This window comes from Hyperolius riggenbachi, chromosome 1 (genome assembly GCF_040937935.1).
Source record: "Hyperolius riggenbachi isolate aHypRig1 chromosome 1, aHypRig1.pri, whole genome shotgun sequence".
Taxonomy (NCBI): domain Eukaryota; kingdom Metazoa; phylum Chordata; class Amphibia; order Anura; family Hyperoliidae; genus Hyperolius; species Hyperolius riggenbachi.
The window spans coordinates 427,684,434-428,261,149 of NC_090646.1; the positions used below are offsets into that span (position 1 = coordinate 427,684,434).

Here is a 576,716-nt window from a genome sequence, read left to right on the forward strand (position 1 = left end):
GATGGCAATGAAGCCCTCAGCCCACATGAGACTAGTGGAAGCCCTAGGTAAGTATAAAGCAGGCACTATTGCATATCTCAGGTTTCCTTTAAACACAGCATAAAACAAATAGAAAAAATATATATATATGACTGTGACAAGTTACTGAAAGAGTTAATAACCAAACTTCCTCTTCATTAAAGCTAATTGATAAGATTGCCTAGGACAAAATTATCAGATTGTGTTGAGCTGTATGCAGATAAGTTCCCCTTGTAGCCAGGGGGAAGCAGAGAACTTTCTCTGTTTTGTTTGCTCAGCAAATACTTAATTACAAGACAAATTGATAATTTCACCTGGAACCCCCAATGTCATCAATTAGCTTCAGCGAAGAGGAAGTTTGCCTACACTTACTTTATACCAGACTTTTTCTGTTTTCTATTAGTTTTATGCTGTGTTTATTGTTTTAAGTAAAGATGAAATTTAGATTTGCATACCACTTTAAAGGGGAACTTCAGCCGAAACAAACATACTGTCATTAAGTTACATTAGTTATGTTAATTAGAATAGGTAGGTAATATAATTTTTTACCCACCCTGTTTTAAAAGAACAGGCAATTGTTTGTGATTCATGGGGGCTGCCATCTTTGTCATGGGGGCAGACATCTTTTTGCTTGAAAGGAGGTGACAAGGAGCAGGAGACACAGTTGTATCTGTCCTGTGTCCTGATAACCCCTCCCAGCTGCACACACTAGGCTTCGAATGTCAAATTCAAAATGTAAACAAAAAAAATTTGCACCAAAACAGCAGAACGAGAGCAACAACATCAGAAATCTCATCACGCTTTGCACAGCATCAGGGAAAAACAGCCCGGGCAGTTTTCTTCTGTGCAGCTTAAAATGAGGCTTGGATAAGAGAAACAAAGTGCTGATGCTGTGAAACTGTTAAAGAAACACTAGGCCTTTTCAGTGCTGCTGAGTCGATTTTTAGTCCGGAGGTTCACTTTAATGTGCTCATAGGTATTGAAAGCTGCAGGGGCAGCACAGTGGACCTGTGGGCATTTGTGTCAGAACAGAAAATGAGAGGGTAGAGGTCCAGCTGCAGGAACTTTGTTGTGCTGCAGGAAAACTCTTTAAAGATCTCACAAGGAACAAGGGAGGGCCCATATGCAATTCACTTTTTCTCCTGAGTTTTCTCCTAGCTGATATTTTTAAACTTGTCAATAAAATACAAGCAAGAAAATTCTCAAAATAATTTTGATAGTACTATTTCATCTACTTTTTGATACTAAAGTTGAAAAGCACTGAAAAGTTATTTTAAATCCAAGATGAAAAATTATCTCCTAGGAGAAAACTCAGGGGAAAAAGTGGATTGCATATGGCCCAATGAGCATTGTGGACAGTCATCCAACCGGACAGATCCCTACTACAAAGAGCAGCAACTATCATGAAGAGCCAGCCCTAGCAAATCAGGCCCTGTGACTATTAACAAGCAGGGGCATAGCAATAGAGGTCGCAGCGGTCGCATGCGCGACTGGGCCCGGCTCCTGAAGAGGCGGGGGAGGGGCCCGGGGGGGCCCATGTCTTTTTGTAGTGCAGCCAGGACTGAGTGCGGCCCGTGCGCCGTGCGCGCTTTTGGGAGGGGGGGGAGCCGCAGCTGCGGGGAGGGCAGCCCGACCTCTCCCTCCCTTCCTCTCCCCGGGCCCCCCCCCCTTCAGATGCAGAGTGACGCGCACGGAAGCGCTGTAGGCTGAAACTCACCTCCGTCCCTGCATTCCAAGCGCCGCTGATCTCCTCTCGCTGTATAGATGTTGTTACACACTGCTTCCGGCTAAACAGGAAGCAGTGTGTAACAACATCTATACAGAGCGGGAGGAGACCAGCGGCGCAGGGACGGAGGTGAGTTCTACCTACAGCGCTTCCGTGCGCCGCGCACTCTGCATTTGAAGGGGGGGGGGGGCCCGGGGAGAGGAAGGGAGGGAGAGGTCGGGCTGCTCTCCCCGCAGCTGCGGCTCCCCCCTACCTAATCCTGGGGGACAGCTACCTACCTATCCTGGGGGGGCAGCTACCTAATCTAACCTATCCTGGGGGGCAGCTACCTAATCTATCCTGGGGGGCAGCTACCTACCTAACCTATCCTGGGGGGGGGCAGCTACCTACCTAACCTGTCCTGGGGGGGCAGCTACCTACCTAACCTATCCTGGGGGGCAGCTACCTACCTAACCTATCCTGGGGGGGCAGCTACCTACCTAACCTATCTGGGGGGGGGGGGCAGCTACCTAATCTAACCTATCCTGGGGGTCAGCTACCTAATCTATCCTGGGGGGCAGCTACCTACTCTAACCTATCCTGGGGGGCAGCTACCTACTCTAACCTATCCTGGGGGGCAGCTACCTACTCTAACCTATCCTGGGGGCAGCTACCTAATCTAACCTATCCTGGGGGAAAGCTACCTAATCTATCCTGGGGGGCAGCTACCTAACCTATACTGGGGGGCACCTACCTCATCTAACCTATACTGCGGGGCAGCTACCTCATCTAACCTATACTGGGGGGCACCTACCTATCTAACCTGGGGGCACTTACTTGTCTAACCTGTATTCGGGGCACCTAGCTAGCCTATACAGGTGGCAACTATACTGGCTACCTATATTGGAGGCACCTACCTATCTAACCTATGCTGGGGACAACTATTCTGGCTACCTATATTAGAGGCACCCACCTAGCTAACCTGTACTGGGGGCACCTATCTATCTAACCTATACCGGCGGCGCCTGCCTATCTAACCTATACTGGGGGCAACTATACTGGCTACTTATGCTGGAGGCACCTACCTGGCTAACCTATACCGGGGGCAACTATACTGGCTTACCTATGCCTAGCTACCTATACTGGGGGGACCTATAGCTGGCTATAGGGATTTGGATATATGTGTACGTCGGGTGTTGCCAGGGGAGGGGGGCTGTTGTTGCCGTGGGGGGCCCACATCCAGATTCCGCATCGGGGCCCAGAGGTTTGTAGCTACGCCACTGTTAACAAGGTAATTCATAGTGTGCAAAGAACAGTTAAAGTGGACCTGAACCTAGAGCTTCCTCTCTGCTCTAAAAGATAAGTAACAACATTATAACTGTTAAAGAAAAACATTTCTTTGTTACAGCTGATGCAAATCCAGCAATAAATCTTCAGTGTGTCTACTTCCTACTTTCATGGAAGCAAACATAGGGTTAACATCCTGTGTTTGCAAATTAGCTGCCCTGCCAAGGCAGCCAGCTGACACACCTGAGAGATCAAATTACAGTTGTTCTTAGTCACAGATGAATGGGAATTAGACAGGCTAACTCTCTAAATACATACAGAGGGCTCGATTCACAAAGCGGTGCTAACCCAGTTAGAGACTTTAGGCATGATGACCATTGCACCACGCTGTTGAAAAGCCAGTTTAGGCGTGATAAGTTTAGGCATACGTTTAGATAAGTTTAGATCGTGCGCAAAGTCCTGCACGCAAAGCAGCGCCATTAAACTCTATGCGAAGTGCACCAGACTTTGCTAGCGCAAAACTTTTGATTAGCTGTGCACTGCGGTGCTAACCCAGTTGGTGCTTAAACTTATCACGCCTAAACTTATCACACCTAAACTTATCATGCCTAAACTTATCACGCCTAAACTTATCACACCTAAACTTATCATGCCTAAACTGAGTTTAGGCATGATAAGGGACATTTCACCAGCGTGCTAACAGTTTGCACCGCTTTGGAAATCAAGCCCAGAGTGTATTTCTCTATGTTTTCCATCTGTCCTGTGGAAGAGTTCAGGTCCACTTTAATATACTCAAAATACCAAATCCTGTCACTAGTGCGGTTCTAAATGGACCACAGTGTGTTATTTAATTTTGAAAGTTAAACATATGTTAATATATGATTTTCTTGACAAAAAGTGAATTATTAAACTAAATATGATGTTGTCTTAAACTGGACTCAAGTGCTGTACCTCCAAAATGATCTAAAAATGGTCTAATGCCACCCTTTCCTTATGTAAGCTCACCTCTTCAGAGATGCTTTTAGAATTCTTGTAGACTCATTTCCAAATGGTTTGCATCTCTTATCTTTCTACTGTATGTCTCCTTGAAACACTGTAATAAATTAAAAATTTATGCTGAACAAAGTAATTCTCGGAGGACTGTGGGAATAGTGATCAAATACAGCTGCTGCTGCTGCTGCGCTTGCTGAATTTAACCCAACTTGTTCTATCGATATTTCAAGCAAGGTCTTATCTGTCTTTCACTATTGTGAAAATCATGATGAAAAAAAAACACAACTCTGGTCATACTTGATGTTTTAATTTTTAACTGTCTTTTCTTAGTTTTATAGAAAAAAAAAGAAAGGAAAAAAAGGATGAATTTCAGTGTGAAAGTGAACTTAGCGAGGAAAAACCAATGCAGTGATATATGCAGCCTCTTGTCTTCGTAGTTCAGGGATGCCAGAAATAAAGTCCTTTGAATATTGACAAGGAAGTCACAATTGGACTCATTATTATTAGACAGTGTTGTTGACACATTTTTCAGCGGTTTACTGAGTACCCTAAACAATTCACATCCCGTAGGCCCATACCCATTTTTTCCAAACGATTTTGCACGGCGAACAATTTCTTTCACGATATCCTGTACCATCGTTTAACAGAAATTTGTTAAACAATGTTTCACGACGCAAGCCACCTGTGCCGATTGTTCATTTTTGAATGTCCAATTAAGTTGTGAAGGGTCATGCCAATCCTCACTGACTTGCCATGATCGTTCGTTTCCGACACTGCAAACAGCGCTTTCAGAGCAGGCCAGATGGATCAGGGAATGATTGTTCGTCTCCGGAGATCCCCAATCCATTTGGCCGTGATCTGCCGCTGAGTACTCAGCTTAATGCCTGGTAAACACCATGCAATTTCCAGTCAGATAGATGGGTCGAATCAATTATTTCTGACAGATTTCCAACAGTTTTTTTCTGATCAATTTTCTGATCATTTCTAAACAAAATCGATCAGGATTTTGATCAACTATTGGAAATCAGATTAGACCTGTTGGAAATAATCGTTTCGACCCACCTATCTGATGGAAAATTGCATGGTGTGTAGCAGGCAAAACAGTCCCCAAATGGTGCTTACAATCTAAGGCATAATATCCCTACTATAGTCTATTGCCAGTTTTGACAAAGACCTTTCATATTTTATATTCTGGATGTCAGTACGGGAATTTATGACAAAATTTCCATATAGGCATTTGTATAGGTGTTTTGCAAGTATTTTGCCTTTATTTATGTGAATCCTGATACATTAGAAGTTGACACTTTGAACTACTATGAGGTAAATACAGTTTCAAGCTGGTCTATTGCTTGACAGGCCCATACGCAATTAACTTTTTTTTCCTTCGTTTTCTCTTAGGTGAGATTTTTAAACTTGTCAATAAAATGCCTTTTAAATCACCAGCAAGCAAAAAATTATTTTGATAGTACTTTTTTTTACCTATTTTTGGCACTTTTTCCATTGCAAAGTGCTGAAAAGTTATTCTAAATTGAAGATGAAAAATTATTTCCTAGGAGAAAACGAGGGCCCTTTATAATCCCTTTCCTAGACATTTTCCCTCTCCTGTTTCTAGGGCAATTATTGTTATTGTATGTAACATTTACTACTGTGATGTCTATGTCATTTTTAGTCTGTTCTAGCGAATACTATATGTGTTTTCTCTTAAATATGTTTTATGTGGGCAGCACGGTGGCGTAGTGGTTAGCTCTCTCGCCTTGCAGCGCTGGGTCCCTGGTTCGAATCCCAGCCAGGGCACTATCTGCAAAGAGTTTGTATGTTCTCTCTGTGTCTGCGTGGGTTTCCTCCGGGCACTACGGTTTACTCCCACATTCCAAAAACATATGGATAAGTTAATTGGCTCCCCCTAAAATTGGCCCTAGACTACAGTACTTACACTACATAATATAGACATATGGCAATGGTAGGGATTAGATTGTGAGCTCCTTTGAGGGACAGTTAGTGACAAGATATATATATATACACTGTACAGTGCTGCGTAATATGTCGGCGCTATATAAATACTAAATAATAATAATAATAATGTGTTGATAATAAAATATATGTTTTAATTATTCGATGATCTGACTATTATTAGATGATCTGTATCTCTGGATACATTGTAAAGCTGGTTGTCCCCAAAATCCCTATATGCCCATATTAAGATTAGCATCTTATAAGGGCTAAAAGGGACATACCTATACATAACTTATTAATTTAATAATATTATTGACCATGACCTGTTAATAAATCTGTACTTAGGGAATTTGAATCTGTTTCTAGGGTAGATTAATATGTAAGAGGAAACTGTCTGCTATGTGATAAATAGAGACCACCCAAATATATCTACCCTGGTCCTTCATCAAATCACTTCTTATCTCCTAGGTTTTCTCCTAGGAGATAATTTTTCATCTCCTGTTTAAAATAACATTTCAGCCCTCTGCAATTGAAACAGTACCAATAAGTATGTGAAAACATACTGTCAAAATTTCTGGTGGCTTAAAAGGCATTTTAACCACTTGAGGACAACAGTCTTTTAGCCCCTTAAGGACCAGAGCCTTTTTCTCCATTCAGACCACTGCAGCTTTCACGGTTTATTGCTCGGTCATACAACCTACCACCTAAATGAATTTTACCTCCTTTTCTTGTCACTAATACAGCTTTCTTTTGGTGCTATTTGATTGCTGCTGCGAGTTTTAGTTTTTATTATATTTATCAAAAAAGACATGAATTTTGTCAAAAAAAAGGATTTTTTTTTTTACTTTCTGTGCTGACATTTTTTAAATAAAGTATTGTGCTACATGTCTTTGATAAAAAAAAATCCATTCAGTGTACATTTATTGGTTTGGGTAAAAGTTATAGCGTTTACAAACTATGGTGCCAAAAGTGAATTTTCCCATTTTGAAGCATCTCTGTCTTTACTGACCACCTGTCATGTTTCATGAGGTGCTAAAATTTCAGGATAGTATAAATGACCCCATTTTGGAAAGAAGACATCCCAAAGTATTCACTGAGAGGCATGGTGAGTTCAGGATAGGATTTCACAGGTCATTTTGCGACATTTGGTTTCAAGACTACGCCTCACGGTTTAGGGCCCCTAAAATGCCAGGGCAGTATAGGAACCCCACAAGTGACCCCATTTTAGAAAGAAGACATCCCAAGGTATTCTGTTAGGAGCATGGTGAGTTCATAGAAGATTTTTTTTGTCACAAGTTAGCAGAAATTGACACTTTGTGAAAAAATAGAATACCTTGGGGTGTCTTGTTTCTAAAATCGGGTCACTTGTGGGGTTCCTATACTGCCCTGGCATTTTAGGGGCCCTAAACCGTGAGGAGTAGTCTTGAACCCAAATTTCTCAAAATGACCTGTGAAATCCTAAAGGTACTCATTGGACTTTGGGCCCTTTAGCGCAGTTAGGCTGCAAAAAAGTGCCACACATGTGGTACTGCCGTGCTCAGGAGAAGTAGTATAATGTGTTTTGTGCTGTTTTTTTACATATATCCATGCTGGGTGGGAGAAATATCTCTGTAAATGACAAATTTTTGTTTTTTTTTACACACAATTGTCCATTTACAGAGATATTTCTCCCACCCAGCATGGGTATGTGTAAAAATACACCCCAAAACACATTATACTACTTCTCCTGAGTACGGCGATACCACATGTGTGACACTTTTTTTGCAGCCTAGGTGCGCTAAGGGGCCCAACGTCCTATTCACAGGTCATTTTAAGGCATTTGTTTTCTAGACTACTCCTCACGGTTTAGGGCCCCTAAAATGCCAGGGGAGTATAGGAACCCCACAAGTGACCCCATTTTAGAAAGAAGACACCCCAAGGTATTCCGTTAGGTGTATGGTGAGTTCATAGAAGATTTTATTTTTTGTCACAAGTTAGTGGAAAATGACACTTTGTGAAAAAAACAATAAAAATCAATTCCCGCTAACTTTGGACAAAAAATAAAATCTTCTATGAACTCGTCATACACCTAACAGAATACCTTGGGGTGTCTTTTTGTAAAATGGGGTCACTTGTGGGGTTCCTATACTGCCCTGGCATTTTACGGGCCCAAAACCGTGAGTAGTCTGGAAACCAAATGTCTCAAAATGACTGTTCAGGGGTATAAGCATCTGCAAATTTTGATGACAGGTGGTCTATGAGGGGTGAATTTTGTGGAACCGGTCATAAGCAGGGTGGCCTTTTAGATGACAGGTTGCATTGGGCCTGATCTGATGGATAGGAGTGCTAGGGGGTGACAGGAGGTGATTGACAGGTGATTTACAGGTGATTGACAGGTGATCAATGGGTTATTACAGGGAAGAACAGATGTAAACAATGCACTGGCGAATTGATAAGGGGGGGGGGTCTGAGGGCAATCTGAGCATGTGGGCGGGTGATTGGGTGCCCGCAAGGAGCAGATTAGGGTCTAATCTGATGGGTAACAGTGACAGGTGGTGATAGGGGGTGATTGATGGGTGATTGATGGGTAATTAGTGGGTGTTTAGAGGAGAGAACAGATGTAAACAATGCACTTGTGAGGTGATCTGATGGCGGGTTTGCGGGCGATCTGATGGTGTGGGTGGGTGATCAGATTGCCCGCAAGGGGCAGGTTAGGGGCTGATTGATGGGTGGCAGTGACAGAGGGTGATTATGGGTGATTGACAGGTGATTGAAAGGTGATTGACAGGTTATCAGTGGGTTATTACAGGGGGGATAGATTGTCGTTCAAAAAGATCCGCACCATCAACATAGAAACTTTAATGGTTAAAAGTAATAAAATCCATGTGTGGGTACAAACACAGATGACGCACAGGCGTTTCGGGCCATAACAGGTCCTTTCTCAAATCATGACCGGCCCACATAACAGGTCCTTTCTCAAATCATGAGTGTGGGCCGGTCATGATTTGAGAAAGGACCTGTTATGGCCCGAAACGCCTGTGCGTCATCTGTGTTTGTACCCACACATGGATTTTATTATTTTTCACCATTAAAGTTTCTATGTTGATGGTGCGGATCTTTTTGAACGACAATACATTGCACTTGTGACTCCAGAGGAGATCCCAGCACATCATCTTGTCACCATTGGTGCAGTGCCTTTCACCATTACAGGGGGGATAGAGGCATACAATACACGGGGGAAGGGTCTGGGGGGGATCTGGGGAGAATCTGAGGGGTGGGGGGTGATCAGGAGGGAGCAGGGGGCAGTTTAGGGGATAAAAAAAAATATCGTTGACAGATAGTGACGGAGTGATTGATGGGTAATTAGGGGGTGATTGGATGCAAACAGTGGTCTGGGGGGAGGGCAGGGGGGGGTCTGAGGGGTGCTGTGGGCGATCAGAGGGAAGGGGGGGGATCAGTGTGCTTGGGTGCAGACTAGGGTGGCTGCAGCCTGCCCTGGTGGTCCCTCGGACACTGGGACCACCAGGGCAGGAGGCGGCCTGTATAATAGGCTATGTATACATTACAAAGCCTATTATACACTTTGGCAGCGGCAATCGGGCAGCTAATAACCCGCCAGCACTTCCGAATGGCCGGCGGGTTACAGCGCGAGGGGGGCGGAGTCTGCCGCCGGCAGCTGAACGCATCAAGAATGACGCGATCGCTGCATAACCACGCCCGCCGCCGCCACCGTCGATGGGCGTATTGCGGTTGTTTGGGCCCAGCCCTTGCCGCCGCCCATCAGCTGTGGGCGGTCAGCAAGTGGTTAATGGCATTCTAATTGACACTGTGATTGGCCTGAAGAAGCGGGCGGAGACCCACAAAACGTGTTGCCTGTGCTAAATAAAATTCATTGTTCATACAACAATTTCGTTAACTGAGGTAAGCCACCTCACCTTTTTCGATTTTAAACCGGTTCTAATCTATTTTATACATACCAGGGTGCATCTTTCCCTTTAACTGTACTTAACTTACCCCTCAACATCCCCTGTTGTAGGGGTTGAGACAGAACACCTCTGGTCCTTACCACAGAGGTTCACTGTCACTTTTCATAAGGAAAGCGACCACATCCAGGTCTGGCCGGACCACCCCGAGTGGAGTCGGGTTCATTGTCTCCACCTGCTTCCTGTGGTTGGTGCCCCCTTGCAACCTGCCTTTGTGAGTAGTAGTTCGAATTTCTTTTCTTCACGCTTTTCCTATCTAACATACTACACTATTTGGGCTCCCGTTTTTGTCTCCTGTACCTTTTTGCCTAGGGTGTTGCGACATCCCTCCAACTTTGTATTTTAATGGTAAGGTGTGAAAATATCACCTGGGAGAAAAAGTAAATGGAATTGGACCCATTTTGTCCGATACTAGGTGGCCATACACAGTTTGATTTTCTATTCCTTCTAATTTGTTTAAATGATAGATGAGACATTTTAGCAAATTTTCTACAAAAGCAATTGATATGTATTGATTGGATACATTGTTTAATTAGATTTTTCTATACAATTGATCATTTTTTTTAATAATCCTAAAAATCTAATAATTTGATATTTCATTATTTTATTTATTTAAAAACCCCAAAGATTTTTTTTTTTATTTTTTATTTTATAGCTCAGTCGATTAGAGTTTTCCACCATGCCTAATGAGGCATTTTATAAAATGTTCCTCAAAACTGATTGAGAACCACTACAAAGTAAAGTATCACTTTATTTTTCTATACAGTCACTTATTTTATTGAATAAATGTAAAAGTTGAACAACATGGTTAAATTGTGTATGGCTAAGTTTCATATGACATGTCTAAATTTGGATCCAATGTTACCTCTTATCAATCTAAATAAAAGTATATTTTTGGAAAGTGTTATGTTTCAAGTTAAACATGAGCAAATCTATTTTGATACTAATTAGATTTGATTTTGCAGTGTTATATCGGATATACATTCAAACCTCTGTGAATTTTATGGTGGTTGCTTCTAATTGTCAAACATAAAAAAATCAATAAGTAAGTAAAAGATCCCAAACACTAGGAAGCTATAAGGAAACCACAATATCCGGGGGTAAAAATCATTAATGTAGGCTGAACTCTTAGCTGACTTTTTTGCATCCTTATTCTTTTTTTTTTATTCCAGACTTACTTGGGTTAGTTGAGGATATTCTTATGAATATGGGCAATTTTTCCTTAAATTAGCAAACTTGTTTGTTATTTAACCTCCTTGCCGTTCTAAAAAATCCAGCAAGGAGGCAGCGCCGCACTTTTTTTTGATTTTTTTTTTTTAAAATCAGGGCTCGCTACATGATAGCCGCTGAGCGGCGGCATCCCCCCACCCACTCCGATCGCCTTCGGCGATCAGAGTATGCAGGAAATCTCGTTCTCAGGTCTTCCCAAGTCACCATGGCGACCGGGCGGGATGACGTCACCGTCGTGACGTCAGAGGGAATCCGCCCCTTAGCGCTGCCTGGCACTGATTGGCAGGGGTCTGGGGCGGGGGGGGGGGGGGGGGGGCGGCGCGGCGGGTAGCGACGAATCGGCGGCGAGCGGCGGCGATCGTGTACTACACGCAGCTAGCAAAGTGCTAGCTGCGTGTAGGAAAAAAAAAATTATGCAAATCGGCCCAGCGGGGCCTGAGAAATCCTCCTGCGCAGGTTACCCCGAACTGTGTTCCGGATAACCGGCAAGGAGGTTAAAGACTTTATCAAGTAGAACAAAAATATTAAATAATAATAGGGTCAGTACCTATTCAGTAAGAAGTTCTTGGGCAAGATTTCCTAACACTGCAGGGTGGCCCCTTGAGCGCGTCCCAGTGGCTGCAGCACCTAAACGATTTGAGTCCAACAGGAGAAAAGCACTATACAAATGTTAGGATTATGCAATTGTTAGGATTATAAAATAGTGTATATTTTAACTCTGGATACTGTGAAAGGGTTATGACCACAGAATATATTTCACTTTATTCAATATGCAAATCTTTATTAAGTCAAACACATCACAACATTGTCAATTTTACAGTACCATGACACAGGGTGAAAAAAAAAACAGTGGAGGAAGATCATAACACCAGTCTGACAAATCGCAACATTTTCTTTAGTTGATAAAACATAGTTCACAGTACTTTGGACATGAAATCAAATACATGTTTCAACTTCAAAGTTTGTTCTCGGTGACAAGTCACAAGAATTGAGCCGTTGTTTAATGGTGTATTGGCTTACATTCCAGGAGGATTAAATTGTATACAACGTGGAAATCATTTTGCAGGAATATTACTCAGCAATTGGTAAATCAATTTTTACACAATAACTGCCAAAGGAGTTAGCAGCCTATTGTGTGGAAATTCCAATGCGCTTTCCAAGCCAGTCTCAGTCATCCAAATTCCAACTTGCTTTTAAGATGATATTTCACATCCTGCTTTCCAAAGTTTTGTATTTTTGCTTGATTCTGCAGTTCTAATCAAGCTTTCAGTTTCCAGTCTTCCTCTGACAATCCATCAGTGCTTCCAGATTTCATTATGCTTCCAGATGCACCTATTTAGCATAGGTTAACAGCATTTCATTATGTGCTGCATATGCGGTATGCTTTTATTGTGGAAAACCTATAATAAACATAAATGGCAATTTATGTCAGCGCTGAAAAGTGAGTGTCAAGCAGGATTTGTCATGTACAAGCCCGATTAAACCAAAATTGAACACCCCCTCCTCTAACACCAACAAGGACAGCCTCCTTCTTCGCCATAGCAAACACTGTACCCACTCCTCCCCCCTAATACTAACAGGGGCAGCATCCATAACCCCCCTTCCCCACCATGGCAAATACTGCTACCAGCCCCTCCCCAAGGACAGCCTCCCTGACTACTCTAGCTCCCATAGCAAATGATGCCACCAGTCCAACCCCCTAACAAATATGTCCACCAATACGCCACATAACAATTGTTTCTTCCTTCATTTCCCCCAAAACAAGTGTGGCCTTGATTGCCCCCTCCCCCCCCCCCCCACAAAAAAAATTGGTGCTACCATTTCACTCCTGCCTCCCAATCCAATAACAAGCATTGCCTCCATTTCCTCGTCCCTTACCCCTCCTTGTCTCCACCAGTAGTGGGTCTTCTGCTCCTTTTCCATGCAGCCACTCGCTATGACGACTTTCTGTATGGAACAATATGCATTAGTATGCTTAAAGAAGAACTATCAAAGAAACTGTCCTTCTGTAAACCCCACATACCTATAGAGCTTTTAGCCAGCAACAATAGAAAGCTTTTCATAAGTCTCTGATGACAGCCTGTGTGGAAAAAATGCTTTTTTTATAAGCTTTTATAACAGTTTGTGTTGGCGTCAAAGCTAGAACTGTACTATGTAGATAGGTTCCACTTCTCTATTCACAGAGGAATTATTTACTGTTTGTGTCTGCTCACACAAACACACTGCTTTTTTCACAGATCATATGAGAACAGTTGAGGGATTTTTTTATCTACAGAGAAGGATCTGAAGAGAAGGGGGCTTACTTTAAACCTGTTCTTGGATGCCTCGCCCCCATTTAGAATGAGCTCTTCCTGGCTGTAAACTCTGTTTACTCTAGACTGTGAGGCAGAGAGAGAAACAGGAACACACAGAGCTGCAGCTGATGAGTTATTTACATACTATTTGAAGCTATATTTCTGCTTTCTATCATTCTGAAGAGATTCCAGTCACAGTATTACAGCCAGTTAAGATTGTTTCTGTATGCTGGATGTTCTGGACACAGTCCTCCATAGTAATGCCCACTGTGAAAACTGTTCTCTGTAAATGTCATATTTTTTTCACATAAAAAATGAAAAGATGAAAATAAATATATGGGGCATTTCGAATTTTAGTTAACTTTGATAGTTGTCCTTTAAGGAAAAAAAGAAACATTTGGGATTTACAATTTACAATCTCTGTTTCCTGCTGGATTGAACAGCGATTATTTATAACTTCAACCTATTTGTGTGATACATTATTTATGATTATGCATTTCCCTTTTCTTTTTTCAGTAAAGATGGGGCTGGGTGTATTTCTAATCTAATGGACTTGTGCGCCATTGTACCCTGCATCCTCAAGCTATTTCCTGTTTACCATGTTACTGTGGCTACCACTGTGTTTGTATGATGTCACTTCCAGTTGCTTGTGCCTTTGTATATATATATATATATATATATATATATACATTTTGTTTTCAATAAATAGAAAATGCATAGACTGTCTTGGATTTTGTCACGTATGTTGAGAGAGAAGCACTATAAAGGTGTATTACTAATGATTTTTGTAGGAAGTGCATGCCTACAGATTAGAGATGGATATTACTGCTCCATACATTTTCATTAAATGGGAGGTTAATGTACTATAGTAAGTCTGTATGAATTAGTGTAACATCCTTATACTGTTTATGAAATATTTAGCTGATGGGATATGCTCGCTGCCAAATGATTTCATGGGCCTAGTAAATGCGATAACAGTCTTGAGCTGTCCAGCTTTAAAGACTACCTTTTATTTCAGTTCACATTAATTAACCCTAGTGGTGCTTGAGACTTTACCAGCAGTTGGCCATTTTTTTTACCGCCTTTCCTAAGACTAATAAAATTAATGTACTGAACATGGGTTACAAGCAGAGCATTTTATACTGGATTGTGTATGCAAATGATCACATTTATGGATCTTATTTAAATGTATGACTTAATAGCTGCCTAACACTTTGCAATTCGATTGCTTAATGCTGTGTGTTTGTTTCTGCTGCAACCAAATATAAATTTACGTCTGACGGATGATATTTCTGCCTTGGCAATATTTAAATCAATACACTATTTCCCGGGTGTCTTAATTCTATGTAAGTGCTGAAATAAGAAGATACATTATCTATAAAATGGGTTAGACAGTCCAAGAAGACACCTACTTATTAGCATAATGGGAAGGTGAGATTTTGGTTGTAGATTAACTACAGCAATGCAAGGTTCACGGGTGAATGGGGGAAGATAACTTTTTTGGATCTTTCACTTGAGGTTCAAGGGGATGCCCTAATAACTAAGGGCTTTAGGAAGAGTACAGCTATAAATTCTGTTCTGCATAATAAGAGTTATCACCCCCCGCCCCATGTGAAATCAGCAATTCCCTATGGCCAATTTTTACGGTTGAGACGAAACTATGGTAGGGATCAGGATTTTGAGGCACAGGAAATGTACTTGAGGTTCACTGATAGGGGTTACGACACGGTAACACTAGACAATGTGTTGGAGAAGGTTAGAGCGCAAGACAGGGAAAGTCTTTTACAGCAAAGTGGAAGTTCGAAGTCAGACAAGGATCAATTTGTTTTTGTGTTTGACCATACACCTTTGTCACAAAAAAATTAAGAAATTATCTTGAATAATTGGTTGATCCTGCAATGAGATAGAGGCTTGGGGGATAAAGCCCATCAGGCCCCTATAGTGGCTTATAGAAAAGGAAACACCATAGGTTTTATGGTCACACAAATTGAGAAGCTAAAACACGTTCCGGACAACTGGTTTACAGGAAGCGGAGTCAAGGGGAGTTTTCCATGTGGGTTTTGTCCCACATGTAGCCATATGATGAGGACTAAACATGTCAGGATGGGACAGGTAGATTTCCAGATTCATCACTTTATCACTTGCAGAACTAGTTTTGTGGTATATGTACTCTTCTGCCCATCTTTATTTCTATATAGGAGAAACTACATGTCCAATGCGTGATAGACACGTGGAACACATTCGGGCTATTCGTAAAGGTGGAGTGCCAAAGTTAGTGGAACACTAAGTTGGCACATAATAGTGATCCATCTTCTTTAAAAATGGCAGGATTAATACATGTCCCCATTCCAAGAAGAGGGGGAGATCATGAGAAGGAGGCATATTTAATTTCTACAACAGAGGCCATGGGTCCCCTAGGTTTCAATGACAAGAACAAACTCAGTGTGTTCCTTGAGAGATGACGCATTGTTTGTATAATGGTCTGAATAATTTTGGATATGTAAAATATTTATAGCCTAGACTAACCGTTTTGTAAAATATTTAATGAGGATAATATTGGTAATTTAACATGTGTGATATGCTGGATACTAATACTCTCTGTTGGGTAATTGGAGGCTTTCTCTTATCTTGTCACCCTTATATGGGGTCTTTTTCCTCTATGGGCACCCCATATTTGTCTTCCCTTCTTTTTTGCTTTTCTTTCTCAAGTTACCATCTTATTTGTGTGATGGTTTTTTAATTTCCTGGTTAGATCTTTGAGTAAGGCTTGTTTTGCTCTATGTAACCTTAGTTGTCCGGTCGCGCCTGTTCAATAATAACTGTGTTTTTCTTTAAAGCAGGTCTCCTGCTTGATTGTATGTGCAGGCATGAGAGGTTGTGCCTCCCGTTACCAGGGAGACAGCGATGCAGACTTCGGCTTGCGTCTCTTCCTGGTCTTGAAGCGCAGCACAGATACCAGTGAGCATACTGGTGAGGAGTGTCACTTGCTGGAAGCCGGTGATTGGACGGACGAGTGATCGCAGGATCGTGTAGAAGGGTGGGGGTGCTTGTCAACATGGCGTTTAGCCCTCCTCTCCATGCTAGGATCCACATGCAGGTCCGAGATGATTGGTAGAGGCAAAACTATTGTTTACCTACAGTCAACAGTTCTGTGTGGGGTGATCCCAGGAGGGGTGATGTATTAGCACCTGAATGTCTGCCTTTTTTTTGTGTGCCCACGCTTTTTTTCATTTTGTTGAGACAAATGTTTGCTACGTGTGGAGGCACGGTTTCTGTATATGCTAAGCTGCCAAGCACTGAATATACCCACTGACCATGTGTGCATGAACTGTCTTTGCTATCGCAATACCTTCAGTAATGCACGGTTTATTACATGACAAGTGCATTAAATTGGGAAATCAAGGTCATGAACTTGCTTGCACACTGAAGTGTAGACACTCTGTAGGAAACTATATGAATATAACACTGTAATTGATGTACTAAGGGGTCAGTGGCTGATGATGATCACAGTACACTTTACCCATAGCAAGACACCAGCGTCGGACTGGGACACTAAGGGCCCACCATGAAAGTTTCATCCTGGCCCCCCCCCCCCCATTTTGAGCTCATTCACGCATGCACTACAGAAATTTTGCACTATATAAATACATCAGTTGTTAGGACATTAGATTATGGTAGCGAATAGATTGTGAGCACTTTTGAAGACAGTCCATAAAAGGGAGACAGACACATGCTGCAGCAAAGAAAGTGGGTGTCACCATGCACTGGAATATGTGCGTAGTCATGATGGGTCATTGGCAGACCCCAAAATACACAAAATAAGTAGCGGTGCTATTGACAGAGATTTGGTCTGACCAGATAAACTTTAGATAAAATAATCAAGTAGTTACATGCCTCATGATAATTCATCAAGTAGTCAAATGCTGCTAAATAAAAATATTACGTAGTCACACACCTCCAGATAAAGTAATTAAGTAGCCAGGTGCCTTGAACAATGAACACAATACATAGCCAGGTGTGTCAAAATAAAATAATTTAGTAGCCAAATGGGCCATGTATAGATAAATTAACTAGCAATGTTCCCCAGAAAACAGAATTAAGTAGCTATGTGCCCATATATAGCAGTAGTATGTAGCTAGTGCTGGCTGGGGAGGGCTGGGTGCTTTGCTGGGTGATACTGCCAGCAATGCAGGATGGCCTTAGTGTATGCAGTGCCTGAGGCAAGTGTCATATGAAGGGCCTAGAGCCTGAGATACAGTAGTTTTCCCCAGTATAGGTAGCCAGCTATAAGTGTCCCCAGTATAGGTAGTTAGATATAGGTGCTCCCGGTATAGGTAGCAAATTATAGGTGTCCTCATTATAAGTAGTTAGCTATAGGTGCCCCCAATATAGGTAGCAAGTTATAGGTGTTCCCAGTATAGGTAGTTAAATATAGGTGTCACCAGTATAGGTAGCAAGTTATAGGTGTCCCCAGTATCGACAGCCAGGTCTATAGGTATCCCCAGTATAGGTAGCCAGGTCTATAGGTGTCCCCAGATTAGGTATCCAGGTCCATAGGTGACCCCAGTATAGTTAGCCAAGTTTATAGGTGTCACCTGTAGCTTGGAAGGGGGAGCAGCAGGCACAGAGCGGCGGGGAGGGGGGGCAGTCTCCCCCCACCTGAGGCAACCCCTTTTAAGTTCCCTCCTCCAGACCAGAATGTACCGCAGCGGCAGCGAGCGGGGAACAACTTCCTGGTTCCAGCTCTGTGTGCCGCTGCTCTGGTCTGGTCTTTTCAGTTGTCCAATCAGGCTTTCACAGGAAGTATGGTAAGAGCATGATTGGACAGCAGAAAAGACCAGACCAGAGCAGCAGCACGCTGAGCTGGAACCAGAAAGTAGTAAGTTGTTCCCTCGCTCACTCGCTGCCGCTGCGGTACACTCTGGTCTGGAGGGGAAGCGTGGAAGAAGGGGCCCCCAGGTGAGGGGGGGGGACTGCCCCCCTCCCCGCTGATCTGTGCTTGCTGCTGCTCCTCCTTCCTGCTCTGTGCCCGCTCCTGCAGTACTCTGGGCCCCCGGGGACACTGATGTCACGTGTTGTCAGTGTAATTAAAAGGCCTACCGGGGAAAATCCATAGTCCCGCCAGCCCTGTCCGACCCTGCTTGATACATATAAGTTGCTATATATCCATAGTGCCGCATGGGGCTGTGCTTATTTTAATACCTCTGTCCCCACTACAGAGTCACTTTAAGATCATGGAATAAGTACACTGTGTTTTACTAGTATTACACCATCATACCAGAATCTCCATCATTGCATTTTAGGTTTAGAGATATTTCTTTAGTTCCAGAACCCACAAAGCATTTGTTTGTTAATTTGTACCATAGACTGAACGGTTAAGCTAAGTTTTTCCATGATAATTCATATGGCGCTGGAGGTGATGTAAACACAAGTGAGCGTTATGTTACACAATCCAAAAGTTATTAAAAGCATAAAACTTCTACATATCTGTTTCTCCTATTTTGGTTTTTGCCTTTGTACTAACAAATTATCCACAGACATGGACGTGTACTGTGTCTGATTTTAACTTGACTCTAACAATTCTTTTCTGTTAACTCCTCGAAGACTACAGAGCTAAACTGTGATTTTTGTTCTCCAGCTACAAGGGTTATGATTAAAGAGACCTAATTAGCAGCTATTTTTGAATCTAAAATGACCGACAGTGATAAATTCAGTGACATATATGAACTTATATTGGCAGTGATTGATGCTTTAACCACTTAAGCCTAACTGGACGGATATATCCGTCCAGTGTAGTTGTGGAGAGTGCACCACCAGATTGTTACTGAATGAGGCACATGTGGTATCATTTTACCTGGGACGAGTTGTAGAATTCATTTTGGTGTGTCTTAAAGCTAGGACGCACGTCACATAAAAAATAGGTAGGGACAAACTCAATCCAACATAAAAAAGTAATTTTCAAAATTATGATCAAATTTGGGAAAATCTTAGCAAAACTACAAGAGACATATGTGGTCACATTTTTTCCCTGATAAGTTGTAGAATAGATTTTAGAGAGTTTTAGGGTTGATGCCCATGTCTTGTATATTCTTTTTAGTCACAAACTTAAACAAAAGCAATTACATTTTTGCATATTCTATACCAAAATAAAAGACTTGTATGTAAAATGAAAACAAAGTGACAGAATATCAGAGAAAAAACATGTATTGTTACCTTAGGAACTTGGCTTTTAAATATGTATGCCATGAGGGTATATTACTATTGTTTTTGCAAAAAAGGTCTCATAATCATCAATAGTATACAATGAGAAAGCAAAAATATGAAAAACTGAAACCTTTATTTCCAAATACAATGTTGTCAACATACATTAAGCTAGGGACATGATCTAAATGTTGTAATAACCAGGATGAATAAGCAATTACAATTTGTGGGTTTAACTTATAGTTAGCACTGTTTATGGTAAAGCTATATTGGATGTAAATGGAGAAATAGTGTATTTTTTCTATTTTTTACATTAATTTCCCTTAAAAATGCATACAAAATATGGCAATTACTAAACAAAATTTTCACACACTAAAAGCCTAATTTGTCCTAAAAAAAACAATATGTAGATCATCTAGGTGTGATCAGTAGTAATAAAGTTATTGGCGAATGAATGGGAGCAGCGCTGATATGTGAAAATTGCTCTCGTCCTAAAGTGGTTAAAGAGAAACCGTAACCAAGGATTTAACTTCATCCCAATCAGTAGTTGATACCCCCTTTCCCATGAAAAATCTTTTCCAGTTCTCAAATAGATTATCATGGCTGAGATTGTGGTGGAACCCCTTCCACAATGTGATGTCAGGATCATGGTACAAGAGCCTTGTTGCATTGTGGGAAATAAAAGCTGTTTCCACCTGCCAAAAATGCAAGCAGCAGCTACTTCCACTGACATCACCTGCCAGCAGTAAAAATGTCGCCATGTGATAAATGTCAGAATGTAAATCAGGGAGAGGAAAGATTTTACAATGGGCAGACACTGTCTAAATCATTTATACATAATTATTGTAAAAATTAAGCACTTTTGTTCATTACATTATTTTCACTGGAGTTCCTCTTTAACTTTGCATAATATTAACAATATTTTCATATTTTATATTTAAAAAATAGGATTTCAAATTCAGTTTATGCAGGAGCATATTTCCTTGTTTTATCTGGTACCACTTTAAAGACACATTGCTATCCCATCTCTATGTAAAGTACTTATTAACTTTTTTGCTTCGTACGTATTTTTGCTTCCCTGCAGAACAGGTATCCCATACAGACTAGAGGGCAGAGGAGCAGTACCCTGCAGGTAAGTAAGGGAGCTCACCACATTCCCCCACCCCTGCCCTTGTGAAATTAAATAGAGGCAAAAAAGCGGGTGTGGTGAAGCCGATATAAGTCTAAACTATAAATACCATTGTGAATTGGGTGTCAATAATGACAATGGTAAAACGTTGATAAATTTTACCAATGTTTTACTACAGCTAAACCTAACCCTGCCAAACAATCAATATTTGCATTAGCACCAATGTTATGTGTTTTTACTAAAGGTCAATTTAACACAGATCTCAGTCTTATATTATTATGTAAGGTTTAAGTGATTCATTTTATTACTTCATTCTTAATAGCATCCTCGACAATTCTGCCTTGCTTATTTAAAAACAAACAAAAGTAATGACCCTTTGAACTTTCCAGCACTGAACCCTTATCAAAAGTCTTTTATTACTTTTTTCTCAGCTCTTTTATCTTCTATTTACTTTTCAGGAAGTTGACTGAATTTGTTCAGCTGTTCACAAGCTCATTTGCATCGATAACACCTCTAGTTTTTTAACACTTGCTGTACTGTAAAACAGAAAGGGATTTCAGACAATGTCTTAGTATGGCAAGTACTATATGTACCTATGTTTATTATCATGGCACATATCACATAAGGGGGTTGATTCACTAAACATCGCTAACTAATAGCGCTATAGCGTTTCATCAATAAAGCGCGTTATTAAGCACGTAAAACTTGGCACGCGTTGTGTAAATGTTTATGTGCCTTAACTCCTTTAAAGAGAATCTGTACTCTAAAATTCTTACAATAAAAGGCATACCATTCTATTCATTATGTTCTGTATCTGCCACTCTCTGCTGCAATCCTGGCTTGTAATTGCCAGTTTTAGGCAGTGTTTATAAACAAAAGACATGGCTGCTAACCAGCATGTGATAGGCTGAGAGAAGCTCAGTCTGTGACTCATACAGAGCCTGGAGGAGGCATGGACAGGGTGTGTATAGCTTCTTCCTATCACAAGCAGAGGAGCACATTCCAGCCTGAGCCGACAAAGCTGACAAAGGAAAGAAGATTAGATTATATAACAGAGATAATACAGCCACTGTGCAACTAGGAAAGGCTGCAGTAAGACAGACCACATTAGAACAGGTATAGTAACTTATAGGATAGAAGAAATAAGGCTGAGAATTTTGTTACAGAGTTTCTTTGACACTAGCAATTGCTCCTTAACGTGCACAATTACTTATAACGCGCGTAATGTTAGAATTACCCTGGCATTTCATTCAGGTGGTACTCCTTAACATTTTTCAGCTGTTTTTGGCTTATATAAACTTTGCTCATCAGCACCTGCTTCAGAATAGTTTGAGAGTGGGCAAGTAAGTGTTCTGTGTTTGTATGTGTATTTTTCATAGTTTTTTAACCTCCTTGCCGGTTATCCCGAGCTCAGCTCGGGGCAACCTGCGTAGGAGGATTTCTTAGGCCCCGCTGGGCCGATTTTCGCCATTTTATTTTCCTGCACGCAGCTAGCACTTTGCTAGCTGCGTGCAGTTTCCGCTCGCCGCCGATTCGCCGCTACCCGCCGCGCCGCCTGGCCAATCAGTCCCAGGCAGCGCTGAGGGGTGGATCAGGATCCCCTCTGAAGTCCCAACGTCCATGACGTTGGTGACGTCATCCCGCCCGGTCGCCATGGCGACCGGAGAAGCCCAGCAGGAAATCCCGTTCTGAACGGGATTTCCTGCTTACTCTGATTGCCGAAGGCGATCAGAGTGGATAGGGGGATGCCGCTTGTCAGCGGCTATCATGTAGCGAGCCCTCGGCTCGCTACATGATTTAAATTTTTTTTTTTAAAAGTGCTGCGCTGCCCCCTTGCCGCCAGAATTGTAACGGCAAGGGGGTTAATTAGTAAGCAAATTGTGTTTGGCTTATGTACAGTGCTAAGCAAGCATAACTTTAATTGATTGTATATCACTGTACAAATTGCGCAAAAGGTGGATCAGCGCAACACCAGGCCGCCTCCGAATGGCCTCCATCAGAGATGCGCTGAGCCCCCCCAGGAACTACAAACGCACCTTGAACCCAAACAGAAGCTCTGCATATACACCAAAAGCATGGCTGTTAAGTGGGAGCAGCTGACCAAAAACGAATTACATTAGTACATAGCAAGGAAATGAGCAGCGCTACTTAAAAACAGACTAGTGCCTACCTGCAAAAGAGTGCAAGCCCCACTTGTGGGGTCGAATACACACCGAGCATACACATGACCTGTCTACCACTAGAGGAGGATGTTGGTTTCCATTAACAGCTTGCATGCAACCTATTAAGTACTCGTCCCTCCCACTGCGAAGTCAATCCTCCATGGGAGGGGCCTAACACTAACTAAATCCTAACCTATGTATATGCATAGCCTGGGTGCGGCTAATCAAATAAAATCGAAAATTGAAAATTGCGCAAAAGGTGGATCAGCGCAACACCAGGCCGCCCCTGAATGGCCTCCATCAGAGATGCGCTGAGCCCCCCCAGGAACTACAAACGCACCTATATCACTGTAGGCAATGTAACATGTGGATACTGTGTAGTGTGACTTGTTTGTTGTGTAATGTGTGTGCTATGAATGCATACTTGCAACTTTCATTGTATAGTTATTTAAATGTGCTGTAATATGTACGAACAGAGGCGCCAAGCAGAGTAAAACAATGTTCTAAAAATTATAAAAAGAGGGAAGTCGGGGTGGACTTACCTCCCTCTGGTAGTGGACATAGTGGATACTCAAATGCAGAGTAAAAAATATACAATTTATTCACAGCTCCATAAAATCGCAACGCGTTTCGCGGTCAACAACCCCGCTTCATTAGGCAGTACAGGAGCATATAAAACTGGTTCAGGTCCACAGAGGCGCTCACACGCTTTATGGACCTGAACCAGTTTTATATGCTCCTGTACTGCCTGATGAAGCGGGATTGTTGACTGCGAAACGCGTTGCGATTTTATGGAGCTGTGAATAAATTTTATATTTTTTACTCTGCATTTGAGTATATGTCCACTACCAGAGGGAGGTAAGTCTACCTCAACTTCCCTCTTTTTATCATTTTTAGAACATTGTTTTACTCTGCTTGGCGCCTCTGTTCGTACATATTACAGCACGATTAAGTCCACCCCTGGTGGAGGGGTTCTTTCCCCATTTTCCTATCTACAGAGAGCGACTTTTATACCTGAGTGGGGTCAGGTACTAATACTCCCCTCCTGCCTGTCAAGTGGTTACCTGATGGTAACCCACCTTTGTGAGTATAAGAACCTTTGACATTACATTATATATTGAGCTTACCAGACAATATTGCACTATTGGGCTCTTGGTGTCCTCTGTTTTGTTTTTACAAGTTATTTAAATGTGATTGCTGACATTAATGTTTAATGTAAGACACTGGGAAGCTGCGACACACTACTGGGGACACTGAAAAGTTGCAGCACACTGTTGTTGACATTGTGAAGTTTCATGACACTGTTGGGGACACTGGGAAGCTGGGACACAGTCTGGCCTGGAGCTGCTACAGAGTAAAAAGAGACAATTGCTGCATGAGAATTGCAGCTACCTCACAGGACCCCAAGTTGCATCCCCTCCACTGCACCTCAGGTCCATGGTGCTGTTGGCCCCTTACAGATGATTAAATGTGATTGATCACATAAAATATTATTTATAACATTTTAAAACTGTGAATAGTTATGGTCAAATGTTAGAATATTATTTTTTTAAATTTCCTTCAGAGATGGAACCATTTGAGGTTTGACTGGATGAGGCTTATCATCTAGACAATATGCACTGCTATAAGCGGCGCAGGAGACCCATGCCACGTCTCTTTCGGAAAACGCAAGCATGTGTCTTTGCTCACCGATGCTGAACTTATGAGGTTGACAAGGCTGAACAGGGCAGCCTTTGATGAGCTCTATGCTTGTTTGGACCCCTACCTCAGGCCATTAACCACTGTTAAACTAGACTATTGAAATTGCTAACATATATATATTTTTTATGCACGTAAAACTTTACCAGTGCAAAGTATTACACGCATTTAATCAATAATGCACTTAATAGTAATTAACACTCACTAATATTCTACTACCGAGTGCTTTTTAATTAAAGTGCGCTATCCCGTATTCCAGCTGTAATGCACGTTATGCGTGCAGTGTTATGCGTGTTATTAGTTAGCGTTAGTGAATCAACCCCCAGGTGTTTCTGACAATACTGGAAAGATTAGCTGCATGCTTGTTTCTGGTGTTATCCAGACACTACTGCAACCAAATAGATTAGCATGGCTGCCAAGCAACTAGTATTGTTTAAAAGGAATTAAAAATGGCAGCCTCCATATCACTATCACCTGGGGTTCACTTTAACCTCCTTGCCGGTTATCCCGAGCTGAGCTCGGGGTAACCTGCGCAGGAGGATTGCTCAGGCCCCGCTGGGCCGATTTTCACAAATTTTTTTTATTACACGCAGCTAGCACTTTGCTAGCTGCGTGCATAAGTCGATCGCCGCCGCTCACTGCCGATTTGCCGCTACCCGTCACGCCGTGCGTCCCCCCCAGACCCCTTGCGCAGCCTGGCCAATCAATGCCAGGCAGCGCTGAGGGGTGGATCGGGATTCCCTCTGACGCCCGCGACGGGGGAAACCCTGCAGGAAATCCCGTTCTCAACGGGATTTCCTGCTTGCGCAGATCGCCGGCGGTGATCGAAGTAAATAGGGGGATGCCGCTTGTCCGCGGCTCTCATGTAGCTAGCGCAAGGCTAGTTACATGATTTTAAAAAAATAAAATAAAATAAAATAAAGTGCTGCGCTGCCCTCTTGCCGCAGTAATTGGAACGGCAAGGGGGTTAAAGGGAACCAGAGGCCGCAGAAAAAAGATTCTATACATACCTGGGGCTTCATCCAGCCCCATACGCATGGATCGCTCCCACGCCGCCGTCCTCTGCTTCCTGTACCGGGTCCCGTATTTTCGGCCAATTGTCCGCATCACAGGGGCTCCCGGCATACCCTTACGCGTGCGGCTGCCTACCGCGCTGCCTCACGCGTAAGGGTATGGAGGGATCACCTGCTCATGCGGACAATTGGCCGTGTCCGCCGGAAGTGACGGGACCCGGTACTGGCGGATCCAGGAAGCGGAGGACGGCGGCGTGGGAGCGATCCGTGCGTATGGGGCTGGAGGAAGCCCCAGGTATGTATAAAATCTTTTTTCTGGGGCCTCTGGTTCCCTTTAAAGATGCCTGCTCACATATTCAGTCTTCTCTTTTGTCCTATGTTGCACATTCAAATCTAACAGAAAAGTAGACTCATGCAAAACTCCATCCTCACTATGATCTTATTAGATACAAGTTCCTTTCAAGCAAGAATTTAAATTTCAAGCAGATAATCTACAGTGGACGTAACTTAAAACTGCAACTACACACACTAAAAACAGGCAGTTTTAGTTAGACACTTCTGTTCAACACAATAGGGATTCTAAGTTACGTTGGGGTATATTCACTCAACTGCATTAATCAGAATAACGTACGTAAAGTCTTACTGCACGATGAGTAGAGCGTAATGCAGTATATCACATGCAATGCATTACATGGTACTCATCGTGCGATGAGACCTTATGCACATTATTCTGCTTACCACAGTTGAGTGTATCTACCCTAAAGACTGCAGTAGTCACATAAGATGACCAACTCTTGTCAAAGTGATATTTTGCCTTTTGATGAGAAACTCAGAAGTGGATAAAATTAAAAACTTTACATACCCTTTGATGTGTGGGCACAAATTGACTTTATTCTAAAGCTCACTATCTGAGACATGCTTATTAACAAGACTTTAAAACAGGGGTGCCAATAGGTCGATCGCAATCTACCGGTAGATCGCGACCGCCTGATCGGTAGATCGCGGCCTCTTGGCCGCGTCCCATTGAATTTAGCAGCCAGCAGCTGTATAACGCAGTTTCTGCTGCTGGCCGCTGGAGGAGAGAGCCTGGCCAATCAGCGGAGAGGAGGAGAGAGTCTGGCCAATCAGGGGAGGGGAGGAGAGAGCCTGGCCAATCGGGGGAGGAGAGGCGCGCAGCCAATCAGGAGAGGAGAGGCGCGGCGCGCAGCCAATCAGGGGAGGAGAGGCGCGCAGCCAATCGGGAGGAGAGGTGCGCAGCCAATCGGGACTCGGAGAGGCGCGCAGCCAATCGGGAGGAGAGGCGGAAAACTTCCGAGTTCCGACTCCACTCACGCTGCCCACCGGAGCCAGGCCTGAAGACCTGGACGCCACCGCGGGAAGACACCGGCCCTATACCCAGGTAACCTATACTGAAGGGACCTATACCCGGCTAACCTATACTGAAGGGACCTATACCCGGCTAACCTATACTGAAGGGACCTATACCCGGCTAACCTATACTGAAGGGACCTATACCCGGCTAACCTATACTGAAGGGACCTATACCCAGCTAACCTATACTGAATGGACCTATACCCGGCTAATCTATACTGAAGGGACCTATACCCAGCTAACCTATACTGAAGGGACCTATACCTAACTACATTTCCGGGGGGGGGGGGGGGGAGGTTGCATTTGAAACATTGGTAGATCTCCTGGCCTCGGCGAATTTTAAAGTAGCTCGCGAGCCGAAAAAGTGTGGGCACCCCTGCTTTAAAAGAACAACTCAAGACCTGGGATAGGCTTTTGAGTCCAGAAGGGCTCGAATTCGGAATTCAAATGAAGTATAATTACTTCAGCTGTCACCACAGGCAGCAGGGAGTTAACTTACCCAGAAGTTTTTGGGGACATCTGCGTTCCATTACGCATCATAGACGTAAAGAAAGCCACTTTCCATGACTCACTATCGCACTTCCTCTTTCAAGCCTGAAGGAGGAAGCACAGTAGTAAGTCATGGAACGCGGCTTTCATTACGCCTATGACGCTTAATGGAACGCAGACGTCTCCGAAGACTTCTGGGTAAGTTAACTCCCCACTGCCTATGATCACAGCTAAAGTAATTATACTTCATTTGAATTACGAATTCCAGTCCAGAAGTACTCGAAAGCCCATTCCTGCTCAAGACCAGCTGCAGTGGATGAAAAAAAACTGGAAAACATTTTTTAGAGAATTGTTTTCACATTCTTCTTTATTTAAACCATTTTTGGTATACATTGTATATGTTACGGCCAGAACACGAAGTGTGGCCACTTCGCGTTCTGGCCAGCCACTTCGGATTCTGGCCGGCCAATGTGCGAAGTGGCCGCAGCGCAGTGGCCAATGTTAGAAATGTGATGATTGCATTAAGCTCAATGTATTTTACGGCCGTCTCGCTGCGCCAAATGTATTACAACTTGGTTAATTTAATTAAATATAGCCGGCGGCAATGTAATAGATGAAGCCGCCGGCTTTCGCACTGCCTCCTCCTCCCCCCGATCCCCCCTGCCCCTCTCCTCTCACTGCCTCCTATACAATACGGAGCAGCCGGGGAGAGTCGTTCGTCGCGGCAGGGGAAGCAGAGCAGGGAGGCTGCAGACATTGCTTCTGCCAGCACCCGCTCTGCAGGAACGAATGGCAGGATTCCCTGCCGCAACGAACGACTCGGGGACACGCATGTCCCCAGCTGCTCCGTATTGTATAGGAGGCAGGGAGAGGAGAGAGGCGGGGGGGGGGGGGGGAAATCGGGGGGAGAAGAAGAGGAGGCAGTGCGAAAGCCGGCAGCTTCAGCTATTACATTGCCGCCGGCAATATTTAATTAAATTAACCAAGTTAAGTAATACATTTGGCCACAGCGAGACGGCCGTAAAATACATTGAGCTTAGTGTAATCATTACATTTCTAAAATTGGCCGCTGCACTGCGGCCACTTCGCACATTGGCCGGCCAGAACCCTAAGTGGCTGGCCAGAACGCGAAGTGGCCACACTTCGGGTTCTGGCCGTAACATATATAACAAATGGAAAACTTGTTTGTGGCCCTCCTTGGCCATCATACCTGAGGGATCTCAGGACATCAGCAGAGATTTAGTGCTTGTTAAACGTTTAATGGATGCACTTTTAGAGACCTGTTTCCATTAGCCTATCTAAATCTGCCAAAGAGTTGGACACCATTAACGTGCATTTGAATAATAAAATAGCTGATAAAATCAAGCCAATACACCTGAGAAATGCTTCTCTTCCAATAAGGGTGAATCTTAATTCACATATTTCCTTCTACAAATGACTAGTGTGTTGGCATTGTTGTTTTGTGCTGCTATGAATAGATGTATAAATAGCTAATGTCTAAACTAGAGAAACATATTGTCTTAGCCCCAGATTCACACATTTGTGGACCAGGTGCACTGATCCACTTCTGTTTTTCTAACCTTGACTCTTTACTTCTACCAATGCATCCCCCCAAGTGGTGCCTAAACCCCCCCCCCCCCGGGTGGCACCTAACCCTAACCCCCCCTGGTGGTGCATAACCGTAACCCCCCCTGGTGGTGTCTAAACCGTACCCTCCCCCACAATAGCAAACCCATGATTTGGGGCAATAACAGTAAAGTTGGATGCAGGGAGGTACCCAATAAAATAGCAGGCGCCGAGTCTTCCTGCTATGTAAATTGTGGCTTCATATTGCGGGTGATCCGCCGCCAACTATGCAAAGCTGAAAATTGCATAGCGGCAAGACTCGGCCTCTGCTATTTTTTCAGGCGCCTCCCGGCACCCAAATCTCTTCCTATTGCCTCAAATCCTGGCTTTTATAATGGGAGCCACCCGGCAAACAAATTTCCTCCTATTGCCGGGATTGACTTTTATAATGGGAGCCTATGGTGGTGCCTTTTTTTCCTGTTGCAACTTGCACTATCATCTGTGGTCTTCAGTTTAACCTTTCTAGATTATTTGTCACTCCTAAACCTGCAGACAGTCTTATTGAACCTTTTTGGGCCTGACAAGAGCCAAAGATTAGAGGGGAAAAAAGTAACATAAAGTTAAATAACAGGAAGAAAAAAGAGGCTTGCCCATATTGGTGGGCAGAGTGAAAATGAACTGTATTCTAATAAATGAGGCCACATCTTCCCAATCATTTGATTACTGTGTTGATCCAAAAAAGCCGTTACTTTTCAGTTCGACATGGGTGGGTGTGGGGAATGGTGGAGTAAGGTAAATGTGGCACTCAAGTAATGTTTCCTATAGCTTAATGTTCATCAAGATGTATAATGTTAGTGATGACAGTGGTCAGATCAATATTTTGTTAGATGTCGTTTAGTAAAATATTAAGTGCTACACAGTGCTACACAGGTAAATGCTCAATATCAGTCACATATATTACTTACATGATCTAAGGACAATCCGACAGTGTATGCTTGAGGATGTAGGTGGCTTTAGGCCATCGTAGTAGAATAAAGTCCTTTTAACTTTGATCAATGTGAGATCAATAGCTTGCATGAACATTGAAGGAAGACATCTTCAGTGAATCTATGCATAACCATCAATATAATTCATAAGAATGAAAATCAACTCCACCCAAAATTACTATTCCAGTCTCTGAGTGTCCATCTTTAGGATATGTGGCCTTCACTGAAAATCAAGGTTTCTTCTTAATATTAGTGGATTATTTTGATTTCTCCAGTGTGTAGACTGCACTAATACAGCATGTACAATGATGAGCGAAAATGCCAATATTCTTTTCACATTCATTTTCGCAAAAATAATGTTAAATTCTATTTCTGAGTGAAAACACCATTGAAAATAAGTTTTGTTATTTTTCACATTTCGCTACTAATATTCGCTTTTCGAAAATTTTCGAGCTAAAAATATAGATTTTTTACAGTAAAAATATACTTTTTTCATGCTTTCGCTGTAAAATATAATTTTTTTGCATGTTCGCAAAAAATGCAAAAACTGAAAAATACAAGCTATTTTTGCAAAAATGTTCTCAAAATCGAAAATGGCTGACTGCAAGCAACACTGAGCATGTACATAAATAGTTTAATAATTCATTCTTATTTGGGAACTTTAAAGAGAATTGTCTACTACTAAGTGAATTTTCGGTACACCTGGGTAATAATGTCTCCTAGAACACAGAAAGACGTCCAGTAGTCTTTTTGTGTTAACTCACACAGTTAAACTCTATGATCAGAACTTTAATCTCCTAGCATTTCCATTATGAAGCATGTATTGCATATGTTCCCTAATGCAGAACCAGTGGTCTGGTCAATGGACATGTTCTGTGCTTCCTCCTTCAACTTAAAGATTGGTTTTACGACCACAAACTTTAATTGAATGTTTGTGGTTCAAAATGAAAACAAAATAGATTTCCTCAGTGGGTAAATACAATGGGATCCAAAGCAATTCAGCTAATGCTCTGCACATTTCCCGTGGTTAGGCTCATGAACAATTCATTTTTACTGCTACATAAGTCATAATGTGAATAATTGCTGCAGATAAAGCAGAACTCCGGGGATTTGTGATAAAACACTCCATGCTGTGCTGCCCTCTCTCTCTGTTTAAAGGAGATCTGAAGTGATGGCATATGAAGGCTGCTATCTTTAGTCCCCTTTTAGAAGTGTTTGTTACCTGGCTGTCAAGCTGATCGTGTGGTTTCATAGGTTTCTGCGGCACATACATGCAGAAGAAAAAATCCCATGTACTCTATATGGTTCAGTGGCTCACAAAGTGTTAGAAGCAAAGGATCAACATACCAACCAGGTAAGTAAGATCTTTAAAGAGGAAGTAAATGTTTATACAGAAAACAATTGACAATTGATTCTAGAACTTAAAGAGGAGCTTTAGTGGAAATAGGAAAAAATAAATAAATAAATGCACTGCAAAGTGAGAAGTTAAAAAAAGAAGAGTGATCAAGAAATCCTTGATAATTGCCATGTAATTTATTCATTTATTCATCTTTACTGTTAGCAGACATGAAATAAACAGACAGCAGCAACTGCCATAAATGGCCTCAATTCACTAAGCTTAACTCCTGTCTTTAATAACTCTTCTGAGCTGTTTTACAGTTATCACCATGGCGATATCATTGTGATAACTGTAAAACAGCTCTGAAGAGTTATTAAAGACAGGAGTTAAGATTAGTGAATTGAGGTCAAAATGGCCTCAATTCACTAAGATCATGCTGGAGATAATAAGGCAAGAGATAACTTGCCACCACACAGTGAGAGAGTTATCTTATCTCTTCAATCCTTAAGTTACCTCCTCTGTAGTTAAGTTACCTCCTCTGTAGTTCTTTTCACACGCAGTTAATAACAGCCTGTCTTTAACTTTAGAATTCTGGAGTTGTTTTAAGGATTGAAGAGTTAACTTAAACACAGAAGAGTTAACTTTAGGTTTGCCTGAGGTAAAATGTTTCCTGAATACTACATGTTTCATCACCATGGTGATAACTCTAGAAATGTTATTAAAGACAGGAGGTAAGCTTAGTGAATTGAGGCCAATGTCTGTCACCACACTACCTAACAATGTGAAAGGCTGAAAAGGTTTTTTTTATTATAGCTATGCATGTGCATAGAGGGAGATACTGGTTGCTTGGCAGTTGGAAAAAGCCATTATTTCCCAAAATGCAACAAGGCTCACAGACAGGAAACTGTCAGGACCTAGGTCCTGACATCACACTGTGGGAGGGGTTTTACCACAATATCAGCTATACAGAACCCCCGCCCTCCCCAACCCCGATGACTCTATTCGAGCAAAGGTAAATAATTCTCATGGGAAAAGGGATATCAGCTACTGATTGGGATAAAGTTAAATCCTTTGTTACAGTTCCTATTTAAATATGCATTACTGGAATATGCTGAACATTATTGATATATTCTGTGCACCTGGCACAGGTACAAACAGGAGTATAACTTAACTCTACAGTTTCTAATCGGTAGTAAAATGTTATATCGGCCAATAAATAAGTCAAGGTTGTAAAACAGTCATTTTACATTAAAGGGTTATTATATTTGCACAAAGTCTCTGGCCATATGCATAAAAACTGTGAAAAAGTATTTTTATCTTCACACATGCATAGAAGTGAGAACTTGGAAGATTTCTGTACACCAATGGTCCAATGTTGTTGCAATTACAAGGCAGCATCTTTTCAATAATCCACCTTACCTGGGAAGCCATAGCTGGCTAAAGACTAAAAGAAAAAAGGTTATTTTAATGACATTACAATTACTGTAATTTATTAAAGGAGACTCCCATATTCTATCACAAGTACCCCAGGACTTATCCCCACATGTGTTGGGTAAATACTTTCCCACAATTGAAGCCCTGGTTCTTGACATGAATGGGGCTTTGTGAGAGAGGAGAAGAATATCCACTCCCCTCCTGCAGAGCCCCCACCCCACTACACACACACGGCATGGACCATGCAGGTTGGTATAGCTCACACTGTCAGAGACTCACGCAGTCTACTCAGCCATTCTGACTATACCAGCCTGTATGGGGAAACAGGTGGTTAAAAAGGATTGCAGGGAAAGGGGTGTCTACAGGATTTTTTTTATTTGTTAAAAAAAAAGTATACAAAATAGTATAAAAGAAAAAATACCATTCTGAGATGAGTGATATGACTTATCATCACCTACATAAAGCAAGTAATATGTTTCTTGCACATCTGTTCTCATTTTTGCCAGGAAGCATAGTTTCCTGATACATGGCACTGGCAATTGATTGCTTAAAGTAATTTTGGGTGAAATGCTGTATTGCAGTTTTGTTTTACTTTTCATAGAGCTGAAAATATTTAGAAAGCATTCACACCTCTTAGCATTTTATAGATAAGATTTTCTGCATGCATAATTCTGCATTTGCGATTTTTGCATGAACGTTTGTGTGCGTTTTTGTGATTTTCATATGCATATGTACATAAAATGGTTAATAAAAACATTTATGAACTGGTTATCTATACAAGTTGGAAAAAGTTTGGTTATCTATACAGTATTCTTCGTACCAGCACATTTTGTTGCATGTGTTACAAAATGCATGCATTTTGGAGTTTGTAATAACATGTAGTTTCCTTCAGAAGCCCATTGTAGCAGTCTTATTTACTGTACTTTAATCATGCACAAAGGGGCATATCTGAGTAATATAGAGCCTATGGCAAACACTGAAATAGCACCCCCTTCCCCTCTAAAAACAGCATCCTTTCTTGCATACATGTGTTATGGTTGCCTGTGTTTTTGGCTCGGGATATTGCTGAAGTTACACTTTTGGAAATATGTTTTCTTATTCCCTCTCTGTCCTCTTTTCTAACACTAAGCCAAATGAGCCCTACATAAAAAAAAGAAGTAGCCATGTTCCCCAGATAACATAATTAATCTGATCTGAGGTCTGAGTGACGGGAGAGTATGGGGGCAGGCATGCAGGCGCAGCACAGAAGCAGGCATGGCCCCCATCGTGCTGTGGCACCCATGGCACAAGCCATGCCTGCACCCCTTTAGATACGCCTTTGCATGCACATCTGACACACTTAAAACACACAAAAAAAAACACACAAAGGGGCAGATTAGTGGCTTGTAACGTATCCAAGACCCTTTCCGGGCAGGGATACACATGGCAATGTCATACAGATGAACAACTGTGAATGCATCCAACTATTTTAGCAGATCATTCATGACTCTGAAAGGTGGTGGTAGGTGCATTCTTTATCCTTTCCCTGAACTAATCACAGCAGGGCAATGAAATGTAATTTTTTTTGAGCCTCGGGTACTGGGGGAGCCTGCCAGTACCCTCTGCTTCGGTCCATGATAGGCTAGGCATCACAGGTGATGATAAAATTCAGTTTTTTGTAGCTCCTACTGAACTTTATTGTCTTTTCCTTTCTGAAAGCCAGGGCTATTAGGAGCAGCCCAGGAACTGTGAGAGTTCTAAATGACCCCTAACCACATAATCTCCTGCTCTCATGAGCAGCTTTTTACTTGAGGTTTTATGAGACATCTATCCATTGAATCACTGCTTGGGTGATTAAGGCGTGTTTTATCATTATATGGTGTAGAGCATTATGATGATACCCTAACAAGCTATAAAGAGCCATTAACCACTCTCTCCACTGCTACAGTATATCTACGTCATCTGTGGCACCCTCCAAGCCACCATGAATCAGAATCAGAATCAGAATCAGAATCACTTTATTTCGCCAAGAACAGCAAGAGCTGTAATCGGAATTGCTTGTGGTACACATGGCATAGGCATAATTGGTATAATACAGACAGACGCACAACACGTACACTTGAAATGCAGTAGTCAGTTGACGTAGATATATTGACTACGTTTGCAGCCGTGTTGTGCATGATCTGGTGCACTTCAGCTGCATTACTAATTGGTAAAAGGGAACATGTTCCCTTGTAGCCAATTAGTCCACCCCCCTCCCATGAACGATAGCTGCAGTAGTCAACTGCAGCGATCGTTCATCTGTCCCCCTCCATGCAGAAATCATAAAAAAAAGTCCAGCAAGCCACCTCACTCACCTTACCTCGTTCCTGCAACTATCCTGAAGTCCAAGCCTCCGATCCCCGCTTTGCATTCAGCCGCGTATTGCCGGGACCTGGGTAACCGGCATTACATGGCTGACTGCTGAGCGGGGCCGGAGGCTCGAACTTCTGGATAGTAGCAGGAACGAGGTAAGGTAAGTAAGGCTGCTTGCTGGATATTTTTCTTTAATGATTTGTACAAGGAAGGGGCTGCCTGAAGGGGGGGGGGGCATCTGGCTAACAGTAATGGGGGGTAGGATATGTAAAGAGGGGGTACATATTTACTGGGGGGGGCATCTGGTTAACTAAGGGGAGGGGGATATAATAATGTGGCACATCTGGGCACCATAACTAAATACTAGGGGCACATTTAGCTATAATGGGGGGGCAGCGCCAATCCTGGAGGTACATCTGGCTATAATGGGGTAATCCTGATCCCGGGGACACATCTGGCTATAAAGAGGGGCACTATTCCTGTGGGTGCATCTGTCAGTCTATTCTGGGGGTGGCAAACACAGGGACACAGGGGCTGATATTGGGGACACATCTGGATATCTATACTGGGGCGACTTTAACTGGTGGCACAGTTTTTATGTCAATAGCACTTCTTATTTTTTAACAGAAATTGGTTAAAATTGAGAAATAATGGATTTTTAAATTTTTTCCCACTTTTTCCCATTAAAATGCATAGAGAGGAACATTTTATTAAGGACCAAATACCCCCAATGAAAGCTTAGTTTGTCTTGAAACAAACGATATATAGATCATTTAAGTGGCACGAGTACAGATGAAGTTATTGCTGATTAAAAAGGGACACCGCTAAAGCGTCAAAACTGCTCTGGTCCATTAGGGGAAAACAAGGTCTGGATGCGAAGTGGTTAAATTAAAGTGTTAATGATCGGATAGGATGAGCTGGGAATATCCCCAAATTGTGATTCGACCATGGTGGTCTTAATAATTGGTGAGTTGACTCTGTTTGGATGTGGTGGAAGCTATCTTCTATCAAGTATATCCAGAGTAATTTCTTTGGACCGGTTTCAAGAATTGTGAAGAAACTGTGAACTGGAGAAGATCTGATTTTTACCTCAACTTTATTGAACTCTTGTGAAAGAAGGTGCACCCGTTTGTTAGATATTGAGCTGGTGCACACTAATACTGCTATATAAATATGTTCACCCCATGTTAATTTGAAAGTGAGCAGGAGATGAAGAGCCCCAGCTACTTCTGAGTCTGACCAGCAGAAGTAGGATTATGCCAGTGTGCCCTCTGAAAAGCCCCTGCCAATTCTTAGTGTGTTAGATTCTTATCTCAGCAGAGGGAAGCCACTTGATAATTCAGAGGCTTCCCCCACCCCACTCAAGCTCACCATTCCAGTGCTGGGACCATCTGAACCAATTTGACAAGGGCTTTTTGAGTCAGTTTGCGCAGCTGCATTCTTAGATGTGTACAAGTGAAGCTTCCCTGCGCAGGTGGGAGATGGCCTATGCCTGCACAGTAGCACAGAGCCGCTTATACATGGCTTTTTCTCCATACATGAGCAGGTCTGTGCGCCTGAGCAGTGCGGTTGTGCTCATTCATGGACAGGAGCATGACCACAAAGAAGAAAAGGGTCCCAGCAACCAGCAGTGGGCTCAAGAAAGATTGGAGAAGCCTCTGGAAGACCCAGAGGCTTCCATCTGCTGAGGTAGGGATCCAACTTTTTGTGTTTTTAAAAGTCACAAGTTTACTTTAAGACACAAAGAAGGGAATTTGATAAAGAAATAATATGGTAAAGAGAAGTAAAGTCTCACTGTAATCACCTAAAATATATAATTACATGGAGAGCAATTCCAATTGTTATTGAAATGATTGTGCTACAGATTGGATGCTGTGAAATTTCACAATTTCCATCACACAAATCTGCTTTTGTTAATGAACTTGATAGATGTATTACTTTTTTTCTTTATTTGTTCAGTTTGCTTAAATCAACAATGGAAACATAGGAACTAGAAGGGGAAAATAGAAAAGACTGTTTAGCCCAGACGAGTGAACTGCTTGGGTGATGCAGTCATTAAGTGCTACAAGAAAGAAATGGATCTCCAGCTACAGGATTTATGGAGTGACACAAAATAAGGGCAGCCAGACAGAGGGCAGCTGAGAACCTTAAAGTGTGAGCAGGAAAATCCTTCAGCCAGAAGCACTCATTAGTCCTATGAGAAAATGTTAAGTGCTGAATGGGAAATTAGTCTTCAACAAAAATAACACTGGACACGTCCATTAATGTCTTTAGCACAATTTTGATTGTCACAAAGTACTGGGTTGGAATTGCATGCAGGGTATGTGAACATTTAATAAATATGTTAACCACTAAGATACAAAATATATGCATGACCCTGAAGTATATAAGCTGATGGCCCGGCGTTGCCCAGGTATGTATTTGGCTGGTGTTGGCTCCGCCCACTTTTTCTAACCCTAACACACACAAATAAATGTAATTCTAAATCTATGTTGAGACCCCCTGGGTACAGGGTCTCCAGGCTATCAATCCATTGCACCTCACGTTGTTTTAGTAGCAAAAGGCAATCACCTCCCCTCCTGGGCTTGGGGATGCGATTGATTATCATAAGTTTTAAGTCAGTATCCTTGTGTCCCTTCTCTCCGCAATAGGAGACCACTGGCAGGTCAGATTTGCCCCCTCTGACAGTGCACCTATGTTGTAGTCTCTCCAATATAATTCAAGCCACATGGGCATCGCAGCAAATACACAACAAAGGTGCTCTGGCAGGTGATATCTGATTTCAAATTTCTCCCCAAAAGTAGATCCTTTGATCATGTGTCTACACTCACTGCATGTGAGGCATGCAACATGTCAGGAGCCCTAGGGGAGGCCTTAAGTGTCCACTCTGACATGGTCAGCTAAAACACACAATTAAGCACTAGCATGCTGAGTACTGGATCATTCTTCCAGCTGGCTTTCCCCAATGTGCCTGTCACCTGAGTACTCCTTGTTACATTCATGCTGCTGGACACGGCTCGAGGAGGAAGGATGGGGCTGGGCACCAGTGGAGGGAGATCCTTAGTTTTAATACATGCCTGCAACTTTTTGATATTTAGTAAGTGCAATATGTTTTTATGAAATTCAGTAATAAAAGATTTATGCATGATAGCGCACTCCTTGTTTCTCCTTCATAGACCATTAAAATGAGAGCCTATCTGAATTGACAGGTGACATGGTGAGAGAAACATGTGCACTTGTTCTACTAATAACTTGCCTGAGGTCCCTATTTACTTTTTCTACAGCAAGTATAAAGAAAAAAAAAACAGGTGGAATTCAGTCAGGCGTTCCTGAAAAATAAACAGAAGCCTAAACACTTTTCTTTTTGTCTGTGCAAATAATCCCTGATTACTAGAGAGTACTCTTAATGATAATTATAGCTTTTTATTGGGACCTAAAGTAACCTGATTTTACATCTGATTTGGAGCGAGGATGTGTACATTTCACAGTCATAATTAAACCCCTTACAATGAGAATAATAGTACGAGAGACACCAGGACAGTCCTATATACTTTTTCTACAACACATACTTTTATCTCTTGAGTTTACCGTATTTTCAGTTCAGGATTGCTTTAAGTAAATATTTTGACCTAGAACATCCTTCACTGATAATTCCTTTCCTTGAAGATTCTAATGGTGTTCAATTACCTTGTTTACATCTCACTCATTGCCTATTGTCATTTCTTCCGTTATCTTTGCAGACTGTAAGTTCACATATACAGGACCCTCTCCGCTATTGCGAGTGTTCATATTTGGATCTAACCATGCACAGAAGACATTATGGTACTTTATTGGGAAAAAGGTTATGAGACAGCAGTTAATTCATTAAATGGAAATCATATTTAATATACCTATATCAATGAGCTAATTTTACTGTTAATGAGCAAGACAACTCTAGAAGCCATCTACTTAGCTAAAAAAGAATATAGAAACAGAAGAAGAGTGCTTTTGTCCTGATAATGCAAGTTGATGACTCTGCTGGCTAAATAGAACTCAGTCATATTCCTACCGACCTCAGCATGACTCACATTTCTTTGCCTATTAAACAGGATATTCCCACTGCAAATATTAGTATATTACAAAGCACATTTCCCTTGAAATCAATTCTGCTTTTTCCAGAGTTTGTAAGGGAGATGTCTGTGAACGTCCTGAGGACAGGAACAGCTTTCCATGCCATTGCAGCAAGTTTCCATTTCATCTTATTTATACTAATATAAATAAATGTCACAACACCAATTTATTTTTAAAATGCCACTCTATTGAGGGTTGACTGATAAAAGGTTTTAATCAAACCGACCAAATTGTAAACACAAATCAACAGCTTTAAACTTCATACTTTTGATTTTCTGCCCTATTTACTGTCAGATCGATTATTTCCAACATGTCCAATTTGCTTTCCGATCGATTTCCGAGCATTTTCCGATCGATTTCCAATTAAAGATAACGAAAATCAATCGGAAAATGCTCGGAAATCGATCGGAAAGCAAATCAAACATGTTGGAAATAATCGATCTGACAGTAAATCGGCCAGAAAATCTCATAGTGTGTACCCAGCATTAGTCAGGCCACTCAAGCTAAAGCCCACCTACAACCATACCCCTTAGAGTAGTCCAATGGCCCTTCCAGAGAAATAAAAAAAACATACAGACTACAGGAGCCTCATATAGTGTAGTAATTCACTGCACCAGGTACTGTATATGTATTGGTCAGAAGAAAAATACTCACAAGTGTAGGCTGCAAGAGCAGCAACCACAGGGTCAGGCAAGTAAGGAAAACTCGTTCTCGCTTGGGTCTTTGATCTGTGAAAGTCCGACAACAAGAGCTCCTAGTGACTGAATTTTTTCTTTGGAGACACTGTACTTAAAGGGAACCTTAACTGTGGGGGGAAAAAAATTCACTTACCTGGGGCTTTCCCAAGCCTCCTGCAGCCGTCCTGTGCCCGCGCCGGTCCTTCGGTGCACTCCAGTCTCCCTCCGCGGCTAAGTTTCGTTTTCAGCCGACTGCCAGTAGTCCTCCGGCAAAGCGTCCTTTTCTTCCGCATTCCCCGTCGTAAAGAGCCGTAAAGCGCGTCCGCATGACTCGTGCTGAATTGCAAAAAAATCCCCTGGTCACTAGGGGGTGTAAGCCTGTGGTCCTCAAGTGGTTAAAGCAAACCTGAAGCGAAACGTATGATATAATTAATTTTATGTGTAGTACAGCTAAGAAATAGAACACTAGTAGCAATTAGCAAAGAAAAGTGTCTCATATTGTTTTGCAGTACAGGACGAGTTAAAATGTTTCAGTTGTTATCTATGCAAAAGAGCTTCTCTGAGCTATCCAACCTATTTGGGTCAAAGACAGTCCTGTTTTCTGAAGCACCTAAAAAGCAAACAAAAAAACCGTGAGAGACAGCTTGAGATAAGGTTTTACTGCAGGAAGGTTCAAAGGGTCATTATTTTCTGCTTTGTTTTATAGTTTAAAAGACAGATTGTGCTTTTAGAACTGTAACTGTGACAGAAAAATCTATATAACTGTAAATAAAAACACGAGACTCTTTTCTTTGCTACAAATGTTCTGTTCCTTATCCATACTACACATACAGTTCATTGTATCATAAGGGTTTTTTTTCACTCCAGGTTTGCTTTAAAATAGCATGTCTAACCTTGGATGAGGATAAGTGAGAGAAGAGTGGACAGGCATACTACCTCGGTGGGTGAGTGGGTGACACTGGCACATTTCATTATGATATTTGAATGCAAATGTCAGAATTACAGATCAGTACAATCTGACTCAAGTAGGACAAAGCGGGAGGCAATACATTTGGAAGTAACTGAAACATTGGATAGGACTTTACCGATACATTAAAACATAACATTTCTTTTAATACTGATGCAAGTGAATTTATGTTCCAATTTAGATGTAGAAGTTCTTCCAATAATTCTCACTTTCAAGTAGACTTGATCTTCTGCCCATTTTCTATCAGACTCAGATGTCTCACACACTGGCCAGAGTTCTTTTATTTGAACATATTTTCTAGAATTCAAGTCATAAATACAAACCATTGCGATGCTTAATCTGATTAGGCTGTATCTCTTAACTGCATTTTCTGTCATTGTCCTGAAATGTAACTCCACAGCTGTTACTGATAATGCTATTTGTCTATGAGCAGCCAGGGTCTTCATTCAGAGAAGTGCTGATCTGCTTCATATGTCTGCACATGGTTACAGGTCAGGTAGGTAGATTAAAAAAAGATAGATAAATAAATCTTAACATGTAAATCTCCACCGATTCTGAAAAATAATTCATTTTTTAAAACATAATTTTTAAGAGAAGGAATTCAATTTTAGTCAAACAAAGCCTGTAGCTGGTGGATGAATAACTAACTGCCAGCTAATTTGCCAACAGATGTTATTGACTCCATTTATATTACTTCCTTAGTAAATGAAAATGTATCATTTATAATTTGCTTATCACTCACTACTAGGCACTTTCAGCAGTTGCTTAAGTATGTCTGCAAAAGCTGAGAATTTTGTGAAATTTTGTGAGTGCAGGGTGTATGCTAACAGGTACCCAGGTCATTTACTTCAGGGTATTTATAATGGAGTAAGGTCAGTGTCACACAAAACTGAAACAGTAAAAACAGGATCGCAATGCAATAGAGGGGAAAAGTCGCATTGCACTATATGTGCATCATGCCAACGCATACAGCAAAGCACACAGTACATAGAAAGTATGATGCCCTGCAAATATTAATGTTGAACCCACCTTAGCCGCCGCCTTCCCCCCAATACGTTCCACACTGCAGGGGCCATTGCTGCCTTCCAGGCATAGGGGGCAATTGCCTCTGGGCACCAGACTGCAGCAGGGACCACGTGCCGCCAGACCCTGTCAAGTGTTACATCCCCCACGCTGCTCCTCGGGGACCCTACTCATGTAGCTTCATATCAATCACTCACCTGTCTCGGTGCTGCTCCACCCATGCTGTCTTCAGCTACACTGCCTGCATTCTCTCTATGAACCGATGCATGTTGTTTATTATACTTGACGGATGGAGAAGATGCAGATGGCGTGACTGAAGGCAGCACGGTTGGTGGGGGGTCCCAGCTTAAGTTTTTCCCCAGCACCCAGTGTACCTTAAACTGGCCCTTCTGCCGTCTACTTGAAGTGTGAGAAGCTGGAGAGCAGTGTGGAATGCATCGGAGGGGAGGCAGCGGCTTAGAGCAGTAAACTCTTGCATACACAGCACGAACCCTTTGCACACTCCAGGAGGATTTTGATTTTCATGAAATCATTTTCGCTCATCCCTAATCACAACATTTTCAACAAGGAATTGAAATGTACTGCATTTTTCGGAATATAAGATGCACTTTTGCTTCCCCAACACTGGGGGGAAAAAGTGGGTGCCTCCTATATTCAAAAGGTAGGGTATTTTGGCCCACATAATATACTTACCGGATCTTGCCACCGTGATCCTCTTCTCCTCCATCTGACTGCCGTCATCCGAGGGTCCCACCTGTCATCCGAGGGTCCCAGCTGTCATCCGAGGGTCTCAGTCGCCATCCGAGGGTCCCTGCCGTCTCATCCACACGTGCGCCGCTCGTCACACAGAAGAACTATAACTAAGAAGAGGACACTGTAACTATGGGGAATGTCAGCGGAGTGGCAGCGCGTGTTTACCACAAGGCTGAAGTCTCCATACTAGACTGCAGTGAAGAGGAACCAGCGACTGGGACACTGAAGGCTGGATCCTGGATGGGACGGCTGGGACCCTCGAATGATGGCCAGGTCCCTCGGATGATGGCTTGGACCCTCTGATGATGCTTGGGACTCTCTGATGAGGGCTGGGACCCTCTGATTACTGCAGTCAGACGGAGGAGAAGAGGATCGTGGCAACAGGATCAGGGGAGATGGTGCAGGGGTTATTTAGTCAGTGAAGTGTAGTGTAGTTTGGGTTGGCTGCAGGGGTCAGTTAGTGAAGTGCAGTGTAATTTGGGTTGGCTGCAGGGGTTAGTTAATGAAGTGTAGTGTAGTTGGTGGTGGTAGCAGGGGTTAGTGAAGCGTAGTGTAGTTGGTGGGGGCAGCAGGGGTAAGTGAACTGTAGCAGGAGTTAGTGTAGATGGGCAGTGTAGCTTAGATAGAGACAGTTTTCGGGGGGTTAAAAGTCCATAAGACGCCTCTGCACCATAGATGGACCTAGGATTTGTTTTGTTTTTTTCCAGATTTTTGCCCTCTAAAACTAGGTGATTCTTATATGCACCTAGTTTGATTGTATGTTGATTGTATGTTTCCATTGCATTGTCAGTCAACAGGAATATATTCTGAAGAAGGCACAACAGCTGACTTTTCTGTTAACTATTTCTGTCGCTTCACGTCCGGGCGGCTGCTCTGCTGCGGTGCCGCGCTTCGGTGCGATCGCGGGCGGGCCCCCGTGGTGTCCCCGGTAGCCGTGGGATCAGTGAACGGGAACATGGTTCCCGATCACCGATCCGTCTCCCCCACAGAAAAACCGAAGCGCTCTTACAAGAGGCTTCAGTTTTTCAGCCCGGAAAAATGTCCGCATCCCTCTTGTACTTCCGCTTAGCGAGAAGCACATGGAGGGAAATAAAAAATGAAGGTGGCCATCTTGTGGCCAAATAGTAAAACTACATCTACATATTTTTTACATTACAATTTGCACATATAAAAACATTAAAAATTAACTGTTTATTTCCCACACCAAAATATTACCCAAATAAAAATTTTAATGGAAAAAAAAAAAAAAGACAAATAGTTACCTAAGGGTCTGAACTTTTTAAATATGCATTTGAAGGGGGTATACTATGAACATTTTTTAAATTATAAGCTTGTAAATAGTGATGGACTCAAAACGGAAACAATACACCTTTATTTCCAAATAAAATATTGGCACCATACATTGCGATAGGGACAAAATTTAAAAGGTGTCATAACCGAGACAAACGAGCAAATAAAATACATAGGTTTTAATTATAGTAGCGTGGATTATATTAAAACTATAATGGACAAAAACTGAGAAATAATGATTTTTTCCATTTTTTCTTATTAATCCTGTTAAAATGCATTTATAAAAAAATAATTCTTAGCAAAATGTACCACCCAAAGAAAGCCTAATTAGTGGCGGAAAAAAACATATATAGATCAATAAACTGTGATAAGTAGTGATAAAGTTATTAGCGAATTAATGGGAGGTGAAAATTGCTCTGATGCATAAGGTAAAAAATCCCCGTGGACTGAAATGGTTAAATTATCCAATAAACTAGAACTTGTATTTTACAAGCAGGAAGTTTTAAATCAGGATAGTAAAACTTAACCATTTAACGTCAATTTAGCGTATTAAAACGGCCTGTTTGAGCCTGCTAACGGCAACAGGGCGTTTTAATAAGTCGCTCATTCCCGTAGCCGCTCCGCATATGTGCGTGCCTCTCCCGTCGCTGTACAAAAAAATTACATAAATAGTTGCCTTAGGGCGGGGCTCAGCTTTTTTTAATCTATATTTTATGAGGGAAATTTACTTTTACTTTACTACATAGGGCTTGTAATTATGGACTGGACAAAAAAAAAAAAGAAACAGAAAAATAACACCTATATTTACAAATAATATATTATCGCCATACATTGTGATAGGGACATAATTTAAATGGTTTAAAAATTGGGACAACTGGGCAAATAAAATGTGTCAGTTTTATCCACAGGAGAAAGTTTAATTTTAAAACTATAATGGCCGTAAACTGAGAAATAATGATTTTTTTCCATAATTTTCTTAATTTTTCTGTTAAAACGCATTTAGAATAAAAAAATTCTTAGCAAAATTTACTACCCGCAGAAAGTCTGATTGGTGACGAAAAAAAACGAGGTATAGATCATTTTGTTGTGATAATTAGTAATAAAGTTCTTAGGGAATAAAATGGAGGAGCACTGACAGGTGAAAATTGCTCTGGTCCATTAGGGTAAAAACCCTTGGGGGTGAACTGGTTAATATCTGTAAAATACAAGTTCAAGTCTCCAACAGTGCTTAGCTAATAAGATAAGGAATTGCACACACAGGCCCATATGCAATTCAATTTTTCTACTGAGTTTTCTCCTAGGTGATATTTTTAAACTTGTCAATAAAATGCCTTTTAAGCCACCAGCAAGCAAGAAAATGCTCAAAATAATTTTGATAGTATTTTTAGCCTGCTTTTTGGTATTTTTTTAGTTGAAAAGTGCTGGAAAGTTAATTTAAATTGAAGATGAAAGAAAACTTATCTCCTAGGGGAAAACTAAGGTAAAAAACTGAATTGCATATGGCCCACAGTGTTTCTTTCCCTCCTTTCTCTTCCCTCTCCCCTTGCTTGTAGAAAAGTGAGACACAGGCTGGAATGATTTGTCTGTGATCTGTACACACAGGAGCAGCTTGCTAGCAAGTAAGGATTTAAGCATGCCAGCTAACTAGCCAAGTACATCTGTAAGTAACTTTTCTTCAATAATAGCACCATTACTTGGATAATCTGCTCTGTTCTACCGCCTCTGAGTACTGTTTGGGATGTTTACATTTGGTTCCTATCATTACTGAACTAGTTGTCTGTAATTTTATCACCTGAATTAGGCCAAAAGTATCAAAAGCTTGTCATACCAACATGAATTTTGATCACCCAAATAGGCCCCACCAGCCAGCCATCATGCCACATTTGTGCCTCCCCCCCCCCACCCCCCACACTGGCTACTAATCTCAAGCTTCCTTCCCCCTAAAAAAATATACCCACTCTGCTGTCACTTCTTTCATCTGACCAAGATCTGCTGCTGAGTCTGTGCCTGAAGGAGAAACTGATCCATTCTTGGATCAGTTCTCATCTCTCATCACATCTAACAAGCACTTCTTCCACTTGCTGTCCACGGAATCTTTTCTGAAACCTATTGGTCCAGTACTATGATGATGAACTGTAAGGAGGATGTCCTCAAATCAAAGTCCCCAGTTCTTGTGTACCTGACACCCATTCGTACACTGACACTCCTTCTCACAAGCAATTTAGTGCCAGAATCTGGTGCTGAGCTAATGCAAATCACATTTAATTAAGCGGTGCTTAGCAATGCTTTTATCAGTCACATGGTGACACCTGGATCTACAAGTACTGCAACAAATTTGTGAGCTTTAGAAAATGAATTTGATAGAGGAATATGGCCAAAAAAGGTCAAAAACTTAAAATGGCCTGGGGAACATCTTATTTATGCACCCGTTCTTGATGTATCCCTTATGGAAAGATTGATACATATTCCGTGTGATTGCTTACATCTACAGCTTTATTTATATCACGAGCTGTAAACATGTCAGTAAATACAGGAATCTCCCTGCATTTTTGAATGTGTTATTATAAAATTGGCTGAAGGATCCCCCACTAGATGTCAACAAGGGCATAAATTGCAAATCAAAATTGAGGAAAGAGCACATTTATTAAATGGTAAGAGAACTATTTAACAGTTTAAAGCATGCATGTCAAACTCCGGCCCGCGAGCCAAACCTGGCCCTCGGAGCCCTCAAATTTGGCCCTCAAGGGGTTTCCCCACTTTGCATTATGTTTGGCCCACTCTAGACCACCAGGGAAGCTATATTGGAGGTGAAGCCCTAGAAAACTAGGGAAGCCATATGGGCGAGATGGGTGAAATAACTAAACACTATGGAACTGTATAGGGGAGGGGAGGGGCCTCTAGACACCAGGGAACTGTATAGGGGAGGGAGGACCACTAGACACCAGGGAACTATACAGGAGGAGCTGAAGGGTGGGCCATTAGACCCCAGGGAACTCTATAAGGGAGGAGGGTGGCCAGCAGACATTGAGGTTGGCCCACGACCAGGTCCCATCATAGAATTTCGGCCCACGTTGTATTTGAGTTTGACACCTCTGGTTTAAAGTTCACAGTGGTCAGTTGCATAACGCACACGTTATGACTGTGAGACTCAAACCGCCAGAGCTGCAGCCACCAGGGCATGCTCAGTAGGCAGTAGCTGTGTTAGAGAGTGTTGCCCAATGTCTCCTTACTGAATAGGTGTTGTCTTACTGAACAGGAAGCCAAGGTTCTAACCCTGATCACCAGTGTCAGAGGCACAACCAGTACAATATCCAGTCACAGCTCTGAAAAAAAGAAGGAAACAGGTCAGAAAAAAGATGGAAAAATGTTTGTCTGAGCAATTAATTGAAATACAATTTCAACAAGGAATTAAGTGTTAATTTTTACCCAACTCATTCATTGTTAAAGTGATTTGAAACTGTGTTGAGCCCCCTCATCCCTTACTTTAACTTTTACTTTTAATGGATAAGGGAAATAGGTACTTATGTAGCTTTATACTCATTTGAATTCCACAGGTATTGAGTTTGGATACCTGTAACCTCCATAATTAAAGGCAGTTTCTAGATTTCACCATAAGTTACTCTCTGGACCTATACCTACATGTACTGGTGTAGATATCCCCACCTTCCCTGGCACAAGGAGGGAATGAGCCCCTTGTTCTTAATATGGACATGAGCACATGAGCACATTGTAAAAGTTAGGAAATATTTCTGTCCTCCTATTGCAGAGCTCCCCCCCTCATGTCATGAACCATATGTGCTAGTATTGTCGGGTGGCAGAGCTCCACACTGGCCAGCTTGCCTGTTCTGGCAATACCAGAAGGCATTTAGGGACAAAGGGTAAATAGGTTTAGGGGGGTACACACAGATTCTCTTTCTCATTGGACATTTCGTGCCAAAACCTGGTACTGAGCCAATGCAAATCACATGCCATTCAATTATCCAGTGCTTTGCAATGCTTTTTTTCAGTCACATGATGGCACCAGGATCTACAAGTACTGAAAAGGAATTTTCTAGAGGAATATGGACAAAAAAAGTCCAAAACATAAAATGGCCTGGGGAACATCTTATTTATGCACCCGTTCTTGATGTATTCCTTAAGGAAAGATTGATACATATTCCGTGTGATTGCTTACATCTAAGGGCCCGTTTCCACTATCGCGAATCCGCATGCGTTGCCCGCATGCGGATTCGCACAGTCAGTACAAGTGGATGGGACTGTTTCCACTTGTGCGTTACCCCGCACGTTTTTCTGTGCAGAAAAAATCTGCAGGGTAGGGCCCTCAGAATTCGCCTGCGTGTGGAATGCAGGCGAATCGCACGCAATGTATTTAATAGGGAAATCGCATGCGTTTTCCCCATGCGTTTTTTGCCGCGATTTCGCATAGGTATTAATGTTAATTTACACAGGCAGTGACATGGTTAAATTCGCATACAGCCTTACCTATGCGAAATCGCATGCGAAATCGCGGCAAAAAACGCATGCGGAATCGCACCCGCATGCGATTTGCCTGCGGTGATTCGCCGGCGATTCCGCAACGCTATAGTGGAAACGGGCCCTAAAGCTTTATTTATATCACTAGCTGTAAACATGACAGTAATTACAGGAATCTCCCTGCATTTTTTAACCTGTCAATAAAAATTGGCTGGAGGATCCCCCACTAGATGTCAACAAAGACATACATTTCACATCAAAATGGAGAAAGAGCATATTTTATAAATGTTAAGAGAACTATTTAACAGTTTAAAGTATGTGGCTAGGTTCACAGTAGTCAGTTGCATAAGGCACATGTTATAATGAGTGTGAACTGCAATGGAGACTGGACATATACTTCAGTAAAAAGCCTGCATGCAGCGCGTTAGAATAACACGATCAGTTACAATGCAGAGATGTGAACAGACCCATAGAATTGTATGGGCAGTGAGTTGACATGTAGAACTATTCTGCAACGTAACTGAGCACTGTGAACTAGCCCTAAAAGTAATTTTTAAATAGAATTTTACTCTTAAAAAGATGATAAAATTCATGTTTAAAACTTCAGAGACCTGCTAGATCAAGGAAATTGTCAGTGGCGTTTAGTGCATCATCACATGGCAATGCAATTAGTTAAAACAATAATGTCTAGACAGTTCATAAGGGCCGGTTCACATTACAAACGCGGATGGCCACGCATGTGGAACGCAACGCGTACGAACGCACGCCATCCGCGTTTGTATGCGTTGCGGGGCTGATCCCATCACTGAAAAGTGAATGGGACAGCCGCGCGTTTTTGCTAAATCTGCATGCAGCATGCGTTCCCGGACCGCACAGGTCCGGAATGCATGCAGTGTGAACATCAGACAGTGCACTCTATGCACTGTCTGATGTCGTGCGTGTCGGGCCACCCGCACGCGTTTCCAAAACGCGGCTGGAAAAGCGTGTAGTGTGAACGGGCCCTAAAAATGTATTTCTTTTCAAGAGGCAGTTTAAATTATGACACATAGCAAACACTTGTGTTTATTTTTTTTTAAATAGTGTAAAACATTTTGCATGGTAAGATAAAGTTAGGAGAAAGAACACATCAATGCATGTAGTCTACACACAGGATACAATCTCTACAATGATGAAAACTGGGTTGGCTGTCATTTGCCATCACTCCCACATTGCCTTCTCTGACCTGAAGGCCGTAATGTAAGTACAAAGTCATGTTTCTAATTTTTCTAAAAGTATTTTTGCATTCTTTTAAGACATTCATTTATCAGCTTCCGTCATCAGTTATAATGATACATATATTTTACATTGCTGATTACTTACTAAGCCAGTGGATTGTACATTGTGAACGTTTGGCTATTGCCATCACAACACCTAAGCATAAGGTGAGCTATCACAGTTATTGAGTACTGCCTGTCTGCTACAGTGGGATGCGAAAGTTTGGGCAACCTTGTTAATCGTCGTGATTTTCCTGTATAAATCACTGGTTGTTGTTACGATAAAAATGTCAGTTAAATATATCATACAGGAGACACACACGGTGATATTTGAGAAGTGATATTAAGTTTATTGGATTTACAGAAAGTGTGCAATAATTAATTATTGGAACTCAAATTAGCTTGGGGCCAATTGTAAGTTTCCCTCCTCCTTTAATTTTCTTTGAAGTGTATCAACATGGGGGTCTCAAAACAACTCTCAAATTACCTGAAGACAAACATTGTTCACCATCATGGTTTAGGAGAAGGATATAGAAAGCTGTCTCAGAGATTTCAGCTGTCTGTTTCCACAGTTAAGAACATATTGAGGAGATGGAAGACCACAGGCTCAGCTCAAGTTAAGGCTCAAAGTGGCAGACCAAGAAAATCTCGGATAGACAGAAGCGATGAATGGTGAGAACAGTCAGAGTCAACCCACAGAACAGCACCAAAGACCTACAACATCATCTTGCTGCAGATGGAGCCACTGTGCATCATTCAACCATTCGGTGCACTTTGCACAAGGAGATGCTGTATGCAGAGGAAGCCTTTTCTCGGACCACAGCACAGAGCCGCTTGAGGTATGCTAAAGCACATTTGGAAAAGCCAGCTTCATTTTGGAATAAGGTGCTGTGGACTGCTGAAACTAAAATTGAGTTATTTGGCATAACAAGGGGTTTTATGCATGGAGGAAAAACAACACAGCATTCCAAGAAAAACACCTGCTACCTACAGTAAAATATGGGGGTGATTCCATCATGCTGTGGGGCTGTGTGGCCAGTGCAGGGACTGTGAATCTTCTCAAAGTTAAGGGACGCATGGATTCCATTCAGTATCAGCATATTTGGGAGTCCAATGTCCAGGACTCAGTGACAAAGCTGAAGCTGTGCCTGGGCTAGATCTTTCAACAAGACAACAACCCTAAACACTGCTCAAAATTCACTAAGGCATTCATGCAGAGGAACAAGTACAACATTCTGGAATGGCCATCTCAGTCCCCAGACCTGAATAGAATGAACTAGAGATGTTGTATGAACTAGAGATGTTTTGTAAAGAGGAATAGTCCAAAATAGCTTTAACTAGAATCCAGACTCTCATTGGAACCTACAGCAAGCATTAAGAGGCTGTAATTTCTGCAAAAGGAGGATCTACTAAATATTGATTTCATTTCTTATTTGTGGTGTCCAAATGTATGCACCTGCCTAATTTTATTTAAACAATTATTGTGCACTTTCTGTAAATCCAATAAACTTCATTTCACTTCTCAAATACCACTGTGTGTGTCTCCCATATGATATTTTTAACTGACATTTTTTATCCTAACAACCAACAATTTATACAGGAAAATCATAACAATTAACAAGGTTGCCCAAACTTTCGCATCCCACTGTATCGTTTATTCATTGGTAGCTGGGCATTGCAAAAATTAAGCATGGCCCCATGTTGTGAGGAAGGATAGGTCGCAGTAGGTTGCAAGGAAAATTAGAAAAGAGAAAAATAAGAATACAGGAAAAGAAGAATGCCAAGATAGAAACTCTATGAGGAATTATGGAAAATTTAACAGAGAAAAACACTTTTAAATAAAAGAAGATAAAAAATATACAGTTAAGTCTCGGTTATCTGGCACTGATGGGGATTGGCTGATGCTGGATAAGTTTGCTTTCTGGTTGCTTGAGACTCAGTGTTAAAAATAGGCCTACTAAATAAACATTTATAAATTATTATTGTTAAAAATTTGCAATGTTATTCATTAGTTTATTTTCACTATAGTTCCTCTTTGAGATGTTGTTTTTCATGTTAAGTTGAAGAATTCATGTTAAGATGGCTTAAAATGCAAGTTTCTTCCAGTTGTAAATTCTGTTATAAACATGTGCCTGTGACTTGCAAACTCCAAGCATTTGTAAACCCCTAGTGACCACCAAAGTTCAAAGTAGATATCTGGGTTAAGGAGCAAAGATTAACCGAATAAGCATTTGGAGAGATTCTTATGAACAGAGTTCACTGCTTTGCGGAGCCAATTTCTAACGTGGCTTTCCAAACCTTATTATTTTCTCAGAGCTATCCCAGCCAAAATGAATATGCTCTGGTATTAGTGAACTGCAGTGCACAATGTCACAGATTTTAACAGATATTACTTTATTAAACAAAATGCAATTAACTGGCTCTGCAAGGAATGATTATCTGACCATTCTGTTAAGAGTGGCTGGCTAACTTTCAAGATTTTTATGTTTTTAAATTGAGAAACACATTTCCCCCCATAACTTGATTAGTAAAATTGAGGCACCAACAGGAGATAAAAGTCTTAAAACAGCATACAAGTGAGTGGTAAGGTTGAATTTACCTCTCTTAACCAAAGATGCCACTATCGGTGGTATGCTAATCAATGTTTTTATGGAACAAAAATAATACTCGGCAATGTTGCAATGCACTTAATGGGTCAAATTCGTTTCCGTGCCATGTAGGTGCCAGATACGTTACTAAGATGCACCAGATACACTGCACTACTAAGATGCACTAGATATACTTTGTGCACTCTTACATTGGCTGATAAAGTGAGTTAGACTTGTGAAACGTGTTGCAACATTGCTGAGTATCATTTTTGTTTAATTACAGATTATTTTCCTCCCCTTGTTAATGCAAAATTTGTAGTAAAGTAAAAATAAGGACAAATAGAATCAAGTTGTAATGTATTTGTTATAGGGTTATCATAAATATTTTCTGCCTGAGGTTGAGAAAGGTTTTTTATGCATATGACCCAATGGTCAGGTGATACACATCGGAAACCTATGGAGGTTTGCAGCATAACAGTTGGCAGCTGTAAGAAGTGCAGAAGATGGTACCTGGAGCTCTGGTAAGTGGCTGCCCTGCATTAGTGAGACAGAGGCACGCCCCTCATGCCCCCCCCCTTAAAGTCATTGGGAGGCACGCCCCGCATGCTCCCCCCCCTAAAGTCATTGGGAATCGTAATAAAAAAAAGACAGATACTTACCTAAGGAGAGGGAAGGCTCTGGGTCCTAATGAGCCTTACTTCTTCCTGTGCCCTTGGTGAAGTGCTAGCATCACCGTTTGAATCCCAGGAGCCGAGTCCTCCTGAAGACAGACATCTCTATACTCTGCATGCGCGAGTGTGTGAGAGAGGGCGCTCGTGTGTGCGCAGTCTGGAGCGGCCCGAAGCCTCCCTTTAGTGGCGGAGACAGCAGCATTTGACCAAATTGGTCTAATGCTGCTACGTGGATCCTGCGCTGGAGCGGTCACCCGGAGAGGAGAGGGAAGGCTCATTAGGACCCAGAGCCCGCAATCTCCTTAGGTAAGTTATAAAGAATAAAGCAGTCTGCACTTAGCACTGCCTTTGTTGTCTTTTATACTGTGGAATTTCCTGGGTCTAACGCCTTGATGTTCCTTTGATGATTACCATCGCCATGGGAGGTGTTGTGAGCTTATATGCAGCATTATAATGTGAGTTGCTAGTATCTGGTAAGCCACATTTCCTATATTCATAATGGTGAACATGTTTGAGACAGCTTTGGTGATTTGATGTCATTCATAATCCTTTTTATGATTGTTGAGACCTGCAATGTTCTACCTTTGACATGACCTATTTCAACTTTAGACACTGTTCTCTCACAGCAGCGGTAATTTTTAATCACCTGTTGGCACTGATCATGTTTTATAAACTCATATAATTCACTATGTGTCTATTTGAATAGTTAGCAATGATTTCTGGCACAGTTCACTTAGCTAATCAAACTCAGAGAACTCCTGCTTGCTATTCTGTGAATAATGCACACCCTGACGGAAGGAAAGAAATATTCAGATGAAGATCCACCATGGAGGAATCAAAGATTCTGCTGCAGAAACCATCTGCTTTTCCCTATTACTGAGTACCTCCATTAAATTCACCCTTGTCAAATATTTATCAGGTCAGTGACATTCTTTGTATTATTGTTACAATGTTTTAAATGTATTATTACATGATATAATTTTTTAAATATTTCAATAGTTATTTTTATATTGAAATGTTTTCTATTTCAGACACAGGACACACTCCTATTCCATCACAGGTCGGGGTAGGTCAAGCAATAACCATGTTTACCTTGTATAATCTGAGATGGTATCAAATGCCGTTTTTTTGTTTTTTTTTGTGAATATTTTTTTTTAGGTTTTGGTTTAATTTATCCCCCTTTTTTATTTGGGGGCCTCTAAACCTACTTTTAGGCAGTGGTGCTCGGATACCTCTTTTCGATATCTGGGTTGTTCCGGATCCAGATAGTAAAAAATCTGGATAAATCCAGATATCTGGATACCTCTTTTTGATATCTGGGTTGTTCCAGATCCAGATAGTAAAAAATCTGGATAAATCCAGATATCTGGATTCGAACCGAAATGGCTGTAAATTACCATCAGGAGGTTCCAGACAGCAGTCGTGTAGCCCACATTGTGAGCAATACACAACTGGGACATCACAGTTTTCAACACAGACATCTCAAAAAAATTAAACAATTTTTTTTTCCAACAAACTACAGCTATTGTAATGGCGTAATAGCTGGTGACAGTGGCAGACTGGCAGCAGAAGATTTCTGTGTGGTGGGTAGAGATCTTTGTTGTAGAGCTGGTGGTGGCCTGCTCAACCATCATCAGCTCCATCACAGGCTCGGCGTCTTTCTCCTCCAATGTGTGCCAACGACCCTGCTTGAAAATGGCCGTTACACGCTGCTGCACCTCTGCAATGTGACTCCCCCTAACAGCTGGGCGTCCAGTGCGTCCACGGCCAGTGGCTAGCGGCAGAATGGACACTGACGCGGCACAACTGCCGACGGTGGTGGCAATGCTGCTCCCTCTCCTCTTGCCCTTGCTTTTCATGCTGCCCCTCCCCTGGCTGCCAGTGCCAGCAGACATAGTACAACTTTATATGTGTCCAAATGAAGTGGGGTACTTGTACTTTATTCAAATCAGTAGTACTAGTAGATAGTAGCAGTGGTAGAACTTCAACTAATGGAGTCACAGCAGAGTAGCACACACTGACACACTAACTGTCTGTCTATCTGTCACACTGTAACAGCACTGCAATTAAAGTAAGCTAACCTAATATAAATTAACTATATATAACTGGTAGTAGGAGACTAGTTGTAGTTGTACTAGTATAACTGACTGAGTGACAGGAGCACACACTAACCGTCTATCTGTCACACACTAACTGACTCTAACAGCAGCACTGCAGTAACTATCTGTAGTAAATGAAGCTAACACTGTAGTAGTACTCTCTCTAACAACTAACTACACACAATATAAGACTAGCAGTAGTACAGTAATCTAATCCCTAATAACCTACAAGCTATACTGTAGAATTTATAAAAGAGAGGTTTAGCGCTCCTGGAGCGTCCGACGTAGCCCCTGATGAGTCAGAACCTCTGACGAAACGCGTAGGGCGGAGCTACGTCGGACGCTGCTGGCAAGGAAAGTTTTTGCAAAGAGGACGCGGGGATCTTAAAGCTGTAGCTGAACGGAAGGTCACCCGGGACCCGACTGTTTAATATGCACTTACCCAAGTCTCCTTTTGTGAGTGGATCTGATATTTTTAACTTTGTCTATTAAATGGTTTTACGCTATGAGCTGTTGTTTTAGTTGTAGACCGACACTGCTGATCTGACTCCCTGTGGATCTATTATTCCCCCTTGTGATTAATCCTACCTCCGGAGATCATTGGAGGTTGACGGGGTGAGTGCAGACATTGAGGGGGAGTGTCAGGGTGCTCACCTGAGGTGCAACTTAATTGTAATTCCACGGTCAGCTGGCCATTAGCATATATTGTGGTGGTGGATTTTGGTCAGTGACGGAGTTACGCTATTGGTCTCCTTTTCTCTCCTCTTACATGTCATGCGTTGGCCCTATATGAACAATTGATGAAGGAACCTGGATACTTGTACTACTGATGAGCGTGGACTTGAGGCTGTTTGTCAAATTATACAAGGTTACACAACTTTTGTTCCATGGTGTGAGGCCCTGAGCGCTGCTCATTTATATAACCAAGCTATACTGTAGCTAAGGCTGGCAGCAGGCCTAGCCTGTGGAAACAGCAGGTCCTAACCTAGCCTAGCAGCTGCAGCACTGAGTCTGACTGTCACACTGACTAAAATCAAAATACAAGCTAGCTAACTAAAAAAACAATAAAATATTGGTGTAGTACAGGTGTTTTGGAGCAAAAACACTATATTTAACTCAGTAATACAGCATTTGCTTAGCCAGTAGGACTGGAAATGTCTCTCAGTGAGCAGTCACAAGCAAGGACGAGATTTTCATCATAGCGCCCACCTTTTATACTGGAGGGAGAAAGGAACAATCGAGAGCCCCCAATAGTGTATTATTGTAGATCAAATGGTCTAGGGAAAATAATAGTAGATTATACTCACAAGTGTAGGTTGCCGGGATCAGGCAACCACTTGAATTGCAGGCGGGGAGATTAAACCTGTCCCCGCTCAGGTTAAGAAGTCGCTCTCCGTAGAAAAAGAAGGGGTGTCCTCACCCATCCACCAGGTGGATAATAGCGTAAATGAAAAAACAGAGGCGCCAAATAGAGTAAAATTAGTGCCAATTAAAATAATTAAAATTGCGAGTGGCAATGGTGGACTTGCCCACCCTACAAGCAAACAACGGACCACTTTCTATGGTAAAAAAGGCAAATTTAATCAATTTAGTATTCCAAGATAAAAATACAGTTTGCAACGCGTTTCGCGGGTCACAAGCCCGCCTCCTCAGGCAGAAAAATCATAAGCAGGAGCAACCAAGCAGTGGTTATCACAGAGGTGCCACGCCAGTTCTGACCACTGCTTGGTTGCTCCTGCTTATGATTTTTCTGCCTGAGGAGGCGGGCTTGTGACCCGCGAAATGCGTTGCAAACTGTATTTTTATCTTGGAATACTAAATTGATTAAATTTGCCTTTTTTACCATAGAAAGTGGTCCGTTGTTTGCTTGTAGGGTGGGCAAGTCCACCATTGCCACTCGCAATTTTAATTATTTTAATTGGCACTAATTTTACTCTATTTGGCGCCTCTGTTTTTTCATTTTTATACTGGAGGGGCTGGCCAGGGTTCCCCTCTGTGATTGGTTGCTAGGGCTTCAGCTGGGAGCCCTCTGATTGGCTCAATGACGTCATGGACGTCATCTTCGTAGTTACGCTATCCGGATCCGGTTACCCGAACTAGGTATCTGGACTGATTTCCAGATACTTAACAGGTATCTGAGTAAGCTCGGATAGTGCATTACGGATTTATCCAGGTATCTGGAATCCGTATTCGGGTTCGGATACCAGAAAAAAGTTCGGATATCTGGATAGTTTGGGTATCTGGAATCTGGATGAGCATCACTGCTTTGAGGTCATTTGCTAGTAAGATCAGTGTAAGCACCTTCTTAGAACTAGCAAGAACAGAACCTTTTGCCCACTGCCAATACTGAAAGAATAGTTTTGTGGGGAACAGACTAAAACCACAACTTATACCATATTTGCTCTTTGGGACTTCAGTTGTGTTTGGAAATGGGGTTTTTGAATCCCAAACATTTTGCCCTGTCCAACCAAACAGACTTTTAACCAAACAGCATATTTGAGAATCAGTAACAAAAATGAAGCTCTAATTTTATTAATAAGAATGATATTAACAAAAGGCTGTAGTACCATTCCAGGTTTCCCTAGACAAACATCTACATCTTTACTTAGAGTCAGTAAATAGTTTTGTCTCTGCTTATTTTCAGTTTACAAATAACTGTAACAGACTTTCTCAAGATTCATCTTTAGTGCCAAGCGCAGAAGTTTTTAACTATATGTAAGTCAGTCAGTTTAAAGTGTAATACCTTTATTGTTGTTCTATATTTATAAGCATGTCCATGTAGTTACAGAGGAACCATACTAACATATAGTAGAATACAGTCAATTATTCAGGATAACGACTTTTACGTTAATTGTCCTGGTTTCAGTATCGGAAACACTTCTTATAGTTATATATTGCTGTATATTGGTATGTAACTCTGGCGTCACAGTGATGTTTAGCCTAGGCTATGATGTTAGGAGACTTTCTCCTCCGAGTACACTCTGGATTGAAGACCAGGTGTTGTTTCTGCTGACTTCATAACGTATAAACATTCTGCAGTGTTGAAACTTTTTTTTTCTTTTATTGTCCTGAACAGTAACTAGAAGGTGAAACATTTTTATCTGGCTGAGGAAACATTGCTATCATTTTAGTTCTAAAAAGTTCCAAGGGGCTCTTACTTCTGTTTGTTTTGCAGCTGAATGGAGCTGATTTTACATTATATTGTCAGGCTCCTGTTTAAAAATTCAATCTTAAAATGTAGCCTTTTAACAGAAAATAAATATGAAACTGCTCTATGAACTAATGTTCTATTTACCATCAGTAAAACACATTCAATTAATCATTTAATAAGGATATTTTCAGTTCAAGTGGAAGGGACTTTTTCCTATTAACTAGCACAGCTAATAGGTGCCCCTCCAATTTGAGTGAAAGCCTTAAAGAGACTCTGTAACTTTAAAAAGATCCCCTGGGGGGTACTCACCTCGGGTGGGGGAAGCCTCCGGATCCTAATGAGGCTTCCCACGCCGTCCTGCGTCCCACGGGGGTCTCGCTGCAGCCCTCTGAACAGCCGGCGACAGGCCCGACTGTAATTTCAATATTTACCTTTGCTGGCTCCAGCGGGGGCGCTGTGGCTGCATTCGGCTCGGAAATAGACGGAAATACCCGATTTCCGTCGGGTCTGCTCTGCTGCGCAGGCGCCGGAGACTTGCGCCTGCGCAGTAGAGCGGACCCGACGGCGATCGAGTATTTCCGCCTACTTCGGAGCCGACAGCCATCAGAGCGCCTGCGCAGGAGCCAGGAAGGTAAATATTACGTCACGGCTGTACGGAGGGCTGCAGCGAGACCCCTGAGGGACGCAGGACGGCGTGGGAAGCCTCATTAGGATCCGGAGGCTTCCCCCACCCGAGGTGAGTACCCCCCAGGGGACATTTTGCCGTTACAGTTCCTCTTTAAAGCGGATCCGAGATGAAAAACTAACTTTAACAAGTAACTTGTCTATATATCTTATCTAAAGTTTAGATAGTTTACACAGCATATCTAGCTGCAAACAGCTTCAAAAGTTTTATATAATTATTATTGTATAATTATTATAGTTACCCATGTTGTAGGGTTTCTTATACCTTCCACTATTATAGTGTTCCCTATTATACTACCCTCTGTTAAAGTGCACACAATTATAACACATCCATATCAGAATGCTTTTTATTGCTGTCCTCTTTGTGTACTGATACCTAAAAGTGCTACCAATTATAGTGCCCCTTATTATAGTGTGCCTTATTACACTGTACCACCTTCCAATTTACCACTCTTTTTGTGTAGCCACAGATGATTGGCATTGAACATGTTGGTTACAATTGCTTTATTTCTTAATTTCCTCTTCACCTGCTGTACAGCTGCCTTCAGGTTTTAGTGCCTGCGCATTCAATCATAACCACAGTATGATAGTCACATGACTATGAGAACAAGGGGGGCATCTGAAACTCAGGATAGACAGATAATAAGTTTTACTGAGTTAGGTAAACTATTTAAAGTAAATGTCAAGTGACTAAAAAAAAAGTTAGACACTTGCCTATGGACAGGGAAGACTCCAAGTCGTATAGAGCCTTCCCTGTCTTTTCTTGCTCCCCTTATTCCAGCGCTGTCACCCTTGTTGGGTGTATTTGATCAATTGGATGAATACATGTCCATGAGCCTGTTGCAGGCTTTGGAAGCACTGAGTGCTTCCTAAAGTGGGCAGCTCTGTACTGCACATACGTGAGCTGCTTTTGCCTCCACTTGTGCATGTGCAGTACAGAGCCGCCCGTCTTCAGAAGCACTCGGGCACATAAGTGCTTTCAAAGCCTCTCGAGGTGGCAATTTAAACAAGGATGACGCTGCTGAAACAAAAGGGAACAAGAGAGGATAAGGAAGGTCTACAGGATCCAGAGCCATCCCTGTCCGTAGGTAAGTATTTGATTTAGTATTTTTTATTTAGTCACTTAACATTCAATTTAACGCTCATTGGCCCATATGCATTAACTTTTTCTCTTGCTTTTTCTCTTAGGACATAACTTTTCCTCTGCTCTTAAAATAACTTTTCAGCATTTTCAAAACATTGCAAAAACTAGGTGAAAAAGTGCTGTTAAAATAGTTTTGAGTATTTTCTTGGTTGCTGGTGGTTTAAAAGGCATTTTATTGACATGCCATTTCTGAATACACCCCATGATGTCCAAGCCCGTGCTGGAATCAAAGCTCATAAATCAGGCAAACAGAGCAGCAGAGGATGCAGTGGAAAGCCATGTTGTATATGCAGGAAAATGGTAACACCTAAATATATATAATATATTTCATAATATTACAAGCTATATGCCTTACCACCGATGACAGCATGGAAAGGTCATGGACTCAAGATCAGCAGACATACTGTATGTAATATTTATCTTTAATGCAGTCAGATCCTCTATCCATAAAAGTCACATTTGAACTTTTCACCTGCACCGTTTTGATTTGAAAAAAATATAAAATATATAGTTTATGTCACGTAACAGCTTTAGAGAGAGCAAGTTCCTCCTAAAATATGGCCCTATAGAATCCCCATTATGTGTGCACAGAAACACGTACTATTTTGAAAGCAAAAAAAATACATTTTGGTTTATAGCTTAAAATGGGTGGGGTTCATTCCTCACTCTCCATTATGTGCATTGGTAAGATTTGACCCTAATTCATTAATAATGGAGAGCTATGTGGAACTGCAGGAATCATTGGTGCTCTAGCAAAGGGTGGCTGGATTTACAGTGGGATGCCAAAGTTTGTGCAACCTTGTTAATCGTCATAATTTTCCTGTATAAATCGTTGGTTGTTATGATAAAAAATGTCAGTTAAATATATCATATAGGAGACACACACAGTGATATTTGATTTGATTTGATTTGATATTTGAGAAGTGAAAGGAAGTTTATTGGATTTACAGAAAGTATGCAATAATTGTTTAACTAAAATTAGGCAGGTGCATACATTTGGGCACCACAAAAAACAATGAAATGAATATTTAGTAGATCCTCCTTGTGCAGAAATTACAACCTGCTAACGCTTTCTGTAGGTTCCAATGAGAGTCTGGATTCTGGTTGGAGGTATTTTGGACCATTCCTCTTTACAAAACATCTCTAGTTCATTCAGGTTTGATGGCTTCCGAGCATGGACAATTCTCTCTAACTCACACCACAGATTTTAAATTATATTCAGGTCTAGGGACTCAGATGGCCATTCCAGAACATTGTACTTGTTCCTCTGCATGAATGCGTTAGTGGATTTTAAGCAGTGTTTAGGGTCATTGTCTTGTTAAAAGATCCAGCCCCGGCGCAGCTTCAGCTTTGTCACTGATTCCTGGACATTGATTTCTAGAATCTGCTGATACTAAGTGGAATCCATGCATCCCTCAACTTTGACAAGATTCCCAGTCCCTGCATTGGCCACACAGCCCCACAGCATGATGGAACCTCCATCATATTTTACTGTAGGTAGCAGGTGCTTTTCTTGGAATGCTGTGTTGTTTTTCCTCCATGCATAAACCCCTTGTTATGCCCAAATAACTCAATTTTAGTTTCATCAGTCCACAACACCTTATTCCAAAATGAAGCTGGCTTGTCCAAATGTGCTTTAGCATACCTCAAGCGGTTCTGTTTGTGCTGTGGGCGGAGAAAAGGCTTCCCGTATGCATCACTCTTGCATACAGCATCTCCTTGTGTAAAGTGCACCGAAATGTTGAAAGATGCACAGTGACTCCATCTGCAGCAAGATGATGTTGTAGGTCTTTGGTGCTGGTCTGTGGGTTGACTCTGACTGTTCTCACCATTTGTCGCTTCTGTCTATCCAAGACTTTTCTTGTTCTGCCACCTCGAGGCTTAACTGGTCTTCCATTGCTTCAATATGTTCCTAACTGTGGAACCAGACACCTGAAATCTCTGAGACAGCTTTCTGTAGTGTATCCTTCCCCTAAACCATGATGTCTTCAGGTCATTTGAGAGTTGTTTTGAGACCCCCATGTTGCTACTCTTCAGAGAAAATTAAAAGAGGAGGGAAACTTACAATTGACCCCCTTAAATACTCCTTCTCATAATTGGATTCACCTGTGTATGTAGGTCAGGGGTCACTAAGCTTACCAAGCCAATTTGATTTTGAATAATTAGTTCTAAAGGTTTTGGAAACAAAAAAATGACAATAGTGCCCAAATTTATGAACCTGCCTAATTTCATTTAAACAATTATTGCACACTTTCTGTAAATCCAATAAACTTAATTTCACTTCTCAAATATCACTGTGAGTGTCTCCTTATATGATATATTTAACTGACTGTATTTTATTGTCTTCTGTCAGGTTCTTAAAAGTTCAGAATATAGAGAATATAGAGAATCTTGCTAGCAAATTAGTGAAACAACAGCCATGTGATTGCAGTGTCTTGGATACACTGGCAGAATGGTGGCATAGTGATTAGTGCTTCAAGCACTGGGTCGCTGGTTTGAATCTTAGCCAGGGCACTATCTGCACAGAGTTTGTATGTTCTTCCCGTGTCTGCATGGGTTTCATCCAGGTACTTTATTTTCCTTCCACATCCCCACCAAAAAAACATAGAGATAAATTAATTGGCTTCCCCATAAATTGGCCATAGACTACAATAAATACACTACACAATACATATATAGACATATTAGATTGTGAGCTCCTCTGAGTGACAGTTAAGTGACCTGACTATGTACTCTGTACAGTGCTGCGGAAGATGTCGGCGCTATATACAGTAAATACGAAATAATAATACACTGGCGGTGTGAAATTGTTGTATACAATAAATGTTGCCCTCGATTTATTAAATTTATTGCAAATTTGTACTACTGCAAAAACACACCTAATTCACTAAAATTTTAACAATCTTCACTGTTCTCATGTGACTCAGACAAGGCTTTTAAGCTTATGCCACCTAATAAAAACTCCATTCCTGGCCTGCTGTATAACTTGTTCCACAGCTCTCCAACCTGTTTAGCAAAACAGAAATATAGATACAGGTATCAAAACAATGATATCAGGATTCCAAACTATTAATTATTAACCAAACTAGGGCTAGACCAGGAACAATTCTCCAACGTCAGTTTCTGCCCAAAACACCAGCAAATAGACATGGCTCACACTGGAAATCTATAAATGACAAGTGTGTGTGTGTGTGTGCGTGTGTGTGTGTGTGTGTGTGTGTGTGTGTGGGGGGGTACAGAAAAGTATTTTTACATAAGGTGGATGTAAGGTGTTTAAAGCTAGTTTCCTAGCTAAAGTCCTATTAAGTCCCACAAGGATCAAAGCTGGGGCATAAAATGAACCATGTATTGTGGAGAATGACTTGCAGCTTAACCATCATGAGATTAATCATCATCAGCATATATATTATGTGTTCATATAAGACTGGTGCTCTGAACCATCGGCAGCCAGTACTACCACAGCCAGAGCCTGGCCTTGCAATTGACTCTGCATAAGCCATTGGGTTTATGGTGTTCTTAGCTCAACCTCCCGTGCATTCAGCAGTAATCACCACACTCTCCACTTGTCCAGCTCTGTAGTTTTGGAACGAGTGCTCACTTCTGAGTGAATTAAGCCCCCCCTACCACACACACACCCAAACACACCCAAACACACACACACTGATGCGTTGCGCCCACCCACAGCAGGCTTCCTCAGAAATAAAAATTTGACCATCCTGGGTTACAAAACTCAAATACAAACAAAGTAAATTGCTTTATGGAGCCCGGGGCTACTTCCAGCTTTACCACTCACTTTTCTCTCTGTCAGATTTGGTACAAACCCAGGAGTTGTGATCAACCATTGCAGGATGATAAGGTAAAGTAATGTGACAGCTTAGATTCTGCACCTTGGTTGAGCCACAGCCAGCCATTGGTTACAGGATCAAATTGTTCCTAGCAACATAGCATTGTGAGAGTGGGAGTGTATGGGGAGGAGTTGGAGTGTATGGAAAGTAGTGAATGCTTCATTTCACAATAAGAGGAGCTGCAGAGCTATAGTGGTGCAGTGGAAGGTGGTGGGCAGGGTCAGGTGATCTGCTATATGCTGGGTAGGGAACTCCCACTCCTCTGGCAATAAGTAGCTACTAGATGCTACCAAATAGGTACTTTTGAGTTAAATTCTTGGAAAAAGTAAAAAAAAAATAATAATCTAATTCATGGAAATCTACTATAATAAAATAGATAAAAAGGGCTTAATAATAGAGTTATAAGAACGTGATGAAGATAATGATGAACATGGTGATGGTGATGATGATGATAATGGTGATGATAATTAGGGCTGAACGGGACAGCTGAATTCCGATGTCGATGAAATTTCGTGTACCGCATGCGAAAACCGAATTTCGTGTTCCGAGTGCATTTCTATTGAAGTCAATAGAGCCAACTTCTGCGGTTAATTGTGAAGCCCCCTTACATGCTATCATCACCAAATTTGGCATGTATAATAAGCAGATGAGTAGGAACATGGTAAAAAAAAATTGTGAAAAGACCTTATAGTTTTTGAGCAAATAGATTTCAACGTTTCATAGGAAAAATGGTTTTTAAACTGTAAAATGACACTGCTGCAGTACAGGTTACTGCATTCCGAGTTCTGTATACATATTGTATACATTTCATGAAAACAGACAGTGTGGGGTCCCCCCTCCCAAGCCTCCTTAACCCCTTGTCCCCATGCAGGCTGGGATAGCCAGAATGCGGAGTTCCGGCCACGTGGGGCTTCGCACCCTGAGCCATACCAGCCCACATGGTCCATGGTATGGGGGGGCTCTGGAGGACAGGGGCGGTCAACCTCCCACTCTCCCCCAGAGCCCTTGTCCAATCCATGGATAAGGGGCTCTTCCCCACCTCCGGTGCCCCAGGAGGAGGTGGGGGCCGCTGACGTCCTGGGGGGTTCATGGTGCCATCCGGGGTTCCCCTTTAACAAGCGGACCCTGGAAGCCGCCCCCTCCTCAGGAGAAATGAGTATAGGGGTACACGGTACCCCTTACCCATTTCAGCAGAGTTAAAAAAAGAAATAAAAACACGACAACGAAAAAAGTCCTTTATTGTTCTAAATTAACCAGGGATACTTACCTTGCGAAAATCCCACGCCAGTGTCCTTAGAAGTGGTCCCACGCCAGTATCCTCTTAGGACATCTCACCACCCTCCCACACAGATGAACTCTCGCCACTGAATGGTCACAGTCAGCCTCTGCAACTGTATAGCAGAGGCTATGAACATGAAAATGTTGCCTTTGAAACAAGAAATTTTGGCAAACAGTGATGTGATCAAAATGGCCACTGGGAAATCCCGGAACGCTGGAGGCCACACTAGAGTGGCGAAACCAGCCATTTTTCATATAGATGGTGGGTCCAGGTGACCAGAGCAAGAGGTGCCCTGGTCCCCTGGACCCACCTATTTATGTGAAATAACGCTCAATCTGACACTCTGAGGTGGCCTCCGGGGAATGGGAATTCCCCAGCAGCCATTTTGTTTATGACACTGTTTGCCGAAAATTCTTGTTTTAGCAAACAATTTTCGTGTTTCTAGCTTATGCACAGATTGCAGAGGCTGTCTATAGCCATTCAGCCCCGGGAGTTGGGCGGGTGCGTGGGACCACTCCTGAGGATACTGGCGTGGGATTATTGCAAGGTAAATATCCCTGGTTAATCCAGAGCAATAAAGCACTTTTTTCGTTGTCGTGTTTTTATTTCTTTTTTTAACTCTCTGCTGAAATTGGTAAGGGGTACCGTGTACCCCTATACTTATTTCTCCTGGGGAGGGGGCGGCTTCCAGAGTCTGCTTGTTAAAGGGGACCCCCAGATGGCACCATGAACCCCCCAGGACGTCGGCGGCCCCCACCTCCTCCTGGGGCACCGGAGGTGGGGAAGAGCCCCTCTCCATGGATTGGACAAGGGCTCTGGGGGAGAGGGGGAGGTTGGCTGCCCCTCTCCTCCAGAGCCCCCCCATACCATGGACCATGCGGGCTGGTATAGCTCAGGGTGCGAAGCCCCACGTGGCCGGGACTCCGCATTCTGGCTATCCCAGCCTGCATGGGGGACAAGGGGTTAAGGAGGCTTGGGACGGGGGACCCCACGCTGTCTGTTTTCATGAAATGTATACAATATGTATACAGAACTCGGAATGCAGTAACCTGTACTGCAGCAGTGTCATTTTACACAGTTTAAAAACCATTTTTCAGATGAAACTTTAAAATCGTTTATTTCAAAAACTATAAGGTCTTTTCACACATTTTTTTTAACCATGTTCCTACTCATCTGCTTAATGTACATGTCAAATTTGGTGATGATAGCATGTAAGGGGGCTTCACCATTAAACAGGGAATTTAGCACTATTGACTTCAATGTAAACGCGAATTCGGTACTTGGAATTGCCGAATTTTCGAGTTTCGAGTGCTTACTCGGAACTGCCAAATTCCGATGGCAAACTCGAAATTCGGAATCCGAAAACTCAGCCCTAATGATAATGATTGCTAATGTATTTTTATTAGTACTACTATTATTTGTAGCAGTAAAATAATAAGTATCATGGGATCAAGTAAACTAAAACAAAAAAAGGAATTCCAAAAATGCTGTTCTAATTTAAATAATTTCCCAGCTGGATTATGTTATATTTGCTTTTATTTTGAATTCCTAATTCCTGGAAGATCTGTGGTTTATCTAACTTCATATCATCCAAGTATGCATTTTCTAGAGTTGCTACCTTCCAAATAGAATAAATGGCAATGGAACTCCCCTCCATACAGACTGCTGAAGAAACTGATATATTGCTCTCTTAAAACAACGTTAAAATGAACCCTTTCCCCAGCTTAATGATCATTCTATTACAGGAAAAGATTCTTTCAAAACATGTTGTTGCCAAATTAGTACTGCAATAAACCATGTTTATATAAAAGAAACAGTCACCAGATCACTGGGGATGACACAGCATGTTGAGCAAAATCAGTTTTGCACTAAAACTGCATTTTTGCCTTCCATAAATCTGCATATTGGTAATAATGGCTGATTCATCACGGAGATGTTAATTGTTGAAGTGCCTGGCTAAAGATGTGTATTGTTCATAGACCATTTAAGTATGCATGATAAAACAGCATTTTATGTTCATGATAAATGGTGTTGAACACCCCCTCTCCTGTTTAGAAATGGTTTATCAATGTAAGCATGCACCTTAAGCAGTGTTGCTTGCGAATTTTCGCCAAAGCCATTTTCGCATCGAAAATCCCATTTTCGATTTCGCCGAATTTTCGCGAAAATAAGTACTATTTTCGTTTCAAAAGGCGAAATTTCGCATTAATGTTTTCGCATTAATTTTCGCCTAAAGTCCGTTTTTTTTCGCGTTGAATATCTAAGCCCCCTTAAAAGCTAGAATCACCAAATATGCAGGGTATATTAAAGAGATATGTGGGTACAAGAGGAAAAAGAAATTTTTCAAAAAGACCTTATAGTTTTTGAGAAAATCGATTTTAAAGTTTCAAAGGAAAAAAGTATACATTTAAATGCAGTAAATGACAGTTACTTAAAGGGAACCTTAACTGAACGTGGGGTAAAGAGTTTCACTTACCTGGGGCTATTACCAGCCCCCTGCAGCAGTCCTGCGCCCTCGGCGCCGCTCTGGAATCCTCTGGTCCCCCGCTGTCACTTAGTTTCGTTTTTGACGACTCACCAGTCGCCGGCCGCCATGCGTATTATTGGACGCATTCACAATGCAATTAGCGCTATTGCGGACCGCAACGCATACAAAAATACGCGTTGCCGCATATCTACGCATGCGGAATGCGGCAACGCGTATTTTTGTATGCGCTGCGTACATCAATGCAATTAGCGCTATTGCGGACCGCAACGCGCACAAAAATACGCGTTGCCGCATATCTACGCATGCGGAATGCGGCAACGCGTATTTTTGTACGCGCTGCGGTCCGCAATAGCGCTAATTGCATTGGTGAATGCGTCCAATAATACGCATGGCGGCCAGCGACTGGTGAGTCGTCAAAAACGAAACTGAGTGACAGCGGGGGACCAGAGGATTCCAGAGCGGCGCCGAGGACACAGGACTGCTGCAGGGGGCTGGTAATAGCCCCAGGTAAGTGAAACTCTTTACCCCCCGTTCAGTTAAGGTTCCCTTTAAAGGGATACTGTTGGAGGGGGTCGGGGTAAAATGAGTTGAAGTTACCCGGGGGTTCTAATGGTCCCCCACAGATATCCTGTGCCCACGCAGCCACTCCCCAATGCTCCGGCCCCGCCTCTGGTTCACTTCTGGAATTTCAGACTTTAAAGTCTGAAAACCACTGCGCCTGCGTTGCCGTGTCCTCACTCCCGCTGATGGTACCAGGAGCATACTGCGCAGGCCCAGTATGGTCTGTGCTTGCGCCGTGTGCTCCTGGTGACATCAGGGGAAGCGAGGACACGGCAACGCAGGCGCAGTGGTTTTCAGACTTTAAAGTCTGAAATTCCAGAAGTGAACCGGAGGCAGGGCCGGAGCATTGGGGAGTGGCTGCGCGGGCACAGGATGCCTGCGGGGACCATTAGAAGCCCCAGGTAACTTCAACTCATTTTCCCCCGACCCCCCCTACAGTATCCCTTTAAGCAAACCTAGAGGTAGTGTAAAATTACTAATATCAAAAGAAAGGGTCAAGTGTCAAGTGCAAACTGCCAAGTGCAAAGGGCCAAGTGCAAAGGGCCAAGTGCAAGTTCAAAGGGCCAAGTGCAAAGGGCCAAATGCAAGGGCAAAGGGCCAAGTGCAAAGGCCCAAGTGCAAATGGCCAATTGCATGTGCAAAGGGCCAAGTGCAAAGGGCCAAGTGCAAAGGGCCAAGTGCAAAGGCAAAGGGCCAATTGCAAGTGCAAAGGGCCAAGTGCCAAGGCAAAGTGCAAAGGCAAAGGGCCAAGTGCAAAGGGCCAAGTGCAAGTGCAAAGGGCCAAGTGTCAAATGAAAAGGGCCAAGTGCAAAGGCAAAGGGCCAAGAGCCAAGGGCTCTTTGCACTTGGCCCTTTGCACTTGGCCCTTTTCATTTGACCCTTGGCCCTTTGCACTTGCACTTGGCCCTTTGCACTTGGCACTTGGCCCTTTGCACTTGGCAGTTTGCACTTGGCACTTGCTCTTGGCACTTGGCCCTTTGCACTTGGCACTCAGCCCTTTGCACTTGGCAGTTTGCACTTGGCACTTAGCCCATGGCACTTACACTTGGCCCTTTCTTTTGATATTAGTAAATTTACACTACTGCTAGGTTTGCTACAGTAACTGTCATTTACTGCATTTAAATGTATACTTTTTTCCTTTGACACTTTAAAGTCGATTTTCTCAAAAACTATAAGGTCTTTTTAAAAAATTTCTTTTTCCTCTTGTACCCACATATCTCCTTAATATACCCTGCAAATTTGGTGATTCTAGCTTGTAAGGGGGCTTAGAAATTCAACGCGAAAAAAACGGACTTTAGGCGAAAATTAATGCGAAAATATTCGGCGAATTTTCGCCTTTCGAAACGAAAATAGTACTTATTTTCGCGAAAATTCGGCGAAAAGAATATTTGCATTTTCGCTCATCACTGAGTCCTTAAGCATTCCAGTTTTCTTGTTTGTCAAAAAAAATCTTGCATCAACTTGGAATTATTTGTACCCGATTGAACATCCCTGGTTGAAAGAGATAACTCAGAGCATCTCTTCGGCTTCTATCTTTTTAGTTATCATACATGGATTTTGTCACACAGAATGAGGCTATCTATGCTCACATGATTCCACTGTTTTATTAGTAATCCTGTCAGACATATTGCAATTTACCCAGCTAGTCAGTAGGCAAGGCCGAATTTATGCTTTTTGTGCCACTAAGCTGAGCCTTTCATTCTATGTGCAGCTCCTCTTCCATGTGTACCATTCGGAAGCAGGAAATTTGGGCGCATGAGGCAGGTGGACAAAAAGGACGCCGCCATTGACTCCCATATTAAATATCGTTTAACAGGCTCCGAACAGGAAAAAAGGGCGCCCGTGATAATTTATGTTTTCAAACTGCATCTGTGATAATTAATGTTTCCCAACTGTGCCGGCGACCAGTAACGTTTGCACATAAAATAATACTTATTTATAGTTTTGAGTTAAATCGTAATGTAATATTTAAATAATCACTTTTCATAAATCATTATTTTCAACATATAAAGCCGTCAACAAATAAATCGTAATATACTTTTTTTTTTTTAATTAACACTCTGTAAAACATTATTATCCACCAAATAAACTGCGCAACAACAACATCATAATATATTGTTTTTCACACTTAATACTTATAAAACACTATTATCCATCTGATAAACAGAGCAATAGCTAAATCTGACGAATAATGGTTACAAACATACTATCTATCGTATTTAACTAAAACATTATTTAAAATCACTTACCCTTTGTAAAACATTATTATCCACATAATCAAGCGATAAGTAAGTACATTGTAATATATTTTTTACAGTCGCTATTTGTAAAACATTATTATTCACACAAAGCGATCACTAAGGGGGGATTTAGGGTTAGACACCACCAGGGGGGTCTTAGGGTTAGGCACCACCAGGTGGGTCTTAGGGTTAGGCACCACCAGTGGAGATTTAGGGTTAGGCTCCACCAAGCGGAGATTTAGGGTTAGGCACCACCAGGGGGTCTTAGGGTTAGGCACCACCAAGGGGGTCGTAGGGTTAGGCACCACCAGGGGATCTTAGGTTTAGGCACCACCAGGGGGATCTTAGGTTTAGGCACCGCCAGGGGAGATTTAGGGTTAGGCACCACCAGGGGGGTCTTAGGGTTAGGCACCACCAGGGGGGGTGTCTTAGGCTTAGGCACCACCAGGGGAGATTTGGGGTTAGGCACCACCAGGGGAGATTTAGGGTTAGGCACCACCAGAGGGGTCTTAGGGTTAGGCACCACCAGGGGAGTCTTAGGGTTAGGCACCACCAGAGGGGTCTTAGGGTTAGGCACCACCAGGGGAGTCTTAGGCTTAGGCACCACCAGGGGAGATTTAGGGTTAGGCACCACCAGGGGGTCTTAGGGTTAGGCACCACCAGGAGTAGGCACCACCAGTGGCGTACCTAGGGCTTTTGGCACCCGGTGCCGGGTATTAAAAGACACCCCCCCCCCCCCGAAAAATGGGTGTGGCCACAACCTGCGGCGTGCTTAGCGCGTCGCGGCAAAAAATTGGCCTGGTCATGACCAGATGAGGACGGAGCTAACTGTAATTTAAGGTATTAGCTAGTATAGTTGCCCCAGTATAGCTAGTACAGTTGCCCCCAGTGAAACTAGTTGCCCCCAGTATAGCTAGTATAGTTGCCCCCAGTATAGCTAGTATAGTTGCCCCCAGTATAGCTAGCTAGTTTAGTTGCCCCCAGTAGAGCTAGTACAGTTGCCCCCAGTATAGCTAGTATAGGTGCCCCCAGTATAGCTAGTTTACTTGCCCCCAGTATAGCTAGTTTACTTGCCCCCAGTATAGCTAGTTTACTTTCCCCCAGTATAGCTAGTTTAGTTGCCCCCAGTATAGCTAGTTTACTTGCCCCCAGTATAGCTAGTATAGTTGCCCCCAATAAAGCTAGTATAGTTGCCCCCAGTAAAGCTAGTATAGTTGCCCCCAGTATACCTAGTATAGTTGCCCCCAGTATAGCTAGTATAGTTGCCCCCAGTATAGCTAGTATAGTTGCCCCCAGTATAGCTAGTATAGTTGCCCCCAGAATAGCTAGTATAGTTGCCCCCAGTATAGCTAGTATAGTTGCCCCAGTATAGCTAGTATAGTTGCCCCCAGTATAGCTAGTATAGTTGCCCTCAGTATAGCTAGTATAGTTGCCCCTAGAATAGCTAGTATAGTTGCCCCCAGAATAGCTAGTATAGTTGCCCCCAGTATAGCTAGTATAGTTGCCCCCAGTATAGATGCCCCCAGTATAGGTGCCCCAGTATAGCTAGTATAGTTGCCCCCAGTATAGCTAGTATAATTGCCCCCAGAATAGCAAGTATAGTTGCCCCCAGTATAGCTAGTATAGTTGCCCCCAGTATAGATGCCCCCAGTATAGTTGCCCCAGTATAGCTAGTATAGTTGCCCCCAGTATAGCTAGTATAGTTGCCCCCAGTATAGATGCCCCCAGTATAGTTGCCCCAGTATAGCTAGTATAGTTGCCCCCAGTATAGCTAGTATAGTTGCCCCCAGAATAGCTAGTATAGTTGCCCCCAGTATAGCTAGTATAGTTAGCCCAAGTATAGATGCCCCCAGTATAGTTCCCCCAGTATAGCTAGTATAGTTGCCCCCAGTATAGCTAGTATAGTTGCCCCCAGAATAGCTAGTATAGTTGCCCCCAGAATAGCTAGTATAGTTGCACCCAGTATAGCTAGTACAGTTAGCCCCAGTATAGATGCCCCCAGTATAGTTCCCCCAGAATAGCTAGTATAGTTGCCCCCAGTATAGCTAGTATAGTTAGCCCCAGTATAGATGCCCCCAGTATAGTTCCCCCAGTATAGCTAGTATAGTTGCTCCCACTCCCCAGTATAGTTGCCCCAGTAGTATAGTTGCCCCCGGTATGGGGGAAGCTTGGAAGGAGGAAGCTTGGAAGGAGGGGTGGCGGGGAGGGGGGCCAGACCCCCCCACCTCCCTCACCTGGGTCCCCTCCTTCTGGCGCTTCCCCCCTCCTAATTAGCAGCAGCTTAATGCGGGCAGGAGCGGGCGGAGAGGACTTACCTGCTTCCTGGAGATGGCGCACACTTCTCTGTCACTCACTGCGCTTCCGCTAATCAGGAAGCACAGTGGGCGGTGGAGAAGGCGGAGAGCAGCGTCATATGACGATGACGCTGTGCGCCATCGCCTGGAACGCAGGAAGCAGGTGAGTAAGTCCTCTCCACCCGCTCCTGCCCACATTAAGCTGCTGCTAATTAGGAGGGGGGAAGCGCCAGAAGGAGGGGACCCAGGAGGGGACCCAGGTGAGGGAGGTCCGTCCCCCCTCCCCGCCGCTTTCCCAACCACCCCTCTATTCTGTTTTGCTTCCCCCTCCTGCACAGGCCTCTGTGGGAGGCCTTGATGACACCCCCTGGGGCAGCCGACACCCGGCGGTCTAGGGGTTAGGGATAGGTAGAGGGAGGGTTCTGTGGGAAAATAGGGTTAGGTTTAGTTGTAGTAAAATGTTAGTAATATTTAGTAATGTTTTACTACAGTAATTATGAACGTACTTATATATTTTTATGATTTCATTTTTTGAAATATGTGAATTAAGTTTTATTTTGTACTAAATGACTTTTTAAAGGTTTTTAAAGGTTTTATAATAAAAATTGTTACAAAATATCGTTTAGAAACTTTATAGTAGTATAAAATGTAGAGATATGTTTTTGGATCGTGATTTGGTTAAATCATAAAAAAAAATTACACTTAGACATCGTTTATATAAAATCCGTTTTTAAATCATAATAATTATAATCATCATTGTGAATATACAAACGTTATTGTAAGTTTCCATCTATAATTACAGAGAATAGTGTTTTACCAACACAACATTTCATAGACATTATTTAATGATTTGAATGTGTAAAACATTATTGTAAACGAAATATTAAAATAATTGTTTTATAAACGATATTTCAGATTTACACCAGGCACCCTTTTTTCCTGACGCCCTTTTTGCATGTACGCGTACCATCCATGTACTGTAGTCTCTTTCATGAACGGGGAACAGAGGCGCCAGCAGGGTAAAAGTGGATAAAACCTTTAAAATTTGCTTGGAGGAAGCGGTGGACTTACCTCCATAAAGCAGACAGGAAAGACTGTCTGTATAATAGTATTCACATTTATTATATAGTACCCCAAAAGTGCAACGCGTTTCTCAGGCCACGCCCACTTCATCAGGCAATAAACGTGGGGACAAACTGTGGACAAGAGACATTACATTTTGCTATAGTGAATTCTGTAGTTACAATTTGTATAACAAGACATTGTATATCATACAGCATATAGTGTATAAAAAACGCTATGTGAGGATAATATGAGGAGTTGGATATAACAAAACACAGTAGGGGGTAGAGACTAGTGTGCTAGTGTAAATGATGGGCCCTGGGATGTTATAGATATAGAGATCAGTATTGAGTAGTACTAGTAATTGACATAGGATCCATGTAGGTGAGATGACGAATAGTGGGGGTAGTAGGGTATGAGTGAGAGGGAGAATAAAGGGGGGTACACAATACAGCATGCAAACATAATAGTATAACAGACTCACAACAGTGAATTCTGTAGTTACAATTTGTATAACAAGGCATTGTATATCATACGCATATAGTGTATAAAAAATTTTTTTATACACTATATGCTGTATGATATACAATGGCGCCAATTCACGGAGCATTATCAAACGTTTATCAAACACTTTATCAAACGTTTGATAATTTACCTCATGGGTAAAATCTCACTAAGGTGTTATATATTTGTTGAACGTTTTATCGGTAAAACATTCGATAAATATATAACACCTTAGTGAATTTAAAATGAGATTTTACCCATGAGGTAAATTATCAAACGTTTGATAAAGTGTTTGATAAATGTTTGATAATGCTCCGTGAATTGAGGCTAGCGTCTTGATATACAAATTGTAACTACAGAATTCACTATAGCAAAATGTACCATCTCTTGTCCACAGTTTGTCCCCACGTTTATTGCCTGATGAAGTGGGCGTGGCCTGAGAAACGCGTTGCACTTTTGGGGTACTATATAATAAATGTGATTACTTTTATACAGACAGTCTTTCGTGTCTGCTTTATGGAGGTAAGTCCACCGCTTTCTCCAAGCAAATTTTAAAGGTTTTATCCACTTTTACCCTGCTGGCTCCTCTGTTCTCCTTTTGCTGTACCGTGTCCACCCCTGGTGGAGGGGTGATCTACCCCTTTTCTGATCTACAGAGAGCGACTTCTTAATCCTGAGTGAGGACAGATCTAATCTCCTCACCTGCTTATACAGTGGTTGCCTTTGTGGTAACCCACGTTTGTGAGTATATGCTTCTCACTAATTATCTTTAATAATTTTATGCTCAACATACTACACTATATTGGGCTCTCGGTTTCTCTAACCTCATCTTTCATGAACTGCTTCCTCGGATATCAGTTTCCCTTTTTCATGTGTTGCATTTTCAGCCTCCTCTTTCATATGTAGCAACCCCTCTTTCATATTCAGGTCCCCTCTTGAGCTGCAGCTGCCCAAGGCGTGGGCCTTTGTGGTCTTACCAGAAATCAGGCCCTGTCAGTAGGTTGACTGACAGAGCAACCATACAGTAATTATTTCTCCCAGCACTGCTTGCAAGTAAGTAAGCTTATATTTTTATTACAACTGTTTTTCATAAATACTTAACTTAATTCTTGCACGTGTGTTTTCAGCATTTTCTGCACTATAGATCTTTTCAACTGTAGTGTTGGGAAAACTGCCAAAGTTTTCTTCACATAGATCATTTACTTCCCATCAGGTATTGTTTCACAAGGTATCTTACTGTAATTTCCTCTTCTCGTATTTTGTGGAACATGTTGTCAGAATCATTCATGTCAGATGCTGCCGGTGACAGGAAAACCTTGGCTGCATTGTGCAGTTCCTCTGCTTCATTTATAATTACGTGAAGAACTGCAAGAAATTTGCCTTTTCCAGAATAATCACTTGTTGGGTAGCATTACCTAAAGGAAATAATTTAAAGTGAAAATAATGTTAACATTTCCCCTTTCCTCCAATAGATTGGCCACACAATGCTAAAGCTACGTGCACACATGGCATTCTTGCCGCCCCAGAGACTGGGACACGAACCCTCAGGCTACAGATCGGGGCCAGATGCTGCACAGATATGTTGCTATATAAATAGAGAAAGGTGGTGGTAGGAAGGTGTTCTTTAGTATAGTGCAGTAGTTGCCACAGACTTATCTACAGTATAGAGGTGGCAGATCTAAACTACCATATTGCATCAAATATGATAAGCCAAAAGTGGACACAATGTTTGACCTGTATGTCTACTTTACACATAAAAGCTGTACTCATTGACAACAGTTCAAGAAGGTGTGACTACGCCAAGGTGTGTCCACTTTTGGCTTATTTGGCTTATTTCCCTTGTACCACAAGTTATTTATCTGAGGACAGCATGGTCCTGATAAGACATGGTGGGGTAGCGTGACTGTCTGTATTAAAGGTGCTGGGCTGGAAGGTGTTTTAGATTAGCTTGTTGACAGAGCTGTCAATAGTTTTGTTGTCTCGGTGGTTGCTATTTTTTTGCACTCCAATAAAGATGACACACTGCTTCAGACCATTTTTCTTTTGCCATGGAAGGAGGAAGAGGAACTATGTGTTCCACACAACACACAGAATGGGCGGGGTGAGTCGGTTGGGTGTCAGACATCACTAAAGGTCCATCATGCCGGATCTTTAGGCGACATTGGGGGCCTCTCATACACATTCTAGATTATTACCCTAGAAACAGTCTTTATTTCCTGCCTCGGCCAAGTTTAAACTAGTGTGTGCACGTAGGTGAAGGCTGGCCATAAACTAGTTGATTCAGTTGTTTAATTCGACGTTTGAGCTGAGGAGCTATCTAATAAAAGTGTAATAGATGTAAAAGTTGAATATTTCTCATGTAAATTTACACAATACAATGCACTAAAATCGATTATGTGATGCAACCAAAATTTTGGGGTTGTTTGTCGACAAAGTGGGTACTGTACTTCTATTACTGATTTTGATAGATTCTAGTTCAGAGCAAAATGTTCTCATTTTGTATAGTCTGGTGGCTAATCTAATGCTAGGTACACACCATACAATTTTCTTTTAGATTCTTCTGTTAGATTTACCTACAACATGCAAAAAAGCTATCTGGCAGGTAAATCTAAGATAAAATCTAACAGAAAATTGTATGGTGTGTACCTAGCATAAGGTCAATCATATAATTTTACTTTAGCTATTCAAATTCAATTCAACAGTAGTTTTGTCTGTGAAATCGTATGAATCTCAAAAATCAAAGTGTAATCTACACTTACAACTGATAAAACACACTGGCCCATATGCAATTAACTTTTTCTCCTGAGATTTCTCCTAGGTGATATTTTCTATTGTCTATAAAAAGCCTTTTGAGCCATCAGCAAGCAAGAACACACACAAAATAATTTTGACAGGAGTTTTCCACCTACTTTTTGGTACTTTTTCAATTGCAGAGTGCTGAAAAGTTAAACAGAAGATGAAAAATTATCTCCTAGGAGAAAACTTAGGAGAAAAAGCGAATTGAATAAAGGCCATAGATTCTTGATCTAGGCATCAACTTAATTATTAATAAAAAAAAAATAAAAAAAATCTTTTCATGGTCAAATAATGTACAGCCAGCTTACATCCTATGCATAAAGTCTTGATTTTATAAAAAGTGTGTCAAAAAGTTCATATATTAAAGCCTGCCGTACACTGGCCGATTTTCTCACAATGTACCCAAGAGATATATTTCTCTCAGATCGATGTCTGATGAGAGAGGGATCTATTGCTGCCACACACTGCACATTAATTTTTAATAGATGTCAGAAATAAATACATTAAAAATCAATTACCGCAGATCCTCCTGGTGGCCCCCTGCTAATACGGCTCTAGCTGTGGCCCCTGCAAAGTATTAGTGCAGTGGCGCAATGTCACACTTACCTCTCCTGCAGCCATGCTGCTTTCTGTGTGGTTTCGTCATCTCCTGGTGCCTGTACCTGTGACACGGCGGCATGCATGTGCTCATATTGGGGCTGGAAATATGTGCACCTGGAGATGATACAGGAGGGAGCATGTTGGCCGGATGGGTGAGTGTGACTTTGCTCTGCTGCTCTAATTTTCTACATGGGCACTGAGGAGAGCAGTACTACCCGGGGGGAAACCTGGGGTCCCTTCACTGCCTCTAGCCTGCATTGATGCTGCTGCACCCCTGCCACATCCCCACCTGCTTCGTTTTGACCCCTTTGGAACATCTCAAAACTCATCCTGTCTGATCCATAATGTTGATCGACTTCAGTCAGAAATTGAACCAAATTACGATTGGGCGAAATGTTGGGGCATCAATCATCTGCAGTTCTGAGTCACGCTCCGCCGATACTGGGGACCTTCTGGATTTTAGTATTTGACTGGAGGATACCATTTAATATGAATCGCGTCGGGGACAGAGAACAGGGTGGACACCAATTTTTTTACCCCTTGGCTCCGGGGTACTCAATAACGTACACAAGGAAGGAGCACATTATATACTGTAACCATTTATCTCTAGACAGCATATGTCAAAAAACTGCTATACACCAAAACTGCTATACACCAGCAGTTTTGGATGCTCGCGTGGCTTACAGGGATGAAAAGAGATAATTTGCATATTCAGTAGTGGTGCATTGTGGGTAACCACAAATGTTCACTTATAGCTGAATTATTGTTGCCACCTGTAGCAGTCACGTGGCTCCACAGCAGAGAGGTTGTGGCTCTTGAAACAGGGGGCAAAATAGCCAACCATCCATTTAAAGAGCTTAATTCCCCCCACATGAGAGTGGAGTCTCTTTAGGAAAGTCCCTTAGCCCATGTGGTGCCTAATCATAGGAATGAGAGTCTATGAGGCTCCATACGATCATATATTTAACCCCAGTCCTACTAATGTGTGTAGAGCATCTCCTTAGACCCCTTACACATTGTCTCATTGTGTTAAGGTTAGAGTCAATAAAAGACATGGGGGGTTATAATATTTTATTCTGAAGACTTTGGGGTTCTTCTCTAGGACTCCCATCTTCAACAGCAGCCTTGATTGCCCCAGCACCTCGTCAGGCCATGTGACAGAGTGACACAAATGACTTCATAAATAGAGAAGCAGTTATCAGCTTCCTGTCAGTTGAGCAGAAGAGCTCAAAGAGGATGGACCTCCTTGCAGAGGTATAGGCCAGCTGTAACTACAGAAGAGCAGAAAAATAGCGGAAAAGCAGAATAAACTGGAAAAACAAAACAAAAGATAGAAAAACAGTAAAACTATATGATTAAAGAAAAAAATATACAGATGAAAATGATGGAAGAAGATTGAAGTATACAGAAGATGTTGACATTATATCACAGAAGTATACAAAAGAAGAAAGAAGCACACAGAAAAGAAAACATAATTAAACAGAAGAAGATTACATCACGGTAGTATACAGAAAGTATACTGCCCCCCCCCCACCCGTATAGGCAGCCCGAGAGCAAGGTAGGTAGAGAGTGCTCCCCATTCAGTATAGGTAGACAGAGAGGGCACCCCCACTGTAAGTAGCCAGAGAATGCACCCAAATTATAGGTAGCCTGAAAGGGCACTCACAAGTTTAGGTAGCCAGAGAAGGCACCCCAGTATAGGTAGCTAGAGAATGTCCTCCAGTATAGGTATCCAGTGAGTGCCTCCTTCAATATAGGTAGCCACAGGGTGCCCCACAGTATAAGTAGCCAGAGAGTACCTCCCCAGTATAGGTAGCCAGAAAGTGCCCTCTTTTGGTATAGGTAGCCAGAGAGTACTTGCTACTTCAGTGGGGGTTGTACCCATTGTCAGGAACCGGCCCGTGGCACGCCTGCGTATACGGTTCCCGACTGCGGGTTTGACCAGATCGAGAGGGGAAGCAGCATTAGTCAAGCTAAAACAAGACTGTGACCCCTCAGAACACTTCTCACTGCCACCACTAGCTGTTGCTAGACACTTCCACTCCGCTGTCGAGTTACTCGCACTGGCGTTTTCATATGTTGGGTCAGCTGCGCGCTTTAGGCCAATGTATGACAAACGCCCCACACACACGCACAATTGCAATCTTACACTGTAGTGAAGCAAAACCCCTAACAGTCGTTCCGAACGATACTGTTAGCCACTCCGGGACTTCCCACTCTGCTGTTGAGCGCAGAAGTGCCCCATACACACAATGCAATTACAATCTCATACGGTAGGGTTGCTCAAACGTACAATCAGGCATGGACTTTTACACAGTTACACTTCAGTCTCTTCTAGGCTATGAGTGTTAGCTTAGTACAGCAGAAGTCAAACTTATTAAATACCAATTTAATATTCCAGGAAAAAATGGAACAATGCAGAAAATAATATATACAAAAGATTTAAAAAAACAAAGTAAAAATACAATGATAAAAGTTACAAAGATACACACAAGGATATTTGCATAAAAGTAAAAACGGGGATCAAAACGTTACCAACTTGAAGGTCTAAACGTTGTTTGCGGGAGAACGCGGTTCCGGCCAATAGTCGGGGAAGTTCTAGCGTTGTTGCTATCTCCTGGAACTACGATTTTTGACTGTCCTAGGCTGGGGTTATATAGTCTGGGGGATGGCCTGAGGCCACTCACATGTCCATATCCAGGAATAATCCAATTTCCTACATAATGCGCATCATATCCTTTCCTGTGATATGCAACTTCAAAGTTTTCCTGTCTCAGTTTTCAGATCATCAAAAAGGACTTCCCCCACGCCAGGTGACAATTGATTAAGGCTTCCTCAACATTCCAGCAGGCCTGTCATATGTAAATGTAAAACATTCCTGTCCACTTTGAACTTGGCAGACTCACTTAGTCGGATATTGTTTTGCCCAACAGGCAGTCGTCTACATTAATACAAAAGATCAAAGCAATGCCCCACATTTGCAGGATGCCAGACAAAAGGGGACCTAATTACCTGGCTGTCCAGAGGAAATGTATGTTAATGTCGGTCTATTGACCCACACACACAATCACATTCACAGTACATGAAGCTAGCTGCCAATACCTTCAAAGCCAGACTGGCTGACATAATACACAGCAGATAGAAAAATGATAGAATATGTTCCTGTATTATCCCAACATCATAACTAGCTGCTATATCATGACACCCATCCCCATACAAAGTGTGCAGCAAAGGGGTGGAGAACTCGCCTCTCCAGGATGCCGCCACATTTGACCATTCTTCATGGTCTCTTCTTAGGTCCTCTGTATGGTGCGAGCACTGTCTCTCACATGCTGACAGACAGCACTTGCACCCTAGGACTGAGCACCTAGGATTAGAAGATGAAGACAGATTGCATGTGTCTGGTCGGTGCTGGAGAGGTAAGTTCTGCAACCCTCCACTGCGCACTCTGAATGGGCCTGCCTGTCTCTTCTTCCCTCCGCCCCTTCGCCTTGGGAAGTGACCCACTTTACCTGCCCCTTAAAACAACTTTTCCAAATAACCACCACTAATAGCCTCTGTGTCGGTTCCAGCTTCAGCATCCAGGACCCCAATCCAACCTCCTCTGGGTGTAATTCCAGATTGCATTAAATCTGTATGTAAACCAGATTATTTTATTAGCATCTCACTGACAATTTCTGCCTGTTACTAACGAGCACAGAGTACAGTCTCTGGTAAGGCCATGAGAAGGCAGAGGTTGTCCACCTGTCGGAGGAACTCCTACACAGAAGGGGACACAAAGACAGGAGGGCAGCACTGCACCAGGCCATACCTCCCGACTTTTGAGATGAGAAAGAGGGACACCTAAGCCACACCCCTGCCACACCCCTCATCACGCCCCGGTCACACCCCTAGTCACGCATACGATAAAGATTTAATAAGAAAAATATGTTGTTTTATAACTCAAGCCACACTGGTCCTTTCTATCCTGGTTTATTTTCCTTCATATTAACATTTTAAAATTAGTAATATATCAATTTAAAGGATGGGAATAAAGTTTAGAGTCAATCAAACACATTTTTAGCAGATAAATATCTATATTTACATAGAAAGAGGGACAAAGTCCTGAAAGAGGGACAAATGAGGAGGAAAGAAGGAAAGAGGGACAGGGCCCCCTAAAAGGGACTGTCCCTCCAAAAGAGGGACAGTTGGGAGCTATGCACCAGGCATGATGTTCTCTTATGTGTGAGCACAACATAGTATTCCTCAAATGCTGGCAGCGGTCCTGTGTGTTTTGCTATACGCGCTTGCTTCATCTCCTGCCGAGGGGCTACAGAACTCAGAGTGCAGGTCTGTAATTGTGTGGGTGGCATGTGGGCTGCGGAAGGCAGGACACTGCCCCAGCTTCCCCAGCACCCAATGCATGGGCCTATGTGTACTTCCCACAAATCCAGCCCTGCTGATAACATTTGGTGCCAAGCACTAGTCCCGTCATTAGTTCATGCCAAAATCACCTGCTTTATCTTCCCTTTACCAGTCTGAGAGCTGCTGAGTGTGAAAAAAATACAGGATAAAAAATAAAAGGAGACAGGTTTATCTACTGAATATAACTGAATATAACATGCACTTGCATGCATGCATGCACATGCATAACTGGATGAAATGGGGCTTTTCTATTTGCCCAGAGTTTAGCTTTTTTTATGGGCATTATCCATACTTTACTGGCATTTAGCTGTAAGTGACTGACGTCTGTTGCACCAAACATTCTCTTCTCAAAATCAATGACTTTTCTAAGAAAACAACAAGAGGCAGATCATTAAATAAATGGCCGTGCTGTGGAAACTGTTACATCTTTATCATATTTAACCACAGATCTGCTACTGAACAGTGCTTTCTAGTAGTCACAAAGAACCCTGCTATTTGGTTTCTATGGAAACAGTAGGAGAAGAACACTGCATTGATACCAGAAGGATGTACCAAGTTCCCACATGATGCTTCTGACTGAACTTCAATGCAAGTAGTAGAGCAGTGATGTAATAGTCCTTCCTGTTTTTATAAAGACATGATAATTCAGATAAAAGTCAAATCTCCAATATAATGAATTCATGTGTCAATAAAAGAGCTTCTCCTGTACTTGTTAGGGATTCTCATCTTTTAATATTTGATTATGTGAGCCACAAAGAATGGAAAATAACGATTTGCACGTTTGTTTGTTAATTCAATGTACTGAATGCAATAGAGATTGGCACAAAAAGTCCAGCCCAACTTTTTATTTTCATTTTGCAAGAGCACAATTAATACTTAGCTTGACCATGGAATAGCTGTAATATATATGTTGTAAATGACCTCATAAGGCTTTAAGCGTACCGGAAATTACATTTGGCAAAAACCTGAATATACCTGTGTTCACTTTTTAATGTTTTCCTTTGGGACAATTAAAGGGAACCTGAAGTGAGAGGTGTATAAAGGCTTCCATATTTATTTCATTTTAAACAAAACCAGTTGTTCTTGCAGTCCTGTTGATCTCTTTGGCTGCAGTAGTGTCTGAATCACACACCTGAAATAAAGAAGTATCCCATCATTCCCCTTGCTCTTTTAAGATATATATCCTTCTGGAATAATTGAGCTCTCTAGAGGACTATGGCCTCATTGTGTCATCTGGATAGACCAAAAGCCTTATTTCCCACGAAAAAGGATGCTGATAGCTGGGTTCTATGGTTCCTGTTCAGGGGCTTGGTGGGGGTATATCCAGAGTGCCATCTGCCAATCATCTGTGTAAGTTGGTACAGTGAGTCACTTGAACTCTCATAACCACCTAATTAAAACAATTACTGCCACTGTGTGGTGGAATAAGTACCCATATAGGCCGCCCATTTATCAACCCATAACAGTTTGGGAAGGTGCAATGTTCCCCAAATTCTACTTTCAGAGTGTTGCCCTTCTCCCTCAACCCTCACACTTGCGCTGCTCTGTTGACCCTCCGCATAGCAACATATCATGTGACTAGCCTAAAGGCTAGCGACGTATCTGTACAGCCTCAGCCCTGCAATGTTGCCTGAGGGATCAGGTGTTAATACCCACCAGGCGACATGCCTCGTAAATGTGTGTACAAGGTATTAGTGTTAAAACATTTAAGTTCTAAATTAATGTTAATGTTGACCTTGCTCTGAGTCTGAGGAGAAAAGTTTTCAAATGAGATAGGAGACTGACTAGGCATGGGCAAACTTGGCCCTCCAGCTGTTATGGAACTACAAGTCCCACAATGCCTTTGCCTTTATGAGTCATGACTGTGGCTGTCAGACTCCTGCAATGCATTATGGGACTTGTAGTTTCGTAACAGCTGGAGGGCCAAGTTTGCCCATGCCTGGTCTAGATTAACAATAGTCAGACTCCTGTGCAGTGCTGAATAGCTAATTAGCAGGGACATAGCAATAGTGCAGAGGTTGCGACCACATCGGGGCCCTTTGGCCAGAGAGGCCCCGAGGGGCCCTCCCTCAACTGCAATATTTGCTCTCTATTGGTCTTGTGCTCATAATAATCACCTCTATAGATACTGTGAATAGTGGTAATCATTAACAAAGTGTTCCCCATCCCCTTCCTGCACCTCTGACACTGTAGTTGCCATTGGCAGGTTTTGGTGCATCGAGGCCCAGAGGTCCTTAGCTACGCCACTGGTAATTAGGATTTATCATGGCCAATAAATCTATCCAGAACAACAAAAATGGTAAGATACTGCTTTTCTCTGACTGTAATCGTTTTCCAATGACAGGCTAATGCTGGGTATACACGATTCGTTTTTTCGTTTGATTTACCGGTCAATGGATTTTTGATTAGTTTTTCCACTTGATTCTCTTATCTTTTCTTTTCAATTTCCATTCACTTCAATGAGAAATCAAGCTGTAAACCGATCAAAAGTAAGATCGGACATGTTGGAAATTATCTATCAAACCATCTATCTGCCGGAAAAACGCAGGAAACAGTGTACTGCAGGGTAAAAAAAGCACAATGGGGCATTATTGAGTAACTGATTATTACCTGCTTCCTATGCAGCATGGGGCCTCCCAGAGCTAACTGGTACCCGTACATGCAAAAAAGGGTGGCAGGGAAATTCAGGCACCCAGAAAACCCGACAGAATTTTGATAAATTTACCGATATTCTATTACAGAGAAAATTACAATAGTGAAATATCCGTAACACGTATTGATATGCTACTATAGTTAACATAACCCTATGCTCACACTGAACCCTCCCACTACCAATGCCCAGCTTTAACCCCCTTCCCATGCCTAACCATAACACCCCACGCCTACCCTTAACTGTCCCTTTACCGCCAGACGCCACTACACTCCCCCTACCTCAAAAAACACAATTTTTTCAAGTGCCACCATAGGCGCCCATTGAAATACTGGCCTTGAGGGGAAATTTGGATGCCAATAAACTAGCAGGTGCCCAAATTTCCTGTCACCACTGGTTCTTGCAACATGGGGGTAATGTGTGTCCTGAAGGTGCGAAGCACAAGAAATCTGACATCCTATTGGACACCAATTTTTTGTTTTTGTATAAATTTAAAATGAGTGACCTGAATGGAAAAAAGACTTGACTGGGGACAGGAAGCATTACTAAGCATTTTTTAATGACCTAAGTTGCACTGGAAATATAGCAGATGGGAAATAAACAACATCCTGCACTTGCCTTTTCCCTGGATTATAGACCTGAAGGCCGAGGCACTTCAAGATTTCAGGTTTTTTGATTGGATAATGTGCAGTATGTGAAGCAATGCATTTACACATTGATCACTTATACCCAAAGGACACTGGCTGTACCCTTTGTCTAGACTGCGTAATCCTCATTATCTTTGTTGTCAGATTTCTATGCTGCAGACTTTTAATGTACACATTTTAAGGACAGACGTGACCTCGCACAAAATGACACAAGTAAAGACAGGGCCTCTGAATGAACGTATCTGTATGTCAGTGCTATCTGCAGTGCTGAAAGGGTCTTTGTTGATCCCAGCTACAGGCTGAATATCAATCCAATCTGCAGCTTTTACAAGATAGCATGAGAGGATAGATGTTTAGTAATCTGGAATGCACTATTAAAGGACCACTATCGCGAAAAATTGTAAAATACATGTAAACACATACAAATAGGAAGTATTTTCCTTCCAGAGTAAAATGAGCCATAAATTACTTTTCACTTACAGTAGTTAGTAGAAATGTGACAGAACCGACAGGTTTTGGATTAGCCCATCTCTTCATGGCGGGATTCTCAGCAAGGCTCTTATTCTTTATAAAGACATTCCCTAAAAAGGAATTATACAATGGTGCTGGCCAGCTTCCCTGCTCGCTGCAAACTTTTTTTGGCAGTTGGACAGAGCAATTGTCATTCACTAAGTACTTTTGAAAATAAACAAAACCCTAAGAATCCCCCATGTGGAGATGGGCTAGTCAAAAACCTGTCGGTTCTGTCAGATTTCTGCTACCTACTCTAAGTGACAACAACATAGGAGAAAAGTAATTTATGGCTCATTTTACTCTGGAAGAAACATACTTCATATCTGTATATGTTTACATATATTTTAAATGTGGCGACTTTCGCAATAGTGGTTCTTTAAGGAAACCTACACGCATTACTTGCCACCCAGTGTGGCAAAAGACTGATCCCTCTTTGATCTGAAACTGATAAGAAATGGATCTAATTCTACCACACACTGCACAACGATTTTCAATAGCATGAAGTATATTAAAACTTGATAAACCACAGAGTTACTATGCTATGGGTCATCGATCTACCAACATTCCTACCTCGCCCCCAACTGGCTGAGATTTTCTGTCTGGCCTGACTGATAATTTTCATTGATTTTCTGTAAAAATGTATATGTTTTGTTCATTATACCTTGACAAAGGGGACCTTGCAAGGCCCCAAAACAATTGTTAGTGATGTAACCCTTGATTCACATGTGGATTAACTTTTTGTCAATTTGAACTCCATGGTGTGCTGATTGCTAATTACCACAACTTCTGGAATTCAATTCTAGAATGGATGAGACAACCAAATCCTTTGGCAACTTCCACCACCCAATAACACTATGTTTGCAGGTACTAAACTACTGCTTTGACATGTGACTAAATGGCATATTTAAACAGTAACTCTCGGGCATAAAATCAAAAATCAATTCTTTATTTTTATCTGGTAAACAAGTAATAACAACAACAACAAATAACATTTGTAAAGCGCTTTTCTCCCATGGGACTCAAAGCGCATAAGCATGGCTCCGACCATCGTGGTACAGAGGAAGAATTTTATAAGTCTGGAAATGCCAGGCTAAACAGGTGGCTTTTCAGTCTGGATTTGAATAGCTCCAGGGATGGTGCTGTCTTTACTGGGTGTGGCAGGGAGTTCCAAAGAGTAGGGGCAGCATGACAAAAGGCTCTATGTCCAGATTTTTTGAGGTGCACTCTGGGAGTGACCAAGTTTATAGAGCTTGCTGATCTGAGGTTGTGAAAGGTGTGGTGCAGCTTCAGCAAGTCCTTCATGTATCCAGGGCCCAGATTGTGCAGGGATTTGAATGTCAGCAGTCCAATCTTGAAGAGTATTCTCCATTCTACTGGTAGCCAGTGCAGTGAGCGAAGGATCGGTGTAATGTGACAGTGGCGAGGCTGGTTTGTTATCAATCTGGCAGCAGCATTCTGCACTAATTGCAGGCGACGCAGGTCCTTTTTGGGGAGGCCAGCATAACGGGCATTGCAGTAGTCCAGCTGTGATGTGATGAAGGCGTGAACTAGGGTTGGTAGATCCTCTGGGGGAATCAGATGTTTAATCTTTGCAATATTCTTCAGATGAAAGTAGTAAGATTTAACTACAGATGAAATTTGGTTTCTGAAACTCAATTCTCCATCGATTAGTACGTCAAGGCTGCGCACAGGGTTGGAGCTGTTTATGTCTGAATTCCCAATCCTGATTGGTGTTGCTTTAGGATAGAGCTGTTTTGATGGTGAGTGCTGGCTTTGGACAAACAGGACCTCAGTTTTGTCAGCATTCAGTTTCAACCAGTTATCATTCATCCATGCCTGTAGCTCAGCTAAGCAAGAGTTTTAATAAAGATGCTAACCAGCAATCCAAAAGTTAAAAATCACTCTTATTTTTCTGCTCCATAAAACATCATTCCCCAGTTTCCCTGGCTCTTATTTGGTACATCTGCCGCACAAAGGAAGTTGCAGGGCATGCTGGGTTTTCTTTTTTTCTTCTATATTTCACCCTCAGACTTAAAGGGATCCAGAGATGAACGATTCACACAAAATAAACATATCAGTTGATAGCTTGTAAAGAATAAATGCTCTACCCAATAATTTTGCCACTCTGGTGTGCCTTTTTGAGTGCTTTTTATCCATTATTGCTCCAGGAAATATCCAATATGGCCGCCGGCTCATATCTTTTCTGCTTCCAGGTTATGCGGTGTTCTGGATGTGCTGTCTAACCTCTATGAGACTATAGACAAGCAGGGCTGCTGCTGCAGCATTTCATCTGTGTACTTTCAACTTCATATTCTGGTATGCTGTGTGGCTGCCTGTAGGAAGTGTCTCTCATAGTAATGAAACTGCATACAGTAGATAATAATGATGACTGGCTGCACAGACAGAGCACACAGATCACACAGCCACACTTGTCTGTTTCAGAGATTTTTCCTGCAGCAGCAGCCCCTCTCATGTCGTCAGAGCTCTCAGTATGTAAAGCAGGAAATCTGACCCAGGAGGGGGAAGGCTTGGGCTTGAAAAGACTCCACAAAAGAGTGACTCAGCTATAATGATTCCAGGTCAAACCTCGACTGACTCAGTCAGGGATTCTTATCACAGCTGATTATAGACAGATTAAGCAGAGAAGATTTAAACTAAAAGCAGGGTAGGTGTTTACTGTCATGTTCCCACTGATAAATGTAATAAAATACATGAGGGTGCTTCGTCTCTGGTTCTCTTTAACTAATACAACCTGATTGGCGGAAGCCTCTTTCCCTCCTGTTTTCCCCTCCTACACCTCTGTTCCTCTCTGATTGGCCAATATTTCTCAATGCACTTTCTACTGCAGACTTGGGTGGGAGTCGCTGAAGACTAGGAGGTGGGCGGTCAATGATACACAGACAGAGTATGGGAGGAAATTATGTCAAGATTGGCTTCAAGATAGACACAGACTATAGAAAAATCACTAAAATCAAAATGTGGACAGTGCAATACATATGTTATGTAAGTAGAGCAAGTATTTATCTACTTATATATGTGTTTGTTTTTCTGGGACAGTATGGCTGACAGCTCCTCTTTAACCCCCTGGTGCTGAGCTCGGGCTGATATTCACTTGCTCAGAGTGGTAAGCCAGAGCTCAGTTCGGGCAGGCCCAAATGCCTTTTCCTGGGTCCCGCGTGCGATCGGCGCCGGCCAGCGGAACGCAGGCTAATCCCCCATGGCCGCCGGGTTCTCCTTACCTCCATTCTGTTTGTGGCAGTGATGTCGGGTGGTGGCATCATTGGGGGCGGGGGGAAAAGTTAAAAGGGAACCGGCTTTTGCACAGGAAGCAAGAAGGAAAACTGCGCAAAAACGTACCGCTTTTGACTCATAATTCAGACAGAAATGCACCGCCAGGGAGGTTAAAGGTGACTGGATGTGAGCAGTGAACTGTCATCTGTATGTATGTTGAATTAGTTTGTCTCTGTAATATTAACAAGCGGACACATCATTGCATTCCAGTGGTTCTGGAGGTGTGGTTAGCTTTGCATATTCAGCAGTGATGCCTCATTGGAGACACCATATGCTCACTCCAACCTGAATAATGGCAAATAATGTGGTTCTTCATCAATTACATTGATACAACTCCTGTATGGAGTACTTAACATTTTTACAAAAAACACGGTTTTCAAAAAATATAAGGCACAGGTATAGACATAGACATCTGGACAAATTATTCAAACCATTGAACAGTTGGAAAGTACGAAAGTGCCATAGCAGTCACAAACAAAAAAGGACTGCTGTTAACAAGAATATCAAAGTAAAACATATGTAACATAAGACCATACAAGAAACGCCATTTATGTTATAATTAACCTTCCTGGCGGTAAGCCCGAGCTGAGCTCGGGCTATGCCGCGCAGGAAGATATCTCAGCCCCTGGTGGGGCGATTTGCTCAGTTTAAAATGCTGTACGCGCAGCTAGCACTTTGCTAGCCGCGCGTACAGCTCGATCGCCGCCGCTCTGTGGCGATCGCCCGCACGCAGCGCCGCAAGAGGCCCCCCCCCCGCCAGAGCCCTGCGCTGCCCGGACCAATGAGTTCCGGGCAGCGCTATGGGCTGGATCGGAGGTGTCTGACGTCAGGATGTCGGCTGACGTCCATGACGTCATTCCGATCGTCGCCATGGCGACAGGAGAAGCCAAACAGGGGAGCGCGTTATATACGCGTTCCCCTGTTTGCTATTGATGCCGGCGACGATCGCACTAGAGGGACACATGCGCCCTCTAGTGGTGTTTCATGTAGCTACCACTCTGGTAGCTTTACATGAAACAAAAAAAAAAAAAAATAATATAAAAAGGATTTTGCCTAAGTGGCAAAAAAAAAATTAACCGCCAGGAGGTTTAAATATACTAAGAGTGTCTGATTTTTTATACAGTAACTCTAATTTTTAAATCCAATGTTATACTGCAATCATTTTATAGTAAATGAGTTATGTTATTTATTTTCTTAAAGTGGATCCGAGATGAAAAACTAACTATAACAAGTAACTTGTCTATATATCTTATCTAAAGTTTAGATAGTTTACACCGCAAATCTAGCTGCAAAATGCTTCAATAGAATATGATTATTTATTCCTGTGATACAATGACAGCAGCCATGTTGTTTGTAAACATTACACACAGGCAAGCTTATCTGATCTTCAGCACTCAGCCTGTGAAAAAAACCTAATCCACCCTTCTCCTCCCTCCTCCCCTCTACCTCTGAAATCTCTGGCTAGTAATACCTCCTCCTCCTCCTGCCCAGACTGAGCTCCCATGAGCACTTGCTACTGTCTGAAAATGCCAAGGGGCTCTGAAAAGCTGTGGGCGAGGCTTGCTTAGTTTATAGGGAATTAGAGTATTAAAACAAAAACAAAAAAGTATTTGGCTTGAGGAATGCCCTATAAACTATATGAAAGGAAAACAATTATGCAATGAGTAAAAGTTCATCTCGGATCCACTTTAAAGAACCTCTGTTTTGTGTTAGTGCTTTGTTTATCTCATAGTTCCCATTTTGACTCAAATATAGATATTGAACCATTCAGTGAAGCATACATACAGTACAGTCATATAGAAAGTTAGTATTTACTATCTGAGTGATCTCAGTCATAGTTGGACAGTTGAGATCTCTCTAATGCCTGGATGTAGCTTTTTTAGTTGCCAGCAATATATTGGCTACCATGTGTCTGTGACAAGGGTGAATTGAGTCTATATCAAGATTGAACAAAGCTAAACTAACTGACGGCTTGATTCTGCAACCAACTAAGTGTCAAATAAAATTAAAGGAACTTTAATATTTTCACAATATAGGGACATGACCACCAAATATGTAGGATGGAACCAGTATCCAAACAGTTTCTCCAGCATCTGTTGGAATGAGAGTTTGAAATTAATGCACATTTTTTGGGTGTGTAATACCATCCTATGAGCAGTTTTTAGTACAGTTCTCTATGACTCACACGTTTTTTATTTTATCAGGACATCTGCCTTATTTACGCTCCAACTAACAAATATTGACTTCACAGCCATTCTCCTATGTCCCTGTGCACAGGTCTGCATTATAGCTCTGTATATGTAAAAGGAGGATATAAAGAAAGATAGAACAAAGATCAACTGGCAAAGCTAGTGCTCCCCCCCCCCCCCAAAAAAAAAGGAAAAGAAAGAGAGAAAAAGAGAAAAAAATAAGGGGGGAGAAAAGAAAAGAGAAGAAAAGCTAAAAAGAGAAAATACTGGTATACTAGCTAGACATTAAATTTAAGAGGAGACAATATGTCACCCCTGGGGGTTAACTCCTACGGAAGAAAAAGGCAGTAATAAGGAGCCTTACACAGGGGCACTCAGAGTCCTGAGTACCAATCCATTGTTCCTTAACCAACCCAAAAACCTTATCCTTTAGGGAACGTAGTTCTGCTCCAGTTTCACTGTGAAGAAAAGGTACATAGCAATATGGATTGGTTTTGCAGTGTGTCAAATCAGTAACAAGCTGTCATTGGGTGTTGGAAGACACGTGCCCCCACTTGGAAAACACTCCTGAAATAATTTCAAATCATCATTTCAGGCAATTTATGTTGCAATGTGTAGAAATCTTAAAAATAATCCCTTTACTTGAGGCCACCAGTCCTGCTAATTGACACTTTTTTCAAACGTTAATCTTTTAAGTGCCTAGCTTAAGGTGAGTACTGTCTCCAAAATGTCTAGGCACACATGAGAAAAGATCATCATATGTGGATTCTACCGGCCCCCTGCAGACGTCCTGTGCCTGCCCTGGAACAAACCGATTCACTGGTTGCCCGCAGGGAGGCAGGTTAATTTCAGGCAACTGGCCAGTCGGTAGCCACTGCGTCTGCACGGCCCTGGCCACCCATCTTTGAGGCCTTGCTTTCATCAGTGTACAAGCGCAACCATACTGTGCATGGGTGAGTACCCAGTAGCTCAAAGACACTTGTACACAGAGAAAAAGGCCATGCACGAGCAGCTTCGTGCTTCTGGGCATGCATGGAGTGTACTTGCACATGCCTAGAACAGTCGTGCTTGTACATAGAGGGGAGCCCACCCACTAGATAATATCCAACAAACTCTTGTCAGATATGATTGCTTAGAGGGACCCATTGCTGGAGCAGTGGGTAAAAGAAGGGCCTAGGAAGCATCTGGTCTATCCAAAGGCTTCCCTCTACTGAGTCAGGTTCACTTTAAGATGTAGATAGGCTGCAGAATCTTGATCTGCCAAATTATCCCTCCTATGCTGGATCATGCCAGGTGGTGATTAATCTCCCCAATGTACAAATCTTTTTCTCCCCACTAGAATGCATACACCAAGTAACTCTGCTTGCATTTAAGTATTGACCTACTATTACTATAGTGTAAATACTGGCTAAGTGGAACACTCTGCTAGGATGTGAAGCCTGCCAAAGGTAGAGGAGCAATGCTGACAACCGACACTCCCCATGTATGGGATGTAAGAGAAACCAGTGAAGAGATACTTAGAGATTGATAAGTGTAGCAGCAGCATTCAGGATCAATTGTAAAACTGTACCACCTCTCTGTGTGTATAGAATAAGCCCAGTTCCCTACCACCACTGAGTTTATATTACTCGCAGTATGGTTGTATGTATGGTTCTAATCAAGTTCTGAAACATACCTGAAGAAGAAACTTGCAAAGAAATTGTGTACAGTTAGTCATTAAAGGTATCACCTAAACAACTTTTGTTGTTGTGTCTTCGGATTACTTGAGGAACACAGCTAGAGCAGGAACACCATTGTCTGACATGTGCAGGGAAACAGAATTCTGAACATTCTTGGGGGAGGACGGACTAGGAGATTCCAAGGATGGAAAAAACACACAGGGAGAATAACAGGAGCCAATAGACTGGCTCCGACTGATGGCAGTGCGGGGACCTGGTTCTCCTAGCTGCGGGCATCGGAGGACGGCGGCGTGGGAGCGATCCAGGTGGATAGGGGTGGAGGAAGGTATATTTATTTTTTCATCCCTGGTTCACTTTAAGAAGGGGATGTAACAAACTTACCTGGTGTGGTCTCTGCAGGCTGCTCTGATAGTGCTGAACAGCTGGAGAGAGTTTCTTCTTTCGATTTTGGTCGGTCGCATCCCCGGCTCCCCTGTAGACGTGAGTCAGCATGTTGGCATCCCCGGCTCCCCTGTACATGTGATCCAGCACCGCACATCCTCCCAAGACCCTGAGCGAACGCGCACAACCCATGGCAGCCTTTATAGGCTGAGAAGACGGGTGTGAGGCTGGTCAGCTGACACAGCAGTCAGCTGACTAGGAGCAGGGTTCTGATTGGCTGGCAGTTCGGGGGTGTGCTGCACCTTCCCTGTGTATTTAAGTCTTGCTCTCTCAGTTCCATGCTGTCCGTTATAGCAATCAGATCACTGAGCGCTGGACTTTGCTCTGCTTCTGAATCTAGTTAGAGTTCTGCTGAGATAGTAGATATACAGGATCTTCTCAAAAAATTAGCATATTGTGATAAAGTTCATTATTTTCTGTAATGTACTGATAAACATTAGGCTTTCATATATTTTAGATTCAAATACACACAACTGAAGTAGTTCAAGCCTTTTATTGTTTTAATATTGATGATTTTGGCATACAGCTCATGAAAACCCAAATGTCCTCTCTCAAAAAATTAGAATATTTCATCTGACCAATAAAAGAAAAATGTTTTTAAAACAAAAAAAGTCAACCTTCAAATTATGTTATTCAATATTATGTTCAGTTATGCACTCAATACTTGGTCGGGAATCCTTTTGCAGAAATGACTGCTTCAATGCGGCGTGGCATGGAGGCAATCAGCCTGTGACACTGCTCAGATGTTATGGAGGCTCAGGATGCTTCGATAGCAGCCTTAAGCTCATCCAGAGTGTTGGGTCTTGCATCTCTCAACTTTCTCTTCACAATATCCCACAGATTATCTATGGGGTTCAGGTCAGAAGAGTTGGCAGGCCAATTGAGCACATTAATACCATGGTCAGTAAACCATTTACCAATGGTTTTGGCACTGTGAGCAGGTGCCAGGTCGTGCAGAAAAATGAAATCTTCATCTCCATAAAGCTTTTCAGCAGATGGAAGCATGAAGTGCTCCAAAATCTCCTGATAGCTAGCTGCATTGACCCTGCCCTTGATAAAACACAGTGGACCTACACCAGCAGCTGACATGGCAACCCAGACCATCACTGACTGTGGGTACTTGACACTGGACTTCAGGCATTTCCCTCTCCCCTGTCTTCCTCCAGACTCTGGCACCTTGATTTCCGAATGACATGTAAAAGTTGCTTTCATCCGAAAAAAGTACTTTGGACCACTGAGCAACAGTCCAGTGCTGCTTCTCTGTAGCCCAGGTCAGGCGCTTCTGCCGCTGTTTCCGGTTCAAAAGTGAGTTCATGCTTCCATCTGCTGAAAAGCTTTATGGAGATGAAGATTCCATTTTTCAGCACGACCTGGCACCTGCTCACATTGCCAAAACCACTGGTAAATGGTTTACTGACCATGGTATTACTGTGCTCAATTGGCCTGCCAACTCTCCTGACCTGAACCCCGTAGAGAATCTGTGAGATATTGTGAAGAGAAAGTTGAGAGGAGCAAGACCCAACACTCTGGATGAGCTTAAGGCCGCTATCGAAGCATCCTGGGCCTCCATAACACCTGAGCAGTGCCACAGGCTAATTGCCTCCATGCCACGCCGCATTGAAGCAGTCATTTCTGCAAAAAGATTCCCGACCAAGTATTGAGTGCATAACTGAACATAATTATTTGAAGGTTGACTTTTTTTGTTTTAAAAACACTTTTCTTTTACTGGTCGGATGAAATATGCTAATTTTTTGAGATAACACATTTGGGTTTTCATGAGCTATATGCCAAAATCATCAATATTAAAACAATAAAAGGCTTGAACTACTTCAGTTGTGTGTATTTGAATCTAACATATATGAAAGTCTAATGTTTATCAGTACATTACAGAAAATAATGAACTTTATCACAATATGCTAATTGTTTTAGAAGATCCTGCATATGCAGTGTTTGCGATATATATCTATCATTGTTTAGTATTGTATATTATTGTAATTGTTTTTCTGTGTATGACCCGGCAAGCCCTCCACTATTCATTAAAGTCTTATCCCTCTGTACTACAGTCATCTAATACCTAATATTGACCTCGGCTAGCCTATCGACCTCGTCTCTGTCTCATCCTTAATTGTACCTCAGACATCTGATTTATGTGTATGATCCTAGCCTGTAATTGACATTGCTCTGTCTTAACCCCTTTGTACCGCAAATCTCAGACTTCGAGTGTATGACCTCAGTTAACGATCTGACCTCGATTTTCGTATTTTCTGTGTAACTCTTTAGTTTGTATCACAGCCAGCGTTACAGGGGACCTCAGATGCCTGCCTCCTCTCCAGGAGAAATGAGTATAGGGGCACAAAGTACCCCTTACCCATTTCCATAAAGGGTTAAATGAAAGAAAACACAACCATGAAAAAGTATTTTATTTTTGTTAATTAACCATAAATACTTACCTGTACCTTTAAAAAATGTTCCTACACCAATATCCTCGGACAAGTCCCAGGCCAATATCCTCTAATGAGCTTGATTGACGATCTCTGCCACATCCGACACCAAACACCACTGCTTTCTGTGCAGCTCTAGCTATACTAAGTATAGCTAGAGCTTAAAGGACCACTATCAAACCAAGTGTTCCAAAATTACAATGTAAAAATAATGTCTAAGTAGCTGTGTAAACATTTTCCTACTTTTCATGTTAAATATCAGAGGCAAAAGCCTTAATTCATTGTGAGTAAATTTTAGCTACGTTTGGAATGTCTCATTTGTATAGGTGAATCTCTGCAGTCTGACATGCTAAGAACAGTGTAATATTGAAGCAGAGTTATATGAAAAGCTATGTGGTATCAGGTGTCACACACTATTATGAATGTTTATGTTGCACAACATACATTTTTAACATGTATTTCCTCTGCTTTCTGCAGACAGCTCTCAGAGACAGGCAAAGGCAGTGAGAGCTTTCTCTCACACACCGGGTTAACATATGAAGTGTGAGGGAATCCCCCTCCTCTCATGATACACTGGCCTGTCACCCATCTCAGATTGTTCCATCAGTAAAGTATGAAAGGAATTTGATAACAGTAAACAAAGAGATAAGCATTCAAATGTATGCACAAGTACTTAACAGCACTTCCCAAACTATACCTATCTCAATTGAAAAAAAAAAATGTTAATCTATAGTGTTCCTTTAAGCAGCTTTACATTTCCCTCCAAGTCTGTTAACAAACCAATGAGGAGCCCTGAAGGGAAATTTAACCACTTGAGGACCACAGTCTTTCGCCCCTTAAGGACCAGAGCCTTTTTCTCCATTCAGACCACTGCAGCTTTCACAGTTTATTGCTCGGTCATACAACGTACTATCTAAATGAATTTTACCTCCTTTTTTTGTCACTAATACAACTTTCTTTTGGTGCTATTTGATTGCGGCTGCGAGTTTTCGTTTTTATTATATTCATCAAAAAAGACATGAATTTTGTCAAAAAAAATATTTTTTTTTACTTTCTGTGCTGACATTTTTCAAATAAAGTAAAATTTCTGTATACATTTTTGTCCAAATTTATTGTGCTACATGTCTTTGATAAAAAAAAAATATTCAGTGTATATTTATTGGTTTGGGTAAAAGTTATAGGGTTTACAAACTATGGTGCCAAAAGTGAATTTTCCCATTTTGAAGCATCTCTGACTTTTCTGAGCACCTGTCATGTTTCATGAGATGCTAAAATTCCAGGATAGTATAAATACCCCCCAAATGACCCCATTTTGGAAAGAAGACATCCCAAAGTATTCACTGAGAGGTAGGTCTGTGGGCGATGTGATGGTGTGGGAGGGTGATCAGATGCCCGTAAGAGGCAGGTTAGGGTCTTACCTGATTGGAGGCAGTAACAGGTGGTGATGGGGTGATTGACAGGTGATTGACAGGTGATTGACTGGTGATTACAGGGGAGAATAGATGTATACATAATTTACTCATTTCCATAAATGGTTAAATTAAATAAAAACACAACCATGAAAAAAAGTATTTTATTTTTCTCAATTTACCATAAATACTTACCTGTACCTTTAAAAAAATGTTCCCACGCCATCCTTAATTGAAGATCTCTTCCACACCCAACACCACACACTGCCGCTCTCCGCGCAGCTCTAAATGTACTAAGTCTAGTATAGCTAGACCTTAAGCAGCTTTAAATTTCCCTCCAAGGCTCTCCACTGGTCTGTTACCAAACCAATGAGGAGCCCTGGAGGGAAATTTAAAGATGCTTAAGCTCTAGCTATACATAGTATAGCTAGAGCTCCATGTTATGCGTGGGTCACTCTGTATCCTCCGCCGCTCTCCTCCCTGCCCACCGCATTTATAGTGCCCACCCACGGGCTCTGCTATCTGGCTATCCCAGCTTCCATGGGGGAAAAGGGGTTAAAGAGGCTCAGGAGGGGGGACCCCATGTCATTTGTTTTATATTTCGCACACATAACATGGAGCTCTAGCTATACTATGGCTTTGCTATTAACCACTAAAATCAGTGGCCATTGACTTTAATGTAAAATGCGAACGCAATTTTTTTTTCAATTGTGTTAGACGCAAATGGCGAATAGCCCACGTTTGCCAGGAACTGTTAGTCGGCAAATTGTTTGGGCCATCTCTACAGAATGTTCGGAGTGAGATTGATATTGCTGAGGAGTAATGTAGATGTGATTTATCTTTGAACATTCTATACAGGTCTGAAGAAGTTTATTTTTTATTGGCCTTTACCCAAGAGTGTATTTAAAGCAAACCTGAACTGACAATCAAAGGTCAAAATAAACATACACAAGTCATACTTACCTCCTGTGTAGTCTACGCCTCAATCTCTTTCTCTTCTGCCTCCTGTTTGTTCCCTGTGACCAATGGAATTCTCTGTCCTCCATTCTAAAAATGGCCAGGTCAGCACAATGTTAAACTGTATTATCACCCACTTGAGTCATAGGGAAACATGGACATTACTTTACACATTAGTTGTCCTTTCAGCTATAACTGACAGCAACTAATATATAACTGAGTCTGACAGCAACTGATATATTTCAGAACTGGAAGGAATCATTGTAAGTAAAAAATGTTGAGCCTCTGAGAGGAACTGACAGTGAGGTAAGTATGTAAAAGTCATTCCCAGGTGCATCATGTACTTATTTTAAATAATTTTACTCAGTTTAGGTTTACTTAAAAAAAAGCGTACAACTCTTAGGCCATTATAACCCCCCCCCCCCCCCCCCCAAAAAAAAAACAAAACAAAAAAAACACTGCACATACTGTATACTAGAAACGGAAGAACAAAGTTCACCATCAGTCACCTCATCACTATCTTTGGTTTTTAAGGCTGCAGAACATATTTTGTCCACACGAGGTCAGTAGAGCTCTCCTGTCTGTCTGAGCATCCTCGCCTGTCAATGCGGTAGATTTCTCTGCTTCTTTTAAATTACTGCGGAAAAAAAAGCTCCAAGACCACAAATGAAAAGCCATATTCCCAGACACACGTTTCTAATGCTGTGCGTTCATGACTAATAAGCATTCGGCAATTGGCAATAGGCTCTGTTGATGAATAGCATCATGCGCAGCTTACCTTGTAAACTACGCCCAATAATATATAATAACACCCTTGAATGCAAAAATCTAGGAATGAGAGCACCAGCTTGCCCTGCAGGTGAACATGGAAGTCATGTTCCTATTATGGTGAGTGCTTTGAAAATGGGTTCTGATCTCTAGAAGGAGAGAAGCCACTTCTAGAAATGACATAATGTGATAGGGGGTGAATAATATCACGTTCACAATTAAAGAGATGAAAGTGGGGCGTGTCCAATGAAATGTAGTCAGTGTTAATACCCCAGCACTGCACTGCTAGTGACGGCTGCTAGTATTGGTAGCAGCCAGCAGCCAGCAGGTAATTGTCATGGTAAACAGCAGCAGCCTCTGCATTCCGATCACGTCTCCCCGGAATGTCTAGTGTAGGTGTAGTTGGGTTCCTTGCACCATCTGATCGTGAGCAATATATAATGAAGCCATCCCCCCCCCTCCCCCCCCCCCCCCCCCATTTCTATCATTCAGAGGATCTTTAAAGGGCAACGAGACTTGATGGGTGCACTGAGGAATGGAGTGAGTGTGAGTGTGTGTCACAGTGTAAGTGTGTTTTTGCATAATTGTGCCTTGATGAAGGCAAACCCCCACTGGTCTCCCTCTTGTTGCTTTGTCTTGCTCCTTTGGGCTCTAGGAGAATTAGCCTGAGTTTCTGCCCCTGTCCTGCGTCAGAGCTCCACGTCACTTCTTCTTCCCCAGCTATTGGCATGGGGATGGGAGGGAGAAGCTCCACTCATTATGATCAGCGCTAGAGACAGTAGTGTGTGAAAAGCAGATAGCAGAGATTCAGTGCGGAGCTATTTATCCATCCATCGCTCTCTCTATTGGGGAAGGAGCTGAAATCACTGCAGCCCTCCCAGGTAGGAGCTTGCTGTGATGTGTCTGCTCATTGCTCACCTGTCCTGAGTCTCCATTCCCCCCATCTGTGATGCTGATGCTGCTGATGCCTGTGCAATGCATAGTGGTGATTTGTAGCAGCAGCAGCAGCCCTGCCAGCTGATCTGTATGGAAGCCAATGCTCTCTGCGTGCATCAGTGGTTCCTGTACAAGGCACAGCTCTTATTACTGGCAACATTGACAATTTCCAGTCATCTTAGCGAGGCACAAGTGAAGCTAAGCTGACCGCTCGCTGCCAAGTACAGAGCAGTGTGTGCAGTCAGCATTAGCTGCTGCTCAGCATCAGTCATCATCAGCTGAGGTGTTGGGAAGTGGAGTGAGTGCCTTCATATGGCAGGGAGACTGGAAGGGTGAGTGATGCTGCCGCTGCTGCGTGTGAAATGATGACTCAGGCTTCAGTTTTGTATCTCTGATGGATGTGCTTTATCACTGGTGAATAACCACGCGTGGTGCTGTGGATGTGCCTGTTAGATGGCTAGCTGATTGTGTCCCCCTTTATGTGTGTGCTTTTTTCTTGCAGAGAGAGGAGAGATCTGAGGAGCGTTAGCAACAGCAGCATGTGAGTGTAGCAGCAGCAGCAGCAGCAGCAGCAGCACCAGCAGTGTGGCCAGCTCGCCAGCCTCCCCACTCACTCCATAGAGGAGGCATCTCCGTCTGCATCCCTGCCACTACCAGCCTATCTCATCCCAGGCGCTGCTCTCCAATGATGGTCTGCGTTACTTAACATCGAGAGTCCCCCTCTTTTTTTTTTTTCTCTCTGAAGGATTATGACTCCAGACAGACTTCGATAATAACAGGCACCATCCTGAAGGACCGTCCATCGCCAGGAGACATTGCTATAGGCATTGGGGATTTTAGGGGGCGTCCAGGGGCGTTTGTTGGACCTGGCAACCGTCATGGGCCTTTGGAAAAGGTTACCTGGCCCCAATTTACTAACGCAGGTGTGGGGCGCTTGCTGGATCTTACTGCTGTTGTTTTGGAGGGGACTGGCCTGCCCGGACTCGTGCACTTGTAACTCCACCAGGATTGCCTGTGACAAGCAAATGGGGATCGGAGCCTTCCCGGTGCTCAAGGACCTCTCCAAGGCAGGGGACATCACTGACATGTAGGTACCCTCTCATCATCTGTGTGTCAGCAATATGGGATTCTGTGTTCAAACCTACATGCATAGGATGTGATTACAACGACCCAATATAATCAGGGTGCATACACACATGCAATATTAATTGACCAATCACTGACTAATTTTACCCCCTCCATGTAGCATGAGGGCCAACAGATTTTGAATTCTATGAACAGATTTTGTAGGTTAGCTCTTATACTATATGGAAATGGTAAAATTGGCCAATTAAAATTGGTTGTGTGTACCAGGTTTCATCTTCATTAGTACTTAGCAAACACAAAACAGTCATGTTACTGATTGCTAAGGGTTACCGAACACTGCATTTTGTCTGTTTTTATTTAATGCATGTAGGTTATTTTCAGCTGATGATGCCTTGCCCAGGCATATCGGTGCGTTTCAGATTGATCTCCTTGGTGTATTTATTGGATGATGTGACATAGTAATTTATAGTAGATGAGTGCCTATACTGAGAGACAGATTACCTTGGTGAGACACAGCTAGGTGCTCAGGACACTCACACATGGATAGGAGGAGGCGATGATGCTCCTGGCATGCTTAAAAGCCCAGCTGTGATTTAATTTGACTTGACTTTTCTCGCTGATATGGTTTTAAGAGCATTTAGATAATAAATCTCAATTGCTCAATAGGACAATTCCCTAGGCAGAGATCCAATGACAATATCCTCAGATCCGAGGCTGAACGTTGGTGCACGGTGCACCTGATGCTGCCTTTAACCAACCGTGCTGTATGGGGGGAGATTCTCATGGAGATCAAGATTACCGACTTCTGGTTCCAACTAGGTGGCATGCAGGGCGCAGGTGGTCCAACGACAGGAATACTGGGAGCTAGGCAGGCACAAGGTATAATACATTGGGCTTACTTACATATATTGCATCTTCATACAGATGCCACGTAGACTATGCATATGGCATAAAATAGGCATGATAATATAGTGTTATTCCATTGTAATACCTATACCAAATAATTGTCATCTCCATTTTCCTACCCTCCCTCCCCCTACCCCCCCCCCCCCACCAGCACTGAATTTACTGTATACTGTATGTAGTCATATATTTCAGTAATCCACCCAGAGTGGTGTACCCAAATTGTGCCATGGACCCCTGTGCCAACTCTAAATGGAATGCAGAATTATTCAGACATAAGTAAAGGTGCTAAAATCTGGAGTGGTGCGTTCCTATGTTAGCAATATATTGGTATAGGCTGCTTGTGTTGTTCTGTGGTATCACATGGACACCTAAGCGCTATATGATTGGTGATTTTACCATCATTTATGCCTTTATCCGATTACAGCTACAATCTGTTCTGCTGATAGATCAATTACAGCTGCTTCACAGTATATACTTCACATCTGTAATAATGTTAATAGTATTATTATCCTGTACATCAGTGCTTCTGTATAGCAGGAAATCAATAAGTCTCCAGACAGAAAAGAATAGCCGAATCTAGCGAAGAACTGGATGGCAGTATATATTTGATATTTATCAGCAATATATTGAGGCGATATATGGCCCACTAGCCCCATATGCAGCAGTCTATGGAAATCAGATGTCTATATCTCTGCTGTTATTGGCAAGGCTGGCAGTATACCTACTCTACTGCAGCGGCTGGGTATGTGTAGTGCTGCTGGCTGGGAAAATGGTAGTGGCAGTTTTGCATTTCACTTGTATCTAAGGAAGACAGTCACCAAGCCCTTATAAGGTCTGTCCTTCCCCTTCCTCTCCCAGATATCAACTATGTGTATGCCAGTTTCCATACTGGTTCTCTTGGCCCACATCAGTGGCAGATATACCAAGTGAGGCGTATATGATCATATTACTTTACCTCTTTATGGAAAAAGGATGGCATAGCAAGCGAGGAATAGCTTGATTGTATTGACCAATCTGCATCACTAGCTTACATTACTTAGTTCTCTTGGATCACGCAATAATAAGTAATTTTTATACATTTTCTCATGTTATCTTTCATTTTTGATGCCTCAACAAACCAGGCAGCATTGTATTCAAGCAAGGAGTGTGGATTACTAACTTGAGAAAAACAATTAACCAAAACAAGTTCACAAGAGGCAGGAGAACATGAAATAAAATAAGGAAGGGAGAACATAGCAGTATTTAATGGCATGGAAGTTTTTAATTGCTTGGCGATTAGTGATTATGGCAAAGGGAAAGATGGATAGCTAACTATGAAGAGGTGATCCCTTGAGGGCACAACTTTTCAACCTTTCTCTCTCTCTCTCTCTCTCTCTCTCTCTCTCTCTCTCTCTCTCTCTCTCTCTCTCTATATATATATACTTAATCTCATTTAATAAATTCACTGAATAATTAATTCCATTAACTGTTCCTCCAATTCTCAAACAAACTTTCAGCCTAATATCCCTATCACAGGCCAGGATGAAAGGGTTAGTCAAGATAACCTAGACGTTTGTTCCTGAACTGTAGAAGGAAACCCACATAAACCAAGGAGGGGCTACAAACTCTCTCCAGTCAATATCCTTGGGCACAGTGCAAGGGGAGAACCTCTACTAGGCTGCCTAATATCCTAACCCACTAGGCTGCCCAATATCCTTTTGGGTCTAAATACGTTTTCTCTGTAATAGATTATGAATCTGATTGGGTAAAACGAAAAGCGTGGCTGGGCCTTTGTAAAAATCAAAATAAAAAAATTGACTTCTTTGTAGGCAATTATGATGGTGATGACGATTGTGTTCACACACAAACTCCTGCACGGAGAGTAGGTGAATTAACCAGAAAAGAAGTGAAATGAAGCCTAAATCTATGTCATAAATTACACAGGAAGTAAACAGTAAGAGCGGCTATAGAAGAAGTCATTTTTTTTTTACCAGTAAAGTAATGGTAAACTCACTATTAGACCTTTATATAGGTTTCTTGTGCTTCTGTCGGAAATATGCGTCAGGCTGATTATCAGCACAGCGAAGGTTTGAGTAGCCACAAATCCTTCACATAAACCTGTCAAGTAAGTTATGCCAGAATACAAAAATGAAGGTAACATGACTGTAAATACTAATTACATTGCTCTAGCAATTTTATGAGAGTCGCTAGATTAGCACATGTATGCCTAATAGGTGAAGGCAATTTATAGGCAGTTATGTCTTAATGACAGTTTTGGTGAATATATAATTATTTAGCATTAGTATTTTAAACAAAAAAAAGCTGGTTCATTGATTTGGATATTACAATGAAATGGACAGAGATCTGAGCACCGAGTTTCATTTCAACATTTTCCCCTTAGTGCTTCTGATAATCTTTTACTGGAAAAAGTCTAATGGATGTTCTGTCCAAAAGGTCAAAATCATCCAGCATTTAGTGTGTTTTAATCAAAATTTTATATGGCAATTTATTCAGTAAATCCATATCCAGTGAACATATGGATAGCTTTATATGTCTGCTGGTGGAGGAGCAGGATTAGTTCATGAAAAGGTTATTCCCAATCAGTGGAGTAGAAAAGTGTGACTTTTTCACAGCTACAGAAGCTGCAATGAGAAGATGTCTATCTTTTTTTAGCTGAACAACCATTTCGGTCCCCAGTAAACAGGAGACTTTTTACTGTTATTTAATGATTAGCAATTTTCTATACTTTCTAACTAAAGACAATTAAAACAAATATATCTATAATTTAATATTTGTAAAATGCATTTTGTTGTTTTACAGCAATTATTTTTTATGGAAAGATAGAATTATTATGATTGTTATGGTATATTCATGCATTTCAACTAGTTAGGTAATGCTAAGGAGAGGTAAACAGATTTGTAGTTTTCTTTTAAAGAACATCCAGGGTGAAAATAAACTGATGAGATAAACAATAGTATCTATCCTCCTTTTCCTAAAAATGACCTTTTTTTTAGATATCTTACAGATTTATTTTACATTTGAATATAGTTTTTAAGTTTTTACTGTTTCATTATCTCTGTTCAGTTACACCTTTATTGAAGTATGCCAGAGCTCAAATCTATTAACTATTGGCCCTTTAATCTCTCTGCTGCTCTCAGAAGCCATTTACTGACAGGAAAGTGTTTAATGGCTGTAACTACTTATCAGTGAGGGTTATGCTATAGTTTGACCCAGTCCTGACCCAGACAGAAACTGTTACTTGCATACCTGATTTTTTACTTTTTCAGGCAGAGAAAGAAAAAGGGGAACACAACATAGTCATTTGTGTGCTTGGGACAGTACTTACACATGTCTATCTCATCATGTCACATGTCACCTCGGTTGCTTTGATAGATGTGAAAGGTCGTTTATAATAGGTTTGTCTCTGCGTTCAGTGGACGTGTGCTGAGAGATTATAGGAGCTGCATTTGCTGACCTCCTTCTAAAAAGAGTCTGGCTGCCATGAAGGGGCATTAACTTCAATTGGTTAAGAGTCGCCAACCTACAGCAAGCTTGTAGCTGTGCAGACAGAGAAGAGTCACTACACTTGATCTGCATGTTTATTCTGGGTCAGAGGATCAGAATGACAGCTTGTGATTTTTAAATGAGAACAGTGGTGGCATTTTCATTGTGTCTAAGCATACCTTGCTTCATGGAAACATTCCCAGCACAGAAAGGCCGCTACTACTTTATACCCAGATCCTGCTCATGCACAGGGTGGTCTTGTTGTTCAGGAAAGAAAAATGAGAGTCACAGCAATCCTTTTATCTTCATCCATCTGCATGCACAGACACTGTGAGATCCCCATTACTGCCTAAGGATCTGTGCTACGTGGCACTGGCCCATTACAGCTGTGTCAGCAAGGATGACAATGAATCAGACGTTTTGCCACCTATTTAATTGTTGCAGTAGTAGCATTGGTACCCTGAGTCATTATGTTTTATTTACATAGTACTATTATGTTCCATGGCGCTGTATAGAGCGCAATATAGATAGTTAAGCATAACAAATTCATCCATAGTCATATGAGACCACCCAGCAATATAAGTACAGGATGCTTTGGTGAAACAAGCAGCAAAAGAGAAGAGCTTACAATTTAAAGGAGAGTGGATGGAGACACCAGGTGGGGTGGTGATACAATTGAGGCAATCTTTGACAGCAGGTGCAGTAGGAAGAAGATGTAGACACATGTCTGCAGAGGGAACAGATTTGTATGTTTTTTCTGTGAAGGTGAGTTTTCAGGGTTTCAAGCCTTGGGACATGACAAATGTGATTTTGGGAAAAGAGTTCAAAAGAAGGAGGTTGTGAGAAGACTTGCTTGTGGCAATGTGAGAGGTTAAGCAGGGGAAGAATAGTAGAGTAGAGTATTAGGTGCAATTGTTGCAGTTTTATGGCTCCACCAACATCACACTGGTTGTAAAGAATATGGCAGATAAATTATTATGAGACCTATTCGCAGTCTTGCAATTTGTCCAACATTTATGCTTGATTTACGAGATATTGACAGTTGTGTCTAAAACCTATTCACATTCCTTAAGATCTGCCCAAATAACCACCAGTAACTGGATTTACTCTTCTGCCTGTGTTACCTTTTGGCTTACTGACATTTTGCATCATATAGCCACAGTTACGGACTTGCTGGTTATGTTCCCCCATCTCAGTCAGACATAGAGGGTTCTCCTGGCTTACTACTACTTCAATGCAGATGTCTTGGGAATCCACCCCATTCTTTCATTTGCCTCTGCTGGCGTTCACTGTGTGCACTTACCATGTTTTCAAATAATGGGAGTAGCCAGAAGATCTTCTTGAATTCCCCCAAACATTATAAATCTGCTCCAAGGATTCCCCTTTCTTATTCTAATTTTCCACTACTGAGTATTAATTAGTGGCAGCATGAATGTAAATACAGATGGCAATTTTGCATTGAGGCTTCTGGACAGTACCGTCATCTTATTTGGGATGGGACACTTTACCTTTTTAACCACTTCAGCCTACAGCTTCGAAAATCTTATGCATCCGAGCAATGTTCACCTCCCATTCATTCGCTAATAACTTTATCGCTACTTATCAAAATTAATTGATCTATATCTCGTTTTTTCCGCCACTAATTAGGCTTTCTTTAGGTAGTACATTTTGCTAAGAGCCACTTTACTGTAAATACATTTTAACTGGAAGATTAAGATAGAAATGGAAAAAAATCATTATTTCTCAGTTTTTGGCCATTATAGTTTAAAATTAATACATGCTACAGTAATTAAAACCCATGCATTTTATGTGCCCATTTGTCCCGCTTATTACACCATTTAAATTACGTCCCTATCACAATTTATGGCGCCGATATTTTATTTAGAAATAAAGGTGCATTTTTTCAATTTGCGTCCATCACTATTTACAAGCTTATACTTTTAAAAAATGTAATAAGATACTCTCTTGACATGTATATTTAAAAAGTTCAGACCCTTAGGTAACTATTTATGTAGTTTTTTTTTTTTTTAATTGTAATTTTTTTTTATTTTTTTCTAATACAAAAATGTATTTGGGTAATTTTAGTTTGGGAGGTAAATAGCCAATTTTAGATGTAATATAATGTATTTTTTATTCAATACAGGTATGTGGGTGCAGTTTACTATTTGGCCACAAGATGGCCACATTCAAAAAATTCCTAGATGCGAACGATGTCGCATCTAGGAACTAAAATGAAGAGAAGCTGTTTCCTGGGGGCAGAAATACCACGCTCTCTGATGAGAAAGCGTTGGTATTTCTGTCGGGGACTTGGATCGGTGAATGGGAATTATATTCCCATTCACTGATCGGGGGGGCAGCGGGAGGCAGCGGGGGCGCGCGCGGGCGCGCGCCCGATCGCGCGCACCACACGGCTGCAGCACCACTGCCTATCTGGACGGATATATGCGTCCAGATATGGCGAAGAGAAGAAAAAGTCAGTGCATTTCAGTTTTTCAGACCAATTACCCGCACTTAGTTTCCCCCCTAAAGCAGAACTGAACATGGAATTTCCTCTCTGCTGTAACAGATTAGCCACAGCATGATAACTTTTATGGCAAAAAAATGTCCTTATTTTAATTTATGGAAATCCTAAAAAGTGAAATTTAGAACTTGGTTTCACTTTGCCAGGAACACTAAAGAGCTAATAAGAACTAATTAGACAGTTTGATCTGGGTAAATGAACACAGAAAAACAGAGCAGGGGATTTCTTAAGCAACTATATGTGGAATAAAGACTTTTCATTGTGTGCTGTGCAAGAGCTTGGTTCTGCTTTAAGGACATGTGTAAATATCCCACCACTTTAGATCCCTTTGAATAATATGTATTTCAAGAATTAAAACATGAAAAAACACCTGAAGTGAGAGGGCTACATAGGTTGACATATTTATTTCCTTTTAAACAATAGCAGTTGCCTGGCAGCCCTGCTGATCTATTTGGCATCAGTAGTGTCTGAATCTCCCACGTGAAACAAGCAAGCAGCTAATCCAGTCAGACTTCAATCAAAAACATCTGATCTGCATGCTTGTTCAGGGTGTAATGCTAAAAGTATTGGACGCAGAGGATCAGTACGACAGCCAGGCAATGTGCATTATTTAAACGGAAATAAATATGTCAGCCTCCGTATCCCTCTCACTTCAGGTGTTCAATAAGCAACAAAACATAATGTGAAAAAGAACCTGAACTGGATACCAAGTATTCCAGTGCCTTGGCTATTTGGTGCAGTAGTGGCCTCTTTACCAAATGAAATAAATATACAGTAAATGTGCATTAAACTGTATACGATATAAAGTACATGGTCTTCAGAGTAGATATTAACCACTTAAGCCCATCTGGACGAACATTCTCGTCCAGATGGGTTGCGCATGCTCCCGTTAGCCCAGCGATCAATGAATGGGATTATAGATTCCATTCATTGATCAAAGCCCCCCGCAGAAAAGCCAACAGCCTCTTATCAGAGGCTGCGGTTTTTCTTGTTCCAAAAAGTTTCCTGTCCTCCTAATACTTCCTGGAAGTGTACGATCTCGCTTCCACGACTTTTTGACTGTGGCCATCTTGCGGCCAAATAGTAAAACTACACCTGCATCTATTTTTTATTAAACAAATACATGATTTTACATTTAAAATTAGCTGTTTACCTCCCACACCACAAATTACCCAAATTCATTTTTTAATAAAAAAAAATTACAATTAAAAAACAAACAAACAACTTAAATAGTTACCTAAGGGTCTGAACTTTTTAAATATGCATGTCAAAGGAGTATATTAATATGTTTTAAATTATGGGCTTGTAAATAGTGATGGACGCAAATTGAAAAAATGCACCTTTATTCCCAAATAAAATATCGGCGCCATACATTGTGATAGGGACATAATTTAAATGGTGTAATAACCGGGACAAATGGGCAAATAAAATACATGTGTTTTAATTACGGTAGTATGTATAAATTTCAAACTATAATGGCCAAAAACTGAGAAATAATGATTTTTTTTCATTTCTTTCTTAATATTCCTGTTGAAATGGATTTAGAATAAATTAATTCTTAGCAAAATGTATCACCCAAAGAAAGCCTAATTGGTGGCGGAAAAAACAACATATAGATCAATTCATTGTGATGAATAGTGATAAAGTTATTGGCAAATGAATGGAAGGTGAAAGTTGCTCAGATGCAAAAAATAAACAACTCTGTGGGCTTAAGTAGTTAATATTAGAAACCATATTCCAGAAGACTGTGCTTTTCCAGCAATAACTCGATGGAATATGCAGATATCTGCATGCAACACTACGTTATATAGACTAGAATTGTATAAATAGCAATAATAATAACCAGCACATTACTTATTTTGTCTTAATAACTTCTATTGCTTTCTAAAGTTTTCACTTATGACTTGCTGACAAAGATGATATATCTAAAAAGCAAGTGTTTCATTGTTGGATGCATGCAAAGGGTCCAAGAGTCCCGTTTTTCGTGGGACTGTCCCTTTTTTCACCCCTCTGTCCCGGGTCCCGCCCCATGCAGGCAAAATCCCAAGTTGTGCAGGGCAATAGGGCTGATAGCCATGCTGGTCTGTCTCTCTGTATGCTGACAGACAGCACACATACACGCACAGCACTGGCTGATGATGCTTATCGCATCATCACTGTGCTGCTGGACTCTGTCTGGTGTAGCTCCACCCCTTCTGTGAAGAGCCCATAGAGGAAGCAGGAAGGAGGCCAGGAACTGGAGCCGGGGAGACAACTGCCTAGCATGGTCAGCCTCCCGTAGTGCAGTGCAATGGAGCCCCAGCAGGAAGGAAGTGTGGATGCTGCAACTGCTTTGGTGAATTAGTGCTGCTCTGTCCTGTGTGTTCCCCTGCCCTCCTGTGTGTGTCCTATCTTATGTCCCCCTGCCCTCCTGTGTGTCTCTTTAGCCCTCCCTTGTGTCTCCTGTCTCTTGTCCCTCTGCCCTCCCATGTGTCCCTAGCCCTCCTATGTGTGACCTGTCTCTTGTCCTCCTGCCCTTCTGTGTGTCCCTAGCCCTTTTGTGTATGTCCTGTTTCTTGTCCCTCTACTCCTGTGTGTCCCTAGCCCTCCTATGTGTGACCTGTCTGTTGTCCTACCACCCTCCTGTGTGTCCCTAGCCCTCGTATGTGTGACATATCTGTTGTCCTACCGCCCTCCTGTGTGTCTCCAGCCCTCCTGTGTATGTCCTGTCTCTTGTCCCCCTGCTTTCCTTTGTGTCTCTACCCCTCCTATGTGTGACCTGTCTCTTGTCCCCCTGCCCTCCCGTGTGTCTCCTGTCTCTTGTCCCTCGGCCTAGACCTTCCATGTGTCTTCAGTCTCTTGTCCCTCAGCCTCCTGTGTATTCCCCAGCCCTCCTGTATATCTCCTGTCTCTTGTCCCTCTGCCTCTTGTGTGTTCCCTAGCCCTCCTGTGTGTCTCCTGTCTCTTTCCCCCCTCCCTCCTGTGTCCCCCCTGCCTCCTGTATGTCCCTCTGCCTCATAGCTCCTCATTGTCCCTCTTTTGCCTCTTTTAGAGGCACAGTCCATCTTTGGGCCCCAAATCCCCCTGTCCATCTTTACCCCTAATTAGTCCCTCTTTCATGACAAATGAAAGGCTTAAGCTTCCCTATTTCTGATCTCAAAAAGTTGGGAGCTATGTGTATGCTTCTTTCAGAGAAATAGCTAAATACGTACTGTGTGTTTATTGTTGTCTGTATAGCTGAAATCACAATGCTTCTTAGTGCAGAGCTAAACATATTCCTCACCGGTGGTTAATCAGGATTGTAGTTAGTGTAAGTAAAGTTTTGAGTTCTCCCAAGTAGCTGAATAGATAAGAAAAGTAAGTTTTTGAGGGATGTCAAATCTGTTTTGCAGAACTTGCTTGTTTTTAGATTTCTTTATCATGCTGTTGTGTATCAAGCGCATAAAGGAAATAACTCATAGGCCACTCTGGCCCTGCAGTGGGACAGGGCATGCTGCTAGTTCCAGCGTGTTTACGTTTGGTACAGGAGAGGAGTTTTGTTTTTTTAGGTGTTAATCAGTGAATCATCTACAATGTCAGTGTTCCTAAGTAATTTCTGGGTATTGGTTATTTGCAGTTTACAAATTGCTGTCCCTTTTATGAGTCTGTTGCAATTTGAGCTCCATTTAAGCTACCAAGGCTCAGTATTTGTGAACCGATTTATTTATTTGCTTTTTTTTACAGTCTGCTCATACAAAATGGCTAACTGTGAAACAATTAGATATTGCAGATTTCGTTCAACTTTAAGGTTACTTTTGCTGTCCAGGTTTTGGTTTATGTGTTTAGTTACAATTCTAGTTAGCGATATCGACATCTGCTGGTTAGTGCAGTAGGACTGGGGATGACTACAGCTGTATAGCTTTTGCAGATTTTTAATTCTGTGTTATATTAATGTTTATATGATGTTTATACTATTGTGACATTACCAAATAAGGCCTAGAACAGAGGGTTAAGTGATACGTGATACTGCTACATCCCAGATTAAGCGATATTAGTGAAATTACCCATTTTAATGATGTAGCCATAATAGTGTTCACATTAATTAATTCATATATTTAGATACAATACATCCAAGACAATGCAATATAAAAAGTATGTCAAGCCTTAATAGGCTGTTGCAATAGTAGCTTAAAATATTCATCACAGTATAAGTCAGTAAAATATGTTTGTGCCCCAAAGACTGATAAGCCAAATAAACAAATGGGCCCAAAAGTCGTTTAAGCCAAGGGGAGCATATATCACTTGTAATTCATGGATGATATAGGATACAAACTTAATTTTTCTTAACGTATTTATATATTTGTTAGATATGTAAATGTGTTAGTTTGTAAAATGTACTATGATTCCTATATCATTTAGAAATGACTGGTGATATGCTTTTCCCTTGGACTGTGTGACTTGGGGGCCTGTTCTTATAGCTTAACCTATTATCTGTCCTCAGTGCACGAGAATACCGACTGGTATACTGCAGGACATACAGTATGTTAAACGACTTTAACTTTCTTTAATGTATCCATCTTTTAACTACATGTTTTTAAAAAATGTTGATTGATTTTCATCTTATTTGTAACTAGATATAGTAAAAGCCCCTATTATTCAGCACTAACGGGGATTGGCTAATGCCAGATAAGTGTAGTTTCAGGTTGCTTGAGAGTCAATGTTAAAAATAGGTCTAGTTAAAAAAAAAATACTATACCCCACACTGTAAACATACCATAGACTATCTATTAATGCTGAAATATAGTGATTGAAAACAAATTAAGACAAAGGACAGTCTTAACTTAATGTAACAGAGGTGTTTTACATTACAGAGGTTTGTTACTGTATAGAGAGGTGTAGAAGTAGATTTATGCATCCTGCAAGGCTGTTTTAGAATTCTGGTTAACTGAGTTCTGGATAGCAGTGGTTTTGCTGTACATGCATTAGTACTAACACCCCATCAACCCCCCACCCCCATTATTTTGGTCCATCTCTCATGTTCCACTAATACCGTATTAGGACAATGTATGGATAATGTTGCCTGTAGTCATAAGATGATGGGAATAAGCTGGCTGCCATAAGGCCATTTGCATGGGATTTGCAAGTGTAGTGACTTTATCCATGTTTGCTTCAAGTATCCAATCGGGTGCATGGGATGTAAAAAATGAAAGGGACTTCATTTTATGTCATTCAGTTCAATGCTATGTTTACTTTATTGCAGTGCACTTTAGATATGATAAGTTTTATTTTACAGAAGTTCCCCTTGTAGAGAATTTATAGAGAGATGTGTGATTGATTTGAGCTGGTTATTGATCTGTAAGTATCTGACTAGCTGCCAGATCTTTCTACCATGTGTCAGGGCAGCTCTACCTACACATGCAAGATTCTTGGCCAAGATGTCCCTGAACAGCCGCCTCTGCCAAGTTTAGTCTAGCCTGAGAACAAGGCTTTATAAATCAATCAGATTGTTCCCATGTTTTTACATGAAAATGATTTTATACAATTGGTCATCTCTACGGCCAAAGCCTTGTACACACACCTGACTTAGGTCGGCTAAGGCGGCCGATAACAACCACCTCAGCCTGTAATCAGGCATGTGTACGGCAGCCTGCGAAACCCCCAACCCCCTGTCGGGGATCTACTGACCCCCAGTGACACCGATCCCATTGTTCACACTGCTCCCCTGCCCGCCGCACGTGCTGCTTGACATCCCTCATTGCCCCCCTTGCATAGCAGCACAGCCTGTCATCAGCTACATCTGACACACGTGTGCAGCCCGGCCGAGCGATGTCACCCAAGGGGGATCAGGGATAAGTTACTGATCCCCGATGAGCTACAACCATCAAAGGTGTGTACTCACCTGGACAGCTTTGTATAAGTAGAGTATTTACACTGCAGTACAGGCTGAAGGTTTTATATTAGCCTTTGATAGAGGTACTAAATGCAGGGCCACCTTCAAGGCATCACAGTATGGGGCCCGAGTAAGTCTGGGGCCTAGCGAAGAGTACCATATGTGGGATCCAGCTGCAAGTCTGTGTCGGTCTTTTCTGGCTGCCCATTAATGTGGTGGGAGGTGTCGGGAGGCTCACCCAGGAGTTACCTTGGTCAAGGAGTGAATGAAGTTAAAGGACACCCAATGTGAAAATAAACGAATGAAATAGTATCTATCCTCCTTCTCCTAAAATGACTTTTTAAGATATTCCACAGTTTTATTTTATATAGAAATCTACTTTTTAAGTTTTTACTGTTTTATTGTCTTTGCTCAATGACGCATTCATTGACGTATACCAGAGCTAAAATCTATGAATTATTGACCCTTTTTATCTCTTTCCTGCTCTCAGAAGCCATTTTCTGCTAGGAAAGTGTTTTATAGTTGTAATTTCTTATCAGTGAGTTACCTAGTCCTGACTCGGACAGGAACTGCCACTGATGTGCCACTTTTTCAGGCAGAAAAAGAAAAAAAGGAACATTGTGTGCTAGGCACTGTACATACACGTGTCTATGTCAGTGCGCATGCACTGTTCCGGGCCACACTCCTCCTCCATCATGTTTCCATAGCTGGGAGCATTCTGTGCAAGCGCAGTTACAATCTTAACCACTTGCCGACCGCACGCTTATACCGTGCGTCGACAAAGTGGCAGCTGCAGGACCAGCGACGCAGTACTGCGTCGCCAGCTGCAAGCTGATTAATCAGGAAGCAGCCGCTCGCGCGAGCGGCTGCTTCCTGTCAAATCACGGCGGGGGGCTCCGTGAATAGCCTGCGGGCCGCCGATGGCTAAATGTAAACACAAGCGGAAATAATCCGCTTTGTTTACATTGTACGGCGCTGCTGCGCAGCAGCGCCGTAAGGCAGATCGGCGATCCCCGGCCAATCAGCGGCCGGGGATCGCCGCCATATGATAGGGGACGTCCTGTCACAGGCTGCACAGGACGGATAGCGTCCTGTGCAGCCCCGATCACCAGGGGGCCAGGTAGGAGAGGGGGGAAGCGGAATTGCGCCACGGAGGGGGGCTTTGAGGTGCCCCCCCCGCCAGCCACACGCAGGCAGGAGAGATCGGACCCCCCCAGCACATCATCCCCCTAGTGGGGAAAAAAGGGGGGTGATCTGATCTCTCTGCCTGGTGTTTGATCTGTGCTGGGGGCTGTAGAGCCCACCCAGCACAGATCACATAATTCAATGCTGGTCCTTAAGGGGGGGGTAAAGGGTGGGTCCTTAAGTGGTTAATAAACTGAGCATAGGCAGAACATTCCCAGCCATGCGAGAGCGTGAAAAGTGGACACACGGACGTTAGTGTGTTCAGGCCTTCAAAGACTGTGATTTGCCATGTGGGGGCAGAGGAGCGTGAGGGGGCTCAGTAGGTTTGCCCAGTATGGGGCCCAAAAATTTCTGATGGTGGACCCCGACCAAACGTATCTATATTCTCACAGCACTGAAATACAGTGGCTTGCAAAAGAATTTCCCCTAGTGGGGAAAAAAGGGGGGTGATCTGATCTCTCTGCCTGGTGTTTGATCTGTGCTGGGGGCTGTAGAGCCCACCCAGCACAGATCACATAATTCAATGCTGGTCCTTAAGGGGGGGTAAAGGGTGGGTCCTCAAGTGGTTAATAAACTGAGCATAGGCAGAACATTCCCAGCCATGCGAGAGCGTGAAAAGTGGACACACGGACGTTAGTGTGTTCAGGCCTTCAAAGACTGTGATTTGCCATGTGGGGGCAGAGGAGCGTGAGGGGGCTCAGTAGGTTTGCCCAGTATGGGGCCCAAAAATTTCTGATGGTGGACCCCGACCAAACGTATCTATATTCTCACAGCACTGAAATACAGTGGCTTGCAAAAGATTTTGGCCCCCTTGAAGTTTTCCACATTTTGTCACATTACTGCCACAAACATGCATCAATTTTATTGGAATTCCACGTGAAAGACCAATACAAAGTGGTGTACACGTGAGAAGTGGAACGAAAATCATACATTATTCCAAACATTTTTTACAAATCAATAACTGCAAAGTGGGGTGTGCGTAATTATTCAGCCCCCTTAGTCAATACTTTGTAGAACCACCTTTTGCTGCAATTAAAGCTGCCAGTCTTTTAGGGTATGTCGCTACGAGCTTTGCACATCTAGAGACTGAAATCCTTGCCTATTACTCTTTGCAAAACAGCTCCAGCTCAGTCAGATTAGATGGACAGCATTTGTGAACAGCAGTTTTCAGATCTTGCCACAGATTCTCGATTGGATTTAGATCTGGACTTTGACTGGGCCATTCTAACACATGGATATGTTTTGTTTTAAACCATTCCATTGTTGCCCTGACTTTATGTTTAGGGTCGTTGTCCTTCTGGAAGGTGAACCTCCGCCCCAGTCTCAAGTCTTTTGCAGACTCCAAGAGGTTTTCTTCCAAGATTGCCCCGTATTTGGCTCCATCCATCTTCCTATCAACATTGACCAGCTTCCCGGTCTCAACCAAACAGAGCACCTTCTTCCACATGTTTGCTGTGTCCCACACATGGCTTGTGGCAAACTGCAAACGGGACTTCTTATGCTCTTCTGTTAACAATGGCTTTCTTCTTGCCACTCTTCCATAAGAGACAACTTTGTGCAGTGCACGACTAATAGTTGTCCTATGGACAGATTCCCCCACCCGAGCTGTAGATCTCTGCAGCTCGTCCAGAGTCAACACGGGCCTCTTTCTATTTCCATTTCTTCCATTTCTGAATGATCGCTTGAACAGTGCTCTGTGGGATGTTCAAGGCTTTGGAAATCTTTTTGTAGCCTACGCTTGCTTTACATTTCTCAATAACTTTATCCCTGACCTGTCTGGTGTGTTCTTTGGACTTCATAATGTTTTTGCTCCCAAAATTCTCTTAGACAACGTCTGAGTCCGTCACAGAGCAGCTATATTTGTTCTGACATTAGATTACACACAGGTGCACTCTATTTAGTCATTAGCACTCATCAGGCAATATCTATGGGCAACTGACTGCACTCAGACCAAAGGGGGCTGAATAATTACACACACCCCACTTTGCAGTTATTGATTTATAAAAAATGTTTGGAATCATGTATGATTTTCGTTCCACCTCTCACGTGTACACCACTTTGTATTGGTTTTTTATGTGAAATTCCAATAAAATTGATTCATGTCTGTGGTAGTAATGTGACAAAATGTGGAAAACTTCAAGGGGGACGAATACTTTTGCAAGCCACTGTAGGATGAATTCCTCTTCCTTACGTCATTTTCCTTTCCATCACTCTCTTCAAGATTTACTTTTCCAGCTTTGTACACACTCTCAGATTAGGAAGAAAACGTGAAATGCTACTGTTTGGAGTTCATAAAGTATCATATTTTTCGGACTATAAGACGCTCCGGACTATAAGACGCACCTAGGTTTAGAGGGCAAAAACCGGGGTGAAAAAACATACTAAACCTGTGTGCATCCATGTTGCAGGGGTATCTTGTAGACCTTTTTTCCCCCAAGCTATCCCCACCAGCTACAGCGACTAAGCTTCAGTGCCAAGCTACACAAACCACTGCTGCCCCCATCAGTAGAAGTACCCTACACTAAAGCCTGATGCCCCACCAGTAACCTTGCACTACACTACACTACACTACATTACATTACACTAGTCCCCAATTACCACTCCAGTTACTACACTACACTACACTAACCCACCCCTGCTGCCCCACCAGTAACAATACACTACATTAAACTAGCCCCTGCCTCCCCACCAGCTACAAAAACTAAACACTATAACTTGTGATTTTACCTATCCAGCTGTCCATCCGCGCACTCCTGTCCTTTGATGTCAGCTGTGATGATCTTGACCAGCGGGGGAGCAGCGGCACAATCCTGGCATACCTTTATGAGGGGTGACCTTAGTGGGGGCTGCAGCGACTGTCTAGTCATAACTACCGCTACTTTGGCAGGAAGGCAGAAGCGGAGTGATCCATTGCCAATTGCAGCGTCAGTCACCTACCGTAGTTGTTCATCCTCCTCCATGCCCGCTCTCCGTGCCGGCACAATAATCCACCTCTGGCCAGCTCTCCAATGCGCCTCCATGGCTGCTTTCCAAGTTCCAGCACGGCGTTGGCAGCGTGGCATTAGACGGGAGATTGTAGTCGTAGTTATGACTACCGATGCCTCAGTACTTCCTTGTTTACTAGCGCCCCCTCATGACGTGTGATGCTCATGCTGGGGAAGGAAGTACAAGGAAGTACTGAGGCATCGGTAGTCATAACTACCGCTACGATCTCCCGTAGACAGGCTGGGAACGCAAGTGATTCTTCGCATTCCCAGCCACAATTGCGCCCCCTATACTGCTATTGTGGCCTTCCTTGCCGCAATAGCAGTATAGGGGGCACAATTGTGGCTGGGAACGCGAAGAATCACTCGCGTTCCCAGCCTGTCGGCTGGTGAAGGCGAAACCGGAAGTGGTCACCGGCGGGTCCAGGAGCATCGGAGCGGGGCTGCGAGGGCACAGATCAGCTGCAGGGGGCTGAGGGAAGCCCCAGGTGAGTAAATCTCATTTTTTTTGGTATGCTAAAGTGTCACTTTAAGTGGTTCAGAAAAAAGGGCTGTATTTGACCCAAGTTGGGTGGAATAGCTCAGAGAAGCTCTTTTACATAGATAACAACTGGAGTTTTTGTTTTAACTCTTCCTGTACTGGAAAACAATATGAGACCATTTTCTTTGCTACTAATGTTTTTTTTCTTAGCTGTACTACACATACAATTAATTATCTCATAAGTTTATTTTCGCTTCAGATTTGTTTTAATGTGCCTCTGCTGTTTAAGGATAAAAAAAAATAGATCCACATTTTCTTGTGTGTATTTTAGCTAAAAAGCCAGTGTCACCTGTCTGCTGATCAGCAGGAAATAGCACACTTCTTATGGTTGCTTTCATATTTAACATCATTTGAGTGACAAGCAGTGTTCTCCCTGACTGCCAGTTATTCAGGCTGTGTTTTGTGAAATGGTGTGATTGCCCACAACCAGATGCTAGATCAGATGCTAGATCAGAATCTGATGCTTTAGATGCTGTCATACAAGAAATGTCTTTATATATTTTATTCCATTTTTACCAAGGACAGAGTCACCACAAACACGTCATTCTATCTGTACTGCTGATGTCAACAGAAGAATTCATTTACTAAATGAGTCATTTTCAACCTCACCTGCTTCCACTTGGAATACCCAATCATGTTTAGCAGAAATTCCTGTGAACTGGGCATTTTCAGTGAATACATGATAATATTTAAATTCTACCTTTATCAAATTCTCCTAACAGGGTTAATGACTATAAGAAATTAATGAAAAAGGAGGAACAATATATATTATTACTTCAAAAAGGATTAGCTCCCCATTTTGTTTGTGTCTTTCAGGAGGAGTTACAACCATAGGCAAAGAAAGCAAGGTGGTATTCCCAGTACAGGAGTGCAGAGTTGTAGATTTAGAGACTGCTAGTCTAATTTACTAATGGGACAACTGATTATTGCACTCATGTCAAATGCCAAGTTAGGCTGAACAGTAAATTCTCCATTTATATTTCTTTGCATGTAAGGGATAACGGTAAGAAAAGGATTGTGTGATGGCCGAAAATGATGGTTCCTGATATGCAAAAAGGGTGACGGGAAATATGGGTGCCTAAAATATTGACTAATAGAATATGAGTAAATTTACTAAAGTATCAGTAAATGATACCAATATTTTGGTACAGCTAATCCTAACCCTATTTACACATAGAACCCTCCCTCTACCTATGATTAACCCTAACCACACCCTTTCCCCACCGATGCCTTACCCTAACCCCCTTCCTCTGATGCCTAACACTAACCGACCCCCCCCCCCCCTGCTGGTGTCTAACTTTAACCCACCCTCACCTAACCTTAAAACCCCCTCCTCATGCCTCACCTTTACCACCCCCCACCGCAAACCCTCTGTAAAAAACTATAAATATTGTAAATAGTAAAAGACTACATATTGTTTATTGAAATTAACACTAAATATCGGGCGTCTATACAAATATCGTTTATAGCAGATAAATAGCGGGTGCCCAAACTTTCGCGGCTCTCCTGCACCCAAATTTCCTGCTTCCGACAGACTGATGTCCGTACAGGCATCTCCCATTAAAATGCAGGCAACAGGCAGTGTTTTCTGCTGATTGCTGTGTCATGATGGTTTTGGCCAGTAAAACTCTCCTGTCTGCTCAGGGCTTTATATAAAGTAAACCTGGCAGCGAACCCTGCGGAAGATTTATCATGGCCGATGCAAAGGAAATTGGAGAAAATGTGAGCAGTCACCCAGAGCAGCAGAATACAGCTGCTGAGTAAAACAAAGTTTTAGTTGGTGTTTTTGCTCCATTTTTGATTAGTTACACCCACTGAGGAAATCAGCCATAGGAAACATTGGGGAGAAAAGGGTGGGCCACTGAGAGGATGGGATCTGATTGTTAAGCTATATTCAGAAATGGCATGATGGGCAGATTACGTATCCACAAATATATGGCCACTGGCTCTGATATTAGATTAAGGGGCACACATACTAATTATATTAGTAGTACATACTAATTATACTTTGAGCCTGATATACTAGCCCCACCCTAGGCAAAATATCACACAATCAGGATTTCATTGAGTCATGCCGCACTTGTTATGATAGATCAGGAATTCACAAAGTAATTCCCAGCCATCACTATTCTACAGTGCTGGCTACCTAAAAGCTGGTGGTGCTGCTGCTTCTATGGATTTCATTCACTAAGACCTTTTCAATAAAAAAAAAAAATAGGTTGGTAAAATACTGTATTCAGTATTTTAGACTTTTTTTTCCCAGAATACACTAAGATTTTACACATGTGGTACTGGCTTGGTAGTTTACCCCAAAAAACATGGCTTCAATTCACTAAGACCTGTTAGGTGAGTATTAGAAGTCTAACCAACTGGGGAGTAGGTCCCAGGGCCGGGTCGAGGCAGAGGCGAGAGAGGCTCAGGGCGCAGTGTAGGAGGGGCGCACAACTTAATCATCTATTTTTCCTCTAATGTGTTTGAAGCACAAAGAATAAGAAAAGGGGATACATGGCAGTGACTGCAAGCCAGATAACTAGATATTAAGGTGTTGGGGCCTTGGGGGGCTTCAGGGGCCCTGGGGCACCTCTTATTCAAATAGCAATCAGTGTGTGACGGTTGGGGTGGAAGGGATGGAGGGGCGCACTTTGATTTCTCAGCCTTGGATGCTGGAGGACCTTGTCTCGGCTCTGGGTCTCGGCAGCTAGCTGTGTTCTGCTATGGTGATGTTCTCCCACTTCTGGTCAGAGTTGTGATGATTCTTCTGGTACAGGAGGTGTGGCACGGGCTGCACCTCTCCTACTCTCCCACATAGCCTCCTGGGAGGAAACTGAATGAATGGAGCAAGAGAGGAGGCGTTAGTGAAAGGCTGGCTACTGGAGAGTGTATGAGAGAACCTATGGGTGGAAAAGGAAGACCAGCAGAGTATTCCACATGGGGAATACAAAAGATAAGTTATTTAGAAATGTAACACTTTTGTTAATGGACTGTTTACTAGATAAGGGGAGCAAGAAGGGAGTAGAGATGGCCCGAACGGTTCGCCGGCGAACGGTTCCAGGCGAACTTCTGGTGGTTTGCTTCACCGAGAACCGGGGACCTTTTTTCAAAGTTCGGTTCGCCCATAGACTTTAATGGCCGCCGACTTTAGCGGTTAATAGCAAAGTCCCCTTACATGGTAAAAACACCAAAATTGTTGGGCATGTTAAGTGGAATCGTGGGAACAAGAGGAATTTTTTTTTTTCAAAAAGTCCTTATACTTTTTGAGAAAATCTATTTTAAAGTTTCAAAGTAAAGTGAGCCGATTCATAAAAAAAGAACCAATTCATTAAAAAGAACCGGATGATTCATGAACTGTTAGTATAGCAGATAATGCGTCCTGAGCAGGACGTGAAGCTGCCGGCTCCGCTGCTGTCTCTCCCCACCTGCCTGCACCTGTCACCTTCACCTAGCCTGGCACCCGGTGCACCGATGGGTGCACCGGGTGCCAGGCTAGGTGAGGGTGACAGGTGAGGAGGTGGGGAGAGACAGCAGGAGCCAGCAGCTATGCGTCCGAAAGGACGCATTCTCTGCTATGTGGGAAGCGTCGGAGATCTTTAATCAACTTAATTGAAGATTGCAACATAAGAGGATACATTGTTCGTTGGATCGTTTACCGTGGATATTGTCGTGGAAATTTTTTTTAAAAGTACAGGTAAGTATTTATGGTTAATTTAGAATAATAAAATACTTTTCTCATGGTTGTGTTTTTATTTTGTTTAACCCTTTGTGGAAATGGGTAATTGGTACTGTGTACCCCTATACTCATTTCTCTGGGGAGGGGGGTGGGCATCTGGGGTCCCCTTCTTAAAGGGGACTCCCAGATGCCACCATGAACCCCCCCCCAGGGAGTCGTCGCCCCCACCTCCTCCTGGGGCACCGGAGGTAGGGAAACGCCCCTTGTCCATGGATTGGACAAGGGCTCCGGGGGGAGGGGAAGGCTTGGGCGCCTTCCCCTCCCCCCGGGCTGGTATAGCTCAGGGTGCAAAGCCCCAGTCGGCCGGGGCTCCGCATTCTGGCTATCCCAGTCTGCATGGGGGACAAGGGGTTGCAGAGGCTCGGGAGGGGGGACCCCACGCCATTTTTTTTTCAGATTTCCCACACACAGCACATAGAAATAATAAAAAAAATTTTTTAAAAGACTTCCGAGGCCACAAATGTGAAAAAAAGTTAAATACCTTTTCATAATCCAGATCCATTGAGGACGCTATCCGCGCCCTCCCGTTCATTCCGCCATGGCTCCCACACTAATAACGGCCCCGGTCGAGTCCCGACCCCTCCAAACGGGTCGGGTTCTCATTCCCCCCTCAATATGGCCGCCACAGATTGCCGCGGCTGCGCAGTCTGCAAAGACGCGATTGTGGCTGTGCAGCTCTAGGACCTCCTCCCGATGCGTCCGATGTATGCATGCATATTGATGACGCGGCGGGAGGAGGGCCTAAAGCTCCGCAATCGCGCCTATGCGGACTGCACAGCAGCGGCAATCTGTGGCGGCCATATTGAGGGGGGAATAAGAACCCGACCCGTTTGGAAGGGTCGGGACCAGACCGGGGTTGGTATTACTGCGGGAGCCATAGGGGAATGAACGGGAGGGCGCGGATGGCGTCCTCCATGGATCTGGATTATGAAAAGGTATTTAACTTTTTCACATTTGTGGCCTCAGAAGTCCGTTAAATATTGTTTACTGCTATCTTTTTTAACATATCCTGCAAATTTGGTGTTGCTAGGATGTAAGGGGCCTTTGCTATTAACTGCTAAAGTCGGCGGGTGATGATAACCAATCAGAATTATAGGGGTGCAAAAGTGCTGAATTCTGCCATAGGCTTCCATTAGGCTCCCTATTTCACTTTCAAAAATCTCAAATCTTTTCAAAGGGCGATGGCTCAATAGTGGCAAATTTTCTAGCATTGTAGGGACTCTTAGGGGGATCATGACTGGTGTGTTTCAGGCCCTTAGGCCAAAAGAGGTCATAGCCTAGTGTCACAAAAACTCTTTTTTTTGGGGCACTGTCAATGGTGGAGATTCTGACAAACATAAATCGCAGCCATGGCCGTTAGCAACGTCTAAATCTCATGACATGTCTCATGCAGGTAGAAGGCATATTGTTATACTTTTACTCCAAAGTTGGGTTCCCTACATCTCTGCAAACCAGAGTTACAGGGGTGCAAAAGTGGTAAAATCCCAAATAGGCTTTCATTGGGCCTCCTATTTAACTTTCCAAAATCTCACACCATTTTTAAAGGGCAATGGCTCAGCAGTGGCAAATTTTCTAGCATTGTAGGAACTCTTAGGGGGATCATGACTGGTGTGTTTCGGGCCCCTAGGCCAAAGAGGTCATAGCCTAGGGTCACAAAAACCTGTTTATTTGGGCAATGTCAATGGTGGAGATTTTGACGAACATAAATCGCAGCCATGGCCGTTAGCAACGTCTGAATCTCACGACATGTCTCATGCAGGTAGAAGGCATATTGTTATACTTTTACTCCAAAGTTGGGTTCCCTACATCTCTGCAAACCAGAGTTACAGGGGGGCAAAAGTGATAAAATCCCCCATAGGCTTTCATTGGGCTCCCTATTTCACTTTCCAAAATCTCAAATCTTTTCAAAGGGCAATGGCTCAGCAGTGGCAAATTTTCTAGCATTGTAGGAACTCTTAGGGGGATCATGACTGGTGTGTTTCGGGCCCCTAGGCCAAAGAGGTCATAGCCTAGGGTCACAAAAACCTGTTTATTTGGAAAATGTCAATGGTGGAGATTTTGACGAACATAAATCGCAGCCATGGCCGTTAGCAACGTCTGAATCTCACGACATGTCTCATGCAGGTAGAAGGCATATTGTTATACTTTTACTCCAAAGTTGGGTTCCCTACATCTCTGCAAACCAGAGTTACAGGGGGGCAAAAGTGGTAAAATCCCCCATAGGCTTTCATTGGGCTCCCTATTTCACTTTCCAAAATCTCAAATCTTTTCAAAGGGCAATGGCTCAGCAGTGGCAAATTTTCTAGCATTGTAGGAACTCTTAGGGGGATCATGACTGGTGTGTTTCGGGGCCCTAGGCCAAAGAGGTCATAGCCTAGGGTCACAAAAACCTGTTAATTTGGGCAATGTCAATGGTGGATATTCTGACGAACATAAATCGCAGCCATGGCCGTTAGCAACGTCTGAATCTCACGACATGTCTCATGCAGGTAGAAGGCATATTGTTATACTTTTACTCCAAAGTTGGGTTCCCTACATCTCTGCAAACCAGAGTTACAGGGGTGCAAACGTGGTAAAATCCCCAATAGGCTTTCATTGGGCCTCCTATTTAACTTTCCAAAATCTCACACCATTTCAAAGGGCAATGGCTCAGCAGTGGCAAATTTTCTAGCATTGTAGGAACTCTTAGGGGGATCATGACTGGTGAGTTTCGGGTCCCTAGGCCAAAGAGGTCATAGCCTAGGGTCACAAAAACCTGTTTATTTGGGCAATGTCAATGGTGGAGATTTTGACGAACATAAATCGCAGCCATGGCCGTTAGCAACGTCTGAATCTCACGACATGTCTCATGCAGGTAGAAGGCTTATTTATTTATTTATTTATTTATTTATTTTAATTATTATTTTTATGTGCTGAGTGTGGGAAATCTGAAAAAAAAAAAACGTTGGGTCCCCTTTCCCGAGCCTCTGTAACCCCTTGTCCCCCATGCAGGCTGGGATTGCTAGAATGCGGAGCCCCGAGCTGACTGGGGCTTCGCACCCTGAGCTATACCAGGCCACATGGTCCATGGTATGGGGGGCTCTGGGGGGGAGGGGCGGCCAAGCCTTCCCCTCTTCCTCCCGGAGCCCTTGTCGGTGCCCCAGGAGAAGGTGGGGGCGATGACTCCCTGGGGGGGGGTTCATGGTGGCATCCCAGACCCCAGATGCCCCCCCCAGGAGAAATGAGTATAGGGGTACAAAGTACCTACTTCCACAAAGGGTTAAATGAAATAAAGACACAACCACGAAAAAAGTCCTTTAATTTTCTTAATTAACCATAAATACTTACCTGTACCTTTAAAAAAAATTCCCACGCCATTATCCTCGGTAAATGACCCAACGAATTACAGTATCCTCTTATGTTGCGATCTTCTATTAAGTTGATGGAAGATCTCCGAAGCCCCCCACATAGCAGAGAATGCGTCCTTTCCTACGCATAGCTGCTAGCTCCCGCTGTCTCTCCCCACCTGCCTGCCTGCTCCTGTCAACCCCCACCTAGCCTGGCACCCAGTGCAAATGAGTGCACTGGGTGCCAGGCTAGGTGGGGGTTGACAGGTACAGGCAGGTGGGGAGAGACAGCAGCGGGAGCCAGCAGCTTCACGTCCTGCCGAGGACGCATTATTTGCTATACTAACGGCTCATAAATGAGTTGGATCTTTTTAATGAATCGGTTCTTTTTTAATGAATCGACTCTTTTTTTTTTTTACTTTAAAATCGATTTTCTCAAAAACTATAAGGTCTTTTTAAAAATGTTTTTCTTCTTGTTCCCACTGTTCTTCTTAACATTCCCAGTACTTTTGGTGTTGCTAGCTTTTAAAGGGGCTTTGCTATTAACCGTTAAAGTCGGCGGGGGTATATTTTCCCACAGTCAGAAGGTGAATTTAAGGTGAACTTGAAGAGCAAAGGAGTCGGCACTAGTAGCTGACGGCTACCTGAGTGGGGGTTGGTGGATGGTTCATTGTGCCTCCGGACAGGCCAAGTACATCAGATCAAATGAAAGAGAAAGGTAGAATCCGGGCACTATGAGCTGAAATTACCACACTTTATTTCATCCCCAAACACAGACAGATACAGGTGTATAGGGCTGGTCTGACAGCCGTTTCACAAGCAGGCTTGCTTGCTTCTGACAGCCTGCTTGTGAAACGGCTGTCAGACCAGCCCTATACACCTGTATCTGTCTGTGTTTGAGGATGAAATAAAGTGTGGTAATTGCAGCTCATGGTGCCCGGATTCTACCTTTCTCTTTCATTTGAGAAGGTGAATTTACAATGAAACTTTAAAATTGATTTTCTCAAAAACTATAAAGGTCTTTTTGAAAAAATGTTTTTTTTCTCTTGTTCCCACTGTTCTTCTTAACATTTCCTGCAAGTTTGGTGTTTCTAGCTTTTAAAGGGGCTTTGCTATTAACTGCTAAAGTTGGTGGGCGTTTAATTTTCCCACGGTCAGAAGGAGTTATTTTAAAATGATTTTCTCAAAAACTATAAGGTATTTTTGAAAAAAAAAATTCCCCTCTTGTAGTCACTGAAAGATCTCAGGTGTTAGACACCTTGAAACATCTTTTCCATCACTTTTCTGGCCAGCATAAATGTTTCTAGTTTTCAAAGTTCGCCTACCCATTAAAGTCTATTGCGGTTCGCGGACGTTCGTGTGAACCGAACCTTCTGCTGCAGTTCGCGAACAGGGTTCGCAAACCGAAAATCGGAGGTTCGCGACATCTCTAGAAAGGAGTGGGACTTACAAGAATGTATGTGTGCTAGGTGTAATGTAACTGATCTGTTCATTTTTGTTGAGGTATCTGACAGATGGTATAGGGTCTTGGTTCTCATTAAAGCTTTCTAGCAGAATATTTTTTTTTCGAAGCAGGTAATTTGGCCACAAATTGGCCGTGCCCATTTTTAGATTACAGAAGTACTGATTTCTTGGAACACCGGTAATTTGGGTACTGGAAGCGCCTGAGGCCAAGAGCAGTGGGGGAGTTTCGGTACTTTTTAGCAGAACTCTGTAGCAATGGCACTAAAGCACAAAAGCGATGTTGGATGTCCTTTACTTTGTAACGGAACTCTGTAGCTGCAAAGACAGGAGCAAACATAGTGCTAGGGTTTGGCTACTCATGTTGATGAACTTCATAGTGGCGGGGATAGCGATGATCGTTGTGATGGGGACACTGGTTAGTGCCATTTCATAGCAGCGGTTTTAGTGGTATGTGTAAGTTGGGGAGTTAGTGTTAGGTATAGGTGGGGCGGAGGTTAGTGTTAGAATAGGATAGACCAGTAATGGCTAACCTTGGCACTCCAGCTGTGGTGGAACTACAAGTCCCATGAGGCATTGCAATACTCTGACAGATCTAAGCATAACTCTGGAAGGCAGAAGCATGATGGGATTTGTAGTTTTGTAACAGCTGGAGTGCCAAGGTTAGCCATCACTGGGATAGACCGATAGTGAAATATCTGTAACACCACTGATATTCTAATATCGATAGCAGGTGATAGAGAAATATCAGTAGAATTACCGATATTCTACTATCGACAATATTTTGTGCCCACTTTACCTTGCGGCACTTTGGCACTGACGTGCAATGCAATATCACACTGTAGCATGTATTTTTGTGTGCTGCCTCATTCGGCCAGTGTGATTTTGAACAGCACTGCGGATGGTTGTGCATTGCTATACAAAGCAGGACCACCAGATTATCCTTATTAGAATGAGCCCTTGAAAAATTGTATCATAATAAACACCCTTATTTTACTATTTTCCACATCTTTTACTTGGAGACACTCAGAGGTAGAGAGGTGGCTGTGGCCCACATCACTTGTACAGTTGTTCTTTGCAAGAAGGAAGAACCTTCCTACCTCCCCTTGCAAGGTACCTCCAATGCTGAAAGGCTTGTGGTCTGGTGCAGCTCAGGAAAGGGGACGGCATGTGCTCACTGCCATCCCTGACCTGGCCAATTAGACTGCATGGACAGCGAGGAGAGGGCCAGCGCATACCACAAAGGCTGCATCTGAAATGAGCAACAGCTCACATGTGCAGTACCTCTAATAAGCTATCTGCACACTTCGAATTCAATTCAGATGCATAAATGTAGCATTTGTTTTGGACGCATGGCATGCATTTTCAGCCTAATAGAGGTGGTCCTGTAACTTCAGCCAGTCGCGGCCAGTCTGCGGAAAAGAATTGCGCCCTCTATGTATCTCTCCAGCGGCCGCCTTTCAGTGTCCCAGAAGATAAAATATATGAACTATTGGCCTTTTTTTTTTATCTAGAAGCTATTGTCTTCAGTAAAGAGTTTTATGGCTCTAATTCCTTATCAATATGGATTACTTTACTACTGAACTCTTTCAGGCAGAAAAAGAAAGGAACACAGGCTAGTTATTTGTTTGCTTGGCACTTTACATACGCATTTCTATCTCATCACATTTCACCTTGGGTACACTTTAACCACTTGAGGACCGTAGGCTTTACCCCCCTTAAGGACCAGACCCTTTTTTTCCATTCAGACCACTGCAGCTTTCACGGTTTATTGCTCGCTCATACAACCTACCACCTAAATGAATTTTGGCTCCTTTTCTTGTCACTAATAAAGCTTTCTTTTGGTGCTATTTGATTGCTGCTGCGATTTTTACTTTTTATTATATTCATCAAAAAAGACATGAATTTTGTCAAAAAAATGATTTTTTTAACTTTCTGTGCTGACATTTTTCAAATAAAGTAAAATTCCTGTATACATGCAGCACGAAAAATGTGGACAAACATGTTTTTGATAAAAAAAATCCCATTCAGCCTATATTTATTGGTTTGGGTAAAAGTTATAGCGTTTACAAACTATGGTGCAAAAAGTGAATTTTCCCATTTTCAAGCATCTCTGACTTTTCTGACCACCTGTCATGTTTCATGAGGGGCTAGAATTCCAGGATAGTATAAATACCCCCAAAATGACCCAATTTTTGGAAAGAAGACATCCCAAAGTATTCACTGAGAGGCATAGTGAGTTCATAGAAGATATTATTTTTTGTCACAAGTTAGTGAAAAATGACAGTTTGTGACAAGAAAAAAAAAAAAAAAGTTTCCAATTCTGCTAACTTGTGACAAAAAAAAATGAAATCTGCCACAGACTCACTATGCTCCTCTCTGAATACCTTGAAGTGTCTACTTTCCAAAATGGGGTAATTTGTGGGGTGTGTTTACTGTCCTGGCATTTTGGGGGGTGCCTAATTGTAAGCACCCCTGTAAAGCCTAAAGGTGCTCATTGGACTTTGGGCCCCTTAGCGCAGTTAGGCTGCAAAAAAGTGCCACACATGTGGTATTGCCGTACTCAGGAGAAGTAGTATAATGTGTTTTGGGGTGTATTTTACACATACCCATGCTGGGCGGGAGAAATATCTCTGTAAATGACAATTGTTTGATTTTTTTTTACACACAATTGTCCATTTACAGATATATTTCTCCCACTCAGCATTGGTATGTGTAAAAATACACCCCAAAACACATTATACTACTTCTCCTGAGTACGGCGATACCACATGTGTGGCACTTTTTTGCACCCTAACTGCGCTAAGGGGCCCAAAGTCCAATGAGTACCTTTAGGATTTCATAGGTCATTTTTGTTTCAAGACTACTCCTCACGGTTTAGGGCCCCTAAAATGCCAGGGCAGTATAGGAACCCCACTAATGACCCCATTTTAGAAAGAAGACTCCCCAAGGTATTCCGTTAGGAGTATGGTGAGTTCATAGAAGATTTTATTTTTTGTCACAAGTTAGCGGAAATTGATTTTAATTGTTTTTTTTTCACAAAGTGTCATTTTCCGCTAATTCGTGACAAAAAATAAAATCTTCTATGAACTCACCATTTGGGCCCCTTAGCAGGCCCCTTTGGGCCCCTTAGCAGGGGCGTAGCAATAGGGGGTGCAGAGGTAGCGACCGCATCGGGGCCCTTGGGCCAGAGGGGCCCCGAAGGGCCATTCCTCAACTACAGTATTAGCTCTCTACTGTGCTCATAATAATCATTTCTATAGATACTTTGAGTAGTGGTAATCATTAACAAACTGTTTCCCATCCCCTTCTTGCACCTCTGACACTGTAGTTGCCATTGGCAGGTTTTGGTGCACCATATTAATTGCTATGTATAGAGTGCTTGGGGGGCCCCATTGTAAAACTTGCATCGGGGCCCACAACTCCTTAGCTAAGCCACTGCCCCTTAGCGTACTTAGGGTGTAAAAAAGTGCCACACCTGTGGTACCGCCGTACTCAGGAGAAGTAGTATAATGTGTTTTGGGGTGTATTTTTACACATACCCATGCTGGGTGGGAGAAATATCTCTGTAAATGACAATTGTTTGATTTCTTTTACACACAATTGTCCATTTACAGAGAGATTTCTCCCACCCAGCATGGGTATGTGTAAAAATACACCCCAAAACACATTAAACTACTTCTCCTGAGTACGGCGATACCACATGTGTGACACTTTTTTGCAGCCTAGGTGCGCTAAGGGGCCCACCGGCCTATTCACAGGTCATTTTGAGGCATTTGTTTTCTAGACTACTCCTCACGGTTTAGGGCCCCTAAAATGCCAGGGCAGTATAGGAACCCCACAAGTGACCCCATTTTAGAAAGAAGACACGCCAAGGTATTCTGTTAGGTGTATGGCAAGTTCATAGAAGATTTTATTTTTTGTCACAAGTTAGTGAAAAATGACACTTTGTGAAAAAAAAAAAACAATAAAAATCAATTTCCGCTAACTTTTGACAAAAAATAAAATCTTCTATGAACTCGTCATACACCTAACAGAATACCTTGGGGTTTCTTTTTTCTAAAATGGGGTCACTTGTGGGGTTCCTATACCGCCCTGGCATTTTACGGGCCCAAAACCGTGAGTAGTCTGGAAACCAAATGTCTCAAAATGACTGTTCAGGGGTATAAGCATCTGCAAATTTTGATGACAGGTGGTCTATGAGGGGGCGAATTTTGTGGAACCGGTCATAAGCAGGGTGGCCTTTTAGATGACAGGTTGTATTGGGCCTGATCTGATGGATAGGAGTGCTAGGGGGGTGACAGGAGGTGATTGATGGGTGTCTCAGGGGGTGGTTAGAGGGGAAAATAGATGCAATCAATGCACTGGGGAGGTGATCGGAAGTGGGTCTGAAGGGGATCTGAGGGTTTGGCCGAGTGATCAGGAGCCCACACGGGGCAAATTAGGGCCTGATCTGATGGGTAGGTGTGCTAGGGGGTGACAGGAGGTGATTGATGGGTGTCTCAAGGTGTGATTAGAGGGGGGAATAGATGCAAGCAATGCACTGGCGAGGTGATCAGGGCTGGGGTCTGAGGGCGTTCTGAGGGTGTGGGCGGGTGATTGAGTGCCCTAGGGGCAGATAGGGGTCTAATCTGATGGGTAGCAGTGACAGGGGGTGATTGATGGGTAATTAGTGGGTGTTTAGGGTAGAGAACAGATGTAAACAATGCACTTGGGAGGTGATCTAACGTCGGATCTGCGGGTGATCTATTGGTGTGGGTGGGTGATCAGATTGCCCGCAAGGGGCAGGTTAGGGTCTGATTGATGGGTGGCAGTGACAAGGGGTGATTGATGGGTGGCAGTGACAGGGGGTGATTGATGGGTGATTGACAGGTGATTGACAGGTGATCAGTGGGTTATTACAGGGAAGAACAGATGTAAATAATGCACTGGCGAATTGATAAGGGGTGTCTGAGGGCAATTTGAGCGTGTAGGCGGGTGATTGGGTGCCCGCAAGGGGCAGATTAGGGTCTGATCTGATGGGTAACAGTGACAGGTGGTGATTGATGGGTGATTGATGAGTAATTAGTGGGTGTTTAGGGTAGAGAACAGATGTAAACAATGCACTTGGGAGGTGATCTGACGTTGGATCTGCGGGCAATCTATTGGTGTGGGTGGGTGATCAGATTGCCCGCAAGGGGCAGGTTAGGGGCTGATTGATGGGTGGCAGTGACAGGGGGTGATTGATGGGTGATTGACAGGTGATTGACAGGTGATCAGTGGGTTATTAAAGGGGGGATACAGGCATACAGTACACAGGGGGGGGGGGTCTGGGGAGAATCTGAGGGGTGGGGGGTGATCAGGAGGGAGCAGGGGGCAGTTTAGGAAATAAAAAGAAATAGTGTCGACAGATAGTGACAGGGAGTGATTGATGGGTGATTAGGGGGGTGATTGGGTGCAAACAGGGGTCTGGGGCGTGGGCAGGGGGGGGTCTGAGGGGTGCTGTGGGCGATCAGGGGGCAGGGGGGGGGGGGGGGAATCAGTGTGCTTGGGTGCAGACTAGGGTGGCTGCAGCCTGCGCTGGTGTTCCCTCGGACACTGGGACCACCAGGGCAGGAGGCAGCCTGTATAATAGGCTTTGTATACATTACAAAGCCTATTATACGCAATGATCGGCGGAGATTTGTATTACTCCGCCCACCGGTGCTGCTAAGTGGCCGGCGAGCTGGAGGCTACATCCCCGGCCATCAATCCCCGGTGGAAGATCCCGTCACGGATGACGCGATCGCTCCGCCCATGCCCGTACAAGGACCGCCGCCAATTGTACATGCGGCGGTCCTTGCGGGATCCACTTTCCGGCCGCCCCTGTGCAGTGAGCGGTCGGTAAGTGGTTAAGGATAGGCACAAAGTCAAAATTAAAGAGGCACTGGGCTGGGTTTTTTCTCCTAGGTGATATTTCCACATCTTATCAGTAAATGCCTTTTAAGCTACCAGCAAGCAAGAAAATATTGATAATAAATTTGACAGCCCTTTTCCCCTAGTTTTTGGTCCTTTGTCAATTGCAGAGGGAATGCTGAAGCGTTATTTTAAACAGAAGATGAAAATGTATCTCCTAGAAGAAAACTTTGGATCAGGCCCACTGTAGAGACATATAGCAGAATGCAGTAAATTATTCAGCTTACCCACTTTTATGGTAATATGGAAACACTTCCTATAACTGTACATTGCTGTATATTGCTATGTTGTCCCACCCTCCCAGTGATGCTTAGCCTAGGCTGTTTAGCTATGTAATATTCTCCTCCCAGAGCATTCTGGGAGACCATGCATTATTTTCAATTGCCTCAGAATTCTCAGAAATAAACATTCCATTGAGATGTCACAATACGTTTCAGAATCTAAGAGTGAGGACACGTTTTTACAATGGGTAAACACTGACGAAACAATTTATAAATTAATATAGTAAAAAAAAAGCAAAAAAAAAAGCAATTTTATTATGTTTTCACTATAGTTCCCCTTTCAAGATGTGTTAGTGGTAAATAGTAATGGAGAGTTCACAGTTGTGTTAGTGATGGGACTGGTTGGTTTGTCCTCTCAGCTCAACCAAACCTAGTGCATGAACTATTCCAGACTGCTGGCAGCCTGTCTGTTGAAATGATTGTTTTGGCTAGATTTACCCCATACCAAAAATTTCCATGACAGTCAATTGCTTGTCAACCGCGTTTAGCCGATTGTGGAAGACCAGGATGCCTGCATAGATATCATTTTGACAAAGCGAACCGATCATTTCGGCACAGATTTGCGATCCACCTCATGCTTCACGTGACTTTGATGCTTCCTCTTTCTAGCTTGGGCGGAGGAAGTATTGTCACATTAAACGCAACATGGACCACAACCCCTTGACCCTCTCCACAAGCTTTGGTGTCGAACTGCAGTGTACGGCATACACTTCCGAATAAAAAACCCACGACTTGAGCACTAACACAGACCAAGTTAGAAGAAGAACCTTCCAATCCCCAGTCTCTTTATGAAGTTTAATGTAGCAGAGAAGTTTCTTACTAGTTCTTTCTTACTATCTCAGATTTAGTAATTATATCCATAAGATGGGAATTAAACTACTTAAACAGAAAATATAAAAGTAAACATTTGATTGCTTTTGATTCAGTTTGTCACTAAAAACAATTCACAAGACATAGGTCTCAACTCTAAAACCCCCTAAAATCTATTTTGCAACTCATCATGGCTAAAATAATACTACATATCACTCATTTGATGGCTAGTTGGGCATCTTGCAGGCCATTAACTCCGAACAGTGCAAGTGGCTTTGTGCAGACCACTTTTTCCATAAAGTATTGTAGCACCATACTGTGTTTGCATATATATATATATATATATATATATATATATATATATATATATAATATATTTATATATATATATATGTTAAGAGCTTTCTAGAAAGGTCTCAGTCCTGTTATAGAGCTATGTCCTCACTTCCTGTCCCTTACCACTGTGTCACAGTGAGTTACTCAAAGCATTTTCCTTAAAATGAAACAATGTCCGGTTAGTTCCTGTCTATGTCCCTGCTGAAAAGATTTTACCTACTCCTACCTTTCAGGGACCTCCTCAGCCGTATAGGAAGTCAGTAGAAATCTCTGCAAGTAGTTCGAATAGAGAAAATAGAATCTTACATAGGTTCTAACGTTTACCTACTCCATCCTAAACTAAAATAGCAATCAATTGGTCAAAGTTCAATTTTAAAATGAGATTCCACTCTAAAAGAATATAACACTTTCTAAAAAAAACCTTTCTTAGTGTGTCATCCAAAATGGACTGAACTGCTGTCCTTTGTGCAAATCAGGGACGGTAGGCCAGGCATCGGCTTGCCCCACTGTGTTAAAATAGTGCAACTTTATGAAGAGCTTAGTGTAGTATGGCACTCTCTAGGGCAAGATCTATGCATATGATGTACAGATCAGACCCCAATTGCCATTACTTACAGGACAGGTCCAGGATGAAAAAATAAAAAAAACTTATTTGGGGCTTCCTCCAGCCCCTGGCAGCATATCTTTCTCTTGTCGCAACTCCACTTCCAGATGGTGTCCCGTGGTCCCCTCTGAATTATTTTAGCAGAACATCACTGAAATGGTTAAACAAAGCACTTTGTCCTGCTATTCAGTTTCAAATCCGCATCCAAACTGGAGATAACAGTATCTTTGTTTGCTTTCAAATGTTGATACATTTGTGTAAACACAGTGTAACAAGTGAAAAGGAGCTCTCTGTGAAGCTCTTTGTGCTTCAAACACACAAACGACTCAGAACAGCTAAGTAGAAGATGTTAATATATAATAAAAAGCAGTTTGAATAAAATGCAATGGCAGGTTTCAGGGCAAGATAAACTACACTCTGGAAACTTGTAATTTGTAAACAGACAATATCACTTATGCACAAAAGCAAATATGATAACTGTATAAGCAATAAAAAGTAGGCAAACACATTTTTATTGAATGTTATGTCGGAGTTTCAGACCACTTTAAGTACGGGCCCCCTTAAGCAGTGAAGAATATGAAAAAATTACAAGTCTTACAAGTATAATGATATATTTTCATAAATTCAGTTGTGATTTTTGCCTTGTGCTAGTTCTGCTTTTCTGTCTTGTAATTTATCCTTAAATTGATGGCTGCCTCATAAAGCTGTTTCTCGTCTCCTGCAGTATAACAAAATTGATGTTCTCTATAGATATTGTAGTATTTCATCTAACCGATTTATTCATTTCTTTTTTTCTTCTTAGTTACATTGCAAACCAACGTTTATTTGCCTCGATCAATGAGGATGATGTTAAGATTTACACTGGACTCAGAAATCTGTAAGTACAGTGTATAACATTTTATTACTATAGTGTAGCTAGAAATGTATTTATGTAGTATGCCATTCCTGACTGTTTAATACAGAACAAACATATGTGTACCCTCTTTTCTAGGAAGCTTCTCAGAAAGTAGAATTATTAAAGGAAATAGCTGTGTAGTCTGACTCACTTAAGGTTCCGATAATCCATAGAATAAGGAGGAACTGCCATTAACTTTAATAGAATGTAGTGAATTACTCTGGATATCCACTTTTACACTAATTATCTTGGTTTCAGCATCAGGAAGGCTTCTTGTATCTATACATTACTGTACATTGGAATCTAACTCTGCCCTCTTATTGATGCTTGCCCTAGGATATGGTGTCATGAAGCCTTCTCCTCCCTGTGCATTCTGGGAGACCAGGGCCCATATGCAATTCACTTTTTCATCTGAGTTTTCCCCCAGGTGTTAATTTTAAACTTGTCAATAAAATGCCACCAGAAAGCAAGAACATACGCAAAATAATGTTGATAGTACTTTTTCACCTACTTTTTGGTACTTTTTAGTTGAAAAGTGCAGGAAAGTTATTTTAAATAAAAGATGAAAAAGTATCTCCTAGGAGAAAACTCAGGTGAAAAAGTGAATTGCTTATGGGCCCAGGTGTTGTTCCTGCTTACTTCAGAGAGGGAAAAATAAAACGGTCCAGCTTGCCAGCAGTAAAGAAATAAGCTATTTTATTCATGAAGTTATATTTGGGAAAGGTCCCTCTTTGAAGTCCCAGCTGGAGTGCCTGCTTAGATGCAATAGATAAAGACCTTCTGGCTGACACCTTGGTGAGGAATAATCAGAGTGCAGACTGGCACAATCACTGGTGGATCACTCCCCAAAGGGAACAGAAACACTCATATAAAAGCCTTTGGCAAGATGCTTTAAGAAAGATAAATGCCCCAAACTTATATTTCAGTTTTGGCTGGTATGCCACAATATTTCTCTGCAAGGAAATAGATGTCAACCAGTCCTTATTTAGTATCTGTTTTTGTCAATGACCTAATTAATGTAAGTCGGTACATGACCAAAGGTGAACATAAACTTGACCCTAATAACAACTGAGCCCTCACACTAACCCTTCTTTAAACCTAGTGTACTATTTATCTTTCCAGTCAGGAATTAAAACAACATGCATTACATATAGATAGTATCTGTATCTATCGCCAGTCTACCAAATCTTGGCAGCAGATTCTGTTATTTGTGGACTTCTCAAATCACTGACTGTTTTATTTTAGAACTGTGATGGACTCTGGTCTGAAGTATGTGTCTCGCCAAGCATTCCGCAAGAACCTCAAACTTACTTACATGTGAGTAATCAATTTCCTACTTGAGCAAAGGCTGCTATGCTGCTTGTCATTACAGCAGGTGATCTCCTGCATACACTCTTTCCTTGTAGTGTTACTACACCTCTGAATCATATAAAGACAAGCTGATCACGCCTTTTCACAAACATGTCATATGTATCCTTGAAATAAAATACAGTTTTAATACAGGTAAAAGTAGAAATTCAGGCACAGGTATAATAAAAGGAATATTTAAAGAGAAAAAAACATATTTTTTTTACCTTTCCAGTAAAGCTCCTGCTGATCAAAACAATTAAATTGGTCGCCCGCGAGCAGAGTACCGTATATATTAGGTGCTCACTCTTCAGCTGAGTACCAGCTATTAGGGATGAACGAGCACAGTTTTGAGAGATGCAAACCTGTACCCACTCATGTCCAAGGAGAGGGCAGTGGTTAAGGTTAGGCCTCCATAGGGAGGGCTTTAAGGTTGGGTGGGCTTTAATGATTGGCTTGGGGGGAGTTTTGAAGTTTAGACGTGGTGGGGTGTCTTGAAGGTTAGACGTGCAGAGGTCAGTTAAGGTTAGACATCGGGGGGGGGGGGGGAGGGGGGATTTATGGTTAGGTATCAGATGGGGTGTGGTTAAGGTGAGGTAGAGGGAGGGTTCTGTGTAAGAATAGGGTTAGGTTTAGTTGTAGTAAAATATCTGCATTATTTACAGATATTTTACTATCATAATTTCTATTTTCCATTTTCCAAAATCTAGAATATTGGTACATTTTGCGATATTTTACCAACTGAAATTTGGCGCTTACATTTTCCCCCGCTACTTTTTCATTTACGCACTTCAAGGAACATTATTGTAAAAAACTGGAAAACTTAAAATACATTTGTACACATACTTATAGGAGGCACAATTCACCCAGCTTAAAATGCACTATAAATGACCTTTCTCTTATTTTGCTGTCGCTTACAGAGAGAGATCTGACAGGTTTTGAACTAGTTCATCTGCTCACTGGAAAGGATCCATACAAATATGCCAACCAGCCTTCCTACTTGATGCACACTTTTTTTTGGCAGCTGGACTTAGCAACTGCCATCTAGTAAGAACTTTTGAAAAAAAAGAAAACTCAGTGAATCCCTCATACGGAGATGGACTAGTTCAAAACCTGTCAGATTTATCAGATTTTTACTACGTGCTGTAAGTGACAGTGACATAGGAAAACAAAGGTAATTTGTTGTGCATTTTACTCTGGGACAAATGCACATTTATGCCTATACATTCACATATATTTCAGACTTTATCATTCTGTGAAATAGCGGTCCAATAAGATGATGATTTATTGCAAGCTTATGAAGCAGAAAAGCACAGTGTAGAATACAGATGTGTGACTGAACCTGGAGTATATTTATACAGTATATTACTATTAGCGTGATGATCCACCTAGTAGAATGAAATACAGTGCAGTATATTAACTCAAATGAAGGTATTGCTATTTCACTGATTTTCATTTTGTTTTAAATTTATGCAGAAATCTTTCAGGAAACAAACTGACATCATTAAGTAGAAGATTATTTCGACATCTCTCATTGACCCACCTGTAAGTTACATTTTACACTTTATGATAAGTTAGGTATAAAGTTTCTACTGTATTAATTATCATGGATCTAGGTGAACAGATATTTTGTTACAGTGCTATGATGTTTTGTGTACCTTGAAGAGGGATATATATGTTGACAGATGAATTGTGAACACAGGTACACATCATACCTGTACATGTTTGGTTACTATGCCTGTTAATCTGAGCCTCCAGTGCTTTCCCCAATATTTTATTAGTGGTTTTATGGCAGTACCTTCATCAGAGTTTCTGGGATTCTTTCCTGTTGATCAGCTAAACCCAATCAATGCCCTTCTCCTTAATAATGTATATCCCTATCCTCCACTGTAGCTTAAACCCTTTCCCCTAATGTCAATTTCTTCCTAAAACCCAACTCTAACCTTCCCTCCGTTGTAAATCCCATCCGAACTCCTAACTTTAACCTCACCTAATGTACAGCATTTCCTAAGGAATAGCCCTAATCTGCTAACCCTAAGTGTTAAATCTAACCATACCCTAACCTTTCTCCTAACACTACCACACCTAAAATGGTGCCTGGACCTAACTGATACCCATCTTTAGTCATCTTCTTTTCCTTGTGTGTGATTTGGACACTGTTGCTTGGCTGCTGATAGCTAAATGCTGACATTTAACTGATGCACTATACCCAAGCATTGGAGCTCTTCAAGACGATTGGTGCCCATATCAAATGCCTGGTACCCAAAATATACATTAGGGGAATAGCGGCACCCAGATTAACAGGTACACTATTTATCTGCCTAGCTTTGAGCCTGCTAGATTGACTTGAAATAGAATATGTTGACTAATCGGTTCTTTTGTGTTATAGTAGAAGCAGTAGAGTGTTGTACCATGTTAGCCATCAGTAAAAGCAAATAGTTTTGAATCAGGATGATACAATTTATTGGCTTACTTAGTTACATAGTTACATAGTTATTTTGGTTGAAAAAAGACATACGTCCATCGAGTTCAACCAGTACAAACTACAATTCCAGCCTGCTCCCTCACATATCCCTGTTGATCCAGAGGAAGGCGAAAAAGCCCCCACAAGGCATGGCCCAATTAGCCCCAAAAGGGAAAAATTCCTTCCCAACTCCAGATGGCAATCAGATAACATCCCTGGATCAACATCATTAGGCATAACCTAGTAATTGTAGCCATGGATGTCTTTCAACGCAAGGAAAGAATCTAAGCCCCCTTTAAATGCAGGTATAGAGTTTGCCATAACGACTTCCTGTGGCAATGCATTCCACATCTTAATCACTCTTACTGTAAAGAACCCTTTCCTAAATAAGTGGCTAAAACGTTTTTCCTCCATGCGCAGATCATGTCCTCTAGTCCTTTGAGAAGGCCTAGGGACAAAAAGCTCATCCGCCAAGCTATTATATTGCCCTCTGATGTATTTATACATGTTAATTAGATCTCCTCTAGGGTGTCTTTTCTCTAGACTAAATAAACCCAGTTTATCTAACTTTTCTTGGTAAGAGAGACCTTCCATCCCACGTATCAATTTTGTAGCTCGTCTCTGCACCTGCTCTAAAACTGCAATATCTTTTTTGTAATGTGGTGCCCAGAACTGAATTCCATATTCCAGATGTGGCCTTACTAGAGAGTTAAACAGGGGCAATATTATGCTAGCATCTCGAGTTTTTATTTCCCTTTTAATGCATCCCAAAATTTTGTTAGCTTTAGCTGCAGCGGCTTGACATTGAGTACGATTATTTAACTTGTTGTCGATGAGTACTCCTAAGTCCTTCTCCAAGTTTGATGTCCCCAACTTTATCCCATTTATTTTGTATGGTGCTAGACCATTGGTACGGCCAAAATGCATGACTTTACATTTGTCAACATTGAATTTCATCTGTCATGTATGTGCCCATATAGCCATCCTATCCAAATCCTGTTGCAATATGGCACTATCTTCCTGAGAGTTGATGATTCTGCACAATTTTGTATCATCTGCAAAAATAGCAACATTGCTCACTACTGCATCTACTAGGTCATTAATAAATAAATTGAAGAGCACTGGACCCAGTACAGACCCCTGTGGGACCCCACTGCTAACAGTCTCCCATTTTGAGTACGATCCATTGACCACAACTCTTTGTTTTCTGTCCATTAGCCAGTTCCCTATCCATGCACACAAACTAGGGGAAAACAAAAAGTAAGCTTTTGGCTAATAAGCCTTCTTCAGACTTTGTTCCTGTATAATAACACAATGTTAAAAAACACAGCTTAGATGCACTGGACATTTGAATGAAAAATGTTATTTTGCAAACATAAATAAATGTCCTTAGATGCCTCAAAGCAGAATGAAACCCAGCAGTTCTTCTCTGCTCTAGAAAATTATTTACAGCATATTATACACAACCAGCATTTTTTTTTTTTTACTAGAACAGCATTCAAAGGGTTACTTACAGGAAAGTTCAGTGCAGAGAAATCTGGAAGCATCCGAAGTGGAGATAATGTTATCTTGTGTTAACTTAATTGTATCAATGTGACACATTCTCTGACTGTGCAGAAGCTTCTGGACACAGACAGACACTCAAAGCATTTCTGCCTTAATAATAAAACCAGTTATGAATAACATGCAAAGTCTCTCAAAACAAAAAACTGTACTTCTGGGAACTTGTAATTTCTAAATGAATAATAATACTTATGCACAAATGCAAATACGATAACCGTATGCCATATAAAAAGTAGGAAAACATGTTTTTATTGAATATTATGTCAGGGTTTTATACAGCTTTAATTACAATTTTAGGAGGGTCTCAAAGAGATGCTAACTAATTTATGACAAATAGTTAAGACCACTTGTTTGCATCTTACCAGCACAGGAAATTAAAAATAACAGGAATTGTGGCATTTAAAACCCTTCATACCAGCCCAAGAAGTTAGAATCCTTGTTTAATCTTTCATCTACAGTTTTGAACCAATGCATACAATTTGTTTCTTTTGTTAGTCTATCTCTATGCAATTTGAAATCACCCATTAATACAGTGACATGACGATCACTTAAACTGTGTCCATATAAACAGAAATGTGTGGACAATGGGAGATCAGTATATTTATTCTTTTTGTTAACTGCAAAAAAAAAAAAAAAAAAAAAGAATACATATTCTGATTTCCCTGTGCCCACACATTTCTGTTTACGTGAACACAGATTAAGAGATCCTCCTGAAGTTGTAATTAAGGCACCTAATGATTTTACTTAAGTCTGCAAAGAATATTCTCCTCTGAATCTCTAGTTTATTTGAGCTGTGTATTTTAACATCTTGTTAATATACAGGAATATGTCTGAAGAAGGCGTATTAGCTGAAAGATTACTTTTTGTTTTCCTCTAAGTAAGTTGATAAATGGTATCATTCTGATTTAAAACTTCTTGTGTTATATAAGACATTTTGTTTGAGAAGCTGTTTCCCTCAGGTGAAATAGTTATTGTCCCACCAGTGAGGTTTAACTATGTATGTGGATACTCAGAAAACATGCAACATAAGTAAGATGGCAGGACAGGTTTAGGAAACAAAATACCTTTAGAAAGTAAAATAAATGCTGACAGTCATGTGCATGTGCTACACAAGTGAGAAGAGCGGGGTGAGCTAGCAGAACTTTCTAAGTAAATTATTTCAGTTCAAAATTCACGGGTCAACAACAATTCTAACTAATCGGTACAACTGATTTCAAGCTGTGTGTGTTGTGGGTGAGTGGGGTGGGGGGGATTTAATACGTGCAAGTGCACACACACAAGTGCAGGAGTTATGTGTGTCAGTCAAGAAGGAAGGTAGGCAGGAACAACAGGCTGCGGAGGACAGCGATCAGGGGTCACCTGTACTCTCTTATAATTATGGCTGAAATAATGAGGAATTATCATTTTGGCAGAGGGAAACCATAAAAGTGTAATTAGCTTTAATCCCTGACAGAGGATTTATGTACAGATTTATGAACATACACTCTACCTATTAGGTGATCACTGCTGATCACTGCCGGTCTGCCGCCTCAGTATTTTCCTCACTTCAGTTTCTACAGCTTCTTCAATTAGCCTGGGCCCTCTCTTTACTCTGTCTAGGGCCCACCCCTCCCCCCCATTCCCTAGCAAAGGAAGTCACCTGTCCTGACATGCTGCTTAGTCCCGGTCCTGCTTCTCAGGGATTGGTGCATGTTAGTAATGATATGCGACGGCTTATGGAGAAGAGGCAGCCAGTGGGGATGAAGACAGGGAGCACAGACGGAACTGCTTCATAGGACAGGTGCATTGTTATGGTAACAAAACTTTTCAGGGTCCCTGGGAAGCGAAAGTCAGGAGGAAACCTGGGAGGGCCCTGCAGCTCTATGGTAGTGCCGGCCCTATTCGCACACACCTTAATAGAAAAACAGTGCTGTTTGAAGCCGTGAGTTTGATTCTAAAAAAATTAGCTGGAAAAAAGTAAACTATGGCCCTGCATCACACATACTTTATGATTCAATTGGGCAGCACGGTGGTGTAGTGGTTAGCTCTTTCACCTTGCAGCGTTGGGTCCCCAGTTGGCACACACGGGAAGAACTATCTGCACAGAGTTTGTATGTTCTCCCTGTGTCTGCGTGGGTTACCTCCGTGCACTCCGGTTTCCTCCCACACCCCCAAAACATACAGATAAGTTAATTGGCTTCCACCTAAATTGGCCCTAGACTACGATACATACACAACATGATATAGACATATGACTATAGTAAGGATTAGATTGTGAGCGCCTCTGAGGGACAGTTAAGAGACAGGACAATATACTCTGTACAGCGCTGCAGAAGATGTTAGCACTATATAAATACTAAATAATAATTCAGTCGCAAATTGCACCTCCCCTGGTACATCGAAATGATCAGCCACAGTGTTAGGAAGCTGCTGAATACTCAGGCTGATTATGTCAATGCACCAGATGAGTTAGAAGCTGCTCGGCCATTGCAAGCCATAATTTGAATTTGCTATTAAACGGTGTGGGGCAGTAGTGTACTTGCTTGAAGTACATTTTTGAAACACCTGCAGTTGAATTGGGCCCATGGCGTGCTTAGCTCAAAGGAGCAGATTTTCTTGTGTAGGAGGTGCTGTATCTTAAAATTTAATGTCAGTTACACGTGTGGGATAGTGAGAATGTCAGGTTTTCCATACCAAATGGAATGGAGGAGCATAGCGATCCAAGAATTTTTGCAATTTCAGCACCTCTTCACACGAGTGGTGTTTTATTCCTCGGTGAAATCATTTGTTTTCTTTCATTTTCCAGAAGAGAGTTGTATATAGCTTATGAATAATGTGTTCCATGCTAGTAAGGTGTGAAAGCAGCTTTTAAATACAGTGCAGCTGATACAGAAAGCTTTGGTACTATTAATGTTCTTTTCATTTACTTTTTTAAAGCAAACCTGAACTGAAAATTAAAAGTCAAAATAATCATACACACGTCATACTAACAGTACCTCCCATGTAGTCTACTACTTATCAATCACTTTCTCCTCTACCTGTTTGGTTACTGTGGTTGATGGAATTCTCCACCCTCCATTTTAAAAATGTCGATGACCCCATAACAGCTTCCAGGTCAGCACACTGTTTACATTGCATACTGCACACATTATGACACAGCTCACACTGCACATTAAGACAGTTTCTATGGATCAAGTGTGTTTTTGAAAACATAATCCAGAAATGCATTTCTGGATTATGTGATCCAATACTGCCATACTATTGCATGGGCAGTGTGTTCACATAAGGCAACATAACACATCCAGTGTGAACATACTCTTACAGATGATTTACAAAAACAAATGTGTGTGGTGGGGATGCCCCCAGCTTGTATAGCAGCTAACTTCAGCCATCAGCAGTGGTGCCTGCAAAGGAGGGGTGACATAGCTGAGAGCATTACATCCACTGCTGCTTAGCATTAGAGCTTTTCAGGCTATCACTCTGGCCCAGTGGGTTGCCTGGTAAAGCCTTCTACCAGTAAAATTAGCATGTCATAATATTAAGCCCTGCAAAGCTTTAGGTGAGCTTGTAACCCCGCCCCCCCGCCCCCCCCCCCCCCCCCCCCCAGTGATGTTTAGCCTAGGCTATGATGTAATGCAGTCTTCTCCCTCAGCGCCTTCTAGGAGATCATGTGATATCCTTGGCCCCTTCACAGAGGTGATATAAAACATTTCACGGTGATCTGCCTTGCCAGCAGTAAAGATGCTTGCATTTCTGATAGGTTTAGTAATTTAAATTGGGGTGAGGTAAGGTTTTAGTGTCCTATAATAGTAATAGCACTGGAGGCTGAAGTTGAAAGACTCTATTTAATGGCATTCTGTAGCAGAATGACTTATAAAATGGTGTTATGTTGTATAGATGTTCCTACCAAAGGATTCAAATTTTGAAAACTGACCATGACCATAGTCTAGTTTAGTGAATGGCACCAGTCTTTGGCAACCCAGCTGGTAGCTTCCAATAGGAAATACTCCAAAATGGATGTTTTGCATACAAGGAAAGTAAACTAAAATAAAGATTATCAGTAATAAAAGAAATTGCTAGTTTTTAAATAAAAAATTACATTTCAAGTTAAAACATACCTGAACTGAGAGGGCTTTGGAGGTTGCCTTATTTATTTCCGTTTAAACGATACACATTGCTGGCTGTCCTGCTGGTCCTGTGCCTCTAATAGTTTTAGCCATAGACCACTGAACAAGCATGCAGATCAGATGTTTCTGACTGAAATCTGATTGGGTTACCTGCATGTTTTGTTTCAGTTGCTTGATCCAGATACTACTGCAGCCAATGAGATCAGCAGTACTGATAGGTAACTGCTACTGTTCAAAAGGTAATAAATATGGCAGCCTCCATATCCCTCCCATTTTAGTTGTCCTTTTAAGGTGTCCTTTAAAAAAGCAGTGCATTCAAAAGGTCACTGCCCAGTGTTTTCCTATTTTTTCCCCCTTGATGGTGTAGTATATTTGTATTTTTGTGTTGGGTATACATTTTTCGTTTGACACATCAGCTACATCAGTTTGATTTTTAAACGTTAACTTTCTCTTTTCTCGACACTTAAACTTGTCATAAAATGCTTGGGTTGGTTTGTTGGGCTCGGTTATATGTCATTATCATTATACAGCTGGATTACATTAGGTGGAGGAATGTTACAATCATTCACTTAGGAATGATAAACTGTTTTTAAAGGTCCTTTTACGGCATCTCTGTGACATTGTACATCCAAGCAATATTGTTAAATAATCTTTAGAGTACTAGTTAGGAGATTAAATGGAAGGCAGGTTGCAAGGTCATCACAACATTTCAGATTTTAAGAGTAACTGATATATGGATTAGTCATCAGTTATCAGGAATTTGCCGTGTTAACCATTCTGGTAAATTAAACTGCTCAATAACAAAGTTTCACGGTCCCATCCCTTTTACACCATTGATTAAACTGTCAGACTTTTTACTATTTATTTTCAAATAAATCTTGTTGTCTTTAGGCCCGGTACAGCTGTACAACTACTAGCATGTGAGGACTCCTAGGCATGTCTAGCTAACATATAGCAGTTAAAGAGGAATGTTACTGTATATAAGTTAATGAATAAAATTGCTGATTTTTGCACTATTTATTAAAATGTTATAAATGATTAAGGCTGGATTCACACTATAAACCAGCGTTGGTGATGCGGTGCATAGCGACCGATGCACCTCATCGCACTGTCAAAAACAGGCCTTCAGAGACTATTGCGCGGTGTTCACTGTCTGGCCACCGGCCAAGCAGGAAGTGATGTGTGCTTGCTGTCACTTCCTGCTTCGGTATGCGGAAGCGTATTGTTAAAATACGCTTGTGCGCCGCAATGTTGCATCTGTAATTTTTTTCAAATTCCACGCATCGCCATAGACTAACATGACTTCCACGCGGACGTGTGAAAGGTCTCACCATAGCAGCTGGTAATAAACAGCAGGCTTTGTATCAAGACGTCATACCAGATACAGAACCCCAAATAATGCAATCAACAATAAAGGCAGAAGAGGAGGAGCTGCTTCCCCAGACCTAGTATACTACTGATGAGTAATCCCCATGCTGTTTTTTTTTTTTCAGTCTTCAGAGGTGACCATGTTTAACAGCCTGGGAATCTTTCTCTTTGCAATAATAGAGACAACAGGCATGGCTGCAGCAGATACTAAGCAGTCCTGAGAGGTTTTTTTTTTTTTTACTAGTGTTAATCGGGGTAGTTTGTATGCTTGTTACAGCAGCATCAAAAAACTGATAGCACATGACAGAGAAAAGTTTATGTTCAGTTTTCATTAGCAGTGAGCATGGACGTCCGCACGTCGGGCAAATTGGGGTGCCTGACCCCCCCCTGGCCGCCAGCTGACCCCCCCCCCCGGCCACCCCCCGCTGCCTAGTGCCTAGTGACAGCAAGCAGCTCAGCGATCAGCCGGCGACCCCCCCCCCTTTTGCCCCCCCCCCCTCGGAAAATTTTCTGCTGACGCCCATGGCAGTGAGATGTTTCACCTAGCACTGTCTCTGCTCAGCACATCCTTGTATCTGAACAGTAGTCACACATTTTGATATGGAATGTGTATTGTATATGCACCATTGTTAGTAATGCTAAATGGAGCTAACCATTATATAAAAGCTGAAAATGTTGGACATGTTTTCATTTGTAGTAAAAATGTAACTCTTTTTCAGAATTTTAGGTGACAATCCATTCCAGTGTTCATGTGATATAATGTGGATCAAAGTGTATCAACAGATAGATTATGTCTACATGGACAGACGCAACATATTCTGTTATAATGAGAATGATAAAAGGATATCTCTGTCCAGTATGCAGATCCCTTATTGTGGTAAGTCATATATCATTTAAAACCAAGATCATTAAAGTCAATGGCCTCAATTCACTAAGATCATGCTGGAGATAATAAGGCAAGAGAAAACTTACCTCCACATAAGAGAGAGTTATCTTATCCCTTCATTCCTTAAGTTACCTCCTCTGTAGTTATTTTACCTCCTCTGTAGTTAATTTACCTCCTCTTTAGTTATTTTCACATGCAGTTAATAAACAGCCTGTCTTTAACTCCGGAGTTATTTTAAGGATTGAAGAGTTAACTTAAAGACAGAAGAGTTAACTTTAGGTTTGCCTGAGGTAAAATGTTTCCTGAATACTACATGCCTTATCACCATGGTAACAACTCTAGAAGAGTTATTAAAGACAGGAGATAAGCTTAGTGAATTGAGGCCAAAGAGATTTAGTCTTGGAGTTGATCATTTGTCTGTTATCATTATGATTATTCATTGTCATTTCCTAAAATAACGTACTATGCTTCATCAATTATACTGCTGGTTGTTGCAGGATCAATATGGCTGCATTCACTGAATGAAACGTACTAAAATGCACATATTTTACTTCCGCCAAACAAGTATTTCTGAATGTTATTGTTTTAGGTGTTTTTTCCCTTAATACAGTAGAATTTCAGTTCTTTGGCACCGACTGAGAGTGGTAAATGCTGCATAAATATAGTTTCAAGTTGCTTGACAGTTGCTATTAATTATAGACCTACCCCATACAGTACCCATCAACTCTGTATTAATGTTGAAATACAGTAATTAAAAGCATATAATAAATGTTTAACTTCCAGTATTTTCTACGGTAGTGGTAGAGAAATTACTGGATAGGCATTGCATCAGCATCATTAGCATCTGATGATGTAGCTCTAGATCACTGAGATTCTATTGTATAATTTTGATGCAGGTAAAAAAATGTGCCATGCATCATGCATTAAATGGTCTTTATTAGGTGATTCATCAAGTACTGGCCATTTTTCTGGGTATTCGGAAGACAACTCAAACTCAACCTAGAATTAATAGAATGAAGATTGTCACTTTACGAACAAGCACATGACTGAAATTGCACAGCTAATTGGCTATGACACAGGTGTCAAAACTCCAGTCCTCTAGGGCCGTATCCATGCCACTGTTTAGGATGGACGGAGAAATGGAGAAATGTGTACTTGATGAACCATAACTTTCCTGATTCGGTTCAGTTCCATCAATTAATTTGTGAAGACCTTGGCCCTTGAGTACTGAAGTTCAACATCCCAGGCTAAGATTTCAGCAATGTTTCCTAAGACCTGAAATTACCCAGTGAACCCCTGACACCTGAAAGAACGTGGCCCCATCTGATCTTGATCCTTGATGTTGTCCAAAGATCTCTAGTCTAAAGAGTCTTTAACAAATGAAACTCTATGTCCAGAATCCAGTGCAAGGTCTCTTTCATCCCAACATAGTTCAGTAGTGCTTTCAGTGTGAATAAGCCTCAACATTTTAGCTTGCATAAAATAACATGCATTCTAATAAGTAGTGCACTTTTAAAATGAATGGTTTGTTGAAATGTATTCAGAGTTCTTATGAAATGCTGCGTTTACTACAGAAAAAATGTCCTGAACAGTGGCTGTACAAAGAGGCCAAAGTGAGGCCAAGAGGGAGCTGGACCAATAGGGGCCTTAGATACGTTATTGACGAACACAGCACTCTGTAATTAGTTTTGTCTTGATGATGAGGAGTATTGATTAAAACATTCAATGGAAATCTTGCTCCATGTCAATTTAGATCCAACAAATCAAAGCATGTGATGTCAAATCTTATGGTAATCATTTTTGGATTATGCTCAGGAAATCATTCTTGTTTTAAAATACATACATGACATCTTCTGAATTTTACATATTTACCTTAAGGGAAGAAAAACTGCATATTTTAGTTAAACAACTCCTGTCCAGATACTGGGTTATAAAACAGCTTGGCTATACTTGGGTACATGTGACATTTCATCTTACGAAAGATCTTCTTGTACTCAAAGCATGTGCTGTGCACAATGGAATTAAGAATCTTTTTATTTTCCAGAGCTGTTTATGTGGTTTCTTTGGCAGCATAATTTTCAGCCTTACATTTTTTTTTTCATTTTACTGTTGAATCTCTCTTCTAAATTATTACAGTGGGATGCGAAAGCTTGGGCAACCTTGTTAATCGTCATTATTTTCCACTATAAATCGTTGATTGTTATGATAAAAAATGTCAGTTAAATATATCATATAGGAGACACACACAGTGATATTTGAGAAGTGAAATTACCTTTATTGGATTTACAGAAAGTGTGTAATAATTGTTTAAACAAAATTAGGCAGGTGCATACATTTGGGCACCACAAAAAGGAAATGAAATCAATATTTAACCCTCCTGGCGGTAACCCCGACCTACACTCTGGGTAGCCACAGCAGAGGATTTCTCTGCCCCGGGATGGTTTTTTTTTTCATAAAAAATGTTTTATCAGTTGTAGCTAGCAGTTCGCTAGCTACCATTGCCCCCCAAGTCCCTCCGCTCTCTACCGATCCCTGCCGTTATACGTACCCCCCAGGGATCCCGCGATGGCGCAGCCTCTCCAATCAGGGCCAGGCTTCGCTATGGGGAGCAGGGGCGCCTATACCAATAGGCAGTACAGGCAGCCGCTTGGGGGCGGAAGTTCGCCAGAAGGCGCCGCCCACTGCTACTGTAACTTTTTTTTCCCCGCTGTATATTGATTTTACAGCCACTGAATGCAGGCTCTTAGCAGGAGTGAGGGGGAAGGAGCGTGACATCACAGGAAGTGCAGAGCCGAGGCCAGGTCAGGAAGTGATTAGGAGTCCGGAGACTGAGAGAGTCTGGTTGATGGAGCGTGGGGAGAAGCAGCTAGAAGAGCGCAGCTGGCACTGGCAGGGGCTCTGACATGCAGGAAGATTTACACACAGACCAGTAAGTGATAGAGCATGTCATGCTGGGGATTCATCACCACTGTATCGTCACTGCACCCAGTCCTGTTGATGCAGAGCAAACTTCAAAGGAAAACTTCTTTATGGCAAAGTGTGAAAATAAACAAAGAAAAGGAATGCTCAGACTCTGCTTTGGGATCCTGTGATGGATGAATGCTTTCTGATCCTGTGTAGAGCAGTGCACATTATGTGGCAGATAAGGCTGGTATAAGCAAACAATGCCCTGTATGCTAAGATGGATTTGTGATGCTAAATAGAGTTCCCTGGAACATTCTGTTTACAGTAGTTGGACTGCTTGTAGTGCAGACAAGCACACATACCTTTCATTGTGTTTTTAATACTTTATTTTGCATCTTTTACAGCTATTTTCCAAACTTTTCTGGGTCTTGTGAAGTAGTGGTGGGGGATGTGAGACATATACTGCCTGGTACACAGCATGCAATTTCCCGTCAGATAGACTGGTTGAAATCGATAATTTCCAACAGGTCTGATCTGATTTCCAATCATTTTTCTGATCAATTTTTCCAATCACTTCTATAGAAAATTGATCAGAAAATCCATTGGAAATCAGATCAGACCTGTCGGAAATAATCAAATCAACCTGTCTTATCTGATGGGAAATTGCATGGTGTGTACCAGGCATTTATGTGTAGCCTTTTTAAACTAACATAAGAATAAAATACATTTTGTACAAACCAAGCGATCTCCCTGTGTTTTGCATTTCCATTCTCACAAAAAACAGACATGATGCTGCAGCTCTGCTCACTGGCTCCTACCAGTGTTTCCATCCCCACCACGGTGCCGCCTTTGAGATGCATCCCCTCCACACCCCAGCCAATAGAGACAGAGCACACATGCTCTGCCAACCTCTAAGGCCACCCCTTCCTAAGCAGCCACAAGCGCAGTGTAATGTTTACTGCACATGGCTCTGCCCCTGGCCCTGCCTCTAACTCCACCCAGTCAGACAGAAATGGGGGATGCTGCACCAGTCTTTTCCTGCCACTTGCCTATACCCTCCGACTGATCAGGTCCATGCTCCTCTTCAAGCATGAATGCAGCCGCACCATGCCTGCACAAGTACAGCCATTCCTGTGCAGTAAGCCTGATCCGCCTGTGCATGAGCGGCTCTGAGACACTACACAGATGCGGCCATGCTCACATGGGTATGGCAAGGCTCTGCTCATGCTTGAAGAGGAGCGCAGCCCCTATCAGCTAGGGGGTTGCGGGGGGGGGGGGAGGGGGGCAACACTGGTTTTCTTGCCTGGAGTGACAAAAAGGCTAGAGGCGCCCCTGAAGGGGAGGATCGGGATTGCGCATGACATCATGACGTCGATGACGTCAGACGTCATGTCCGATTGTCGCCATAGCGATGACTGAAGCACATTGGGGAGGCTGCGGCTCTCACGGGATTGCGGCTAGGCAAAGTATAGCGGCGGCGATCGGGGGGATCAGAAGGGTGTGGGGAGAATTGGGGAACAATGGTAGCTAGCCTAGTGCTAGCTACAACGCATACAACAAATTTGATTAAAAAAATCCCTCCCGCAGATGCAGCCTCAGAAACTGCGTACCGACAGGAGGGTTATTAATAGATCCTCCTTTTTCAGAAATTACAGCCTTTAAATGGTTCCCTTAGGACTCCAATGAGAGTCTAGATTCTGGTTGTTGTATGTCTTTGGTGCTGATCTGTGGGTTGACTGTTCTCACCATTTGTCGCTTCTGTTTATCTGAGATTTTTCTTGTTCTGCCACTTTGAGCCTTAACTTGAACTGAACCTGTGGTCTTCCATTACCTTAATATGTTTCTAACTGTGGAAACAAACAGCTGAAATCTCTGAGACAGCTTTCTGTATCCTTCCCCTAAACCATGATGGTGAACAATCTTTGTCTTCAGGTCATTTGATAGTTGTTTTGAGACCCTCATGTTGCTACTCTTCAGAGAAAATTAAAAGAGGATGGAAACTTACAATAATTGACCCTCTTAAATACTCTTTCTCATAACTGGATTCCCCTGTGTATGTAGGTCAGGGGTTACTGAGCTTACTAAGCCAATTTTAGTTTTTGGAATCAATAAAATGACAACAGTGCCTACATTTATGCACCTGCCTAATTTTATTGAAACAATTATTGCACACTTTCTGTAAATCCAATAAACTTCAATTCACTACTCAAATATCACTGTGTGTGTCTCCTATATGATATATATATAAAGGGGCAGTTTAGTGAAAATTATTATTTTCCAATAATCACAGATCAGTTATTTAATAAGAAGAGCATACGTTTATCCATAGACCTTGTGTTAAACAAGTAGATGATAACACTATTTCTGCTTTTTAAGACAGCTGAGCTGCATCATTAGCATACTAAGCAACGGACTTCACTGATAGTAGCAGACATTCCAGCTGATTTATAACGGCTGGCTCACACACTACAGAGAGCCGTGCTGTTCTCACATGTAACTAGCTAAGTAAATAGATAAAACAGGCTGCTAATCAGTTACTTATTTAGCGGCCTGTTTGTTTATTTACTTAGCTTTACTTAGCCGTTATAAATCAACTGGAATGTCTGCTACTATCAGTGAAGTCTGTCGCTTAGTATGATAATGATGCAGCTCAGCTGTCTTAAAAAGCAGAAATAGTGTTATCATCTACTTTTTTAACACAAAGTCTATGGAGAAACGTATGCTCTCCTTATTAAATAACTGATATGTGATTAATGGAAAATAATAATTTTCACTAAACTGCCCCTTTAACTTACATTTTTTATCGTAACAACAAACGATTTATACAGGAAAATCATGACGATTAACAAGGTTGCCCAAACTTTCTCATCCCACTGTATTTCAGGAATAGTACAGAATGCACATGTTTTTTTCTTGAGATAGTTCTTCATGTATGTCTAAAGGTGGCCACTAATGATCCAATCTTTTTCATCCAATCTTACCATTTCTATGTAATATAAGGTAACTGCCTGAAGTATTCATTCAGTATATTCACTCAATTTACCCTTATACTACATACATTTGGTAAGATTGGATGAAAAAGATTGGATCATTAGTGGCCACCATTAGAAAACAGGATTGGCTGTATAGAACTCAGGACTGCGTAGCCATATGGGCACTCCATGTGTAGTCTTTTAATGCAAACTAACCTTTAGCTTTACTTTAGTACTAAATGTTCAGCTTTACTATCGTCTGTGGCGGAAAAAAAGGCTACAGAAAGTCCTGCTTCCACGTTTCCATGTATAGAGGTACAATAACATTGCCTGTAGTTGTCCAGCCTCTTTTAGATGGATGGCTGAACTGCATGCATGTTGAGCACTTCAGCGTCACTTCTGCCACCCTCAAGCACTATTTGAGTCAATGCAGCCAATTGGCAGCGGTTTTAACACCTCATGTGTCAGTGCGTGACACGTGGTGGTGTTACTCCACGTCAGAAAATCATGACAAGCCCTCAAAACTCACCTTTTCACTCTGGCCTACTACCCCTCACAAGTGCTCTAAACCCACAGCTGAACTCTGGTCCCCTACCTTCCGTGTCCTTACCTCTCCCTCTAGATTGTAAGCCTTTGGGCAGGGTCCTCCTCCTTTTGTGTCCTACCTGATCATGCACCTCCATTACTGTGCACCCATGCTATGCATTTGAGTGAACCTAACTTGCCTAATCCCCATGCTCCCCTTGAGTGACTAAGCATTACCTGGTACTCATACTGTGCTGTGTGATCTGGTTTTCTTGTATCCTGTATTGTCATTTTGCTGTATGTCACCCCTAAATATTGTCTGTAACCTAAATTAATGTTCAGCGCTGCGTAAAATGTTGGCGCTTTATAAATACAATAAATAAATAATAAATAAATAAATCTGGGCACGACTATGATTCTATAGGGCGCCTACTGTTGTCCGCTAGTACCGAGCGCAAGAACAGGCAGTGAATTCATTGGCTTCAGCTGCCCGTCTGAAAGAGGCCTGAAACCCGACCATACTGCATCATCTGCACTAGAAAGAAGAGCAGCTTATAGTTTGGTGGGCATTAGTGGAGCTACAGCCCTGCCCTCCTACATTGCCAGAAAACATCTGATGCTGCAAAGAAAAGTCTTCCTTTTGGGCAGGTAGAACAGAGGGACATTGCTGTAATCGGACTTTCAAGGGGGGAACCTCGTAATCAGACTTTCTTCAGATTAATTTCCCAAATAAGTGCAGCAATGGCTTACAATTATCTATTTAACGTTTTACAGTATGTTCTTAAACTCATGAGTTGTAACAGTCTATGCCATTTGCTCAGTAGAACTTGACTGCAAAAACGGATCGATTCCATCAATTTTATCAAATTCCATTTACCCATGCCTCTGTGTTTATTATGAAGCCTGCAGCCTTACCCTGCATTGCAAGCACTCCATTCTATTTAAAATTGTTTCTGCTGTAACGAGTCTTATCTCGGTCAGTTTGGCTCTATTTCTTCCATTGCCAAAGATAAGGAAGCTTGTCATCACCCCTCTTGCATTCCTGCACCTTACTGATTGGCTGAGGGCAGTTCAGTGAGCTGCTGAAATCTGATACATGCTGGGCTTGCATGTGTTTACAAAGCAAGCTAGCTATGACAATGCCGTTTCTAGGAGAAAAAAGTAAGGGAGGAAATTAATTACTATTGGCTTCAGTCAGAGGGAATTAAGATGGCAAATGCCTGAAACAGAATTCTCTTTATGTACTATATACAATTCAGTGAAATAGAAACATGGACAGTAACTATACATCTCTTATGTAAGTAGAATAAGTAGTTATCTACTTATATACTGCATGTGTTTTTTCTCGGATCAGCTGATTTTGACACGCGGCTCTGAGAGCTCTCACCGCGCGGAACTAAGCGGTGCCGAAATAAGATGCACCCGGTTTTTCTTCCTAGAATAGTATGGCTGTACCTGCTGCTTTAAGCAATCATGCGGCAAATCGGCAATTTTACCATGTCTGTGTAATATGATGTCCTACCTAAATATTCTGTTCAGCTCTGTTCTACTACACAGATTACTGCATGTGTGATTAGCTCACATGACCTCGTTGGTATGTAGATGAGATCTTGAGGACATCCAGCCAGAATTGATGATCACACACATGCTTGCAATAAATGATAAGCAGAACATACTTCTATCATATTATTTCGCATAGGCTATACAAATTAACATACTGTATGTTTCAAATGCCGTCTCCCCTATCCTTCCACACAGTCACCACTGCCTAAATATGAAACACCAAGTAAATAACCCCACATGTGACATGACGGAGAATGGCTATTGATTAAGATGGCAAATATAGCATTCCGCGGTCCCGTGTTCCATCCAGTGCTTACACATGAGAGTCTCGCCATAATATCTCTCCAACCCTTTTGCTGCAGAAATGTAGAGGCACTGTGCTGGTGAAAATGTAATTCTAGCTCTTACTTGTTTCCATAGCAACAGAACACAGAAATGAATAAACTAGTCATGTAGTGAAATGTTCTCGATCATTTCCTCCTTCTTCCCTGCAAAGCATAGAATTTTGTCTGACATTATTCACGCTGCTGTTTAATTACAATACACAGCATTGCATGAAAAAAAAAGTCAGGATCAAAAAAATAAGAATATAGAGGAATCTTGCTAGCTTTACTCTTTTAGATTGCCTTGCAATAACTGTCTCACGGCATGTACATGGATGACTGCTAGACGTTCTGAAGAAGGTTTTGTTCCTTGTCCTCTTCTATCCATTTTCTTCAACCTCCATTTTATCAGTCAGCTAAAATGGCTGCTCTGTGTGTTGCTGTATCGATGTATTTTTTTCTACAAAGCATGCAGCAAGCATACACAAATACCCAAACCAGCTGATGCCATCCTGTGCAGCATCCCATGGATGAATGGATGGATGGATGTGTGCATAGATGGATGCATTGTAAAGTTTACATTTTCAGTGTTCACTTAAAGAGAAACTCCAACCTAGAATTGAACTTTATCCCAATCAGTAGCTGATACCCCCTTTTACATGAGAAATATGATGCTTTTCACAAACAGACCATCAGGGGGGTGCTGTATGACTGATTTTGTGCTGAAACCCCTCCCACAAGAAGCTCTGAGTACCGCGGTACTCTGGGCAAACTGCCACAATGTAACAATGTTCACAGACAGAAATTAGCTGTTTACAGCTGTCTCTAACAGCCAAAACAGCTAGGAGTAGCTACATAACCTGCCCACAGTAAAAAATGTCACCATGTGATAAATGTCAGAATGTAAATCAGCGAGAGGAAAGATTTTACAATGAGCAAACACTGACTAAATCATTTATACATAATTATGGTAAAAAATGAAGCACTTTTTTACTGCATTATTTTCACTGGAGATCCTCTTTAAGTCAATAGCAAAACAAGGTATACAATTATTCTATGCTGAACTTAGACTGAGATTTTTGTAGTGGAATAAAAATGTATTGCTCCATGAAACAAAACTCCTGCAGAATAACCAAATGTGTCACAAACTACATGTCACATACAGTACACATGTGTTCATGTGGTCCTTACAGGTACAAGGGAACTTTTTAGTACCTGCGTGCTGTTTTATAATGTGTCCTGTTGCCTGTGTCCGCTAGGTGGCACTGCTCAGTGGATGGTATCTGTGACAAGGGCCCCTCCTAGGAAGCAGGGCTTTTTGGCACCTTACTTTGGGTAGCACCAAAGATTGGAGCGACTATAGCAGTAATGCAATAGTCCGCGCACCTGTAATTGAGGGGAATTACTTCTCCCTCCGAGTTGCAACGACTCAGAGGGGTAATGGTATTTAACACCACCAATTTGTTCACCCTGCGCCCAAAAGCCCTGTGCCCAAAGCAAATGTACTCCTAGAACCACTTTAAACATAGATTTTACAGCATTTAGGACAACAATATATGTAATAGTAAGCTAAGAAAGATGTCATGGGCTATTTCAAGCTATGCTGTCTAAATTTGATAACTTTTCTCCACAAAGCTGCAGGTATGTGGACCTTGCAAGTCTGGGGTAGGAAGTGCGGATTAAAAGAGCACTCTTCCTGGAATGTGACTCTAAAAGTCCTTCTTTTTGCATTAGTCTTACTGTGATGACATACAGGTGCCTTCTGTTAAAAGGAGGATTCAAGAGTCACTTGTGGGGATAGGGTTGTGCAGCAAAACACAGGCCCCATCATCCTCCTACTCTCATTCCTTCACCATCGTGGTTACGTGTCCTGGCTGGCCTAGGTCTCTGCTGATCTGATTCCTCTCATGTTAAAATTGGATATGAGAGGAAGACTGCCAGGAAACAGCACCAACCAGTACAGATGGCTACAGTATGTCCGTATCACCCCCCATCAGTTCTGCACAGGGTCTCCTGATGACTGCACCCACCACTGCTCAGGCATGCATCTCTAATACAGTAGACAGGGGTATTGGTGTAGAAGGTATTACGTGGTATTGACATGGATGAAGTGTTGTAAGATTCATTTAGTGTGTTTTCTGCAGCTGGGTGTATTGAAAGTCTGGATAAAAAGATATGACATTTTTATACATTATAAACATATGCATTCTTAATTCAGCACTGTTTTTAATTATTTCAGCTATGAAGTGTTATTGATTTTTTTATTATATGTGACTTACAGCTTTGCCAAAAGTAAACGTCAGCTCAATGGAACTCATAGTCTTAGAAGGTAACAGTACAACAGTTTCCTGTGAAGCCACCGGTCTCCCTGACCCCAATGTCTCCTGGGACATATCCCAGATCAAATCAAACACTCTGGTAAGTATATGTGCCAGTATGGAAGCACATACAACTGACTTGTTTCCCTGAACCAGGATAAGGCTCACAATGTTATTTTATACCTTAGATAGGGACTGTGCGACGTGCTTCCTTCCTCACGCTGAAGAATGTGACATCTCTGGACAACACAAAGACGGTGGTTTGCACAGCAGAAAATGTCGTGGGAGAGGATCAAGTGTTTGTAGAGCTCAATGTGCATTGTAAGTAATAATGAAATACTTTGTTTTGTATGTATATTTAAGCAATAACTGTGCATGGTATCAGCTTGCATGCGTAGATGCCCGATCCAATTCACTTTTGGGCCTCATGCAATTGTCAGACTTGCCAGCATTAATTGCTGGTGAGTCCAGTACTCAGGAGACTATAATGTCACCTGATTCAATTGCACTTAGTCATAGGCAGGATGTTAATAAATGCGCTTGGGTGATCTTATCACCCACTAGATCCTATTGTACTTTTCATGCTGCATAAAGCCGCATCTACACGCGTAGATGCGGCTCCGATCCGGCGGCTCGATTAGCCGCCGGACCGCCTCTTCCGCGTCCCCGCGCGTGCCCGCCGCGTCCCCGCTCGCCGCGCGTGCGCCGGATTTGATTCCCCGCTCGTCCATGCCGGCGCCGCTTATCTTCCGCTCGATTCCCTGCCATTGTCCCCTCGCGGGGAGCGAGCAGGGAATCGGCGGTGCGGAGATCCATCCAGTCGGATCTTATCAATCGAGCCGCATCAGTGGCTCGATTGATAAGGAGCATCGGAGCCGCATCTACGCGTGTAGATGCGGCTTAAGGGCTAGTTTAGACCTGCAAAAGGCTGGTCTAAACACGCTAACACATGTTTTCCACACTGCATCTGGGAGTTTCCTTTACTAAGGAGACCTCCAGAGCTCCCTGTCGGTCTGCCCACGCAGGGCCATACCCCCCTTGTCAGCTGATCCTGGCATGCCTGGCCTGGAGCAACTATGGGTTTTCAGACAGTGGACCAATGGGAAGCCCTAGTCAGAGCTTCAAAGATACTTTGACGGGGCTCAAAGTCAATTATAGCAACAGGAGTTGCGGGGAGGGGCTGTGGGTGTTTGGCAGTAAGTGCAGGCTCTCACAATGGGTCGGGTGCAGGAATCTCCTGGGGGAGCGAGGCAGCATTGTCGTGGTGCTGAAGGAAAGCACCACAAAACAAAACCTCACTCCCCATCACTTGGGATATGGGAGTAGTGTCTGAATCACTCAAGAAGCAAACATGCAGCCAATCTTCTCAGATCTGCCAATAATGTCAGAAACACATACGGTAATCTTTTGCATGCTCTTTCAGGGTCTATGGCTAAAAGTATTAGATGCAGAGGATCAGCAGGATAGCCAGGTAACTGGTATTGCTTAAAAGGCAAGAAATATGACAGCCTCATACAGTTGTCCCTTAAACAAATAGCTTGTTGAATTAGACCTTTACTGAGACATCATGAAAGCTGCCACTGCTTCTTTTTTCTATCATTTTAAAGACTACTAACTGCCAACTTCCTTGTTGCTCTCTATCCATGTGCAACGGCCCCCTCCTATTCCATGTGCAGCCTTTCTTTTGTGTGTAACATGTAACAACCCCTCTTTTTTATGTACTTTTGTCTTGAACAACATATCTCCTCTTCTAATGATCCCCATTGCAGCCTTCCTTTTCCATTTGCAGAGTTCCATATTCACCAACCCCTTTTCAATGTCAAGCCACCCCCCTGGCCAGCAACTGCCTAAAGGCTCATACACGACCCAAGAGTCTACCCAACTATTTTGCAAACTTGGTCTTTTGGAAGATAGTTGGGCATGTGTACAGCTGGCAAACAACCAGATGACCAACTGTCAACAGGTTGTTTGCCAGATCCAAGCGGTGGACTTTCATGCAGGTTGGAACTTGTGTACAAGTCTTTTGAACAACTTGTTGTTTTTGAATGCAGACATGTTGTGCAGTTTGTTGTTTAGCTTGCACGCATAGTATTTAAGTGAGTTGGTTACCTAGCTGGTTGGCGTGTGTGTACATACTTGTCATGTTAACAACTTGTTGTGCATTTGGTCATGTTGTGCAGTTGGTTAAAGCCTCTGAGACTCAGAGCCGAGTAAATAATAGATTTATACATACCTTGGTCTTCCTCCAGCCCCATCCGCATGGATCGTTCCCACGTCACCGTCCTCCGCCTTCTCTATCACTGGTACTGGGTCTCATCGCTCTGAATCTCTTTAAGAACTTTGTGGCCTTTCCAGAAATCTGGCCTTGCATGTAGGCACAGATCAAGGCCGAACACCTGATTTGCATACTCGCAAAAGGCAGCTTTTCATAATCTTTCAGTTTAGTTTCACTTTAAAGCTCAATTTTAAAACATGTGCTTTTGAATGTTCCTGCTTCAAATGATAAGTTTATTTCTGGTCTGTTTATTTTTAGTTCCACCAAATATCACGCTCATAGACTATCCAACCGCGGACTACCACTGGTGTATCCCTTTCAGTGTAAGGGGAAACCCAATGCCCAGGCTACTGTGGTTTCATGAAGGAATCGTTCTAAGCGAAACAGATTTCATTTGGAGTAAAATCCATGCATCCAGCAGCAACATGAGTGAACACCATGGCTGCCTGCAGCTCAACAACCCCACACATTTGAACAATGGAATCTATACGTTGCAAGCTGAAAACGAATATGGAAAAGATGAGCGCACAATTGTGGCTCAGTTTATGAATAATCCTGATGACGGTAAGTAGGTTAATGTAAATATTCCTTTCTGTTTATCTTTTAGGCTGTCAGTCATTTTACCACCTTAATGTTCATAAATCAAAATGTACTAGTTAAATATGTCAGGGTGGTCAACATGAAAATGCACTGTGCCTTGGATGCTGGCAGTTACCATATACAAGCTTCAATAATACAAAGTACAGTATAATAATAAGCAAAGTACTGTAACCTATAGCAACCATTCAAAATTCTGCTTTGTGCTAAATCCAGGAGGCAGAAGCTGGGATTAGAAAATTAGCATCTGGTCTAGCTGACTAACACATGTATATACCAGTGGCTGGATAGTGTAATGGTTAAGGGCTCTGCCTCTGACACAGGAGACCTGGGTTCAAATCTCGGCTCTGCCTGTTCAGTAAGCCAGCACCTATTCAGTAAGGAGTTTCTTGGGCAAGTCTCCTTAACACTGCTACTGCCTACTGAGTGCGCTCTAGTGGCTGCCTTGCAAGTGCTTTGAGTCCGACAGGAGAAAGGTGCTATACAAATACTGTAATGATTATTATTCATTGTATCCTAAATTATTATTCATTGTTATTATTATTCATTGTATCCTAAATTATTATTCATTGTATCCTAAAGCATTTTAAGAGAACATTTTTACTCATCTCTGATGATGTTAGAAGTTCTTGAAGCCCATTGTCAGCATAGCAGTAAATTTGGCTGCGCATTCGCAGTCTGGAAAATTTGGCGCCGCCAAAGGCACCCATGTTGACTTCTTGATTTACCAGCTTTAGCCACTAATTGGCAGGAAGAACAATAATGATGATGGAGTTCCAATACTTTGTATTTTGTAGTGGATCTCATAGTGAAGGTGGCTGTGTTAGGTTTAGGTAAGGAAGTTAGTGTTAGACATAGATGGGGGTAGATCAGTGTTAGGTATATATAGGGGAGGTTAGTGTAAGGCATAGATGGGGGAGGTTAGTATTAGGTGTAAGTAGGGGGGAGGTGAGTGTTAAGCATAGACGCAGGGATAGTTAGTGTGTGAATAGGATAACATAATATGATAGTAGCGTATGGGTAGCACTACCGATATTCTACTATACATAGCAGCAGATAGTAGAACATTGCTTACATTATCGATATTTAACTATAGGCAATATCTCACGCCTACTTTTCATTGCAGGGCTTTTATAGGTACTCCATTTTCAGGTGTTTTTTTTTATATGAATTCATTATTTTTAATCAACTATGCTTTTAAAAGTTTTATAAAACAGGGGGAGGCAGTGTGGGCAGGCAGCTGGAAGTTAAAGAGACACTGAAGCGAAAAAAAATATATGATATAGTGAATTGGTTGTGTACTATGAATAATTACTAGAAGATTAGCAGCAAAGAAAATATTCTCATACTTTTATTTTCAGGTATATAGTGTTTTTTCTAACATTGCATCATTCTATAATATGTGCACATTACACAACACTCAGCATTCAAAATGAGTCTTTCAGAGCAGTCTGTGAAGTAATGACCTCTCCTCTAGCAGAGGAAAAGTAAATAGTCCAGGAACAGTTGAGATAATAAAAGTCAGATAACAGCCCTCTCCACCACTAACTTAGTCGGAGAGCTTAATGGCTTGTTTGCATAGAGATAACCACTGGAGTTTCTCAACTCTTCCTGTACTGGAAACAATTACACTGATGTATCTGATCTTAATGTTTTATTTCTTAGCTGTGCTACACATACAAATCATAATATCATCATTTTTTTTCGCTTCAGTGTCTCTTTAAGTTGCTGAGGAGACATGGAACCCTTTGAGTCAACAAGGTGGTGTTCTTTTTTTGTCTGTGATTTGTTAGCGATGGCTGCAGAGATAAATAGCTGGTAATGCTTCTGCTAATGCAGGGATGTACTGTTTTTAAAAATTTCCCCAAGAAATACAGATCCACATGGATTTTAATGGGGAAAGGGGGGGGGGGGGTTCTGTTGCAAACAAAGGGTGGAGGAGCTCTTCCCCACCGCCTCCCACCTCCATTGTCCAGGAGGAGTTGAAGGTAATAGTATTTGTAAGCTTATGGTGCTAACTGGTCACCTGTGGGTAACTAAATATCTCCTTCTTTCGTGTTAATAAGTAAAATGGATCTTAGTGCAGGCCCTTCACCTATTGCCACAAAGGCTGAAATGTGTGTCACTAAAAACACATGAGGGTTATATTTTATATTTTCAGCAGAACCATGATATCAACACAGGGTTCACTAAGCTATTATGTATGGTGCACACTATGATTTCTCATCAGATAGATGGATCAAATAGATAATTTTCTGACAGGTCAGATCTGATTTCCGATTGTTTTTCTGTTCGATTTTCTGACCACTTCTATACAAAATCGACCAGATGAATGGTGTGTACTGGGCATTAGATTTAGGCATTATATGATAACTGTAGGGTTCAGGTTTGGCTGTGAGATTTATGAACAGTAGGATAGGTAGGTTTGGTCACTAACAAATTTCTTATCAATAATACAGATGTAGATTAAAAGACCATTTCATCTCCCAGCATTTGATGAGATATAGTATGTCCAAATCCTCGGAGAGGTAGTTTCTAGAAAGTGTCTGCAACGCCTCAACCAAATAACTGTGTGTGCTAGGGCTCAAAACAAGAGCAATTATATGGTAGAGGAAGAAAGCCCTTAAAATATAACACCTCCTACAGCAAAGTTTGAAAAAGTATAACAAAAATCTTTATTCAACATTAGGTATAATAATAATCACAATACTAATGATTCAATAAAGAATAAAACCATTTAAAAACCAAGCAAATATTCCAACATGATCCCTGCTGCATGTGAAACAATCACTACTGAACCTGGGTTCTCCCCCTGTTGGGCTCAATATTGAGCCTACTGTGGGGTTTTATATCTGACAGCAGCATTGTGTCATTATACAATATATTGCATTTAGAGTGATTGTTTCACATGCAGCAGGGATCATGTTGGAATATTTGCTTGGTTTTTAAGTGGTTTTATTATTTATTGAATCATCAGTATTGCGATTATTATTATACCTAATGTTGAATAAAGATTTTTGTTATACTTTTTCAAACTTTGCTGTGGGAGGTGTTATTTTTTAAGGGCTTTCTTCCTCTACCATATAACAAATCCTCGGAGAGGGACGGGGTATTAAACAGAAGAATATGTTTTAACTCGAATCTAAGCAACATAAGAAATCGCTGCCTACAGTTTTAGGCAAACTTTTATAAGATTGCCAGAATTTTCCTGTATATTTAACAGTACATAAAATACCATTTAAAAAATGTGACCAATAAAAAGCTCTATCTGTCCTCAAAATCAGTGTAACTTTTTCATTTATAAATAAAGCAATTAAAAAGTTAGGAAAAATTAGAAAAATTGCTCTTCACCAAGGTATTACATACACTCAGGGGTGGACAACATGTTTAAACATCTGCAAGTAATGACTTTCAAAGGACCAAACAATGTAAAGGGGATGAAGTAGAAATGTTGTTCTTTTTCAGTGTTCAAGCCAATTAAACTTTATTAAATTCTACTTTTAAATTACAAGAAAAACCTGGAAAAAAATTCATGATTTGAAATGAGTAAACTGATATTGGGGTTGATTCACAAAAGAGTGCTAACTGATAGCCGTGCTATGCAGTTAACACGCAAGGTGACTCGCAAACTTAGTTATCGCGCGGGCGTAAGACTTTGCGCGCGCAAAGGTGCGCGCGCGTCACCTCGCGTGTTAACTGCATAGCATGGCCATGATATCAGTTAGCACTCTTTTGTGAATCAACCCCACTGTATCGGTTACTATGTAATGCTGCCTACAGTTGGTCATTGCACAAAAATGATATGTTTCAGTGCTGCCATAATCTCCATGGCCCCTCAACTTTATCAGGCTCTCCTCCATCTTTATGCTTTGCCCACTCCCCATTCTTGCATAATAGGCACATGCTCTGTCATCTTATGTGCCCTCTTTGGGCATGCTCCCCAAAAAGGGCCTCAGTAGTGAGTTTCCTACGCATGCACCATTACAAATATATCCAAACTGTGCATGCCCAGAATGCCGCTGGCTGTGGCTGCTGTGTACAGCTGCTCAGATACGCGATTAAAGGGAACACACAGGATAGATCATGCACTCTTGCTCCAACTAGATTTAGTCGAAGCATCGAAAATAGCTAAGCAAGAAGATGGCCAAGTTATGGGGGTGCTGAAGAACCACAGGTTTGGCCAGCTCTGATATTTATTCTTTGTTCAGGTACCCTTTAAATGTTAAAAAAAATTGTAAACAGTACCTTGTGTTTTATAAAAAAAAATATGCTTGCATCAGTAAAGCTAAAAATCACACCTGCACCTATGTACATCATAATTTGAATTCACATTTTTTATGAGTCTCATTGGGTACTGTATTTATGTTCAGAGGCTAAACTTTTGGGGGAGCAGCAGCGACAGGGGAAGCCCAGGACTTTTACTATCCCCCCTCTTATACAAAGGCCCCTCCTCCAGAGCAATGTTGTTGAAACCCACTTTTTATGGGTGGAGGGAGCACAGTTAAGGGAAAATCATGGTGATGCACTTGTTATATGATCCCCGGCAGATGGGTCTTCTGGCCAAGGGGTTACCACGGTAGAGGGGATGTCAATGTAGGGAACCCACATCCCAAAGTCTTGTAGGGAGACTCCATGATTGGTAGTTACATCCCTGGCTATCATGCTGTTTTACTGAAACCATTGTTGGCTAAGATGATTTCATGAAAAAGTAGTGAAGTAGGTTGGAAGCAGACTGACTTGTATTAACTTACAAACAATGGTTGCCTCCTACCAAACCAATTATGACATTGTAACATATACAAATCTGATTCCTGTATATATATATAGGAATAAACTTGTTTTCTAGGCTTTGTGTGCCCTTAAATCTAGACTTATTGTAGATTTCCTGTCTTGGCAGAAGCTTGACTTTTTTTTAGCCGTGATCATCTGCAAAAGACCTTTGTGGAACAATACATTGCTGCAACTGTATGCTTGCTTCCAATCATCATTTGACAGTCACAGCCATTGTAAATATTTGACATTGCTTAAGCTAATGCTAGCAATGAAAAACAATATGCTTACTATAACTTTATATTTTGTAGTAGTTAAAAGCTGTCTTTCCCAAGCTGCATAATAGAGTTGGTTCTCAGTAGTCTGTCTGGGCTGGTGTCCTGTGTGTTGCTTTATTCATATTCATCCTCAGTTTGGCCTTTATATGTCATATTTGTCCTACCCTACACCTCCTAGTCTTTCACTTTTGTTTTGTTTTTTATTAGTTCAAAACCTTTTAAAACATAACTCCAGGCACAACTCCTAAATAGCCATCAACGTTAGAAAATGGCCAGGATATTACATTTATTTTCCTAAATAAGGCTTTTGCAGCTAATCTCCCTATTTATAAAGTTCACAGTTAATTGTCTCAAACTTCATAGCTAGCAATGGTGCTATGCTGCTCGCCACTTTAAATGCAGGTCACCGCTGTAAGAATTAGTACTAGGCAGCCACAATGCAAATTAATGATGTGCCTACTGTTGTTTTTTCAGGTGGTTGTGGCTCATAGTCTCAAGTAAATGAAGCAAAATTAGGTTAAAGGGTAGCTAAACTGGGACCCAAAATGTAAAGAGTGCCTCTGTTTTTTACCTCACCATGAAGATTTTATATCAGCCCCATGGCTCCAGCCTCCTCCCACTCTCCCTTCCACCTGTTTCCTCAGCCTTCAATCTCCTAACTGAAAAATAGTCAGCCATGTTCTTGCTGCCTTTAATGAGTGCATTTGAGCTGGGTATGCGTGAGTTCTGTGCATGCCCAGTACAGAGGTCCTCATTCATGTGTATTGGACATGCACAGTTTTGAAACTTGTAAATGCCAAGTTCAAATATGCTTGTTTATGGCAGCAGGCACATCTGAGAGTTAAAAAGTTAGGGGAACCACAAGATTGAATGAAATCATTGTGGAGAGATAAAAAACAGAATTCTGGGTCTCAGATCAGGTACTCTTTAAGTACTGGAAATTAAGCACTCATCACCAGTCAACAAGATGAGATTATAATTTAAAAAATTTAGCATTATTTAAGTAACAGTCATATTTTAACCACTTTGAGACCAGATAGCTATGGCCCCTTTAAGACACGAGTCTTCTGGGCCCTTTTGTTGAGACTTAAACTTGCTTCTCCTCTCTCTCTACTGCAGCCCAATGCTTTGATGCCTCATACCTATGTACAGCTTCGGATACTTGTCAGATGCTCTCTGCTGTAACAGGGCAGCATAGGAAGAGGACCCTGGGGTGGGGAGGAAACAGGAGAGGAGTGAGCCTACTACAAGATAGATTGTTTTGGATGATAGTTAAAACAAACTTGAAGTGGCTTAAAAAACAAACGTTAGATACTTACCTAAGGAGAGGAAACCTCTGAGTCCTCCAGAGGCTTCCCACATCCTCCTCAACCCCACCGCCACTGTCTGGGACCCTCTTTTATGTCACTTCCATACTCCCCTTCGTACACAAGAGCGGCTGTACTGTGCCTGCGTGAATATGGCTGCACTAGCACAGTAGCACAGAGCCACTCATACATGGTGGGGAAAGCAACCATGAGATCATTTTTGACAATCTATTGATGGATATAGAGGGTCCAAGCGTGGCAATGGTGGGGTTGAGGAGGATTATCCAGAGTCTTCCCACTACCTAGGTAAGTATCACATTTTTTTTCACCAACACGGGTACACTTTAAGGAATGATCTCTGTACTGCTGTGCAGTTCCTGTCCGAGCATTGTGTTCTGGATGGTGAAGGGGAAGACACACAGGTGGTGTTACACTGCAGGAACTTTATTTGAAGTTACCACAACAACAATATGCTTTGGATGAGCGCAATCTGTTTGGGGGAATCTCTAGAGAGTAGGCCATTTACATCAAGGAGCACTTGTACACATTTTTGACCAAGACAATTATCAATGATCATTTTGACTGAAGAAAATCTAAAGTGTGTACGTAGCTTTAGTCATCCATGTTTGAAAAGTTTTTCGTGGATATTAGCACCCATTTACCTGTTCACCAAATGGATTGCCCACTGGGACAGGGGATCAAACAATCTGACATTGCTTTCCTTTGCTGCTGATAGGAGTTGTCCCATGGAAATCCCAGTTTGATTGGGGTGATCTGTTGTTAATTTTTTTTCTGCGAATGCAAACTTCTTGTTACAACATTGCCTTTATAATGTAGTTTCAGTTATATGCATAAAATAATGACACAGTCTGTAAACCTGAATTTTAGGTTTATTACAATTGTATTAAAAGTATTTTAAATGCCACTTATCAGTGAATTAATAAATCTAGATTTTGTTCATCTGATTTCCATAGGTAAGTAAAACAAAAAAAATAAGCAAACAAAAAGTGGAATGAATTTTGAGGTCTGTTCCTTGTTGTACGGCATACTTGAGTAGCTTATAATGTATTATTTGGCTGGTGACCATTCAACATGAACACAATTTTGGATTGTTGACTATAATGCCCACTAACTCATGGCAAAGTGTACATTTTATTCAGTTTGCTTGAGCCCTTTGTTTGCAATGGCATCTCTCTGTCCGGCCCTCCATGAGACTATTATAATGAAACTGGGAGAAACAAGTATAAACCATTGGTTTTGTCTATCATGGCCTGTTAAAGAGCTGGACACTATAGAGCCTGCAAATTGTCACTTTACAGTAGACTAAGGCTTATTGGCATACCCTCTCTTAATAAGCAGGATTGAATCAGGAGATACAGATTCTTTTTTATTCATTGACTACTGTGGTTCACACCTTAGTTTTGTAATTTTATTTACCAAAAAAATAAAGCCTTTATGTATATTCTTAAAGCATATTAGGACTGACAATTGTATGGGCACATATAGTACCAAGTTTATCTAGTACTTGCCTGTGTTCAAGTCTTTTTTTTTTCATTGCTAGAGTTAATAGACCGGTCAGTGTTTTATGTGTTTGCAAATGAGACAGTCAAACTGCAGCTGAATGCAGCCTGGGTTCTTCTAAAAAGTTAATAGAAACCAAAATTATTCTGGCTGTGCAAACAAATCTGATAACAAAATAGTGTTTTCATGCTCAAAAGCTAATTATCTATTTTTGTTGGGAGCTAAATAATTCAAATTTTAGGTCACACCAACCTGGACATAGTGAGCTATTCACAGTTACAAATTAACCCTTAGATTAAAAATAATAAATGAGACTCCAGGACAGTTATGTATTCCATTCATCAAAGCTAGTTTATTTTTAGTTCAAGTTTACTTTAAAGTTATTACTTTATTGTTAGTTATCAGACTTTTCTTGTAGATATTTTAACTCTGCAATGTAATACAACTTTATCCCATTTGCCCAAGATTTATTTGTCCAAGACTTAATTAATATTCTGGTTGATTTCTACCCCAGTTACAAAGAATGCAATGTTTTGTAAATATGGCCTAGGTTTACCTTTCTGTCGCCCCCCCAGTCTGGGGCAGCTTAGGCCTAATGCTGGGCATACACGGCATTTGTAGTCCTTATCAATCGAGCCGCTGATGGCTCGATTGATAATATCCGACAGGTCCGATGACCTGCCGGATAGATTCCCCGCTCGATCCCCGCCTGCGGACAATAGCGGGGAATCGAGCGGCTGATAAGGAGCGCCGGTGGGGACGAGCAGGGATCGATCCATGCGCACGCACGGATGAGCAGGGATGCGCCGGCATCGAGCCGCTGTCTCGATCCGGCACATAATTGTATCAATGTATGCCCGGCATAAGGACTTGTACCAGGAACATATTCTTGGTATCTGCCTACATCATCTCTTCTGCGAGAAGCTCTACTTAAAGGTATATTCTGTGAATCAAGCCTTTTCCCTAACCTCAGTCCAAATGACTGAGGCCTACTTAAATTATAACAAAAAATACTTGAAGTGACTTTTTTTTCCTATGTTGCTGCCACTAACAGTAGGTAGTAAAAGTCTGACAGGTTCTGAGGTTTTGGACTAGTCTGTCCTCTTATGCAGTATTCTCAGTACTTTTTCTTTGCAAAAGCAGTGCCTGGAAAGGATCTATACAAAGAAAACAAATAGACTACTTACTAACTTGCTCTCTATATTGGTAATTGGCAAGTTGCGTTTAGTAATTGCTTTTGTAAATAAGGAAAACCCTGAGGCAGGGGACACACTTGTCTTGCAGTTTTCTGCGTATGTTTGCTGCACACCATGTGTGTTTGTATGCAGAAAACCACACACGATTTTTCACAGCAGCTAATGCAATTGATAGAGGAAGCTGACAAAATGTGCAGAATTATCCTGCAGGATGTCAGGCGTTTTTTCTGCACACGAAAAAAAAGCATTAAGTGTGAACTAGCCCATTGATTAACATTAGTTCTCAGTTTAAATCCGTTTTTCTGTGCAGAAAACGCTCACAAAAACAGCCAAGTGTGTCCCCTGCCTGAGAATCCCTCATAAGGAGATGGACTAGTCCAAAACCTGTCTGATCTGTCAAGAATTGTTCTACTTACTGTAAGTGGCAACAACATAGGAAAAATGTTATTTACAGTACATTTTACTCTGGAATAAATGTACCTCTCAGAGGTGCATACACATGTATTTTACATTTTTCACTATTTCACAATAGTGGTCATTTAAGGGAATGCATATTACTTTTACCATTTTTTGTTTTGCACTAAAAATACACTGAAAAAATAGAATACAGTTTTTCTAAAGTGAAACATTTTTTAATTTTTGCCAGGTTAAAAATTTTTAACATTTGTTAGGAAAATTATATCTACTAATTTTAGTAATTCACTAGTTGAAAATAAAAGTTAAAGCCTGATCTCATGATTTGTTTTCTTTACTTTAGCATAGTGTGGAAGCATGGTTTACCAAATGGACAGATATTTATCTGCTTCTCATGCCTAGGACCTCTCTTTAGATTTGTGGCTTCAAAATAAAAAGTCCTGGGAACAAGAAACGAGGGGCAATAATAAAAGCTACATAATTCTACATAATTAAGTCTTCCCCAGTTTACAGAAATGTTTCACTTGTTGCTGTCTTTGTCACTCCATGGAAAATCTCTCATATGGGGACACAAGATAGCAATACAAATGCATAAGAGGTTCTAGTCCCTTACTAAACCATCCAATACTTTTTGTTTTTACCTGGAAACAGGCTGTGTCTCATATGGGGAAATCTTGCCTCAGGTGGCATTACATCAGAAAGTAAAGTAAACTTCATTCATTTTACAGTTGCCAATATGAGTTTGTGGTAATATTTTGAATGTTATTGCAGTAACACATGTTAAACTTTCCAGTACCTCTAAATTCATGTTGTGTCTTTGGAACAGGAAGTGAGAAGAGATCTAGGTACATACTAATGATACAATATTTTTTGCCCAATCTTACCAAATCCATGTAGTAGAAAGGTTAACCGAGTGAAAATACTTTGAATAGATATTTTAGCTAGCCCCTCATATTACATAGAAGTGGTAAGATTGGACAAAAAATATTATATAATTAGTAGGCACCTTTAGAAATATAGACATCAGTGATTCAAAACCTTTCCAAACCTAATAAAATTGCTTTGACTTTCTCCTTATTGTTGTTAAACCATTAAAAAAGGACTGCCTAATTGCAACGTTTTACTAATTTTCTAGTGGTTGCCTAAATATACAGAAAGCAGCCATCCAAAATGCATTATTAGCTATGCTGTCACAACATGTTAGACTTTAATTGTTTATGTTATTGTGCTGTTAAAGCTGTATTGTTGCTTTTTATTGATTAGTTACATATTGGTCATAGAGTGGCAAATCATTAGGAGTTAATGCAAATGTATTCAACTTGAAAATGGACAGATCAAATAAAGCAACTGCTGCATTCAATTGGTCCATTTTCAAGCTGTATAAACTTACACAAAATTGCCATAAACATGGCATCAACTGGGAATTATTTGCAGTTCATTGACTAACCCCTTTACAACACGTTCCTTATAGTATAAGCAAAAATTGTCTTATGTATAGGCATTTAGTTATTTGGGTATAAACTCAGGATGCCATAATGCCTAATTTACTATTATAACAGTAAGGTCATCAAAAAATTCTTCTGACTCAGATGGCGCCATGCCAGCAAGTGAATGCCACTAGCTGCTGAACAATTAGCTGAGAGCTGATTTAGTAACACACCTGCTGGCAAATCAGCAGCCAGCAACCTTCATCACGGGCACAGCTTCCACTTTCTGTATCAGTGGAGATCTGCTTACACAGTCAAAAAAATTAAGCTCATACCACAGTGTATCTTAATGTGCATTCATGATGGAAAACATAACTTAGCTTTGGGGTTAGTATCTAGAACCCCAAATGGGTGATCACTTAACCCCTTCCCGTCTGCCTTACCGATAGGCGTCGGGAATGTGGCTCCCATAGAACTACCCAACACCGATCGGCGTCAAGTCCTGGGGGCGGAGCTTAATAGGGTTCACGCGTGCGGATGATCAGACATGAGAAATTTTAAAAAAGTTTCTTATGGTTGTACAGTGCTGCGATCTAGTGCAGCGCTGTACAGGGACAGCTCTGTCACTGAGCTGTCCCCAGGAGAGGCTCACAAAGTGATTGCTCTCATAGGCTGATGGCTCTTGGGGGGGGGGGGGGGGAAGAAAAAATGACATTTTTATTTAAAAAAAAAGAACATCTAAATTACTACAAAAAAAACAAAACACATTGCAGCAGCAATCTGATGCTGCCAAAAGAAAGATCTGTTGGTGGCAAGAAAAGGGGGCAAGATTAATTTGCATGCTAAGTTGTATGGCCGTGCAGCACGCTGCTAAAGCTGCAGTGTACTGAATTGTAAAAAATGGCCTGGTCACTAGGGGGGTGTAAGCCTATGGTACTCAAGCGGTTAATAAATTAGGATAGTTCTACTGAAATATGTGAAGTTTGTTCCACTGACAGATCCAGTAGACCTGGGAAATCCAGAATACCAGAGTCAGAAAGAGAAATCAGAAAGAATGAATTTAATTATTGTATTGTGTATATTACAGCCAGATCCTGAAGTTGGCCCCTTTGGAATCTGGCTGGGCCAATAAGCGAAGTGGCCATCTGATGCAGCCAATTGTTCCTTTTAGACTTTGGCCAGCCAGAATGGGACCTGACCAGAGCTGGCCAGCCATGTTCCGGAGAAAGGAGCAAATCAGCAAAGTTCAGTGGAAGCTAAGGCCTGGTGCACACTGAGCGGTTTTTGTAGCGTTTTCCAAACCGCATCGGCCTGTGAAAACACTTGGCTAATGTATTTAAATGGGATGGTGTACACCAGCCGTTTCAGGTTTTTAGCAAACCGCAAAGTGGGTCCTGCAGCACTTTTGCGGTTTGCAGAAGCGTGTAAAGTATAGGAAAAGCTCAAACCGCTCTGGAAAACGCTAGATCAGAGTGGTTTTCCAGGCGTTTTTGTTACAGAAGCTGTTCAGTAACAGCTTACTGTAACAATATTTGTAATCTGCTACACAAAAACGCTCCAAAAAACGCTAGGCATGTTTAGAAAACCTCTCTAAACATGCCTAGAATCGCTCTGAAATCAGCTTCAAAAACCTTTAGCGTTTTGAGGATCTGCTAGAGGTTTTGGTGAGCACTGGGCCTGAAACAGTATCTGCTTCAGCTTCCACTGAACTTTGATTTTCTCTTGCCCCTCCCCACTGCACCTCCGTCCCTCCACTCCCCATATCCTCTCACTCTGACGGGAGGAATATTGCAGATAAAGTCATTGAACTTTGCTGCTTTACTCTTTTCTTTGGGACTTGGCTGTCCAGCTCTGGTCAGGTTGTGTTCTAGCCAGCCAAAGTCTATTGGCTGCAGTAGCCAGCCACTCCTCACATTGACTAGCCAGAATTCAGGTTCTAGCCATAACCTGTATATTTTTTTATTCACGACACCCCTTCAGCTACTTTATGTAGTGGTAACAGTGTCAAGCCAAGACACATAACTTTTATATTGCGCTTTTCTCCTGGTGTTCTCAAAGCACTTCAGGAGTGCAGCCACTTAGGGCACAGTCCAAGGGCAACCATTAGGGAGTCTAGCCCAAAGATTCCTTACTGTTTTTGTGTACTGGCTTGAGCTGGGATTGCAATCCTTGTGAAAGGCTTAATCCCTACATCAAGGTCAGCAGCCTTAACCAGTACACTATCTGCCTGACCAATGAGTCATTGGAGCCTTGAAATGTGTCTCACAACTGTGATGTGATGGTCCGGTGTCAATTCTAAATAAATGGGATAATCCCCAAATATTTGGCTGAGCTCACACCCTCCTTCATAGAAGGAAAACTGATCTGTTTTTTTTTTCTGTTAAGGAATACTTAAAACCCAATATTTGTTCAAAGCTTTTCTGAAAACAAAATGAATATGGACAGGCTGATACAGTAGCTGTGGTAGAAAGATCAGTTTGCTTTTATGCAAATATATACAGCTTTTTGCATTTCATTAGTGCAATTCCAAGCTATATACATTGGCATTAAATTAGCATAAAAAACAGCAACAAGGCATAATTATTAGCATCTCACTGACCATCCTTACTTACAAGCTTAGTAAATCAGGCACTGGGCGTTTTGTGTTTGAAACACTCGATTTCACTGGGTAATCAAAGAATGAGTTCTAAAGTCATTCTTTTTATCATGTATTTGACTTTAAACACCAACATATGGGAAGCATTTCGCTATTTTTTTCTGAAATGTTATTTTGTTACACTATAATACAACCCCCTTGTTGATGGACTTATGTTCCCCATTCATATATATTTACTATACTGGCATCAGAAGTGCTCATGTAGTTTTATAGCACAGTTTCATAGATGCTATGCATTGACAAGATAAACCAGACAAAAATAATGCAACGTGTGATCATGCTTACATATGTTCTTCTTTTTTGTTTTTGTGTTTTAGGTGACCCAATTACTGAGCCTGGATTTTATGGTATATATCATGTTATCTGTGAATTGGGGTGGGTGACGGGGAATGACCATCTAATTAACTCTTTCATTTAGTTGCTTGACACACACATCTAAATTCTAATAAAAAGCAACAACCAGCCATTTCATTTCTGTGTCATAATTCACCAATATATTGTGTTGTGCATCTATTGGTGAAGTTTTGTTTTTGTAGTTAATTATTACCAGTAAACTTCATGATGACATGTTATCTCATTTATCATGAAACGGTTATACATCTACACTATGCTATTTAAATGAATGAAAAAGTAAGTAAGCTCCAGAGAAATGTTTGACATTTTAGTATATATTAATATTCATACATGTGAACTTCATTGCAACAATGGGGTGTATTCACAATACATTGCTGTGCGCAGGGAGCACATGACAATTTTACTGCTCCTTCCGACCTGTGCATAGTGCAGGTAGTGCAATTAGCAAGATGTGTGTTATGTAAGTAACATATACGTTACCTAGGTAACACATATCGGGCTAATTGTGCAATGTGCATTACGTACTTGTCAAAAGAACCAGTAAAATTGCTGTATGCTTCTTGTGCACAGCAATTTTACCGCAGCATAGTGAATATCCCCCAATAATAGCTAATAAAGGTGATGTCATATGTCGAGTAGGCAAGAGAAATAACATTTATATTGCACTTTTCTCCTGATGGACTCAACGTGCTTGAGCTGCAGCCACTAAGGGTGCGCTCAATAGGCAGTAGCAGTGTTAGGGAGTCTAGACCAAGGACTCTTTACTGAATAGGTGCAGCTTACGGAATAGGAAGAGCCAAGATTTAAATCCTTGCTGCCTGTGTCAGAGGCAGAGCCCTTAACCAGTACATAATCCATCATGACCCATTCACATTTTGTCGCTCACAAGGGGCTTGATTCACAAAGCCGTGATAACTGTTATGACGGTTGCACCAGCATTATAATGCTAATTTTCATGTGAAAACGCTAGTGAATTTGCATGCAAATTCGCGTTTGCTCGCAAAAAAATTATGCGCATTATAGCGTGCAAAACGCTAGCTTTGTGAATCAAGCCCTATGTAATTTATTGTCCTTTTGCACTCTGACATTCATATGTGCAACAGCTGTTTTCCACAGACAGCAACATAAGCAATACTAATGTGCCCAAACTAAAGAAATGTTAGCTTTCAAAAAACTACAGTATTCATATGTCCTCCATATGGCTGATAGTTATTCTAACCATGCACCAGGCATAACATTGGAAGCAGACATCCCGTTCATCATACCACACTGGGGGCACATGAATCAGAGGATTCTCAATAAGGGATGATTATAATAAGGTGCACCAAATTGTCTGCTAATGACTAAAAACAAGGTCTTGTAGGAATCTGTCTTATTCAAACATACAAAACATATGATTAGGGCCAATGCTGTGCAGACACATTTCTATCCTCTAGGCTAGCAACAAGTTCTCTTACTAAGGAGGGGGCAAAAGGACAATGAGCAGCACATGATGGAGCAGGAGGGTTCAGGATTGAGAACAAGAGTGTCAGGCAGCATTCAGCTGTGATGATTTGGCAGACTGGACCTCTTGCTGATGCACTAGGGACGGTCAGGGGCCGTACACACACTAGATTATCGGCAGAGGCGGTCTTTAGTGGACACATCTGCCAAGTTTAATCTAGTGCGTGTAGGAATCTTTTGACATTTAGTTTGATTTGCTTTCTGTTGTGGAAGAGGCATTGGACATCAGTCCAGTCATTCCACTGTCCAGAACATCATCAGTCCTGTTGAGTCAAGCTTGAAAGAAGAATACAAGTAGCTGAGAGAAGTCTCTAAAAATTCTCAAAGTGGCCTACAGGTATCTCTTATCACTATAAATGACAAATTGCACAACTTGCTCATTAGAACCTGCACAGATTACATCTACACTGGGGGTATACCAGTAGATAACCTCTGTTGTAGAGAAATAAAACATCTGAGCAACTCTGAACAGCTAAGCAAAAAAATGAAGAGTAGATATGGTTATTTAACCACAGTATCAGAAGATGTGTTTGGTAAAAACTAAAGACAGCATATCACAAGAAAAAGTCAATACCAACTGTAAAGCATGATGGTGTATATGTTATGGCTGCATCAGGGGAAGGGCCTAGGTATTTCATAATGAAAGAGTTCACTATAAATTCTTCACTGTATTAGTGCTCAATAATACTGTGAGATCATTTGTAAGAAAATTAAATCATAGTCAAAGGGGACATTTGCAACATAACAGTGGCCATGAACATTCTGTGGGGAATGCTTACTTTTTCTCATGTTGTATGTGTATGTATTTGTACATATATTTCATTATATAAAGTGCTCTAAATATAGAAATAGCCCCTGATGTACTAAGATTGGAGAACAGTGGAGAGAGGAAACTAGTTGCAAATAAAATTGCCAGCTGTTAGGCAGTATAAGCTTGCAAACCTTAATTACAGTATATCAGAACACAATGAAGATTGTTGAAAGATTAATATATGTGCTATCGCTGTATAGTACAGAATCATATCATATAGAATTATTCTAGGACAACCTGGATGTATTACAAAAATTTAGCAATGCTTATACCTCCAGGAGAGTGCAATTGCAGAACTGCTATTTTACTAATCTTTTAGCAATCCGTCACCTGATATGACTCAGAAAATGGTTGCAAATTTGTACCATCAAATAGTGGACAATGCTTTGGAAAAAAAATGTCCAGGTTTGCTGGATCAGTCAGACGTCTGCTTTTCTTCACTGTACCCCAAATGAATATTGTGAGTGTGATCAACTATGGTGATATTTCCATTGCATGATAAAAGTTTAACATTTTGTATGTTTCATTCATGGAAACCTGAACCAACAGGGATAAAGAATCAGCCTTTTCTTACTCCCTTTTGAACATACCATTTAGCAAACCGTTGTGTGATCCTTAGTGCAGTAATATTTTCTAAAAAAACAGACTCAGAACAAATATGCAAATAAGGACCCATATGCAATTAACTTTTAAAATGCACTGTTGGTGGTACTTGAGGACAGGGTTGGGGAACACTGATCAAGGGAATTATCATTTAAAACAAGGAATAAGGATTTCAGGCTTCACATTCTCCCTAAATCTAAACAATAATAATAATAATAGTAATTTTGGATAATGTGAAAATAAGTCAGAATTGTTGTCCTATTTGGTGAAATCTCCCATCACTTCCTGTCCCAGAGACCTTCCAGGAGCTCTATGGCTTTAATTTCATTTCCGGAGCTCCCGAGGACAGGAAATGAGGGTCAGCATTAAAAATATCACTGGATGTTTTAACTCCTCCACACACTGAAGAAAAAAAGTTAGTGCCTGCTTCCATAGAGATATTTACCTACAATGAAATAGAAGAGGGCCCTCCACAAGCTTTAAAGGGACTCCGAGCAGTGCAGAAACTATGGAAAGATGCATATCATTTTAAAGCTCTCTTTCTCCTCTTTCCAATGATATATAAATCGTTGCCCTACGCCTTTTAGTTTTCGCTATTTTCACGATTGAAATTGCCGCGGCCGCGAATTCAATCACGAAAATAAAGAAAACTAAAAGGCGTAGGGCAACGATTTAAGTGTCGCCAGAAAGAAGAGAAAGAGAGCTTTAAAATGATATCTATCTTTCCATAGTTACATTGTATTACACAGGCCGACTTTTTCTGCTGAATGGAGCTGCTGACACTGGGGAAAGTGTCGTCCTGTGTAATACAAGTAACTATGGAAAGATGGATATCATTTTAAAGTTCTCTTTCTCCTCTTTCTGACGACACCTAAATGGTCGCTCTATGCCTTTTAGTTTTCTTTATTTTCGTGATTGAAATCGCGGCCGCGGCAATTTCAATCGCAAAAATAGTGAAAGCTAAAAGGCGTAGGGCGGCGGTTTATATATCATTGGAAAGAGGAGAAAGAGAGCTTTAAAATGATATGCATCTTTCCATAGTTTCTGCACTGCTCGGAGACCCTTTAAAGTTGTGCTTGTAGTTGATTGATCAACTGAACAAACCGCATGTTATGGGTGCACTGACCTCTCCTCAGGTGTCCAGGAAAGGTCAGTGCACCTGTGATATGTAGTGTGTTCAGTTGCTCAATAAACTACAAACACAAGTTTGAAGTTCTTGGAGTTCATCCTTCTATTTGTTTGTATATTGACCCGATTGCAGGAGTGGTTTACCTGCGGGAGAAGAGCACTGGTGTGTGCTAGCTATCCAAGGTATTAGCACTGTTTAAGGTTTAAGAAGAAATGTTTTGGTAGATAGTTACCCACTCCCTGTTAGAACATGAACAGAATTAAAACCCCTGAGAGCTTCACATTAAATTTCTCACTTCTCTCTAGAATATGAAATTTAGTTATGTTACTGGAAAGTTGTTAAGTGTAAATTTTCAAAAGTTTTGCCGCCTTGTGTTGCTGGTGCGATACAATTAGATGATTGCATTGCACCGCAACAATAAAAAGGCCTTCAGGGATTTCCACATTAATATGCGGTAATCCCCTTTCTGGCCTTAAGCCAAGCAGGAAGTGAGGCTTTCTAGCGCTCACTTGCTGTGACAGCAATATGAATTGCGCGGAAGTGTATTGTGCACCGCAACGCCAACTTTTTTAAAAAGTCTGCGTTGCCATAGACTTACATGACTTCCAGTCCCCCACACAACGAAAGCTGGACCCCAACGCGCTGTTTCTCTTGCATCGGCAGTGCTCCGAAAAAGTCACATCCGGCACATTGCATCGCATGACTTTTATTGCCTTAGCGTTACCGCAGGGTAATGCAACACAATGAAAATGCCTCAGTGTAAAAGGGACCTCAGGGTTTTCCCATCAATTACCTGGTTCAAAACTCTAGGATTCTGACACCAGTAATACTCGACTTACTAAATTTGTGTTGTCAGATTTGTTGCTGTTACATTCAAAGCAACAATGGGTGGTTCCTTATAAGCCAGACTTGGAGATCAGTGTTGTGTCTGACAATCTGCAGCAGCATGAAAGGCTCAAACCCAGACCCAAGAGATGCAGGGGCTACCTGTTGACAGCACACACTGCCCCAGATGGCATCATTTTGAATTTATATCAGGAGAATTTGACTAAATCACAAAATCAACTTTCTTAAAAAGCATCATTATAAGCAAGGGAACCAGCAGGGAAAGATTATTAAAATAACTCCTGCAACTAGGAGGATACTTATTCCTATTCCCTAGAGTTCTCCTATATGTTTCCTGTGTGTATGTGTTTTTCCGTAAAGACCACTTTATTAGTCCACGGTATATGGCTGTGTCTGAGCTGTGTCTGATTGGTCACTGGGATAGGTATCTAATGTTTCTTTATATAAGCAGAAATATGTGATTGCTTACTTTCTAAAGCTTCTTAATGTTTTGCATAATTGAATGTTGCACAATTACCAGTATAGGGTTAAATTATGCTTGTATAGTCACTGAGGATTGTGAACATGGTAGCTAAGTTTAGAAAAGTTTAGAAAAAGTAAACTTGAGATGGTGTCTGTGCCTTTCATATGAAATGCTAGTAGCCTTAATCCTTGCCTGGTTTTCATTCCTATGTGTTCTTTGTTAGTGAAAGTTTAGTAAAACTAGGCGTCTGCAGCTAAAATCCAGTCACATGACCTGCAGCAACTGATTTGAGTAGGCTCTATGGGTCCTGGCAATACTGGCTTGCATGCAGGGGCGTAGCTAAGGAACTATGGGCCCCAGTGCAAGTTTTACATTGGGGCTCCCCAAGCACTCTATACACAACAATTGATATGGCACACCAAAACCTGCCAAGGACGGCCACAGTGTCCAAGGTGCAAAAAGGGGGTGGGGAACAGTTTGTTAAAGGACAACTGTAGTGAGAGGTATGTGGAGGCTGCGATATTTATTTCCTTTTAAGCAATACCAGTTGAGTTGCCTGGCAGCCCTGATGAGCCATTTGGCTGCAGTAGTGTCTGAATCACCCCAGAAACAAGCATGAAGCTAATCTTGCCAGATTTGACAATAATGTCAGAAACACCTGATCTGCTGCATGCTTGTTCAGGGTCTATAGCTAAAAGTATTAGAGGCAGAGGATCAGCAGGACAGCCAGGCAACTGATATTGCTTAAAAGGAAATAAATATGGCAGCCTCCATATCCCTCTCACTTCAGTTGTCCTATTCTATTCTATTGCTACGCCACTGCTTGCATACACATTCCTTTAGTGTTTCACTGGGTAGTCATCTCTACTGTACTATATATTATTTAAGTACTGTAGATGGTTGCCATGCTGGATCATACCTAAAAAATCATGTTTTACACTGTTAGCTCATGGGTGCGCACGCTGTGTGTAAAAAGAGGGATTTCTTATCCACATGCAGATTAGGGGTTAGGAATGCAGTTCTTATACACAGCTATAGCTGTTATTCAGAGGAGAGGAAGACAAGGCATGGTGACATAAAAAAATAGCTATAATAAATAAATACAAATACACCATGCATACATTTTAGCTGTAAAAAGTTCCCTATTTTTATTTAAAGCCTCACAGCAATTGTAGGGAATCCACTAGGGCACACGTGTCGAACTCCAGGCCTGGAGGGCCAGATCCATGCCAGTGTTTAGGATGCACTGAGAAAGAGAGGACTGTGTTCTACCTGATGGACCACACCTTTCCTGATTCAGACCCATCAATTCATTTGAGCTGTATCAAAAATGTGTGAGGACCTCGGCCCTTGTAGGACCGGTTTGACATACCTGCACTAGGGGGACAGAATGGCTTGTTGAGGAGCTGATGTCCACTGAGAGTGATGACAGACAGCTTTATTTGCTCCTCGCCTCGGCTCTTTTAAGCTGAATGCTCACCTGACGATGGGCTAGCTTCCCAAATGTATTTGTTTTTATTAGTACGAAATGTTAAACAAGGCCGTGGAATATAACCCTGTTTTATTTATGAATGTTTTTAAAACAGTTTCACTGATAGCATTAAATGCGATTTCTGGTTCAGTTTACTAATACAATCTTTTTTGGAAAATGCAAATCTGAACTATGTGTGGTTTTTAATGGTTCTTCAGACCACAATGTTTTCTGCTTCAAACAAAAGCACCCTGTTCTCCCTTTTATACCATGGAAAATCAAAATGATTCTAGCAAAGCCACTCATGGATATTCCATGAGTGTCACCTAATCCAATTTCTTATTACGGTATATGCCAGTATATCCAATCCAGACCCTTGTCTCCAGCCCTGCTTGTCATAAAAATAGCAGTTGGTTGGATTTTCCTTCACCTGCAGTTGAGTTTTCTCCTGCTTTTCTCCCTTCCTCTTATGACTCAGCTTTGTTTGGCTACTCTGGGCTACTGTACTTCATATATCATCAGCCCTCTATCAACTTGGAGGTCTGAGGATGTGTAAGCACCTCCCATAAATGTTAGCAGAGAAAATAGTGTGACTCTTGTTATACATGCAAGGCTTATGTTGCCTGTTGTATGAGCTACGTAACCGTTGAATGTATAACACCAATGATTGCGTGTTATATATCCCCAGAAGCCCTACCTACTGTATATACCTTCACTTTCCTAAAAAGGTCATTGTTTTCACTGGGGCAGCTACCAAATATTGTAGATAGTTCTGTTTGTTTAAATGACACATAGAAAATGCTGATATGAAGAGATTGTTTAGAAAGTCTGTAGAAACACTTGTAATGGGCCCCTCTGGGGGGTCATAAAGTGAAGGCTGCTGCAACATATCCTGTTTTCCCAATGCCAAAGCAAAGATTTTGTACAGAATGTTGGATTTGGTCCTTTGCATGAGTAATCTGTGCTTCAGTTTAGATAATCTGACACACAGAATCTACTGGAAAAGCCTTCCTAGTTTAATCTTAGTATTTATGTCTTCAGTTTGGGGATTTAGGGGTTATACTGACATATCATGATAGCTTTTAGGACATAACTGGGGCCTGAGTTTACAGTTATTGGGGGTATCTGATTCATGTGGGCAAGTTCAGCAGAACCATAGTCTTTAACAATTTGTTTAAATGTACCTCATTTGAAACAGTTTGTATTGTTCTTGGAGTATGTAAAACAAGGATAAAAAGAATGATGCAGTCATCTAGTTGGAACACTGCTAGCAGTCACACGCAGAGTGCAAAAGTGCAACTAGTAAAAGAAAAGAAGCTGCCTAATCCTGGCCATAATCATAATAATGCTATCATTTGGTGCAATTCAATAAATCAATTGCATCTACAATGGGCAACATGAGGACTATCGATTCATTCTGATGATTTTCAGCCAATGTGATTGCCTCATTGGATGGAAGTGCTGGAAAATATAGATCTAATTGCAATGAACAGATCTTTTTTAAACATTGAAATGATCATTTTAGTTTTTGTTTGTGTGGTCATTTCATAATCATTACATAAAGGACAACTTAAGTGAGAGGGTTATGGAGGCTGCCATATTTATTTTCATTTCTTTTAGCTATAGACCCTGAACATGCATCAGGTGTTTCTGACATTATTGTCAGATCTGACAAGATTAGCTTCATGCTTGTTTCTGGTGTGATTCAGACACTACTGCAGCCAAACAGATCAGCAGGGCTGCCAGGCAACTGGTATTGTTTAAAAGGAAATAAGTATGTCAGTCTCCATATACGTTCCCTTTAAGCAGTTGGTATTAAAACCTATATGTGGGTGTCTAGCATTACGTACTCCCCTAATGTCAGAAGCAGACAAGGTTGTAGGCACACAGTACCACCACTCACACCAATGCAGCATGGCTGGCAACGGAATTCTGCAAAGCCCTCATGGGGCACTGCCAAGGATAGCTGCTGACCAGTGGGAAGTTGGATACAGGAGAGAGGTGCTGCTGTACATGGGAGATCAGACAGAATATGAGAAGATGCACATGATAGAGGGCAGCTGCTGTCAGAATATGGAGGGGCTGCATAGAAGAGTGAGGAGCTTCTCTGTTTGGAAGATGCACATGGAAGAGCAGACTGCACTGTAATGAAGCACAACATCATATGAGAGGTGGACTGCACATGTAAGGGTGGGTCGCTACTCGATATAGAACATAGACTACAGTGTTCTCCTGAGAATTTTTTTTCCAGACGGGAGGCATGAAATAGTAGCCGGGTGGCATGAAAAAGTAGCCGGGTGGGGCGAGATGAGAATGCAGGGCCAGTGCTTCTGTGAGCAACTCTGCTTACAGCATAGGAGGAGGTGAGCCGATGACAGCCGGGTGGTCACCAAAACTAGCCGGGTGGAGCACCCTGCTAAAAGAGCCTGAGGAGAACACTGGACTACTGCACATGAAAGGGGAAACTACATGGCACAGCAGCTAGTAGGAGACCCACTAGCAATGGAAATAAAGATAAATAAGCAGAGGCATAAATACTGGAGGGGGATTGGGGATGGCACCCACAACTGGTTCCAGGACCATTGGGAGCTACAACTTATTATTCTTCCTTCAGTACAGAGCCCCTCTCCTAAGCAGGTGAGCAGCTCTGGTGGGGATCATAGAGGGCTACATTGTTATTAGAGGGGATCATGGTGGTCATGTCTGTTATATGACCCCTGGGCTACCACATCACAGTGTAGGGGTAAGGGCCTGTTTCCACTACACGCAGATTTGATGCAGAATGGATGCAGAAAAACTGACTCCAATGAATGCCTATGGGAAAATCTGCATCAGAAAAATTGCGTGTAGTGGAAACAGGCCCTGAGGGCCTGAGCCCACTGACTCAGTTGTGTCCGCATTTCAGTTACACATCAATGTTACAGGTGCTGAAAAGTGGACAGAAGCGGACACAACTGCGTTATTGGGCTCTGGCCCTACGTGTGAACATGGGGGAGGGGGCATGATTTGTCATTGTGCCACTGAATAAAACATTCTTCCTAGGCTGTTTTAAGGATCCTTTTAGAACCCACCCTCTACATATCTTTACTCCAGGTCATGTCTCCTTAGAAAGAAAAAGAACCTGTCCTGATACAAACAGAAGCTTCCATTGCTTACTTGTTTTAAATGATGCAAGATCCAGGGTTTAATTATTCTGCTAGCTCGATATCTACTGAATCTCTGACCTGGCAGAAGTATTCAGGCAATGAAGTGGTGGTCCACTGCCTGCCATGTTTGTGCCAGTAGTTGACTGACTGAGCAGGGATGAAAAGGTGAGGACTGCTCCAGAGGTTAGGAGATACCTGCAGCTACGCACAAGAAAACATCAGTAAATTAATCAACGCATGCAAAGACAGTTCAGTAATGGCAGCTCACATACTGCTGCTATTCTGCCTCCATTTACAGTTTCTTTTTAATTGTACTCCACGGCACAGTTTTACATTTGGAGTACATTATGTGTGATTTTCAAACAGGAAAAAAAGACTTGGCTGTTCCATTCTGAGCTTTGCATGTTACCAAACTACCTTCACCTCAATAGTGCAATAAATTACGACAACACAGTGAAGTTCAAATGTACTGATTTGTAGTCTTTCGGCTGTAACTAGAAATCTGTGATTGCCAAACTAGTTTCCTCCCCTGCAGTGCTGTTCTGACTTGCATTTTATAGCACAGCAGCGGTAGGCTGGTATTCTGATACGTACTGTATCTCTATTATGCTGGTATCCTCTATATTATATTATAGAGTCTATAATATCTCAGGGAAATTGTCATGCACACTACCCAGTTTTATCATTAAACAAGAAATAGCATTCTTGTTACACTTTGTACATTTCACCCTCCATAATTAGGAACCCTTCCTTTAACCTATTTATTTTTGGGCTTTCCAACAAACCCAATACCAGCAGAGCCAAGCATAATATAAGTAATAATAATATGGAATAGTATTTTGCTAGTTTATAAGTGCAAGCATTAATAAGTCACTAACATCTAAAACATGAATTGCCTTCACACCTATGCTTGTGATTTCCAGACGCATTTTGTCTGAATTTTTTCGTACCTGTGTTCTGCGATTTTTTTTGCATCTAATTCTTTTATTTTTATTGTTCAAGTTTTTATGCAAATTTTAACATTCTGATTTTTACACGCATACTAATGAAGTAAATTTACATGAATTTGTATGTAATGAACTTTACAATCACATGTGAATATTCGCATTTGGAATGCAAAAAAATTGCATTTCAGTTGACTTTCATTGTATGCGATTCGCATGTCCAGTGTGAAAAAAAGCATACTTGTAAGTCATTTTTTTGGGGCATAAAATATGGAGAGCAAAAAGTCACACAACACGTGTAAAATGCAAAGACATTGGCTTGCATTTGATGCACAGTAAACACTAATTCACACACAAATTCTGTTATGTGTGAAAGGGCCTTAAAGAAAAATAAGATGAAAAAAGAGATGGATGCTGGGTCAGCTGTAACTTTCTGAAGAAAATATCCCCTGCTGCTTCCCAGTTACCCACCTTGCTTGGCCTGTCTCTCATGTGGTGCATGTAATGGATATTTACTATTACTATTAGCTAATAGTTCAATATTTTGAAATAGCACATGTACAACTGGGGCCTCAGATTTTGTTAGTTGACAATAACCTCTTGCCAGTTGCCCTTACTTATGGACACATCTAATTTTTTTTCTTTCTTATGACAAGACAAGACAAATAACATTTATATTGCGCTTTTCTCCTGGCGGACTCAAAGCGCCAGAGCAGCAGCCACTAGGGCGCGCTCTATAGGCAGTAGCAGTGTTAGGGAGACTTTCCTAAGGTCTCCTACTGAATAGGTGCTGGCTTACTGAACAGGCAGAGCCGAGATTCGAACCCTGGTCTCCCGTGTCAGAGGCAGAGCCCTTAACCATTACACCATCCAGCCACCTCTTATATCATTTTTGGTTCACTTTAATGCACACCTTTTATGAGAGAACTATAAAAGCAGCTGTCTTGGCCTCTGAAACTTCCTAGTTTCCTGGCTGTAACATTTGTTATATGCTTATAAGACTTTCTGAATCAGCTGGAGGAAACATACAGGTCAGCAGTTCAAGTTTTCCCCTGACGCTCTTGATCTGCACACTTGTCACTCATACAGCGTAATAGCCAGAGGATAAGCATTACAGCCAAGAAACCAGCGTTGTTAAGGACATTTAGATTGCAGCCTCCATAGCTGTGTTATGGGAGGTATACTCTTGGTTTTCAAAACAGTTGCTTTCAACTGGAATGTCTGTCAAAATAGTAATGTTTAATATTTTCCTACTTTTGGATAGAGTTAGGATTAGGATAACATTTGTTGTTTTTCTGTTCATTGTGTGCCACTACTTTTTAGAAGATTCCCTCTCACTTACCCACTTCCTGTCATGTCACTGAGTGACAACGGGAAATAAAGAAAATCTCCAATAGCAACACAGAAAGCAAATAACTGTTTCTAGTTGTACAGGGAGAGAGTTAGCGACTAAGACAAATAAGGTAGTTGCGAGGTGTTTTGGAGCAGGATCATGTATGCTGGCTGCAGGCTCTCCATTAATTTTAATGGGGTGTGAGACACAGTCCAGTTGAAACTACTTAAAGAGGAACTCCAGTGAAAATAATGTAATAATAAAGTGCTTAATTTTTACAATAATTATATAAGTAGTAATGTGATGCACACCTCCTGTTGCTTATAGTCGATGTGCCAGGCTAGTGATCCAGCAGCGCTCTGGATCCAATACAAATAGTATAGATGAAGTCGGCACCATCCGTTGTAATGTCTGCTCTTTTATTGTAGTTAAAGCGTAACAGCAAATATAGGCAATGTTTCAAGGCTGCACGCCTCTTTGTCAAGCTATGCTGTTAGTCAATCACACATCAAACAGTATCACATGGGTTTAAATAGCATAAGTGGTTCAGCAGCAGCCAATACAATTCAAATTCTTTTCCTCCAATCATAACAGTCCTCCATAAATCGGACCTGATGGGGAACTGATGTGCAATGCTATAGGTTCAAAGAATTCTGGTCCCTCCCACCAGGGAGTCCTTGAAACATTGCCTATACTTGCTGTTATGCTTTAAATACAATAAAAGAGCAGAAATTACAACGGATGGTGCCGGTTTCATCTCTACTACAATCATTATGTATAAATGATTTAGTCAGTGTTTGCGCATTGTAAAATGTTTTACATCCCTGATTTACATTCTGACATTTATCACATGGTGACATTTTTACTGCTGGCAGGTAATGTAGCTGCTGCTTGCTTTTTTGGTAGTTGGAAACAGCTGCAAACAGCTATTTCCCACAATGCAACAAGGTTCACAGACAGGAAACTGCCAGGAGTACCATGGTCCTCAGAGTTTCTTGTGGGAGGGGTTTCACCACAATATCAGCCATACAGCGCCCCCTGATGATCTGTTTGTGAAAAGGAAAAGATTTCTCATGTAAAAGGGGGTATCAGCTACTGATTGGGAGGAAGTTCAATTCTTGGTCACGTTATCTTTTTAAGTGTAAAAGCAGCAGGTGCCAACATTATACTGAGGTCTCATAATCTTGGCCTTGTCTATTTTGATGCTGAGTACATTTGGTGCAGCGTTCCTGCTCATCAGGTCATTATTTTGGGAGTTAGGTGCTAAAGCAGGATTGCTAGGAAATGCAGGGAGAATAGTACTTAATGTTAGGATTATGGCTGGCGTGGTGGGTGGGGGTGGGACTAATTGTCAGCTCCTGTGCTCTTAAAACTAATGCCACCAAGCTGTTAAAAGTCAGATCCATACATATTGCTGTCAAGATTTTAATGCTGTCTGTGTCTACATTTAAGGCATTGCCAGTAAAAGGAAGTGTAGGAAGTCTTTCCAGTAGGTACACATATAGGAACAAAAACTTGACAGATTCTGTTTGTTCCTCTATCTAAAACTAGCCTGTACAATTCACCTGAAGCGTACTCAAATGCAGCCCCATGTGCAATTAACTATTTCTCCTGAGTTTTCTCCTAGATGTTTTTTTTAAACTTGTCAATAAAATGCATTTTAAGCCACCAGAAAGCAAGAAAATACTCAAAAGAATGTTGATAGTACTGTTTCACCTACTTTTTGACACCTTTTCAGTTGAAAAATGCTGAAAAGTTATTTTAAATTAAAGATGAAAAATTATCTCTTAGGAGAAAACTCAGGAGAAAAGGTGAATTGCATATGGCCGTAGTGTTAACAAGCAATCCTCAAGTTTACACACCTCATAGATGATAAGTGCTGGACATATATATAAAGTCCATGATTTCACAAAGAAGGGCTGAACTCTGTTATTCAGGAACCCTACATGTTTTGTTGCAGCATACATACAACCTTTGACTGATCACCAGCAATCATTTTAGGGCCACGCAAGGTCCCATTTGTCAAGGCATAGGGCAGAAGACAGTACAACATATGTCATCAAAATGTCCAATATATAAAACCCCAGTGATCAGGATCATTGTGTCTACACCCCCTGTTGGGCTTCAGGCATTGGTGATTGGTCAGAGGTTGTATACTGTATATGCTGGAGCAATACATTACTGGTTTCTGGACTAACGTAGTGTTAGACTGCTGATGACCCATCCTATAAATCAGACATGTCAAACCTACAAGCACCTGCTTTTTGTCTGTCCCCATTTAAAGGAAACCTGAAGTGAGAGGAAAATGGAGGACTCCATATGTGTTTCCTTTTAAACATTACTAGATTCCTGGCAGTTCTGTTGATCACTTTGGCTACAGTAGTATCTAAAACACACACCTGAAACAGGCATGTAGTTGATCCAGCAAGGTATTTGCATGCTTGTTCAGGGTCTATGGCTAACAATTTTAGAGGCGGATGATTGACAGGACAGAAAGGCAATTTGTATGGTTTAAAATTAAATTAATGTGCCAGCCTCCATATCCCTCTCACAGATTCCTTTTGAAATGAATGGATTCCCTAAATGTGTTCTGGAATTCATCAGCAATGTCCTTTCTTATGTAGGGACTTGTTGTTACTGTAGTAGCCTATAACAGCAACTCGATACTAAATACTTAAAAGTTTCAATATGTTTCAGAAGTGGTGAACAAACTATCCAGGTGCTGCAGTATGTTAAGCATCTTAGTATACCAAATGGTGCCCTTGGCACATTTATTGAATTTAATCCAGCACTTAGGTCGACATGCCTTGTACGGATGAATGTCACACACTGTGTGAATGTGAGAGGAAAGTGGAGGAGGTACAGCTACATACACAATACCTGTTTATCTTTTTGCATGTGTGTTGCAGGCAATGTATAGAATAGACTGCAATGCATAATAAACTGCAGTTATTTATTGCTGTGGTGCTCTAACTGGCACTTTTCTTCTCTTCTATTTTAAGACTATGAGACCACCTCTAATGATATTGGTGGGACCAGCACAGACAATGGCACGGGTGCCACTTCTACGGATGTCTCTAATGAAGAAAATGAAGACAGCATTACAGTATGTATTTACTAAAGATTCTTTTATGTTACTAAGAAGGAAAGAATCACTAGAATTGTATTACTGCCAGAAGTTCTGTCTTAAAAAAAGGAGACTTTAATGTGTTTTATATTGGGATTGCCAGGAAATTTACAGTCAATCTGTTATAAGAGAAAAATGGGATCAGCTAATATTTTCTTGCTGCAATGCTGCTGACCTCTTAGTTACAATCACTTTTACATTGTTTACCTGGAACAAGTATCTACAGTATATGGGGTGTTTGGCCTTCCTGAGCTTCATGCCAGTTCCAGCTAAATGGCTTAGAAAGTTTAATACCCTGAGGATCACTATGAAGGCTTGTACACAGGTCCAACAAAGCACACAACCAATCCAACGACATAACCAACCGCACGGCAACCCGTTGATACAACCTGTATTTCCACACGGCCAAACCAACTAAATGATATGGCCGCATTCAAAACAAATACATGTCATACAAATGACTTGTACACACATGGCCAACTGCTCCATATCAGCCCAACAGTTGTGTTAGTTGAACTGCCAGTTGAATCAGGCAAACCGCCTGTTATCAGTCGCTCATCTAGTCGTTTGCCACGCGTACACACGCCAAACTATTGTTGAACAGACCAAGTTTGGACAATAGTTGGCCAGAATAGTTGCACGCACGTACAAGCCTTTACAGCTAGACACTAGGGATGGTTAATGAGATGCAAATCATTCCGAGTTGGAATATATATACAATTTGGACCAATTCAATTACACTGAGGGGAAATTTGATTGGTCCATTTTCAAAGTGCATGAATTGGCATGCAAAATGTGCATAATCTTGCATTCATTCAGAATGATTTTCATTTCATTTATCATTCCTACTAGAGAACTACTATTTAGCATTTTTCATGGTACCACCATATTACCCTTGTGGCTTCTTTGATGTAAAGGTTAGTGTTCTTACATAGTACATTTTTCCAGAATGCTTGTCTGAGCACCCCTGAAGCCACCTCAAGGGCATCTGGCCCTGGCTTCTATTCCCACAGCTGCACATGCAGGTGCTGGGAGTCTAGTGCTTGTAGTAGTCAGTGTTCCCGGCTGCTTCCTTTACTGGAAAGATTATGCATGTTCTCTTCTTTGGATTGTATAAAGAAGCTGAGGTCATTTACTATCTACTCTACCACTTCATGAAGGAAGTAGAGGCGCAGAATGTTAAATATCACTGCCTCATCCTTACCTCTGCAAGTTCTGGACCACTGTGAGTGCAGGTGAGGACGGCCAAGCATCTATGAGGACTTCTGAGAGTGAAGAGGGTTTAGGTGGAACAGACAACATTTCAGACATGTATAAGCACAGAATAAAAGCTTATACTGTACAAACTGAGGGATGACATACCAGTATCTTAGAAAGGGGACAAAATCAATAATGCAAGCATATTACATCATTCACTAGGTAATGAGGTGATTTTATCTATTATATATTACATTTTTAATAGGATGTAATTTGCTGCTGTGTACATCACAAACAATTTCCTTCCAGATGTTTCAAAAATGACAAAATACAAAAGCCCTAAGTTATCCAAACCAGATATGTAGACTTGTTGGGTTTACTAGTCATCTGTATATATTTTATTTTCATCCTTTTGTCAGGTTGATTTTGTTATGTCTCTGAACTCTGGCCCACTGATTCATTCATTGTTTTGGAAATGCTGCCTATCCACATCACCATCTTTTGGTCCCTTATCCCTATTACTGTCAGTATTTCCCAGTAGACACAGTAAATTATATAATACATTCAGTCTGCTATTGGTTAGCCAATGAAACTTTTACAGAAAGACATGTATGACACAATGCCTGTTGTTACATTACTATTTTGTGTACCATTGTTGAATGCTAGAATGACCCTCCCTGTGTAATATTGTTTAATGCTGTGACGTCTCCCCTAGCTATTGTACATAACATGTTAGCACTTTACAAATAAAGTTTAATATTAATATATGGCAAACAACAATTATAATGCCATGGTGCTACTTACCTAAATAGGTGATTGAAGTTCAAACACAAAATAAAAACTTTTTAGTTTTAGAAATTGTGAAAAAGTTTCTTAGAAATTTTTTTAAGTTCTTATTGGGAGATTTTTCACCCCAATTTTGTGTTGTGAAATGATATGGGTAAATCTGACCCACTATAACAGACAGCAACAAATTAAAGCAACTATTGTTGAGTAGGGAAGGGTTAGAACCTCATCAGGTTTATTGCTGTGCTCTTTCCCTGTCTCTGGGACCACTGAAATTCATATTACAATCACAGATGTCTATTGACGTCTCAGCGACAGAAATAGGCAAAATCTCCCCAATGGGGATACAGAGGTAAACAACTAAAATAGGTTTTTAGCACCATTTATTTTGGTACTGGTGGAGAGATTTAACTATGAAATCTCAGCTAGTCGTGCTATTTTTTTTTATCAGAAGGGCTTTTTTTTGTAGTTAAACCCCAATGCTTGGTACAGAAAACCCATTTGCTATGTCTAGTTGTATTTGCCCCCTTAAAGCTAACATCTTCCTGATGCCTTAGGGCTCTTTCACACCAGAGCCCTCTTTTGAAGTTTTAACGCAAAGTCTATACTTCGCGTTAACCAAGGTAAAAGGAAAGTCCATAGACTTTCCTTTTACCTTTCACACTGCGTTTCGATGCGTTGCGGTACGACGCTTCCCGGTGCATTTTATCGTCGGGAATCACTGTTTCCCCTTCGGGTTAATTAACTACTACCGCCGCTACTCAGCGTCACACCGGAGTTTCCCGATGACACGCCGCAACGCGTGCAGGAGCCGTTCTCCTGCACGCTTTCAGTGTGTAACCCACTTCTCTCACTAATATTAGCACTTGACCTGATGCCTAACCTACAAACTCTCTAGCCTTCATTTAGCCTGTCCCTTAACCCTAGCCACCCTAATCAAAGTCTAACCCTAACGAGTAACCCTGTAGGATACACACATTTCACTGTGATCACCTTTGTGATCACCACCCTGACAGCTGAAATCTTGAGCAAATCTTTGGCACCAGTATTTAAGCCAGATGCCAGTGTCCAAACTCCAGACTGGCTAACTCTTCAAATCCAGGACCCAACCTAACGCCTGGACATTTGGCTAAAACAAAGCTGAAGACCTGGTGCTCAAGTGAACAGTGAACAACCACCAAGAAAAATTGTCTCTTGGGTGCATACAAAACTTCTTTTTAATAATATTGTATGTAAGTTAAGATATGCATGTATTTTTCTATAGAGCTCTCATCATTTTTTGCATCTTCTGGGATTAAATAAAATAAGTTTTGTATGCACCCAAGAGCCAGTTTTTATTGGTGGTTTGTTCATTGTATTTCATTGGTATGGTGTATACAAACATTAGTAGTTAAATATACTTAATCTTTTCTTTGTATATTCTTGATAGGTTATTCACTGTGTGGTGGCCAATTTTTAGTGGTCTTAGCTCAAGTGCACAGTACTGTGAACAGCTGATTTGCTCCTACCCCCTTTCAACAGTGTCTAAAATTAAAATATGTTTACTGCAGTTGGACTTTGAAGACATAACTGCAAACTGTTTAAATTTTTCTGTAGTGAACTGAATGCTCTGCCTGCAGTTAATAAAGAGTTCTATCTGTGTCTTTGCAGGTTTATGTGGTGGTTGGTATTGCAGCATTGGTTTGCACCGGTCTGGTTATAATGCTAATCATCTTGAAGTTTGGAAGACACTCCAAGTTTGGATTAAAAGGTAGGACATATAGGCCTTTTACAATTTTCTCCAAATATTGTTTATCGGAATGTAATGTCTTTCAGGGTTTTTTTTGCAATCTACTGAACTTGAACTGCGTGTTTGTTTGCCAAATTGCCAGTTATAAGCTACGGTGGTACTTGGTGAAATGTATCCTGTTTCTTTGGAGGCCTGAGATTTCATTAAACAAATGCTAACTACCTCATGTCTTGTGATACCCTGTTCATAGAATACTTCTTGTGTGCAATATACAGTATATTCTCATTTTACAATATAGATCCGTAGAGTAAACCCCTATTGGTGACCTATAGCAACAAGATTTCAGTTCTCGTTATTTTAGATCAGAACAAAGGCAGGAATTGCCACAGCTGCTCGTGAGAGCACAGTGGGGTGTGAGAGCAAGGAGTGGACCCCTGAGCTTTCTGGAATGTTCACGAAGCTCGTCCTGGCCCAGTTCTTGCAAGCTGGATGCTGTGGAAGCTGTTACTCCTCTCTGATTATTCATTATCTGGATTATTCTGCATTGTGTTTTGGCGATTGCCTTTATAAATGTACAAAGTATCTCCAAATGACTGTACTGTGTGCTGTTTTTGTGAAAATGAATGAATGCTTAAATATGAGATTGTTACCATCTTCTTAATACTGTCCTGAACGCTGATGTACTTCTTCAGTGTTTTGAAATCCAGTTTGATAGCTGCCTATGCCTGGAGCAATGGTGCTTTTCCAAGACTCAGCTGTCAGTGGTCAGTTAGACAGATCAGTGTATTTTTGTGGAATGTACACAACTCTGACTGGAGTGACAGATGACATGTAGATAAATATCATGTAAAGTTTGCATAGAGTTGCCTCTAGGTGTATCAGAGTTTTATCTGTCTACCAAGACTGTTCACTTGTGTGCTGGCTGGATGACTTCGGGACTTATTACTCACGTATGAAATATTTCACCTCTATGTTTGCATGTTATTGTTATGACATAACTGCTATACACGTAATTGTTTTTTTATACAGTGTTTATTTGTAACTGTGTCAGAAGTATTCAATTACACTATTTAAATTTGCAGTCACGCTTGCTGCCAAGAATCTGCGAGAATCTGGACATTTTGCTATGGTGTTGCCCTGATAGGGAATTATAAGAGATTCTTTTTAGGCAAGAAGAAGGAACCTTTCTTCATTCAGAAAATGAAACAGGAGGTTCAGGCTACAGCATACTGTCAGTCACAATACTATTGGCTGAACAGAAATGCAGAGCTCTGGCTCACAAGGAACCATCCAATGTGCTCCAGATACTCTGCTCCCATCATGCTTTGCAATGTAAGATTAGCACAATATACAAGTGAAACAGCACGTGAGCAAATTAACAATACCACAGAGATCAAAACTCAAAACGCACATCAAACCCAACTAACTAATTAGTAAGGAAATGGTATTTACAAATATAAAACCAGGTGAGGTACAGTATCGGCAGGCAGAAGATTAGTCAAGAACATAAATCAGGTCAAATCAGGAAGTCAATAGAGCAGGCAGGTGCAGCGACAGGGAACAGAGACAAAGGAAAGATCAGGAATTCAGAAACAGCAGATAGCTACTGTGATATTCTTGCATCTGGACAGAGGAAAGGGCAGTCCTTAAATAGGCAATGCATTAGCAAAAACATGATGCAGCGGGTGGTCAAGTGATCCTGCTGAAACTAGTGCTCTTCCTACCAACCACAGATCAGTCAGAGAACTACAAGTCTTAAGGCCCGTTCACATCTGAAATCGCAAAACCTTGCGCGAGTGATTTTACTGTGACTAGCGCAGTAAACGTCACTGTACACTTCTGCGATTCAGAGCGATCGTGGACAGCGCTTTACTAAGCACTGTACCGCAATCACTCCAAAATCGTGGCAAAAATACTGCAGGTAACGCGTTTTGCGATTGGCGCTGATCGCAAAACGCCTAGGATAGGTGCCATTTGCGGCAGTGAGAGCAGTGCCATAGGTTAGAATAGCACTAGAGCTTTGGTGATTAGCAGGAATCGCCCGCTAATCACCCTAGTGTGAATGGGCCCTTAAAGTCTGTGAAAAGCCACCTGCTGGTGAATTATGGAAAAGTTTCATAGTCCCTGCACACACTGCCACCAGCAGGCAGACCTGGGAAGTGCAGGATTTGTTACAAGTAATCTCCAGCCGTTTGTGCACATGCAGGGAAATGTTAAATGATTACCTCCATTAGCTGCCCAGTGTCCTCAAGCGTATAAATAGAAAGAAAGCCACTAACAATACAAGTTAAAATATAGACAAACAATAGAGGTGTTCATTATTAGAGCCTAAATGTCCGTTAAATATGCGTTAAATTCTGTTCTTCCATTTCAAATGTAACTAAAGGCCCCTTTAGTTTCACTTATTTGATTATATGGTGTTGAGTATGTGTTTTAAAATAGATTATTCTGTACTAGTTCATCCTCCAGCTATGTGACAGCTAGATATATGGTATTTCCACTGAGCAGTGTTGGATCTTTCTTCCAGTAACCTAGTGGCTGCAATACCTGATTACTGTAGAAGCCTAAAGGTTAGGAATGATTCATAGCTTGGAATAGCTTACTGCTTCCAATTGGCTACTGGTGTATACCTAGGGCACTGGAGGAGGGTTTCCTGCTGTCACTATGCACACATAGCACAGGGCAGTGAGATGAGAGGCAGTTGCTTCTCTGTACTTTATCTATGTACTATACCTGGAAACAGAGCCAGGTATTCATATAACCTCATAATAAATATACCATGCAACAATCGTCTCAAGAGATGCTTTTGTTGTAAACAGTATATGGGGCCTGCCAAGGTAGTACTGTATATGTTTACTTCATATGTTTGCTCTTTGTTTTTTGTAGCATTGCTAGGTTTTGATCCAATACAATATCCCTACATACATAAAGATGTTGTGCTGATTCACTCCTATATGCATATATATTCACTCCTATAAGGTTGCAGAATTAGTTACCTGTTTCATTTTTGCTGGAATGATCCCTTGCCATGTTGGGCATCATCTACCTGTGTGTGAATACCATAAACTAGCAGGGTCCATGTGAAACTGTGCTTGGAGTTGAGCTTTAAAGTGTGCTGCTATAGCAACATAGAGGGAGCTATTGTTGCTGGGAACGCGAAGAATCACTCGCGTTCCCAGCCTGTCGGGTCCTGACGGCGAAACCGGAAGTGGTCGCCGGCGGGACCAGGAGGATCGGAGAGAAACGCCGAGGGCACCGATCAGCTGCAGGGGGCTGAGGAAAGCCCCAGGTGAGTAGAACTCATTTTTTTTCACTTAAGTGCCTCTTTAACCAGCCGGGCGGTATGGACGAGCTCAGCTCGTCCATCACCGCCGGAGGCTGCCGCTCAGGCCCTGCTGGGCCGATTTTAGTGAAATAAAAAGCAGCACACGCAGCCGGCACTTTGCCAGCCGCGTGTGCTGCCTGATCGCCGCCGCTCTGCGGCGATCCGCCGCGAGCAGCGGCGAAAGAGGGTCCCCCCAGCCGCCTCAGCTTAGCGTAGCCGGAACAAAAAGTTCCGGCCAGCGCTAAGGGCTGGATCGGAGGCGGCTGACGTCAGGACGTCGGCTGACGTCCATGACGTCACTCCGCTCGTCGCTATGGCGACGATGTAAGCAAAACAAGGAAGGCCGCTCATTGCGGCCTTCCTTGTTTATTCTGGGCGCCGGAGGCGATCAGAAGAACACCTCCGGAGCGCCCTCTAGTGGGCTTTCATGCAGCCAACTTTCAGTTGGCTGCATGAAATATTTTTTTTTTTATTTAAAAAAAACCCTCCCGCAGCTGCCCTGGCGATCTTAATAGAATGCCAGGGTGGTTAAAGACTATCTGTACTTTTCTTCTTTTAGCCCCCTCCTTCCCAAACTCACACTATCCCTAACTATGCCTACGGTGGGCACATCTCCTCCATACCTCCATCCAACTACTCCCATTCTCCAAAACACACAAAGTTCTACTCACCCCTCCCTTGGCTACTTACTGATGTGGCACAGGAATTGTGGGGGGCAAAGGAGTCAAGACAGAACACTGACTGAAGCAATGCACTCAGAGATTCACCTCCTCCATGCACTGTCTGGCTGGATATTGGGGTCACGTGACCCTGAAGATGAAGATGTGAGTATAGGGGTCTGCAATATTAAATTAGTGAGGGGGATTTGTTAGAAGAAAATAAATAACTGCAATTGGGCTTTAGGGCAACATAAATCTGTAGTAACAGTCATAATAATCATAATTGTTGCTATGGGGCCCAGCATGGGGTCAGTCAATGTATAAACTGCTCACTGCGCTTTTCATAAATGAGAGGGAGAACAAGTGGGGTGCATTGGCCAGGAGGCACGCAAAACTTTTGTGTGGGTACCCCATGATTTCCCCAATCTGTCTCTTTTTCGCATTACACCATATTTCATAGTATCATACTTTAGTTAAATTGATCAATTTGTGTGTATTTTTTCTTTATATTTACAGTATGTATCTTTCTATCTTTCATCTGCTTTTCTTGGTTAGATTTTCACATGTGTAAAAACATTTCCTGAATAAGTAAGTTAAATACAGAACATGGGCAGATAGAAGAAGATTGGCTTAATAACAGAGCTAATAAATGTATAAATCAGTGTAACTAAGGTTACAAACCACAGATACAAAAACTGATTTCAATGACTGTAGTAACAACAGCTGTAACTAAGTGTTGAGAAAACAATATCAACAAAATTAACAGGTGCTGCCATGTTCTCTGGAAGATCTCCAGGTTTCTGGAGCGGTGATGCAAGACATGTAACTAGTGGTTAGCATCAACTATATAAGAAATAAGAAATAGAAAAACACTGTAGTTTCATGTACAAATTCTGACTCCTGTGCACTAGATACTTTTTTTTGCTTTTGTATATTATAAAACTTGTGGAGTATTTAATCAGATTGAGCCAATTTATGGTCTCAGTTCTGGTTGTTTTTTTAAAAACCACTTCACAACTGAGGGGTTTTACCCTTTCAGCATCTAAGCAATTTTCATCTTTTAGCTCTCCTCCCGTTCATTTGGCAATAACTTTATCTCTACTTATCACAATGAAATGAACTTTATCTTGTTTTTTGCATCACTAATTAGGCTTTCTTTGTGTGGTACATTATGCCCTGAATTATTTTATTCTAAATGTTTTTTAATGGAAAAATAAGAAAAGATATGGAAAGAAATCCTTATTTTTCTGTTTTCAGCCATTATAGTTTTTAAATAATGCATGCTACCATCATTAAAATCCACATAATTTATTTGCCCATTTGTACCGGTTATTACACCATTTAAATGATTTTCCTATCACAATGGCTGGCACCAAAATTTTATTGGGAAATATAGATGCATTTTTTTCAGTTTTGCATCCATCACTAATAACAAGCCCATAATTTATAAAGTAACAGTAATATACCCTCTTGACATACATATTAAAAAAGTTCAGTCCCTAAGAAAACTATTTATGTATTTTTTTTAATTGTAATTTATTTTATTTTATTTTATTTTACAAAAAACAAATGTTGGTAACTATTGGGGAGTGTGGGAGGTAAGGGGTTAATTTAAAATGTAAAAATAGGTCTGCATTTAAAAAAATGCTTTTAGATGTAGTTTTACTATTTGGCCACAAGATGGCCGCAGTCTTTTTTTAATGGTTCCTGTAAATTAAATATGTATGCTTACAGGAAGTGTACCGAGGATGGGAAACTTTTACTTATCAGAATGATTGCGCGGCTTCTCATAGAAGCAGCCGATCATTGCTACTGGGACTTAGATTAATGAATGGGAATTCGTTTCTCATTCATTGATCTATTGGCGAGCGGACGGCAACGTGAACGAGTGCACCAGTGAGCGGGAGCGTGGACAGCAGTGGTGGCAGTGGGGGAACGTATATTTACTCCCCTGGGCGTTTAAATGAAGTCTAAAGTGGAGTAGATAGACTGTACAGAAGCTGTAAAGTGGTGTTAAAGCTAAAATCTAAGCTTCAATAAGCCTAAACAAATATTCCATAGAGAGATAAAACTGGAGCCTACAATATGTAACTTCCTTCGCTTACCTACACTAAGGACCCTTTACTACTAGGGGTTGTTCGCTGACCTACACTAAGGACCCTTTACCACTAGGGGTGGTTTGCTGACCTACACTAAGGGCCCTTTAGCACTAGGGGTGGTTCGCTGACCTAAACTAAGGGCCCTTTACCACTAGGGTTGGTTCACTGACCTACACTAAGGGCCCTTTACCACTAGGGGTGGTTCGCTGAGATTCCCCACATGTGAATTCGGAAAAGTAATTGAAGACTGTTGAAATCAATAGGCTGCTTCCAAGTTCACATAATACTAGTTATCTTAATTTTTTCTTTGCAAGATAGATGTTTTTCTCTCCCCATTTTTTATTATGGAAATCACAGGAGCAGTAACGAGAAAGTATTTTTTTTAAAATCATTTATTGGATGTATGTGAATTATTTCCTTATTATCCCTAAAACACACCAACTAGTCTGTGAAAAAGAGAAAAGAGGAAGTAGAAGGCGTACTCTAGAGATTCACCTCCCAGACACTGGCCTGGATTATACTATCATGTGCAACACACCAGATGTACACTGTGACTTCATGTTACTTACAATAAGAGATAAACTTAGACATTTACAAGGAAGGAGGTATGTTTGCTAATACTAAGTCTAGATACAAAGGTTTGCATCATTGGCCATGTTTCTTGCAGGAGCATTCCTTTTGAAAATATAAAGCAAAAATATTTGCCATATGTTTTTGTGTTGCTGACATTTTACAATGGAATTTGCTTTTGTCAAAGCAAAAATTATCACTGTTTATTAATAATATTTGATATAGTGCCCTCATCTGGATAAAATAGAGATGCAGCTACAACATAGGTATTTATTCCGAAATATGCATTTGTAGAATTGACAATCATTTTGAGGATATGCAGATTCCCTTTGTCAATGTACGGGAAAGTGCAAATGGATGCACATGGTCATGGATGCTCGCCCAATTTAAGTCAATGGGTGGATCACAGCAGGTCATACTTTGTAAAAAAAATCTTGTTGGTGTTGCTTGCACGATGTATATTCAGAATACCAACTGCAGCTTTCTGGCCATTTATTTCCATTTATTTTCTAATGTGAACAATTGCACACATATCTTAACATACAAAAGCCTTCGTATCTGAAATCCAGCATGCAAAAATGTGTGTGCAATTGCTAAACACAGTGTGAAGGTTTGAGTTTGAGGAAATTATAAATTCGATATAAAAACTTGGTTAGACTAGATCTAGGGATCTAACTCTAAATGTGACGTAGTAGTGACGAAATGTCTTCTAGAACAGGAAAATCTTGGTAATTAAAATGTTAATATTTGGTATTATAATTCAGACTGGTCATTAATGCCTGGTACACACCATGCAATTTCCCGTCAGATAGACGGGACAAAGCGATTTTTCCTACCAGGTCCAATCTGATTTTCTGATCGATTTTCTGATCACTTCTATACAAAATTGATCAGAAAAACTACCAGAAATCAGATTGCATGGTGTGTACCAGGCATTAAGGCTACTGCTTGCTTTACTCTAGAGTAACCCCCTGCTGTAGACAGGCAGGTGAATTTGGAAGGGCTTATATGAACAGCAGCTCCCTATTTGCCTTCCTTGATTTATAAAGAGTATGCTAATGTAATCCAGCTTCTGTTGTGTAAACTTCTGAAATAAAGTAGAAAACCTGCTTTAATGCTGTGAGGAGGGAATCATTGCTATTCTGCATCCTGCTAGCAGAGCTGTGACGTTCCAGGAATACAGAGTGGAAGTGCTGAGCTAGACATATGGTTAACTGGCCCTATAATGGACTGGAGAGTAAAAGTACTTCTGGGTATTGTATGGAGCATCTGGACAGCTGGTCTCATTAGGAAATGTAAGGTGAAAGTGCTTTTATTTCTATTTGCATAATGTTGCCCTACAGGTTTTTTTTCAAGCACAGTTTTACTGTATATATGTATACTGGCCATGCACAGCACCTTAACAATTTGATGGTTACCTGCGATGCAAACATGAGATCATGCATGAGTTATGTATAGGAATACCATGCACTATTTATTACTAGGTTATTATAAAATTCATTCTGCATTTGTTTGTCTGATCCTGCATTTCTCTTGCAATGGAGCAGGTTAGGACTGACATTTGTTGAGCTAGTGAATTCTCTATTTGACACATAAAATATTAGTTTCCTTGTAACTGCTCCTATTCTTCACCAGGCACTCAGGGCTAGATTTCTGGAAAGGCCAAAAAGGACATGGCCTAAGGGGATACCTTGAGATGAAAGGGGGCTTGCCACGTATGAAAGAGGAAGCTGAAAATGGGGAGCAACATGTGAAAAAGGGAAATTGATGCTCAAGTGAGCTGTTCATGAAAGAGAGGGGCTACAGTACATGGAGGATACACATGGAAGAGGGGCTGCGCATGGAATGGGAGGGGCTACAGTACATGGAGGATACACATGGAAGAGGGTCTGCACATGGAATTGGAGGGGCTACAGTACATGGAGGATACACGTGGAAGAAGGGGCTGCACATGGAATGGGAGTTGCTACAGTACATGGAGGATACACATGGAAGAGGGGCTGCACATGGAATGGGAGGGGCTACAGTACATGGAGGATACACATGGAAGAAGGGGCTGCACATGGAATGGGAGGGGCTACAGTACATGGAGGATACACATGGAAGAGGGGCTGCACATGGAATGGGAGTTGCTACAGTACATGGAGGATACACATGGAAGAGGGGCTGCACATGGAATGGGAGGGGCTACAGTACATGGAGGATACACATGGAAGAGGGGATGCACATGGAATGGGAGGGGCTACAGTACATGGAGGATACACATGGAAGAGGGTCTGCACATGGAATGGGAGGGGCTACAGTACATGGAGGATACACATGGAAGAGGGTCTGCACATGGAATGGGAGGGGCTACAGTACATGGAGGATACACATGGAAGAAGGGGCTGCACATGGAATAAGAGTTGCTACAGTACATGGAGGATACACATGGAAGAGGGGCTGCACATGGAATGGGATGGGCTACAGTACATGGAGGATACACATGGAAGAGGGTCTGCACATGGAATGGAAGGGGCTACAGTACATGGAGGATACACATGGAAGAGGGGCTGCACATGGAATGGGAGGGGCTACAGTACATGGAGGATACACATGGAAGAAGGGGCTGCACATGGAATGGGAGGGGCTACAATACATAGAGGATACACATGGAAGAGGGTCTGCACATGGAATGGGAGGGGCTACAGTACATGGAGGATACACATGGAAGAGGGGCTGCACATCGAATGGGAGGGGCTACAGTACATGGAGGATACACATGGAAGAGGGGCTGCACATGGAATGGGAGGGGCTACAGTACATGGAGGATACACATGGAAGAGGAGCTGCACATGGAATGGGAGGGGCTACAGTACATGGAGGATACACATGGAAGAAGGGGCTGCACATGGAATGGGAGGGGCTACAGTACATGGAGGATACACATGGAAGAGGGGCTGCACATGGAATGGGAGGGGCTACAGTACATGGAGGATACACATGGAAGAGGGGCTGCACATGGAATGGGAGGGTCTACAGTACATGGAGGATACACATGGAAGAGGGGCTGCACATGGAATGGGAGGGGCTACAGTACATGGAGGATACACATGGAAGAAGGGGCTGCACATGGAATGGGAGGGGCTACAGTACATGGAGGATACACATGGAAGAGGGGCTGCACATGGAATGGGATGGGCTACAGTACATGGAGGATACACATGGAAGAGGGTCTGCACATGGAATGGAAGGGGCTACAATACATGGAGGATACACATGGAAGAGGGGCTGCACATGGAATGGGAGGGGCTACAGTACATGGAGGATACACATGGAAGAGGGGCTGCACATGGAATGGGAGGGGCTACAGTACATGGAGGATACACATGGAAGAGGGGCTGCACATGGAATGGGAGGGGCTACAGTACATGGAGGATACACATGGAAGAGGAGCTGCACATGGAATGGGAGGGGCTACAGTACATGGAGGATACACATGGAAGAAGGGGCTGCACATGGAATGGGAGGGGCTACAGTACATGGAGGATACACATGGAAGAGGGGCTGCACATGGAATGGGAGGGGCTACAGTACATGGAGGATACACATGGAAGAGGGGCTGCACATGGAATGGGAGGGTCTACAGTACATGGAGGATACACATGGAAGAGGGGCTGCACATGGAATGGGAGGGGCTACAGTACATGGAGGATACACATGGAAGAGGGGCTGCACATGGAATGGGAGGGGCTACAGTACATGGAGGATACACATGGAAGAGGGGCTACACATGGAATGGGAGGGACTACAGTACATGGAGGATACACATGGAAGAGGGGCTGCACATGGAATGGGAGGGGCTACAGTACATGGAGGATACACATGGAAGAGGGGCTGCACATGGAATGGGAGGGGCTACAGTACATGGAGGATACACATGGAAGAGGGGGCTGCACATGGAATGGGAGGGGCTACAGTACATGGAGGATACACATGGAAGAAGGGCTGCACATGGAATGGGAGGGGCTACAGTACATGGAGGATATACATGGAAGAGGGGCTGCACATGGAATGGGAGGGGCTACAGTACATGGAGGATACACATGGAAGAGGGGCTGCACATGGAATGGGAGGGGCTACAGTACATGCAGGATACACATGGAAGAGGGTCTGCACATGGAATGGGAGGGGCTACAGTACATGGAGGATACACATGGAAGAGGGTCTGCACATGGAATGGGAGGGGCTACAGTACATGGAGGGTACACATGGAAGAGGGGCTACACATGGAATGGGAGGGGCTACAGTACATGGGTGATACACATGGAAGAGGGGGCGCTGCTGCACAAGAAAGAGGAGACACAACATACTTGGCCTAGGGGCAGAAAAAGAATAAATATAGCCTTGCAAGCACTTCTGCTCTGATATCCTGACATCATCTGCCTCCGCATGACCTGTGTTGCCCCCGGACCCCCTACCAAGCCTGCCTAACCTGCACCTCTTGTTTGCCAAACTTTAACCATGACTCCTTCATAACCACTCCCACAACCTTTTATTGTTATCCATAAGTGTAATATTGGCCCTACCCCCAAACAACAACACAATCATTCTCTTGATCCCAGCCTACATCCATGATTCCAGTAAACAAGCTCCAGATCTATAGTTAACTCTATCCTAATCCTATAAGTTTCCTTTACTCCAGCTGATAACACTAGCTTGAAGACAAAAAAGATGCACAGGTACAGCACTGCTTTTTAATGTCTGGGTAATTTGTATAAAGTATAATAAAGTAAATACATGTATCAGCACTCGAAGTGCGAGTGGGTGCTAGGGGCACATGGTCAACGTCTGTTTCGCATCTGCCATTCTTCTGGAGCCAATGTGCGCAGTAATCGCACTACTAAGTCAGGTCGGTCTGTTTACTTCATTGCATTGTATACAACTGACCGTCATTAAAAATCCCCTGTATATCTTTTTGTCTTTATGAATTGATTCTACACTATCGGTACTGAGCGCGCTGAGAGCTAAGAATTACCACACCTACTATTCAACCTACTGCGGACTGTGCATGGACAACCAAATGATTGACCTAACTCTAGCTGAAAGAGGCACTGTAGTAGCATAGCAGAATGCTGTAAATTATTCAGGATACCCACTTTTACATTAATTATGCTGGTTTTAGCTGACCATGTGCATGACAAGTTCTTCTCTTATCTCAATTCTTACATTCCCTGACCTTCCCAATCTAAAATATTGGAGGCAAAAATCACTGGTTTTGCAATGTTCTTTGTCTCATTAAACAACATTAACAACCACAATTTCTATAGATTACTAGTAATAACCAATAGATGAAGTATGAGTATCAGGGGAAGTTCACATAGAAAGCACGTATCTATATAGGGTCCTATTCAAGTGTATCATTCTGTGAATGTGCACTTTATACTTTTAAGGAAACAGACTGCGCCAGGTTAAATGTATTGTAGTAAAACTGCAATAACATTCATTTATAACATTACATGTAGATATTTTCCCTATCTGTTCCAATCAGGTATTTTTGTTTTTCTTTTCTCTGAACGGTTTGCTGGGTAGAAGACTGGAGAGTATACAGCTTTTCTAGCAGTGTAATTATTGGGTTCTTGAGGATGGAAAGCAGGCTGTATTGTAGATTCAGTGGGCAGTTTGCAAGGAAGGAGATTACTATAGCAACCGCTCTCAATCTCAAACACAAATGCATCCTGATTTCAAAGAACTGAATAGATACATTTAAAAATGTATGAGGGTTCAAACATGGTTCATCTATATGTTAGTGCTCAAAATTGTCTGGGGAGAAATGCGCAGTAACTCCCCCCCTCCCAAACTGCTGTTTCAAGATCCCTCTGCTGCTTTAAAGCAGGTAAGAACTCACTACAGTTCACCCTTGTTTATATACATTGAGATATGGCTATACATAACAAACTTACCATTTTCTAGTAATTCTTGGGTCTCCGTGTCACAATACATTTTCATTTGTTTCTTGCCTGTGTACTCGGTCAATGCAGCCATGTTTGATCTGAGTTTCCTTTGCATTCTGTTCCAAACCGAGCGTGTTCTGTTGTGCTTAGTTTGACAATTTGCCAACACAGTATGAACACAGTGTGGACACTGCACACATGGAATTTGTTGGCATGTCATGTTTGCACAACATGCTCTCAAGCCTTTATATTTATAATTGTCCTTGGTTTAAAGTAATGCTGTAGAGGTGAGGCTGTATGGTGGAAACATGGTTATTTTGCAGCCCTGATTTTTTTATGTTTGGCTAGTCCAATTATCTCTTAAGGCCTGTCTCCACTAGTGAGTTTTTCTGTGCATTTTCCGCACAGGAAAACTGAGAACTCATGTTAATCAATGTGCTAGTTCACACGTGAATGAGTTTTTCACATGCAGAAAAACGATTGTCAGCAATGCAGCACTGTCAGACAACTCATACAGAAAAACTGATGCACAGAAAACTGACGATTGGAGACAGGCCCTTATGTCACAAAAACAGACTGTTCAGGTGCCCATTAATGGTACAATTTTTTCCCCAAATGTGATCTTTCAATGCGATTTGAATGATCGAATTGTATAGAAAATTCGCTGTTTATGAAGGCAATTGATAAGAAACGATTCTTTGGATTGCATTATCGGATAAAATCGATCCGAAAGTTGGATTTTATAATCTAATTTTAAGAAAGAATCATACAGTAAATTTCAACAATCGATAATTGCCTTCAGATTAATTTCAATCATTCAAATTGCATTGAAAGATCGTATTTAGTAATAAAATGTTACCGTTAATGGGCGCCTTTACATTAACTGGCTGTCTCCCAAACTGGCTTGGACTGTGGTAGTGATATAGAGTATGAGCCCCTTCTAAAGGTCCATACCTATGACACAATTTTTTTCAGCGATTCGTCTCGTAATACACAACTTTTTTGTGTCAATCAAACATTTGCACGAATTTGCGTCATGGGTAAGTTTGCACGATTCCATTATGATCATGACTGCCACGGCGCATCACATCTTTAACATCCCCAGTGACTCCTGCGCAAAGTCCCATGTGTGCCCGTCGTGTGCCGTCGCATATTCCCGCTGTGGATGGATCAAGGAATGCTCGTTTGTCGTGTCATGTCTCTGCATAATATAGTACACTACATACATACTAGAAATGAATAATACTAATACAAAATCAACATTTTGACAGCACTCCAGCTACAAATGGGGCTTCATTAATCCCTAGTAAGGGCCAGAAGTAGTGTCAGCTCCATATGATGTCACTGCTTGCCACACTCCCTGTTCCACATGACCATGTTTCATCTTCTGCAGCAGTGCAGAGGTCAGAGTATGACACTGTTGATGGCGTGTTTTTTCGGTTTCACTGCTTTTAAAGGATACTGAAGGTGACTTGGTTTGTACTAATGGAGGCAGCAGGTATGTATGGGCAGGAGTCCTCATGCCTAGCTCTCCCACCATTCACCTCCGCCCCCTCTGTTCCCTTGTCAAAGCCCCTGTAAGCGCAAAGAAGAATGTGCCCACTGCAGCTATGTTTTAGATTAGCAACAGGGAACACTGGGAGGGGCAAACTATTCCAGCACTTTTTTTTTTAAATGCTAGTGTATGTAATACTTTAGTGTGGTTAAAATATTTTAAACTAAGCTAATTTCAATATACTTGCATTACTGATTTTAGATCTGTTTAAAGCGCTGGCAGCATACTACCATGTGATCCGTGCTGCAGGCAGATTGAAAGAAAAGGAGATGTAGAAACAGAACACTCAGTAGCTAAATTGCTATCAGTACATGCAGTGTTTAACAGGTTAAACTGTACATACTGTAAGTGACTTGTCAATATGATAACATGATTAGTATGAACAATGAAAATATACTGTATTTTCTGTGATTTAATGCATACGTAATTACAAGTGTATTAACATACAGAATTAAGAATAGGCTGTGCAGACCCTTGATCACCATCTTCATGTGCTGATCCTGATAAAGTAGAACTTCTCTTTCTGGGGCAGCCAAATACACTGCGTTACATCACTTCCTGGCTTTCTGAATGCTTACATTTTCATAGAAAAGGAAGTGACGTGTTCTGTACCCGCTAACCACGGTGAGAGCAATGGATTACTATGGGTTGTTATGAGCACAAGAAACATTAGAAGACTGTCAGTTAGGGAGGCATAGTATACCGTAAGTTTGGATTGACGCTATACTGGAGCGGCACTGTATCTGTATTGTGCAAATGTTTTGTACTGTTCCACAATCCATTGTAGATTCTGCTGCCATTCTGGAGCAGATGAGTGCAATAAATCAAATGAATGCCAATGTAATCTCTTGTCCATAACAATGTTTGTTGTTGGAGTTTTTCCACAACAGACGACAACAGACTCAAATGGAATGGGTTGATGTGAACTGACTCATAGAAAATAATTTCAGTCCTTTAATTTAATGCCTTTAATGCCTGCCAATCCCTCAGGTCTCCCCATCTATGAGCCCCCCTGGGCCCTGAAGTGTGTTGGCAGCAGAGCTTTCACTCACCTATCTGCTGGTGCATGTCTTCTTTCCACTGCCATGTGCTCCCCCTGTATCTTTTCTCCTGGGGTGCCTGCATCACATGATAAACACTATAGACCAGACACTAGAAGCTCTGAAGGATGTACCTTATGTAGCCACTAAAGGCCTCTAGTAATCAGCCTCTAGTGCTTGTCACATGACACAGGTGCCTCGGAAAGAAGAGACGGGGGGAGAGCACCGTCAGAACACACGTCTGCAAATAAGTGAGTGTAAGCTCTACTGCCAGCACTACATGTTGTTTGTCCCATAATCGAACGCCACTTCCACCACACTTCTGACCTGCTGATTATCGAGCGATATCTACGATCTGGCGCAATCAACCGATTCCACCGATTGTGGCCTGGAAATCAATTGATTGGGCATTTGTTTGCTGCATCAATTTCTAGCAGATTCAATTAGAGTGATCGTATCTACCTATCTAACGGATATCGGCTGTGAAATGTGTATGGCCACCTTTATACAGGACCCATAGCGCGTTACCTACACCACTGTTGGCAGCCAAGTTAAAAAATCTGTTCTTGGGTGTTATTATCAGGGAAGTTCAATCATACTGCTTTTTATTTACTTATCTAATCAGTAAGAAATGCAGTAAGCCAGTTATATCTGGAATAGCATAATTGTGAGTGGATCAATATGCTATACATAGCACAGAGACTAGAATAACATTACGTGAAGCCACAAATGCAAAGTTCTATTAACCTAAAGTGCAGATCACTGTTAGCTGAGATGATAGCACATTTATTAGTCTAAACCTAAAACCAGAAGCATTCATGTCGCTAAAAGCTTCCATAACAGTTTAGTCTGAAAGCAGCTGCAAGCTTTCATATTAAAGCGTTGGGATGAGCGCCGTGTTTTAGGCTAAAGTTTTTCATTGAGGTAAAATGCCTTTTATATTGACTTAAAGCAGAATTAAAGTCAAAACAGTACTGACCTGTCCATAGGAAAAAATGAAGAAAACAATAAAGCTTTGTTAGCAGCAGCATTATTTAGATACTTGTGGGTTCAGCGCCAGTGCATTTAACAGTAGAGTCCCGATTAACCGGATCTCAGGCATCCGACAGTCTCAACTAACCGGCATGCCAGGTGGGGGAGAATGGAATCATTCTTACTGTAGTTTGCAGAGTATTGTGCAGCGGAAGTGACTTATGGATCATCTGGTCACTGGTCTTCTCCTCTCCTACATCTCCCACCAGCTTTGCAGTGTCCTCGTCTGGCTCCCAGGTGTGTCATCTGACCTGCATCGGGTCACGTGACGCATTGGAGCCGTACACGGAGGATTGCGCAAAGCTGCTGGGAGCTGTAGGAGAGCAGCCCGGATGATTTGTAAGCGATTTGCTGCGCTCCACTGCATGTCACTCGGGGTGAGGTTAGTGTCATATTTATCGCTGGATGCTTGACTTCTCAAGCAACCGGTAAGAACACATATCCGGTATCAGGCAATGCCCGCCTGTGCTGGATAACTGAGACTCTACTGTAGTCACATGCAGGGGCATAACTACAAATCATGGGGCCCCCTAGCAACACTTTGATAGGGCCCCTTAATGTCCACAACCCTTCCTTTGCCTCTTCTTGGTGACCCCCACCGCCGGGGGCCATCAGGGTCTTCAAGCTCATAACATGTGTAGCCACAAAACACCTGATCTGGAGAATCAAAGTATGGTGAGGGGTAGTAGTTGCAAACACCCACACCTCTGCACCCCCCCCCCTACCCCCGCAGTTGCAGGGGCTGCTCCCCCTAGTTACACCCCTGTTCACCTGATTTGTACATGCAATGTTGTTTTTGGTGTTATTAGCACTTCCCCATTTCATTTACCTTTGGTCACCTTCACCAGCAGCACAAACACAAACTGAACACAAACTGTACTGCTGCGATCTGCTTTGCAGTATGCCATGGTATGTTCATTAAATCGGCCCTTAGAGAGAGATCGCGACTGGCAGGCTGTTTACAGATCTCTGCTCCGTAACTCAGCAGGGATGCATGATCTCCGATAATCTCCGCCCCCAGGTATTAGGTGGTAAAAATAGGTGGGTGGGATGGAGTGGGCTGAAAATTAAAATGATAGAAAGCCTTTACAGCTTAAATGAAACTAAGACATAACAAGAGTTGTTTAGGTGATACCTTTAAAGAGAACCCAGAAGCGGGTATTTTAAATCTTAAGAGAACACAGAGGCATTTTCTGTGCATAATTACATGCCTCTGTGTCTCTGTATTGCAACCTTAAGTTCCCCCCCCCCCCTGGGGTCTGCTGTGCCCCTCCCCCTTCCCTGTAAAAAGTGCCAGGCTAGTGACAATCTCCTTGTCGCTAGCCTTCTATTTACCTGTAGCCTGTCAATAATTTCACGCTCCCCCGCCGCTGCCCGCCTCCATGTGCTTCCTCCAATCGGAAGCTAAGCCGCGACCCAGGAAGTACCTCCCAGGTTGCGGGGGCGGGCAGCAGCAGGGACAGAGGCGGGGGAGCGCGCAATTATTGACAGGCTACAGGTAAATAGAAGGCCGGCGACAAGGAGATGGTCTCTAGCCTGGCGCTTTATTTCGGGGGAACACAGCAGACAAAGGGGGGGGGGGGGACTAGAGGCAGCAATACAGAGACACAGGCATGTGATTATGCACAGAACCTGCCTCCGTGTTCTCTTAAGATATAAAATACCCGCCTCGGGTTCTCTTTAAAGTGAATGGGAACCGCATTTAAAAAAAAATGAAGCAAATACTTACCTAAGTAGAGAGAAGGCTCTGGGTCCGTCTCCTTTCTCTGTGCCCTCTATCCTGTGCTGGCTCCCCCCGTTTCAATCCCTCACCGAAAGGGTATTTGGAAGTCTTCGGGAGCCGTGTCCTCCCAAAGACGTGCGGCTCCATATTGCACAGGCGTGAGCGTGCAAGAGAGCGTGCTTGCGCAGGTGCAGTACAGGGCCGTCCTTCTTCAGGAGCACTCGGGCTCCCTGAAGACTTCTGAAGCCTCCTTCGGCCGGATAAAGCAGTATTTGACTAAATTAGTCAAATACTGCTAGCGGGCGAGCCAGCACTGGAACGAGGGGACCAGGAGAGGAGCCGGAAGGCTCTATAGGACCCAGAGCCTTCCCTCTCCTTGGGTAAGTATCTATCTCATTTTTTTTAAATGCGGTTCCCATTCACTTTAATGACTAACTGTACAAGATTTCTTTGTAGGCTTTCAAAACTTTAAGTTTCTTCTTCAGACATGTTTTAGAACCTGATCAGAACCATCCAGTTCTGAAACATGCCAGGAGAAGAAACTTAAAGTTTCAAAAGCTTGCAAAGAAATCTTGTAAAGTTAGTCATTAAAGGTATCACCTAAACAACTCTTGTTGTTGTGTCTTCGGATTCTCTTCATAAATAACTAATACCCAGGGGAGGACTGGGACCTTTTGGCCTGGGGGGAAAACACAACCTAGAGGCCCTTTTACGCTATCCCCAGCCCAAATGCATACCCCAGTCCAAATAAATATCTATTTTGTGTGCAAATGTATGTAGTGTACATTTTAATGTTACATTAACTACATTAACTAGTTCCTGCAAAAAGGATGTTTGAAAACTATTTTGAAGGAGGAAGGATGGGAATACAAAACACCCGTGGGTGCTGTGGCAAAGGAAGGGGGGGGGGGGGGGGTTAGCTGCCAATGAAGCATGGATTCATCCTGGCTACTGGTAGTGGTGTGATGGAGTGGTGGATATATTCTTACCACAGTCTAGGCTCCTTAGTACCACCTGGCCAATGTTTACATGCCACAGCCTACCAAAATGTTGTTGCTGACCATGCCCATCCCTTCATGACCAAAGTGTACCTGATGGCTTCTGAAGGCTACCAGCAGGATAATGCACCATGTCACAAAGCTCAGATCATCTAAAACTGGTTTCTTGGACATAATGAGTTGAGTGTACTTCTTTGGCCTCCATAGTCATAAGATCTCAAGCCAATAAAGGAGTTTTGGAATGTGGTGGAACGGGAGATACACATCCCGAATGAGCAGCAACTGGGCGATGTTATCATGTCAATATAGACCAAAATCTCTGAGGAATGCCATGAAGACTTAAGGTAGTCTGGAGGCAAAAGTGGGTCCAATTCGGTACTAGCAAAATGTATAACTATGAGATACATCAATTTCTCCTATTATTGTGTTTCTTTTGGGTCATGTATTAGACTTCCATTCAGTGACTATTTGATTATGAGCCCCTCAATGGCAAATGCAGAAACAATTACTCCAAAATATCAAATGCAACAGTCATCCTCACTTACATAAAAGAATAATAAATACAGAAATGCAACAAGCATTACCCCACATAAGAAATGCTAACTTTTGCAACATATGAAAGCAGCAGTCATTAATCCACATATAAAAGCAGCAGTCATTACCCCACATATGAAAGCAGCAGTCATTACCCCATGTATGAAACAGCAGTCATTACTCCACATATGAAAGAACAGTGCACTCACTGTAGTGCACAAAAGCAATAACAATCCTCTTAGATTTAAAGACAGAAAAAAAGAGACGCTTTAAAACATGCCACTGCCACACCTCCAGCCACGTCACAAATAAGTGTGTGGCCCGCAAAGCCATGGTGAAAAAGAGATTGTGGTCATAAAAGGTTTTGAGTAGTGCTCATGAGAGGAATAACATGTACATAAATCTATCAGCAGTGGCCCCCCTCTCCCTGAACAGAAAATAAGGCCCTAAATACAATATAAACAGACAGATGCAATGTAACAAAAAATAAATCTACTCTACAGTAAACAGTTCTTACGTAATATTCAAGAAAAAATATCTCCTACACCATAATTATGTAGCATGTTCCCTCAACAACAAAAATATTTTTTTTTTCTGCAGGGTGGGCATCAGACAACTTAACTTGCAGCATTCCTCCCAACAATATAATTAGGAAGCACTAGGTATTAAACAATATGTACCTAGATAGAAAGTGAAAAATAAAGCATAATTAGGCAGCACGTTCCCCAAACATAATTGCGGGCATTTCAAGTCAATGAGCAGGGATTCTCCCAAACTTGCTTGGCAGGGCTGGATTTACCATAAGACACTGTAGGCATGTGCCTACATGCGCCTGATGATGGAGAGGCAGCTCATACCTTTCCCTGAGCGCCTCCCTCCCTGTGCAGAGTCTGAGAGGTTCCTCACCCTGCTCTCTGCTTTCCACTGATGAATTCTCCCTTTAGTCAGTGGCACCACTAGCTACTTAATACTGAGGTTCCTCTTGCTACCTAATGCTAATGGACACCTCTAGCTACTTAATATTGAGGGTACCTCTAGCTACCTAATACTAAGGGGAACCGGTAGCTAACTATGATGGACAAGGGAACCAAGAGAAAAGTGACAACTGGGACAGCTAGCGCACTTGTGGTGCAGTTTGGTGGAGGTTTGGAGGGTTTATGGAGGGTGAAGTCTAGGGTGTCAGACTCAGGACATCCGTGCCTATAAGCTCTTGTGATGTAAATCTGGGCCTGTTGCTTGGTCACTTGCCCAGGCTGCCCGAATGGTACCTCTGGCCCTGGTGTTAGGTGTAGCAGTGGGAAAGTTAGTGTTAGAAGAAGCGGTAGTGAGTAGCAGCAGTACAAGAGTCAGTGTTAGAAATAATGGCAGCGAGTAGGGGTAGTAGGAGGGTTACTGTTAGGTGTAGCAGCAGTGAGACTAGGTGCAGCGGCAGTGAGGCTGGTATTAGGTGTAGCAGCTGAGAGGTTAGTGGTAGGTGTAGCGGCGGTAAGGTTGGTGTTAAGTGTGGCGGTGGTGAGTTTTGGTGACAGAGGTTAGTGCTAGGTGAGGCGGCAGTGAAGTTAGAGTTTTGTGCGGCGGCAGTGAGGTTTATGTTAGGTGCAGCATCAGCGAGGTGTGTTGGCAGTGAGGTTAGCATTGGGTGCAGCGGCAGTTAGGTTGGTTTTAGGTATGGTGCCACGAAGTGTGGCGGCAGTGAAGTTAGTACTAGGTGAGGTGGCCGTGAGGTTAGTGCTAGGTGCGTCAATGGTGAGGTTAGCGCTATGTGAGGTGGCAGTGATATAAGCGCTAGGTGCTGCAGCAGTGAGGTTGGTGTTAGGTGCGGTGCCATTGAGATGTGGCAGCAGTGAGATTAGTGCTGGGTAAGGCGGCAGTGAAGTTACTGCTAGGTGCAGAAGCGGTGAGGTTAGTGGAAGGTGTGGCAGCAGTGAGGTTATTGTTAGGTGCGGTGGCAGCGAGGTGTGTAGCGGCAGTGAGGTTAGCGCTAGGTGAGGCGACTGTGAGGTTAACCTTAGGTGTGGCAGCAGTGAAGTTAGGGTTAGGTGCGGTGTTGGTGAGGTTAGCGTTAGGTGCTGCAGTGAGATTAGCATTATATGCGGCAGCGAGATTATCGTTAGGTGCGGGGAGGTTAAGTGTGGCGGTGAGATTAACGATGAGATTAGTGTTCGGTGAAAATTTGAAATTACCAATAGGTGCGGAGGTAAAATCACCATTAGGTGCGGAGGTAAAATTACCATTAGGTGCTGTAGCGGTGAGGTTAGCATGAGGTGTGGCAGTAAGATTAGAGTTAGGTGCGGTGGTGGTGAGGTTAGCATATGGTGCAGCGGTGAGGTTAGCGTCAGGTGCAGCGGTGAGGTTAGCGTCAGGTGCAGCGGTGAGGTTAGCGTTAGGTGCAGCGGTGAGGTTAGCGTTAGGTGCAGCGGTGAGGTTAGCGTTAGGTGCAGCGGTGAAGTTAGCGTTAGGTGCGGTGGAGGTGAGGTTAGCGTCAGGTGCTGCGGTGAGGTAAGCGTCAGGTGCAGCGGTGAGGTTAGCGTCAGGTGCAGCGGTGAGGTAAGCGTCAGGTGCAGCGGTGAGGTAAGCGTCAGGTGCAGCGGTGAGGTTAGCGTCAGGTGAAGCGGTGGGTTTAGCGTCAGGTGCTGCGGTGAGGTTAGCGTCAGGTGCAGCGGTGGGGTTAGCGTCAGGTGCAGCGGTGAGGTTAGCGTCAGGTGCAGCGGTGAGGTTAGCCTCAGGTGCAGCGGTGGGGTTAGCCTCAGGTGCTGCGGTGAGGTTAGCGTCAGGTGCTGCGGTGAGGTTAGCGTCAGGTGCAGCGGTGAGGTAAGCATCAGGTGCAGCGGTGAGGTTAGCGTCAGGTGCAGCGGTGGGTTTAGCGTCAGGTGCTGCGGTGAGGTTAGCGTCAGGTGCAGCGGTGGGGTTAGCGTCAGGTGCAGCGGTGAGGTTAGCGTCAGGTGCTGCGGTGAGGTTAGCGTCAGGTGCAGCGGTGAGGTTAGCGTCAGGTGCAGCGGTGAGGTTAGCGTCAGGTGCAGCGGTGAGGTTAGCGTCAGGTGCAGCGGTGGGGTTAGCGTCAGGTGCAGCGGTGGGGTTAGCGTCAGGTGTAGCGGTGAGGTTAGCGTCAGGTGCAGCGGTGAGGTTAGCGTCAGGTGCAGCGGTGAGGTTAGCGTCAGGTGCAGCGGTGGGGTTAGCGTCAGGTGCAGCGGTGAGGTTAGCGTCAGGTGCTGCGGTGAGGTAAGCGTCAGGTGCAGCGGTGAGGTAAGCGTCAGGTGCAGCGGTGAGGTTAGCGTCAGGTGCAGCGGTGGGTTTAGCGTCAGGTGCTGCGGTGAGGTTAGCGTCAGGTGCAGCGGTGAGGTTAGCGTCAGGTGCTGCGGTGAGGTTAGCGTCAGGTGCAGCGGTGAGGTTAGCGTCAGGTGCAGCGGTGAGGTTAGCGTCAGGTGCAGCGGTGAGCTTAGCGTCAGGTGCAGCAGTTAGGTTAGCGTCAGGTGCAGCGGTGGGGTTAGCGTCAGGTGCAGCGGTGGGGTTAGCGTCAGGTGCAGCGGTGGGGTTAGCGTCAGGTGCAGCGGTGGGGTTAGCGTCAGGTGCAGCGGTGAGGTTAGCGTCAGGTGCAGCGGTGAGGTTAGCGTCAGGTGCTGCGGTGAGGTAAGCGTCAGGTATAGCGGTGAGGTAAGCGTCAGGTGCAGCGGTGAGGTTAGCGTCAGGTGCAGCGGTGAGGTTAGCGTCAGGTGCAGCGGTTAGGTTAGCGTCAGGTGCAGCGGTGGGGTTAGCGTCAGGTGCAGCGGTGGGGTTAGCGTCAGGTGCAGCGGTGGGGTTAGCGTCAGGTGCAGCGGTGGGGTTAGCGTCAGGTGCAGCGGTGAGGTTAGCGTCAGGTGCAGCGGTGAGGTTAGCGTCAGGTGCTGCGGTGAGGTAAGCGTCAGGTATAGCGGTGAGGTAAGCGTCAGGTGCAGCGGTGAGGTTAGCGTCAGGTGCAGCGGTGAGGTTAGCGTCAGGTGCAGCGGTGGGGTTAGCGTCAGGTGCAGCGGTGAGGTTAGCGTCAGGTGCTGCGGTGAGGTTAGCGTCAGGTGCAGCGGTGAGGTTAGCGTCAGGTGCAGCGGTGAGGTTAGCGTCAGGTGCAGCGGTGGGTTTAGCGTCAGGTGCTGCGGTGAGGTTAGCGTCAGGTGCTGCGGTGAGGTTAGCGTCAGGTGCAGCGGTGAGGTTAGCGTCAGGTGCAGCGGTGAGGTTAGCGTCAGGTGCAGCGGTGAGGTTAGCGTCAGGTGCAGCGGTGGGGTTAGCGTCAGGTGCAGCGGAGGGGTTAGCGTCAGGTGCAGCGGTGAGGTTAGCGTCAGGTGCAGCGGTGGGGTTAGCGTCAGGTGCAGCGGTGGGGTTAGCGTCAGGTGCAGCGGTGAGGTTACCGTCAGGTGCAGCGGTGAAGTTAGCGTCAGGTGCGGCGGTGAGGTTAGCGTCAGGTGCAGCGGTGAGGTTAGCGTCAGGTGCTGGGGTGAGGTTAGCGTCAGGTATAGCGGTGAGGTAAGCGTCAGGTGCAGCGGTGAGGTTAGCGTCAGGTGCAGCGGTGAGGTTAGCGTCAGGTGCAGCGGTGGGGTTAGCGTCAGGTGCAGCGGTGAGGTTAGCGTCAGGTGCTGCGGTGAGGTTAGCGTCAGGTGCAGCGGTGAGGTTAGCGTCAGGTGCAGCGGTGAGGTTAGCGTCAGGTGCAGCGGTGGGGTTAGCGTCAGGTGCAGCGGTGGGGTTAGCGTCAGGTGCAGCGGTGAGGTTAGCGTCAGGTGCAGCGGTGAAGTTAGCGTCAGGTGCGGCGGTGGGGTTAGCGTCAGGTGCGGCGGTGAGGTTAGCGTCAGGTGCGGCGGTGGGGTTAGCGTCAGGTGCGGCGGTGAGGTTAGCGTCAGGTGCTGCGGTGAGGTTAGCGTCAGGTGCAGCGGTGAGGTTAGCGTCAGGTGCAGCGGTGAGGTTAGCGTCAGGTGCAGCGGTGGGGTTAGCGTCAGGTGCAGCGGTGGGGTTAGCGTCAGGTGCAGCGGTGAGGTTACCGTCAGGTGCAGCGGTGAAGTTAGCGTCAGGTGCGGCGGTGGGGTTAGCGTCAGGTGCGGCGGTGAGGTTAGCGTCAGGTGCGGCGGTGGGGTTAGCGTCAGGTGCGGCGGTGGGGTTAGCGTCAGGTGCGGCGGCGGGGTTAGCGTCAGGTGCGGCGGTAAGATTAGCGATAGATGCGATGGTGGTGAGGTTAGCTTTAGGTGTGGTGGCAGGTAGCAGTGAAGTTAGCCCCCCAGTATAGGCAGCCATAGAACTTGATATAGGAAGACAGGGAAATCCCACGGCATAAGTACCAAAGAGCCCCCCACAGTAAGCCAGGGAGCCTCCTGCCAGTTTATGTAGTGATAAAGAAGGAGACAGGAGCCAGGGAGCCCCCCAATGCAGTTTGTAGGGGAGAGGAGGGTGATAAAGCTCACTCACCATTCCAGACTTCTGCATTTGCAGGAAAGAATTCCAACGTTTGGGGGCGGAGCTTCGCGGCAATTTGGGGGCGGAGCTTCACGGCAATTTGGGGTCGGAGCTTTACCGTGATTTTGGCGGTGGTTCCTGGGTTCCCTGCAATTCCCCCAGCACAGTGTGCATCTTCGCACTGGGGGTGGAGTTCAGAAGCCAGTGAAGCTAGCCAATCACCAAACTCAGGGCAGGCTGGGGGAGGAGCAGAAGCTCTCTCACCCAATGCCCTGGACTGTAGCCCGACATGAATGAAGAGCTACTGCTGGGGGCGGGGCTTTAGATCGAGCGGCCACAGTATTGCAGAAGTAAATTATGACAGCACAAACAGTGCTGCGCAGCCGGCCCTGGATGCCTGAGGAGGTGGCGGCCCGGGGGGAATCCGCCCCCCGTCCTCCCGGGCCAGTCCGCCTCTGCTAATACCGGACCACACGCTACTAAATACAGTAAAACTAACATTACATTAGGCAAATTCTGTTAGCAATCAGATTGATAAGTTAATATAAACATTGTATAGAATGCAAAGTAGTGTATAAAATAGCTGGTGAGCAGGTTAAACAATTAGCTGTGACTACGCAACATCCAAAGTAGGAAGTAGAATAGGTACCAACTCATTTTCCAAAATCCCTACCTTACAATAGAAATCATGTGCCTATGGGACCAGAGGGGACCTGTAGTCACAGGAAGTAGGTACTAAGCAGTTGTAAGATTAGTTGGTCCTTAAGCTTTTAAAATAACATTAAATTATATGTATTTTCCATTAAAGTGAACCAGAGAGGAAAATAAACTACTTCTAAACATGACCTTTTTTTAGATATCCTATGGTTTGATTTTATATCTTAACATTTACAGCAGATTGAATGTTTTACGGTCTTTGAGTTAAAATATGTGAACTATTGGCCTTTTTCTACCTCTCCCCTGCCCTCAGAAGTTGTATTCTGCCAGGAAAACCTTTATGGCTGTAATTTGCTTATCAGTGAGGTTTACTATATTCCCTTCTATATGACCACAGCACGCATAGGCAGTAATAGACTGGCTACCCCAGTCCACCTTCTAGTTGAGGGATTGTAGTTATTTACAGAAACAGTTACACATTTGCATCTTTGTTGTATCTTGTTTTTACATTGCTTATGTATTTTTGTACATAGTCAATAGTTTGAAGTTTCTTGCTTCTGTTAATTAATCATGTATTCTGTGTTTTTGTTGCATTTCTTGGAAGTGTTTTTTCTTTGGTTGATTTTGAGGAAAGTAAAAAGTTTTTATGTCCTTTTTTGTGGTCAGTGTCTCTCAAATTTTCTATAAAAGGATATTTTACTGATATTTTTATATAAATTGCAAATAGGCAAGTACTGCAAAAGCGCTCCTAGTGGTTCTAAGCTCTAAGTCATGCTTTGGACTTCTCCCCCAAACCCTCATTTCAACATTGGCATTGTGCAAAAAATGTTGTTTTTGCAGTAGCTGTCAAAAGGCACATTGAGAGTTCCTCCTAAATAAAATGATATCGGCTCAGAGCAGAGGCAGAAGACCATTTTTTTCATTAAACCAAGGAGCTGTAGCTCTATTTTTTTTTCGAAAACACCATGTCAAAAGTTTTATTGTGACTTCTGACATAATACTAATGTGTAGGCCAGTAGCAGCACTGAACTTAGTGTTTGGTATATAATAATTCATTACAAGTGCCTACACTGAAAGCAGACTGCATTGGTTAGAACTAGGGGTGGGACGACGAATCCTGCGAATCCACGAATCCCTCGAATATTAGGAAATATTCGAGATTCTTGGACTCGAATCCTGACGCCATTTTCAACTACACGAATCCGCCGAATCCTGACGCTGCATCGCCGCGCATCCGCCGCTCGCACTCGTCCTCCTCCGACCCCCCCACGCCTCCTCCGCCCGCCCGCATACTGTAACAACTCACCTATCCATAGCGGAGCGCAGAGCGGCAGACCTCTCGCTGACTTCCTGGTTCCCCCTAGTGGTCGGCTCTTACAATGACGTCATCAGTAAGAGCCGGTCCGGCCACTAGAGGGAGCAGGGAAGTAACGAAGAGGTCTGCCGCTCTGCGCTCCACGGGAAAGGTGAGTAGATTCTAATGCAGGGGTGAGCGAAGGAGGCACGGGGGATGGAGGGGGCCGTGGGGGGGTTGGCGGTAAGCGGAGGAGGCACGGGGGGGGGGGGTTTCTACCTACCGGACACTATCCTTACCTACCTACCTACAGGCCGCTATACCTACCTACCTACAGGCCACTATACCTACCTACCTACAGGCCCCTATACCTACCTAAAGGCCCCCTATACCTACCTAAAGGCCCCCTATACGTACCTACCTACCTACCTAAAGGTCCCTATACCTACCTAAAGGCCCCTATACCTACCTACCTACCTAAAGGCCCCTATACATACCTACCTACCTACAGGCCACTATACCTACCTACAGGCCTCAATACCTACCTACCCACCTACCTACAGCCCCCCTATATGTACCTACCTACCTAAAGGCACCTATACCTACCTACCTACCGGACACTATACCTACCTACCTACAGGCAACTATCCTTACCTACCTACCTACAGGCCGCTATACCTACCTACCTACCTACAGGCCGCTATACCCACCTACCTACAGGCCCCTATACCTTCCTAAAGGCCCCCTATATGTACCTACCTACCTACCTAAAGCCCTCTATACCTACCTACCTACCTAAAGGCCCCTATACCTACCTACAGGCCACTATACCTACCTACAGGCCTCAATACCTACCTACCTACCTACAGGCCCCCTATACGTACCTACCTACCTAAAGGCACCTATACCTGCCTACCTACATACCTACCTATACTTAAGGCCCTATACCCTGCTACCTATACTGAAGGTCCCTTTACCTACCTACCTAATGGCCCCTATACCTACCTACATACCTACCTATAATTAAGGCCCTATACCCTGCTACCTATACTGAAGGTCCCTTTACCTACCTACCTACCTAAAGGCCCCTATACCTACCACCTACCTATACTTAAGGCCCTATACCCTGCTACCTATACTGAAGGTCCCTTTACCTACCTACCTACCTATACTGAAGGCACATGTACCTTACTACCTATACTGAAGGCCCCTATACCTAGCTACCTACCTATACTGAAGGCACATATACCCTGCTACCTATACTGAAGGCACATATACCCTGCTACCTATACTGAAGGCCCCTATACCTAGTTACCTACCAATACTGAAAGCACATGTACTGTGCTACCTATACTGATATACCTATCCACAATTTTTTCGAATCTGAATCCGAATCCGAATCTGAAAAGGTTCTCGAATATCTCGAACCTTTCGAATCCCGAATCTAACGAATCGTGCACATAAGAATTGTGCGATCCGTGGTATAGTTGCCCGCAGTATAGGTACCCAGGCATAGGTAGCGAAGTAAAGGTGCCTTCAGTATAGCTAGCTAGGTATGGGTGCCTTCAATATTGGTAGCTTTCAGTATAGGTAGCAAGGTATAGGGGCCTGCAGTATAGGTAGCAGGGCATATGGGCCTTCAGTATAGGTAGCAGGGTATATGGGCCTTCAGTATAGGTAGGTAGCAGGGTATAGAGGCCTTCAGTATCGGTAGCAAGGTACATGTGCCTTCAGTATCGGTAGCAAGGTATAGGGGCCTTCAGTATAGGTAGCACAGTACATGTGCTTTCAGTATTGGTAGGTAACTAGGTATAGGGGCCTTCAGTATAGGTAGCAGGGTATATGTGCCTTCAGTATAGGCAGCAGGGTATATGTGCCTTCAGTATAGGTAGGTAGCTAGGTATAGGGGCCTTCAGTATAGGTAGTAAGGTACATGTGCCTTCAGTATAGGTAGGTAGGTAGGTAAAGGGACCTTCAGTATAGGTAGCAGGGTATAGGGCCTTAATTATAGGTAGGTATGTAGGTAGGTATAGGGGCCTTTAGGTAGGTAGGTAAAGGGACCTTCAGTATAGGTAGCAGGGTATAGGGCCTTAAGTATAGGTAGGTATGTAGGTAGGCAGGTATAGGTGCCTTTAGGTAGGTAGGTAGGTACGTATAGGGGGCCTGTAGGTAGGTAGGTAGGTATTGAGGCCTGTAGGTAGGTATAGTGGCCTGTAGGTAGGTATAGGGGTCTTTTAGGTAGGTAGGTAGGTATAGAGGGCTTTAGGTAGGTAGGTAGGTACATATAGGGGGCCTTTAGGTAGGTATAGGGGCCTGTAGGTAGGTGGGTATAGCGGCCTGTAGGTAGGTAGGTATAGCGGCCTGTAGGTAGGTAGGTTAGGATAGTTGCCTGTAGATAGGTAGGTATAGTGTCCGGTAGGTAGGTAGGTATAGGTGCCTTTAGGTAGGTAGGTACGTATAGGGGGCCTGTAGGTAGGTGGGTAGGTAGGTATTGAGGCCTGTAGGTAGGTATAGTGGCCTGTAGGTAGGTAGGTAGGTAGGTAGGTAGGTATGTATAGGGGCCTTTAGGTAGGTAGGTAGGTACATATAGGGGGCCTTTAGGTAGGTATAGGGGGCCTGTAGGTAGGCATAGGGGCCTGTAGGTAGGTAGGTATAGCGGCCTGTAGGTAGGTAGGTATAGCGGCCTGTAGGTAGGTAGGTAAGGATAGTGTCCGGTAGGTAGAACCCCCCCCCCCCCCCCCGTGCCTCCTCCGCTTACCGCCAACCCCCCCACGGCCCCCTCCATCCCCCGTGCCTCCTTCGCTCACCCCTGCATTAGAATCTACTCACCTTTCCCGTGGAGCGCAGAGCGGCAGACCTCTTCGTTACTTCCCTGCTCCCTCTAGTGGCCGGACCGGCTCTTACTGATGACGTCATTGTAAGAGCCGGCCACTAGGGGGAACCAGGAAGTCAGCGAGAGGTCTGCCGCTCTGCGCTCCGCTATGGATAGGTGAGTTGTTACAGTATGCGGGCGGGCGGAGGAGGCGTGGGGGGGTCGGAGGAGGACGAGTGCTAGCGGCGGATGCGCGGCGATGCAGCGTCAGGATTCGGCGGATTCGTGTAGTGGAAAATGGCGTCAGGATTCGAATCCACGAATCTCGAATATTTCCTAATATTCGAGGGATTCGTGGATTCGCAGGATTCGTCGTCCCACCCCTAATATATATACACGTGCACACACATGGGTTCCCCGAGATTTGAAAATTTTTTGAAGGGTTCCTCGGGTCAAAAAAAAGTTGAGAAAGGCTGGTGTATGTTTTTGAGATGTGGGAGGAAAACAGAGGCCCATGCAAACATGGGGAGAATTTACAATGTCCATGCACCAGGTGCAAATGTTTAGTAGAATGCCTGCCAACTTCAAGTGATAGGCTTTCCTGATTTTCTCCTGAAAATGATTGGTGAACCAGGGCTTTATGGGAGAACTTGCCCAAGTTCACAGAAATATGAGTGAGCTTTAGCTTTACCTGATCCAAACATAATGGCAAAATTGAGTTTGGCCCTGATTTGAACACTCACACTATTAGTTATTAGTCTAAAAGTATAGAGTCTTTTGAAATGTTACAAACTCCTTAACAGCAATACTGAAGAAACATGCTTTTCTGTTCTTGGCAACCTTTTTTTTTTAATTTTGCTTGTTTGGCTTTGCACCTGACCTCTCTTGATAAATTGGCCCCACGGTGATGTGAAACATACAACAAAACAGGTAGTCATGTTAACTTTACATGTATTTCTTTGAACCCAATGAAAACATGCCATTACAAGGAACTGCAAAGTGCCCCCAGATGCCCGTTTGAAATAACGTCTAGCACACTCACACACACTGAATAAGCAGCTGATTCTACCAGACAATTTTGTTTAACTAAAGCCTCAGGGGTAAAAATAGTAATTGTGTTCTGGAAAAAGTTTAATTAAATATGTATCATGTCGCGTATTACAATATATTTCTTAGCTTGTGCTTTGCCAGTATTGGAATACTACATTTTAAGCTTTATAACCACTTAAGCTGCACTATGGCAACCTAATTTGAATTTGTTATGCACCAAGACTCAATTGATGGTTAATGTTTAATTAACAGTACATTTTGAAAATGAGATGCAGTTATAACGGTGCTTTTAAGACTTCCTCTGTGATCATTTACACAAACATTTTGCTGCCAAACACATGGCACTTAAAGGAAAAATAGCACCTTACAAATGATGTGGCTTAAGTAGTGTCTCTATTTGTCTATCAGCTGCTCTGTCTAATTGTTGACAATGAAGCGGATCTAGCATTTGTCAGAATTGCCAGTAAGCCCAAAAGTAATGTAGGCTTTTGTTAGCTTCTATTAACTACACATGCTTAATCTATAAATATATTCTGTGCCAATGCCCTTTGTTCATCATCAGTAGCACCAAGAGAAAACATTATTTCTTTGCTGGGCTTTGAGAAGTCTGGCCATATAAATAACTTTAAGCAAGCAGTTGGCAAACATTACAGACTGAATATATTTGTATATCATTTTGGGAATGCTTTTCTTTCTTTATTTTTCACTTGTATGTAATGAACTGCTGATAATTTTCTCCAATGACTTAAAGAGAACATGGAACAATTCTCACCACTCACTGTTCTTCATGGAGGCTCAGAGGCGTAGCTATGGGTGGGCAAGGGGGGAAATATGTCCCCGGGCGCAGCACTGTGAAGGAACTCAGCACTGCCCCTGCACCCTCACATGCATGAGAGGCAGCTTGCTGGCTGCCTGAAGTGCCCCTGCTACTCTTCCTCCCTTTGAGTGCAGGAGTGCAGAAGTGTTAACAGCAGCAGAATAAAACGGGGCACATCTGTCTATCTATAGGGGAGCACATTTGTCTATCTATAGGGGGGCACATCTGGCTATCTAAAGTGGGGCACATTTGGCTATTTAAAAGAGAGGCACATCAAGCTATATCAATGGGGGAAGGGAGCACATTTGGCTATCTTAAGGGGGGAAGAGGGGCACATATGGCTACCTAAACAGCATATGGCTACCTAAACAGCGTGGCCACACATTCTAATGTGTGGCCACGCCCATTTTGTCCAGAGAGGGGCAAAAAAACTGTTTGTGTCCCCAGGTGCTGAAAACCCTAGCAACACTTCTGTGGAGGCTTACAATATAATGTCCGTAACATTATTGTATTATGTAATTATATAATGCAGATTCCACAGAACTTTAAAGAAAAAGGCAAACAAGTCACATCACTAAGTGCTCCTCAGTGGTGGGCTCACAGTCTAATGTCTTTACCACAGTCTGGGGACAGTTCTGGCATCTTCCACTCACTCATTGATGTTAAATTAATGTCCAGGAACCAAAAGTGGTGTAAGTGAAACTAAATGCAGAACTTTCTCTCTGCTCTAAAAGATTAACCACAGCATGATAACCTTATGTAAATCCAAAAAAATGCACTCTATTCACTGCCGTTGATAAGAACTATTTAGAGACTTTTATCTGGATAAACAAGCACAGAAAGCAGAAAAGTGAATTTCTTCAGCAACTATATGTGGCATAACGACTTTTCATTATGTGCTGTGCAAGGGTTTTGATCATATTAAGGCATGGAAGGGGAACAGTTTCTCAATGCTTACCACTAAACACAGGTGATTATTACCAGCACAGTACCAGTGAAGGCACTAATATAGCAGATGAAGGAGTCTCCCGGAGGATGTTGCGGTCCGGAGGCAACTGTGTGGTCACAACCTCAGTATTTTCATGGTATGCATGAAACACTTACTTAGAAATGTAAATCTTATTATTATTTAGTATTATGAAGCAATGAGATCTTCTGCAGCACTTTACAGAGTCTATAGACCTTTCACTAACTGTCTCTTAAAAGGCCTCACTATGTTATCCCTACTATAGTCATATGTCTATTGTAGTTTAGGGTCAGTTTTAATGGGGGGAGCCATTTAGCTTATTTGTATGTTTTGAGGATGTTGGGGGGGACCAGAGTGGTCGGAGGAAACCCACACACATACAGTGCATGAAGGGACACAACACAACATACAGACTCCATGCAGATAGTGCCCTAGTTGAGATTTAAACCTGGGATCCGGTGCTGCAATCTGCAAGGCGAGAGTGCTATGTGCTGTGCCACCATGCTGCCCATTCCTGTCTGTCTTGTGTAGGACACTCAACTGTGTCTCAACCTTGCCCGAACTCATGGGGCTTGATTCACAAAGCGGTGCTAACCTAGTTAGCATGCCTAAAGACTTTTGGGCGTGATAAGCATTGCACTAAGTAGGTTAGCACCGCTTTGAGGGAAAAGTTTTGAGCGCAAGTCCGGTGCGCGCGAAATGTTGCATAGGGTTTAATGGCGTTGCGTGCGTTAAACTTTGCGCGCGTAAAAGTTTACGCACAAAACTTTACGTGCGAGTTTATTTTATCACGCCTAAACTGAGTTGGGATTTTCACCAGCGTGCTAACTGTTAGCACGGCTTTGTGAATCAAGCCCATTGACTCATTTACTGTGTGAGTAGTGGTGGACAAACATTGTGAACAAATGTAAAGTTCGCAAACCCAATGTTGGTGGTAAAACCCATTGACTTTAATGGCAGGCAAATTTTAAAAAGCTTTAGGGCGTATGTGCAGCCATCATTTATTTTAAAAAGGCACCAAAACTGTCTAAAAACATGGGCAGTGACATGGCGGAGGGCGATTAATGGCAAAATTTTCTCCCCAAAACTGAACATTTTACACAGAGGCTTTTATTTAATGAGTAAAAATGATTGGGCAGTGTGAGCCTAAAGGTGGCCATTAATGGTCCAATTTCCAGCGAAAAATCGTTCGAGCTATCAGAAATTCTTGTAAATTGGTTTGTGTAACGATCGGTGTCAGCACACAGAAAGAATCTGATTATTGGCGATCTGCAGTATCGCCAAGAATGCAGATATATACCTGATTATTGATGATCTGCAGAATCACCGATAATACAGATATATTGCTAACCTCTGGACACCCAGCAAAAGAAACACAATAAAGACAGTAATATATCACAGAAGTGTGGAAATATCCACCACACGGCAATTCCTCAGAGGTGTGGTTACCTCTGAATGGGAACCCTGTGAGTGAGATCCTCTAACCAGGCAGAGTGAGGAATCTCGACCCCTAGCAGTAATCGTCTGCTTGGGGCAGGCGTCTCGGAGAGGCAAGCCTCAGAGATAACCCTCCAGTGGGAGACGTTCCACTGAAGGGCAGCAAAAACTCGGTATACAGAGGCGCCAGAGTAGAGTAAAACGTTTTAAAAACCACTTAAAAGGAGAGGGGGATGTTAAGGTGGACTCACCTCCCTCTTACAAAAAAAGAAAACTCACTTGAGTCTCAATAAAATAGAATTGTCAAGTAATTTATTCAACTCCACAAATGCAACGCGTTTCGCAGGCGTGACCCCGCTTCCTCAGGCAAAAATGGGAGCACAACTCAGTGGGTCAAGCAATACGTTTGAGCGCCTCTGTGAGTCCACCTTAACATCCCCCTCTCCTTTTAAGCGATTTTTAAAACGTTTTACCCTACTCTGGCGCCTCTGTATACCGAGTTTTTGCTGATCTTCTAGTCCACCCTGGGTGGAGGGGTGCATCCCCATCTACTATCTACAGAGAGCGACTTCTTATCCTGAGTGGGGTCAGGTCCTAATGCTCCCCACCTGCATTTAAAGTGGTTGCCTATGGGTAACCCGTGTTTGTGAGTATATATATACATAAAATTGTATTGAACTCTGACAATACTGCACCATATTGGGCTCTCGATTTTCTTCTTGTTTTTAAGCATCCACTGAAGGGAGAAAGGTCAGACAGGCAAGGGTTCAGCAACAGAGATGGCGGCAGCGGTACAGGAGTGGAAGGCAGAAGAGTAATCGGTAATCAGGCAGAGGTCGGCAACAAGAATCAGATAGGCAGAGGTACAATAGCGTAGAGAGAGAGAGTAGTCAAGTAGTCAAGGATAGCCGGAGTCAAAACACAGATACAATATCAAATACAATCCTAACTAAGGTGTGAAATCCTTAGTATCAACACCAGGGCACTGAGCTAAGGTCTGAGCGTTAACACAGAAGTGTACTCACGACAGCAGACAAAAAGCAACTGAAGGAAGGCTCCTTATATGCTGGGAGCGCATCTGCAGCGCCACCCAGCCACCCAGCCAATCCCCAGGGCTCCTGCGATCAGCTGACTGGAGAGTCAGCTGACCCTCCTGCGTAGGAGGTAAATATCCTGCCTCCTTGCGCACGCGCGCGTGACCCTCTGCCTCTGTGCACTAGAGAGGCTAGGCCCAGGGTCCACGCGCGAGTGCATACTGAACATCGCCGGCTGCACCACCGGACCCGCCGCCATGTCGCCAGCCGCGGCGGCGGTGTCCCCACCAACCCGTGCCAGCAGGTCCGCGTGTGAAGCGGAACTCGCTGGCAGAGAAGCGGAGACCGCCGCCATGTTGCCCCGCGCGGCGGCGTCTCCGTGGATCCTTACAGTTTGGTTGTAAAAAAATCTAAGTTGATGGGCACAATCAATTACAAATGATTATAAAATGGATTTTTGTCGAACCAAAATTTGGATTTTCTTGTTGGTTGTGATAGATAGGAAGCAAATATTGGTTCGTTGATGGTGTAGTGAACAATTTCACTTCCGATCAGAATTTCTGATCGCTCAAACAATTTTTCACTAGAAATTGGATTGATAATGTAAAATGTTTTATATGACAATGTCTGGTCAGGTGACAGTACATTTTTAAAGTACAGTGCAGTCAATCAATCATTTTATTGTTGCACAGTGACAGGCTGCAACAGTGACACAGCCACACAATACACCATACTCCAAGGATGGTGTTCTATCAGCTAGCTCAGGACTGGGGAATCTATGACCTGTGGACCGTATCTGGCCCTATGGTGTTCTGAATCTGGCCCGCCAGTAGAGTGCCGGATTGCTCTCCGCCCTTCCGCCCACCCTGCAAAGTTACATGCAGTGCGTAATGTTACGTTTAACTCACCCAATAGCACTTTCCAGTGCTGATTTCCATGGCCACATCATCATGTGACCCGCTGTCCCTAAGCTCTAGTGTGTCACATGATGCCACCGTAGCCATGGAGATTGCTGCTGGAAGATGTGATTGAGTTAGGGCTGGGTCAAACAGATGTCTTAACCAGCTGCCTGTGGCAGCCTGGCGTCTTGTACCAAATTCTTTTCTGCAAGCTTTCAGAGAAGCATTTGTTGGCCTTTGGTGGCGTTTCCTGGAATGTGGAATTTTTCATCCCCTCAGGGAGACATGGAAGTGTGGAGATAAACGATCTTGCTTCCAGGATCATCTAAGCCCCAGGAAGATGATGGTGAAAATCAGGATCAAAATGCTGCATTTGTGCAAAAGCCAGTAAACCGTTGTACTGATGACTGTCCATACATCTGAATGGACAACGTTTAAATGACGAGCGTCAAGGCTGCCGCTTACCAATGCAGAACTGTCCATGTGAACCAGCCCTAAAACTAATCATGACACTCCATTGGCAACTCTGCAGGAAGGGAGAGAGGGAGGAGAGGCATGCGAGGTGCTGGAGGAATGTGGCCTACAGCGGAAAAAGTTTGCCCACCCCTGAGCTAGCTACTCACCACGCCACAACCTTGTGTTAAGTTTGTTTTAAGTGCGGATGACGAACGATCATTGTTCGTTACAAACTGATCACCGGCGAACATGTTCGTCCATCACTATGTGTAAGTGGTTGTCCATACAGTTGATGATGGAGCCTTTCAGCTGATGATAGTGCATGTTGGAATGTAGCACAGGTCAGAAGAAATAGCAGTTTTTACAATAAAACCCTGAGTACAGAAATAGTAGCTTAGCTGTCCACCATTGTAAGTCATCCTGCGGTACACATAGTGCGTAGTACACTTATAGCAAATATAATTACGAGCCGTGCAAAATCAATTCATCACCTATTAGTCTAGTAGGATTAAATGAACAATATGAGCGTGGATCGGTTTATGTGTTTCATCACAGGTGGATATAGTGGGGTATTGCAGCATCTGCATTGGATCAGTTTGTCCTCTTGTGATGTGCCACCTCTTTTCATCTGCATTATGAATTGTGCCAGACCTGCCCACAGCTTACAGAGCATGATGCCGTTTCAGCTGCAGTTTTTTTTTTATGTCCTTGGTTTGTACTGATCAATAGAGAAAGCAAGTATATCTGCTACAGCACAAGCCTCTGCAGCAGCAATGTCCTCTAAATGCTAGCAGACACAGGGGCCTGACGGTAGCTGTAGCCTATATTCAGTAGACAGCACAGGCTTGACAGTGTGTGTTTACCTTCATCCTGATGTATGGGCAATGGTAGATCTGCTTTCTTTCAGTTAAAAATAAACTTCTTATGCTTAGGAAGAGGCTGCGAATGCACGCGTCTCAATGCAGGGAGAGTTAAGGTCATTACGGTGACAGCTCTGTTTAACTTGGATTAATTTCTTCCCCTGCAAAATGCTGACTTGACAGATTAGACTTAAATATGTGATTTTAATTCACTAGCGTTAAGGTAATATTTATGCTCCATTTCAAAGGAAAGACAAAATCATTTTTCTCGAAGACCTACTTTATGTTATAGCATGGATAAACGGGTTAGCATCTAATAATTGAAGTTGCATTGCTTACATGATTATTTGGCTTTTTTTGAGTGGTTGTAACAGAATAGTGCTATGCTGCTAAAGGGGTTTAAAAGGAGAGAATAGTGATCTTTATGCATTAAAGTAAACCTGTGAGGTTGGAAAATGAAAAAGTTGGATACTTACTTTTGGAGAGGATCCTCCAGTGGTTTCATCGTCTCTCTCCATCTCGCCACTCCAGTGCTGAGACCACCAAAGCTTGGCTTCACTGTGTCTGCATGGTAGCATGGACACGCTCGAGTTTCGGCAGAAAAGCCAAGCCCAGTCAGGTCCATGCTACTACACATGCACGAGCCATCGATACAGGCTTTTCAATGGTTTTTGTGGAGGTAATAGCGCCGGAACTGGCCGGTGGAGAAGGATGGGGGAGGCCCATTCAAAGTATTCAAACATTACCATTACAAAACATAACAAAATGGATAGTCCTGATGTAGTCCTGTCTAGTCCTGGATCAGGCAAGATGCTCTTCAACCACCTCTGCTGTCAGTACTCTGCTATTAGGGGTCATAGGGAGGAAGATTCGCCAAAAGACCACCAGGGAACACTCTGTGTTGGAGATAGGCGGACCACTAGACACCAGGTGACGCTGTATGAGGGAGGGACCAGTAGACATCAAGTATGCTGTATGCAGGAGAGAAGGGGACCGCTAGACTCCAGAAAACACTGTATGGGGGAGGGGGCCAGTAGACACAAGGAAATGCTGTGTGGGGGATCACTAGACTCCAAGTAATAGTTTTTGGGGGGACCACTAGACCACCAGAAAAGTGATATGAGGATGTTAAAAGTAGCAGCCTGGTTTCTTCCCTAGGTTTATACTTAGGGAAGAAAAAAACATACCTGGTCAAAAAAAAAATCTGGTGTCTCAAGGAAAAAATAAATACTATAGTTTATATACTCAAATTGGCTTATATTGTATATATGACAGTCCACAGGCTTTTCTCCTGAGGTGTGTTGATCAGGGTACTTACAGAGGTGACTACAGACGTCACTCATTTTCTGGCCCAGATGCAGCTAAAGCTAACAAAATTTTGGGATGCATTAAAAACTTGAGATGCTAGCATAATATTGCCCCGGTTTAACTCTCTAGTAAGGCCACATCTGGAATATGGAATTCAGTTCTGGGCACCATATTGCAGGAAAGATATTGCAGTTTTAAGCCTCATATGAGGCACAAAACTGCGGGCATGAGAAAAAAAAAAAAAAGCAGCAACAGCTCGTCGCCAGGTCCCTCTGTGCAGCAGCTGTACACACTGGGCACAGAGGGACAGAGATGCGGCGGAAGCTGTCGCCGAAGGTTCCTCCCTCCCCGACGGAAGCTCCGTGCATGGTGTGTGGGTTGCTGTCGCTAGTCCGCATAAACACGCAGTACGCGTGGCGAACTAGCGACAGTTGCGGCGACAGCTGTTGCCGGCGATTGGCCACGTCAATCGCCTGGCGACAGCTCTGACTGGCGACGATTCGTGGCCCGCGCCCCATACACACGGGGGACCTGTCGCCGCAACATGCGCGTGCCACGTGTTTGTGGCGACAGTTGTGCCCCGTGTGTATGGGCCATTAGAGCAGGTGCAGAGACGAGCAACAAAATTGATACGTGGGATGGAAGGTCTCAATTACCAAGAAAGGTTAGATAAACTAAGACGCCTTAGAGGGAATCTAATTAACATGTATAAATACGTCAGAGGGCAATATAAAAGCTTGGCGGATGAGCTTTTTGTCCCTAGGCCTTCTCAAAGGACTAGAGGACATGATCTGCGCATGGAGGAAAAACGTTTTAGCCATTTATTTAAGAAAGGGTTCTTTACAGTAAGAGTGATTAAGAGGTGGAATGCATTGCCACAGGTAGAGTTGGGCCGAACCTCCGATTTTAGGTTCGCGAACCGGGTTCGCGAACTTCCGCGGAAGGTTCGGTTCGCGTTAAAGTTCGCGAACCGCAATAGACTTCAATGGGGATGCGAACTTTGAAAAAAAAAACAATTTATGCTGGCCACAAAAGTGATGGAAAATATGTTTCAAGGGGTCTAACACCTGGAGGGGGGCATGGCGGAGTGGGATACACGCCAAAAGTCCCCGGGAAAAATCTGGATTTGACGCAAAGCAGCGTTTTAAGGGCAGAAATCATATTGAATGCTAAATGACAGGCCTAAAGTGCTTTAAAATATCTTGCATGTGTATACATCAATCAGGTAGTGTAATTAAGGTACTGCTTCACACTGACACACCAAACTGTTCACTGAACAGAACAGGTATGCAGTGGCGGGTTCACTGAACAGAACAGGTATGCAGTGGCGGGTTCACTGAACAGAACAGGTATACAGTGGCAGGTTCACTGAACAGAACAGGTATGCAGTGGCGGGTTCACTGAACAGAACAGGTATACAGTGGCGGGTTCACTGAACAGAACAGGTATGCAGTGGCGGGTTCACTGAACAGAACAGGTATGCAGTGGCAGGTTCACTGAACAGAACAGGTATACAGTGGCGGGTTCACTGAACAGAACAGGTATGCAGTGGCGGGTTCACTGAACAGAACAGTTATGCAGTGGTGGGTTCACTGAACAGGTATGCAGTGGTGGGTTCACTGAACAGGTATGCAGTGGTGGGTTCACAGAACAGGTATGCAGTGGTGGGTTCACAGAACAGGTATGCAGTGGTGGGTTCACAGAACAGGTATGCAGTGGTGGGTTCACAGAACAGGTATGCAGTGGTGGGTTCACAGAACAGGTATGCAGCCAGGGACAAGCTAAGCCTAACTAATCTTTCCCTATGAGAGAGAGTGTGCAGCAGCTCGCCCTACTCTCACTAATGCAGGCACACGAGTGACCGTAATGGTCGCCGCTGCCTGCCTTTTAGTAGGGGGGGAGTGGCTCCAGGGGCTAGTGTAGCCTAATTGGCTACACTGGGCCTGCTGACTGTGATGTAGAGGGTCAAAGTTGACCCTCCATGGTGCATTATGGGGCGAACCGAACTTCCGCAAAGGTTTGCCTACGGGACGCGAACCACGGAAGTTCGCATGGAACCGTTCGCAGGCGAACCGTTCGGCCCAACTCTAGCCACAGGAAGTAGTTATGGCAAATTGTGTACCTGCATTTAAAGGGGGCTTAGATGCTTTCCGTGCGTTGAAAGACATCCATGGCTACAATTACTAGGAATGCCCAATGATGTAGATCCAGGGATTTTATCTGATTGCCATCTGGAGTCGGGAAGGAATTTTTCCCTTTTGGGGCTAATTGGACCATGCCTTGTAAGGGGTTTTCACCTTCCTCTGGATCAACAGGGATATATGAGGAAGCAGGCGGGTGTTGTACTTTGTTCTCTGGTTGAACTCGATGGACGTATGTATTTTTTCAACCCAAGTAACTATGTAACTATGAAAATGTCATAATCTGGAGAAATCATATGAAGCTTCATGTGTTAAAGTATAGAATCCTGGACAGGCAGGTCGCCTTTCTGTACACAAGGCTATTGTGGCCACAGGAGTCTTGGAGTTGTTTATGAAATACTTCCATTTGTGCTAGGTTATATCCTGCAGAATCAGTGCCACTTCTTCACACCTTGTTTTAAAGCTCTGTAAATGAGGAAATGTGTTATCTCATCTTATTCTGTAGCTCAGGCTGATTTTACACAGCCCTATGGGTGACCTATAAAGCATACTAAAATGCTCTGGCTGACTGCTCACATCAACTAAGCCATGGGTGGGCCTGTAGATCCTGGCCAATCAGAAGCTTAACATGTCAAAAAGAATCCAGTAATAGAGTTTGGAGGTGGGGTTGCCATTGCCATTCCAGTTGTAGTGCTCCCATTAACAAAAAGAAAACATCATTAAGAGGACTCTCTTGTGATATATATAAAACATATAGTAGCTTGAGCTGCATTATTGCCCTGAAGTCAGCATGGCATTGTAGCTTCTGGGTGGCAGGTATGGGAAGCCTGTATAGTCCTCCACAGAGGGTCTTAAGGGGGTGATATTCCACCCCTGCATAGACTGCAGTTCCCTTTTCCATGCAGAAGTCCTGGATTTCATGTTGGAATCCAGACTTTAAAGTACAGCAGTGCTGCTTAAAATTGGTTTATTTGTTATCATCCCTTCCTTTAAAAGACAGTCTCATTTACTGAACTGTCATGTTGTGTCTATGTGGACTCCCATATCCTCATAAAACTAGACAGTTTCCCCCTTCACTGTCAGGGTTGAACATTTCCAAATGTAAATGACAGTTTCTCTCTTGTCAGGTCTAGTCGGGCCATAGAGTAGCCCTCACTGATAAATAGTTCCAAGCCATAAAGCTCTTGTCTGGCAGAGATCATCTTTGAGTGCAGGAAATAGATAAAAAATTTGGAAAATTGTATACTTACCTTTTCAGCAATTTTCCTTTCCTGGCATTCCTCCATGGCAGCATAACATATGGGCAGTTCTCCGCCTCCAACTGCCAGATAGGACCACCCTCATTATAAAAGTGAACCACACCCAAGCCCAGCATTCCTAGTAACGGACGAACCGCCTAGAAATGGGTGGGAATGTATGCTGCCATGGAGGAATGCCAGGAAAGGAAAATTGCTGAAAAGGTAAGTATACAATTTTCCAAATTCCCTGGCATCTCCATGGCAGCATAACATATGGGTAATAACTAGACACAATAACCATAGGGAGGGTCTGCTTAACAAACAACAATTTAATGAAGAAATAATATACAAAAATAAACTATAACGGCTGATCAGTAGCCAGAGAGATAACTTTTCTCCCAAATACAGCAGTTGACAGAGTAGCCGGCTCTATTTTATAGTGCTTAATAAATGTATGACTTGACGACCAATTGGCCGCCCTGCATATAGTCTCTAAAGATACTTTCCCCAGAGACGCCCACGAGGCTGACATTCCTCTAGTCGAGTGGGCTGACACCACTTGTGGAGGAGATAAGTCCTTTGCTCTGTATGCTCTCTGAATTACAGTCACAATCCATCTTGAAATTGATCTGATGGTAGCATCTTTACCTTTATTCACCCCCATAGGTACTATAAAGAGTCTTTCACCGGACCTAAACGTTTTAGTTGCCTCTAAATAAGCTTTAATAGTTGAGACTGGGTCTAGAGGATGCGTTTTCTCCGGGTCTAAAGGATCCTTAAAGGAGGGGAGCGTCCACTCCTGATTATAGTGGTAATATGAGGCCACCTTCGGAACAAAAGAGTCCATCGGATTCAGTACAACTCTGTCATCAAAGAAGGAAATGAAGAGGTCTTTCCAACTTAAGGCCTGTATCTCTGATACTCTTCTCCCAGAGGTGATTGCAATTAGGAAAACCGTTTTCAATGTTAGATTGTAGAGAGAGCAGCGATGTAATGGAATGAATGGAGGACCTGAGAGGAACTCCAGAACCAGAGGCAAATCCCATTGGGGAAATCTCGGTTTTCTAGGAGGCCGTATTTTCATTGCTGCTTTAAAGAATTGTCTAATGAGGGCATTAGATGACCAAGGAAATCCCAACACAGCTGAGATTGCTGACAGTTGTGATCTTAAGGTATTGTATGCTAATCCTAGATCAAGACCTTTCTGTAAAAACAACAAGATATTGCAGACTTGTGGTGTAAGTGGATCAAAACCAGCCTCCTGCGCAACCGTTGCAAATTTTTCCCAAGTTCTGTTATATACAGCTAGTGTAGTCGGTTTCCTTGCCGTGAGCAAAGTGTTCACAACTTCCAATGGACAGCCTTGACTTAACAGTCTCTGTTTTTCAATTTCCAGGCCGTCAGCCTTAGTTTTTTGAGGTTGGGATGCAGAAAACCTCTCTGGAAAAGAAGGTCCGGAATGCTCGGAAGGGGAAGGGGCTGATCTATTAATAAGCTCCTCAGTAAGGTGTACCATGGCCTTCTCGGCCAGTCCGGAATGACCGCTAAGACCTCCACTTTGGTTAACAGCACTTTTTGAAGAAATTTGAAGATCAGTGGAATAGGGGGAAAAGCATAACCCTTGGTGAAAGTCCAGTCCTGGACTAAAGCATCCGTCGCCACTGCCTCTTTCGTCGGATAACGAGAGTAAAAGGTCTTGAGTTTGTTGTTGTACTTCGAGGCGAACAGGTCTACTTGTGGGAGACCCCATTTCTCCACTATCAATTGGAACACTCTGGGATTCAAGGACCACTCGTTGTTGGACAAGTGAACCCTCGACAACATGTCCGCCTGCACATTGTCTGATCCTGGAAGATATACTGCTGTTATGTCCTTCAGATTCTTTTGAGCAAGGTTCAAAATTGGAGCTACTTCCCTCAGCAAAGATCTGCTGTGCGTTCCCCCTTGCCTCTTTATGTAAGATACCGCGGCTGTATTGTCGAGCCTCAACATTACAGAAGCCCCTTTCAATAGTGGAAGGAAGGATTTCAAAGCTTGGTGGGCAGCTTTGAGCTCTATGATGTTGGATATTACTGGCGTATCTTGAACCGGCCAGGAGCCCTGGACTGCCCAGTCTTTGTATGTGGCTCCCCACCCCTGAGCACTGGCGTCTGAAGTTATTACCTTCCATGTTGGGGGGGTGATAGAAAAGCTGTTGTTCAAGTTGGCCCGGGATTTCCACCATTGAAGACTGCTCCACACCTTCAGTGGAATATGAATTGGGTAATTCAGATCCTGATGTTTCCACTGATTTAGAAAATTTGTTTGGAATGTTCTGAGGTTCCAATGAGACCATCTCACTAGGGGTATTGTTGAAGACATCAGGCCCAAAATCTTCATGCAATGTCTCGCTGTTATTATTGAATTGGGACTGATTGTCTTCACTCTCTGTATAATTAAATTCACTTTTTCGGAGGAAGAGAAATCGTGTCGTTCTCGGTCGAGAACAAAGCTCCTAAGAAGACTAGGTTTCGAGACGGTTTGAGCTGACTTTTTTTGAGATTTAGTAACCACCCGAAGTCTGAGAGAGTCTGTATTACTGTATCCCGATGGATTATTAGCTGTTCCTTTGACCCTGCTAGTATCAGCACATCGTCCAGGTAATGTAGAAGCCTTATGCCCTGTTGCCTGAGAATGGCTACTATTGTCACAAGGACCTTTGTGAAGGTTCTCGGGGAGGTAGACAGCCCGAAGGGCAGACAACAGAACTGGAGATGGATGCCTCCCACGAGAAAACGTAAGTACTTTTGAAAGGAATTTGCTATGGGAACGTGAAAATAAGCATCCTTTAGATCTAGGGAGGCCATCCAATCTCCAGCTCTGACTGCCCGAATGACTGTCTGTAAGGATTCCATTCTGAATTTTGGGGTCTTGATAAATTTGTTTAGAGCTTTTAAGTCCAAGACTGGTCTCCATTCCCCTGACTTTTTCCTCACTAGGAATATTGGGGAGTAAAACCCCGAAAACTCTTCTTTTTTTGGAACTGGAACAGCAGCTCCTTGTGTTACCAGAGAATTGACGTAGTCCATAAGGATTTTCCTCTTGACTGAATTGCGTGGCACTGATGTTTCTATTATCCGAGGAAGAATTGGTCTGCTGATAAAAGACCATTTGTGACCTACTGACACTACTTGCAATACCCAAGGATCCGTTACTTTTTGTGCCCAGATAGGAACGTAACGAGCCAGTCTTGCTCCTACATTTTCTATTTGGGCAGGCCTCATATCAAAAAGACTTCCCTGGATTAGCGGAAGAAGAAGTAGGCTTATTCTTTGTCGCTCTAAAAAAGGATGGTTGAGAAGATCTCCAGTTATTGTCGAATCTTCTATTAGGTTTGTAGGTCTTCGCATCTCTAAATCTCTGAGAAAAGGATTGCCTTTGCTGATTCCACCTCCTTGTTCTAAATTTCCTGTCTTGAGGTAATAGTCCAGATTTTCCACCTGTTACCCGGGCTATTGCGGAGTCCATTTTTGGGCCAAATAAGTTTTTGCCGTCGTAAGGGATTTTAGTCCATATTGCTTTAGAAGACGGATCAGCTATCCAAGGCTTTAGCCACAAGGAACGTTTTGACATAATTGAGAACAGCATAGACCTGCTTGCCCCTTTAATCACGTCTAGGGATGCTTCTCCCACAAAGTCTGCGGCGTAGCTTATATCGTTAGCCCATGCCAACAAAGTCTGCTTATCATCTCCTCTTTCAATTGCCTCCATGAGACAATTAGACCATGATTTTAGAGCTCTGGAAACTGAAGTCAGTGCTACTGCTGGTCTTGCTGCTTCACCTGCTGCAACGTAGGACCTCCTCATATCCTGATCCATTTGTCTATCCAAAGGATCTTTGAATGAAGTAGAATCTTCTGAGGGAAGAGTTGTATTTTTTGCCAACCTTGCTACTGAAGCGTCGACTGCTGGGAAACTATCTACTAGTGCTTCGCCGTCCTCCGGAAGGGGGTACAATTTTCTTAATCTGTTCTTGGCAGAAGGTTTTTTGCTTGTTTTATTCCACTCTTCTACGAAAATCTCCTTAACTTCATCCATCAAGGGGAAGGAGTCATGTGACTTATCAAGTTGTTTAAAGTACTTCTTCTTTTTAACTTGCTTATCAGAGTCTTCCCATCCAATAGATTCCTTCACCTGAGCAATGAAAGCAGGAATTGATGTAAAGTCTATCATCGAATCCCCATCGTCCGAGGAGTCTGAATCTGAATCCAGTTTGTCGTCTGATTTACCATGTTTAGAGATAGAAGGCGACATGGAGTTTGGTCTTTGAACATCCCGAAGAGCTTTAAAAGCATCTTGTACGGTTCGCTTTATCATTGTAGATATATCCTGGTTTTCTCCCGCAATCTCACCGAAACATGATCTACAGACTAATTTATCCGGGAGGCGATCGCTTCCGCACAACCAACATTGCTCCTCTGTAGGTCTGTTAGTTTTCCGGACGCATTTCCTGGGAGGAGAGGTAGGACTCCGGATAGTTTCAGGAGAGCTAGAAGCAATTCTCTTTGAGCCGGTTCTTCTTTTTTCAGTAATTTCCGGAGAGTCAAATCTCTGTGCAGGCGACTTTTCTTTTGAGCGTGACATCCTGTGTGAAGAAGTGGCGGAACTCGATGGCTTGGAATGGGAACACGAGGACTTATCCCTTGAATCCCTAAAAAGAAAATAAAACCTATTAGCACTCTCCTATAGAGAGTATAGGGCCCCTTTAAATTACTTACCCTCCTTACCTATTTGTTTTATTGCGGTCTTTTGTTGAGGATTTTCCCATGTTGAATAGCTGAAACAAGGGATAAAATCCAGTATAAGCACTGTAGCAGCACACCATAAGCATAGTCGTATATACTTAGTATGGGTATCATTCCACCTGACTATGTAACATGTCACATGCAGTAAGACGTTTCTGTGGCTGACATACCTGAACAGAAGTCACTAATAGATTCCCCTCAGAGCTCCAGCGTCCTGCAGCGATGAAAATCGCGTGTAGTATGGACGCCGGAAGAGGAAGGAAGCCTCCATTTATCCCCGCGCCCCCTGCCCATAAGAAAAATGGCCGCTGCAGAACTTCCTGTCACTTCCCAAGCCATCCCCAAGATGGCCGCCAAACCGGAAGTGATGCGGACGGGCCAGAACAGGGCTATTGCACTGAATAGCGGCGACCTGACAGAACGAATAGTGCACGGAATCACCATTTAGGCAAACCGGCAGCCAAGACTACATTCTTCCTCAGCGGGAACAGCTCAACACCGCTGCGAGCAGTCACAGGCACAGAGGGCATAGACGAGGAGCCTGAATTTACCCTTTAGGCAAAGTAACAGGCGACTGCTGGAGACCCAACCAGCTACACATCTGCTCCTATTGGTTCCTTTGGAAGCCTAGGATACAGGACAACAGACAGAAGGGGCCCACACTGTCTGGAACCGCAAAAAAATGCGGAGGTAAGGGAAACATAAAACATATATACTACTGTATATGTAAAAGTTTTCATCAAGGGACAATCTTATATATGAAAAAGGGAAAAATAACCTGGTCCATCTCTGGCGGTGAGGACGAAAAAAGGAATGCTGGGCTTGGGTGTGGTTCACTTTTATAATGAGGGTGGTCCTATCTGGCAGTTGGAGGCGGAGAACTGCCCATATGTTATGCTGCCATGGAGATGCCAGGGAAAGGTGATTTTGCTCTGGAACAATAAAAGACTGTGTAATTTAGCTAAGATAATAAAAACAGTAAATCTACTCTTTTAGCTTTTCAACCCAATTGTTACAACTTATTTCATCAGTTCATTTTCAGCTTAGGTTTGCTTGAAGCACAATGGCTAGAACTATGTTCATCTTCTCCCCCATGCCCAACAGTTTATCCACAAAACTGCTGGTGAAGACATACTGTAGCTTTCAATATTTACACCATTATTTTAAGATAATTGTTTTTCATCCCTTACAAGGTATAGACTTCTATGTATCTATGGTAGTAGAGTTTGGGGAATAATGTTACAAAACTACCAGGCACCTTAGGGAGAACTGAACATTGTACAGTGCGATATGTTCTGACCTACAGTCCATGGCTGGCTGTAATAGCTCTTAGCAGAAGCAGCTGTCCATTCATTTACAGAACCACCAGATGTTTGCTAAACAGTCAAATATATCTAAAGCAGATTGCTTTAGCCCAATTTGAATTAAAACTAACAACAGAGATCAGATATAATCTTGTATTATGCGTTACCACCAACTCATCTAATTGGCATTAGCTGAAGCAAGCAGATCTATGAGTAATAGGGTGACTCACACATTCATAGTCTGACACTGTGGTCACATCATTAGGCCTAACACCAGCTATGTGATCACATCTCTGCATTAAACTGAATAATAATGCCACAAGGAAATCTCTGTTGTCTTCGATAATGTGTTGTTTTTTTTTTTTTTGGGGGGGGGGGGGGCGCTAAATACTAAGCAATGTTTATTTGCATTTTACTTCTGATGTGTTATATTTATATCTAATGTGCACATGCAATAAAATGCATGTGTGGTGTAATGTAAGCCCTTGGTGTCTGACCTGTGGTCAAGGGACCGCATGTGGATTAAAGGGAAAGTGATTTTTGGTGTAGGGTCGAAAATTTAGACTGTGGGGTATGAAGGGTTTAGTTCTGTTTAATGTTAAAATGTAAAGGTCAAAGTGGAATTATCACCTAATTTACAAAAAAAAAATCAGACTGCAAGGTAGGTTATTAAAAATTGTGTGCCTATTTGCATTTGCAATTTTTTTGCATTTAACATTCGGACAGCAGGTTTGCTTTTTCGTGTATGATTCATATTTTAATGCATGTGAATGGGAATGCAGAAAAATCGCATGCAAATTTGAAAATAATTTGATTATTATGTACACTCATTTCATTAGTATTCACTGAAAAATTGCAGAGAAACTCTTGCATGCAGAAAATAGTATTTTTTTCCACAAGGACAAGTGTAAATGTCCCCTAAAGCTGCATCTGAGCAGTTTTGGGCCTTGTTTACACTATATGCGCTGCCATGCGCATTTCAGCAGCGCATATGGTGTGCAGGGCAGTTTCTAGGCTCAAATGCACCCAGTGCGAGAGTGTAAAAATTGCGCGCACCCTCCCCCCCACCGTGCCGGAGCCGGGTATAAGTGTCTGCAGTATAGGTTAGCTAGGTCTAGTTGCACTCAGTATAGGTAATGGGCTATAGGTCCCTCCAGTATAGGTAGCCAGGCATAGGTGCCCCAGTATAATTGCCCCCAGTATAGATTAGCCAGGTAGGTGCCTCTAGTATAGGTATCCAGTATAGTTCAGGGGCGGACTGGCCAGGGGGAAGGGGGGCAATCTCCCCCCAGGCCGCCTTTCATTCAGTGATTTAGGGCAGGTCTGGTGTCTGGTGTATTTGGGTTTGTTGTAAGGCAATGTGAAACTTGAGGCTATCTGATCAGAGGACAGGCAAGCTGGTAAATATACACAGCATGATGCAGAGCTTGCCTGGATGATCCATGGGCAAACATCTGTCTGGTCTCGCCCCATTGTTATTATGACTGCATGTGTTATACAAGTTGAAAAGTTTTTGACAGTCCCTAGACTCCAGGAGGGCTACTTTCTGACTTGTGTGAGAGACTGGCAGGGACAGGAGTCCTTTTACAGGCAAGTAGCCTCTGTGTGATGTGCAATACAGATAAGCTTTCTGCTCCATCTCAGGCTATTCTCAATTTCTCTCCACTCCTCCTCTCTCTGGGCTAGTGCACGCCAAAATCGCAGTAGCAATCGCTAGAAATTTGTGAGTGTGATTTTGTGAAGCGATTTTTTTTTAATGAATTGCTCCAAAAAGTGCTACATGCAGTGTGTAGCATTTTTTGGAGCAATTCATTAAAAATAGCTCTGAAAATCGCTTCACAAAATCACACTCACAAATTGCTAGCGATTGCTAATGCGATTTTGGCGTGCACTAACCCAGAGAGGAGTGGAGAGAAATTGAGAATAGCTTGAGATGGAGCAGAGAGCTTATCTGTATTGCACATCACACAGAGGCTACTTGCCTGTAATAGGACTCCTGTCTCTACCAGTCTCTCACACAAGTCAGAAAGTAGCCCTCATGGAGTCTAGGGACTGTCAAAAACTTTTCAACTTGTATAATTGCAGTCATAATAACAATGGGGAGAGACCAACAGATGTTTGCCCATGGACCCTCCAGGCAAGCTCTGCATCATGCTGTGTATATTTACCAGCTTGCCTGTCCTCTGATTGCACTTTTATCAGCTAGCCTCAAGTTTCACATTTCCTTACAACAAACCCAAATACAACAGGCACCAGACCTGCCCTAAATGACTGAATGAAAGGCGGCCTGGGGGGAGATTGCCCCCCTTCCCCCCTGGCCAGTCAGTGTAGCTGTATACAGAGCTTCCCTGAGCTAATTACTCTGCAGTCCCCTGGGGAGAGGGAGGGAGAGTTCGCAGCGCCCTTTCGCTGTCTGAGCTCAGGGCTGCGGCACGGCTGCACGACCCCTAGAAACGGGCCTGATGGTGTGCAATACGCAAGAACATCATAAGTGCATAGACAGCACTTCTGATGTTCACATTATATGCGCTGCACAGCAGTGCGATGCAGTGTGATGCACTATCACACTACTGCATGCATTTTCCCAGTGCAGTGCTGATCCCATTCAATGCTCTGCTAATGGGATTGGCAGCGCAGAGCATGGCAATAAATATGGCAGTGCGATCGGGCGCGTTTTATTCTGAACGCATGGCTATCTGCGTTGTCTAAAGTGAACGAGGCCTTACTGTCCTATAAATGCTACTCCTACCTGCCTACCACCACATACCTTAGGGTCTCCCTGTGGGTTCTCCTCCATATCCCCAGTGCATGCTCTGTGCATGCACATCATGACATCATTGTGTCTTAGCAAGAGGACAGCCTAAAACTTCCAGACATCAAACCCTATATTACCCAGCACACCAGCAATAGGTCCTGGCGATGCGCCACTCTATGTGACGGCGTGAAACGGCTGTCGACCTCCCCACCTGCCTGTACCTCTCTCCGTTATACCTTTGGGATTTGTAATGTATGCCTTTTAATCTTTTTCAAATAAATCAAAAAGTTTTACTTAGGGATGTGCAAAGCCTCTTTTTCTGCATGCTGGACCCAGCAATAGGTCCTTTTGTCCTCCAATCATTTATAAACATCAGGTTATAAAATGCTTTGCGCACAGTGTATGCAATAGTGAGTTGGTATTGTAAATCATGGCCACTGCTTGGTGATGTCAGGGGCTGCTCTTGAGGCCCTCTGTAGCTAGCATAATCACCGCCTCTGACTGACCCAATGTACATAAAGTGCTTGTTGCGATATGGTCTTCTGCCTGCTCTTATCATACTCACATCTAGATTCTTCACACATTGTGGTCTCTGTTCATTTTATCTATTTACTTGCAAACATTGCAAAATATTTGCAGTAACATTGTACAGATGACTGATCATATAGAATTGGATTCCACATAGATGAGCCAGTTATTTTGATCCCACTATATTTCCCTTCATTTTTATTGGTCCTTCTAGCGTTCGCATACTTAATAAAGGACTTCCAATGCAAATATGATTAAAAAGATTTTACTTACCTGGGGCTTCTTCCTGCCCCTAGCAGAAGTCTCAGTTCCTCGCCACAGCCTGATCCTCCTTAGTGTCCCGCTGGTTACCGGTAAAGATAGCAACCCAACCCTGCACAGGTGCAGTACGTGCCAGGTGACGCAGGCGCAGACGAGTCAACCCGCCAGCGAGGTCGCGATCTATACTGGCAGCCAGCGGTACAACGCAGAGGACCGGGGCTGCGGCGAGGGACTGAGACTGCTGCTTATGGCTGGAAGAAGCCCCAGGTGAGTAAAATCTTTTTAATCATATTTGCATTATACTTTAAAACAGACCAAAAAAGACAACACTATGCAAGCTCACAGAGACTGTGTGTTTGATAAGTTTCCATTAATTGGTTAATATACTGTATATGCATTTTTAAAATATCCAATGTTCCTGCTATAGCACTGTGTGCACACATGATCATACACTGTCATCCAATTACCATCTTTAATTATTTGGCATTATGCCTTTAATTTGAATACTCATAGAAAACCTAATGACAATTAAATCCTTAACTGGGATCAGCTAAAACTCCAGTTATTCTGTTAGCTTTGAAAATTCCAAGCAAGTCTAGTCTCTCCTAGCACTGTTAATATACTATGTATGCAGCGGAACAAATACGGCAGCCTTGAATATACCTGTATAGTTTATGACTTAGGTGAACTGTCACCTACACAGCAGTGAATTGCACTAGGTGTGTAACAGCACATTAAATACCTAGGCATATGCAGCTTGTACTCTGTGTTGCAATTGTATAGCCTTTATACTGTATATGCACCTTTTCACAGCAGAATGAGACACTGCTGAGGAGTTATTCTCTATGCTGGGAATCGTAAGGTAAATTCACATTATTGTATGCTGCACAAGAAAAAGGAATGTGTGATCTGACCAGTCAACGCTTGACTTAAATACTGGCTGCCTCAAGTCTATTGACTAATTAAAATGGCAAAGCATTTGCATGTTGCATTCACCCACCATAATATGCAGGATCTAAACTATCCACCTGCTCTTCTTGCAGGAGTTGGCCCATGCAATGTATTGCATCTCAACAGGGGTGCCGTGTGTAAGCCTCCTTGTACCCCAAGAAATGAAGGGCAGCGCAGACACCCCCACAAGGCATCCATTGCCTGGGAGCGCCGCAACTGCTCGCCCCTCAGAAAGGGGGGAGTGAGAGAACATGGCTGGTACACCCCCTGGACATGGCGGTAGCCCAGGGGGGACCACCCATCCTGCCCCCCCAAAGGATAGATTCCCTACCTTTGCGAATATACTTACCTGTGGTGCAAATTGCATGTCCTAGGAGCAAACACACCGATAGTGGGGTGAGTGGGGGCAGGGTGCAGACAAGCCCCCCAGATGCTGCCACCGCTGTTTGAGCCCATTTGCACCCCGCCCCCCACAACACCCCCAGGAAGAAAGAAACACAATTGTATGCTGCACAAGAGAAAGGGATGTGTGCTCTGACCATTCAAATCCTGACTTAAATACTGGCTGCCTCAAGTCTATTGACTAATTAAAATGGCAAAGCGTTTGCATGTTGCATTCACCCACCAGAATATGCAGGATCTAAACTATTCACACTTTTGTCTATTTAGAATTAATATGTTCTGCATTTGTGCAGTATAACTGAGGGTAAATATCGCTGAAGCATTGAAACAGGCTGCCTGCCTTATTGTCAAACGCATATTCAGTGGCGTATATTTGATAAAGGCACCAGTTGAAAAGGGCAAAAGAAATAGCCCGTAGTAGAATATTGTTAAATTTGCAGATATTCTACTACTTTATTCATATAGTCAAATTTTACTATGCCCTAACCTTTTCCTGCTCTCACACAGAACCCCATCCTGCCTGGTGGTGCCTAACTTTAACCTCCCCTGGTGGGTGCCTAACCTATTACCTTAACCCCGCCCTGGCGGACATCTAACCTTAACCCACATCTCCCGTGAACGTCTAAACTCTTTCCCCATGTCCTGGTGAAAATACCTTTTTCAACAGGATGAACCTTTTTTTAACTGGTCCGATTCAGCTTGCTAGTCCTTTTCATAAGGTAAAATTGCAAGAAATCAAATCCCACCCCCTACTAAGATGTTTATTAACCAGGCACACCATTTTCATGTTCTGAAAAATACTGTATCATAATTATAATAACAAGTGACTGGTGGAAGGTGGAAATGACCCCCACCCTGAAATAGCTGTTCATTTTAGAAAAAAAATAGAAACTTAATATAAATCACTGATAATATTATGATTTGTCTACTTTCTATGTGAACAAAGTTGACTACTGTGAAGGATACCATTTTTTTATGTGGTTTTGCTTGTTAAAAAGATGGGATTACCATACTTTTAAGTAAAGTATTTTTGTAGTATTTATGCATTTATAAAAAATAATTTTTAACATGATATTAAAGGACCACTATTGGGAAAAAATTTACATTTTAAAATTGAAAACGCGTGTGTATGAATAAAATGTAGATTTTTTTTCCAGAATAAAATTTGCCTATCTCACTGTCTGAACGATCGGTCAGGTTTTGGAGTAGTCCATCTCCTCCTGGGGGATTATCTGGGTTTTCTTTATTTACAAAAGCACTTATTTAGTGGGAGTTGCTCAGTCTAACTGCCAAAATAGTGTTCAAGTGAGTAGTGAGTCCAACTGGCATCCTTATATAGATACCTTCCATAAAGTACTTCCCAAAAGAAAAAAAGGAAATACTGATAATTCTCTGTAAGGTGATGGACTAGTCTAAAACCTGACAGATCTTTCAGGCAGTGAGATGGGAAAAAAACAAATTTATTGTACATTTTATACTAGAACAAATGTATTTACATATTCATACACATGCATTTTACATTTTGCAATTTTTCACTATAGTGGTCCTTTAATGTTATGTTAAAAAGTATTTTCTATGAATAAACTTTAGCCACTGATTGTGTTAGTAGCCGCTGGACCTGCATAACTTAGATGTGTCAGTATTGATAATTTGGTGACCCTCACTATATTATTTGCTAGTATTTGTCTTATATGCTCTTCTTGGTTTTGGAATTCATATTTTTTAATGTGAAGAAATGCCAGTTTTTGTACTTGAGGGGCCATTTTTCCAGATTCATGCTCAGCTATTATTAAATATAATAGTATTGGAAATGTATTGGAATCTGTTGTATACATATTTTATCCTATTTTAAATGTATTCAAAAAGAATGATTTGAGTGGCCATTTTTGACATACAGTATTTTATGATTTATATATGTCACATTGTTCAATCCTGGATGTACGCTTAATTAAAACCATTCTAGTTTGAAAAATCTTGGACGGCAGGCAAGAACAGAAAGACGGAATAAAAAGTTTGTTGTGCATGACGCACTAATTACCATGCGGTTTTGTGCTTCCTCTAGGGTGATGTCAGACATGTTGGCAGTGACAGGGCCTAGTATCTACACCTCAGCTTACAACATTCACATGTGATAATAGAGCTCTTTATATTGGCTGGTAGACTCTGACTAGAGATGTCTGTAACCCATTAAAATAAACAACGTTAGACGTTTTTGAAACAGAATCTACTTTATGCAGTATCATGAACGATATGCTTGCACATGAAACAACTCTGCAACACTGTTTTACAGTGCTGATATTTTAATGGGTTAGAGTTACAGTCTGGGAAGATAGCTGCAATGAAATGTGGGTATTTATGTGAACGAAAGAGGGAGAGATTTATCCAGACAGGCACAAAGGAATGGAAGTGGAGCATTTACCCTCTGCAACCAAGCAGCTTTCAGATGTTAAGACACAAAGATTCTGAATGGTTGTTCTACTCCTGTGCTTGTTTTCTTTGCATCTACCTGGATAAAGCTGCAGGGTCCAGAAATAGGTTCACAAACAGGATTTATTAACAAGGTACTTAGGACTGGTTCTCGACTTTCTACTCCACAAAGTAAACTTTTGAGAATGCAACACCCCTCACCCCCACACACACCCACAAAAACGCTGAATCACAGCTGCCCGATGCTACCTTGAACCACTTCACCATCATTAGGCCAATCACTGCACTTGATCAGTAGCAGTGACCCATCAGATGTCACTACTATTGATTGAGTGCAGTGATTGGCCCGCCAGCAAGACCATTGGCACCAGTTAGCAAAAGGGGCAGGGTGGCTGTGATTGGCCGGTCTGGTGTCAGCAGCTCCGCCTGATTGGTCGCATACCAAAGCTTGCCCTTTGACTAGCCTTGGTGATCTCTTAGGCACAATTTCACTTTATTCTTTGATCACTAATTGTCCAAGTTGCGGATAAAGAGTGCAAGACTGTGGGTAAAGAGTGCAAACTGCGGGTAAGAATGCAAGCCAGCAGTTTGCAAGCACAGTGCATATGACTGCCAGGAAGAAGGGGAGGCCTAACGCAGCCCTGGAGCAGGTAAATAATGCAGTGCTCTGCCACGCTTATCTAGCAGAGGAGGGAGGAGGAACCAACTCCCATAGCCCCCTAGTCCCCCTGCAGTTGCAAGGGTTGTGGAGGCTATTCACCTATGCCAAGGTAAAAGGAAGCAAGTCCAGTATTGGCTTCTAGCTACTTACATCATTAGCCATGTTTAAGGTTGTTCTATTAAGTCCTTCTTGCCTGATTTAAAAATTCTTAAGCAAAGGGACTCTTGTTCATTACAGAAAAACTATCTTCCAGAGAGAGCACACATCAATCCACATTAACATAAGTAATGCTGAGCGATTACTGGGGACTAATGCACACAGATAGTTGGCATCTGTGTTGAAGGCTCTGTTCAACATCCCAGCAGTCAAGGAGCATCAGCAACTTGATTACTGCACATGACATTGAATGGGGTCATCCACACAGGCTGTGAGAAGTTATATGGTTACTGTGCAATTCAAGTCTGCATGTAACAGGGCAGGTGCAAAAGCCAAGTGTGCAGAGAAATATAGATATACTTGCAAATGTCCTCAAGTCTAGTTATCCCAGTAACTGCATGTCCAGGCCATGAATCTAAAGAGTAGATCTAGGAAGGAGAGCCATGGATGAAGTCCAAACACAGGGGAGCAAGCATCCCAGCAACGGAGACACGCTAGAGAATCAGACGCGTTTCACTGGATATGGACCATCAGTGAGCAGTAGGTTGTTTCTTAGTGACCTGCATTCACTGTCAAACTGCTTCAGTTTCACTTTGATGGTCTCTTTTGGATAAACCTTCTTATGTTGACCATTTCTGCAATGGTGTGTAATACTTTGCTGCTTGCTGCATGCCTTGTTAGTTAGTGTTATAGGTATATGTTTGATAGTCCAGAAACAGCTGTATTACATCTGGTCTGTTGAGAGCCTCCCTATACTTTATGGTTGACTCTCTGGGCTATTAAAAAGTGTGTGGCACGTTAAACAGGCTGACTGAATGTTGTTGTACAGAATGTTTGGTTGATGATTTCATGTATGGTAGGATTTGGTTGTGATCTGACAGACGTGATTGTGAGGTGTCTATGGAGGCATGGATGATTGCAGGGTCCATGACACTGATGAAATAGTCTATCTCTATCACACTACTGCCTACATGAGAGTTTAGTGTGTATCTCCCTAGAGTGTCCCCCTTGGTTGGGCCATTAAGGATGTGAAGTCCTAGATCTGTGCAGAGGTTCAGCAGTTATTTCCCATACCCATGTCTCCATCAACAATGAGCTGTCACTGTGCAGGAAGATCCCATGACCATCCTAAAAGAGAGCATGTGCTTATCCCCTTAGTACTCTCACTTTACTACAGAGTGATATCTCAGCATTGAAGAGGTTGCCAAAGAGAAGTTTACCTTGGGCTGATCTGGTCACTAGGAATTGCACTCAAGTATGCTGAGTTCCTAGGAATTTAAAGTAATCAGGTTCAGTTTCTGGGGCAGAAGCAAATTTCCCTGCTGGGAATCTGTAAGTAACTGAGAACAGGTCCTTATAGACCAGTGTTTCTCAAACCTGTCCTCGTGACTCCCCAACGGTGCATGTTGTGCAGGCAGCCTCACCTATGCACAGGTGGGGTAATTAGTGTCTCAGCTAGGTGGATTCCATGTAGCTAAGACACTAATTACCCCACCTGTGCATAGAGGAGGTTGCCTGCAAAACATGCACCGTTGGGGAGTCACAAGGACAGGTTTGAGAAACACTGTTATAGACTATGGAATGCAGGATGATCAGAATTGGGATGATCCAGCATCGGGGGAACCAAGATACCACTTAGTTCTCTGCCTCCTGTTGAAAACCACATATAATGTAACTAAAGGATACATGTCCTATAATCATGCAACTTTTCTAGGCATTTATTAGCATTTATGTTCATAGTAGGAGTCATCTCTTTATTCAGTAATGGTGGGGGTGATGCAGCACCCTATAAGAAAAGGTACAGGAGACAAAACGGGAGCCCAGTAGTGCAATATGTATGATACCACAATATGAAGAGAAGAATAAAAAGCACTACTCACAAAGGAGGGTTGCTGGGGGCAACCAACCACAGGAAGCAGGTGGAGACAATAAACCCGACTCCACTCGGGGTGGTCCTAGCCAGGACCGGACGGTAGGTCGCTCTCTTAATAAAAAAGGTTGAGACAACCACTGTGGAGCCCCACTAGTGGTGTAGCACCACCCCTCGGACAGGCTCTGTTCGGGGGTATACTTAGCACAATAAAGGAAAGAGGCGCCCTGAGATATTAAAAGCGTTTAAAAACACTAAAAACAATCGATATTTTGAGGTAGCTTACCTCAATGACGAAATCTCTGTAAAGGTTACAAAAGATTTTTATTAGCACAAGCGGCAACGCGTTTCACGGGTCACAGCCCGCTTCATCAGGCCAATTGCAGTGCCAAATGAAAAAATTCCTTCCGCATAGGGAGCCTCCTTTTTAATATATTTCTTTTGTTCTTTGATCATATAGTATAAAAAGTTTTTTCATATAAAAATATATATAGGTGAGTATACTGCATAAAAGCCGCAATCAGATGATACACCGCATAAAGATAGCAACTTATCTAACCATAAAAATGCATGAGTCCTTCAAACACATGTATATATAGATACACATACATATATATATATATACGTATATACATGAGCCCATGCTCCCAACACACTTGGGACTATCTCAATGCAGATAAAAAACATAACTATGAAGTAAAAATCATAATTAATGCTAAAAAATACATAATATAAATATGACATAAAAATATATAATAAGATCTAATAAAAGATATATAATACAATCATGAAGACTTGGCCAGCTATTTTGTGCATGCGAGTATGAACAAGCATACACATACATATGACACAAAGCAGCATTGACTGCTCATTAAAAATAGACTGGTCACTAATAGGATAAAGGAATGTTCAGTGCTATATGGTGCTATGTATAATTATACTATATAGACAGCAGGGGGAGCTACGGGTGGTCCATACGTAAATAAAACGAATGCGACAGACTTACCAAATGAAGAAATTCCTTCCGCATAGGGAGCCTCTGTGAGGGGCTCTGCGGAACTGCACTATATACCTTTTAGGCATCTCTAATCGCCGCTATTCGGCGCGCTCGCCAGGGAGAGAGAGGAGGCGTTTCCGGATATTTCCGGATGTGACGTCATCACGTAGAGGCACGCCCGCCGGAAGTGGTAACGGCGCCATTTTAGTTTTGGGCAGTGTAATGAGAACATGCTGGGAGATGCCAGCACTATGTAAATCAATAGGGGAAATGGTGCCTACTTCTAAATGACCACTAGATGGCAACTCAAATAGTGCATAAATGTTTTAGCTACGATTAGGCAGAATATTTTTATGAGAATACAGGCTAATTAGAGAGAGAGTATGTTTGACAATAGGTTTTAATAAATCTATAGTGTATAATAGGTATTTTACTCTCAGTGGAGTCAAAGGGGATACTATTAGGATTTTTTAGTGATGTTAATTTTAAGTGACAATTGGCAAATATATTGTATGTATTATTAAATATCCAGAGTGCTAGTATGTATATATGGTCCTGGTGTGTTACACTAATAAAAGTAGCTTGGATACTATGTGAAGATTCTGGATAGGATGAACTATACAAGCAATAGGAACTAAAAAGTGGGCATAGTAGTTAGCCAAACGGCTGTACAAAAACAGTGATATAATTCATAACATTAAGCAGCGAATGCTGTAGACTAAAAATTGTGCTCTAAACATTCATTAAGGCCCTCTGGTTTGAGGGTTCGCAGTTGAAAGATCCAAAACATCTCTCTTGCCCGCAAACGGTCTATGCGATCAGGAAGGGTAAGGTTATCAGATATTTGTTCTATAGGCATAAAGGATAAGACTGTTGGATCTGAATTGTGACATTCTGTAAAATGTCTAGAAAGGCCATGTTTAGAAAATGATTTTGTGATGTTTCTTCTGTGTTGGCCAAGTCTGGCTCTTATTTGCTGGGTAGTGCGTCCAACATACTGTTTTTTGCAGGGACAGGTGATAAGATAAATGACATTAGTGGTGCTACAAGTGAATAAGCTGGTGATGTCATATGAGACCTGTGTGACCTCACAGATAAAAGAGAGTTTCCCTGGATGTAGAAAATCACAGGCTAGACATTTTGGCGATCTACATTTAATTATACTTGGAATGATGTTAGAGCCCGGTGTATAGGATTGGAGGGCTCGCGGTCTACTAGGGGCAATGATATTTTTTAGGGTTTTGGCTCTTCTAAAGACCAATTTGGGCTTAGTTTCTAACCTGGGACACAAATACGGGTCCCTCAACAGCGTGGGCCAGTGTTTATTTATTATGGACCTAATATTCCTATGATTGGAGCTATAGCGAGTGATAAAGGTGGGTTGGGGGTCTGGGATAGAGTTCACTTTGGGACTCGTATTCAAGAGGAATTCCTGATCGAGTCTTCTCGCTCTATGTCTAGCAGATTGGATCAATTGTTTAGGAAAGGATCGTTCCAAGAATTTTTCTTCCAACTTATCAGCTTGGGTGTCATAAACCGACAAATCAGAACAGTTCTTACGAATGCGCCTAAATTGACCAAAAGGTATATTGGTCTTCCATGGTTTGTGGTGCGAACTCCCATAATGAACATAGGAGTTCGCATCCACCTCTTTGAAGAATGTTTTGGATTTGACCTGACCATTCTCGATATATAATGTAACATCTAGATAATCAATCGTGTGTGGGTCTGTGTGCATAGTGAACTTGAGCCCCCAATCGTTATCGTTGATGCACTCAACAAATTTTGGTATAGCTGTCAGCTCCCCTTCCCAGACGAGTATGATATCGTCTATATATCTATAATAGGTTTTTATATTATTCCGGTATGGAGTTTGGCTCAAAAAGAGTTGTTCAAATAAACCCATCGTGAGGTTTGCATAGGACGGTGCCAGATTGGCCCCCATCGCTGTGCCTCTGGTCTGCAGGTAGGTGGTAGCTTGAAAGGTAAATAGATTGTGGGTGAGAATAAATTGAGTAGCTTGAAGTAAAAAGTTTTTTTGAGGGGTGGGCATGGTACTATCAGAGTATAAATAATGGGCTATAGATTGTAAACCTACCTCATGTCTGATGTTTGTATAGAGGGCGGTGACATCTAGAGTCACCCAATGATAATCTGGTATCCATCTAAAAGGGGTCAGTATTTGAATGAGTTGGCTAGAGTCCTTGAGATAGGACGGAAGGGTGATGACGTATTTCTGGAGGAAGTGGTCAATATATTCAGATAAAGGGGAGGTGAGGGATCCAATACCAGCAATGATTGGGCGGCCAGGAGGATTATGGAGGGATTTATGAATTTTTGGAAGAAAATAAAAAAATGGTACCTTTGGATTTGTAGTGGTAAGGAAATCTCTCTCTTCCTTACAGATTATACCTTCTTGGAATGCTCTAGAGATTAGGTTGTCATACAGTACCTTATACTGTTGGGAAGGGTCATAAGATAATGTGGAATAATATTCAGGATCGTTGAGCAAACGTAGGGCTTCCGTCACGTAATCTGCCGTATTCATGATGACTATTCCTCCCCCCTTATCGGCCGCCTTAATCACTATCTCAGTGTTATTTTTTATAGAGTTCAAGGCGGTCCGTTCTATTTTAGTGAGGTTGGATTTGGGTAAAAATTGTTCTTTTTCTAGACGTCTCAGGTCTTCTAGTACAGCCAGATAAAAAGTTTCTATGTGTGGACCTCTGTAAGAGGTAGGGTGGAACTGAGATTTTTTCTTGAATTCCGTGTGGATATACTTTTCCACACAGAAACTATCGGGGTCCATAAAAGCATCAGGGCAATCAAAGGGTTCATTAAGAAATATGGGTTGGATATTGGGGTAATTGGTCGGATTGGATTTTTTCAAATCTTTCATCATAAAATATCTTTTGAGTGTGAGTTTTCTGGTAAAAGCATTTAGATCTACAAACAATTCAAATAGATTGGACGTTTTCGTGGGACAAAACGAAAGACCACGGCTGAGGACTTGTATATCGGTTTGGGTGAGGAGATGAGATGAAAGATTAAATATGGAAGTGTTGGGTCTAGAATTGTCTAATGAAGAAGTTTCTATTTTGTCTTGTTTCCCATGAGATCCCTTCTTTTTGCCACCCCTTCTGCCCCGTTTTCGGGGCTGGAGGCTGGTCTCTTTTGGGCCTTTGAAGCTTGTGGTTGGGGTACTTGATTCTGTGATAGGGGGTTTGGGAGAAGTGGACGTAGCGGGGGGTCCTTGGTTAGGAGAGTCGGAAGATCTAAAAAAGAAGGAATATCAGACTCAGATGATGAGGATGTGAGTGAAGGTGTGACACTAAGGTCATGATGGGAAGAAGTGGAAGTTTTGAAATATTGGGGGATCGTGGAATAGGGCTTAGATCGGACTGAGGGCGTCCGAGAGGAGAGGGTCAGGGGTGTGGGAGGGTGCATGTCTGATTGTGGGGATGAATTACCTAAAGATACGGATAGGGGAGTATCAGGGGTCACATCATGTATGCTGATGTTAGCAGGATCCAGACCTAGATCCGAGCACTGTGAGGTGGGTTTTTGTGATGAGGAGGGTTTTTCTGGGGATTGAGTAGTGAGCGGAAGGGGAGAGTGAATGGTGTTAGAAGAAGGAGAAACATGACCACTCAAATCAACAGTAGGCGTGGTGAGAGGGGAGGGGATGAGCCGGGGAGGGGGGGGACAGGGTAATGCAAGAAGAGAGGGGATGGGTTTATTTGGAGCCAAAGGGTATTGGCGTCTCGGTGGATGCCGTGGACGATAGGGTACAGGACGTAATGGTGGTTTGTAAGGTCGTTGACCTGGTGGAGGTGGGAGCGGGGTTGCGATATTATTATCATTAGGTGTGCCAGAGATAGGTGTAAGTTGTGCCCCCTCCTGTGGTTCTTCCTGGATGGGGTCCCTACGTTGTTTTTTCTTGTGTTGGACATGTGCAGCGTATGCTGCTCTGTCACGGTTAAGTTTTTTCAGTTTATTTTCCATAATATCTGCTTCAAATCTGTGTAATCTATTACAAAGTGAGAAGTATAGGGACTTATACTCCTTGGTGTCAGTGTATGGGGCCAAACGATCTCTAAGTTTGGCAATATTTTCAGCAAGGTCAAGTAGTAAACTCTCCCTTTTAGTTATAATGCGCTCCATCATCCCGACGGAGCAAGACTGAAGGTAAATATACCATTCTGCAGTATATAACAAATCATTAGGAAAAGAGGTCTCTACTAGGACTCGAAGCCCCTCCGGGGCTATCTTCTCCTCTATGTATGTCTTTTGCATGGCGATATCCGCCTGATTGAAGAATTCGCTCTTTAGATAGCCCTCTAATTCATACAGCAGAGGTTTCAAATCTGGGACCTTGATAGTCTCTCGAGAGTCAGTTATTTCCTCTGGGGACATTCCTTCAGATGTTTGATTATTAAGTTTAAATTGTTCAAACAGTTTACTACGATGTTGAAAACGGTTATCGAGATTCTCCATATTTGCTAAGTCCGTAGGTCGGATCTGGTCTTCAACCGAAGTAACTCCTGCGTTTCCGGTGAGAGTCAAAAGAGACCTCCGGAGATGTGGTCAGTAATGGTGGGGGTGATGCAGCACCCTATAAGAAAAGGTACAGGAGACAAAACGGGAGGCTCCCTATGCGGAAGGAATTTTTTCATTTGGCACTGCAATTGGCCTGATGAAGCGGGCTGTGACCCGTGAAACGCGTTGCCGCTTGTGCTAATAAAAATCTTTTGTAACCTTTACAGAGATTTCGTCATTGAGGTAAGCTACCTCAAAATATCGATTGTTTTTAGTGTTTTTAAACGCTTTTAATATCTCAGGGCGCCTCATCTCTTTATTCAGCCTGGTTATGCATTTTGTAAAGCTACAATAAAGCAGCATGGCAATTGTGAGATAATATTTGCATATAATATTTGCATATTACATGGTTGGCAGCAGCTACACAGAAGCAGATAATACAGGAAATAAATGCAGATCATGTGCTTGTAGTGATAGCACACTGACCTACTCTCCACTTTCCTGCTTCTCGGGTGAACTATGCAAATTTTTACATTGATGTAAATTCCAAACTTTTATTATATATACAATAAGTAATCTAGTATATGACATTTTAAAGTTTTGTTTTGATTTTTTTCTTGCTTTCACCTAAAGTAATAAAAATCAAATGACCAAATTGTGCTGCTGTATAGTGAGCAAGAGCATTTACGCTTGGTTCACACTGGGGCATTATGTACCCTGCACAAACAGGATCTTAATGTAACCGAGGGCAAAAGGCGTTACACGTGCATTGCGACACATGCAGTGAAGCATACAGTTAATGAAAGGTATGCTTCACTGCAACTGTACATTGCCCAGTACCACACAATATGCCTCATGTTATGCCAATAGATCCATCGCACCTCAATGCTAATGCGCTGATATGAATGCCCCATTACAGTATAACTGCATTGTATTAGCAATGCGATTATATTGTGCAGTGCAGCACACCATGTCTTAGTGTGAATATAGCCTTAGTAGATTTTAATTTATAATCTAACTTTTATTACTGTCCCCTACACAGCCTGCATGGAAACTACTGTATATTGAAAGAGAGGGAAGGGGAGGGAGTGACCTTAAGCTTTCCTTAAAGGATATGCGAGCAGAGCAATAAAATCTATATTTACTTACCTGAGGCTTCGTCCAGCCCCTAGAAGTCATTTGTGTCCCTCGCCGCAACTCCGGTCTTCTCCGGGGTCACACTGGCAGCCTCTAAGGATCACACACCCCGGATGGGTAGGCGTCCTCTATGCATGTGGCTGCCCCCGCACTAGAATGCACCCATGTCACCGAGAGCGTACTGCACCTGCACAGTAAATTGTACTAGGGCTGGAAGAAGCTCCAGGTAATTTAATTGCTTGTCTCTGATATTCTTTAAGAGGTATAGCTACAGGAAGAGCAGACCCTGCATCTGCAAAGGGCCAAAGGCTATGGAGGTTGCCAACTTTTATCCACCTTTCAGCACAGGACACCCTCTCCAGAGCAGGTCTTGTTACGGCCACACTGGTTATGGATTGTGGTGGCCATACTTGTTGGGTGTCCCCTATCAGGGGGTCACCTTAGTGTGTGGGGAAGCACCATTTGGGGGTAGGGGTAAGGGAATTTGAATACAAGGAAACTGTATGTGTATACGTTTTTTTGTTTTTTTTTTACTAATTGAACTTACAGTGATGCAGGTTGTCTGAATTTAGCTGATCTTTCAGGCATATTATTACTTTTATTCATTTACATAGTGCAGACCTTTTTTTTTTTTTGCAGCGCATTACAGCGTATACTGAATAATTCATATATGTATCTGTTTCTCAGAGGAAACTTTACAAGACAAAAAGAAATAGAGTTGCAGTGCATGTCCTTTTTAATACTGAACTGAAGGCATGGCTTGTACACATAGGGTGCTTCACTTAACAAAAACAACCTCACATGCTGCTGGTTCAGGATATCACAGACGCTTGGCAGTTCTGAACTTGCTACAAAGGCAGTGGGTCTGGAATGCTTTTCCTCTGGACTTTGATTAGTTACGACAGTTTTGTTTTTGTTGGCTGATCGTTATAAGCTATAGTCATAGGTTATGAGTGATGGAATTTTGTATCCACCCTTGAAAACCCCTTACCTGGAACGTGAACATGTAGACGTTAAGATTCATTGATGCAATAGTGCCTTGAGGTACTATCATGAAGTAATGTGAACTAGAGATGTCGTAGTGAATAATCATGCAACAAGCAAATAAGGTATGTGTAACTGAGTATGGTAACTATTTTAGTGTGTGGGGCCCCAGATCCTCTGCAGTAACACACATTGCCAAAAAAAGGCACAACAAGTGTGCTGTGTAACTCTTATTTTGCTATGTTTTAAATTGCCTTATTCACTTTTTTATTGGTGAATTTTACTTCCTGATCAGTATTGCATTTAACACTGGAGGTCTGTGAACCTACTTTCTACACCCTCTTCTATTTCCTTATTATTTACAGACACCCTTCACAGCAGCCTTTATACTCAGTATATGAGACATCAGTATTGCTCAGTCCTCCAGCTTCCCCATGCCTCTCCCCTTTTCATGCAAATCTTTACCGCTGCCCATTCTTATATCTGTGCGCTTTAGTCAAGTCGTATAACTACTGCCTGCATATCCCTTGTTGTTCCTGTCCATGTACAGGAAGCAGGAAAGCCATTTGCAAAACATGATAGATAGTAGAGAGCAATGATCAGAGCTGCTCTACAGACCACGGGTGTAAAGCTACATACACACTCAAAGGAACTCAGTCAGCAGACAATTTGCCTGATCTATAAGTGACAGCGAAAACAGAGCACATTGTTGTTACCCTTCTCATTCCACCCACCAGAAGTTGCACCATCATGCGCTGAAACGCATAGCTCCCAACTGTCCCTTTTTTCTGTCTCTTTGGGAACCAAATCCCTCTATCCCTCTTTCATCTTCATTTGCCCCTCTTTCAAAACTGATATACTTATCTGTGTAAATATATGTATTTTTCTACTTCAAAATGTGTTTTATTGACTCTAAACTTTGTTCTTATCATTTAACCACTTTAAGGTCCACAGTGTTAAACCCTCTTAAAGACCAGGCCATTTTTCTGCAAATAGGCCACTGCAGCTTTAAGGCTTTGCTGCAGGGCCGCACAACTCAGCACACAAGTGTTCCCCCCCCCCTTTTCTCCCCACCAACAGAGCTCTCTGTTGGTGGGGTCTGATCGCCCCCGTCCCCCCCACCAGATGTTTATTATTTTTATAAATATTTATTGTATTTATTTTTTTATAAATTTTCTAATTTATTTATTTTTTGTAATGCCCTCCCTCCCCCCAGTCAGCCAATGGTCGGCTGTCATAGGCTTCAGTCTATGAGAGCCGATCGCTCTCCTGTGCCCCACGGCTGTCCCCAGTACAGCGTTGCTGTAGATCACAGCACTGTACAATGTTTATAGACATCGATCGCCGCTGGGAGACCAAGCGGAGATGCGCGTGCATCAGCGCATGCGATCTCCTGCTAGCCCCATAGGAAGTCATTCACGCCAATCAGCATGGAGCAGTCCTGGGGCTGCCGCCGCATTCACACCGATTGGCGTGGAGCGGTCCTCTAGTGGTTAAATGAATATATTTCTTATTATCAAATGTTAAAATGAAGGAAAACTAATGATCATGTAACAGACCAGTGGGGTTTAACTGATAAAACTACATCTTTTGGTTCTGAATTCTTTGTAATTTGCATGACTAGGGGTGTGGCCAGGTGTGATTAGAGGTGTGGCAGTAGTATGTCTTAAAGTGTCCCTCTTTCTTATCTCAAAAGTTGGGAGCTATGGAACAGAGGTATGGAACAGTCATCCCTCATCCTCTTCCCACGGTGATAGGCACCATATATTCCAGGCAACTTTGGGCTCCATCATAGGCACCCATGTTAATAGTGGCTATATGTAAAAATTTGCCTGATTAAATAGCTGGCAGTCCACACTGGTTACAAATAGCAAGTGCCTTCCCTGGCACACCATTTCTGCATATAGCCACTATTAAAATGGGCACCTATAGGCCAAAATATTTATCATATTTGGCGGTGAAGGTAGCGTGGATGTTAATGGGTTTGGGGGGCCTTAGAGTTATTCTTGGGTGGAGAAGGAGCGTTCATGTGAGAATAGGATCAGGTTTAGCAACAGTAAAATATCTGTAAAATTTACTATTTTTCTATTGAAATGGCCACTGCCCAATAGTAGAATGTCTGTAATTTTACTGATATTCGACAAGCCGTTTCCTCTGGGGTCCACATTTTCCTGTCACCCAATTTACACGTACGCCTCCCCCTAGCAACAGCACATGATGTTCTGTTACACTGGAGTGGCACATCCGCACAGTGCTTGTTCCCAGCAGTGTCACACACAAGATCGAGCTTGATCCTAATGGGCGACAAATATAATGCAACTGTACACACCTTGACCCTTTCACACAGCAATGCAGAGAGATAGTAGAGGTGTGCCCAGTATACACAAGTCATAGACTGCCAATATTGAGGAGGCATGTGTACACCTTAGGTAGCCATAGATTCTCAGATCTCTTTTAGGGTAGTCAAAATCAGTACTTATGGTATACGGTACATCATTTATGGAGCAGTTTGAGATTTATTTAAATCATTAATGCCATAAAGAAGTACACTTATTCTGTTACTATATGCATATATGTTTGATTGCTGTCCAGAATTGAGCTTTAATTATTAATTTATTTTTATGATACCTTAATTAAACTTTAAGCGTAAACTGTGGCTTGCCAGTCTTTTGTGGAAAAACATTTCTTTTTAGTGGATTATCAAGATTTTGCCATATTCCTTTCTTATAGCATCGAATTGTTTCAAAAAGTCTAGATGGATGTCTAACAAATATTTAAACATAATCATAAATCTTTTATCTTCTTAAAACAGTTGTGTTAACATATAAATAACATTGTTGATTTGCCTAATTCAAATCATGCCTCTGCTTGAGGTTAAATATAACTTGTTTTGTTAGTCATACCTAAAATGTAGCCGAAGCGGTGAGGTTAGGAAGCTAATGCCAAGTCCAGAAATGGGTTCATTGCCTTGGTAAGATGCTATTATTATTATTATTATATGAACAACAAAGGCAGACATGTCGGCTATGAAACAGAAAAATATCTATTTAGTTATGCAATTCGAAGGAAAATAAAGATGATCTGGCCACTAACTATGCAATCTTGGTTGTAAAAATTTTAACACATCTTTGTAGTGTGAGGGACGACCTAAGGTATTCTGCTACACAGATTTGGTAAAAGTGGACAAGATTGTATAAGCAACTGGCACCTTGAAAGCAGTAACGCAATCAGATATTACCTTTCACCAATGCACATCCAGAACAGTGAAATTTGTATTGTTGGAGCTCAAATTCAGGATTCTACATTAAAAAAAGCCTAATTATCCATACGCTGCACTTCAGCACCCAGAATCTGTAGAGGTGGGAAGGTTAGGGTTAGGCTGATGAGAGGGGAGGGTTAGGCTGATGAGAGGCGGAGGTTAGTAGTTGGCACTGAAGGTGGGAATTATTGTTAGACACAGGAGAAGGCAGGTTAATTTTAAGCAGTGGAGAGGGGTGGTTAGTGTTAGGCAGAGTAGAGTGGCGATTAGTGTTAGGTACTAGAGAGGTGAAGGTTGGTGTTAGGCATGGGCCTGCACATTCGGGAAGAAAACCCATTTTTTGTCACTTCACCAGCCAAGATGTGATGTATTCTCTTAAATCTAACCTAGGACAACCTAAATGTATTTAAAAAAACAAAACTTATCACTGTAGGTGTGTGAATTTGACTGTAATCTCACAACTAAACTACTAAATAAATTGCCTTTCTGCAAGCTTTGCTATGGTCTAATATAAAGCAGGCAATGGTTTTTCAAACTTTGCTCACCTAATAAATCTATTGCAGTCATGCCCACAGAACCTTAGTTTATAAAGCAGCATGTATTGATATAGTGTGTCAACATGATAAAGCTAAAATCATTGCAATACTATGTTGTCTATTCTCCAACTACTGACCATCTTTTGTCATACATTTCCTTTTCACTGAGTGCAAATATATACCATGATCCTGATTGGAGCACTGCCCAGTGTTAGCCTCTGTTGGCAAAACTTCCCTTGAGCTGTCTTGGCAGCTGGAGTCATTTTTCAATGTCACAGAGGTCTCTCTCCTTGCAGTAATAACATGAAAAAATGACACAGACATGAACAAAATGTTACACATCAGGCTTATTCATTGAAATTTATTTGACTGCTTCAGCATGTCACTTTCAAACCAATGCATAATGTATAATTTCAATTTCCACCATCAGCCTGGACAACGGGCCTACATATAGGTCCACCTATCCTGAAGATGTTATCAAATTTAATAATGCAATTCATGGCAGTGAGATAATCAGCTTAACAAATCACAGTTCAGGACCTGCATGTTAGAGATGGGATATATTTGGATACACAAACAAAAGTGGCTACCTTATACAGTATGTGACAATGAGAATTTGGTATATTCTGCCAATGAATCAATCAGTTCTCTTGTTACTAGATATTAGTTGATACTAAGTCAATTTATTGGAGAAAACAGTGAAGCAATTCTTTTCCACATAGCACCTCTCTTTTATTATTAATAATATTATTATAATATTTATAATAATAATAATTATTATTATTTATTCACATTTTATAAAGCATAACATCTTCCGTAGTGATTAATATAAAATAAACACAAATGTCCTGAAGGATTTTTTTTATATATATTGATGTCATTAATTTATTGTAAATATCATTTTATTTAGTTGGCAACGTTAATCGTTATAATATATGTTTTTTTTTTATTTGACCTGTTGATCTACCTGGTAATATTTTATCAACTGAAGAAAGGGTCAATTTAAAGCAGAAAAGTAGTCTGCAACATTATGAAAGTAAAATCTCCAGATTTGGTGACTGATGATAATGGCCTATTGCTATTATAGGTTTCTGAGTAACTGTCTTGGATTTAATACACCGGGACCAATCCAATTCCCCTTTTCTTCTAACCTTTCTCCTAGGTGATGTTTTCACATTATAAATAAAATGCCTTTTAAGCCAGCAGCAAGCTAGAAAATACTCAGAAACATCTACTTTTTGGTACTTTCTGAATTGCAGAGTGCAACATAACTTTAAACAGAAGATGAAAAATTATCTCCTAGGAGAAAACTTAGACGAAACAAAAAGTGATTTGGATCGCACCCACTGTAGCAAGGCCTTTTGTTAAGTTTACAATGCTTGCTGATCTGTCCGCTAGCTGGAGCTAAAGACAAATATCACATCTTCATTTATGAAATGTACCTTCCTTATTTAAAATAAATACTAAAGTGCAGCCACGCTGTAGCACCCCTCAAATATTATTTGGTGCCAAAGCAGCCTCATTACCTGCTATGACTGTAAATATTTCTGTTGCTGGTCAGATATACACCCATTCACTATCAACGTATCACGCAGCAGCTGAACAGCTACAACTACCTGATATGAACATACCACTGGAATCCATTTTTCTTTGATTTTTATATGAATTTATGTTTTTTTAATCATGTCAGAAACACTGGAAAGAACTAGTTAACAAATGGCGAAACAGATGGAAAGACACGTTTATGGAATGTGAAATCATCACTTTACATTGTATGCACTTATTAGAAAAAGGCGTACCATGTGTGAAATCTTATATGCATTCTGTACTACTGTGTTACAGACTGTCTTAGTCAATGAAATCATATACTGAATGTTTTCTTCAAAGGTATCCCGGGTTCATTTATGTTGTCTATTTTTTTTTATGAATTGACCACAAGGAGCACAACTATTCCATTCCTTGTTTCTTCATTTCTACTGAATATTAGTTGAATTATATATTTGTAGATTTTGCCATCAGTTTCATTTAATTTTCTATACAAATCATTTATGCCTTTGTTATAATTTCAATCATTTTGCATTGTACTATTTTTATTTTTGAATTTGTATGTCATCCTTTTTGCTTTAATGCATGATTGTGTTGCTTTTGTTTTTCATATTTTCTCAACTATTTATTTTGTGTTTCTTTTAGGTTTTGTTTTGTTTCATTCGGTCCCCTTGGAGGGGTAGGTGACATAGACAAGAGGCAGAGAGGGGTCGATAGATCACTGAAGTAGTTCACCCTGAGAATGGATAACCTTATCTCTGTCCTTATTTTTGTGAAACATAAGCTGCTTCTGCTTTGACTATCCTCTCTTGACTTGAGGTAGTATCTGCTGGACTGTTCATGTACATATAATGTACATAAACTACAACAAATTTTAAAACTAACCCACATGTGCCTTGATGGTTTACTAAAACGTCCATGTAACAAAATAACCCCCTATAATACTAACATTTCAAATAACAATGTTATTCAAAGCACAGATTTACAACTTATTTTTTTGTAAACAAGACTAAGATTTTTAAGTAAATTATTTATTTTTATGTGTTTAATAAACTGTATGTTAGCATTGATAGGTGGAACATCCAAGCAAAGAAAAGGATAAAGTAAGAAAAGGGTAGAGTCAAATATTCAAATTCCTATTTGTATTTTTAAGATCCAGCCATATTCATTCATTCACTAATATGAATGGAGATCTACTAGCAGCTACGGGCAGCACGGGGGCGTAGTGGTTAGCGCTCTCGCCTTGCAATGCTGGGTTGCTGGTTTGAATCCCAGCCAGGTCAACATCTGCAAGGAGTTTGTATGTTCTCCCCGTGTCTGCGTGGGTTTCTTCTCACATCCCAAAAACATACAGATAAGTTAATTGGCTTCCCCCTTAATTGGCCCTAGACTACAGTACATACACTACACAATACATACATAGACATAGGACTATGGTAGGGTTTAGATTTTGAGCCCCTCAGAGGGACAGTTAAGTGATAAGACAATATACTCTGTACAGTGCTGCGGAAGATGTCGGCGCTATATAAATACAACAAAATAATAATACTAATTATCCAATTTGTTTTCAAGTCTTTCTCCATGCAAAGATGTTTTCCTTGCTCAGGGTAGTCAGGCAGTTACAGATGTTGCGTTGGGCTGTTTATAAACTATTTATTTGGCTGTCAATAAATCTCTTTGTAAGTACCTGGTTAGGAGCCCTAACATTAGCCACTTCCTCCTGAACTACAGACTGTCAAGAGTATAGGTTGAATTTTTCTCACAGAAATTCAGTCTGTGCCTGCTCCCTTGCAGTCTGAACAGCAGAATAAGGTAATCCCAGCAGCCACACCCACAAAACTCAAAACTGACTGCCTGAACCTAACTGCTTCTGATCATATAATGTAACATTTTAGTCAAAATTGTGAGCTGTAGAAGCCTCATGTCACACAAAACAGGTAACATTTCTGGCCTGATTACAAGGTATTAGATGGTAGTCTTGGTTCCCTGCCTAAAGATTAACTTTAATTTGAATGATTTTCCATAGATATTTAATTAAACCAACAGTAGTTATTTACCATAAAAATAATATATTTATAAAAGGCAGGAGATAAAAGGGAGTAATATATTTGTAGAGCTTGTAGAAAGAAAAAGTGGAAAGGTTTGGTGCAGAGTTTGCTATCGCTTACATTTTCTTATTTTAATTTCTTTTCTTGGGAAAGAAATATGTTTAATGGTGACTGTTGTCCAAGTGGACACAACTAAGTAGAATTGAGCAGGAGTGTTATTCATACATACATGTATTAAATAGAATCTTACAGGGTTAGTATACAGTACATATTGAATATGTACTGTATACTAACCCTGTAAGATTCTATTAAATTAAATTGATAACTAATATAAATTGCAAACACCTTAAGGTGCCTGAACCTACTTACTCTAATCCTCAAACTATCTACTGTATTCTTATGGCTGCCATACACTGGTCGATTGCCACCAGATCGACCGACAGATAGATCCCTCAGAGGGATCTATTGGCTGCCATACACTGCACACAGATTTGAAGCAATTTCAACATGAAATCGATTCAAAACTTGTGAAGCAGCTATTGCCGCCTGCCTCACCACCCCTGATTCCCTGGCCAGCAGCAATACATCACCTGTCCGCCTGTGCAAGTCCCCGGGATCCGTTCAGTCACACTTCTTTCGGCATCTTCCATGTCCTCTTCACTTCCTGTCACGTCCTGTGGCAAGAGGAAGGTTAAACAGTAGAGGGCGCTCTACTGTTTGAACTTCGGCTTGCCACAGGACGTGACGGGAAGTGAAGAGGACATGGAGAAGAAGGCCAGCCGGAAGAAGTGTGACTGAACGGATCCCGGAGACTCGCGCTGGCCGGACAGGTGATGTGTTGCTGCCACTATGCTGTGTCAGCCATCGCCGAAACAAACGCCGCTAACGACACGCTGCCAACCCGCCGGCGATCGAGCAAAATTTTCCACCTGGACAGATCGACTGAATCAATCTATTTTGAATGGAAATCGGTCAACCAATCAGCATTTGCGTTATCGATTTCACAGCAGATTCAATCACAGTGATCGAATCTGCTGTATATCGGTGGGAAATCTAGTTAGTGTATGGGCACCTTAACGCTCAGTTCCCACTCGGAAAATGGACACGGTAAGCATCCTCTCTGCGTGGTCTGCTCTGTGTCCGCACATCCAAAGCAATTGCTGCTTACCTGTCCTGCCGCCGATCGCCGTTACTTGGTCCCTTTCTGTACTCAGCCTGAAGGCTGGCAGGAGCATGGGACTCTCCATAGGCAGCATTAGACCAATATCCCTAGCAACAGGGAGAATTTTCACTGGTCTGCCATGAATCTCTCCTGTTGCTGAAGATTTCCATTGGTGTTTTGCATCCCTATGGAGATCTCCATTATTCAGCCCTCTGCACAGGGAGCGAGCGGCGGGGGAACACGTAGGCTGGGGCAGATGTGTTACCCTATAGGCTGTATGGGGGAATGCATGTGCCCCCCTGGGATTATTGCGGACTGCGCAGAAGTGCATTCCGCTTACTGCAATGGCTCCCGCCCATCGTCACAAGTGTGAACGGCTCCTATTTATAAAATAGGAGCCGATCACTGTCAAGTTTAGTGATGACTGGAGAACGGACAAAGAATGGCTGTTCTCCGTTCAAGAGGGAACACAGCCTAAAAAGCAATCCTGCTGAGATGGCTACAACCTTTCAGTCTTTAAGTCCAGGGTTTCTGGTGTTTCACAATCCAGTGTTGTACTTAGATATTAGATTAATTAACTACAGAGTAAGGTTTAAGGGCTGGTGCACACTGAGAGCGGTTCTGAGTGTTTTTTAAAACGCTTTCAGGGGGAAAACTGCTTGGCTAATGTTAGTCAATGGGCTGGTGCACACCAGAGCGGCTCGTTTTTCCCACAAACTGCAGCACTTTTGAAATTTCTGTGGCGTTTCTGCCTCGATGTAAAGTATAGGAAAGTTGAAAACTGCTCTGAAAAATGCTAGATCAGAGCGGTTTTCCAAGCAGTTTTGTTACAGAAGCTGTTCAGTTACAGCTTTACTGTAACAAAATATAAATCTGCTACACAAAAACGCTCCATAAAACGCTAGGCATGTTTAGAAAATCTCTCTAAGCATGCCTAGAATCGCTCTGAAAAACACCTTCAAAAACCGCTAGCGTTTGTGGATCCGCTAGTGGTTTTTGGTGTGCGCTGGCTCTAACAATGGAAAAGATTAGGCTCCAGTTCAGGAGCGAGGGGTGACAGGATTCAGCTGCAAAGATGTAAGGATAAAATAGGTACTTGACCACAGTTGTTACATTAGCCAGTTTTGTGACCTGTTAGAGTGCTTTAAAAACAAATAATGGAGGCATTTTTAAAAAAGGCTAATTGCCTGATGATTGTCTTCCTGATCTTTTTGCTTTTTTAGTTTGAGTTACACATCAAGAAGCCTGAACCCAGTAATATCATGTGACTAAAATCACCTGAGCTATATACACAATCAAGTTAGCAACTCAAAAGAAGGTAGTAAGTAGATAAGTACAACAGGTAGGCAGAGACATTTTTTTTAATTGGTGATGATGAGCAATAAGGCGCATCTCATTTCAGATCTCCTTAAAAAGTTACAACATTGTCATGGAAGAATAGTTATTTAGTTAATAGTTATTGATTAGCAGTGTAATTTAACAATGTACTTTTATTCTCAGCTATGCTTCCACTGCCCTATAGAGATTTTATTTCCCTGATTACCCTGATTTCCTCTTTTCCATCAAAGCCCAATGCCTGATATCTTTATGACATACTAGTAGACCTAAGCCCGTATAAAAACTGGCTCTAGGTCTGTGTTCCTGGGGGCGCGCGCTCCCGCTTACCCGCCGCCGCCCGCTCATCCCACCGCTGCACACGACCGCCGCCCGCACATCTGGCCGCCTGCTCACATCCCGCCCGCTCGACTCCCTGGCCCCGTCCCCGGTTTCCTGTCTCTGGGTCCGTGCTGCGCACATGCGCAGTGGCCAAAGCACGGACAACACTACACAGAGACAGGAGGCACGGACATTAGGGGTTTTATTATAGAGGATATCTGCAACCAGCTTACAGAAAAAAAATGCATTGATTGCCCTGGAGGTTTCAAAATATAAGTCAGACAATTTAGCTGATGGGCTTTCACATGCATGGCTTATATGATTATAACCAAGCCTCTGCACAGGTGTTGCAGAGAGAATGACAACTTAAGTATACCCAAGCTGTACCTTGGGCACAAATTTACATACTTACTTAAACTGAACCTCCAGACTAAAAATCTACTCAGCAGCACTGAAAAGGCTTGGTGTTTCTTTAACAGTTTCAAAGCATCAGAACTTTCTTTTTCTTACCCAAGCCTCATTTTTAGCTGCACAGAAGCTAAGCTCCGCCCCATCAAAGAAATCTGCTCAGGCATTTTCCCCCTGAAGCTGTGCAAAGCATGATGGGATTTCTAATGTTGTTGTTCCAATTGCCTAGTGCGCGCAGCTGGGAGGGGTTATCAGGACACAGGACAGTTGGAACTGTGTCTCATGCTCCCTTTCACCTCCTTTCAACCAAAAAGATGGCTGCCCCCATGACATCACAAACATTTGCCTGCTCTTTTAAGACAGGGTGGGTAAGAAATTATATTACCTATCTATTTTAATTAACATAACTAATGTAACTTAATGGCAGTATGTTTGTTTAGGCTGAAGTTCCTCTTTAAGTTATGGATACCAATGAGGTTTCCCTCACTGTCATCTGATCCCCCATCACAGAGCACACAACCTCAAAGACTACTGAAAAGGGCTTGTCGGTAATCTGATTGAGGCCACACTCCTCTTCAAGCAGGAGTGCAATCATACTGCACTTGTGCAAGCACTAGCGGTTCTGTGCTACTGTGCAGACATGGCCGTGCCTCTGCTGTAAGCTGGAACTACTCATGCACTAGCGGCTCTGTGCTACTGTGCAGACATGGCCGTGCCTCTGCTGTAAGCTGAAACTACTCATGCACTAGCGGCTCTGTGCTACTGTGCAGGCATGGCCGTGCCTCTGCTGTAAGCTGGAACTACTCATGCACTAGCGGCTCTGTGCTACTATGCAGGCACTCCGTGCCTTTGCTTTAAGCTGGAACTATTCATGCACTAGCGGCTTTGTGCTACTGTGCAGACATGGCCGTGCCTCCGCTGTAAGCTTGAACTACTCATGCACTAGTGGCTGTGTGCTCCTGTGCAGGCACGACCGTGCCTCCACTGTAAGCTGGAACTACTCATGCACTAGCGGCTTTGTGCTACTGTGCAGACATGGCCGTGCCTCCGCTGTAAGCTTGAACTACTCATGCACTAGTGGCTGTGTGCTCCTGTGCAGGCACGACCGTGCCTCCACTGTAAGCTGGAACTACTCATGCACTAGCGGCTCTGTGATCCTGTGCAGGCATGGCCGTGCCTCTGCTGTAAGCTGGAACTACTCATGAACTAGCGGTTCTGTGCTCCTGTGCAGGCATGGCCATGCCTCTGCTGTAAGCTGGAACTACTCATTAACTAGCGGCTCTGTGCTCCTGTGCAGGCATGGCCATGCCTCTGCTGTAAGCTGGAACTACTCATTAACTAGCGGTTCTGTGCTCCTGTGCAGGCATGGCCGTGCCTCTGCTGTAAGCTGGAACTACTCATGAACTAGCGGCTCTGTGCTACTGTGCAGGCATGGCCATGCCTCTGCTGTAAGCTGGAACTACTCATTAACTAGCGGTTCTGTGCTCCTGTGCAGGCATGGCCGTGCCTCTGCTGTAAGCTGGAACTACTCATGAACTAGCGGCTCTGTGCTACTGTGCAGGCATGGCCGTGCCTCTGCTGTAAGCTGGAACTACTCATGAACTAGCGGCTCTGTGCTACTGTGCAGGCATGGCCGTGCCTCTGCTGTAAGCTGGAACTACTCATGCACTAGCGGCTCTGTGCTACTGTGCAGGCACGGCCGTGCTTGTGCCAGGAGAGGAGCGCAGCCCCAATCAGCTGGAGGATTTGCGAGTGGCAATGGGGAATCAAAGAACAAATATGGAAACTTCATTAGGATTCAGAGGCTTCCCTCTCCTTAGGCAATTATGTGTTTTTAAAAATAGCTGGCAGTCTAAGAGTTAAAGGATATTATTGGAGCATCATGTATCAATAATATTTTGTAGAGGGAGACCCTCAGTAGAGATAAGTCAGAAAATGTGTGTGAACTACATCACAATAAATTTCCCAAATGAAGAGATCTATTCTTATAGCTAAGAGACTCCGTAATCCAAAAATAATATAGCTGCCAGCTCTGACCTCTAAACCACAATATTGTATAACTACATCCAACCCAAATAGGATATAACTGAATAGTACAGTTACGGTAAAACACTCATGATAAATAGCAGGCTGGAACCAGAATAGAGGAGGCGTGAGTTGCAGAATGCATTGCATACTGTTACCAGCAGCAAATGGAAAACGACGTCATTTTTTTTCTTTGCAAGTGTTTGAAAGATTTTCCTAACATTATTCCTATTATAATGTAAATATCAATACTTTGTATCTGTATTCTTTAAAAAAAAATGATTTATATTTGTATACATTATTTTTATTGCAATGGTAATAAAGTTTTGTTTTCTAAAAAAAAAATAACATTTAAGCTAGGAAAATGTAAAATATAAAAAATAGTGATATATTTTGGAGCTGGCTTCACTGTCAAGTGTTGTAAATAAAAACGTTTATTACTTTGCTGGTGTAAGAAAGAAGTCTGGGAATCTTCCTGATGACCAGTAATAAGGCTCCATGTACTCATCTCTACTACACAGTAAATTTAAACTATTTTCTAGATACAAAGTTCACCTGTCAAACAAACAGAAATTAAGTTTGCAGAAAAATGAAACTTTCATTTATAGTATTTCATATTTTTCTGTTAAAAACATAAAAGTATTTAAATATTAGTTTTTAGTATTAAATCTATTGCATTAAAGAAATTGAAAACAAAAAGTGATGCATTCCCTAAAATTTTAATATATGGCAAAGATTGGTGAGCCATGTTGCTTTTTTCTAAAAAGTTTTAGATTTTAGTTGAAATCAAATGGATGCTTAAAGGTGAGAAGAGTCTAATGGCAGAGTGTTTCCATTTGCATCTTCCTGTCTGTCAGTACATAGAGATTAGAATCTTCCCAAGAGGTTTGGTAAAGAGCAAAAAGAAAGGTAATTACAGAGCCTCCATTATTTTCACACAGCTGTCCAAGATATTTATCTCTGTCTGTCAATAAGTCAGTTTCATGTCTTCACTGTGTCACTTTTTTTCCATTGCGCTACTAATGCCTTTCCTTAACCATTTCTGTATATTTTAATTTTACATTTTATAGCCACAAGTTCAAACAATTCCGTGTTTTACTTAAAGGGCCAGTAATCTCAATATACAAATTTAAATGAGATATTAGGATATTTTAATACAAGGAACTCAATTTTAATACGCTTGAAACTATATTAGCGTTATAAGTAAATGCTTCTGCACCAATGGCTGAAGATGTGCAGCGATCCACCTTGGAGTAACAAGTGATATTGCAGAAACTCCATACGATCCGCACCATCAAAGGTCCAACTTTATTGTTCCACTTAAAACATGATAAAAACTGTAATGGGTACGTATAAGGTGACGCACAGGCGTTTCGGACTGCTTGGTCCTTTCTCAAACCATCTGTGATGGTTTGAGAAAGGACCAAGCAGTCCGAAACGCCTGTGCGTCACCTTATACTTACCCATTACAGTTTTTATCATGTTTTAAGTGGAACAATAAAGTTGGACCTTTGATGGTGCGGATCGTATGGAGTTTCTGAAACTATATTAGCATCCCACCAACAGTGACCTGCCATCACTCCCTACATTATAGGAACAGGAGTGGCATGTAAACATTTCTAAATTTGCTGTATATTTTTATTAATATATTTTATATGTTAAACAAAATGTTTAGATACAGTTAAATTTTACAGAAAGAGGCTTCACTTGATTTTCTAGAGTTGTATGCATTAAGGTCTCAGTTGGCCTATAACAATATTTAATGATATTTATAGAGGTCAAAGACAAGGATTCTTAGAATTAGTTGGGACCCCCAGCACTGTTGTTCCACTGTAGCTAATGCCTCTACTGCATTTGTTAGCGGACAGTAGGGATAGTCAATGAGGTGCAAATCATTTTAAGTTGATACAGGATTATGCAAATTGTGTGTGCTAATTTATGCAGCTTGAAATGGACCAATGACATTTTATCTCAGCAGGATTTGATTGGTTCATTTTCAAGCTGCATAAATGTACACACAAATTTAGCATAACGCTGCATCAACTCAAAATCATTTGCATCTCATTGACCATCCTTAGTGGACAGTCATTAAAAAGTTATTTATGATTACTGACCCTTTGAATGAAATGCTGTCTACTTTTCACACCTTCAACAAAATGTGCTTCCTTATCACAGTGTCATTGCTGTATTTATTGTTATATCAGCATATGCTCCAAAATGCAAAATAATACATTAATCTACAAATCTACAAATATTGGTTTTGTTACGATTGTTTCTGTTTCTTATGTTAACCGTTAACCAGATCAATATTATCTCAATGTTACCTGTCACATGTATTATTTATTATAATAATGTACCACTGTAATTAAAGGATGATGACGGTTATAACATTATTCCTATGTGTTTTACACCAATATCATTTTCTATGAAAATATTTATGATGATTAAATGCAAACTCTTGCCCTGGTGTAGCCTTTGGCTAGGAAGTCCTTGTGATAAAATATGCAGTCAATAACAATAGCCACGGTGTTATAAAACCCTGGAGGTTTTAATTAGCGTTAAAATAGGTTAACATTTTTCAGATGTATCTATTGCTAGTGGAGACAAAGAAACTAAAATAATGTAGGAGGAGCTAAGTTAAGTATACTTGTTTATAATAAACTGCAAGAACAGAAACTAGCTTGTACTATACATAGGGATTTTCATTCAGATTCTGCAGAATTGAAATTTCTGCATTTCCGATCGGAATACGGACATCGGAATTCTGCAGAAATTTGATTTACTGCAACTCGGTCACAGAACTTGGAAGCATTGGACCAATCAGAGAATGCAGAATTTTTCTGCAAAATTTTCATTTTAGACCAGATTTTCCGTCTTTCCGATTTCTGTTTTTCCAATTTTTTCCCATTTTTTGCATTCTTTGATGCAAAAAAAGATCTAATGAAATACTCCTTAGAAATCTGAAAAATGGAAAATTGGGAACATGGGAATTCAGGAAAATGGAAAATCTGGAAAACAAAAAAAGGAAAATCAGAGATTGGAATTTCCGTGGAATCCGAAATGGGCATTTCTGACCATCCCTAACTATACTTTCTCTGCACTACTTCTGCCATAAACAACTAAGGACATGCAAGTAGCTTTTACTTTTTCTTTTTTAAACTATTTTTAGGGTGTGTGACACAATTTTTACATTATTATTTGTATTGCTTTAGTAGTAAAATGTAATTATATTTTATATGTTGTCAGATATGTTAAAAATCAATGTTTATATTTACAGTTACACTTGTGGGTTTGATTGACAAGTTTAATTCATGGAATAGATTCTAATCTTAATAAAGCATAGCAAAGACAAGGCTGAGAAATGGGGCTTTTCAGTTACCAGGTCATCATGAGACTGGACTTCTATTACACACTTATTTATTACAACAGTAAAGCTGGACAAGTCTCTACTTGCAACACTCTAAAGATAAAATGTCTGTTTTTAATGTTTTACATTTTCTCAAAAATAAATATATATCAAACTGTATATATAAAGGATCCATCCATCTGTACTCTAGAGATGTGAGCGAACAGTTCGCCCGCGAATCTCTATGTGGCCATACTACTACCGGGTCACTATGACCCGTAGTAGTACGGCTGCGCTGGGCCGGCGGTGCGTGTCTTTGATCAACATCACTAATGACGTCACGCACATGTGCAGAAAGTGCGCGGCAACAGGCGTGCGATCAAGGACTCACACCACCGTCCCAACGCAGCCATACTACAGCGGGTCATAGCAACCCAGAAGTAGTACAGGGTGAGGGGTTCGCCGGCGAACAGTTTGGGAACCGTTCGCCGACATCTCTACTGTACACACACACACACACACACACACACACACACGTGTGATATATACTGTATATACATATACATGCTGGCGTAGTGGTTAGAACTCTTGCCTTGCATCGCTGGGTCCTGGTTTCGTTTAGGTTCCCAGCCAGGGCATTATCTGCATGGAGTTTGTATGTTCTCCTTGTATCTGCGCTGGAATCCTCCGGACACTCCGGTTTGCTCACCCATCCCAAAAAACATACAGATAAGTTAATTGTCTTCTCCCTAAATTGGCCCTGCACTACAATACATACTCTACACTATATAGACATATGACTATGGTAGGGATTACATTGTGAGCCCCTCTGAGGGACAGAGACAATATACTCTGTGCAGGGCTGCAGAAGATGTTGGCGCTATATAAATACTAAATAATAATAATAGTTTTTTTTGTTTTTACATACTTTTTAATTTCTAAGAGTACCTGAGGTAAACATTGGGATAAAAAAATCTAATTCTTACCTAAGGAAAGGGAAGACTCTTGATTAGGGATGCTCATTCGGATTTCACGGAATTGAAATTTCTGAATTTCCGATCGGAAATCTGAATTTCTGATCGGAAATTGGATTTCTGCAGAAATACTGCATTACTGCAATTCGGTAATTTTAGCCCAATCACAGAACTCAAAATCAAGGAGCCAATCAGAGAATGCAGAAACAACTCGGAAGTATTTGGCCAATCAGAGAATGCAAAAAATGTAAAAAAAAAAAACACTACTCGGAAATCGGAAACCGATCAGAAATCGGATTTCTGTAGAATACTGCATTACCACAACTCTGTAATTTTAGCCCAATCACAGAACTCTGAAGCATTGGACCAATCAGAGAATGCAGAGTCAGTTCGGAAGTATTTGGCCAATCAGAGAATGCAAACAATGACCAAAAAAACACTACTTGGAAATCGGAAAACCGAACTCAGAAACCGATAGGAAATCTGTGAAATCGATAATCGGCATTGGTGGAAATCGGAATTTCTGCAGAATCAGAAATCGACATTTCCGACCATACCTATTCTTGATCCTCCAGAACAGGGGTCAGGAAGCTTTTTGGCTGAGAGAGCCATAAACGCCACATATTTAAAATGTATTTCCCCGAGAGCCATACAATATGTTTCAACCTAGGACAGTGCGCATGCGCTCCCTTCCCTGTTGCTATGGTGATGTGTATACAGTTAATCTGCTGAGCAGTGGAAGTGTCAGACACGTCTTCAGCTTTTCTTGTGTTTCAGCAACATCAGAAATTTCCCCGAGAGCCAGACAGGAGAAATAGACTAACAGCTTGTACAATTAGCTAACTGACTTGGGGGTTGATTCACTTTGTAGGACGAGAACCCCGCACTTTGGCCCAATAGGCTTCCTGTCAAGTGGCAGGCAGCCTATTGGCCCAATCAAAGTGCGGGGATCTCGTCTTACAAAGTCACTGGACCTGACAGGGTCCAGAGTGGGACAATTGGAGCAGCTGTTACTTTTGGGGGGAGCGTGAGTAAGTTTGTAGTGCATGCTACAGCAATAGCTTGTCTACTTTGAAAAGTTTACTTGCGCTGCCACACTAAGCTGCATTGCTTGAGCAGTGCAGCTTAGTGAATCAACCCCTACTTATTTGTCTGTGAGCCAGATGTAGCCATCAAAAGAGCCACATCTGGCTCCCGAGCCATAGGTTCCCTAACCCTGCTCCAGAAGCTTCCCAGGTCATCCTCTAGACTTCTGCAGCTGCCTGGAACATTCCTGCACAGTGCGACAGCGCTCCTCTTCATGCGCTCTCATGGCCACACTTGTGCAGTGGCACGGAGCCACTTATGCAGGCACAGTACGGCCGCGCTTGTGATTGAATAGGAACATGATCATGAGCTTGGTTTCCAACTAGAGCTTGTCCCTCATGCCAGCAGGTTTTCTGCAGGTATTTTGAAGCCCATTGGCATGGATCTCCACCTCCTGAGCAGTTCTAGCCCACATGATCCATAACATTGTGGATAGTCTGCAAGAGGGGGCTGACAAAACCTTCCCAATTTACAACAAACCTGCGTGGTTTGCATTGCACAGTTTTAGAGACTAACCTCAGGAGGAGGAAGCCCCTGGATCCTAAAGAGGCTTCCCCCTTCCTCCTGCACAGTCTCCTTCCAGTGATAGAATCCTCTTAAGCTATCTAGGAACCTTGCATCTTATGTGAACAGCTCATTCAGAGAGAGAAAACCAGCAGCTGCAGTAACCTTGTTTATACCTTGACTGCCTAAAGCAGTGGTCCTCAAAATAAGGCCCTCCGAATGTGGCCCCCTGAGGCTTTTTTACTGGCCCCACACAGACAAAATGTATTACTTATAGATGCAGTCAGCTACATCTTTAAATATTGGTGGTCCGCATATAGAATAGCAGTGCTGGCACCACCCACCCACATGAAAGCCAGAAAGCAGTAATTTGCTGGTTTTCAATCAAATTCCACATCAGTTGACACTGCTGTCTAATTGGACGGCAGGTTGTCACCTAGGTATGCTTCACTGTCTGGCCCACATAGACTTCTACATCATTTTATGAATACTCTGGCCCCCCCAGCAGTCCAGCAGTCTGAAGTATGTTGACTCAGCACTCAACCCAACACGTTTGGGGACCCCTGGTCTAAAGTAGACACACAGGGTTAATAGATATGAGGAATCTACGCAAATTAACTGATTCACTCCTACCCAACGCCATCAGAGAGGAAAGGAAGGTTTTTACAACACTTTTATAGCATGAAGGGAAAAGATAAAAAGGGAAGCATTTACGGTGGGAGTTCAGAACACTTAAACAAGCTTTTTCCATCCCAGTTTTAAAAACATGTTTATCGATAGTTGTCCTTTTTTGTAGTAAATAGTTCTATGATTAGAAGTATGTACAGTGCTGCCCATAATTACTCATGCCCCTGGCAAATTTTGACTTAAAGTTACTTTTATCCAACCAGCAACTCATTTTTTGAAAGGAAATAACATAGGTGTCTCCCAAAAGATAATAAGACGATGTACAAGAGGCATTATTGTGGAAAAAAAACATTTCACAACTTTTATTTACATTTGAGCAAAAATTGTCCAGTCCAAAATTATTCATACCCTTCCCAAACTGTCACAGTCGGTGGGAAAATCCAAAGTTCTATACTGTTCCAAATAGTCCAAGCTGTTCTAAAGCATCCTAATTACCCTGATTAATTGGGAATATCTAGTTTAATCAACTCAGCAGGTAAAAAACAGCAGCTCTCTGCAGTTGGTTTGTGGACTGTCATGGCTAAGACAAAGGAGCTAAGTGAGGACCTGTGACTGCGCATTGTGGCTGCTCACAAGTCAGGAAAGGGCTACAAGACCATTTCTAAATGTTTTCAAGTTCCATTGGCTGCACTGCAAAGTATTATTAAAAAATACAAGATGTTCCACACTTTTGGAAATCTCAGAGGATGTGGTCAGAAGCCAAAAGTGACACCTGTGCTGGCCAGGAGGATTGTGAAAGAGGTGAAAAAGAATCCAAGGATCACCACTAAGGCCATCCTGGTGAATCTGGGCTCTGCTGGTGGCAGTGTCTCAAGGCAGACAATCCAACGGACACTGCACACTGCTGGGTTCCACGGATGCAGACCAAGGAGGATGCCACTTCTCCAGATAAGGCACACAAAATCTCGCTTGGTCTATGCAAATGCTCATCTGAACAAAGAAGAAGACTTCTGGTCTTCTGCGTTATGATCAGATGAAACAAAAATTGAATTGTTTGGGCACAATGATGTTTCATTTGGCGTAAAAAAAAAAGCCTTCAACCCAAAGAACACCATCCCCAATGTCAAATATGGTGGTGGGAACCTAATGCTTGGGGGGGGGGGGGGGGGTTCAGCCAATGGACCAGGGAACCTAATCACAGTAAACGGCATCATGAAAAAAGAGCAATACATGAGGATTCTCAATGACAACATCAAGCAGTCTGCAGAGAAATTGGCCTTGGGCACCAGCGGACTTTCAGCATGACAATGACCCAAAACACACAGCAAAAATGGGGAAGAAATAGTTAGCAGACAACAACATTAACATTTTGGAGTGGCCCAACCAGAGTTCTGACTTGAATCCAATTGAGAATCTGTGGACGGACCTAAAGATCAGGGAGGGTGATGGCAAGAAGACCCAATTTGGAGCTCATTGCTAAAGATGAATGGGCAAAAATACCTGTGAAGACATGCTTAGAGGTGGTCTGCAATTATTGTAAGTGTTTGATTGCTGTAATAGATTTTCTATTGATTATTAAGAAGGGTATGAATAATTTTGGACTGGACACTTTTTGCTCAAATGTAAATAAAAAATGCCTCTTGTACATCATCTTATTACCTTTTGAGAGACAACTATGCCATTTCCCATCAAAAAATGAGTTGCTGGTTGACTAAAAGTAACTTTAAGTTAAAATTTGCCAGGGGTGCTCAAATGTAAATAAAAAATGCCTCTTGTACATCATCTTATTACCTTTTGAGAGACCACTATGCCATTTCCCATCAAAAAATGAGTTGCTGGTTGAATAAAAGTAACTTTAAGTTAAAATTTGCCAGGGGTGCTCAAATGTAAATAAAAAATGCCTCTTGTACATCATCTTATTACCTTTTGAGAGACCACTATGCCATTTCCCATCAAAAAATGAGTTGCTGGTTGAATAAAAGTAACTTTAAGTTAAAATTTGCCAGGGGTATGAATACCCCCTTCCTTTTACCAGCTGAGACAATTAGCTCTAGACAGTCTCAAGCACTGAGTGCAAGTCTTTTCAATATATGTAGTTCTGGAAGATATTTATTTTCTCCACAAACATTTAAATGCCATTTAAATCAGAAGACAACAACTATTGGTGGTGTTTTGGATTACATATTTTTCTTTGATTCATCTTTTATATGTGAGCCTTCAGCTCTTATGTTACCAACATCAGATGCATATTGTCCCTTACAAGGTTTAATCAGTCCCAGGAGATGCAGCTGTTGGAGACAGGAAGGTCACTATTCCTCTATACTTCCATATGCAATAGTAATGAAGTATACATTTGTTAACTGGTAAAGTAATCCCTTGTCATTGGTGTAGGATAACAAAAAAATAATTTAAGGTCAGTGTAGTTCACACTCAGCCTGCTAGTTAACTGTCCTGTTTATAACAATGCTGTTTTTTTGGTAATGGTAAAGGAAATTGCCTAAGTTATATGACCAAGTATTTCACAAGCAAGAAACTATTTTTGTTAGCATGTTTTGTACAAAGGCACTTTAAAGTGCACCTAAACTGAGAGGGATATGCATGTTTCCTTTTAAACAATACCAGTTGCCTGGCAGTACTGCTGATCTCTTTAGCTGTAGCAGTGGCTGAATCACACACCTGAAACAAGCACGCAGCTAATCCAGTCTGACTTCAGTCAGAGCACCTGATCTGCATGCTTGTTCAGGGGCTGTGGCTAAAAGTATTAGATGCACAGGATGAACAGGAGAGTCAAGCAACTGGTATTATTTAAAAGGAAAAATCTATATCTTTTTCAGTTTAGGTTCACTTTAAGTGTGCTCTGTAATTGTACAGTACATTCAAGCCTTCCATCTTGTAAATATGTTGTATTGTTGTTTCTGTTTTTCCATTTTCTGTGCAATATTTGCAGTTCTAAAGGAGTGTAAACAATGTAACTTCTTATGTTCATTTTTACATTTATGAATAAGAATAAACATTTACGATCAATTGGCCATTTGCATCTGTGTGATAAAAGTATCATGAGAGTATTAGAATTTTTACAATCCAATCACATCAAGTGAAAGTCTTTGTGTGCCATGTCTGCAAATACTCTTTTGCTGCTGACAAGTTGTAAACATGAAGACTGAGCTAAAGCCTGTCTATTAACCACTTGAGACTGTGCACATTTAACCTCTTCCCTACTGCCCCAGAGCAATTTCACCTTTCAACTCTCATTCCATTCATTCACCTATAACTTTATCACTACTTATCCCAACAAAATGATCTATATCTTGTTTGATCTTTTGGGTTTTCTTTTGGTGACATTTTTCTGCAGTCAGTGCAAACAGCCCATTCTGCTCTAATGGAGAGTGACAGGGTGTGCCCTGCAGCAGATCATAGCGAGAACTAAAATACTGCTTAGCCAGTGAGGATATCACACTAGATTTTCACCTAGAATTGCCATAGATGGTCATTCTGGATGGTAAATGTCTAGCATGTGTAAGTTGCTTTACTGTGAATTTCGCTATTTAGAAATCTGAGATCTGGAGTGCTAAAGAGATGCACTGATATTTGGTACGATCTACATATTTAACCTTTGCTTTGGACCTCTGCTAGCTGCACATTGCATGGCCTAATCTGATGTACAGTCTGGCCTTTGTTGGAAGATACAGCTCAGCTGGCATAAGCAAGACTCATTTCTGTTCTATGGGGAGCAAGAAGTATGAAGATCATGCATATGGTTTCCACTGTGAATTTATTCTTTGAATTACATGAAACTGAATTAGGCCTGGTCCACACTAGGTCCGAAAACATATCCGTGGCTCAGTTTTTAAAACCTGATCAATTCTTCTGTTTCTATAATACCAGAAGTCCCCCAATTCTTTGAATAATAATCCATAGCGCGCATCCGCTCACTGCACACGTGCCGCTCGCCTTGCGAATGTCCTCTCCTTTGGCTGAAATTGAAAATTTACTGTACCCAGAATGCAAGCGCTTTAGAAATGTTAAGGAACTGAAACCATACACATGGAGCACAACTTATAGCGATTACCATGACTTGCCAAGAGAGAACTATTGTTTAATTTGTTAAGCTGGTAGGCTGGTACACACCAGGCTTTAACTGGCATTTATTTTCTATTTGTGTTAAACTAACATGATCCAAGACAGCAATAAAGGAGGTAGGGTATGCTTGTAGCAGGTCCATTTCCTTATCTGACAGGCATTGCTAGGCTTGCCACCAGGGACTCAAAGCATGTAGAAGCAACCTGCATTTTAACAGCTAATGATATAGCAAAGTAACATGCTGTGAAGGAGAATGTTTCCTGCTCTTTAGGGATGGCATGGGGATACTTTTCTGTCTCAGACCTTGGAAAATCTGCCATCATTGAAAGATACATGAATTCAGCATTGTTCCAAATAATTCTTAAAGCGCATGACCTGTGATCCATCAAGGAGTTCAATCTGCAAAGTTATGCAGCAAGACTATGATCCAAACTACAAAAGCATGTCTACATTTTAATGATTGAAGAAGAACAAAATTAAGGTTTTGGACTGTTTTGGTCCTGATTTGAACTTAATGCCATGGTAGGACCTCAAATGTCCAGTATATATAGGCAAATAAACATACCAATAAACTTTAAATCGTTTTGCAAATTTTATTGGGCTAAAACTTCTGATCAGTGATGTGAAAGACTGACATGAGATTACATGAATGGTCTGGTTTCAATTATTGCTGTAAAATGTAATGCATCTATTAATTTTAAAGGGTCAAAACATCAAACAACTTCACACTTTGGATGTATAATAAAGAATGAATTATCTTCTATGTCATGGGGATTGCATACCTGTCTCCTCATTTTGCATAAATTGAGACATGCTCCATTACTTTTGAGGAGGCATTTATTTTTTCACATACAGTAGGTGACCCAGGTATTGGACAACTTATTTACTGAAAAATAATTCAACAACTGATATTATGTGCTTACAGGTCCAGTGTCAGGTGTCAAACTCGAGTATTCTAGGGCCATATCCATGCCAGTGTTTAGGATGCACTGAGAAAGAGAGGAATGTGTTCTACTTGATGAACCACACCTTCCTGATTCAGTCCCATCAATTCATTTAAACTGTGTCAAAAATGTATGAGGACCTCGGCCCTTGGGGAGTGGAGTTCATCATCCCTGATCTAATAAAACATTTTATAAGATAAATACACTGTTCAGTGTGAAAAATATGCAGTTACAGATTTTCACATCAGATTTTTTACAGAATTTTCACGTTCACACTGCACGCGTTTCCATATGCGTTTTGGAAACGCGTGCGGGGGGGCCGACACGCAGGACATCAGACATTGCATAGAGTGCAATGTCTGATGTTCACACAGCATGCGTTCCGGACCTGTGCGGTCCGGGAACGCATGCTGCACGCAGATTTTACAAAAACGCGCGGCTGTCCCATTCACTTTTCAGTGATGGGATCAGCCACGCAACGCATACGAACGCGGATGGCGTGCGTTCGTACGCGTTGCGGTCCGCATGCGTTGCGGTCCGCACTTTGTAGTCTGAACGGGCCCTTTTGCAGATTTCACCTGTGCTAAGTGAATTTCATTGTTGTATTTGCATGTTCGTGTGTTACAATTAGGCTGTAACACCTGGAATCTAAAAAATGGAGTGGAACTTCCAAACGCTAATCTATTAATATATTTTGTTTCTGCCAATAAAAAGAGAAACATACCACACTTTTTTTTTAAACCAGGATGAGTGTAAATAGTTTTTCATGCTGCTGTAAATGCAGAAAGCACACAAACTGTGCTAATATCATCTTAATTGTCAGTGGGAGTCACCTGGGATATCACAGATCAAAGAGTGTCACAAGAATTGCAACAATATACAGGGTCTCATTGTGCATAACATAAGAGAGTACATGACCTTGCCACCTTTAACCTTGAGGTCACAGATCACTTAGTGCACCATGTTTTAAGTTGGATCAGTTTCTCTCTTGTGTCCATTATGTGCTTTCTTAATCAGGTAAGGATTAGAGAATGACAGTCAGCCCTTTAATTAGATGACATCAAATCTGAACTTGGCATGCAGAGGATAACCTTAAACAATTGTGCTTGGTTTCCTCCTTCTTAAAAGTGCATGGATGAGTTAACTTGGAACCAGAAACGTACACTTTTAATTAATTAATCAATAATCTAAAATGAAGGAAGTGCACTTACTGCAGAATTACATATAAAGCACAAAGGGATGAATTAAGAGATTTGCATGGTTTGAGATCTGGCCAGTTGACATCTAGCAAAGTCTTAAATATTGACTGAAGTTGCTGATATGCAGATTCAGTCTACACCTTTTTCTTACTTTGTTGCTCTGTTTTTGCATGTACAACGTTTATTTTTGTCACATAGGATTATTAAAAAATGTTATTAACGCACAGACATGCCAGGTACTTTAACAAATGTAGTAAAAGCCATAGGATGATGATAAAAATTTCTCTGATCTGTTAGCTTCGGGAAACATCCGCCTGCGTGGTCACGGCCTGAACCCAGCTCAGCAGCCACCAATCAGGACGTAGCAGCCGCGTCCTGATTGGTGGCTGCCTGCCCTGGGGGCAAACCACGGCCATGCAGGTGGGCGTGCACAGAGCTCTGGTTGCAATTTCAGAAAAAATAACCTGGCCCTGTTCTGGGAGGGAGGCAGACATTCACCTGCCTGGATGGATGATGTCAGAACAGGAGAGTATTTCACCCGGCAACGCCCCCAATGCTGCATCATGTGGACAGAGCCTGTTATTACAGGCCCTATCTATTTTCACTTTAGGTACTCTTTAAAACAATTAACTTTGCCAGAGCTAAACCCAGAAGAATAACGTGTAAAATTATACTGTTGGTGTAGAGGTTTGGACAAATTCCCTCCCCTTTTAATTCCCAAACTTTGCTATTGGTCCTGGTGCTTCACACTTAGCTTCCCATACTACAACTATGTTGTTGTCTAGAGTAACTGAAAACCCTGACTTGCAGTTTTCACTGAAGGGAAAGTTAATAATGGGGCCTATAAACAATGGCAATAAACATAATTTTATGATGGTGGAAAATCAACAGTGGTGCTAAAAAAACACCCTTTCAGATATATTGCGCTGACTCTTTTCAAAAAGTTGTACACAAAAAAAAAAGAAAAATAGAATAAAAAGTATGTAGAAGGCAGAAACTGCTGGCAGATGCTTTCTCTAAATCTCTTGATGTGTTATTGCCACCTCCACATTGGCAAAGTCAATGTAGAGCTGTTGTAGAACTGAAAAAAAGAAACAAAAAAAAAACTTTTCTCAGTTTTATAAATAGCTGCAGCTGCTGTATGACAGTGAAGCAATAAAGCTGTGAAGCAAGAGAAGGAATTCCTTCAGCCATCTATCTTTTATCACTGCATTAGAAATCACTGTGGTCTGTTTAATGCTGCTTTAGAAATGGGCCCACGTTCTTGTTTTACCCTCAAAGTCTCAGTTTGCTTGGGCTTGTGTCAGTTTTAGGGTCCTTTTATATTTGGTGCGGCCTAAAAATTGTGCTGCATGTTAAAGCTGCATTGTGACCAAATAATAGAAAACAGTAAGGCATACTTTCCATTGAAAGTATGGCTCACTTCCGGGATATACTGTACGTGGAAGTTGGCCAGTATACCACACTGGGACTCACCACACTACGACACACAATGTTAGGTGTGATAGCCCCATAGGGCTATTATTGCTACTGCGACAGGATGCTGCATTTGCATGGTTTTTGGTATGCGGCAAAATAAAAGGAGCCTTATGGTGGCCATACATGTTAACATTTTTTCATACATTCTTACTATTTCTATGTAGTATAAGGGTAAATTAAGTGAATATACTGATATAATAATTTAGGCAGTTCCCTTATACTACATAGAATTGGAAAGATTGAATTAAAGAATTGTACCATGTATGGGCATCTTAAGGCTAAATTAACTCTAAAGTTCAAACCTGCCACTTCCTAATGATTCACATCACAAAGTAAGAAACAGGGTTATACCAGCAATAATGCAGACATAAGGGTTGAATGAGGACATTCACACCAACCCTCAGCCTTAACATTCGTTTAGCATCATCTTGGTAGCTATTTTATTGCAGCATCTTCTGGCCATCTTAATGGAGTCCCAAGGTAATTTTCCTAAGGAAGATTAATTCCCTATGGGAAGTGACTATGCAAAATGGTCACCACCACAGTAGTGTTACACAAAATCTCAGGGTCCATTGAGCAGCAATGATGATATGGAGTCCAACACTTGTGACCGGTAGTGTGATTCCTGTTATCCTGTAAAAATAAATCCCAAATGTATAAATAGTATAGAGAGGACTACAGAGTGTATTTCAAGCACCATGACATTCTCACATGGTAATCAAGGGAAGACTGGCTGGTAATTATAATAGCAAAAAGAAAATAGCTTCCATGGTTCTGTTACTATTCCATTAGCCAACAGTCATGTGCTGCATATGGGGAAAAATAACGTACAGTCATTGAATACCACCTGGATTGTGTTACACATCTCGTGGTTTAGGAAAGTTGTTTAAATAGCAGTTATTTTCTGTAGCAGTCTTTAATGTAACCTAACTAATAGCTAATTAGCTAGTACAAACATGAAACTGCATTATAAACATTGGAATTGGAAAATGATTTTCTTTAATCTCGCGAACCGCCTCATGGACCGTATAGACTTAGTCCAGCCTAATCATCTAGATTGGTCACAGATTTTACTCTAATCATTAAAAACATTATAAACCTTCCATAGGATGTGATGTCACAATGCAGAACATAAATGTATGGTGCTCCATCTCATAGATAGATCTCTATAAAATGAGTATAACATAAATTTAACAAAATATTATTTAACTATTACTACTATATAAATCGTACATGTAAAAAGATGTAAAAAGGGCGCCTGGAAAAAAGGAGCTAGATGTAGCCAATAAATAATAGTCATTTTGTTTATAAAAGGGCTCCGGATGTAGGGCGATAAATGTGATTCCGTTTATAAAAGGCGCCGGATGTAGCCAATAAATGTAATCTCTTTTATAAAAGTGTGCCTGTTTGTAGCCAGTGAGTTTGAATGCGTTTACAAAAGGCACCAGATGTAGCCGCTATAAGGAAATAAAAAGGGGACAATACAAGTTTGGGATACTAGAATCCATTATAGTCATGGGTACGTCGGTGGACTGAATAAAGCAGAAACCAGAATAGATGTGATCAAACAGGGTTTGGCAAAGGTAGCAAACCAAGTTTATGTGAATAAATGATTTAAAGTGGACCCAACCCAAACATTTTTTTTAATTCAAAATATTTAGTTGCACCACTCTGACACATACAAAGATAAATAAACACTCCTTCCAGGCTATGAGCATTTCAGTGCATGTTTTCACCCTTCTCTTTTCATAACTAGGGTTATACAGGTGGCAGCCATTATTTCTGAGCTTAGTAGGAGGTTTTAGATCATGGGTCAGGTGTGTTTGTCATCAGCTACCCTCCCTCACAGGGGCGTTGTCTATGTGAAATCTCACACAAGCTGAGATCACCTTCCCTGTGACATCATCAGTAGCAGCCTGTGTTTTGTTTTTTATCTCCTCCCCCAGTCTGCCGGATTCTGTCCTGGCAATATGAAAGGAAGGGAGGGGTTCCTCCAATAAATGTAAAATATTTTATATTTGTCATCATGCAGCTGAAAAAAGGCTGCTATTTATTATTATAATTTAGAAAATAGATTTTATTTCTGAAATCTTGTATTTTTAATTTGGGTCCACTTTAAGTAATTTGGCTTACGCATAAAGAAGTAGTTAGGGAGGGCTCCAATAAGGGATGGACATTAACCACTTCCCGACCGCCCACTACACAGGGGCGGCGGGGAAGTGGAGCCCTTCAGGACGGCCTCACCCACAGAGGCGGCGGTCCATTTAAGGGCATGGGCGGAGCGATCGCGTCATCCGTGACACGATCCTCCGCCGGCGCCTGTCACCGCTCGCTCGCCGCAACATCCCGCCGGCTATACGGAAGCGCCGGCGGGATGTTAACCCCGCGATCGCCGCATACAAAGTGTATAATACACTTTGTAATGTTTACAAAGTGTATTATACAGGCTGCCTCCTGCCCTGGTGGTCCCAGTGTCCGAGGGACCACCAGGGCAGGCTGCAGCCACCCTAGTCTGCACCCAAGCACACTGATTTCTCCCCCCCTGCCCCAGATCGCCCACAGCACCCATCAGACCCCCCCCCCTGCCCACCCCCCAGACCCCTGTTTGCACCCAATCACCCCCCTAATCACCCATCAATCACTCCCTGTCACTATCTGTCAACGCTATTTTTTTTTTATCCCCCCCCCTGCTCCCTGCCCCCTCCTGATCACCCCCCACCCCTCAGATTCTCCCCAGACCCCCCCCAGACCACCCCCCCCCCTGTTTACTGTATGCATCTATCCCCCTGATCACCTGTCAATCACCTGTCAATCACCTGTCAATCACCCGTCAATCACCCATCAATCACCCGTCAATCACCCCCTGTCACTGCCACCCATCAATCAGCCCCTAACCTGCCCCTTGCGGGCAATCTGATCACCCCCCCACACCAATAGATCGCCCACAGATCCGACATCAGATCACCTCCCAAATCCATTGTTTACATCTATTCTCTCCTCTAAACACCCACTAATTACCCATCAATCACCCATCAATCACCCCCTATCACCACCTGTCACTGTTACCTATCAGATCAGACCCTAATCTGCCCCTTGCGGGCACCCAATCACCCGCCCACACGCTCAGATTGCCCTCTGACCCCCCCCTTATCAATTCACCAGTGCATTAATTACATCTGTTCTTCCCTGTAATAACCCACTGATCACCTGTCAATCACCTGCCAATCACCTATCACCCATCAATCACCCCCTGTCACCCCCTGTCACTGCCACCCATCAATCAGCCCCTAACCTGCCCCTTGCGGGCAATCTGATCACCCACCCACACCATTAGATCGCCCGCAAACCCGCCGTCAGATTACCTCCCAAATGTATCGTTTACATCTGTTATCTTCTCTAAACACCCACTAATTACCCATCAATCACCCATCAATCACCCCCTATCACCACCTGTCACTGTTACCTATCAGATCAGACCCTAATCTGCCCCTTGCGGGCACCCAATCACCAGCCCACACGCTCAGATTGCCCTCAGACCCCCCCCCCCCCTTATCAATTCGCCAGTGCATTAATTACATCTGTCCTTCCCTGTAATAACCCACTGATCACCTGTCAATCACCTGCCAATCACCTATCACCCATCAATCACCCCCTGTCACCCCCTGTCACTGCCACCCATCAATCAGCCCCTAACCTGCCCCTTGCGGGCAATCTGATCACCCACCCACATCATTAGATCGCCCGCAAACCCACCGTCAGATTACCTCCCAAATGTATCGTTTACATCTGTTATCTTCTCTAAACACCCACTAATTACCCATCAATCACCCATCAATCACCCCCTATCACCACCTGTCACTGTTACCTATCAGATCAGACCCTAATCTGCCCCTTGCGGGCACCCAATCACCCGCCCACACGCTCAGATTGCCCTCAGACCCCCCCCCCTTATCAATTCGCCAGTGCATTAATTACATCTGTCCTTCCCTGTAATAACCCACTGATCACCTGTCAATCACCTGCCAATCACCTATCACCCATCAATCACCCCCTGTCACCCCCTGTCACTGCCACCCATCAATCAGCCCCTAACCTGCCCCTTGCGGGCAATCTGATCACCCACTCACACCAATAGATCGCCCGCAGATCCGACATCAGATCACCACCCAAGCGCAGTGTTTCCATCTATTCTCTCCTCTAAACACCCACTAATTACCCATCAATCACCCATCAATCACTCCCTATCACCACCTGTCACTGTTACCTATCAGATCAGACCCTAATCTGCCCCTTGCGGGCACCCAATCGCCCGCCTACACGCTCAGATTGCCCTCAGACCCCCCCTTATCAATTCGCCAGTGCAATATTTACATCTGTTCTCCCCTGTAATAACCCACTGATTACCTGTCAATCACCTATCAATCACCCATCAATCACCCCCTGTCACTGCCACCCATCAATCACCCCCTGTCACTGCCACCCATCAATCACCCGCTGTCACTGCCACCCATCAATCAGCCCCTAACCTGCCCCTTGCGGGCAAACTGATCACCCACCCACACCAATAGATCGCCCGCAGATCCGACATCAGATCACCACCCAAGCGCAGTGTTTCCATCTATTCTCTACCCTAAACACCCACTAATTACCCATCAATCACCCCCTGTCACTGCTACCTATCAGATTAGACCCCTATCTGCCCCTAGGGCACTCAATCACCCGCCCACACCCTCAGAATGCCCTCAGACCCCAGCCCTGATCACCTCGCCAGTGCATTGCTTGCATCTATTCCCCCCTCTAATCACACCTTGAGACACCCATCAATCACCTCCTGTCACCCCCTAGCACACCTACCCATCAGATCAGGCCCCAATTTGCCCCGTGTGGGCTCCTGATCACTCGGCCAAACCCTCAGACCCCCTTCCGATCACCTCCCCAGTGCATGGATTGCATCTATTTTCCCCTCTAACCACCCCCTGAGACACCCATCAATCACCTCCTGTCACCCCCCTAGCACTCCTATCCATCAGATCAGGCCCAATACAACCTGTCATCTAAAAGGCCACCCTGCTTATGACCGGTTCCACAAAATTCGTCCCCTCATAGACCACCTGTCATCAAAATTTGCAGATGCTTATACCCCTGAACAGTCATTTTGAGACATTTGGTTTCCAGACTACTCACGGTTTTGGGCCTGTAAAATGCCAGGGCGGTATAGGAACCCCACAAGTGACCCCATTTTAGAAAAAAAAGACACCCCAAGGTATTATGTTAGGTGTATGACGAGTTCATAGAAGATTTTATTTTTTGTCAAAAGTTAGCGGAAATTAATTTTTATTGGTTTTTTTTCACAAAGTGTCATTTTTCACTAACTTGTGACAAAAAATAAAATCTTCTATGAACTCGCCATACACCTAACGGAATACCTTGGGGTGTCTTCTTTCTAAAATGGGGTCACTTGTGGGGTTCCTATACTGCCCTGGCATTTTAGGGGCCCTAAACCGCGAGGAGTAGTCTAGAAAACAAATGCTTCAAAATGACCTGTGAATAGGACGTTGGGCCCCTTAGCGCACCTAGGCTGCAAAAAAGTGTCACACATGTGGTACCGCCGTACTCAGGAAAAGTAGTATAATGTGTTTTGGGGTGTATTTTTACACATACCCATGCTGGGTGGGAGAAATTTCTATGTAAATGGACAATTGTGTGTAAAAAAATCAAACAATTGTCATTTACAGAGATATTTCTCCCACTTAGCATGGGTATGTGTAAAAATACACCCCAAAACGCATTATACTACTTCTCCTGAGTACAGCGGTACCACATGTGTGGCACTTTTTTACACCCTAAGTACGCTAAGGGGCCCAAAGTCCAATGAGTACCTTTAGGATTTCACAGGTCATTTTGCGACATTTGGTTTCAAGACTACTCCTCACGGTTTAGGGCCCCTAAAATGCCAGGGCAGTATAGGAACCCCACAAATGACCCCATTCTAGAAAGAAGACACCCAAAGGTATTCCGTACGGAGTATGGTGAGTTCATAGAAGATTTTATTTTTTGTCACAAGTTAGCGGAAAATGACACTTTGTGAAAAAAAACTATTAAAATCAATTTCCGCTAACTTGTGACAAAAAAATAAAAACTTCTATGAACTCACCATACTCCTAACGGAATACCTTGGGGTGTCTTCTTTCTAAAATGGGGTCATTAGTGGGGTTCCTATACTGCCCTGGCATTTTAGGGGCCCTAAACCGTGAGGAGTAGTCTTGAAACAAAAATGACCTGTGAAATCCTAAAGGTACTCATTGGACTTTGGGCCCCTTAGTGCAGTTAGGGTGCAAAAAAGTGCCACACATGTGGTATCGCCGTACTCGGGAGAAGTAGTACAATGTGTTTTGGGGTGTATTTTTACACATACCCATGCTGGGTGGGAGAAATACCTCTGTAAATGACAATCTTTTGATTTTTTTACACACAATTGTCCATTTACAGAGGTATTTCTCCCACCCAGCATGGGTATGTGTAAAAATACACCCCAAAACACATTGTACTACTTCTCCCGAGTATGGCGATACCACATGTGTGGCACTTTTTTGCACCCTAACTGCGCTAAAGGGCCCAAAGTCCAATGAGTACCTTTAGGATTTCACAGGTCATTTTGCGACATTTGGTTTCAAGACTACTCCTCACGGTTTAGGGCCCCTAAAATGCCAGGGCAGTATAGGAACCCCACAAATGACCCCATTTTAGAAAGAAGACACCCCAAGGTATTCCGTTAGGAGTATGGTGAGTTCATAGAAGATTTTATTTTTTGTCAAAAGTTAGCGGAAATTGATTTTAATTGTGTTTTTTCACAAAGTGTCATTTTCCGCTAACTTGTGACAAAAAATAAAATCTTCTATGAACTCGCCATACTCCTAACGGAATACCTTGGGGTGTCTTCTTTCTAAAATGGGGTCATTTGTGGGGTTCCTATACTGCCCTGGCATTTTAGGGGCCCTAAACCGTGAGGAGTAGTCTTGAAACCAAATTTCTCAAAATGACCTGTGAAATCCTAAAGGTACTCATTGGACTTTGGGCCCTTTAGCGCAGTTAGGGTGCAAAAAAGGGCCACACATGTGGTATCGCCGTACTCAGGAGAAGTAGTATAATGTGTTTTGTGGTGTATTTTTACACATACCCATGCTGAGTGGGAGAAATACCTCTGTAAATGGACAATTGTGTGTAAAAAAAATTAACAAATTGTCATTTACAGAGATATTTCTCCCACCCAGCATGGGTATGTGTAAAAATACACCCCAAAACACATTATACTACTTCTCCTGAGTACGGCAATACCACATGTGTGGCACTTTTTTGCAGCCTAACTGCGCTAAGGGGTCCAAAGTCCAATGAGCACCTTTAGGCTTTACAGGGGTGCTTACAATTTAGCACCCCCCAAAATGTCAGGACAGTAAACACACCCCACAAATTATCCCATTTTGGAAAGTAGACCCTTCAAGGTATTCAGAGAGGGGCATGGTGAGTCCGTGGCAGATTTCATTTTTTTTTGTCGCAAGTTAGAAGAAATGGAAACTTTTTTTTTTTTTTTTTCTCACAAAGTGTCATTTTCCGCTTACTTGTGACAAAAAATAATATCTTCTATGAACTCACTATGCCTCTCAGTGAATACTTTGGGATGTCTTCTTTCCAAAATGGGGTCATTTGGGGGGTATTTATACTATCCTGGAATTCTAGCCCCTCATGAAACATGACAGGGGGTCAGAAAAGTCAGAGATGCTTGAAAATGGGAAAATTCACTTTTTGCACCATAGTTTGTAAACGCTATAACTTTTACCCAAACCAATAAATATACACTGAATGGTTTTTTTTTATCAAAAACATGTTTGTCCACATTTTTCGCGCTGCATGTATACAGAAATTTTACTTTATTTGAAAACTGTCAGCACAGAAAGTTAAAAAATCATTTTTTTGCCAAAATTCATGTCTTTTTTGCTGAATATAATAAAAAGTAAAAATCGCAGGAGCAATCAAATAGCACCAAAAGAAAGCTTTATTAGTGACAAGAAAAGGAGCCAAAATTCATTTAGGTGGTAGGTTGTATGAGCGAGCAATAAACCGTGAAAGCTGCAGTGGTCTGAATGGAAAAAAAGTGGCCGGTCCTTAAGGGGTAGAAAGCCCTAGGTCCTCAAGTGGTTAAGAACAATTTATTTTTTTATGTTTTATTATGTAGTGCTTTACAGCAGCCACTTTTAAATGAAATATATGTAGTAAAAGTGCATAGACTAAATAGAGTTGATTTCTTAATAGTTTCTCTGGACAGATGAAAGTCACTAGCTGGCATGCTATGTTTTTTAAAGTGAACCTGAGCTCTGGATGTCTTTTTTTTTTTACACAATAGCTATTTATTTTCCCTCTCTAAAGCAGGATTATATACATATCTTTAGTTGGCATCTGTGATGTCCTATTTCTTAAGCCTCGTACACATGCCTGACTTAACCTCCTTGCCGGTTATCCCGAGCTCAGCGCGGGGTAACCTGCGCAGGAGGATTTCTCAGGCCCCGCTGGGCCGATTTGCATAATTTTTTTTTATTGCACGCAGCTAGCACTTTGCTAGCTGCGTGCATATTACGATCGCTGCCGATTCGCCGCTACCCACCGCGCCGCCACCCCCCCCTCCAGACCCCTTGCGCAGCCTGACCAATCCGTGCCAGGCAGCGGTGAAGGGTGGATCGGGATTCCCTCTGACGTCCCGACGTCCATGACGTCGGTGACGTCATCCCGCCCCGTCGCCATGGCGACCGGGGAAGCCCAGCAGAAAATCCCGTTCTGAACGGGATTTCCTGTGTACTCTGATCACCGGAGGTGATTGGAGTGGGTGGGGGGATGCCGCTGCTCAGCAGCTATCATGTAGCAAGCCCTGGGCTCGCTACATGATTTTAAAAAAAAAATAATTAAAAAATAAGTGCTGCGCTGCCCCCTTGCCGCAGGAATTGGACCGGCCAGGGGGTTAAGTCAGCTGAGGTGGCAGAGAACGACCACCTCAGCTGATAATCAGGTGTGTGTACGACAGCTAGCAACCCCCAACCTGTGAGCGGTCCGCTGGGCTAATGTACTCACCCCCAACGCCGCCGATCCACTGCTCATCCCATGGTGTGCATGGCTTCCCCGGCCACCGCATGACATCAAGCACGCGCTGCTTGTTGTCCGTCCATTTTCCCTCCGCATAGCAACACAGCACATCATCAGTTACACAGCTGATATGCGTGTGTGCAGCCTGGCCCAGCGATGTCGCCCAAGGGGATCAGGCCACAGCCGTCAAAGGTGTGTACGCACCTTGATACATACCTTCTTCCTGGCAGTTCCCTCTCAGTTACCATAGAAGCTGGTTCCCTGCACCGCCTCACTCCTTCCTGTGTAAACAGTGTTAGCTCATTGAGGCGTTTGGGGCAGAATTTAACTGTTTACAGTACAGAAGTAGTATCAGATTCAGGTACTGTTTTTTTTACAATCTGCAGAGAGCAGGATGGCAATGAAACTAAGCCAATATGTTCTGCTGTTCTGGCCTAGTAGCTTTGTTGACAGTATTCATATTACTTACGGTACATCTGTAGAACATGTTAGAGATGAGATCAAGTCAAGGAAAGTTTAGTTCAAGTTTGCTTTACTAGTGCTAACTGCTAAAGAAAAGAGGGGCAGTCATGCCTACTTTTTGCCCCTCAGTTACCTCTGTCAATGAATAGCTAGCTTTCACAATAGCTTTTTAATATCTTTAGCCGCATCTCCATCATTCCACCCAGCCCTCCCTTTTTGGAAAGATTCATGAAACAAAGAGGCAGGACTCCTGCGGTGTAGTAGATAGTGTGAAACTGCAATGTCAGAAATTAAAGATAGCACCTAGTGTGGAAGAAAGAGTATTCTCACAGGGATCACATCACTCAAACCATTCAGCAAAATATTCTGTAGACGTTGCTTGGAAGCAGACAGTGTAATAAATATGTTGCTCAGAGTTTCAGAAACCTGCAGAAATGTGCAAAGACTGCCAGTGAGATATACAATAAAGAAGACACATTTTCATCAAAAGTAAATAAAGTTACTGCAGTGCGTAAACAAACAAAGCAACTGTTAACCTCTTGCAATGTCAATCATATATGCTGTGATGAAAAGCAAGGGGGTATAGTATTTTTGCAGTACTGGCAATCAAATCCCACCACATGCCTTATTATATGGTATGTGTAGGTTCCCATACTTGTGTAGGCTTCCTCTTTTAATTTTTCTTCTTCTTTCAATGCAAAACTCTGAATATATATAAATCTAGATTAGCCTCAGTCCAGTTCCTGTGCAGAAGTAAATAGCTAATGAGGTTTTTTACAGCCACTTCCTGTTTATACAAGATCCTTTCAGAATGGCCTGATGTCTCCCTTTTACAAGCAAGGAAGTAGTAAGCATTTGCCTTTGTGTCACTGTTTTGAATAACATGCTAATGTAACTGTACTAAGCATGCAGAAAAACTGCTGACATCACAAACATTAGTTGAGTTATTTGCTTGCTCTGTGTGCAAGCTCCCCTGTGTATTCCCCAAACTTCTTTAGTGTAGCTACATTTACAAGCTTATGATGCCTAGACTCAGGGCCGGTGCTTCCATATAGGCAAACAGGGCAATTGCCCCAGGGCCCCGACCTGTGCAGTTGCCCCCGCACCACCTGACCCTGCCAAATGCTGCTCTCCCCACACTGCTCCCCAGGGCCCCCTGCATGTGTAGCTGCATTAATTACTCTCTTGTCCCAGCAGGCGTTCTAAAGCCTTTCCTCAATTAACTTTTCTCCCAGGTGAAATTGGCACTCATCAATAAAATGGATATTATGACACTAGCAACCAAGAACTTACTCAAAATCATTTTGACATTCCTTTTTACCTAAGTTTTGGTATACTTTGCAATTGCAAAGTCCTGAAACGTTACTTTTTAGGGGAGATGAAAGAATATCTATCAAGGGGAAAAACGTGGGGGGGGGGGGACCAATGGTAAATCTAAACAGAGGCCTATATTTTAGTGGATGTAATGTCTAACCTATTATTATTTTGTGTGTGCCCACTTTTACCCATGTGACTACCCATGTGACTTTGGCATACTAAGCATGTCAATACTGTTCTTTCTGTTGCTTTTTCAAATACGTCTGGCAGTTTAAACATTGGGTTACAAGCTTACTTCCAACCTAAACAGGTTTTTCAGGGCCACAAAGGCTTCCTGCCCTGTCAACATGTCAAGGGAAGGATTTGAGGCCTAAGCTTCAAGTATTTTCTTTGTGCACAAGATCTACTGAATAGTGTTTCCTCATCGTTTATCTACCCGAGGGTGCTTCTACTTAGCAAGTGCTGACAGAAAGCATTTAACCTGAATAGAAAATTCCATTCCTTGACTGATCTCCAAAAATCTCCTGTTGTGAGTAGTGTGTACACCACTAAAATTGATGAGCCAATAATTTGTGTATAGTGCGGGTACTTTAAGTTCACACTTAGTTTCCCTCCCAATACAACAGGTTTGCAAAATCTTGCTATAAATTAATTAAACTACAACTGAGTATTATTTACATTTTGTTTTCAGCTTAATACACCATAATATGATCAATACATTCAAAACTTGTGTACATAAAACAAATACAGAATACAAATGGAGACCAAATACCATCCCACACAGGTTTATTGCTTTAAAGTGGAACCAAACTCAGAACTTCCTCTCTGCTCTAAAATACACAGCCTGATTACCTTTATGGGGAAAAAATGTCTTCATAACAATTTATGGAAATCCTAAAAAAAAAACTAACGATTTAACTTGGTTTCACTTTTGCAGGGAGCACTGAAAGGGTTAAGCCTCAGTGTTTACTGTATGGACAGATCTGCCTTGACAGATCTCCTGCAGTCTATTTACAGTTGCTAATAAGGAATTAAACACTTTGATCTGGCTAAACAAACACAGTGCAGTGAATTTCTTCAACAACTATATGTAGAATAAGGACCTTTTTTTCTTGTATGCTGTGCCACATTTTCTGCTTTAATTTCCAAAGAAAACAATACATATTATATTTTATATAAAATAAAAGATTTATACAAATTTGATTGCTGATTAAAGTAAAATTCTAAGTAAACATCTACAGTACATACACTTTACTTAAGTTGGAGTAGCTTTTCCTATGGCAACATAAAGAACCCTTTTCCCATTCTCTTCATCAGTAGATGCAGGGGCGAAGCAATAGGGGGTGCAGAGGTTGCTAATGCATTGGCCCTTGTGCCAGAGGTGCCCCGAAGGGCCCTCCCTCAACTACAGTATTAGTTCTCTATTGGTCCTGTGCTCATAATAATCACTTCTATAGATACTATGAATAGTGGTAATCATTAACAAACTGTTCCCCATCCCTTTCTTGCACTTTGACGCTGTAGTTGCCATTGGCAGGTTTTGGTGTGCCGTATCAATTGTTATGTATAGAGTGCTTGGGGGCTCCAATGTAAAACTTGCATCGGGGCCCACAGATACTGAGCTACACTACTGAGTAGATGCCACTGCAAATGCTGCCTGGTGCCAAGAAAATCAGATAACTGAAATATATGACCATACAGCAATCATTTTTTAAGAAAAATGTGGATAATCCAAGTTCAGAAGATAAACGTCACTTACGTATGAAAATGTATGTAACAAAGAATCACTGTCATCACCGTACAAGTCATTTTTTTGGGCTGATTGCCATTAAATACCTTTCAGGTTCAGTCTGCAGCTGTTATTACTTGTATAACTCCATGGCAGCAGTTATAGTTTGTTGTATAAGATACCCAGAATTCTCCACTCCTTCTCTCATAAATCTCCTTCTTTCACAAATCTACACAAAGAAAGAAGTATACTGTATGTATTGCTTAATTTCCCCCCTTATATCTGTCCGAGGTTTACTGCCTTGACAAATCCATTCCATAGCAGGAAGTATTCTCACATCATGTATTATGAGTATGGCCCAGTGCACACTAAAACCACTAGCAGATCCACAAAACGCTAGCGGTTTTTTGGTACGGATTTCAGAGATTTGGCCCAGTGCACACCGAACGTGCAGCAGGAGGCACGTTTGCGATTTGCTACAAACCTCAAACCGCCGGTGTGCACCAGCCCATTGAAATACAATAGCCAAACGGATTTACAGGCGGATGCGGCCGGCGGATCGCATCCAAATCCGCTCGGTGTGCACTGGGCCTATGTGTTGGTTGGAGTAATGACTTCCATTTCAGAAATAGCTGACAGTAATGCCAGCAGCTTTTTCAGCAAAGCAGATGCAGAGCTCTATAGCTATAGCTAGGAAGCCAACATCAAACATTTATCCATTCAACATCCATGAGTCCACATCCAACAATTGTTTTGGGGTCATTCACTGTAACCTCTTTTCACAGAATATCCAGTGCCTCGACACTCGTGCTGAACAAATCAATGATTGAACTGTGATGTTCTGAACATTTGCGGATATATTTGTACTACCTCTGCATTCCATGTATTACAGTAGTATCTGGAAAGGGTTTTGTCATACAGATTTTTGCCCAAAAGAAGCATAACTTTTTAACCTCCTCTTAACATGTGGTTAATTCATCTGTCTGGAATATTTGTCCAAGTACTTTTTTTAATCATATGTGCAATGGAATTCCAGTTAACACTTTTTAAAAGTTGGAATGGAATAGAGAAAAGTTAAGACCTGTTCCTATTAGGGAAAAAAAAAGAAAAAAAAATAGCCCCTATAACTTAATGGAGTCTTGCTCTTCTTCATGCTATCCAGATATTGGCTGGTGCTCAGCTTACTTTTATTATCAGATTATCAGATGAGATTCATCTAGCCACCAATACTGAAAGCTCATAAATTCATCATTGATTGCGAGTGGTCATATCATTTATCCTGCTAGTTTAAATGGTCCCTTCAGAAACCTAACTGCTTTATGACTGTCATTAATTTCTTACCTGGCAGGCTGTAATAGCTTGCTGTACAATACATATGAATTAAGCACGTAACCCTTACATGAGATCAGGAACTCCATTTATTTAATGTTAAACAGCCATTAGCAGAGCATTACAATGAACCTTTTTGATTTCTTTTTAAATCTAGATGCATTTTATGAACATGTGATCTGTAAGGTCCAACAGGGCCACCATAAAATATACACCTCAAATTAAACCAAGCAGACCAGCTGGAATGAATAAACAGGAATTGTATCAGCGGTGGTGACCACAACATGCAGTTGCTTATCAGAACAACTTCCTGTCCGTAGTGGTGTTAAACTTGTTTTTTTTTTTACTTATATTTTTTCTTTAGAAAAATAACTTTCTTTTTACAAAACATGTATTTTTTATTTTTTAACTAACTAATGTTCTAAATATATATAGAAATATGAAACAAGTCAGACGTCACAGTAAATATTGGTTGTGTAGAAAAGCATACAAGAGTAGCAGATATTAACAATAAGTACAAAAAATTTACTTTCCAAAAGGACATCTGAAACAAACTGGACAGTATAAGGAGAAAGCATCACCAATTCAGTAAACATATGCACTTACAGGATAAGATAATAAATTGAATACAATCTGCCATAGTCATACTCTCGTTTTTATGAATATCAATTATGAACCAAATACAAAAATGCAGTTCTTGAACACTACAGCTCTTCTAACAGCTGAAGAATTCCTGCATTGTAAAAACAGGCTGAGCATAGTCCTAAGTTGTCAGGGAGTTCATGCCAGTGCTTATGGACCTATCAGTACTGAGCATGTATTTGTAATGCGGGCCTAAAATATGTTTATCTAATCTCTCTACGGGTGAATGCAGGTGATACAAACATAGAAGTGAGGGCATTGTGCCATAATGGCTGCCTGTGGCTCTTCCTGCACCCATTAGGTCTTTTGGCTGCTGGACAGGCAGAATTGCTAGTCTCTGCATTAAAAGCATAGCCATTCTTTATGATTATGTATTCTTAGTGTCCACTAGTGTTGGCGTTTGAATTTGGCACAATGAATTCAGAACACCCGAATAGTGCTAAACTCTCCACTAGTGTTGGGCGAACATCTAGATGTTCGGGTTCGGGCCGAACAGGCCGAACATGGCCGCGATGTTCGGGTGTTCGACCCGAACTCCGAACATAATGGAAGTCAATGGGGACCCGAACTTTTGTGCTTTGTAAAGCCTCCTTATATGCTACATACCCCAAATTTACAGGGTATGTGCACCTTGGGAGTGGGTACAAGAGGAAAAAAAATTTAGCAAAAAGAGCTTATAGTTTTTGAGAAAATCGATTTTAAAGTTTCAAAGGGAAAACTGTCTTTTAAATGCGGGAAATGTCTGTTTTCTTTGCACAGGTAACATGCTTTTTGTCGGCATGCAGTCATAAATGTAATACATATAAGAGGTTCCAGGAAAAGGGACCGGTAATGCTAACCCAGCAGCAGCACACGTGATGGAACAGGAGGAGGGTGGCGCAGGAGGAGAAGGCCACGCTTTGAGACACAACAACCCAGGCCTTGCATGAGGACAAGAAGCGTGCGGATAGCATGCTTTGTACCACCATGCAGTCATAAATGTAATAAAGATAAGTGGTTCAATAAACAGGGACCACGCGGCAACGCTAACCCAGCAGCAGCACACGTGATGGAACAGGAGGAGGCGCAGGAGGAGAAGGCCACGCTTTGTGAGACACAACAACCCAGGCCTTGCATGAGGACAAAAAGCGTGCGGATAGCATGCTTTGTACCGCCATGTAGTCATAAATGTAATAAAGATAAGAGGTTCAATAAACAGGGACCACGCGGCAACGGTAACCCAGCAGCAGCAGCAGCACACGTGATGGAACAGGAGGAGGCGCAGGAGGAGAAGGCCACGCTTTGTGAGACACAACAACCCAGGCCTTGCATGAGGACAAAAAGCGTGCGGATATAGCAGCAATGCTTTTTGCCGCCATGCAGTCATAAATGTAATACAGATGAGAGGTTCAATAAACAGGGACCGGAAACGCTAAACCATCCCAGATGTTCATCGGTCATGTTACTTGGTTGGGGTCCAGGAGTGTTGCGTAGTCGTTTCCAATCCAGGATTGATTCATTTTAATTTGAGTCAGACGGTCTGCATTTTCTGTGGAGAGGCGGATACGCCGATCTGTGATGATGCCTCCGGCAGCACTGAAACAGCGTTCCGACATAACGCTGGCTGCCGGGCAAGCCAGCACCTCTATTGCGTACATTGCCAGTTCGTGCCAGGTGTCTAGCTTCATGCCCGGTTTCAGGTCCAGCGGTGCCAGCCACAAATCCGTCTGTTCCTTTATTCCCCTCCAAATTTCCTCCCCTGTGTGCTGCTTATCCCCAAGGCAGATCAGCTTCAGCAACGCTTGCTGACGCATGCCAACAGCTGTGCTGCACTGCTTCCACGATCCTACTGCTGCTGGTGCTGGGTTAGCATTTCCGGATGAGGTACAGCTTTGAGATGCGTTGGAGGAGAAGGAGTCAGAGAGGTAGGTGCTGCTGTTGTTATCCAGCTGTTTGCGGCGTGGGCAACACCCGCGCCGTAGCAGGTGAGGAATCGCTGCCAGGCTCCACAAGGTTCACCCAGTGCGCGGTAAGGGAGATGTATCGACCCTGGCCGAACGCACTCGTCCAGGTGTCAGTGGTGAGGTGAACCTTGCAGGCAACGGCATTCTTCAAGCTTCGGGTTATTTAGCTGACCACGTGCTCATGCAACTCAGGCACTGCAGAGCGCGCAAAGTGGTAGCGGCTGGGAACCACGTAACGTGGGATGGCCACTGACATCATGCCCTTGAAGCTGTTTGTCTCCACCACTCGATATGGCAGCATTTCGCAGGCCAGAAGCTTGGCTATGCTGGCTGGCTGTTACTGCCACGGCCCGGGGGTCATTTGCTGGCAATTTCCTCTTGTGCTCAAACATCTCAGAAACAGACAACTCAACCGTAGCGCTGCACACCGAAGGGCTGTTGGTTGTTGTGTTTGATGAACACTGGGAGACCTCAAGAGCACTAGTCCGGAAAGTGACAGTGTCAGCATCGTCTGATGTTTGTGAATGTTGTGAACCACGCAATGGCTGGGCTACTGCTGCTGCTGAGGCGGGTCTGGTGGTGAGTCTGGTGAACCCAAGGGAGGCAGTGTTGCTGGTGGTACCCTGTCCTGCCGCGTTTGCCCACAGAGTGGGATGTTTGGATAGAATGTGGCGGCTCATGCTGGTGGTGGAGAGGTTGTTAATACTTTTCCCCCTGCTCAGGCGGGTCTTGCACACCTTGCAAATCGCCATGGTAACATCCTCAGTGCAGTCTTCAAAGAAAGCCCAGACTTTAACTGGCTGAGGACTCGGACCTCGTGCGTGATGTGCTGGTGCTGCTTAACCCACTGCTGGACGCTTGAGAGGTCATCCAAGTAATTATCTGGTCCTGTTCTTTTGGATCTGTGAGGGTTGTTGTCCTGGACAACATGGGCAGTATTGAGTGGGTTTTCTTGGGTGCTCCCCTGTGGCCTGTACGTGAACCGTCAGGGGAAACACCTCTTCCCTTGCCCCTCCCTCTTTCACCGGATTTCTTCCTCATTTCACTTATCCTTAAAGTACACGCTGACTGGCAGCAGTACAGTGGCAGTACAGAAATGCTATACAGTGGTGGGTGAGCGGTGTACCACTATTGTCAGCAGTGACACAGAGCACAATGCTATACAGTGGCGGGTGAGCGGTGTACTACTGTTCCCAGCAGACACAGAGTGGAAGTAAACACAATGCTATATAGTGTGGCTGAGCCGTGTACACAGAGTGGCATTAAACACAATGCTATATAGTCTGCTATATAGTCACCCCGAACAGGGTGATGTTCTGCAGAACCCAAACAGTGGCAAACACTGTTCGCCCAACACTACTGGGAGGGAACGCAGATTTTAGTACCTAAACACACGATACAACATGTTTTCCGGGGTCGGACTCTGAGGCACATACAGATGGTCCCGATCATCATCCTCATCATACAACTCTTCTCCTGAGTCTGACCCACCCACCACCTCTGCCACCCCAACATCCCCAGACACAGACCCCTCATCGTCCTCAACATTAACTTGGGATGCTGGCCTGAGCCAGACCTCCTCCTCCACATCAGGCCCCATCATCTCCTCAATGGCAGCCCTCATTAATCGCTCTGGCGACGGACTGATGGACACAACGTTCTCCTCCGGGGAGGGCTGCTGCTGACCACTGGCTGCTGGGGTGGATGTTATAGCTTGCGTGGGGCGTTGGCTGTTGCTGTTGTTGGGAGTGCTGCTCACAGCGGAGGTCTCTGGGGAACTCATGTTGAGCTCATATAGTGGTTGACGGTGAGTGGAGTATTACTGATCCCAGCAATATACACACTGACTGGCAGAGTACGCAATGCTATATAGTGTGGCTGAGCGGTGTACACAGAGTGGCAGTAAACACAATGCTATATAGTCTGGCTGAGCGAGCGGTGTACTACTGTTCCCAGCAGAATCAGAGTGGCAGTAAACAATGGTATATAGTCTGGCTGAGCGGTGTACACAGAGTGTCAGTAAACAATGGTATATAGTCTGGCTGAGCGAGCGGTGTACTACTGTTCCCAGCAGACACAGAACAGTAAACAGAATGCTATATAGTGTGGCTGAGCGAGCGGTGTACCACTATTCCCAGCAGACACAGAACAGTAAACAGAATGCTATATAGTGTGGCTGAGCGAGCGGTGTACCACTATTCCCAGCAGACACAGAACAGTGAACAGAATGCTATATAGTGTGGCTGAGCGAGCGGTGTACCACTATTCCCAGCAGACACAGAACAGTGAACAGAATGCTATATAGTGTGGCTGAGCGAGCGGTGTACTACTGTTCCCAGCAGACACAGAACAGTACACAGAATGCTATATAGTGTGGCTGAACGAGCGGTGTACTACTGTTCCCAGCAGACACAGAACAGTACACAGAATGCTATATAGTGTGGCTGAACGAGCGGTGTACCACTATTCCAAGCAGACACAGAACAGTGAACAGAATGCTATATAGTGTGGCTGAGCGAGCGGTGTACCACTATTCCCAGCAGACACAGAGTGGCAGTAAACAGAATGCTATATAGTGTGGCTGAGCGAGGTACACAGAGTGGCAGTAAACAGAATGCTATATAGTGTGGCTGAGCAAGCGGTGTACTACTATTCCCAGCAGACACAGAGTGGCAGTAAACAGAATGCTATATAGTGTGGCTGAGCGAGGTACACAGAGTGGCAGTAAACAGAATGCTGAGCGAGCGGTGTACTACTATTCCCAGCAGCGACACACAATGACTGGGGGGGACCCTGGCTAGCGTGGCTGGAGCGCGAACTACCCTGCCTGCCTACCCAAAGCTAAACCCACAGACAAATGGCGGAGATATGACGTGGTTCGGGTATTTATTTACCCGAACCACGTGACAGTTCGGCCAATCAGAGCGCGTTCGGGTCCGAACCACGTGACCCGTTCGGCCAATCACAGCGCTAGCCGAACGTTCGGGGAACGTTCGGCCATGCGCTCTTAGTTCGGCCATATGGCCGAACGGTTTGGCCGAGCACCGTCAGGTGTTCGGCCGAACTCGAACATCACCCGAACAGGGTGATGTTCTGCAGAACCCGAACAGTGGCGAACACTGTTCGCCCAACACTACTCTCCACTTCAGTACCATTTCAGTACTGTATAAGCGGACAGGGTCAGGAAGAGTTTACTACTTGAGCTTCAAATTTGGAAGGAAGAAGCATTGGAGTCACGTGAAACATGCAGGGAAAAGCAAGTAGTGAACTACCCCTCACCCTGTTTGCTTGTTCATTACTGAAATGGTACTGAGGTGTGGTTCTGCAGTGTTTGGGTCTTCAGTTCAAACACTAACACTAGTGTCCACACTTACAGAAGGGAGGAGACTCACTTTTTGCAGTCTACTGCTACAGTGTCACAAATGTTAACAGTATTTACTAAAAATCACTACATTTCTAAGGCCAGTTACTTTGCAGCAAACAGCATCACCTATTCATTAACTAAATATACATCCCTGGTTCCCCAAAAAATAGTAATGGTGGACGGCTAGCAATTAATATCATCATACATTTTACTTAAAATAATAAATGTAGCAAATGCTAAAACTGAAAATAGGAGATATATATATATATATACAGTATATACCGTATATTCCAGCGTATAAGACGACTGGGCATATAAGACGACCCCCCAACTTTTCCAGTTAAAATATAGAGTTTGGGATATAGTCACCGTATAAGACTACCCCTCTTCCAACGCACACCAAATTAAAATAAAAAAATCATGTACTGGTGCTGTGTATGAACAGATACTGGTGCTGTACTGTATGTGTTACCCAGTATATAACAGTATATAGTCAATTGACTTGTTGCATTAGTCAACTCTACTTAAGTAAACAGTGAAGAGGCGGCACACAAAAGGCTTGCTATTTAAAGCATATATTGATGGAGCAACACTACATGTTACGAACCATCACGGTTCTTCATCAGGTGTAAAATGAAACCAAATGCAGTCCACACATTTATACAAATTCAAAACCACACCCCTTAGCTCCGGGGCGTGGTGATCTTAACTAGACACTGGCCACATTATTAGATGGGGTAGCCATATTTTGGAGTTCCCCTAATGTGGTATTGTGTTTAGAAGTATAGGGAGTATGCTAATTTGTAACAATGTTAATCTTTGATCGATTTCTCTATTAGAGAAGTTGTAAATGTAGATAGAATGTAATTGTGACAGCTAGGTGTGGCCAGTGTCTAGTTAAGATCACCACGCCCCGGAGCTAAGGGGTGTGGTTTTGAATTTGTATAAATGTGTGGACTGCATTTGGTTTCATTTTACACCTGATGAAGAACCGTGATGGTTCGTAACATGTAGTGTTGCTCCATCAATATATGCTTTAAATAGCAAGCCTTTTGTGTGCCGCCTCTTCACTGTTTGCATGATTCTACCCTCAGGTGGGTGACCTGAGTGAGGCGTAGCACCGGCAGTTCAAGGATTAATTTTCCTGAAGGGGTTCCAGGACCGTGGCCAAGTTCACAGTGTGTAACTCTACTTAAGTAAACTGGTCAGCTCTCCTTGTCTACCTGTTCAGAGCGGTATGGAAGAATAGATTGCACTCCCTCAGCAGGGAGATCTGAGAGGCGGTAACAGGATAGGGCGTATCACCCGGCATCAACGACACCCGGCGTATAAGACGACCCCCAACTTTTCAGAAGATTTTCAAGGGTTAAAAAATAGTCTTATATGCAGGAATATACAGTATATATAAATATATATATATATATATATATATATGCATATATATATATGTATATATATATATATATATATATATATATATATATATATATATATATATATATATACCTATATGTGGGGAGGATGTATCATTGTTTATTTCTTTGCTGTATATCCTCTTATTTTAGCAACAATCTAAGAATATGTGAGAACTGCGAAGACCAGTTGCTGTGGTTTAGAAAGCGAACTGTTTGTCCCAATCTTGCTTGATATAGGATTTCAGCTACTCATGCCCAGTAGTTTAGGGTTTTGGTTTCCTTTGTTTTAATTTTTGTTTCACAATGCTCCAAATGTTTTCAGTGGGTGACAGTTCTGGCTGGCCAGTTTCACAGCCAGACTCTTTTACTACAGAGACATACTGTTGTAATATATGTAAGGCATTGCACTGGCGTTGCCTTACTGAAAAAAGCAAAACCTTCCTTGAAAATAAGCCATCTGGATAACAGCATATGTTGCTCCAGAGCTTGCCATATGCACTAATGCAACCTCATACTGTCACAGATTTGGGGGATTTTTAACTGAGTGCTGCTACCAAGCAAATAGTCCTTCTTCTCTTTAGCCTGGAGAATGCAATATCTATGGTCTCCAAAAAGAATTTCAAGTTATGATTCATCAGGCTACAGTAAAATTTTCCACTTCACTTCAGTCTATCTTAAATGGACAGAGGACCAGAGAAGGTGGTGGTGTTTTTGGATCGTGTTTTATATTATTTTTGCATGTTCACAAGCGATGGCTTTTGGGTGTGTTTCTTAGTCCATGCATTGATTTCCACTACAGAATCAAGACTGCATTTAATGTAGTACCACTTGAAAAGTGTGAAAGCCTGTGAATATTGGCTTCTGGTCTTTTTCCTTGTATACAAATATTTATCTGGATTTATTGAAACTTGATTTAAAAATTATATTTTGTACTATAGATAATGAAATCTCCAATTTTAACTTTAGGAACATTATTCTTAAATGACAACTGAAGTGAGAGGGATATGGAGGCTGCCATATTTATTTCCTTTTAAGCAATACTAGTTGCTGCTTGCCCTGCTGATCCTCTGCCTATAATACTTTAAGCCACAGCCCCTAAACAGGCATGCAGCATATCCTGTGTTTCTGACATTATTGTGAGATCTGACAAGATTAGCTGCATGCTTGTTTCTGGTGTGATTCAGACACTACTGTAACCAAATAGACCAACAGGGCTGCTATGGTAACCGGTATTGGTTAAAAGGAAATAAACATGGCAGACTCCATAGTCCTCTCACTTCAGTTCCCCTTTAAATTCTTGTGTTATCTATTCACATGGTGTTTCACTGAGCGGTATACCCTTCCCCATCTTTACTTCTAAGAGACCCAACCTCTCTAGGATGCTCACTTTATATAAGTCATGTTATTGACCTATTGTTTGTTAAACTAACTAGCAATGAGAATTTTCCAGTCTTTTTGAATAATTATTATTATTATTATTTTTGAATGGGCTACTAGCAACAAAATCAAAATAAGCATATAATTTTCATAAAGCAATACAGTTTTTCAGTTTCAGCATTTGATATCTTGTCTTTGTATTATTTTTAAATACTCATAAAACTTTAACTGATTTTCAAATCAACACTTTCCTTTTTTTTTACTGAGTGGAAAATTGATAGAATTCCGGATTAGATTGTTTGTCATTTGTTTGTCATTTCCTGTTCTCAGGACTACCAGTTTTCAAATGACGGTCATGTAACTCTATGGAGATGGTAGGGACAGGAAGTGGGAGAATATATATGTCTCATGGTGTTATAGAAAGCAATAAAATACCTAAAAGTCACCGTCTCTCTCTCTATCTCTTTTACACACAAATACGCAGAGAGAAAGTGAAGTAAGCTGGAAAGTGTTTTGTAGCTATAATTCTAGCTGTAATTCCTTATTAGTGAGGATTACACTATTGTTCGACTGTGTCCCACCTGGAGAGAAACTGTCACTTGCTTACCTCAATGTTTAACTCTTTCAGGCAGAAAAAGAAGAAAAGGAACACAGGCAAGCGTTGTTTAAAGGAACACTATCAATTAAAACAACTTTTATTTAATACTCTATATTAGGGTACACATTACCACTAGTGCTAGGGGCACTTATTTTATTCACCCAATTCTCTCTTACTCTCCCTGCTTAAAAATCATCCTTTATTCCTCACGCAGCTCACAAATATATTTAAAGCCTGGAACCCACTACAAAACGCAATCGCTAATCACAATCGCTAGCGTTTTGTATGAGTGGTTTGCAAGCAATTTCATGAGCGTTTTCAGGAGCGATTTTAAAAAGTGTATTCAATTTGCCAGCGGTTTTGTAGTGAATAGCGATTAGTGTTTTTTTTTTTTTTCTCAAAAAGTTTTTATTGATTTTCAGTTAAAGTATCAAGAAAACAATATAGTAATAAAACATATTACATACATAGCAGTTTAGTGCAATTATATTTAGGGTACAAAGAGACGCTTTAGGTAAAATACATAACATACAGGAGAACTTTTTGATGTCAGCAGCACTAGGCATCATGTACTGACATCTGGTCAGGTCAACTTGGCGTATTGGACTTGGAGTGATTCCAACAAGGGGAAGAAGCCGTCAGGAAGGGTTGGCGGCTTAATTATCATGACCTGGAGTACCTTAATATTGTTTTAGCGATTAGTGTTTTAATTCTTATTGGTCCTTTCAATTAATTTTAATTTTGTTACAGTGTGCAGTAACTTCAAAACCCTAGCAAAATCGTTCTGTGCAGGTTTTGATGAGCGATTACGCCAGTGTTTATATACTTTACATTGCAGAAACGCTAACACTAATCGCTGACGCTAAACACCAAAAATGCTGCATGTCCTGCGTTTTGCGATTTAGTAATTGCAATTGCTCTAGTGGAATTTGGTCCATCCATTAACATTAGCTGAGTGTTTAGGGACATCCCTAGCGGTTTGAATCGCTCCCTAAACGCTCATAAAATTCGCTCTAGTGGGTTCCAGCCCTTACTGTGTCACAGCATGCAGAAGACATGAGGAGTAGGCTGATCTGAGGAGGTAACAGTTAGCTAGATGCACTGTAATATAATTAGCAGGTCAGGGATGATGTATATAACCCTACTCTTGACTGACTGACTGGCTTGCTTGTGATGATACACTTCAGGCTGAATCTACTTAGTAGGCTGCTATGTGGTGCCCATGCTGAGAGGGAGAGACCCTGTTTACAAAGGTATTATCAGGATCTTTATCAGTCAGAGAGAACAGCAAACAAGGAACACACATTCCTAAAATCTTTAACCCCTTACCACCATCTAAATGAGATTCTTTCAGCAAGGTGATTAATAAACAATACACTAAGGAGTTGATAGCAACCCCCCATCCCCCCCCCCCCACTCCCGTGCGGGAACATGGTCTAGCCCGGCAGAGCACTTTTGTATCTTAAGGGGGCCATACACTAGGCGACCAACCAGCCAATTGACCACCCAATTTGCTTATTATAATCAAATTGGATGAAAATTGGTGCTGCCAATTGCATGCCCAACCGACAAAGCGAACAATTTCGGGACAGAAATTGGCCGCACAGTCAATTTCGAATGTTAGAAAATTTCGGGCCGAGGTTGGTTGGTCGGGTGCACGGCGGTACGGCGGCCGATTTGCGAACGAGCGACGAGACGATGAAACCCCCACCGCTGCCGCCGCAATGTATAAATGTATGCAGTGTCAAACACTGTAGTTGCATCTGCACCAATGGAACTGACGACGTGCTGTGATCAACCCTGGAGTCACAGGGATAGTCCGTATCAAATGCCAGGATCCGCACCGTCTAAAAACAGGTATTTATTTAAAGCTCTTTAAAACATCACAAAATTGTAAAAAGTGTGCCGGGTCACCATTGACACACGGCGTTTCGAATATACTCCTTCCGAAGGAACATCCAAGGATCCCGATAATCTACACATTACCAAAGATTCATAAGGGACTCCAAAATCCCCCCGGTCGCCCAATAGTGTCCGGTGTGGATTCCATACCCCATGAAGCGGGCCTACTGTTAGCAGCGTTGTACAAATGTGAACAAAGCGGATTATTTCTGCTTGTGTTTACATTTAGCCTGCGAGCCGCGATCGGCGGCCCGCAGGCTATTCACGGAGCCCCCTGCCGTGAATTGACAGGACGCAGCCGCTCGCGCAAACGGCTGTTTCCTGATCAATTAGCCTGCAGCCGGCAACGCAGATCTGCGTCGCTGGTCCTGCAGCTGCCACTTTGCCAACGCGCGTTATGAGTGCGCGGTCGGCAAGTGGTTAAGCTTGGCACTGTGCACACATGTCTACCACATCATGTCACAGGTCACCTCAGGAAAACGTATTCACATCATCACAAGCAGATGACCGTACGATCGGAAGGTGACGTATTATTGCACGCCATCTGCGTTTGCATGCATTGTGTGGCTGATCCCATTCACTGTAGTGGGTCACCCGTGTGTTTTGCCCAAAAAATGCGTGCAGCATATGTTCACACACCGTACTGGTACACAAAGCATGCAGTGTGAACATCGCAATCTATGCACTTCTGATGTTCGTCGTTCCTACACACATTGCCGAAATACGGACGGCAACACGTGTAATGTGAACGAGGCCTAAAAGTATTTAAAGAGCAAGCAAGGTAGAGAAGCTTTCCCCGTATCCAGGGAGAGGCAGATTACTTTCTCTGCTTTGTATCAATTAACTTAAGTGAAGTGGAACTTTATGTAGTGAACCCCTACAGTGACTTTATACTTGTCTTGTATTAGCATTATGGTGTATTTAAAGGAATACTTAAGTCATCAAAAAAAAAATGACTTCTACTCACCCGGGGCTCTCCTCAGCCCCCTGCAGCTGAACGGTGCCCTCGCCGTGTCCCTCCGATGCGCCTGGACTAATTAGCCGCGTTCCCGGCCGCAATAGCGCCATCTATAATGCTATTGCAGCCGGGAACCGCGTTCCCAGCCTGTCGGCCGGTGACGGCCAAACCGGAAGTGCCCGTCGGCGAGTCCAGGCGCATCGGAGGGACACGGCGAGGGCACCGTTCAGCTGCAGGGGGCTGAGGAGAGCCCCGGGTGAGTAGAAGTCTTTTTTTTTTTGATGACTTAAGTATTCCTTTAATGTTGTAGAGCAGAGACAAAGTTTTGCGTTTCATACCCAACGGGCAACACCTAAAATCATTTTCCATGGGAAATGGGGTATGTATGCTTATTTCAAAACCGTATAGTAACAACAGATCCAAAGAACACATACATGTTTGGTATACCAAAATCAGGTGTTATTGGCCAATAGAATTGCTGAAAATATGGAAAATTCCTATTTTTTTATATTTTTGTTTATGTGTTCCTTGGAACATTTCATTTTTTTTAAATAGTGTACAAAATTAAACACATTGCCTGCCTTAAAGGAGTGTATTTTTTTCAAAAAAAGTTATTAGCAGCTGAACATAAATACTGTAAGATGGCAAAATGAGTACTAGTCACATAGGTCTGAATTAACTTCCATCTTTTAATAGACTTGATGAATATTTGACACATTTTCTTACATGTTAACCAAACTAGTGCGTTCTGTAAACTTTTTGGTTATTAAACTTTTATAACATGCATTGGATTCCCATTGTAATATTAGAAGACTTGTCACTGCAATTGACCTGTGTGATCTTCATGTCTCAGTATTCAGCAAGAAATAAATCTGCCATCTGCTTTACCATTGATTTTACTCAAAGCTTTGTACATGCTAATAAGGCACCAGCTTGCTGCATCTGCTTAAGTCAGTGCAGTAAAATTCAGTGTACAGTTAATGCATGATGAATGCAACTTGCTTGCTTTGCTTAAATGTCACATTCCCATTTATCTCCTCGACACCCTCTGTTTCTGCACTGAAATGAACTAATACATGAATATCATTTCTATGTGTATGAATTATGCATTTCTGTAGGGATTTTTTGCACTAATATGAGAATGCTGGAGCCTAGCACAAAATGTTTTTAATTATCTGCTGGGAATAATGTGCCCTCAGACTAAACTATGATGATATGGATTGCCTGCATGTTTGTTTTCAATAACATTAAACCAATCTTTTCTCCTGTTTTACAGAAAATTGTTATTTTTATCTCTTTGGTTACTAGGGTTTGCCACCTCATCCCTTTTAACACCAGCACATCTGAGTTATACAGGTGCTGGGGCTACTCACACATAATCAGTGCCTAAACTGCATCTAACTAGCCACAAGGCATCTATAATTCATATGTGCCGGTATTTAAAGGGATGAGGTGGCAACCCTAATGGTTACTATGATCGTTTTCGGCAGCACACAGTGATGGGATTTGCAGGGACATCAGAAGTACATAGACAGACTGCACTGATGTTCCATCCATGCGCTGCGATCATCCCGGAATTGCAACGTATGGTTACTGACCAATATACGCAAACGCATTTCGATTTTCTTACGAATGCAAATCACAATTGCATTGGGGAGAATCATGTGGCAACGTAAGTGCCATTCATTGAACAGACCCTCTGCATTGCCTGCAGTGTGAATTTGGGGAAGGGGACTTTCTGAGTTAAAGAAAACCTGAGATGAATAAAAAAAAAATATTTAGACATACCTGTAGGTTCCTCCAGCCCCCTTCAGGCTTTTACTCATCACAGGTTTACTTTAAATACAGAAAGTTGATTTATTTGAACCACAGTTATTCTCTACACAATTTAATTTAAAATGCAATTAGCACAGTAAAATCAGTGCGCACTCTCGCGATTCAGAGCGATCGCGATCAACTCTTTTATAAGCACTGTACCATGAGAAAATGCTGCAGGTAATGTGTTTTGCAATTGCCGTTAAAGGATACTTAAGGTGACATGTGACATGATGAGATAGACATGTGTAGGTACAGTACCTAGCACACAAATAACTATGCTGTGTTCTTTTTTTTCTTTCTCTGCCTGCAAGAGTTAACCATCAGGTATGTAGGTGGCAGTTCCTGTCTGAGTCAGGACTGCGTGGCCCTCACTGATAAGAAATTACAACTATAAAACACTTCCCTAGCAGAAAATGGCTTCTGAGAGCAGGAAAGAGATAAAAATGATCAATAGTTCATAGATTTTAGCTCTGGCATACTTCAATGCATGTGTCATTGAGCAAAAACAGTAAAACAGTAAAAACTTAAAACGCAGATTTAAATATAAAATAAAACTGTGGAATATCTTAAAAAGGCAAATAGATAGAAAAAGGAGGATAGATACAAGTGTTTATTTAATTTGTTTATTTTCACCTCGGGTGTCCTTTAATCGCGAACACCCACGATCGGCGGCAATCGTGGCAGTGAGATCTCTGCCATAGGGTTACAATTGAATTGAATCACCCGCTAATGACCCTAGTGTGAATGGTCCCTTAAAGTAAAATATAGGAAACTTAAAAGAAGGTATATGTTTAGTAATGTAATTATTATCAATTACTGATTGCTCCAAATAACAAGGAGCTCTGAGACCATCTTATTGTCCAGTGTCACCCTATACAGCAGCGCTGGGAGTGTTGCCAGCTTGTTCTGGCTTTCTTTCTGTCCTTCAAACTTCCTCACACTGTGATTTTAAGCATTTCTTACCTAACCTGTGACTCCCATATCTGTTATCTGCTGATCAAGCGTGATCAGAGCTACCTGTGGTCAACTGGCTTCACGGGTACGCCTAGTCTTGACTTCAAATGCATGTAGTTAGTGCTCACAGATGTGGAATTCAGTTCACAAGCAAGCAAAACTCATAAATCCAGCGGTTGGGAGTATGGAGGGCAGAGTGAGTGAAAAAGAGCAGCTGGCATTAGCCACGGCTCCCAGATATGCAGTATGGTGTAGAGACTGCTGATAATAAGTACTGTAAATGTTAGTAAAAAAATTGAAGATTTGTGTGTGTACACACATGTGTGCATCTTGGGCTTGGAGAGGGGGGATTTAAAATGTCTTTGGTGAGCATTCAATGACATATTATAATGACAGTATTCATCAGCCACTAGGGCGCACTCTATAGGTGGTAGCAGTGTTAGGGAGTATTGGCGAAGGTCTTCTCACTGAATAAGTGCAGGCTTACTGAACAGGAAGAGCCAAGTTTCAAACTCTGGTCTCTTGTGTCAGAGACAGAGCCCTTAACCAGTACAGTATCCAGCCACATAGGAGGCAAAGTAGGTTCTGCTTTGTCCAGTAGCAGTTGAGGTACTGATGTATATTAGTTCTACCTGGGAAGTGGTGGATATTTGGGGATCCCTTCTTGTTCAGGTGGGCTTCCAGATTTCCTTAACATGAGGTGAGGTCCTCAGCAATTGAAAAGGGTTCTCTGCAGTGGAAGGGGGCTTTGTCATCTTTGCAGAGTGCTTCCAATATTATGGACCATGTGGGCTGGCTGGTATTGCTCAGGAGTTGTAGTCCATGCTTGTGAGCTCCAAATTCCCCAGGGAATACCATCCTGCATTGGAATTTCAAAGTGCAGCATTTTTTTCTTCTTCTTGAAAAACAAAACTCCACATATGCGAGGTTCATAATAGTGTGTCCAGCTGGTGGTCTGGGATTGGGGGGAGCACCATTACTTACCTACAGGGTGCTGCTCCTCTAGCTCCTGGCCCATTTGGGATTCTCGATTTCCTTTAGCCAACTGCACTTCTGCCAGCATTTGTAATTCCTGGCAGGGGTCAAGCTTGCGTACACGTTGCGATGCAGGCCGGGAGATGTAGTCTGGGAGATGCCAGTACAGTGCTGTACTACATCTCCCGGTATGCATTGCAGCATTTGTGCGTGACCCCCACCAGGATTATTAATGCCAGCAGAAGCTGCGGTCAGGTAGAAAAAAAGATGGAGAACCCCCACAACCCCAGCAGCACTTATGGGGAGATTTGCATTGTTCACTTTATCAGCTCTGATTTCTGATTCATGTGGCACGGTATTAGGTCCATTATGAATTATAAGGGCAACACCTGTTCTCCCAATGCTGGGAACTCTTTTTCCCTTGACAACATTTATTATTTTTTTTTTGCATGATTTGACAAAGATAATGAGCAACCTATCATTAAATTAGCCAACCAGGAGGCTCCATTATGCTCCATGATGCTGAAAACACATAAGGTAAAATTAGGTGAAATGGGCTTTAAAGAGACTCTGTAACAAAATGTTCAACCTTATTTCTTGTATCCTATAAGTTCCTATACCTGTCCTAATGTGCTCTGGCTTACTGCAGCCTATTCTAGCTGCACTGTCTCTGTAATATATCTAATCTTCTTTTCTTTGTCAAGCCTTGTCGAGCCAGGGAGGAATGTGCTGGCTCTGCTGCGATAGGGAGAAGTTATGCATGCCCCCTGCAGGCTCTGTGTGCTTTGTTTACTACTCACAGACAGAGCTCTCTGAGGGGGAAGGGAGCTGCCTGTCTCATGCTGAGAATTGTGAGAATCCCAGACTGGAGTGCAGATAATTCTCTATGTAATAAAAACTTGTATACTGTAACATGAGATATATACAAACATTATTTCCTGGTTAGCAGCTATGTTTTTTGTTTGTAAACACTGCCTAAAACTAACTGGCGATTAAAAGCCAGGATCACGGCAGGGAGCTACGGAAACGTCAAAGAGGGGCCCAGGAGAACATAATGAATACAATGGTATGCTTTTCATTGTAAGAATTTGAGGGTACAGATTCTCTTTAAGCCACATTAGTCCTCACAAAGCAGCTGGCCATGATGGAGTTCCTGGAAAGGTCCTAAAGCACTGTGCTAAACAGCAATGTTCACAGAGGAACCGTAGTGAAAATAACGTAATGAATAAAATTGCTTATTTTTTACAATATTTATTTATAAATGATTTAGTCAGTGTTTGCACATTGTAAAATCTTTCCACGCCTTGATTTACATTCTGACATTTATCACATGTGACAACATCTTTAGTCTTGTCATGTGCAGCTCTGCGGAATATTTGTTCACTGAGAATTCTGAAGCCAGTGAAAATAATGCCTGGTCTCCCATAATGCTCTGGGGAGAGAATTTCACATAGCTAAACAGCCTAGGCTAAGCATCACTGGAAGGGCGGGGCTACATGCCAGTATACAGCAAAATACAGATATAGGAAATGTTTCTGATTTGGAACCAGGAATATTACCATATAAAGGGCTTGATTTACTAAGAGCTGCTAACCTACTTAGCACGTCTAAAGTCTTAAGGCGCGCTAACCAGGGTGCTAAGTAGGTTAGCACCGGATTTCTCAATCAGATCGCGCGCAAAGTTTTGCGCGCAAAGTTTTACGCGCGCAAAGTTCTATGCGCGCGCTAAGTCCCATAGGCTTCAATGGGCACTTCGCGCGGAGCGCCCTGCGCTCTGTGCAGTGCGCACGCAAAACTTTGCGCGCAGTACTTTGCGCACGATCACTACTTCTCACATTTCAACTGAGTTTAGACGTGCTAAGGGCCAGTGCTAAAGTTAGCACCGTTTTGTAAATCAAGCCCAAAGTGTGTTTCCTGAATAATTTACTGCATTCTACTATATGTCACAACAGTGCCTTTTTAATTGTCGCTATTCCAAAACAGGTTGTGACTAGGTCCCTATTGCCTAAATGATTATCCCGGTGCCGCTTACTCCTATTGTTATGATGTGCTTTGAACAACTTGTGTTTAAAGTGAACCTTAAGTCAGAAAAAAAAATGAGTTTTACTCACCTGGGGCTTCTACCAGCCCCCTGCAGCAGTCCTGTGCCCTCACAGCCACTCACTAATCCTCTGGTCCCCTGCTGCCAGCTAGTTTCATTTTTGCCGACAGGCCCGACAGGACTGGCGACGCGTAGCTTCTCCGCATTCCCGACTGCAATTAGCGGTATTGCGGGCCGCAACACCACATATGCCGCATATCTATGCGTACGTAATGCGGCAACGCATATTTTTGTACGCGTTGTGGCCCACAATAGCGCTAATTGCAGTCGGGAATGCGGAAAAAGCTACGCGTGGCCAGTCCTGTCGGGCCTGTCGGCAAAAATGAAACTAGTTGGCAGCGGGTGACCAGAGGATTAGTGAGTGGCTGCGAGGGCACAGGACTGCTGCAGGGGGCTGGTAGAAGCCCCAGGTGAGTAAAACTCTTTTTTTTTTCTGACTTGGGTCTCAACTCACACCTGTGCAACTGGATACTGTATTTTCCTACAGACCACATATTGAGCATAGGGGTAAGCACTTCTCTCCATCTTTAACACTAAATACAGGGGTACCACAGGGATGTTTGCTGAGCCCTCTTCTTTACTCACTCTTCACAAATGACTACAAATCTATTCATAACACCAACTCCATAGTAAACTTTGCAGATGACACCAGTGCTGCTCGTAATGGAAAAATCTACGCTTACAGATCATTACGCGTAATTTTACGCTATTACGCATTACGCAATTACGGTTACGGCGTAGGAAATTATCTACGGTACATCACTGTAATTACGCGTAAACTTACGCAATTACGCGTAAGGATACCGTAATGAAGGCGCTTACACTACGATGTTACGCGTAGTGCCGTAATAACCATTAATGCGTATTTTTGGACGCATGCGGACGATATGTACGCAATAGCCGTCAATGTGACAGTTATTGCGTACATATCATTCGTATGCGTCAAAACGTACGCTTATACTGAAGGGCGGGAGAAGATACTATTGGTTGCTTAGGATGTTGACTGATTGGCTACTCTTAGAAAATGGGAGATTTTACGTTAGTAATTACGCGTAAAATTACGCGTAAGTGTTCGTAAAATTACGCATGCCTAGCAATTACGGTAGACAGTGTAATTACGATACCACTTACGGTCTTACGCGTAAATAATTACGCGTAAGACCGTAAGTTACGCGTAGCGCTTACGCGTAAATTTACATTGAATTACGATGCGTAATTACGCTCATGCGTAATTTCGGCCCAGCACTGGATGACACAACATGATAGGCCCAATATCCAATAATTATAAAACAGACTATAGAAGAGAGGTTGAGAACTTTGAGAAATTGAGTAAGAACAGCAACCTTAAACTCCATTCCAAGAGAACAAGGCACCAACCGATTAGCATTACATTGAAAAAGTTGAAAAGGTTGAAAGCTTTAGATTATTGGGAGTCCATATTAGTAAGGACTTGTCATGGACAAAAAAGATAAACAAGAGAGGCCTCCACAAACTTTATTTTCCAAGGAATCTGAAGAAAGCACTGCTTCCACAACAGCTTCTGGTCACATTTTTACAGGTGCACCGTAGAATCTGTTATCACATACTGCGTTACAGCATGGTACTCTGGCTGTTCTTCTGAGAACTAAAAGACCCTCAAGTGCACCATCAGCACAGCTGAAAGAATCACTGGTACTCAGTTTCCATTAATGGATGACATATTCACTGCCCATTGTATCAAGAGGGCAAAGAATATCTATGAAGGTCCAAATCACCCTGGCTATAGCATTTTCAACCCTCTGCCCTTGGTACTCGGTAAGACAACTCAGAGCCCTGCATGCCTGTAATTCTCTTCTAGGCTGAAGAACGGCTTTCACCCCAAAGCAATCAGTCTTTTAAATGCACAAATCATTGCCCCTAATTAGAATACAAACTATCACTGATTGAAAAAGACTACTTCATTTCACGACTTTACTATATATTCATGCTATTTTGGCTCTAGGTCAGTGTATGCTGGGAACTGTTGAATAATAACTATACTTTAAGTGTAATATTTTTAGTTTCATTTAATGCCTATTCTTTCTTTCTCTATCGAAGGCATCTAGCATTGCTCCAAACAATATTTCATTGTATTGAACAGGGACAATAAAGGCATCTTGTAACGACTGGTTAGACATGCTTGAGGGGGGGACTCAACACTTTAAAGGGAACCAGAGATTAACGATTCACACAAAATAAACATATAATTTTGCCACTCTGGTGTGCCTTTTTGAGTGTTTTTTATCCATTATTGCTCCAGGAAAAATCCAATATGGCCACCGGCTCATATCCCTTCTGCTTCCAGGTTATGAGCTGTTCTGGATGTGCTGTCTAACCTCTATGAGACTATAGTCAAGCAGGGCTGCTGCTGCAGCCTTTCATCTGTCTGCTTTCAACTTTATTATTCTGGTATGCTGTGTGGCTGCCTGTAGGAAGTGTCTCTCATAGAAATGAAACTGCATACAGTAGATAATAATGTTGACTGGCTGCACAGTGCACACAGATCACACAGCCACACTTGTCTGTTTCAGAGCTTCATTCTGCAGGAGCAGCCCCTCCTATGTCATCAGAGCTCTGTGTGCTTTGCTGTGTATGCAAAGCAGGAAAGCTGAGCCAGGAGGGGGCAGGCTTGGGCTTGAAAAGACTCCACAGAAGACAGACTCAGCTATAATGATTCCAGATCAAACATAGACGGAATGCTCAGTTGATTCTTATCACAGCTGATAACAGACAGATTAAGCAGAGAAGAATGAAACTAAAAGCAGGGTGGGTGTTTACTGTCATGTTCCCACTGATAAATGTAATAAAATACATGAGGGTGCTTCGTCTCTGGTTCTCTTTAAATGTGTACTGTTACTTTGAATTTGAAAAGATTGACTAGGGAAACACTGTTTTAGATTAAAGCATGAGAATGCTAAGGCCTCGTTCACATCAGGGCCGTTTCTGTGCGCTTTCCACAGCGCACTGCCCTGTGCGATCAGCAAGGTATTCATTTTTCCATGTAACTAAATGTAGCTGGTTCACATCTATGCGCTGCGCTGAGCAGCGTTACAGAAACGTAGTGTTGCATGCATTTCTGTGCGCTGAGCTGGAAAGCGCACAGCAATGCAAGTGAATGGGTCCGCTTTTTTAGCGCGTACAAGCGCATAGAAGCGCATGCGTTTTTTACCCCTAATTGGAGAAAAAAATACATTTACATACAAAAACAAAGTTTTATTGACAACTGCTGCTGCTACAGTAAGCAAAACGTGCTTTAAAGAAGCGCAGCGCAACGCATAGAAACGCGGACTAAAGCGCGCACAAGCGCATGCGTTTTTTACCCTGCGCTTTAACACGTTTTTCAGCGTAGCAGATGTGAACGAGGCCTTACTATTTAAAAACCACCTAAGTTACAGTGTGAATGAATGCAACTTCTCTATATAAAATGTATACATTTATTTTTATTTTTTAATCGATTAACATATTAATTAAAAAGGCACAGCATGGTTCCCCTGCCAAACCACATTAGCTCCTTGTTCCCACTGAGGCAGGTAACCGTCAGCGATTGCAAAGTTCACCTGAGCAATTCCATCCCCCTCTGTCATCATAACTTTGGGATGCGGTCTGCAAAGGAGTGTGGAGCATCAATGCTGACAACATCCATTGCAAATAGAGCTCGGGTTCATCTCCTTTTCATGGTAGTGGAGGTGGAGGTAACTCCGACACAAGTGTGGATAAGCCTTGGGGGTACCCTTTAGTAATAAGTGGACTGCCAGATGTCCACCATCTCCCAGGTAGATAGATAAAAAGTGTGGTTTTTGGTTAATGGAGGCTAGAATGCTGGTCTCAGGGCCTATGCACTGGTTTACAAAACTCCATCAGATCCGATTATTGGGTATATCCTAATTAATGCAGGATTGTGGGATGGATGCGCTTTAATTTGCCTATTTAGCCATTTTGATGGGGAGAGGGGAGGTGAAGCCACTCCAGGCTCAAGGCTTCCAGAGGAGAGAGTAAAAGGATATTGGAAGTTGTAGTTTGATGTCTAATTAAAACAAATACATGTCAGATTTGGCTATGTAAATTTAGCTCAGCCATACAGAAAGTCCTACAATCTCATTTTGGTGACTGTATATAATGTGCAACTCTGAAGAATTTATTTTCAGTGCACCCCATGTCACCATTCCAGCTTTTCACTGAGTTTTCTCAGTGAATTATCACGTCACCCCATGTCCTGCAGCTAAACCAAACCTTTGGCCTTTTCTTTGACCAACACTAACCATAGCCCCTTCTACATCACTTAGTTTAAAATGGAACTAAACTCAACTAAACTAAACTAAACATTTTCTCTCTGCTCTAAACGTTTAGTCACAGCATGAAAACCTTTATGGCCAAAAACAGTTTTTAATTTATGGAAAAAAATAAAAAAAAATATGAAGTTTAAAACTAGGTTTCACTTTCCAGGAGCACTGAAGGGGTTTAGCCACAGTGTTTGCGGTATGGGCATCTCTGCTCCTGTGGTCTATTCACAGCTTGTGATGAGAAATAATAAGACACTTTGACCTGGATGAGGATGAGGGGTAGATCAGGCAAAGAAATAAAATAAAAACCCAGGTAGCGTTCTGCTAAGAATGGATTGTGGTGCTTTCCTTAAAGGAGCAGCAATTCTTAGTGTAGCATTTTCAGTAGTGCTTCCATTAGTCTGACGTGTACTATGTCAACTCAAGAGAAAGTACTACACTGTACATGAAATGAAGAGGTAGCATGAATATCTTCAGCCACAGGAGTGACTGGCTTGACAAGAGACAGTCAATAATAGGTGTCAAAATCTAGCTACTTAGATCACTGTGACAAGTAATTAGGTGACCTCATTTAATCAGTGTAAGCAGAGATTTTGCACTCTTTCCAGGGCCCACATGATTCATGAGAGGGCAAGCCATGGCTGCCTGTCAGCAGAAATCTGCTTTTTTTAAAATTGCATTTCAGAAGATTGTTTTCTCATTTGTGATTCCTGGGTATTCTGCTCTACAGTTAGCATTATCTACATGTCCATGGCTGTAATGTGATTTAGTCAGTGCATTAAGGGAATGGAATTTAGCGATTTCATGTAAAACAGCTAATTTGTCAAATAAGCAAGCATTTAACAGCATGTGTCATGATTGGGCCCATTTATCAAAAGCTTTGCTGAAAGCTGATGTAGTCATTGCCTGCGTGGAGTTCAGAAATGACAGGCCAAGCAGGAAGCCGAGTGTTGCCACAGCAACCATTTGCAGTCTGTGGCCATATTTGAGTTATGTTTTACTCCTTTTCATATTTATTAGCTCAAAGCTAAGTTATTCACAATTTTACTATGATACTTACTCAAATTGTTAAGTATGCTTTTTGTGATTTTTTTTTTGTATAGTATAGACAACTTTATCAAAATTGTCCTGAGGGCTTACCTAAAAGATACTTTGATGCAGAGAAATCACAGATGTATTTTCACACACATTTTTTCCAGACGCGTGTGTAGATGTAAATATGTTTGCGCTTGTCCACAACAACACAAGATAAAGCTAGAAAGAATGATCATAGTGGAAAAATGCTAAACTATCTGATATTTTCCGATGTATACAACATGAACAAAAAATTCACACATAAGGTATCCCTGTCACTTTGTTTGTGTACTTCACCTAGGGATTAAAAACAGTGACACTAATGTCTGTAACAGCCACCACTCCCACAAAATTCCATTCATGGATTTAAAGTGCACCTGAACTCTTGCACAGGACACAAGGAACACTGAGAGAAATGCACCCTCTGTGTTTTTAGAGAGAAGAGCCTGTCTAATTCCCCCTCATCTCCAAGAAATCACAAGTGTCATTTGATCTTTCAGCCGTGTCAGCACAGAAATTCGGCAGTCCTCGGCAGACACGGCTAATATGTAAACACATGATGTGAGCCCTTTGATTGCTTCCATGAAAGAAGGAAGTAGACACACTGCATATGTATTGCAGGAGTTCTGTTAGCTGTAACAAATAAATATTTTGTTGTTTTTTTTAAGGTTATCATGCTGTTCTTATCTTTTAGAGCTGAGAGTAAGTTCTGAGTTCAGGCCCGCTTTAAGACTTTAAAAGCAATTTAAAGGACTACTATTGTGGAAATCATAACATTTAAAATACATTTAAACACATACAATTAAGAAGTATGTTTCTTCTAGAGTAAAATGAGCCTTAAATTACTTTTCTCCCATGTTGCTGTCACTTACAGTGGGTAGTTCATATCTGAATGAACCGACAGGTTTTGGACTAGTCCATCTCCTCATGGGGATTCTCAGGGTTTTTTTAGTTTCAAAAGTGCTGAGTGAATTGCAGTTACTCAGTCAAACTGCCAAAGAAGTGTGCAGTAAACATTGAGACTGAGCAGCATCTTTAAATAAATTCTTTTCAGGGAGTGCCTTTATAAAGAATAAAGACCATGCTGAGAATCCCTCCATGAAGAGATGGACTAGCCCAAAACCTGTCGGTTCTGTCAAATTTCTACTAACTACTGTAAGTGACAGCAACATAGGCGAAAAGTAATTTTACTCTGGAAGAAACCTACTTCTTATTTTTATATGTTTACATGTACATATATTTTTTTACGATTTTCGTGATAGTGGTCCTTTAAGTATATGTTTTTCATTTGTTTCTGATTTGTGCTATGAAAGACATTTGCAGTAAGAGGAAGCTGTCTGTTCTCAAATAAAAACTACAGCAACAGACAATATAGATTTCTTACAGTCATTTTTGGAAATTCAAAGCTGGCTGCAAAGTGAAATTAGAACATGCTTTTTAATAACACTAAATTGCCAAACACTTGTGCATCCCTTATACGTGGTAAAAGCAAAGCTTTAGCAAAAGTGGAATTTTGCGGTGGGTGATGTCATATTTGTGTGCTCATAGTCACAGTTAGAATAACTAGACTAGAAATGCTGAAGTTCACAATAGTGTTGTTTTACGGAACCGGACATACGGATCAGGCCAGCTGGATCCGGGGAAAACGGTCCATTTACAGCCAGTGTGCTGTAAAACATCCGTTTTCATTGGTTCCTATATGCTGCAAAACCTTCCGTTTCGGTTCCGCTGAGGCAGGGAACACACTTGACTCTTCCGCACGCTTTTTTCTGCATACTTTTTCTGCACACCAAGTGTGTTCCCATGCAGGAAAACGCGCGTGTTTTTTCACAGCAGCTGATGTAATTGATAGAGAAACTGCCAAAATGTGCAGAGTCATCATGCAGAATGTCAGTTTTTTTTCTGCGGGCGAACAACACAGTAAGTGTGCACTAGCACAGTGTTTCCCAACCTTTTCCGGCCCGGGGAACACTGTCTGACCAAATTTTTCCCCGGGGAACGGCGCACGCGCGCGGTGGGGGGCGATGCGGCCCCCGGTTGTTTGCGCGACCTAGTGGACAGTGCCGCTATGGGGGGGGGGGGGGGGGGGGGGGCTGGGGTGCGGCTGCATAGCTGGCATAGTTGCCCCAGTGTAGGGAGTTTAGTTGCCTCAGTATAGTGCCCCAGTATAGCCAGTATAGTGCCCCAGTATAGCCAGTATAGTACCCCAGTATAGCCCCCCAGTATAGCCAGTATTGTGCCCCAGTATAGCTAGTATAGTGCCCCAGAATAGTGCCCCAGTATAGCCAGTATAGTGCCCCAGTATAGCCCCCCAGTATAGCTAGTATAGTGCCCCAGTATAGCCAGTATAGTGCCCCAGTATAGCCAGTATAGTACCCCAGTATAGCCCCCCAGTATAGCCAGTATTGTGCCCCAGTATAGCTAGTATAGTGCCCCAGTATAGCTAGTATAGTGCCCCAGAATAGTGCCCCAGTATAGCCAGTTTAGTGCCCCAGTATAGTGCCCCAGTATAGCCAGTATAGTGCCCCAGTATAGCCAGTATAGTACCCCAGTATAGCCCCCCCAGTATAGCCAGTATTGTGCCCCAGTATAGCTAGTATAGTGCCCCAGTATAGCTAGTATAGTGCCCCAGAATAGTGCCCCAGTATAGCCAGTTTAGTGCCCCAGTATAGTGCCCCAGTATAGCCAGTATAGTGCCCCAGTATAGCCAGTATAGTACCCCAGTATAGCCCCCCCAGTATAGCCAGTATTGTGCCCCAGTATAGCTAGTATAGTGCCCCAGAATAGTGCCCCAGTATAGCCAGTTTAGTGCCCCAGTATAGTGCCCCAGTATAGTGCCCCAGTATAGCCAGTATAGTGCCCCAGTATAGCCCCCCCAGTATAGCCAGTATTGTGCCCCAGTATAGCTAGTATAGTGCCCCAGAATAGTGCCCCAGTATAGCCAGTTTAGTGCCCCAGTATAGTGCCCCAGTATAGCCAGAATAGTGCCCCAGTATAGCTAGAATAGTGCCCCAGTATAGCCAGTTTAGTGCCCCAGGATAGCCAGTTTAGTGCCCCAGGATAGCCAGTATAGTACCCCAGAATAGTGCCCCAGTATAGCCAGTTGAGTGCCCTCCCGCCCGTCCCCGCGGCCGCCGCTGTTATTACCTTGTTAACAGCGGCCGCTCTCCCCTCTCCGGCGCGTGTATATTCAAGCAGCGTATCTCCGGCTGCTCTGTGTGATGCACTGATGCGGAAGAAAGGAGGGCAGCGGCTTCCTGTAACGGCGATATGTATCGCCGTTACTATGGTAACCGAGCCCTGCCTCCTTTCACATCAGTGCATCACACAGAGCAGCCGGAGATACGCTGCTAGCATATACATGGTCTGGAGAGGGGAGAGCGGCCGCTGCTAAGGTAATAACAGCGGCGGCCGCAGGGACGGGCGGGAGGGGGGATAAGACCACGGCACACCAGGCAACGTTCCGCGGCACACTAGTGTGCCGCGGAACAGCGGTTGGGAAACACTGCACTAGCACATTGATTAATATGAGTTCTCAGTTTTTCTGTGCAGAAAACGCGCACGAAAATAGTCAAGTGTGTTCCCTGCCTGAGCGAAACGGTCCGGAAAATTGGGTCCTGCAGCATTTTTTTGTCTGCTCAGCGGAACGGACCACGGAACCGTACGGCCGGTTCCGTTGGCAAATGCTAATGTGAACCGGGCCTAAGCCTGAGCACGCCCTGCTTATCAGAAGAAAATTATGTCTTCTAATTTCAATAGCATGATTCCAGACACTCCACTTCCGAAACTGTATTTATTCGACCCTCTAATCCCTAAGCATGTGTAGTCAACAGATTTCAATAGCAGTAAATTATTCCTTGGAGGAACTATGTTCCCATGTGTTTGATCTCACTTGCACTGATTATTTTTTCAAGCATATTCATTTTTATAATTAGTCTGTTCCTCGACAGGTAGAAGGTTTTACACTGGCACAATGCTGACATGCGTTTTGGAGAGTTTTCCTGAATATATTTAATATAAAAAATAAAAATATAATTTACTCACAAGCATTCATATTAAGGTATGTACTGTAAAGCACACAGAACCTACATGTCAGTTACAAATTACCTTATAGGATAGCATTAGAATACATGCGTGACCCAGTGAATTAGCAGTTGTACAATCACAGTTGTGCTCACTTTCTTACAGTGAGACATTTATGTAGTATATATATATATATATATATATATATATATATATATATATATATATATATATATATATATATATATATATATATATATATATATTACTAAGCATGTTCGTGTGTTTGTGCATATGTGATGAATGTTGAACCTTGAACATTGGATAGATTTAGAGCAGTTAAACTAAATGTTAAATATTGCAGGTTATAAAGTAAATAAATAAGAATTTGTATAAGAAAGGAGGACTTGAAATACGGGATTTTAATGGGGAACAGTGAGGTCAATTGCAATAATATATCTCTCAGCAATCTTCACAGATAGATGTCTGCATATGTGATTATGGCTTCATAGGTATCTCAGCCTGCTGTCTGGGTGAAACTCTTACTCATTGGTCCATGTGTGCAACGGGATTTACTTGCATAAACTCAATAGATTTATCCACTTTTGTTCAAATTCCATTTCCTGAGGGGGTGGACATTCTTCACGAAACAAGAGAAAATGGTGTTTGCTCGATGCTGACTTTTTGTCAGTCCCATGAATGTCTTCAAAATCAAATCTTTGAAATGCTGCTATGTTACACGTTGGTGGCATTGAGGTGTTTTTATGACTTTGCAAAACGTGAGATCAATTTAGCATTGGTTAGCATTGGTTATTATATATTGTATGACCTGTCGTCATGTGGAAACCATAGGGATATGTTCTTTATGTGCTTTTTTTTTTTTAACTATGTCTAATGAATGTTATGCTTTAACGATACATGAAGGTTGTTGAGAGTTATACATGATTGTTATTGACCCACTTGTTCCCCATATAAGTCCCGTGTTTTAGGGCCCGTTTCCACTATCGCGGTTTCCGCCGCAAATCCGTAGAGTTTCCCCGCAGGCAAATCGCGCGGGGAAACTCTGCCATAGGGTATAACGGCGCCACCGGCCAAATCGATTGCGGTAGCAATTCGTCCGGAACCCCCCGCAGAATTCGCAGCGGAGGCTGCGATTCCCATAGCCGTGCATGGCACGGCTGATGGGATTCGCCTGCGATCCCGCCCACCCGCTCAGTGCCGGCGTGCGTCTGTGAGACGCACGCCGCACAAGTGGAAACGAGCCCTTAAGCTTTACTTCCTTATCCAAATTGCTGTATGTGTAAGGAAAGTGGAGTCTTTACATTTATATGAATATTTATTTAACGTTTTAAATAAAAAAAATAAAAATAAATGCACAGACCACTAATGTTAATGCTGGATACACACTTCGCGTTCCCGCACTCGATGCGCCCGTCGATTCGCGTCCGAGCGCATTTCGATGATTGTTAGGTCGATTTACATGTAAAGTATGCCAAAACGACCTAACGATCCATCGAAACACGAATCAAACATGTCGGAAATAGTTGAGTCGACGCGAATCGACGGGCGCATCGAGTGCGGAAAGCACCGTGTGTATCCAGCATAAGACTGGTGGTAGACTCTATTTTACCTGCAGTCATTATATTTGACATGGGGCCCATTATTATTTCAAACTGCAAGTTAAGGTGCTGCAACCCAATTCTGGAGGAGACTTTTGGATGGCTAATATGGAACTAGATGATGTAAATTACTAAACATCACTTAGTATAATGGAGATACTTCACTTTGCTGGCAATCACAAATGCCAGCTCTTCATCACATCGCGGCACATTAGCATTCACTGCCAAAGCCAAAGTGAAGTGCTGGCATCTCTACCATTCATCGCAGGGAACAGTAACTCAGGATCTTTTTTATGGTTTATGTATATAAATTTTCCTTTCTAATAACTCCATTTTCTTTTATTATAACATAACAAAAAGACAAAAAAAAAAAACATTATTAACCCCCTTGCCGGTCCAATTCCCGTGGCAAGGGGGCAGCGCAGCACTTTAAAAAAAAATTTTTTTAAATCATGTAGCGAGCCCTGAGCTCGCTACATGATAGCCGCTGAGCAGCGGCATCTCTGCAGCCACTCCGATCACCTCCGGCGATCAGAGTAAGCAGGAAATCCCGTTCAGAACGGGATTTCCTGCTGGGTTTCCCCGGTCGCCAAGGCGACGGGGCGGGATGACATCACCGACGTCATGGATGTCGGGACGTCAGAGGGAATCCCGATCCCCCCCTCAGCAATGCCTGGCACTGATTGGCCAGGCTGCGCAAGGGTCTGGAGGGGGGGCGGCGCGGCGGGTAGCGGCGGATCAGCGGCGAGCGGCGGCGATCGGATGTTACAAGCAGCTAGCAAAGTGCTAGCTGCATGTAACAAAAAAAAATTATGCAAATCGGCCCAGCGGGAAATCCTCCTGCGCAGGTTACCCCGAGCTGAGCTCGGGATAACCGGCAAGGAGGTTAAAGTGTATCCCCTCTTTGCCCCACCAAGTAAGGAAAAAGCATATATTAGAGATCTAAATTCTGTATGATTGCCCGAAAATGAGTCCCAAAGTCACAGCTTTATTATGGCGTCATAGGTCAGAAAACATCTTTGTAGAATTAGACCCCCCCCCCCACACACACACACACCCACACACACACACACACACACTTCTGCCCAAAGACTGCAAAACTCCAGTTTGATAAGCGAAAAGGACTTATCAAGGCATTTATCATAGTTCTCGCAGAAAGGAGGCAGAGAAATCAGAAATCAGAAATCAGAAAGGTGTTTAGAGACATAACAGAGGTGAAGCTAGCAGTGCATTCCTTTCACTGTCATAATTTTAAAAGGAGAAAACACAGCAACTAGTTTCATGCAGTAGAACAAGTGGCATTCCTAATTGACGATCAACACTTTAGGATAATAGTGCAAGGGGGCATGGATGAATCTTTTAATAAATCCAGGCAGGTTTGCTGTATAACTTATTTTCCTCTGTGTTCTCCAGCCCTAGGGACCCTTAGTATGTTAGACTCATAATATTTTGAACAGGGTCTTTCCAATGTGGGTCATTTTTTATGGTATTTTGGTTATTAATCCATCAATGTTACATTTGACTTTAGTTAATCAGGCTTGCACAATCCTGCTGGCCTATGTCCCTATAATTATGACTGCTATGCTTGACTGTGGAATGTAACTATTATGCCCTGATGTATACATTCTGGTTTGCAATGATCTAACACAAATTGCTTTTTTTCCTAGGTCCTTCTTCTGTAATCAGCAATGATGATGATTCAGCCAGCCCTCTCCATCATATTTCTAATGGTAGCAACACCCCATCTTCTTCAGAAGGAGGCCCTGATGCTGTTATCATTGGTATGACAAAGATTCCTGTAATTGAAAATCCTCAGTATTTTGGAATTACCAACAGCCACCTCAAGCCAGACACATGTAAGTTTACGTATTAAAGTCTTATTCTAGAGAGAGATGATGTAAAACTATTCCTAACTACAAGCGAGAGTACTGCCTTTTGATAATGATCACTGTTTCTCTTTCCACCATCTGTGTATTATGTATTATTTCAGGAGAGAGTAGAGTTGCTACTTCATTGTGACCTGAATTTCACTTGTACCAATGGCCTTAATCACTTCTACAGGTGCCTATTGTTACAATTTTCTATTCTTGGATCTGGTAATGTGATTGAAGTGCATTCGTATAGAAGCAGTTAGTGCTATAAATCGACTATAAATGATCATAATATCTATTGTTTGTAATGCCTTTTGTTGATTGTTGTGGTGTATTTTTTAGTCGCTTGTGATCAGATTGCAGTATATTTTGACCCGTCGCTGGATTGTTTGAGTTGCAATACATCATCCTGTTTGACACAATTATTGCATTAGTATTGGGCACCTAAAGGCATTGGAAATATACTAATAATCTGCAGACTACTCCTCAAATAAATAATGCCTTGCAACAGTCCAACACAACAAAAAAGTTTCACACCTCAACCAGTAAGGAGAATCCTTTAGCTTTGATAGCCAAAATGTAGCTTACTACATAACTTGACTAGCATAGTCTTTTGAACCAAGTAGCCCTTTCCCACTTGAGAAGTGGTTGCATGTCCAAAACAACATGCTAGCCAAGCTATGTAGTCCACTGATAAAGCTTAAAGCAAATGTTAAGTGGCCTAAAAAATACTTGCTATACTCACCTGTGGAGAGGGAAGGCTCTGCATCACTAAGAGTTGTCTCCTCCATACATCTCCTCACTAATCTCAAGATATTGTCCCTCCCGCAACCTTCGCTCCTCTCAAGAAATTCTCCTGGCCTCTAAGCTGATCACCTCCTCTCATGCTCACATCCAGGACTTTACACGAGCATCAGCCCTTATCTGGAACTCTCTTCCACAGCCTGTACGTCATGCTCCAAACCTGGACATCTTCAAACGCACTCTTAAAACACACCTTTTCAGACAAGCTTATAACATTCTATAGCCCTTTATTTACTTGTCACAATGTAATCAGAGGCAAAGAATCACTGCCTCATCCATCCTCCACCCCCTTACCTAGTGTGTCCCCCACTACCCATTAGATTGTAAGCTCGCAAGGGCAGGGTCATCCTCCTAATGTTCACTGTTTTTGTAACAATATTTGTGCTGCTTGGAACTCTGCTGTATATTTGTTAGTTGTATCTATGTTCCCCTTGTCGTCTTATTGTGCTTTGTAAAGCGCTGCTGAATATGTTGGCGCTATATAAATAAAAAATAATAATAATAATAATAATAATAATAATAAGAGCCTTCCTAGTCCTCTCTCCATGCCTTTGGCCCAGCATTGTCATCCGTCGAAATTCCGTGCCTTTGAGACTCCTCAGAAAGCTTTGGAAGCACTCATGTCCCGAAGAAGGGCACATCCACACTGTGCAATGGCCAAACAGAATGTGTGCGTGTGCAGTATGGACCCGCGCATCTTCAGATGTATACTTCCAGAGCTTCTGAGGACTCCTGAAGGCGTACTCAACCAGCTGATTGAATACATTCAGTGGGGGGAAATTGGTGGACCAAGGACAAGGAGAGAGGATCATGATAGCTTTATGAGATCCAGAACCTTTCCCCTCCATAAGTATCTAATTTTTTCAGGGTCGCTTTATCTTAACTTCATGGGATTTTTCTTACTAGTTGAAGTACTGGCCTTGTTTGTTGTGTTCACCTAACGACATTCACAATTGGCCTTACTGTTGTAGGGACATTACTATATCAGCCTCACTAGAAGACAGATATTGCATTTCATTGCTTGATGTAGTTTGTAAAGCATTGTAGAAAATGTGTCAGAATTATAATAATAATAAAAAAAAATCTAAATAATAAAAAAACTACCGTATATACTCGCATATAAGCCGACCCGCATATAAGCCGACCCCCCAACTTTCCCCTGAAAAAACTGGGGACAATGATTGACCCCCATATAAGCCGGGGGTAGGAAATGCTGGATTGGTGCAGCCCCCCAGTGTGTCCCAGTATAGCTAGTATAGTGCCCAGTAAAGGTAGGTAGTGTCCAGTATAGCTAGTATAGTGCCCAGTATAGCTAGTAAAGTGCCCAGTATAGCCAGTATAGTGCCCAGTATGGGTAGGTAGTGCCTCAGTTTAGCTAGTATAGTGCCCAGTTTAGCTAGTATAGTGCCCCAGTATGGCTAGTAAAGTGCCCAGTTTAGCCAGTATAGTGCCCAGTTTAGCCAGTATAGTGCCCAGTTTAGCTAGTATAGTGCCCAGTTTAGCTAGTATAGTGCCCAGTTTAGCCAGTATAGTGCCCAGTTTAGCCAGTATAGTGCCCAGTTTAGCTAGTATAGTGCCCCAGTATGGCTAGTAAAGTGCCCAGTTTAGCCAGTATAGTGCCCAGTTTAGTTAGTATAGTGCCCAGTTTAGCCAGTATAGTGCCCAGTTTAGCTAGTACAGTGCCCAGTTTAGCTAGTATAGTGCCCAGTTTAGCCAGTATAGTGCCCAGTTTAGCCAGTATAGTGCCCAGTTTAGCTAGTATAGTGCCCAGTTTAGCCAGTATAGTGCCCAGTTTAGCCAGTATAGTGCCCAGTTTAGCCAGTGTAGTGCCCCAGTATGGCTAGTAAAGTGCCCAGTTTAGCTAGTATAGTGCCCAGTTTAGCTAGTATAGTGCCCAGTTTAGCCAGTATAGTGCCCAGGTTAACCAGTATAGTGCCCAGTTTAGCCAGTATAGTGCCCAGTTTAGCCAGTATAGTGCCCAGCATAGGTAGGTAGTACTCCCGCCCTCACCCCCCGCTCCCCCCGCTGCTATTACCTGCAGGCAGCGGCCGCTTCCTAATCCGCGTTCCCCTTCTGTTTCAGCGTGTATCACAGCAGCGCGCCCGGCGCTGCTGCTGTGACGATGCAGAGTGCAGGAAAGAGCGCGGCTCCCTATAGCGGCGATCTGTATCGCCGTTACCAGGGGAACCGCTCTTTCCTGCCCCCTGCATCGTCACAGCAGCAGCGCCGGGCGCGCTGCTGTGATACACGCTGAAACAGAAGGGGAGCGCGGATTAGGAAGCGGCCGCTGCCTGCAGGTAATAGCAGCGGGGGGAGCGGGAAGGGGGGGGAGCGGGGAGCGGGAAGGGGGGGGAGCGGGGCGCGGAACACCCACCACTAACCACTATACCACCAGGGAAGACTCGCATACAAGCCGACCCCCCAACTTTTGACCCCCTTTTTGGGGGTCAAAAATTCGGCTTGTATGCGAGTATATACGGTAAATAATAATGTGAGTAATAATGTTTACTCATCCCTCAAAGGCATCTTCATTTTTAACATGAAAGAAATCTGAATGTGAATTTTACTGTAAAGTCTATAATAAAATCTAGCAAACGGGCTTTGATTTTATAACTGTTAGAAGCTGGATAAAGCATTCATCTTTTTTCATAGCCTCTGTTTTAGAGATGAGAAGACACTTACGAGATTAATATATTTGGCTAAATATATGATGACAGGGTTAATGAGTTTTGGCACACACTAAAATCATTATTCTTTTTTGTTTTTCATCAAACATTTTTAAGTGTTTAAATTTAAGCTACAAATATACCAGACAGATTTACTGCTCAGAAGACTTCTCTTCTCATATAAAGCATAGATCCAGTCTCCAAGTGAAACTATGCAAAGATCTCCCTCTTAGGTCATTATATGCCAGCCATGCATTGCTAATCATAGGCAAATTAATGGCTTTTAGTCTTCTCTTCTAAACACTGAAATTTTAAGTGATTTATCTTTGGATAACTGTTATGGTTTTTTTCTCTGTTGTTTGTTCTATCTCAAATTAAACTGCTACATTATCCTTTACTGGTAATGTAAATTGCCAGCAGACCACATGCAATTTTGGTGGCATCAACACTGTTAATCATAGCCAATAATTGTGTGATGGGTAAATATGAGAATGATGCAGACTGTTAAACAACCTGCACATGCTAGTTTTTCCTCATCCATAAACCTGAAGTTCACACAAGTTATGTCCTTGGTTGCTGAAATTTGCTGTTACAGGAACATTGAAATGGTTTTATTGTTCGTAAAAGTGTACATTCTTTCTTTGGTGCTGCATTTTCCCTATATCTCCCACATGATGAAGTCCTGTGGAACATTTTTTCACAAACGCATTGCTTACCAGGTCAGGTGATCCTCAGAAAAAGATGCCTTGCGCTTAGTTATGCTGCAAAAAGCCTATATCCTGTCTGTAATAAATGTGTATCTATCACTTTCACTACGGGCAGTGAGATTTTCCTTTCTGCGCTGTCCCATTCAAGTTAGCCACAAATATGTATCACCCACATTCAAAATCATTCTTCCTTAACCTCTTGAGGACCACAGTGATTAACCCTCCTAAAGACCAGGCCTTTTTTTGTGAAAATGGCCACTGCAGCTTTAAGGCCAAGCTGCAGGGCCGCACAACACAGCACACAAGTGATTCCTTCCCTTTTCCCCCCACCAACAGAGCTCTCTGTTGGTGGGGTCTTATCACCCCCAGGTTTGTTTGTTTGTTTGTGTGTTTATAAATAAATATTTGCTGTGTCTTTTTTTTAATAATTTTTTTTTTTTAATATGAACTATTACCCTTCCTCCCTCCCTCCCTCCCCCCCTCCCTCCCCCCGTCTGCCTATCACAGCGATCGGCTGTGATAGGCTTCAGCCTCCCACAGCAGATCGCTTCTGAGTCCCCCAGGGGGACAGCCGTTTCACACTTGACAATTGCCGCTCGGAGACTGAAGGTGGGGTGGAGCTCCAGCCTGCGCGTGATCTCTTGCAGTAGCCGGCCCCAGTACCTGATGACCAATTGGCGTAAGGCGGTCCTGGGGTTGCCGCCGCGACCATGCCCATTGGCGTGTTGCGGTCTTTAAGTAGTTAAAGGACCTCTATCTCACATTTGTTAAATGTAAAATACATGTGTAAACATACATATAAGGCGTACATTTGTCCCATAGTAAAATTAACTATGCATTTATTTTTCCTATGTAGCTGTTACTTAGTGTACTGAGTATTAATGTGACAGAACTGACAAGTTTTGGATTAAACCAATTTCTCATGGGAGATTCTCAGGAATTCATATATTCTCCAAAGCACTTCCTGAATGGTCGTGGTGCAGTCCAACTGGCAGATAGCGGTACGGGAGTAGGCAGACTGGCTGACATCTTGTATAGGTCATTTCCCCCTTAAGATATTTCTAAGTCCTAAACATGTTACAATTGTTGGATTGATAATACCTACCGTAATTGACAGCGACATGGGAAAAAAGTAATTTATAGTACATTTTACTCTGGGGCAAGTGTAAATCTTATGTGAATGTGTACACAATTGAATGTAAATGTAAATGTGCACAATTTTCAATCTTACAATTTGTTTGTGACAGTGGTCTCTTAACTGATGACTAACATAATACAATTCTGAAGCATATTTTCTTAATACTAAAGCATCTGCTGTTTTTGAGTTATTGAATACTTCCTGTCAAGACAAGCTGCACAACCTTTATATCGCGCTATTCTCCTGATAGACTCAAAGTTCTTCAGAGTAGTGATGCTCAAATACCCCTTTTCGAAATTCGAGTTAGGTCGAATTCGAATAGTAAATTATTCGAGGTCAGTCGAATATTCGAGTCGAATAATTTTTACTATTCGATTCGACCTCGGACTTCGAGCTCACTATTCGAGTCGGTATTCGAGCTCACTATTCGAGCTGACTATTCGAATTGGCCTTAAATAGCTTCCAACACTTGTTTTGAGGGTGAATGATGCAAGAAACATCTTTTTTTCCAAGTAACAACAGCAAGTGATTATGTGGGGATGTTCCTTTAAAAAAAAATGTGGAAAGATAAGTTGTGTCCTTAATTTTGTTCAGTAGTGTTACTGTATATACTTGTTCTTCTTCTTCTTTATCTTTCTTCTTCTTCTTCTAGATCTTCTTCTTCTATATCATCTTCTTCTTCTTCTATATTGTCTTCTTCTTCTTCTTCTTCTTCTTCATCATCTTCTTCTTCTTCTTCATCATCTTCTTCTTCTTCATCATCTTCTTCTTCTTCTTCATCATCTTCTTCTTCATCTTCATCTTCTTCATCTTCATCTTCTTCATCTTCTTCTTCTTCATCTTCTTCTTCTTCTTCATCTTCTTCTTCTTCTTCTTCTTCATCTTCTTCTTCTTCTTCTTCTTCTTCTTCTTCTTCTTCTTCATCTTCTTCATCATCTTCTTCATCTTCTTCATCATCTTCTTCATCTTCTTCTTCTTCATCTTCTTCTTCTTCTTCATCTTCTTCTTCTTCATCTTCTTCATCTTCTTCATCTTCTTCTTCTTTTTCATCTTCTTCTTCATCATCTTCTTCATCTTCTTCTTCATCTTCATCTTCTCCTTCTCCTTCTTTTTCAATATCGTCTTCTTCTTCTTCACGTATTTCTCTTTTCAATTTTTTTTTTAAAGAAATGCAGCTATTTTTGAGCGTAACAAATAGCTGGTGGGCGCACGCATGTTGGAAGCGCCATTGTATGTGCTCCCTGGCAGTGGAAACACAAAGACAGCAGGAGGTAAATTCAGCAGCAGGAGGAGGAGGATGAGTGTGTGGCAGCAGGCAGTCAATGAGGCAGGCAGCTCGCCGTGACATAATAGCCCTGGTACCTAGCGGTGATACCAGGGCTGTAAATAAACACAACAGGAGGTCCCAGACAGCGGTCGTGCAGCCCACATTGTGTCCAATACACAACTGGGACAACACAGTTTTCAACCCGGGCACCTCAGAAAAATTAAACCTTTTTTTTTTTTTTATGGTTTTTTGGTTTTTGGTTTTACAACCAATATAGCTATTGTTTGACGTAATAGCTGGTGGCAGAGTGGCAGCAGAAGAAGGTAATTCTGTGTACCCTGGCAGTGGGAAACACAGACAGACAGCAGAAGGGCAGTACACAGCAGCCCACTGTAGGTGTAAAATGTGTGGCTGCAGGCGACGTAATAGTCAAAGTGAACCAGGCTGGCTTAGTGAGCAGGAGCCAGGAGGTGGTAAAGGGTGGTAAGGCACATTAACGATGGTTCCGGCAGCCAGTTCATGTCCCCCTCTCGCCGACAACAGGGGCCAGGAACTCGCCTTCCACCCACGCCTGGTTCATCTTGAGAAACGTCAGTCTGTCCACAGACTTGTGAGACAGACGTGAGCGTTTCTCGGTGACCACGCCACCAGCTGCACTGAAGCAGCGCTCGGACAGCACGCTGGAAGGGGGGCAGGACAGCACTTCCAGGGCGTACTGCGCCAGCTCGCTCCAGATCTCCATGCGCTTGACCCAATACTCCATGGGATCAACAGGGGCATCGCTGTCAAGCCCGCTGTACGACCCCATGTAGTCAGCCACCATGCGGGTCAGGCGCTGGCTGTGACCGGAGGAGGATGCTGCTGCATGCATCTCCTCTCTAGTCACTGCTGCCGGAGCCTCTACAGTCCTGTAGAGCTCGTGGCTGAGAGACAGCAGGTCTGTGGGGCGCTTGCTGCTGCTGGATGCAGGCACCTGCTGCTGCCTCTGTGCTGGCTGCTGGACAGTGGGGGTGGAAGGCTGGGGGAAGGCTTCCTCCAAGCGCTCAACAAGGGCCTGCTGCAAGCTCCTTATTTGTTGCGCTGGGTCTCCTCCTGCAGGCGGCAGGAACTGGCTCAACTTCCCCTTGAGGCGTGGGTCCAACATCATGCTGATCCAGATGTCCTCCCTCTGCTTCATCTGGATCACCCTGGGGTCCCTGCGCAGGCACGTCAGCATGTGCGCTGCCATTGGGAAGAGGCGGGCCACGTCTGCTGGCACATCGACGTCAGTGCTGTCCTCATCCTCCTCCTCTGCCGCCTCATCCTCTCTCCACCCCCGCACCAACTCAGCTGCGCTGTGCTGATCCCCCTCATCAGCAGCCAGGTCAGGGACCTCCACCAAGTCCTCCTCCTCCTCCCCCTCAGAGGTGGACTGCGCAGCTGGTTGCCGCTCCTGCTGGTCCAAGGCTGCCGCTCCCTGTTCCAGCAAAGCATCGAGGGCCCTGTTCAGCAGAGAAACCAGGGGCACCCACTCGCAGACCATAGCATGGTCCCTGCTCACCATGTTTGTGGCCTGCAGGAAGGGAGCCAGCACAAAGCACACCTGCTGCATGTGCCTCCAGTCATCATCGGGGACAATGGACGGGATGTTGCTGGTCTTGTCCCTTCTCTGAGCGGCGGAAACAGTGGCCAGGGCAAGGTACTGTTTGACAGCGCGCTTCTGTTCAACTAGACGCTCCAACATCGCCAGGGTGGAGTTCCAGCGAGTCGGAACGTCAAGGATCAGCCGATGGCGTGGCAGATCCAGCTCCTTTTGCACGTCTTCCAGGCTCGCACAGGCTGCAGCCGAGCGCCGGAAGTGACGCACAACATTCCTTGCCGTTTCCAGAAGTTCGCCCATCCCCTGGTAGGTGCGCAGGAACTTCTGCACCACCAGGTTCAGCACGTGGGCAAGACAGGGGATGTGGGTCAGGTTTCCCCTGTCTATTGCGGCAACCAGATTGGCCCCATTGTCGGCCACCACCTCTCCGACTCTGAGGCCTCTGGGGGTCAGCCAAATCCTCTCCTGCTCCTGGAGTTTGGCCAACACATGGGTTGCCGTCAGCTTGGTCTTCCCAAGGCTGACCAAGTGCAGCAGCGCTTGGCAGTGGCGGGCCTTCACGCTGCTGCTGAGGCGGGGGGTTTGGCCAGGTGTGCCGGAGGATGGCAGAGGATCGGAGGAACCTGCTGCAGTTCCCCTGACCCTGCGGGGTGGCACCACCCACTGTGTTGCTGCTGCTGCTGTGCCCGCTGCTGCTCTCCCATCCTCACCCCCTTCCACCAAGCTGACCCAGTGGACAGTGAAGGACAGGTAGCGGCCTGTCCCGAAGCGGCTGCTCCAGGAGTCCATGGTGACGTGGACCCTTTCACCAACCGCGTGCTCCAGCCCTCGCTCCACATTGGCCATCACAAAGCGGTGCAGTGCAGGAATGGCCTTGCGGGAGAAAAAGTGTCTGCTGGGGAGCTGCCAGTCTGGGGCTGCGCAAGCAAGCAGCGCACGAATGTCGCTCCCCTCCTGCACGAGCGTGTACGGCAGGAGTTGGGAGCACATGGCCCGTGCCAGCAAGCCGTTCAGCTGCCGCACACGACGGCTGCTGGGAGGCAGAGCCCTAACCACCCCCTGGAAGGACTCGCTCAAAAGGCTCTGGCGTGGCCTTTTGCTGACACGGGAATCAGCAGACACAGCAGAGGAGGCCACTGAGGACTGGCTGCCAGAACAGGCCTCAGTGTCGGCGGCAGGAGTTGCAGAGGGGGGAGGAGCAGTGCGTTTCCGCACTCCTGCTGGTGCTGCTGGAGGAGCAGGAGGGCGGGTGGCTGCTGTTGCTGCTGCTGCTGCTGCTGAAGGCTGTGCAGTGATGGGTGTGGTGCCACTGCCAGCACCAGATGCCTTCAGCCTCTGGAACTCCTCATGCTGGTGGAAATGTTTAGCCGCAAGGTGGTTGATGAGCGAGCTGGTGCAGAACTTTAAGGGGTCTGCACCTCTGCTCAACTTCCGCTGACAGTGGTTGCAAGTGGCGTACTTGCTGTACACAGTGGGCATGGTGAAATATCGCCAGATTGGTGACTTAAACATCCCCCTACGGCATGGAAGCGCTGCTGCCTGTCTCCCTGTGGTGGTTGGCGGGGGGGCTTGGGTGCGGCTGGTGGTGGTACTGGCAGATGCTGCTGCTGCTGCTGCTGAGCCTGAGACACCAGCAGGCTGTGGGACCTGCCTACTGCTGCTGCCAATGCTTGCAATGATGCGCCTCCTTGCAAGGCCCACAAGAGCATCCTCCTCCTCCTCCTCAGAGCTGCTGAGGATGACATCCCCTGGAGGTGGTGGCACCCAGTCTCTGTCTGTCACCGGGTCATCATCATCCTCCCCCTCCTGAAACATGTCCTGCTGGGATGAGGACCCCCCAAACTCCTCTCCTGATGCATGGATGGGCTGCTTGACTGTCGCCACAGTCTTGCTGTCCAATCCCTCATCCCCCAAAGTGCCCATCAGCATCTCCTCCTCAAAATCTCCAACAACAGCAGACAATTGACTCATGATGCCTGGGGTCAAAAGACTGCTGAATGACAGGTCGCCAACTGACGGTGAACTGGCCTCCTCCCCAGGCCCTGCTGGGCGGCTGCTGCGAACAGGGGTGGTGGTGGTGGTGGTGGTGAGGGTGGAGGCCTCGGATGCAGAGCTGATGGCGGGCTGCTCATCCTCCGTCATGAGTTGCACCACAGTGTCTGCATCCTTTTCCTCAATGGGACGTTTCTGACCCGGCTGGAGGAAAATGGGAGCAGGTGCTACACGCTGCTGCTGCTGTGTCTCTGCAGCGTGAGTTGCAGATGCTCCTGCTGGGCGGCGCCCAAGGCGTCCACGGCCAGTGGCTATGGGAGGAATGTTAGCCACTGACGCTGCTGCTGCTGCTGCGGAACTGTGCATGGTGGCGCACCCGCGGCCGCGGCTTGCCACAATGCTGCTCCCTCTCCTCCTGATTCCCTTGCTGCCCTTGCCCTTGCCCAAACCGCGCTGGCTGCCACTTCCAGACATCTTCAATGTTTTGGGCGTATAGACAAAAGTTTTTTAAAAGGGCGGGTGAAAAGTGGGGTACTTTAATGGAGTGGGTTGGTTGGTGAGGTGACTGAGTGAGTGTCCCCTAGTACAGTAAGTAAGTAGTAACAGTCAGGAAGTACAACTAGCAGTTACAATAATCAGTAGTAATCACAAGTAAATTTAGTGTGTGTACACTCAGACAGTGAGTGCACGCACGCAGGAGCTAGTAGCCTATGAACACAGTGACTGAGTGTCCTAGACTCCTAGTACAGTAAGAGTAAGTAGTAACAGTAAGTAGAACTAACTAATTACAATAATCAATCAGCGATCAGAAGGAAATAGAGTGTGGGTGGTGTGTGTACACTCAGACAGTGAGTGCACGCACGCAGGAGCTAGTAGCCTATGGACAGTGACTGAGTGTCCTAGACTCCTAGTACAGTAAGAGTAAGTAGTAACAGTAAGTACAACTAACTAATTACGATAATCAATCAGCGATCAGAAGGAAATGGAGTGTGGGTGTGTGTACACTCAGACAGTGAGTGCACGCACGCAGGAGCTAGTAGCCTATGAACACAGTGACTGAGTGTCCTAGACTCCTAGTACAGTAAGAGTAAGTAGTAACAGTAAGTAGAACTAACTAATTACAATAATCAATCAGCGATCAGAAGGAAATGGAGTGTGGGTGTGTGTACACTCAGACAGTGAGTGCACGCACGCAGGAGCTAGTAGCCTATGAACACAGTGACTGAGTGTCCTAGACTCCTAGTACAGTAAGAGTAAGTAGTAACAGTAAGTAGAACTAACTAATTACAATAATCAATCAGCGATCAGAAGGAAATAGAGTGTGGGTGGTGTGTGTACACTCAGACAGTGAGTGCACGCACGCAGGAGCTAGTAGCCTATGGACAGTGACTGAGTGTCCTAGACTCCTAGTACAGTAAGAGTAAGTAGTAACAGTAAGTACAACTAACTAATTACGATAATCAATCAGCGATCAGAAGGAAATGGAGTGTGGGTGTGTGTACACTCAGACAGTGAGTGCACGCACGCAGGAGCTAGTAGCCTATGAACACAGTGACTGAGTGTCCTAGACTCCTAGTACAGTAAGAGTAAGTAGTAACAGTAAGTAGAACTAACTAATTACAATAATCAATCAGCGATCAGAAGGAAATAGAGTGTGGGTGGTGTGTGTACACTCAGACAGTGAGTGCACGCACGCAGGAGCTAGTAGCCTATGAACACAGTGACTGAGTGTCCTAGACTCCTAGTACAGTAAGAGTAAGTAGTAACAGTAAGTAGAACTAACTAATTACAATAATCAATCAGCGATCAGAAGGAAATAGAGTGTGGGTGGTGTGTGTACACTCAGACAGTGAGTGCACGCACGCAGGAGCTAGTAGCCTATGGACAGTGACTGAGTGTCCTAGACTCCTAGTACAGTAAGAGTAAGTAGTAACAGTAAGTACAACTAACTAATTACGATAATCAATCAGCGATCAGAAGGAAATAGAGTGTGTGTTGTGTGTGTACACTCAGACAGTGAGTGCACGCACGCAGGAGCTAGTAGCCTATGAACAGTGACTGAGTGTCCTAGACTCCTAGTACAGCAAGAGTAATTAGTAACAGTAAGTAGAACTAACTAATTACAATAATCAATCAGCGATCAGAAGGAAATAGAGTGTGTGTTGTGTGTGTACACTCAGACAGTGAGTGCACGCACGCAGGAGCTAGTAGCCTATGAACACAGTGACTGAGTGTCCTAGACTCCTAGTACAGTAAGAGTAAGTAGTAACAGTAAGTAAGTAGAACTAACTAATTACGATAATCAATCAGCGATCAGAAGGAAATAGAGTGTGTGTTGTGTGTGTACACTCAGACAGTGAGTGCACGCACGCAGGAGCTAGTAGCCTATGGACAGTGACTGAGTGTCCTAGACTCCTAGTACAGTAAGAGTAAGTAGTAACAGTAAGTACAACTAACTAATTACGATAATCAATCAGCGATCAGAAGGAAATAGAGTGTGTGTTGTGTGTGTACACTCAGACAGTGAGTGCAGTGCGCACACGCAGGAGCTAGTAGCCTATATGAACAGTGACAGTGAGTGTCCCTACGGGTACAGTAAGAGTAAGTAGTAAGTAAGTACAACTAACAATAATCTATCAGTAATCAGAAGGAAATAGAGTGTGTGTACACACAGACAGTGAGTGAGTGCACACACGCAGGAGCTAGCTAGTAGCCTATAAACAGTGACAGTCAGTGAGTGTCCTACTCCTAGTACAGTATAACTACAATACTATTAGTAAAGGACAGCAGAAATACTGGTATAGATGAGAGAAATAAACAGAGGACAGCTGCCCACAGAGGCAAGGCCCCCCTGAGGCCTAAACTTGTAAGCTTGCAGCAGCTGCCTGTCTCTAATGTAACACACAAGCTACTAACTAAAATACAATGTCTAACTAACTAACAACAATATAGGTGTGTATAGGAGGTGTATGTGAGCAAAAACGCTAGGTAAATGACCACAATAGAGCTCTTGCTAAGCCAAAGCACAAAGGAGCAACTCTCTCTCTGTACAAGCAGGGCCGGGCCGAGGCATAGGCTGGAGAGGCTCCAGCCTCAGGGCGCAGTGTAGGAGGGGCGCAGAATTCATTCAGCTGTCATTTCTAATTGTGTTTGAAGCAGAAATAAATAAGAAAAGGGGATACATGGCAGTGACTGCAAGCCAGATAACTAGATATTAAGGTGTTGGGGAGGTTGTGGGCCCTGTGGCGCCTCTTAGTCTAATAGCAATCAGTGTGTGGATGGATGGAGGGGCGCACTTTGGTGTCTCAGCCTTGGGTGCTGGAGGACCTTGTCCCGGCTCTGTGTACAAGTCTCAGGCAAGCACGGAGAAACGTAACATGGCGGCCGCTATTTATAGGGTAGGGGCTGGCCAGGGTCCCCCTCTGTGATTGGCTGCCGTCAGAGGGCCTGGGCCCTCTGATTGGCTCTAAGGACATCAATCTGGGCTATGACGCTATTCGAGCTCGGTACCGAGCTCGAATAGCGCCGGGTTGCTCGAATAGCTCGAATAGTGAATGGGCTATTCGAGTGTACTCGGATAGCCCATTCGAATAGCTCCAGCTATTCGGAGCTCGAATACCGAGCTCGAATAGCTGAAAAAGAGCTCGAATATTCGAGCTACTCGAATATTCGAGCTCTGCTGAGCACCACTGCTTCAGAGTTTCAGGCAGCCACTTAACCCCCCTGGCAGTCTGATTAGTTCTGGATTTTAGGGTCTAAAGGCAGTGTAATTTTTTTGCAGGGTTTTAGACCCTAAAACCAGGAAAAAAAATCACACCACAGAGAGATCAGCAGCAGCCCCAGCACTCATTCACCACTCTGGGATCCAGCGCTGCAGTTATCCTTCCGTCCTCCGTGTGGCGCTGTAACCCTGTAGTGAGGTTACAGTCTGTCGTCATGACGACAAACAGCGCTCTCACCCGAGGGATGTAGAGACTCGGAAGACAGGATGGAGAATGGCTGCTGGCGTCACGATCCCCGCTGCGCATAAGGCTCTGCACCTGCCTGAATGAATTATGGCTAGGGACGCACACCACGGAACGATGCGTAATTCCGGCGGAATGCGGAATTTTTTTAGCCAATCACAAGGAAGCCCCTAGAAGAAGTTTAAAGTGAAGACAACAGGATTTCTTCATGAAAATCTGAATTTCTGCACCAATCAGAGGCTTACAAAAACCACCCAAACGGGTTTCTGCATGAAAATCGGAATTATTTCAACACCAATTACAGTGTTAACAAAAACCAATCAATCCTATGTTAGCAACCAGCTCCCTAGCTATCTCACCTATCCCACCATTTTGTATAGGTCCCAAAGCTTACGCAACACCTCCTGCGGTGCAAAAACCACCACCATGGGACCACCGCCAGGTACCAAAGCTTACGTGACACCTCCTGCGGCGCAAAAAACACCGCCATGGGACCACCGCCAGGTCCCAAAGCTTACGCGACCCTCCTGTGGCGCCAAAACCACCGCCATGGGACCACCGCCAGGTCCCAAAGCTTACGTGACACCTCCTGCTGCACCAAAACCACTGCCATGGGAGCACTGCCAGGTCCCAAAGTATACGCGACACCTCCTGCGGTGCCAAAATGACCGCCATGGAACCACCACCAGGTCCCATAGCTTACGCGACACCTCCTGCGGCGCCAAAATGACCGCCATGGAACCACCGCCAGGTCCCATAGCTTACGCGACACCTCCTAAGGTGCCAAAACGGCCACCATGGGACCACCGCTAGGTCCCATGGCTTAAGCGACAGCTCCTGCTGCAAAAACAAACAGAAAGAAAAAAATTAAAAAAATAAAATGACCGGGGGAACAGCCACTAGGTCCCATGGGCTACCATTTAGCATAAACAAGGTTTCATTTGCAATTACTTACATTTTTCCGCCGGAATGCGGAATTCCGCGAAAATGTAATGGCGACGGAATTTAGTGCTGGCAGAATTCCGCAATTCCGGCGGAACGGAATTTGCTCATTCCGATCATCACTAATTATGGCAGATCATGTAAGTATTTAACCCTGAGATCCCCTTCCTCCCCCAGTTCTGTATCATTAAGAGAGAGCCTGGCATGACAGGCTCTGTCTTTTTCACTTCAAGTACTCTTTAACCTCCTTAGCGGTAACCCCGTGCTGGACACGGGGTAAGCCGCCGGAGGGTGCCGCTCAGGCCCTGCTGGGCCGATTTTCATAATTTTTTTTTTGCTGGACGCAGCTAGCACTTTGCTAGCTGCGCCAGCACTCTGATCGCCGCCGGCCCCCGCCCGATCGCCGCTATCTGATGCGGCGCGCGCCCCCCCCCCCCAGACCCCGTGCGCTGCCTGGCCAATCAGTGCCAGGCAGCGCCGAGGGGTGGTTCGGGACTCCCAATGACGTCCCGGCGTCGCTGACGTGGCCATGGCGACGGGGGAAGCCCTCCAGGAAATCCTGTTCTTTGAACGGGATTTCCTGATCGGAGATCGCCGAAGGCGATCGAAGCGGGCGGGGGGATGCCGCTGAGCAGCGGCTATCATGTAGCGAGCCCTGGGCTCGCTACATGATTTTTAAAAAAAAAAAAATGCTGCGCTGCCCCCTGGCGGAATTTTTCATACCGCCAGGGGGGTTAAAGAGGCACTTAAGTCTCCTAAAAAAAATGAGTTTTACTCACCTGGGGCTTCCCTCAGCCCCCTGCAGCCGATCGGTGCCCTCGACGTGTCTCTGCGATGCTCCCATCCCCGCCAGCGACCACTTCCGGTTTCGCCAGCAGAACCCGACAGGCATGGGAACGCGAGTGATTATTCGCGTTCCCAGCCACAATATCACCCCCTATGCTGCTATTGCGACAAGGAGGCCGCAGGGGGCTGAGGGAAGCCCCAGGTGAGTAAAACTAATTTTTTTTTAGCAGACTTAAGGTTCACTTTAAAGGCAAACTGAATTGAAAGTAAACTTATGAAATAATGATTTGTATGTGTAGTACAACTAAAGGTATCCTTACATCTAGCGATTCTGATTCAATGGACAAAGCAAACGATTTTACAGTATTGGGGAATCAACTTCAGTATGGTTGATCGAAAGTTGATGAATTTGTGGCCCACACATTACAAGGGATATCCTATGCAGTTCACCTCCTCTAATTGATCTGATCGATGTTGTGTCTCCATGTTCTGAATGCATAAATCGATTCAGAGTTGATCGAATAACATGTAAACAGTAGCTGATTCCTGTGCGATCCAACGATATCTTGCATCCTGCTCGATCGACTAAGCTGGTCGATTCAACATCATTTCAGCCACTTTTCATCGATTGGACATACTGGAGCACACACGATTCTCTCTCGATCCGATAAAATGAGCAAATCGAATGCTCGCACAGCAAAATCGCTAAATGTATGGGCACCTTAAGAAATAGAACATTAGTAGCAAAGATATGAGGCCCATATTGTTTCCAGTACAGGAAGAGTTAAAAAACTTCCGTTTTTATTTATGCAAAAGAGCTTCTCTGGTCTCTCCGACCCAACTTAGGTCAAAGACAGCAGTGTTTTCTGAAGGACTTAGGGCCCGTTTCCACTATAGCGTTACGAAATCGCCGGCGAATCACCGCAGGCAAATCGCATGCGGGTGCGATTCCGCATGCGTTTTTTTTGCCGCGATTTCGCATGCGATTTCGCATAGGTAAGGCTGTATGCGATTTTAACCATGTCACTGCCTGTGTGAATTAACATGGGTACCTATGCGAAATCGCATGCGAAATCGCGGCAAAAAACGCATGGGGAAAACGCATGCGATTTCCCTATTAAATACATTGCGTGCGATTCGCCTGCATTCCACACGCAGGCGAATTCTGAGGCCCCTACCCTGCAGATTTTTTCTGCACAGAAAAACGTGCGGGGAAACGCACAAGTGGAAACAGTCCCATCCACTTGTACTGACTGTGCGAATCCGCATGCATTGCCCGCATGCGGATTCGCGATAGTGGAAACGGGCCCTTATACATAAAAGAAACAGTGAGAGACAACTTCAGATAAGATTTTACTGCAGGGAAGTTCAAAGGGTCATTAGTTCCTCTCTGTTTCATAGTTTAAAATACAGAGTGTAGTTTGTAAACTGCAAATATTAGAGAATGGTGTAATGTTAATAAAAAAGCTATATATCTGAGAATAAACATATGAGACTCTTTTCTATGCTACTAATGTTCTATTAATTATCCGAACTACACATACAAGTCATTATATCTGAAGTTATTTTTTTATTTTTTGCTTCAGTGCCACTTTAAGGTGCTCTCTATGGGCGATCAGAAGCATTAGGAAGCCTTGCCCAAAGACTCCTTACTGCTTTATATGCTGGCTTGAGCCAGGATTTGAACCCTGGTGAACCAGTATGCTATCCAACAGAATAAACTGGCTCCTCTACCTCATTCCTTGTGCAATGTTTCTCTCTACATAGATAGATAGATAGATAGATAGATAGATAGATAGATAGATAGATAGATAGATGCAGGGCCGGCCCACTCATGAGGCGGGGTGAAACATTTGCCTCAGGCGGCAAACTTCTAGGGGCGGCACCCGCCCATCCGTGGGTGCGGGGGGGCGGCTGCCGAGCCGGAGGGATAGCGGGCAGGACGGGGGTATTGGGCCTAGCGGTGGGGAGGGGGGTCGGACCCCCCCTCCCTCGCCTGGGTCCCCCGATCTGCGCTCCCCTCCAGCTGTAAATAGGAAGCAGCCGATGCCCGATAGTAAGAGGCACGGGCGGGGAGGACTCACCTTTTCTGCGTTCCAGCGTGCGCTCCACTGACGTCACTTCCTGCATCGCCGTCCACTTACAATAGCACACAATACAATAACAGTGGGCGGCGATCGGGGGACCCCGGCTCGGGGGAGGGGGGGGGGGGCGTTGGCGGCAATTTTTTTCTAAATTTGCCTCAGGCGGCAAAAAGTCTAGGGCCGGCCCTGGATAGATGCAGCTGCTATACATTTGCTATAAGAACAGTGTCAACCAAACGGTATCCATAAAGCTACCTAAATGCTACTGTGATATTGTCTCCAAGTAAATCCCAAATATATGAATCCCTTGGCAGATTAATTTAGCTTGAATTATAAATAGTAAATGTTATGCTATGGCTAAACACCAGAAATGACTGGAGATGTCTGTTGCCTTTTACCCAATGTCAGCCCTCTTGTAATAGCCTGGATTGTTAGATTCCATTTTACATCCTTTTAATTGAATGGTTAAGTGATCTTTCCCAAACATGATGGCTCTAATGTGAGAACACATTTGTTTCCAGTGCCAGTATAAACACTCACCATAGATACCTAAAGAATTTCTCTTTGGAATCAGGACACCCCTGGGGCTCTATGATCAATGACACATTACCTGGGACAAGAACAGTCTTTTTAATTTCCGGCAATTAATTAATACAGCTGTATAACTTGATCTTACTGGCATAAATCATGCCTGTATATCTGTATCAATAAAACATTTGGCTTCCTAAATTTACCATTGTGGAGAGCAAAGCTATTTAAGCAATACAAACCTACACTGCACTGTCGCAAAACACAACAAAGCTAAAAAAAAAATCTCCTTGATATAAATGTTTCATTGAAAGTGATGGATGATGCAGTTTAGTTGAAACAAACCAAATTATGCATATTTATAATCAGTTAGTTACTAAAGCATAAGCACACCCCTTTTCAGAGCTGGCTAAATATAATTAACATCTTAGATCCACAGCTGGTTTGCGTACAGTTGCTTTCTATTTGTACAGAGGTACAGACTAACCAGCAAGCTCATGGTGACCCAGAACTCATTGAAGTGTGTAAGGGGCTACAATGTTTCTAAAAGCCCCCTTACTAAAATGCTATGGAAAACAAACACTTGCTTTCTTAAAACAGAAAGAATTTGCAATAATTCAGGTTGGAGTGAGCTTGAGATGTCTCCCAGTGCATCACTGCTGAATATATGCAATTAACCATTGTTGTCCTTAAAAGCTAACCACACCTCCAGAACCGCTGGAATACAATGATGTGTCAGCTTGTTAATTTGTACGAACCACAATAATCCAACATGCATACAGACTGTTTTGGATTGGTTGATCCTCATTACTGATTAGGATCAACCAATTCAAAACAGTCTGTATGTATGTTGGATTACTATGGCTCTGTACAAATTAACAAGCTGACACATCATTGCATTCCAGCGGTTCTGGAGGTGTGGTTAGCTTCTAAGGGCAACAATGGTTAATTTGCATATATTCAACAGTGTTGCTCTGGGAGACATCTCAAGCTCACTCCAACCTGAATTATCGCAAATTCTTTCTGTTTTAAGAAAGCAAACTTTTATTTGTACAGACTAAGCCTGTTTCCTAAAATGTCCCTGTACCTTTAACTCCCCTCCCCCAAAGATAAGGCTGCAGAGTTCCCACAGTTTCAGACTAGAGCCTACTGCATAGCTGTGCTAAAATGCACTCCGCCTTTTAGTGTTCCTTTCAGAAACTAGGGTCAGGCTTTGGAAATAACCAGCACCTTTTAAGCTACATACACATTAGTTTCCCCAAATATTAATTCCTGATGATCCTGGTTAATATCTAGCGTGTGTACAGGTATAAACCCATATCAGGAACCTTTTTCCAGTGACCCACTCAGTAAGATAATATTTGGCTGATCCCTGCTATAGTTCTCGCAATGCCTTCTGCTCATCCACCTATTCTTCCCCATCCATAGAACAGAATTGGCTATCCAGTAGGGTGAATAGCAGCATATGTGTACAGTTATCAACATTGAAATACATTGAAGTTTGCAGTGAATAGCAGCTATGACACATACTTGTACCCTCCTTTCCTGCCAAGTAACTGATCACTTGCCTGCAGTGATTGAGCATGGGTCGTAAGAGGTGGAGATTAGGACAAGCAGCAGAGCTAGTAATGGCTGCATGAAGCCATGAAATGCAGCACTGGATTGAAAGAAGAGGAAGATAATGTTTTGGCTCCTTGGTGGCGCCGATCTGCGCACTGGGGGCATACTACCTACACTGGGGGCATACTACCTACACTGGGGGCAACTATGCTACTACACTGGGGGCAACTATACTACCTACACTGGGGGCAGCTATGCTACCTATATGGGGCAACTACTCTACCTACACTGGGGGCAACTATACTACCTATATGGGAACAACTATGCTACTTAAACTGGGGGCAACTATACTAGCTACCTATACTGGGGCAACTAAACTACCTATACTGAGGGCTACTATACTAGCTACCTTTACTGTGGCAACTATACTACCTATGCTTGGCTACCTACACTGAGGGCACCTACACATGAGATCCTATACTGAGGGCACCTATACCTGGCTGGCTACCTACCTATCTATACTGAGTCTGAGCGCATTTTTTGGGGAGGGACGCACCACAGCTATAACGAGCGTTGCAAATTGTTGGTGCTATATATGGGCCTGTGTGTGTGCGTGCGTATGTGTGTACGCGCGCAAAGAGGATGGGGGGGGCACCAAAATCCGGTTTCGCTCAGGGTGCAATGAAACCTGAAGCCGGCCCTGTGAGGGGCAACCAACCACATGAAGTAGGTGGAGAACACAAGCCCGTCTCCACTCGCGGGCCTCCAGGAATGGCTGGATGCAGGATGGTCGCACTCTTAGAAAAAGGAAACTTGGTACTATCACTGTAGACTGTAATTTCATCCCCCTTCTGGGAAGTAGGGGAGGTGAGCTAGCACAACAAGGGTGAAGAGGCACCCAGGGTAAGATAAAGCCATAAAGCCATAAAGCTGGGAGTGCATCAACTTTATGGCTTTTAAACTGTGGCACTTTATTGGCCTGATGAAGTGGGCATGCACCCACGAAACTTGCTGCCAGTGCAAATAAAAACTTTATTCCTAACAAATTGATTGGGTCATCCTGAGAGGTAAGCCAACTCTACTTTTTTCTAATTGTTTTTAACTCAGTTTTATCTTACCCTGGGCATCTCTTCACCCTCGTTGTGTAATGGATAATGTAATAATTTTGATTGGATTATTTGTCGATAGGGAGTTAATATTGGCTTATGTACATAAGGCATTAGTGGGGTCTGTTGTTTCTTAGGGGGTCTGATCTATTACTGTTTTCATCATGGTGGTCTGTTCATGGATCTATCTTTTGTTTATGGTGTCTGCTCCGTTCCTAGGATTATAAAATAGCAATAGTATCTCACCATAGCTTCACCATATCATCTTAAAGGAATCATAATAGAGGAAGTGCTTCTTGGTTTGTGTGTTGGTAATTAAGAAATCCACATTATAACAGTTAATTAACTTGCAAAGTATTGTAGAATTTAGGACCCACTTGGAAGCTATCAATTTTAAGTGTTATTACTGGCCACTTTGGAATTGCCTCCCTACTTAAAATGTTAACTCATGATTAAAGATCTTTAAAATTGGTTTTTACTGAGACAATTTGTTCATTGCCTTCTCCCCTTTTCCATCTCATAGATTTAATCCTGACAGACGCATAATTTAGTGGGCTGGCGTGGATTTCAATAGGCATCTAACCACAGCTTAACACTGGAAGCTTGTGGACACTGTTAAGGGAATTGCAGGTCAAAGTCCCAGGCTATCGATTGCATAATCTGTGGCAACTTTAAAGACTTGCATGGCTCAAAGAGTAATGTGTATTCAAATAAAGTTGAAGTGGGATGTCCTCTTGAACTTTGGATGGCTTACTGTTATGGCCATGGCTATAAAACAACGCCTTCTCCTGAATTCAGCAGAATAGCCAGTACAATAACACATTGTAGGAACACAAAGGCACTAATGACTCCATTACTGTGGGTGTTATTTTGCCATTTGATTAAACAGAAAGAGAGTAATTATGCAGGTAAATAGACCTAAACTTGGGGCAATCTCTCACTACAGTATTTCAATAGGTCTCTTCTGCCTCATTGACACCATTAAGCACTTAAACAACAAAGTTCAAGACCTTTGAGAATGGGAAGGAAGAAAAGCAGGTCTTTACTTTATCTTGAAGCAATGGCTGTGCAAATATGGTAACATGACCTTCCAACACATAACCCCCAAATGCTCCTAGTTCAGAAGAGTACAGGTTATCTTGGAAAACTGTATGAAGCAATCAATGTCCGCACAATGTTTCCAAAAATCCAAAAATTATTTATTCAGGACGTATCCCAATCATATAAAAGAACGAGTACTTAAACTGACATGTTTCGAACCATCCCGGTTCTTAATCATATCCCTAATCATAGTGGAGCGGTATTTCTCCTGCTTTTTCCTTATCTTGGAAAAACTATAACTGATATTTTTCAGGTTTTATTTGATTAGTTAAAGAGGAACTTCAGCCTAAACAAACATACTGTCATTAAGTTACATTAGTTATGTTAATTAAAATGGATAGGTAATATAATCTCTTACCCACCCTTTTTTAACCTCCTTGCCGGTTTTCCCGACCTGAGCTCGGGGTAGAAAAAAGCAGCTGCTATCGGTGATCCCGAGCTCAGGTCGGGGTAGGCATTGCAGAGCTTTACCTGTAGTTGTGGAGTCCCGCGCGCGATCTCGTTGCGCAGCGGGACTCCAGCCTCTCTCCCCGGCAGTGTGGGGTCTTTCCCTGGCCGCCGGGATCCCCCATGTCCCCGCTATTCTTCCGGGGACCCGGCAGCCAGTTGGAGCAGCGCAGCCGTGGTGGTGGCAGCAGAGCGGTGGTGGCAGCGTGACGTCATCGGGGGCGGGGCTAACATTGAAAACGAACTTCTCTATATTAGAGAAATATAGAGAAGTTTGTTTATATGTATATTAGCGCCATCTTGTGGGCAAAGAGAAAACTGCAGCCCAGGAGCCCAGGAAGGTAATTTTTTTTTTATTTTGCTGCAGATCTCCCTGCCAGAATGATTTTTTTCAGGTTTTAGGGTCTGAAAGAGTGAAAAAAAATTGCACCGCTTTTAGACCCTAAAATCTGGAAAGAATCAGACCGCCAAGGAGGTTAAAAGAACAGGCAAATGTTTGATTTCATGAGGGCAGCCATCTTTTTGGTTGAAAGGAGGTGACAGGGAGCATGAGACACAGTTCCAACTGTCCTGTGTGCTGATCATTCCTTCCAGATGCTAGGCAACTTGAATAACAACATAGGAAATTCCATCATGCTTTGCACAGCATCAGGGAAAAAAGCACAGGCAGTTTTCTTTGATGGGTGGAGTTTAGCTAAAAATGCAGCTAAAAATGATGCTTTGGTAAGAAAAACAAAGTTCTGATGCCGTGAAACTGTTAAAGAAACACCAAGCCTTTTCAGTTCTGCTGAGTAGATTTTTAGTCCGGAGGTTCACTTTAAGAACAAGCTAAAAATAATTAAAGGAGAAGTGAGCACAAAACATTTTTTTTAAACAAAGATGAAAAAATATACAAAGGCTAAAGGTGACATCCTATAATCTTCTTTATGCATTTACAGCTAATTCCATCATGTTCAAAACACCCTTGTCCATTCCTATAATTTAACATGCAGAGAAGTGAATTTAACCCCCCCCCCAAAAAAAAAAAATTGGCATCAGGATATGATATGCTTTTTGGTCTCTTTTAGAGTGATACACACTCCTGGGAGTTCTGGTTTACCATGAGCTTGCTGGGCAATATATAACTCTGGGTGTCTCAAGTACTACTCCATAGAGCCACATTAATCCATGCCATGCGCTGACGAGGGACAATCAACCTGAAACAGTCTCTATGCATGTTGGATAAGGTCGATTTCAGACTACTAACCTGCATTATCTTTGCACTGCGGTGCGATGATTGCATTGCGCTGCAATGCTAAAAACAGCCTTTAGAGATTACCATGGCAATGCGCAGTAATCTCCCTTCTGGCTGCAGCCAAAGCAGGAAGTGAACTTCCTGTGGCCGAAATTAGAATTGCACTGAAGTGTATTGAAAAATTGTTGCTTTTGCGTTAAATCCAGCACTTCTAGTGCATTGCGCCGCGCCAGGTATGAAATGCACCATAGACTTTCATTGGTGTATCGTTACCCTGTGGCAATGGCAAAGCAGGGTAACACAACGAGCCAGTTTGAAAGGGGCCTGAGTGTGGCTCTGTACAATTAACAAGCATTCCAGCAGTTCTGGGGGTGTGTTTATCTTACAGAGACAACAAAGGGACAATTTGCATATTCAGCAGTGATGCATTGTGGGATACCTCATATTCTTATCTGAATAAAAGCAAGAAGGCACATTGCAGTTAAGCAACAGCCCAATACACATATGTGATTTTTGTTGCTTTAAATGGTCACTGATTCAACTCAGAAGTTGTGTAGCCAAGTACAGAGGCGCTGTACTTGGCTACACAACTTCTGAGTTTCTCCTATCTGTATTTTTGCCTGAGGAAGCGGGCTACAGTCCTGCAAAACATGTTGCATTTGTTCTGGAGTACGAATTAAATCTTGATTAAACCATACATAGTGGTTGTGTTTGGTTTTGGGGAGGTAAGTCCACCCTTGCCCCCCAACTTTTATCTGTTTTTATCTATGATGAATTTTTACTCTGCTGGCGCTTCTGTTTCCATTGCAATTAATGTTGTTATTACTATGTTTTTTTATAGTGCTAATATATTTTGCATCACAATCTAATCCTTCCTTTCTATAGGTACTGATTTTTTCGGTGTTGGGCCAGTTCTGCATTATAAGCGACATCCCCTTTAGCAATCTGTTAAATCCTCACTGGCCACTATAGTAGTTCCCTGTGTGGACTGTAGCGGTACTTATGCTCATCCCTCCCCTTTCCATAGAAGAGGCTCTTCCGAGCTGCATATCTCTGCACTGGTCCGACACTCGAAGCAATCGTGTTCGATAGTTCCATTTTAGTTCCATTTTCCATGTGACATGTAACTAACCTGTAACAAACCAGCATGTATATATGTATACACAAGAAGTGAAAAGTTCTACAATGAGGACACAGAAAACAATACAAATCTGAAAGAAGTTTTTAACTATCCAAACACTCTCCAACAATTGACTGGAATTGTACATCAAGTTCCATTTCACTCTTAGAAATGATTTTTGCTCTTTGAAAAAAAATACACTCTATGGCGACAGTGTGAAAAATGTTTTGTTTTATTTATTTTTTTTCGTAGAGGCGCTGTATTATAGATTTTGAAAACTATATTAAAAAGGAGTAAACATTGCAGGGCCTTCAATTGCATGTCTCATGAGAACATAGAGGGACTTTTAGGCTGAGTCACACACTTAACCTCCCTGGCGGTTAATATAGATTCTATCCCAGCTCTTCAAAGTGAAGTACATAAGAAAGGGAGTCTTTTTATGATTTACTGTGACATCTATTGGGCTTTTATAGAACATAATACATATGTTTCTACCATCTCCATAAAATTAATCGTTTCTAATTAGTCAGCTCTGCCAGCTTCCCAAGTCGCCTTTCTGTTAGTATAGTATGATGACAGTATGACTCTATTGGCTAAGCCGAATTTATAGGCCCACTAACTGGGATATAGTTGTTTTAAGTGTTGAATTGATTGCTCTGGAAGGAGATCCACTAAGTATCCAGCAGAAGCAGCTCAGCTCAGATGAAAGGACTACAGCATAATCAAAGCTGCAAACATCTGAATGTCATTTGCAGAATGACTTTACTCCCGAACAGGTGTGCGCAAATGTATACAAGCATATCTTACATATCACTCCTATTCTATAAAATATAGAAATAAAAGTGCTACAAAGTAAAGCAAGTCACAGCAACCAATAAGAATTTTACCTCTACTACAGCTAAACCAATGAAAGTCTGTTCTTAACTATTTGCATTGAATACATTTACCCCTTGGCTATATGCTACAATTCAGTTGAAAATACCCGTCAGTGTAGTTAAAGGAAACCATTAAAAATTGCTGCTTGTTTGGATGTTGTGCTGCTGCTCCCCTGCCTGTAATGTGGGTATACACTATGAGATTTTCTGGCAGATTTACTGTCAGATCGATTATTTCCAACATGTCCGTTGTGATTTCCGATTGATTTTCGATCGTTTTAAGATTGATTTCCTATAGAAGTGATCGAAAAACGGTCGGAAATGGATCGGAGAAATGATCGGATATTGATCAGACATGTTGGAAATAATCGATCTGACAGTATATCTGCTGGAAAATCTCAGTGTGTGTAACTAGCAAAAGGCTTGTTTCACACTCGGGCATTGCAAATGCATTAATGTACACACACCACAACCAAAAAAAACATTTGCAGTGGCATGTGATGTAACTCTTGCAGAGAAGCACCTGACCAATGTGCACTTTCATTGGCTACCATTATGGATGTTCACCGAATTCCGCGGAATTCAGATTTCCGCGATTCCGATCGGAAACTGGCAATTCCATTCCGTCGCATCGGAATGAAATTGCTATAGCGCTAAATGATAATTCTGGAATTGCTATTCGGAATTCCGTCGGAATGCGGATTTTTTCAGCCAATCAGAAGGAAGACCCTAGACAGAAGCTTAAAAGTGAAACCAACAGGATTTCTGCATGAAAATCGGAATTTCTGCACCAATTAGAGTCTTAACAAAAACCAACCAATCCTACGTTAGCAACCAGCTTCCTAGCTACCTATCATCAGCTATCCCACCCATGTTGTATATAAGAGAGGTGTGCTGTCACAAAGCTTGTGGGTTTCAGTCTGGTGTTGGAGAGAGAGGAGAGACAGACCCATATTAGTTGTTTCAACATAAAACAATCGTCTTTTCAAAGACTGTATATAAACCAAAAGTCTTTTTAAAGACTGTGTGAGAGAATTAGATTGGTGTGAGCTATATTAGTAGTAGTAGCTAGCTAGCTAGGTGTATTTGTGAGAGAGTGACAGACAGATTGTTAGTTTGAGTGATAGATTGTAGTGTAGTGTGTTAGTAGTTGCTGTGTGGAGAGAGGGTTAGACAGAGCCAGTCAGGCCGCAGGCTTAGTGTCTGACAGAGTGAGAGTGAGTTAGGTGATTGCTTAGTTGAGTGTAGTGCAAGTTTTTTTGGGTTTTCTAAGTTAATTTTTTTTTGTGGGGGGGGGGGGGGGTTGTTTTCTTTATTCTGTTTTTTTTTTTAATTTTCTTTATTTCACCCCCTCACTTTGTTATCTGTTCTGTCGCTCATACCCCTTCCCCAATAAAGTTTGTGGCCCCAAAACAATGGAGCAAGAGCAGCAGCAATTTCTTTCCTGCCACTCCTAAAAGAAAATGGACTGATGGTGGTGTTGGTGGATCATGTTAAGTATGTGATCAGGCTGAGGGTGGCAGCAGCAGCAGGAAGCGTTCCCCCTGGTCAGAGATGTCTTCACTCTGATCACACACAGGAAAATTTTGACAGAGCAGCAGGCGAAGAGAGTTGTCAATTATTTAGATCAGGAACCCTCTACCCAGTCTGAGGGAATTGAAGCTAGTTGCAGCAGCACCAATAGTGGCCGCCAGGTTCCTCATGACCAGAACCCGACCGCAGCTGCTTCTCTTGACGAGGTTGCTTCCTCCCAGTACTCTCCTCCAGAAGTAAAGCACAGCTACGTCGATGAGAGAGATGTGTAGAAGGATTGGGAGGAGGCATTGGAGGAGTCCATGGGACCAAACTCTCAAGAAGTGGTGGGTTCTGTGGTGACAGAAAATGGCCCCTGGGTTTTCTTCATCCAGTGTCACCAGTCAACATCACCACCAGTCAACTACAGAGGTGTTTGGTGGCCAGGTGGAGGGTCCAGAAGAGTGACTTATGGGTTCCAGTGCTTTGGTTGAACTGGATGATATTTTGGATGATGAGGCGGCTGATCCAACGTGGTCTCCATCTGGTGGTTTAGGCATTAGCAGGCATGAGCAGCATGGAGAAACAGAGCAGATGGTTGGCCAGCAGCCTTCAAGTGCTTTCCCATCTGTCAGTACCCACCAGTCCAATGCTGAGCATGGATGTGCTAGAACAGGTCGCACCACTCGCACCACTGCTCCACATGCACGCACGTCCCCATCATGGAATTATTTTACTGTTCTGGAAGAGGATGAATCCAGGGCAGTCTGTTCTGTGTGCCGTAAATCGGTGAGCAGAGGCAAATCGAGCACCGGGTTCGGCACTTCTGGGCTGATAAGCCATCTGTGCTACCACCACAGACGGGAGTTCGAATATGTAAAAAATTACAATAAGATGGGTGGAGGAAAAGCAGCAGCAACAGGCCCCTCCTCTTCTTTTTCTACTCGTTCTGTCCCAATCCAACCTGCTCAGTCCTATTCCAGTTCAAATCCCTCTGCATGCCAGGCTGGAAGAGGACTCCAGACCTCAGCAAGCACCTCATCATCACCATTGTTGGTTTCCTCTGAGTCACCAGTGTTCCAGCGTCAGGCCTCTGTGCCAGAAATGTTGCAGAGGAAGCAGATGCTCCCTGCAAGTGATCCGTTTGTTTTTAAAAAATAATGCGCTCCTGGCAAGGCTCTTGGGCCAACAGCTGCTGCCCTACCAGTTTGTGGACTGTGCCCCCTTCCGCAGACTGATGAACAGTGTTGCTCCACAATGGCGTATCCCCAGCCGCCATTATTTTGCCAGGAATGTTATCCCTGCCCTTCACCAGCACATTGTGGAATGTGTCGGCTGGTCTATGGATCACTCTGTCGGTGGCAAGGTGCACTTCACTATGGATGGCTGGAGCAGCAGGCATGGGCAGGGAAAGTATCTAACTTTTACCACCCATTGGGTCACCCTCCATGGTGCTGCTGAGGAGGGTGCAAGATCTGGGGAATCTCAGCTGGTGGTGCCGCCACGTGGGTTGAAGGGGAGGCCTGTTTTACTTCCCTCTGCTACCTGTTCTGTCCAAGGCCAGTCCGCCATTGGTGAGCCTCCCAGCAAGTGGTCCCGCTCCTACACTGGTCTGCAGCACCATTGATGCTAAGCAGTGCTGAAACTGGAATCCATGGACGAGAACAGGCAAACCGGATCTGTAATCCTTGCAGCCTTACAGGATCAGATTCGGCAGTGGCTGACCTCCCCGAAAACTGGAGACAGGTGTAGTGGTGTCTGATAATGGTGCCAACATGCTGGCCGCCATTTTGCAAGGTGACTACACTCACTTACCTTGCTTGGCCCACGTCTTCAACCTTGTAGTGCAGAAATTTTAATGCACTTTTGGTGGGTTGCAGGACGCTGTGGCCTCAGCACGAAAAGTGTCAGCCCACATCCGTCGCTCCGCAACCGCCACTGTGGCCTTGAAACTGCTGCAGCGCCACCATAGCCTGCCGCAGCACAGGCTTATTTCCGATGGTCCGATGTGGTGGACCTCCACCCTCCACATGCTGGAGAGGTTGTGGGAGCAGCGAATAGCGGTCAGGCTATACCTGTCTCAGACAACTTCCTCCAGAACAGGGCCAATGGACTACATTACTGGGGACCAGTGGCAGCTGATTGAACAGGTGTGCAAAGTGTTGGAGCCGTTTAAACAGGCAACAAAAGTGGTCAGTGAGGAGCACTGCAGCATATCAGAAGTGCTCCCTCTTGCCTTCATGCTGGACAAGGCTCTTGACAAACTGCTCGAACAGGGGGAGGAAGCCCTAGCCCTACTGAACAGTGGTGATGTCGAGTCAAGTGGGGGAGTGAGTGAGCATGCTCAAGTCCTGAAAGAAGAGGCAGAGCTTGTGGAAGTGGAAGAGCCCATTGTCCGGGGGTGGGAAGAATATTCTGATGATGTGGAGCTGGAGCATGACGACAGTTCTGACAACAAGGAAGAGGTGATTAATGGCAGACATCTCATCCCTATGGCTGCCCATATGCTCCAGTGCCTCCGTAAGGACCCCCGGATTAAAACTCTAAAATTTAGGCTCAACATGTGGGTGGCCACTATTTTAGATCCCCGATACAAGGGGAAAATGAGGCAGTTCATACCCCCTTCCCAAGCAGACGCCAGGATGAGCCAGATCCGGGATGCCCTTCTTCGTTGGGTAGAAGATGCGTTTCCTGCACCTGTATCCCGGGCCCAAGCTACCAAGCCTCATCATACTCAGCAAAGGTCTCATGGTCCCACTCCCAGCAGCAGCACCAATAGCCAATCTGTGAACCTGCTGAGTATGTTGAAGGAATTTTATCAGCCAATGCCAGATACTCCTTCTAGCAGCAGCATCACCAGCGGACAAAGGGGTCACCGCCAGCGGCTGGCCCATATGGTGAATGATTACTTGGGGTCGGCCAATGCTCCAGACAATATGGAGAGTAATGATGACCCCATGGACTATTGGACAAAACAACTGGATACCTGGCCTGAACTCGCTCAGTATGCACTGGAGGTTCTTGCATGCCCCGCCGCCAGTGTTCTTTCGGAGTGAGTATTTAGTGCTGCAAGTGGGATGGTCACCGAAAAATGTGGACATACTAACGTTCATAAAAATGAACAAGTCATGGATCAGTGACAATTACAAGGCCCCTCTCACTGACTAAATTACAATGTGCTGTTTTTCAAGCCTCAAAGTCTCTCCCTCTCAAACTCTGCTGCCTATCACTACTATCGCATATTTTTGCATTTTAAGATGCAAAAAAATTCTGTTTTTGCAGCAATCTGACGTAATATCACTAACCCTATGCTTTTGGCCAACGACTACTTCTGCTGCTTTAAAAAAAAAAATGATAATGACTGCCGTGAAACCACCTCTAGGTCCCATGGCCTACGACAACTCCTGCTGCTCCCAAACAAAAATTGTGATGACCGCCGTAGAACCACCTCTAGGTCCCATGACCTACGACAACTCCTGCTGCTCCAAAAAAAAATTGTGATGACCGCCGTGGAACCACCTCTAGGTCCCATGGCCTACAACAACTCCTGCTGCTCCCAAACAAAAATTGTGATGACGGCTGTAGAACCACCTCTAGGTCCCATGACCTACGACAACTCCTGCTGCTCCAAAAAAAAATTTGTGATGACCGCCGTGGAACCACCTCTAGGTCCCATGGCCTACGCCAACTCCTGCTGCTCCAAAAAAAAAAAAATGAAAAAAATGACTGGTGGAACAGCCACTAGGCCTACGATGTTTCAAAAATGTGGTTTTAAATGAGATTACTGAAATTGTACCGCCGGAACGCGGAATTCCGCGGAATGTAATGGTTACGGAATTTCGTTCTGACGGAATTCTGCATTTCAGCGGAACCGGAAATCGCCCTTTCCGATCATCCCTAGCTACCATTGTGCATCAACAGGTGCGATGCCAGCAAGGCACTGCCAACGCATGTTCTGCATTGTAAAAAAACTGAATCCTTTGCATCACATCGGAACTGATGAGGTGCGAACAGTTCATAGACCACCTCAGCACATTACAGTAAGCAAGGTGCTCTGATGGATCAAGTGCTCTGATGTCACTATCTGCATGTTTATTGTAAGTGTGTCTCATAAACTAGCAGGCCTAGATTTACATCACAGAAGCCTATAGGCTCAGATGTCCTGGCACCTTAGACTTCGCCCTCCATGGAGTGGATCTCTTTTCCTCACCTGGCTTCTCTATGAGTAAGGACTCGACATCCCAGTGTGGATTTAGCACGGAAGTGCAAGTGAAAGAAATCTGGGACATATACTCCATCTACCACTTTCTCCGACTCTCTTTCTCTGCCACTGTCTATATATATATATATATCAGTGGCGTACCTAGGGTATTTGGCACCCGGTGCTGATTATCCACCCCCCCCCCCCCAAAAAAAAAATTATTAAAAAAAAAAAGAAAAAAAGGAAAATTAGTGAGCGTGACAGCGAGATAGTGGTAGGATTAGATTGTGAACTCCTTAGAGGACAGTCAGTGACATGACTATGACTATGTACTCTGTAAAGTGCTACAGAAGATGTCAGTGCTATATAAATACATAATAATAATATGGCAGGACATTAGCCTATGACTATGGTAGGATTAGATTGTGAGCTCCTCTGAGGACAGTCAGTGACATGACTATGTACTCTGTAAAGTGCTGCAGGAGATGTCAGAGCTAAACAAATACATATGGCAGGACATTACACTATGACTATGGTAGGATTAGATTGTAAGCGCCTCTGAGGCAAAGTGGGTGTGGCCATAACATGTGGGTGGAGCCACCACTATATAGCCAGATGTGGGTACCAACCTTCAGTATAGGTGACAAGGTGCCCCATAAATATGTAGGGTGCCCCCAGTATAGGTAGTGAGGTGCAGCCAGTATAGGTGGTAAGGTGTCCCCAGTATAGATAGTAGGGTGTCCCCAGGCGTTGGGTGGGTCTGTAGGTAGGTAGGTAGGTATCAGTGTGTGGGGTTTTGCGTAGGTGGGTAGCAGTCTATTGGTTTAGGTAGGTAGGTAGCAGTGTGTGGGTAGGTAGGAAGCAGTGTGTGGGGTTTTTAGGTAGATGTGTGGGTAGTTATGTAGTAGCTTGTGGGGTTTTAGGTAGGCAGCAGTGTGTGGGTTTAGGTAGGTAGGTAGGTGGTAGCAGTGTGTGGGTAGGTAGAAGCTTTTGGGGTTTTAGGTAGCAGTGTGTTGGTTTAGGTAGATAGGTAGCAGTGTGTGGGTTTAGGTCAGGGGTATTAAACTCGCGGCCCGCGGGCCATTTGCGGCCCTCGATACAATATTTTGTGGCCCTCGCCGGCAAAAGCTTCCTTATAGTTCGCTTCAGTGCTCCCAAGTAATCTGCCCCATCCCCGCCGTTAAACGAGGGCTACAAAGCCCCAAAATCGCCCGGGGGGCAATCAGCCGGCATTTCCTGGAAGGGGCAGAGCTTTCAGCTTCGGCTCTGCCCCTCCTGACGTCAAACGCTGCACGGATCGCCGCCCCTCTCTGTGAAGGAAGAGTGAGAGGGGTGGGCAGAGGCGACGATGCACCGCGATTGTGAAATTCCTTATGTGGCCCAGCCTCATCCTGACTTTGCCTCCTGCGGCCCCCAGGTAAATTGAGTTTGAGACCCCTGGTTTAGGTAGAAGCTTGTGGGGTTTTAGGTAGCAGTGTGTGGGTTTAGGTAGATAGGTAGCAGTGTGTGGGTAGGTAGGTAGAAGCTTGTGGGGTTTTAGGTAGGCAGGTAGGTAGCAGTGTGTGGGTTTAGGTAGATAGCTAGCAGTGTGTGGGTTTAGGTAGATAGCTAGCAGTGTGTGGGTAGGTAGGTAAAAGCTTGTGTGGTTTTAGATAGGCAGGTAGGTAGCAGTGTGTGGGTTTAGGTAGGTAGGGGGTAGCAGTGTGTGGGTAGGTAGAAGCTTGTGGGGTTTTAGGTAGCAGTGTGTGGGTTTAGGTAGATAGGTAGCAGTGTGTGGGTTTAGGTAGAAGATGTGGGGTTTTAGGTAGCAGTGTGTGGGTTTAGGTAGATAGGTAGCAGTGTGTGGGTTTAGGTAGATAGCTAGCAGTGTGTGGGTAGGTAGGTAAAAGCTTGTGGGGTTTTAGGTAGGCAGGTAGGTAGCAGTGTGTGTGTTTAGGTAGGTAGCAGTGTGTGGGTAGGTAGCTAGGAAGCAGTTTGTGGGGGTTTAAGGTAGGTAGCAGTGTGTGGTTTTGGGTGGGTGGTTAGGTAGGTAAGGTTTAGGCAGCAGTGGGTGGTTAGGTAGGTAGAGTGGTTAGGTAGGTAGATGGCTAGCAATATGTGAGTTTAGGTAGGTAGCAGTAAGTGGTTATGTAGGTAGGTAGCAGTGTGCGGGTTTGGGTGGGTGGTTAGGTAGGTAAGGTTTAGGTAGCAGTGGGTGGGTGGTTAGGTAGGTTGGTAAGGTTTAGGTAGCTAGGCAGCAGTGGGTGGTTAGGTAGGTAGAGTGGTTAGGTAAGTAGATGGGTAGCAAGCAATATGTGAGTTTAGGTAGATAGCAGTCAGTGGTTATGTAGGTAGATAGCAGTGTGCAGGTTTGGGTAGGTGGTTAGGTAGGTTGGTAAGGTTTAGGTAGCTAGGCAGCAGTGGGTGGTTAGGTGGGTAGAAGCTTGTGGGGTTTTAGGTAGGCAGGTAGGTAACAGTGTGCGGGTTTGGGTGGGTGGTTAGGTAGGTTGGTAAGGTTTAGGTAGCTAGGCAGCAGTGGGTGGTTAGGTGGGTAGAAGCTTGTGGGGTTTTAGGTAGGCAGGTAGGTAGCAGTGTGTGGGTTTGGGTGGGTGGTTAGGTAGGTTGGTAACACCGGCGTACCTACCGGGGATGCGACCCCCTCAGCCGCAGGGGGGCCCGGGGCTGCTCTGGGGCCCGCTCACTGTGCGTGGGGGGAACGCTGCTCTGGACCCCCCAGCAAGGTGCTCCGCCAGTTCATTCCCCGCAGCCCCGCTCCGGCAACCTGCATAGTCTCCGGCAGGCAGAGCAGGGCTACGGCAAGATTGCCGCCGAAGAAGCCCTACACTGGAGACTTTGTGTCTCTAGTACAGGGCTTCGGCAGCCATCTTGCCGTAGCCCTGCACTCTGCCTGTGGAGGACTCGGGGAGCTGCGCGCCTGATGCCAGGAGAGGAGAAGACTTCTGTCAGGTAAGTGAATTGGTTTTTTTTCACAGGTGCATTTTTTTTTCTAGTGTCTGCTGCCTACATTTTCTGGTGTCTGCTGCCCACATTACGATTTTCAGGTGTCTGCTGCCCACATTACGATTTTCAGGTGTCTGCTGCCCACATTGCGATTTTCTGTTCACTGCTGCCCACATTGCGATTTTCTGGTGTCTGCTGCCCACATTACGATTTTCTGGTCACTGCTGCCCACATTACGATTTTCAGGTGTCTGCTGCCCACATTGCGATTTTCTGATCACTGCTGCCCACATTGCGATTTTCTGGTGTCTGCTGCCCACATTGCGATTTTCTGGTGTCTGCTGCCCACATTGCGATTTTCTGGTGTCTGCTGCCCACATTGCGATTTTCTGGTGTCTGCTGCCCACATTACGATTTTCAGGTGTCTGCTGCCCACATTACGATTTTCAGGTGTCTGCTGCCCATATTATGATTTTCTGGTGTCTGCTGCCCACATTACGATTTTCAGGTGCCTGCTGCCCACATTACGATGTTCAGGTGTCTGCTGCCCACATTATGATTTTCTGGTGTCTGCTGCCCACATTGCGATTTTCTGGTGTCTGCTGCCCACATTACGATTTTCTGGTGTCTGCTGCCCACATTGCGATTTTCAGGTGTCTGCTGCCCACATTACGATTTTCTGGTCACTGCTGCCCACATTGCGATTTTCTGGTCACTGCTGCCCACATTGCGATTTTCAGGTGTCTGCTGCCCACATTACGATTTTCAGGTGTCTGCTGCCCACATTACGATTTTCAGGTGTCTGCTGCCAACATTACGATTTTCAGGTGTCTGCTGCCCACATTGCGATTTTCAGGTGTCTGCTGCCCACATTACGATTTTCAGGTGTCTGCTGCCCACATTACGATTTTCAGGTGCCTGCTGCCCACATTACGATTTTCAGGTGTCTGCTGCCCACATTATGATTTTCTGGTGTCTGCTGCCCACATTGCGATTTTCTGGTGTCTGCTGCCCACATTAAGATTTTCTGGTGTCTGCTGCCCATATTGCGATTTTCTGGTGTCTGCTGCCCACATTACGATTTTCTGGTGTCTGCTGCCCACATTGCGATTTTCAGGTGTCTGCTGCCCACATTACGATTTTCTGGTCACTGCTGCCCACATTGCGATTTTCTGGTCACTGCTGCCCACATTGCGATTTTCAGGTGTCTGCTGCCCACATTGCGATTTTAAGGTGTCTGCTGACCACATTACGATTTTCAGGTGAACTCTGCCCACATTACGATTTTCTGTCCCACATTACGATATTCTGGTGAACGCTGCCCACATTACGATTGTCTGGTGAAAGCTGTCCACGTTACAATTTTCTGGTGACTGCTGCTTACGTTACGATTTTCTGGTGACTGGTGCCCACATTACGATTTTCTGGTGAACTCTGCCCACATTACGATTTTCTGGTGAACTCTGCCCACATTATGATTTTCTAAAGGCCCACATTACGATTTTCTGGTGAACTCTGCCCACATTACGATTTTCTGGTGAACTCTGCCCACATTACGATTTTCTGGTGAACTCTGCCCACATTATGATTTTCTAAAGGCCCACATTACGATTTTCTGGTGAACTCTGCCCACATTACGATTTTCTGGCCCACATTACGATTGTCTGGTAAAATGCTGCCCACTTTACAATTAATTTACAGTGAAACGCTGCCCCATTACGATTATTTGGCACCTATGGGGGGGGGCCCCATCCAAATATTCGCAGGGGGGCCCAGTGATTTCTAGTTACGCCCCTGGTTGGTAAGGTTTAGGCAGGTAGGTAGCAGTGTGTGGGTCGGTGGGTAGAAGCTTGAGGGGTTTTAGGTAGGCAGGTGGGTGGTTAGGTAGGGTGGTAAGGTTTAGGTAGCTAGGCAGCAGTGGGTGGTAAAGTAGGTAGAGTGGTTAGGTAGGTAGCGATGCTCTCTTCCCCCTCCCTCCCTTCCTTCTCCTACCATCAGACCTGCAGATCAGCGCGGCAAACAAGGGCAGCAGAGACCTCAGACCAGTGTGGGACCCAGCTGACAGAGCTGCAGAGTGTGCACACTGTGCAGCCGCGCAAGGCAGTTCATATGCTGAAGGTGACGAGTGACGTCACTTCCGCATATGAAGTAGTCGGGTCCCCCGCTGTCTGTAGGTCTGCTTGTCCCGCTCGCCACGCTGGTCTGATGGGACGGAGGGGAACAGGGAGGGGGGGGGGGGTACGGGACGGGACAGCCCAGCCCGGGACAGCCCAGCCCAGCAGGAGTTGATGAGCCGAGGCAGAGCACAGCGGCAGGGGCGGCAACTCAGGGCTCCGGGTGTCACCCCCTAACTTGAAGACACCCGGGGCGGGGCGCTCCTGCCGCCTGACGGTAGGAACGCCACTGATATATATATATATTACTACTGTTGATTGATCGATATCACTGTCTATATATACAGTATATATATATATATATATATATATATATATAGAGAGAGAGAGAGAGAGAGAGAGAGAGAGAGAGAGAGAGAGAGAGAGAGGGTATTGTGTATTCTTACATAATAATTACTACTAAGAAGTGGTTTTCACTATTTCTCTGAAAGGTAAAAAGTCCCAGGCCCTTAGTGTCACAGACAATGAAAGAACACAGAGCCCAAACTATAGCATTTATCTTTTCTACTTTTTATTGTTGTAAACAGTTTTCTTTCAATCACTCACTGATTATTTTAAAGCGTTCATTTAATTTCCATGTAGAAAAAAAACATGCATTTTGAGTTACTGTGGCTATTTGTAACATATTTCTGTGACGGGATGCATTTTGCAGGATAATGGGTTGCGGTTGAAGTAGCAGTATTGTTCAAATGAACCTTCTGTATTGTGCTGATGTAAAACATGCTTGTTAACCACTTGCCGACCAGGGGATTTTACACTGATCGGTGCTGCGTGGGCTCTACAGCCCGCAGCACCGATCAGGAGTGCAGCAGGGCGATCAGACTACCCCCCTTTTTTCCCCACTAGGGGGATGTCCTGCTGGGGGGTCTGATTGCCGCCGGCTGCAGTTGCTTAGCGGGGGGGGCTCTTCAAAGCCCCCCTCCGCAGCGCTTTCAGCCCTCTCGCCAGCTCCCTCCCTCTCCCTTCCCCTGTGTGCTGCGCAGGACGGATTTCCGTCCGGCGCATTGAAGGATAGGCTTCAGCCTATCATATGCCGGCGATCCCCGGCCAATCAGAGGCCGGGGATCGCCGATCTGCCTTACGGCGCTGCTGCGCAGCAGCGCCGTATGATGTAAACAGCGGGGATTTCTTCCCCGCCTGTTTACATTTTGCCGGCGAGCCGCCATCGGCGGCTCTCCGGCTGTTCACGGAGACACCCTCCGTGAACTGACATGGAAAGGCCGCTCGATCGAGCGGCCGTTTCCATGGTAACCCGCAGACGACCAGTTTACGCCAATCGGCGTTAGCTGGTCGTCAAGAGGTTAATTACTATACCACGACCATTCTTGTAGAAGACATAGAAATTGAGGTAGAATTATATAATACATAGGCATGGACAATTTGGGTATGAAGTAGATTGTCAGGGTCAAAATTTAAAGGGGAAGATTTTCCTGTTTTCTCACTGCAGTGATACATTTTATGATATTGTGCACACAGTGTGCTGCAACAGCATTAGGTGAAAAGTCAAAGACTACACCCTTACAGTTTTGTGCTTGTTTTAACCAGCTGGGCTTTGTGGACGAGCAGAAAAACGCTGGATTGCTCAGGCCCTGGTGGGCCAATTTGCATATTTTTTTTTCAATCATGCAGCTAGCACTTTGCTAGCTGCGTGTTTGTTCCGATCGCCGCCGCAGACCCCTTGCGCAGCCTGGCCAATCACCGACAGGCTGCGCTATGGGGTGGATCGGGACTCCCCCTGACGTCATAACGTCAATGACGTCAGTCCGATCGTCGCCATGGCGACGGGGGAAGCCCATACAGGAAATCCCGTTCAGAACAGGATTTCCTGTTGGGTATTTGCGCCGGCGGTGATCAGAGGGGTGGGTGGGATAGCGAAGGGAGGGGGGAAGCATGTAGCTAGCACTAGGCTAGCTACATGTTAAAAATAAAAATTAGCCAAAAAAAAAACCCTCCGCATATAATCAGAACGCTAGGGAGGTTAAAGTGAAATCATTTGCAAGTAAAATAATAAAACGGGATGAAATTTGAGGCATGGATGTAACAATATTCCCCAAGACCATTGGGATGAAGGAACTAAGGGGGCTTGGTCCTGGGGTGCAGAGTTTCCTTGCTTCCTTTTGTGCCCTAGCACCTAGGAACTAGCACCACAGCAAGATGTGACAATGGCCTGGGCAGCTCCCCATAATTGAACTTTATTTTCTGCTAATAACTGGGTTTATTAAAATCAAAACTGTAGAAACCATTCTAGGACGTTCAAATCCTATTTAATTTTGCCTTAATTGTACTTCCCACTTCCCAGCATTCATAGTTATTCATGTCTTCTCCTATCCAAATAAACAAGTCATTAGACAGTAATATTCAGTAACTTTATAAGTGCCATAGAACACGCTGTGATTGCTGCACTTGATGGGCTGTACTATTCTCAGAACTATTATGAGTGATTAGGATATTTGTTATAGATGTTATCATGCCTTTTTTACAAGCATCTCAATGATCCTTAAAATACATTTGGAATAATTCATCACAATATTTCTAATTTTGGCTCCCCTATCAACTTCCCAACTTTCCATAAATTCAGATTAGCTTTTTCTATTTATATTGCTTTCTGGCTGGGTTGCATGCATGACTAGAAATGCTTGGCAGTGTTTCCTAAACAGGGCTGATCAGATTTTCAATGATACCCACATTAGATAAGTGTTAGACTACGAGATCCATCTACTTTCTGAATGAGGTTATTGTCAGCTGCGGAAGTCAACCGTGACACCACCAAACAAGTCTGGTTACTAATATTTATAGAAAAAGGTGCAGTCGGTGTTTCTAACCTAACTTGTTACAGTTGCATATCAAGTACAGAGCTTGTTAACCACCAAATACAGTTGCCTGTTAAAGAGGAACTTAACCTCCTTGGCGGTTAATTTTTTTTTTCCTTTTTAAAAAAATCCTTTTTTTTTTAATTTTTTTTTTTTTGTTTCATGTAAAGCTACCAGAGTGGTAGCTACATGAAACACCACTAGAGGGCGCATGTGGCCCTCTAGTCCGATCGTCGCCGGCATCTATAGCAAACAGGGGAACGCGTATATAACGCGTTCCCCTGTTTGGCTTCTCCTGTCACCATGGCGACGATCGGGATGACGTCATGGACGTCAGCCGACGTCCTGACGTCAGGCAGACCCGATCCAGCCCATAGCGCTGCCCGGAACTCATTGATCCGGGCAGCGCAGGGCTCTGGCGGGGGGGGGGGCCCTCTTCAGCCGCTGCGTGCGGCCGATCGCCGCAGAGCGGCGGCGATCAAGCTGTGCGCGCGGCTAGCAAAGTGCTGGCTGCGCGCACAGCAATTTATAGAATGAAAATCGCCCCACCAGGGGCTGAGATCTCCCCCTGCGCGGCATAGCCCGAGCTCAGCTCGGGCTTACCGCCAGGGAGGTTAAAATTCCTTATATTTTACAATATTAATTTACAAATGATTTAGTCAGTGTTTAGAAAAAAGAAGGGAACACAGAGAGCCCAATATAGTGTAGTATGTACAATAATGGGTAATGAGAGGTATATAAATGAATATACTCACCGTCACCGTATAGGTAACCACTGTATAGGCAGGTGAGGAGATTAGACCTGTCCTCACTCAGGATTAAGATGTCGCTCTCTGTAGATAGGGGGAAGAAAATGGGGATTCAACCCCTCCACCAGGGGTGGATGCTGATATTGTAAGGAGAACAGGGGCGCCAACAGAATAAAATGTATTAATGTATTATTCTGAGGAAGTGGGAATAATGTATTATTCCCGCTTCCTCAGGCAATAACAAATAGGAGTACACACACTTGAGACTGTACTGTGTGTACTCATATGTGTTATTGCCTGAGGAAGCGGGAATATACCTGCAAAACGCGTTGCACTGTTTATTGGAGTATATAAATAAACTTGTTTGTATTAAAATTGACGATATTATGTCTACTTCGGGGAGATGAGTCCACCACCGCCTCCCGAGGAATTTTACAGCTTTTAATACATTTTATTCTTTTGGCGCCTCTGTTCTCCTTTCAATAGTCAGTTGTAACGGTTGTGGAATTCTCTCCGTGATCAGCGCACAAGACGTGCGCTGACACTGCGGAAATCCTCCACAAGCGTATAATTTGCGGGAACCCAGCAAAAGGTGCAATGCACCTGTAGAGGGAAATTCCTGTCGACAGGGGGAGCTGTGGAGTGCAGAGGAACAGATCCTCTGCCCTGCCACTGACGCCAGACAGGAATTGTACGAAGGGAAGAAACGCAGGGCAAGATAGCCCTGAAAGAGATTGAGCAAAGGGACAGATTGTATGTGTGTGCACCAAACTAGTCGCCAACCCGTGACGGTGCATACACAACAGCAAATATGAAGTAGGAATGCAGTCGCCTCGGGAGAGGCGATTGCCAGAGGTGACACAAGGCTACAGCAAGGCAGAGCACGAGAGTAGCAAAGGCACCTTCGAGAGTCGAAGTGCACCATTTACAATAATAAAAATTTGAAAGCCTAATCGCATACTCCCACGTGCTTTTATATTCTGCCAAACACCTATGAGGTAGGACAATTTTATTATTCCATACTTTATAGTGATTGGAGTAACTATCCATTACAGTGTTATCTCATACTATGATGCTTCCTAGACCGGGCGCCTCCTACCCAATTCAGATGCAGTTGCTTTCCCTCATATATAGTTTATATTGAGGGTGATCTAGTCGAGTTTTTCCGACAAAAATATCACTTTTACTAGGAGCAGCGACCAGCTGGGGAGCAAAAGGCCGAGTGGAGATGGTACTTCTCCACCTGCTAATACAAGTGGTTGCCTTGGCTGCAACCCACACTTGTGAGTATATACTCTATTGTTTTCTTCATACCCATATCTACTAACGATATTGCACCAGAGTGGGCTCCCGGACCTGTTTGTGTTTTTCTCGTCGCCTTTCCATATTTACCCCAGAAAGGCAGGAACAATCATCCGACAACGATGTCTCTTTATTGGAATCAATTGATTGGTGTGTGTGCAACTCATCCAAAATCGTCTGCCACACATACAACACTGGATCCACAAAACACCTGTCACACTCATCAGAATCTACCAAAGTGTACACGGAATTGAGACAATCATTCAAGACATCTTCGCTTTTTGCGATGTAAAAATCGCAAAAGGCTTTCCAATCAAAATCAACTTCCTCCATCAAGGCCCCAATGTCCCATGAGGCAAATGGAGGTTCAAACAGGCCAGTATCCAGATAATCTCCATATGGGTGGAGTTCAGGAACAAGAACAGACTTTTTAACTGCTTCAATATAGTGTGCGATCCTACCTATAACAGGATCCACACAAGCTTTGGATTGAGGCAAAAAACCCGGAAACTGAGAAACATCATTGAAAACATCATTATCATACTGAATGGTTTTGCACATTTCAGACTTGACAGAAATAACCTCTTTATTTTTGGTTGCTATGGGCAACGAATCTTTTGGCTGACAAGCCAAATCAGCAGATTGGCCTGCAAGCATCAATTCATTAACATATGGTAATGACACTGAAACGTTGCATAACCTAATCTGATCAGCATCATGCTCTGCAGGAAAAAACTCGTAGAAATAACCTGGCAGGGGAATTCTAAGCTTACGAGAAAATACATGACTCAGAAATCTGCGAGGGTTATGTCTCCGATTCACGTGTCTGGCACACTCATCCGCTCACACAAACAGATCCCCTTGGAAAAGATTGTAAGCAATCTGAGCACTCCAAGTGGAAATATTGGTGGCCTGAAATTCAGGATTTGCCAAGAATCTGGAACATTCTGATATAAACTCATCTCTGGTTTCAGAGTCCAGTATCTTAAACCTCTTAAAGATACAGGACCCATCTTTAACCAAATCGTACAAATCGGAAATTCCCTCTACACTGGGAATTTCGGTTGGGCTGGTCATACTGTAACGGTTGTGGAATTCTCTCCGTGATCAGCGCACAAGACGTGCGCTGACACTGCGGAAATCCTCCACAAGCGTATAATTTGCGGGAACCCAGCAAAAGGTGCAATGCACCTGTAGAGGGAAATTCCTGTCAACAGGGGGAGCTGTGGAGTGCAGAGGAACAGCTCCTCTGCCCTGCCACACACGCCAGACAGGAATTGCACGAAGGGAAGAAACGCAGGGCAAGATAGCCCTGAAAGAGATTGAGCAAACGGACAGATTGTATGTGTGTGCACCAAACTAGTCGCCAACCCGCGACGGTGCATACACAACAGCAGATATGAAGTAGGAACGCAATCGCGGGAGAGGCGATTGCCAGAGGTGACACAAGGCTACAGCAAGGCAGAGCACGAGAGTAGCAAAGGCACAGCAAATCATACAATGAGGAGATAAGGAAAATAACAAACGCTAACTAAACACGAACACCGCACTCATTCGCAACAGTGCACGCATTTATGCGTAGACCCCGCATGATAAGCACAACAGGGACAAACATGCCTAACTAACCACCGACAGACAAACATAAAACAGAGGACGCGAGCGCTTGCTTAACGGTTACCTCACCGAGCCTCCAGCAAGCGTTCGTAGCAGACAAGACAGATACACGGAAACAGGAATACGTAAGAGATACGATCCACTGCTCTTTTTGCTCAGAGCGAGTGCAATCCAAGTGAGGCAACAACAGAACAGAAGGGCCTACCAGCAACAACCGCTGCTCTGGTTAGCACCCCACAGACAGACAGAACAGGCAATACAAATAATGAAATCCTAACTGCACTAGGGAAACCTGCCTAGTGCAGTCCCAGGAATTACACTACTCTAGGCTAATCTTCAAACAAAGAGCAAGGCTGACACTCCAGGCGAGTGTTCCACAGGACTAACTCTTATGACCAGCAACTTACTGTGGGAAACATAGCTCTTTATAGAGCAAGCCCACAAGGGATGTGGCTAGGCAATCTGCATGACAAACGTATGCAAATTCCTCAGCAGCAAGCTGCACAACTGACAAAAGGTCTCTCTTCCAGAGACCTGCAGAATGCAGACCTGAACAGTGGTCAGAAGGCTGCCTGCCTGCGCAGGCAGTCACGCGGATCCTCACATCAGTGTTTGCTTATTGTAAAATCTATCCTCACTTTGATTAACATTCTTAAATGTGTCACAGGCAGCATCACCGCAGAATATTTGTTTGTTGTGTGTTCCAAAGTCAGCAGAAAAAACTCCTGTTCTCACAGAGTGCACTGGAAGGAGAAGGCTGCATAACTAAATAGCCTAGGCTAAACATCACTTAGATGGTGGGGTTGAATAAAAATATACAGCAATAGATAAGTACATGAATTGTTTATGATGCTAAAAACAGGCAAAATTATGTATACTGAATAATGTAGTGCATTCTACTATATGTCGTAATAATGCCTCTTTATACCGCCCCTCCATGCAGAGCTCGAAAATACACTGTTACTGGAACAGATTTAGCAACTTCTACTTTCTCACAAACAACCCATAAAGAAATACTCAACATATACAGCAAACTTGTTGGAAATGGAATCTTGACTAATAGAAACGATTTCATGAAATAAAATATATAGGCAGAATCTACTTTCAGAGAAAGCTGCATCTCAAAGTAGTTTTAGGGATACAGGCTTATGAAGATCAAAAGTGATTTGATTTTGCACTTCCCCTTCCGTCTCATTGATGTACCAACAAGGAGGTTGACATATGGACATATGGTGTTAAATTCATCTTTAACAAGAAAAGATTGGCATACTATTCCCTTATTCAATGAGCTCAATCCAACTCAGATTTTCTCTTAAAGGAACACTATCAAACCAAGTGTTCTAAAATGGCAATGTACAAAAAATGTCTAAGTAGCTGTGTAAACATTGTCCTACTTTTCATGTTAAATATCAGAGGCAAAAGCTTTAATTCATTGTGTGTAGATTTTAGTTCAGTTGGAATGTTTTAGTTGCAAAGGTTTGCTTCAATATTACACTGTTATTTGCATGTCAGACTGCATATGAAAAGGGGTGTCAGATTTCACATACAATTACAAACACACTACATTTCCTCTGCTTTCTGCAGACAGCTCAGTCAGGGACAGGCAGTGAAAGCTTTCTCTCACACACAAGCTTAACAGATGCAGTGTGAGGGAATCCCCCCTCCCTTCATGAATGAGTAGTCCCGTCAGATTTTGCCTCAGATGCCGTCAGTAAGTGTGAAAGGAATTTGATAGCAGTAAACAAAGATTAAGATAAGGATTTAAAAGTATACACCCATATATAACATCACTTCCCAAACTATTCTTGTCTCAATTGGAAAAAAACATGTTAACTAATAGCCTATTTAAAGGGACTCCGAGCTCTGATTAAAAATAAAATTTGAAGTTACCCGGGGCTTTCTCCATCCCAGCCCTGGTCGGGACGTCCCACGCCGGCCTCCTGGCTCTTCTCCCGGCGGCTGTCCGCATAGCGCGGACAGGCCGGGCCCCCGGGCGACACTGGCGAGTGTCGGGGCTTCTTCTTCCCCATACGTCACGAATGATGTCACACGCCGGCCGCCGCGCGTCATGACGGCGGCCGGCGTGACAGCACGGCGCATGCGCGGTTTAATCGCGCATGCGCCGTGCTGTCACGCCGGCCGCCGTCATGACGCGCGGCGGCCGGCGTGTGACGTCATTCGTGACGTATGGGGAAGAAGAAGCCCCGACACTCGCCAGTGTCGCCCGGGGGCCCGGCCTGTCCGCGCTATGCGGACAGCCGCCGGGAGAAGAGCCAGGAGGCCGGCGTGGGACGTCCCGACCAGGGCTGGGATGGAGAAAGCCCCGGGTAACTTCAAATTTTATTTTTAATCAGAGCTCGGAGTCCCTTTAAGCTTTCCTAGGAGAACATTTTTCATCTTCTGTTTAAAAAACCTCAGTACCCAGCAATTAAAAAAGTACCAAATAGTAGGTAAAAAAGAATTGTCAACATTATTCTGAGTATTTTCTTGCTTGCTGATGGCTTAAAGGGCATTTTATTGATAAGATTACATTTCACCTCATTTTCATCTATTGTAAGTTCTATGTATGATGACACTATGCATTTCTATCATACTGGCTAATGACACATGGGCCCATGTGCAATTAACTTATTCTCCCAAGTTTTCTCCTGGGAGATCATTTTTCAACTTCTTTTTAAGACAACTTTTCAGCACATTGTAATTGAAAAAGTACAAAAAGTAGGTGAAAAAGTACTATACAAGATTATTTTGAGCAGTTTCTCGCTTGCTGGTGGTTTAAAGGCATTATATTGACAAGGGCTCATAAGTAATTAACCTTTTCATCTTAGTTTTCTCCTAGGTGATATTTTCAAATTGTAAATAAAATGCCTTTTAAACCACCAGCATGCAAGAAAATATTCAAAATAATTTTGTTACCACTTTTTCACCTAGTTTTGGTACTTTTTCAGGTGCAAAGTGCTGAAAAGTTACTTTTAAATAGAAGATGAAAGATTATCTCCTAGGAGAAAACTCAGGAGAAAACGTTAATTGCATACAGGCTTTCTACATTAAATCAAACATTATGTTGCATCTTTAAAGGTAACCGTTTTAAGTGAAAGTGTATGGCCAGTTTTCCATTTTATTCCACTTCATCCCTGACCATGGTCTCATCAATACTCAGCACAACTCAGCTAAATTAAAGATGGGAGTTTGGAACACCATCCAGCTGTCAATAACAACAACAACAAAACATTTGTAATGTGCTTTTCTCTCATAGGACCCAAAACGCATAAAGCACAATTAAGCCCTAATTCAATCATGAATTGTATTGAGAATTTATCAGACACAGGTGATGAGGAATTAAGAGGGTTATTAAACAAGAGATTATGAGGGATCTAAGAATAAGGGTCACTCAGAAGGAGAAAGTATACACAAGTTCTAATAGGTGTTAGAAGGGACATTAGAAGTGACCATTCTCTGCCTGCAGGACAACATGGTACATTTTAGTGCTGTCCTGCAGATAATGGTCACTTCCCAAGTTGCTTTTCACACCATTTAGTACTTATAGAAGATTCAGGCACAAGACACTAGGTTCAATTCAATAAAGTCACACATGTTCACTTTCTGTTTCATTCAAAACACCCTGTCAGACCTACCATCCTGGATGGTGTTCACGGCAGTGGCGTCTTCTTACGCGCGTTATATTATGATAGCCAGTTCCAGTCCTGCCTTGCACCTGCGCACGCGTAAGTTTATCTGCGTGCGCACGCATAGAATTGTACACACATGCACGTCATATGGCGTTCACAAATACACATGTGCTTTGGGTTTCTGAGTACTGGGCTATTTAAGGATTTCATTCCCCAACGGACAGTGTTGTTTGTTCTTACAGCTTGAGCTAGCCTGTCCGCTGAACCTCGCTTAAATCTTGTATTACTGATACCCGTGTACCGACCTTTGGCTTGTGACCTGACCTCTGCTAGAATTCCGACTGCACCGACCTTTGGCTTGAACCTGACTAACGCTTCTGCCTCCTGTTACTTGCTCCAGAACATCCCCTCAACTGTGTCACCTGTTCTCCTTGGCTACCAGTGGGGCAATCCTATGGGTCGTGATCTGGTGGCCACCAGGCAGCTAAAGAAGTCTGTTTCCCACTAGGGGTAGCGGCCCATCATTCCTTGCAGGGTGCTCTGGTGAAGACCCAAGGCCACTTAGACTCCACGCCCTGGGAGAGCCTACGCCAACCACCTGTAGCTGGGTCAACAGGCTTGACCCCTATACTCAGCCTAACACACCCATTCAGAATCATGATTTTAAATGCCCAAAATCTGATTGGGTTTTTAAGTGAACACATAACTTATCTATTTAACAGGCCTATTATTTGAATGGATGGTTGTTTGATTGTCCAAATAGTACACTGACAGTGACAAATCATGTTATATCAGAAACCTGTATCTGATGATAAATATTTTATGGACTAGCTAGCCGGTCAATTGATTAATCTCCAAACTAAGGAATTTAAATATGCAGGCCAGACCTGAATACTGAAATAACTGATAAATATACAGGCCTGGAACACCATTGTTCAATAAATGTATTTACATTGTTGAAATTTCCCTTTATATCATGTATCCATGCAGGAATCAGGCATGATTGTATGGCCGTAACTGTGTTGTTTTTTTCTTTACAGTTGTTCAGCATATAAAAAGGCACAACATTGTCCTGAAGAGAGAACTGGGTGAAGGTGCATTTGGGAAAGTTTTCCTTGCAGAATGTTACAACTTGTATCCAGAGCAAGATAAAATACTTGTGGCAGTTAAGGTAAAACTAATCTACCTGTCTATGTCATGCCCATTTCTAGGGATGGACGGAGCGGGGCATTGCCTGGGGAGACTTCCTATTGTCGTTATATTAATTTCCCTATGATTTTCGTATTGAGACTTCCTATTGCCATTAAATAGTTTAGTGCACCCTTAGGCTGCTTTCACAGTGGGACGTTACAGGTGCACGTTAGAGCAGCCTGTAACGCAGCCCAACTCACAGTAATGAAAAATCAATGGGCTATTCACAGTGCTCACGTTGCATTACAGTGTAACGCTGGACTTTAAAAGAAAGTGCAGCATGCTGTGCGTTATAGGTGGTTTTAGCTGCGTTAGACTGTTTGCACATGCTCAGTAAGGGGAGGGTCCACTATTGTTCATAGCCACATGGCTAATTAATATTCACTGTACTGTAGTGTTATCCAGATCATGAACAATTTAGATCTTTGGATCTTTTTTGTGAATCATCCGGATCATCACAATGAAGGATTCGATTCACAGTGGATGTCTGGAAGAAACAAGAACTGCAGCTTCTGTGCACAAGCACAATCTTCCTGCTGCATCTCTCTCTTCCCCATTAGCACCCTCAATGTGCCTTCATTCTCCTGCACCTTTCACTCTGCTGCACCCCTGCTTCCCTAGTAAAAGCAGGAAGCAAAGATCCGGATCTTTTCAATGATCCAATTTGAATCATCCAAATCATTGAAAAGATCCGGACTTCCCAGGATAGCACCAAGAGCCTCATAACGCGGCTCAATCTGACGTCCAACTTCAACACCACCATGCGTTGCGTTAGGGGCACGTTATGTGACCTTAACGTCCCCTAAAACGCAACATCTTGGTGTGAAAGAGGCCTTATTATACTGTGAGTGCTGCAACAGCTGCTAATAACATCTATACTGCGCCCTCTGCTTGCCGTATGCACCCTTTTTACCTGTTTTGATGCATTTGTCTAATATTAAGGACTCCTCTGGCTACCTACACAGGGTGAGGGAGAGGGGGGCTACATCTGGCTAACTAATACTGGGGCCTTTGACTAGCTATATTGGGGGCTACCAAATTGGTGCACACTTGCCCTGGGAGCTCTATGGTTAAGACACTGCTCTATCTATCTATAATATAGACCAGGTGTCAGGAACCTTTTTGGCTGAGAGATCCTTAAAAGCAGCATATTTTAAAATGTAATGCTGGGCATACACAGCTCGAGAATGCGCCGCTCGATGCCGGTGCGTCACCGCGCGTGCGTCCCCGTGGGCGCTGCTAATCAGCGTTTCATTTGCTCCCGTTGTTCTCCCAACCGGTATCAAGCGCAGAATCGATCCGGCGGGGTATCGGACAGGTTGAATATTATCAATCGAGCCATCAGCGGCTCGATTGATAATATAAGACGAGCCATGTATTCCCAGCATTATTCAGTGAGAGCCATACAATATGTTTCAAACTAGGACAGTAGGGCTCACGTCCCTGTTGCCATGGTAATGTGTATACAGATGATCTGCCAGGCAGCAGACGTGTCAGACACATCTTCAGCTTTTCTTGGGTTTCAGCAAAATCCGCAATTTCCCTGAGAGCCAGACAGGAGAAATACCCACTAACAGCTTGTACAATTAGCTAGCAGACTTGGGGGTTGACTCACTTTGTAGGACGAGATCCCTGCACATTGGCCCAATAGGCTGCTTGTCAAGTGACAGGAAGCCTATTGGGCCAATCAAAGTGCGGGGATCTCGTTCTACAAAGTCACTGGACCTGACAGGGTCCAGAGTGGAACAATTGGAGCAGCTGTTAGTTTTGAGGGGAGTGTGAGTAAGGTTGTAGTGCATGCTACAACAGTAGCGTGCTCTGCTTTGAAAATGTTACTTGTGCTGCCACACTAAGCTGCGCTGCTTGAGCTGTGTAGCTTAGTGAATCAACCCCTACTGATTTGTCTGTGAGCCAGATGCAGCCATCAAAAGAGCCACATATGGATCCTGAGCCATAGGTTCCCTACCCCTGATATAGACAAACCAATTACTACTTAAATTGAACCTTACAGATCTGCTGCTGTGACAGTTGTTATGTACTTGAAGTGTTAATGTGCTTGTTGAGTCCTGATCAATGGTGCATTTGCATAACTAATTTTAGCACCATTTCATCTTATTAGCATATCACTTCCATTATGTAAAGTAAAATGTGTTACTTTGTGCCTATACTAATAGTAAACGGGTTACAGTGGGTGCTGATCCCTGTTTCCCACTGCTGATGACTGAATGTTTAATTTATTTTTCTGACTGAGCTATGTGATTTCCTTTTTCTTTCTTGTCCTGATATTTTTCCATTGCCCATGGTAGAAAATGCCTATACATTTTTTTAAGGAAGTTGTAGGACCCAAGTAATTCTTCTTAAACTTTTCGATCTTCAAAGAAAAAGAAAAAATTGTACACATATGTGATACATTAGTCAGATGCTTCAAAAGTTACAATCAGTCTTGACTAAAAAATGAAACTGTATTTGGCCACCTTAAGATTTTAAAACTGACAGCTTAATAAGTTTGCATTGTTGTTTACAAACACTAGTTTGGGAGCCTCAAGTATGACTACCATGCAAAGACAATATACCGTAGGCTGACCTGTGAGGAAGCCATTTTTTTGATATTAACAGAGTGTAGTGTAGCAATGAAGATAAACGATGGGCTGATTTACAAAAAGTACTGGAAAGTATCTGCACCGGCACCAGTCATCACTAACAGGACATCAACCTTCAAGTGACTCCAAAGGTTATTTAAATTAATTTAATGAGCAGAAAGCAGGTGCTGCAGAAAGAATACAGGGTTGTGTCCTGAAATCTAATGACAGAAAGAATGCTTCTGAAACGTGGAAAATGATTTTGGAAATTCTCTAGATAGACTGTCAAAGTGGTTATTGAGTAGTGCATGTAACAAATGATGCAAGGAGGATACCTTCAAGAAAAGAAGTATGTTGTGTAAAATTCTACAAGTGTATACACACTAGGTATGTGTAGGGGGTGATTTAGTAAAGGTACATTTCTTTCTCACTTAACCTTGTGAAGTTTTTTTCACGTCAGATGCTTACACTTACACATAACAGAGTAATCTTGCAGCTCGGGTTAACCCACACCACTAGAAAATGGGACTAAAAGCCTAGCTACAATGGCATAAAGAGATAATTTGGGAATTCAGTAGCTGTGCATTGTGGGTAACCACAGATGTTCACTTAAAGGATACCTGAAGTGACATGTGACATGATGAGATAGACATCTGTATGTACAGTGCCTAGCACACAAATAACTATGCTGTGTTCCTTTTTTTCTTTCTCTGCCTGAAAGAGTTAAACATCAGGTATGTAAGTGGCTGACTCAGTCCTGCATCAGACAGGAAGTGACTACAGTGTGACCCTCACTGATAAGAAATTCCCCTTTTTATCTCTTTCTTGCTCTCAGAAGCCATTTTCTGCTAGGAAAGTGTATTATAGTTGGAAATTCTTATCAGTGAGGGTCACACTGTAGTCACTTCCTGTCTGAGTCTGGACTGAGTCAGCCATTTACATACCTGATGTTTAACTCTTTCAGACAGAGAAAGAAAAAAAGGAACACAGCGTAGTTATTTGTGTGCTAGATACTGTACATACACATGTCTATCTCATCATGTCACATGTCACTTCGGGTATCCTTTAACGCTGACTTATCACAAGTACCTTCTGTTTTAAGAAGGCAAATCACACCAAGCCTTTATACATAACGCAGTGTATTGTATCAAAATAGAACTTTGCATTATCAATTAATTTTATGTTTAAAATAAGCACAACTTCACTGGGCTAAATCCTCCTACACACCTTAGTTTAAGACCCTGCACATTCTGGCAGGAAGATGCAACACACCTTAGTTTAAGACCCTGCACATTCTGGCAGGAAGATGCAATATGCATTTGCTGTGGCCCTTTAAATTAGTAATGAGACATTTTGGCTGCCAGTATAGAAGTCAGGCGATTCCTGGTATGAGCCACACCTCTTTAATTCTTTTGAATGTGGGACACCTTAGATTGTTCTCGACTGAGCTGGCCATTCAGGGCCACCTTTGCTGAGAGTCTAGTGTATGTAAAGCGGCCCCCAATCCTCCCTAATGCATGGACAGGACATTTGGCCTATCTGATCATCTCACCCGAGTGCCAGCAATATTTTTTTTCTTCCTTACCACCTTTCTTCTGTCATACACTGTGTGTTGTACTTCTGCCCTCCTCCATGTTGACAGAAGACATCACTAGCCTGTAGGCAGGCAATGCATTTGCGCAGAAGTCAGCCCTGAATCGTTACCCAAGAGATTATGTCCCTGCTGGCAACAGAAGTTAAAAGTATGTACGTGACTTTTGTGAAAAAGTGTAAGTGTATTGTGTGACCAGTTTACATCCTTTAAAGTATTATGTTACGTACACACTTGCAATTATTGTCACCCATCCAGGAATGGGAATAGACACATGCCTAGCCTACTGGCTAGTAATACATTCTGTAGCTATGGAAGGAGACAAATATCATTGTAATCCGGCATGTTCAGATGTCATGGTTTATGAAAGATCCAACATGTTGGATCCTTAAGCAGTGTCGTCCTCCGTATGCTGTATACATATTAGAATGGTGACAGATTGTTGGCCAAAGTGGTAGTTATCAGCCGTTTCGGATGACTTTTATCTAATGTGTGTATGCACCTTGAGAGTACTTATTCATAGGTTATATAAAAGTGTGTCTAGTAGATTTGAAAATGAGGCTTTGATCATTAATTTAGTATACTTTTAACCCTGTTTTAAAATGATTGAGGAATACTGGCATATGACTCACACTGTTTAAGATTTTACTCATTCCTCCTCTATAACCTGTACTAAATGGCCCATATTTAATTAACTTCTCTTCTGAGTTTCTCACAGATGTTTTTACACCTTAGCAATAAAATACCTGTATTCTCCCTGTAAGCAAGAAAATACTGAGAACAAGTTTTATAGTACTATTTTACCTTATTTTTAGTATGTTTTTGATTAAAAGGTGCTGAGAAGTTTGTTTGCATGCAAGATAAAAATTATCTCTTGGCAGAAAACTTAAGGGAAAAGTAAATTGCATAGGAATTAATGTGTGCTAAAGTGCTGATAATATCTGCAGAGAAATGATAAGCATTGCAAAAAAAATAAAAGAAAGGGAAAGAGTGGCCGAAGAAGCCATGGGAAGATGTGTTTATAATATTTTTCAAGCAGAAATCTGCAAAGTTTACTATCAGCACAGGGCAGCAGCTGGTACCATAGATAATGGAGGTGACATGCCAATTTGATTATTGATAGAGGTCTACGCAAAGTTCTATGTTTTTTTATGCCGACACACAATCTGCCATTTATTTAATCGAATCTACGCCCAATAATTTATCTTTTCCTTTTAAACAGTCAAATGTTCTCTAGGATGGCACAGATTTTCAGAACAGAACATCACATAACCTATCAATTTATCTGAATGGATAATATGAAGAAAATGGGCTGAGTGGGAGGTATTGCATTTTCCTATGTAAAATGATGGACACAGGCAGCATCCCTTGTTTCCCCTTCATGCTGGCCTCTCTGGCACTTTGCTTGCTGTCTTCTGGTTGCCAAGCAACACTAACAGCTTTGAATTCTACTTACAAACACAGATACCAGATTTCTTTTATTGTGTTTGTGTGTTTTTCTGTATGTAAGGCCTCCAAGCAGCAGTATCTTCAGCACTCGTTCATACATCTATTTTTCTGCAGAGAAATATTTTTATGAAGCTATGTAAAATACCAATGATTTGGCTTGATTTGTAATGTTAATTATCAGTATCTTTATTCTGCAGACGCTGAAGGATGCCAGTGACAATGCACGAAAAGACTTCCACCGAGAAGCAGAGTTACTGACAAACTTACAGCATGAACATATTGTAAAGTTTTATGGGGTGTGCGTGGAGGGAGACCCCCTCATCATGGTTTTCGAGTACATGAAGCATGGAGACTTGAACAAGTTCCTGAGGTAATATAAATAAACGTTTACTGACTGTATATAGTCCAGTCCAGTGTGTGGCATTCTCTCCCTCTTGTTAAAAACCAATAAAAATAAAATGCAATCTACTGACTATAGACAGACACAATGTATGTATACCTATTTTACACTGATTTTAGTGATGAGTCGGAATACCCCATTTGAATGTCCTTAAAATGCCATGGTGTAAAATGCCATTTATAGCATCACACGGGAGCAGTTTTAGGACACAAGGTTTATGGCATCCAAGTGAATGTGACAAGGTACATTTATCAGGGAAAAAGTGCCCAAAGCATGCATCAACTAAAGCCTAGTACACAGGGGTGTAACATTAGACCCTGCAAGGCATGCAGCTGCAGGGGGGCCCAGAAGCCACAGGGGGCCCCATGGGAGCAGACTGACAACTAAGGGCACGGAGAGAAAACATTTCTGTTCTCTGCACAATTGTTCAAAGATTTATAGACAGTCCCTATTCAGTGTGCAATAGGGTCTTGTGCACAGTGCCCAGCCTCTCCGCCCCCTCCCCAAGTGATGTTTACTGTTTTGATGCTGAAGGAGTCTGCAGAGCCCATTCTGCTACATCGAGGAGGACAGAGTGAGTATAATAAGAAGCTGTGGCTGGGAGCACATTCGTTTGTCAGATTTCCGTATGCGTTTTCTGCACACCAGGGGCTTGATTCACTAAACCGTGATAACTCATATCACGGCCGCGCTAGCGTTTTCGCGACGTTTTTGCAGTTTGCTCGTGTTTTCACAAATTTTTAAAAACATGCGCAAAATGCGAAAATGCGCACAAAAACGCAAGCGCGGCCGTGACATGCGTTATCACGGTTTAGTGAATCAAGCCCCATGTGTGTCTGTATGTGTGAAAACATGCATGTTTTATCACAGAAGCTAAAGTAATTGATAGAGAAAATGCTGCAGTGCTTTACTGCTGTCTATTTCTATCTGCATGGGGAAAACACATTTAAAGGGGATCTTTCGCGAAAAAAGAAGGTTTTGGGCCAGTCCATCTTTTTAAGGGGGATTCTCAGGGCTTTCTTTGTTTTCAGCAGCATTTCCTGAACAGCAGTTTAACTGCCAAAATAGCAAGATACCAGCCGGCCTACCTAATCACTTGCACACTATTATGTCAGTTATATTTTGCAACTGTTGTTCAGGTCAGGAAATGCTGTTGAAAAAACCTGTCATCTGTCACATTTTTTAACTGCCTACTTTTTTCGCGAAAGAACCCCTTTAAGTGTGCATTAGCCAATTGAATAACATTGGTTCTCAGTTTACCTGTGCAGTAAGGGCGGGGGAGAGGGCGCCCTATACAAAGTTTTGCAGGGGGGGGGGCAGTGATTTCTAGTTACTGCTAGTACACACCTCCAAATTTCAATGGCTAATGGTTGGCCAATTTTACCACTTCCATGTAGCACGAGAGCTTTACCTACACAGTCTGTATATAGTATTTAAAATCTGCTGGCTCTCTTACTACATGGAGTTGGAAACAAATGAGTCTGTGATTGGTCAATAAAAATTGCAGGTGTGTATGCACCCTCAGGAAACTGCATGAAAACACCAGGTCTTCAGACATCTACAACAGGCTTTAGTAGGATCTGAAATACCTGTCACACACAAGAAGACTGCAATTTTTCAAGTTTTCAAAAAGTGTGTAAATTAAGTTTTATGCTCAAGAATGGCTCCATGATCTGGAATATTACAACATACTGTACTATATGTGCTTCAAAAAGCTCCAAAATATTGTATGTGCTTGAGATCTGTCAAGCTTCAAAATCATCAGCAATGACATAGACACATGTACATGCATAAGCACTCATGCAGACACACACACATATACACAAAAGTGCTTCTTTATTGCATCTACATTTTTTGCCTCTTTTGTTGCACATCTTGCTATTTTCTCATGGTTTCCAGAATATTTTTATATAGTATTAATGTCATTCCATTCACATAACCAAATATTTTTGTGCCCTGATGTATTACCTGACCTTTATCAAAACCTATCGTTGTAGCCTGCCTAAAACTGTTTTGTGTTCTACACATTTCAGACGTTTTAATTTTTTTCAATGATAGAAAATACACCAGCATTTTTCATGGGTTGCTACATTTAGCACATCATTTTAGCCTTTTGCTTGTAGATATTAGCCTGAGGTCCGTTTAAAAAGACTTGGAATGTTCCAAGTGATCAGTAAACTTACAATATATAGATCTTGGATTATCCCAGCTTGAGAACACTGATGACCACTTATTCAGATAGAGAGAGAGAGAGAGAGAGAGAGAGAGAGAGAGAGAGAGAGAGGGAGGGAGGACCACGAGTTGTGGTCAATAGATATTACTCAAAATGGTTGACTGTTAGCAGTGGGGTCCCACAGGGGTCGGTTATGGATCCAGTCCTCTTCAATTCTGAAAAATGTAAAATGGTGCATCTTGGTCGTACCAATGGTCTAGCACCATACAAAATAGGATACATATAGGGAAATCAAATTTGGAGATGGACTTAGGAGTACTGGTTGATAACAAGTTAAATACTGGTATTCAATGCCAAGCAGCTTCACCTAAAGCAAATACAATTATGGTATGCGTTAAAAGGGAAATAAAAACTCTGGATGCTAGCATAATACTTGACCCTGTTTAGCTTCAGTGACAGTCATTTCTTCCTGCCACAACCCACAACTCCTAATCCCACAGGGTCATGCCTCAGCCATGCCTCAGCCACACCCTCTTCCATAAATCGTAATAGGCAGGTTTGGATGTGGTGTGGCGAAACTGAATCTGCGTGTTGGTGGGGGCAGGCCACTGCAGAGTGTTAACTAACCTATGTGACTGCCTTTCACTGATGCGTTGCACGCTACTATCCATATTCCCGGCACTTCAGCCTTCAAAACTGGAAGACTGCTGTGAAAACAGAAGTGTCAAGAAGATGGATAGCTGTGTACAGTGCATCAATGAGAGGCGACATTGGTGAGTTAACACCCTCTGTTGCGGTCTGCACCCACCAACACGTTTGTTCTGAATTTCATACTCTTCAGCTCATCCTTACCCCTAATATATATCCCACTCCCTCGCCGGTGATATTGTAAGGAGATAAACATTGTTATTAACTTCACCTGTCAGTGGTTTTCATGTAGCTGATCAGTTTAGACCATGTAACTGGTTATTTCTGGACACTTTGTGGAAAGCTGTATTCTGTTTCATTGATTAAAAAAAACAGTCTTTCTTTCCTGTCATTAGTTTTTATGTCTTCATTGAATCTTGTGATAGAGAGAACTGTATAGAGGAATGGATTCCTAGGGCACTAGAGGACAGGAACACATTCTATTTAAATGAAAAAATGCCTTCATAAAAAAAGGCTTATTTTATTGGTAACCACAAATCCAGCTCCACCTAAATCCTCATTCTATTCTGGATGAGTCATTTATTTTAACTATCACTTGATTTATTTTCTTCAGCATAAAATAACATAAATTCAAAAATCTATACATACAAAAGAGGCAGACTTTGGAAATAAGTGTGTTTTTCCAAATCTGCTGGAGACCATTTGTATATTCTTCCTCTGTGGCTTCCTCGGGACTCTTTATAATTGATTTATGAGTAGGATGACCACACACGCACAGACACAATTCTGACTCTTTTTAATGAAAAAATGGCATGGGACAGTAGGCCTGACTATCAAAGATTTCTCAGTTGACTGGAGACCATCTGTGATCCTGCAAGCCTGGCATAAATGTATTTAAAATATCTGTTCAGGGGCGTAGCAATAGGGGGTGCAGAGGTTGCGAACGCATCGGGGCCCTTGGGCCAGAGGGGCCCTCCCTCAACTGCAGTATTAGCTCTCTATTGATCCTGTGCTCATAATAATAACTTCTATAGATACTTTGAATAGTGGTAATCAAACCCTCCTGGCGGTATATAAAAATACGCCAGGAGGCAGCGCGGCAGTTTTTTTTTAATTTTTTTTTCTCTATATCATGTAGCGAGCCCAGGGCTCGCTACATGATAGCCACTGCTCAGCGGCATCCCCCCGCCCTCTTCGATCGCCTTCGGCGATCTCCGATCAGGAAATCCCGTTCAAAGAACGGGATTTCCTGGAGGGCTTCCCCCGTCGCCATGGCGACGGGGCGGAATGACGTCACCGACGTCACTGACGTCGGGTCGTCATTGGGAGTCCCGGGCCACCCCTCAGCGCTGCCTGGCACTGATTGGCCAGGCAGCGCACGGGGTCTGGGGGGGGGGCCGCGCGCCGCACCGTATAGCGGCGATCGGGCGCGCGGCGGCGGCGATCAGGGTGCTGGCGCAGCTAGCAAAGTGCTAGCTGCGTCCAGCAAAAAAAAAAATTAAACAAATCGGCCCAGCAGGGCCTGAGCGGCACCCTCCGGCGGCTTACCCCGAACTACGTTTGGGGTTACCGCCAAGAAGGTTAAGAAACTGTTCCCTATCCCCTTCTAGCACCTCTGACACTGTGGCTGCCATTGGTAGGTTTTGGTGCATCGTATCAATTGTTATGTATAGAGTGCTTAGGGGGCCCCATTGTAAAACTTGCACTGGGGCCCACAGCTCCTTAGCTACACCACTGTATCTGTTGGTAGATAGTACGTTTTCTACTTATGCACACAAAAAAAGCTTACCCTGCCCTCGCAATGATGTTTATTCTAGCTTAGATATCACAAAGCCTTCTCCAAGTGTACTCTGGGAGACCAGGGCCCATATGCAATTCACTTTTTCTCCTGCATTTTCTCCATGGTGATATTTTTTAACTTGTCAATAAAATGCCTTCTAAGCCACCAGCAAGCAGTGAAATACTCAAAATAATTTTGATAACACCTTTTACCTACATTTTGGGACTTTTTCAGTTGAAAAGGGCCTGAAAGTTATTTTAAATACAAACATTGGCCTCAATTCACTAAGCTTAACTCCTGTCTTTAATAACTCTTCTGAGCTGTTTTACAGTTATCACCATGGTGATATCATTGTGATAACTGTAAAATAGCTCAGAAGAGTTACTAAAGACAGGAGTTAAGCTTAGTGAATTGAGGCCAAATATTATCTCCTAGGAGAAAACTAAGGAGAAAAAGTTAATTGCATATGGACCCAGGTGTTGTTTCTGCTCACTTTGGAACACAAAACAAACATTCTGCAGTGATGCACCTTGCCAGCAGTAAAGATGTTACCACCTGTGATAAATGTAAGTAAATCAGGGGGAGGGAAGATTTTACAACAGGCAAAATATTGACTAAATTATTTAAAAATGAATGCTAAGCTATTTTAATCATTAAGTTACATTCAGTAAAGTTCTTCTTTAAGCTAGCCATGCATTTTGATCAAATCTATTACAAATCACTCCCCCCCCCCCCCCCCCCCCCCCCAAATGCCTGGTTGATCGACTCTTAATTGATTTCTCTGTCAAGTACTGCAACAAAAGTCAGAGCTGTTTGAGTGAGAAAAGTAAATAAGATGTTTAAAGGTGGCCACTAACAATACAATTTGTCAAACGATCTTTTACAAGCAATTCATTATATGAACAATCGGAAATTATCGTTTGGGACCAATTATGGACAAAAATCTCCTAACCAATCTGATCAGATTAATCAAATCGATCCAACATTCATTTAAGAGATTTTTCATTCATTGCATTTCATACAAAGAATCATTTGTAAACTATCGTTCGGCAAATTGTATGGTTAGTGGCCACCTTAGCAGAGATCTTAGTTTCCATGATGCCGTCATGTTTTCCCTTGACTCACCCCATCACCCAAATCTTCTGCTTTGCCCAATGCCTTGTGAGTATTGTCATAGAAAACAAAATGACAAATTAAAAACATGACAAAAACTTTAACAAGCAGTTTCCTTATTTCTGCTCCACTGTCTAGATGTCCTTATGCATATCTACTTTATCTTTTTTTTAACTGTACCAAGTAACAAACATAATACTGTCTCAATTGGAAAAACATTTTAAATATATGAAGAGAAAACCAACCAAAAATTCTCTGTTTAATTCTGTTTAATTAGGAAACCTTAAATGCACCCAGTTCCTTCCAAAACAAAAAAGTGTTCAGGGCTTTGAATTGATTGAATGAAAACAGTCACAGGAAAGTGACTTTATATTAATAAACAGAGACTATTCATTGATAGAGGAAGTGCACTGACAAAGAATCTGAATAACCAGTCTGTTCCAGGCTCTTTGTGCCTTAACAGTGTGGCTAATATATGAAGGCTTATGGGACAGGTGTGGATGGGAATGCCAAATATATATACATAGTCTGAAGCCAGATGATTCACTAGAGTAATGGGAAGAATGGTGGTTAAGTGGTGTGCAGCCTTGCAACTCAATTCCCCCAAGGAACTCTATCTGTACAGAGTACCGTATAGTCTCAACCTTCCCCCAGTTTCCTTCCACAATCCAACGGAAGCAGGATAATCTACATTCACACAAAATGAGCCGTTCTGTGTATTCCTGTCTGTATGGCTGTGACCAGAACATATTGCTTTAGGCCCCTCTAGAAGGGACTCATGCCAGTTGCTAAGGGTCATTTAATAAAAGCTGTAGACTGTAGTCATTCTTTATAAATTTAAATAATTGGGGAATACAAATATGAATCTTTGCTTTACACCTCAAAGGTTAAAAATGTAGTTTAACGATAAGGTGAAGAAAAGATAAAGCAGACAACTCATAAGGAAAGTTTTGTGCATTTTACTCCATATTTTTTTCATTTGCGAGATGCTAAATAGGTATGTTGTAGGTAACAGGATAAAAAGTTTTCTGCGTGAGAGTCAGGAGAAAAGTTTATTGAATTAGGTCTAAGGTGAGAAGAAAATGATATAACTCATGGGAAAGTGTTTGTGCCTCAGGTCTGAGGGAGTTGTGAGTGTTCAATGTGGTGGGGTGCTATACATGAAAATCTTTTTACGTCAAATCTTTATCAAGATAGTGATAATTAAATGCAAATAATTCCGAGTTGATGCAGGATTATGCAACTTTTGTATGTCATTTTTTGCAGCTTGAAAATGGACCAATCAAATTCCATTAACTCAGTGTGAGAGATCGCGGAAAAGCCGCCGCATGTGCTACTGAACAGGCGGCTGATTCCGCGTCCAGTGCGGCGGTTTGCACGCGGAAGCGTGTGTTTGGTAGCAGGGCAGAACGCGGAAAAGCCGCCGCATGCAACAACAGTAAGGCGGCTGGTTCCGCGTCCAGCGCGGCGGTTTGCACGCGGCAGCGTGTGTCTGGTGTGGCTGAGTCTGTTAGTGCACATAGGCTTAGGAATACACGCGCACGCGCTGAGAGGCAGAATTCTTATACTAAGCAGGAAGACTCAGCTGACCATGCCGATCAGCTGACTCCAGAGCAGGATACTATTGGTTGAGCAATTAGAGGTGGTGCTGGAGAGCACTACTCCATATATAGTTCCTGCTGGTCACTTGCAAGTTGTCTGCCGTTGTGATCACTACGTGGAAGCACTCAGACCTAGTCAGATCCTTCAGTGTGTTTGAACCAGGTGGACCTGGGAATTCACACTTAGCCAGATTATTTGAATTGTATTCTGTTTATGCTTAAGATAGTTCCAGAGTGTAGAGACCAAGGACCTCACACCCAGCTTAGGGAACTGTGTTATCATCTGTGTTATACTTCAAGCTAGTTCCAGGGTGTAGAGACCAAGGACCTCACACCCAGCTTAGGGAACTGTACTACCATCTGCGTTATCTTTCAGACTAGTTCCAGGGTGCTGAGACTACGGACCTCGCACCCAGTCTAGGGAACTGTATTATCATCTGTATATACTTCAGACTAGTTCCGGGGTGCTGAGACCAAGGACCTCGCACCCAGAATAGGCATTGTTTGATATATGTTATGACTTATAGCTTTTCTGACTACTCCTCTGTCTTCTGATTCGGTACCTCGCATATCTGATATTCCGTTGCCAGACCCTGCTTGACTTGGATACCGAATCAGCCTTCTGTCTTTGTACTTTATCTGTCAGTGTGTTGCCGACCCGGCGTTCCCCTACCTCGAGAGCTATCTCTCCCCTTAAGAGATAGTCTCCAGATCAGATAGTGACATCCACCTTTAAGTGTCACTCACTCTCTGGCCCTTCCTGTCTCCAGCCTGACTCCTCCCCTTGGAGAGCCTCAGGCTGCTGGAAGGTTCCTGTGCTCCCAGAGCAGTGTCTCTTTACTGTCATATTGCCTGCTCAGCAGGTGCATCACTCAAAGTATTACTGTTACAGCAAACACTCACATACCTATAGGTGTCCAGAGGTTAGCAATATATCTGTATTATCGGTGATTCTGCAGATCATCAATAATCAGGTATATATCTGCATTCTTGGTGATACTGCAGATCACCAATAATCAGATTCTCTCTGCGTGCTGACACCAATCGTTACACTCAGAATGTTTTGTGTCTCATCGACCATCCCTAGTAATAATGATCTATCTGTTTTCAGTTCAAAGAGCATTGCATAGTCATAAAAATATGCTAAGAAGGGAATAATATATACCATATTTTTTGCACTATAAGACACTCCTGACCATAAGATGCACCTAGGTTTAGAGGACATAAACCAGGGGAAAACATACAGTATTCTAAACCTGGTGTGTCTATGGTGCAGGAACATCTTGTGGAGCTTTTCCCCCAAGAAGTCTATCAGTCTACTTAACAGAGCAGTGTTATCAGTATGCAAATGCTGATTGAGCTTCTTCTAATGACAATATTTCCTGCCGCTCAAGGTACCTTATATCTGGCACATCTATTTTGAAATGCACACTCCCCAGTGGCGTAGCTAAGGAGCTATGGGCCCTGATGCAAGTTTTACAATGGGGCCCTCTAAACACTGTATACATAACAATTGATACAGCACACCAAAACCTATCAATGGCAAATACAGTGTCAGAGGTGCAAGAAGAGGATGGGGAACAGTTTGTTAATGATTACCATTATTCAAAGTATCTATAGAAGTGATTATTATGAGCACAGGACCAAAAGAGAGCTAATACTGCAGTTGAAGGAGGGCCCTTCGGGGCACCTCTGGCCCGAGGGCCCCGATGCGGTCGCAACCTCTTCAACCCCTATTGCTACGCCCCTGACACTCCCACCCATGAGTATTCTGGTTATATGGAATTACAGAACTTGTAATCTGATAATATAAGGAATAAGGATAGAGGATACCGATTAAAGTCTGGATTTATGCAGATCGGGGAGATAACAGTTAGTGTTAGGCATATCCAGAATGAGGCACAGCGCTGCTGCTCATGTAACCCTCCCCCCACCCCCACCGGCTTCTGTAAGCCCCTGGGCAATAGCAGAGTAAAGCACAGTGGAAGCCCTCACCTGATTCAGCCAGCACAATCCTCAGTCTTGTGTCCCCTCCTGCTTGCATCCATGCTGGCATCCTCTCACTGCATGACCTACCACCATCAGGGTCACGGTGTGAGGATGCAAGCAGGAGTGGATACAAAACAGAGAAGCATACTGGCTGGATCAAGTGAAGGGGGGGGTTTACAGGAGCCTTAACAGGGGGACTCCACGGTGATCCTGATGTGGGGGGGGGGGGGGGACACAAGGCATTGGTCGGAATTATATTATTCGGACCATAAAACACACTGACTTTTTCCCCCCACTTTTGGGGGAGAAAATGCATATTACGGTCTGAAAAATACAGTATACAATTGTAATCTGCAATATTAATAATTGATTTATGGTTAGATTTTGCAAGTGGAACTCCCTTTATTACATCAAAAAAGGACCTGGAGTTTAGTATTAGGCACAGGAGAGCGGAGGTTAGTGTTAGACACAGAACAGGGGAGGTTAGTGCTAGGCACAGGAGAGGGGAGGTTAGTGTTAGGCACAGGAGAGGGGAGGTTAGTGTTAGGCAGAAAAGAAAGAAGAGGGGAGGTTAGTGTTAGGCACAGGAGAGGGGAGATTAGTGTTAGACACAGGAGACGGGAGGTTAGGGTTAGGCACAGAAGAGGGGAGGTTAGTGTTAGGCACAGGAGAGGGGAAGTTAGCGGTTAGGCACAAAAGAGGGGAAGTTAGTGTTAGGCACAAAAGAGGGGAGGTTAGTGTTAGGCACAGAAGAGGGGAAGTTAGCGGTTAGGCACAAAAGAGGGGAAGTTAGTGTTAGGCACAAAAGAGGGGAGGTTAGTGTTAGGCACAGAAGAAGGGAGGTTAGTGTTAGGCACAGGAGAGGGGAGATTAGTGTTAGGCACAGGAGAGGGGAGGTTAGTGTTAGGCACAGGAGAGGGGAGGTTGGTATTAGGCACAGGAGAGGGGAGGTTGGTATTAGGCACATGAGAGGGGAAGTTAGTGTTAGGCACAGAAAAGGGGAGGTTAGTGTTAGGCACAGGAGAGGGGAGATTAGTGTTAGGCACAGGAGAGGGGGAGGTTAGTGTTTGACACAGGAGAGGGGGAGGTTAGTGTTAGGCACAGGAGAGGGGAGATTAGTGTTAGGTACAGGAGAGGTGGAGGTTAGTGTTAGACACAGGAGAGGGGAGGTTAGTATTAGGCACAGGATAGGTAACGTTAGTGTTCGGCACAGAAGAGGGGAGTTTAGTGTTAGGCACAGGAGAGGGGAAGTTAGTGTTAGGCACAGGAGAGGGGAAGTTAATGTTAGTCACAGAAGATAGGAGGTTAGTGTTAGGCACAGGAGAGGGGAGGGTTAGTGTTAGGCACAGGAAAGGGGAGATTAGTGTTAGGCACAGAAAAGGGGAGATTAGTGTTAGGCACAGGAGAGGGGGAGGTTAGTGTTAGGCACAGGAAAGGGGAAATTAGTGTTAGGCACAGAAAAGGGGAGATTAGTGTTAGGCACAGGAGAGGGGGAGGTTAGTGTTTGGCACAGAAGAGGGGAGGTTAGTGTTAGGCACAGGAGAGGGGAGGGTTAGTGTTAGGCACAGGAAAGGGGAGATTAGTGTTAGGCACAGGAAATGGGAGATTAGTGTTAGGCACAGGAGAGGGAAGGTTAGTGTTATTGATAGGAGAGTTGAAGGTTAGGTGCAGGAGAGGGTAGTAAGTAGTAATAGTGTAAGATTTGCCAGCCCATTTATTCTTGCAATATATATATGTAGAACCAAACTAAAAATACTGAATCAACACTCCCATTTAACAATCACTTGTGCAGCTTGGCATATACAGCTTAGTTTGAGTCTTATAATGCAGCATAATCGCATACTAAAACGTCTAGGCAAACCTAAGGAACAGAAGGCTGTGCGCAAGGAAAATGGTCAAAATTGTAATAAAAATACAATTATTGTAAAAACATTGAATCCAATTAATACCAAATTTTCCCATACAACCTATTTACCTAATCGCTTCAGACATTAATTCACCACACTAATAGCTGCAGTTGAAAACAAGCCATTGTCAGATAAATTGTTGACCTGCACTGCCCCCAGAGGCTGTCTAAGGAAATGTATTTGAGAGACCTTAATGAATTTTGAGATCAGAGTTTCCTGCTGCATAGCTTCATGTTTCAGACATCAGACCACATGTTGAAGGTCAAATGCAATGTCTGAGCACAGAGTTCATAGTAGGGAGAGTGATTGGGGGGAGTATAGGAAGCACAGCTAAAACTGTTGTGGCTTTCTACAGCTGCACGCAGTGGGAGATTTGTATTTCATGGCTGTAGGAAGGATGCTGAGATAAGAATGTGGATTGAACATTTCAGATCAAATAAATGAGTTCCGTTATTAAACTGTAACCTCCTACAGGAAACCGTCAGCTTGGATTGCTTTTTAATAAATATAAAGACAGTTCTCTTAAATTGTAAAAAAAAAATGGATACATTTGCTGTAAAACTTCTTTAGTCATTTGTTTGACTTTTCAGATTTTCAGTGAGAAGGATAGTTTCAGCCAAATGTTTAATTGACATTACCTGTATGCAATAAAACTGAAACACATCACACAAATGCTCGCCAATACATACACATCAAACACGTACACATCAAACACACACACTTAGGGTCCTTTTACACTTAATCAGTTGCTCTCAGTTATAGCTGAAAGGACAACTGATTTTCAGAGTAATGTCCATGTTTTCCTATGGTTCAGTTCCCACTATACACGTTTTAAGTGAAAGCTATTTCACAATGCACTGCTATGGAAAGTTACAACGCATCAGTTTTTCAGTGTATAGTGTAAAAGAGGCCTTATGCACCAAACAGAACTATATAACAATAGGTACCTTAAGGGCCAATTGCCACTTGTGCGAATCTTCTGCAATTACCCGCACGTGAATTCCGATGGGGAATCAAAGCCTACTGAAATCAATAGGCTTTTTCCGAATTCTCATGCAGGAGAAAAACAGACGCCACCTAGAACAATTTCACATCACGCATGCAAATGCCCATAGCCATGCATGGTACTGCTAGAGGGAATCGGGTGCAAATCGGATGCAAATTTGCACCAGCACAGATGCCGCGGATACAAGCATTGGGCTATTGATTGCCAGAATAGTTGTCCAGCAGTTATTCAGTGTAGACTAGTACGGCTAGGTATACATGTATATGTAAAGAAAGAATATATATTAACATACAGAACATGCGGCATGCAGGCCAGCATTCTCATCGTGCAGCGCTAGAATTCCAAGTCTAAATCTCAGCCAGGACACTGCATGGAGTTTCTATGGCTTTAGACTATGGTATGGAAATATACTGTATGACCATAGTACATCTCTCCTATATTAGTGAGAACACATACCGCTGTTGTTCGCCCTTTTTATGGTGCTCACCAGTATTAGGCCTCTTGCACACTGCAAGAAAATCAGATTCAGATTCCGCTTTTTAATCAGTTTTTACCTCCGATTCAGATTCAGATTTGCAGTGTGCAAGGAGCAAACTGCAAATCTGAATCTGAATCGGAAGTAAAAACAGATTAAAAAGCGGAATCTGAATCTGAATCGCGTGCAGTGTGCAAGAGGCCTTAAAGTTGCAATCTCCATAGACAATATATAGTGAAGAACAGGTCTCCTCAGAATGTATAAATGTAGCAGCTGAAACTAAAGTAACAAAATACTGTACAAAAGTACTTATGAAAGCGCAGAAAAGGGTTTTTCTGGCCAATGGTCAACTGATCAGTACTTTCTAAAATTGCCCCAAAGTGACTGAGTATTTTGTTCATATTGGTGACTATTTTAGCAGACCATTCTATCATTGTTTCAAATAATAAAAATCAAGCTGTTTACCAGACTTGGATGCACTGTATGAACTTTGTGAAATTATTGGTTGGGGCTGTAGGATTCAGATTTGTCTCAAACGAGCATTCAAGAAAATATGTTCAGCTTCTTTGCTTCTTTTCTTTCATTTTCATATTGAGGCCTGGAACCCACTAGAAAGCGCAAAGCGCTATCGTAATTACTAGCGATTTGTGATAGCGCTTTGAAAGCGATTTTGAGAGAGATTTCTCTGCTCCCATACAATTCATTAGAATGGAAACACTCCCAAAATGCTGCATGTCCTGCAATTGCGATTTTTCTAATCGTAATCGCTCTAGTGGAATCGGTCCCATCCATTTACATGGCAGAGCGTTTAAGGGAATCACTAGCAATGCGCTCCCTAAACGTTTAAAAGCGCTCCCTAAACGCTCAAAACCCCGCTAGTGGGTTCCAGGCCTTATTCTGCAAAAAAGAATCTTGTTCTTTAACCCACAATGCCTGTTAATACAGTGGACAGTGGCCAACTTAGGAACATAATCAATACTCTCTCACTTAAATATTGATCAGGGGAAGCATCATGCACTAGGGATGATCAATGAGATGCAAATAATTCCGAGTTGATGCAGGGTTATGCAGCTTGAAAACTAAGGTTTCATTTGATTGGTCCATTTTCAAGTCACATGTATTTGCATACAGCATTTGCATAATCCTGCATCAATAATTATTTGCATGTCATTGACTCCCTATTACACACCAAACAGCACCTCTAGGTTCCAATCTCTAGTAGTGGATTGGTCGCTTGGTGTTGATGCCCACACAACTTCAGCTCAGTGGACAAGTACCTGAGAAGATTTTGGCAGAGGGTTGGAAGGGTAGAGGATTAGCATTAGTAAGGTGTCAGGATGGGAGTGTACAGTATTTAAGGGGGAGGGGCTTCTATTAGGCATCAGAAAGAGTTTTACATTAGGTGGAGTGGTTATGATTAGGCATCAGGATGGGAGCTTAATAGGGAAAGCATATAGGTAGAGTTAGGATTTATATTAGGGGGAGGAGTTATGGTTATATTTTCAGTATAGGGATTTACATTAAGGAGTGGGGTTATGTTGATTAGTCATCTGGAAGGGGGTTTTCATTAACAGGTTGGGCATTAGGCAAAGGAAACCTTCACGGCTAGGCAACAATGGGGGATAAATGCTGATTGATGATAATAAATAAACTGCATTACATATCTGAGTATAGGGAAATTTGAAAACAATAAGAACTTATGTGCATAATAGTTATTTCAAGTAAACTCTGTGCATCGCTGCATCTCTGATTTAATAAGTCACCCCAACTACACTTTGTACCTTTTCTGCGCTGTCTTCAACCATCATGGTCATAATGTGATTATTTCAGGGCCCATGGACCAGATGCTGTCCTGATGGCAGAAGGAAACCGCCCCGCTGAACTGACTCAGTCTCAGATGCTTCACATAGCCCAGCAGATTGCAGCAGGCATGGTGTACCTGGCCTCACAGCACTTTGTGCATCGAGATCTAGCTACAAGGAATTGCCTGGTGGGAGAAAATCTCCTAGTGAAGATTGGAGACTTTGGAATGTCTAGAGATGTGTACAGCACTGATTATTACAGGGTAAGTTACAGGGTAAGTTGACGTTCACAATACTTTGAAATACGGTAATATTATCTTTCACTATTTCTTGAAAATGTTTTGAACAAGATACAATATACTGTATATATATTTAAAGATAAAGAAACAAGAATGAACGCATGACTTAAAAGATACCTGAAGTGAAATGCCGAAGGATGAGATAAATGTGCTTATATGGTACCAATATTACTCCTTCCTTTTTTTTTCCACTGTAACCCAGAGTAATAAATCTATCACATCAGCTGAAATCTGACTACAGATCAATTCTCCCTTTTAACTGATGGGACATCATTAAATGTTCATGTGGCTGCCATAAACATCAACAAAACAAGCAATATTCTCCCGTAGGACCCAAAGCGCTGTGGTGTTTTACAGGGAGAAAGGTTATGTGATCATAAATGCCAGACTAAACAGGTGGCTTTCCAGTTTTGATTAAAACACCTCCAGGATTGGAGCTGTTTAAATTTGGTGTGGCAAGGTGTTCCAAAGGGTAGGGGCAGCATGACAGAAGGCTCTTGCTCCAAACGGTTTTGATTTGTACTCTGGGGGTAGTCAAGTTATTAGATTCTGTTGATCTGAAGTCCTGGGAGGTGTGACACAGTTGCAACAAATCCTTCAGATATCCGGGACCTAGATTGTGTAGAGGTTTGAATGTCCGCATTCCAAAAAGAGGATTCTCTATTTTATGGGTAGCCAGCATAGAAAGCAAAGGATTGGTGTTATGTGGCAATGGCAAGGTTGGCTTGGTAAGAGCCTTGCTGCAGTGTTCTGTACTAGCTGCAGGCAGTGTAGATCTTTATCTGGAAGTCCTGCATAGAGGGCATTACAATAGTCCAGCTGTGATGTAATGAAGGCATGAACTACAGTTGAAAGATCCTTTGGAGGGATGAGAAATCATTTTTTTCAATGTTTTTTAGGTGAAACAGAATGCTTCACAACAGCTGAAATTAGATTTCTGAAGTGTAAAAACCATCAATCAGTACACCCAAGCTAGAGCTAATGAGGTCTGAGTTTCCTACCCTCAGCGGTGCTAAGTCTGGAGCTGCTTTGCTGATAGGTGCTGCAGAGATCGAGACACAATCCCTGGGTGATAGTTCAAGGCCGAGTGCTGTATGAGTTATAAGGAGCTGTTGGATGTAACACTCTACTGACATTTTGCAGTGTGGTTGACCTGCTATCACTTATTCTCCACTGGCTATTAAGTGGAAACAATATATGTTTATAGAAGCTGGTACTGCTACACAGCAAACAGTTGGAGCCTACCTGGCACAGACCACTTGAATTGTATATGTTTACATGTCTGTACTGCTACATGTTACCGTACTACGTGGATAGAATGTTCAATCTTTGCTGGGTATATTTTTATGTAGGATGAACCATTTTCAGTTTCAGGAGTTTGATTCATCTATCCTGGGCTGTGTAACATAATCCTGGGCTGTGTAACATAATACATTTCCTGACCATTAAGCCAAGTTGAGCTTGGATATACTTACCATATAATTTTGTTTAGTCTTTTTACCATATTATTGTTAACTCCTAATATATTGTAGTTCTGGTTTACTTATTTTGAAGGCATCCCACCAGATTTTTTTCAGACCTCACTGGTATAGCCCCAGGTAGCACTCACATGCACCACTCATGGGCAAGCAATGACTATGTAATCTCTTGTTCAAGTTCCTAAAATCTCTAAAACAATAAAATCAAGGGCCCATATGCAATTCTCTTTTTCACCTGAGTTTTCTCCCAGGAGATAATTTTTCATCTTTGATTTTAAATAACTTTCCAGTACTTTTCAACTAAAAAAGTACCAAAAAGTTGGTAAAAAAGTACTACTAAAATTATTTTGAGCATATTCTTGCCTTCTGGGGGCTTAAAATGCATTTTATTGACAAGTTTAAAAATATCACCTAGGAGAAAACTCAGGTGAAAAAGTGAATTGCATATGGCCTAAGGAGTTGCTGAGTTTGTAAGATGGGCCAATGGTTTGAGCTTGCAGGAGATTCAGTAGAGGTGCAAGTGTCTTATTAGAAAAGGTTTTCAGCTCATCTTAGGGTGAGGTGATTAACGGACACATCTGCCTGTCCAAAGACAATATAAAATATCTGGCTTTTCTCAAAATGAGCCAGGGTTGGTTCTCTTAGTCTTAGATGCCTCCTGCTCCCTGCTGGTGGCTTCCACCACCTAGCTGCAGCACATTTCTGATATTTTGTCTATGAAAGGGTATATATTTACAGACTTCACTTTTGGTAGTGGCTACTACTTATGTTACTCCTACCTCTATGTTTTCTAGTTTATCTGTCATAACTTTGAATAATAATTTAAAGGCGCTAAGCTTCATCCCTAGTACCACTCTAAATTGGTTTATTGAGGGGTGTTATTTTCCATACAATCAGTCAAGTTTACAGGCTGTGGAGGATTCTGGGTCTTGTAGATGGTGAAGGTTGTGCTCAATCTTCAAAGTCAGAAGGGAAAATGGCCCTAATTCAATTCAAGTTTTCTCCTTGGAGATAATATTTCATTGTCTGCTTAAAATAACTTTTCAGCACTCTGCAATTATAAAAGTACCAAAAGGTAGGTGAAAAGTATTGTCAAAACTATTCTCCATCTTTTCTTGCTTGTTGGTGGCTTAAAATTCATTTTATTGATGAGGTGTGAAAACATCACCAAGAAGCAGAGACAGGCTCGGACTTGGCCACCATAGTACAGTTTTTCCCCTCGGTGGGCCCCGAACCTCCCCTTCCTCCCTCACATAGGCCCCCCTCCCTTCGACGCTCCCCCCTCCAGAATTGCAGCCAGCCAGCGGCAGCAGCGGGGAACGGCTTACCGAGAGAGATAGCTCTGCGTGCCGCTGGTCTGGTCTTCCTACATGACATTGTCCAATCACACTCTCACTGTACTTCCTGTGAGAGCGTGATTGGACAGTGCAGTGCAGAAGACCAGACCAACAGCGGCATGCAGAGCTCTCCCGCTCCCGCTCGCTGCCGCGCTGGCTGCCTGCAATTTTGGAGGGGGGAGAATGGAAGGGGGGCCCCAGGTGAGGAGGGGAGGCTTCCCCACTCCCCACCGCTCTGTGCCCACTGCCCCCCCCCCCTTTTCAGGCTGGGGGCACCATACTGGGACACTTATAGACCTGCCTACCTAAACTGAGGACACCTATATACCTGTCTACCTAAACTGGGGACACCTATAAACCTGGCTACCTATACTGGGGACACTTATAGACCTGCGTACCTAAACTGGGGACACCTATAGACCTGCCCGCCAGGCCCTCTCTTTTTTGGAAACTACTGCCAATCTGATTGCATTTTGTGGAGAATCTGCTGCCAATCTGATTGCATTTTGTGGGAAAATATGCTGACAATCTGATTGCATTTTTTGGGAAATCTGCTGCCAATCTAATTGCATTTTGTGGGGAAATCTTCTGACAATCTGATTGCATTTTGTGGGGAAATCTGCTGCCAATCTGATTGCATTTTGTGGGGAATCTGCTGCCAATCTGATTGCATTTTGTGGGGAAATCTGCTGCCAATCTGATTGCATTTTGTGGGGAAATCTGCTGCCAATCTGATTGCATTTTGTGGGGAAATCTGCTGCCAATCTGATTGCATTTTGTGGGGAAATCTGATGACAATCTGATTGCATTTTGTGGGGAAATATGCTGAAACTCTGATTGCATTTTGTCGGGAAATCTTCTGACAATCTGATTGCATTTTGTGGGGAAATCTGCTGACAATCTGATTGCATTCTGTGGAGAAATCTGCTGACAATCTGATTGCATTTTGTGGGGAATCTGCTGACAATCTGATTACATTTTGTGGGGAAACTACTGCTAGATTTTTTCTTTTTTTTTCTTTGGGGGGGGGGGGGGGTGTCACCCTCCACCATGTGGTCTGGAAAAAAATGGCCCTCCATGCCCACAAAGTTGGACAGCACTGGACTACTTAATATTTTTATTTTGCGGCATTTGACTACTTGATGAATTATCATGAGGCATGTAACGACTTGATTATTTTATCTAAAATGTATCTGGTCGGACCCAATCTCTATCAATAACACCGCTACTTATTTTGTGTATTTTTTTGTTATTTTGTGTATTTTTAAGTCTGCCCATGACCCATCATGGCCACTCCCATGTTCCAGTTCGTGGTGACGCCCATTTATTTTTGTGTGTGTTGCATGTGGACATCTACCTGTTGGGGACTGTCCTCAGAAGTGCTCACAATCTATTCCCTACCATAATCTAATGTCCTACCAAATTATGTATATATATAGTGCAAAATTTCTAGAGTACATGCGTATGTGAGCCCAAAATGGGGGGACTCAGGCTAAAGCTTTCCTGGGTGGGCCCTTAGTTTTCTAGTCTGACCCTGAGCAGAGATGTATTAAGATGTAATGGAGCCCTCGGCAAGGTAGTATATTTGGTGCCCTATTGTTGTCCTTTTGGTAAGCTGAAGTGGACAGAGGTCAAAGAAGGTGGTAGGTGGGCCATTTGACACCCACTAGGCTCCAAGCACCTGCCTTGGCTGTCTGGTGGATGATCCTGCTCTGAATAGAAGAACATTTTGGAGAAAAAATGAATTGAATAAGGGCCACTCTTTTTCTTTTGGATGTTCTTCAGGTTCTTTACCATCATGGATTAAAAAAAGCATTTGCATAAGGAGGCCATTATTTCGCTGTTCCTGTGCTGCACCACTTTTGTCCTAGAATCTCACATACAGAGCTACAGCTGCCCTTGTGGTATAGCCTGCATCTTCTGAACTCAGAAATACATAGACTAGAAAGCAAGCTAAGACCTGTCGTCCATAATAACAAATGCAAGCAGCAGTTGCTCCTCTCAGCTGCAGAACGTTCCTGCAGAGATCTATACAAGGTAACTCTTTCAGGAGATCACCATATCCCTATGTACTTGTACTGTGCAACTTAGTATGTTATAAGTGAATAGGAAGCACAGTCCTCTCTACGTATATTGCATTTAGGGATTAAAGGCTTCTCAGCAATACTTCTCGGAGTCCATGTTCAGGTTTCCTAGGTTACAAATCCATAGAACAAATGAGCAAGAGACATGCAGGCGACATTTACTGGAGCAGAGGAATGGAGACTTTCAGTTTCCCATCTGCTGTGCACGTTTTCAAATTATTTTGATTATCTTTTCGGGGCGTCCTTATTCGCAATGCAGAGCTCAGATCTGCTTGCTGTCACCCTCAGTTGATATTTTGTTAATTCGTCACATAAATAATTGTTCACCAAGCATAGACTGAAGTGAGTTGCATGGATATTATTACCGTCTATTGTGGTGATGCAGTTTAATTAAATATTTATTTGACTGTTTTAATTTAGCGCCTGGCCTTGGAATCATGTTCAGTTTCATTCAATGAGGCAGATTTGCAGATGTATGCAAGGCTTTATTTCTCAGCATTCCTGCACTTTATGTAATAATTTGCAGGAATTTACTGCAAATTTGTACATTTAGCTCTCATGTTTACATAGATTACAATAGCAATGGTATTCCTTACAAGCAACAAAGCCTAAAGGCCACACCGCAGTATGAGTTACTATATTTTGCACTCTGTGCTTCTCCCCCTATATTCGTTAAAGAATATATCTGTATGCCGTCAGGCCGAGGAAGCTCTATTGAAAATAAAGAGGAGCTGGATTCTATGCTACTTACCTTTTAACCCATGAATTGTACACATATTTTGGACTCATCTCTGCACTACTACTAAGCTGTTGCCTAGTAGCCAATTAATTCAGATCTCAAGCACTTCATCTGCGCTTACACAAGAGATGCTATTCAAGGGTTGCTAGGATACCTTTTTTTCCTGCAGAGGAAAAGCAGAACTGATATAAAAGGGTTAATCCATGAAATATACACATACAAAGCAATCAGGTTTTTTTTAATAAAAATAATTATGAATAAAATGATAAATACACCCTTAACTTTATAAGAAAAGTAGTGGTATGTGCGCTCCTCTTCTACAGCTCTAATAAATATAATATACAGTACATATAACTAAAAGCCAAATAACAAAGTGTTTCACACTGATTTAGCAGATCGCTATACAAATGGGTGAGTATTTGCACCCTAATGGCGTTTGTAAGTTGAAGTAAAGCGCTCTATGCAATAACCAGATGTATAATGCAATAAACTTCTAATACAGAGACATCCCTAATCCCTCAATACAGTCCACTTAAAAGTCCATTAGTAGCGGTCTCCATCCCAATAGTACATATACTGCTCACCAGAAACGTTGGCTGACCAATCACAATCAGCATAAACAGCCTGTAATAATGGTAGCTGGTGATCCCTCCGAAGTTCTCCGTATATACCTCAGGGAAAGAATGCTCACATAGCGTAATACTGTATACAACAGATGGACAGGTTCCCTCCACCAACACTGCTAATCACCAGTGCCAGGCTAACCACCGCCACACACCAAGTGTGTATATCTGATAAATGAAGGCTCACCAGATCCAATGGCTGACCGTATCACAGACCAGCTTAACAGCGTTTCTGGTATGCCTTCCTTGTTCCAGCACAGCTTCTCTCCTTAAAAACTCAAAGCGGGCACACAATAGTGTATTACCGTTTATTAAAATAAGTTAAAATAAGTAGTGCACTCACAATTTTCCATAAAAATATGCGCATATCAGAGCTCACATAGACGTCCTCCTCATGATCATACTCGCGTCTCCACACAGCAGTCCGAGGCCACGCCGTGGCCTCGGACTGCTGTGTGGAGACGCGAGTATGATCATGAGGAGGACGTCTATGTGAGCTCTGATATGCGCATATTTTTATGGAAAATTGTGAGTGCACTACTTATTTTAACTTATTTTAATAAACGGTAATACACTATTGTGTGCCCGCTTTGAGTTTTTAAGGAGAGAAGCTGTGCTGGAACAAGGAAGGCATACCAGAAACGCTGTTAAGCTGGTCTGTGATACGGTCAGCCATTGGATCTGGTGAGCCTTCATTTATCAGATATACACACTTGGTGTGTGGCGGTGGTTAGCCTGGCACTGGTGATTAGCAGTGTTGGTGGAGGGAACCTGTCCATCTGTTGTATACAGTATTACGCTATGTGAGCATTCTTTCCCTGAGGTATATACGGAGAACTTCGGAGGGATCACCAGCTACCATTATTACAGGCTGTTTATGCTGATTGTGATTGGTCAGCCAACGTTTCTGGTGAGCAGTATATGTACTATTGGGATGGAGACCGCTACTAATGGACTTTTAAGTGGACTGTATTGAGGGATTAGGGATGTCTCTGTATTAGAAGTTTATTGCATTATACATCTGGTTATTGCATAGAGCGCTTTACTTCAACTTACAAACACCCTTAACTTTGCATGTTAAAAATGTCATACTTATTTAAAAAAGGATGTGCTCCCCTTCTTTGAAATACACCAAGTCTTTGAGTTAATGTAAGAGCCTTTTTTAACTGTAGTTTCCACAGTTCGATTAATAGTTATTTATGCACATTCATGTGAATACTCACCCCAGGGTGCTCGAGGCTCTAAACAATAACGAAAAAGGAACTGTATTTTAGAGCTCTTCATGCAAAATAAAAAAAAATAAAAAAAACATCTGTATAAACAAATTAAAAAAAAAAATCACAAAGTTTACTTAGGATGGATGGGACATGCATAAACCAAAATATATTTTCATATAAAACTAAGTCTCACTTGTAAACATTTCACAGAATTATGTGTGAACACTGCAAAACAACAGCTTTTACCAGCCAAGTTCTGATCACTATTGTGATATAACTGAAGCCTACTTGATTTTAGTTTCATTTAATGTTCTTACTGAGTTGAATCAATTGAAAATGTCTAATAGTGTATTTATGATATCTGTCTCCTAGGTGAGCAAGTCTGAGTGTGCATAGAATTGTTTGGGGAGTGCAAACTGACACCTTTGATATCGGCTTATTAATGTATACAAATACATAATAGTTAGTTAAAAATATTAAACATGGCCAATTGCTATTTCACTAATTTTCTCGCTTACACCCCTGTTCGGAGTTTCACTTTAAAACTTCATGAAACCTTAAATCAGATTTGTCTGGATTATCAGTCTGACCCTGTTGTTTATGTATTTATAGTCCAGATACTTACCTGTGCACCCATAGAGCCTTGACAAATTTAAGACCTATACTGAATAGAGAGTGAACTATCTACCTCAATCCAAACTGCCCTCCATAAACAGTGATGAACAAAATTGCCCAGCTTCACTTGACCTGTATTTCCACAAAAACAATATTTCTTGAAATACATAACTATGGCAGAATGCAGTATAATCAGAAAGGAAGGAGAACCTGGGTGGGTGGCGAGGGGGGTGGGGGTGGGGGTGGAACTTGGAGTTAAGTAGCTTTTAGGGATGTAATGAGTTGCCTATGATATTTAGGAAAGCTCTTTGCAACTACACTGGACCTATTTTTGTGCTGAAAGGGGCATATGTGCTAAGGTAGGATTTAGTGGTGAGGGAGAGAGTCTATTAACTAAATTTAAGCTAATTACCAGTTGAAACATCATTGTACATTTTTTTTTAAACATAATTTAATAAACCTTTCTCCTGAGTTCTCAGTGGGTGTTTTCTATGAAATGCCTTTTTAGCAACTAGCAAATTAAAAAATATTTAAAAGTAGACAAGAACAGTAATAGCAAGATTGAGGTTTTTTATGAGTACTTTTTTGTTGTTGCAGGGTGAAAAGACATTTTTTTGATGAGGTGCACAGAAATATGATAACTTTGCTCTAAAACCTGATAGCTTTGCTCTGAAAAAAAAGGAATTCCTCAAAAAGAAAAAAAATCATTAACAAACAAAAACAAAAACAATGCTCTCAATTCCCCTTCCTCTCCTTAAAGTGGAACTAAACACAGAACTTCCTCCCTGCTCTAAAGTATTAGCAACAGCATAATAAACTTTATGGGGAAAAAAATCTTAATAAATTACAATTGTGGAAATGCTAAAAATGTGAAGATTTCAGTTTCACGTTTGCCAAAGGCACTAAAAGGGTTCCAACCCAGTTTTCCTATATGGAGCACTGCTTTAGCAGAGCTCTCCTGCACTCTATTCTCAGTTGTGGATAAGAATTTTTGCAGCAACTCAGTGTGAAATAAAGACTTTTGATTGTGTGCTGTGCAAGAGTTCAGGACAGCTTTAAGGGGGATGAATGAAGCAGAGAAGATGAAGAAATAGGAGAGTGATAGGACGGAACATCCCTGCAAGCCTGACTTTCCTGACTTAGGGTGGGAACACACTAGGCAGAATCGCATATGCGGTTTCAATAGCACATAGTGGAAAACGCATATGCGATTCTGGCTAGTGTGTTCCTCCCCGGAAATTTTGACTTTAGCTGAAAGTCATATTTTTCAAGGAGTGATTACAGAGAGTATAGGATTAGACAATGCACAGAGGCATGTGGATCGAACATACCTGTGTGTTTACCATAGGTAGCTTTGCCTTGATTCGGTATACTTTAAAGTGATAGAATAAATACAAATATATATATATATATATATATATATATATATATATATATATATATATATATATATATGTTCCTATTTGATATATATATATATATATATATACACACAGTATATATATATATCTATATATCTATATATGTCTATATATTTATCTATATATCTGTATATATATCTATATATATCTATATATATATCTATATATATCTATATATATCTATATATATATATATATATATATATATATATATATATATATATATATACCGGTATATATATATATATATATATATATATATATATATATATATATATATATATATATATATATATATACCGGTATACACATATATATATATGTTCTTATCCTATTTGTGTAGCAAGTTGGAGGATTTCAGCAAAATTTGGTGACATCACAGCGAGTGAAAGCATGCGCCGCTACCATCTGGTAGTGTGGGCAGTAATGTAACCCAATATGGCAGAAAAAAAGTGTTAGAACATATTGTCTGACATCACAGATAGGTAAATGAGGCTGTTGGGAAGTAGCTGTGCTGTTCCTTTCACATGCTTAGTAAGAGGTCAGGTCTGCTTTAAAAAGCCTGAAGCAGTGAAATGCTACCAGAAGAGTTATTGTGTAGCATGCTGCAGCTTGCCGACTCTAATGTAAATGCAGCACCTTTAATGCTTCTTAGGATGGAAGTGCAAATAGCGTGGGTGGTCCCATGAGAAGCAGCCATTTTCAAAACAAACATAGCATTCACCAAGAAAAAGAGATCAAGCACCCCAACACTAATGTACATTAAATTGCTCATTTAATAATTTATTAAGCAAACCAGTGCTTAAGCTGCAGATGGTACCTTAGTGAAGGTTATTTACCATTAATACTAATGCATTATTAAACCAGTAATTTAATCTGTTGTTGGCATGGTCACCTGTCTGCAGCAGTTAATGTGTAATAGGCATTACTTGACAGCAATATGTTAGTTAAAACAATATTCACAGGACAAAGCTTCTCCTCACTTCCTGTAGCTGTTGCAATTGGACCCCTTGAATTTGCAAACTGCCAGCAGCCGAAGGGTTAAGCTTGAAGCTGTGAAGCTCAGAGCAGTTGTTGATTGTATGGGTCCTGCGCATTCCAGGGCTCAGTTTCCATGGCAGCCGACATGGCAGCTTGAAATAGGCAATTCAGAATAAGGAAGGTAGAGATGGGAAGGAGTCATTACATTAGTTTCTCAATTAGTAGTTTCGCAATTAGTATGCTGTGCCACTATTGCTGTTCCCAATTCTACCCTATGTGACTTATTTTTATAGATTTTAGCAGGTAAAGCCACTTGTGCGCTTCACTGATGACGAGAGGATTAAAGAGAATATTTTGTGACTGCCTGGCACTTTTAAACCACAATAATGCATACGCATGGCAATCACGGGTCTATACCATGTGCAAAAGAAATCCGCAGATGTGCACACGTGTGTGTATGAGATGATAGTGGGGTTGGCATGAAGTGTGATGTATATGTATAGAAAGTGAGGTTACACAAACACAATACGAACTGTATTTAGAGATAATCTATGGAATCATTCACATTCTGACTATTCAAGTTTGAAATGGATCAAACGATAAAATAGTTTAGTACATTTAGCCGTAACCTTTAACCCTTACTAGAACTAGAATAGGAATTTATATCGGTATAAGTAATATATTTTGATATACTGTGTAAACAAAATGTTGTCAAACTGGCATTCCATAAACTAGTTATTAAAGAGGAACTCCAGTGAAAATAATGTAATGAAAAAGTGCTCCATTTTTACAATAATTATGTATAAATAATTTAGTCAGTGTTTGACAATTATAAAATCTCCCCACTCCCTGATTCACATTCTGACATGTATCATATGGTGACATTTTTACTGCTGGCAGGTGATGTCAGTGGAAGGAGATGCTGCTTGCTTTTTTTGGCAGTTGGAAACAGCTGTTATTTCCCATAATGAAACAAGGCTCCCACTGTGTGATGTCAGGACTTCAGAGCTGTGAGCTGCTGACATCACACTGTGGGAGGGGTTTCACCACAATATAAGCCATACAGAGCCCCCTGATGATCTATTTGTGAAAAGGAAAAGATTTCTCATGGCAAAGGGGGTATCAGCTACTGATTGGGATGAAGTTCAATTCTTGGTTACGGTTTCTCTTTAAGTTGTTAAAAAATTGTCAGTCACCAAAAGATGTATTGCCCAGAACAATCAGGAAGCTCCTCCTCCTTACAATTCAACATCACATCCAAATAAAAAAAATAGGGGTTTCTATGGAGCTAGGGTAGATCTTACTATTCAAAATAGCATTACATTAAAGAGGAACTTCAGCCTAAACAAACATACTGTCATTAAGTTACATTAGTTATGTTAATTAAAATAGATAGGTAATATAATCTCTTACCCACCCTGTTTTAAAAGAACAGGCAAAGGTTTGTGATTTCATGAGGGCAGCCATCTTTTTGGTTGAAAGAAGGTGACAGGGAGCATGAGACACAGTTCCAACTGTCCTGTGTCCTAATCACCCCTCCCAGTTGCTAGGCAATAAGCACAACAACATCAGAAATCCCATCATGCTTTGCACAGCAACAGGGGAAAAAAGCCCGGCCAGTTTTCTTTGATGGGGCAGAGCTTAGCTAAATATGCAGCTAAAAATAAGACTTTTATAAGAAAAACAATGTTCTGATGCTGTGAAACTGTTAGAGAAGCACCAAGCCTTTTCAGTACTGCTGAGTAGATTTTTAGTCTGGAGGTTCACTTTAATTGCATCACATGAAAGTTCATAGTATCACATAAGTTTATTTTAGTTTCATATAACATGAAGTCACTTCTTCAGAGGCATACAAATAGAAACATAAGCTATGATTAAGGAGTCACGTTTGCTCCTATAGGCGCGCGTGAGCTTTTATCCTGTGTGTCATTGATGTCCTAATAAAGACTGGACTTTTAAACCAAGCCATCGGTGTAGCGGGATATCTTTTCCTTAACTAATAGAAACATATACATAGACTCAAGGTGAAACCAGTCCCAGAAAACTGTGATGCAGGATTGGCAAACCCAAATGCTGAGTGCATCTCTCCTCAGTCTGAGGTGAAGCCTCTCTCTCCTGCCAACCTAAATTCTCCATCTATGCCACCTGTGGTCAGTTTGTATGTTTATATTTTTATGCCACTGAAGAAGTGGCTTTTGGCCATGAGTCACCAAAAGATGCTAAAAAAAAATACAAAATCAGTGAAGGAGCACTTTACAGAGTATAGGCTTCACAGTATCACTGTATAGGATACACTGTCAGTGCACTATATTTTATGATGTAGAGTGACCACAGACCTGATCTTCAGCCTCCTTGTGGCTAATGGCCAAGCGCAAAGTGGAATCAGCTGGTTTATTTTTCTTTAGTTAAATTCCAGTCATGACAAGGCTGGGAAACATCGTAGAAACTGAATGATCCCACATAGTTGGTCTGAATTGATGAAAAGTTTACTGCAAAATTGTGCAAATCTTGCCTGGTTTATAGCACATCTAATGAACACTTACAAGGGATCCTGAAAAAGTAGTGGATTAATGTTTGCGTTCTTCTAGCCATGTGTCCAAAACTCAAAACAAAACAAAACAAAAAACAGGACAACTGGACGTACCAGTAAGTGAGTGGTGACGGCGGAGGACGCGTGAATGCTGCAATACAGGAAGGTGCAGCATAGCCAGCATAGGCAAGGGGGAGAGCCCGTGGAAAAAAACCTCTGTACATGAATTGCATCTAGGAACATGTGAGTGTGGTTTTTAATAAAGCAAAGATGTTTTTAAACTGGATTACGCTATGGATGGCTTTTATTTGAGGTATCTGGAATATATGAAGTATGAGCATTGATAGTGGAACCAGGACCAGGACTTGATGCACCGAGGCTTCCTGGACTTATGTGATATCTGACCAGTTTAGCAGTGGTCACTGCTTAATCAGTGAGTCTGTTTCCTGTTAGGTGCTATCTGGTGGTGGATTAATGACAAGTGTTGGCATCAGAAGCATTGATGATTTCAAGTCTCAGCAGTGAAATGATGGACTGTTTATGATAGTTTGATTTGATTAAGATGTGCGCTGGACTTTTTGCCATGAAATTGTATTGATTGATTGGGATGGCATGTCGGGGCATCAATCTCTAGCAGATTTAACAACTTAAGTACCAGCGGTCTTCACCCCTCCCCCCCCAAAGAAATCGGCTCCTGACCAGCTCACAGGGCTCTGCCGTCATAGAGATGGCAGGGCGAGCGAGCTGCGGCCGGGCAACAGACAGGAGCATTCTCCTAGCCATGTGTCAGAACACGTTCCGGCAGGTATTAGGGGATCAAAACAGGGTGTACATTTCAATCGCCACCGTTGGTAAGCATTTAAGAGAGATTTGTGAAACAAATTTTATTCAGTGCATCACGACAAATATGCTTGTGTGGTTTTGAATTAATTTAATTGTTGCATTTCCTTTCTGCCTAAAACAATTAGAACAAGGCATAGAGCCGGTACTGTCTATATGGAATTATAGCTGTTTTAATGTAGCATTGCACATAGGAGTGGCAGCATGACAGCCATATTTTAAAATGACCCTTTGTCAAGTGTCACACAGAAACATCATTGTTATTGTCATTTTCATCAGGGGCATAAAGATGCCCCTGATGAGTCACTATGAGTGACGAAACCAGTAGGGCAGAACTACTGTACTACTACTACGGAAGTAGGACAGCATGATGAGTTTGGCATCTGGAGTCTAGAGAGTGCAAAGCTCGCAGGAGCTGGCCAGACGGTCTATGCATGGGGTTGAGACTGTAGAAACTCTGAGCCCATGTCACAATTTGAGCACAGGAGTGTGTAATTTTAACAAATAAATTCTTGTTATAGTTTTATGTAATGGTGGATGTGAGTTTTTATGTTTAAAGGTTTATGCATATGAAGAATGTGAATGGTGAAGCTGAGGGGGAGAGTTTGTGATAGAGAGGGGGTAGCCTCAATAGGCCAGAAGTGCTGCATATCCATTTTGTAGGGGGTCCTGTGTTGTAGGTAAGGTGGTGGCAGTCACTCATGGAGTGTATCCTGTTGTCAAGGTCTGTCTTCCATGCGTAGGGTAGATTGGAGGCATATTTGCAAGCTGAATCACTTGTTCACTGGACTGTACTACAGAGCGCTGTCTACATTAACTTTTTATGCATGAATTTTGGTTTTCAATCATATGTAATTGATGTGTTTATCATAGCAGTGCTTTACTTTAGAGAAACTTTGGGTTGCAAGGCTGCACAGAGCAGAAGCTTTTTTACTTATTTTAACACCAAGGGCTCGATTCACAAAGTGGTGCTAAACCCAGTTAGAGACTTTAGGCATGATAACCATTGCACCACATTGGTAAAAAGCCAGTTAGTCGTGATAAGTTTAGGTGTGATAAGTTTAGGCATGATAAGTTTAGGCATGATAAGTTTAGATACGTTTAGATCGCGCACAAAGTCCCGCACGCAAAGCAGCGCCATTAACCACTTGCCGACCGCACGCTTATACCGTGCGTCGGCAAAGTGGCAGCTGCAGGACCAGCGACGCAGTACTGCGTCGCCAGCTGCAGGCTGATTAATCAGGAAGCAGCCGCTCGCGCGAGCGGCTGCTTCCTGTCAACTCACGGCGGGGGGCTCCGTGAATAGCCTGCGGGCCGCCGATGGCGGCTCGCAGGCTAAATGTAAACACAAGCGGAAATAATCCGCTTTGTTTACATTGTACGGCTCTGCTGCGCAGCAGCGCCGTAAGGCAGATCGGCGATCCCCGGCCAATCAGCGGCCGGGGATCGCCGCCATGTGACAGGGGACGTCCTGTCACTGGCTGCACAGGACGGATAGCGTCCTGTGCAGCCCGGATCTCCGGGGAAGGGAGGTAGGAGAGGGAGGGGGAGAATGTCGCCACGGAGAGGGGCTTTGAGGTGCCCCCCCCGCAACATGCCTGCACGCAGACGCGATCAGACCCCCCCTGCACATCATCCCCATAGGGGGGAAAAAAGGGGGGCGATCTGATCGCTCTGCGTGCACCCTGATAATGCAGCCCACCCAGCACAGATCCCAACAAACAGCGCTGGTCCTTAAGGGGGGGTAAAGGGTGGGTCCTCAAGTGGTTAAACTCTATGCGAAGTGCACCAGACTTTGCTAGCGCAAAACTTTTGATCAGCTGTGCACTGCGGTGCTAACCCAGTTGGTGCTTAAACTTATCACGCCTAAACTTATCACACCTAAACTTATCATGCCTAAACTTATCACACCTAAACTTATCACACCTAAACTTATCATGCCTAAACTGAGTTTAGGCGTGATAAAGGGCTTTTCACCAGCGTGCTAACTGTTAGCACCGCTTTGTGAATCAGGCCCCTAGACTAACCCATTGACTAGAGCAAATCTTGAAACTGCTATCTGGCAATTTCTGATAGTAACACTGTGGAATAAATGTGCTTTATGGGAGTGATAAAAGAAGTATCTCTGCACCCAATTAGTGTGTGCTGGGGCATAGAAACGAGAACCATAACTGTATATAGAACTATATGGCCAAAAAACAGCACCACACATATACTGTATATGCAAAAAGGTATCACAATTTTATTATATTTCAAAAAATCATTATCAGTGGTTAAAAAAACAGTTAAAAATAGTCCATTCCACTAGAACCATAATAAACCATCTTATATATCATATGACACATAGATAATCATTATCATATAGAATTGGTAGAGGAAAATTGAATAGCAACCACCTGAGGTGATCATATAGAGCTACCAGCAGGTGAAGAACCTGAGTATAGTATTGTACCAAATAGCGCAAAAAAGAGAGGTCCTGGCGGACCAATCATGAACATGAATGTGCAAAATCATACAGTATAAAGTGGCAGAGTGCTGTGAGTTAGGCGACTATGATCCCAGAGTCACTGAGGTGTGCAACAAAGAGGCAATACTATACCCAGACCATAAGGAGGAAGGATCCAAGTGGAGAGGAGGAGGGAGCCCCAGACGGACGACTCCACCGGTATCGCGGCGGTCAAGCCGCTTTATCAATAGATGCAGGGGGAATCTCTATTTTTAAATGTTTTAACCACAGATAGTGATGTTTTGAAATATGATAATAAAATTGTGATACCCTTTTTCATATATATGTGTGGTGCTGTTTTTGGTCCATATAGTTCTATATACAGTTATGGTTGTGCTTTATGGGAGCATAAAAACAAAGTAATCAAGCACAAATATTATTTCCCATTAACCACTTAAATACATACAGGCATACATGAAATACGTGGAATTTCCCTTTAAATGTGTACAGGTTATGAAATCCGTTATGAATGTTTGGCACATAGAATAAGCTCCTAGACAAGTAAAATAAAACTAACGATGGCTCCCCCATGTGGACACTTTGATGTATTTTTTATGAGGAGGAAAAGCTAAGAAGATATTCAGATTTACTAAACAAACAATAGCAGTTATTTTGGTGTCAGGATCAGTAGTAAAATAGGAGCTGGAAGAAAATTTTATATTGAAAGCATAGGTTTTGTTGTCCTCTGAATGAGCCAATAAACTGTATCATCCTAAATCTAAACTTTCTGTTGTAAATGAACATTGTAAGGAAGAAAATCTTACATGCAAAGTGCTGTAACCACCATCAGTCAGTGAAATTTCATTTCCCTAGGTCAGACCAATGCAGCATGCATTCTGGCCAGACCAGTAGCGGTTAATGTATTGCAAATATGAATAATTAAGTATATATTATTACGTTAATGGTTATGATGCATAATGTAACAACCTTGTGGGAGGACAGGGAATCCATTTAAAACAACTTGAGCTGCAATGTGACTTGTTTTGAAGTTGCAGAAAACTAGGATGTTTTAAAGTGAACCCGAAGTAAAAATAAAATGAGGAGATAAACAATTATATTTATCCTCTACTCCTAAAAATGACTTTTTTTTAAAGTATCCCAGGGTTTGATTTTATATTTAAACATTTACAAAGTAGGTTTAATGTTTTACTGTCTCTAATCAGTGGCAGCCTATTGAGTGTCCTAGAGTTAGAAAAAGGTCAATAGTTCATGTATTTTACCTTTCTTAGAAGTGGTATTCTGCCAGGAAAACTTTTATGGCTGTAATTTGCTTATCAGTAATGTTTACTATATATTTCTGACAAGCTACTGACAAGACAGAAGCTGTCACTTCCATGCCTAGAAATTAACTCTTTCAGGCAGCAAAACAAATCAAGTAAAACAGCCTGGTTATTAATTTGTTTTGTACTGTACATGAATTAACATAACAGATTTGGACAGCACCATCAAAATTATAAATTTAAAGTATAATAATAATTCGGTGGAGTGTGCTAAGTGGGTATTAAGAACATCAAATATTTCAACAAGAAGGAGAGCCCACCAGTAACAGCACCAAACCACTCCAAGATAATTCAATATGTATAAACTTTATTGACAATCGATAACAAATTATAAAATCAATTAAAAATCACACAAGGTGATTACAGCGGTACACATGGAGATCACCACAATTAAACACCTCTCCCCACAAGAGGCCTCAAATTAAATGCCAATCACAAATTGAATAAATAAGTGCATCATATCATATCATAAAAAATCCATTGCCATTAGAGTCATGTGTGAATAAATAAGCATAAAGCTATATAAAGAATACTTATATTGCACAATTCCAATTCTTTAGTAGCTAATAGAAATAGTGTGGTCCTTGGAAGACCTCCTATAGAGATTAACACAGTGGATAAAGCACTAATCTATATACACAGTATATTCAGCGCATAGTGACAGGGGGGAGAGAACCCCAAGAACACCAAAGGATATAGTGCAAAAATGAAGGGCAAGAATTAAAACTTACGTGGCAGAGGCTGGAGTGAGAGGTGGGCACCGCTGTGCGCCTGTGTGGGCACAGCGGTGCCCACCTCTCACTCCAGCCTCTGCCACGTAAGTTTTAATTCTTGCCCTTCATTTTTGCACTATATCCTTTGGTGTTCTTGGGGTTCTCTCCCCCCTGTCACTATGCGCTGAATATACTGTGTATATAGATTAGTGCTTTATCCACTGTGTTAATCTCTATAGGAGGTCTTCCAAGCACCACACTATTTCTATTAGCTACTAAAGAATTGGAATTGTGCAATATAAGTATTCTTTATATAGCTTTATGCTTATTTATTCACACATGACTCTAATGGCAATGGATTTTTTATGATATGATTTGATGCACTTATTTATTCAATTTGTGATTGGCATTTAATTTGAGGCCTCTTGTGGGGAGAGGTGTTTAATTGTGGTGATCTCCATGTGTACCGCTGTAATCACCTTGGGCCTGATTCACAAAGCGGTGCAAACACTTTGCACGCCCATGAAAAGCCCTTTATCACGCCTAAACTTAGTTTAGGCGTGATCTGAAGGAATTCGCGCAAACTCCCGCGCGCAAAGTTTTGCGCGCGTAGCGCACAGCGCACCGTGCTTCGCGCGAAGTGCCCATTAAGCCCTATGGGACTTTGCGAGCGGGAGCTTCGCGCGATTTAGAGCACAAAGCGGTGATAACTTTGCTAGTGCAAAGGTTATCACGCCTAAAGTCTTTTAGGCATGATAACTGAGTTATCACCGCTTTGTGAATCAGGCTCCTTGTGTGATTTTTAATTGATTTTATAATTTTTTTATCGATTGTCAATAAAGTTTATACATATTGAATTATCTTGGAGTGGTTTGGTGCTGTTACTGGTGGGCTCTCCTATTTGTACTGTACATGCACATTTGAAAGAAAGGGGGAGAACCGAGAGCCCGATATGGTGTAGTATGTTAATAAGGTTGATGTCTGATGCAAACACAAACAATGGTTATACTCACAAGGACGGGTCGCCTCCAAGGCAACCACTGGATAAGCAGGTGGGGAGAATTGTAACCTGACCCCGCTCAGGGTTAAAAAGTCGCTCTCTGTAGATAGAAGGAAATGGGGATACACCCCTCCACCAAGGGTGGACTAAACAGTTATGTGGTATAACAACAGAGGTGCCAAGTAAAGTAAAATTAGTTAAAAAGGGGTAAGTGAGTAGACTCACCTCCCTTCTGAAAAAATGGCCAGACAACGCGCAGCTTACTTCAAGTTTAAAGTAACATTTATTATGAGCTCCAAAAGTGCAACGTGTTTCACGGGTAACAGTCCCGCTTCTTCAGGCAAACAATTTTTGGAGGGAGCAAAGTCGGGTCAAGAGCCAGATAGAGGCGCTATATCTGGCTCTTGACCCGACTTTGCTCCCTCCAAAAATTGTTTGCCTGAAGAAGCGGGACTGTTACTCGTGAAACGCGTTGCACTTTTGGAGCTCATAATAAATGTTACTTTAAACTTGAAGTAACCTGCCCGTTGTCTGGCCATTTTTTCAGAAGGGAGGTGAGTCCACCCACTTCCCCCTTTTTTAACAATTTTAACTAATTTTACTCTACTTGGCGCCTCTGTTGTTATACCATGTACATGCACATGTTTATCTCTCATCATGTCACATGCCATCTCCTGTACACTTTAACAACAAGACTGAAGGGCCTCCACTGCAGGGCTAAAAGATGGCTTCCACAAACACACTTCTTGCAGATAATGGAGTTTGATTATGAGTCTGTGCAGGACACCATGTCTAGCCCCCTTCTCTAGGTAACTGTGAGATGTTTTAAAAGCAGGATCTCTTCTTTCACCTCAGATTAAAAGATCAATGCTGCGCTACATATCCTGTGTCATATAAAAAATGCATATAGCATAACGTACTGCCTTTATCTCGGGCATTACTGTGAGTTCTTCTGAAGTCATCTGTGTCAGCAGTAAACTGTGTCTGCTACTGCTTGTATTAAAATGTTGGCAGCTATGCACAGAGATAATATTAGATACACTCAAAAATACCATTTATTTCAAACATTTCAATTAAAACAGAAAATTTCCAGTGTGATTTATGTACACGACAAACAATGGCTGTCAACATCACTAGTCATTCAGGAGCTCCATCCTGTTCACTCTGAACAGAAACTCTGTGTTCCTACTTCCTAGTAAATCCCCATAGACATCAATGCATTTCTATGAAATGGAATTATAAAACCACTACCTAAACGAGGGCTTTAATCCTCAGAGTCTTTCTGCACTGCTTCATGATGTGAAGGACTCAGGATGTGAAGAACTTCGTCATCCTTCACACCAGGGACCTTCTTATCCAGGGATGGGACCCGTGTCTTCCGGACACAGTGCACTTTAGGGTACCTCTTAACATTAATTTGCACCTGATTGAGAACCTCTTATCCCCAGTCCAAATAGTCCAAATAATCTGAACTCTGATGAAGCCATGAAACGCACGTCAGTCAAATATGTAATAATTATGAACCCATGCATCAAGATACCGGTTGACGTTGTTTTAATCGGCTAATGAATGGCTTATTTTGAAATATGTTTAGTGCTGTGCAATAGAAAAAAAATAATTCCTCATAACTGTCCAAAATTTTTTATGATTCTGTCTAATCTATTGCGGAAAACTGTAAAATATAAAATACATACCTATAATTGTACATTTCTCCCAGAGCAAAATGTACTTTAAATGTCTCCAATGTTGTTGTCAGTAAAGATTGCCATTAATGATACAATCCCGCCGTCGGTCGATTGTTTCCATATATTGCTATGTTTGATTAGAAACGATTGGTCATTCCCACTAATGGCCAAAAAACCTGCTAACTAATTCGATCAGATTTATGGAATCAATTTGTTTTTGGCTCAATTCCATCAATCTGATCAGATTGGTTAGAGGGTCAGCAACATAGGAAAAAGTAGTTTATAGTACATTTTACTTTAAAAGAAATGTACATTTTATATGTATGCATTTTTTAAATTTTACAATTTGTACACCATAGTTATCCTTAACAGACATTATAATATTAATTCCTTTATAAATGATGGTGAGTGCTTGGTATGCACGCTGGCACTCAGTTGTTATATAGCTAATTGAGCACTAGCTATTGGTTTTATTGATTATAGTAGGTGCAATCATGGAAACCAATAGCTGCCCCATGACTATACAATAGCCAAGTGCTGGTGCTCAAACTAAGCACCAGCGAATATAGACCACAGTAGGTGAGTATCAGTATGGGTGGAGGATAGTTTTAGGAATTGTTTTAGCAAGATTAGTGTTAAGGCATAGTGTGGTGGAGTGGGTTAGATTTAATACCTTTGGTTAGGAGATGAAGGAATATGTTTATGGGAAAAGGTTTATATTTGGGGACAGGTTAGGGCTAGGTGTTAGCAAGGACCAAGGCATTGTTCAGGATTCACAACAGTGCAGAAAATCCCAACTTATAGAGGAACTCCAGTGAAAATAATGTAATAAAAAAAAGTGCTTCATTTTTACAATAATTATGTATAAATGATTTAGTCAGTGTTTGCCCATTGTAAAATATTTTAAATCCCTGATTTATATTCTGACATTTATCACATGGTGACATTTTTACTACAGGCAGGTGATGTAGCTGCTGCATGCTTTTTTGGCAGTTGGAAACAGCTGTAAACAGCTATTTCCCACAATGTAACAGGGTTCACGGACAGGAAACTGCCAGAAGTACCTTGGTACTCAGAGCTTCTTGTGGGAGGGGTTTCACCACAATATCAGCCATACAGCGCCCCCTGATGGTCTGTTTGTGAAAAGGAATAGATTTCTCATGTAAAAGGGGGTATCAGCTACTGATTAGGATAAAGTTCATGGTCGGAGTTTCTCTTTAAAGGAGTACTATCGATTGAAACGACTTTTTTTTTTAATACTGTATATTAGTGTACACATTACCACTAGTGCTAGGGGCACTTTATTTATTCACCCAGGTCTCTCTCTTGCTATCCCTGCTTAAAAATTCATTTCTCACACAGCTCATAGTAGTTTGGGTCACCCTGAGCTGCTTTGTTACTCTGTCACACAGCTCACAAATATATTTCACTGTGTCACTCACAGCATGCAGGAGACATGAGGAGAAATAGGCTGATCTGAGGTGGTAACAGGTAACTAAATGAGCTGGAATATTGCTGGAATATAACTAGCTATAAACAATAGTCTGTGTTTACACTTAGTCTGGCTGCCTGCTTGTGGTGATTCACTCCAGGCTGCATCCACTTTACAAGCTGCTGAGAGGGGCAGACCACTGTTTACAATTAGCATCATTAGTATCTTTATCAGTCAAGAGAAGCAAAGATAATAAACACACATTGCTAGAATCTTTAACCCCTTACCACCATATCAACAAGATTCTTTCAGCAAGGTGATAATTAAACTATAAACTGAGGAGTTGATAGCAACTCCCCTGTGCAGACATGGGCTTAGCCCTCTGGGAGCCCTCAGCATATAGATACATTTGTATCAAACACTGACGGCCAAAACTGACGGAGGATTTTACAGCTGAGAGGAACAGCTGTGTGAGGAATCAAATTGCTCCTAGTACTTGTCCTAATGTGTGCTACAACATACAGCATTTAAAAATAAATGCATACATCGATAGTATTCCTTTAAGTACTATTTCAAAGCCAATAGTAGAATCTTGGTAACAGCACATTTGTCTTACCATCGGTTTCAACCGGTTTCACAAATTAACAGATTTCTGTTGTCGAGCCCAAATTTAAGGACCCATTGGCACTGTCAAGTTATGAAGAGTGCAGACTATGCAACCCTACCGTCTTTTTATTAATTCATGTATTTTACATCACTGAAGGGTCACATTGATTTTCTAGCCTTTGCAGTTTAATCAGAGATTCATAAGAACTACAGTGAAGCCAGCAACAAAAGTATGCACTCACTATGAACATTCACACTTTTGATAATTGATAACGCCTCTTCTAATAACTGTCATTGAATAGTTTTTTCCCTCAAAGGCATGAATAAAACACAAAGTCTGCGTTTATAAATGTCTTTTTTTTTTGTTTAGAGATAATAATCTCATGTTGCTATGTTCCTCCTGTGATGTTATGGTGCTCATATCTTTGGTATCTTCCAGTAATAAGGTAGCTCCACTGGGATGCCTGTCTCATGCAGGCTCCTCCCAATACTTACATTATTTAATTACCATGACATTTTGTAGACATTAACAGTTCAATGGGCTTAGTAAGGTACTTTTATTACATTTCCACTTGTTATGGTGCCTAGTGTTTTATATGTAGTCTATATGTAACATAACAACAACCTTACAAAAACATAGAAATACCAATGTACAATGGTTGTTACTTATTCATCAGTTTTGAGGATAGCCTATTATCCCTGTGTTGATCTGTCCTGTTTAGATTGTTTTAGAAGCTCTTGTGAGAATCTCATAATGGCTCCTAAAACCACAAAGTCAAGCCCATAATGAAAATGTAACTGTCAAGGTGATGGCTATTTTTCAGAAGGACCTCTCAATCATTTTTAGATGTTTAATGATGTGGTCATATTTATGAGGCAAGGGGATCACTATGTGGTTTTTTCTAAACTTGCTTGTCACCATAATGTATTAAAGTGAGTTAAACTTTATTGAACCGATCACATAGACATAACAGGAAATGGTATCAATAAGTAAAGCTGTGATGGACAGACAAGGTTATGCATGCTGAGTGGGTCAGGCTTTTAGGCACATTATCTGACTGTTAATGCTGTCTTTAAAAAAAAAGTGATTGAAGATGTTACAGTAATGATGCATACATTTTTCAGCATACCTATTAAGCTACTATAAATAAATGCATTCCAGCTGGTCCACAAGTTTTACTCACATAGTGATTCTTTCCAATCACTGTGTAGTTTTTGTGAGAGATGCCAACAATATGAGCTTTACTTGCTGTAACTGGATTGCATCTTCCTCGGCACTTTACAGAGAACATAGTCATGTTACTAGACAAAGACAAGACACATAACATTTATATTGCAATTTTCCCCTGGTGGACTCAAAGTACCAGAGCTGCAGCCACTAGGATGTGCTATATAGGCAGTAGCAGTGTTAGAGAGTCTTGCCCAAGTTCTCCTTACTGAATAGGTGCTGACTCACTAAACAAGAAGAGACAAGATTCAAACCCTGGCCTCATGTGTCAGAGGCAGAGCCCTTAACCAGTACAATACCCAGCCAGTTATTTTGGGTGCCAGTTGAAGCCAATAGTAACAATATTGTTAACATATAGTGACCAATATTGTACTATTAAGCACTTGTAACTAATCTACTCCTACCCTATCTCCACACTTTTGCCTAATCCTAACCATTAAATCTGATCTCCTCCAATCCTGAATGCTCCACAGCCAATGTACAGTGCTGTGCTATATCACAGCAAAACACTAGCTCCCAAACAAACCACTGTACACTGATTGATGACATTTGGCTACATGGTAGCCAAGCACTAGCTAAAGAAAAGGCAATTGTCAGCACCCAAAATGAGCACCTGCCGCTACTGGCTACTGGCTCTGTGGTGAATTCATCTGATTCCTAATGTCACTGTCATAGTCTAAAGCCTCTTTCACATGTTCAAGTGCTGTCACCTGGCAAGGATCGGGACTTGATCTCCCAGTTGACATTGCTGGGCAGAGGCTGTGTCCCTAGTTCTGTTATTATCGGGAAAGGTGGAGGGTTGATGTGCAATGCACAACAGAGCGGGAGGGCTCTGGAGGGGGAACAATAGCCTCAGGCTGTGCCTGAGCAAGCTGTTTCGGCAGGCCGGATTTCTCAACGGCGCAAACACCATATACTCGCTGAAGCAGTCTTTATCGCCCACCATGGCCCAACTTATTCTAGTGTGTACGAACCTTTAGGAAAATTTGGGAGGGAACTAATTACACATTTTATTGTGCTGTTCAAAGGTCCATAGGATATTGGTCCATAATCTAAGGTTCTTGAAGTTCATCCCTATATTTTGGCCACACACTGGCAGACTGACCTGGCAGATTATTATTAGGTCAGCTGTGGTTTACTGAAGAAACAGAGCAATGAAGGCTCATTGTATTGACTGTAAACGTACAATCAGGTGCTGAGAAAAATAGTAGGATAGCATGACACCACACTTCAAGTTATCACAGTGAAACTTTAATGCTGTGCACAGCACATTTATGGAATTAACGTAATTGACGCTGGCAGATTAGTGAGATTCTCATCAAACGCCTAATCAGATCACAAGAATCTTGAAAAATGGTTTTGTGTAACTGACATTATAATTTAGACACTAGCGGACAAATTCTTGCTATCGGTGCTCTGTATTTGAATTCTTAAAGCAAGATTTATGAGTGCAAAAAGAATAAAATAGAAAATACTGGTATATGAAACTGCAGTCTAACATGCAATGGAGAAAAATGAAAGGACGGATTATTGTGATTAAGAAAGAACCCCCATCCTGTGTGCTTGGATCAAGACAGCTGTGGCCCAAACTAAAGAAAACAAATAAAATCATGTTTTCATAGCATTTAACTACGGTATGTAGAATAGCCACTAGTATAATAAATTACCATTTATTCAAATACATCGGTCTCAGAAAAATCCATAACTAACAAGGGTATCAGATGTTTGGTTCCTCTAAATCCTTTTACGTCTCATAAGACATTACAAAAGTAGGACTCTGCGCCAATTTTAAGTGATGCATAATTAGGGCTTAAGCTAACATTATGCTTTTTTAGCTACAGCACTAAGATGGCCAGCTAGGTGATATTTCTTAAAATATATTCAGTCTTTTACTTAAACACTGTCCACTTTAATCAAGACATTTTACTTGTTTAAATGGCATCATGTTTTTAAAGGACTCCTGAGATATATGGAATATATGGAGGTTGTCGTATTTGTTTCCTTTTAAACAATACCTATTGCCTGGCATCCGGCTGATCTTTCATGCAACAGTCATGTCTGAATCTCACACCTGGGCAAGCGCACTGGTCCGCCGTTCGCGCACCTGCCTCGGACCACCTCCTACATAACATAAAACATAAATGCAAAGCATAAGCATAAGCACCTTATTATCACCAGCATGATCTTAGTGAATTGAAGCCCCTTCCAAGCCTCAATTCACTAAGATCATGCTGGAGATAATAAGGCAAGAGAAAACTTACCACCACACTTCAATCTTGCCTTATTAAGGTGTAGAGATACGTTTTCACAGTGAGAGAGTTATATTATCATTTCTGTCCTTAAAGCGGATCCAAGATGAAAAACTAACTATAACAATTAACTTGTCTATATCTAAAGTTTAGATAGTTTACACAGTATATCTAGCTGCAAACAGCTTGAACAGTTTATAATTATTTATTCCTGTGATACAATAAGGGCAGCCATGTTCTGTAGGTCACATTGTCAGAGGCTGAGGGCTGGAGATGCTATCAGCTTGCCTGTGTGTAAATTCAGTCCCCTCTCCTCCTCCCTCCTCCCCTCTGCCTCTGAAATCTGTGGCTAGTAATCTCCTCCTCCTGCCCAGACTGAGCTCCCATAAGCCCTTGCTACAGTGCCAAGGCACTGTGAAACCCTGTGGGCGTGGCTTTTTTAGTTTATAGGGAATTAGAGTATTAAAACAAAACAAAAAAAGTATTTGGCTTGAGGAATGCCATATAAACTACATGAAAGGAACACAATTATGCAATGAGTACAAGTTTATCTAGGATCCACTTTAAAGGGAAGGTTCAGGGACACTAAAAAAAAACAAAAAAAAAACGAAATCCACTTACCTGGGGCTTCCTCCAGCCCGTGGCAGGCAGGAGGTGCCCTTGGCGCTGCTCCACAGGCTCCCGGTGGTCTCCGGTGGCCGACCCGACCTGGCCAGGCCGGCAGCCAGGTCGGGCTTCTTCTGCGCTCCATAATGCATGTCACGCCGGCGCGCTGACGTCATCGAACGTCCTCTGGGCTGTACTGCACAGGCTCAGAACTACTGGAGACCACCGGGAGCCTGCGGAGCGGCGCCGAGGGGAACTCCTGCCTGCCACAGGCTGGAGGAAGCCCCAGGTAAGTGGATTTATTTTTTTTATTTTTTTAGTGTCCCTGAACCTTCCCTTTAAGTTACCTCCTCTGTAGTTATTTTCACATGGTTAATTAACAGCCTGTCTTTAACTTTAGAATTCTGTAGTTATTTTAAGGATTGAAATGTTAAGTTTACTACATGCTTTATCACCATGGTGATAACACTAGAAACAGCTCAGAAATGTTATTAAAGACAGGAGAGATAAGGTTAGTGAATTGAGGCCAATTTTCTTAAGTATCCACTAGGGTTCACCGGAAAGCCCCACAGGCAAATTCTGAATTTCATGTTCCAATTTTTGTGTTCTGAAGTAATTTTCTATTAACCACTTGCCGACCGCGCACTCATACCGCGCGTCGGCAAAGTGGCAGCTGCAGGACCAGCGGCGTCGCCGGCTGCAGGCTAATTAATCAGGAAACAGCCGCTCGCGCGATCGGCTGTTTCCTGTCATTTCACGGGGGGGGCTCCGTGATTAGCCTGCGGGCCGCCGATCGCGGCTCGCAGGCTAAATGTAAACACAAGTGGAAATAATCCGCTTTGTTTACATTTTTACAACGCTGCTACAGTAGCAGCGTTGTAGTAGATCAGCGATCCCCGGCCAATCAGCGACCGGGGATCGCTGTCACATGACAGCGGGGAGCCTGTTAGAGGCTGCACAGGACAGATCCGTTCCTGTGCAGCCTCCGAACTCTCGGGGAAGGGAGGGAGGAGAGGGAGAGGGGGAATCCTGCGGTGGAGGGGGCTTTGAGGTGCCCCCCCCCGCCACCCACAGCATGCAGGAGCGATCAGACCCCCCCAGCACATCATCCCCCTAGTGGGGAAAAAAGGGGGGCGGTCTGGTCGCTCTGCCTGTCATTTGATCTGTGCTGGGGGCTGTAGAGCCCACCCAGCACAGATCTGAAAAAGCAGCGCTGGTCCTTAAGGGGGGGTAAAGGCTAGGTCCTCAAGTGGTTAAAGTCAATGCCGGCTTCCCGGTTAACAACAAAGTAATGCTGCCATCACACAATTTGCTACATATTTTAGCGTAGGAACATGGTAAAAAAAACTGTAGTTTTCGAGAAAACAGATTTTAAATTTTCATAGGAAAAATTTTGTTAAACTGAGTAAAGTGCTGTGGTACTACACTGTACTGCATTCCGAGTTCTGAGTTCTGTATACACTCCATGAAAATGGACAGCGTGAAATCCCCCCTTCTCCTCGGCAGTCTGAGACATACCAGCTTGCATGATCCATGGTATGGGGGGGGGGGTGGAAGGGAGGGGTGACCAAGTCTCCCCCTCTCCCCCAGAGCCCTTGTCCAATCCATGGACAAGAAGGTCTTCCCCAGCTCCGGGTACCCTCGAGGAGGTGGAGGTCGTTGACACCATGGGGGGTGTTCATGGTGGCATCTGGGGGTCCCTAGATGACCTCCCCCTACCCAGATGAAATAGATATAGGGGTACGTACCCATTCCCACAAACAGTTAAAGAAAGAAATAAAAACACAACAAGACAATGAAAAAAAGTCCTTTATAGTCCTAAATTAACCATAAATACATACCGTTTCATTGATGACACCAATCCAACACCAATATTCTCTTAGGGCCTGCGCCACCGTCATCCCAATGAACTACATGGTCTTTTCACAATTTTTTTTTTTACCATGTTCCCACTAATCTCCCTAACATATGTAGCTTATTTAGTGACCATAGCATATGCGGGGGCTTTGCTATTAACCGCAGAAATCTGAGCCATTGACTTAAATGGCAGAACGGCACATGGTACTCGGAACAGAGTAATTTCTGATTTTCACAATTTAATTCAGAACGACCGAATTCTGATACAAAAATGGGAACGGTGGCAGCACGGTGGCGTAGTGGTTAGGGCTCTCGCCTTGCAAGCACTGGGTCCCCGGTTCGAATCTCAGCCAGGTCAACATCTGCAAGGAGTTTGTATGTTCTCCCCGTGTCTGCATGGGTTTCCTCTGGGCACTCTGGTTTCCTCCCACATCCCAAAAACATGCAGATAAGTTAATTGGCTTCCCACTAAATTGGCCCTAGACCAGGCATGGGCAAACTTGGCCCTCCAGCTGTTAAGGAACTACAAATCCCACAATGCATTTGCTTTTATGAGTCATGACTGTGGCTGTCAGACTCCTGCAATGCATTGTGGGACTTGTAGTTCCTCAACAGCTGGAGGGCCAAGTTTGCCCATGCCTGCCCTAGACTATGATACATACACTACACGATACATGCATAGTCATATGACTATGGTAGGGATTAGATTGTGGGCCCCTCTGAGGGACAGTTAGTGACAAGACAATATACTCTGTACAGCACTGCGTAATATGGCGGCGCTATATAAATACTTAAATAAATAAAAATAAACTTGAATCTGTTCCAATTTCGAGAGCTCATCCCTAGCATCCACTGACACTTCTGATAAATTTTGTGATATCACATCTCCCAGCGTGTGGCCACTGGCCAGCATTAGGTATAGTCAAATACAAGTAGTCCCCGACTTACGAACAACCCGCCGGTACAAACAGCATGGATTCTGTGATTCTGTGGGAACAAGTAAAATAAAAATGGACTTGTAGTTTTTGAGAAAATCGATTTTAAAAAATTCAAAGAAAAAATGGCTTTTAAACATGTATAAGCAGGTAGAGGGGGCAGAGGTGACACAGAGGGGGATACTGCAGGCACAGGTAGGCATAGAGGAAGTACAGGGGCAGAGATGGCACAGTGTTCCGACTTAAAAGAATACTGTAGGGGGGTTGGGGGAAAATGAGCTGAACTTACCCGGGGCTTCTAATGGTCCCCCGCAGACATCCTGTGCCCGCGCAGCCACTCACCGATGCTCCGGCCCTGCCTCCGGTTCACTTCTGGAATTTCAGACTTTAAAGTCTGAAAACTGCTTCACTTGGGTTGCCGTGTCCTCACTCCTGCTGATGTCACCAGGAGCGTACTGCACAGGCACAGACCATACTGGGCCTGTGCAGTACGCTCCTGATGACATCAGCGGGAGCAGGGACACGGCAATGCAGGCACAGTGGTTTTCAGACTTTAAAGTCTGAAATTCCAGAAGTGAACCGGAGGCGGGGCCAGAGCATCGGTGAGTGGCTGCACGGGCACAGGATGTCTGCGGGGGACCATTAGAAGCCCCGCGGTAAGTTCAACTCATTTTCCCCCGACTCCCCTACAGTGTCTCTTTAAGAACATATTCGGGTTAAGAGTAAACCTACATTCCCTATCTTGGTCGTTAACCGGGGACTCACTGTAATGAGAAGCCCAGCAAGTGATTTTGTTTATAAAAAAATAAGGTAAATAACTGCATACAATCTGTGCTTGGGTTCACTTCAATAGCTACAGTACTGTGCACAAAAAACTACTACAGTCTGTAACTCTTTTGTATTGTTGTTTGGTTTGCAAAAAACATACTGCTGGGGTAGAGTATGGCTAGTTTATTTTGTATTGCATTGTGTTATAACATAACTCAACCAAAAACAACATTTGCAGTCAGAGCAGGGACAAGGTCATCCAGCACCCAAGGCTGAGACACCAAAGTGCGCCCCTCCATCCTTCCCACCCCAGCTGTCACACACTGATTGCTATTAGACTAAGAGGGCCACAGGGCCCACAACCTCCCCAACACCTTAATATCTAATTACCTGGCTTGCAGTCACTGCCATGTATCCCCTTTTCCTATTTCTTTCTGCTTCATACACAATTAGGAATGACAGCTGAATGAATTGTGCGCCCCCTCCTACACTGCGCCCTTAGGCTGGAGCCTCTCCAGCCTATGCTTCGGCCCGGCCCTGTTTGCAGTGACATACGATGTCACTTTATGACACTTTCTCTATCACTCTCTCAATGTCACTATACAATGTCCTTGACTAAAGCCTGGTACACACCTTCATTTTTGATGAGTCAATCACAGACTAATCTTACCAATTCCTCGCAGCATGAGAGTTTACCTTCACAATCTGCTCACAGTATTCAAAATATGTTGACCCTCATACTACATGGAGGTGCTAAAATGAGTCAGTGATCAGCCAATCAAAACTGAAGGAGTGTACAAGGCTTATCTCTGTGTGCTCCAACGTGTTTTCTTCTAGCAACACACTGCATTTTCTCTGTTCCATCACATTGCATTTAATAAGGTGTGAACTGTTCATAGACTTTAAATCACAATGCGCAAACCAGCGTCCATTAAAATGCAAAGGAACATGCTAGTATTAGTGCCATTTGAAGTAATCTCGCTTCTCTGAAACAACTCCAACAGCAAAGATTTACTGTCCTGGAAAAAAAGGTTTTTTTTATTCATAAATTGTACTTTCCTGATCTGCATGCTTTTTCTAGTGAGTTACTCAGGATTACAACCAGAGAACCTGCTTTATCTACTAACATCTTCAGAAGGAGGCAGTAAATGGACCTCTCCATGTTTTTCTCATAACATGTTTACTTTATGTTTCCTTTTGGAGTCAAGTTGTAATAATGTACTGTGTCTTATATCTAGGTTGGAGGACACACTATGCTGCCTATTCGTTGGATGCCTCCAGAGAGTATCATGTACAGGAAGTTCACAACAGAAAGTGATGTCTGGAGTCTAGGAGTGGTACTATGGGAAATTTTCACCTATGGGAAACAACCGTGGTACCAGCTATCAAATAATGAGGTTTGTGTCTGCACCAGCCCAAGCTATTGTTATAGTTATCGCATTTCACTGATATTCGTATTTGGAATGCAATTTGCACTGGATGTTATAAGTTTTGAGGCTGTTACAAGGTTTGAGGTTTCTAATTCTACAGTAATCTTTCCAGCTCAGAATCGTACTGAACTTTTGCAAACTACCTGGTCTAACAAAGAAGGAATGAAGCTGATAGTAAAGGAATAAGGAAAGTCTGAACAAATGTCATTACATTGTTAGTTGTTACATAGTTTGGTTAAACAATACAATTATTAAATTCAACCAATTAAAAAACTCAAAAACTTTACTATGCAAGGAAGAAATCCCAGATAAAAAAGGGTATTGATATGGATTGAAGGAGATAGTAAAGAGAGAAAAGCATACCTCCCAACTTTTTGAGATGAAAAAGAGGGACACTTAAGCCACGCCCCGGCCACACCCCTGATCACGCCCCTGTCACAACCCTAGCCACGCGTACCATAAAGATTTCAGAAGAAAAATATGTTTATATGTTTTATAATATAATATAAACCACACTGGTCCTTTCTATTCTAGTTCATTTTCCTTCATATTAACATTTTTAAATTAGTAATATATCAATTTAAAGGATAGGAATAAAGTTTAGATTCAATCAAACACATTTAGTAGAGAAAAATATATATTTACAAGTACTTACAAAGAGGGAAAAAGTCCTGAAAGAGGGACAAATGAGAAAGTAAAGAGGGACAGAGGGACAGGGCCCCCAAAGAGGGACAGTTGGGAGATATGGAAAAGTGAAAACTGGACTAAGTACTGTACTAAGGTGTAGTATTCTATGCTATTTATTGTCTTCAATATATCAAAGATTTGTCACTACAAGATCACATGTTATCGTCACTATGGCCATCAATGTGGCATTCTAATTTAAAGCGAAAAGAAAAGTTAGATACTGTGCTTACCTAAGTAGAGGGAAGCCTCTGGTAGGCCCAGAGACTTCCCATCTACTTCTTGACCCCACCATTGCCACGCACAGACTCTGTGAACATATCTGACAAGCGCTTGCTGAATATGTTCCCATGGCCACGCTCCCCGCTTTGCACAAGTGCAGCCATACTGCACCTGCGCAGTAAGCTGAGGCTGCTTGTCCATGTGACATGCAGAGATGGGAGCTGCAGGGAAATAGACTGTACAGCAGCTACAGTGAAGGGAGGAGTGAGGACTTGCTGGAAGAAAGTACAGAATCACTTCTCTCTGCACATCGACACAGAACGGGGATAGCGAGGGTCCAGGGGGCTACGCCCGGGTTGGAACATATAAAAGTGGGAAGGCATCTTGAATCTATTTGATAATGTGTTCTGCCCATTGCAGCTCAATTCCAGTAAAAATGTAGGTTGTTCTGTTTCAGCTTCTGAACTTTTTTTTTTTTCAGTGCTTTATAAATAGAGCTGGCTTTGGTTACTGTAGAAAGGGATTAAAACTTCCTTTGAGTTTTTATTGCTTTCTGTGTTTCCACATGAGAGAAGTTCCCAAATGTTCTCTTTTGACAAGAGATGAAATATGGACAGAAGGAGAGAAAAAAACGTTTTTTTGAAGATTGACGATCTGTCTGTTAAAGGACCTCTATTGCAAAAACTGTAAGATTTAAAATACATGTAAGCACATACCAGTAAGATGTACATTTCTCCCAGAGTAAAATGAGCTATAAATTATTTTTCGCCTATGTTGTTGTCACTTACAGTAGGTAATAGAAATCTGACAAAACTGACAGGTTTTGGACTAGCCCATCTCCCTCATAGGGGATTCTCAGTGTTTTCTTTATTTCAAAAGCTTATAGTGAATGACAGTTGCTCAGTCTATCTGCCAACATAATGTGCAAACAGGTAAGGGGGCAGTGGGCATCTTTTTATAGATACCTTCCAATGGATTTCTTTTGTAAAAAAATAAACAAAATACTAAAAAACTTCCATGAGGAGATGGACTAGTACAAAACTTTCAGTTCTGTCAGATTTCTACTACCTACTGTAAGTGATAGCAACATAGGAGAAAAGTAATGTTTGGCTAATTTCACTCTGGAAGAAACATACTTCCTATTTGTATGTGTTTATGTGTATTTTAAATTTTGCAATTTTCCGCAATAGTGGTCCTTTAAGTTTTTATTGCTTTCTTTCATTTTCTGCACCTGGAACCACCAAAATTCACATTAAAGCCATGGATGATCCAGGAATAGAAAATGAGGGAAAACCTCTTCAGTGGAGACAAAGAAGTTGATTCACAAAATGTATATCATGAACTATCTCTCCTTATCTGTGCTATCTCACAAATTATCTATTCTTATCTGTAGAAGACTTGTATTCAGCAAAGTCTTTTATCTCCCCAAATTGCATGAGGCCTCTTAAAGTGGATCCGAGATGAACTTTTACTCATTGCATAATTGTGTTCCTTACATACAGTTTATAGGGCATTCCTTAAGCCAAATACTTGTTTTGTTTTGTTTTAATACCCTAATTTCCTATAAACTAAACAAGTCACGCCCACAGCTTCTCCAGAGTGCCTTGGCGCTTGCAAAGGATTGTGGGATTTCAGTCTGGGCAGGTGAAAAAGGTGTTACTAGCTATAGATTTCAGAGACAGAGTTTTCATAATCTGAGAGCTGCAGTCCAGATACAGATCAGTTGCCTGTGTAATGGAGGAGATAAGAGTGGAGTTTTCACAGAATATGCAGATATGCAGATTAGCATGCCTAGATACAGATAAGCTTGCCTGTGTGTGTAATTGCGTAATAGTGACAAGCAGAAAACATGTCTGCTGCCATTGTATCACAGGAAAAATATAATAATATACTGTTGAAGCTGTTTGCAGATAGATTTGCTGTGTAAACTATCTAAACTTTAAATAAGATATATAGACAAGTTACTTGTTATAGTTAGTTTTACATCTCGGATCCGCTTTAAGGCCCATACACACGTCGGACTTTTGCGAACAACGGGTCGTTTGAACGTCCCGTCGTTCAGTCGTCGCTAAATCGGGCGTGTGTTCGGGTGATAAGACTGATTTTGAGCGATCCGCCGGGCGGATCGCTCAAGACCAGTCTTATCACCCGAACGACAGTCTGTACACACGCCCGATTTAGCGTGCGGACGACTGAATGACGGGACGTTCAAACGACCCATCGTTCGCAAAAGTCCGACATGTGTATGGGCCTTTAAGGTGCGTACACACGCACTACGGGCGGATCATTCAGAAACAGCCTTATCAGTCCGCCGACAGTGCGTACACACGCACTACTGTCACCTGAAAGTCCGCCCAACGGGAGGGTCTGACGGACCCGTCGTTGGCGGCCGTAGTGCGTGTGTACGCACCTTAATCTGTTTTATTGCATTAATTATCTTTCCTTGGCCTTTATTCAATTAACTTTTCTCCTGAGTTTTCTTCCATGAGATCATTTCTCTTCTCCACAAACTGCATTTTCAGTATTTAGCAACTGAAATAACACTAAATACTATAAAAGTAAGATCAAATTACTCTAAGTAGTTTCTTGCATGCTGGGAGTTTTAAAAGGTATTTTATTGCTAAGGTGTGAAAATGTCTCTTGTGTGGAAACTCAGGAAAAAGGTTATTGAATCCCTAGGGGTGCTGCTCTGAATCAACCCCATAAACAAACCAAAATGTTTTCTCTAGAATTAGGATGTAAGCATAACAAGTAATGAGTAGTTCTCTATCTGCTTCATGAAATGTTTACTAATGTGCTTGGGTGTTACAGGTAATTGAGTGCATAACTCAAGGCAGAGTCCTGCAACGACCTCGCACTTGTCCGAAGGAAGTCTATGACCTCATGCTGGGCTGCTGGCAACGAGAGCCTCACATGAGGCTGAATATCAAAGAAATCCATAGCCTACTTCAGAACTTGTCCAAGGCATCCCCTGTATACCTTGACATTCTCGGCTAGACATTCCAAGTGTCACCTGTATGGGCTTGATAAATGAATGTGGTGAACAGCCGCTGAACTCTATGAATTATGTTATAATCTCTGACAGTATTATTAACAAAGATGCTGAGAAGCTATCAAAGGGCAAGCAACAAAAACTGGTTCACCTGTACAATACACAGTATTGATATTTGCCATTGATAAGTTGTATCTTTTTATTCTGAGCCTAAATCTTCTTTTACTCCTTTTTTTTCCCCCTCAGTCTATGTTTGATTGTCTCTCACTGTTCCTCTCTCTCCATGCTTATGCCTTTATGTAACTCAGCATACATAGACAAAGGCCTTAAAACCTTATCTGTTAATCAGCTGGCACGCATGTCTGTCCACCACATCTAACAATGCCTTCTTGTATTCCTGCCTTTGATGTGGATGAAAAAAAGGGAAAAGAAAAATTGTATGACAAGGACATTACGACTTCTGCTGTACATACCTATAGACTTTCTATTGACTGTCGCTCACCTCTACGTTTTTGGCTTTGTGCACTACTGAAAAACTTTCTGGACATCATGACCTTGTGATTGCTGTATTAAGGAGACCTAAAGTGGAGTCAAGTTTAAGTTCTAGCAATGGAGTCCAGTTTAACCATATAACTAACGAAACAAACCTGAGGATATACAATCAATGCATACCATTAAGAAGATAATAAACCCACCATGCTCTTTATGTGGCTAGTCTTCTATCATCTTGAAGCCCATGACAGAATGCATACGTATATACATATTTGTTACAATCCGCCATAGTTGTCTCCATCTACTCTCGAAGTGCAGTAAAAACAATATTAGAAGTGACGTCACTTGTTTTCAGAGACTGAGATCATCACAATGTGATGGCGATTTTTGTTTTTTGACAATCTCTCATTTAGCGGTTTACAATACCCCAATGTGCAGGTAATATGAGCACGGGATGATTGTGGGCTGTGAGCTCGACCATGCTTGGGTTGTTTTGTACAGAGAAGAATGGGTGCAGGAGGTACAGCTCAACACATGTATATTATTTAGAGGTAACGACTCTACTTATCCTCTGTTCTGGTAACAGACCCTGTAGGCTGTATCACTACCAAAAGATGTCTTGTGTGCACAATCATTGGTTGGTTGGCTACATTCATAGATTTTTTTGTTTTTCTTTTTTCGATCCGTGGGCTCCGGATTGAAGTTTATATTTCTCTATATTAGATTGTAAAAAAGAAAAACACATAAAAATACACATACGTGTCAGCCTTTTAAAGAAGATATTTGTGATGTTATACTCAGAGGCAGCGCATGCTTATCTATGTTACTGGCATGATGTGTACAACGCAGAGCTACTGAAGGTTGTTCCCAACTATACAGGAAACAGGAAATGGCAGATGTGTTTGCCATAGCGTAGAGAACAGTTAGTTCCGGTAAGGCTCTGTTCTAGCGCCATGCAGAATGTAGTAGCACAGTCATGGAAACTATTATTTGTATAGGTTCTTGTAAATAAATACAGTATGTTGACTTAAAACTGGTAATTGTAAATTATATTTGAGATAAAAAAACATATATGAGTACTAGCCTCAATATGTGAGGCACTAGAAAAGAATTTATTCTCTTTTTTCGAGGTCTAGTAATGATTGTAAGGCATCTCTATCAAAGGGTTTTAACACATCATAAAAGGTGAAACAATGATAAACGTTACAAATGTGATTGTGCTGTTCAGTCAGAGCATTGTAAAAGGTTCTTCAACTCTTTATTTAATATGTATATTTTAACACCACAGTTTGAAGTAAAGGGAAAAAAAGAAAAAGGAAAATGAGACAAGATGGCCGCCAAGCTCAGTCAAAACTCACGGCTTGTAAAGTAAAAGAAAACTGTGTGTGGGGGTGTCTGTCAGTGTTTTGTATTCTCTCTAGCACTTGCCTATAAAATAGTTCTGCTGCAATAGTTCTCTTTTCACTTTCATACTCCAAGAAATACAAGATACATACACTGGCATTATACAAAATAAACCTATGACTATCAGTGCTAAGCTCAACTTGCCTTTAATTAATGCTGCTGATGTTTCTTGTCCTTCTAAACAGTGGGACTTGTTTAATACCACATTTTAATGGAGAGACTAAATGGATCATCGGTCTTCATTTTCTGTCGGTTTTCTATTACTGTAGGCTATCGTGTAAAAATGAGAACAATAATATGTAGAAAATAATGGCTTCCAATCAGATATCAGTGCTAGTGGTCAAGTATTACAAGACTAATTGACAAAAACATTTCTGATTGGCTGTTGCAACTGTGCTGATGAAACATAGTACTGAAAAAGTACTTTCTTGAGCAGTGTCTTTATAGGGGCTATATTTCTGAGTACTGAAACTATATATAAGTTGTTGTAGTTCATTCGATTTTAGCACTATCCAGAATTTGTTTAATGTTGCCAATGCCGGACACCTGGCAGAAAACCCTTATGGCCCCTCTCCTAACACTAACCGCTAAGCTATAACTAACCCTAAATGTCACCCTTCTCCTTTCCTAACACTAACTTTCTGCTAAAGCAAGTCTAACACTTACTTTAATCTGGTGGTAATTTAACTTTACCATGATCCCTCTCTATACACATAACACTTCTTTCTTTTTTTAAACTTGACCTTTTCCCTGAGCCTCACTGATCTTAATTCAGTTCAGGTCCAATTTAGCATACTACAGTAAATTAATTAAATATGCAAATATTTAATCTACACTTAGCCAGTTCTTCAATATAAAACTAGCATATATCTATATAAAAGATTAAAGGGTACCAATCTCCCCTTCAATTATATATTTGCTTCTGCCCATTCTCCTCACAGCAACCAACTGGAGCCATGCTTTATTAAGTGAAGTGCATTCTGTGGTGGCACTGTCTACATAACTGTAGTGACTGTTCTGCTTACTGTAGCCACACTTCCCTACTTAACCCCCCTTGCGGTCTATCAAAAACCGCCAGGGGGCAGCAGAGCAGTTTTATTTAATTTTTTTTTTAAATCATGTAGCGAGCCCAGGGCTCGCTACATGATAGCCGCTGTGCAGCGGCATCCCCCCGCCCTCTTCGATCGTCTCCGTCGATCTCCGATCAGGAAATCCCGTTCAAAGAACGGGATTTCCTGGAGGGCTTCCCCTGTTGCCATGGCGATGGGCGGCATGACGTCACCGACGTCATCAACGTCGTGACGTCATTGGGAGTCCCGATCAACCCCTCAGCGCTGCCTGGCACTGATTGGCCAGGCAGCGCACGGGGTCTGGGGGGGGCCCAGCGCGGCAAGTGGCGGCGGCTAATCGGCGCGGAGCGGCGGCGATCAGAGTGCACACGCGGCTAGCAAAGTGCTAGCTGCGTGTTGCAAAAAAAAAGTGTGCAAATCGGCCCAGCAGGGCCTGAGAAATCCTCCTGCTCGGCACGGGCTTACCGCCAGGGAGGTTAAAGAGAAACCGTAACCAAGAACTGAATTTTATCCCAATCAGTAACTGATACCCCCTTTTACATGAGAAATCTATTCCTTTTCTCAAACGGATATTCAGGGGGCTCTGTATGGCTGATTTTGTGGTGAAACCCCTCCCACAGTGTGATGTCAGTGCCTCACGGCTCTGAGGTCCTGACATCATACTGTGGGAGCTTTGTTGCATTGTGGGAAATAACAGCTGTTTCCAACTGCCCAAAAAGCAAGCAGCATCTCCTTCCAGTGACATCGCCTGCCAGCAGTAAAAATGTCACCATGTGACAAATGTCTGAATGTAAATCAGCGAGGGAAAAGATTTATACAATGAGCAAACACTGCATACATCATTTATACTTAATTATTGTAAAAATTAAGCACTTTTTTATTACATTATTTTCATTGGAGTTCCTTTTTAAGGCCGACATCGATCTTAGGCTGTCAGTAGGGAGGTGTGGCTACAGCAGACAAAGCAGGTGAAACCATCCTCACCCCATCACCACCACCTCCCTTTTATCCATTATGTGAAAGACCTATTTGTGGGCCCTACATAATGTAAAAGGGCATGTTCCAACTGGCTGATGGGTGGGAGAAGTTGTAACCACTGTTGAGGAGGTGAATTATTGCTGCAAGAATGTGCCATTTCTATACTGAAAAATAAATAAGTATATATTAAAATATATGTATGATTTTTCTTGTTCATATTCTATTTATTCTCTAAAAATTAGCCCTGAATTACAGCTTTAAGTAAGTTTTAAAGGGAACCAGAGACGAAGCACCCTCATGTATTTTACAATATATCAGTGGGAACATGACAGTAACCCTGCTCTCTGTTTCATTCTTCTCTGCTAAATCTGTCTGTTATCAGCCCTAATAAGAATCCTCTACTGACTGAGCATTAAGTCTAGCTTTTCCCGGAATGATTATAGCTGAGTCAGTCTTCTGTGATGTCTTTTCAAGCCCAAGTCTGCCCCCCTGTGGCTCTGCTCTGCTGCTATTTATCCTCGAAGCAGCAAAGCAGAGCCACAAGGGGGCAGACTTGGGCTTGAAAAGACATCACAGAAGACTGACTCAGCTGTAATCATTCCGGTAAAAGCTAGACTGAATGCTCAGTCGGGGATTCTTATCAGGGCTGATAACAGGCAGATTCAGCAGAGAAAAATGAAACAGAGAGCAGGGTAGGTGTCTACTGTCATGTTCCCATTAATATATATGGTAAAATACATGAGGGTTCTTCGTCTCTGGCTTTCTTTAACAGTAGCCTTAAAGAAATACCGAGGTGAAAATAGGCTGATGAGATAAACAATTGTATCTATCTTCCTACTCCTAAAAATAACCTTTTGAGATACCCCACCATTTTATTTAATGTTTAAATCTACTTTTGAAGTTTTTAATGTTTTATGGTCTCTACTCAATGACACAGTCTTTGAAATATGCCAGATAAAATCTATGAACTATTTTTTTTTCTCTCCCCTGCTCTCATAAGCTCTTCTCTGCAATGAAAACGTTTTACGACTACAATTCCTTATCAATGACAGATATGCTATAGCCCAACTAAGTCCCAACTTGACAGAAACTGAAAGTTAACTCTTTCGGGCAGGGAGCAAAGTCTAGTTATTTGTATGCTCGGCACTGTACATATGAGTTTATATCATTAGTTTATTTTAAATTCTTTATTTCTTTAACCTAACTTTTAACCATAACAATCCATATCCCTTACCTAATCTCAGGAGTGTTGAGCACCAACTTTGACTGCTAGACTAACCTGTTCCCTAACAATCACACTAACCATTCCATAGCACAAACCTACATTGACATTAATGATCGTTCAACCTTATCCTTACCTTCATTATAATTGTCAATATTTCAGTCAGAAATTTGCCTCACAAAGACAAACTGGCAGTAAATTGTGCTCCCTGATATCATTGCTTCAGAGGGTGCAGTGCCCTCTTTGCCATTAGAACAACGACATGGGGTATTAGTTATGGTGTCTATGAAGAAAAATGCATTTTTACATGACAGCCATTTACTGTAAATGTAGTTTCGTACCACCTGTAATGGAGAAGGCTATCAATAAATTCCATACATATTTTCACATGTGCAAAGATTGTAACAAAACAGGTAGCAAAGAAAAATGTTTACGATGCGTTTCATATTCTTTCTTACCATTACTTTGATGTTAATGTTATAAAATAAATCCATCCAGCTCGTTGTGTAATAAATTCATAAATCTCATTAAAGGACAGATTACCTAATTTTCATCCACATCTCAACATACGTGAATATAATAAATTATCAAGACTTGGCTTTAACCTCACTATTAGGTTAGGTACTTCAGTATTTCTCAATAGTTGAGAAAGTCCAAGAAAAATGCAGATTCGGTTAGGTACTATAACATTAGTATAGTTAAGAGGATACGTTCTTGTTTATGTGTTGGTTGTTTGATTTTTTTTTTCTTTACAGCATAGGTGCTCCTCATAAAAAGTGCCTCATAATACGCTATAGTTCTGTGTCTATACATGGTAGGCTTAAGGCAGGAAGGCAAGGAGGTGGAGTTAAAATGCAAAAAATCAGCTTGAATGGATAACTACAACACTGCATTAATTTCTGCTGCTGCTAGGCTGTATAAACCAGCTTGATATTCTCTACAACCGAGTTCCCCAGCCCCGTCCTCAAGGCCCACCAACAGTACATGTTTTAGAGTAAATCACAAATATTCTCAAGTGGGATAATTAGTATCTCAGCAATGCTGATTAACTACCTCTGTGATTTTCCATAAAATATGCACTGTTGATGAGCCTTATTGACAGTGTTGGGGTATAATGCTCTACAGTATTTTTTTGTTTTGTTTGTGCTTTCACAAAATTTGGTTGTAAGAAGTGTTTTGGCTAAGCCTTGGGTAACCACCGTGTAGCCATGGTGAGGTGTTCCAGTTTTGATAGCACCTTAGCAACCCCACCACATCACTGAATTTTCAGCTAAAGTTTTTCCTTTGAGTCAAGGCTACTAGGCCCTGTTTCAGCACATATTGGTCTGTGAGCATCTATTGAGACATCTAACGATGGTAGGCTGGCTGGGGCAGCTTGACAGCATAAAATCTGCAACTTATGTGACGTTGAGGATGCTTTAGCTGGCCATACATTACACAGTTTTACGACTTTTATGTTATGTGTCAAAAAACCAACAGACTGGGAATACTTTCAACTGTACTTCACCAAAAGTGGTGAGACTAGCCAGGTTTGCACAATCCAGATTGTATAGCTTTAAAATGACATCAGGTTTCTATTTTGTCTCCCGTGTGGAAATAACTTTTTCACTACCCTTAATAAGCTGGAATGGACACTGAAATAGGAAATGAGAGAATCTTTAAAATAGGGATCCAGACAACAGTAAACACATTCACACTGCACTAAAACTAAGGGTTGTATCCTGCAAATGTCGGTAAAATTGGCACGCGTCATGCCGTGAGTGCACTGCAATTTACTGGTTCTATCCACAAAGAGGTAGTGTGCATTGCGCAGTTTGCAGAATATACCTTTAAATGTTGTTATTTGTTCCCGCAGCGAAGAGACTTTCCTTAACTTCCTTTCCTTGGTAAGACGAGCCATTGAGACAGGAAGTGAAAGGATATCTCCTATACTAGAACCCAGAAAGGCGTACTTATTAATACACCGCTGCTTAGTTGGGTGGAGGGTGAGCCAAATAACGACTCACCCTGTTGCTGCTTATATTCCCGATGGTATTAAACACTATTCCCCCTCTGAGTCGTCAGACTTGGAGAGAGAAGTAATTTGGGGTCTTGCGATCTGTTACACACATAAAGTTGAGGCAGCCGTTTTGCGAACCTGAAGAGGTAGCAGAGGTAGGAATCCATCAAAAGCCACTGCAGCTACCAATATGTGGATTATCATAGGAATGCACCGAGCCACATGATGTGGTATCCTTGATGTGGTAAGTTATTTAGATCAACTAGGACCCGATTAGCAGACATGGGCCTCGATTCATCAAGACTTATCGAATTGGTTAACGACAGTTTGGTAAAATACCGAATTCGTTAAGTTAATTTCAGGATTCATCAAATTTATCTACAGCTGATAGCGAGCATTCGGTAATAATTCGGTAATTATTCGATAGTGATGCGTTAAAACGGAAGAAAGTGCAATTCATGAAAATGAAAGTGGGCGTGGTTTAGCGTTACATTTAGGATTAGTTATCTCCTTCACTGCTCTGTCGTTATTCCTGTCAGATCATTGCTGACAGAGAAGATGGAGCCATTTGAAGTGGCTAGGTATCAGCTTAGAGTGATTCAAAGGCGAAGAAGGGCAAGGATAAGGTCTAGAACTACATCAATTTGCAAGAGAATAGATTTTTTTTGCTATACCAGGACATCGGCATTTCTCTTGAATCATCTTGTAAGAGAACACAGGCAGTGCCAGGGTTAACTAATTTGCTAGCTGCACTACATTTTTTTAGAAAAGGCTCCTATCAAGCCGTAGCTGGCAAAATTGTAGGATTGTCCCAAGCCACTACCAGAATCCTGGTCCAGGTGTTAAGCCCTATTCAGAATGTTGCTACGTAGTGTTCAAAGGACTGCCTTTTACCCACAATTCCACGGGAATCTTATGGCCTTGTGTTAAATTACTGCTGTAAAATGGAAATATCAACACGTTACCGAATTGTTATCGATATTTTATCGAATTTACACCGAATGCAGAAAAACCTTGATGAATACAACTAGAAATCGATAAACTTCGAATTCGGTAATTTAACAAACTGGAAAAAGTTATCTCAAACACAATGATGAATCGAGGCCATGGTCAGTAAGATGCAAATAATTCCAGCTTGCATTCAGATTTGATACAAATTGGCCACAGCTTGCAGCTGGGCCAATCAAATGCACTTCCTGATGATTTTGATTGGCCCAATTCCATTTGCTTGCAAGTGGGAATTATTTGCATGTCACTGACCATTTTGACATATGTAGGGATACTGTGGAATGAGTTCATTTCTGGGAAATATCCATTGAATGGCTGACTCCAGTCCGAGACTGATGGACTGCAAATAGTCAAATAAAACAGAGACATTAAGGCATGCCCTTATATTGAATGTATTACGTTTCATTTTTAGAATGTGAAATGTCTGCTAAATGGAATGGACTTCACATACACGTTCAATCAATTACTTGAGTAATCTATCATCATGTCAATTTAATCCCAGGTCTTGCCTGTCTACAAGTTCATTATTGTATTATTGTGCAAGAGAAGGAATGCATTGCTGTAGACAGAACGCCCCAGGTTCAAGCTTGACTCATCCACCTCCCAAGTACCAGAGACACCTTAGCATACATTTTTCTTGTGCTGCCTCTTATTTACGATGGTTCAGAAAAAACAGGGTTGATCTACTCATATTGGAGGACATTGGAAAACTCAAGAGATCCAGCAGACTGAAGCTGCTTTTCTAAATAGATTGTCTTCTGCTAAAAGTTTAGAACCTTCCTCTGGTTCATTTTAGAAGATAGCAAAGGTTGTTGAAAGGTTAGTGAATTAGAGTTTGTACTATTACAGCTATATGCAGGAATACACGGCAAGAGTTTAACTTGAACAGAAAGAAAAGTTCTTGCTGTGGATGCTGTATGTATGTAACACGCAACCTCAAATTTACCAACCTTTCTGCAGTTTCACTATGTTCTGATATAACTCAGTCATTGGCTGTAATGTTTTGCCACCTAATTGCAAACATATTTCTTTCTTCTTTTTTTTTTTTATTCAGACAAGGTTTGCTGGAACACTTAGGGCTTGTTCACACTGCAGGCGGTTTCGTTTTTTTGTACCCGCGGGCGATTTTTAAAATCGCCCACCAAACACTTGTGCAATAAATGTCTATGAGACGGTTCATATCAGTGCGAGTCCTGCGCTGTCTGTTCAGTAAAGCGGTACATGCACCATTTTCGAGGCGATTCTGCCTCAATGGAAAGTATAGGAGAAATGCAAAACGCTCACAAAATTGCTTTGTGTAGCGATTGCGTTTGTGCTTTTAACAATAAATATAAACAAAACTCATGGACAAGCACCATCCAATGTTATTATAAATAGATAAATCGAGGGGAATGTGCTAATTCGGCAATAAAAGGATACAATTATACTCAAAGAAAAGTACCCAATAATTACAGCACCAAACCACTCCTAATAATTGTCAAAGAATCATACAAAACTTTATTGGAAATAGTTAACAATATTAAAATAATTTAAAAATCATCAAAGGTGATAGCAGCAGTGTACAATATACTCAATATTAATATAACAGGATAATAGAATAATCACAAACCTCACAACCACTTCTAAAATAATAATCAAGGATAGGATAAGCCAAAGAAGCGCATAAGTATACACCAAAGTCAGCATAATATGCTGGGTAATAGTGAAAAACGTCAACAAACTGCACAATACAGGATAAATACAAATAATAGTGGTAAGTAAATTTAAACTAGTGCTGACAAGAGTCCCAAAGGGGGCTCCAATATCACTAAGTGTATAGTGTCCAATAAGAAAAATGACAACTAAGGCCCGTGGACAGGCAGTGAAAAGTAGCGCAAGACTTACGAGGTGGAGGAGGAAGGAGACCGAGTCACTGCTGCTCGCCTAAATGCATCGCGCGGGTTCTACCCGCTTCAGAAGGAGGCGAAAAGAATTTTAAGAATAAATATATTGTATTTATTCTTTTCCGGATCAAAGAGTTCACTTCCTGACTTGCGTCAGGGGGTGAATTACAAAACCGCTCTGAAAAAACGCTTAGAAAACCGCTAAGCACAAAAACGAATCGCCCACCCATGCGCCAGGAATCGGGAAGAAAATACGCCTCAAAAACAGCCCAACGCAGATGGACACGCGAGCCGAATGCAATGTGAACAAGGCCTTACTGTGTATCACTGCGTATACGCTGAGTTTTGGGGACCACAAAAATGACTCAAAAGTGGGAGGGTCAGCTTATCTGACAATAAAATATTGTGGGTGATGTGTGCGGGGGCCTTGTATGCAGAGCTGGCTGCAGTTTGTATGTCTACCTCTCCTTGCTCTGGCTTGCATCCATGTGTCTAACCAGCAACCTCTGAACTTATCACTAGAGCTCCAGGCTCACTGTGGTCACTTTTTCTAAATCAACCAAGGAGGTGTGCATCCTTTTCCTCACTAGTGAAGCCAGTTAGCTTAAAGATTACCACTAAGACCTGTATGTTAAGCCAGAGTGAACCAAAAGAACATGTACAACAGTTTATACAATATTAATATGTGGGAACAAAAATATGTATTAACAGACACAGTGCAGAATATTTTTATGTGGAGGCAACTTTGTCTGTATGAAACGTTGTAACTTGAGTCATTTGTAAGTAGAGGACTGTATGTTTGCAAATCAATGGTTCTGACTCAAGCCTGCCTCCAAAGTCCGCATGTTGGATCCAGGGGTGTGACCAAAAAAATCCCTAAAACCAAAAGACCAGCCAAGCAACAATCATCTTGAAAAAGACAATAAAAATGGTAGCCTCCCCAGATATCCTGCAACAAAACACACACACACACACACACACACACACACGCGCGCGCGCGGTACACATGTAAACATTCCACAACAGGATTTTTGTAGTCAAGAAATACAAGGCAAACAGCGATGAAAAGCTGGACATAGGTGGGTAATACAGGATACAGCAGTTAAGGGAAGCGCTGTAATATGCAGACATTTAGCATTACTTTTTAGGGAGTGGTCAGGGTCCAGAAGAGAATGGGTAGCAAATCTTGAAGATTAATGGTGAATATCTTGCAAGACAAAATGGAAAGTACCACTGATTGGGAACAGCCTGAGAGAAGTTTTCCAGCTGTGTGGGCCATAGTTATAAGGGAGCAGGATGTTAGTACAGTACATGGTTTCAGAAGGACAGCATTTGGAGTCTATGTTAAGAGATGTTAGAGATCCAAAATCAAACTATTATGTTATGTTTTGGAATCATATAAGTAGTTTGATTTTACCAGTAATAAGGAGAACATTGGAGTGAATGAGACCTCTTATAATGCATCCCTGTATGCCAGATGAAGTTGAAATGCTGGTCTAAAATAAGGACAAGACTGGAAATGTAGGAAGGAGAGGAGCTTCCCTGGTTACTTTGGTAGCACCTTCTGGTTACTTAAACACACCTCGTTACACCAGTTTATGCTCGCTGGTAAGAGAAAACTGCTAGTAAGAAAAATACAGTTCCATAGGTCAGTTGTCTACATGAACACAATTTCAAGCAGTGAAAGAAAAGGCTTAAGGCATTAGTTCTGACATCCCAGCCCACAGAGCCTGGAGAATACCTGGTGGTCAGTTTGGAAAGATGCTGACCCAGACAACTGTACTTGCCTATCTCATGTGCAGCAGCCAAACAAGGAAGAATAAGTCACACTGTATCAGCCAGTTCACTGAGTTACAAAGGGAAATGCCATATTTCATCCAATAAATTAAAAAGCACACCTTTTCCTATGTCATTATATATGTCACTGAATTAGGCTTTTTCCCCTTTGATTTTAAATAATACTATGCCAATATATACAATTTTTTATGATTCTGCAGTTTTTTGGTAATTTACATAAAGGCAGTATCTAGACAATAGTGATAGCATTCAGGGCTGTGGAGTCGGAGCAATGTTGGGTACCTGGAGTCGGAGTCTGTGGTTTCATATACTGAGGAGTCGGATGATTTTTGTACCGACTTCACAGCCCAGATAGCATTGGTACTCTTCTGAGGTGGTTGTACGCTGCGTTGTGCATAACCTGAAGCAGGGACAGTTGTAAATAAAATGGGGCCCTGGGAAAAAAATGAATGTGAGACCTCTTACATTTTAACACTGTACTGACAGTAAACGTGTGACCTCTACACTAGCATCCCTGACTTGTGGGGCCCAAAAGGAGCTTGGGGCCCAAGCAATAGCCCAGTTTGACCCTATAAAAGCACCGGCCCTGACCTGGAGATATTATTAGCCGTGTCAGAGTTCAACAGTCACACTAAACACATAAGGAGTCCAATGTGTGCTCTGAGAATGTAAAGATATTTCGTTACATTTCAATAAGTGGGAGGTAGACACAGGAAATACGTGAGAAAGGCTCAAAAACTTTAAGTAGCTGATAATGTGTATAATGGAGACAAAGTATTTTACTGGTAAAACATGTAAACATGTAAAATGGACATTAAAAATACCAAGTATATGTGTTTTGAGGTTCTTCTGTGCTGTGCAGCCGCCTACTATTTTACAGTAACAAATGGCCAATATGTAAGTGATGTCACCTGTTTATGTCATTTCATGGTTGCAATTCAGGATATTCTATGATCTCACTATAATCCACTCGTTTCTCAAAGTGCCCGATGCCTGCAATTTGCACAAAACATTACAGCAAAAAATGAAACAATAATAATCTTAATGTATCCTGAATACACAGTAATCTATTTATAATATGTAACATTGTATCGTCACAGGGCTTAGTCAATAAAACTCTGCAAGGAGCAAGGCTCTACATGTAGAATGTTACCCTGACTGCATACATCTTGATGCAATCTGTGGCCTGACTAACAGTTCATTCTGATTGGTCGCTATGGGTTACTGCACTTTGCATCTGTTCCTTTATTCCTTCCACTGTTTATTGGAAAAGCCTGCATAATGTTCTTGCTATTGTCTGTCAAAGCCCCTGATGAAATTAGCTGTGACAAAATGTGCCAGACAGAGCTTCAGAGTAACACTGTGATGCTGCCAGGAGTTTATCAAGCTCATGTACATGGATTTTAAAATGAGTGTAAACCTTTTTCTTGGTGTCTGTAATAAAGCAGTTTCTCACTACTGGAAGTCGTCTTTCTGCCCTGGTTCCTGCTGCGAATTGTAGATCTAATTCTGAAGGACTCTGTGGAGCAAAACACAAGCTGAGTACTTAAAGAGACTCACAAATCAGACATATTGGTGTATTTTTACTTATCCGGGGCTTCCTCCAGCCCCATAAGCATGGATGTGTCCCTCGCCGTCCTCCTCAGCGCCCCCGTTCAGCCGCAGTCAATTCCCGGTAAGCGGCTCAGTCAGACTCAGTCTGACTAAGTGACATTAACCGGGCCTTCTGTGCTTGCGCAGAGGGTCTGCGCATGCGCAGAAGGTCCGCCGCTGACGTCACTGAGCCGCTTACCGGGGCTCACCACGGGAGATCGTAGGAGGACGGCAAGGGACACATCCATGCTTATGGGGCTGGAGGAAGCCCCGGGTAAGTAAAAATACAGCAATATGTCTGATCTCTGGTTCTCTTTAAAGGACATCCGAGGTGAAAATAAAGTGATGAGATAAAAAATTGCATCTATCATCCTTCTCCTAAAAATGACTTTTTTTAGATATCTCAGTTTTATTTTATATTTAAATCTAGCTTTTAGGTGTTTACGGTTTCATTGTCTCTGCTCAGTGACACATTCATTGCAGTATGCCTGAGCATAAAATTATGAACCATTAACCCTTTTTATCTCTTCCCTGCTCTCAGAAGCCATTTACTGACAGGAAAGTGTTTTATGGCTGTAATTACTTATCAGTGAGGGTTATGCTATAGTCTGACCCAGTCCGACCCAGTCCCGACCCAGACAGAAACTGTCACTTGCAAACCCAATGTTTAACTCTTTCAGGCAGAGAAAGAAAAAAAGGAACACAGAATAGCCATTTGTGTGCTTGGCACAGTACATACAAGTGTCTATCTCATAATGTCACATGTCACCTCGGTTGTCCTTCAAAGAGGCACTGTAATGACATATAGTATAATGCAGTAAATTATTCAGGCTAAACAATTTTATGGTAATGTTTATAGGTTCAGCATCAGAAACAATTCCTATACATTGCTGTATATTAAATGTAGCCCCACCCTCCCAGTGTTGTTTAGCCTAGGCTGAATTCCCCCCCCCCCCCCCCTCCAAGCATTCTAGGAGACCAGGTATATTTTGTACTGGCTTCAGGACTCTCAGTAATCAAACATTCCACAGAGATCGCCTCACAAAACTAGGTTTCAATATTTTTTATTGAGGATTTTTTTCAAAAATTGTTACAGCCAATTATGAAAAAAAGGCATATTATACATTGTAGTACAATTTTTTTTAACATTGAGATCACCTGACAAGACTAAAGATGTCTCTAGCAGTGGTACATTTCAGAATGTAAATCAGGGAGAGAAAAGATTGTTCAATGGGTGAATATTGACTAAATTATTTATAAATGAATATTTAAAAAAAATAAGCAATTTTATTAATTACATTATTTTCACTACAGTTCCTCTTTAATGCTGTGGTGCTTACATGCTTTCTGCTGTAGTATCCTTCACCATGATAACATGTAGGTCTGTTTAGTTTGGATTGTGAGTTTTAATTCCTATAAGGTATAGGAACCCAAAGAAAAATAAGGCAGATTCAACGGATGCAGGATATTTGCGGCTAATGGACAATTTGGGAGCCCAAATATCGACTGTTAGGCGCTAGGCCTGCCAAAGTAAAATGTTTCAATTTTAATTATTGTTTTGAAATTAATATTTTTGAAATGTATTGGTTTTTAAAATGGCAGCTTTTGAAGTGTTTTTTTTTTTTTGTATTTACGTTATTTGTGGCAGGGGTAGGGACAAAATTAGGATTTAGTAAGTGAAGGATATAAGGTTAGGTGTCAGGAAGGGGGGTTTCAAGGTTAGGCATCAGGAAGGGGGGTTTTAAAGCGGGTCAGAGATGAAAAAGTAACTATAGCAAACAACTTGTCTATATATCTTATCTAAAGTTCAGCTAGTTTACACAGCAAATCTAGCTGCAAACAGCTTTAAAAGTTTATGATTATTTATTGCTGTGATACAATAAGGGCAGCCATGTTCTGTTTGTCACATTGTCACATCACAGGCCTGAGGGCTGGAGATGCTATCAGCTAGCCTGTGTGTAAATTCAGTCCCCTCTCCTCCTCCCTCCTCCCCTCTACCTCTGAAATCAATGGCTAGTAATCTCCTCCTCCTCCTGCTGAGACTGAGCTCCCATAAGCCCCTGCTACCTGGGACTGAGTGCCAAGGCTCTCTAAAAAACTGAGGGTGAGGCTTGTTTAGTTTATAGGGCATTAGAGTATTAAAACAAAACAAAAAAAGTATTTGACTTGAGGAATGCCCTATAAACTATATGAAAGGAACACAATTATGCAATGAGTAAAAGTTTATCTCGGATCCACTTTAAGGTTAGGCATCCGGAAGGGTGGTTTTAAGGTTAGGCATCCGGAAGGGTGGTTTTAAGGTTAGGCGTCAGGAATGGTGGTTTTAAGGTTAGGTGTCAGGAAGGGGGTTTTAAGGTTAGGCATAGGGGGTATAGTCTGGGTTAGCCATCAGCATGAGAGGTGGTTAGAGTTAGGCATTGGAGGAGGAGGGCTCTGTGTGAGAGTAGGGTTAGGTTTAGGTGTAGTAAAATATCGGCAACATTTACTAATGTTTTACTGTCATTATTAACACTGTAAATATTTTTCCATTTCATTTAGCGCCCAATTCATGTATTTATTGTTTAGACTTATATGGGATTCACCCCCCATCCATTTTTCCTCGTGCCTCTATTTCATGCACGCAAACTATATTCCCTTTTAACTGCTTCAGAGGTTTAAAACGTTTGAAATCTCTGAACACTCAATTTTTCAGGTTTTTGGAGCCATCAATGGATAGCTACACCTTGGTCCGACAGTCAAGCTAGCCAGCCTATATATTGTTTTTTTTTTTCTAAGGCTGATGGAGATCTCTTTTGATGTTATGTATTAAATGATATATTTGTGGCTTTCTGTGATGTTAAATTTTAAGTGATGAAATGGCAGAAAAAAAAATGGCCACAATTGTGGAAAATGCATTTTCCTGATTTTAAGTATAGAATGAGATCTTTGGCATTTTCTAGTATGCCATGGTACCAAATATGCATGTTTTAATAATTTTTATAGATTTTGATGGCCTAAAATCAATATTACTTAACCTGGTCAAAAATGAGCTGTATGCTTCCTTGGCAGTATAGCACCTGCATATGATAATACCAATTAGTCAAAACCCCCAAACTTTCTTTCACACAAAAAAAAAGTTGAAAAATGCACAAAAAATACTCTGTAAATTGAATGTATATTCATAAAAACTAAATGAGGGTTAAAGTATTGGGAAAAAGGGATTACAATGAAGAAAAAAGGGTATCTATAAAAGCAATGTGTAGGGATGTATGCGGAATAGTTACACTGACTGAAACATTGTATTTTGAGCTGATCTTCTTTCACAATCAGAGAAGACAGCATGCAGTTTTCTGTGTATTAGGATAAGTGTGATAGATCTCATAGTGATTGTTTGATTAGGAGTCACTTGATTAGGAGCAAGATGTGCTTTTTAGGTTCTTCTCTCTATATGGCGGTATCAGAAGCAAGTAAATTGCTTGTTAGGAACTGTCTGTTAGCAAACTCTATGGCAGTTTAGTAATTGTATGGAGCTGTAGCTCTGTGAGCGTTGACTTGACACCTATAGGAACCCTGCGTTTTAGGTCTCTACACTCTAAAAGACATTTTGTCACTATCACAACCAACTTACTTTAGTTCAAATAAGGGTGACGAAGAAAACACCCAACTGAGATGTATCCAGGAAATGGGCCGCCTATCTGCAAGCACTCACACTGCACCCCTGTCTAGACCCAACTAGTATTTCAAAAGCCACACACATACCTCGTGTAGGGATCAGCTGGACACTTGGCTGGATTAGGCAATCCAAACAGCAATAGTACAGAAAAGTCAGCACTCCGAATACAGGATCCATGTATTAAGGCAGTGATAGAATAACAAGCTTGTCAGTTTGTCCTATCAGTGCCATAATAAATGGGTCCTGGTGGCCCCAAAATGGCTTCTTACAGTACTATGGATTAAACTACATCACCATCTGCATTTAACCTACTGTGTGTTGTGTACTATGCTATCAAAACACAAGAAAGTATACAGCAAATAAGGAAGAAGGGAGGGTGTGGGGAAAGTGGGCATGGCCATAACAGAGTGTATGCAGGGCCGGATTTGTACTTCTTACCGCCCAAGGCCGACTATTACCAGCTGCCCCAACCAAAACCGTATCCTTCCACCTCTCTCCACACACACCCATCCTAACATTTTTGGGCCGATGGTGTCCACTATTGGGGCTAGTGCCGAGGTCTCCATGGCAACGTGAAGTGAATCAATCATGTCACACGGGGGAACTGGTCAATCAAGCGATCTACAGGTGATGGGCGTGGTGGGAGCGTTCCACCACACACACATAGTCAAAAGTGGCTCACAATTGGACATTGTGTGGGGTCAGCAACACGTAAAAGTGAGTCCTGTACCCACTGCTGTCTCCAGGGTAACAGAGCTGGCCAATCAATAATTAAGAAATGGGTACTGTGAGAGGCTGCCTTCTGTATTCTATACTATTTGCTGGTGCTGCCCCTGGTCCTTTCATCCCCCACACCAAGTGTGTGAGACCCGGCCTTCTGTAACTGCCTGGAGCTGCTGCTATGTCATTGGACAAGGTCTGGCTTTTTGCTAGTCACACACTAGTCACAAACGTTTGGTTAATGGACTGCAGCTGCCTGTAGCACAGCACAGCACAGGCAGATGCCAGCTGGTACTAATTGTGCAGTTATCCTGACCACTTTCATTTGTTTGGACACTTGCAAATAATGCCCTGCAAATAATGCCCACTGTCTGCAGGCCGCCCCTTGTTTATCTGGTGCCCTAGGCCATGGCCTATGTGGCCTTGCCAGAAATCCGGCCATGAGTGTATGTGAGCATAAATCATGGACATAACATAAAAATACATTAACCAGGTATACTAATTCAACACTGAAAATACATACCGGTACTATGCAACCAGGAAAGCAATGTTTGGTCAAACTAAGTACTATATATTTAGTTTATTAAGCAACATATACATTAATTTGGGGACACACAATAACATCTTAGATAACTATAACAAAAATAGTTATGTGATGCTATGTTATATTGAGCTGTGCTGTCCAATTCCAGTCCTTGAGGGCAGAGGTGCTCACACATTTTTGGCACAGCTCAAATTAGGTGTGGTGAAGGTGTGGCTCATCAAGTAGAGCACATTTCTTCATTTCTCAGTCCATCCTTAACCCTGGCATGGATATGGCCCTTGAGGACTGTAGATGGACAGCCCTGGTGTAATGGATAGCTCTCTCATCTCCAGGAAATAAAGTGGGCTTATTGAGAGTGGTAGGGGGAGTTACTAGAGAGTGAGGGCTGATTTTTTTTTGTGCCTGGAGAGGAGAAGACAGGGATGACTGAGGGTGCTAAGAGGAATGGAGTGATAGTAAGTACTGATTTACAGTGCTGGAAGGTGAGGGATTTCTGTGGGTGCACGCCAGCCATAGCCCACCACAAATTGCAGCTGGGGCCAGTGGGGCACTGCTACTGTACAGGCCCCGGCCTAATCTCTGGCCCCATACACCTGTCCCCCTGTGATGCCCTGACAGCGGTCCTGGGGTGCTGGGGGAGTGAGGAGAGAGCGAGGACTTATTCAGGATGCTGGGATAGATTGAATGGGCTGACTAGAGTATAGCCCCTTTGAATGTTGTCAGGTTCGGGTGGGATGGTGATGTACCTTGCTTCCTGCCTTCTCCCCAAATTCCCCAAAAAACAGTGAAGTGATTATCCAGCAGAAGACAGCAATACTTCCTTCTGCACTCTCATTTGTCAGAGTGGCAGGCCTCTTTGGTGCGGCCCCAGTTACATTCTAGTACTCTCCTCCTACCAATTGCACAGCATTTACTGGAAGAGGTGGGGGAGGGATTCACTCACTGCTCACAGGTAAAAACACTAGGTGGTTTGGAAAGGCTCCTGAGGGTTAAAGTACTCCAAGGAAGAAGTGGCCCAAATTAATTTCAAAGAATACAAAAGAAGCAGCCACAGGGCAAAAGCATCCATGCTTTCTGTTCCCTCTAGACCATCCCTGGTGTGCATACACTGGCTGTTTACAAAAACAGCACCACATGTACCACACCCTGGATATGCCTCTGCGTAGCACTGGGGGATTAGTATTAGGTTTTAGTAATCATTACCAGTGATGATCGTAATCAGCTAGTTTACATGAAATTTATGCCTATACGTAATTATGCGATTGCTATCAAACATATGTTAAGGAGAATGTGGGTACAAGTCAAATAAAGAATTTTTCAAAAAAGACCATGTAGGTTTTGAGAAAAATGCAAAGAAAAAAGGTTTTGAAACTCGGAAAAATTGCAGTTTAAAAAACATTTTTCTGTGTATTTTTAAAATACATTTTCTCAAAAACTACATGGTCTTTTTGAACATTTTTTTAACTTGTACGCAGTATTCTCCTTAACATATTTAGCAATAAAATGTACAAGGGCTTTGCTCTTCACCACAAAGTTGGCACAAAATTATGCGTAAATTCATGCGTAATTACACATGATTATACAAAAGCAATTAAATTAACAATTTGTAATCACCGATAGGCGTAACTGCGAAAATGTACGAGATTACCATCATCACTGCATTAGACACAAAACTGATGATAGGATTATTGGGAATAGGGACTAAAGGGATTCAGGTTAGTGATAAGGCTTGTACACACGCCGTACTAAAGGGAACAATGGGTCCGTCAGACCCTCCCGCTCAGCAGATCGTTCAGAAACAGCCTTATCAGTCTGCAGACTGACTGTACACACGCTTTACTGTCGCTGGAACGCCCGCCCAGCGGGAGGGTCTGACAGACCCGTCGTTCCCTTTAGTACGGCGTGTGTACGAGCCTTTAGGCAGAGAAAATGTGGGAGGTTCGGATTATAAAAGGCAGGTAATCAGTTATGGTAATTTTAAGGTAGATAGTGTCCTATAATCAAGCCAGATCGGGAGTAGAGATGTAGCGAATGGTTCGCCGGCGAACGGTTCCAGGCGAACTTTGGGGGTTCGCGTTCGCCTGCACCAGGCGAACTTTTGCGGAAGTTCGATTCGCCCCATAATGCACTATGAGGGTCAACTTTGACCCTCTGCATCACAGTCAGCAGGCACATTGTAGCCATTCAGGAGCCCCACCCCCCTTATATAAGGCAGGCTCGCCGGCCATTACACTCACTCCTCTGCCTGCTAGAGACAGACTAGGGACAGCTGCTGCAGACTTGTTCTCCTAGGGACAGATTAGTTAGGCTCTTGGCTTGCTCCTGGATGATTGTTATTGCTAAAATAGCACCCCTCAGCTCTCTTTTGAGAGATAATGTTTTCCTGATGTGTTTTTTTTTTGTGTGTGTGTTGCTCACTGACACTGACATTATATAGCCCTATCTGTTGCAGCTGGACCTTGGTAATTGTTATTACTGAGCCAACCAGGCCCTTTCTAACTGTCTATACTGGGACACCTACCTATGCCTACCTAACTACGGGGACACCTACCTACCTACCTATACTAGGGGACCTACCTATGCCTACCTACCTATACTGAGACTCCTACCTATGCCTAGCTAACTACTGGGACACCTACCTATGCCTACCTACCTATACTGGGTCTCCTACCTATGCCTAGCTAACTACTGAGGCACCTACCTATGCCTACCTACCTATACTGGGACTCCTACCTATGCCTAGCTAACTACTGAGGCACCTACCTATGCCTACCTACCTATACTGGGACTCCTACCTATGCCTACCTACCTATACTGGGTCTCCTACCTATGCCTAGCTAACTACTGAGGCACCTACCTATGCCTACCTACCTATACTGGGACTCCTACCTATGCCTAGCTAACTACTGAGGCACCTACCTATGCCTACCTACCTATACTGGGTCTCCTACCTATGCCTAGCTAACTACTGAGGCACCTACCTATGCCTACCTGCCTATACTGGGACTCCTACCTATGCCTACCTACATACAAGAAGATAATAAGGTTGTTGCTTCATTGTGGACAGACCAAATTCGATCAGCTGGACAGTCATTGTTGTTCTATCATTGAGCTACCATAGCCCGGCGACCATATGGGCTTGAAAACTGCCACGGCCTACACTCTGGCCATGGTGCGCACCAGTCCAGCACGGCCGTCACTACACAAACAGCTGTTTGCGGTGTGTTACACAGTGAGTTTAGTCTGTCAGTGTGAAGCAGAACTCTAATTACACTCCCTGACTGATGCATACACATGCAAGATGTTTGAAAGCACTTTAGGCCTGCAATTTAGCCTGCAATTTAGCATTCAATGTGATTTCTGCCCTTATAACGCTGCTTTGCGTCAAATCCAGATGTTTCCCCGGGGCTTTTGGTGTCTATCCCACTCATCCATGCCCCCCTCCAGGTGTTAGACCCCTTGAAACATCTTTTCCATCACTTTTCTGGGCAGCATAATTTTTTCTATTTTTCAAAGTTCGCCTCCCCATTGAAGTCTATTGCGGTACGCGAACTTTTACGCAAACCGAACCTTCCGCGGAAGTTCGCGAACCGAAAATCGGAGGTTCGCGACATCTCTAATCGGGAGCAGGCACAACTTTTAGGTTATGGAGGTAACTATTTTAATACCAGCATCTTATATCTAATTCATCAAATGCCAGGATGCCAACAACAAATACCATCGTACACCTGCCTGACTAAAGTCAGCTGAAGCTGCTGATAATGACTGCCTCAGCAGATAATCAGGTGTGTGTACTGCCTCCCCCCCCCCCCCCCACAAACCACAAAGGATCCGCCTGGGGGAGTAACTCAACCCCAGGGACAGCCGATTGCATTGTTCATGCCGTTCTCCCGCCCACAATGTGACATCACACACGCCGCTCTGTTGTTCCTCAGCCTCCCAGCATAGCAACACAGCGTGTCGTTAGCTACACCACTGACACGTGTATGTGCAGCCCGGCCCAGTGATGCCGCCTAAGGGAAGCTGATCTCGATCCCCTATGGCGGACACCCTTCCAAGATATGTACAAACCTTTATACAACACAGACACGTCTGTATATGTATCGTACATACAGTAGTTATCTAGATTGGAAAAGACATGAAGATCTTTTCTATCTGCCTTTCTTTCTTTCTTTCTTTCTTTCTTTCTTTCTTTCTTTCTTTCTTTCTTTCTTTCTTTCTTTCGTTCGTTCGTTCGTTCTTTCTTGTATTAAATTGCATGTTTTGCTCTGGAAATATACTAGAACTGTACTAGTAACAGTAAAAAAAAACATTATCCTAGCTGCCTGCTATTCTTATTCTATTTCTGTCAAGCACTGACATGGGACCTTTGTCAAGAGCCTAGTTACCATGGTGCTGTCTCAAAAATAGCTTAAACCCAATACACATCAATATCTGTACAATAAATAGAATAAATTGCTACTTATAATACATTATTTTGCATGCGCTGACTGAGTAGTAATTTGTGCAGAGGGGTGCAGCTTATTCTTTCTCATTTAATTATGGGCAAGCAGTTCCTCAATCCAGAAGTAGAGACTGCTGGAAAGCTATCAAAGGTTAGCCTTTTTAGTGATTGCAGAGATAAATTGCTAGTTAGGTCTCCTACGAAACATAAAACATGACTTCTTGCTGTAGCAGACATGTGTCAGTGCTTGCATTCAATGCTTAATTCACTTTACTTCTCAGGAGCATTAATTTATTACAGCAATAATTTGGGATAGAGTGGGGGTAATTTGGAGCCACAGGGCCCATTTAAAAGACTTTAATTTTGAAGTTAGCAGAATTCTGTATACTGTAAGCCTCCTGATTTGACATGGTGATGCACTCTTACATTGCAGTACTAGAGTTCCAGATTTGAATATTGTGCAGGATACTGTGTGAAGTTTGTAAGCTCTCTGTTTGCATGAGTTTCCTCCAGGCATTCTGGTTTCCTCGTGCAACTAAAACTGATACGGTAATTGGTTCCATCCCAAAATGTACTTTAGACTATGGTAAATACGTAAGACTATGACAGTAATAATAATAATCCTAACATTTGTATAGCACTTTTCTCCTGTTGGACTCAAAGCGCTCAAGAGCTGCAGCCGTAAAAGAGTGCACTCAAAGGGCCACCCTGCAGTGTTAGGAAATCTTGTTGTGCCTGGATAGTGTAATGGTTAAGGGATCTGCCTCTGAAACAGATGACCAGGGTTCGAATCTCGGCTCTTCCTGTTCAGTAAGCCAGCACCTATTCAGTAGGAGACCTTAGGCACGACTACTGCTACTGCCTACTGAGCCCATACTAGTGGCTGCAGCTCTGGTGCTTTGAGTCCTCCAAGAGAAAAGAGCAATATAAATGTTCTGTGTGTCTGTGTCTTACCCAAGGGCTTCTTACTGAATTGGCACTGACCCTAGCATGGATTCAAACATATCTGCGCTATATCCGTAAATAATAATGATCTCTAATGAGAGCCACCTTTGCTTCCTGACTACATGACCTGCATTGCCATTGAGCAATTGACTGCTGTTTAACATTATTCCTGGCAAGCAAAACTTCACAAAGCTATTTTCCTCATATCTACCATCATCACTTGAATGGAAGGTGGGCAGTGGCGTAGCAATAGGGGATGCAGAGGTTGCGACAGCACAGGGGGTCCTCTAAGGGCCCTCTTTCATCCATCTTATTAGATGTTCATTGGTGATGTGCTGGTAATGATCACCTCTATATGTGCATTGAAGAGTAGTAATCTTTAATAAACTGTTTTCCTAATCTGATCACACCTCTCTGACACTGAAACCATCTTTGCACTGAGTCTTTGCTCTTTTTACTGGCTACCCATAAAATGGAGAATCCTCTTCAAAATTAGCCTAACATTCAAATCCTTACACAAACCTGAAGGATTGTTGCAACTACATCACAAAGTCCAGAACCCCAGATCAATAGGATCTAATAACTTGATCACAATCAGAGTCTATCTCAAAACGTTTGGATCCAAAGGCTTCTGTAATGCTGCCTCTACCTTTTGGAACTCCCTACCAAACTCAATAAAGACACCTCCAAACACTAAAGCCAGGGCATGATTTATCTCTCTGGAGGCTGGAGCTCAGTGGCGGTGCCAGGGGGTGCTTTGGGTGCTGAAGCACACCCTAAAATTCTCCAAGCACCCCCAAAGCACCCCCCAGCGTGAACTGACTTTCAGCGTCTAATAGACGCAGTGTCAGTTCACCGCAGCAGCAGCCAGCAGCTCCGGCAGCGGCAGAGCCGAAGCCCTGCTCTGGAGACTTTGAGTCTGCAGTGCAGGGCTTCGGGCTCCATTTTCCCATAGCCCTGCTCTCAGCACGGGAGTTTCAGTTGCTGCCTGCAGAGGATCATGGGAGCTGTGCGCCGGACGGAGGCCAGGACAGGAGGTCTGCTGTGCTGTAGGTGAGTAAATGTTTTTTTTTAATTTATATTAACATGTGTTTGTTCTGGCCAGGTCTGCTACATGATTGAAGTGTTTTTTGGCCAGGTCTGCCACATGATTGCACGTATTTTCTAGTCAAATCTTCCACATGATTGCATGCATTTTCTGGTCAAATCTTCCACATGATTGCATGTATTTTCTGGTCAAATCTTCCACATGATTGCATGTATTTTCTGGTCAAATCTGCGGACATGATTGCATGTATTTTCTGGTCAAATCTGCTACATGATTGCATGTATTTTCTGGTCAAATCTGCCGACATGATTCAATGTATTTTCTGGTCAAATCTTCCACATGATTGCATGTATTTTCTGGGCAAATCTGCCAACATGATTGCACACATTTTCTAGTCAAATCTGCTGACATTATTGAACTATTTTCTGGTCAAATCGGCCACATTATTGAACTATTTTCTGGTCAAATCTTCCACATGATTGCACATATTTTCTGGTCAAATCTTCCACATGATTGCATGTATTTTCTGGTCAAATCTTCCACATGATTGCATGTATTTTCTGGTCAAATCTGCCACATGATTCCACATATTTTCTGGGCAAATCTGTCGACATGATTGCATGTATTTTTTGGTCAAATCTTCCACATGATTGCATGTATTTTCTTATCAAATCTTCCACATGATTGCATGTATTTTCTGGTCAAATCTGCCGCATGATTCCACATATTTTCTGGGCAAATCTGTCGACATGATTGCATGTATTTTCTGGTCAAATCTTCCACATGATTGCATGTATTTTCTGGTCAAATCTGCCGACATGATTGCATGTATTTTCTGGTCAAATCTGCCACATGATTGCATGTATTTTCTGGGCAAATCTGCCGACATGATTGCACGTATTTTCTAGTCAAATCTGCTGACATGATTGAACTATTTTCTGGGCAAATCTGCCACATGATTGAACCATTTTCTGATCAAATTTTCCACATGAGTGCACGTATTTTCTGGTCAAATCTTCCACATGATTGCACGTATTTTCTGGTCAAATCTGCCACATGATTGCATGTATTTTCTGGTCAAATCTGCCACATGATTCCACGTATTTTCTGGGCAAATCTACCGACATGATTGCATGTATTTTCTGCGCAAATCTGCCGACATGATTGCATGTATTTTCTGGGCAAATCTGCCGACATGATTGCATGTATTTTCTGGGCAAATCTGCCACATGATTACATGTATTTTCTGGTCAAATCTGCCGACATGATTGAAGATGTTTTCTGGTCAAATTTGCCGACATGATTGAATGTATTTTCTGGGCAAATCTGCTCACATTAAGTGTATTTTCTTGAGAAAACCTGCATAATTATGTGAATTTTCTGGGGGAAAGGGTCACCAAAACTTGGGCCCACTATCTTTGCGTTGCACTTTTAAAGGCAACCCGAGGTGAGAATAATATTGAGGCTGCCATATTTATCTCCTTTTAAGCAATACCAGTTGCCTGGCTGCCATGCTGGTCCTCTGCCTCTAATTCTTTCAACCATAGACCCAGAACAAACATGCAGCAGGTCAGGGGTTTCTGACAATATTGTCAGAACTGACAAGATTAGCTGCATGCTTGTTTCTGGTGTAATTCAGTTCACTACTGCAGCCAAATAGATCAGAAGGGCTGCCAGGCAACTAGTATTGTTTAAAAGGAAATAAATATGGCAGCCTCCATATCACTCTCACACCGGGTTCACTTTAAATTACAGTTAGCTCCGCCCTCATCCGGTCATGGCCACACCTGGAGCCGCCACTGCTGGAGCTACAGAAGACCCGGGCCCATATGCAATTACATTTTTTACCTAAGTTTTCTCCTAGGTGATATTTTCATAACTTGTAAATAAAATGTCTTTCAAACCACCAGCTACAAAAAATACTTAAAATAATTTTGCTAGTACTTTTTCACCTACTTTTTGGTAGTTTTTTTCATTTCAGAGTGCTGAAAAATTATTTTAAATAGAAAATGAAAAATTATCTCCTAGGAGAAAACATACAGTCCCTGGTGCTTTGAGCCCCACTTTAAACTCCACCTCCTCAGATGCTTTGCCATACCCCTAAATCACACCCACTTCATACTGATAAGGACTAGTTACGGTCAATGTAATGCAAATCATTCTTAGGGCCAGTACACACTGCTGCGCTTGCGCTGTGTTTTTGAAATCACATGCGATTTTTAAATCGCAAAGCCTTCATGAAAATAGAAAAACTGCTTTGCACCAGTGTGTAAAGGTCTTCACAATTTTCATGATTTTTCAAAAGACCTTACGCAAGCGATTTTAAAAGCGCAGCGTAAGCACAACAGTGTGTACAGGCCCTAAGTCAATGCTGGATTGTGCAAATTTTGATTGCAGCCTGAAAATGGGCAGGAAGCCCTATTAATGGGCAGCACATGTGAGCCATCGGTCTTACATCAGCTACCTGTAGGTAGGAGCTTACAGTGACTTGTGGGAAATGCAGCCTTGCTGCATGTGTTTAAATCCTAACAAATGCCAACTGTTTAGTCTGGCGTATATAAGTACATAGCTTTTTCATTTGTAGCACATTCCACCCTGCAATTAATTACTGATCTGAGATATATGTACAGTATGTTCTTTTGGTCCTATGGGAGAAAGCACTTTACAAAGGTTGTTATGGTTGTAGCGCCCAAGTTTCTTATGAAAGCGGGCACCCAAATTTCCCACTTCAACAAATCCTCTGAGTACAACACCTTCAAAGGACCGGCAATAAAATAAACAACTGCAAAAGAGTAGCATAAAGAGGTCCATCTTTACTCATTGGCAGCATTTGGTTTAAGCAACATTCTTAAGGTGCAAAGAGCACCATCATTTAAAGGGGAGCCTAAACAAACATACTGTCATTAAGTTACATTAAGGCCCATACACACGTCGGATTTCCGCGAACGACGGGTCGTTTGAATGTCCCGTCGTTCGCCCGCTAAATCGGGCGTGTGTACAGACTATCGTTCGTTTGATAAGAGTGGGTTTGAGCGATCCGCCAGGCGGATCGCTCAAACTCACTCTTATCAAACGAACAATAGTCTGTACACACTCCCGATTTAGCGGGGCGAACGACAGAACGACGGGACGTTCAAACGACCCGTCGTTCGCGGAAATCCGACGTGTGTATGGGCCTTTAGTTATATTAATTAAAATAGATAGGTAATATAATCTCTTACCCACCCTGTTTAAGGCTTCTTACACACAGGGACGTTACAGGCGCACGTTAGTGCAGCCTGTAACGCTCCCCCAACGCACAGCAATGTAACACAAGTGGGCTGTTCACACTGCCCACGTTGCATTACATGTAATGCTGCACGTTCTTCCGAAAGTGCTGCATGCTATGGCGTTACAGCGGCTTAAGCCGCGTTAGACTGTTTGCACATGCTCAGTCATGTTGGGGAGGAGCGGAGAGCGGCCAGGCACATGGCTAATTAATATTCACTGCACGTTGTGACGTGCAGTGTTTACTTCCTGGTGCGGCCGCTCTGTGCGGCGATTGGCCGGCGGGACCACGTGATGCCGCATGCGTCCAAGAGTACGCATCACGGCATCACGGACGCCAGAGTGAGCTGCACAACGCGGCTCACTCTGACGTCCACATCGAAGAGCACCAGGCCTTGCGTTAGGTGCACGTTATGAGACCTTAACGTAGCACCTAACGCAACGTCTTGGTGTGCAAGTAGCCTTAAAAGAACAGGAAAATGTTTGTGATTTCATGGGGGCAGTCATCTTTTTCATGGGGACATCTTTTTGGTTGAAAGGAGGTGACAGGGAGCATGAGACACAGTTTCAACTGTCCTGTGTCCTGATCACCTCTCCCAGCTGCGAGTGCTAGGCTTGAAATCTCAAATTCAAAAAATAAAAAAAATAGCACCAAAACAGCAGAAGGAGAACAACAACATCAGAAATCGCATCATGCTTTGCACAGCATCAGGGGAAAAATGCCCGGGCAGTTTTCTTCTGTTCAGCTAAAAATGAGGCTTGGGTAAGAAAGACAAAGTTCTGATGCTGTGAAACTGTTAAACCAAACCTTTTCAGTGCTGTTGAGTAGATTTTAAGTCTGGAGGTTCACTTTAAAGGACACCCGAGGTGAGAGGGATATGGAGGCTGCCATATTTATTTCCTTTTAAATATTGCTCATTGATTGGCATCCTGCTGAACTTCCATGCATTTGTAGTGTCTGAATCACACACCTGAAACTTTCTAAAAGTATTAGATGCAGAGGATCAGCAGGACAGCTAGGCAATCTGCATTGATTAAAAGGAAATAAATATGTCAGCCTCCATATCCCTCTCACTTTAGGTGTGCTTTAAGGAAAACTATTCAAACAGATGTATAAAAAAGTGGTACAGATAGCAACAGCTTAGAGCTTCTCCCCACACATTCAATAAAAGAAAAGGAGAGCACTGAGCCAAACCGAGAGCTTCTGCCCATGTAGCTGCCTGCATTCAGAAACACTGAGAGCATTTAAACTGCATGTCTGCTCTGAGCATTACTATGGCTGACTGCAGTGTAGCCTCAAACATCTTACCAAGCATTGCTAGCATTGAGATCCTGCCGCTGTCTGGAGTGCTGACTAGTCGGGATTAGAGTCTGAAAATAACTATTGACAAATTCAAGTGGCTGCTGTTGAGTGGTCATTTCACTCATTCTGTCTGCTTTTCTCTGTCGTCTAAACCTTCAGCAGACCAGCAGCTGATAATGTGTGTACACATAAATTCCAAAGAGGTACAGTGTGACCACGTTCACAGTGGAAGTGCAGGGAAAACAATGGTGTTGACTGGTACTTTTGTGGGAAGTGTTTGGTACCCACTGGTGCTTTTAGCGGGTGCTGACTGGCACATCTAACAGGCATTAAATGGCGCTGAGTGGTGCCAAGAGGTGCTTGCTAGTGATTTCCCTGGCATTTTCCATCAATTCTGTGCAGGTTAAATCGCTATGACTGTAGCAGAAATTATATCAAAGCCAGGCAGCATCAAGCTGGACTTTACAATTACATTTTGCAAGAGCCATGATGCACCTCTAAATGCCTAGAATCATGTACTATGTAAACTGAGGCCTCTATTACACTAGGGGCGGAACATCTCTGTGTTGCACAAAACCACCGCATCCCATCGCAGAAGTAGAGATCACCTTATGGAGCTATCACACTGAGCATGGTGTCACATGTTGCGTCAGGTCCTGTGGCGGCACCGCAAGAGTTACCTTTGCGCTCTGAGCAGTAACTCCGGAAGTGAGGCATACTCACTCCATGGAAAGCATGCCTCGCTGATCTTGTTGCAACGTGGAGTATAACACAGAGTGCGACTTATCGGGAGCAGTATGATCGTTAAGGATCGCAGTGCACCGAGTGTAAAAGGGGCCTATCCCTAGAGAACCAGTGGATATCCAACTATACTCAAAAACTTTGTTTATCAACCATGTATTTATAATCCATTACTCATTTTGTTCCACTTAGGAATACAGTGCACATCAATATCAATAGTTCCAGTTCATATACAGGCTAAAGATCAGCAATCAATTATCATTGGGTACATGTCAATCTTCAATATAACTTCATATGGGGAGTTATTTCACCACCACAGCACCCGACGGGGAACAAACTCACCCTCCTGTGTGTAACCCATTAGGTGAGTTATCAATCGCTCTATGACGCCCAGCGTCCTCAGTACATCAGGATCCAGGCTCCTATTCAGTGTGACTTCATCCAACAAGCAGTGACCTCAGATAAGAGTAACTAACTGACATGCAAATTGTGAAATCAATATGTCAGCCTACATATCCCTCTCACTTCAGGCATGCTTTAAGGAAAACTATTTAAGCAGATTAAAAACTAAAATATCTATGTATTCAGATGTAATGCTTAGAAACCTATGAATGACTTTTAAATGGAAAATTTGGAGGACGGAGGGAGAGGCAAGGGCGCTGTCAGCATCTGCAACACTGTTTACAAAGCAATAAGTAAAGCATTGTATGCACACCACATGAACATAGACCCCGGGAGCTGATAACAAGCTCCACTGCTGAGAATCTATCATGGATACATAATACTGGGGAGCACATCTGGCTACCTATTAGTATTGGTGGGGTTGAGGGAGCGCAATTTCAGTGTTTGCCATGGGTGCTATATTGCCCAGATATGCCCCTGGGAGGGGAAGGAGGATGCTTGAATGCATTGGATGTGTGGATGAGAGGATGCTGTGTTAATGGGTGTACTATGTATGTATGTTGGTATTTACCGTGTATGTGTGGATCTACTGTGTGGATAGATGCAGGTATATGAGTTGTCAAATATCTTATCGATATCTGCCTTAAATGATTATCAACGACTTAAAGAGACACTGAAGCGAAAAAAAAATGATGATATTATGATTTGTATGTGTAGCACAGCTAAGAAATAAAACATTAAGATCAGATACATCAGTGTAATTGTTTCCAGTACAGGAAGAGTTGAGAAACTCAAGTTGTTATCTCTATGCAAACAAGCCATTAAGCTCTCCGACTAAGTTAGTCGTGGAGAGGGCTGTTATCTGACTTTAATTATCTCAACTGTTCCTGGACTATTTACTTTTCCTCTGCTAGAGGAGAGGTCATTACTTCACAGACTGCTCTGAAAGACTCATTTTGAATGCTGAGTGTTGTGTAATCTGCACATATTATAGAATGATGCAATGTTAGAAAAAACACTATATACCTGAAAATAAAAGTATGAGAATATTTTCTTTGCTGCTAATCTTCTAGTAATTATTCATAGTACACAACCAATTCACTATATCATATTTTTTTTTCGCTTCAGTGTCTCTTTAAAAGGGCAAACCTAAAAAGTCGTCATAATCAAGATTAGTCAGTAATGGGTGCGTAGCTCAATATAAACAGAATATTTATAGGTTAACAGGTTTATCTCTGGAAAAAATACGCAACACTCATGTGTTGAATTTCATAAAATTATATTGAAATAAAAAATATAGATAAAGCATATATACAGGAATATACATCTCTTCAGTTGTTGTCCATCATTTAATATACATTTTCAAAGCTCCTTTTAGTGAAACAAGTCCATATCAATATAGCAACTCTTCTTCTGTATATGTTATCCTCCATCGATAATTGTTGTCTTGTGTCATATTCGAAGTTTACAATTTTTTGTTGGGGAGGGGGGGGGGGGGGGAATTCACTACAATTTTTCTGCATCAGTGCCACATTTGCTAAAATATGTAAAATGTTTATTAACACCTCGAAAACAGTGAGTTATATGTTTGTTTTTTATTGAAGTAGGCAGTGTTTTACAGATTGCAATGCCGCTACGTGTTGTATAGAGGGAATAGAAGAAGAGGTTGGCATAAAACACCATGTGACGCGTATAATGGCAGAAGGGAGGAAATCCAGCCTCTCTGGGCTCCTGAAATCATGCGTTAGTATGGATATATTTGTTTCTCTGGCACTCATGCTGATGATGATGCAAAACTGAATGCTTTGATATATATCCAGAATTGTACAATGATGGCAGATGGGTGGTTAAATAGTTAGCACCGCCGTCCCGCACATGAAGGGGAGTGCGGCAGGTTCCTCAGGCAGCGGAAGTGGGGGGGGGGGTGGGGGTGGAAGGCGGCACCCGCCTGGCCGTGAGTGGGGGGACCGCTGAGCTGGAGGAGGTAGCAGCCAGGATGGCGGAACAGAGTGCACAGCGGTGGGGAAGGGGGTCAGACCTCCCTCACCTGGGGCTTCTCGGCCCGTGCTCCCCCTCCAGCTAATTGCACAGCATCTCTAAGTGTGGCAGTCAGCAAGCGGGGAAAGCAATGACTTACCAGCTTGCATTCCACTGCTCGCGTGACTTCCTGCAATGACGCCCACTGTGTACAGATGCTACAATGTCGCCCACTGTGTACAGATGCTTAGAGATGTGCAATTAGCTGGAGGGGGGGCGCGAATGGAGGAGCCCCAGGTGAGGGGGGGTGACCCCCTCCCCACCACTGTGCCCGCTGCTCCCCCATCCTGGCTGCTATTCCCTCCAGGCTACCTATACCTGGGGCAATGATACTACCTATGGGGGGGGGGGTCGGCATCCTCACAAGTTTTCTGTATTCAAGGAAAAGTGGTAGTGCGGCACTCTCAATATCGTCAAAGCATATGGAATGAGAAGATATAAAAATCAATTCTCTCACCAAGTAGGTTGCATTCCTGCTGCCGTCTCGCTGGGACGTGTGCTCAGTAGTAGAGGTAGAAGAAAGACATCAAGTCATGTGTACAAAAGAAATGCACGTTCACCTTTGCTGTGTTTATTGGCAGTGGATCACAATGATCAAGGTCAACATCAAAAACTGGCCTGTTTGTTACCCATGGTGGAGGAGGTGGGTGGCGGGTAGTAACGGGGGACAAGCGACGGTCATTTCGTGTCAAACTGACACTTGGTCACGCTGCGTTCCACCTGGTGGAAAGCAGCGTGACCAAGTGTCAGTTTGACACGAAATGGCCGTCGCTATACTGTACAACAGTACTTATGAAAAGCACAGAAAAATGCTGTTACTTCAGAAAATGTAACAAGATTTTTCTGGCCAACAGGCAACTGGTCAGTACTTTCTGAAATGGCCTCAAAGTGACTGAGTATTCTGTTCATAGTGGTGACTATTTTAGCAGACCATTTTATCATTGTTTCAAATGAAATAAATCAGGCTTGGATGTACTGTATGAACATTGTGATATCTTTTTTTTAAAAAAAGGGTCATTTTTAGGAGTAGCAAGATAAATACAAATGTTTATCTCATCAGTTTTTTTCCCCCTGATTAGCTCATAGTCTAGCCACAGTTTATGAAGGCCCAACCATATTGATAGGCTTCATCACCACACTATTGGTGTTGGGCATAAAGTTTCATCATGTTTGCCAATCAGAATTTGCCAATCAAATGTAATTATTACATAGAAATAGATAAAGAAAGGAAAAAGAGAAACAGACCAAAGGGAGAAGGAAGAGCTGCCTTCAGAGAAGGAGAAAGTACCGTATCCTCCAGCGTACAAGATGCCCCCCAACCCCCGGAATCCTGTAATCACGATAGTTTTTCGTAATTACCACCACCCTCGCAACAGAAATGAATTGGAACCCCGTGTTCAATGCGGAACTCAGCCACTCTCGAAAGTGTGCTCCAGTCCAGAGCCCCCTGACTCATTCATAGCGGCAGCCCGCGCAGGGACCCCTGCATTATCAGATATTGCAAAACCTAAAATCAGTTTATTTTCACCTGAATTCACTTTAACTGTGTGCTTTAAAGGACAACTGTAGTGAGAGGTATATGGAGGCTGCCATATTTATTTGCTATTGAACAATACCAGTTGCCTGGCTGTCCTGCTGGTCTATTTATCTGCAGTCATGTCTAAATTAAGCCTTCTCTACACCATTCAATTCCAGGAGCAATCGACCGAATTTGATTGGATCGAATTCAATTAGATCGATTAAATCCGACATGTCCGATCGGGATTCAATCGATTGTGTGATCGATTTGCATTGAAAACTAGCCAAAATCGATCACACGATCGATCGAATCCCAAACGGACATGTCGGATTTAATCGATCTAATCGAATTCAATCCAAACGATTTCAATGGATCGTGCCTGGAATTGAATAGTGTAGAGGGGGCTTCAGACCAGAAACAAGCATACAGATTATCTTGTCAGATCTGACAATAATGTCAGAAACACCTGATCTGCTGCATGCTTGTTTAGGGGCTGTGGCTAAAGGTATTAGAGGCAGAGGATCAGCAGGATAGCCAGGCAACTGGTATTGCTTAAAAGGAAGCAATACAGCAGCCTCCATATACCTTTCACCACAGTTGTCCTTTAAGTTCAGCTTTAATAGGACTGAGCTGGAAATCACTTACAGTGCTCACAGTTTCTCTAAGGTATCACATTTTGTAGCTGGTAGTGCAGTCTTATACTTCAGAGTATATAGTATGTGTATTTGTACTGTTCTTGTGTCAGTCTGAGAGTTCAGCCTGCATCCTGAACAAATATAATGAAATAATTCCTTGTACATCACCTTGTACTTGGCGAATAAACCTATTCTGATTCTGAAAAGCTTAGTACTACTGAAAAGGGAATAATGTGTTGCTAAAATGTACCATACATTCATAGTGGAACTGGTTGCTTTATGGTTCCTAAATCCATTAAAGTAGGCCCACATAATGTGAACCTATTTAATTCAGTAAACATATGGTGTTTCATATAAATCACAATGCATTAATGGCTAGTTGTATCTCAACAAGCCCTGATAAGCTCCCAACTGATGATAATATGAGCCAAAGTATTTTAAATTGTCACCAAGGGACCATTATCCAGGAGTCTGATGGTACCCTTTGGCTCCAGACCCCAAATCATTAGATATTTTTCAGCTATAAAACATGCCAGAAAGTCTCATCTGTATCAAATGTAAGTTAAACTTCACCAGACGATTAAATTTACATGAAAGAAGAGGTCTAATTCCTGACAAATATGATGACCGCCTATCATTTCTTGTCACAGAGCGTAACCTAATACTATATTGCCTATGTCAGCTCGTGCTGCGGACAGTCTGTGTGTTAAACTATCTCAGTTCCCAAAATAAGAAAAGTAAATTCCTTCAGTGCAATCTCCATCTCCCAGCAAACAGGACATAAACTAGTACCTTTATGTCTGCATCCAAATCCATTATTGAGACACCCAATGGTGAAGCAGACTAATGAACTCAGTTCTGAGAAAACAGAAGAGTAGCAAATGGACAGAGGAATTTATGGACTCCTGTACTCACCAAAGAAAGGCTTCCTATGTTAAGTATTTACAAGAGTCGCAAAAGTGACTTCATAGAGACAGAGACAATCAGCTTACTTACAAAAACCAATATACCCATCAGTAAAGCTTCAAGGCTTGTTAAAACGGACACCAGGGGTTCTGACGTACCTTCTCAGTTTACTTGCTTTTATTAAGAAACAGCATACAGTATTATGGTTTTGTAAAGACATAACGGATGCAAAAGTGCAGGCTGAAGCCTGTTTAAACTTTAGACACTTGTTGTCCTAAATGGTTGTTCCTCATTTTTTTGGGATGACAGTTTTGGAACAAGGGCTCTATTTGCCTCCTGGCCGAGCCGAGTGTTCTGTTCTGTGGTGAGGGGAGGATGCACATGCAGAAACACAGTGCTGTATCTTGCTTGAAAGTACCTGAAGTGAAAAAATTATATTGGAGGAGGCAATCTATCCTAGCAGATTGCTGGAAGAGGAAGCCAGGGATATTGGGGGAAAGCCTGTTAGCACAAGATCTCCAAGAACAAACATTTTTTGCCTACAAAAATCTAGAGCATACATAGTTTAAAGAACAACTGTTAGCCATCATATGTCCCCCACAAAAATACATATGTAAGTAGATAAGTGATTGCTCTACTTACATATCAGATGTAATGCGCTGTCTACGTTTTGGTTTCTTTTAATTTTCAATTTATATTATTTTCCTGGCAGGGGCCATCTTGTGCCCTCCAGGTTAAAGAATCCCCCCCCCTCCGCATCCCCCTCCTCCCCACACTGATTCCGAGCACAGCGGGGAGGATAAAGGCAGCAGGCACAGACTCACCTTATAATGTATCTAAGTGCTGGCATTCCCATCTGTTCTCTGCACTACCACCGGAGGCAGTGCAGAGAGTATAGAAAGGGAACTGAAGCGCCTGGAACCATTATTCAGGGAGTCTGTGTGCAGCTCCTTTATCCTTTCCTAATATTCAGAACGGGGAAGAGGGAGAATTGTGTGGGCGGCGAGCGGCAGATGCAGCAGAGAGGGAGCCCACATGCCTCTGGAGGAGGGGGGCCGAGGACAGTGACAGGAGACAGCCTTTGGACCCCCTCCCTGCGCACTAATGAGGCTGAAACATAGAGGGTGAAGGGGAGAGCAGGCATCCAATCACAGCGCAGAGAGGTGAGTGACAGAGGATTCAGCCAATCAGGCTGATACAGCATAGCATGTCACTTCTATTTTGCGTCTGTGTTAGTCTGCGTACCATCTTAGAGCCTGGGGGCATGGGGAGAGAAGGAGCAGAGTAAGATTGATTTTAAAGTTTGGATTTGCCTGGTTAGCATTCTCTTGACTATTGTAACAGCCTGCACTATAAAATTAATTTTGTATTTAATGCCTAACAGTTACTCTTTAAAGGGACCCTGAATAGAAGGGCAAAATGCCATACTGGGATTTGGATAGGTAGAAGAAAGGACGGGAGGAGAAACCGGGAGCCCAATCTGGTATAGTATTGTACTGGTGTAGTATTGTTTGTGACAGTTGGAGATCTTCAAAATTACAAAGCTATTATACTCACAAGAGAGGGTTGCAGTCACAGCAACCACTGAGATCGTGTGTGGGGAAGTACCGTCCCCACTCATCCTTGTCGGCTGGTGGTCGCAGCTCCTTCAAAAAGTCCACTGAAACAGTGGTGACCCTAGTTCAGGGGTGAAAAACATCTGTAGAAGGGTTGAGGAGGCGCCCAATGTATTTGCACAGTTTTGGTGTGTTTCATATGCAAAAAGCGATATTATCAAGGTAAAAAATGGAGTGTCCTACCTTAAAAAAGCAGTCCATCCATTACATTTTGTAAAAGGTAGAGACTTCATTGGGCACTTAACCGACAACGCGTTTCGTGGTGAAAACCGCTTCCTCAGGTTGAATACTGTGCCTTCGAGAACAAACAGGGCTCATAGGATAACATAAAACTCCTTTTTTATTATGCTTCACTGAATATTATCAATTGTTTTAAAACTTCAAAGATGTCAGAAATGTTTTTAACTTGATGCAAAGCTGTATGACCAATGTACTTATGTTATCCTATGTGCCCTGTTTGTTCTCGAAGGCACAGTATTCAACCTGAGGAAGCGGTTTTCACTGCGAAATGCGTTGTCAGTTAAATGTCCAATAAAGTCTGTACCTTTTACAAAATTTAATGGATGGACTGCTTTTTTAAGGTAGGACCCTCCATTTTTTTCCTTGATAATATCACTTTTTAGCATATGAATCACACCAAAACTGTGCAAATACATTGGGCGCCTCCTCAACCCTTCTGAAAATGCCATACTGAACTTACCTGAGGTTTCCCCCTGGACACCCCCCCCCCTCCCCTTGTAGTCTGTGAGGTCCCTCAGCATTCTCTGGTCCCTCAGTGTTCATTCTTTTGAGAACCGTGCATGCACAGAGCGCTCACGGTGCCAGGCGCATGAGCAAGATATGCAGCAGATGGGCCACGCATGCGCAGTTGCACACGACTCCCAGCCAAGTCGCACACTAACGAAGCCGCCAGGGGAAGAATGGAGGGAGGTCATGGGATACTGATGGACCTTCGCAGACTATGGGGAGCTGGAGGAAGCCCCAGATAAGTTACTAGTATTTGCTTATGTGCTAAATACAAAAAATCTTAAATAAATCATTTAAAATGTTTGTAAATATATCTAAATCTTAATTCTTAACTTAATAATTTTCAAATGGCAGTCTGAAGCTACAAAACAATTCACTGACCAGCAGCATAGGGTCATTTTACTCCTACTTACCCCACCAGAGTAGCATGAATTGCAAAATAAATGCATTCTATGTTACATGGGTAATGCTTGCGTAACCAATGTACCACGGGTGAACAGTCTAAGCAGAGCATGGTGGGGTAAGTACTGTACTTGCATAGTACAGAAAGAAAACATATAGAAATGCACCCTGTATGTATTTAGAGAGTTTTAGCCTGTTAAATTCCCTCTCATTTGTGACTAAGTGCAAGTTGTAATTTGATCTCTGAGCTGTGTTAGCTGACTGCAATGGCAGAGAGCTAATTGGTAAACACAGGATGTTAACAATATTGCTGCTTCCGTGAAAACAAGAAGTAGACACACTGCAAATTTATTGCAGGACTTGTATCAGCTGTAACAAAGAAATATTTTTCTTTAAAGGTTATTATGCTGTTGTGTATCTTTTACAGCAGAGAGGAAGTTCTGAGTTCAGGTCCGCTTTATCATGGTTAGCGGTTCAACCACATTGTTTCTTAAGTCCAGACTTACAGAATCCCCAAAAGGATATACTTTTAGGATTGCCTCTTTTTGCACATGTGATTTACTCTTTGTTACGTATAGAACGACTAGCTATAATAAAATGTCCATACACTTTTTTCTTTATAGCTTTCTTTTTCTTATTTGGAAACAGTTTAGTCTCTGCATGATGTGGAAGACAGAGCAGGATCATTTGAAATGCAGTATTTCACTCTTATGTAAAACCACAAGCGTGCAGATAGAGTATCTCTACGCATACCGCTAGCCAATTGAGAATTACAGGTTAATTTATATTGCAGAGACAAAAAGTCTTTCTCCAGCAGAAATTCATTGACTGTTTTGACATATTTATCTTGTTAGTGATTTACATAGAAGTACGGGTGGTGGTCCATTATGGTAATGGTATTGCTTTTTATACTGTGGTTCTTTTGAACAAAGCATTCAAACATTTAAGGTTGCTTTGGGGATTCGCTGAATATGCATATCTATTTAAGGCAAACAGGTCTGATTCTCATTATTGTTGCTTTTAGTTAACAAAATGTATTTACAGTACAAAGGCACATAGTTCATACCAAAGGCATTGTCGCAGAATTGATTTACAGTTGCAATTGGACTTAAAGGGAACCTTAATTAAACTAAAAAAAAGTTTCACTTACCTGGGGCTTCTACCGGCCCCCTGCAGCTGCCACGCCATCCTGGAACCACGCCATCCTGTGTCCACGACATCCTGGCTGAGTTTCGATTTCGATAGCAGAGATTTTCTTGAGAATGCGAATAGCCAGGGCTGGGAAAATCTATGCCGTCAAAATCGAAAGGATCGTTCCAGGACGGCACGGGCACAGTGTTGCTGCAGGGGGCTGGTAGAAGCCCCAGGTAAGTGAAACTCTTTTTTTTTAAGTTAAGGTTCCCTTTAAAGAACGGCCAACTCTAGAACACAAACTTTACACAAACATGTTACAAGAAAAAATGTCTGCAATTCACTACAATTCACCCTTATGTAAAGTATAAACTGTAAAGCAGCTACCCCTGCACAGAAACTGAAATACTGTATCTAACATGTTTATAAGTTCGATGTGCAGAGTATTGCAAGCTGTAGTCTTTGTATTTACAAGCAGTTAGCGCCCGTGTGCATCCCCGCGACCACCCGTGGCAGAGTACTGATCAGTGAATGGGAACGTGTGTTCCCAAAGCCGATCAGAGTGCCATAGTGAATCATCACCAGCATCAGCAAGATGCCTGTGGTCATTCACAAAATTAAAGTAAAGACACACACATACACATTACTACCTGTGTACTATGTACAGTACACAGGATCATGTGGGGATATCTAGTGGCCAAAAAGTAAAGAGGCATGTTAAATACATTAAAATAAATTAAGAAAATAAATCCCCCATTAGCTATTAACCCCTGTTTCCCCGCTTCCCATAGTTATCAAAATAAAACACTTGTAGAAAAAAAGTGACAGAATAAAACAAAAATACCTAAATAGTTACCTTAGAGACTCAGCTTTTTAATATGTTTTTCATAAGGGTATATTACTGTTATGTTTTGCAAATAAGAGCTTGCAATTATTGATATAGTACAGTATAAAGAAACACAAAATCGGAAAAAAATACACCTTAATTTTTAAATAAAATATTGACGCTACACATTGTACTAGGGACACAATTTAAATAAAATATTGTTTTAATGGGGATGAACGGGCAAATAAAATGTGTGGGTTTTAGATATACTAGCACCTTTTATTTAAAACTATAATAGCTGAAAAAAAGAAATAATGATTTTCTTAAATCTTTTCTTCTTATTCCCTTTAAGATGCATTTAAAATAAAATAATTCTTAGCAAAAAGTCCCACCCAAGGAAGGCCTAATTTGTGGCGAATAAAAACAATTTATAGCTGTGGTAAGTAGCGATACCGTTTTGGTAAACGAAAGGGAGAATTGTTCTGGTTTTTAAGGGAAAAAAACCTTAGTGGTGTAGTGATTAACCTCCCCAGTGGTTTGATTATTTCTAGATCTTAGGGTCTAAAAGTGGTGCAATTTTTTAGCATGCTTTTAGATCCTAAAATCAGAAAAAAAATACATCGCAGAGAGATCTGCGGCAGCCCAGCATTACTCCCTGAGATCCAGCACTGCAATTCTACTTCTGTCTTTCAGGTGGCGCTGTAACCCTGTAGTGAGATCAGCGTCTGACGTCAAGATGACAGATGGTGATCTAACCAGAGATGCAGAGCCTCCTTAGACAGGAAGGAGAATGGCTGTGGGCATCTGAATCCTGGGGAAGGTGAGTTAAAACGCCTGCTGCTGCACCTAATGCTCTGCAAATGCCTCCCAGCAGCTTCAGAATTACCGCTCCTTAGTGCTTTTTTCCCACTTCGAGCCTTGCTAGGGGATACCGCCAGGGAGGTTAAAGGACACCTGAAGTGAGACAGATATGGAGGCTACCATGTTTATTTCCTTGTAAACAATGCAAATTGCTTGGCTGTCCTGCTGATCCTTTGCCTCCAATACTTTTAGCCACAGACACAGAACAAGAATGTAGATCAGATGGCTGACTGAAGTTTGACTAGATTTGCTGCATGCTTGTTTCAGTTGTGTTATTCAGACACTACTAATGCATGAAAGAAGGATAGCCAGGAAACTGGTATTGTTTAAAAGAAAATGAATATGGCATCCTCCATGTCATAATTTCAAATAAGGTGGAAGATGGGGGTTGATTTCCCATTAGCTAGTCATGGGAAAAGGCAGCTCCTATATCTGAGTTAATTTCTAGGCAATGTTTTAGGATCAAATAAATGTTACATGTGCACATAGCAGCATTTGGTTCAGGACAATGGGATGGAAGCTGTCATTCCTAGCATGAGTAGATGGATCCTGCTGCATATGTCAGTGTTCCAAAGTTATTTTAGATTGTGTTTGCTGTGGTCACGATAACACAACTATGTACATTTTTCAACATACACCCATCTAATAGAAAATAGCACAACTGCTTTCTTGTCAGGTCACAGACAGCTGCTTAGCCGCCCATCATAACTCTGACATGGAAGAATCAATCATGGTTACAAAGTTAGAAAATGGTCTGGACTCTGTTCAGAAGATTTTGAGTGTTATTTAAGAGAGAATCAATTGCAGATGGGAATTCAAGTAATGGCCCCTTCAAATTGCTTATCAGAAATGAGGCAATAACTTTTCTATAATTTGGTCATTTCTGTTAGTAAACAAAACAATTTAGAAATAAAAATAGATGTCTGTTTTACAATTGGCTACATAACTAAATTTAATGATATCTTTAATCAGAAGAACATGGCATCTATTAAACTAATTTACTGTGGCAATTTTAATCATCTACAAACCTTCATAATATACCATAGCTGGGTTACGCATTTCCAGACTTATGTAATAAATAAGGCTACACGTGTCCAAGCACTAGTCACTTGAAGACAACTACTGAGTAAAAAAAAGCAAATTTATTTTAATAATGATCATTGTTACAGTTGTTGCCAGAAGGAAACCTTTTTTGTCTTTGTTTTGATTGCCAATGTACTTTTATGCTTAAAATTGTATTGTGCCAGGAACTAAACCTTGTTGAAAGGTGAGAGAAGAGAGAAATGTATAGAGAAAAGAATGTTACAAGCAAACAATATATCTCAACTGCTTACATGATTTAAGATGTCCATACAGTTATTGATTTTCCCAGCAGATTGATTTCCAAAATGAGGTTCAAGCCACACTGGGGCCAGATCGCAAAGCTGGACCAGACAGTGCATGATCCAGGCCTGTGGTCCATTGAGGGCCCTGCAGAGTCTGAAGCGGATGTGTTTCCACCATAGGCTTCCAAGGGAAATGCTTTGCCTGCTCCTTGCCTACTTGGCATCCCAGGCAATGCATCTAAACCATCCCCGCTGCCCCTATACACCATCTTCGCCCCCATTCACCCCAGCAATAAAGCAGATATCAATGACATGCAGACGTTACTAATGGCAAACAGATCATGTGAGTCATGGTGGCAGGATGATGGTGATAAATTCTAGTAAAAGGCAGGCAGTGATCAGAAGACTGTGGTGGCAAGCTGCTAGTGACAGTTAGATGCTAGTGGTGGCGGGTAGGTGGGGGCCAGTAGATTCTAGTGGCAGGCTGGTAGTGATCGATAGCTTCTAGCAGCGAGTAGGTAGTAATCAGTAGGTTCAAGTTGTATGCTGATAGTGATCAGAATACTCTGGTGATGGGTAGGTAGTGATTGATAGAGTATACTGGCAGGTTGGTAATAATTGGTAGAATCTAGTGGTGGAAAGGAAATGATCCATATATTCTAGTGGTGAGTAAGTAGTTGTTAGTAGAATCTAATGGCAGGCAAGTCATACTTAGTAGATTAGAGTGACAGGCTGGTCGTAATAGTTAGATTCTAGTGGTGAGCAGTTAGTGATAAGTAGACTGTGGGAGCAAGCTGGTAGTGACAGTTTGACTTCAGCAGCAGGTACATAGATTCTAGTGGCAGGGTGGTAACAATCAGTAGAAAGTGATAATCAAGTGGTGACAGTCAGGCATTCAATTGGTGATAAGTAGTAGAGTAGTCGGTGCAGACTTAGTAGATGCTAAGATGCATCTCAATCATGCAGTGAGTGTGAAGCAGCAGCAGTTGTCAAGTGATACTGGGTGCTGAAGTTCAGAGGCTGCCAAAGTCCAGAGAGTGCTAAGGTACCATGGTCAAGATTCAGTTTAGTTACTGTGGGTGCTACAATGCAGTTAGACTACCAGCAGATTTCTGCACATTTTCCGTCAATATAATTTAATATTTTTATGATGCTATGCACCCAAACAAGGCTCCTTGTGCCCCACAGCATGATGCTTCCACCACCATTTTTAACTGTGGGAACTGTGTTGCTAGGGCTGAAGGCTTCTCCCTATCTTCCCCAAACATAAGCAACATCCATGTGCCCAAACATTTCCAGATTAGTCTCCTCAGGCCAAAGCACAGACTTCCAAAACTCATCTTTACCCTCAGTGGTAGGGGTATCTTGACACCCTGGATTGAAAAGGCACAAGAAACAAAAACAGGAACCCAATGGCGCAGTACGTTTGATACAAGAGAGGATAAATGGATTGGCTACTCACAAACGTCGGTTGCAAGGGGGCAAATGACCACAGGAAGCAGGTGGAGACAACAAACCCACCCGGGGTGGTCCAGCAGGAGCTAGATGCGGTCGCTCTCATTGGTAAAACGGTGACAGACCATCATTAGGAATAGAACCTAAGAGGTCTGTCTGAACCCCTCCTACGTTGAGGGGTATTTAAGCACAATTTGGGTAAAGAGGTGCCCCAGTGGAGATAAAATTAGATTAAAACCAATATATAAACGTAAAAAGGATGAGGTGGCTTACCTCAATAAAGCAGTCCTTTTGAAGACAAAGGAATTTTAGTTAACAAAAGCAACACATTTCATGGGTTCAAGCCCGCTTCCTCAGGCCAATAACAGTGCCAATTAGCAATAGCCGATTTAGCAAAGGGTGTCTAAGGTCATCTTTACCTTACAAATGTTCACGGGCAAACCTCAGTCGGGCTGTGATGAGCCGCTCTTTGAGTAAATGGTTTCCTCTAGAGCCCACCACGATGAACAGCCCTCACAACTGTGTTCCTTGAAACATCAACTCCAAAAGATGCCAGGTCAGCAACAGTCATCTTGGCAGATGTCTGGGGCTCCTTGTTGGCATTTCTGACTATTTTCCTCTCCAGAGTTCTAGAAATCTTGTGCTTACAGTCACGGCCAGGTTTATTTCTTATAGAATTATTTACCTTGTACTTGGCAATGATGCAACCTACAACAGTTATAGACAATGCAAATGACTTGGAAATGGCAGCGTAGCCTTCCCCTTATCATGAGTCTCTACTATGTTTTTTTCTGAGCTCCAGACTGATTACCTTTGTCTTTTGCATGGTGAGTAACAGTAGTACCTCTTTGTTTCTTGGAGTCTTTTTATGCTGATTGAATGTTGATAGGAAGGAAGCCAATTGACTGCAGGTGTTGTTAGGAAGTCAATTGACTGCACAGGTGTGGCTTAAAACCTGATTGGTTAATTACTGTAGGTGTATTTTGAAAGCAAACATTCACATGGGTGTATACTATTTGACCACTCCATTTTTTCTGTAATTGATTTGCCTGAAAATGTATTTTATATTATCAAAATGAACCAAAAGCTACTAAATTGCACTGGTGAATATTTGATTATATCAAATGTCATCCATGGAATATCCATGTTTTAAAGTTCATAATTGTTTACCTTAAAAACTTTGTAAAAAAAAAACTTCTAAACTGAAATATTATCAAAATAAAGACAACAAAATTGTGGTGATTGAGTATATTATTGCAAAAGTATAAGAAGTAAAAGTTTCACTTGGAAAGACATTACAGAACAATGTCTGACAATAGGTGAGCATGATTCGTTCTCCTTAACCACATAAAAGCAAAATAAGATGCAAATTCCCACTTTTTATAAAGTTAACAGACAAAAAACCAGGAGGAACATGCCTCCAATAATTCACACTCTGTGGTTAGCAATAAATCATGCAGTATTATGAAACTGATGCAGTACCTTTGTAAATCAGAAGAGTTGTTTAATAGCTGGCTTCTCAAATACTCATGATAAGAGAGTTATAGATGATCATATAGAAGGGATTTTAGCCAAAACGTTAATCAGTTGGCCACAGTCCAAGGTAATTATTAATGACAAAGATTTAGCTTTTATTAGGTTTGGGGTAAAACATATTTTTTCTTTAAACGTCTTAGTATTACACTGATGATGATGTCCACCTTGTGTGGATTATTTTTATACAGCTGTAATCACTGAATACTCTTGGGTAATATAGAGAACTGGCAGTGTCTGGCCTTATAGGTTGACAATTTCTAAGTTTGTATCTAATAATAACATGATTTATTTTTCCAAGTGTGCAGCATTATTAACAACACCCGAGACTTAATCTCCAGCAGGAGAGAAGTAATTATATATTACTTCCTTTCGGACTAAAATACGGACCTATCAGGGCTGAAATCTTTGCATTATGTTACTATGTAAAAATGTTTAAAGTAACATGAGATCAAACCAAGACCATGCGCTAAACAGCTTTGCTTAAAAATAATATTCCAGCTATGGAAAATCAGTTTAGATTCACCTTCCGTTGTCTTATATTTCACAGGAATTTCAGTGGCAAGAGCACTTCCATACCTATCCTTCCATATGATGGTCCTGATTTGGTAAACAGTATTTATTAAATTAGCAAAACTTCATTTTATATATTATATATATATATATATATATATATATATATATATATATATATATATATATATATATATATATATATATATATATATATATATATATATATATATATATATCATTTTTTTATTTTTTATCTTTGCAACACAACCAAACAAACTACTTGCATATGGTTAATAAAGAGCATTTTAATAAACCAACAAATATTATGCTTTATCTTAACACTGATAGGCATGAACACATCATATGAGCATGATTTAATATAAAGTAGTCTTTAAAAACCTATTTTTTGCAGTAAAAATAAAGGTTTTCTGCATTTTTGTGCTTTTGTTTTCACTATAAAATAATGATAACTTTTTTTGCATGTTTGCAAAAACGCGAAAATACAAACTATTTTCACACAAAAAAAATTCTCCAAATTGAAAATAGCACTTTCCATGCGAAAATTACTTTGGCGAAAATTTGCAAGCAATACCGGAGTGGCCTACACAGAGCCCAGACCTCAACCCTATTAACCACCCTGGCGTTCTGATTAAATCGCCAGGGTGGCTGCGGGAGGGTTTTTTTTAAATAAAAAAAAAACTATTTCATGCAGCCAACTGAAAGTTGGCTGCATGAAAGCCCACTAGAGGGCGCTCCGGAGGCGATCTTCCGATCGCCTCCGGCGCCCAGAATAAACAAGGAAGGCCGCAATGAGCGGCCTTCCTTGTTTTGCTTATATCGTCGCCATAGCGACGAGCGGAGTGACGTCATCGACGTCAGCCGACGTCCTGACGTCAGCCGCCTCCGATCCAGCCCTTAGCGCTGGCCGGAACTTTTTGTTCCGGCTGCGCAGGGCTCAGGCGGCTAGGGGGGCCCTCTTTCGCCGCTGCTCGCGGCGAATCGCCGCAGAGCGGCGGCGATCAGGCAGCACACGCGGCTGGCAAAGTGCCGGCTGCGTGTGCTGCACTTTATTTGATAAAAATCGGCCCAGCAGGGCCTGAGCGGCAGCCTCCGGCGGTGATGGACGAGCTGAGCTCGTCCAGACCGCTCAGGAGGTTAAAGCGGAATATAACCCTGCATTTCAACTTTGCTCTAAAACAATATTTACAGTATATTATATGCAACCAGCATTTTTTTTTTTACTAGACCAGCATTGGAAGGGTTACACAGGGCTTTAAAGTTCCTGGAGATTTATGCAGACGCATCCGAAGCTGAAATAGATACATTTTGTTTACATAAATGTATCTAAGTGTTGAATGTGACTCATCTCTCTGACTGAGAAGGAGCTTGGAGGATAGCCAAAGAGTGTGTAACATTTACCAATAGATACATTCAACTAAATAGAATGTAGCAATCTGAACTTCTGCATATCTCTCCATGGAACTTTAAACCTCTGTGTTTAACCCTTCCAATGCTGGTCTAGTAAAAAAAAATGCTTTTTGCATATAATATGCTGTAAATAATATTTTAGAGCAAAGTTGAAATGCAGGGTTATATTCCGCTTTAAGAACCTGTGGCAGGTGCTCAAAGTGAATGTCCATGCTCGGAAACCGTGCAATTTGGAACAGCTAGAATAGATTGCAATAGAAGAATGGGCCAAAATCCCTCAGGAGATCTGTGCCAACCTAGTAGAGAACTATTCAAGAGATTGTTGTCAGTTGAGGCTCAGAAAGCGTACACTATTGACTATTAATGGCCAGATGGCAAATAATTTTAGATGTCTCATTTTTGACCTTTCTTGATTCAACTCAGTGTATCAATAAAATTGCCTAACTAAACTTAGTGGACATTGCTATTTATTATGTATAGGTTTCAAAAATATTTAACACTTAAAGGTCATTTTCATGGAGAAATCAAGTGTTTTCTAATTTCATAAGGGGAGCTAATGATTTTTACCTCAACTGTATAATGCTACACATTTACATCACTATAGTCCAAATACAAAGGTAGCCAGGGCAAAAAGGTGCCTACACATGATTCCGAGGGGAAAAATAAGCACTATAGGCATACAATGTTACTTCTCTTATATCGTTTTCAAAAGTCAACAAAACCAAAAGTGGCACTAACAGAAAAGCAGTTTACAGTATAAAGAACGTGAAGAGTGGAGATAATAGTTGCCAGTTGGCTCACTATCGCAGATTACACACACTCACTACTTCAAGCTAGATGGCAGACCCAGAGGGGTAGTTACCAACATTGGCTACCCTGTCATTCAGCTGGCATTAGTATCACATGAAGTGCATAAAGGTGGTGATATACAAAATAATTTGCTATATTTTTCAACCCCTCTTGGGGGCTTCCTCATGGAACCAAAAGTAACAATCAGCAATACCCAAATCACCTCACCACACAAACATGTTTACAATTTCTATTTCCATTTGTGTATAGGTAGCCCCATGTCTGAGATAATGAGTTACCTTCACATGGACCTCTAAAAATATGTCACAAGCAGGGTGCATATACTACCTCCACATGTATTGTATCCATGTTCCCTGGCACCAATTAAAGGAACCTGGGCAGAAAACCACTATTTGCCATCATTACGTCCCCGCTTCTCACACATACCTGTATACAGATCCAGCATCCTCCAAATCTGGCTTGAATAATACAATGCACAATATCTACCAACACTCATTCAGCCACCAATCGCTCAATGCCAATTGTTTGCTGACATAGTCCCAACAGACTCAAAGGGTAAAACTCACTCACTGATCCTCCCATCGGTCCCCAGCACAACCTCCACAGCTTTTTGAGCTAGGGCCCAATCATTTGACTACCGGTATTCAGTACTGCTCCATCAATATTATGATCACAAACATGAGTTGACGCACAAAAAAAAGGTAAGCCTACAGCTGTCATCCTCTGATTCCTATTTCCATACATGTGTAATAGACATCATCAGAATGCACCTCCCTTACATGGATGTAAATCGTTGGCATGCTGAATCAATTATACATTATTTGGGATGATTTGCTTTTTTCAAATTCGTCGGCATTGTTGATTTTCGGTGGCATGTTGTTCAATGTATTAACATGTTTAAATCAGAACTTCATTCTGCTCACCGCAGCATACTTACATAGATGTAATACCTTGAATTATTTTAGGCTTGTATTGACAACACTAATAATTTTTTTCAATCGCTTACATTAACGTCACGCTAAGAAAAAAATCTGTCAGTTTGTTGTCTTCCAGCTTGATCAATCATTATTACTCCTGCACTGGGACACACATTGAAAGGCTTGCATTATTATTTATATGTATTGATTCTAGATGTTTGGGAGTGCATACATTATTCAAAAAGATATAAAAAATATTATTAATAATTACTAAGTGACATTGGGATAGAGAATGATTGGCAGTGTTTATTGGCAGGGCTTCATTGCTTTGTTTTACAGCTTGTAATGGACATGTGTATCGTTTGTTCATGGCTTTGATTTTCTGTGTGTACATTGGCAGGGCCGGATTTCTACATTTTACCGCCCAAGGCCCACTGTCGCCAGCCATTTTAAAATGCAGGCAGAACTTGACTTACAGCAGCCTGCTGCAGCCTTTTCTCCTGTCGGAATACCCACCACAGCAGACACCCTGGACTCGGAGGCTGGAGGACTGTTAGCAGCAGTAACTTTCTTGCAGAGGAGAGTGGGAAGGTCTCGATCTAGTCGGCTCCTGCACGCTGGGGTTTTGATGCATCCATCAGCCCCAGCGGCACCGCGAGACGCGAGACCTTCCCATCCATTACACTCTTCTGGCTGGGCTCTGCCAGATGATGTCACAGGATTGACAGTGGACAATGGGCTAAGCGATGCGCCCGCTGCTGCTGCACAGTGTGGGACCCGGACTCGGGAGAGAGAGAGTCTAGCTGCTGCAGGCTCTCTCTCTCTCTGCACCGCAACTTCTGTTCTCGCAGTAGCTGCGGCCGCCCCCGCTAGCTGCTCACACAGAAACAGAGAGTGGGGTGGGCGGCTGCAGAGCGAGTGGCTGACAGTTATTGGCAGCAGGAGACACATATAGTGTCACCCGCCCCATGTACTTTAGCTGAGTCTGGCGCCCTAGTCCTGTGCCTTGGGTGCCTTCCCACAAATCTGGCCCTGTACATTGGCAATTCTTTCTATTTTAATTCAAAAATGTTTAAAAAGGAGTTCCCCAGAAAATGATTACGGTTATTAATGAGAAAAAAATATTACATTAAATCAAAACTATAAACTAGAGATTATGAGTTTAATGATTTTAATCAAAAGGTCAAATCAATCATTAAATTAAAGGAATACTATCGATTCACATATTTTTTTCAATTGACACAGGAATTTTTTGGGAAGTGCTGCTAAGTAGTACTGGTGTATACATTTTAGTAGCAACTTCTTTGTTTACTGTTAGCAAAATACATTCAAACTTTACTGACGCCAAAACTGACGGCTGACTGAGCCATGAGGAGAGGGGAAATTCCCCTCCCACTTGATCAGTTAACTCTATGGGCCTGATTCACAAAGCGGTGCAAACTTTTTCGCTGACTTTTTCGCGCGCAATTTGCCACGATTCGCGCGATCGCGGACTTTTGTGCGCACAATTTGCCGCGATTCGCGCAAAAGTCTGGCAAATTGCGCACGAAAAAGTCAGCGAAAAAGTTTGCACCGCTTTGTGAATCAGGCCCTATGTGTAGCTCTGTGTGTGGCAGAGAGAGACAGGACACAGGAGCTGCAGCTGTTGGGAGCTCTGTTTCTGACTGAAGTGTCTGAAAAGAGCAGAGGAAATGTAACTAATTGTCACAGCTTTTTCATACTGGTTTTGCTTTCAGAGTTTGATATGTTTGATATTTGCTTTCTGTAGTCTGATATGTAAATCTGGCTGTGCATTGAAGCAGACACCCCTTCTGCAATTGATTTGTCCCAATATAGCTAAATCCTACCCTCAATAAATTACAGTTTTGCCTCTGATATTTAACATGAAAAGTAGGAAAATGTTTACACAGCTACTTAGACATTATTTGCACACTGTCATTTTAGAACACTTGGGTATCGATAGTATTCCTTTAACTTAATTTTTTTCAGTCAAACTGTGTGTAACCACCTCTAAATAGATCTGAACTCTCAATTTAAGTTTACTTAAAGAGACACTGAAGCGAAAAAAAAAATATGATATAGTGAATTGGTTGTGTACTATGAATAATTACTAGAAGATTAGCAGCAAAGAAATTTATTCTCATACTTTTATTTTCAGGTATATAGTGTTTTTTCTAACATTGCATCATTCTATAATATGTGCAGATTACACAACACTCAGCATTTAAAATGAGTCTTTCAGAGCAGTCTGTGAAGTAATGACCTCTCCTCTAGCAGAGGAAAAGTAAACAGTCCAATAACACTTGAGATAATAAAAGTCAGATAACAGCCCTCTCCACGACTAAAGGTAGCCATACACTGGTCGATTTGCCATCAGATTCGACCAACAGATAGATCCCTTTCTGATCGAATCTGATCAGAGAGGGATCGTATGGCTACCTTTACTGCAAACAGATTTACGAACCGATTTCAGCCTTAAACCGTTCACAATCTGTTGTGGTGGTGGTGCTGCTGCCGCCGCTCCCCCCCCCCCCCCCCGCATACATTACCTGCTCCGCCGTCGCGACTGCCCCCGGTCACCGCTGCTCTGTCTGCGCTCTGGTCTCCAGGTCCAGCATACCTCACTTCTTCTAGCCCGGCAGGAAGTTTAAACAGTAGAGGGCGCTCTACTGTTTAAACTTCCTGCCAGGCTAGAAGAAGTGAGGCATGCCGGACCTGGAGACCAGAGCGCAGACAGAGCAGCGGTGACCGGGGGACTGGAGTCGCGGCGGCGGAGCAGGTAATGTATGCGGGCTCTACTGCGTCGGTCGTCGGGCACTCGAACACCGCTAGTGACGCGCTCCCTACCCGCGGGCGATCGACGGTAATTTTCCGCACGGAGCGATCGACGGGATCGGACAAAATGGATCGAAATTCGGCGTGTAGCGCGAACGATTGGCAGCAGATTCGATCCCAGTGATCGAATCTGCTGTCGAAACGGCGGCAAATCGGGCCAGTGTATGGCCAGCTTAAGACTTAGTCGGAGAGTTAATGGCTTGTTTGCATAGAGATAACAACTGGAGTTTCTTAACTCTTCCTGTACTGGAAACAATTAGACTGATGTATCTGATCTTAATGTTTTATTTCTTAGCTGTACTACACATACAAATCATAATATCATAATTTTTTTTTTCGCTTCAGTGTCTCTTTAACTTGCATGATCAGGTGATAGAAAGTGAGTACGGGAATACTGAACTCATGAAAGACCACTTTATTTAGGTTAGCTTAGTTCTTAGTTCATCAGTTTAGACCACATGTCGTTTTTAATCATGTTTTAATCCTTGAAAGACTTTTTTAATTTAGTGTGTAAAAAGTTATTAGTTGCAAAGCTTTTATTAAGTTGAAAGATTTGTCAGTTCTCCAGCTAGTTCTCTGGGAATTAGATCTAGAAACAGTGGAAACTGTTATTTAGCAGGGACATTTTAATAAATGTTCAGAGTTCTGTTTTAATCATTTATAGGCTGGGGCATGTAATATACTGTACAAACTTTGTTTGGTTCATTTTTCCCATTACATAGCATCCTTATTGACTTTTCCATACTTATTAAATGTGTTACTGTTTTCCCATCAAGAGCTTCAACATAATTTATTTTGCTTTTCTCTGTTTTAGTTTTCTTCATTTTAAAATAGATTTTCTTGAAGGGGAAAAAAAAGAAGGAAACAATGTGGGTAAGTATCTGAGAGTGAATGTATGGAGAATGGATTCAGCCAGGAGAGTAGAAATTGGAGATGGAAGGACACAGAGGTTGTATGGGTAAGGAAATGGGATGATCTCTGGAGGGGTCCAATCACTTGTTATGGAGGCCCCCATAAGAATCTGTTGTACCCAGGGCGTGCACCAAGGTTTTTGGGGGTTCCAGGCGGGCTGTGAGATCGCTACTTCCTCTGGATAACCGATTCCTTTTTTTTTTTCATTTCTTCACCTTGTTGTTTTATTATCACTTTGTGCTTTTTACTAAGGTCACCATTATGCATTTTGAAATAGAGCATTTCATGATATTTGATTCAGTTTGGATGTACTGATATCACATTTATTGAACGTATATCTTTGGGATTGACACTTCAGGAATAGTTAACTATTGTTATTATTATTGGGTGATTATTTTCACCTCTAGTCTATCTCCTTACTATTTGCAATACCTCTTTTCTACTTTGGCTATTGTTATAAGGAACCCTATTACATACAGTACGTACTTATAGTTTTTTTTTCCCCATTGGATGTGTACATATTACTTCAGCTTAAGTCTATTTTTAACTACATACCTGTTATACCCTCATTGGACCTGGTCCTAGCCCCACTTCCCCCATTATTCACCTGCTGGGTGATGTTTTATTGTTTTTATATTATGTCAATGATGGTGATTAACAAATTGGATTACAGTTTGATTAATGGTTTGTTTTTTTCCTGGAGAAATGTATGGATCGTTAGCTATTATAGCACATCGGCTATAAGAGCTAATGATCTATTTATCTATTATTATTATTTTAAGTATTTTGTTGTTTTTTGGTTGGACTTGATAGACGGATGTATTTTTTCAACCAAACTATGTAATTATGTCCCATAGGCTGCATTTCTAACAGTAAACTTTCACAGCCAATATGTCTACCACCTACCATCTCAGGAATCCCTGTGCTCTGTACTGTAGACCTAAGGAAGTGGGAAGGTCCCTTGAAATGCATCATCCTTTTGCATACCCATTGCATACTATATTGGGGCACCTCCTCCCATTTTGTGTAACTTTCCGCAGGCAATACATCTACCGTCTACCACCTCACCAATACCTGCCACAAACAAATAAACTTTTATTTTCCATGTATATTGTATTTCATTATTTTCCACCACACATTATAGAAGAGTGGCCACATTGTTTGGTATTCTTATACGGATATTGTAGATTATGTTAATGGGACTTCTTTCAAAAGCACATATGACAACATTCATTGAAATTCACGTTTAGGAGTGTTGTTTCCATTTGTGGACCTTTGACCTAAACAGTTAAATAAACTTTGTATAGTCCATTTTAAATTTAGCAAAGACAGCAAAGAATTCCCAGACTGGAAAATACATTATGTCATGCCCATATATTTTGAGGTAATATATGTCATTTTCAAATCTTTCTGTTTTCAAGATTTGATTTTGAACCTGTAGCACTTAGTACTTCTGACATTAAGCACTCTGGTTTTAATTTACTCTTGAAACATAAGCATGTTTAAGCCATAAATCAGACTATTCTAAGCTGTATGCTTTCAAGTTTAATAAGCATAAGGCACAAACCTCAGTTAGCAAATTAAATTAACAAAATAAATGAGTGAAACATATTTAGAATGCACAACTGGAGACTTCATATGGAGTTTAGTTACAGTATTTCACAAATGGACAATCATTAATATTGAGTCTGCACTGAGCCAGAGACAATTCTTAATGTGAAACTCTGGGCAGCAATCCAAGCACACATACAAATAGTTTGGTGACCCTAAAATCAACAGTTTAAAGTGCAACTAAAATATCATGGAAAATCTTGTCCCTGAAGACTAGTGTTGGGTGAACATCCTGCTAGGAAGTTCACCACCAGGTGGTCCTGATGAGGAAACTGCTTGCTTTGAAGCTCGCTGGCCAATCAGCAAACCTGTAAGCTAGCATTTGTGAGTTCAGGGTGTGGTTGCTGTAACACATCGCAACTGTCCTAGCTGCTCCCTTTCTCTGGCCAGCCTATCACATCTCCCCTCCTTACCCTTGCTCACCATCCTGGATTTGTGCTGCTGTCACTTCCCCTGGAGCATAGATAACTGGATGAGCTGTTCCATCCAGTCCACCTATCCAGCTCTCTATGCATCTATATATACTGCAAAATAAAATGTCTGACCACTTTCTATTATAGAATGATGGGTGAGAGCATTGTGGTAAGACAAGTGTCCTGGGTGATCAACTGAGAGGAAGCTGTAGTTGGCTGTGTTTATTTATGATCAGTTCTGGGTTGCTTATTTCCCAGGTTTTTATGAGTAAATAAAGTGGAGCACTTATTAACCTATTAAGACCCTAAAATACAGAAAAAAAAATCACACGCAAGAAGGATCCCCCAGTTCAGGCAGCTATACTACAGAACTAACCTCTCTGTGTGCCACACCGGTGCATCAATTTCTTCCTCCTGTCTTTTGGGGGGCACTGTATCTCTATGGTGAGATTGCCATCTTTCGTCATGTGACAAATGGCAGTCTCACCGCGAGATGGGGAGCCGTGGAGGTGGAGGACCCATAGAAGACAGGCTGCGACTGTCCAAATCCAGGGGAGGTTAGCTCTGAATACTGCACCTTTGCGCTCTCTGCACAACCTGCCTAGCTACATGAAGCTGCAAGTCACTTTGGCAAAAGTTTCTATGAGCATGCTGCATCTTGCCACTTGGATTTTTGTGTTTGTTTGCACTACTGAGCGTGTTCTGCCATCCCTGCTCATTTCTGCTGTTTTTGTCTCAAAGAAAAAGGTTCCCATGCCAGGATCCCTATATGTTTTCAAAAGTGGATAGTTTTTCCATAATTCTAAACATTTTTACCCTTTCTAGTAGTTGGCATAATAAGGATGCATTTGGATTAATGAGGTGAACCATAATGCAGCCTGTTCCTGATTCCCTCCCCAATATTGTGAGGATGACTTTCTTTATATCTTACATAGCCTTGTAAGCATACAGTATCATAAGCAGATGATCTCTTACTGTATATATTTTCCAAATATTGCATGCAGCCTGGTCACCTGGGTGGATTCTCACTCCTCCCCAATTAGTTTACACACCTCTTTGTCTGCTAGTAATTCATATATCTGTGTTTCATTGTTCTTGTTTATAAAGTATTGATTTACGCGTCAGTTAATAGTAGTTAATTTACTGGTAGACACTTATATAGCTCAGTTGCCAGGGCCGGATTTGCCATAAGGCACTGTAGGCATTTACCTACAGGCGCCTGGTGATGGAAAGGTGGTTCACTCCCCTCCCCGAGCACCTCCCTCCTTCCCTATGCAGAGTCCTGATGAGAGTGTAAATGAGATTTTACTCACCCAGCTCTCTGCATTTTACTGATGAGAACTCCCTTCAGTCAGGGACACCTCTAGCTACCTAATACTGAGGTTCCTCTAGCTACCTTTTGGGGGGCACCTCTAGCTACTTAATACTAAAGAGATTTCTGGCTACCTAATACTAAGGGGCATCTGTAGCTGCCTATGATGGGCAAAGGAAGAAGTGACAGCCAGGGCAACCAGCACACTTGTGGTGCGGTTCAGTGGGGGGTTTGAAGGCTAAAGGAGGGTGAAATTTAAGGTGCCAGGACATCTGTGCCTATAGGCTCCTGTTAGGTAAATCCGGGCCTGTCAGTTGCACACAAATTATATATTTCCTATAGGTAAGGAAAAAGTTGTATCTTTTATCTTTTCTGATAACACTCCCTAATCTAAACATACGCTGTTAGTCCAAGAAACACAAGGAGAAAATCATTAAAGAGACACTGTAACATCAAAAAGTTCCCCTGGGGGGTACTCACCTCGGGAGGGGGAAGCCTCAGGGTCCCAATGAGGCTTCCCACGCCGTCCTCTATCCCACGGGGGTCTCGCTGCAGCCCTCCGAACAGTGGCCTGACAGATCCGACAGCTTGTTCAATATTTACCTTTCCAGACTCCAGTGGGGGCGCTGTTACGGCTTTCGGCTCCGAAGTAGACGGAAATACCCGATCTCAGTCGGGTCCACTCTACTGCGCAGCCGCCGGAGACTTGCGCCTGCGCAGTAGAGCAGACCCGACGGCGATCGGGTATTTCCGCCTATTTTGGAGCCGAGAGCCGCCACAGCGCATGCGCAGGAGCGGGGAAGGTAAAAATTTACATCTAATTTGCAATAGGGCTGCGCTGCCTTCAATATATAGACAATTACTCCGGCGTATTCCACAGTCACTTAAAATCTTATAGGACCTCACTACAGTTCATATATATGTATCTCACAGTTTAATATCAATGAACAGTCCTGTGTATCGCCAAGTAACCATACACTTTTCATGGGATCGCTGCTGCAAGATTCCAGAATGTTAATATGTATTACAATGTTGAGCTGCGCTCTCCATATATCCTAAAAAAACAAATTTAATTCACATAGCGTAATCCTGTAATTATTTGTTTCACACAACACCCAGTGATAGTGAGAAAAATGTGAGCCACTCGTGAATCCTCTCCCTTATCCAGATTGCGCTCACCGGATTGTAGCCACCTCAAACACCAGGTGGATCTAATGCGTATTTCATACACCACTCTCTGGCACTTTGTATCTTCAATATTCTTTAATACTCCAAATATCCCAGATAAAACTCCATATAAAACACATAAAACATAAAACCATCATAGCGTATTATGTTAATTTGTTAGAAACAGCCCGCGCAATGATTGCGCACTCACGTCTGCTTTCTTGTAATATATGCACATCAAGCTGTTCTTTCATCAGCGGGGTCTGTCCTGGCATCAGCAGGGGAGTGCGGCGTCCCGTTCCCTCTATCTGTCTACCTCTGCCCGGATCGTTACCACGCTCCTCTCGCTCGTTCGTAGTTGCCGGCTTGTCGCTTGCATGCAGTGACGTCAGACACGCAGAACGTAGTGGAGCTGTTTTATATGGAGTTTTATCTGGGATATTTGGAGTATTAAAGAATATTGAAGATACAAAGTGCCAGAGAGTGGTGTATGAAATACGCATTAGATCCACCTGGTGTTTGAGGTGGCTACAATCCGGTGAGCGCAATCTGGATAAGGGAGAGGATTCACGAGTGGCTCACATTTTTCTCACTATCACTGGGTGTTGTGTGAAACAAATAATTACAGGATTACGCTATGTGAATGAATTTTGTTTTTTTAGGATATATAACATCGCCGCTGTTCGGAGGGCTGCAGCGAGACCCCCGATGGACGGAGGATGGCGTGGGAAGCCTCATTGGGACCCTGAGGCTTCCCCCTCCCAAGGTGAGCACCCCCCGGGGGAACTTTTTGATGTTACAGGTTTTCTTTAAGGATTCTAGGTTTGCAAGAGTCCTGGTGGGAAAAGCTAAATAATATTTTGGTTTGCACTTCACCCATTGAGGTATGGTCCAGTGTCCTGGACCAGATCTGCTGACATCAATCCAGCAAAAGTTGATTCGGGTTACACTCTAATGACTAACTGTATAGTTTTAATGTGTTGTGTTGCATGTGAAGAAAAATACCTTTATAACCGTGCATTGTCTTGTAATACTTAAACTGCAATTAAGACTCTCATTTTAGTCAGTATTCAGACTACTGCCTGTGAATAAGTCTTGGAGAGTCAGATGAAAGGAAACAAGAAAGAGATGACACACAACTGGCTACAGCGATTGCTTGTACTGGAGCAAACAAGTGAATACACAACGTTTTGGATATGGCCCTTCCTCAGGTCAAGAAACAGATACATTGACTGACAGAGCCAAACATAATTGTGTCACCTTGAGGAACAACAGACTCTGTCTGAAAGAGCTTGTTTATTAGCAAAGCAACAAGTATAGAAATATCTTCTGGCAAGTCATCTGAAATGAGACCAAGGTACACTATTTTCTTATGGATGGTAAAAGCAGATTACAGCGAAATTTCATTGTGGATTATCAATTAAAGGAAGGTGTTTGCAAATGAATTGCAATAGCATGGGGTATAATGTTATGCAGGGCCAGCGCTTCCATAGAGGCAAAGGGGGCAATTGCCCATTGTAGCTAGAACTGGCCCTGCTTTTATGTAATGTTTCTTGGAATTCTCTTTAAAATGTCTTGTGACCAACAAAGGCCACCATTATCCTTCTTTTGGAGTCACAACAATCATTAAACTGCCATGAAGAGAAGGGTACACCATTGGTAACGGAATAGTAAATACTGGTCCCTTATCAAACTCTTAATGGTAATATATAAAATGCATTATTATTCTTTTCTGGCTGTCCCAAAAGTCAGCAAATTTTAAATTAAATGAAACAGTGGATGATTCTTCATTTGAATCTTAATTCTTTCATTCAGTCAAAATCTCAATGTATGGTCTTATATGCTGAAAATGAAAAAAAAAACCTGAAAAATAACAAACCCCAAATAGCATCTAGTTTGGAGTGTAAGCTATGAGGTGCATGGAATCTAATAGTCACAAATCGCTTATCCACCCTCCATATATGACCAGGAATAACTTGGAAATACTACAGAGGACTAGTTGACCCCAGAAGAATACTTGGATCCTTCTTTTGTGTATTCATGGCTTGTAAGTAATTCACTTTAGACAGCATTCAATATACTAACTTGTCCAGCTTTTAAATGGACAAAGCAGGTACTTTGAAAATACTTAAAAAACAACCTTTGAGCTGTATCACTCAGTATGTTCCCAGAACACTGTACTACTTCCAATTATCCTGCATTCGACAATACTAAAAACAACAAATGAATAGCAGATGTCAACGTCTATTGAAGGCTACTTACTGAATGCTAGCAGAGCTTGCTATTGGAAACCTTTTTTAAGTGCTTCCCTTTTTTTTCTGTTACCATGGCAATGTTTGGACTAATCCCATGGATTCTAAGATCTAAAGAACAACATGTATGCAAGTGAAATTATCATTAAAAAGAATGTCATTCAAAAGTTATAATGAAAGCCGTACTCAGAAATGCGTTTCTTTTAGTAAACTTTACACCGCCAATATGACAACTAAGATAGTGATTAAAAAATAAGTATATAAGCCCCTGGTATCCTTAAAGTTTGGAATAACTAATCATGTATTTAATTTATGGAGCCAAGTCAGATCTTTATAATACATGGCTAGCACTGTCACACATTTATCATCAATGACTGTGGCAATAAATACTTCCGATGAACACTCTTTGGACCCACTCCAGTTTATTCAAATGACAGGACTGAAAAACATGAACAGTCAAAGGGAACTACATGAGCACTGTATGCTTTGCTCCAGCCTTTTGATGTCCAAGCATAATCTGCATTAATTACTATAAGTAAATAAATCCCACTCAAGGAAAAGTGTTACTAGTGATATTATCCAGTGGGTGACATTTTAAGTTAGAGTAACCATAAGTGTCCAATGCTGTTCTCAGTCTGCAGGCAAATGTCGCCTGTCAAACAATGTCATAGCTGTTGGCGACCCTAGGAGGAGGTCTGGACATCTGTTTCTTTTCCCCCTGAAGATCAAAGCTACAAATTGTGCATTTAGAGAGTTCAGAGAAGCTTTCGGAGGCTGGAAAATTATGTCTTCCTATTTCCAAATTGTATGCATTTTTAATTTATTGCAACCGCAGAATGTCATGTGGCTTAATTTCATACTGTTTGGTCCTAAAGGTAAAAGCATTACATGCATTTCATTGGCAGTCTACTTAATGTAAATGCATAAAACCAAATAGCTGTGACTTAAAGTGTAACTGTCAGGCATAAAATAAAAAATCAATTATTTATTTTTATCTGGTAAACAAGTAATGAGGATTCTAACCAGGCAAACCAGAAATTAAAAATCACTATTACTTTTCTTGTTGATAAATGATCATTCCCCAGTTTACCTGACTCTTATTTGGTACATTACTGCACAAAGAAAGTTGCATGGCATGCTGGGTTGTCTTCTTTTGCTTCTTTACTTTCCTCTCAGACATAACTAATGCAGCCTGATTGGCTGAAGCCTCTTTCCCCCTGTTTTCCCCTGCCACACCTCTGTTCCTCTCTAACTGGCCAATATTTCTCATGCTAAGACAATGCACTTTCTATTACAGAGCTGGGTGGGAGTGCCTGAAGACTGGGAGGAGGGCGGGCAATGCATACACAATCAGGCAGAGGAGAGTAAGGGAGAAAATGACATCGGGATTGGCTTCAAGATAGACACAGTTAAAATGCACTACATATGTTATGTAAGTAGAGCAAGTATTTATCTACTTACATATGTGTTTTTTTCTGAGATAGTATGGCCGACATCTCCTCTTTAAATAATCCCCCATTTATCTGGTCATTTTCTTTCACGCTATGTTCCATGCAGTATTAAAAGATATTCCTTCAACAACTGAAGCACGTATTGCTCACTGATAATGTGTTTCTGAACTATGTTGCTTGTATAGCATTTCCTCGCCAAACTCAATTAGGTCATGGTTTTCCCACAAAAAAAGATATACAAACAGGCAGTATTTCCCCCCAACAATAATAATAATCAGTGGCATAGCTAAGGAGCTATGGGCAGCAGTGCAAGTTTTACATTGGGCCCCCCCAAGCACTCTAAACATAACAATTGATACAGCGCACCAAAACCTGCCATGGACAACCACAGTGTCAGAGGTACAAGATGGGGATGGGGGAACAGCTTGTTAATGTTTATTATCCTTCAAAGCATCTATAAAAGTGATCATTACAAGCACATGACTAATAAAGAGCTAATACTGCAGTTGAGGGAGGGCCCAAGGGCCCCTGGTTCAGTCGAGACCTCTGCACCCCCTATTGCTATGCCAACACCACTGATAATAATTAGGCAGCCTGTCCCTGACTCCCTTTAAACAAAATTAGGCAGCATTTCACATTAATAGGCAGTATCCCCTACACCCCTGCACATAATTGGGCAGAATCCCCCAAAAACATAACTAGGTAGGGCTTCTCCTCCAAACATAATTAAACAGTGTGTCCCACTGTGTCCCAGTTCACACTTGGGTGCTTTTGAGGAGCTTTTTGTATCGATCGGTGTAACACAGAGAGGGTCTGATTATTGGTGATCTGCAGTATGACCAAGAATACAGATATATACCCGATTATTGATGATCTGCAGTATCACCGATAATCAGATATATCACTAACCTCTGGACACCGGAGAGATATGAGTGTTTTGGTGCAACAGTAAATACTTTGAGAGCAATACCTGGAGAACAGGTATCAGAGCAGTAGGCTATACTGCAAAAGAGAACAAGTGCCTTCCAGCAACCTGAGAATCTCCCGAAGGGAGGAGCCAGGCCAGGAGATGGAAGGACCAGAGCGTTAGTGACACCAATAAGAGAGTGTCATTAATGATCTGTGAACTATCTCTAAGGTAGGGAGATAGCTCTCGAGGTCGGGCAAGCCAGGTCGGCAACACACGGACAGATAAGTACAAAGACAGGAGACAGATTCAGTAATCCTAAGACGTGCAGAGTTTGGCAACAGAATATCAGATGTAGCGAAGTACCAAATCAGTAATCAGAAGAGTGGTCAGGAAAGCAGAAGGTCATAACAGATAATAAACAATGCCTAGTCTTGGTGTGAGCTCCGTGATCATTAACACCCTGGAACTAGTCTGAAGTATAACAGAATGATAATACGAGTCCCTAATCTGGGTGTGAGGTCCTTGATCATCAACATCCTGGAACTAGTCTGAAGTATACAACTGGTAACACAGAATCTAACAAAAGGTCTGAGTGCTTCCACGTAGTGATCGCAACGGCAGACAACCAGTGAATGACCAGCACCCAGTATATATAGCACAGCGCTCTCCAGCGCCTCCCCTAAGTGCTGGACCAATGGGAACTGGTTGAATCGTCAGCTGACCGGCTTGGTCAGCTGACTCCCTTCTGGCTATCATAAAAGTTCTGCCTCTCAGCGCGCGCGCGGGTCCTTCTGAACCTGTGTGGACTATCAGTCCCAGCCACACCAGCCATGTGTTGTGTACCACCCGCCGCGCTGGACGCGGAACCAGCCGCACCGCTATCAGGGCATGCGGCGGTTTCTCCGCGTTCAGCCATATTGGTAGATGTAGGCCTACGCGTGCAAACCACCGCGTTGGATGCGGAATCAGCCGCCTTGTTCTGAGCACACGCGGCGGCTTTTCCGCGTTTTCTCACACTTTTTAGCAAATTGCTGATTGTTGGCAATCTGCAAAGTGCTGTGACAAATGTATTCCTATGGAGAAATTCTCACTGCAATGGTTTGCGGACTTGCGATTTGCATAACTGTGCTGCACGCTCACAGTGCAATTCTCTTTCTCTTAAATGGGAATGCACATTAGGCAACAATCGCCAAAATTTTGCACACAAAAATCACAATTCAATTGCCTGTGATCCGAGTGTGAACCAGGCCTTGAATCCTCAACCACAAATAGGCACAGTTCCCACTAAATCCTCAAATATAGCTAGGTAACCCCACCAACTTCAATCTCAAAACATAACAAAGTATGGTGCCCTCCCTCCCTGCCCCCCTTAAATCCGTAAACATACTTGGTCAGAGTTCCTTATCCTCCAAAACATCTCCACACAAAAGTCATAGGAAATGAAAAACCTTTTATTAATGTTTCATGAAATGGAATTACTTATATTGTTAAATACATTCTAAAAATAAAACAGATTAAAACAACATTTTTTACAACTACATACAATAACCACGAGCCACACATAATATAGTTTATTAGGTTAAGTCACTTTGTAAACTTTTTAATATGTTTTCTTGCTGATGTACTGAGACAGTAATTAACTTTGAATGATACTTTTATATGCATGTTTTTTTTTCAAATAAACAGTTGCATGTGTAATTACTAGGGATGAGTGAAATTGTTGCTGCCAGTTTCGCAAGATTTTTGAGGAACTTCCAATTGTTCTGCAAGCATCTCTCTAGTCAGTTTCATGAAGATGGCACATTCAATTAGAAAAAACGATTGTAAATTGAAGTTAAAACAACCACAAAGTGAAGTAAATTGATTGATAAATCATATATTTCAATTATGATTAAAAATGGGCTAAAAATCGATTGAAAGGTTGTGGTAACATTTTATTGCTATTTATGATCATTTTTATTTTATTTACAGAAAACCTTGTAGTATATTTGCCAGGGATCCTTACACAGTCCTATTGCGGCTGTACAGCAATCCCCGGAAAAAGCCTCGGTTAATTCACTACTCTTGCCAGGGAACTATGTACAGCTGTAATACAACCTCATTTAAAAAAAAAATTCTTATCATAACTTTAAAATCCATTATCTCGGGGGGCGTGTCCGCCACGCAATCATGCTGGACGGATAAGGCGAGAGCTCCGTGCAGACTCCTAGGATAAAGCGACCCTAAAGCGACCCAGAGTGTCCCACAACTACCCCTCCGGTAGCTTGAGATGGCGGAATCCCAGATGGAGCTAGAGATCTCCATGAAGCGCAAAAAGGGAGCCCCTAGACCACGCGAACTCCCGGAAATCTTCGCTGGTTTACAGGCCCGCGCGGCTAACAAAGATGGCACTGACGGCGAGGCAAAGACGCATACCTCCCGGGAACTCACAAAACCACTCCAGAGCACATCCCAAGCAGCAGATCGAACCTCTCCAACGGAAGGTGACTCTTCCCCAGACATCGGATCTCCGACATCTAGGAGCGCGGTAAAGAGCAAACTGAAACTTTCAGACTCCAGAGACCAGGTAAGCTCGGCGGCCATACTGCCTCCTCCCCCCGAGCACCTCACAGCTCTAGAGCAGTTCCCGGCATCAGATCAAGGCATAACACAGACATACTTGAAGGAGCTGCTGGTGTCACTTAAAACATCATTCACAGCTGATATACAGCAAATCACAGCCCACCTCCAACTATCAATCAGCAATCTAGGGGTCAGGGTCGCCACAGTAGAAGAGGGCTTAGCCATGCTCACAAAGGAACACAATAATTCGGTGGACGGTTGGGAGCAAGATCAGCAAGATATCTCCTGGCTTAAAATGAAAGCAGCAGACTTAGAGGACAGAAATAGGAGAGCCAACCTTAAATTCAGAGAAGTTGACGAATCTGTACACGAAGTCACAGCTGAGAGAATACATCAGGGCGCTGGTCAGCAAAACCCTGCCTCATTTATCTGATATTGAGAAATCTATTGAGAGAGTCCACAGACTCCCCAAGCCCCGTTACCTCCCTGATAATGTCCCTAGAGACGTCATCTGCAATTTTCAATTTTTCCACACTAAGGAAAACCTGCTCCAACACGTAAAAAAGCATGGATCGCTCCCTGATCTATACAAGGGAATTACCCTATTCTCTGACCTGTCACAAGCAACACTGGCCAAACGTAGAGCTTTGCTCCCTATCATAAAAGCCCTAAGAGAAAATGGCATAATCTATCACTGGGGATTCCCCCCCCCAAATTACTTATATCCAGAGAGGGGAAAACAATCGCGATCTTCACCACGAATGATGGAGTGAAACTTCTTTCTTCCTGGGGATTGAAATCCGCAATTAAAATCCCAAAACAGCAACGCCTTTCTCCCGTTGCAAAAGTACCACAAGGCTGGCACTCGACATCTTAAAGGAGTCTGCCATCTCTAAAGACAGAACACAGTCAATACACTTAGGATGATTTTCCTACATCAAGAATCATTCTACGCTTGTCTCCCATACTTCAGAGGAGTTTACTGCAACTCGTACGTATTGGTTTCTTTCTCAGCTCTACTCACAATATCCACCTGTTTACTAGCTGCTACTAAAGGAACTTTGTTTTTGTTAGATAAGCTTTCATTCCTGCAAAGATGGTCTTTTTCCCCAACCTCTCCAAAACCCTTGGAGTATATCTGGACTACATTTGAACTACCACACTACAAGTACTTAAATTTATACCAGTGCACCACTACTCTAAGTACAAAAAAAAGATCATGGTTAATCTTACCTCAATGAATGTCAAAGGACTAAATGCCCCAGCTAAGCGCCACTCGATGTGGAAGGAAGCCATCAGGTTAAAGACGGATATCCTCATTATACAATAGACCCACTTCAAAGAAGGTAACACACCTATCTGTTCCGACCCTAACTTTCCGCAAATCATATGCAACAACTTTCATAAGAAAAAAAGAGGGGTACTAATCGCCTTTCAAAAGGATCTTACAGTGTCAATCAACTCTATTGAAAAAGACAACCAAGGCAGATACATACTCATATCCTGCTCCATTAACCACACCCCCTGCACTCTTCTCAACCTATATGCCCCCAATGCAGGCCAACTTAGATTCCTGAGGAAACTACTCTCCAAAATCCTAATAGACAAACCGCCTGGACTAATAATAGGAGGGGACTTTAATCTTATTACAGACCCTGCTCTGGACTCCTCTAACAGACGTAACAAATCTTCACCCACTATTTCCTCACTACTAAGCTTATGGGACCTGTATGACACCTGGAGGATTTCTCATGGCTCAGAGAAGGACTATACTTATTATTCCCATGTCCACCATACCTACACAAGGATTGATTTATTCTTAGTGGACAGAACATCTCTGCTGAAGATCAGGAGCACGGCAATACACTCTATTACGTGGTCTGACCACGCGCCAATCTCTCTACAGATGGACTTATCTTCCCAATCTACCCCTAGACCTCCTAGGAAACTCAATAACTCTTTACTGCTTTCTGAAAAAAATAAGAAAGAACTACAAAAAAGTATACTAGACTACTTTGAACTAAATAAAGGGACAGAAGTTGGAGAGGTTACCACCTGGCTGGCATTTAAGGCAGTCATAAGGGGCTCTCTAATCAAGATAGGCTCAGTAACAAAAAAAGCCAAAACAAAAAAGCTGAACCTCCTGTTAGATAAAATCAAAGAAAAAACACATAAAGCCCAACCGACATTAGATGGCAAGCGGTCACTGTTTTCACTTAGACAAGAACTTAGAACCTTTCTGGCCCAAGAATATAATTTTCAACTAACTAGACTCAACTTATCCCAATATCAACAAAGCAATAAAGCTAGCCCTCTACTAGCTCGCCTAATTCAAGTGAGACAAACTAAAGGGAAAGTTACAAAATTAACGCACCCTTTTTCTAAAGAACAACTATTTAATCCTCAAGCTATCGCAGACGCATTCAGTGACTTTTATGACTCATTACATAACTTAAAAAATGATACAGATACTCCCCAACCCTCCCCAAACACTATAAATCACTTCCTCTCTACTCTAAAGCTCCCACACGTCACCGAGACTCAACTATTATCCCTTAATGCCCCTTTCACAATATCAGAAACCCTAAATGCAGTACTAAAAACTTAAGCGAACAAAGCCCCAGGCCCTGACGGATTCACTAACGAATTCTATAAAACCTTCGCAACCCATTTATCCCCAACACTAACTTCCTTATTTAATAACTTTGCAACATCAGGCCATATTCCCCCAGAATTTACTAGAGCTACTATATCAGTTATCCCCAAACCAGGGAAAGACCATACGAATCCCTCCAACTTCCGTCCTATATCTTTACTAAACTGCGACCTAAAATTATATTCTAAACTATTAGCAAACAGATTATTTGACATTCTGCCTGAACTATTATCATTAGGCCAAGTGGGATTTACAAAGAGCAGACAAGCCCGTGATGGAACGCGGAGAATATTAAACTTGCTTCACTCGTTGGAGTCTAGTCGAAGGCCTTCTCTGCTCCTCTCTTTGGATGCGGAGAAGGCCTTCGACAGAGTCCATTGGGGTTTCCTGAGTGAAACACTGAAGAAATTTGGGATAACAGGGAAGTTCCACCAGGCGATAATGGCACTTTATAAATATCCATCTGCTTGTATTAATGTTGCCGTTTTTTTATCTAAATCTTTTGAAATATCGAATGGAACAAGGCAGGGGTGCCCTCTGTCCCCACTAATCTTTGTTTTAGTTATGGAGACCTTAGCGGAAAGTATTAGATCAAACCCAGCCATAAGAGGAATACCGGTGGGCCAAGCTTCCCCCTCAAAAATCTGTTTATTCGCAGATGATGTGCTAATTTCTATCGAAAACCCTCTTCCATCATTGCTTCAGGTACACCAGACACTAAAAGAATTCTCTAAAGCCTTCCTCTATAAAATTAATGAAACTAAATCTTTTATCCTAGGCTTCTTTATCCCAAAGCGCCTAAAAGATCAGATAGCTTCTAAACTTCCCTTCCCTTGGGCTCCCAAAAGCATATCTTATCTAGGAGTAGAAATCCCTTCCTCAATCAAGGAAGTATACTCTACCAATTTTCCGAAATTACTCTCTACAATCAAATCAGATTTAACACACCTAGCTAAATTCGAATTTTCAATCTCTGGGAAAATAGCGGCCTATAAAATGTCAGTTTTCCCCAAAATTCTATATTACTTTAGAACCCTTCCCATAAAAACCCCTTCCAAATTCTTTCAAGAGTTAAATAAACTCGTATCTAAGTACCTATGGCAAAAAAGAAAACACAGACTCTCCTTCACCACCTTAACTGCCCCAGTTAAAAAAGAAGGTTTTGGCCTCCCAAACCCTCTGTACTATTACTATAGTTCCATTTTGGACATGTCCCAATACTGGAATCCCAATTCCCCTCCCAAATTGTGGGTGCAACAAGAGAGAATAGAAGCTAAAACGTCTCTCCTTAATATTCTCGCTCTAAAAAGGTCTAATCTACCGATAATCCCTAGCCATCGCCCTTTAATTAATTCCACCTTGGACGCCTGGGACTTCGCCTTACGCAAAACCCCTCAAGCACAAAAAATCGGGTCTCCACAACTCCTCTAAAGTCCTTACAAGCAGCCATTCCAAACCTTAAAATTGCCAACTGGTTATCAGCAGGCATTCTAAATATAGAAGACATTGCAGACCGGCAATAAAACCGTTCTCATACCTAAAATGGAAGTACAAGCTTTCGGATTCCGAAATGTTTACATACGCCCAAATCTCCCACCTATTTGCCAATTCGTCCTTTTCAGTAAGAGAACTAAGTACAAACCTGGAAAACTTCCTTTACACATCTAAGTACAGAAAAGGAGGAATATCCTTTTGGTACAACACCTTAATGGAGAATAATCCCTCCCCCCTCTCTAAATATCTACCAATTTGGGAATAAGACCTACAAACAACCCTCTCACTACCCCAGATACTCTCGGCCATGCAGCTCCAGAAAAAACACTCATGGTGCATGTCTCACCTAGAAACCCTCAAAAAAATCTTTTGCAAGTGGTATTTAACCCCAAATATATTATCTAAAATGTCCAATGATCATTCTTCTGATTGTTGGAGAAAATGCTCCCATATAGGAACTTTACACCATATATTATGGTCGTGTACATGAATCAGACCCTACTGGAAGGTAGTGGAGAACATACTATCTTTCATAGCAAATCGGAAATGCTACCTTACTCCTGAACTTGCCTTGCTTCACATAGGTATCACCGAATTAGCCCCTAATATTCGCTTGGCTGCAACACAAACACTGTGCGCAGCCAGACACCTACTTCTCTCCAATTGGAACCAACCTGACACACCCTCAACATCACAATTAATTAATCTATTAGACCAAAATCTTAAAATGGAATATCTGCTCAGGCAGAAAAACAGCTATAACACATTGAAAGATACGTGGGAATTCAACTGGGCCTCCTATTTAGATCCTTCGAACCCACATCACAATTAAGAGTGAACTAGACACAAACTAAGACCCAGATCTACTCCAGATCAACCCCTCCCTCCCACCCCCCTCCCCATACTCCCTCTGATTGACCATATTTCCTAGGTCGCAAGTTCAAGTCATAAAACTGTGAGGACAAAGACCTCTGCGACTACAGACAAGAAACAAATCCTAACTCTCACTTCTTTAATTACTAACCATATTGCTTCAGTCATATAGCAGTATATAAGGCAGTGTATACTTGTTGTGTTCTCTAAAGTAGACAGGCTACAAAATACTGATTATTCAAGTTGCTGTACTCTCTTGGTTCGAAGGCACCTCGAGAGAGCGATCTCTCAGAAGGCCTTCACCTTATTATTGTTGGATTACCTGATGTTATATTAAGTTAACCTATTGTTTGTTTATTTAGCTTTAACTAGTTTAATACTATGAATGCTAAATGTAATATCAACCACACTGCGACAATGTTTGTAAACCTTGAAAATTTGCAATAAAAAGTTATAAAAGTTATCTACAAAAAAAAAAAATCCATTATCTCATCACTTTTGTATTTTTTTTACTTGTTCCCACTATTCTCCCTAACATTCCTAGCAAAGTTTGTGATGATAGCATGTATGGGAGCTTTGCTATTAACCGCAGAAGTCATCACCATTGACTTCAATATAAAATGTGAAAGAAAAGTCTGAAATCTGCTGCAATGTTTTGATCGCCAATTTTGGCTAAAATCGATTGAAAGATCATACTAACGTTTTACTTGTATTTATGACTATGTTACTTCTATTAACAATCATTTTACGGAAGAAACCTTGTTCTCCCCTAACGTGGCTTCATGGCAAAACTGGTTGGCAATCATATGATAATTTCGGTAATATAGGGGCCAATTTGCTGCAAGGGTGAACTTGAAATTTTTTGCTCATTCATTCCTAATAATTAATGCTCTGAAAACCTGCCCTTGTGACTTTATTTACAGTAAATGAGGCTTTATTTATAGTACTTGCCAGCTATAGACTCGACTTTGGTAGCAAGCTCACTTCAGTGATCCTTGTGGATTTTCAGTTAGGAAAATAACAGTGTAATGGATAGCTGTAATATTAATTGGATAGCTGTGATATCAATTGGTCTCAATGTTATCCACTTTTTCCACTGGTACAGTATATCTACGTCGTCTGTCGCATCCTCCAAGCTGCGACCACATAGATACGTTTTAACTTGCAGCCCTGCTGTGCATGATCGGATGCGCTTCAGAGCGCACCCCCCGGCACTGTCAGCTGCATTCCTAATTGGTGAAAGGGAACATGTTCCCTTGTAGCCAATTAATGACCTCCCCGCGAATAAATGATCACTGCAGTAGCCAACAGCGGTGATCCTTCATCTCTCCCCCTCCTTGGCTAGATCGTTAAAATAATGCCACTGCTAGAAGAATATCTCACCTTACCTGGTTCCTGCGACCATGCTGCAGCTCCAGCCTCCGTTCACCGCGCTTCACTCAGCCCTGTTGTCAGAATTTTAGCAGTTTATTTATGCGGGAAAAGCTGTCATATGTGTATGTTTTAAGTTTTAATGTTCTATGCAAATTTTCATTGTGAACTGTAAAGGTAGAGTACTTTTTTAAAATATTGCTCTGAGACTTCTCAGCATATTCCAGGCTGTGAAGCTTATAAGATTATTCTAGTTACCAGAGACTAGTTAATATGCTTAATATTCTGGTGATTTACTTTATGAATTTTTCAGCATTAAGTTCTGTTAAAGAGTAACTGTCAGGCTGCAAAAGTTAATTTACACCTCTATTCTCCTGTGTTAAACAGTTTAGAAGGAAGCCAAAAAAGGCAATACTGCAGTTAAAAATCTCTCTTACTTTTGATGTGTGCTGAACAGCAAGGCTGTTATTCCCAAGCTCTTAAAAGTACGAGAAGCCGCATAACATACTGCAAAGCATTCTGGGGCTGCTTCTTCCCACCTTGGGTCCTCCCCTCGGCTGCTAGTGAGAAGTTACAGGCTCAAGTTACAGCAGCTTGTAACTCAGCCCAGCTCACAGCACTGAAAAATCACGGCATATGTTCCGTTAGAGTATACTGCATGAGTCCGCTATTGTTCCTAGCCACATGGCTAATTAATATTCACTGCACAGTAGTGTTGTCCATTAGAATATTTTTGTGAGTCGAATCATCAGGAAGCAGGGAGGACATGACGACACAATTGGCTTCATAGGAGACAGACAAACATGGAACCTGCCATGAGCTGTCAAGAGCATCATTCTCTGCAAATACTATATAAAAATTCTGTGAAATCCAAATGTGGACAGTGAAATGCATATGTAATGTAGTAACAGCCAATATTTAGCTACTGATATATGTGTTTTTTTTCTCTGAGACCTTATACCTAACAGCTCCTCTTTAAGATGTTAGCAAGAAGTTTTTTTAGAAGCTATTTTTTATGCTATTCCTTTAAGAAGATTACTACAAGTTTTACACAGCTACTAGATACACAGTTATTGATACAGATGAGACTACTTTTGATCATATTCTACATAACACAACTGTTATACTCTTTTTTGAATGTGCTTAGAAGATTGATGATCGCTTGGCTATAAAGGCCATGATGAGATGGAACACTGTTAGAAGGAAACACCTCTTGGAACTGTTCATAGTTTGTATATATGCTGTATGATAAGCAAATACAATTTTATATAAAAATCATATATTGAGTGCTCCGATTCATTTCAAGGTATACCATCAATCTATAATATTACTGTTATAGAGGGTTCAGACCCCACTATGCCGGATCTGTATGATAGCAACGCTTTAAAAGCTGGTCCTTTACTGAGTAAGCAATCATGAAAAAGGCAAGAACTGCTCAGGTTTTTGACACTGTGGCACTGAATATCGGGTCCCGGCTTGATGACGTCATCAAGCCAGGACCCAATTGTTCAGTATCACAGGGCTGAGTGCAGCGCGGTGAACGGAGGCTGGATCTGCAGCATGATCACAGGAACCAGGTAAGGTGAGATATTCTCCTTGCAAGGGCATTTTATGTCAATCTGGCCACAGAGGGGGCTGGGTGTTAAGTGGGGGGGGGGGGGGGCACATCTGGCTATCCATAACGGAGGGTGGGGGCTAGATCTGAAAGGGGGGGTTGAAATGTTTATTGGGGCCCATCAGGGTAACAGGAGGTGGGGTATTTCATAATGGGGGGCACATCTGATGGTCCAGAGGGGCATAACTTAATACTGGGGACACATATGGCTATAATTGGGCGGGGGTGCTAATCCTGGGGGCACATCTGGCTATAATAGGGAACGCTGATCCTGGGGACACATCTGCCTATAAAGAGGGGTGCTTAATTGGGGTGCGCATCTGTATGTATATATATATATATATATATATATATATATATATATATATATGGGTGGTAACAAATACAGGGATACATCTGACTATAATGGGGGGCTGATATTGAGGGGCACATCTGGCTATACTGGGGGGTCTGATACTGGTCACACATCTGGCTATTTATCCTTGGGGGACATAATACTGGTGGCATGTCTTTTACCTACTGTAGCACTTCTTATTTTTTTACTAGAATTGAAAAAAAACTGGGAAATAGTGCAAATTTTTCACTGTTTTCCCTTTTTTCCCGTTAAATGCGCAGAAAAAAAATTCTTGGGACAAAATATCACCCAATGAAAGTCTATTTTATCCTGGAAAAAAACACACGATATTCTGATTATTTAGGTGTCGTGAGTAGAGATCACGTTTCATTGATGATAGTCAAAACAGTGCAAGCAGTTCTAAGCAAATTGTAATAAATGGTTCTGTTAGTTGAGTTTCCAGAATTTGCATCAGCATTTCTGAATTCACATTTAACTACAATAGCAGAAAAAAACTCTACCATAAAAGTTGAATGGAGGTCAGTTCACACTACAATGAAGTACCCAAAACAGCGCACCTGATGCACTGTACTCACTCTGGTGGTGCATTATTATCACTACCTGTGTTGTGGTATTGGCTATATCACATGATATTGTAACTTATCGAGTATCCGCTAATTATTGTGTAAATCAGGAACGTGCTTTGCTGATTTACGACATTGCGATAAAAGGACAATGTGAGTGGCAATTAGGAAAGCATGAATCCTTTTACATGTCTGTCGGTCTACTGCAACTCACTCCAGAAAATAGTCTGGCAGCAGACCAGGTGTGAACTGGTCCTAAGAAGTTTTTTTTGTTTTGTGATATAAACAAGTCTGTGGAGACATCATTTGTTGTTATAATGCACCACTATTCGTTACTGTATTTTATTGGTGAGCCTTTTTGGTTCCCTTTGACTTACCTCATTATAACCTGATTGCCACCATGACAAGATGGCTTATTCTTTTGTCATATACCCAATGGGGAAGGTACAGAAAGAAACACAGACCCATATGCAATTCACTGTTTCTCCTGTTTTCTCCTAGGAGATTATCTTTTATCTTCTGTTTAGAATAATTTTTCTCTTAAAGCGGATCCGAGAAGAAAAATGAACTATAACAAGTAACTTGTCTATATATCTTATCTAAAGTTTAGATAGTGTACACAGCAAATCTAGCTGCAAACAGCTTCAAAAGTGTACAATTAATTATTGCTGTGATACAATGAGGGCAGCCATGTGCTGTTTGTCACAATACACTGAGGCAAGCTGATAGCATCTACAGCCCTCAGCCTGTGGAAAATGTTACTCCCCCCTCCTCCTCCCCCTCCCCTCTGCCTCTGAAATCTCTGGCTAGTAACCTCCTCCCCCTCCTGCCCAGACTGAGGTCCCTTAAGCCCTTGCTACCTGGGACTGAGTGCCAAGGCACTGGAGAAAGCTGTGGGCAAGGCTTGTTCAGTTTATAGGGAATTAGACTATTAAAACAAAACAAAAAATGTATTTGGCTGGAGGAATGCCCTATAAACTATATGAAAGGAACACAATTATGCAATGAGTAAAAGTTTATCTCGGATCCACTTTAAGTTTTCTCCTAGGTGATATATTTTGAACTATGTCAATAAAATGTCTTTTAAGCCACCAGCAAGCAAGACAATACTCAAAATAATTGTATAGTACTTTGCACATACTTTTTGGTACTTTTCAAATTGCAGAGTCATGAAAAGTTATTTTTAAATAGAGGATTAAAATGCATCTCCTAGGAGAAAAGTCAGGAAAAAAAGTTAATTGCATATAGGCCAAAGTATGAAAATATCACCAAGAGAGTTTTCTCCTATGTGATATTTTCACAACTTGTAAATAAAATGCCCTTTTATTTACAAGTTATTTACAGTATTTTCTTATTTTGAGTAAGAAAATACTCAAAATAATGTTGATAGCACCTTTTCACCTACTTTTTGTTACTTTTCAATTGCAAAGTGCAGAAATGGAAATGTTATTTTAAATAGAAGATGAAAAATGATCTCCTAGCTGATAAATCAGGAGAAAAAATTAATTGCATATGGGCCTAGATGTTCTAAACTAGTGTTCTAACCCATTTGTTCTAAACCAGAATATTACACCCACTGTTCAAATAAAAGTACAAACTTGTTAAAGTAAATAAAAATAATTAACAGCTGCCTGAAATAAATAAGATACTTTGATTTTAATATACAGGTGCTAATTCTTCAATATTCTGAAAAAAAACAAGCTATGCATATGTTATGAACAGCTATTACTTTTAGAAATATGATCCGCTTCACTGTTGTATGACATAATCTAAGGTCTCATTTATAGAAAAGTTATAAAAGTAGCCCTAACATATCTATATAAATATATAATAAAGCGAGTCATCTGATATAGCAGTGCTTCATTGTCTCAGGGTAGCATGTTACAAGCCAACACTTATTTGTGATCTCTGTCCTTGAAGCAAGAGATGATACTGCTTGCCCGCATAAGCGATATACAGACTATTTTAAGGCTTCTGCACACAGATGGTCTATACTGCTTTGTGCAGTAAAGAGCTGCAGTGCAAGGCTGATATTGAGGTCAACAGAAGATTTTCAATTTCATATCAAATATTTATGAAGGAGCTATTTCTGCAAATGCTATGTCTCAGCATTTCTTTTGGCGTTTGCGTCTGTTCAGATACGTTTATTACACATGTTTTACTTTCTTTTGCTTTAACAATCTAGGAAAGGGTTTTGTCCTGCCAAGGTATAAGAGGATAATTTCTGCTTTGAGTTATAGGACAACCCCTAAACCAACTTGTTGAAGTTTCAGTGTATTCGAAGAAATCTGGATCTGAAATTTTCAGTCATATTTATATATCGTAGCTTTGTGGCCATACATGCTATTGATCCTCTGCAAATCTAAATTCTTCTGAGCCATGTAGCTTTCTTCCCCCTATTGTAGGTAGTGTCAATGGGACACATTTTTGTATTCTAAACGACATTTCAGCAGTTTGAGAGATTTCCTGATTATGGTTGTTCCTCATAACACATCCAGGGCCATATGCAATTCACTTTTTTTTCCTGAGTTTACTCCTAGGAGATAATGTATCATCTTCGATTTAAAATAACTTGTTAGCACTTTGCAATGGAAAAAGTACCAACAATAAGGTGAAGAGGTATTGCCAAAATGATTTGGAGTATTTGTTTGCTTGCTGATGATGTAAAAGGCATTTTATTTACAAGTTGTGAAAATATCACCTGGGAGAAAACTTAGGTGAGAAAGTGAATTGCATATGGCCCCCAGGCTCTGTTCCTAAAGTGAACCTGAACCGAGATTAAAAAAAAAAATTAAATACTCACCTATTTAGAGGGAAGGCTCCCATAGAGCCTTTGCAGCCCTTTCTGTGTCCCCCCATTCAACCGCTGTCCCCTAATCAAATTCTATGCCTTAAAGAGCCTTCATAAAGCTTTGGAATCGCTCACATCCCCGAATCCTTCCAAAGACGTGCGCATCTGGCAAATGTGCAGTGCGGATCTGCTCATCTTTGCACGTACTCCGGGACGCACTGGTATAGCTAAGGAGCTATGGGCCCCAGTGCAAGTTTTACATTGGGGCCCCCAAGCACTCTATACATAACAATTGATACGGCGCACCAAAAACTGCCAAGGACAACTCCAGTGTCAGAGGTGCAAGAAGGGGATGGGGAACAGTTTGTTAATGACTACCACTATTCAAAGCATCTATAGTGATTATTACCAGCACAGGACTAATAGAGAGTTAATACTGCAGTGTAGGGAGGCCCCTATTGGGCCCCTCTGGCCCAAGGTCCCCGATGCGGTCGCAAGCTCTGCACCCTCTATTGCTATGCCCCTGTAGGGACGCAAGTACTTGTGGAGCCTTCCAATGAGTCCTGAAGGTGTATTCCCACATCCTAGTCATTTACCGGGGGGACAGCAGTGGAACAACAAGACAGAGAACGGTATCTAAGTCTTTTTTCAATCGCGGTTCAGGTTTCCTTTGAACGTTTTCTAACAGAAAAAAACTGGTACAAAACAAGTTTTACCAAAATGCAAAAACAAAGTACCAATTTCCACCAAAAATAAAAGATTTTGCCTGAAAAACTGTCTTGCCTCTTTTGATATTACATGAAGACTGTACAGAAATGAGATTAAACCCGCAATGTACACTGCCTTATTGTACTTTTTTGGCTAATGAGGCTGCTTTTTAAAATTTCGAGTGTCACTCAGTAAATTAACATTTCAAGTAGTGTCTAGGAAATTAGCTGAATAAAATGTTTTATTAGACTTTTTCCCATTTCATTTATAAATCAAAATCTCATTATTCAAGATATAATCATGATTACCAAATCAGAGATCTCCAGTGCTTTTTAACAAGCCATTGTATTTTGACAGTTCCACATTTTCATTTCGATTAAAAAAAGGGCACCACATTGCTCCCTTGATGATAATTGAGCAGTGAAAAATCCATTTTGATGACATAGGAACAGTTAACTGGCCCGTGTTTCAGTCCTGCAGAATAATTGGGTCTATTGAGATGATAGATTTCTCCTACACAGTTAGGAATGTTAATATGTGTGTGGTATGCAGTGATAGAACTGGTGAGGGATGATAACTGAACTCACAATTTACAAAACTTTTGCGATTGGCATCATATAAAGAACTCCCTGTCATTGTTGTTTTTACATTGTTTTGCAAACTAAACAGGAGGTTCCCTTGTGATTAGTGTTGAGCAAACAAATTATCCTACCATGCAAATCACTTCTAAGCGGGGTACTGGAGATTTAGCCAATCAAAGTCTCTAGCTGCTGGTTAATTAACCCGCTGCCACCCAATTTGTTGACAGCTACTGGCTTTGACAGATTTGCATGCTAAAGGACTTTTGGAAATTAGGTATACCAAGAAAGTCCTTTCTATGACTTGGCCCAAAGATTTGTCATTGTTTTGCTGTCGATGCAATACTAAAACTACGTACCTACACCAGATTAAATTCAGGTCATATGGCCAATAAAGACAGCCTCAGGCGTGGATCATACAGTATGTGCATCTAGTGTTTGTACAATGGCCGCCTAATGTTGCCTAAAGATACGGTATTGTGGATTTTAGTCACCCCCAGGAAGCCTCTCTCTTGTACGTGCTCATTGGCCTCAATTCACTAAGATCATGCTGGAGATAATAAGGCAAGAGAAAACTTACCCCCACACGTGAGAGAGTTATCTTACCTCTTCATTCCTTAAGTTACCTCTCCTGTAGTTAATTTACCTCCTCTGTAGTTAATTTACCTCCTCTGTAGTTAATTTACCTCCTCTGTAGTTATTTTCACATGCAGCTAATTAACAGCCTGTCTTTAACTCTGGAGTTATTTTAAGGATTGGAGAGTTAACTTAAAGACAGAAGAGTTAACTTTAGGCTTGCCTGAGGTAAAATGTTTCCTGAATACTAATGCCTTATCACCATGGTAACAACTCTAGAAGAGTTATTAAAGACAGGAGATAAGTTTAGTGAATTGAGGCCATTGTGTCTTCACCCTTCTGAAGAGCAAATGACGCATCATTAGCCTGCAGGCTACCAACGCATTTGTCTATAACTTGGCCACAATCTGTTGCCCGAGGAATCAAGACCCAATCCCTGACAAGAAGTGGATAAAAGTAAGTTTTGTTACAATAGCATTTTGGCAACTCAAAAGATCCCTTGTAATCTGCCAAGTGAATTTTTTGAAAGTGAAAACAAAGTTTACACTCATGAACTGGTAGAGTGGTCTTTAAAGTGGACATGAAATCTTACACAGAACAGAAGGAAAACATAGAGAAATGCACCCTGTATGTACTTAGAGAGTTTAGCCTATCTAATTCCCCCTCATCTGTGACTAATCACAAGTGTAAACTGATCTCTCAGTTGTGTCAGCTGGTTGCCTCGGCAAAGCAGCTAATTTGTAAACACAGGATGTTAACCCTATGTCGGCTTCCATGGAGTAAATAAAAGCAGTGGGCAGCACAACTGCATGTAGTTTGACTCAGGTTTAGTGTGTGTGTGTGTGCGTGCGTGTGTGTGTGTGTGTGCATGTGCACTCACACGCGCGCAGATAATTGACACATGTTTTATTGGCCTCAATTCACTAAACTTATCTCCTGTCTTTAATAACTCTTCTAGAGTTGTTACCATGGTGACGAGGCATGTAGTATTCAGGAAACATTTTACTTCAGGCAAGCCTAAAGTTAACTCTTCTGTCTTTAAATTAACTCTCCAATCCTTAAAATAACTCCAGAGTTAAAGACAGGCTGTTAATTAGCTGCATGTGAAAATAACTACAGAGGAGGTAAATTAACTACAGAGGAGGTACATTAACTACAGAGGAGGTAAATTAACTACAGGAGAGGTAACTTAAGGAATGAAGAGGTAAGATAACTCTCTCACGTGTGGAGGTAAGTTTTCTCTTGCCTTATTATCTCTAGCATGATCTTAGTGAATTGAGGCCATTGTCTGGGACACCAAATAGGTCCAAAATATACTTTGGGAGCCTGTTCTAATTCATGGAATAGCCTTGCATTTATTGGCAGGAATTACACCACAGGATAAAGGAATGTATGGGGCAGATTGTGAGCACACAAACCTGTGCATGGAGATGTGTTCATTTTAGAAAACGTATTCCCACTTCAGGTTTGTTTAAAAACTCCAGCTATACTCCTCGGACGCTAAAAAGCCTGTTTACAGTAAGTTTTTTGGAAGGAAAACGATCAGCAATTGAAAACAGATATTTAAAAAGGTGTTACAATCACTGATATGAGTTTAGTTTGATTAAAAAGCATCATGGAGTTTTCCTTTCTACTTATCCTGTGACTGACTGGGGAATGTGTTTTTTGGTGTAAAGCCATAGTGTTTTTTTCTTCACTGTATAGGGAGGCAGTGATATCATAATAAAAGGAAATAGAGAATTCCCTTTGTACAGTCATTAAACTGAGGTAAGTTAGCTCCAATTAAACATAGCAGGAAGACACCAAAGATCAATAGGTGGTAAGCACAAGCCCAAGAATAGCTAATTAGAGGTCTTCTGGAGGCTAAGTTACCTTGTGAGATTGCAGAGAGCTCTACCCACTGTCCTTTCTAGTGACAGCTTCCATTTCAGCGGTTTCAGAGCTGCTGTAATTAAGGAGCAGGTTCCACGCCAGGGCATTCCATGGGTGATTTAGTGTCAGTCCAAGCTTACTCTGCCAACTGTAATATCAGCTACCTAAATGAAGAGATGGCAAAGGATCATTCGGGAATAAATCTGATAACTTATCTCAAAAGAAGCAAAGAAAGAAGGCAATTTTAGAGTGGGGTGATTGTCAATGAATTCATCACATATTACTATTATTATTATTATTTAGTATTGATATATCCCTGCCATCTTCAAGTCAAGTCGGATCTGAATTTCTGAATCTAGATTCTAGACTAAGGTTAGTGCAGCCTGAAACGCAGCCTAAATCACAGCAATGAAAACTAAATGGGCTGTTCACAGTACCCACGTTGCGGTACATTGTAACGCTGGATGCAAACTTAAAGTGCTGCATGCTGTGCATTATATGCGGCTAAGCCGCGTTAGACTGTTTGCACATGCTCAGTAATGTTGGAGGAGGAGGTCTCCCCTCCTCCTCCGCGGCCAGCCACATGGCTAATTAATATTCACTGCACTGTGACGTGCAGTGTTTACTTTCCAGGAGTGGCCATTCTGTGTGGCGATTGGCTGGCGGGACCACGTGATGCAGATCACTTGATCTCTGCATCCCAGAGCACAAAAAAAGCGCACCAAGAGCTGCATAACGCAGCTCTAGGTAGTGTCCTGCTCCAACACCACCAGGCGTTGCGTTAGGGGCACTTTATGCGACCTATAACGTCCCCTAAAACGCAACGTCCTGGTGGGAATGCAGTCTTATTGTCGAGAATATAAGGTATGTATTGAGTATATACGGTATATATCACCTACACTTATTCCTCTGCAGAGCAGCACTCAGCCAGGCAGGCTGTACTGCATTGTGCCGTGTTGTCTGTCACCGCACACTGTATTACAAGAGGGCAGAGCAGACTGATGACTTACCAGTGCGCTGATATCCTGGACTGTTCAATCAGCAGGCTAGGATAGGGGTTGTGCTCAGGGCAGGTCCATACAATTAGAGGCAGTGAAGAAAAAAAAAGTTGTATTATTGTTCTGCTATAATTGCACTTTCCTTTTCCCCACATTTAAACAAGTTTCAATCATTCAAAAAGGTCAATGTTAAAAGTGCTTTCACTTTAAACAATGGTAAGTCAATGGTCCCCGTACTGCTATATTTAGAGTATTAATGGCACCAAGTAGTAGTTACTCCATTCACATCACGGGGCTTCTGAAAGCAGGGCCAGTTCTAGCTACAATAGGGCCCCGGGGAAAAAGTAACTTGGGGGCCCTAGCAATGCCTCCCCTCGTTCTCACAGCCTCAGAGCTGACTCCCAGGACCCATCCCACCTCCTCACTCCCAGCCACACAACATCATTAGGTGTCCAGCATACGTCCTCAAAAGCATTGTTTGGGACCCCATTATTACCCTCCTCCTTTGAGTTACAAATCCAGAGTGTACACATTGGGGTCTAATCCAGGCAGGACACCGGAGGCAGCAGCATGCTCTACATTCCGGAATTCTCCGCAAGCTCCTCTCTTCTTTATTCCCTGCAGGCACGTATGGGGTCGCCATAGCTGGATGGGAGGGGACACACACCTTGAGGGCCCCTACAGGCTCTGGGGCCTTGGGGCAATTGCCTCCTTAGACTCAATGGAAGCGCTGGCTCTGTCTGAACGTCACTTTAGGATAATTATGGTGACTTATGGACTACATTCATTGTATTATTTTTGATTTCCAGGTTTGCAACATGCACAGCAACTGTCAAAGGTAGGCTCTGGTTAGAAGCTAGAATTTACTGTAGAGGTGGGCAGGTTTTATGGTGGCTTGTCCTCACAATTGACCAATGATTACACCATTGTCATCCAATTTGTAGATTTAACCTAGTTTAAGGAGAAACATAAATATAAATACGGTAACCTAATAAATAAAATTGGCATTTTACAGTAGTTATTTATAAATTGTTTAGTCAATATTTACCCACTGCAATATATTACCTCACTCTGATTCACATTCTTACTCTTGGCAGAGATGCTAGCATCCTAATTGCTTGGCTGGCAAAGTGCATCACTGCGGAATGTTTTTTTCATTCTTTCTGTGAAGTGAGCAGAAACAAGACCTGGTCTCCCAGAGTGCTCTATGGCAAAAGGCTATGTGACATCATTGTGTAGGCTAAGCATCACTGGGAGGGCAGAGTTATATACCAATATGCAGCAATATATTCCCTTAAGAAATGTTTCTGATTCTGAAACCAGGATCATTAAGGTAAAAGTGGATATCCTGAATATTTTATGGTGTTTAAGCATACGACAATATGCAAGAAGTTTTGAATCAGGATGATACTATTTATTGGTTAACTTAGGAGAAAAGTAGTAAGCTTCCGGCTATGAAGCCTTCATCAGACTGATTCTTTGAATCTGCTTTTCTTCTAAGTTAGCCAATAAATGGTATCATCCTGATTCAAGTCTTCTTGCTTTTACTGATGGCTAACACGGCGCAACACTCTACTGCTTCCCATATGACATTATGTTTCCTCCTGTTTTGCTTGAACCGATATGTAATTTACTTTGGAATAAAACTGGTGATTACTATATAATCTATACATTGCTGAACTTCTGTCGCACACCTGGAAGTGGTTGTGGATTGATCCACAGCTCATGTTGTAACTCGCGTCATTGCTTAGTGATGGGAGATTTGAAATACAAAGCAACAAGGCCAACACATTGTAAGGTATATGACAGTAATACTACAGAACTGTAATCAAGAACAGAACACCAACATGTCATTTGTTTATGGATACTGAAGTTTGCTAAGCACTGAGTTAGAGAAAATGCATCTAATTACAGAAACAACTTACTGTGGTATGAAACTCAAAATAACTTTTCTACTCTAAAACATTGAGCACAGTAAAAAAAACAACACAAAACAATAATTATCTTAATGAAAGGCATATTTACACTGCACTTAAAGGGAACCTGCTACACTGCGCTACTCAGCAGAAGGGGGCCTTGGTTTAAGACTGTTCAACAAATGTTAAATCTTAATAAACAATTAGGCCAGCAACTTAGACTATGTTTTACATTTTGGCACCGTATGTGATTGAGTTTGACACCCCTGCTTAGAACATAGATGAACATTGAGTTTAATGATCATCTCATCTTAACAAAACAGAGTTTTGTTCCTACCAGTTTATATCTGTTCTGCTTATCAAAGAATAAAGGTTCTCTATTTTTTATAAAAACATATTTTTCTTTCCTGTTTGGTAATGGAAAATATATGCCAGAAAATGTTGATGTCAGTATAAGCCCTTTTTGTGGAATACTGACATCAACATTTTGCGAGCGTTTTTCTAAGTCCGTTCTACAGGAAGGAAACTGATATTAGACAGAATGAACTGTGTTATCTGATCTGTGTGTTTTCCCACCAAGGGCGCTCTATCCTTGAGCTTACCAGCCAGGCTAAGCAATGACTTCCCATAGCCTCCCTTTTTCTTTGCTGCTTTGGCACCATTTTTCTCATTTTACACCACTTTCCATCTTAAAAAAAAAAAAAAGATTTCTTGCACAACTGTTTCAGCTAGCTTCACTGCCTTAGTAAAGCTGTGATTTTGATGACTTGGTGTGATCAAGTATTTTGCCTCAGCCCTTTAGAGTTATCTGTGATAGATAAAATAACATGGGGTAAGGTGTATGCAGGAATGATATAACTTAAAGAACCACTATCGTGAAGCATTCTAAAACTTCATATCTACATGTACACATACATATAAGACGTATATTTCTCCCTGAGTGAAATGCACTATAAATTAGTTTTTTCCTATGTCATTGTCACTTACCATAGGTAGTAAAAAGCAGACAGATCTGATTGGTTTTACACTAGTCCATCTCATCATAGTGCATTCTTAGTATTTGCTCTATCCTTTACAAAAGCGCTCCCTGGAAAGAATCTATACAAAGATGTCATTGCCATCCTACTCATTTGCACATTATTCTGGCAGTTGGACTGAGCCACAAATTTAAATCCTTCAGCCGAGTGGATTAGTTTCTCTATTTGTGAGTAGTAAGATTATATTATTATTATTACTAGACCTTAGGTCCATTACAATAATGGGCGCTAGGCCTTGGCCACTACGCCACGTGGTTGCAACTGTGACATCACACCAGAGGGGAAGGAGACGTGCTGAAGCTGCGCAGCCGCCGCTACCATCTGGAAATACGGAAGTTTCATCCCCGTACAGGCGCATCAGCCCGCAACACCTCCGGAATCCCAGGGAGCCGGGCCAACCAGCCCGACAACACCAACTGTCCAGTCTCTCTCACCTCGCCGCCGGCCGGGGCGGGTGAGATAGAGCGGCTCCCCACCATAGCATTTAAACTTTAATGAGCAGACCAGGATGGGTGAGAAGTATCTATTATGAACTGATTTGCATGCTCACCATTTTGCAATATATCACGGCAACTAATAAGCATTAGACACTTTACTCCATATCGAGTTTTATCACAGAGTTGGCCGCCAAAACATTTTCTGACCAAAGAGTCATCCATCCAATGTGACATATCTAATGTGGGACATTTCTGCTCACGGAAGGTAATTAATCCACATTTTAACAAGCATCAGCACCTTATTTTTACGTGCATTCTTATGCGTTTTTAAAATGTTTTTATGGACTTTTAACTGAGGGAAATTACCCCTGATTAACACTAGCACTCTACCCATTAAAGGTCTCAGTATTACCAGCATTTTAGCGCAGTCTGTTATTAATTTATTGCACTTTTGGAGTTTTCTAAGGAAGTGGATCCCTTTAAACAGAACTTGCAGCACATCTACATAGGCGCAACACTACTTGACCCCACATTATTCTGGCAGTTGGACTGAGCCACAAATTTCAATCCTTCAGCCGAGTGGATCAGTTTCTCTATTTGTCAGTAGTAAGATTATATTATTATTATTACTAGACCTTAGATCCATTACAATAATGGGCGCTAGGCCTTGGCCACTACGCCCCTCACAACCCGCTCCCCCGTCGCCCCCGCCAACGACGCTGCAACATTGGCCGCACCGTCAGCGTGCATGCGTACGGTCGGTACACGTATGCTATGCATACACGCCCGTAGAATACAATGGCAGTGACGCACACGCATGCCGCAACGCGCAAGCGCACCCCGACCCCTACACCCGTCTTTCTGTGCTGTCTAAACTACACGCCTACATACCGTGCATGGGTGCTGGCTTAAACACACGGACACAGGAACACGGGAGGACACAGGGACACAGACAGATTATTATATAGAGTTATTGTTATTATTATTATTATTGTGTATTCATACTGTGTAGCACTGGCGTTGTGAAATGCTTTACATAGTGGCGTCAATTCACTACCGCATTCGGTAATACAAAAAACAGGAGCTTTTACCATACATGTGATCAACAATTCACTAAAGCCATTACTGCACTGAAAATTAAAATTACTGACTAGTGAGGTAAATTACAGACTTGTGCGGTAAATACCTTGCACAGCACATGTCAATTCACAAAGATCAGAGCAGTCAGTAAAGCAAGTAAAATGTTTGGTATTTTAGGACCTATCTGGATTTGCCATTAATTACAATTATCATGCGATAGCACTGTTAGACAAGGCAGCCAGACAGACAGCAGACAGCCAATAGGAAGAGCCTCCTAGTCCCTGCTTCTTGCGCATTTGATCCGATTTCCTGGCTGGCAGGACATCATAAAGTAGCTGGATAGTGTACTGGTTAAGGGCATCACCTTTGACATGGGAGACCAGGGTTTGAATCCTGGGCAGTACCTACTCAGTATGGTGTTCAAGGCAAGACTTCCTAACACACCAGGGTGGCCTCTTGAATGCTTCCCAGTGGCTGCAGCTCTTGAGCGCTTTGAGTCTGATAGGAGAAAACTGCTATACAAATATTCAGATTATTATTATTATTATTATTATTATTATTATTATTATTATTACAAAAAGAAAAACCTAGGTGCAGAAGTAGAAGACATTGAAAAAGGCTTGTATGTAACCCTTTAGCTGTGCAGATCTCTGTATACTGATACACAGTGAGTGAGACCTCTAGTGGCTGCATGCACTTCTAAAGGGATACAGGTGGCATTTTACTTTATAAAACAGCAAAGGCGCATGCAGAGAGAAGAAACTCAGCTTGCTGCCTGAAACTCAGCTGGTGAGACATAACAAGCAGGGCTTAGTGAATTGAAACAGCATTTCTTGGTAATTTACTGAACTTTAACGCATGTGAGAAAATGTAAGTGAATTTGAAAAAAAGCATGGAACACCGAAAGCGGTATCCTACCAAAATAATTTCTTTTTTCCGAACAGCCCTTAGTGAATTGTACATTCACCCAATTGTACATAATCATCTCCCTAACTGTCCTCAGATGAGCTCACAATCTAATCCCTACCATAATAAACTTCTGCAGTGCTTTACATAATATATATTATTATTATTATTATTATTATTATTATTATTATTTAGTATTTATATAGCGCCGACATATTATGCAGCGCTGTACAGTGTATATATATATATATCTTGTCACTAACTGTCCCTCAAAGGAGCTCACAATCTAATCCCTACCATTGCCATATATCTATATTATATAGTGTAAGTACTGTAGTCTAGGGCCAATTTTTTTAGGGGGAGCCAATTAACTTATCCGTATGTTTTTGGAATGTGGGAGGAAACCGGAGTGCCCGGAGGAAACCCACGCAGACACGGAGAGAACATACAAACTCTTTGCAGATAGTGCCCTGGCTGGGATTCGAACCAGGGACCCAGCGCTGCAAGGCGAGAGAGCTAACCACTACGCCACCGTGCTATAGTCATTCATCTCACTAACTATATCTCAGAGGAGATCACAATCTAAGCCCTATCATACCAGACCTGTCACAATCTATTCCTACTATAGTCTGTGTGTGATTGTTCTATGTTTTTGCTTGTTCAACTATGGACAGTTTTGTAGGCAAAGGACCAATTAACCTATCTCTATGTTTCTGCGATTCAGGAGGAAAGAGGAGTAACTGCAGAAAACCCATGCAAACACATGGTGAACATAAAAACTCCATTGCAGATAGTGTTCTTGCCCTGCTCGTGCACCCTAGTGCTGCAATGTGAGAGTGATATCCACCATGCTACCATGCTATCCCAATGCTGCCATCATCATATTCCTCATTTCACCCTCTGCACACTCTCATTCCCTCCTCATCTTGCGTATCTCTACTCACCTACGGTAGTAAGTTTAAGCTGTACTAGCGGGTGCACGTCACTAAGAAGCAACTAGCTGGAAGATGTATTACTTACTTGGTTTGACTGATCAGTGTGGCATCCCCTTTCTTGTTGACAAAGTATATCATGCCAGTAAAAGGAGGCGGGGACACTGTAGGTAGCAAAATCCTACTCCATTAAATGCACTGTGCAGAAATTACTGTGCACACTGTACATGTCTAAAATGACAGTGCCAAAGTTAATACAACAGTCTGTGTGCTCTGGTGTGTGTGTGTGGGGGGGGGGGGGGGGGGGCGAAGGGCATGGAGGGATGAATTGGTCTGATTGGACAACTTTCTCAGTTGTTACTGCTTTCCCTCCTTGATTAGTTGTGCCAACAGTAGGCAGCATTACTTAAACTGTGCAACATGATTGGTCGGCCTGGTGCCAGTACCCCTGTCTTATTGTACGCGTGCCAAAGCTTCCCCTCTGACTGTCCATGCTGATCTCTCGCTGGTGATGTACTTTATATGGGAGGTATGTACAGTATATATGATATATGATGGGGAATAACAGTATATATATATATATATATATATATATATATATTTTCTCATTAATATATGTTATAGATGAGGTGAAAAATATTTAAGGTGAGATAAATCAAGAGAAAAGCTTTGTGAATTAACCTCAAAGGGCTTCCTGCTATATTGTATTGTGCTGTATTCCTATCTTACCTCTTTCTTCCTGGTAACACAAACACCAGCAGATATGTATCTATACATATTGATTTTTTTAATATTCCTTTTGCACATGTAAATAAGTATTGTCACAATATTTATACTGTAATTAGGAATGAAAGGAAATTGTAATAGTCTCTGACTAAAGTGGTTCTTGAGACTAAGCAGACCCTAAGAAAAAAATGCAATCATCTCAGGTGTCAGGTTTACTCCGCAGTACTTCACTAATTGTCCAGGGAGAAACTGATACTTGACAAATATTGGTTTCAGCTACAGAGAAGTGAACATTAACACAGCCAAGAAGAACAAGAAAAATATCTTACGAATGGAATATGGAGATCCTAAAGGTAGCAGTGTCATTGCTGACCACACTTTCACCATTCACTTAGCTCTAATTCACAGCTTCTGTATGTTACCATGACTTTACACTAAGAATTAATCAATTAAGCGTGGACACAGAAATAATCACTAAAAAATGTACCGTTGCTCTGAAGCTGTAGTAAGAAAACATACTCCAACAAATAAGACATTTTTAAGTCAGATCCAAGGCCGGTGCTTCCTTAGGATTGGAGCAAACTGGGTAATCGTCCAGGGCCCCAGAGCCTGTAGGGGACTCAAAGTCTCCACCCTGGAGCCTTTATAATAGGGTGTCACTATTGGGTTGCAGCTCACACTCCATGTCATCTTCAGAGGGGTGACACTCAAAGAGTTAATGCAGAGAGCACAGTGAAGCACCATATCTCACTTGTCCAACAGGTACGCTTATCCTTCTTATTTCCTCAGGGTGTCTTCCCGTCTCCAGTGCGCTGAGGAAGGAAGAAGGAGGTCTTGCAGTGCAGGACAGGTGAGATGATGCTCCACTGCGCACTCTGCAGAATAGGCATGGTTGTGTGAGCTACCTGACTGCTAGCCTGCTCTTCCCTTTAGGTGGGGACAAAGTTTCTATATGGAGGGCTATGGGATACAAGTTAAAATTACCGCCCTTTGCTCACTAATGAAAGAGGGGTGACCAAGAGGTGAGGGCAGTGTCTGGTTAGCAGGTGGTCAGTCTGGTCTTCTCAGAAGGAGGGTCACATGACTCCTGAATTTGAGGAACCATCTAGATGTGTGGATAAGTATAGGTGGGCTTTGGGGGTCTTTCCCAAGCCCAATCTTTGTACTGGTAGGGGGAGGCAGTGGTACAAGTTTGGCTTTAATATCTGCTCCATATTTCTTTGTAGCTGCCCGTCATCCCTCACAAGCTGACCTGGCTGTGCAGGAGAATTAAATAAGCATGACTGAGTGAAATTCATTGGCTGCTCTGAAAATTTTTTCTACTTTTGTTAAAATTGTATTTGCACTAGTCTTTGAAAATCAGCCTTCAAAAGCCATGCATGGACACCAGCATTGACAGTGTAAAGACAGTTACACACAAACCATTGTTATTTATCTAACTCAACCACTTATTATTTATCTTCAAGTTAGTTGATAACTGTTTTTAAGTCACTGAAGTGGAGTACAAGCAATGAGCATGGTACAAAATTGTGATAAAATAGACAGACTCTTGATACTCAGATCCTGATTGGTGATCACATTTTGTATTGTTTGAAACTATTTTGGAAAGCACATCATGCTGTTCCTTTATGGAACTGTTGTGTGTTCTATTCAAGAAAGCCTCTTGTAACTGCAGGGTAGATAGGATAGACTATCCCAGAGAATGCAATTAGAATAAACAGTAACACCTACATAGCAGCCAAACATTCAGTTATTAGTTTAATGTGATTAGATCAAAGACAGATGCATTCTGGTTGGTAGTTAGGGGTTAATGCACTTTGCACCATGCTCTTGCTATCACACATCTGTGCCCTCTTCCTGACAAGTTAATTAAGGTCAGCCTGGTTTCAGTAACAATTGAAAAGTCTGTCTCCTCTTTTGCAGCTTCCATGAGACGACTGTCTGTGCTTAATGTCTGGCTCCCTTACATAGCAAACTCAGACCTGCGTACAATGGGTCTGGACTCTGAAATCTAAAGTAGTTGCAGTGTCAGCTAATCAGACCACACAGAAAGGTCTATAAATTTATTAACACTGGTTGTTGTTTTATGTTTTTCTGCCTCTACTTTCTTTACTGTATGGTAGTCTTAACAAGATACCTAACAAAAAGTTTACAAGAGGTTTACTAACACTGTAGGGAATACAGGCCTGGGGACGGGCCAAGTGGTTGGTTGGAGGATGGATGAGTAGGAGCAGCACCACTATTTAACCAAACTGACAACAACTATAGCGATAAAAAAGAGTGAGGTGCTCACAAAATAATGTCTAGCACATGATATTTATGCACATAAAAAGGATTATTCTTACCTAAATGTTGTAGCTGGTATGTTTATTGCTTAGCTTAAAGTGAGGTTATATTCCAAAAACTAAAATTTCAGTAACTACTCTTAGTTACATAAAAGAACATTTGAAAGCATTTCCTGTGTCTAAAAGCATTTATTTTCACAGCAGAGAGCAGTAGAAGCTTGCTTATTTCTGTTTCATCGGCAAATGTAATCATTGATAGCTGAAACTCTGTGCTTCTGTCTTCACTCTCCCCCCCCCCCTTCCCTCTGCTGAAGTGACTCAGCTACTGCCAGAGTGATGCGTCTACTTAGCAGACGGAGGAGAGCAGAGTGAAGACACTTGCAGAGAGCTTCAGCTTTCATTTGATTTCAAGTGTCCCTTTATGTAACTAATAGTAGTTACTGAAATTTTAGTTTTGGGAGTATAATTCCACTTTAAAAGCTGTACAGCAGAAAGGCTTGTTTTAAGGCGGGTAAGGACAGACAGATGGTGAATCAGCCTTTGGGTGGATGGCGTCTTTTGTGATCGGTTGCTGTCTGTTGATATCTGTTTTGATTTTGAGCAAGGTCCAGGAGGAGGACATGTGAAGTGAAGTCTGCACTTCTTTATTATCATGGCTACATGGAAGAGTCTACAACAATGCCAGCAAACGTTGATAGAGCTAACACAAAATATAGCACACGGTAGGAGCTTATTTTGAAGGTGAATACATTTATGTATAAAGATCTGTAAATCAGGCCAAAGAGAATGGATATTAGAGGAGGAAAGAAGGACAAGGGGAGGGAATTCAAAAAGAGGGACAGTTGTGAGCTATGCTTTCTGCTTAAAAGAGGCAATACTGTACATTGCTGTTTTTATGTTGATCAATGTATAAAAAGAATCCAATGGGCTTGATTCACAAAGCAGTGCTAACCTACTTAGCACATCTAGGGCTTGATTCACAAAGCGGTGCTAACTGTTAGCACGCCTGTGAAAACCCCCTTAGCACGTCTAAACAAGCTTTTCGCTCATAAAACTTTACGCGCGCAAAACTTTATGCGCGTACTGCACAGAGCACAGAGCGCTCCGTGCGAAGTGCCCATTAAAGCCTATTGGACTTAGCGCGCGTATCCGGTGCTAACCTACTTAGCACCCTGGTTAGCGCGTCTAAAGACTTTAGACGTGCTAAGTAGGTTAGCACCGCTTTGTGAATCAAGCCCTTAAAGTCTTTAGACGTGCTAACCAGGGTGCTAAGTAGGTTAGCAACGAATTTCTGAATAAGATCGCGCGCGCAAAATCAGATTTTGCGCGCGCAAAATCCTATGTGTGCGCTAAGTCCCATAGGCTTTAATGGGCACTTCGCACATAAAGTTTTGCGCGCGAAAAGCTTGTTTAGACGTGCTAAGGGGGTTTTCACAGGTGTGCTAACAGTTAGCACCGCTTTGTGAATCAAGCCCAATGTGATTTAGTGTTCTGTGACAATAAAGCATGAATATTTTTATAGGCACAGTGCTTCTTAGAGTAAACCTGAACTGAAATTTGGAACAAAGAAATACTTACCTTAGTAGAGGGAAGCCTCTGGATAGCCCTGAGGCTTCCCCAATCATCCTCAGCCCTCCAATCCAGCGTAGGAATCCTGTAAGAAAATCCAAAAAAGAGCATGTCAGATTTGTATTCACAGCCATGCTCCCCTCTGTGTGCAAATGTAGCCGCACTGCACATGTGAGAGTATGGCCCATGCGTGGGAAGTAGCCCGGAGCTGTTCATGCATGGCTAAAATCTCCATGCACAAAGTGGCTTTGTGTCACTGCTCAGGCATGGACAGGAATAACACTACTACACGGAAGGGAGGTTGGTTGCGAAGAAGAAGAGGGTACCAATGAGCAGTGGTAGGGCCAAGGAGGACTTGAGCAGCCTGTGGACCATCCAGAGGCTGAACTCTACCTCATTAAGTTATTTAACTTTGCTCTTTTTTATACCACAGGTTTGCTTTAATTTCTTAGATTCAGTTTAAATTAGCACATTAAGTCCACACTCTAGTCCTTCAAACCATTTGAGGATGTGTTCTTTATTTTTTGCCTTTTTTTTCTTAACTTAACAATATGAACATAAGCATTAATGTCACAGTCATTTATCCTGCAAGGTTCAGTTCTGTGGTTTGCTGTGACAAAACTGAGGACATAGTACTGGTACAGAACTTTAGCAGTAAAATGCTATAGCTTGTCCCATGAAACGAAATTATGATGTGAAATAATGCAGCAGAAACATAATACCGCTGACATTAGAACAAACTTAAGATTGCCTTTACTTGGTTAAGCTGATATTGTACAGTTGCCATTAACAAAAATGAGACAATTAAAACCAAATCTGCCTCTGCTAAAACTTAAGTTGAACACATTGGGGCATTCTGTGCTTGCCTGAAAATAAGCCATGCTCTGAAAATAAGTCCTAGCGGCCATGACCATACAGAGGAGGAAGAGGCCAGCAAGTGGGGACACAGCAGTGCAGTGGCGATCGGGAACCTATCAACGTTTTTAGCTGTGTGCATGGATGATAGGACTGGTGCCTGATCAGTAAGGCCCCCAAGCGGAGACACATCTCTGCAGCACCGATCAGGCAGCGGTCTGCAGAGAATTTCAGTTCTTCTTCCTTATCCAGGCAAACATCCTCCACCATGGGTTGTCTCCACCCCCCACCCCACCCACGGACATGACCATGGTCCCACAAAAGTTGAGTGCCGCCCCCCAAGAAGCTTGCTTCTCTTTCTCTTCCTCACCATCACAGTCACCATCCTCCTCCTCTTCAGACTCCTCTCTCTGTCCATGTAAAGCAGACTACATTCCCCCCTCTCCAAGTTGCAAGAGCGTAAACTCTTCCTCCTCTTCATGCTCATCTAGGGCCTGCTCCAGCACACAACGAACGTCACACTCCAGACAAAAGATATACGGCATGGTGTCACTGATGCTGCCTTCACTGCAACTAACCTCTCCTCAAAAGGACGCATCGGTCTGCAGGCGTCGCTTATGAGCACCCATTGCTGCGGGTAAAAATAACCCATCTCCCCAGAGACTGTTCAACTAGCCACTGCACACAGGTACTCATTCACTACACGTTGTTGCTGGTACAGCCAATCCAACATAAGCAATGTTGAATTCCATCTTGTAGCGCTGTCACAAATGAGGCGTCTCACAGGCATTTTGTATTGCCGCTGAATCTCAGCAAGGCCAACCATGGCCATGTAGGATTGTCAGAAATGGCCAGCCACTTTCTTGGCCTGCTTCAAGATGTCCTGGAATCCAGCATCCTTTACCCTAGAAACGTTGCACAAACTTTGCAAGGCATGTGAGTCACATACAATTTCTCTAAAGCGTACATGTCAAACTCTGGCCCCTGGGCCAAATCTGGCCCTCAGAACCATCAGGTTTGGTCCTCAAGTGGTTTCCCCACTTTGCAATATGTTTGGCCAACTCTAGACCACCAGGGAGAAACTATATTGAGGGATAAGCCCTAAATCCCCAGGGAAGCCATATGGGGGGGGGGGGGGGCAACACTAGATATCAGGGAACAGTATAGGAGAGGGAAGGGGGTCACTACACACCAGGCAACTGCATTGGAGAGGGAGGGGGCCACTAGACACCAGGGAATTGTATAGGGCAGGGAGAGGGGCCACCAGACACCAGGGAACTGTATAGGAAATGGAGGGGGGCAATTAGATATCAGGAAACTTTATAAGGGAGAGAGGTGGTCACTAGACATTGAGGTTGGCCCGCGACTTGGTCCCAGAGCTCAATTTCGGCCCACTTTGTATTTGAGTTCGACACCCCTGCTGAGTGTAAGATGTTAAAAAAAATGGCATTAAAATGTGAATATTTGCAAAATAAATAACACAAATCCCATCTTTATACTCACTTATCTTTATTCTCACTTTCCAATTTTCTTTATCAAATAAAACTTCTTCAAGTACAAGACTGTGAGAGATCAATGCTGCAATGTATGTATTGTATATAACTTGTGCAATAGGTTTCTGCATACATACAGTATCTCACAAAAGTGAGTACACCTCTCACATTTTTGTAATCATTTTATTATATCTTTTCATGGGACAACATTGAAGGTATGACACTTGGACACAATGTAAAGTAGTCGGTGTACGGCTTGTATAACAGTGGAAATTTGCTTTACTATCAAAATAACTCAACACACAGCCATTAATGTCTAAACCGCTGGCAACAAAAGGTACCTTCAGCGTTGTCCCATGAAAAGTTATAATAAAATATTTACAAAATGTGATAGTTGTACTTGCTTTTGTAGATACAGTATACTACAGTATATACAGAATGTAGAGTGCCCCTTTAAAGCATTATAAAAAAAAGATGATTACCCATGAGCATTGGATGATACATGAGGACTGAGACCTGAGAAGATAATATTTTATGATTTCTGAAAGTCTGCCATTTAAGCACTGCATTAAGACATCTTAAAATCATGCCCTGCAACCTTATTGATTTAAGGAATTCAAAACTATAACATAAAAAACAGCATATGTAACTTAATATTTAGCTCTGCAAATGTTAAGCCATATCATCTGGTTACCAAAATATCTAAAGCATATTATTGCATGTTTAAGAGGTAAGGTCATATAAGAATAGGATAGGTGATTCCAGGAATGGGAGAGCTCAGTTACTTAACTCTAGCATGCAATCTGTTCACTGAACAACAAGATCCATCTCCAAATGCAGTGGCGTAGCTAAGGAGCTGTGGGCCCTGGTGCAGGTTTTACATGGCCCCCCCCCCCCCCAAGAACTTTATACATAGCAATTGATACAGCGCACCAAAACTTGCCAAGGACAACCACAGTGTCAGAGGTGCAAGAAGGGGATTGGGAACAGTGTGTTAAGGATTACTACTACAAAGCATCTATAGAAGTGATTATTACCAGCACAGGACCAATAGAGAGCTAATACTGTGATAGAGGGTGGACCCTTCGGGGCCCCTCTGGCCCAAGGGCCCCGATGCGGTCGCTACCTCTGCACCCCCTATTGCTACGCCCCTGTCCAAATGCAAGGCATGCTCTGGAGAAGATATCTCAATTTTGCATAGTGCAGAAAGGGTTTTTTTTTTGTTTGCTTTTTTTTTTTGTTTTGTTTTTAGTTTTGTGGTTCCTATTGAAAAGCTGTATTTCTTCCTGCACTTGGAACTTCCATGGATCACCGTGGCTTTAATATGAACCCTTAAGTTTCCTGGAACAGGAAACTGAGGAACAGTAACAAATAAAAAATGATGGGGCTCTAACTCTTCCCAAATCTAAAAAACATTCATGTTTTTGGTCCTACTGGGGAGATCTTCCCAATCCTCGCAGACTAAAAACTCAGTCAGTACTAAAAACACAAAATTAACCGAATCCTGTCCAAACATCTAAAACTCAACTCAATGTTCTAATTTGCTGAAACACAAAAACTGATGGCTCTGATTCATGAAAAGTCAGTAAAAAAGATGTGCGCAAACAGCGCAGGGCAATCTTCCTAGTGTTTACAGAAGCAATGTTACGTGTTTTTGTGGTTGAACTCGATAGACTTGTGTCTTTTTCAGCCCAACTATGTAACTGTGTGTTGCTATACTCACATTACGTTACGTAGATGATACACATTGCTTGTTCAATGTGCATGTTCCTCTTTAAGCATTTATAATATCCTTATATAGGGTTTTCAATCCCTTTATTGCAGTAGCATCACACTCCTCACTTATGATTTGGAGGGTTTGGGGATGGGAGGGGCGTCATGTTAATGCTGCTGTACAAAGAGTTACCATTGTTCTGCAGTTATGGGACAGGCTGTGCTGGGAGAGAAGAATGAACCTGACAGATACAAGTTAAATTACACAAACAGAATACCCTGCGTGGAAGTTAGATGCAGATGGCTGTTACTTTCTGGATGACCCTTGTAGATTTAGTAAGATTCTACAGTCAAGATTGTATCATTGATGGGCACCTTTAGGAAGAGACATTAGGGTGGTGGCCATCCCCTGCATGTACATCTGAGCACTTTAACAGTAAGTTACAGTAACAGCACTGTACTGCCAATTGGTTGCATTAGACAGCAACTTAATGGCACTTGTAACTCGGCAGCCAGAGTGTAGTTTAGCCATCCATGCAAATTAATGCTAAAGTTGTTTTATTCTAAGATCTTCAAAATGTTGGCATGCATTGGTCCATCAGATTACAGCACATACAAAAGAAGGTTTGCTTTCTAGATTCACTTTATAGGATATGGAGCAAACTTAAAGCAGCAGGGACAGCCGTACTATCCCAGAAAAAAAACACATATATAAGTAGATAAATACTTGTTCTAATAACATAACATATGCATTGTATTGTCCAATTTTTGATTTCAGTGAATCTTACATAGTAAATAAAGAGATGCAGACATCAAACCAACAAATGCTGATTCCGGTGATACCCTTAATGACTAGTACATGGTTTATTCATCTAAATAAAGCGAAAACTGTTCCAGGCATTTTCCATATTTACTGCCTCTGACTGAAGCCAATCCTGATGTTATTTCTTCCCTGACTCATTTTTGCTACTGCCTGAAATGGTGTGTGCTTTGCCTGCCCTCCTCCCCACTGAGCTCCATACTAAAAATTGCACTGTCATATCTAGTTTACTTTGTAAACACATGCTTCACAGCCTCAGCTTGTCACACTGAACTGCCCTCAGCCAATTAGTGAGAAGCAGGAATGTGGGAGGGGATAACAAGAACAGAGCTAGGCTGACTGAGACAAGATACATTACAGCAGACACATTTATGATTATTATTTAGTATTTATTTAGTGCCGACATCTTCCGCAGTGCTGTACAGAGTATATTGTCTTGTCACTAACTATCCCTCAGAGGAGCTCACAATCTAATCCCTACCATAGTTCTATGTCCATTTATATATTGTGTAGTGTATGTATTGTACTGTAATTTATGGCCATTTTTAGGGAGTAGCCAATTAACTTATCTGTATGTTTTTGGATGTGGGAGGAAGCCGGAGTGCCCAGAGGAAACCTACACAGACACGGGGAGAACATACAAACTCCTTGCAGATGTTGACCTGGCTGGGATTTGAACCGGGGACCCAGCACTGCAAGGCAAGAGCGCTAACCACTGTGCCCCCGTGCTGCCCATTATATTGGAATGCTTGCAATGCTGGGTCAGAATGTAGACTACATAATAAACAGAGAACAGTTGGTAAATGGCATTTGATTTTATGGCTGACAATCTAGCTTTAATAGTTTCTATTTTTTGCTGTAACATTAATGTTGCTGGGTTGAAGTAAGTCATGTCTGAAACAGAACAAGACAAGTATACATGGGATGCAATATTAAAAATGCAAGGCTAAAAGGTATGCATTGTTATGTTTCCTGCATTTACATTTAAAACTTGAACTGTACGTTTACAAGCTTTTACTTCCAACATACAGCATTATCATAACAATTCCATTAGTGCTGACTGCTTTGTCAATTTGGACATACAAATAACATGGTACTATTACTGCACTAGCAGACCACTTACAAAACAAACAAACCTATTTTTGGCATGAATGTACTACAGTTATGAGGTGACAGCTTAAAAGGTATTTTCAGTTTAAAGAGGAACTCCAGCAAAAATAATGTAATGAAAAAAGTGCTTCATTTTTACATTATTTATAAATGATTTAGTCAGTGTCCGCCCATTGTAAAATATTTTCTCTCCCTGATTTACATTCTGACATTTATCACATGGTGACATCTTTACTGCTGGCAGGTAAAGTCTGTGGAAGGAGATTATGTTTTTTTGGTGGTTGGAAACAGCTCTTATTTGCCACAATGCAACAAGGCTACCATAGTGTGATGTCAGCACCCTGGTGCTGACATCACACTGTGGGAGGGGTTTCACCACAATATCAGCCATACAGAGCCCCCTGATGATCCGTTTGAGAAAAGAAAAAGATTTCTTGTGGGAAAAGGGGCATCAGTTACTGATTGGGAGGAAGTTCAATCCTTGGTTACAGTTTCTCTTTAAGTGGACAGATCAATCGCATCAGTGGCTACAGTAGCCAAATCGCGTTCGCTCCGGCAAATCGCAGCACTTCTGCAACTTAGAAAAGCACTCATAGTGGGTTCCCCAGCCTTAGGGTGTAATATCAGAAACGGATAGCCGATATTTCTCTGAACACACTGGATCCCAAAGATCAGCCACATCTGCTACATGTATGCTACAAGAAGCAGATGGAGGCTTTCCATTTATACTGAATTAACTGGTTAAGCGTTCTATAAATGGAATAATAAAGTGTTAGCAAATTACGGCCTTATTTAATGAGATAGCATAATAGCTTTATTTAAGAAAAAAAAGGAAGTTCTCTTAAACATATTAATTTGAGACTTTGAAGAAATGAACTCGTTTCTAACACAATCTCTTCTTTCTTGGTTTTCAAACACATATGAAAGACCGAGAGAAAACAATGAACCAGTTGATCAATTAGCAGATCGATAGCTGTGTTTTGACATTTTGCATTAAGCACAAACTAATTGCTCAAATCTAAATGCTTAAACCATATCTGTGAAATCAATAATGCAGTAACTGCAGCTGAAACAGAAGAAGCAAGTATTGCTCAAGCAGGAATGAACAGGAAAATAAAATACCAACCAATATTGTGCTTATGTGGGATTTAGTGTATGAGGGAGAATACTTAACCAGGTTTTAAAAAATCTTCCTAATTCACTTAGCGCAATGGTTTTAGTGCCATTGTTATTTTTAATCACTTTTGTCCCAGCAGAAGTTTTTTTTTGTTTGCATGCAGCTCTGATAAAGTGGGGAGGGTGTTATTAAAGAGACACTGAAGCGAAAAAAAAATGATGATATTATGATTTGTATGTGTAGCACAGCTAAGAAATAAAACATTAAGATCAGATACATCAGTGTAATTGTTTCCAGTACAGGGAGAGTTGAGAAACTCCAGTTGTTATCTCTATGCAAACAAGCCATTAAGCTCTCCGACTAAGTTAGTCGTGGAGAGGGCTGCTATCTGACTTTTATTATCTCAACTGTTCCTGGACTATTTACTTTTCCTCTGCTAGAGGAGAGGTCATTACTTCACACACTGCTCTGAAAGACTCATTTTGAATGCTGAGTGTTGTGTAATGTGCACATATTATAGAATGATGCAATGTTAGAAAAAACACTATATACCTGAAAATAAAAGTATGAGAATATTTTCTTTGCTGCTAATCTTCTAGTAATTATTCATAGTACACAACCAATTCACTATATCATATTTTTTTTTTCGCTTCAGTGTCTCTTTAATAAGTTGTCTGCATGACTATAATCCTAAGATTGTAGCACCTGTATCAGAGTCTCCTGTGCATTTGGCATAATCAAAAGCATGGTTGCTGTCACCCTTCTTCCTGAAAGGTTGGAGAAAAACAAAAAAAACCCTCAGTGCGTATTCTCAAGGAATGAGATCCCTTGCTGCGGGAAGGAACTGGAAAGGTGAGAGGAGGTGCCCCAGGAAATACGGTAAACGCTTAAATACAGTTAAAAAAGGAAAAAAGTCTACCTCAATTGAGATATTAAAAGGAAACTAAAGATTACTGGCTGCGTCAACCTGGAACGATCCTTCGGTCCCCCGCCGCAGCTCACTTTTTCTTTCACCAACTGACAAGTCGACGTCCACTGCGCCGCGCACCCTCATTGGCGCTCCCATCGCCGGGATGCAGGTGCAGTACAAGAAAGTTGCGAAAGAGGATGCGTGCAGTGGATGGTGACTGGTGAAAGAGGAAGTGAGCCGCGGGTGAGGACTGGAGGATTGTTCCAGTACAGCGAGGGCACAGGATGGCTGCAGGGGCCTGGCAGAAGCCCCAGGTAAATGAAACGTTTTTTTCTTTAGGTACGTATCTTCAGGTTCCCTTTAAATAAATGTATTGGACACTAAAAGGGGGACAACGTGTTTCATGGGACTTACCCACTTCTTCAGGTCAATTTCAAAGTGTCTTAATATAGAATGGCACAGACTCAGAGAGCCAAATTGTGTCCAACAAATGTATTTATTAAGCCCACACCACAATTGAGGTAAGACTATTTTTCCTTTTTAACTGTATTTAAATCTTTATTTCCCTGGGGTGCCTCCTCTCACCACTCCAGTTACTTCCCCCAGCTAGCGGTCCCCCTCACTGAGAATACTCAGAGAGGTGTTTAGGTTTTTTGGAGAGCAACCTCTGCAGAAGATCTTCAACAGATCCACGTGGAGATTCTCCACTTGCCTTCTACTGTGGTCGCCCGCCTTTCAGCACCTGAGTTTTGTAAGTGTTATTTCACTATGGGATCCTGGTGTGATTTTCACGGAGAGGATTGTGCTCACCACTACATGGAGTTATTATATACTCTCTAATGTCAAGTCAATATGCAACAATCTAGATAATCTTCAACTACGATCAGGACAGACAATGCATTGCAAATTAATGGATTTACACTTTATAGATCTGACCGGGATCCACTTATTTCCGGCAAAACCAAAGGTGAAGGTATTAATGATAAGTGGCGTAAAGATGTTACAGTTATTAAGAGGACATGATCGGCTGGGCTGTATGTTATAATATATAAATTATTGCACCATCAATGAACCAATCTGTACTTCCTATCCATCACAACTGATTATAAAAAACATTTTTTTCAATCTGTATTGTCATCGAACGTTCACCTTTAAAGGAATACTGTAGGGGGGTCGGGGGAAAATGAGTTGAAGTTACCCGGGGCTTCTAATGGTCCCCCGCAGACATCCTGTGCCCGCACAGCCACTCACCAATGCTCCGGCCCCGCCTCTGGTCCACTTCTAGAATTTCAGACTTTAAAGTCTGAAAACCACTGCGCCTGCGTTGCCATGTTCACGATCCCGCTGATGTCACCAGGAGTGTATTGCGCAGGCCCAGTATGGTCTGTGTCTGCGCAGTACGCTCCTGGTGACATCAGCGGGATCGAGGACATGGTAACGCAGGCGCAGTGGTTTTCAGACTTTAAAGTCTGAAATTCTGGAAGTGAATCGGAGGTGGGGCCGGAGCATCGGTGAGTGGCTGCACGGGCACAGGATGTCTGCGGAGGACCATTAGAAGCCCCGGGTAAGTTCAACTCATTTTCCCCCGACCCCCCTACAGTATCCCTTTAAGATTGTTTGTAGTCAATTTGGGACATCAAAAAGGGTTTTTTTTTCTGACAATTCAATCATATTTATATTGCTTGTGCAATCATTTTCTGAAAAGTATACTGTTAGTGGTCACCTTAAATAAGGGGACTCTCTTGATGCACAAAGTATCTTCTTGTATTTTACAATTTTTAGTAGTTTTTTGTCACTGCATGTGTCAACAGTTTCTGTGTATATGTATTTTTAGTGCAAGGGTTAGAACTGATATGAACATGACAGCAGTAACGCAACTCCAAAGGCTCACCATATACAGGTCAGAAATGGTCCTACATAGCAAGCAATGCATCCCTCCCCAGTTAGAAATCATTTTCTACCACAATGTCATACTATCTTAAATTAGATATCAGCAGGAATCTAATTGAGAATTGTTAGATCCATGAGAGTTGTACTGTTTATTTCAATGTGAACAATAATAATAAAACAAATCCCCAGACACTCCTTCCTCACATTCCCGATCACCCTGTTGTTCAACACACTGCTCAAAATCAATTGAAAGGTGACCAGAGCATGTTGAAAATTCCTAGAAGATTTCCTCAAAGTGGTCTAATCAGCCAAAACTCAACCAAAAATGGAGACAAGCATAATTCTAAAGGGAGGTTGCAAGCAGGGAGTAGCACAAGAAAGAGGAGAGATGCTGCTCAAGGGAGCTGGACATGAAAGAGAGAGAAAAGAGAAAGCTGTACATGGAATGGCGGGAGCACTGTTTCATATAGATAGGAAGTAACATAAAGCTGGCCTAGGGGCGTAAAAAGTATAAATCAGGCCTTAAGTAAGCAGTGTCATAAGTAAGGGCCAGAAATTGTCCTTAAAAAACAGACCTCCCCATCCTAGCTCTACCCTATGCTATCCAAAACAGAAAAAAAAATGGCTAGCATCCTAACTTAAACACATTGGGCCTCATTTTTAGGGTAATGGCCTCAGTACAGCAGCCAGTGAAAAAAAACCAAAAAACTTTTCTGAGCAAACTATACTTTAACTCTTCTGACTCCTTGTACTTGTACTTATGATGTGAGCCATATTTTAAAACCACAGTGCTACATGACCAGTGTTCTTTGGAAAATGTGGACGTGTAATACTTCTCATATTGAATTAAATATATTTTCTTCCGTCAATTTTGCTGTGTTACGGTTTGTTATGCGTTTTATCAAGAGAACACTATATTGCCATAGATTACGTTTACAGTGTGCAGTCTTTTCTTTCATTTACTTATTAGATTGTTTTAGTTATTTTCTAATTTATGTTCTTGAGAGCACTATACAAAGTCATAGTCTGCTGGTACTCCTAAATACATTTGTTTTACTTACTATGTATCTGTAAGTCATTTATGTATTTCCTCCTCTGTACATTCTTTTTTTATTTGTGTTTTATATCAAATTCAAACAGTCTGAAACTTCAACTGTGTTTGTGCATCTTACATTACAATTAGTTTTATTCTGTACATTTCAAAATAAATTTGAAAAGACTAAAGTAGAAAAAATGCATGAGTGTAAGCAAAACAGCAAACTTCAGGAGCAGTTAAACATGACACTGAACACAATGACTATGCAGGGGCAGATGCAGAGAAAGCCTGAGTTCCAAAGCAAAACTATGCCAGGAGGATACATTGCTACATAAAACCAGAACACTGTTGTTTTCATGAAAAAGAAGAAGGAAACTGAAGCCATGGTAAATATGTGATCCACGCTGAAACAACAGTTGAGTTGATGCACACCGTTCAACAGATGAGTTAATTTTAAAGACAGAAGACTGAATTCATAGATGTCAAGCTTGTCAAGCTCAAGGTTTCCCATTCCCATTCTACTGTACCCTCCATCATTATTTAGGTTCAATATCATTCTATTGTGACAAGAGGTGAAAACGCCTCCTTGAAACCTTCTTCTAACACCACTTTGGTTTCTTGTTGGTTTCCCCACAGCTCTGATAAGTTTATTATTAATATAAGTTTTCCTCTACACCATTGCTATGTGCCACAAATATAGTGGAGTGCTCAAACCCAATAGAGCATGCCCAGATTTACATCACAGGAACCTATAGGCACAGATGTCCTGGCAACCTAAATTTTGCCCTCCAGGAACTCACAAACCTCCGCTGAATGGCACAGCAAGTGTGCTGGCTGGCCCAGCTGTAACTTCTCCCTTACTACCATTCAGGCACGTGCAGAGGGGGGTGCTCTGGGTGCTCAAGCACCCCCCCCCCCCCTTTGTGTGACCCACAGTGGCAGAGCCCACTGACTTTTAGGGCCCAAGTGGCTGCACGTACCCCAGCATTTCTCTTCATCTCTTCTCCCTCTGGAGCTTTTCTCCAGCGTGCAGTGTGCAGGAGAAGCCGACAGCTAGAAGGGGGAGGCGGAGATTAGCCAGCAGCTGCACTCGCAGTGTGCTCTGTAGCTGCGTTACAGCGTGTCAACTGGTGAGGAGACCAGAGCCTGGCAGGAGAAGAGGATGAGCAGCCCAGAGACAAGCTGGCTGGACGGAGTGTGAGGTGAGGAATGCAGAGACACTGGAGGAGGAAGCCTGCTCTCTCAAAATGAGTCCCTCAGCTATAGCTTCAACACAGGACAGGAGCACTTAGCTAATCACAGCTGCTGATTACAGTGTGACTGTCACCTAACCATCCCCCAGTTTAGCTCAGTCTCCTATCTCACACTATATAGCCCCCTTACAAGCCAGCAAGTGCTAAAAACAGCCTCTTTCTCCAGCATTGTCCAGCACAGCCCACCCCCTCTCCACACCTCTACTGCCAGTTCAGTGAGAAGAGACATCCAAAACCTGAAGGCAGTCTGTAGGTGATAATGGTTTAAATTGCACACATGGTAATTATTTCCCTCTTCGCATTTTATTTTCTGTGCTTTAGAAGTTCTGCCTTTTTTTATTTATTACAGCCCTGAATGAGAGGACCATAGAAGGAACGGGAAGGCTCTATAGTACCCAGAGCCCTCCCTCTCCATAGGTGAGTATGTGTTTTTTTTACTTCCCTTCAGACTAACTTTAGCCTCTTGTCGATCGCCTAACGCACATTGGTGGCAGCAGAGAGGCTCTGTTGTTCCTCCGCGCTGCCATATGGCGTCATCTCACAAGGAGTGAAACACAAGCATAAGTTTTCGTCACTGTAAACAGGGAGCCCCAGCAATAAATGTTTATATAGCGCTGCCATCTTATGTTAAATTTGGGGATGTGCCGAATTGTAAAAAATGGCTTGGTTACTTGGGGAGGGGGGATATAAACTTCTGGTCCTCAAGTGGTTAAAGAGTACCTCAACAATGCATAAATGTATGAGGTGGAAATACCTTCTTCATTGCCCCCGTAAGCTCTTTTTCGGAGGAGGGGGGAGGCCCCTTTTTTAAATTTGAGCACCCCCCACTTAAGGACCCTCTGCACGGCATTGCTTCCCTTGCCCGTCATAGGTAGCTAGCATTAGGTAACCAGAGGTACCCTCAGTATTAAGTAGCTAGTGGTGCCCCCAACTGAAGGGAGATCTCGTCAGTAGGCACTGCTGCTCCCGCCGCATGATGCGCGCGATCGGGCGCGCTACCGCGCGCGCACCCACCGCCCGCCGCTAGCCCCCCGATCAGTGAATGGGAATATAATTCCCATTCACCGATCTAACTTCCCCGCAGAAATACCGACGCTTTCTATCCAGAGAGCGCGGTATTTCTGCCCCCAGGAAACTTCTCCTCAGCCTTTTGGTTCCTGGATGCGAGATCATTCGCATCCAGGACTTTTTTCACTGTGGCCATCTTGTGGCCAAATAGTAAACTGCACCCACATACATTTTTATTTAAACAATTATATTATTTAACATTTAAAATTAGCAGTTTCCCTCCCACACCAAAAATTACCCACATACATATTTTATTAAAAAAAAAGTAAAAAAAAAGACAATAAAAAAAACAAAAAAACAACATAAATAGTTACCCAAGGGTCTAAACTTTTTAAATATGCATGTCAAGAGAGTATGTTATTATATTATTTAAAATTATAAGCTTATAAATAGTGATGGACGCAAATTGAAAAAATGCACCTTTATTTCTAAATGAAATATCGGCACCATAAATTGTGATAGGGACATTGTTTAATTGGTGTAATAACCGGGACAGATGGGCAAATAAAATACATGGGTTTTAATTACGGTAGCGTATATTAATTTCAAACTATAATGGCCAAAAACTGAGAAAAAATGAATTTTTGTCATTTCTTTCTTAATCTTCCTGTTAAAATGGATTTAGAAAAAAATAATTCTTAGCAAAATGTACTACCCAAAGAAAGCCTAATTAGTGGTGGAAAAAAAACAAGATATAGATCAATTCATTGTGATAAGTAGCAATAAAGTTATAGGCGAATGAATGGGAGGTGAACGTTGCTTGGATGCATGAGATTTTCGGCACTGCGGTGCTGAACCGGTTAAAGAGACACTGAAGCGAAAAAAAATATATGATATAATGAATTGGTTGTGTACTATGAATAATTACTAGAAGATTAGCAGCAAAGAAAATATTCTCATACTTTTATTTTCAGGTATATAGTGTTTTTTTCTAACATTGCATCATTCTATAATATGTGCAGATTACACAACACTCAGCATTCAAAATGAGTCTTTCAGAGCAGTCTGTGAAGTAATGAACTCTCCTCTAGCAGAGGAAAAGTAAACAGCTCAATTACAGTTGAGATAATAAAAGTCAGATAACAGCCCTCTCCACGACTAAGTTAGTCGGAGAGCTTAATAGCTTTTTTTCATAGAGATAACAACTGGAGTTTCTCAACTCTTCCTGTACTGGAAACAATTAGACTGCTGTATCTGATCTTAATGTTTTATTTCTTAGCTGTACTACACATACAAATCATAATATAATTTTTTTTTCGCTTCAGTGTCTCTTTAACAACCTCTCTGAAGAAGCAGCAGTTTGGCTGCGATACATGTGAGGGACAGCGCGGCAGACGATTGGCATCTGGGGCATCTCTTGGTAAGACATCTGCTTTGATTTCATTTATAAATTTTTTGGGGATTCCTGCATCTATCTTTCTTGCATATATGCGGCAAATTGTACCATCATACATGTCTATACGTTATCATTAGGTCCTTATGGATACCAGCCATGCATGAGATTTGGATTTCTTGGTGCAGATGGTTATGATTGTATTTGTCTTACCAATAGGCCCTAGATTCATCACTATTATTTGTATTGGTCATTGTGAGATTGTTGTTCACCCTTAGACTTATTACAGTCTATACACAACGTCTTCATGCGCTGTACTTTGTTTTTAATTGTTTTTATGGTTGTACCTCATTATTAAAAGCATTTATACTTATTTAGAGTTTTTTTTGCTTTATTCATTACTTGCTTTTTGCCATACGGATGGCTTTTCTTTGTTGATGTATCTGTCTCTTTAACAACTTCTCATTTACAAAGAATTACAGAGGTGCCAGCAGAATAAAATATGATCAATTTAAAAACAACAATAAAATCCGGGGGGTAAGGGTGGACTTACCTCCCTCGGAACCAAAAACACAACCACTGTAGAAAGTGTAGATAAAATTTAATCTGTACTCCAGAATAACAATTGCAACGCGTTTCGCGGGTCTCAAGCCCGCTTCCTCACGCAAAATACAAAAAAACGGGAGCAGCTCAGAAGTTGTGCACATACAGCGCAGCGCCTCTGCGCTGTATGTGCACAACTTCTGAGCTGCTCCCGTTTTTTTGTATTTTGCCTGAGGAAGCGGGCTTGAGACCCGCGAAACGCGTTGCAATTGTTATTCTGGAGTACAGATTAAATTTTATCTACACTTTCTACAGTGGTTGTGTTTTTGGTTCCGAGGGAGGTAAGTCCACCCTTACCCCCCGGATTTTATTGTTGTTTTTAAATTGATCATATTTTATTCTGCTGGCGCCTCTGTAATTCTTTGCATATGATTATCCACCTGGTGGATGGGTGCGAGCACCCCTTCTTTTCTACTACAGAGAGCGACTTCTTAGCCTGAGTGGGGACAGGCCTAATATCCCCATCCGCACTATAAGTGGTTGCCTGATACCCGGCAACCCATGTTTGTGAGTATATCTCTGATTACTTATCACATATTATTCCAATAATCTCAGTAATACACTATTGGGGGCTCCCGTTTTTTTTCTTCTTGTGTTTTTATCCAACTTCTCATTTACGCTCAGCTTGTGACTCGGCATAGGGAAGGAGGGAGGTGCTAGGGGAGTGGAATGAGCTGCCTTTTCATCATCAGGCGCCTGTAGGCATGTGCCTACAGTGCCTTGTGGTAAATTCGGCCCTGCAATAGGTGGTGTTTGACAGCACCATTTTGCAAAAAGGGTGTGTGCATCAATCACCAAGTGAACCCTTAAATACCTGGCTTAGCAGATGAGGCCTAATTAGCTTATTAAATGAAGCATAGCTCCAGCAAATCTGCATTCGCTTTCACATGCCAGGATTTGCAGGGTTTTGCCAACTTATTCACCGCAAAATTTTTGCCCTGCGGGGGATTAGTTTGCGCAGCATTTAGCACTTATCCAGGATCGCCACGTGGAGGCCCCCCCCCCCAGGATGCCAGGAAAAGGGGGGCCAACAGGGCACTCCAAGCACCCTCACTGCTCAGAGACCCTGCAGCCGCCCCCCCGGGGGGGGGGAGGCTGAGAAGCGCGGGCGGCCCCCCCAAGCGCTGCCACCGTCAAAGAGAGCCGCCCCCACCCGCCTCCCAAAGGATAGGACCTACCTTATTTCGTACTGCGTCCAAGTGCATTATTATGCCAGGCCAAATGTGCGCAACTTGACAGCACCCCTACTAATCCGTAAAAAGCACAGTTAATGTGGCTGGAATAAGGGTAGGTACAAATACAAGCTGAGCGAGTGTCTAATCCTTCCTTATGTTATTTTGACTCAGAAAACAAATACCCTGCAGTTCCAGTTTGATATGATGAGATCATATACTTAAAACATAAATTAAGACTTTATACAATTATTTCATATAAAATGTATATCATGGAGTAAGAGGCAGAGCTACAAATTGTAACATTGAGCTTTCACTACCTTTTTCCCTGTCCGTGGTACTGATACACAAATGAGACAAGTTTTCATAACTATGCCAATACAGTGCAGTAGACAACAGAGACACCTTACATTGTATCCCCATCAAAGATATAACAAACAATATGAATGCTCATCGGTTTCAGGTGCATTTAAATGCTGTTGTGCAAGTCAGGAATGGCTTGTAGTGGGGTTGTTGTTAGAACCTGTTCTATATCACCTTGCTTCGACACCATTAACTTCTTACAGTTGCGTCTCACAGACTGTGAGATCACTTGACTCTCCACACACAGCAAGCAGGAGATAGACTTTCTCAGGCTCCTTCAATGTTTACGGTATTTATTCAAGTAACAGAAATACAGATAGATACAGTTTATCATCTCCTTGCAAAGCAGACTTCCATGTTGCGTTACAGCAGCGTGAGTACCTTCCTTCTGAAAGTACCCAGGTCTTCTTGTATCTACTCTATGTTACATCTAGACTACCAATGTACAGCATACATTATATCAGATTACAGAAAGGAAGAACATACTTAGAGAAATAATTGGGTTCCAGTCAGTATTTGAAGCATAGCAGGAATCAGAGAGAGCCCCCTTTTCAGCTCGTCCGGCTATTAATACCGACTAGGAAAGAGTTAAACGTGACATCATATTCGCCACCCCTAGATCAGATTATTGGTGGACCCTACTCGTGGTGTCATCATACACACCTACTTGATTAATAATCAATGAGGCATTTGACCCAGATGCAGGAACGTGAATGTTTAGTAAATATGGCCAATGTTTACTGTTCCTGTCCTGTAAGTGGAGGTCAGAGTAAACCGATGGCCTTCTCTTAGGAACATGTTCTCAGTATCTGCGTGTATCTTCTGCTACACGCAGACCCTGAGATGCCTCTGTCTATTTTAAAGGCATACACTGCGGACAAGCCTTTTACATAAAACTCAGGCCAAGTAACTGAGGCCTACTTAAATTATAACAATCCCCCCTAAAACGGCTTGACCCGCAGATCCCAGCGTCTGAACCTCCCAGTACCTGGTTTCTTTCTTGTATGTTTCACTTTTCGATGTTCGTGCTCACACAACTTCTCTGCTCTAGGCGGTTACCCCTGGAAGAGAGAGAGCAAGACCTCTTGGTCTTCCTGTAACCAGGCTCTCTGGGGAGGCCCTACTTCTAAGTCCCTCAATACCACATGCTCAGCATTTGCGTCACTTGCGTATCACTCACAAACTTGCATGACCACAGAAAAGTGAAACTCGTTTGGTTGTTACAAAACGGAGCAGTGCCCGGTGCCTTCTAAAAGAGCGCCTTTATACAATCAGCTCCTAGGTACTACTAAACCTATACCCGTAACCCTGTAGATCCCTTAATTTAAACTATTGGTTCCGGAGATTGTTTATGAGGCACCAATCTCTGGACCGGTTAATTTATTTTACGTAATTTTAACCCGCAACCTCACCTGGATAACGATGCCTAAAGTTGTCATCCCCATCCAGACGACCAGTGGGTGTAGAAAGAACTTTGGAACTGCAGATGCCCCGTCCGAGTGTCCCTGGAACATCACCGGAACCTTTGTCCACCAGGGCAGACTGGAACTCACCTGCTCCTTTTTGTGTTCTACCTCGTTAAGATCACCTGTATCATGGTGATATCTTACCTCTAAGTTAGTGTACTGTTTGTTTAACCTTTGTAACACAATGTGGTCGTCTTGGATCAAACCCTGTTCCCCTTCGTCCCATGTCGTGTTCTCTTTCAGGACGGGAACTACTCGTGAAACTTTGACCTTTAGAGTTCTCTTAACAATTTGAGAAACAACGTCATCCAGCCTGGATGACAGGATCCATATGGGATCTCCACTCACACAATATGTTCCCCTTGGAAACTCCCCCTTATCGGAACAATTATGAGAATATACCTTGAATGTATCATTAGACCTTATGTTAACCACTTCCCGACCGCCCACTACACAGGGGCGGCGGGGAAGTGGAGCCCTGCAGGACGGCCTCACCCACAGAGGCGGCGGTCCATTTAAGGGCATGGGCGGAGCGATCGCGTCATCCGTGACGCGATCCTCCGCCGGCGCCTGTCACCGCTCGCTCGCCGCAACATCCCGCCGGCTATACGGAAGCGCCGGCGGGATGTTAACCCCGCGATCGCCGCATACAAAGTGTATAATACACTTTGTAATGTTTACAAAGTGTATTATACAGGCTGCCTCCTGCCCTGGTGGTCCCAGTGTCCGAGGGACCACCAGGGCAGGCTGCAGCCACCCTAGTCTGCACCAAGCACACTGATTTTCTCCCCCCCCCGCCCCAGATCGCCCACAGCACCCATCAGACCCCCCCCCCCTGCCCACCCCCTAGACCCCTGTTTGCACCCAATCACCCCCCTAATCACCCATCAATCACTCCCTGTCACTATCTGTCAACGCTATTTTTTTTTTTATCCCCCCCCCTGCTCCCTGCCCCCTCCTGATCACCCCCCACCCCTCAGATTCTCCCCAGACCCCCCCCCCAGACCACCCCCCCCTGTTTACTGTATGCATCTATCCCCCTGATCACCTGTCAATCACCTGTCAATCACCTGTCAATCACCCGTCAATCACCCATCAATCACCCGTCAATCACCCCCTGTCACTGCCACCCATCAATCAGCCCCTAACCTGCCCCTTGCGGGCAATCTGATCACCCCCCCACACCAATAGATCGCCCACAGATCCGACATCAGATCACCTCCCAAATCCATTGTTTACATCTATTCTCTCCTCTAAACACCCACTAATTACCCATCAATCACCCATCAATCACCCCCTATCACCACTTGTCACTTTTACCTATCAGATCAGACCCTAATCTGCCCCTTGCGGGCACCCAATCACCCGCCCACACGCTCAGATTGCCCTCTGACCCCCCCTTATCAATTCACCAGTGCATTAATTACATCTGTTCTTCCCTGTAATAACCCACTGATCACCTGTCAATCACCTGCCAATCACCTATCACCCATCAATCACCCCCTGTCACTGCCACCCATCAATCAGCCCCTAACCTGCCCCTTGCGGGCAATCTGATCACCCACCCACACCAATAGATCGCCCGCAGATCCGACATCAGATCACCACCCAAGCGCAGTGTTTCCATCTATTCTCTCCTCTAAACACCCACTAATTACCCATCAATCACCCATCAATCACTCCCTATCACCACCTGTCACTGTTACCTATCAGATCAGACCCTAATCTGCCCCTTGCGGGCACCCAATCGACCGCCTACACGCTCAGATTGCCCTCAGACCCCCCCTTATCAATTCGCCAGTGCAATATTTACATCTGTTCTCCCCTGTAATAACCCACTGATTACCTGTCAATCACCTATCAATCACCCATCAATCACCCCCTGTCACTGCCACCCATCAATCACCCCCTGTCACTGCCACCCATCAATCACCCGCTGTCACTGCCACCCATCAATCAGCCCCTAACCTGCCCCTTGCGGGCAAACTGATCACCCACCCACACCAATAGATCGCCCGCAGATCCGACATCAGATCACCACCCAAGCGCAGTGTTTCCATCTATTCTCTACCCTAAACACCCACTAATTACCCATCAATCACCCCCTGTCACTGCTACCTATCAGATTAGACCCCTATCTGCCCCTAGGGCACTCAATCACCCGCCCACACCCTCAGAATGCCCTCAGACCCCAGCCCTGATCACCTCGCCAGTGCATTGCTTGCATCCATTCCCCCCTCTAATCACACCTTGAGACACCCATCAATCACCTCCTGTCACCCCCTAGCACACCTACCCATCAGATCAGGCCCCAATTTGCCCCGTGTGGGCTCCTGATCACTCGGCCAAACCCTCAGACCCCCTTCCGATCACCTCCCCAGTGCATGGATTGCATCTATTTTCCCCTCTAACCACCCCCTGAGACACCCATCAATCACCTCCTGTCACCCCCCTAGCACTCCTATCCATCAGATCAGGCCCAATACAACCTGTCATCTAAAAGCCCACCCTGCTTATGACCGGTTCCACAAAATTCGCCCCCTCATAGACCACCTGTCATCAAAATTTGCAGATGCTTATACCCCTGAACAGTCATTTTGAGACATTTGGTTTCCAGACTACTCACGGTTTTGGGCCTGTAAAATGCCAGGGCGGTATAGGAACCCCACAAGTGACCCCATTTTAGAAAAAAAAGACACCCCAAGGTATTATGTTAGGTGTATGACGAGTTCATAGAAGATTTAATTTTTTGTCAAAAGTTAGCGGAAATTAATTTTTATTAGTTTTTTTTCACAAAGTGTCATTTTTCACTAACTTGTGACAAAAAATAAAATCTTCTATGAACTTGCCATACACCTAACGGAATACCTTGGGGTGTCTTCTTTCTAAAATGGGGTCACTTGTGGGGTTCCTATACTGCCCTGGCATTTTAGGGGCCCTAAACCGCGAGGAGTAGTCTAGAAAACAAATGCTTCAAAATGACCTGTGAATAGGACGTTGGGCCCCTTAGCGCACCTAGGCTGCAAAAAAGTGTCACACATGTGGTACCGCCGTACTCAGGAAAAGTAGTATAATGTGTTTTGGGGTGTATTTTTACACATACCCATGCTGGGTGGGAGAAATTTCTATGTAAATGGACAATTGTGTGTAAAAAAATCAAACAATTGTCATTTACAGAGATATTTCTCCCACTTAGCATGGGTATGTGTAAAAATACACCCCAAAACGCATTATACTACTTCTCCTGAGTACAGCGGTACCACATGTGTGGCACTTTTTTACACCCTAAGTACGCTAAGGGGCCCAAAGTCCAATGAGTACCTTTAGGATTTCACAGGTCATTTTGCGACATTTGGTTTCAAGACTACTCCTCACGGTTTAGGGCCCCTAAAATGCCAGGGCAGTATAGGAACCCCACAAATGACCCCATTCTAGAAAGAAGACACCCAAAGGTATTCCGTACGGAGTATGGTGAGTTCATAGAAGATTTTATTTTTTGTCACAAGTTAGCGGAAAATGACACTTTGTGAAAAAAAACTATTAAAATCAATTTCCGCTAACTTGTGACAAAAAAATAAAAACTTCTATGAACTCACCATACTCCTAACGGAATACCTTGGGGTGTCTTCTTTCTAAAATGGGGTCATTAGTGGGGTTCCTATACTGCCCTGGCATTTTAGGGGCCCTAAACCGTGAGGAGTAGTCTTGAAACAAAAATGACCTGTGAAATCCTAAAGGTACTCATTGGACTTTGGGCCCCTTAGCGTACTTAGGGTGTAAAAAAGTGCCACACATGTGGTACCGCCGTACTCAGGAGAAGTAGTATAATGCGTTTTGGGGTGTATTTTTACACATACCCATGCTAAGTGGGAGAAATATCTCTGTAAATGACAATTGTTTGATTTTTTTACACACAATTGTCCATTTACATAGAAATTTCTCCCACCCAGCATGGGTATGTGTAAAAATACACCCCAAAACACATTGTACTACTTCTCCCGAGTATGGCGATACCACATGTGTGGCACTTTTTTGCACCCTAAGTGCGCTAAAGGGCCCAAAGTCCAATGAGTACCTTTAGGATTTCACAGGTCATTTTGAGAAATTTCGTTTCAAGACTACTCCTCACGGTTTAGGGCCCCTAAAATGCCAGGGCAGTATAGGAACCCCACAAATGACCCCATTTTAGAAAGAAGACACCCCAAGGTATTCCATTAGGAGTATGGTGAGTTCATAGAAGATTTTATTTTTTGTCAAAAGTTAGCGGAAATTGATTTTAATTGTGTTTTTTCACAAAGTGTCATTTTCCGCTAACTTGTGACAAAAAATAAAATCTTCTATGAACTCGCCATACTACTAACGGAATACCTTGGGGTGTCTTCTTTCTAAAATGGGGTCATTTGTGGGGTTCCTATACTGCCCTGGCATTTTAGGGGCCCTAAACCGTGAGGAGTAGTCTTGAAACGAAATTTCTCAAAATGACCTGTGAAATCCTAAAGGTACTCATTGGACTTTGGGCCCTTTAGCGCAGTTAGGGTGCAAAAAAGTGCCACACATGTGGTATCGCCGTACTCAGGAGAAGTAGTATAATGTGTTTTGTGGTGTATTTTTACACATACCCATGCTGAGTGGGAGAAATATCTCTGTAAATGGACAATTGTGTGTAAAAAAAATTAACAAATTGTCATTTACAGAGATATTTCTCCCACCCAGCATGGGTATGTGTAAAAATACACCTCAAAACACATTATACTACTTCTCCTGAGTACGGCAATACCACATGTGTGGCACTTTTTTGCAGCCTAACTGCGCTAAGGGGTCCAAAGTCCAATGAGCACCTTTAGGCTTTACAGGGGTGCTTACAATTTAGCACCCCCCAAAATGTCAGGACAGTAAACACACCCCACAAATGATCCCATTTTGGAAAGTAGACCCTTCAAGGTATTCAGAGAGGGGCATGGTGAGTCCGTGGCAGATTTCATTTTTTTTTGTCGCAAGTTAGAAGAAATGGAAACTTTTTTTTTTTTTTTTTTTTCCTCACAAAGTGTCATTTTCCGCTTACTTGTGACAAAAAATAATATCTTCTATGAACTCACTATGCCTCTCAGTGAATACTTTGGGATGTCTTCTTTCCAAAATGGGGTCATTTGGGGGGTATTTATACTATCCTGGAATTCTAGCCCCTCATGAAACATGACAGGGGGTCAGAAAAGTCAGAGATGCTTGAAAATGGGAAAATTCACTTTTGGCACCATAGTTTGTAAACGCTATAACTTTTACCCAAACCAATAAATATACACTGAATGGGTTTTTTTTTATCAAAAACATGTTTGTCCACATTTTTCGCGCTGCATGTATACAGAAATTTTACTTTATTTGAAAAATGTCAGCACAGAAAGTTAAAAAAATCATTTTTTTGCCAAAATTCATGTCTTTTTTGATGAATATAATAAAAAGTAAAAATCGCAGGAGCAATCAAATAGCATCAAAAGAAAGCTTTATTAGTGACAAGAAAAGGAGCCAAAATTCATTTAGGTGGTAGGTTGTATGAGCGAGCAATAAACCGTGAAAGCTGCAGTGGTCTGAATGGAAAAAAAGTGGCCGGTCCTTAAGGGGTAGAAAGCCCTAGGTCCTCAAGTGGTTAAAAAACCAAACCCTTCCTTCAGCCACCGGAACTATTGGTTTGGCTTCAGGGTGGATCTTTTGAATGGTAGCCTCGCAGTCTGCGTTATTGAACCCGCAGGCTTCTTCACTAAATTTGGCTTGCCCCGGCCAACGCAGATACTTCTGCAAGAATTGCCCGCATGAGGACAACTCTACTTGCTTCACCTCCCCGTCTAGCACCAAAAAAGGTTGACCTCTCAGGTCCTGGTGTAAGACATGTGTTGAGGTGGGAACTAAGGAAGTGGCGGTGCCTAAAGGAATGTTGCACCGTTTCCATTTGTTCACCCAAACATCTCGAAGATGCCATGCAAAAGATCCTTCTCCAGGAAAGTTACTATACCTCCCCTTGTCCAATCTCTCGCTGACAAAACATGTCCCCAGCTGTCCTGATTGGACCTCTTCCCCCCCTTACGTCCTGAGGCACAATATGTACCTGAGGTCGGGAAGACTGTACTCTCTGCAATCTTTCGATTAAGAGTACCTCTTCACTTACCCAACTATCATGAGGATAAGCTGCTGCATATGGACTGTGTAATATCGTCCCCTGTTGTGACCCGTGTGGTGTGAATGGGGTTCCCTGTGTGGGCTTTCCCTCCCCCGGGACCGCTCTCCCCACCCTCTTTGTCACCTGGAAATGTGGCTTGATCTCGATTGTTACTTCTTGTTTCGAGAACCACCCACCCTTGGCTTTCCAGCCTTTACGTGTGTATAGTTGTTTCAGAGGCACTCTCTGTTGGTAGCTCCAGAGTGTGATGTTGTCCCCTGCGTCTCTCTGGTAAGAGAATTGACGCCTCCTGCTCGTTCCTCTCCAATCTGGAACCATCTCACTCTGCATAACCAAGACAAGGTACCCCCGAATCACACACTCCACCTTTTGCATGTACCCATTATACTGCAATGTACCTTTTAACTAACCTTTGGATCGGTGCATCGATTCTGGGAGTGTGGCATTCAATAGCAGATTTACACTGCCATTAAATTCCCACTGCCCGCACACTTGACCCTTCAGACCTTTCACCCACCTTGTGCCATGAAATTTGCTTTCTCCTGGCACAAGTGCTCTTTTCCTCCGTCCCTGCATGGTCCATCTGTGCCAAGCGGAGGGAGGTGTGAAAGGATCAGTACCTTTGTCACCCAACATTAACATGCTTGGGCCTTGCATTCTCATTAACCCCTTATTATACATGATAATGTCCTCTCTTCGTTCTCCTAGGACGAAATGGCAACCTAGGATCACCATCAGCACGGTACTCCTCATTATAAAAGCACCACCTTGGGAAAGAAAAACATTAGCAATTTGCACTATGCTTTGCTCAGACAGTTTTTTTAGTCTATTTCCGATCTCCGAAATCTCGTGGTTTAGTCTCTTTCCAATTTCAGGAATCTCGTGTTTTAGTCTCTTTCCGATTTCAGGAATCTCGTGTTTTAGTCTCTTTCCGATTTCAGGAATCTCGTGTTCCTCCAAGCTTAGATTGGCATCTGGAACCTTTCGCTTATCCGACTGACATCTCCATCTTTGCTGCCAGCACTGCAGCTGTCTCAATTCCATATTGCCAAACACCTGAAATCGAAATACAAACAAATCAATTCTTATTAATGATTTGGGATTCGCCCTGCGGCTTGTACTCTTTACACTTTAAATTGATCAATATATACCGTAATTGATCTCGTTGCTTTATGGTTCTCATGAACTCTGTTTACTCTTATTGGTAGATTGGAGTTAAACTTCACCCCCCTACCTCAGTACTATCTTCAGTACTTACCTGTTTAAAATATGCTCCCGCGGACTTCACCTAAGGAAGCTCGCTTCACCTTTGGAAGCTCTCCCCCCATTGCAGCTCACTCCACATCCCCCCTTATCTGTCCATGCGCGGCCGTCGCATGCACAGATTACGGATGCCACACCTGATGCTGCTTTGCAGGTGAGCCTGCAATGCTCTTACTCATTATCGCATTTACTTATCTAGAACTTCATCGCGATACCAGCTCTGCTAGAAGTTCTGTGTGTTGTACCCTCTGATCAATGTTTGCCGTGCCACTACCTAAACTACCAAAAAAAATTGCTGCCTCCCTGTAGGAAGGAGCACTTTGCACTTAACCTACACAGGGTGCAGGGCTAAGCATACCAGCGTCACATGCCTGTATGCAGATCCCTGAATGCCCACTTGGTAGGTAGTCACATGGAAAACACCGTACTGACACACTGTCACTCTGTAAACGGCAATTCTATCATCTGTATAATTGCCCCATGAACTGCTGTCAGTCCTTGTTCTTTGTGCTACAATTGATAGGAGCTGGAAAAAACATATTTGACCAATCAGTGGACGGAAAAAAAAAACCGCACAAAAAAACAGCCCAGCATAGACCTCTCAGTCAAGCTCTGGCCCTGTCCACGACAAAAACCGGAAAAAACGTTACCGCTCTGCATCAGCGGCGACGGAAACCCGTATTGATCAACTCCCTTTTTTCCACCTCCGGCACCCCCCCTGATGCGCTGTCCCCCCTTATCTATTGGGAACTCATGCTGCCCCGCCCATCAAGGTGCCTCACTTACAGGAATAATCCCATAAGCAACCCAGTACAGATACTTCCCTGATCTGCGCAGCACTCGCAAATCACTCCCTGGGGACTATCTGACTTATACGTGTTTTCCTAGCTGGGAAACACTTCCTATCTGTGAGCCTGCAACTTGCTTGGCTCACGTATGCGGACACTCCCTGTGTCCAGACTTCTTCTGAGGAAATCATCTGGAAGCCAAGAAACCCAGTAGAATCTCTCTACTGTCCCCACTCTGGACCCCCCTCCCACCAGCTGCTTCCGTGCACGGCGCCTTGTGCCCAGCTGTGACGTGGGACCTGGGATCCCCCCCAGCACATCCTCCCCCCTGCCATCGGGGCGTGCCTATCAGTGGGCGCTTCCCGCCCCCTCCCCTGCTGATACATCCTGCAGATGGGAGTGGCTTTCTCAGAAACCCGACACCATGTTGAGTCATGGCATGCCAGCCAAAATGGCTGCTATCAATCTCCCGTAGCAACCGCTTAATCCTATACACATTAGGAGAAAACACAGTCAGAACATACATACAATGTATATGCACACTAAACATTTCAGCAGAAAAAGCTCTTCCCCAAGCTAAGCATACCGCTCTACACACTCTCGGATGGAAAAACATCCCAAAAGAGAAATACCAGAAATTCCACCGTGGAGTCTCCTATCTCTGAACCACAGACTCTACCCAGCAGAACATCTCCCGAACACCCCTGCTGACAAAAAAAAGAAAAAAACTACGTCCGAGCCCCATACAGTAGCACCACCCACTATCTCAGCTGTCACTCTAACTGTTGCATACCTTCAAAGCGACCCAGGTACGTGGGCTGCGTGCATCTGTATAGCTCCCCGAGAAGAAAAAAAAACATACTTCCAACAGCTAACACGTGCTTTAAACCCTTCTAAAAACGCACAGCTGTCTCCCTCTCACTTTCCTCACTACCAGTCTCCTCTCTCTTCCCCCTCCACTACTTGTAGAATGCCCCCCTCTTTTTATCTCTCCTGCGGGGACAGCTCCCCCACAGCTGGCCATCCTCCCATACTCTCGCTGTGAAACAGGAGAAAGAGAGAGAGAAAAAAAAACCTGAACTGTATGCAGCTGCCACTAGCATAACACGAGAGAAGAAAAAAAAACAGTAAGAACACACATTTGAAAAGGTACAGAAAACACTGCTGGAACAAACTGTCAACATGTAATACCAAACACTTGCATTAGAATTAAACAAATGAAACACTATACTTGCCAGTGTCTTGAGACGTTCTCCCCAAATGACCATTCGTTACAGCATCGGTCAAGTTTTGCTCGCGAAGTTCTGGACCCCCTCGGGCTACTGATTCCTTCGTTCAGCAGATCGACCACCACTACGGCACTTGCACCCCAAGCCGCCGCCCGGGACAGCCCACGATCTGGATTCTGGCGTTAGGCATGTGTACAATCACACCTATATTATTCAGTCCACGAACCTTCGCCACTGTAATTACTCGAACGTCATTCCGTGCGCCCAGCTTCCTCGCAGCCTGGCAGCACCACTTATCTCTTCTCGATAAGTTTCTCGCGAGCGTCTCAGCGTCTCCTCCGCTTGTTACTGTGGAAGTCCTGGAAAACTAGATAACAGACTGACATCTGGCCCGGTCCTTGCCTGCCTTTTCTGCTAGGCAGCGCTGGGTTCACGGCACCAATTGTTAGAACCTGTTCTATATCACCTTGCTTCGACACCATTAACTTCTTACAGTTGCTTCTCACAGACTGTGAGATCACTTGACTCTCCACACACAGCAAGCAGGAGATAGACTTTCTCAGGCTCCTTCAATGTTTACGGTATTTATTCAAGTAACAGAAATACAGATAGATACAGTTTATCATCTCCTTGCAAAGCAGACTTCCATGTTGCGTTACAGCAGCGTGAGTACCTTCCTTCTGAAAGTACCCAGGTCTTCTTGTATCTACTCTATGTTACATCTAGACTACCTATGTACAGCATACATTATATCAGATTACAGAAAGGAAGAACATACTTAGAGAAATAATTGGGTTCCAGTCAGTATTTGAAGCATAGCAGGAATCAGAGAGAGCCCCCTTTTCAGCTCGTCCGGCTATTAATACCGACTAGGAAAGAGTTAAACGTGACATCATATTCGCCACCCCTAGATCAGATTATTGGTGGACCCTACTCGTGGTGTCATCATACACACCTACTTGATTAATAATCAATGAGGCATTTGACCCAGATGCAGGAACGTGAATGTTTAGTAAATATGGCCAATGTTTACTGTTCCTGTCCTGTAAGTGGAGGTCAGAGTAAACCGATGGCCTTCTCTTAGGAACATGTTCTCAGTATCTGCGTGTATCTTCTGCTACACGCAGACCCTGAGATGCCTCTGTCTATTTTAAAGGCATACACTGCGGACAAGCCTTTTACATAAAACTCAGGCCAAGTAACTGAGGCCTACTTAAATTATAACAGTTGTTACACCATTTTTCAAAAAAAAAAAAAAAAAAAAAACCTCTTTATGCATTGCTGGAAGTGGAAAACTTCTTATCAATATTCAGTTAAGCTTAGAAATGTTGATAAGTTGAATACATTTTTTCCTCTCTTTGTTTCTGAAACTCTTTCACTTAACATTGAATTCCAGGCATAGTTTAAAATCTAATGCTTCTACTCCTTCCTGCTGAATAGTGAAAGTAAATAGCAGTTCTGTGGTAAAAAAAACATTACGCTCAAATAACACATCTGTAGCTTAAAAAGATCACTTGTGTGACTTCTGGACTTCCCTCATATTGGTTCTGCACTGCCAGAGAAGGTGTGGCTCCATGGCAGTCCAGGACACGCCCACTCTAGCAAGGTAACATGCAGAAGTTAGAGAATGCTACAGAAAAAGTAATAACAAACAGCAGGAGAAATATGGAATCGTGACAGATTGTAACCCTTATAGAGCCCCCATATCAGTGTCATTAAGCCACTATGGGAGTATTTTCATAAACCAAAAGAAAAAACTCCCTGTCAGTTTTCCTTCCTGATAGGTGGTGCAGGACAGGTAACACTCATACATCTCACACAGGTGTGTAGTTCAAAGTTTTTTGATCACATAGGATCAACAGGTGATGTGCTTAATATTGCCTCTTATTTAACCCAGTATATATCTCATTGTACAAACTCTTTATACAATCATAGCCAAAACTGGCACCCCTGAAATGTTTCCAGGAAATCAAGTATTTCTCACAGAAATGTATTGCAGTAACACATGTTTTGCTGTTTATTCCCTGTGCATTGGACCAAAAAAGGAGGAAAAAAGCAAATTTGACATGTCACACAAAACTCCAAACATGGGCTGGACAAAATTATTGGCACCCTTAACTTAATATTTGGTTGCACACCCTTTGGAAAAAAATCAATCAATCAATCAGCTTTTTACACCTCTTCTTACACCACTCACCCGGAATTTTAGACCACTCTTCCTTTGCCAACTGCTCCAGGTCTCTCTTAGTGGAAGGGCACCTTTTCCCAACTGAAATGTTAAGACCTCTCCACAGGTGTTCAATGGGATTCAGATCTGGACTCATTGCTGGCCACTTCAGATCTCTCCAGCGCTTTGTTGCCACCCAATTCTGGGTGATTTTCCACGTATGTTTGGGGTCATTGTCCCGCTGGAAGACCCAAGATCTCAGATGTAAACCCAGCTTTCTGACACTGGGCTCTTCAGTGCGACCCAAAATCCTTTGGTAATGCTCAGGTTTCATGATGCCTTGCACACATTCAAGCCACCCAGTGCCAGAGGTAGCAAAACAACCCCAAAACATTGCTGAACCTCCACCATATTTCACTGTAGGTACTGTGTTCTTTTTTTCCATTTTTGGGAAACAGTAGTATGATGTTCTTTACCAAAAAAACTCTATCTTAGTCTCATCTGTCCTCAACACCTTTTCCCAGAAGGATTTTGGCTTACTCAAGTACATTTTGGCAAACCATAGTTTTGCTTTTTTATGTCTCTGTGTCAGCAGTGAGGTCCTCCACCCATCCTCTCTCCTGCCATAGCATTTCATTTCATTTAAATGTTGACGGATAGTTTGCGCTGACACTGATGCTCCCTGAGCCTGCAGGACAGCGTGAATTTCTTTGGAACTTGTTTGGGGCTGCTTATCCACTCTCCGGATTATCCTGGGTTGCAACCTTTCATCAATTTTTCTCTTCTGCTCACGCCCAGGGAGATTAGCTACAATGCCATGGAAACTTGCAAACTTCTTGATAATGTCGCGCACTGTGGACAAAGGCAAATCTAGATCTCTGAAGATGGACTTGTAACCTTAAAGTGTAACTGTCGGGCATAAAATCAAAATCAATTCTTTATTTTTATATAAGGATGCTAACCAGGCAATCCAAAAGTTAAAAATCACATATATACGTTTCTTGTTGATAAATGATCATTCCCCAGTTTACCTGACTGTTATTTGGTACATTGCCGCACAAAGGAAGTTGCAGGGCATGCTGGGTTGACTAATGCAGCCTGATTGGCTAAAGCCTCTTTCCCTCCTGTTTTCCCCTGTTCCTCTCTGATTGGCCAATATTTATCATGCTGAGACAATGCACTTTCTATTGCAGAGCTGGGTGGGAGTGCCTGAAGATTGAGAGGAGGGCGGGCAATGCATACACAATCAGGCAGAGGAGAGTAAGGGAGGAAATTACCTCAGGATTAGCTTCAAGGTAGACACAGTTAAAATGAGATTTTATGTAGTCTGTGGGGGTTCATAGGATAAGTACATTTATTCAGTATGTTCTCTCATCGTTTAATCTAACACTCAAGTGCAATATGCTAAAGAGAGCATTTAGAGTTCAAAGCTTATTAACCAGAACATAACAGACTGACTGATACTGATATAAGTCGAAATTTTAACAATCCCTTCTACACTGATGGGCCATTTATCCATATTATATAGTAAATGAGTGAAAAAAGAGTGAAGAGTGAAGGCTAAAAGAGTGAAGGCTAAAAGAGTGAAGGGTTCCTTTACTAATTTTGTAATGCAGAACAATGGCAGAGACTTACTGTATTTTATGACAGATGCCAAGGAAACGGGAACAAAAATGAAATAATCTCCTATCCTGTTGGTGGCTGACATCTGATTAGTTGCTATGAGTGACAACGCCCTTTTTGCTTGGGTTACTTTGCATGCATCTTGATAAAAGAGTCCCATAATTGCAACCCTAAATGCACTATTGTTATTGCACCATCCACCACCACTAGCAGCAGGATACCCTAAGCAGAGCCAGAGAGCCACATTAGTCATTTTGGTTTCAGCAACCTAGAACAGCACAGCATATTTTAGATTGTTATAGTTTTTCAAAGCCCAATGAGCTTTTAGTGACTCAAAAATGCCATTTATCTTTACTGAAAAAAATAAGATGCAAGAAATGTGCTGGTACACAGACAAATCTTTCTGATTTGCAGGTGTATTCTATTGAGGCAGATATTTGCACAAACAGCTGGCAGAAAATGATGAGAACTTGAATGCATATGTATTTATAAATATACATATACAGTATTCGTTGAAATATTGTTTGATGAGCCATTATGCTGCACATTGAATTTAGTGGTTAGAAACATGCTTACATTGTGATTATCCAGCAGCTGTACGTCATTAAAAATTTGCATAACATTGCTCCCCCATAACGTAAATAACACTTTGCAAGGAAGCTGGCTTTGAATGCCTAATGATAGGGTGGGAAGCATTCAGAAATCAAGGGATGTGGCCATTAGCTGCTAGCAGTAATCAGGATCAGTGCTGAAATCACAGGCATTTCAGCTGAGACTGCCTCTATGTGAGGTTTAAAGGCTGCATTTACAATGTGTAATTCTGTGGTCAGCTTCATCATATTAATAGGCCAGCTGAGGAAATGGAAAGTGGAAAAGTTGTATATGTGCAAGACCACAAAGCATCTCACTGGGAGGTGGATTGAACCAGGGCTGTATTTAAGACTATAGATTACCTTCATACGTATTTGCCAGCATTTATAACTACTTCCATGGTCTCGTTGCTAGGGGGCATGTGGTGCTGTATTAAGTGCAAACTGATCTGCAGGCCATCAGTCATAATGCCTGCATGTACTTGTGTGCCTAATGGGTTGTCCCTTATTACTTGTTGCCATCCAGACCGCCTGCCTGACTACTCATGATCCACTGCTCCTGTTCCTGACCTGGCTTATCTGACCAAATCTACTCCGGTTATCACCGCAAATGTGCTTGCAATTGGCCTTCTCTAACCTCAACCTGTTAATGCAACCTAACCTGTTATCTGACCCTGACCTCATCTTGTGACCCTGATTTTGCCTCTTATTTCTCATCCTTGACCTCAGCCTGGAATGTTGACTAAGAATGTACTGGACAGCCATTTATACTTCTAGGTCCCCACAAGGCAACTCCAAATTGCAGTGTCATATGTTCTCCCTGTCTTCAATTGGGCAATACCAGGGGCACTAGCAGCTAAGAATCTATTGCTCTCCATGGGTGGTGGTGGTTCATCATCCCTCCTGGCATTTAGGAAATGCTTTTGAAAACAAAGAAAACCCTGAAGATCCACCATGAGGAGATGGATTAGTTCAAAACCTGTCAGTCAGATTTTAACTGCTTACTTTTTTTGCTGTAGTGGTCCTTTAAACATGCCCCTGAAACCCACTCATGTGCATACTCTGATGAAGCTTGACGATTGCCTTATGGAAGTTATTTTCCTATTGTCTACTTACCCCTCTGATTTCCTAGATCCCACCAAGATCATATTGCAGGGTAATTTTATGCGCTGAATGTTAATTAACCCCTTCCAAGGGTACTACGCAGATCTGAGCAGCAAATCTATAAAAAGTTTTCTTTTCACTTTCACTCCTTATTTATAAAATTGGCAAAACTCTTTAAACTTCACCATTTTAGCGAATGTTCAGCAACGGTAACCATATTTACGAAATTTCAAATATTACTAGAAACACTGAGAACTGTCTTTCTCTATCATGAAGATGGTGAAAAGCTGTCTGAAGTGTAGGAAAGGAGCCGAGCAAGAATTAAGTGCCATTAGGTGTGATGTAGTGAAACACAAAGTACTACTGATGCAAATCACCTGCTAAAAACCAACTGGGCATGCTGTGCTTATGGCCATTATGAGCCCATGGTATTTCAACTTTGAAGGTTTGGGAAATTTAGGATTTCCATGAAAACAGAAATTAAATTTTGCCCTATGATGATGTGTTTTCCCACAGTTTTACTGATTTCACCATCCGTGATGCAGACTTGCCCAAAAAAATATCAACCATGTTAGGGTAATTACATGCACTGAGGATTACCTGTTCACATTTTCATAATCATTGAAAATGTTGAAATAAACTCTAATCACTTCTTGACATGAGCAATTTCAGTTATTTTGTTGGGAAAGGAAAATCAGGGATCACACAAGAAGTGGAAATGACAGATAGATAGATGATAGATAGATAGATAGATAGATAGATAGATAGATAGATAGATAGATAGATAGATAGATAGAGTAAAACCCCCATTATCCAACACCAACGAGGATTAGCTGAGGCCAGATAAGTGTAGTTTCTGGTTGCCTGTGAGTCAAAAATAGGCCTAGCTAAAACAGTACTATACCCTACACTGTATACAGTACTTACCGTAAACTCAGTATTACGTTCTGGATAATGGGGGTTTTACTGTAGATGGATTAGACAGATGATACAATCTGTCCTTAACGACAGATTATCTGGTTTACCATAAAGAGCTCAGTTGCTGATTGTGTTCTGCAAGTAAATGTTGTATGTGCTGTATTCTCATTCATAGCTGTCTTTGGAAGTATAAGGCATGATATAGGCCACAGAGCAAGAAAACCCTTTTACTTCCTGTTTTACTGTATCTTGGATTCTGCTTACTCAGTGAAATCACTTGGATATAAATAATGCTCTTCATGGTACATTAATAAAATATATGGCTATACAGCATGCTGGCCGTGTCCCAATGCTGGGTTTTACCAGAACAGGATAGTATAAATATAAAAGTATGTACAGTGGCATAGCAATAGAGGTTTCAGAAGTTTCCACCGCACCAGGCCCCTTAGGCCAGAGGGGCCCCATAGGGCCTTCCCTTAACCACAGTATTAGCTGTTTAATGGTCCTGTGCTTGTAATAATCACTTCTATAGATGCTTTGGATAGTCGTAATTCTTAACACAATGCTCCCCATCCCCTTCTTGCACCTCTTACACTGTGGATGTCCTTGGCAGGTTTTGGAGTGCCGTATCAATTGTTATGTATAGAGTGCTTGGAGGGCCCAATGTGAAACTTGCACTGGGGTCCATAGCTTCTCAGCTACGCCACTGAGTATGTACACTTCTACTCTGGGTCAGGCCGAGGCAGAGGTGAGAGAAGCCAGATAACTTAAGGTGTTGGGGCCCTGGGGCGCCTCTTAGTCTAATAGCAATCAGTGTGTGACGGTTGGGGTGGGAGGGATGGAGGAGCACACTTTGTTGTCTCAGCCTTTGGTGCGGAAGGACCTTGTCCCGGCTCTGCTTCTATTAAAAGACCTGCTACCCAGACATTCACAAATGTATTTCAGATGTTATATCTTAACCTTATAAGATAATAACAGCATTCACTCATAGCTATTTATTCATAGCTATTTACTTAATATGGGAGAATAGTTTGAGGCTAGAGGCAAAAGAATATCCAACAATGGTGTGTAAACTAAACCTGACATTTATACATTTTGGGTAAGGTGGTATGATGATTCTCACAGAACCTGTGGTCAGTATAGATATCCAGACTCTGAGACCAGTAGCCAGGAGGCACCACTTTTACACATACACTGCCATGTGGAAAAATGTAAGGGTATTAACACATTGCTAGAGTAAAGGGAATGCCTATTATTGAAGTCTTTGAACATTTCACAGGAGACTGAATAGGAAAAGTTCAGTTCAGTCATTCCCAAATGTCATTGGAAGAAGACAGGCGCTTAACATTTTGGAAGCGTAACAACGAGTGATGCATGGCCACCTGCAGGACAAAGGCTGTATTGCTGTACTTTGAACAACAAGTAAACAGAGACACATTTCATATTTGAACCGTTCTACACAGTTATACGGTTTATTCCGATTCTGCACAACTCCTAGCTGTTGGAGGGTCAGTCACTATTCTGGAGCCAAATCCTCCTTATCCTTTCAGGTCAGATGAATCTACGTAAGCCGTAAAGCCTGGTTTAGGGCTGGTTCATATTTATGTCTGCTGCCCTGTAGTTTGACAGAATGGGCCATGGACTCGAAAGAGAGGCAATGAGGATTTTTTATGGGATATTTCACATAGACCCGTTCTGTTTGGGTTGTCCATTACAGACAATTGGGACCAGCACATTGCATCCAATGGCCCTGATCCACCAAATTGCAGTTAGATTGCTGTGCAAACTAATGGGTACCTATTAACCCATTAGCGCTACTCCATGGCAGAACACCATTCAAACAGTTAAACACAACAATTTGTTCTTGGAAAGCTCATTGCTTCAGTGGAAAGTTTCTGGCCGCATCCGAAGAGGTGATAACATCTTTTGTTTACATTCCTTTGTCAGACACATTTAGTAAACATTAGCAAAGTGCTGAAACTGAGCTCTCTCTGCTGCTAGCATGTGTGCAGCTGAGAAGTAATCTCTAAATAGATTTTAATATATAAATACAGCAGCTATGCAATAAAATGCAATGACATTAAGGGCCATTTGGGAAGCCCTTGCTCTAGCCTTCCTAACAATGCTACTAACGAAGCTTCTACCTACAGAGCACACCCTTGTGGCTGCAGCTCTGGTGCTTTGTGGAGAAAAGGGCAATATAAATGTTATTTGTCTTGTCTTGTCTCTAAGGCACCATTGCAGTTGCTGTGGCTTCCTGGGATTGATATAACTGGCTGCATCCTGATGATATGCTTCAAAGTGAAACAGTAATAAAGCGACAGTGCTACTTTACAGTAGACAACATAAGGTGCTGTATATTTCCTGATGATCTCAGTCCCCAGGTGCAGCCTCTGGAGCTACCAGACATCCACGGACCCTGGAGCACCCTGCGGGCAGATCCTCCATGCACTATGCAGCAGCTTTAAAATATATTTCCCCCTCTTGTCTGCATCTCACCACTGCAACCTCTCATAGTTAACAGACAACTAGTGACCCCGCTCTGAGTTGGTATTTGCATACGATCATTGTACATGGTGACATAAGGTCAGAGGAGGTGGATAATGATCTGCATTCAGAACAATCATGTCAAGCTGGTGCAAGTAAAAATAAAGGGAGAAGGTCTTATAACAACAAATTCAATATAGGTAAGACTGTGGGTAGCATCCTTGTGCCATGGTAACACGAATACACAGCGTCTTTGTAAGATGCTACACTGACTTCTGCAGGAAAAGGAAGGTGTCTTTACTCAAACATCTGTTACAGCATAAAATTCAAACTACTTTTTTTTGCTTTCTGGCTGACTTACAAGATTTAAGAAACACCTAGTTTTAATAAAGTGAATATTAATGCGAGACGTTATGTTCTAAAATCCCAAGCACAGCTTTCAGATGAATACATTGTTGTAAAGCCAGCAATACATTTAGCAGTTTTATAAACTGAAATGAACTTATTACCTATTTTGCTCCAATAGGTTTGAACACGCTATCCAAGCAACCCGTGCTCTTAAGGGCTGGTTCACACTACCAGAACTTCTTTTAGCGCCAGTGATTGAAAAAGCTTCTGCTAATGTAATGCTATGTGTGTGTTCTCACTTGAGATATGTGATTTTTTTTAAATCAGCCATAGCATTACATTAGCAGTGGCTGGATAGTGTAATGGTTAAGAGCTCTGACTCTAACATTCTGTGGGTCAACCTGGGTTCAAATCTCAGCTGTTCCTATTCAGCAAGCTGGCACCTATTCAGTAAGGAGTCCTTGGACGAGGCTCCCTAACACTGTTACTGCCTACTGAGCGCACTCTAGTGGCTGCCTCACAAGCGCTTTGAGTGCAACACAAGAAATTAGCAAGTGCTTTTCAAATCACTGGAGCTTAAAAAGCACTGATAGAGTGAACCAACCTGTGCTCCGCTTGCTGACAGAAAGGAGTCATAAATGCTTTATAATTACTGTTGGGCTGATCTGCAAGAACTGGTACAAAACAAAAGCAGGAGTGGACACTGCAACTTCCTGTTTCCTCTTACCCAGAGTTGCAGAATCCACACCAGTCTTAAGTTTGCAGTCCACCACCATTTCAAATGATCCAAACTTCAATTTTATTTTTAATTATCAATATTATGTCTCTCGTCCCCTGGCACATTTCTTGGGAAGAACAACATATATATTGGCTCTGTAGAAGGTCAATCAGGTCACTTTAGTTTCATTTCTGAAAGGCATTTTCTATCAATTAAAGTGGACCTGAACTCTTGCATAGGACAGAAGGAAAACATAGAAAAATGCACCATGTATATATTTAGAGAGTTTAGCCTGTCTAATTCCCCCTCATCTGTGACTAATCACAAGTTGTAATATGATCTCAGCTGAGCCAGCTGGCTGCCTCGGCAGAGCAGCTAATTGGTAAACACAGGGTGATTACAATATGTCTGCTTCCATGAAAGCAGGAAGGAGACGCACTGCAGATTTATTACAGGATTCGTATCAGCTGTAACAAAGAAATGTTTTAATTTAAAAGTAAATATGCTGTTGTTTATCTTTTAGAGCATATAGGAAGTTTTGAGGTCAGGTCTGCTTTAAAGACATTTCTTCATACCTTTATAAATATGCAGCAAAGTTTCTGGTGGAAAAGCTTTCCCGGGTAATGAATAGAGAAACTGAAAGGAAACTCATCAGTTTTATAATATGACACATCACTTTATGAGGGAGGCCGCAAAAACACTTTAAAAAAATGTTAGGAGTTGTCGAATAACTTTATTTTATCTTCCTACCACTGATAAATAAGTTTTTGAAGGACAAGCACACATTTATCAGACTTTACTGAATCTTATTTTTTTATTTGTTTAAGTATGCAAATTAATGTAATGATGCTAATGTTCAGTTCTGTGGCTTTCTTGTCATATTTTCACATTCAGCATTAACCTCCCTATTATTCATGTTCTCCTAAACAGCGAGGGTTTCGGTAAATCATATGGCCAGTTTTCCAAAATTCCCACAAGCATTTTGTCTTAATGAGCTCATATCCCCAAGGATGTTTGTACTGTAAAAGCTACAATGACCATCACACTGTTGGGAACACGGATTTATTATTTACCATTAACCAGTTAAAGGACAGGGATGAGCAGAAACTACGCCAGTGCGAATTTACGCATCGTAGTTCGCATCTACGCATCGTAGTTCATAGGCGAAGTTTCAAAACTACGCATACGAATTTACGCGTAGCGAAGTACCGCTACGTGTAGCTTACGCCCACTATGCGTAGTTAACATGTGTATTGCGTAGTTAACTACGAATGCGTTACTCGCGTCTAATTTTCCGCATGCGGTTGTATGCATACAAATTTACGCATTGGAAAGGGGAATGTACGCATAGAAGGGTTCCCTGTATGTGCATTTCTAAGGAAATTAATGCGTACAATTTTCTGCATACGGGCATAAGTATCCGCATACACTACGCTTCGCACTACGCGTAATTGCGTATTTTAACGCGTATTCTACGAAATGCATACGAAGCGAATATTTGTTTTCGAAGCCGTAGTTTGGCGAAGCGTAATTGCGTAAAACTACGCGTATTTCCAGCGTAGCGAAGTTGGCTGACTACGACCATCCCTGTTAAAGGACCATTATGCTGAGAAAATGTAAATCCGAAGACCTAACAACAAAATTTGTTTAGTTAGTCATTAAAGTGTACCAAATATCAAAAGGACTAAAGAATCGATACTTAAAAGGGACTTCCTCCAGCTCCATAAGCTCGTCTGAGTCCCATGCTGTCCTTCCGCGGTCTGTCGTTCAGCCGCCATCAGCCCCGGTAACTGGCTCCGTCGGGTCCAGTCTGGGTCTTCTGCCCATGTGCAGACCTCCTGCCCATGTGCAGACCTCCCGCGCATGTGCAGTAGACCCGGACTGACGCGACTGAGCCAATTACTGGGGCTGATCGCGGCTGAACGGCAGACCGCGGGAGGACAGCGTGGGACTCAGGCGAGCTTATGGGGCTTAAGAAAGCCCCAGGTAAGTATTGATTCTTTCGTTATTTTAATCTCTGGTTTACTTTAAAAGTATCACCTAAACAACTTTTGTTGTTATGTCTTCAGAGTCTCTCCATGACTAATACCAGACCACATGCAACAGAAAATGTAAAATACTCCACTCCACGTGGGATGACACTGTCAAACGGATGAACCACTATACAGTTTCTTATCACTACAAGAATACAAGGTATATAATTGTGAGTGTAACCATGGCTCTTACCTTTATGGACATCTGAACTGAGAGGGATATGCGCCAATGGCAGTCAAACTTAAGTCAAGCATCTAATCTGCATGCTTGTTCAGAGTCTATGACTACCAGCATTAGGGGCCAGATATCAGCAGGACAGCCATGCAATTTGCATTGTATAAAAGGAAATCAATATGGCATCCTCTCTCCATATCCCTCTCACTTTACCTGTCCTTTCAGCATACTGTACCTCTGAAAAACATAGAACCTACCAACCCGATGATGGGATTATATTGGAATATGTATTTGGCTGAAGTCCACTTACCAATGCCCATGTTGGGCTTGGGAAGTGGGATAGGAAATGTGCATCAGTCTAAAATGTATAGCTAAAATCATGTAACTATATGGTATACATTTGTACAGTATAATTAGAAGTGAAAGTAATCACTATGAATCTTTATAAATAGTAGAAGCAGTGTTGTAACGTGTTAGCCATCAGTAAAAGCAAAACGTTTCAAAGCAGGATGATGCCATTTATTGGCTAACTTAGAGGTAAATAAAAAGTAAGCTTTCGGCTAATAAGCATTCTTCAGATGGAAGGAGGGGAGCTGTGCTCAGCGACGGGGAACAGTGGAGCACCAAGAGAAGCCTCAATATGATCCTGAGGCTTCCCTTTCCTCAGGTAAATATCTCATTTTGATCCCGAGCTTCGGCTTGGGATCACTTTAAGGGATACATCTCATTTATTCATGTGTATTGAAGAGTTTTTGTACCTAAATAAAGATTTGGAATACATCACTTCGAAAACAATTACTTTCTCCTTGGGTATGTCCCGGTTAGGGTCTATACAAAGGAGTAGGGCAAACCCCAAAGATATCAAACAAAATCCAGGTTCCACTGTATTTCTTAACATACATTTGTACCCATAAGTTGAAGTTCTACATTTATGCCTGAGTAAAATGCACTGTAGATGACTTATTCCCTACTTAGCTGTCCCCTACCACAGGCAACGGGAGGAATCTGACAGCTCTGAACCTCAACAAGTTTTGGAGTACAACTTCTCATAGGGGATTCTCCAAGTTTCCTTTATTCTTTTCAAAATCAATCCCTAGCAAGGATATGTGCAGAGATGTCATTGGCCTGCGTACTAACGTGTCACCATTCTAAAGATTGAGGCAAGTTTCTGCCATTCAGGGGGTATACTCCATGAGAAGATCTACCAGTCCAAAGCTTGTCGGTGAGAAGTAGTTAATAAAACAGTGGCCCGTGGAATTCGTTAGGCCCATTTTACACTTGCATTGCAAGTGTCTGTTGCGTTACCCTGTTTTACTGCAGGGTAACGAAATGGCAATGCAAGTCAATGGGGCCTATCGCATGTACCCCGTCATGGTGTGGCAGAAGTTTCTGGATCACAGCCGAGCTAATGCAAGGTCTGCATTGCCTCATCCTATGACTTCAGCGGAGACGCAGTGGAAGTCATTGGAGTCAATGGGTGATGCAGTAATTTCATCGATGGGAGCATGGTGCGTCGCAGCACACATGCGCGGACCAACAGAAATCCAAGTAACATACTTCCTGCCCCACCTCAATGCAAAAAATAAGTGTAAGACTGGCCTTAAGCACCAAACTTCAGGATAGCTCACAGTAGTAGTAGTAGTAGTAGTAGTAGTAGTAGTAGTAGTAGAGTAGTAGTAGTAGTAGTAGTAGTAGTAGTAGTAAAATAGTAGTAGTAGTAGTAGTAGTAGTAGTAGTAGTAGTAGTAGTAGTAGTAGTAGTAGTAGTAGTAGTAGTAGTAGTAGTAGTAGTAGTAGTAAAATAGTAGTAGTAGTAGTAGTAGTAGTAGTAGTAGTAGTAGTAGTAGTAGTAGTAGTAGTAGTAGTAGTAGTAGTAGTAGTAGTAGTAGTAGTAGTAGTAGTAGTAGTAGTAGTAGTAGTAGTAGTAGTAGAAAGACACACCTGAAACAAAAATGCAGCTAGTCTTGTTATATTTTTGTCAGAAACATCTGATCTGCATACTTGTTCAGGGTCTATGGCTAAAAGTATTAGAGGCAGAGGATTGGCAGGACAGCCAGGCAATGTGCATTGTTTAAAAGCAAATAAATATATCAGCATTCATATATCTCTCACCATGGGTTCCCTTTAACTACCCTTAGACCGTGTCACGCCAATAAGCGTGACTGCGGCGGCAGCCCCAGGACCGCCTAATGCCAATTGGCATCAAGTCCTGGGGCCAGCTACTGCAGGAGATCGTGCACCCGCTGCATGTGCATCGCCTGCTTGGTAGGCAGAGCAGAGCCTTCAGTCTCCCAGCGCCGATCTAGGGTGTACAGCCCTGCGATCTACAGCAGCGCTGTACTGGGGACAGCTGTGTGACACTGCTGTCCCCTCCTGAGTCTCGGCAGTGAATGGCTGTCAGGGGCTGAAGCCTATGACAGCTGATCACAGGAATTGGCTGGTGGGGGGAATATGTACAAAAAAATATAATTATATATTTATTAAAAAAACTAATATTGAGGAACAAACAAACAAATAAACATCCGGGGAGCGATCTGACCCCACCAACAGAGAGCTCTGTTGGTGGGTAGAAAAGGAGGGGGAAATCACTTGTGTGCTGTGCGGCCCTGCAGCTTAGCCTTAAAGCTGCAGTGGCTTATTAACAGAAACATGGCCTGGTCTTTACGGGGATTTAACACTGTGGTCCTCAAGTGGTTAATACAAGTTCCTTTTTTGCAGGGCCGGGCCGAGGCATAGGCTGGAGAGGCTCCAGCCTCAGAGTGCAGTGTAGGAGGGGCGCACAATTCATTCAGCTCTCATTCCTAATTGTGTTTGAAGCAGAAAGAAATAAGAAAAGGGGATACATGGCAGTGACTGCAAGCCATATAACTAGATAATAAGGTGTTGGGGAGGTTGTGGGCCCTGTGGCGCCTCTTAGTCTAATAGCAATCAGTGTGTGATGGCTGGGGTGGCAGGGATGGGGGGCGCACTTTGGTGTCTCAGCCTTGGGTGCTGGAGGACCTTGTCCCGGCTCTGCTTTTTTGCACTATGGAGATTGTGAAAGATTTCTTCTGCAAGGTATGTTGATTTTACGGTTTTCCTATTTTCCAGTTCACTTTAACAAAGAACTGATCTCATAGAGATCAATTTCATTTGAAAGTTTAGTTCTAGTTTATGAAAACACGGTAAATATTTTAATAGGAATCTAGAACATATGTTTAGATTACTTCATTATAAATGAATTAATTATACATTAAATAAAAATTAAATATAATTAATATATATTAATTATATATATATATACATTTGCTTTTGCAATGCTCACCTTTTTATGCATGGAAATTAATGGTGTGGTGTCGGATGAAAGACTTCTAATTCTGGTTTTCCATACTGCATAGCAATCTGCAGATTTAACCACAAAGCCACTAAGTTTACGCTGCCATTAATGAAGTGGTGCAGGATTATATTGCAGGGAGAACAAATATGGTGCTTACACTAGTACAGGAAAGTCATTCATCTACTACAGCCGCTATTAACAGGCTAGGGGGGGGGGGGGGGGACCAGTGCATTTATTCAAGGCTTGCTTGGACTGTGTAGCTAAAGAGAAGTTAATTTTTCTGTGTACACTTTGCTCTCTCAGGGTAAATAATTAATAACACAGATATCCTATCAATATTTCTCCTTTTAATGGTTTGGTATGTGTTAATAATTTAGAAATCTATGGGCGACCTTCGTGCACTCCTGTGATTTTAGAGAGCCCCAGTGCTCTTCAAAGGAAGTCCATCATTGCCATGAGCAAGTTAAAAGCCTAGTGTCCTCTGCTCCTCTCACTTTGTGAGTAGCGTCTTCTAGGAACTGTCTCTTTGCAGTAAATTCTAAACATACAGGAGTCCAACAGTCTGGAATAACCAAGACATTTTTTGTATTTTCACATACAGTAGTGAGACCTCTGTGGCAAAAAAATGGGGACCAGAAAATTTACAGTGGCTGTAGTGCTGATATGTTCTTATAGAACTCTGCAAAGTACAGTTTTACATTCTTAAAGGACAACTGAAGCATGGGGGCTATGGAGGCTGCCATATTTATTTCCTTTTAAGCAATTCAAGTTGCCAGGCTATCCTGCTTATCCTCTGCCTTTAATAATTGAAGCCATGGACCCTGAACAAGCATGCAGCAGATCAGGGGTTTCTGACATTATTGTCAAATCTCAAACATCGGTGCACATGGCAGACGGGCCCCCCCGAGCTCCGCCACTGCCCGGGCCCCTCAAAATGACCATGCAACACCAAGAGGGAGAGTGCAGGTGAGCCCCGGTGCTCCCACCACCAAGGGTTTCACCCACCGTGCCTCTAGGTAAATGCAATACAAATGAGAAGCAAATCCTCACTCCCAGCCACCAATCTACCATTTTATATGGTCTACAAACCGCCCATCAGCCAATCAAGTGCAATGGTATACACCCGTGTCTGCAGTACCAAATCTAGCAGGCATTGCATAAATTCAGCAACATTCAGATGAGAGGCATTGGTTGGACATAATCTTAGATTATCTCACCAGCAGGGTGAACCACGTGCAGGTATACCCTCTCACATTGCACCACAAATTACTGTCAAATCTGACTAGATTAGATGCATGCTGGCTTCTGGTGTTATTCTGGGGTGCCCCGGATGTCCCCCAGGGAGAGCCAACTGTGGTGTCTCAATGGCGGGCATACTGGGAGCTGTGGCGCATCAATCGAGGGTATGCTGAGTGCTGTGGTGCCATGCTGGGCGCTGTGATGCCTTTATGGGGGCATGCAGGGAGCTGTGGTTCTTCTATGGAGGCATGCTGGGAGTTGTGGTGCCTCAATGGGAGGCCCGTGGGCACATGGGAGGGGGTCCACTAGAAGGTCAGAGAACGCTATGGGGGAACTTCCAGATAACCTGGCAGCAGGCCAGCCCGCCCATCAAAAAGCCAGACCAGCCAGCACAGAAGCCAGGTAACTCTTCCTAGCTATGTTTAAAGGACACATCCAAGAACACTAAAAATAAAAAAAATCCACTTACCTGGGGCTTCCCCCAGCCCCTGCCAGTCGTCCTGTGCCATCGCTGCAGTTCCGCTCTCCGCTGGTGGCCCAGGGTCCCCTCCGGTGCAAGATGTCCACTGCGCCTGCGCGAGTGGCTCTTTGAGTCATGTTGATGTTATCCAGACTGTACTGCGCAGGCGCAGCAATTCTGCACCTGTGCAGTACAGCCGGATGATGTCAGTGTGACTCCGTGAGCCGCATCCTGGAACACAGTATGATGCCGACCTGGCGAGGTCGGCATCGGCACCGGCGGGGACCGGGAGCCCACCAGAGCTGCAATTAGGGCACAGGACGGCTGCCAGCGGCTGGAGGAAGCCCGAGGTAAGTGGATTTTTTATTTTTAGTGTGCTTGGACCTTCTCTTTAAGGGACACTGCCTATTTATGTGATATGCTGCATTTTTATTTTTGTATTAATGGAGTGGGGGCTTCATCCAAAATGTTGCTGGGCAGGCCTACTCAGACCGCTGTTAAGTTCATGTAACTTGGGCTCCACCCATGACCACACCTACATTATGGTGCCTGGTCACACCCATTTTCTGGCTTGAGTGCCCCGGAACTCTTGGGATCCTAGCAACGCCCCTGGCCGAAGACATTGCAGAGGCAAGGGGAGCACAGTTAAGTTAAAGGGAGACAACTTGGGGGCCCTGACAGGCTCTGTTTACCCCCTTTGCCTCCATGGAAGCGCTGGCCCTGCTCCCTGGAGATCATTTTTCATCCTAACTACAAAATAACTTTTCAGCACTTAGCTATTGGAAAAACAGTAAAAAGTAGATAAAAAGGTAACATTTAGCTTATTTTGTGTACTCTCTTGCATGCTGGGAGCTTAAAATGTATTTTATTGGTAAGGTTTGAAAATGGAAATATCTCCTTAGAAAAATATCAGGAGAAAAGCTAAAAGGACATGTGGCAATATCTCTTATGTAAAGTTTCCTAAAGGACAATAATGTATGGAGGAGCATATGATTGATTTGCTCGTGCGATTTATTTGTAATTCTTTGACTGTCTATACAAAATCCTGTAATCATGTTCATTGATTATTGAAAATTCTCGTCATATGCTAGTTAGATTGCACCAGAACGCAGAAGTTGTGATTAGCAAATCAATGTTTGTTGCAGCTGATAACTGTTTAGTGATTAGTCTGCACCAAGTGTACTCTTTCAAAGGACAGGCCAATACCTGTGTTAGCATTTTTTCATCACTAATCATCACTAAGCATTTTTTCATCACTAATCAGCTTTGATTTGTGCATTGGCAAAACAAGAAGCAGAAGTGAGGCATGATCACAGGATCACAACCTGGCAAACAGACACCTCAATGGTAGTCAGGGCCGGATTTACCATAAGGCACTGTAGGCACGTGCCTACAGGCGCCTGATAATGGAAAGGCGGCTTTCTCCCCTCCCTGAGTGCCGCCCTTTTTCTTTTCCTATGCAAATTGCAAATCGTGTAAATGCATAGTGAAACATTGTTTAACACATTTTTGTTAAAGAATGTTGCACGACAGCACCCAAAAAAAAGTTTGTTGCACAAAATTGTTTGGGAAAATCACTTAGTAGGTATGGACCTTTAGAAGCTACCAGCAGGTTCTCTCTTCATGAGCTTCATTCAATAACAGATCGGTCTGTTAATAAGCTGCATTCTCAAGGAACCTGTGACTAGAGTGCTAGAAACAATGCACTTAGCAGCCCTTGTGGATCAGAGTGGGAGAGCATTACCTTACTGTGTTTTATGGTGTATCCTGTTCACCAAATAATAAACAGTCAATTTCCTCCTAGTTTACAGCTTGGTGATGAAAGATTTAAGACAAACCACTTCATATGGGTTTCCCGCAGACAATTAACTTGCTCCTTCTAGTAGTCAAGGCAGCAAATTCCCTTTCTATTTTATCACAGCAGCAATTAATAGCATATTATCAACGCCATGAATGCTCAACGTTTTCTAAGCATACATCAAACAGGAATGCCATCTTGAGTTCAGCATTAAACTGGGGTTTACAGAGAAGAAATCTTCTGATGTGATGACATTGCCAGACCTTTCAGTGCTTCCTCCCCACCAGCTAAAGGTGGCCATATGTATGACCAGATCGACCATTACAGGGATCTATTGCCTGGCCACGGACTGCACAGCAATTGCCAGTATACTGGCAATCATCCTGCTGCCGCCTGCTGGGCCACCCCCAACTCACCAATTGTATAAGTTTCCCCCCACCCCTGCCTGCCCATCTCAGTGTAAAGTCTCACCAGCGCAACTCCTGGTCTCCTCAAATGTTTGGCGTCACAGTAAACTCCTGTACCACTTGACTCGGTGCATAGTGAGCGTTAGTGTCAGTGTCACGTGGAACAAGAGCTCCTGGTGACACTAAACACTGAAGGAGGCCAGGAGTCATACCAACAGAGAGGTGAGACTTTCACTGAGCACAGGCATGGGGGAAATTTATACACTTGGAAGTCGGCCAGGCAGGCAGCAGCAAGATGATTTCCAATAGATTTGATGCTGATATGTATTGGAAATTGCTGTGCAATGTGTGGCCAGACAACAGATCCCTCACTGGTCAAATTTGATCTAATGGTCGAACTTGCTTTCTTTCCTATCTGAATCTTGATTAGCTGATGCCAAATCTATCAGTTCTGAAGTATCTACATCAGCTCCTCTAGAGGCGCAAACGCCAGTTTCCCCAAACAGCAGAGACTGACACCCCCCACACTGTTTGCAGCCCACCCTACCAACCTTCTGTTAACTCTTTCCGTTGGGCTGCTGCAGGTTACATGACTTTTTTAAAAAATAATTTTTACCTTGAGAAGTCTTAGTTGACATAAAAAAGTAACATTTGGATACACACATGTACTATATGCACCTATGTTTATCTCATTAGGTCACATGTCAGTCCAGGTGTCCTTCAAAGAGTTGACATTACTAAGACAGGCACCAAAAGTATCATGCATTAGCTCTCATTACAAGTAGGTGAAAAATAAGTAAGCTTTGTGAATTAACCCCTATGCCCCTTGTATAGTGCCCCAGCTGGCATACATTTCTGTGTGTGTATATTGAAGAGAGAGAGTATCATTACAAAGATATAGAGATTATTAATATATAGTTTTTCCTATGACTCTTCCACTCTAGTTTAAAAAGTTAACATGTTGACGGTGATTAAATAAAAGGAAGTGCGCACACACATTTTTTTTTAAATCACTGTTATTCACATTAAATTATAACATTGGATAAGACTGTGCTGTGTAAGGTAAAACCTGCCTTGTTTTGTCACAGCTGAGTGAAGACTTCCCTTTGAGCCTTTGGATTGAGCATCTAACTGCCAGAAGACTTCACACTCACACTGTATCTCAAATCCCCAATGTGGAAAAGCTCATTAATCAAATGATGGTGATGACAGGTCTTCCCGGATAACGAAAACAGGTGAAAAACTGAAATATTACATCTTGCTCCACTATTTGTTCATTGTG

The 576,716-nt window shown here is 42.5% G+C and overlaps 1 protein-coding gene across 6 annotated transcripts; it reads left to right on the forward strand.

Annotated features, from left to right (window-relative positions):
* The first annotated feature begins 53,823 nt into the window (after nt 1–53,823).
* NTRK2 (neurotrophic receptor tyrosine kinase 2) lies at nt 53,824–438,484 on the forward strand. Of its 6 annotated transcripts, XM_068237090.1 has the most exons (19): nt 53,824–53,888; nt 54,001–54,035; nt 100,544–101,128; nt 135,877–135,951; nt 137,215–137,286; nt 138,793–138,861; nt 147,537–147,694; nt 158,272–158,408; nt 158,497–158,629; nt 160,842–161,147; nt 175,067–175,096; nt 190,355–190,458; nt 194,113–194,212; nt 331,367–331,555; nt 379,442–379,572; nt 385,409–385,581; nt 400,134–400,380; nt 432,373–432,531; nt 436,282–438,484. In XM_068237090.1, the coding sequence occupies exons 3-19, from the start codon at nt 100,920–100,922 to the stop codon at nt 436,465–436,467; spliced, it is 2,478 nt and encodes an 825-aa protein (XP_068093191.1). In that variant the 5' UTR covers nt 53,824–53,888; nt 54,001–54,035; nt 100,544–100,919; the 3' UTR covers nt 436,468–438,484. The 6 variants fall into 6 exon arrangements, with proteins under 6 accessions (XP_068093191.1, XP_068093189.1, XP_068093198.1 ...); XM_068237088.1 differs by lacking the exons at nt 53,824–53,888; nt 54,001–54,035 and adding an exon at nt 99,869–99,986; XM_068237097.1 differs by lacking the exons at nt 53,824–53,888; nt 54,001–54,035 and adding an exon at nt 99,869–99,986 and having other exon boundaries at nt 400,134–400,368.
* Nucleotides 438,485–576,716: the final 138,232 nt, after the last annotated feature.

Bases quoted from the DNA above. Each gene is read 5' to 3' on its own strand.
- NTRK2 (XM_068237090.1), top strand. From the start codon at position 100,920: ATGGGCCTTTGGAAAAGGTTACCTGGCCCCAATTTACTAACGCAGGTG. The intron at 147,695-158,271 runs GTAAGTCATATA...TGTGACTTACAG, and splicing joins TATGCAGATCCCTTATTGTG to CTTTGCCAAAAGTAAACGTC. The intron at 432,532-436,281 runs GTTTGTGTCTGC...TGGGTGTTACAG, and splicing joins ACCAGCTATCAAATAATGAG to GTAATTGAGTGCATAACTCA.